This window comes from Vulpes lagopus, chromosome 13, assembly GCF_018345385.1.
Source record: "Vulpes lagopus strain Blue_001 chromosome 13, ASM1834538v1, whole genome shotgun sequence".
Classification (NCBI taxonomy): domain Eukaryota; kingdom Metazoa; phylum Chordata; class Mammalia; order Carnivora; family Canidae; genus Vulpes; species Vulpes lagopus.
In genome coordinates this window covers 5668954-6245669 of record NC_054836.1, presented here as the reverse complement: position 1 = coordinate 6245669, position 576716 = coordinate 5668954, and the positions used below count along the sequence as shown (strand labels likewise).

At 42.1% G+C, this 576716-nt stretch overlaps 6 protein-coding genes across 14 annotated transcripts; 3 read left to right on the top strand and 3 right to left on the bottom strand.

Moving 5' to 3' along the window:
• Positions 1–63314: 63314 nt before the first annotated feature.
• Positions 63315–63686, bottom strand: LOC121474792 (60S ribosomal protein L37-like). The gene has a single exon (XM_041727900.1). It carries the CDS (start codon positions 63667–63669, stop codon positions 63376–63378), a length of 294 nt encoding a protein of 97 aa, XP_041583834.1. The 5' UTR covers positions 63670–63686; the 3' UTR covers positions 63315–63375.
• An 86887-nt stretch (positions 63687–150573) lies between these two features.
• On the top strand, positions 150574–200251 carry PODXL (podocalyxin like). Of its 3 annotated transcripts, none has more exons than XM_041727466.1 (8): positions 150574–150857; positions 189906–190550; positions 191890–192212; positions 192480–192551; positions 194362–194509; positions 194766–194827; positions 195007–195174; positions 196150–200251. In XM_041727466.1, exons 1-8 carry the CDS (start codon positions 150800–150802, stop codon positions 196345–196347), a joined length of 1674 nt encoding a protein of 557 aa, XP_041583400.1. In that variant the 5' UTR covers positions 150574–150799; the 3' UTR covers positions 196348–200251. The 3 variants fall into 3 exon arrangements, with proteins under 3 accessions (XP_041583400.1, XP_041583401.1, XP_041583399.1); XM_041727467.1 differs by lacking the exon at positions 150574–150857 and adding an exon at positions 151095–151416; XM_041727465.1 differs by lacking the exon at positions 150574–150857 and adding an exon at positions 168944–169223.
• An 11941-nt stretch (positions 200252–212192) lies between these two features.
• On the bottom strand, positions 212193–529519 carry MKLN1 (muskelin 1). 7 transcript variants are annotated; one of them, XM_041727786.1, is made up of 20 exons: positions 529001–529519; positions 526272–526320; positions 505538–505662; positions 324963–325032; positions 307331–307473; positions 306027–306115; positions 299308–299417; positions 296273–296465; positions 284378–284455; positions 281847–281912; positions 276380–276492; positions 266049–266261; positions 260976–261197; positions 258268–258397; positions 240313–240460; positions 235835–235949; positions 234068–234207; positions 228777–228879; positions 222906–222960; positions 212193–212543 (listed from the first exon to the last, which is right to left on the bottom strand). In XM_041727786.1, the coding sequence occupies exons 3-20, from the start codon at positions 505564–505566 to the stop codon at positions 212422–212424; spliced, it is 2139 nt and encodes a 712-aa protein (XP_041583720.1). In that variant the 5' UTR covers positions 505567–505662; positions 526272–526320; positions 529001–529519; the 3' UTR covers positions 212193–212421. The 7 variants fall into 7 exon arrangements, with proteins under 7 accessions (XP_041583720.1, XP_041583721.1, XP_041583722.1 ...); XM_041727787.1 differs by having other exon boundaries at positions 526272–526317; XM_041727788.1 differs by lacking the exon at positions 526272–526320 and adding an exon at positions 503183–503250.
• On the top strand, positions 229857–230474 carry LOC121474709 (prefoldin subunit 5-like). The gene has a single exon (XM_041727791.1). The coding sequence runs from the start codon at positions 229872–229874 to the stop codon at positions 230334–230336; it is 465 nt and encodes a 154-aa protein (XP_041583725.1). The 5' UTR covers positions 229857–229871; the 3' UTR covers positions 230337–230474.
• Positions 529520–529632: 113 nt separating the features above from the next.
• Positions 529633–533526, top strand: LOC121474961 (translation initiation factor IF-2-like). The gene is made up of 3 exons (XM_041728117.1): positions 529633–531547; positions 532530–533208; positions 533300–533526. The coding sequence occupies exons 2-3, from the start codon at positions 532641–532643 to the stop codon at positions 533524–533526; spliced, it is 795 nt and encodes a 264-aa protein (XP_041584051.1). The 5' UTR covers positions 529633–531547; positions 532530–532640.
• On the bottom strand, positions 531472–532642 carry LOC121474962 (translation initiation factor IF-2-like). The gene is made up of 4 exons (XM_041728118.1): positions 532589–532642; positions 532027–532496; positions 531631–531874; positions 531472–531495 (listed from the first exon to the last, which is right to left on the bottom strand). Exons 1-4 carry the CDS (start codon positions 532640–532642, stop codon positions 531472–531474), a joined length of 792 nt encoding a protein of 263 aa, XP_041584052.1.
• Positions 533527–576716: the final 43190 nt, after the last annotated feature.

Genomic DNA, 576716 nt, shown 5'->3' with positions numbered 1-576716 from the left:
GGTAAGTGGGAGACCTGGAATCACAGACCATCAAAGCCAAGAGAGCACTCAGCAGGGGCCATTATGGCCCCTGACAGTTTTGGTCCCTGCAGGCAAAGTAATGGGGCCAACACAAGGCCAGACCTCCTGCCCCACTGGCCTGGAAAACTTCCCACTGACATACACAGCCACTCTTGATATGGGAGGAGCCCACACCCAGAAGGACTAATGGACTCTTCTTTTTTAGCCCATAAATTTCCACATCAGAAAAAGGAGTTGATCTCTGGATGCCTTCTCATGTAAAACATTCCATCTTGATGACTAGCTGTGCTCCCTATAAGTCACATCACTGCTCCAAGGGGACCAGGCTGGATATGCTGCCACCCAAGTGCCCAAAATTTTATTTGCCCATCTACCTCTGAAAGATGCTACCTCAAAAAACTCCAACCACTTCCATAGGACAAAGACCATTTCCATGGGATCATTTCCACGGGACAAAGTCCTAAGGATGCACCAGGAGAAAGAGACTGGGAGCTCTCTGGGTATCCCCAGGTCTCCACCAGAACTACCCTGCTACTCTCTCCTGCTTTCCCCACTCACTGTCACCACCACTGCCTCTTGGATCTGGAGCCCAGCTTTTGAAAGAGACGTATGTATGTTCTCACTCCACAGCATCTTCCCTCCCTGCTGCTCTACTGGCAGGAATGGGGGGAGGTATACTTAGTACCAATTTCAAGGAGCCATGCAGGGGATCCCTGGGTGGCGCAGCAGTTTGGCGCCTGCCTTTGGCCCAGGGCGCGATCCTAGAGACCCGGGATCGAATCCCACATTGGGCTCCCAGTGCATGGAGCCTGCTTCTCCCTCTGCCTGTGTCTCTGCCTCTCTCTCTCTCTCTGTGACTATCATAAATAAATAAAAATTAAAAAAAAAAATTTTTAATAAAATATTTAAAAAAATAAAAAAAAGGAGCCATGCAGGCATGGGGGATGTTTCTCATTGAACAATGTATAACATTTTGTCCCCTGTTCTTGGTACTCCACCACCAGCATCCAGCCTCTCATCCTCCATTCCGGTCATGATCCCAAGTTGCCATGTCAGGAAAGCAGAGAATAATAAGGAAATGGATCCTGTTCCCTCCATCCCTGCTCCATGTCAGAACCCACTGAATTCAGACTCTGCCCAGGTCCCTCCCAGCAGAGGAGGGAACTGTTTGCACTTAGATAATGCAGCTCAGGCCTCAGCTGTGTGACTCCAGAGGAGATCCCTTGATTTCCTCCTAAAATTCCTCTGAAGGGATGCCTGGGTGGCTGAGCAGTTGAGCAACTGCCTTTGGCTCAGGGAGTGATCCTGGAAGCTGGATTGAGTCCCGCATCAGGTTACCTGAGGGGAGCCTGCTTCTCCCTCTGCCTATGTCTCTGCCTCTCTGTATATGTCTCTCTCATGAATAAATAAAAATCTTTATAAAAAAATTCCTCCTGAACTCCTCTGTCCTCTAGATCCTACTTTTTAGCCTCACCTGAGGAAAGGGGCTAGGACAAAAGGGACCCAGGAAAGAGAAGGCAATTGGCAGATTCCTTCACCACAGAGAGTGGAGGACACAAGTAGAACTCAAGGATCATCCGTACCCACTGCACAGCATACAGGGCACCTCACCCTCTGGGTCTGGGGGGCACTGCAGCAAGACCAACAACTTTGAGTATCTGGCATTTCTGCTGAAACTCCTTAGAGCTAATATCTCCAGCAGAATCATGGAACTCTGGAACAAAAAAACTGTGCCAGATGCTCCAATGGAGTCTCGATTTCCATTTCTCCCTTCTATCTCCAGGGCTTGCAAAATTCAAAACTACAACTCCCAGACAGTCTTATAGTTCAGCTTAGGTTCTGCCGCTTTGATGCATTTCTGCCAGATTTGGAGAGTGGAGCCCACAGGGACACCATGTCTCTGTAAAGCTCAGACAAGCAGGGCCAGGCAGATGCAATTGTTGGTGGTGGCTGGACTCCAGGGTCCACAGTCACATCACCAGCTTCAAGAGTATGGGGCAGCTGTGACAGTGACAGCAGTGGCAACCACGATGGCAGGAGCTTCTTGACCCTGGCTTTGACTTTATTCTTCTAGCTCTGCCAGTAATTTTGTGAAGTCCTAATTCTCTGTCTAAAATTCCTTTCTGGGGGTGCCTGGATGGCTCAGTCAGTTAAGCATCTGCCTTCTGCCTTTAGCTCAGGCCATGATCTCATGGCCCTGAGACAGAGCTCCACATCAGGCTCCCTGCTGGGTGGGGAGACTGCTTCTCCTTCTCCCTTTGCCCCTCCCCCTGCTCGTGCTCCCTGTCAAATAAATAAAATCTTTTTTAAAAATCAATTAATTAATTAATAATAGAGTAAAATTATTTACTGCTTGAAATGCCTATAGTGCTTTCTGTTTCCTGCCTCAGATGCTGACAGTTTCTAGAGGTCTTCATATCCATTTGCAGATGAAGCTCAGAGAAGTAAGGGGACTTCTCCAAGCTCCCACAGCACCTTAGAGATAGACTAAGGACTGGATTCAACCTTCTACTCTAATACAGAGTTCATTTCAGTGGCAGGTGAAGAAAAAAGTGGCTGCCTCCTTCAAATTCCCTTTCCTTGTGCCCGCAACACCAGCCCCTGCAGCCCCCGCCAGTGGTGTGTGTGTGCATGTGAGGGTATGTAGAAATACACAGGCATAGCCGTATGTGTGCTGGCACACGTTAACGTAGCACATGCCAGCAGTGAGGTGCTCTGTCCCTGAAGTCAACAAAGGTCCAAGGGCTCAGCTGCAACCTTTGTGCTGTGGCTCTATTAAAGTTCTTTCGGGGAACAAGCTTTCATTTCACAGACAATTCAGAATCTCCGTTCAGAGGAAATTGATGTTTTGCCAGGTATTTTCCTACTTGAGAGATGGTCAGAACGCACAGTAAGAGCAGATAAAGACAATGTAAGTCAGCTGCTTAGAACAACAAATAAAAAAGCTGAACCAATGGAAAAAAAGTCTCTAAAGGTGATGCAGCTAAAAAAAACGTGTCTCCCTGGGGAAGCTGTTAACAGCCTGTCACCTGGGGCCCAGGGGAAAGATCTACCAGCCAAAGTCAAACTCAGATGGGGTTCACAAAGACTGATACCCAGGAGCTCTAGACATAGGCTTCCAGCTGGACTCCACTTGAACTTTAGAAAGTGTGGCCAAGACTTTGGCTTGAGCAGAGCTTCCTTCCAAGAATGGAACTCATCTAACCTAGGGGAATGATGATGCCCACTGGAACAGCAACCAGGGGAAGGGTGTGTGGAGAATGAGGGGAAATGGAAGATGATTCCCTTCAAGGAGCTGTCCATTATCACTCTCTCCCTCCTCCTGTTCTCCTTTTCTAAGATCTGCTGTATTAGAAGAATCAATCAGGCCTGCTTTGAGAAGACTCCCCAGCTCTACCAGCCCCTGAGGCTAGGTTGCGCCATCATCTCTCAGCCGCAAGGGTGCCCTCCTACTCCAGCCCTCCCCTATCCTTGTCCAGATCCCACAGCTCCAGAAGCCCCAGAGTCCTTTGGCTTCAAGGCCAATCTACAGACCAGACCCACCCAGCGGAACACTTTCATCAGACTTTATCAAAATGAGACAATTACAATAAGGATAATGCAGGATGTGCAAGTATATGCATGTGTGTGTGCACGCATGTGTGTGTGCGCATGCGTGTGTGGTTGCCAGCTATCGTTTCAGAATGACCTTTTATTTTGAGATTATTCTCTTCCTAAGAATAATCCCTTATTCACATTGAAATATCCTTCCTGGGATGCCAGGGTAGCTCAGTCAGTTAAGTGTCTGACTCTTGATTTAAGCTCTGGTCATAATCTCAGGGTCTTGGGATCAAGTCCCACACAGGCTCAGTGCTGAGTGTGAAGCCTACTTGGGATTCTCTCTCTCCCTCTCTCTCTCTGCCCCTCCCTGCCCAGCTCTCACAAGCTCTCTCCCTCTCTAAAAATAAATAATTAATTTAATAATTAATTTAATAAAAGTAAAATATCCTTTCTTTTTTTTTCCTTTCTTTTTTTTTAAGAGATGTATTTACTTATTTTAGAAAGAGCACACATGCAATGGGGGGGAGAGGCTGGGGAGAGATAGAGCGTGCACGAACATGGGTGGAGGAGCACAAGGAGAGGGAGAGAATCTCCAACAGACTTCCTGCTGAGCATGGAGCCCCACACAAGGTTCCATCTCATAGTCCTGAGATCATGACCTAAGCCAAAATCAAGAGTTGGATGCTTAATCGACTGAGCCACTCAGGCATCCCTAATATATCCTTTCTTTTGTGAGTAGGTAATAATAGTAACAGTGGTTTTATTATGATCGTTTCAAGGCCAGGTTTCTCCTCCTTTTTTTTCCTTCCAGATTTGTATTTAAATTCTAGTTAGTTAACATATAGCATAATATTGGTTCCAGGAGTAGAATTTAGTGATTCATCACTTATATGTAACACCTAGTACTCAACACAACAAGTACCTTCCTTAATAACCATTCTTTTCTATTTTTAAATTCTCACTTGACAGGGACACTTGGTTGGCTCAGTGGGTAGAATATGTGAGTTCCAGCCCCATGTTGGTGTAGAGTTTACTTACAAGAAAAAAAAATGTCACTTGACAAAATAATTCAGCTCCCTCCTGTTAGTCCCACTTGGTAGGCTGGTTGGTTGATTTTTTATTTTTTACTGGTCTGTGCAGTATAGAGGCTACAACTCACCCCTCACCTCTGTAAGACTGATGCAGAGGCCCAGGGTAGGCTCTGCCCTTCCCTCCCTTCAGGCACCTGCCTCCAGTACCTTCTTCATAATGTGGCAGGGAACCAGAACCAGGAGGCTACTGACCTTAGCTACCTTCCTGAGAAAATGAAGGGCACCTGAGACCCCATCACACTCAAAGGGTCCCACCCTCATGTCCACCTATACCATCTCCTTCCAGACATAAACCAACAGCTTTGGCACAGTTCATATCAATCACTGCCCCAAAAGAAGCTTTAAATTCTTACTAAAGGGCTATCAGTGAGTGTGTGAAGTATGAGTGCCATCTCAAAACCAAGCCTATCCTCTCTTAAGAAGGTTCTCAGACTGAGCCAGGCACTAGCCAGGCAGGTAGAACACGTGTATGATTAGCTTCATCTCTGTCTCTGCCCAAGCTCCTCACTGCCCACAGAGTTCCCTCTGCTGCTCTCAACTGCCTCTAGCTTTATCCCTGTTTGTAATTCAAATTCACAATCAGCCAAAGAGAGGGCCACTCTGACAACTGCTTCCTTCCTGGAATTGGAACCACCAATGCCCCGAACAGCCCCAGAGTCCTCACCACTAATCCCATTTTATGGAAGCTGCAGCCCGATCCCTGAAGGACTCCTCCCACACTGGACTCCTCCATCACCCCAGAGCCCCAGACCCAGGCAACTCAAGGCTATAGGAATGGGCTCTCCATATAAAGGATCCCTGCTGAGATTTTCCCCACCCTCTCCCTGCAGCCAACCACACTAGCAGACTGCACGTTCTTTTGTGCTTCCCCAGGGAGTGAATCAGGCTAGTAGATATTCCAGCCCCAATTTTTTTATATAAAATACATAATAACTTATTTAATGTGTACTTTTCTTATTATTCCCATTTGGTAGCTAGGAAACAGGCACAGAGAAGTTAGGTAACTTGTCCAAGATCACACATCTTGACTTCCCTCTTGTCTTTTGCTTAAGTAAACTGGGGGTGGGGATGGGGGTGTGATAGTTGGCAGTGGGGCTTTCTGGAAGCTTCTGTAAGAATGGTGGGAGTACCTATTATTTTCAGGGTTGAGGCCTACCTCTGATTCTGCAAGCTGAGGCAAATGTCATTGGGCAAAAACTGTTACATTGCCTCTCTGGAACAGAAATGATGTACTGACAGTCACTCATGCAGAGGTTCCCCCTCCATTTCCATGTCGGGTCGTTCAGTCAGTCACACATGGAATTCCTCAGCTCAGTGTCCCATCACTAGAGACACAGAAGTGAATAAAGACAATCATCCCTGTGGTACGCCCACAAGGAGGGGAAGGATCAAGCATGGGAGAGCATACAGGGGTACCCAGCTTAACTGGTGAGGGGATTAGGGAAGGCTCTCCAGAGTAAGTGGTAACTAAGAGGGGCCCTTTCAGGGCTAAACAGGAATTAGCTAGACAAAGGGGATAAGAAATCTAGGCAAAGAACACAGCACTTGTAAGGGCCCAGAGGACAGAAAAAAGTACATTTGGGGAATTATAAGAACTTCAGAGTGGTGGATTACACAAAGCAGGGCAGGGGTGAGGCATGAGGGATAAAGGGATAACTGAGTCAGGAGAGTTGGCCAGAGCCTGATCATGAAGGGCCTGGTCCCAGGATAGGACTTTATCCTGGGGACAAAAGGCAGTTTCTGGAGAGTGTCTAGCAGAGGCTGATAAAACCCTTTCTCTAGCTCCTGGAGTCAGGGAGACCAGTCAGGAGGCTGCTCCCACATTTTTCTGATCCTGTCTGCCATTAGTCTAGTCCAGGGGAGAGAAGCTGATTGCCTGGACTGGGCTGGTGCCAAACAGGACCAGAGAAAAGAGAGCAGGTTTGAGAAAGGTCTTGTTTCTTACTGGCTTACACTGTTCCTGGAAAAGCAGCCAGGCCCAGTACCACTGCAGCAGCGTGCTCTGGGAGGAGGGCAGCAGGAATGCTGATTTGGATGGGTGATGGGATGAGGTGTACACTGGATGAGACCACGCTGTGTTTTATTCCCTAAAGGGGCTGGAAAGCCGGGCTCTGTGTGAAATGGCTTCAGGGGATGGGACAGGAGACTTCTCCTGGTTTCTCCATATCCCTGTCAATTCAGATTGTTCAATAAACCAGATCCATCAGAAAAGCGCATAATTTGTGCCTCATGCAGGTCCGAAGAAATAAGGACACTGGAGAGTGTAACCATGGAAAAGTTCTTCCCAAGGTTGGGAGATGAGCTTCTAGGCTCCTCCTCTTCCTCTCTGCCCCATTGCTCCCCTCATGTTATTTTGATTATAAATTATTAACCATCTGGATCAAAGTTCAGCACTAAGGGAGTCATCCTAGTGCTAAATCTACACCAATGCCACTTCTAGATAACCAGAGAAGAAGAGAGAACGGGTACAACATCTGGCTAGGGTGTTTTCTTCCATTATTCATTAAAATGTGTGCTTTGGCCTCTGAAGGCATAGCACACACTCAGATGCAAAACAAGGCTGACTTAGCCAGCACACGTGGCACCCCCAACATTGCTCGGCTTTGGACAAGAAAACAGCTCACAGCTCTGAATCTTGAAATTGTATTTCTGCCCAAGCTGCCTCCACAACAAGCCCCAATCCAAGAGCAAAATCTCATTCCTTTATGGTTCCTAAAATGATCTGTTTTCCTCCCTCGTTCCTGTTTCCGGCTCCTTCGGTCTAAATATTTATGACGTCATGACTCATTAACATTCCTCCCAGGACATCTTTAATAAATACACTGAGGGGGGAAAGCTTCTGCTTGAATATTAAATATTAAATTTATAAGACATATAATCCTCCTAATTAAGTTGAAGTTAGTCTTACGCATTTGATTAAGAGGATGGGAAAGGGAGCAGTAGCCACCAAAAAGCCCAAGGACCCAGTGCAGCACTCAGCCATTTTAAATTCTAGCATTTCCATCCTCTGCTCCTTGGGACATACAGCCCAATAGCACCTCTGGGGCCAAAGGCAGGAAGCCAGGTAGGCTCAGAAAAGATTCTTCTTCCAATTGATCCCCCTTCCCTAAAAATAGGCTGGACTCCAACACCTGAGGTCCAGCTAGAGAGATGGGACCTCCAACATCTTGAGCCAACTGGGGAACCTGGCCTAGCAACCCTCACTCCACAGATGAGGTCTCTAGCCCCTAGCACAAGCCACCCTATCCCGGAGCCACCCCCCACCCCCAGGACACTCATTCTCCATGCTTCCTTCCCACAGGGATACTGAGGTGCCCTCGAATTTATGTAATTCTGGGTTACAGCATTTCATGGTGTTATTTCCCCCAAAGCATTTTCACTGTTGTTAAGGCCTGCTCCTCCCTGGCCTGTTTAATATTCCTAAAGGGTCTCTCCCACGGCACCCCTTCCCATCCCTGACATACACCTCCTAGGCCAGTCTGTGACATCTACTCTTTGCCTGGAAAGTCATGCCCACAGCATCACTGTCTTATTTACTCATTCTATATTTTTTGAAGCCCCACTATGCACCCAGTCAACTTCAAATTCCAAAAAGAATACCAGAATAAAATAGGTCCTGCCCTCTGAGAGCCAGCTATCCACAGACTAAGAAAAAGGGTGACCCACTAGACCAGGACTATGGATGGGAGGAGTGGCACGGCGGGAGGAAGGCCAAAGAGAAACTTTCCAAAACACAGGCCTAGCGCAGGGCCCTAATCAGGTGCCAAGATATGGTACCAAGGGTTGTATCTTAGTACAACTAAGGGACCAAGTATGCTGAAGGGACTGGAGCAAACAGGAGGTGTTAGGAGGAGGCTTCTCAGTGGAAGGGGAGGTTGAGTATGGGTGGGCAAAGCCTGGAAAAACAAAGGGGACAGAGACATTGGGCGGGGGGGGGGGGCAGTGCAAAGAGAAAAACCACATTAAACAGATATGACACAATCAGTTCATTCAGAAGTAGGTTATGCTCCATGCTGGGAAGCCTTGTGGGGCCAAGCGATGGGGCACAGTCTTCCTTCTGGCCCCTCCAAAGGCTTCAGTCACCGCCAGAGACTCTGATTTTGTAAAAGAAAAGCCTCTGCCTAACTGTGCCCTCATGTGACATTGCTAGTCTGGTGGCTGCCTTCCTGGTAATCGATGGGAAGTGGCTGCTTGCGTATGCTAGCTTTCACTGGTAATGGGAGAGTAAACAGCCTCTGGCCCTTTCTGTAAAGGAGAAAAGCAGAAAGTGCTCTGAATTCCAAATGGAAAAACAGATCAAAAAAAGGGTGGGATATCTATGAGATAGGCAAGGGTGGTCAGCTGCCTCTGCTCCCAGGGACAGAGGTCCTTGCTGCTCAAAGCCAAGTGGGGGCAGGGGGTTGTGGTACAATGTTCCTACGCTGGGGCGGGGGGGGGGGGGGGGGGGGGGAGTTGGACTGGAAACAGAAGAGCTACTGCCCTCTTAGGGAACAAGCAAGTGCAGGGAGAGCTCAGCCTGCATAAGAGCTTGAAGCTGATGAAACCCAAAGAAGATACAGTGCCTATAGAGTAAGCAGGATCTGGTCTGGGATGGGGCTGGTTTTGGGTAGCTGGAACAATGTTCTAGGAGCTGAGGTTTCTCTGCACAAGACCTGCAGAGATGCCTCTTTCTCATGCACCTGTAATGCCTGCCCAGAAGCAGACTGCGTGGAAAGTGAAATCAACAGTGTGATCACAGCAATGCTTTATAAATATGCATGGAGAAAAACTGGAAGGAAACACACCTAAGTGCTTGCAGTGGTTATCTCCAGGTCCTAGAATTGTAGGTGATTTTTATGTATCTTCCCCATCAGCCATCGCCCTTAATTACTTTATTACTCTTAAGAGTCTGGATGCTATAAATCCTTAAGCCTGCAAGCCCTTGTTGCATTTTCAATGACCAGTGTGAAAGCATGTTGTCAATAACTTCTTAGGGAAGAGTGAAGAGCAGAGACACAGGCTCTTGACCGCAGGAAGCAGTTCCAGACATGCGGGAGACAGACAGCTGCAGGCTGGACACAGGGTCAGCCAGTCAGTGCCCTCAGAGCCGGATCCAGCACTATACCTGGATGACAGCAGGTGGAGATCACACCAAAAAAGGAAGCCTTTGCTGAAAACAGGGAGGAGCCAAGAAGGCTAAGAAAGCAAAGCACTGATCTCAAGAAATCCCACGTAAGAAGCTGATGCTGGTCTAGGAAGGCAGTCTGATATATGGAGAAAGAAGGAAGGGGAACAGTGGGGTACAGGATTAAAGGGGCATGTACAAAAGAGTGGGGTGTGCCTGTGTCTGGTGGGAGACACAGCAATTAGCCCCTAGAAAGGAAAGCAGAATATGGGAGTGGGAAGGTCTGGGACAGAGTTGAGCCTTTCTCAAGTTCATCCGTCAGAACTGCCTCATTTGAGCTAGGCTCCACCGGGAGCTGGCAGAGACACCCAAGGCCTTCTGGCATTTCCTCCCATGTCTGCATCCATTATGTTTGCTGATGTTCTCCGGCAATTGGATTTTAAACTCCTAGGTGGGAAGGGACAGGGATAACAGGATTATAGCACTTCCTGAGCCTCTGACATACACCTACAGAGAATCATAGCAGGAAGGTGAGGTCTTGCAGGAATCAGCTCTGAGCAGCCTCAGGGTCCCCTTCCTCCAGAGACAGCCCAAATGCACATGTGAGCAGCTGCTTCCCAATGCTGAGGCCTCTGTAGTCATCCAGCAGGGCTCCTGGGTCCTGGGTCCTGGGTCCCCACTGAGAACCAGCCCCTGAGAAGCAGCTTCGAGGTACAATGGGGAGGTCGGGTGGGAGGATGCTCCAAATTGTCCCTCACCACCCACACCTTGTGGTCTCAGGGCTGACTTAGCTTGGATCAGTGGCATCCAAGCAGATAAGCTTGCCAACAGCCCCCTTCGGAGTCAGAGATGGCACAGGTGGTATAAAGCTCTGCATTCATTCGCCCTACAGATTTGTGTTGTGTATGGGTCACTGATGGAAAAGGTCACTGCCCTCACTGAGCTCACATTCTAATGGGAGACAGAAAACACAAAATAAGCATGGATATGAACAAAATCTTATCTCCCCAACCTCTTAAGGTCAGGGTGTCCCATGGCTCAGTCCTTGGGCCTCTCTTCTCCTCTTGCCTTTTCCATCTCCACCCACTGATGAGTGCTCTGGTGTCTCCCCTAAACCCAGACTTATATCCAAATGTCTACCCAATATTGCCACCTGGATATATATAAAACTATTTCAACTTAACATATTTAAAACTAAATTCCTGAGGGTGCCTGGGTGGCTCAGTCAGTTAAGCATCTGCCTTCAGCTCAGGTCATGGTCCCAGTGTCCTAGGAACAAGCCCCACGTAGGGCTTCCCGCTCAGCAAGAAGTCTGTTTCTCCCTCTGCCTCTTGCCTTCTCCTGCTCATTCTCTCTCTCTCTCTCAAATAAATAAAATCTTTTTTAACAAACCACCCAAATTCCAAATTTTCCTCTCCTCAACCCCAAATTTGCTCCCCACATAAATCCTCCATCTCAATTCATGACAACACAATCCTTCCAGTTGCTGAAGCCTAGGATCTTGAAATTGCCCTTGACTATCTGTTTTTTCTCACATCCCAGATACAGCTTGTCAAGAAATCCCACGGACTCTACCTGCAGAATGTAATCAGAAACCAGTCACTCCAGAACATAAAGACTCCTAACTCTGGGAAACGAACTAGGGGTGGTGGAAGGGGAGAAGGGCGGGGGGTGGGGGTGAGTGGGTGACGGGCACCGAGGGGGACACTTGACGGGATGAGCACTGGGTGTTATTCTGTATGTTGGTAAATTGAACACCAATAAAAAATTAATTTATTAAAAAAAAAAAAAAAGAAACCAGTCACTCCTCCCCACTCCACCATGATTCTCAGATTCTCCATCTTCTCTCACCCGGGGTATTGTAATGGACTCTGAAATGTTGTCTCTGCTTCCAAGGCTGCCCCTACAGTAGCTCTCAACCCGGCAGCCAGAGGATCCTACATGGTAGCTGTCCCACCTCAGAAACTGCCCAGGAGTAAACAGTCACTTGCAGATGGCCAGGTAAACAGAGAGGGTCCAGGATCTTAACACTAACCCCATCTAAAGGGGGCAGAATAGGCCATGGAGAATGTACTGTTGCTTTAGGGACCAGCAGAAAGAATTCTGTCTAGAGGGCTGGCTCCATATCTCAAGGACACAACAATGTCTGGTAGAAGTCCAAATAACAGCAGGTAGAAGAAAATCTGAGGCAGAGATATGGGATGTTCTAGGGAAAAGCACATACCATGAGGACACTTGCTCAGATGAGTCCCAGCAAGCAAGAAAGCAGCATGGAGAAGAAAAGGGTCTTAGACAAAATCACTAGTCCACCTGAGATTAGACCTCCTAAGGAAATCCTCCAGGTCACTTTAATATCAACTTACTCCAACCTTAAAGGGAACTAAGTCTCTCTTGCCTCTGTCTCAAAAAGCCACAATCAAAACTGAGGGCAAAGATGCTAAGGGGATGGGAAAGAATGTGATTCCAGAAAAGGTAAAAGACTGACATATGAAATCTTGACACTAATAGCTTGAGAATGCAAGCGTCAGGGTTGCTTGGCTTCTCCTTTAAGATGGTCACCAGCACGGGTGCCTGGGTGGCTCAGTCAGTTGGGTGACTAGCTCTTGGTTTAAACTCAGGTCATAAGGGGATCCCTGGGTGGCGCAGCGGTTTGGCGCCTGCCTTTGGCCCAGGGTGTGATCCTGGAGACCCGGGATCGAATCCCACGTCGGGCTCCCGGTACATGGAGCCTGCTTCTCCCTCTGCCTGTGTATCTACCTCTCTCTCTCTCTCTCTCTCTGTGACTATCATAAATAAATAAAAAATTAAAAAAATAAAAAAAATAAACTCAGGTCATAAAAATAATAATAATAATAATTAATAATAATAATAAATAAAATAAACTGAGGTCATGATCTCAGCATCATTGGATCGAGCCCCACACTGGGCTCTGTGCTCCACATGGAGTCAGCTTGTCCCTCTCCCTCGACTCCTCCTCCCACTTACTCTCCCACTTACTCTCTCTCAAATAAATAATATCCTAAAAAAAAAAAAAAAAAAGAAAAGAAAAAAGGATGGTCAGCAGCATTTTCTCCTCTCCCAGGCCTCCAAGAAGGTTGGTGTAGCAAAATGGGCCCAGAGCTACCTCCAACCCCTTTTCCCATGCCCCACTCCCTAAGAAAACTAAACAGGAACCAGGGTGGGGCTGAGAGAAAGGAGGCATGTTCAGGAAAGCTCAGGCTTGGACATGAGGAAATTGATTTCCTTTCCTAGGACCTGAAGTTCTTAGATAGTTTAGGGCTAAATCCCTATCACAGTAACCAATAATGGATATTTGTGGGTTATATAGTCGACATGTATCTCCCTACGGAACCTGGCCGGGAAGCCATAGTTTGATACCTGGAGCTCCTCCCTGGAGTTGCATCTGATGTTTGCAGGATAAGGCCTGATATGTATTTGGCCTGTCTGCCTATCCAATATCCAATTAGAAAACTAGACAATGGGAAATGGGTCTGCGGTCTCTTATCGTCCGACAGTCAATGCTGGATCCATTTGCCTTGGTTTAAACTCCACTCTGAAGCACCAAACACAAATATAAACACACTATAACCCACAGCTCCCAGGAGTCTGTCTCTGAGCTAGAAGTAGCTTCTCCATGATGGCTCCCAACACCCACCCACAGAGCAAACCCTATGTTGCTGTGCTCCTACTTTCAACTTCAAGGCTCACCCCCATCTCCCCTACAAATCTCTGCCCTCCAGTTGCTGCTTCTTGGGTTGCCCAGAACAACAGTGTGTGTGGTCAACACCATCTCATTCAGAGGCTGCCTTCAAATCTTCATCTCCTGAGCATCCTGGAGAAGACATGTGGGTAGGCGATCGTGTCTGGTGGCCGCTCACTGTGTTTTCTCTCCAACCTCTACTTTAGCTGCCCTGGAAATCTCTGATGAATCCTACATTGCTTAGCAATTAATCAGTGAGACCTGGCAGAGCCAGTTCAAGGACAAAGCCACAACTGCTTGGTGGGAGGTAAGAACCCCATAGGAAGAGACTGCAGAAAGGCAGGAAGTTACATTTCCCAAGGCCTACTATACCCAGCCATGCCTTCTGGCCATGCAAACTCCTAAAGGCAGCCATAATTATTCACCCAGAGGGTAGTGCCCTTCTGATATACCCTCTCTGTGTGTGTATATGTTCCTCTATGTGGGCACACCAGTAGGAGAGGGAGGATTGAGCACGGTTATCAATATTGTTTGATGTAACCATGCTGCATTGGGAGGCATCCAGTCTACAAACAATTGTAGAATAAAAATATCCACATGTAAACTTGGCCCAAGACATTAAGTTTTCAAAATGGAGGGAAAAAGCCTTGCTAGCCATGTGATTTTTATCCCTCATGCCAACATTAGTTTTAATGTAGGGAAAGACTTTATACTCACAAAGTCAGGAGAAACTTTTCCTGGACAAACAATGATACTCTAATCAGCTGTCTGCTTGAGAACAATTTTTAGATTAGCTGGGACATTTTATTTATCATTGTTTAGAAGTGAGTGCAGTCTTGAGAGAATAGTAAATGATATGCTCTAGATAAACTAGAGGTATGAGAAATATAAAAATAAATATGGTAAGGTCCTTGCCTTCACTATTTTCAATCTTCAAAAAGACCAGTCAGACCTTTTTTTAAAAAAAGTATTCAAATCAGATATTGGATACCATGTACTCCCTAAAAATGAATTAATATCAATTTCCAGCAATGCAGTAGGTGACATAGCTGAAAAATCTGTTAACCAAACACTTAGAAATGCTGGATAAAATAAAGCAAACATCCTTTAAATGGTTGAGTGATCTCATAAGAAAGCAATAAAATCTCTAGAGGCCAAAAAACAAATTAAAAAATAGAAAGAGGAAGCTGAACCCCAGAGTGGTAAAGTGGCGCTGGGGCTATGGCTGCCTCTGGAGCATGGTCTTGATTAAAAGACAAATATAGAAGCTTGGGTTTGAATAGCCATGTAAGGACAACAGACAAAGCTGGGGGCCTAGGTGAATGCATCTGAAAAACCATGACATTTGGAGGGCTATGGTCCCTGTCCATTGTCGAAGGGAAGTGGCATAGAAGCCCACCTAGCAGGACCTGAGATCTGGGTAGCTAAAAAAAAAGTCTTCCTAAGAACACATAACCACAGATCTGCCCTCTACTATCTGTAGTCTCAGAACCTCCTGACTGAGAAAGCCACACAAAAGTAGCACCTTTGCAATGTCCCAAGTACATGATAAAAATAAGTGCAAACCATCTCCAGAAGGTTATGCTCTTCTATATATTACACAGAAGACGAGTCTTAAGCTCCAGTAAGTAAAAGCTGATCAGCCCAAATCACAAAACATGTGAGAAAACATGACAAAGTAAGCAGGAGTCATCAGAATCAATAAATAGTAGAACATGACCAACAGGAGTTTTAGTTCATAGAATCATTTCATACAGACTATAAAATCAAAACCTCAAATCATTTATAATACAAAATGAAGAGTCAAAAACAAGAAAGGAACAATATAATAAAAAAGAATAGAATTTCTATACGTAATTTACACAATCATTGAACTTTAAAACTCAATGAAGTCCACTATGTAAGCCTCAAAGAAATACCACAAATCAGGGCTCATAAAAAAATGTGCAGCTTATTGTCAGATATTAACCAAGCACACAAGGGAACAAGCTCCAAACAAACTGCAGAAAAAGCAACAAACTGCAGAAAAAGACCTGCAAAGCCATCTTATATTGAAATTACAGGATTAGATTATAAAAGAAATACATAGCTTTAAATAAATAAAAGGCAAGCTTGAAAAAAGTCTGCCGACTAACAGAAAACTATTTTCCATATGACCAAGGAGTTTGAAAAAGAACCAAGATGGAATCCTAGAATTAAAGATAAATTAGAATAAAAAATTCAGCATATGGATTTAGCCACAGTTTAGACAAGAGAGAATTAGTAAAATAGATGTTTCCTTTTTTTTAAGATTATATTTATTTATTTATTCATGAGAGACACAGGGAAGCAGAGACACAGGCAGAGGAGAAGCAGGCTCCATGCAGGACATGTGATGTGGGACTCGATCCCAGGACCCAGGATCACAACCTGAGCAGAAGGCAGACAGACACTCAACCACTGAGCCACCCAGGCGCCCCAGATGTTTCATTTTTTGACAATGAGAACACAACAAATCAAAATTTCTGGACAATAAGGCAGAAGAATGTTTTTGGTTAAACGCGTATATTAGATAAGAAGACACGATGGAAACTTTACAATCACAAAATTGAAAGTCAAATAAAACAGACAAGTTTCTAGTAAAATTTACAAAAACTGACTCAAGAAAAATAGAATATACACCAATCATTAAAGTAATTAAATCAGTGGTTAAAACTCATTTGGGGAATGGATCTTTATGTTAGACTTTTTTTAAGATTTTATTTATTTATTCATAGAGACACGGGGGGGGGGGGGGCGGGGGGAGCGCAGAGACACAGGCTGAGGGAGAAGCAGGCTCCATGCAGGGAGTGCGACATGGCACTCAATCCCAGGTCTCCAGGATCACACCCCAGGCTGCAGGCGCTAAACCGCTACGCCACAGGGGCTGCCCACAGAATGGATCTTTTAAAGCATGTTCTACCAAACCCGCAAGAAATAAATAATTTCAATCTTATTCAAATTGGTTTGAAGAGGAGAAAAAAAGGAATAAAACTCATCAACTTTTGAGACTTCTAAAATGTTGATTCCAAAATCAAGTAAGAAAGAAATATTTCAGGCCAAATTCATGAAAATAGATTTTAAAATGTTAAATGAAATTTTAACAAACTAAATCAAATAATGTTTAAAATCATAATATAGGCAGCCTGGGTGGCTCAGGGGTTTAGCACCGCCTTCAGCCCAGGGCATGATCCTGGAGACCTGGGATCGAATCCCACATCGGGCTCCCTGCATGGAGCCTGCTTCTCCCTCTGCCTGTGTCTTTGTCTCTCTCTGTGTCTCTCACGAACAAATAAATAAAATCTTAAAAATCATAATACATTATGACCAGGTAAGTTTATCTCTCAAAAGCAATGAAAGTTCAATACTAGAATATCTACCAATATAATAAATGACATTAAACAAAGAAGGTAGATAAACTACATATGAAACTCAATAGAGACAGAAAATCTTTTGATGAAAAAAGCATTAGGGACTTTAAAAATTTTATCAAACTGGAAATAGATGGGATCTTTTTAATAGCCACCAAAAACTTTATCAAATATTGGACTTAAGATGAAATAGAAATATTCCTTTTTAAAATCAGGAACAAGGTAAGAGTACTATTTTCATTGCCTCTATTAAGCATTTCGCTGAAAGTATAAAACTGTAATTATTCACAAATAATAAGATTTCCATATAGAAGACCCAAAACTATTTCAAACTAATTAAGATGAATGAGGGAATTCAGCAAAGTTGTGAGATATGAAATTTTTTTAAAGATTTTATTTAGTTATTCACAAGAGAGGCAGAAGAAGAAGCAGGCTCCCTGCGGGGAGCCCAATATGGGGTTCAATCCCAGGATGATGACCTGAGCTAAAGGCAGATAGATGCTCAACCACTGAGCCATCCAGGTGCCCCGAGATGTAAAATTTTTATACAAAAATGAATTACCCTAGGGACACCTGGCTGGCTCAGTGAGTAAAGCATACAACTCTGGATCTTGGGGTTGTGAGTTCAAGCCCCATGTTGAGTATAGAGATTACTTAAAAATAAAATCCTTAAAAGAAAATGAATTATCAGGGTGCCTGGGTGGCTTAGTCAGTTAAGCATCTGACTCTTGGTTTCAGCTCAGGTCATGATCCCAGGGTCTTGAGATCAAGCCCCGCAACAGGCTCCCAGCTCAGCAGGGAATCTGTTTCTCCCCTTCCCCTCTGCCCTTCCCCCTGCTTTTTAAAAATTTGATGTCAACATCAAATAGTTAGAATGCTTAATTTCAAAAATACAACCTACAATGGCAAATAAAACTATAAAGTATCTAAGAATAAATTTAACAATAGGTGCACAAGATCTTCATAGATAAATTGTAAAATATTTCTTAATGCTAGCAAAGATGACCTAAGAATTTTGAAAAATATTCAATGTTATATCCATAGTCCATTTTTAGTTAATTTTTGTATAAGTGTAAGGTTTAAGTCAAGTCTCTTTTTGTTTTTTGTTTTGGGGGAACTTTTTTGCCTAAGGATATCCAATTACCTGGCATCATTTGTTGAATAGTCTTTTCAAGGGCAGCCAGGTGGCTCAGCGGTTTGGTGCTGCCTTCGGGCCAGGGGAGTGATCCTGGAGACCCAGGATCAAGTCTGTGTCTGGCTCTCTGCATGGGGCCTGCTTCTCCCTCTGCCTGTGTCTCTGTGTGTGTGTCTCTCTCTCTGTCTCTCTCATGAATAAATAAAATCTTTTAAAAAAAGAGCTGTGAATAGTCTTTTCAAGACTATACTTCTTCCATTGAATTATTTTTGCACCACTATCAAAAATCAATCGGCCATACTTGTATGGGGGTATTTCTTAGTTCTCTATTCTATCCCTCTACCAATATCACACTGCCTTGGTTACTATAGCTATTACAGTAAGTCTTAATATATACAAAATGGTTCAATATTTAAAAATCAATCAATGTAATCCATACATCAAAAAGCTAAAGAAGGGATCCCTGGGTGGCGCAGCGGTTTGGCGCTTGTCTTTGGCCCAGGGCGCGATCCTGGAAACCCGGGATCGAATCCCACATCAGGCTCCCGGTGCATGGAGCCTGCTTCTCCCTCTGCTTCTCCCTCTGCCTATGTCTCTGCCTCTCTCTCTCTCTCTGTGACTATCATAAATAAATAAAAATTAAAAAAAAATTTAAAAAAAAAAAGCTAAAGAAGTCACATGATCATATAAATTGATTCATGAAAGACACCTGACAAGTTCAATATCCATTTATAATTAAAACCTGAAAAGAGAAAGGAATTCCTTCAACTTGATAAAGGATATCCACAAATAAGATACAACTAACATCAAACTTACTAGTGAAGGATTCAATGCCTTCCCTCCCAGAGCAAGAACAAAGCAAAGCTGTCCACTCTCACCACTGCTCTTTGACACAATACTAGAGGTTTTAGCAAGCATACTGTGGCAGGAAAAGAAATGGCATACAGATCAAAAAGAAAGAAATTAAACTGTCCCTATTTTTGTATTACATGATCATCTGGGCAGAAAATTCCAGAATCTACAAAAACAGAACTCCTAAAACTAGTAGGTAAGTCCAGCAAGATCAAAGGATACAAGATCTACATACGAAAATCAATTGTATTTCTGTATACTAGCAATGAACACATACAAACCAAAATTAATACCACAATGCCACTCAGAAATAAGCGAAATGCTTAGGTGTAAATCTAAGAAAAAATGTACTTGTATGCTGAAAACTACAGAACACTAGTGAAAGAAATCAACTATCTAATTAAGTGGAGAGACACACTGTATTTGTAGATTGGAACATTCAGCATAATAAAGATGTCAATTCTCTCCAAATTTATGTACAGGTATAATAAATTCCTAGCAAAATCCAAGCAAGAATTTTTGTCAATGTTTTATAATTTTAAAAAATTTCTGGGGTACCTGGCTAGCTTAGTAAGTAGAGCAGGCAACTCTTGATCTCAGGGTTATAAGTTCGAGCCCCACATTGGGTATAGAGATTACTTAAATTTTTTTTCTTAGGTCAACCAGTTTTTATGGATTTCAGCTGAAAGAATGAATGTCTGTGTGCATGTGCATGTGTGTGTATATGTATGCAGGATTAGGCCTTAATTCACTTCTGAGAAATACAACCCACTGTTATGCTTGGCTATTCATGGGAGTGGGGGAGGTGGCTGAAAATCTCTTCCTCCTCAATTAAGCTCATTTTATATGAAATACAAAATAGAATCACACATGAAACAAATAACTATATGGACTACTATATACCTTGTATCTACAAACGCTTTTACTTTGCCTTTTCTTCTTCACCCTTATCTGAGGCCAACTCAGGAGATATTTCTCTCCCTCACAGTTGCATCTCACACAAAACTAAGTGCAGACAAGGTTCTCAATAAAATCCAGAATTGAAAAAAAAAAAACAAAAACAAAATAATAAAAAAAAAAATAAAAATAAAAATAAAAAAAAATCCAGAATTGACTCTTATTCTAGTCACTTTCCCACTTGGCCTCTGCAAAGCTAAACGAAATCCAATATCCACTCGGGTCATTTTAGATCCACACAGCACTCTCCCTGCCCAAGGAATCTTACCCATCCAAGAATGCCATTTATTTTTTATCTTCCTCCACATTGTTTTCTGCCTCTATGCTCCCACTGGCACACAGGTGTCCTGGTCTCATTATGGAACACTCATTAATATTCACCAAGGGTACCCTGTGGGTGTCCTCTCTACCCACAGATGTGTCTAGACTTCCATGAATATCAGCAGTGAGAAAAGCACATTAAAAATTAGTGGTGAATCAACAGGGAGTGTACAGAGCTCTGAGGTGGGACCCACAGTGATAGGGCTGGGGGACAGCTGGAGTGGTTTGACTATGATGCCACTCACCAATCAGTCCGACAGAAGATCCTATGAGAAAGCCTAATTCCATTAAACAACTATTCTTAGTGATGCTTTGGAATTTGGTTGGTTGATAATCCAAATATAACTCAGCAGACTTCACTGCTCATACTTCAATCCAGAGGTCTTGATGTTGGACCCCACTAAGTTCTACAACTCTGCTAAATTCAGGGCAACCTAAAATACTCTACAATTGTCCACGTTCACATGGTAGTCATGGCCAAAACACTGCCTTCTGCTTCACTGCAGTGGTGAACAGAATGAATTATAATTAATGAATCAATGCATATTTACCACCTGAGCACCCTCTGAGTGCCAGGTGCCATACCAAGCACACTGGTAGATCAAGTGTCAAACCTGTCATGGCCTCTGATCTCTAAGATTTTATAACCTAATGGCAAGAGAGCAGTCATCACACAAGAAACAACTAAGGACTCTTCAATAACATACTGAGGTCAGGGGCCAGTTGCTCAGTGGTTTAATGTCTTCCTTTGGCTCAGGTCAGGATCCCAGGGTCCTGGGATTGAGTCCCATATCAGTTCCTTGCAGGAAGTCTGCTTCTCCCTCTGCCTATGTCTCTGTGTCTCCCATGAATAAATAAATAAAATCTTAAAAAAAAAAAAACAGACTGAATTCTACATTTGTAGGTAAGTTAAAAGGGGGAGTGATCAAAACACAGGGAAATGTCAAGAAAGACATCAGGGATCAGGGCAAGATTTTTTTCTGGGTCTTGCAGGATGACTGATGATTTGATGGGTAGAAAGGAGAACAGAAGTTGTTTGAAGCATAAGGAACTTGCCAGTCCACAGAAAGAGGGAGCAATCCAACTAGCTACTGTGCCCACATCCAGAACTACTTTGGGTTACTCTGCCACCATGAATGGGAAGCACATGGAAACGACAGCCACTGCAGATGACCCAGATGGATGTCCATCTCACCAATTTCTCCCTGGAACTTGAGGGAATCAGCTACTGACACATCAGGAAAGCACATCTTAGTGATAGAAATCTAGACTTGGCAGTAAGACCAACTCAAGTTCACTGCTTAGGTGACCTCAGGCAAGCTATTTTTACTCACTAAGCCTCCCTTCCTGTTGCTCCAAATGGGACTAATAAAGGTACCAAACTCACAGGACTATTATGAAGAATAAATAAAATAATATATGCAACACTGCCCAGAACACAATGCATACTTCTAAAAAGTAACTCTTGTTATTGTTTTATACAGTCAATATTCATGACAATTTATCCACATAGTTACTCTTCATTCCTTCTGGCATCCTTGTGCTTCAATCTGGAATCCTTTTCCTTCTACTCAAAGAATCATTTTAGTATTTCACTTAGGATAGATCTGCTAGTGAAGAATTCTCTGTGTTTATATGCCCAAAGATGCTTTATTTCACCTTAGCTTTTTTTTTTTTTTTTGGAGATTTATTCATTCACTTTGAGAGAGAGAGAGAGAGAGAGAACACATGCATGCACTCACAAGAATAGGGAGAGGTGCAGGGGGAAAAGGAGAGAGAGAATCCCAAGAAGACTCCCCACTGAGTTCAGAGCCCAATGTGGGGCTCGATCTCTCGACCCATAAGATCATGACCTGAGTTGAAATCAAGAGTCAGAGGGTGCCTGGGTAGCTCAGTCAGTTAAATGTATGCCTTCAGCATGATCCTAGGGTCTTTGATTCAAGCCCCAAGTCAGGCTCCCTGCTCAGCAGACAGCCTACTTCTCCCTTTCCCTCTGCTGCTTCCTCTGCTTGTGCTTTCTCTCTGGCTCTCTCTCTCAAATAAATAAATGAAATCAAGAGTCAAATACCCAACTGACTGTGTCACCCCTCACCTTTTGAAGGATATCTTCAATGGGTATAGAAATCTAGATTAGCAAATATTTTCTTTTAGCACTTTGAAGATACCATCACATTGTCTTCTGGCTACCATAACTCCTGGTAAGAAGCCAAGCTATTGATCTTACTGCTGTTTGTTTGAAAGTAATGTACAGGGCTGCCTGGGTGGCTCAGTGGTTTAGTGTCTGCCTTTGGCTCAGGGCATGATCCCAGAGTCCCAGGGTCGAGTCCCACATTGGGGTCCCTGCATGGAGCCTGCTCCTCCCTCTGCCTGTGTCTCTCTGCCTCTCTCTCTCTCTCTCTCTCATAAATAAATAAATAAGTAAAGTATTTTTTTAAAAAGTAATATACATTTCCTCTTCTTTGGCTACCTCACAATTTTTTACTGTCTTTTGTTTCTGACCATTTTACTATGATAAGTTTATATATATGTAGTTTTCTTTGCATTTGTCTTGCTTAAGGTTCATGATTCTTCTTGAACCTATAATTTGATATATTTTACCACTTTCATAAAGTTCTTGATTACTTCTTCAAATATTGTTTCTGTCCCATTGCACTCTCCTCTCTTTCTGGGATTTCCCACCCATGCATGTTAGACCTCTTTATCATGCTCTATCTCTTATACTCTTTTCTGAATTCACATTTTCATTTTCAATCTGGATATTTCCTATCTTCCAGATCACTATTCTCTTCATGTGTGTTAAATGTGCTGTTAACTAGAACTCATATAGGAATTCAGCCAAGTGGCAGGATGTAAAACCAATGCAGAGAACTCAGTTGCATTTCTATACACTAACAGTGAGATAGAAGAAAGAGAAAGAGTCAATCCCATTTACAATTGTACCCAAAACCATAAGATACCTAGGAATAAATCTAACCAAAGAGGCAAAGGATCTACACTCAGAAAACTATAGAACATTCATGAAAGAAATCGAGGAAGACACAAAGAAATGTAAAAACATTCCATGGTCATGGATTGGAAGAACAAATATTGTTAAAATGTCTATGCTATCTAGAGCAATCTATACATTCAATGCAATTCCTATCAAAATACCATCAACTTCTTTCACAGAGTTGGAATAAATAATCCTAAAATTTGTATGGAACCATAAAAGACCTCTAGTAGCCAAAGGAATGTTGAAAAAGGAAACCAAAAGTAGTGGCATCACAATTTCAGACTTCAAGCTCTATTATAAAGCTGTAAGCATCAAGACAGTATGGTACTGGCACAAAAATAGACACACAGATCAATGCAACAGAATAGAGAACCCAGAAATGGACCCTCAACTCTTCCACAAAGAAGAAAAGAATATTCAGTGGGGAAAAAAAAAACAGTCTCTTCAACAAATGGTACTGGGAAAATTGAACAGCCACATGCAGGAGAATGAAACTAGACCATTTTCTCATACCATACACAAAAATAGACTCAAAATGGATGAAAGACCTAAATGTGAGACAGGAATCCATCAAAATCCTAGAAGAGAACACAGGCACCAACCTTTGTGACCTCAGCCGCAGCAACCTCTTACTAGACACGTCTCCAAAGGCAAGGGAAACAAAGGCAAAAATGAACTCTTGGGACTTCATCAAGATAAAAAGCTTTTGCACAGCAAAGAAAACAGTCAACAAAACCAAAAGACAACCAACAGAATGGGAAAAGATATTTATTTGCAAATGACATGTCATGTATCCAAAATCTAGAAAGTAGGACAGTATCCAAAATCTAGAAAGAACTTACCAAACTCAATCTCCAAAGGACAAATAATCCAATCAAGAAATGGGCAGAAAACATGAGCAGACATTTCTCCAAAGACATACAAATGGCCAACAGGCACATGAAAAAATGCTCAACATCACTAGGCATCAGGGAAATACAAATCAAAACCACAATGAGATACTACCTCACACCAGTCAGAACGCCTAAAACTAATAAGTCAGCAAACAATAGATGTTGGTAAGGATGCAGAGAAAGGGGAACCCTCATACACTGTTGGTGGGAATACAAGCTGGTGCAGCCACTCTGAAAAACAGTATGGATGTTCCTCAGAAAGTTCAAAATAGAGCTACCCTACCCAACAATTGCACTGCTGTGTATTTACCCCAAAGATACAAATGCAGTAATCCAAAGGAGCACTTGCACCCCAATGTTTATAGCAGCAGTGTCTACAATAACCAAATTATGGGAAAAGCTCCTATGTCCACTGACAGATGAATGGATAAAGAAGATGTGGTACACACACACACACACACACACACACACACACAATGGAGTATTACTCAGCCATCAAAAAATTGAAATCTTGCCACAACATGGATGGAACTAAAGGATATTATGCTAAGCAAATAAGTCAATCAGAGAAAACAACTATCATATGATCTTACTCATATGGAATTTAAGAAACAAAACAGGGGATCCCTGGGTGGCGCAGCGGTTTGGCGCCTGCCTTTGACCCAGGGCGCGATCCTGGAGACCCGGGATCGAATCCCACGTCAGGCTCCCGGTGCATGGAGCCTGCTTCTCCCTCTGCCTGTGTCTCTGCCTCTCTCTCTGTCTCTCTGTGACTATCATAAATAAATAAAAATTAAAAAAAAAAAAAAATTTTAAGAAACAAAACAGGATCACAGGGGAAGAGAGGAAAAAATAAAACAAGATGAAACTGAATAAAAAGACAAAATCAGAAAGGGAGACAAACCATAAGAGATTCTTAATCTTAATCATAGGGAACAAACTGAGGGTTGCTGGAGGGGAGGGGGTGTGGAGAGATGGGGTAACTGGGTGATGGGCATTAAGGAAGGCACGGGATATAATGAGCACTGGGTGTTATATAAGACTGATAAATCACTGACCTCTACCTCTGAAACCAATAATGCATTATATGCTAATTAACTGAATTTAAATTTAAAAAATAAATTACCGTTAAACCCATATTGTTTTGGCATTTTTCAGTTCTAGAATTTTTCTCTTTTTTGTTTATAAATTCCAGTTCTCTGTTGAAATTCTCCATCTTCTCATGGAACTTCCTGAATATATTACTTATTTGTTTTAAAGTCCATTTATGCTCATTCTAAGATCTGTGTTTTGGGGGCACTTTGGTGTGTCAGTTAATTAAGCATCCCACTCTTGATTCTCACGATCCTGAGATCAAGCCCCATACTGGGCTCTGAGTTGAGCATGGAGCCTGCTTAAGATCCTCTCCCTCTGCCCCTTCCCCCACCTTTCCAACACTCTCTAAAACATACACACACGTGTATGTATATATACACATACATATATATGTATATGTATATACACACATACATACATATATGTCTTTTACAGGTTTATTTCTTTTTTTAAGATTTATGTATTCATTTTAGTGAGAGAAAGAAAAAGCATGAGTGGAGGGGCAGAGGGAAAGAGAAACTCAACAAGAAACTCATCCTAGACTCAGTGCCTAGTATGGAGCTGGATGCAGGGCTCGATCCCACAACTCTGAGATCATGACCTGAGCCAAAATCCAGAGTCAGATGCTTAACACACTGAGCCATTCAGGTGCCCCTACGGTTTATCTCTATTATCTGTTTTTTCTCCATGTTTTTGGTCATGTGGTCCTGTTTCTTGAGATGACTCACATACCTGAAGCTTAATAATAATAATTTCCCAACTAGGCCCTTAACTCCACCTACTTCTCTGAATTTAGTTTTCTTTTTTTTTTTTTTAAGATTTTGTTTGTTCTGTTTTTTTTTAATTTTTTATTTATTTTATGTATGATAGTCACAGAGAGAGAGAGGCAGAGACACAGGCAGAGGGAAAAGCAGGCTCCATGCACCGGGAGCCCGATGTGGGATTCGATCCCGAGTCTCCAGGATCTCGCCCTGGGCCAAAGGCAGGCGCTAAACCGCTGCGCCACCCAGGGATCCCTAAGATTTTGTTTTTATGTTATCTCTACACTCAATGTCACATGCTCCATCAACTGAGCCAACCAGGCACCCCTGAATTTAGTCTTCTTAACCTCTCCCTCCTTACCAGGTGACATTTTGATAGAACTCTAAAAAGTTTATGTCCTGATCCTTTAAACATAGAATAACTTTGCTATACTTCTTTCCTCATAACAACCAAAATGGTATCTGAGGATCTTATGAACTGATCTCAACTTTCTCACCTTTCTCCTCATATATCCTACAATCCAGCGGAGTAGAACCAGTTACCATCATGTGTTGCTCTATTTTTAATTGCTTGCTGCTCTGTTTTTCCACCCCAGACCATATTTTAGCATGCAGGGTACCCCTAATCTCGTTTTACCTGCCCAAACTCTGTTATCTAAGTCTCAGATTAAATGGCATCTTCCATAATTAAACCTTGAATCCTCAGAAAGTGTATTAGTCTCATCCTTCTTTGAACTCCAAGAGTCTTTTATAGGAATGTTATTTATGCCCGGTCCTATTTCCACCACCAGCTAATTGAGGATGGGGGTAGACAGTCAATATTTCTGTCTTCCAAGGATCCATTCTCCCTTCTAGTGGCATAGTTACATGCTCAACGGACTTTCCCCTCAGGAGCCACCTCTCTTTACTCTCTGGCTAGGTAATTCTAATAGAACCAACTCCCACCCCTGGCTCACAGAACCTGCACACCTCAGCCAAGGAACTTGTGTGGAATTTGGGGAATGGATAAACTGGAAGGATGTCACACTGTATCATTTCTCTACCTAAAGCCCTGGAAAGGCCCCCATTTCACTTAGAGGAGAAGCCTAGAAGACTCTTGTTAGATCTTGCCTTCCCCTCCTCTTTGACCTTTTCTTCTGCTATTCTTTCCTCATGTGTACTTCAGCCACACCGGCTGCTTTGATTCCTCAGACATGCCAGGCATAATCTCATTTTAATGCCTTTACTCAGGATGCCTGGGTGGCTCAGCGGTTGAATGCCTGCCTTTGGCTCAGGGCGTGATCCCGGGATTCGGGATCAAGTTCCACATTGGGCTACTTGCATGGAGCCTGCTTCTCCCTCTGCCTGTGTCTCTGCCTCTCTGCCTCTCTGTGTGTGTCTCTCTCTCTTTCCCTCTCCCTCTCCCTCTTTCTTTCCCTCTCCCTCTCTATCTCTCATGAATAAATAAAATATTTAAAAATAATAATAATGCCTTTACTCTATCTGGTCCTTCTGCCAGGCCAACCCTCCCTCAGACGTCCATCTGACCGACTCCAAATGGAGACCTAAAGGAGTCTGTGCAAATCACTTCTCAGCAAGGCTTATTATCCTGAGCCCCCCTTTACTGCTGGCACACACCACAATCCCAACATTCCTGATGCCCCTCATTCTCTCCTTTTATGAGATCACTTCTCTCTTTCTAATAGACTCTATAATTTGCTTATTCTTGGGATCCCTGGGTGGCGCAGCGGTTTGGCGCCTACCTTTGGCCCAGGGCGCGATCCTGGAGACCCAGGATCGAATCCCACGTCGGGCTCCCGGTGCATGGAGCCTGCTTCTCCCTCTGCCTGTGTCTCTGCCTCTCTCTCTCTCACTGTGTGCCTATCATAAATAAATAAAAAATTTAAAAAAAATTTGCTTATTCTTGCCTTTACTTATATTTATATCTAATATATATTTTTAAATACACACACACACACGCGCGCGCAAATCTAAGGCACCAGGAGCAGGAATCTTTGCCTGCTGGGCTCACTGATATCTCTAAAGCCCTAGAACAGTGCCTGGCTCAGGGCAAGCACTGCAATAAATATGCACTGACTGTTGCTCAATTTGGAAATAGCCCTCATTTCTATGAGCAGCATCCCTGCATCATACCTTCATTTGGGTACTTGAAAGATGCTGATGCTTAGGTAGGGTGAATGTTCCATGAAAACTCCAACTTCAGAGGCTGCTACAGGTATGTCTGCTCTCATAGGCAGGGACACCCCCTTGCCCTGCTGCCACCATATTTCCCCCCCTCACTTGAAGAGAAATTCTATTAATCATGCAGAGAAATCAAGTCAGGGAGAAACAGACTTCAATTAAACCCTGGGAAATTGGGCAGCCCCGGTGGCGCAGCAGTTTAGCGCCGCCTGCAGCCTGGGGTGTGATCCTGGAGACCCGGGATCGAGTCCCATGTCGGGCTTCCTGTGTGGATCCTGCTTCTCCCTCTATCTGTGTCTCTGCCTCTCTCTGTCTCTATGAATAAATAAAATCTAAAAACAAAAACAAAAACAAAAAAAAAAACCCTGGGAAATTGAGATTAAGCTAGATAGATACTCTAAGTAAAATGTGTCAAAATGTAGTGAAATAAATCTGGGACTAGAGTAAATCAGAAACTCAATGTGGTTCAAATGGCCTCTGGATGTCAAAATGTAAATGTTAACCAAAGATGCTTTTGCACCTCACAGACTCTTTTTTTGTCTATAATTTCACATTATCTTCATAACAACTCTAAGAAAGAAGTCATCCCCATCCTAGAAAGTGAGGAACTGGTGCTCCAGGAAATGAAAAGATGCCTCCAAAGCCATACAGCTATGTGGGGATGCTAGAAGACAGATCTCATGACTGAGCACAGAAATTTTCCCACTGGGGTGTCTGGGGGACCCAAAGTCACAGCACAGATATGACATGGCACTTCTGTCCTGGGGTTCAAAGAAATAAAAGGTATTACTCTTATATTAAAACAAATGGGGCAGCCTGGTGGCTCAGTGGTGTAGCACCGCCTTCAGCCCAGGGCATGATCCTGGAGAACTCGACATACTTTAAAAAAAAAAAAAAAATTAGGCTTAACAAAATTTCCGTATTTATAGAAGTCAGCTTAAAGCCCTGTAGCACCCTCCCAACCCCTGCCTCAGTCTTACATTAACCAGCTGTGTGATTTTAGAGAAGTTACTTACTTTCTCTAAGTCTAATTTGGGGATGTGAATTGAAATAATAATGCCTTACTCATAGACTTGTTAAGAACATTAAATTAAGATACGTAAGAGAAGGGCTAGGTGGCTCAATCAGTTAAGTGTCTGCCTTCAGCTCAAGTCATGATCCCAGGGTCTTGGATCGAGTCCTGTGTCCAGCTCCCTCAGCAGGGAGTCTGCTCCTTCCTCTCCCTCTGCTCCTCCCCCTTGCTCATGTGCACACACTCTTTCAAATAAATAAATAAAATCTTTTTTAAAAAAGATACATAATAGAAACCCTAAAAACAGACCCTGGCATAGGAAAAAAGAATGAACACATTTATTTAACATTATTATGTTGTAATATTTTTTTAAAAACACATATGGAAAGCAAGAAGCAATCATCCCATTAAAAGTCCCCAAACTCCTAACATGTCCGATGTAAGGTTTCACTTGAGAAGCAAGAACAGGAAAAGATTTGGAGACTACAAGTTGCAAACATGATTAGGGGTAAAAAGGCAAGATGTTTCAGAAAGGCTAAAGGTTTTCTGATTTTCTTTGAACTTGAGGAGGAAAGAGCTGAGAGACTTGGAACCTTCATGAAGTAAAGAGAAGACTGGCTCTGGTCCACCATTGCCAGGGCTGCAAGGGGTGCCACTCTGACCCCAGTTGGGGTGAGAAAGGGAGGGCTGACCAGGCATCGGGGGCATCTGTGTGGCTATCAGGAATCTGAGAGGAATGGAGCCCATTCTCCTGGAGATTTCCCTGGAGATCCTACAGTACAGGACACTGGCACATAGATGAGGAGGAGCTGATCTTGAAGCAGAAAGCTTGGCCATCAGTATGGTAAAATCTGATGCACCATGAGTCCATATTTCCCCATTATCTTCTTTGCTGGCCCTGCCTGGCTGCCCCCACGGTCCTATTATACTTACTATGTTAAGTCATTTATGGCTCCAGAGGATAAATGCAACCCCCAAGGTATTATCTATTGAGTCATCAAGCCTTTTTTTTTTTTTTAAGATTTCATTTATTTATTTAAGAGAGAGAGAGCATGAACAGCAGGGAGAGAGAGGGACAAGTAGACTCTCTGATGAGCAGGGAGCCTAATATGGGGCTCGATCCCAGGACCCCAGGATCATGACCTGAGCTGAAGGCAGATGCTCAACCGAGCCACCCAGGCACCCCAGAATCATTAAGTCTTTAACACTAGAACTCATTAAACAAGCTCCTGTCAACCACTAGAACACCCTGGAAAGGGACGCAGAACAAGTATGTTGTGAGATTTCAAGGAGAGAAAGGCTGGGGACCACCAGGGGAGGGGCCTGGCAGCACTGGAAGGAGCGGGGTGGGGGGGCACCTCATCTCCTCACAAACCCTCCACTCACGCTACCTCCAGAGGCTCTGCCCAGTCAGGGGAGCTCTGGGAAGGCAGGGCCTTGGTCTCGATGACTTTATTCCTGGGTCTAAAAGAGCTCGCACCCACCCTCACGTGGGCATACTTGCACACATGCGGCTGACCACTCACAGCCATCTCCGCAGCTATATCTGGGGCCTCTGTCTAGATCGTGCTTTGTCACTTCCTGCTCTAAGGCTTCCAGTTCTAAATCTGGGCTACAGACATTCTCTGAGACCATCGGGTCCTCTCGGCATCCCCTACCCCCCCAGCCCACATTGGTCCAGTGTCTCTCCCTGCCTCTTCCCCATGGAGGCCCCTGCTGCCCTGCTCCCTGTTTCTGTCTCTCTCCCTCTCAGGTCTCCCCATCCCTCTCCCACAAGTCTGACCTGCCCATCTATCTCATCTCCTTCCCTAGGCTGTCCCCCCTCGTACCCTGATCTGTCTTCTCCCCCCTTATCCACCACAACTCTTCTCCCACCCAGTTCTGCCTTGCTATGTACCCTGACTCTGTCCCTGGGCTATTACTCTGTCTTTTGGCTCCATCCTCCTGACCCCTCTATCCCACATCTGGAGCCACACAGGGTTCTCAATGGAGAGGGGCAAGACTATTCATGGGGCCTGAAGTGGGATGTCAATCCCCCTCCCTAATATAAAAAAATATATATATGTACCTGGTACATCATAGGTGTTCAATAAATACCAAAAAAACGGCTCTCCGCTCCTCCCCATTCGACAGACAGCCACATCTTCTGGTGCAGTGCCAGCCGCATCTCTGAGACATGATGGTAAAGGCTGGAGTAAACGTATTTGGCCGTATTGGGTGCCTGGTCACCAGGGCTGCTTTTAACTCTGGCAAAGTGGATGCTGTCGCCATCAATGACCCCTTCATTGACCTCAATTACATGGTGTACATGTTCCAGTATGATTCTACCCACGGCAAATTCCACGGCACCATCATGGCTGAGAACGGGAAACTTGTCATCAATAGGAAGTCCATCTCCATCTTCCAGGAGCAAGGTCCCACCAACATCAATGGGGTGATGCTGGTGCTAAGTATGTTGTGGAGTCCACTGGGGTCTTCACCACCATGGAGAAGGCTGGGGCTCACTTGAAGGGTGGGGCCAAGAGGGTCATCATCTCTGTTCCTTCTGCTGATGCCCCCATGTTTGTGATGGGCATGAACCACGAGAAGTATGACAACTCCCTCAAGATTGTCAGCAATTGGGCAGCCTGGGTGGCTCAGCAATTTAGCACCACCTTCAGCCTGGGGTGTGATCCTGGAGACCTGGGATTGAGTCCCACGTCGGGCTCCCTGCATGGAGCCTGCTTCTCCCTCTGCCTGGGTCTCTGTCTCAATCTCTCTCTCTCTCTCTCTCTCTCTCTCTCTCTCTCTCTCTCATGAATAAATAAATAAATAAAATAAAATCTTTAAAAAAAAAAAAAAAAAAGATTGTCAGCAATGCCTCCTGTACCACCAACTGCTTGGCTCCTCTGGCCAAAGTCATCCATGACCACTTCAGCATCGTGGAGGGCCTCATTACCACCATCCATGCCATCACTGCCACCCAGAAGACCATGGACGGCCCCTCTGGGAAGCTGTGGCGTGACAGCCGAGGGGCTGCCCAGAACATCATCCCTGCTTCCACTGACGCCACCAAGGCTGTGGGCAAGGTCATCCCTGAGCTGAATGGGAAGCTCACTGGCATGGCCTTCCATGTCCCCACCCCCAACGTGTCAGTTGTGGATCTGACCTGCCACCTGGAGAAAGCTGCCAAATATGACGACATCAAGAAGGTGGTGAAGCAGGCATTGGAGGGCCCCCTCAAGGGCATCCTGGGCTACACTGAGAACCAAGCTGTCTCCTGTGACTTCAACAGTGACACCCACTCTTCCACCTTCAATGCCGGGGTTGGCATTGCCTTCAATGACCACTTCATCAAGCTCATTTCCTGGTCTGTGGACCTCATAGTCCACATGGCCTCCAAGGAGTAAGAGCCTCCTGGACCACCAGCCCCAGCAAGAACAAGAGGAAGAGAGAGGTCCTCAGCTGCTGGGAAGTCCCTGCCCCAACTTAATCCCCCAACACACTGAGAATCTCCTGACCTCCAATTTACATCCCAGACCCAGAGAAAGGGGAGGGGCTTGGGGAGGCCTACCTTGTCATGTACCATCAATAAAGTATACCATACCCAGCCAAATACATACATACATACATACATACATACCAATAAAACAATGAGTGAATAGATGAATACTAACTGAATGACACTGGAAAGCACAAGAGTGGAGAGGACACCTGACATCCTCATCCCAGAATATTCTGCAGCACAGATTATTTCGCAGGGGTGAGCAACACTGTGGGCAATTCCTGCTTTCTGGGGAGAGGGATCCTGCAACAGAGATCATGCCATCACCCAGGGGAAGCCAGAATGACTTCCAAGGCTTAGGACTCGGCTGGCTGTTGTTTCAGATGAGGGACAGAACAACCCTGAGGGAACAATGACACTCCATCTGCTACTTAAAAGTCCCCTGTGCCCTCAAAACTCCCTCTGGGCAAAACACAACAGAAGCACAAGATTCATGGTATTCTCTCTTTCCTCAGGGGGCTCTAAGTCCCTAGAATCCCTGGGCAAAGTCCCTTTGGATAGGTAAGCTCATCCTACAACATCATCCTGCAATGTGCCAGATGCTGGGCAAGGGGGGGAATAACCACTGCAAACAGAATCTGGCACCTGCCTTCAGTCTCAATTTGGTGACACCCAGGAACCCAGAGAAGTAGGGGATGGCTGAGTTCAGCAGGCAGTAGCTGGGGCTTCCAGGAAGTGGATCAGAACGGGGCCAGGATTCATACCAGGAATGGAGGCTGAGGGGAAGAGTCTGTGCAAGGGCCAGGAGTCCAGGATAAAAGACCTGTTTCAGGCCTGCTAGGGTGGTTGCCCCTTGCTACTTGGCTCAACAGGGTGCCCCAGAGACCCTGGCCAGGTGAGATCTACCTGCCTGCTCCATCCCCACCCTCAGTGTTCATCAGAGGAACCTTCCCTCTGGGCAGGAAGCTCTGTGGATGCTGAGCAGGGCCTAGGCATTAGTCAGCATCATCAGGACATCACTCCCTCCACCTGGGCTCCCCCTACCTGGGCAGCACTTGTTTCCAGGCCTGGTCATCAAGGTGGCCCTGCCACAGTTAACCCATTGCACACAGGACAGGTCATTAAGACATCCACCTGCCTGCTGCACCCACACCAGCTCACCCTGGTGGCCTTCTGGCAGAGGCCAGGAAGCACAAGGGAGGAGTTGAGGCGTGAGGTGCTACTGCCCTCTTCTGGCAGCTTCCAGATATTCCACACTGGTGCCAAGGAAAAGGCCCAACAGGCAAAAAGAGCAGGCATCCTCTCTCCTTCCACTCATCTTTACACTGGAGGATACACAGGACTGCCAGCTCCCCCAGGGGCCATGGAAATGGCCGCACCAAGGAGAGCTAGCCAGCTCTAGCCAGCCAGAGACAGAACAGAAAGCACAGAAGAGGAACGAGGAGGACAAGAGCAGAAAGAAGGAAGCTCACCAACCTCTCCTGAGGAGTAACAGCCTCCTCCATTTACACCGTCCTTCACAGGATAGAGCACTGAAGCACACTGGACAACTCCAAATGGCATGGTAGGGCAGGTATGGGTTACCTCCATTTTGCAGATGAGAAAGGTATAGGCCCAGAGAGTTGATGTCCCTCACCTACAGTCACACAGCCAAGTATGGAATGTGACCCACAGCACAGGGTCTGCCTTCCTTGTCCAGGGCTCTGACAGATAATATTAAACAAGTGTTTCTGGTCCTCTGTTACACATCTCAGAACATCTGCAATCACGAGATCTTGTACTGAAAAAAAGCACGTGCTTCCCCACCACTAGATGTGATTGACCTGACTGGTCATCTGGCCACTGCCAGGCGTGGTCTGAGATAGGCTGGGTCTGGTTACCATCTGTGTTCTCTGTAACAGGCTGAAAAGCACATAAACAGAGATGAGCAAAGTTCTGAGAAAACAGAACACCTTAGAGCTCAGAGCCCCCTACCCCCACCTATGTAACAGGTAGACAGTCCCTAGGATGCTTACATGCTGGGCTAACCCCTACAAGGCTGCAGCTCAGATGATCTGCTTGCTTAACACCACACTCCTGTGGCTTCCAATAAGTGACTAGTGTGGCCATCACTGAAGAGAAGCCTAGGCCTCAAATGAAGGTAGCCAGGGGCTCTGGGCTCAACACATCCCCATACCCTCTCTGGTTTGGGGGTCTTTTTCCTCTTCTCCCCTGGAGACAGATTATGCCCTGATCAGTGTCCCCAATCTATCTACCTTCTCTGCTATCCTCTCTGTTTCTGGTTGGTCTCCCACAGCTCCTGCCATAGCCACTGCCTTCCTCCTTCCCTCCTGCCCTTCCCCCAGGGTCAAGGGCAGGGCTGGCCCTCCCAAGCAGGATTAAACTGATTGGAAAGAAGCAAGCACATCCCTCATCCTTGCTTCTCTGAGTCAGCCACAAGCAATAGTAAAATGCATCCCCTGCTCTGGACCGAGGAGCAGGTGACAAATGGGCAACTTGTTCTTCCTCTGGATTTTTTTCTAATGCTTAGAGAAGAGAGGAGGAATATTTATTAGTAAGGAAATGGGACTTGTCGGAGCCTATGAACGCCCCCACACATGTCTGCTCTCAAGGAAGAAGAAAGACAAGTTAAGAAATCTAAGACCCCTGGTGAGCTATGGAGCAATCTCTCTGGAAATAAAATGTGCACCCAAGCAGGGGCTCCAATCAGACGTTTTCACCAGTGAGAAAGGGGAGCTAGCAGAGAGGAAAATGAAGCCCAGCGCCCTCCGCCCCCTACTGCTCTCAGTCCTGGGTGCCCTGGGGCTCATTTCCAGCCCTAGTCTTTGCCTATTTGGCTAAGTCCCACCATCCCTGACCCTCTCTGCCACTCTGGACTAAGCGGGGCTATGGCAGCTTGCAGATGGGCCAGACCTGTCTCAAAAAAGCTTCCTAAGGGGGGCTATCTGCAAGAGGACTCTGGGATCATTGCCACCCACCCCTAGGCGTATACACAGTCTCATGGCAGGTCAGACCTGGGCAGCTCTGTCCCTTGTGACCTCTCCTTGTCCTGCCCTGCAGGAGCCAGTGCTGACCCAATGGTGCTGACACTCATCTGCTCTCAGAGACCACCCTCCATGTGCCAAAACAGTGCTCAGCCCCATGGGGTTAGAGAGATGAGTAAGACCCCAAGGGATGACCAATGACAAAATGTCACATCTCTGTCTCATGTAACTGCTCAGGAAAGTGTTTATGCCCATTATCTCATTTTAGATACCTAATGGCACTGGGTAAAAGCTAGTTTTCAAATCTTTGCCTCACAGAAGAGGAAAGAGTCTCACAGAGCCTGACCCTCAGACTTCTGCTCAAAGTTCCTGGACTCTACCACCCACAGCTGGATGGCAAGGTCTTTCCACTGATTCCAGAAATGGAGAGGGTTTGACGAGCCTCCAGACAGGGACAGGATCACAGACTGGGGTCCTCAGATCTGAAGGTATGTAGCTGTACGGTGTGTAGGGGACTCTACCCCTACGAGTACCTCTCCCAAACCAGGTGTCCTCTCCAAAGAACATCCCAGACAGATAATGCCTGTTTCTGAGCAACGGGCTAGAAGCAGACTGGACAGGTAAGGCTGTCTGAACCAGGTCCTCACTGGTGCTGCCTGGGGTCACCCTTTCAAAGTCACCCATACCACAACTTCAGCATCACTCTATATAGTCCAGGGGCTGGGAAATGTCCAGCCAGAGAATCTGTCTCAGGGAGAATAAGAAGTCTTATTCTCAGGGAGAATAAGAAGACCTGAGCCTAGATTTTCCTCCCTGATCCTCTCTGCATCTTCCTGACCACCTAGCCTCCAGCCAAGGCCAGCGACCTTCCCAGAAGCTCTGCAGCCACGGCCATTTGAGCCTCAGGTGTGGGTCTCTCCTTCCCTCTGGTGGACATACCACAGCAGTGCAACCACATTCCTGCACAACCCAAGTGTACAAATCACCTTTCTTCCCATGGCCTCTCTGACCTTTGCTCTTTGCCACAGGATGCTGTGTCTGGATGGGTTGCTACGTTTGGATGGGAGTCAGTTACCTTGCTCTCTGCTCCCAACTCCCACTCCCCTTACTTCCCCCTACAGATGAGAACAAGTTCCTTTCCATCTAGACACTGCCTGGCTTAGTGTCCAGGTCCTCCAACATGGTTGGTATCCTGCCCCTGGTGCTATTAGGGCTCCCCTGCACTGTGACCCCTTCCCCCCAGATCTCCTTGCCCACATCTCATCCCTGCCATCTGCCTGTTAGGCTGGTCTCCTCACCCACAGAAGGCTCAGACCTTCAGTAAGGGATGACCTGGCCCCAGATGGCCGCCACCAGCTTCAACGCCCTGGGATGTCTCTGAGCCTCTGCTCCTCTAGGTTGACTTGACTTGCTGCTTGGCCCCAGTTCAACTCACTTTGTAATCAACACTGACTTCAGCCTTAGCAGGCATTGTGCTAGGAGCAGCGGGAACCAGAGATCAGTCTACCAGGGAAAGTGGACATGAGTAGAATGAACCAAGACCTTACGGGGACAGCAACCTGGAATCCCCTACAGGGAGGATTTGTGGGTAAAGTGATCAATATAAAGTGATGCATAAGCAGTTTCACCCAAGGGTAACAGTGTGAGGAGGTTGGCTACAATAGCTGCCACCTATTGAGCATTGTCTTACCTACATTATCTTCTACCCTGGTCCTAGCCCTGAAGTTAAATAACTATCTATTACTATCTATTACAGAGCCTCAGAGCATTAGAGTAGTTTGCCCCAGCCTGGTCTCATGTTTCTTGCACCATACTCTGTTGCTTTTCTAGCAGAAGGCAGAACATGAGCAAACACGTAAGGGCATGGAAGTGTTGGCACACTCAGGAATGGAGAATGTTTCCAGATAAGTTGAGACAAAGCTTTGTGAACATGATTTTATAGTAGGGGGAGGTGGTATGACTTAAACTTTCAGAGATTTGCAGATGGCAGATGAAGAGGCTAAGACTAGGAGTGGTTGACTAGATGCTCCTCAATAACCCTTCTCTCCTTCTATGGTAATAGAACTCATAGTTTTTGTCTTCGTTCTTGGTCGCTCTAAATGAAAACTACATTTCCCAGCCTTCCTTGCTGATGTGACCTATGGCTAGGGGAATGTGAGCAGAGCCTATGTAAACAACTTCTAGGGGATTCTCTTAAAGAAAGGAGCATGCCTTCCCTTCCTCTTTTGCCTCTTCCCACTGGCTGGACTGCAGATGAGCTGGTGAGATATATGGGATCACGCAAACACAGGAATAACAGAGCAGCAACTTGGAAGACACCTGCATCCCAGACACCACAGAGCTGCCATGCTGTCCCAGGACTGCTTATGGTCAGACTGTTATTTGTGAAAGAGAAATAAACTCTCATATTTAAGCTGTTGTTATTGTGATCTCTCTGTTGGAAGGGCCTTCGCCATGGCAAGGAGGAAGAAGAACAGGATGAGAGTAGGTTCCAGAGACCGTGGAGGAAACACCAACAGGACTTGGTATCTGACTGAATGTGGGGCACGAGGACAGAGGCCCAGCATAGCATTAAGTTGACAGCAGAATGGAGGTATTCGACACATGGCGTCCTTTCTCTTTATTATTTCACTCCTATATCTTACTCCCTCCTCATCCATCTTCTCCTCTTCAGGACCCCTCCTTTCTCAGATGCCAAATTGCTTTCCCAAGACCTCTCCTGTCTCTATTCTTCACACATACTTCTCCACTTGCAGCATGCCACCTTTGCCTGGCTGACACAGAGCATCTTTTATGGACCTGATGCAAACAGCACCTCCCCCTGAGAAACTGCCCTGATAAAGTCCCATCGCCTGTACTTTCCTATGTCCCCTGTACTGCGCTGCCTCTATCTCAGCATGGACATCACTGTTCTATAAGCTTTGATTTCTAGTCATTTCTCTCACTTAATCAGGAGCTCCTTGGGGACAGAGACCATATTCACCTCTGGATCCTCACTGCCCCGTATAGAGCCTGGCACTTGATGGGCATCCACGAGATGTCATTGTGTGGGATTTTCCTTTAACCTCACTCCTCAAAACCACCCTCTGGCTCCCGATTTACCATTCGCCCTCAGCAGGTTCCACCAACTGAGTTACATACAGCACTTATATGACACAGAAGCAAAACAAGCCAGCAATGCCAGGCAGCCACCTGCAGCTGCACTCACCATGTTCTGACTCAGAACTGCCATTATCAAAAGGTAACAGGTTTATAGTCTTACTCTCCATTTGGGCAGAAAAACATGAAGCAAGCTTTCTCAAGGATGTTTAACTTGAAATGTTCCATACCTTAAAATTTAGGTCTCCATTTCAGAAATGATTCAGCCTTAGATGAAAGAAGACAAATGTCACTATTTTATCGAAAGTTATGACACACCATGCATGTCAAATCTCCATATACTTTTCCCTCCTAATGCAGCAAAATGATACCTTTATCACCATTCAATCAAAGGCTCACCAAGTCGGTGCAGGGAGATGGGGCTGTAGCAGTAATCACCGGATGCTTCTGCAACCCCTCACACCAATCTACTGCACAGCATCACCGTTATAAACACATGAAAGGCTTCCTCGATTTCACTCCCCATCATCATCAACCATAACAGATATTTACTGACTGTTATATGCAAGACACTTTGCTAGGTGCAGGAAAAGAAAACTTCAAGAGAAATTTCCCAAGGACTTTGAAAAAGGGAACATGTGTCCCTTAGAAGTAAGTTATCTGTCTCTGAAATGAGTCACAGAGTCATTTGTAAAAGGAGACAAACGCAATAGCTTTTATAAAGAAAAATGGTCTAGACCAATGTGCATTGTCAGATTGCTCTGTGTGCAATTTCTGCCGAATGTAAGAAAATGATGCCATCATAATTATTCAACCACATGGTGACCGAGTGGAGGTGGAAGGTCAAACCTTCAGCACTGTACATCAACATCCCTCTTGTCTCCTGATGTCCTGAGACATCCCTGTCTCCTGATTCTCTCCCTCCCAGCACTGCCAATACCAGTGGGCAAAATGTTTCCACAGTCCTGCCCTCTACTCAGTCACAAAATGTGAAGACTGGATCGAAATGTTTTGAAGAAGATCTGCACTTTTGAAAAGGGCTCTGTATCTCCAAAATAAGTCAGAGAGTTAAAACAAATGCAATGGTTTCAGGAAGAAAAAAGACAGAACTCTATGAACACAAAATTTCTGTGTGCCTTTGCTAATGAGTTCAGGAAAACAATAGAAACGTTACTGTCCTACAAATATTCACTGAGTCACTCAGAGATGCAAAGCCTTTATCAGTTGTTTCTGAGCATTTCTTAAAAATCTCTTTACACATTCAAGTCACTGAGCATCATTATTAGCAAAATATTGAAATGTACATGATTTTACTAATTTGTGCAAGAAAACTTGAAGGAAAATTTCTCAATATTTTGAATCTTCGAGTTTTATATATCTGACACGTTCCATTTCTGCATCAAGTGTCTATGTAGCTGTTTTTGTTTAATGCAGAGAAAAAAGGCTTCTATCCTATTTAGAATGCAGAGCCTGAGAGATACCAAAAACCAATTTCTTCACTCTAAGAAATGAGAAGATGGAGACCCAGGAAAGGGCACAGCCTTCATAGTCACAAAATGTGATGCAAGGGCCAGGACTGTCTAAAAGTGACCTCAAGACCACACTTTAGGTTTCCTGAGCACTGACTGAGCTGAGAAGAGGTCCCCAATTCTCCCAGTGCAAAGCACAGCACCCAAGCCCAGTATCTCACAGGACTAATTGGCTTTCCTCCACTCCCCACACCTACACCTCTACAGAGGAGCTGCAACTTCCAATGGGCCCCAGGTCTGCAGGTACTGAACAGCTGGTGTTTCCAAAAACTCTCAGTAACAGCTGGTACTAAAACCCAGACTGCCCTGTGCCAGGCAATGAAGTTTCCCTTGTCTACTATCAGGCGGCTCTCAAACCTGCCCCCACAAAGAGGCAGACCCCAAGTAGTAAAGTCTTTCCATCGGAATGCAAAGCCACACTGTGCACAAAACATAGCACCTGATCCTGGTATGCCCCTTTGGAGAGACAAGGGGAGGCGGGAGGTCTGTACCTTTTCCCTCTACTGACTCTGCCTTACACGTTCTTTTTATCCACCCCTACCCACCAAGAGAAGTCTAATTCTTAACTTATACGATGTGACATGTGGAATGGGTTCTGAGTCCTGCTGTATAACAGGTGATCACCCAAATGGAAACTCTGTGTCACTCTAGTGACCCTCATAGGGCCACTTTGTGCCATGCAGAGCCAGCTGACAGAAAGAGTTGGGAAGAAAACCAAGGTACCAACCATTTGATGGTTGCCACCTTTTAACGTGTCACATTATTATAACTTACTTCACAGTACTTCTGTATAGATGGTAATACATATATAACTGTATCAGTCAAGAGTTCTCCAGAGAAACAGAACCAATAGGAGATAAATATACACAAAGACATAGATACAAGTGTAGATCAAATTTTTTTGCAAGGAATTGGCCCACATGATTATGGAGTATGACAAGTCCCATGATCCACAATTGGAAAACTGGAGACTCAAGACCTCAATGGTGCAATCTCCAATCCAAAAGGCTCAAGACCCAAGGGGTGCCAATTTTCCAGTTCCATTCTAAGGCAGGAAAGGACCAGTGACCCAGCTCAGCAGCCAGGCAGGCAGAAGTTCCCTCATACTTGGGCCTTTTTTGTTCTATTCAGATCTTCAACAGAAGATGAGGTCCACCCACCTGAGGGAGGGCAATCTGCTTACTCACTCTACCAATTCAAATGTTATTCTTGGGGCACCTGGCTGGCTCAGTTGGCAGAGGATGCAACTCTTGATCTCAAAGTTTTAAGTTCAAGCCCCATGTTAGGTGTAGAGCCTACTTAATTTAAAAAGTCTATTTTTTGGGATCCCTGGGTGGCGCAGCGGTTTGGCGCCTGCCTTTGGCCCAGGGCGCGATCCTGGAGACCCGGGGTCGAATCCCACATCGGGCTCCCGGTGCATGGAGCCTGCTTCTCCCTCTGCCTGTGTCTCTGCGTGTCTCTCTCTCTCTCTGTGACTATCATAAATAAATAAATAAAAATAAAGTCTATTTTTTAATGTTAATCTTCCAGAAACCAATATTGCAATATATGTTCACTAACTAAAATTTAAATCATAAATAAATAAATACATACATACATAAATGTTCATCTTATCCAGAAACACTCTCACAGACACATCCAGAAAAAAATGTTTAACCAAATACCTGGCCACCTGATGGCCCCGTCAAGTTGACACATAAAATTAATCACAATAACATATGTCACAGTTATCCATAGAAGGCCTAGAGGTTATTTAACACTTGAAGTTCTTTAATGGGGAATACACACTGCAGGGGCAAACAGCATTTGGAATAGTCTCATGAAAACCTCACATTCGAAAGGTAGTTTCTTATAAGCATTCCGACCAACTTAATTTCTGATCAACATTACCACTTTTGTAAATCAGTTTCATGGATGTTAGAAAATATTTTCATCACTGAAGTAAATGCTGTTCAAGATGCACAGACTTGGGGCAGCCCCAGTGGCACAGCGGTTTAGCGCCGCCTGCAGCCCAGGGCGTGATCCTGGAGACCCTGAATCAAGTCCCACATCAGGCTCTCTGCATGGAGCCTGCTTCTCCCTCTGCCTGTGTCTCTGCCTCTCTCTCTCTCGTTCTGCATATCTATGAATAAATAAAATCTTTAAAAAAAAAAAAAAAGATGCACAGACTGGCTAACACAGCTCACAGGCATTTTAAGCTATGTGTGAATGGGGGCTATGAATCCACTGAGCCCAGCAGCCCATGCCTTGCAGAAGAGCACCCTAGTTCTCACGACTCATCTGGTGCTTATAGAGAACTGTCACCTGATCTCAACTAGCAAGTTTACTGAATCTTCTCCTCAAGCATTGCTTTATCTACCCTAGTATATGAAGTACTTGGGGGGGACAAAAAGTACTTGGAAGAATGCCCAAGGGACAGGGAGCTGGGATGTCATGGAGCTTTCAAGAGTAGGCTTTATGACCTTTTTGTGCCTGTTGGCTAATAAAGATTTGTGTGTTTAACAGAATTCAGTTTGAGACTTACTTTCACTGGTACATACCACCTGGTACAAGGTTTAGTAGTAAGAAAACAACACTATCTTTTATCTATAATCTCTAAATAATAGAAGTGACTGATACCAACCAAAGAGAATCCAAAATACTGATAACCTAATTGGCTTAAGTAAATTCACAAAACCATTCATCCACTGCTGTTCCTCCTAACTCTTCATATTCACCCTACACTACCATATGTGTTCTCCTCCATAATGAGCAGGATTGGGATTCAAAATCCCTTTGATAAGCTACAATATGGACTGTGCCCATCAAGATGAAGTTTTGCAGAGATAAATGTAAAGTCTCATATTCGAGTTCACAAACTATTCATTGCAAAATTATAGGATGAGATAGGAGCTTGGGTTTGTAGCAGAGCTGCATCATAATCTGGAGATGGTGGCTTAAACTTTACTGAGTCAACAGTGAGGATGCTCAAGAAAAACTATTAAGTGTTCAGATGACATCTACAGATCAAGGCAAAGAGCAATTTCACAGCATTCTGCCCTGGTCAAACCACATCTGGAATATGATGATAAAATCTGGGCACCATATTTTAAAAGTCATTTTGACAAATAAGAATATATCTGGAGAGTGACCAGAAGGATAGAGAGTCCTAAAAGTATAAACCCCATTTAAACAAAGAGCTCAGGAGATTTATCCTGGAGAACAGATGAAAAAGGGAAGAGGTATTCAAACATCAAACAGCTAAAGGCTTGTTATGAAGAAACTGTTTTGTAGATGAGGAGATAGAAGACAAATATTACCTAAACATAAAAGAGAGGTAGGAGTTTCCAGGATTGGAAAGTTCTGGCTATAAGATCATTGCTCCCTTATACAGTAGATATTGTCTCTGCCATCACCATCACCATTATCACCATGATCACCATCTTCTCCATTCCCATTTCACAGATGAAGCTACTAGCACTGAAAAAAGCTAACCCACCCCATGGCATGTTGCTCATTTTAAAAGGCCATTTCCAACCAGTACCACTCCACTATTTTAATTATCCAAGAAGCAATCTCTTTTCTCCTCTCCCTCTGACTGAAGTGCAGGAAAGTGGATTCATGAGTCTATCCTGAGACCTCTTTGCTGCATGTTCCTTTTAGCCAATTGTTAAAATCATGGGCTTTGATATTAGACTCTTTGGGGCCCAAGCCCCAGTTCTACTACTTAACCACTCATGCAATCTAAAGCAAATTCTTTAGCCTCTCAATTCATAGCATCTCACCTTACAGAGTTAAACTGAATAAATTCCTCATGGAATTTATTTGTGGGTCAACTAAGCTAAGGTTCATGCAACGCCACTGAAACGCCACTACATGGCAAACACACAGGAAACATTGGCTGATGGTTGCCAACCTCAAATTTGCTGAGTGCTGCCCCCAACATCACAAGGACACAATGTGAGAGCTACAAAGCCTTCCTCCTCCAGAAAGCCTGCCTCAATTAAATGACTGAGTCCAGAAAACTTTCCAGGGGGCGTGCTCAGGACTGTCAGGCTCAAGGAGAATCCGTTTCCACTCCAGATAAGCAATTTCCAAACGTACTCCTCTCCCTGCTTTTGATCTATCTGAAAACATCTACAGCAGAGGATTTTCCAACATGATTTCCCTTCTACCACTTTATAACAGCAAGATACACCTCTCACCCACCCAGAATCTCACTGCCTTACTCTCATATGTGCAAACCTCTGGGGCACCTGACAAAACAATTTTGAAACACTGGTTTACATGGTGAGAAAATTAATGATTCCATTTATGTTTTGCAAGTTGTGTCATTTTTTTTCAATTCTTTGCTGTTTGCAATATTGGAGGAAAACCTAACCAAGTTAACTGATAAATTGCTAAAAACAATTTTTGATGATAGATCATAATGTGATTTTGGCTTAAAAATTAGAGGAAAGCTAAAGAATTGAATAATGGGTAGAACAAAACTTCCTTTTCTCATCCTCTTATTTATGTGACAAAAGTTCCTTAGGATTTATATCTATAAAAATTTAAAAATATGAGATCCCTGGGTGGCTCAGCAGTTTAGCACCTGTCTTCCACCCAGGGTGTGGTCCTGAAGTCCCGGGATCAAGTCCCACATCAAGCTCCCTGCAAGGAGCCTGCTTCTCCCTCTGTGTCTCTGCCTCTCTGTCTGTGTCTCTCATGAATAAATAAATAAAATCTTTTAAAAAATTAAAGTAAAGTAAAGTAAAAAATAAAAGCAAAATGTATACTGAATCCACTATCTCATTTAAGAAACAGTGATATTTGCCCTTTGATACCTGACTTAATGTATTGAAACTGTCAGTTTCAATTCATGGAATATTTCCATTTTTAAGCATTTATTTATCAAATGTTGTAAATACATGAATACTCATGTCATTTTGACCAATGGCATACTAATAATAATTGCAAAAATGACTCAACCCAGAAGAAATGTGCTCAACACTTAGGGACTTAAGATCACAGGAAATAAAATTTAATTTCATAAACATATCTGTGTTGCTGAGAAGTACAAGAGGATGATCAATAAAATACTTTTAAAGGCAAAACATTATATCAGGATAAATTTATTTAGGAGGAAATGGTGCAGAAAAATCAGTTCAAAGAGGAAACTGATGTAAAATTTCAAACATTTAAAAAAGTTTTATGTGTATGTTTTAATGAATGATGGTAGGTATCAAATCACTATCACTTTTAAAAGCAATGTAACAGTTTTATTTTTAAGTGAAAACATTTCAAGTATGCCAAAAGTTATATTCTTTGCATTTATTTCAACATATTTTGAAAATGTTTGTAAGTGAACTTAAAAATGAGCTATGAAACACATCATTTTTCAAAATTCTTGTAAGTAGGGCAGCCCGGGTGGCTCAGCGTTTTAGTGCCGCCTTCAGCCCAGGGCGTGATCCTGGAGTCCCAGGATCAAGACCCATGTCAGGCTTCCTGCATGGAGCCTGCTTCTCCCTCTGCCTGTGTCTCTGCCTATCTCTCTGTGTCTCTCATGAATAAATAATAAATAAAATCCTTTAAAAATTATCGTAAGTAAAAGAGGTAAAGATTGCTGAAGTAGATGATATCTGCCTATTCCAAAGAGGCTATCTACAAACCTACCAATTCTGGCCCTCTCTTCTCTTCTCACTTAGGCAGAAGCATAATTCCTATCCACCAGAAAGAAGGGAGATTCAGATTCCAGCAAGTTGGGGACCAAAATAACCTAAAAATTCCTACAAATTCTGGGGGAAATGTAACAGAAAAATACTTTTGGTTTAGCTGAACTCATAAGAAAAGGGGGTAGGGGGGATTCTCCAGTGACAGAAACCAAGAGGGAGCTAAATCTGTTGGCAGTATGGGTATGAGCTGCCACCAGTGCTACCCCAGCTAATCCGAGGCTGTTAATCCGCCCCAGTTAAATCTGAACCATTTATCTCACCTTGGGGACTTCCCATATCCAAGAATAGGAAACAAGACTTCACATGGTACAAGGTGGGGAGTGGGAACTAAGATCCCTGCATAAAGACAGAATTCTCAAAGAGATGGAACCTCGATAACGAGATGGACCAGAAAAATTCACGCCCTTGTTCACAGGGCATGAAGGAGACTGCAAGGACACATATCCATTCCTTCCTAGTCCATCAGAGAAGACTTCCCTAAGAATTCCAGCACCAGGATTATGACTCACAAGGATTTAGGATTTGAAATTACACTGTGGACCTGGGACTCATCACGTAGAGACATTAACATGAAATTGGTTCCATGGCCAGGAAGCTCAGAAGAAGCAATTCCAAAACTACTCTGAAGGAATATGCACTGAACCCACAAATTAAGCTCCCTGAAAGTGAGAGCTCACCATCCAAAATACAATTCTAAATTGTAAGGAAATGCCCATCATGAACAATAGCCAGCAAGCAAAACAAACAAGAGTACTTTGAAACCAAAAGTTTCAAAAAAAGGGAAAATTGATAGAGACAATAAAATCAGAATATTTAAAATAATGAGACATCGGGGCACCTGGGAGCTCAGTGTCTGAGCTCTTTGGCTCAGGTCATGATCCCAGGGTCCTGGGATTGAGGCCTGCAGCAAGCTCCCCATAGGGAGCCTGCTTTTCCCTCTGCCTGTGTCTCTGTCTCTCTGTGTCTCTCATGAATAAATAAAATCCTTAAAAAAATAAATAAAATAGACATAAAAGAAGTAATTAAAAGTATAAAAGTAGTACATGCCTTGAAAAAATGAGCTGCTTTGGATAAGATTTCAAAGAAAACTCAGGCCTGAGTGATGGGAAGTGCCCTTATACTGCCTTCTGCCTTACTGGTAGGCACCCCAGTCAGATAGGACCCCCAGAGGGGCTAGACAATGTCAAAAATTTGGAAAGCCAAATTGCTGCAAGTAGATACTAGGTGCATCAAAGGCTCCCCCCAGGAGAGCATCCGTCAACCCTGTACCTTGGAGCAGAGCCCAGTTCCATCACACGACCTGGCAGCAGCCCCCTCCCAGACTACCTCTGCTGTTTGCAGAGTTAATAAGAAAAGCAGCTGGTTGTTGTTTTGCCTTGTTTTTAAGATCAATTGTGGGGCACAGATTAGTTTTCAACAGAGAAAGCCACAGTGCTGAGCCAGCAAACACCAAGACTCAGGAAACTGTTCCGCAGTACAGACTCTGCAGAGAAAAATATAGACTCACCGCATAGTCAGGCAACGGTATTGAGGATTATCTCCTTCAACCTTTGTTTTCCATGAAAGGAAACAGAGGCCCAGAAAGAAGCAGCTCTCTGCAGGCTCTGCACCACGTTTGAGAAAGAGGTGAGGCTCAAATGAGCCTCCAAGGCCAGCTCCAAGGCCAGCTCCAAGGCCAGACCAGAGCCGGCTGAGAGCAGACTTGTGCAAAGGGCCCAGAGGGCCCTTTCTGCTGCCTCCCTCTGGTGGAGCCCCTCCTTGATCTCTCAACTCAGAACCCTGATGCTCCTTCCCTCTATCAGGGCAGCCTTCTAAGGGCACAGGTCACAGAAGCTGGGGGAGTGAAATAGGCAGATGGCAAGAGGAGTGTCCCTTATTAGTTGACATAATTACCCTACATAGTAGTGAATTACAAGAGAATTCTATTTGTGTATGTTTTGCAAATATACTGCTTTCAGGGGAAAATCTGATACATTTTGCTGATTAGACTACCTCAAGTTAAAGAAATAATCTCTAATGGTAAAACTTCCTAAGAATAGGAAGAGACAGAGGAGAGATTTAAGTACCCAATCTATCCTTCAGCCCACATTTAGGTGACCCTATCTAGCCTCTCAGCAAGCTAACTCTAGTGAAAGAACATAAGAGGGAGGACTAGAAAGGGGGAAGGGACAAAACAATGCCTACAAGGAGATGAGCCAGCCAGGCAGCCTGCAGCAAGCCCACAGAGGATCTGGAAAAGAACAGGCTAATTTCGGCTCCAAATGTGACTCGGAGCCACCAGGAGCAGCTGTTATCCTGCTCTGAGTCCCCCCTCCTCTCATCTTGACTATCACTCACTCCCTCAGGGCCCCCCAAAACACTCCCCTTGCATGACAGAACCTGCTGACTCCCAAGTGAGGGAGCAGCTCCTCCTCCCCTGGTGACACTTACATAGGCTTGCCAAATCATACGTTCAAACATGCCAGGCAGTATTGGGGGAAATGAGGGGAAGGCTTGTTCCCAGGGACTCCGGTGCCAATGAGGGTGAGCCTTCCCACTTGAGAAAGCAGGTAAAATGTGAACTAGACAAGAAGCAGGTCCTGCCTTATGCAAATGATCTAGGGATTCCAGAGGGGACTTCAAGGGTAATGACATGGGACTAAGAGGCATCGTTCTGCTAATAAGCACAGATGCAGCACCGAGGTTAGGAGCAGGGGCTCTGCAGTCAGACTGACTTTCTGCTCATGTGGCCTCAGGTAAATTACTCACCTCTCCAAGCCCCAGGTTCCTCATCGATCAAACAGGAATAATAATAGCAGCAGTCCCAAAGGGGTTCTTTGAAGATTAAATGGGATGGTGCATCTAAAGCATCTGGGTCAATGCCTACACATAGTACTTGATACTTGATAAATGTGACTTCCCTTCACATTCCTTCTTCCTAATGAGCCAGGTACCAATGAAGATTTAAAGAATAAAAATGATGGCTGCAGGGAAAAATGCCCAAGCCCCAGTAAGGGCTAGACCAGAGAGGTCAAAGAAGGAACAGTAGCTAGTTGAACCCAATCTTAGCCCATTTCCCTAAGAAGCACAGACTCTTCTCCTCAAACCCTTGTCCACTCAGATACCCATCTTTCCACAAACAGCTCTACCTGGGTGCCAAGATCAACATCAGCCATGTAAGCTACCGACCCAGAAGGTGGCTGACTTAGCAGGTGTCCCATGCTGCTGTGACTACACCGCCTTTTACCAAAATTCTTGCCAGAATTCTTTATTTTTTAAGATTTTATTTATTTATTCACATGATACACAAAGAAAAAGGCAGAGACATAGGCAGAGGGAGAAGCAGGTTCCCTGCAAGAGCCAGATAATGGGACTCGATCCCAGGACCCCAGGGTCACACTCTGAACCAAAGGCAGATGCTCAACCACTGAGCCACCCAGGTGCCCCCCTTGCCAGAATTCTTAGCATTAGTTGCCCAGACCCATGGTCTGGGTGCTGATCCTTGTTTTGTTCTCTGGGCTCCACACATGGATTCAAGGCAGCTGCCTCAGTGATGTGGGTGGCCCTTTAGGACTAGACCCGGGACACTCACTCATTTCTCCCAGCCATGGCTGCCCTCCCCATGTGACTTCAACATGCCTGTCTTTCTTTAAGATTTTATTTATTTATTCATGAGAGACATGCAGAGAGAGAGGCAGAGACACAGGCAGAGGGAGAAGCAGGCTCCATGCAGGAAGCCCGACATGGGGCTCCATCCCAGGTCTCCAAGATCACGCCCTGGGCTGAAGGTGGCGCTAAACCGCTGAGCCACCAGGACTGCCCAACATGGCTGTCTTTCAATCTTCCTCCTATATGCCTAGATTCTCCTGCTTCTTCCTCAACACATCTAACTCCTTCCCAAGTCCTGGACTTGGAGTAGCCGCTCAACAGCCGATAGAAGCCCACAATGACCAGTGCAGGGAGTGTAAGGGAACGCCCAAGACAAAACCCTGCATGTTCTCCGCAGTAAGACATGGTACTGACAGAAACAATCACCCCACAAGGCACTGCAGCAATGTCTAGTGAAGCCAAGGCTATGCGCCCCATCACCGAGAAGATCCTTGTGGGGCAGTCCGGATAGAGACAATTGCTGCAGCTAAAAACTCACAAGTGTCAATGGCTCAAGACAACAGAGGTTTATTTCCAACTCACATTACTCATCTTTCACAGCTCAACTGGGATGTCTCCTCCATGCTTTCCTCACTCAGGAGCACAGACTGACAGAGCCTCCTTACCCAGAACTTCAACAGTCACCGTAGCAGGGAAAAGGAAGGGTCAGGTGGCACCCAGGTTCATGGAGGCTTTGAATGCTCCATCATTGGCCAAAGCAAGTCACATGGACCCTTCAACCTTTAAGAGGACAGTCCAAGTACAGTCCTAGGCTCTCACATGGGTTGGTAGTGGGGAGATGGTCCCTTCTCACAGATGGAAAGATAGCACCTCAGTTCCATTTCCTGGACTGGAACCTTCCTCCCTCACAGGCTCAAGGTCCTTAGAGAAACCCAGTAAAGCCAGTATCCCAAATCCAGACTGCCCAGTATCACAAATCCTGTATCTTCTCTTCTAAAAAGGCCACATTATCAGACTCCCCTACAAAAAAGGGGGCTCCCCTACTAAAGGTGTGAAGGGAAAGTTTGCTGGAATGAAACACTCATCTTGAGCAGCCAGGCCCAACATGCCTCTTCCAGAAGTGATGGGGAAAGAGAGGTCACATCTGTCTTGCTGAGCCTGGTCTTGTGAGTATTCCTTTTTTTTTTCCAGTAAAGTCTATTTCTTTATGCATGTCTTGTGAACTGTGGGATTCATTCCTGATCAATGTCAGGCTATAGGGGCCCACCTAGTATATGAGCTCAGAAGGGGAGAATCAGAAATATTGGTGAGGGATCCCTGGGTGGCGCAGCCTTTTGGCGCCTGCCTTTGGCCCAGGGCGCGATCCTGGAGACCCGGGATCGAATCCCACGTCGGGCTCCCGGTGCGTGGAGCCTATTTCTCCCTCTGCCTATGTCTCTGCCTCTCTCTCTCTCTCTGTGTGACTATCATAAATAAATGAAAAATTTAAAAAAAAAAAAGAAATATTGGTGAACTGCACTAACAACTTTCATCGTCTCTCCCCATTCAAATACCCAATATTTCAGTACTCTCTGGATACAAAATATGCTCACGCCCTTTCCCAAGGGAGACAACCCAAAAGCTCCACCCCAGCACTAAGCTCAAAGACTAAGATATCCAGTTTTTCACAGTAATTTCTCATCAAGGTGAGGGGCACTTATCTCTAAATCTAGATGTGATGCCTCTTCATCAGGAGGCTAAGAAGACTAGTTATCTCCTCCAGCATACCAATATTTAATGAATATTGGTTAGAAATCAGCACTCCCATTCAGGAAAGAGAATAATGGGACACAGCAGACACTGGTCCACAGCAATTCTAAAATCTCAGAGTGAGTGAGTGAGTGAGTGAATGAGTAAATAAATAAATAAATAAAATCTCAGAGCATTCTTCCCCATGAATGAAGAATATTCTTTGATTAGATCCTGATTCCACCACCTTGAAATGTTCTCTGTAGGCTCTGACCTTACCCTTCAAGAGATTTTCCTTTCTCCTTATGCTCTTTGGCCAAAGCTTAAGTGGACACCAAAGAATAAGTTCTCCCTGTGGACTGAGCATATTTCCCAGCATACTTCCTAGGGAACTCAGTGTTGTTTTAAGATTCAAAGTCAAGATCAAGTCAGTGGTTCTTTGGGCAGTATAATTCTCTCAAAACTATCAGTCTCAGCAGCCTGGGTGGCTCAGCGGTTTAGCGCCGCCTTCAGCTCAGGGCCTGATACTGGAGACCCAGGATCGAGTCCCATGTCGGGCTCCCTGCATGGAGCCTGCTTCTCCCTCTGCTTGTGTCTCTGCCCCCCTCTCTCTCTCTCTCTCTCTCTCTCTCGAATAAATAAATAAATAAAATCTTAAAAAAAAAAAAAAACTATCAGTCTCTTATTATAATTCCAAGCAGCAGTAAGTACCAATGGACCTATTCAAATTTCCTTTATAAAAAACAAAAAAACAAAAAAAAAAACAAATTTCCTTTATAAATAAATCTATTTGCTGTATTTCTTTGTTTCCTTACCACTATGCTACTCCAGATTTAATTGAAGGTACTCTGGGACACCTGGGTGGCTTGGTGGTTGAGCATCTGCCTTTGGCTTAGGTCGTGATCCCTGGGTCCTGGGATCAAGTCCCACATCAGGCTCCCTGAAGGGAGCCTGCTTCTCTCCCTACCGATGTCTCTGCCTTTCTCTGTGTGTCCCTCATGAATAAATAAATAAAATCTTTTTTAAAAATTAACTGAAGGTATACTGGTCTACAGTATACCTTTGGTCTACACCTTTAGTCTCCCCTCATCACCAATATATTCTGTCCAATGGAAAGAACCTAGACATTTACTAGAAGACACCTTAATACATCCAGAGATTTAAAAATGGATGTGACATCTATAGTGTTGATATAACCCTTGCTTATAAAACTGAATTTCAATCATTCTTTGTCTAAGCCTTTATATTTTATTGTCTCAAAATGAAAAGCGTTCGCTTTTCCCAGCCCTAAAAGTGTTGCACACTGGCCAACTCTTCCCTGACCTCATCTTTTTCTTGTAATATCTCACCAAACACTGTCAAGAGTGACTTACTTACCCAATTAATATTCTGCTTTCCAACGTCTTTTCCTAAATCTCTAAATTCATCTGCCTCCCAAATTCCTACAAGTGCAGTTTAAGAAAATCTCTCTCCACTGCATAATGTAAATGGCCATTTTTCCAGCTGTTAGTAAGTTTCCTCACTGCACATCATCCAGCTAAGCCAGTACCAAAGTCAGGCGTTTCACTGTAGGGTGCCCCTCCTAGGAGTACCCTCTAGTACTGATTTATATTTCAGACAGGATACAAAGGCGGTGCTGGCTTGAAAAACTAACCTAAACCCCAGGGGGGTTCAAATCAAGGTTAATTTCTTCCTCATGCTACACAAACATCATGGGACGCCTAGGGGTTGGGCTCCACATTATTCACACTCTAAGAAGCTCGTGACAGACTTCAGCATGCAGAACAATGCTGGTCATTGTGGTAGGAGAGAAATGGCAAGTCACACACTAGCTGTCCAAAGCTTTCACCTGTAAGTGACATGCATCACCTCCACTGATACCTCATTAGCCAAAGGAGTCATAGCTAGGTCTAACTTCAAGGCAATGGGGCATGCAGCTCTGTCTTGCCTCCTACAGAAGGAAAATGGAAATACCTGAGTGGTACATAGCACCAATAATTACCTTTCCATTCTAGTATATATCCTTGAGAGGGTCCTATCAATGTGAACAGGAAGACTCAACTACAAGCATGTTTCTCAATACATAGTATATAATAACCAAAAAAAGACGGGGGAACAAACTAAGTGCCCATTATTGGGAGAATGGATTTAAAAATGTATGGAACAGGGGGACCTGCGTGGCTCAGTCAGTTAGGCACCTGCCTTTGGGTCAAGTCATGATCTCAGGGTCTTGGGATCGAGCCCCATGTCAGGCTCTCTGCTCAGGGGGGAGTCTGCTTCTCTCTCTCCCTCTGCCCCTCTCCCCATGCTCACATGCTTGCTTCCTCACTCTCTCTCTAATAAATAAAAAAATCTTTAAAAAATTTTTGTGGGAAAAAAAGAAAATAAAATAAAAAAATAAAAAATTTTTGTGGGGCTCTCTGGGTGGCTCAGTGGTTGAGCGCCTGCCTTCGGCCCAGGGCGTGATCCTGGAGTCCCAGGATTGAGTCCCACGTCGGGCTTCTGAATGGAGCCTACTTTTCCCTCTGCCTATGTCTCTGCCCCTCTATCTCTCAATCTCTGTGTGTGTGTGTGTGTGTGTATATCTCATGAATAAATAAATAAAATCTTTTTTAAAAAGTTTTGTGGTATATTCATATAATATTTCTCAGTAACTTATTTCTTTACCCTTCTTTTAGATTTTATTTTTAAGTAATCTCTACACCCAACATGGGGCTCGAACTTACAACCCTGAGATCAAGAGTCTTGTGTTCCACCTACTGAGCCAGCCAGGCACCCCTTCAACAATTTATTTTTTTTACTTATTTTTTTATTATTTTTTTAAGATTTTATTTATTTATTCATGAGAGACACAGAGTGAGAGGCAGAGACACAGGCAGAGGAGAAGCAGGCTCCATGCAGGGAGCCCGACATAGGACTCGATCCCAGGTCTCCAGGATCACACCCTGGGCCGAAGGCAGGCATTCAACCGCTGAGCCACCCAGGGATCCTCAATTTATTTTTTTTAAGATTTTATTTATTTATTCATAAGAGACACACAAAGAAAGGCAGAGACATAGGTAGAGGGAGAAGCAGGCTCCATGCAGGGAGCCCAATGTGGGACTTGATCCTAGAACCCCAGGATCACACCCTGAGCCAAAGGCAGGTGCTCAACTGCTGAGCCACCCAGGCTTCCCCCCTTCGACAATTTAAATGAAAAACTCAAACTACAAGCATCAGCCTGGATAAATTTCAAAAACATAACATGGAGGCATGAAAAGAGCAATTTGCAGAATGTAACATGATGCCATTTGTGTAAATTTTTAAACATATATAGCATTATCATATACCATTAATGGAAGTCTAACTGTTAAGTAACTGTTAAGTTGAACAAGCAAGACTCATGGGGATAATCAGAAAGCAACTGTATTGTTGTCTATTAATGCTCCTTTAAATTTATTTGATTAGACATATTAATCCCCCACCCTAGAATGAAATTTAGGCAGTTCTAGTCAATAAATAATGTTTACCTTAGTGTAATCATTACGATTTTCAACTTTATTTGGTTACTCTATCAAGTATTGCCATTGCTCTCATTATTAATGCCACATAATAAACCATCCCAAAGCCGAGTGACACAGAGAAATAAGCATCTATTTCTCACTCCCAAGTCTGTGGTGACTCTGCTGATCTCAGTTGGGCTTGGCTCTAGGCTGTGAGCTTGTTCAAGGCTGTTTCATTCTTTAGGAATCACACTACCTGGGGTATGTTTTCCTGACGATGGCAGAAGTACAAGAGGAAAGTCCTCAATGCAAGCATATTGCAAGCTTCATTCATGTGACATCTGCTAACATCCCACTGGCAAGTCACATGGCCAAGCCCAATATCCAAAGGATAGGGAAATACACCCTACCATGGGGGGTGGGGTAAGGATGTTTACAGAATCAAAAGCGACTCTCCCACTGTGCAGCTCAGGCCAGCTGCAATGGAGCCATCCAGTGAAGAATGAGGCTGGCTTCTTCCTGCCTGCCCTCCCTTGCTGCTTTTCCTCTTCTTCTCGACCTTGCCAACCCTGGTTTCTAATGTCTCCAGGTCCAAGAGAAGGGAAGGAAGAAAAGAAAGGGGCAGGAAAGCTCTTACTGGTCTAGTTTTGGCATCACTGCCTCTGAGCCAGGATATACTTAAGGTGACTCACAAACACTCCCTTCTTTAGGTTCTCCAGAGTCTTCGAGATCTTCAGAGTTCTAGTTGATGCCTTTCGATTTTAGGGTGGGAGAATGGTGCCCACAGCTCAGAGCTCACTGACAACAGCTGATGCCATAAATTCTCCTTGAATCTTGAATCCTCGACTCATTTATACTGTCATGGTAGATAAGTATTAATGGTTCTGCAGTTCGTTTTCCTTTATAAATTCTTTAACATGGTCTCACACTTCATCCTTTATCTGTATGTCTCAACTGAAACTTTCAGTTTACCTGCCATACTAATACACAATCCTATGTGGTAACAATATAAAAACATGGACTAGAAGGAAACACACCAACTTCAGGATGGTCTCTATAGCCCTGGGCAGGGGTTAAAGAAAGAGAAGGGCCTCAGAGAGACACAGAGGGGGATGGTTAATTTCATGTGTCAACTTGGCAAGGCCATAGTCCCTGGATATTTTTGCTGTCTCTTGAAGGTGTTTTTAGATGAAATTGATATTTAAATCAATTACAGACTGAGGCTGCTATTGGCTCAGTGGCTCAGTGGTTGAGTGCCTCCCTTCAGCCCAGATTGTAATCCTGGGGTCCCAGGATTCAGTCCCACATCAGGCTCCCTGCAGGGAGCTTGTGCTTGTGTCTCTGCTTGTGTCTCTGCTTGTGTCTCTGCCTCTCTGTCTCTCTGTGTCTCTCAGGAATAAATAAATAAAACCTCTAACAAATAATAAAATAACAGACTGAAGAAAGCAGATTACCCTCCACAACATGGGTGAGCCTTACCCAATCACGTAAAGACCTTAATAGAAAAACAATGACCTCCCCCAAAGAAGAGCGAATTCTGCCAGAAGACGGCCTTTGGACTTGAACTGCAACATCCGCCCTTCCATGGGTCTCCAGCCCACTGGCCTACCCTGCAGATTTTGAACTTGCCAAACCTCCACAGTTACATGAGCCAATTCCTGAAAATAAATAGATACACACACACACACACACACACACACACACACACACAGAGGCATCCTGTTTTTTCTGTTTCTCTGGAGAACCCTTATACAAGGACTTCTCTGCAGGAGGGCAAGGTGGAGCAAGATGAGCACCATAGCTGGGGAGAGTTTTCGTTTTCTTTTCTTTTCATTTCAAAATCTGCCTGGGCAGTTCCTGTCTTTTGCCACAGTGCATTTTATCCTTGGGTAAGGTTATGTTGCTTTTGGCCAAAGACTGCTCTGAGATAAATGCATTCCTGGAAACGACATTGTAAATCCAATTGTCATAAAGCAAGTTGCACTTTCCCATGGAAACAATGTTATATTGAATAACAACAGCAGGAATAATACCAGGCACTTGCATAGATGTTTGCAGCTCAAAAAGGACTTTCACATATACCGTTGCCATTAGTCCTGGAAGGTAGGCAGCACAGTCTCTTCATTGCACAGATGGAAGAAATTGAGGCTTAGAGAAGTGCTTTGCTCAGGGTCACATGGCTAATAGGGACCTGCCTAGTTCAGTAGCCTTTCCTTTTTTTTCTTTTTTTAAATATTTTATTTATTTATTCATGGGAGACACACACAGAGAGAGAGAGAGGCAGAGACACAGGCAGAAGGAGAAGCAAGCTCCATGCAGGGAGCCCAACATGGGACTTGATCCCAGGTCTCCAGGATCACGCCCTGAGCCAAAGGTGGCGCTAAACCACTGAGCCACCCGGGCTGCCCTCAGTAACCTTTCCAATGTCCCCTTAACTAAGTAAGGTCTCAAATTCAAGTGAATCATACACATAATGAAAGCTCATCAAATGCAAAGCTTCTAGAACTCAAGCCTCCACAATTGTTTAAAATTGTAAAATTTTACTCTTAAGTCACATAAAACAGGCAAATGAGCATATTGATTACTCAAGAGACCCCTGAACTATAAAGCAGGCATATAACACAAATAATCATCATTACCTACCACAAAGCTACTTATCCAAAACTATTATACCAGCCACATAAACGCTTCATGGCTAATCATTCACTCCACTGAGGGAGATGCAAAATTACACAGGGGCTGTCTAAGCCTATGTATTTTTCTAATCCCTTTTTATTTTTTTTTTAAAGATTTTATTTATTTATTCATGAGAGACACAGAGAAAGAGGCAGAGACATAGGCAGAGGGAGAAGCAGACTCCCCACAAGGAGCCCAATGTGGGATTCGATCCCAGGACTCCAGGATCATGCCCTGAGCCCAAGGCAGGCTCTTTAACTGCTGAGCCATCCAGGCATCCCTCCAACCCCTTTTTATTTTATTTTATTTTTTTTTTTAAACTTTTTTAATTTTATTATTTATTTATGATAGTCATACAGAGAGAGAGAGAGAGAGAGGCAGAGACACAGGCAGAGGGAGAAGCAGGCTCCATGCACCGGGAGCCCAACGTGGGATTCGATCCCGGGTCTCCAGGATCGCGCCCTGGGCCAAAGGCAGGCGCCAAACCGCTGCGCCACCCAGGGATCCCCCTCCAACCCCTTTTTAATGCCCTTTTTGTTACTTTGATCTTCCTGAACACAGAATTTAAATTCATAAACACTGTGGCTTGTGTTGTCCAGGTTAGGCATGGAGGTAAACAGAGGCCAATTTTATGAAGAAAAAAAAAAAAAAAAGGCTAAGCTACAGGCAGCAATAATCAGAGGTAGAGAAAATGTGGTTGGGAGGAGCTGGGGACCCAGGAAGATCAGGTGGGTCCCTCTCAGCCGGGGCTGCACATGTTCCCAGAAAGAGCAAGAGGCCCTACTCTCCTGGCTCTGGTTCCTGGCATCTTCCACCTCTAGCACTGCTTCAGCACTGCCAGGAAACACCACTGCAGCCTCAGTCTTCTCTGCCCTTTGTCTCAGGGCTTTGTGACCACAGGGCCTGCCTGGCTTCTTCCTCTGTCACCTCTCCCTTGGCCCCTTGCCATCTCTGCAGATCCAACCATGCCCCAAGCACTGGGCTGTTCCTAGTGGGCTGAAAATGATGGAGGCCCTCTGGAGACTCAGCACCCATTGGCCTTACCAGCTTGTACTGCTCATTCCACTATTCACTTCACTCTGCAAGCTTCACTCCCAATTCTGGTTCCCACTCTACCTCCATGTAGCAGAAATGGCTATGGAAAGCAGCTGGACATGCAACTTCCCCTAGACCTGGGATTTGGGGCTCTTACTGCCTACTTGAGCCTACAGTGGCCCTTAGCATGCTGCTTCCTGCAGACCATCAGCCAATTGAACCATGATTCCAACTCATTCTTGTTCCTGCTCCAGAGAGCTGCCCAGGCTCTCTGTACCCCCAGTTCTGGATGGCCCTTCTGAAGCTAACTGAGCATGGGCAATAACTGAACATGGGTATCTGCTCAGGCCACTGGGCTCCCTTCAGTGGGCTTCCCTTCATCCCCACTTCCCTGTGACAGCAAGGGACTGTCAGCAGAGTCCCAAGGGTCAGGCATGGAGGCTTTGGTCCCACACATCATATGCTGGGGCATCTTGGACCACAGATGCCTGGGCAGTGATTCAGGAAAACAGCAAGAAGGAAGAAGGGACTCTAGCAGCTAGAGCTACAGAAGATCTAAAAAACATGCACAGGGACACCTGGGTGGCTCAGTGGTTTAGCACCTGCCTTCAGCCCAAGGCATGATCCTAGAGTCCCAGGATCAAGTCTCACATTGGGCTCCCTACATGGATCCTGCTTCTCCCTCTGCCTATGTCTCTGCCTCTCTCTGTCTCTCATGAATAAATAAATAAAATCTTTTTAAAACTAAAATAAACCACCAGGGGTGCCTGGCTAGCTCAGTCAGAGGAGCATTTGGCTCTTGATCTCAGGGTCATGAGTTCAAGTCACACTTTGGGTGTAAAGATTAGTAAAAAATAAAATAAAATAAAAATAGGGCAGCCCTGGTTGGTCAGTGGTTTGGCGCCACCTTTAGCCCGGGGCCTGATCCTGAGGACCCAGGATTGGAGACACTGCTTGGAGCCTGCTTCTCCCTCTGCCTCTCTCTCTCTCTCTCTCTCTCTCTCTCTCTCTCTCAGGAAAAAATAAATTAAATATTTTTTTAAATAAATAAAATAAAATAAAAAAATTTTAAACCACCAGCGCCTAAACCAAAGCCAGTGACAAAGGAAACAGAACGGCCTGGCCTCTCAAACAGCCTCAGATTTTTATCCTTGAGGTCCACATGAATTCAACACATATTAAAATATAGGAGGAACTCAGTACCTAGTGAAAAGGGTTACTTGTGTGATTTCCTTCCGCCCTCCACCCCCAGGCAATGAGGGTTAATTCCAGCAGGTCTGGGATTCACCAGGGATTGACCCTGGTTGAGACAGGAGCACACTGATTAACAGCGTTGCTTTGTAACAATGCCCTGGAGGAGTTTGGGGTGGTTTGTACCAGCTTGTCAGAAGTGTGCTTTAGTAGCAATGAGATTGATGATTTGCACCTGGTCTAGCTGAGCCTGGCCACCACCTCCTCTACCCCACCCTCCCCATCAGAGATTCTGCCGTTTGGAGGTGGTTATATAGGGAGAATATGCTTGCCTGACAAGTTATAAGAAGCCTGGGGCCAAAACTCTGAGGCTCTGAAGTGTTCCAAGTAGTACTGGTGGTTCCTGATTTAAAAGAGCATTCCCTGCCATGGACCTTAACAGAGGGAGGCAACAGGAGCTGGGACTTGGCTTCTCCAGGCTCCTTGCTGTGAGTAGCCTTTGGCTGTGATGGTATCTCCACTTTGATGATGTTGCTATGCTGTAATAAATTGTAGGTTTGCAAGCACTATCATTTTGGGCCTCTGAGCCTTCTTCAGTAACTGAATCTGTTTAGCAGTCACAGCTAGTGCATGCCCACTGTTACAGGTTGAATTGTGTGCCCCCAAATTTCCTGTGTGGAAGTCCTAACTCCTAGGACTTCAGAATATGATCTCATTTGGAAGTAAGGTCATTGCAGATATAATTAGTTAACGTGAGTCATTCCTGGAGCAGGCTGGACCCCCGAGCCAATATGGTTGATAACTTTATAAAAAGGAGAAATCTGAACACAGGGAGAATTCCATGTGAAGACTGGCATTATGCTTTCACAAACCAAAAAACTATCAGAAGCTAGGAGAGAGGACTGGACCAGATCCTTCCCTAGTGCCTTCTGAGGGAGCATGCTCCCACACCTTGATCTCCAAAAAAACTTTTATTTATTCATTCATGAGAGACACAGAGAAAGGCAGAGACATACAGGCAGAGGGAGAAGCAGGCTCCATGCAGGGAGCCCGATGTGGGACTTGATCCCAAGATCACACCCTGAGCCGAAGGCAGATGCTCAACTACTGAGCCACCCAGTTGTCCCAAAACTTGTTTTCTAAGCCACCCAGTTTGTGGTACTTTGTTATGGCACCCTTAGCAATGTAATACAGCCGCTGGAAGGCTTTGTTCTCTCCTTCTCCATCTGCACAAATGCTACAGTCAACCCAGGCACACCCCTAGGTCTTCCCGCTCCACATGGGACCCTATGACTTAACTCTCTTCTCCCCATGCAAATGTGTTTTGTTTTGTTTTTTTAAGTAAGCTCTGTGCTCCATGTGGAGCCTGAACTCATGACAGCCAGGCACCCATTTTCTTTTTAGAAAAAAGTGCTATTACCTACTCGCAGAATACAAGGAGTTTGCCCATAGCAACCCCATGCTTGCACAGAGCCCTACATACTCTGCCCTCCAAACAATATGGTTCACAGTAAGGCTCAGATGATGCAGGGCCTTAGAAGTTAGGTTGTCCAAACCTTGCAATTTACAGCTAAGGAAGATGAAGACGAGCAAAAGGGGATCATGTTCCCAGGACTGAACACATAGCTCGTTAATATAAGGGTCATGATAACAGCCCAGGAATTCTGGTGCTCAATCCAATGCTGTTCATTGGTTCAATCCTAGATTTTTTCCCCTAGGGATGACCTGTCACCAGTTGCCCTAAAGTGTATCTGTCTTGCTCATTAGAAGTTAATTGCCTTTAGAAGAAGAACCTTGGGCAGTCCCCGTGGCGCAGCAGTTTGGCGCCGCCTGCAGCCCAGGGCGTGATCCTGGAGACCCTGGATCGAGTCCCATGTCGGGCTCCTTGTGTGGAGCCTGCTTCTCTCTCTGCCTGTGTCTCTGCCTCTCTCTCTGTGTCTCTATGAATGAATGAATAAATAAAATCTTTAAAAAAAAAAAAAAAAGAAGAAGAAGAAGAAGAAAAACCTTAATTGAGTCATCTTTGGAACTCCTATAGTCCTTCAGTATGTAGGTGTTGAATAAATGTTTTGATTGATCAGAACAACCCTTTCTGTTCAAAGCTAACAGATCCACAAGAGAATAAGAATCTAGGCCAGTGTTTCTCAAAGTATGCCCCGAGGAACCCTTGCATGAGTTATCACTGCTGATTTAGGTTTGGTTTTGGTTTTGGTTTTGGTTTGGGCCTTTCTTTTTGTTTTTTGTTTTTGTTTTTTTTATTCATTATAAGAGACACACAGAGATTGGCAGAAATATAGGCAAAGGGAGAACCAGGGTCCCTGAGGGGAGGCTGATGCAGGACTCAATTCCAGGACCCCAGGATCATGACGTGAGCCAAAGGCAGATGCTCAACCACTGAACCACCGAGGTGCCCTGACTTTGTTTTAAGAGAAATGTCCCCAGCCTCCACTAAAAATCATGCGCTGAGAATCTCTAGTGGTGAAGCCTGGAAAACAGGCCTCGGGTGATGCTTAATACACAATAAAGCCGGGCAGCCTGGTGGCTTAGCGGTTTAGTGCCACCTTCCGCCTGGGTGTGATCCTGGAGACCCAGGATCAAGTCCCACATCGGGCTCCCTGCATGGAGCCTGCTTCTCCTTCTGCCTATGTCTCTGCCTCTCTCTCTCTCATGAATAAGTAAATAAAATCTTTTAAAAAAATACACAATAAAGCCACGATTTCAGCTTTGGCAGCACACAGGAACCACCCACCTGGACAGTTTCTTAAAATGCAGATACCTGGGGGCGCCTGTGTGGCTCAGTCAGTTTAGGCATCCGCCTTCAGCTCAGGTCATGACCCCTGGCATCCTGGGATCAAGCCCCACATCAGGCTCCCCACTCAGTGGGGAGTCTGCTTCTCTCTCTCCCTCTGTCCCCACCCTTCTGGTGTGCACTCTCTCTCTCTCAAACAAATAAAATCTTTAAAATAAAATAAAATGCAGATGGCTGGACCCCACCTTGAAAATCTAAATTAATTGGTCTGACTGCAGCCTAGGCCTGCAGGGATTTTTTAAGAACTCCCCCAGGTGATGCTGTGTGTAGGCAAGACTGTACCCTCTGCAGTAAACTTTGAGAGACTGAAATATCCTGTGTTAAGTGCAAGGTAGCCAACTTATCAGTTTGCCCAGGACTTTTCCTAGTTTTAAAAATCAAAGTTCCATGTCCCAAGAACCCCGTTACTCAGGACTACAGACCACCCTAGTAAAGACCTGCCTCTCCATGCAATTAAAGATCAAGGGAGCACAGTTATGTGTTAGTAACGAAGCAAAGGACTGACCCTAATGCTATCCCAATTAGTCTCTGTTCCCCACCAGATCCCAAGTCTGACTTCCTCCATATCCTTCCATAGAGAGGGCTCACAGGGAATTGCAGTTTTGCCGCAGGGTGGTGTCTGCCCCCACAGCTCTTAATCCTGATTTCCTGATAATTCAGAAAGCATTTCCATGTTGGCCCAAAGTTTCTGTTTCCTGTTCCCTCCCACACTATTTTTAGGTGCATCAGACATTTCCTGCCTTGGCCTGCCCCACCCACCTCGGTGTCGATCCCAACCTCTGACACCCAGCAAGCTGGGCCTGCGAGATGAAGTAGCTATCCCCAGGGGTCTGGGACCCTGCTGCCCAGGGGAGCAGCGTAGCGCCCAGTAGGTGGTGCTGCAGCTACCCCTCATCACCAGCTCTGACTTGCAGGAGTCCAGCCCCCCAACCCCCCCACCCATGAGATTGCTTTTTTGTTTATCTTACAAGCTTTTTTTTTTTTTTTTACTTTTTAAAACCAGAACGTTTATTTTGACTAATCGTTGAAATCCTTAAGATGAACTGGATGCTGCAACAGCTGCCCTCTTGGGCTTAGGTGTCGTTCCTTCACGGAATCCATGCCTGAATCTGCGGTATACAATTTTTAGGTGCCTCATTCGACCGGTCCCGGTGGTATTCCGTCTTTTGGCCTTGGCACTCCAGTTATACTTTCTCTTCCGCTTGGCAGGGTAGCCACACTTGCCACAGGTGGACTTCTGAAGGTGGTAGGCCTTAGAGCCACAGCGGCGGCACAACGTGTGCGTCTTATTGCGACGCTTTCCGAACGATGACATCCCCTTCATCATCTTGTTTCCGCGGCAGACCCCCTATCTTACAAGCTTTAAAATAATATTTTCTCATTTCTGTTTCCTTAGACCTGGTTGTACCAAGCTTCATGTATCTTTATGCTTCTGTCTATAGCCTAAAGGCAGTGAAGCTCAAATTGATTAGTCAACGCTGCTGCAATCCCAGGTGGATAACAAAGTTACAGGCCTAAAGGTATGTCGGTAGCCTCTGTTTTTCAACTATCTTCTGTAAAGCTCAGAGATCTCATGAAGTAATGAGAAATTCTATTTCCCAGGTGAAGAATCTGAAGCTCAGAGAAGTAAACAAGTTACCTCAAGGTCACACAGTGGCAGAGCTGTCAACTCATCCCAATCTGACTGGCTAGTGCTCGCTTCAGCAGTACATATACCAATCTGACTGGCTAGAAGTCTGTCAGCATTCTCCAGCATTGCTCTTCTAAGGAGCCTCTTTATTTATTTATTTTTTTTAAGATTTTATTTATTGGGATCCCTGGGTGGCTCAGCGGTTTGGCACCTGCCTTTGGCCCAGGGCGCGAATCTGGAGACCCAGGATCGAATCCCACACCGGGCTCCCGGTGCATGGAGCCTGCTTCTCCCTCTGCCTATGTCTCTGCCTCTCTCTCTCTCTCTCTGTGTGACTATCATAAATAAATTTTTTTTAAAAAGTCAAAAAAAAAAGATTTTATTTATTTACTCAGGAGAGACACAGAGAGAGACTCCAGGATCACACCCTAAGCCAAAAGCAGACACTAAACCACCCAAGCATCCCCTAAGGAGCCTCTTTAGACATCTTCCCCACCCCACCCCCCGTACACACACCAATTACGTACGTACACCACCACCACCAACTGCTTCCTGCCCCATGAAATTTAATACCATAAACATATACCCTGTATCTTTTTATGTACTATGAGGATATCTGTGCATTATATATAAAAAGAGGGGCAGGGATCCCTGGGTGGCGCAGCGGTTTGGCGCCTGCCTTTGGCCCAGGGCGCGATCCTGGAGACCCGGGATCGAGTCCCACGTCGGGCTCCCGGTGCATGGAGCCTGCTTCTCCCTCTGCCTGTGTCTCTGCCTCTCTCTATCTCTCTGTGACTATCATAAATAAATAAAAATTAAAAAAAAATTAAAAAAAAAAAAAAAAAAAAGAGGGGCAGCCCCAGTGGCTCAGCGGTTTAGCGCCACCTACAGCCTGGGGCATGATCCTGGAGACCCAGGATCCAGTCCCGTGTCGGGCTCCCTACATGGAGCCTGCTTCTCCCTCTGCCTGTGTCTCTGCCTCTCTCTCTGTCTCTCATGAATAATCTTAAAAAAAAAAAATACATTATATATAAAGAGTAAGGCTGGGCAGCCCAGGTGGCTCAGAGGTTTAGCGCCGCCTTTAGCCCAGGGCCTGATCCTGGGGACCGGGATCAAGTCCCACGTCGGGCTCCCTGCATGGAGCCTGCTTCTCCCTCTCTCTCTCTCTGTGTCTCTCATGAGTAAATAAAATCTTAAAAAAAAAAAAAAAAGGGTAAGGCTGTTTCACTCTTTAGCAACCAATTTCATCCGCTCAGGGGCAATATGACTTTTTTTTTTTTAAGATTTTATTTATTTATTCATGAGAGACACAGAGAGAGAGAGGGAGGCAGAGGCACAGGCAGAGGGAGAAGCAGGCTCCATGCAGGAAGCCTGACGTGGGACTCAACCCCAGGTCTCCAGGATCAGGCCCTGGGCTGAAGGCAGTGCTAAACCGCTGAGCCACCCGGGCTGCCCGCAATATGACTCCTATTAAGAGTGCCAGCCTGGTTTGAGGTCTCTGATTTGCTCTCTTTGCATTGGAAGTAGGTAGAAATCATAAAGAAGTTTCTTCCAAACTAATGCTCCCCAGAACCCTAGGGTGAAGAGATGGTTCACAAAAAGGGCTCCGTAGCCAAAACACATTTGGGAAATGCTGAATGCAACACCACCCCACCTAGAAAGTCGTCATCTCAAAATCTCTGAATAGCTACTTAAAAAAAAAAACAATTTATTTTTACACCAGTGTATCTTAATTTGAGTTGATCATGAATCACTATCTCTTCTTCTTTCTCTCTACATTCGAAATTAATATTTATGCATTAATGTTTATAAATTACTTTGAATTCATGTTTCCAGGACATACTTTTGGAAATGTTGCCATAGATACAGAGCTGCTTTCTTTCCTGAAGTGAATCTTTCTGGTGATATTTGGCCAAGAAGGTGAATAAACAGCTTTTTCCATGATTCATTCAAGCCAGGCCAGCCAGTCCACAGAGCTCTGTCAGTACAGAGAACACAGAGCACAGACACAGCTCTCTGTGTCCTAATCCAATAAGGTGCAGGCAGCAGGCTGTTTTGAGAGCCACCCTCTCCTGTGAGGCCACTAGCCCGTCACCTTGAAATCTGCTACCTTGTCTCCACCGTCCTATCCCAGCCATGGCCTAGAGAAGGGGTTATAAACCTGGCTTCCCAGTAGCTTTACAGAAATCTGATTCCTGAGTCCAACCCAAGACCTAAGATACTAAGATCTTTGAGCATCAGGGTATGAATTTTTACACAGATGAGTCTGACGAGACCAATGCTTGTGTACCATTAAACCATCAAATCTTGAATGCCACCCCCCCATGCCAGACCCCTCTGGGGACCACAGCTTCAATGCAGGTGGAGAGCCCTGCTAACAACCTCATGGGAGCCTGCTTCTCCCTCCTCCTGTGTCTCGGCCTCTCTCTCTCTCTCTCTGTGACTATCATAAATAAAAAAAATAAAAAAAAATTTAAAAAAATAAAAAAAATAAAAATCCTTCTTAGAAAAAAAATAAAAATAAAAGAAATAAAAATCCTTCTTAGGAAAAACAAAGCAGTTGGGTATTGTGTGGAATAGAAATGCCTGAAGCCAGGGACATCCTCCACCCCTCCCCATCACCCAGTCACTGCCTAAACCCCTGGCAAGGATAGAAATTCCTCAGCGGTGCTAAAGGAACTGTTCCACAAACAGCCACCTGATTAGGAAGGACTGCACTGTGTGACCTGTTGTCACACTGATACTGGCATTCACAAGGGGCCTGAGAGCTACAAAATCCTTTCACAGCCCCCCTATCATCCATTTCACCCTCACCACTGTGCTAGGAGGCAGGCAGCCTTGGACTTATCACCCCCGTTTATGTTGGAGAAGTTTGGGGGAACCCAGGGAGAAACCCACCATCCTTTGGAATAGAGGTAGAAGAATCAGAGGGTGTAGAAAAGAGGCCAGGGAGAGGAGAAACAAACAAATAAATAAATAGTTGAGGAGGACAGCATCAGACTCTGGAAGAGGATGTGTCCAAACCACAGGCTCAGTGAGACTCGGGGTTGACACCCTGCCACGCTCAGCCACCAGGTGGCAGCCGCAGGCTAGCTTACCTAACCACAGCCGGAACAGAGTGCTGACGGGTAGCCTGAGGCAGAGGAAGCTCTATAGGACACACAGGCCACACATACTACATATACACTCTACACATATTCATACCCACACACACCACATATACCGTCCCCTATACCATCTTGGTAGAGGTATCTCCAAGATACTTTTTCCAGCTTATCTACCTCTCCCCCTTTCTTTTCTCCTCAGTAGCTATAAATTCCAAACTACTCATCATCTTTTCCCTAATACTTCTATCCCATGCCTTTCTCTCCCACCATCCTCTCCCCAGTATCAACATTTTTCTTTCCTCTGCCATCCATTCCTCAGAGGTAAAAAATAAAGCCTCCCACCAGCAGAACATTTTATGCTTTGTCAAGTGCTTTCTCACCTGCTTCTCATCTGATCGTCTCAACAAGCCAGAGGCAAATATTATTACTGCCACTTTATAAATGAGGAAACAGTCTTGAGAGATTGAGTTCCTTGCCTGCTCACAGTGGACACGACTAGAGGCCAACTCCTCGGGCTCCCAAGACATCCCTCTGCCTCTGCGGCCCCCAAATAACTCAACACCTGTCCCTCCATACAGCTGACCCACATTCTCACTTACTATCTCCCTGCTCCTGACACAAGGACACCTGCGCTCTGTCCCAATGTGATGAGTGGGAGGATGAGGAGATTGAGGGTCTCTGCCCCCAGAACCCACTCATTCATGGGAGAGGGGGCTGAACTGAGAAAGGCAAAGAGAGGTCAGGCCTGCTTCTCCAGAAGTACCCTCGGAAAGAGGTGCTCATGACCAGAGCTAAATTCTCGGAGGCTGTCCTGGATGTAAGTGGAAAAGACTGAGAAAGTCACCTGAGACTTAACAAATGGGTATTTCTGTTGAAATGAGTCCCATGTGTTTATGACTCAGCAGAGGCCCCAGGGAACAGAGGTTTCCTAGTCCCCTGACTGCACAGCAAGCAGCTGGGGAGACGGCTCTGTGGGCCTGAGACCTCCACCTGCAATTCCTAACTTCAAGATGTCTCAAATGCAATTGAGTGGCCCACACCTCCTTCTGGAGGCATGAGGCGTCTGCATAAGCCCTGCATGGCCATGGGCTTCTTATCTGCATCCGCAGCGCCTTCAGGTGGCTCCTCTGGGGGACACTGAAAATAGTCTTCAGATCAAATGCTAGAGAAAGGGGACAAGCATAGAATGTACCTGCAACTCAGGCACTGAGCAGGTCCTGGTGTTCTGCTGCTCTCAGGCCAAATCCGGTGTACCGGGAGCCTAGTCTCAGAGGACTCCCTGACTTCCAATCCAGTGCTCCTTGCAGGGTAAGCCCACCTCAGGGTGGCTGTCAGACCCTAGACTAGGGCTGTGGACAACTGCTGCTGGCCATGGGGAGGCCTCTCTCAGGCTCAGCCTCCAGCTGGGGCCTGCACTACTAGGACACGGCAAGCAAAGTGCCTAGGGCATAAAACATAGGAGTACTCCCTCTTGGTCAGGTACTCATCCTACTCCTGGCTGAGCCCCAGAGCCACCCTTCACTTTCCTAGCCTACTCCTACCTTCCTCCTCCCACTCGCTCCTCTAGATCTTAATCCTTCAGTTTCCTCCTCTGAAAAATAGGGACCATGCAAATCCTGTATGGTGGTACAATGACCAAATGAGATAAAGCTGAAGTTTCTAAACTTTTTCCAGTTACAAAATCCATTTATTCTTTTTTTAATAGTTTTTATTTTTTTAAATGCTTATCAAAGTGGTACAGGTTCATAGTGGAATCCTTTGAGGGCTGCTCTGGCAAAACAACAGGAAGGTAGGAGAATACAAGACCCTACCTGTGTCCACCTGCCTGTGTTACATTCCTGACCATGTAAGAACGTCTCAGTAATGGGTATCCAAGACACCAGGACAGTCGGCAGCATTCAGATGGTACTCAATAATGGCCAGTCGGGGGCGCCTGGGTGGCTCAGCCGGTGAAGCGTCTGCCTTCAGCTCAGGTCATGATTGGTGTGTCCTGGGATTGAGCCCACACCTGGCTTCCAGCTGGGCAGGGAAACTGCTTCTCCCTCTCCCTTTGCCCTCCACACCCCTGCTCATGCCCTTTCTCTTTCTCTCTCTAATTTATAAATAAAATCTTTAAAAAAATAAAATAAAAAGAATGGCCAGTTGGATCAGAATCAAAATCCAAGCTAAACACTACACTGACAGATGAATGGATAAGTAAATGTAGTATATCCATAAAATGGACTATTATTCAGCCTTTTTTTTTATTCAGCCTTTTAAAAAGGCCATCCAGTCATGCACAACTACATGGGTGAACCCTGAAGACATTCTACTAAGTAAAATAAGCCAGTCACAAAAAGACAAACACTGTATAATTTCCCTGAGAAGAGTTCCTTAGAGCAGTCAAATTCATGGAGACAGAAAGTAGAGTGGCAGTCACCAGGGCCTGGGAGAGGCAGAAATGGGGACAGGGTTGCAGTTCTACAAGATGAAAATGTTCAGAAGTTTATTCTACAATGATGTGGATATACTTAACACTATACAGTTAAAAATGGTTAAAATAGGGGTGCCGGGGTGGCTCAGTTGGATGAGAATCTGACTCTTGATTCTGGCTCAGGTCATGATCTCAGGGTTGTGAGCTCAAGCCTCATGTCGGGCTCTATGCTGGACATGGAGCCTGTGTGGGATTCTCTCTCCTTCTTCCTCTGCCTCTCCCCCACCTCTAAAAAAGGAGGGTTAAAATAGTAAAGTGTAGGGACACCTGGCTGGCTCAGTCAGTAGGGCATGCGACTCTTGATCTTGATGTATAAGTTCAAGCCCCATGTTGAATGTAAAGATTATTTTAAATGAATAAATACATTTTCAGGGCAGCCCAGGTGGCTCAGCGGTTTAGCGCCGACTTCGGCCCAGGGCCGGATCCTGGAGACCTGGGATGGAATCCCAAGTCGGGCTCCCTGCATGGGGCCTATTTCTCCCTCTGCCTGTGTCTCTGCTTCTCTCTCTCTCTGTCTCTCATGAATAAATTTTTTAAAAAATCTTTTTTAAAATACATTTAAAAAACTAGTAAAGTTGGGATGCCTGGGTGGCTCAGTGGTTGAGCATCTGCCTTTGGCTCGGGGCATGATCCTGGGGTCCGGGGATCAAGTCCCACATCGGGCTCCCTATAGGGAGCCTGCTTCTCCCTCTGCCTGTATCTCTGCCTCTCATGAATAAACAAATAAATATTTTAAAAATAAAATAAAAACTAGTATAGGGGATCCCTGGGTGGCTCAGCGGTTTAGCACCTGCCTTTGGCCCAGGATGTGGTCCTGGAGTCCCAGGATCGAGTCCCAGAATCAAGTCCCATGTGGGGCTCCCTGCATGGGGCCTGCTTCTCCCTCTGCCTGTGTCTCTGCCTCTCTGTGTGTCTCTCATGAATAAATTAATAACATCTAAAAAAAAAACTAGTATATAGTATAGTTTAGGTTATTATTTATAATTAAAAACATTTTTTTTAAAGATTTTATTTATTTACTCATGAGAGACACAGAAAGACAGAGAGGCAGAGACACAGGTAGAGGGAGAAGCTGGCTCCATGCAGGGAGCCCAATGCGGGACTCAATCCCAGGACTCCAGGATCATGCCCTGAGCCGAAGGCAGACGCTCAACCGCTGAGCCACCCAAGCATCCTAAAAGTAAATAAAAAAATAAAAAGAATCTCTTGGGGTCCCGAGAGTGCTGAGTATAAAATCTCCGCATCCCTTCGCCTACCCCACTGTCACCTGGCTGAGTCCAGGTTTCTGCAGCCGGCTTCAAAAGGGAAAGGAAGGCACAAAAAGCACCATGGACAAGGTGGAAGGAATTCATTTATGAGCCATTTGGGAGGGTTGACCAGGTGACAGTCCGTTACATGGGTCAAAGGCCATTTTATTTTTTTAATAATTTATTTTTTATTGGTGTTCAATTTGCCAACATACAGAATAACACCCAGGGCTCATCCCGTCAAGTGCCCCCCTCAGTGCCCGTCACCCAATCACCCCCACCCCCCGCTCTCCTCCCCTTCCACCACCCCTAGTTCATTTCCCAGAGTTAGGGGTCTTTATGTTCTGTCTCCCTTTCCGATATTTCTTACCCATTTCTTCTCCCTTCCCTTCTATTCCCTTTCACTATTATTTATATTCCCCAAATGAATGAGAACATATAATGTTTGTCCTTCTCCAATTGACTTATTTCACTCAGCATAATACCCTCCAGTTCCACCCATGTCGAAGCAAATGGTGGGTATTTGTCATTTCTAATTGCTGAGTAATATTCCATTGTATACATAAACCACGTCTTCTTTATCCATTCATCTTCCGATGGACACCGAGGCTCCTTCCACAGTTTGGCTATTGTGGCCATTGCTGCTATAAACATCGGGGTGCGGGTGTCCCGGCGTTTCATTGCATCTGTATCTCTGGGGTAAATCCCCAACAGTGCAGTTGCTGGGTCGTAGGGCAGGTCTATTTTTAACTCTTTGAGGAACCTCCACACAGTTTTCCAGAGTGGCTGCACCAGTTCACATTCCCACCAACAGTGTAAGAGGGTTCCCTTTTCTCCGCATCCTCTCCAACATTTGTGGTTTCCTGCCTTGTTAATTTTCCCCATTCTCACTGGTGTGAGGTGGTATCTCATTGTGGTTTTGATTTGTATTTCCCTGATGGCAAGTGATGCGGAGCATTTTCTCATGTGCGCATTGGCCATGTCTGTCTTCCTCTGTGAGATTTCTGTTCATGTCTTTTGCCCATTTCATGATTGGATTGTTTGTTTCTTTGGTGTTGAGTTTAATAAGTTCTTTATAGATCTTGGAAACTAGCCCTTTATCTGATACGTCATTTGCAAATATCTTCTCCCATTCTGTAGGTTGTCTTCTAGTTTTGTTGACTGTACCCTTTGCTGTGCAAAAGCTTCTTATCTTAATGAAGTCCCAATAGTTCATTTTTGCTTTTGTTTCTTTTGCCTTCGTGGATGTATCTTGCAAGAAGTTACTGTGGCCGAGTTCAAAAAGGGTGTTGCCTGTGTTCTCCTCTAGGATTTTGATGGAATCTTGTCTCACATTTAGATCTTTCATCCATTTTGAGTTGATCTTTGTGTATGGTGCAAGAGAGTGGTCTACTTTCATTCTTCTGCATGTGGATGTCCAATTTTCCCAGCACCATTTATTGAAGAGACTGTCTTTCTTCCAGTGGATAGTCTTTCCTCTCAAAGGCCATTTTAAGCATCAAGTGAGCAAGTCCCTCTTTCCCCACGCCCCCTCACCCTGCCACCCACAGTCCAGCCCCCACACCACAGGTACTGGCTCAGTGCTGGAGGACTGCCTGGATGCCCAGTTCCCCACCTAGCAGGAGCCTAGAGCCCACTGCCAGGGCTCCCCAACACACTTGTAGAGCTCCCTCAGCTGCAGCTTTAACCAAGCAAGCGCCAGACGATCGGTGGCCAGATGGCACAAGGGTACAGATGGTGATGGCACACTTTCCACCTACACCCACCTGAATGGGAACATCACCACTTGGCCTTTGGGACAGCGAGTGCACCAGCCAGGTGGGAGCAGGGTGAACCTATCGGTAAGACAAGTGGTGAGGGCATCTCTAATCCCTTGGGCAAAGAGTCCGTGCATGAACATGAAGAGGCAAGCCTGCTGTGGTAGCCAGAGGCTAGTGATGGAGGCCAAGCATCATCACCAACAGCCCTGGTCCTACCACTTAAGAAGGAAATGCTTCCAGAACTTACAATACATGGAAGATGCTTCTTTACACAGCTTCTCTTATTTGGTCCTCTTGACACTCCTAAAAGTTGGGTGTAAACATTCTATCTACAGAAATGGAGACAAAGGTTCCAACACCTTGACAAAGTCATACAGTCAAGGTGGTTAGAGGTGTAAACAAAAGCCAAGTCTGGCCCTAAGGTCCCATGTTCCTCACTCCCTGCCTTGCACTTGAACAATCTGTTGTGGCAGCCCAAGGCTTGACACGGTAACCTCACCAGTCTAGCTTCTCCAACCAGTGCAGACTCAGAGCATGAAGAGCATCCTCCACACCTTCAGGCAGTACAAGTGCTAAACTGACAGGGTCACAACCAAGCTCCTTCACACCTTCCCCCAACCCCTACCTTCTCAAAGGTCCGCAGGGTTCCAGACGTTTCCTTCTTGCCTCTCTAGCCTCGGATCCTCCCAACCTTAGGGAAAAACTGGCCCCAACATCATGTCCTGCCGAGAGTTTCTTCTGCTTCAGCTCTGAGTCTGCCAATACTCTCTCTTTCCTTTTCTTTCCTAGCCTCTTTTTACCAACCCAGAAGACTGACTGTTCTGTAGTCCTGCTCAGAGTTCTCCTATTAGGAACCTATTTATCTCTCATTTTCACAAAAGAGAACCGCAAAACAAAACAGCACAACATCACACACAGAAATGGATGATTCCAGAATGCAGGGGAACAACCCCTCCCACGGATGGGCACTGGGTGGAGGCAGGAGGCATTCCTGGGTTGGGGGCAGAGAGCGTAGGGTTATCTTGAGCTGACTGCACTTAAGTTGTTGCTTCACTTCAAAGGGACTTTTAGGGCTAGTTGTGGGTTCTGGCAATCAGAGCCTATCCCCTGGGCAGGCAGTAAACCTGTGAGAAGGAACAGAGCCAGAACTCCTCCTCCCACCCCATGCTACCCTAAGTCCCATGCACAGAACTGAGGCTTTCAGGACAGGTTTCAGAACTATTATTTAGTCATTACTATGAATCTTGCCTCTTCCCAGGGTGGCCTCTTTTGTGACAAAGAGAGAAAAGGAGGCAGGGGATAGGTAGTACCTAGTGCTCATGGAGCAATGAGAACTCTGGAACACCATGGACCTATATCCCTGCACCCATCCCATGAACAATTTTCTTGCCTCAGTTAGAGGCTCTCAAACTCCCAGGCTATAGGAGATAGTGCTGACAGAATTAGTTTCCAGGGAGACCCAGCATCCACCAAGTAGATCCAGTACCACACACAGTCCTTCATACATGCCTCCTCAAAACCTGGGCTTTGGAAGAAAAAGAAAACAAAAAACAAAAAAACTGGGCTTTGGGCTGATTCTCTAAGATAAATTAGAAAAAATCAGGGCAGCTGGGTGGCTCAATCGATTAAGCGACTCATGCTTACTGCTCAGGTCATGATCTCAGGGTCATGGGATCGAGCCCCAAGTCAGGCTCCACACTGAGCATGGTGCCTAAAGATTCTCTCTCCTTCTCCCTCTGCCCCTCCCCCCTAAAGAAAAATAGCAACTGATGGCCTTTACTGAGCACTTGTACAAGGATTTTTTATACATTTTTCTCCTTTAAGCCTCCTAACCACCCTGTGAGATTGGTGTCAAACTCACTTTAAAAACGAGGAAAAGTGCTCAACATCACTAATTAGCAGGGAACGCAAATCAAAACCACAATGAGATACCACTTCGCACCCATCAGGATGGCTATTATCAGAACAAAAGAGAAGAGAGGGGAGGGGAGAGGAGGAGGGGAGAGTTAGGAGAGGAGAAGAGAGGAGAGGGGAAGAGAAGGGAAGAGAGGGGAGGTGAGGAGAGGACAAGTGGTGTCAAGGATTTGGAGAAAGGAACCCTTAGGCACTACTGGAAGGAATGTGACATGGTGCAGCCACTATAAAAAATAGTATGGTGGCTCCTCACAAAACGAAAAATGGAATTACCATATGCTCCCACAATCCCACTTCTGGGTATACAAAGAACTAAAAGTAGGGTCTTGAAAGATATTTAACACCCCTGCTCATAGCAGCATTATTCACACTAGCCAAAACACAGAAATAACCCAAGTGTCAATCAAGAGATGAATGCATAGACAAAATGTGGCATATACATATATGGAATACTATTCAGCCCTAAAAATGAAGGAAATTCTGACACCTGCTACAACATGGATCGCCTTTGAGGACAATGAAGCAAATTAAGCCCATCACAAAAAGATAACTACAGTATGATTCTGTTTATATGAAGTCCCCGGAGTTGTCAGACTCAGAAACAGAAAACATGGTGGTTGCCAGGCACTGAGGGGAGGAAGGAATGGGGAGCTATTGTTTAACAGGCACAGAGTTTCACTTTTGCAAGATGAAAAGTGTTGAGGAGACTGGCTGCACAACCATGTGAATATACTTAATACTACTGAACTGTAACACTTAAAAATGACTAAAATGGGGGGAGGGGTGCCTGGGTGGCTCAGATGGTAATAAAGCATCTGCCTTCACCTCAGGTCATGATCCTGGGGTCCTGGGATAGAGACCCACCTCGGGCTGCCCGCTTGGTGGGAAGTCTGCTTCTCCCTCTCCCTCTACCTCTCCTCCCTGCTCGTTCTAATAAATAAATAAAATCTTTTTTTAAATGATTAAAATGGTAAATTTTATGTTATGTATACTTTACCATAATTAAAAATAAAAAGCAAATGAGGGGGGGCAGCCCCAGTGGTGCAGCAGTTTGGCGCCACCTGCAGCCTGGGGTGTGATCCTGGAGACCCAGGATCGAGTCCCGCGTCGGGCTCCCTGCATGGAGCCTGCGTCTCCCTCTCCCTCTGCCTGTGTCTCTGCCTCTCTCTCTGTGTCTATGAATAAATAAATAAAATATTTTTTAAAAAAAAAAGCAAATGAGGGAAGTGAAGTATCCACAATAAAGAAACTCTCCCAAGCAGCAGAACTGACATCTGAACTCCCATCTACTTGAGGCCCAAATTTGTGCTTTCGAGCACCCAATCTCCCTGGAGCCAGAAGTTTTTATGGAGTCAGCCACACACCCTTGCTGGGGCCCTTGGCAACCACAAGCAGTCTTGTCCTAGATGAAACTCTTGGCTTGGTTCCAGGCATGCACACTGGCTAACCTACACGTCTTTGCTGAGCACCTTTCCGGACTCTGCACTAGGCACTAGGGCACGATGATGAATAAATAAAAGTCCCTTTCCTCATGGCATTTACATTCTAGCAAGATGAGCCAGATAACAGGTATATAAATATCCAAAAGAAGTATGGGCAGTGATAAAAACCAGTAAGTGAATAACTGTGAATGCAAAGGAAAATAAGCGAGCGTTGGAGGAAAGAGCAGGTGGCTTTAGTGGGACATGTTAGGGAAGATGGGACATCTTAGGTCCCACAGATTGACCTGGGGAAGGGCATTCCAAACCAGAGATACTGTTCTCACAAGAACTCTAAGCCAAGAACAAGCTCCAAGGTTGAGAAGGGGAGACCAGAGTAGCTAATGCAGAGGGCAAGAGGACAAAAGAGATAAAAGAGATTGAGGCAAAGGGCAGGGCTAAGTCAGTAGGGGCCTCAGGCTTTGCTGTGCAGCTTGGATTTTCTAAGGGCAATAGGAAGCAACTGGAGGATTGCCAGCAGGGTGACATGGTTTGATTTTTGCTCTAGAAATAACTCATGGAGGGGCGCCTTGGTGGCCAGTCAGTTGGGTGTCTGCCTTGGGTTTGAGTCATAATCCTGGGACTCTGGGATGGAGCCCGAACATGGGCTCTCGGTTTGACAAGCAGCCTGCTTCTCCCTCTCCTTCTGCCTGCTGGTCCCCCTGCTTGTGCTCTCTATGTCTCTGTCTCTGTCTCTCTCTCTCTCTCAAATAAATGAATAAAATTTTTTAAAAAATGAATGAACGAACAAACTCATGGATGGGACATCTGGATGGCTCAGTCATTTAAGTGTGTCCCACTCTTAGTGTCAACTCAGGTCATGATCTCCGGGTTATGAGATCAAGCCCAAAGTCTGGCTCAAAGCTCAGTGTGGAGTCTGCTTGAGATTCTCTCTCCCTCCCACTCGTGCTCATTCATTCTCTCTCTCTCTCTCTCTCTCTCTCTCTCTCTCTCTCTCTCAAGTAAATAAATAAACCTTTGGGAAAAAAGAAAAAAGAAAAGAAAAAAAGAATTCATGGGTATGTGGGGTGGGGTGGGTGGGTGCTATGTGAAGTTAACTTTCCTGTGCGATGTCATCAAAACTCAGCTCTAGGGACGCCTTGGTAGCTCAGTGGCTGAGCATCTGCCTTTGGCTCAAGACGTGATCCTGGAAAAAAAAAAAAAAAAAAAAGACGTGATCCTGGGGTCCTGGGATTTAGTCTTGCATCGGGGTCCCTGAGGGGAGCTTGCTTCTCCCTCTGCCTATATCTCTGCTTCTCTCTCTGGGTCTCTCATGAATAAATAAATTAAATCTTTAAAAAAAAACTCAAGTTCTAATCAATGGAGCTCAGGGTTCAGAACAGGACCTCTCAAAGTGACCTATGAGGCACACACACTGCCCAGGGTCTTCTGCACATCTACCCAGTAGGGGAAACCTGACATCTTCACAGGGCCACCCTTGAAAGTGTAGGGGCTTAGAGATAGCCCACCACCCCCAGAGTAGCAGAGAAACACTCTGAGCCAGCACTGTGGGGCTGAGGTCCTATTTCTCTCTTCTCCAAGCCTTTGCTTCCTCAATCTTTTTTTTTTTTTAAAGACTTTATTTATTCATTCATGAGAGACCCAGAGAGAGAGAGAGGCAGAGACACAGGCAGAGGGAGAAGCAGGCTCCATGCAGGGAGCCCGACGTGGGACTAGATCCTGGGTCTCCAGGATCACGCGCCAGGCTGAAGGCAGCACCAAACCGCTAAGCCACCGGGGCGGCCCGTGCTTTCTCAATCTGAATTATGGAGTCAATATGGATGAGTTCTCCAGATTGTTCATCCCTAATAAATTATGAGTTAAGGGGACGCCTGGGTGGCTCTGGTTTAGTGCCCGCCTTCAGCCCAGGGTGTGATCCTGCAGTCCCGGGATCAAGTCCCACATCAGGCTCCCTGCAAGGAGCCTGCTTCTCCCTCTATCTGTGTCTCTGCGTGTCTCTGTGTGTCTCTCACGAATAAATAAATAAAAATCTTTTTAAAAAATATATGAGTTAAGGAAGGACATGGGCATTGATTTACCTAAACGTTCTTTCCCTGAAATGTGGAGTGTTTTTAGCACCATCAACCTTAGCCTCCTAAAAAGCTCAGGGGACTTAGGAGCTATTGACACACAAGACAGCTGAGATATGGAGGTAAAGGTGAAGCCCCTAATCACTGCAGAACCCAGATGTTCTGCTCCCCCAATGTGTCAGCCCAGGCTCCCCTGAGCCTACCTCATTAGCAAGCAAAAGCCTGCACTCCCAGGATTGGACAATCTTGTGATTATGACACCTGCTGTCATCTGAGGCCCATCTAGGACCTTCTGAATTCTTTATCAGCTCCAGACCCTGATATTACACCTCTCTCCATCTGCCCACATCAGAACTCCATGGGGAGAAGCAATGCTTTCCTTGACTCCATGTTTTTACATGGAAATGACCCAGTTTTGGGGGGGAGGGGTTGCTGAACAAGCTTCCTGCGCACTCAGACTCTGGCTCATCACTTGCTTGTCTGAAATTCAATGACCTCATCTCAGGGCTCTCCTCACTCTGACCCCAGGCTCTTCTGCCATCTTCATTCTCCGGTTTCTACAATGGCTGCCCCTTAAAAGTTGGGAGATTCAAGGCTCCATCTTTGACCCTCTGGTCCTCACTCTACACTCTCCTGAGCTGTACCTCTCACCACTCTGCTGATGAGCCCAGAACCACAGTCCCATCCCTAATCTAGTTTCTGGTCAGGAACTGTCCTATAAGTACCTTAAACCTAGCCTGACCGACATGACAGTAATTACTTCCTTCCCTAAATGGGCTCCTCTCCTGGGTTCCCAATGTCCCTTAAATCCACATTAGTTGGCAGCCAGACATGCATCATCTCTGGCTTTGCCAGTGCTCACTTCCAATGAGAGGTCACGAGGTGCAATCAATTCTACTTTCAACATATACCCCTCTCCTGTCCTCACCATCCCCACCACCATGACCCTCACTCAGGTTTTGTTATCTGTTGTCCAGATTACTACAGTGTATCTCAAATGGCCCCTAAACCTCCAAGCACTCTGCTACACCTATCACTGGAAGCACTTTTCCAAAATAGAGATCTGCTGATATCATTCCTTTAATCCAAACTCTCTCATAGTTCCCTAAGTCTTTAGGCCCTTCCTAATGTGACCTCACCCACGTTTCACTGGCTCTCACCACCCTCCAAAAGCACCCTACTCTTCAGCAAGCCCACACTAGTCATTTCCTAAAGCCATGCACTTTTTAGGCATTTTTCTCTTGCTGCACTCTGCCTAGCATGCTCTTGTACTCTTCTCCCACTAGGCAAAGTCAAGATTCGATTCAAATATCATCTTTGAAAAAAAAAAACAAATATCATCTTTGCTGAGGTGCTTTCTCTGAACCTTCCAGCCCCATTGCCAAATGGTCCATCTTCTCTCTGGACGCTCACTGCTCTGGCCTCACTTCTCTGCCACTAGCCCCTCTCAGTGTGGAGCACTTTCAATGTTCTAACACTGGCAGAATTAGATTCATTCAGATGTTAAATTATTCAGTCAATAAATATTTATTTAGACCTTGCTGTATGCAAAGGGTAGTTTTAGGCATTGGGGGGAGGGGGTTTGCAAGGATGCTTGACCCAGAATCTACTAGGGAGCTAAGATGTATGCCCTTGCACCTATGCTGCCTGAAAGCCTGTGAGAAGGGCACAGGGGCTACCTGGAAGAAAACCTCCCAGCACAGATGTTGCCTTCACCTGAACACTCCAAGTGGCCCACTGGGACCCAGGCTGGGAAGGGGTGGGCAACTACTGCTGAATTCCAAGCATTATCAAGCATCCCAGTTCAGTTCTGTCCAATTCTTTGGGCACCGTGCTAGGAGCCATCTCTGTTCCCACCATCCTTCAAGATCCGAGCCCCGATGACCTTTGTGAAGTCCTCTTTGCCTGCCCCAGGCCATTTGAACTTTCACTGCCCCAAACTCCTGTAGCACACACACCTCTGGGTATTTTCAGTTCTACTCCACTGGTCATGAGGATGACTATAGGAAAGTTTTAAAATAAAGGGGGGGTCTATTTACAAAGGTGTGGGCACATTAGAGAGGAGCCAGTATGCAAAGGGCTGGTAACAGGGCACCTGTCACAACCCTCGGACTGAAGAGCTGAGGGTCAGGACTATGACTGGACTCTGGAAGATGAAGGTCAAACAGGATTCCACCCAGGCAGAGTTGGCATTCCTAGCCAGCACCCACACTCTATTCCCACCATCTTCCTCTCACCTTTCACCCCCTTAAAAGGTGTTTTCAATGTCTGCACCTTTAAGACCAGAGAGGTGACATGGAGCTGAAGCTGCTTCTACCAAATGCCAGTGCTGATACAGACCCTGACACTGATCTAGAGGGACCCATCGGGATCCCTGGGTGGCGTAGCGGTTTGGCGCCTGCCTTTGGCCCAGGGCGCGATCCTGGAGACCCGGGATCGAATCCCACATCGGGCTTCCGGTGCATGGAGCCTGCTTCTCCCTCTGCCTGTGTCTCTGCCTCTCTCTCTCTCTCTCTCTCTCTCTCTCTGTGACTATCATAAATAAATAAAAATTAAAAAAAAAATAGAGGGACCCATCTTCTGCCCAATGCCAAGACCCAGTGCCGGCCATCCAGGTGGATTTGAGTTTATAGTCTTCTTCCCCTAACTTACACAGAAACTCTGGGCTCTACTTGCCAAGACTGCCTCAACATCTGGCTGTGGAGGGCAGCCTGGGTGGCTCAGGGGTTTAGTGCAGCCTTCAGCCCAGGGTGTGATCCTGAAGACCTGGGAATCAAGTCCCAAATCGGGCTCCTTACATGGAGCCTGTTTCTCCCTCTGCCTGTGTCTCTGCCTCTCTGTGTGTGTGTGTGTGTGTGTGTCTCATGAATAAATAAATAAAGTCTTTAAAAAAAAAAAATCTGGCTGTGGAATACTGGGGCCATGCTGTCCCCTTTCTAGGGGAGATAATGTTTCTCCTTTCAAGAAAAAACACATTACCTGGCTAGTAAATGTCTAAGAGGGAGACTGGGGGAAAGTGGAGGCTGGAATTCCAGGGCTCTTTACCAACATTATTTGACATCACTCCCCAAGTTGTACCAGGAACCAGGGGAGCCCATAAGTCTGCTTGAAGTTTCTCTAAACAGCAGAGTGCTGGATACAAGGCAACTCCAGACACAGCCCCCACATGAGAGCTTGCAAGGAGTGTGGGGCTTTGCCCTTCCTGTCAGCACAGCTAAGAGCCCAGCCTCATCAGCACCATAAACAAGGCCCTGAAAGGGGGGGTAGGGGGGGAGGATGGACTGCTTTTTCTGCAACACAGTCAATTAATAAGAAAGTAAGTGAAAAAGGCCATTGTGTTATTCCACTTATGAAAAGAATGTGACCTAGGGCTGCGGTTCCAGGTACCTGCTCTCAGCAGCTCTGGTGTTGCTCTGGGTGATAAGGGCGGCTCTGGGGGAGTGAGGATCTGTCTGGTCTCCCGTAAATGCTTATGCTGAGCAGCCCACAGGGTTTATGGCAAGGAAATCACGTTCAGCAGGTTCATTTGAGACTCTCCCCAAATCTTCTGCTGTTCTCCACAAGTCCTGGGCTGCCCCACCAGGGTCAAGCTCCTCAGTAGGATTCCCAGGCCTCTGTGGTATGTCTATTCTGTGTCCTGTTCTCTGTCTTCTCAGATGTGATCAAGTCAATCTGATCCCCAGGCCGCACAGATGCAGGCAGGTTGAGCTGAATGAATGGACGGGCAAAGTACATTCCATCAGCATCAAGGCCTGTGTTACTGGCAGTGCAGAAGCCCAGGACAGGGCAGATGCCTGAAGGCACCAGAGAAAGAACACTCTCACAAACTGACCAATGCCTGAAATTCCACCCTTACACATTCATTCCTTCAACTTAAAACACTAAATCATCAGGAGTTCTCTGTTCTAAGAGAGAGGAGTGACCTGCCACCACTTCCCTCCAAATGGCCACATATTCATTGTTCATTCCAATCGCAGTTTTCCAGAGACAATGATCTTGCCCTTGCCTAGAGTACCTGAGTCTGGCACAGATGAGGTTGTGGCCTGCTAGTGAGGAGATGCTGCTATGGGCTAGCCCCATCGAGATCAAATAGATGGAACTCTTCATGGAAAGAGCAGTAGCCCAAGCATCAGCAGCCGTGGATCCTAGGCTTCATAATGTCACTCCTCTCTCTGGGTCTCAGTTTCTCCAACTCCAAACTGAGGAGGCGGATGAGTGGTCTCCAGGCTTCCTCCCAGCTCCAAAATGCTCTGCCATGCAAAGTGCTGATCCTTCGGGACCAGAGAGGCATGAACCCAACAGGCCCTGTGGTAGGCTGAAGGCAGCTCCCCCTTGCAGCTCAAGTTCAATGTATCCAACAGTTGCTTCCAGATTTCCCCTCTGCCTCTTCCCTCAGGTCCTCAGGCCCCTCCCACCAGCCTCCAACCATAGGTTCCATCCCTCCTTCTGACCCCCACTGATTTGGCCCTTACCCCACATCAAACAGTCTTCCAGTCTCTGAGTTCATAGAAAAGCAAGGGCCTTTGTCACAAGGGTCTGTTCTTTGTTGGACATGACCCTTCCAGGAGCTACCTCTAATGCCACAAAGAGATGGGGGCACCTGAGAGCTGGGCTTCCAGAGCCACAGCTGCCTTCCCCTCAGCAATGCTCTCCCTGCTGCTGCCCAGGAGCCTGCCCCAGAGCCTGCTCCTAAGGCCTCCCCGTAGCCTCAAGCACCACTCTGCTTTTACCTCTAGCACGTCTGAACCCCGAGCCCTGGGCTTGTAAGATCATTGCCCACCCCAGGCCAGAGAGTCCCACTTTCTACATGCTCCTTGTTGTTCCCTATTCCCCCTTCTGGTAGTTCAAGATCACACTAGTCAGGACAGAGGTCAAGACCAAACTATATGAAGTTTATTTCCTCATTTTGCTCAATAGTTCTGACAGCACTAGACCCCTCTCCCACACCTTCATCAGCTCCTGACTGACAGGATAGAAAGATGCCAACCCAAAGCCACCGTAAACTTCCCATGTGAAAAGGCTCAACCACAGTCCTCTGGCAGAACACTGAGGTCCTCAAGGCACCCCCTTCCAGAGTCAGCTGCCATCAATTTTAAGCCTCAGGGCACCCCCAAAAAACAGTTAAAAGCTGACCTTTACCATTTCTCAAGAACATCCAGCCCTGTCCCTGGGCACGTTTTCATCTATGATCACTTTGGCAAAGGGGGATCAGAGGATTCTTTTTTTCTTAAAGATTTCCTTGGTCTTGCCAGGTCCTGGGTGGGTGTCCTGTCCCTTTACCAAATGTTGAGTGGTGGGAGGAAGTGATGGTCATTCAGGGAAGGGAGGCAGGAGCAAGGCTGTCTGTAAGCCATGTTTGCCAGTATGCCCCCCACAGAAACCACTGTGTGCAGGTGTACCACCCACAGAAAGGGCTATGATTTTGTGTCTCTGCCAATGACTCATAACTCAGCAAAATTCAACTCTTTTGAAAGATTTAATACCTAAAAAATTACTTCCCCAACTCCACCACAGAACCCTCTTCCAAGAATGAAGGGAACTGGCTTGACATCAAAATGTAAAATTTAATTTAAAGCAAAGATCCAAAATAATAATAATAATAATAATAGTAATTAATAAATAAATAAAAATAAAGCACAGATCCAGGTACCTGGGTGGCTCAGTGGGGTAAGCATCTGCCTTCGGCTCAGGCCATAATCCCAGAGTCCTAGGATAGAGCCCTGAATTGGGCTCCTTGCTCAGCGGGGAACTTACTTCTCCCTCTCCCTCTATCCCTCCACCCTACTTGTCCTCTCTCTCTCTCTGTTTCTGTTTCTCTAATGAATAAACAAAATATTTTTAAAATAAAAATAAAAAATAAAGTACAGTTAAGCTGCCTAATCAAATATATACATATACATTTTTTAAATTTAATCTGTCCAAAAAAGGATAGCTATGATCAATGATACAGCTAGCAGGGCATCAACAGAAAGCTTACCAAGAGCTAAGAACAGGAAAGAAAACACAACTTGAATAATCAATACTCTGAAGAGATAGTTCCAGGCAGGTATATAAAGTGGTAGCAAAAGTTTAGGATAAAGTTATAGATCACCTATCCATAGTGGAATATTAAGAGCAAAATGGACTTTGGAGGGTAAGTCCCTGATCAGGGAGAATGATGAGCCACAAATTCAGGGTGCTCCCTGGTCAAACACAGCCCCTCAGCTCAGCAGACCACAGACCTAAGCCAGGCTGCCATTTCCTATACCCTCATGGACACCCTCCAGCTTGATGAAGCCAGAAATTCCCTCTTCCAAACAGCTGACTATCTGCCAAATGCCTCTGCCTGGGCCTGAAGGTCAAAGCACAGAAGGTGGTGTTTTTTAATTTTGCTGCTTTTCTGTCTCTTTGTTCTTTGCCATGCCTCATTATCTTGAGATGTCTTTAATAACTGAGCAGGCCTGGAACATTCCTCCTCCTCTTCTCCCACATGAGCTTTTGCTATCCGCCTCCGTGGAGGAGGACAGTGAGAATGCCAAGCAAGCTGACCTGAGTGTCTCCTCCTAGGGCAGCTGGCTCACAGCCCCTGGGCAGGGATTGGGAACAGAGGGTCCTGGAGCCTCCCTGGAATCCATCAGCCACAGAAAATGAGATTTTAGCAGAAAAGGAGGTCGGTCGGTCCACCAACACCTCTGCCCTGCCCTGTGTGTATGCAACCATGTGCACACGCACCCCCACTCACCCATGAGTTCTCCAGCCAACAGTAGCTGAGTCACTGTATCATGAGTCAGTAAGTTAGAGGTTATGAGTGAGGTGTTCTAGGTTGCAAAATGCCAAATCAGGTGTTTTCCAACAACTGAGGATGACGCTAGGAACACACCCCTGTGGACAGGATATTACTTATGTGAACAGTGAGTCCACAGCTGCTCAATGTTCAAGTGGCAACTATAAACATCCCAGATCTCCCAAATGCTTCTCAAACTATCAGATTTCCTGTCAGTCCAGGTGCAAGGAAGGGAGGTTGGTGCTGAGAAGGGGGCAATGAGGAGGAAGCTGGTCCCTGACCCTGAGGGGACCCCAGGCCATCAGAGGAGCCACTAACACACACAGAAGGCTGCCAAGGAGGCTCTAACAAACTAAATTCTGTGAGAGTACCAACCATGGGTCAAGGGAGGTGTCCCAAATGAGGCAGCACTGGAGCCAAGCCTTCACCTCCAAGTGGGATCCGAACTATCTTCTAGTGCAGACACGTGAGCATGGCCCAGGGTATGACAGGCCTGTCTGGAAGCAAGCCAGAGCAGTTAGAGCACAAGCCACTTGAGAGCTGATGAGTCTAGAAAAAAAGCAGAGCCAGGTCACAGAGGACTTGAATGTTGTGATGTCTGGATTTTATTTGCTCCAGGAAATGGGTTTTTAGCAAAGGCTTTCTAGTATAGCACAGATCTCAGAAGCTGACTGTCTGGGTTCAAGGCCCAGCTCTGCCACTTATTATGTGGCCCTTGGAAAAGATGCTCAACCTCTGTGCACTTTAGCTTTCCCATCTGTTAAATGGGATAATGTGTTTCATCAATTACAAGATGTACCCTTCTTTTTCACATTTTAAAATGTGGAAAATCATTAGCTAGTGGCAAGAATGACAGGATGACATCAGCTGTGCATACATATCAAATATTGCAAAATCAATGTCAGTTGTTTAGGAGAAAATCCATACTTATAAGACATACTACATCACTGTTAATGGCACAGAGAATATTCTGGGGGGGGGGGACATAAACACTGAGGACTTCAAGGTTTGTTTTTTTTTACTTCGAGTTTTAAAATAATTCGAAGGATGGATCTCTGAAGATGAGAAAATTTCAAGAACACCTAGACTAATTTACTTCATTTATAAACTTAAGTATGCACAAGGTAAATATGTGATTTTGAAAACTTATGTCTAAACAAGTTTCAAAGAGCTCTTTCATTAATATATAAAAAGTTGAAGTAAGAAAAGACTGTGTCATGATATTTTTAGTGCTACAAAAATAAGGTGCATCTTACAATAGACAGCATCTTCAAGTCCATGAGATATGGTCATAATCACATATACCTCATACGACTGTTAGGAGGGTTAAATGAGTTAATATTTATACTAACCACTCATAATGGTACTGGCACATAATGATTCCAGTATACATGTTATCAAATAATCTAATTTGTGTCTTAGAAACATCCTAGCAGCGCTGTACAGTAGAGGAGGGGATGGGGTCAGAGGGCAGGAGAGCCCTGAAGGGTCTGGGACAGTGATGTGAGAGCCCATGTCAATCATCACCATGTGGACAGACAAGTGCCAGGCGGGCTGGAAGGAATTTTGGAGGTGGGGCCTCACACATCCGATACCATGTGTGTGTACTGAGGAAGAGGGAGGAGGTGAAAACAGCACCTAGGAACCTGAGATGGGAAATGCAGAGAAGCAGATATGGGGTAGAATGACATATGTGGGTCATGTTGAGCGGGAACGGCTGTGGGACATGCAAGTGAAGTATCTGGCACGAAGCTGGAAATTAAAGTTTAGGGCTCAAAAGAGGCATCCAGGATTGCACAACAGGGAAGGGCAGGGAAGGAAGCAGGGAAAGAGGAAGGGGAGCTAAAGGGACTCCTTCCTGCTACCACACACTGCCTGTATCACCGCTGGAGCACTCAAGTTCTCTTTACTATTTGAGGTATTTGTATATTTGTCAGGCTCCCCCACTAAAGAGTGAAAGGGATCATGTCTCCCTTATATTTGTAACCCGGTGCTTAGCCCAAAACCCAGCACATGCTGGCCATTCCATTAAGATTTGTGAGTATCACACCCTTCAAGAGTAGAAGCCTTGACGCTTTGTGCTCTGGTTCATTTGCTCATCACTCTCCTGCTCCCTCAATCTGTGTTTGGCAACTGCAAAACAAAACTGATTTGGAACTGATTTGCTGCATGTTCCCTGCCAGCATCAACACTTACCAGGTAAGGAGGGAAATGAGAGGGACAAGAGAGAGGCCAGGAGCGGTGACAAACAAGGCAAGGTAAGTGAACACACATGAGAGAGAGAAATGAGGATATTCCAAGGTTGGCCAGGAGTCTCTGCTTGCTGTCTCCTGCTGTGGTCTCAGTGTCCCCCACCCAGAAATCCCACCATCTTAGCTTTCTAGTTCAAGCAGTGTCTGAAAGGGGATGGGAAGAGGAGGAGCTTAGTTGCAGGGCCATTCACCTTCCTGTGGCTGGGTGATCACAGCCAAATCCTTCACCTCCCTAGAAAGGTCTCAGTTTCCTCATCTGTGCCCTGAGGAGGTGGATGGATGTGGATGCCTCCTACTTCTCTACTCAGAGCCTCCCATCAGCATGGAGAGCTGGCTGCACCACACAAATTTACCTTTCTGGTGCTTTGCGAGCAGTTTTCAATGGTCCCCTGTTGTTCTGGCCTTGTCATTCTCCCCCACTCTCTGTCTCTGCTATTTTCATATCTAGCACCTTCCTCCAGACTCTGCTCTGAATCACACAGTGGGTCTATCGGGGTCTACCACCAGGGTCAACCCTCTGAGAGCCTCCCCTAATGGTCTCAGAGCATCCCACACCCCACACCCCAAAGGCCTGGATGTCAGTCTCAGGCAAGCTCCTGGGATTACATAATTGTTCTGGGTGAGTCACCGTCCAACTCAAGGAAAGTCTGAAAGGGAAGTTAGGGACCACCCCCTAGTCCACACCCTTAGCAACAATGGGCTTTCTGATGAATCCCTGCTCTTAGGGGATGGTCCAGTAGTCCTACCCCACTTGCCCCCAGGGACAGGAAAAGGGGCAGCCCATTGCCTTCCCAGTGTGAGCAGGCCCTGATAAATGGCAGATGGGGCAGCCCTACCCTGGGGAGACAAAGGAAAACAGACACTGGATGAGATCAGGGAAACACTGGTCCACCCTGCTCCACACCACCACACTTCCCATTGATGCCCCAGAATGAATCCAGGCTCTAATTTTAGTTGCTGCCCACCCCTTCCCTGCCTAGGCCCGTCACAGAAATGCTGGGTCTGCCTAGCCTGGGGTTATCACAGAGGTACTCCACCCACCTCTGCAACTACAGGACTTTCTAAAGCCCCATGGCCCATTCCACTTCCCCCTTTGCTCTTTCCTTGCCCCCCCGCTGGCTCGGAGGGCACAGAGTCACTTTACTTCAACAGAGTTCAAAAGGGGGAGCTGGGGCACTGAACAGGGGAGAGAATACCAGAAGATCACTGGGAACCCACAGAAGGCTGAGCCTGAAAACAGGAGGTGGTATCTGCAAAACACTGGCTGTGGCTGTGACAGTCCCCTGAGACCAAGGGGCTTTACAAGGAGACTCTGGAACAGAACCAGAGTTGAGTCAGGCAGGGAGAGGAATACAGGAGGAAAGAATAGGGAAGTTCCACAGAGAGGTCCAGGAAGCCAAATGCAACATCAAGTTTTGTAGGGAGGTAGAGGGAGCAGTATGACTGGGGGATCTGAGGAATGAAAACCCCCAAAGGCCCTGAGGTATATGCAAAAAGAGGTCCTTGGAGGGTAAAGGTTGGCAAGCCAGCCCGTGCATGCACCAGTTTTCCAGAGTAAAAAGACCCAGAAGAAAAAAAAGAAAAACAACACAGGTTTTGGAAATGGGTTTTCCTGGGTGAGTAGGGACAGAGGGGGCAGGCAAGGTGTGGTTTTAGCTCAGGGAGCTAAATACCAGACAAAACTGAATTTTTTTTTTTTTTTAATGCATTCTACGCCTTGGTGCTTGGTTTGCCCAGTTGTCAAGACCGCCACTTTCCCCAGGTGCACTGGACAGTCAGTTGAGTGGTTTGACACAGTGCATGCTGAGGGCAGAGAGCATCTTTTGTTCATACTGTTCTGATGGGTTTTTACATATTTTAAATAATATAAATAAAACCCCATCAGAACACCTGTCAGCCAGCACACCATACTCACGACTACCAGCTGGGTTTGTATCTCAAGCAGTGCTCAGTCCCAGGAAATACTTGCTGCTTTGAATACTTTGAAATGATCTGAGTGAGCACAAAATTAACAAACGAAAATATCAGTCAGTTTAGTTAAGCACTAGGTTCAACCTGGGGACTGTGGTGACTTTTTTCTCCCTGAATTAGGGTCCTAATGAGGGTTCTAGGCTGGCACACAAAGCTTGGAGCAGTATCACGCAGAGGGCACTGCCCCAGCTGCCTGCTGTTTTCCTTATACTGGTGAGCTCGTCCCAAACCAGGGTCGGCCCAAAGGGAGCAGCTGGGCCCTGCTGTGTTTTCAGAACTCAGGATTACCTCTGGCATCAGCAAATAGCACCAGAAAGTTCCATCAGAAACCTGGGACAAAATAAATAAATAAATAAAAACCAGTGACAGCTGCCTCCCATCACCCTAATTAAAATAAATATGCAGTCCACCATGGACAGTCAGCCTTCTACTGTTCCCTGGTACTCCCTCCACACACGCACAGAGCCAACAGCCACCTGCGGAGGGAAAGAGGTCACAGCCCTTGGAGGAGAGGGGCTCCCCAGCCCCAAATGTGCCCACAACTCCTATATACCCTTTTTCCCTTCACCCCATCTTCTCTGGTATCCATGGTATCGCTAGAGCCTGCCAAGCTGGGTCTCTATCTCAGGGCTTCCAAATTTGCTGTTCTCAATGGCTGGAAAACACTCCTGCCACATGTTCTCATTCCTGCATTCCGTTCAAATATTGCTCAAAGATCACCTCCAAAAAAAGCCTTCCCTACCTGCCCTATTTAAAATAGCACACCAGGGGATCCCTGGGTGGCGCAGCGGTTTGGCCCCTGCCTTTGGCCAAATATTTTTAAAATAAAAAATTTAAGAGATCCCTGGGTGGCGCAGCGGTTTGGCGCCTGCCTTTGGCCCGGGGCGCAATCCTGGAGACCCGGGATCGAGTCCCACGTCGGGCTCCCGGTGCATGGAGCCTGCTTCTCCATCTGCCTGTGTCTCTGCCTCTCCCTCTCTCTCTCTCTCTATCATAAATAAATAAAAATAAAAAAAAATATTTAAAAAAAAATAAAATTAAAAAATTTAAAAAATAAATTAATTAAATTAAATTAAATAGCACACCAGGGGCAGCCCAGGTGGCTCAGAGGTTTAGCGCCACCTTTAGTCAAAGGTGTCATCCTGGAGACACGGGATTGAGTCCCAAATCGGGCTCCCTGCATGGAGCCTGCTTCTCCCTCTGCCTGTGTCTCTACCTCTCTCTCTGTGTCTCTCATGAATAAATAAATAAAATATTTTTTTAATTTTTATTTATTTATGATAGTCACACACACACAGAGAGAGAGAGAGAGTCAGAGACATAGGCAGAGAGAGAAGCAGGCTCCATGCACCGGGAGCCCGACGTGGGACTCAATCCCGGGTCTCCAGGATCGCGCCCTGGGCCAAAGGCAGGCGCTAAACCGCTGCGCCACCCAGGGATCCCAATAAATAAAATATTTTTAAAAATACAGCACACCAGGATGCCTGGGTGGCTCAGTGGTTGAGCATCTGCCTTTGGCTCAGGCCCGATCCCACGGTCCTGGGATCGGGTTGTACATCAGGCTCCCCACCGGGAGCCTGCTTCTCCCTTGGCCTATGTCTCTGCCTCTCTCTCATAAATAAATAAATAAAATCCTAAAAAATAAAATAAAATAGCACACCACCATCTAACCTTTTATTCTATTTCCATTTTATTCAAAGCACCCACCTCTACATGAAGTTATATTTTTATGTTTTGTTAATCTATTATGTGTTCTCACCTCCCCAACCACCCTCACCCTATTCGTTCACCCTGAGGACAGGACCTGTTTTGCTCATTGTTGTTTCCCAAGATGCTTGAACACTGCCTGGTACTTACTAAGCTTTCAATAAATAGGTGTTTAACTGAGTGAATAAAGTGTTATTCCTTCCGGGCCAACATGACCCATCTGATTTACTATCAGAATAGCTGCCGTTTCCAGTAAAAGGGGAGGTGGAGAGTTCCTATTCACGGATATCACAAGGCCACCTACCAGATAGCAGCACAGGCATGACCATCATGCTAGTCTCCTTGTGCCAAGCCCTCTGATAGGTTCCCTACAGGTGTTAAATCTTTTATTCCTTGTGGTCACCGTACCCATATGGCATTTTCATTCCCATTTAACAGATGAGAAACTAGGACCCAGAAAAGAAACTTGACTCTGCCTCTCTCACTCTGTGTCTATCATAAATAAATAATTCTTTAAAGAAAGAAAGAAAGAAAGAAAGAAAGAAAGAAAGAAAGAAAGAAAGAAAGAAAGAAAGAAAGAAAGAAAGAAAGAAAGAAGAAAGAAAGAAACTTAAAAAAAAAAAAAAGAAAGAAAGAAACTTGAAGTTTCTCAAGCTCACTGACCTAATCCATGCTAAAGCCTGGACTTAAAAAGTTCCTTGAGGCTTTTTCCTAGAACAAAACTTGAGCAACTGGACCATTCCTACCAACACCCCCTGCCAACATCTCCTCCTCCCCAGGCCCAGATACTTTTCCATCTTCCCTACCCACAGCACTGACAGCACTGAAGGAGTTAATGAGGCTTGTCCTGCCTCCAACCCAACTTCCCAGAAACTCATCAAAGCCTTGAGGGGTAGGGGTGAGGATGAGAGAAGAGGGGGAAGGAGGAAGGGAGAAAGTGGCAGAGGGCAGGCTGTGAGGTTAAATGAGCTCCTCTCTATTAGGGCCCCCCAGATATCTCAGTGCAGCAACGGGCTCACTCAGACCCTCCACCCTTTCCCTGAACCTGATAGACATCTCCCAAAGTTATCTCAACCACAAAAGGAAACTGTCAGCCCAGCAGCAGCTGGGCTCCCCAAGCCCAGGCTGCCTGGGACAATGGGGCGGGGTTTCCGGCAGGGGACTGCAGCAAGATGGGAGGCAGGGCCCCATGCTGGCCTGTGGAAGGCAGAAACTCAGGGCACCAGCAGGCAGCTGAGAGATGCGGGCTCCGGGATCCCCAAGCTGCTAATTCACTGCATGTCTCAGGGACAAGTCACTTCTCCTGGGGACAGAGGGACAAAGGGACAGAGTCATCCCACACCCATCCTCACGGCTGTGAGGAGATGGACAAGGGTAAGGAAGAAGGCAGGCTGGTTCAGAAGGAATACCCTTTAGGAAAAATGGTTTCTCAGCCTTAGTAAGCTTCCCATGTGCCATGCTCTCTGGGCATTTTGTAAATATCATCTCAGCTGACCCTCCACCACACCCTGTGTGATAGGTCCCTTTCTTGTTCCCACTTTACAGAGAGGAAATAAAGCTCAGAGAGATCAAATAATTCATCCCAGTCACTTCCATACTGCATTTCTAATTTTATTTTTATTTTACTTTAAAGAATTTATCCATGAGACACAGAGAGGCACAGGAAGACTCTCAACCACTGAGCCAGCCCAGGCATCCCTACATTTCTAATTTTAAAGGAAAATGAGTTCAGCCCTGCCATTCTGCACCCATTCTCTTCACCATCAATACAACTGGAAGCCTGGAGCCTGAAACCTTCACAAGGATGAGGATATTTGTGTTGTCTGCAGGGACCACCTCTGGCCTGGCTAGGCCACATACAGCATGGGCACAATGACAAATGTATGGAGATGTGGGAATTTTGTTGTCCTTTTCCAACCCTGATTATACACTTCCGGCTTTACTCAACATCAGTTTCTGGCATCTCTGGGCATGGCCGTCTCACCACGTGGGAGAGGACAGGGTGGGGATCCAGAGATTTGAATTTCAGGCTCAATTCTGCGACTCACCAGCAGCATGGTCTCCATGTGTCAGATGCTGGGAAACTGGCTCACATAGGAGACTTTGAAAAGTCCATGGTGAGCTGGAGACCCCTGCCCTGCCACTCTGTATAAAGCATTTGGAGGTGAGATTGTGACAGAGCAGGAAAAAGAAGCACTCTTTCCAGAGTGTGAAGAAGGATACCGATGATGTCAACACTGGCTCAGCAGAATCCTGCTGGGGATGTCCAGGCAGAACCAGGTCTCCCAGGAGGCCCCGTTCTGCAATATCAACTCACATATGACACATACACCTGACACAAGATCCAAGGTTGAACCTGGACATAACAAATCCTCAGGGGATCCCTGGGTGGCGCAGCAGTTTAGCGCCTGCCTTTGGCCCAGGGCACGATCCTGGAGACCTGGGATCGAATCCCACGTCGGGCTCCCGGTGCATGGGGCCTGCTTCTCCCTCTGCCTATGTCTCTGCCTCTCTCTCTCTCTGTGTGTGTGTGACTATCATAAATAAATAAAAAATTTTTTAAAAAAAGGAAAAAAACAAAACAAAACAAATCCTCAGTCTATCCAAACATGAGTTATGCCACCTGGTTTCCTTCCCCCTCAGGTACAATCTTCTTGATCACACACATAGTTTATCTGAACCTCATAAACCCCAGAAACCAGGTTATTGGCCAAAGGGGCCCAGGAAACACAGAGATCTTTAGGACTATTAATAGCAGAAGAAACAAAATCGCCTTCTTGTAAGACATCACTTTTAGAGCGCTGTCTCTGAAGAACCTGTACAGACAGATTCCAGAATTGTTGATGCTGAAAGTTCATGTTTGAAGAGGGTGTTTGACAACATCCAGACCAAAGAGCCAGTTGATTTTTCTAGGTGTAACCCTGGTACCTCAGCAGACCCTTTGAGGTTCCTGTCAACTCTATTTTTGTCCCTGTGTCTGGGAAAACTGACTAAATTTCCTTTTATTTGGAACCAAGCCCAACTCTGAAGTTGGGTGGATATAGCCACACTTCCGCACCCAAATTTCCGTAGGTTTGAAAACAACACTGGGTGTTGCAGAGAACAGCTGTGCTAACAAGCACGGTTCTTATCTGTCGGAGCCTAGTCCTGCCGGGGTGTCCTGGAGAGCTGGGGCAATGACTGAAGAGTGGCCAGCCACACCCAACAGGGGCCAGAGTTACAAAGAAACTGGTTCATCAGATAAGGAGCCTGCAAGAAAACACTTAGAAAGGACCAGAAGAGCCAACGCACCATTGTGAGGGACTCTCCCCCTGCAAAAACTGCCTCCAAAACTTCTTCCAGAAAGACCAGCCTGATTATCCTCAGGACACTTGAACCGCCTCGTTCCTCTGCATTTTCTACAGCCATGTCTGAACTGACACAGGCTGGACACGGTGGGCACCACACTGAGTGTTCCCATCTCTCTGTGCACAGGTTCTAGCTTGCTCACCAACTCTGTGGCCAACTACAAGCCTCAGAGGGCAGGCAGGCACCTCTGTCCACACTGGACACTTTCTACATCTGCCTCACTGCCTCATTGGTCCTCAACCCTTGCTATACATCAGAGGCATCTAGAAAGCCTAAAAATTACCCCTCAATAGGGGTTCTGATTTAAGTGGTATGGGACAGGACTCAGATTTGGGCTTTATTTTTCTTTTTTCTTTTTAACCTTGGCATTTTCTCTTTTTTTTAAAGTTTTATTTATTTATTCATTCATGAGAAACAGAGAGAGAGAGAGAGGCAGAGACACAGGCAGAGGGAGAAGCAGGCTCCATGCAGGGAGCCTGACGTGGGACTCGATCCTGGGTCTCCAGGATCACACCCTGGGCTGAAGGCAGCACTAAACCGCTGAGCCACCCAGGCTGCCCACGTTGGCATTTTCTAAGCGTGCAACCAAGGCTGAGGATGTCTGCTCTGGAGTGTGGACACCAGCTTGGAGCCAAAGACTGCTCTCTTTAAAGGCTGAGAGGGTGATGCAGGTAATCCAGGGAAGAGTGATAGAATCTCCTCCTGCAGCCATCTTTAGAGGAAGCAAAGAGACCAACATAGAACATCACTGGACCAGGGTTGCTGGCTTGAGGAAGGAAAGTGACCCCAGAATACAATCTTCCTCCTATCCAAAGAAGAGATATGACTTCTGGGCAAGGGAGATATTAAAATATTTATTAATGGGTGTGGCACTGGTTCTGGTCCATCAAAATAAGTCACTGGCCATCAGGATGGATGCCTGCTGAATGCCACCCCAGCTGCTAGGGCTTCTGTACCCATCCTTTAAAACTTACCTCAACAGTCACTACTCAATAAACATTTCACTTTTTTATATTTCTAATTCCTCTTTTAAGAGTATAAAATTAGGGAACCCTGGGTGACGCAGCGGTTTAGCGCCTGCCTTTGGCCCAGGGCGCAATCTTGGAGACCCGGGATCAAATCCCACATCGGGCTCCCGATGCATGGAGCCTGCTTCTCCCTCTGCCTGTGTCTCTGCCTCTCTCTCTCTGTGTGTGACTATCATAAATAAATAAAAATTTTAAAAAAAAGATTATAAAATTAGGATTTGCTCAAAATAGAAAACCAAAATCATCCACAATCCACCATTCAGAGACAACCACCATGAACACACACATAGAGAGTCCTTTCTCCCCTCCTGCTTAGAAAACTCACCCATGTCTTCCTCTGCTCCTTTCTGGCAGGTGCTTATTTGATGGGTAAGGTATCCCACCTGCAGTCAAAGGAAGAAAGTCTAAATGACCCTAAAACCTCCCCAGGTCACTTTTATCACTTTCCATTACCCTAAGGGAGTAAGAAAGGAAATCCTAGTCCCATTTGAAGAGAAAGGGAAAGTGAGTAACCAGGATGGGATGGCACCTGCCAGGGGCAGACTGAGTCAATCAGCAAACATTCCTGGAGTGCAAGGAATTTGACAAAGATGTGTCTGTCACCCCAGTCTCCACCCTTGAGGACATCACTATATAATTATAAAGAAATCTGAGGGCAGCCCGGGTGGCTCGGTGGTTTTGGCACCACCTTCGGCCCAGGGTGTGATCCTGGAGACCCGGGATCGAGTCCCACGTCGGGCTCCCTGCATGGAGTCTGCTTCTCCCTCTGCCTGTGTCTCTGCCTCTCTCTCTCTCTCTCATGAATAAATAAAATCTTAAAAAAAAAAAAAAAAAAAAGGAAATTTGACAGACTCCCCCCACCCTAACTACTGAGATTTAATGAATAAGTATAAAGCGCTTAGACTAGTACCTAGAACGCAGTAAGGGCTCTCTGAGTGTTTGCTGATAATCATATTTTTATTTTATTTTATTTTTAAACATTTTATTTATGTATTCATGAGAGACACAGGGAGAGAGAGGTAGAGACACAAGTAGAGGGAGAAGCAAGCTCCATGCAGGGAGCCCAACGCAGGACTTGATCCTAGGTCCCCAGGATCAGGCCCTGAGCTGAAGGCGGTGCTAAACCACTGAGCCACCCAGGCTGCCCTAATCTTATTTTTATTGCCCAAGACATTTTGCATGTATATTCCAAGAGTGATAAAGATCAAAAGGGTTCTTTGGAGGAAGGAAAGACTGTTAGGGTTGGGGGGGCGGGGAGGAGTTCCTGGATCCTGAGAGCAGTCAAAGACCCCAGCCCCAGGGGATCCCTGGGTGGCTCAGCGGTTTAGCGCCTGCCTTTGGCCCAGGGCGTGATGGAATCCCCAGATCGAGTCCCACATCAGGCTTCCGGCATGGAGCTTGCTTCTCCCTCTGCCTGTGTCTCTACCTCTCTCTTTCTGTGTGTCTCTCATGAATAAATAAATAAAATCTTAAAAAAAAAAAAGGACCCCAGCCCTGAGCTTTGGAAATACCCCAGGGGATGCAGGAACTTGGACAGCCACCCACCCAGCTGGAGATCTGCACCCTGCAATGGAGATCGCACACTCCATAATTTAACTATTCTCAGGGACCCCTGGATGGCTCAGCGGTTGAGCGTCTGCCTTCAGCTCAGGGTGTGATCCCAAATCTGGGGCTCAAGTCCTGCATCAGTTTCCCTGCAAGGAGCCTGCTCCTCCCTCTGCTTTGTGTCTCTGTCTCTCTCTGTCTCTCATGAATAAATAAATAAAATCTTAAAAAAGAAAAACAACAACTCTTCTCAGCTTTAGGAGTGGTGGGATAAGGGGGGTGCCTGACTAACTCCGTCAGTAGAGCATGTGACTCTTGATCTCAGGGTCATGAGCTCAAGCCCCACACTGGGAGTAGAGATTACTAAAAAAATTAAAATAAGGAAAAATGAAAAATAAGAAAAAGAAAAAAGTACTTTATTTGTTTTTAAATAAAAAGGAATGATGGGATGGATGAAGTAGGTGAGATGCAGACCAGGCAGTTTTTTTGTTTTTTGTTTTTTTTCCAAAGATTTTACTTATTTATTCATGAGAGACACAGAGAGAGAGAGAGAGAGAGAGAGAGAGAGAGGGAGAGGGAGAGGGAGAGGGAGAGAGACAGGAAGAGACACAGGATCAGGCCCTGGACTGCAGGGGGCGCTAAACCGCTGAGCCACCGGGCTGCCCAGTTTTAAGAAGACAGTCACAAGTCACAGCACAGCTATTCACATGGCAGCTGCTGGCTGAGGCTGCTCGGCGTCTGTAAGCTGCAGGGAAACCCCAAGGAGGCCTGAGGGAAAGACCTGGGAAAGGCCCCACCGCACTGGAGAAGAGAGGGGTTTTTAGAGTCCAAATAAGGAACAGAAAGGGAAGAGGGGGGCACCCCGGTGGCTCAGTGGTTTAGCGCTGCCTTTGGCCCGGGGTGTGATCCTGGAGACCCGGGATCAAGTCCAGCGTCAGGCTCCCTTCATGGAACCTGCTTCTCCCTCTGCCTGTGTCTCTGCCTCTCTCTGTGTCTCTCATGAATAAACAAATAAAATCTTTTAAAAAAGAGAAAGGGAAGAGGGGGCTGGCAGCCGGTGCTGAGGAACAAGAATGCGGAGTGGACCAGGTTATCCACTAGGCAGGGAAGTGCTGCTGGGGGATTGATGTGTGAAATGCCCTCTTCCTGACCTCCACAAAGCCTCCAGTAAAATCCACTCTTCCTCCAGGACTTAGGCTGGATTAAAGGCTGTAACAAAGTGTCTGCTGACCCCAAGACTGGCATGGGTGGGCACAGAGCCCCCCCCTCCCCCCCGCCAGGGGTCTTCATGAGGCTCACAGTAGCTGCTCTTCATATTCATTTCAAACCAACCTGGGTTCCAAGAGATAAACCAGAAAGGACATAAGACCAGCCTTATTGGAGGACCTGGGGAATGTAAGACCCAACACCAGAGGGATGGGGGGCTGTGGAGAAGTGCATGGGCTACTTCACACACAAGATGTTCGTGCAAAGGACTTCAAAAGAAAACACAAAGTCCTCTCCTTGTATATATATTATCTGTCTTGTCACTCCAGCCACTGGGTGGTGGATCCCGACATAGTGGTGTAGGAGGGGTTGGCCCCTTTGATCCACTCTTATCTACCCTAGAGCAGTGTGAGGCCCAGGGCTCCCCAGCTCAGCTAGGCCAGGGCTATAATTCATACACTCTTGCATCCTGGCTTCAGAGGGGCTTTGATGGTGAAACTGCAGTCCTAGCTGGTACCAGCCACACCCTCCCCCAGGCTCTGGGGATTAGGGCGTGGGGGGCAACTGCATTCCTGCAGACCACCTCACCTCCAATCCCCTGCTGGTGGGGCCTCTCAGGCTTCTGTGGGCCTGGCCCAGAGGCTCTAATGGCCCATGAGGAAAATTGTGTAGCATTTCAACCGGAGAAATGAGGAAGTGAGATTGTTTCTCCTCAGGAACCTCAGGCCTTCCTGAGACAAGCCCTTTCCAATGGCATCCGTGTGAGTCAACCCCCAGTGCCTGGAGCCCGGAAGCACCCTCCCTGGTGCTGGGCAGACCTGCCTTAGCAGTTCCAGGAGAGAAAGAGCCAGCTAGCAGCAACGGGACAGGGTCACCTACCTGCTGCTTCCACCCCTGACAAGCCTTCAGCAGGTGTGGGCTTTGCTGCTCTCTAACAAGGCAGGGTCTTTGCCCTGGATAAGGGTATCCATCTACTGCCTATTCAACCATAAGCTCCTTTGAGGGCAAAGCTGTGCCTTCAGTCCCTATATCTCAGGATTTGGCATAGGTCTCTGGGAAGAAGGGACATGGGCACTTCCAGGAGGCTTCCTTCTCCTCATGACCTATGCCTTTCATTTGTCCTTGGTGGCACGAGAACCTGTCCAGGACCAGAGCTGATCGGGGAATCAGAACTCCTGGGTCTAACCTGTTCTGCTCTCTGCATCAGCTGCCCCACCCGTGAACCCCACACTGGCAGTGGTGGAAGGAGGTGGGCTGGGCTCTTTGGCTGGTCAGCACACCCCACACCTGCTGAAGGCTCCCTCCACCACGCTTTCAGAAGCCTGTGGAGATGTGGCCAGCCCCACAAAGAGCTGTGTCCCTTGAAGTGCTTCCAGTTAACATTTCCTCCCTGGAGGACATAAACAGCAGGCCCGATGACATCAGCGTGGCTGCCTAGGGCTTAAAGCAGGAGGACTATTCAGGGGCTCCTCTGAATTCCAGTTTGTGTGTTGGTGCTACTCTCTCAGCAACGTCATCTCTCGCCTTCACAACAACCTCCAGAGGCGGGGAGAGCAGATATTACTGTCTGATTTATCCGTGAGAATTTCGAGACTAAGAAAATTTATATGGGGACGCCTGGGTGGCTCAGCGGGGACGCCTTTAGCTCAGGGCGTGATCCTGGAGACCCGGGATCGAGTCCCACGTCGGGCTCCCTGCAGGGAGGCTGCTTCTCCCTCTGCTTGTGTCTCTGCCTCGCTCTCTCTGTGTCTGTGTCTCTCATGAATAAATAAATAAAATATTTAAAAGAATAAAATAAAATCTAGAATCTACGAAAAAGAAAGAAATGAAAGAAAGAAACTTACGCGGCTTGCCCAAGACTTCACCAGCACCGCGTGAGAGCCAGACTTGAACGTCAAGCTCCCGGCTCTCTCCCGCGAACCGCATGCGCTAGGGCAGAGCCGGCTCCCAAGGCGCCCAAGGCGGGTCTCTCCCCCTGCCCCTTGGGACTCGGGAGGCGGGAGGGAAGGGCCAAGCTGTTCGACGCGAACTCAAGTGGTGGTGGGGGATGCACCCCACCTTCCACTCCTGCCCGGAACAACCAGCCCCCTGTTCGCTCATCCAGTATTCACCGAGTACTTACGTTGTACCAAGCACGGCGGGCGCCGCCCATCCTCGGGGGAAGGGCTCGGGGCCCCCGGCCACGCCGGAAACTTCCGAGAGTCTCTATAGGCACACACCGACGGCAAAGTCTAACTTATAAATTAGGGGCGGTAAGACAGGAACAATAACTAATAATACAAAGAACAAGGGTGACAACACCCCGTGACAAGGGTTGCGCCGATGCTGTCTCACGCGTCTCCTCGCACTCTACTCGCCCCTCCTCGCCTCTGGACCACCGCACGGGACAAGCCGGAGGAGACGAAGGGACGTGATGACGCAGCCCCGTGACGTAGAGCGAGGCTCTCGTTGCCCTTTGGCAGATTCGCCAGATCGGCAAAGGCGGCCCTTCTGCGGCCCGAGCGGGGCGGCCCGGCTCCCCGGGGAACTGGAACCCCGGAAACACAAACCAAGGATGGGGCACGGGCACTGCTGCGCTGTGCTAGGAGCCGGCCGCGGAGGCGCAGGCGGATGCGGCGGGGAGAGAGCAGGGGTTCATGCTAACATGGAATCGGAGGATGGGGAGCGGAGACTCTGACGCCTGCGCCCTAAGAAGCACGGCGGCCTGGGATGCATTTCCCGCTCTCGGGCGGTGGGCGGTGGCGTAGACTGGGGCTTGGCTGCTGACCAATGAACGTGCGCCCCAGGCTGTCCCCCGCGCTCCGGCCAATCAGCCTACTGCTTGGGCGCTGGCGGGACTTCCCGCCTGCGCCTGCGCCTGCGCCTGCGCTGCTCGCGGGGCTGCGGCCCACGCCACACCCTCGAGGGACTCGCCTACGCCTTTTTATTAATTGGCAGAAGAGACGGAGGGAACGCGCTAATGACCAGGAAGCTGGGCCCAGGAGGCCGCTGTGGGAGCCAGGGGAGGCCCTGGGAAGAGGGCCACGGCAGGTGAGGCCGGCGTGGGCCGGGAAGAGGCCGCGCGCCCCGCTGCCGGCCCGCGGGTGCGGGCGCGGGCGCGGGCGGCCTAGACTGCAGAGGACACTTGAAAGTTAGTTTTTTAAAGATGTGTTTATTCGTGAGAGAGAGAGGCAGAGACCCAGGCAGAGGGAGGAGCAGGCCCCATGCGGGACTCCCCGACGCGGGACTCGATCCGGGGCTCCAGGACCCCGCCCTGAGCCCAGGGCAGGCCCTCAGGCCCTCAGTCGCTGAGCCCCCCGGGCGTCCCTCTAGTCCTTTCTAATAACAAGTCCCAAGAGGAAGCCCCTGAGCATGGTCCTGGGACACCGCCCCTTCCTTGCCCCCCAGTCTCACGGGCAGTAGCAGGTCCCCATGAAGCCACCCTCTGGCTTCCTTGACACTCCGTCTAGTGTATCAGCAATTCCAACAACCCCAACAGTCCTCTAACTTGCTGCCTGCATTGTGTGCCCTCTATTCTCAGACTTTCTGGATTTTGGGTTCCTTTACAGTCTTTTTTTTTTTTTTTTTTTAAGATTTTATTTATTTATTCATGAGAGACACACGGAGAGGCAGACACAGGCAGAGGGAAAGGAGGCTCCATGCAGGGAGCCCGACGTGGGACTCGATCCCGGGTCCCCAGGATCACGCCCCGGGCTGCAGGCGGCGCTAAACCGCGGAGCCACCGGGGCTGCCCTCCTTTACAGTCTTAAATATTGTTGGTGATACGTTGATATTTAATAAGATAAATCTGGTTTTCATTCCCATTCTTGCCACACAGCTCCTAAAACCCTTGGAATTTCCTAAGTGATGAGAGCTTTCAAGGTGTCTTTTGTTATGTTAATGAGATAACTTTGAGAAAGCTCCAAGGATGAGGGGCTGGTTGCCAGGACAACCGATGTTGTTATTAGAGGGCTGGAACTTTCTATCCCACCCCTCTAACCCCGGGAGAGGGAATAGGAGCTGTATGTATATTGAGTTCAACCACCAGTGGTCAATGACTTAATCAATTATTCCTCTGAAAAAAAAAAAAAATTCCTCTGTAATGAAACCTTTATAAAAACTCAAAAAAGGGCAGCCCCGGTGGCTCTGCGGTTTAGCGCCGCCTGCAGCCCAGGGCGTGATCTTGGAGACCCGGATCGAGTCCCACGTCGGGCTCCCAGCATAGAGCCTGCTTGTGTCTCTGCCCCTCTGTGTGTGTGTGTCTCTATGAATAAATAAATAAAGTCTTTAAAAAAAGAAAACTCAAAAAATAGGGAGGGCAGAGCTTCTGTGTTGGTGAAGAGGTGAGGCTGAGGAGTGTGCCATGCTCAAGAGAGAGCATGGAAGCTCCACCCTTTCCACATACCTTGCCCTATGCATCTCTTCCATCTTCTGTTCAGGGAGTAATACACCCTTTTATAATAAACTGACAATCTAGTAAATAAAATGTTTCTCGAGTTTTGTGAGCCACTCTAGCAGAATAATCGAATCCAGGAAGGGGGTCATTGGATCCTCTGATAGATGAGAAGCACAGATGACAACATGAGCTTTTTTTTTTCTTTTAAGATTTTATTTATGTATTCATAAGAGACCCAGAGAGAGAGAAAAAAAAAAAGAGAGACCCAGAGAGAGAGAGAAGCAGAGACACAAGCAGAGGGAGAAGCAGGCTCCATGCAGGGAGCCCGATGTGGGACGTGATCCCGGTTCTCCAGGATCACAACCTGAGCTAAAGGCAGAGGGCTCAACCACTGAGCCACCTGGGCATCCCAACATTAGCTTTCGATTGGGATCGAAAGGGGTGAAGGAAGTAGGGGACAGTGTTGTAAGGCTAAGCCTTAAACCTGTGGGATCTGATGCCACCTCCAGGGAGACAGTGTCAGAATTACATTGTATTTCTGTCTACATTGTATTACTGTCCTACATTGTAGGACACCCAGTTGGTGTCAGAGAACAGCTTGGTGGTGTGGGAAAACACACACGTTGGGATTGGGTGCAGAGTGTTGTGTTACAGACACAAAATAGCTGGATTCTCTGTACTGCTATTGGCCAAACTAGAAATTAAAACAAAAATTAAAAATAAAATAAAATAAAATAAAACAAAAATTAGGGATGCCTGGGTGGCTCAGGTCATGATCCCAGGGTCCTGGGATCGAGTCCCACATCAGGCTTCCTGCATGGAGCCTGCTTCTCCCTCTGCCTCTCTCTGTGTGTGTCTCTCATGAGTAAATAAATAAAATCTTTTAAAAAAAAAAGAACATCTAAAAAAATAAATACGGATTCACTTAAATGAACAATAATAACCTCATTCCATGTTAACATAAATAACATTTTTAGTTTTATTTATTTTTATTTTTTTTACATTTTTAGTTTTAAAGATTATATTATAGAATAAAAATATACATGTGAGCAGAATGGCATTGTTTTACATGTCTGCAAATCTCTTTATTGTCTGGATGAATAAAGGACAACTGGATTCTTGTATCCGCTTCTGCATTCAATCTACTGTGATATGCTGTTTTTTTGAAGTGCGAAGAAATTCTGGCCTCGCTCAGATTCACCACTGAAAACAGGTAATGTGTTCATAGCTTTTTCTTGTTTTCTAGTTTTTTAGAGAGGGATAGAAGGAGGTGGGGAGGAGGGGCAGAGAGAGAGAGAAAGAGAATCTTAAGTAGCCTCCTTACTCAGCATGGAGCCCAACAGGGGGCTCAATCTCACGACCCTGAGATCATGACCTGAGCCAAAACCAAGAGTTGGACACTTGATAGACTGTGCCACCCAGGCTCTCCTTTCATTGCCTTTTCTGATAATTGTGTATATTCTTCTCTGATTCTCAACAAGTGGTATAGCTTCATAAAGGTAGCTTCCAATGTGGAATATGAAACCATATCATTGAACTTTTATACTGTTACGGTGAAATACATTAGTCTCTCTTGAATTTTGAATGGGTCTTTGTATCTATTCATGATTTTGTCATCTTACTGATTGATCATTTAAAAAATCATTGTTGGGAAAAAAAGCGGGGGGGGGGGGGGGGTGTCCCTGGGTGGCTTAGCGGTTTGGCGCCTGCCTTTGGCCCAGGACCTGGTCCTGGAGTCCTGGGGTCAAGTCCCACGTCGGGCTCCCTGCATGAAGCCTGCTTCTCCCATCTGCCTGTTTCTCTGCCTCTCTCTCTGTGTCTCTCATGAATAAATAAAATCTTAAAAAAAAAAAAATCATCGTTGGGGCATCTGGCTGGCTCAGTTGGTAGAGCATGTGACTCTTGATCTCAGGGTTGTGAATTGAAGCCCCACAATGGACATGGAGCCTACCTACCTATATATATATATATGTGTGTGTGTGTTCATTAAATCATAAGACTTCTGGGCAGCCCAGGTGGCTCAGCGGTTTAGTGCTGCCTTCAGCCCAGGGTGTGATCCTGGAGACCTGGGATCGAGTCCCATGTCCGGCTCCCTGCATGGAGCTTTCTCCCACTGCCTGCATCTCTGCCTCTCTCTTTCTCTGTGTCTCTCATGAATGAATAAATAAATAAATAAATAATCTTTTAAAAAATATCATAAGACTTCTCCAAGCAAGGGCCTATCTCATAAAATATCAAAGCTACATTCATTGATCTCAACACCAATTCCATCAGAAGGCTTTAAGTATTAGACAGCTGTCAAACTCACAGAGGTGGATACAAGGTTTCCAAAATTCTACTTTCTACTTTAAAGCTGATGTTTTATAATTGGCAACAAACGATTACTATCAGTTGTTTTCATTGAAGTGACAGTCTCACTTTGATCACTTTCAAAAATATCTGCAAAATATCCAAGTCTAATAAATAATTTGTCATTCTTTGAAGTAAAAAAATAATAAAAATAGTGTTCGTGAAGAAAGCAGCTAGTTCAGTTCACAACTCCAAAAACTCGCACCTGCTTTTTCCTCAAAACAACCATCTTTAACATGTACTAAAAGTGCTTCATGTGTATTTTCTTTTTTGTTTTTTAAGATTTTATTTATTTATTTATTTATTTATTCATGAGAGAGACAGAGAGAGAGGCTGAGACACAGGCAGAGGGAGAAACAGGCTCCATGCAAGGAGCCCGATGTGGGACTCAATCCCTGGTCTCCAGGATCATACCCTGGGCTGCAGGCGACGCTAAACCGCTACGCCACCGGGGCTGTCCTCATGTGTATTTTCTATATCATCACATGAAACAATTAAAAAAAACAAAAAACAAAAAACCTTGGGTTAAGATTCAATAAAATTAGGGTCACCTGGTGGCTTAGTCATTTAACTGTCTGCCTTTTGTTCAGGTCATGATCTCAGAGTCCTGGGATCGAGTCCCACATCAGGCTTCCTGCTCAGCTTGGAGCCTGCTTCTCCCTCTCTGCTCCTCCCACTGCTTGTGCTCTCTCTCTCTCTCTCTCTCTCTCTCAAATAGATAAAAATAAAATCTTTAAAGAAAAAAAAAAAGATTCAACAAAATCAATCTCTTACAGCTTAATCAAAAACGTTCTTGAGTGAAACTGACTTTTTTTTTTTTTTCCCTTCAAGTACCCAGGAATGAAGAATACAATGACTCCTACCTTTTGGTGCCACTGCCTTGACTGATGGTAAGGCCCCAAACTGATAGAGAATTCTGGCATTTTGGAAACTTCTTTATAATACTTTCTTCTTCACCAATGGGCTAGTATTTTCCGTTTACCCCTTGAGGTTCACTCTACACCCTGAACCCCGGGAGGCTGACATGTAGAGACCATATAAATGGGTTTCCCTCAGGCTTCTTGGGCAGATTCAGCCAGTGGGAAACACCAGCCAGAGATGGGAAGGTGGGAAGGAGACTAGGATATCTGTTCTGGGATCCCTGGGTGGCGCAGCGGTTTGGCGCCTGCCTTTGGCCCAGGGCGCAATCCTGGAGACCCGGGATCGAATCCCACATCGGGCTCCCGGTGCGTGGAGCCTGCTTCTCCCTCTGCCTGTGTCTCTGCCTCTCTCTCTCTCTCTCTCTCTCTGTATGACTATCATAAATAAATAAAAAAAAATAAAAAATAGGGGATCCCTGGGTGGCGCAGCGGTTTGGCACCTGCCTTTGGCCCAGGGCGCGATCCTGGAGACCCGGGATTGAGTCCCACATCGGGCTCCCGGTGCATGGAGCCTGCTTCTTCCTCCGCCTGTGTCTCTGCCTCTCTCTCTCTCTCTATCATAAAAAAAAAAAAAAGAAAAAAAAACATAATGAGGGGCACCTAGCTGGCTCATCTGTGGAACATGCAGCTCTTGATCTCAAGCTTGTGAGTTCAAGCCCCACATTGGGTGTAGAGATTACGTAAAATCTTAAAAATGATAACATAAGGGCAGCCCGGGTGGCTCAGCGGTTTATCGCTGCCTTCAGCCCAGGGCGTAATCCTGGAGACCTGGGATCGAGTCCCATGTCAGGCTCCCTGCATGGAGCCTGCTTCTCCCTCCGCCTGTGTCTCTGCCTTTCTCTGTGTGTCTCTCATGAATAAATAAATAAAATCTTTTTAAAAATTATAACATAATATCCACATAAGTGGCCCAACTTTTTTTTTTAATTTTTTTTAAGTGGCCCAACTTAAGAAAGAACATTTTACTGATCCATCTGAAGCTCCTTTTGTGCCATCTTTTAGCCTTTTCTGTCTTCCATCTCAAAGCAATGAGTCTCCTCAAGTTTTTTATTTTTATTTTTGTATTCATGAGAGACACAGAGAGAGGGGCAGAGACATAGGCAGAAGAAAAAGCAGGCTCCCTGAAGGCAGCCCAATGCAGGACTCAAACCCAGGACCCCAGGATCGTGATCTGAGCCCAAGGCAGACACTCTGAGAAGATGCAAGAGTCTTACTTTTCATAATATCTTCAGTGCATATGTATGCATCCCTAAACAACTATAATTAAGTTTATTATAATTTTGAAGTTAGTTACTTTTTTCCTTTTTGCTAGTTTTCCTGTCAAGACACATAGGCCACGCCCACCCATAAGTACCAAACACAGCCTGTGAGCATCAGGGGGTTCCACTTGGCACTCCTGGACTGCTTCTAATTCGTAAGGCTGTCATCTTAAACGTATGATTGAAGGGGAAGGAGTATGGACAATACACATCACTTCTGCCCGCATCCCATTGGGTAGGACTCCTGGTCCCAATATAATAGCAAGAGTATCTTGCTACACATCTGGGGAACATGAAGCCTGGTCTCCAATGTGTAAATGCCCCTGGTGAGGAACGCCTGAGGGACTCAGTGGTTGAGCGTCTACCTTTGGCTCAGGACGTGATCCCGGGGTCCAGGGTCCAGGGATCGAGTCCTGCATCGGGCTCCCCACAGGGAGCCTGCTTCTCCCTCTGCCTGTGTCTCTGCTTCTCTCTGAGTCTCTCATGAATAAATCAATAAAATCTTTAAAAAAAAATCAATATGTGTGTTCAGTGAATGAATAAATGAATGAATTCTCAGCTCTGTCAAGGGCAGTCCATGTGGTCTCAAACAAATGACTTTACCCATCTGGCCCTCAGTTTGTTAGTCTGTTGGAGCATGGGCACAGACAGGACCATCACTGTCTCTCCCAGGACCAGTCACTGTGTCACCAGGGGAGCCCTGGTCACAGAGCAGCAGAATCGGAGGACAGGAGGATAAATGAACTCAGCGCTCTGAACCGCAGGAGTGTGGGCACTAGCAGAGCAGAACTCAGAAGATGCAAAGAGCACAGAGAGCCAGCAGGTTTCCCCTCTCAGAAGGTAAGGCACGCAGTTAGGAGGGGCCACTCTCTCTCTGTCCAAAACTTCTTCCTGCCTCCTGTGGGTCCCCTGGTTTACTGCAGGGGCTCTCTAGCCCTAGGCTCCCAGCTCTCTGCTCCAGGAAACTACTTTTTTTTTTTTTTTTTTTAAAGTAACCTCTACACCTGACGTGGGGCTCGAAACTCAAGATCGAGTTGCATACTCTGCCGACTGAGCCAGCCAGATGACCCATGTTCCAGGAAACTTCTAAACACAGCACCTCAGCACTGCCCTGTACTAGATTGCTGTAGCCTGGGGCCCTTGACCAAATATTTGGCCTTCATTCACTCATTAATTATGATGTACGGTGGCACTGTTCTGAGCGCTGGGACACAGTTAAGTAAATAAACCAGTCTCTGGTCTCAATCCATTCAAATTGGAAAAGCAGCATAAAACAGGCGATCAATTTCAGGTTGTAATAAGTACCGCAAAGAAAAATAAAGCAGTAGGGATCCCTGGGTGGCGCAGCGGTTTAGCGCCTGCCTTCGGCCCAGGGCGCGATCCTGGAGACCCGGGATCGAATCCCACGTCGGGCTCCCGGTGCATGGAGCCTGCTTCTCCCTCTGCCTGTGTCTCTGCCTCTCTCTCTCTCTGTGACTATCATAAATAAATAAATAAAAATTTTAAAAAAAAAAGAAAAAGAAAGCAGTATTGGAGTTGCTAGGGTGGTTGACAGAGACTCGTTCATCCATGTCATCCTCTCCTTGGCTGAGGTGCAGGGGCTGCCAGCTGCGGAGAAGAGAGGTATAGATAGGGAATGTGAGAACAAAAGAGAAGGAAGAGAGACCATGATTCATGCCCTGGTTAGCTAAGCCCTATTAGGTGCCAAAAGCTGCTAGTGGCCCAGAGCCCTGGCCTTCCTGGTACTCACCGTGAGTTCATACCCTCTGCCCCCAGGCTTTCTCCAGGGGACTCCTGCCCCAAGGTTGTGAGCTTGTGACAGTGTGGCAGTGGCCTCAGGGGAGACCTCTGAAGGAGACAGGTGGACAGCCCAAATGTGACCACAAAACACCAGCTGACAGTTGCCCCAAGATAACCTGGTTGGAATCATTCATTTCTGATGGAAGAGTGAAAGCAGATCAGCATTTTCCCTCAAAATCAAGGGGCCCCTGAGGCAGCTGTCATTTTGAGAGGGCTGTGCATGCAAGACCCTCCTGAGACGGCCTGTCCAGGAGCTCAGGAAAAAACTGAGCCCCAGGGAGCAGTGAGTCACCAAGCTGTAGCCACCCAGCCTGGGGCTGAGAGCAGACAGCAGGAGGGTTGACTCAAGACTGCTCTGGAGACAGGGGCAGCAGGGGCAGCAGCCAGGTACTACATAGCTTCTTCCCACAAGGCCATCACCCCGTCCCTACCCTCCAGGGTCAGCACCTGGGCACTGCCTGGCACTAAATTGCTCAAGGCAACCGGGTAGACCCACTTGTCTGTGAAGTTGTCCCTAATTCTCTCCTGGATGGGAAATCCAGAGCCCTCCATGTGGCAACAGATACCAAAAAAGGAAAGAAAACAATCCTTCCTTTAAGGAGATCATAATCTCCTAGAGCTGATTAAGAACTGAGCATGAAAAAAAAAAAAAAAAAAAGAACTGAGCATGAGGAGGGCGGGGCATATATGTGCATGTGCAGGTAAGTGTGTGGGGGGGGGGTGCGCATGCGTGCATGTGTGCACATCTCACGTATGACATTACAGACACATGAGAGGCCACCTCACCCAGTGTGGGCCTTCTGGAGGGATGAGTGGAACCTGCCAGCGTAAGTGCAAGAGCCCTTACACAAGGGAGCAAAGAAGTAGAGGATCAGTGTGTCCACAGAGTGAAAATGGAGAAAGCACAGCCGCCACCTCCTTAATGTAATTACACTAAAGGTATAACTTACTTCCTGGTTTTCTTTTAACCCAGGGCTTCAACACATCTAGCATATCCGCAGACAATGCACCATTAACCATGCTTGCATGTGGCCAAACAGTCCTATCCCCTTTTGTTATCAAATTCTTGGTGGGTGAGTCATAGGAGATAAGTATAAGAAGTTTCACATGGAGTAAAAAAAAGATAGTAGGGTGACCAACTGTCCCAATTTTAGCACCAAATGTTCTGCGTCCCAGGAAATCCTGGGTCCCAGGTGATCCAGGACAACGGGTCATCCTCAAAAAGACAGTGCAAGAAGAGAGGAAGCCAGGCACCTGGCAAGCTGATAAGTTGACCACCTTAGGGAGGTGAAGGTTGGCTGCAAGTGACAGAGAGGATGTGTCTATGTGTGACAGTGGGAAAGTCTTCTCCTTCGGTACATTAACCCTGGCACACCTTGGTCCGCATTATCACCCTGTCCTGATGCCCCTGGGCAGTTGTCATCTGTCTCTGACTGGTAGACCCTGCACAGCCCCCCAGCAGTGTTTTCTCACCTCTCAGTGACCCCTTAGGAGGGGCACACTGGGCTTCCACCCCCCCCCCCTTCAACAAATAGAGCATGGCTGGCATCCTCCCTGGCCTTATAGCAAGCCCCAGTGGAGTTGTGCTTTGACGATGTCTCCAAGCAGCTGCCTTTAACCCGTTCCTGCCCAGCATACCAACATCCTCCCTGGACACATGGATCCCCTTACTCACATTCTGCGCCTGCTACAACCTTGAACACTGACTCATACCACATAGGGGAGGATGTCAGAGCAGCCTAAGCCACGGGCAATATGGCTTTTCGAGACTTCTCCTCTGAAAGGAGATATCTAAGCCCCCCACCCAGCCAAGGCAGGGTCAGCAGGAGCAGCAATGTTGTTCCACTGATGCCACGCGTCTACCAGACCCCACGTCTGCCCGCAAGCCACCAGTCACGCTCAATGCCGCCTCTGTTGCGAGGTTGCTCGTGAAAAGCCCCTGTGTTTTGGCTCCTGGCTCCAGTGAGGTCTTCAATACAAGGTCTCCATTCATGCCAGGCTGGCCCTCCTCGGCTGCACAGGCAGCCCCTGCTCCCTGAGGAAAGCTGCCTGGGGTACAGGGTGAATCTTCCCCTCAGCTTCCACAAAGGCCAAGCACACGCTGCCTGTATTCTCTCCCTCCACTCAGCACTGCCTTCTGTCTGCCTCCTGGGAAACCCTGACACAGGCTCAGAGGATCAAGGCCTAGGAATGCACACCGCAGTGGGTCTCTGGGATTCTATACCTCTCTGTTAACAGCCATCCAAGCTCTTGCCTGCCACAAAATGTCAGTGAGAGGACACAGACAATGAAGCATAGAGGAAGAAAACCAACTGTCTGAAAGGTGCCTACCTCTAGGAACTGAATAAAGAGAGCCAGATCTGGGAAATAGGGCAACTTTATTAGTTGGAGATTTGGTTGCCTGGCTTTTCGAAGCTCAATGAGTCTTGTGGTATATTCAGACTCCAACCAATAGAATAGAGCAGTGGTCCTCAAACTCGATAATGCATCAGAATCATCTGGAAGGCTTGGTACAACACAAATTGCTGGGCCACCCAACAGTTGGTGGTTCATCGGGATTGGGGTGGGGCTTGGGAATTTTCATTCTTACCAAGTTCCCAAGAGATGATGATGCTACAGTCAGAGGACCTCACTTTAAGAACCATCAGAATATAACTGAGCTGGGTGGCTCAGTTGATTGAGCATCTGCCCTCAGCTTAGGTCATGATCCCAGGGTCCTGGGATCAAGTCTCACATCGGGCTCCCTGCTCAGCAGAGAGCCTCCTGCTTCCTCTCCCTCTGTCCCTCCCCCTCACTCTCTCTGTCTTTTTCTCTCTCTCTCTCTGACTCTTGCTCACTTTCTCAAATAAATACTGTTTTTTAAAAGGTTTTATTTATTTATTTATAGAGACACAGAGAGAGAGGCAGAGAAGAGGGAGAAGCAGGTACCATTAAGAGAGCCTGACGTGGGACTCGATCCAGGGTCTCCAGGGTCACGCTCTGGGCTGCAGGCGGCACTAAACCGCTGCACCACCAGGGCTGCCCTCAAATAAATAAAATCTTTTAAAAAATAAAATAATAAAATAAAATAAAATAAAATAAAATAAAATAAAATAAAATAAAGAACCACTAGAATAAGGTCTCCCTTGTTAAAAGAAAAAAAAGACAACAGGCCCAAAGTGGAGTCACTTATGCTAAGACCCATGCCACCTAACCCAACTCTGGTTTCAGCCTTTCCTAGGAATGTAATTTTCACCGGTCAGTCTGGAATTTCCTGGTCAACACCAGTGAGGAAATCTCCCTGATAGACCTCTGGCATCCTCCGAAGGAAGATGACTTTGCCTGAAGGATTCGGTCCTTGTGAGAATCACCGCCTTGCTCTCCTTCTACCTGTAAGTTTTCCATTTTGTACAACTTCTCAGAGCTCCTTCTACTTACTAGATGGGATGCTGCTGATTCATGAGTCACCGAATAAAGCCAGTAAGGTCTTCACATTTATTCACTTCAATTTTGTTCTTTAATAGCCCTGACCTCAAGGAAGTTATAAATCATTTGAGTTCCCAAAGGCAGTTCCAGAGCAGAAAGTACCCATGAGTGTAATCCTGGAGACCCGAGATCGAGTCCCACGTCAGGCTCCCTGCATGGAGCCTGCTTCCCCCTCTGCCTGTGTCTCTGCCTCTCTCTCTCTTTGTGTCTCTCATGAATAAATAAATAAAATCTTAAAAAAAAAAAAAAAAAAGAAAGAAAGAAAGTACCCATGAAAGCAAGGCACACTGACTACATCGGACTTGGGAGTCGGGGGAAAAAAGGGAGAGGTGTTGAGTGCTTACAATGTTCTATTCATTTCACATGATCATCACGAAGGTCTATAAGGTAGGTAGTCATTTCTCTACTTCACAGATGAGGGAAAAAAGGCTCAAAGGTCCATCACTTCCCCAAGGGTAATCAAAGCAAGTAAGAGCGTTAGGCTGTTCAGCATTCTGAGGCCAGGCTGCCTGACACCAGAGGGGAGGTGGGGTTTGTCAGAGGACCTTGCTTTAGGAAAAGTTAACTCAAGCTAGATAGTAAATGTGATGAGCTGTGAAGAGGGGTGGGTAGCTTGTGAAATGCCATATTGAAATGGGGGAGAATGTTGTGCCCAAGATTGCGAATCCGAGAAACCACCAAGGAGCAGACACCGATGCAAGTACACGAGGGTTTATTCACAAGCTCGAGCTTGGGTCCAAGTACACCTGACCCAGCGGAGCAGGGACTTGGACCCTGAGGTGGGATCCAGCTGAGTTTTGTGGGCTGGTCTAGGGGACCTCCAGAAGGGGGGGAGGAATTTCTCAAGTTCTGTTTACATTCTGATACGGGGCTTTCAAGGGCATTAAGCTCTGCTCTCATTCTAATATGGGGCTTCCTGCCACGGCTTGAGCTCCATTCTCATTCTAATATGGAGCTTAACTGAAGTAAGGTAAAGTTCAGCTCTTATTCACAGGGGCCTGAGATGGCTGTACTTGTGCTAACGCTGAACTCAAGGTGGAATGGCCTTTTCTCAGCCTCCACAGAGAGAAGAGGGAGGGAGGTATTCTCCATGTCGGATGGAGTAAGAATCAAGAAGGTAAAACAGACTGTTCGTGGCAAGGGTGGTCCTGTTGAAAGGCAGTAAGAAGTGAGTTGTAGAGACTGGGAAGAGCAGACCCCAGGCGCTGTCAGACCCTGAGTGTCACACAGAGACCCCTGGGCCAGGTACGAGCGTCCAGGAGGTACTGGTGAAGGTTCTAACATCAGCAACGGGTGTGAGTAGGCTGGGGCTTGAGGGAAGCGAGTCTGGCAGCCAGTGGGGAGTGAGGAGAGCCCAAAGCAAGCCTACCTACCGAGTTGTAGGTCAGGGCGGCCAGTGAGCAAGGTCATTTCCTAATATTGGTATGTGAGAAGTGGAGCACTCCTGCATAGGTTGTGCAAGCCAATGTGGGGTGTTTCTTCTGGTTTTTTTTTTTTTTTTTTTTTTTTTTTAAAGATTGTATTTTTAAGTCATCTCTACCGCTGACATAGGGCTCAGACTTCTAAGCCCAAGGTCAGGAATCCCAAGCTCCACTGACAGAAGCCAGCCAGGTGCCCTCCGTGCAATCTACTGTCACCACTCCTAACCCACCCCCCCAAACATGAGATTATCTAGGGGTTGTCTTCTGTTTTATTCCTCACCTTCTGAGGGGTCCTGGTGTCCCCCAAAGAACCCAGCATCTTGCAGGGAAGGGAAGGGAAATTCGTGTGAAATAAATGGGCACGATGCGGGCCAGCAGACATTTTCCCAGACTGCCAATGGCCTCAGGACGGCGAGTGTTCCTCTCTGTGTCTCAAAAGTGTCTTAAAATGAGAATTCTAGGGATCCCTGGATGGTGCAGCGGTTTAGCGCCTGCCTTTGGCCCAGGGCGCGATCCTGGAGACCCGGGATCGAATCCCACGTCGGGCTCCCCGTGCATGGAGCCTGCTTCTCCCTCTGCCTATGTTTCTGCCTCTCTCTCTCTCTCTCTGTGTGACTATTATAAATAAATAAAATTTAAAAAAAAGAGAGAGAATTCTATGGGCGCTTTCCCAGTCTCTTTCTTCACTCCTTATGACGTCCTGGAAGCTTATTCCCTTTTGTTCGGCCTCCGAAGGGGAAGGAGAACAAAAGAACCCTGAGCCAAATGAGGCTCCTTTTAAAGGCCCTCCCTCAGAAAGTGAGAACATTCTCACTTGCCCCGGAGTGGGTGGGGTGCATCCGTCTCCTCGACCTGCCATCACAGCGGCTGGCCACCCCAGGGAGCGAGCAGGAGAGCCTGGGGACCGTCCCCTGCCACCTGGGTTCACAGAAGTATCTCCTTACAGGGGCACGACAACTCGAGGCTGCAAAGGGAGATCCCTAATTTTATTTGTCCTCAGGTCCAATCTTCTAGCGCGTGGGCAGCAGGCCAGGCCAGGCCCACAGAAGAAAGCCGCCCTTCGCCTCGCGGCGCCGTGGAGCTGGGCCAGAGGGTGGGGGAGATGCTGTTTGCAAGAGGCACTTTGGAAATTCCTCGCATTTTTTGGCCTTTGTCTCTGGGCATTGAGATGGAGATCCACGTTTGACTCTGCGGAGAGCTCCGGGTCTCTCCTTTGCATTCAAAAGGAAGCTCCTAGCTGGGGGCAGGAGGAATTTGTGGCTGTTTTCTCATCTCAATGACCAGTCACCCGGGGGTGGGGGGAGAGGAGGGGAGATTGGTTTGGGTTCCCTGCTCTTCGCTGCGCGTCCTTCTCTCACCTCTGGCCCCAGAGCCAGGCCCGGGTCCTAACGGGTGTAAACAGGACACCCTTTCTGAGATGAGCTGCCCCCAGCTCTCTGCAGGCCCCGGAGGACAGCAGAGGCAGGCCTGCCCGGGAGCCGGGCGCCAGGGGCTGGGGACTCCGTTAGCCCAAGCAAGCCCCTGCCCCTCCCGCAGAGCACAGGAACCTGGCCTCATCCTTCCACTTCCCATCCTGGGGGTGCCCAGGGCACCGAAGGGACGGTCAAGGAGTGTTCGGCGTGAGACCAACTTTAACGAAGGGCTCTGACGCCATCACCAGTCTCCGCCAAGAGATTAGCCAGAAGGCCCGGTTGGCCTGCAGTCCCGACTGCTTCCACTCCCCTATCGGCCCAGCAAGGCTTCTGCAGTCGTCCTGAGGGAAGACCCCTCCGTTACCACTTTTGAGACCCTGTCCTTGGGTTCTCCCGCTAAACTGGCTGGCACCCCCTCCCACCAGATGCCACTTTGGGAATGAATGGATTCCCAAGCAGCGGGGGGGGGGGGGGGTGGCACCAAAGTCACAGCCTGCTCCCCAATACTGCCAGGTAGCTTCTCTGCTCACTCCCTTCCTGAATCCGTCCAAATCACCTACACTCTGAAAGACTCATTGTATCCCTCTTGTGACCAAGATGAATCTTCATCGAGGAGAGCTGGCCCAAAGGAGGGGGCATACTACAAATGGAATGAGGCAGAAACTTCTGTGACAGGTCCCCAGTGCTTTCTCGGAGACGCTTGTACCTACTGTTGGGTTTTGTCCCCATCAGCGCAACCACTCGGACTGGATCTCCCTCCAAGAAGCAAAAAGAGCACTGACCTAAGGGCCAGCAGGTGTGGACCGAGAATGCCAGGCCACCATAACTCACTGCGCGCCCGCGGGCCGACCGCTTAACCTCTGAGCTTCAGTTCTCTGTGATCAATGAACCGGTTGGCAAGATCCCCGATGTCCCTGGCTCAAGTGTGAGCGCTGCGTCTTAACCCCGGGAGCAACTCCTCCATCTCCCCCTGCAGCTGCTCAGGAGCTGGCCCTGCCCCCAAGGGACCGGCCATGGCTGAGATCCAGCTTCCGATTCCCCCCTGGTTCCCTCTCCCCACGTGGGTGCCTGTGCAGGGAGAACCCCAGGCAGCCAACGGCCACCCTTCTGGGCAACATGGGCTCTCCAGCCCAGACTGCTCTTTCCTCCAGACGCTCAGGGGCCTTACAGTTGCTTCCCGACAGGGCGCTGGGGGGTGCGGGGGTTCCTTCTGGGTGCTGGGGCCACTGCCTAAACGGACTCAGAATCCATCCGAGTTCTGGCAACTTCTCCAAATGTATGTCTACTCCTGTTTGTATTTATCTATTTGTTCTTTTTCAACCTCAAGGAACACTTTTATTTTTTTCCTGTGAAAAGGGATTATATTGAATTGCTTGCCATAGCATTCCCCCCCTCCTCTCCCGAGGATAAGCTCAACAACTGCTTTCCCATAACATCCTGGACACCCAAAAGATGGCTCTTTTTTCCCTCTTTTTTAAAGATTTATTTATTCATGAGAGACACAGAAGGAGAGAAAGGCAGAGACACAGGCAGAGGGAGAAGCTGGCTCCACGCAGTGACCCCGACGTGGGACTCCACCCCGGGTCTCCAGGATCACGCCCTGGGCCAAAGGTGGCGCTAAACTGCTGAGCCACCAGGGCTACCCTCTTTTTTTTTCCCTCTTGCGCTGGCTGCCTCACCCCTTCTGTGTGAAGGGGTGTGCCTCACCCCCTCCACCAGGCTAGGTCGCCTCAGCCACAAGCTCTCTTCAGATCTCCGCTCCTGTGTGGGTGTGCCGCTGTGTGTGTTGTGTCACTTGCTGTGTGTCTCCCCGGGTGTGTGTCTCTCTGTGGCCCTTGGAGCTCTGTTTCTCTTGCTCTGTAGGTGTGTGTGTGTGTCACTCTGTGCGTATGTGCCTGCGTGCGTGTATCTCCTTGGCATCTCTGCATACATCTCTCTGGGTCAATGTGCACATGACCCTGATGTAGGAGAGACATGAGGGTTCAAAGCTGACAGCCAAGAAAGAATTTTTGAGATGTCTTTTGTGCAAAAAAGTGGTTTTATTGAAGCACGAGGTCAAGACCCATGGGTGGAAAGAGCTGCACTGCGGTTCTGAGGTGTGGCCCATTATATACATTCAAGTTGGGAGGGGGTCAGGGAGAGCACAAGCCTCCCAGGTATTTTGGAAACAAGGTTTCCAGGATCCCGAGGGGACTAGCCATTGTTAGGAAAGGTCATTTATTAGTGTTTAGAAAAAACTCAGTCATGAGACCCTTGAGATGTACATCGATAGGTCATATCCTTGGGGGATGATTGCCAACCTGTATCTGGGGGAGTAGAGATAAAGGAAGTTTCCAGAGGAATCTTTCTGTGTTCAAGTGGACTCACAGGATCCTGGCAGTGGGGCTAAAATTGCCTTTTGCCCTTAGCAAGAATTAACATCGAGACAGCTGAGTCCCTAAGAGGAATGTCACTCTGCCTGTTTCAAGGACTTGTTAGTGGGCTACAGGTAATAAAGAAATTTAATTTTTTTTTTTTTTTTGCCTTTGCTTCCCACATCAGTTCTGCTATTTCAGTGGAGTCATCCTATTTTCTCCTTTCATTCACTGCCAAACTTCTCAAGTGTTTTCTGTAGGCAACCAGTTGGGGCTGGGCCCTCAAGACCAGCCTCTGTTCTAAGCCTGTGTCCTCTCAGAGGCTAAAGTCAGCACAGCCAACCTCCAAAAATACAAGTCTAAGGCTAGAACTAATTTTTTAAGGTTTACTTACTTACTTATTTATTTACTTACTTATTTTTTTAAAGGATTTTATTTATTTATTCATGAGAGACAGAGAGAGTCAGAGGGAGAAGCAGCCTCCCTGGGGATCCCTGGGTGGCTCAATGGTTTAGTGCCTGCCTTCAGCCCCGGCCATGATCCTGGAGTCCCGGGATCGAGTCCTGGGATCGAGTCCCGGGATCAAGTCCCACATCGGGCTCCCTGCATGGAGCCTGTTTCTCCCTCTGCCTGTGTCTCTGCCTGTGTGTGTGTGTGTGTGTGTGTGTGTGTGTGTGTGTGTGTGTGTGTCGCTCATGAATAAATAAATAAAATCTTAAAAAAAAAAAAAAAAAAAAGAAGAAGAAGCAGGCTCCCTGCAGGGAGCCCAATGTGGGACTCTGTGTGTCCTGGGACTTGATCCCAGGACCCCAGGATCACACCAAGCCAAAGGTAGATACACAACCACTGAGCCACCCAAGTGCCCCCTACTTATTTATTTTAGAGAGAAAGGGTACAAGTAGGGGTAGGAGCTGAGGGAGAGAGAGAATATCCCTGCTGGGTGCAGAACTCCATGTGGAGAGAAATCTCATAATCCTGAGATCATGAACTGAGCTGAAATCAAGAGTCAGATGCTTAACCGACCGACCAAGCCATCCAGGTGCCCTTAAGGCCAGGAGTACTGATGAGTGATGCACATTTCACCAGTCTCCATGCGTGACAGAGGAGAGGGGCTGTTCTACACCATTCAATCAAGCTTCCTCATTAGACATTCTCTCTTCAGAATTCCTCCGAAAGCATCACTTTACTGTGAACTCTATACTGGATGGATGAGCTGACCTCAGAAGACCTGTTACAACCTCAGCTCCCAAGTGAGCCGGGCCGTGTGGACCAGGGGTGAGCGCACCTGACCCAGGGGTAACCAGGCCCGGCAGCTAGAGAATTCTGAACCACTACTTAGGGAGTGGAGGTCCACATAGAAGGAGAGCCCTGGGGGTTGTCAGTGAGAGAAGCAGAATGACAGAAAGAAAAATAAGGACAAAAAGACATTGAGATCACTCTGTGGCTGAGTAGGGTCAGTGCCCTCCTGACAAGAAGGTGCAGATCCAGAGTGATATAAAGCCCTGGCAGCCCTGTCACCACGCACCTTGCCTCCCTGGTGCCTGTCTTGCCCACCAGCAGGCCTCAGTGGGGCCTTGGTGGAGCTGGTTAAAGGGGTCGGGAAACACCTCCTACCCCAGAGTAACATTCCCTGGGTTAATCATCCAGGTCAGATGGATGGCTCATGGGGATCCCTGGTACCCTTCCTAGAGATACAATCTGTTAGCCTGATGCTGGGGCGGGGGCGGGGGGAGTGTGGCTCAATTCACTATTTCCAGATTTCAAAGTTGAGAGGGACCACCACTGAGAGGCTTTCCTCCTCCATCGTGTCCTTCTCAGACCCTCCATGAGGACACTTGTTCCCCATTGTCCCATCAAGAGAAATTCCAGATCTCTGTGTTTGGGTGGTGAGGACCCCTCACAAGCACCCACTATTTTGTTGGGTCCCCATGCATCCCCTCCACCCAATGTGCTCACTCTGGGCCATACGGCCCAAGGGGACTGAGTGAAACTGGAGAAGAATGTGTGGAAGTTTGTGGCTTTCATCTCTTAAACAAATAGCAAATTCCTCCAGGCCAATGCCGCAGGCCTTAAACAATGATGTGTTCGGGAAGGCTCTAAGGCGTTACCTTAGCAACGCCCAGGCTGTTTTCAGGCAAGATCTCATTAAAGAGGAAAAAGAACAAAAATAATAAAAGGACGAGGCTGGATGGGGTCCAGGAGTGGGGGTCTTTGGGCTGAGTGTGTGTGTTTTGTTTTGTGTTTGCAGTCCGCCCTCCAGCTGAGTTTCTTCTCAGCTCCCCAGTGGGGTCCACATCATGAAGGTTGCCCACTGGCATACTAATGGCAAGCTAGGAAAAGACAGAATGCAAAAGGGGAATGGGTTAGAAAGGGAAGGATGTCATAGCAGGGACCACCTAAATGGAAGTAACCTGTATAAAGCCTGCCAGGCTGGCTCTTGAAATCCACCAAAGGTCACGGTGATGAAGTTTTGGAATATAGGTGAGGTCTGGACCCGACGACCAAGAAAGAAGTCTTGAGATGTCATTGATGCAAAATGGTGGGTTTATTAAAGCACGGGAACAGGACCCATGGGCAGGAAGAGCGACTGTCCTGGGCCTCTGAGGGGTGGCTGGTTATATACCTGGGAGTTGGGAGGGTTTGAGGATAGCATACTTTCTAAGGAATGTTGGAAGCGAGGTTTCCAGGACCTTGAGGGGGTATCTATCATTGGGAAAAGGTCACTTATTACTGTCTAATAAAACCTGAGTCATGAGATCCTTCAGATGTGTATCAGTGGACCATGTGCTTGGGGGATGATCACCAACACGTATCTTGGGGGTTTAAAGATAAAGGAAATTTCTTTTTTTTTTTTTTTAACATTTTTTTAAATCTTTATTTATTTATGATAGTCACAGAGAGAGAGAGAGAGGCAGAGACACAGGGAGAGGGAGAAGCAGGTCCATGCACCGGGAGCCTGATGTGGGATTCGATCCCGGGTCTCCAGGATCGCGCCCTGGGCCAAAGGCAGGCTCCAAACCGCTGCGCCACCCAGGGATCCCGATAAAGGAAATTTCTAAAGGAATTTTTATATGTTAAAGTAGACTTACAGGCTCCTGGGGGTTGGGCTAAGAATTCCTTCTGCCTTTAGTAAAGTATGAACATTGAGGCATTTGAGTCCATAGAGGAAGGCCCCTTTGTCTGTTTCAAGGACTTGTCAATGTACTTTGTCCTCAGTTAGTCCTGTTTCCTCATCAATGGGAGGAAGAGAACGAATCTCTTTGCACACGACCAATGCTTGGGCAGGACAGAGGCCTGCATGGTGGCAATCCATCAGATACTCGCTGCTCACACTGCAGTCTGTGGAGCAGCAGCAGAGGCATCACCTGGGAGCTTGGCAGAAATGCAGAATGCCAGGCTGCCTCAGGCCTACTGACCGAGTCTGTATTGTGACAAAACCCCCAAATTCTGATTCGTTTGGGAGCTGCAGTTTGAGAAGGTGCTAGGCAGGACCTACCTTTGTCGTGTCCAAGTACATACTAAGATAAGGGGGCACTTCCACACCAAAGCAGGCATATCCTGTTTGTTGATAAAGCATTTTTGTGTGTTTGCTTGTTTGTTTGCTCTAAAGAGTTTATTTTTAAGTAATCTCTTTACTCAATGTGGGGCTCGAACTCAAAAGCCCAAGATCAAGGAGTTGCATGCTCTACCAGCTGAGCTAGCCAGGGCCCCCAGTGTGTTTGTTTTTTAACATTGAAGCGTTGTGGTGATTGATGTAGGAAAGATGTTAGGATCTGAAGCCAACAGCCAAGAAAGAATTCTTGAGATGTCTTTTGTGCAAAAAAGTGGTTTTATTGAAGCACGAGGTCAAGACCCGTGGGTGGAAAGAGCTGCACTGCTGTTCTGAGGTGTGGCCCATTATATACATTCAAGTTGGGAGGGGGTCAGGGAGAGCACAAGCCTCCCAGGTATTTTGGAAACAAGGTTTCCAGGATCCCGAGGGGACTAGCCATTGTTAGGAAAGGTCATTTATTAGTGTTTAGAAAAAACTCAGTCATGAGACCCTTGAGATGTACATCGATAGGTCATATCCTTGGGGGATGATTGCCAACCTGTATCTGGGGGAGTAGAGATAAAGGAAGTTTCCAGAGGAATCTTTCTGTGTTCAAGTGAACTCACAGGATCCTGGCGGTGGGGCTAAAATTGCCTTTTGCCCTTAGCAAGAATTAACATCGAGGCAGCTGAGTCCCTAAGAGGAATGTCACTCTGCCTGTTTCAGGGACTTGTTAATGGCCTGGAAGTAGTAAGGAAATTTAATAATTTCTCCTCTGCCTTTGTTTCCCACATCAGTGATGATGTCCAGGATGGTGCTGATGATGTTGGTGACATTAGGTACTGTAATGGGTTGGATTATGTCCAAGAGAAACGTTCGAGTTCTAACCCTGGTACCTGTGCATGTGACCTTATTTGGAAATAGGGCGTTTGCAGATGTAATCAAGACATGGTTATGAGGGTGGGCCCTAATCCGATAACTGGTGTCCTTTTAAGAAGAGAGAAATTTGGACACAGACACTCAGGAAGAATGGCATGTGATGACAGAGGTAGAGGTTGGAGTTATGCTGTCACAAACCAAGGACCGCCAAGGATTGCTGTCAGCCACCAGGAATTAGGACAGAGGCCCAGAACAGATTCTCCCTCAGAGCCCCTAAGAACCAACATTGCCGACACCTTGATTTTATTTTATTTTTTTAAAAGATTTATTTATTCATTTATTTATGATAGACATAGAGAGAGAGAGAGGCAGAGACACAGGAGGAGGGAGAAGCAGGCTCCATGCCGGGAGCCTGACGCGGGACTCCAGGATCACGCCCTGGGCCAAAGGCAGGCGCCAAACCACGGAGCCACCCAGGGATCCCCGACACCTTGATTTTAAACTCCAGAGCTCTGTGAGACAATGACTACTGTTGTTTTAAGCCACCCAGTATGTGGTGCTTTGTTACAGTAACCCTAGGACACTCATTAGAAACTTCCCTCTTGAGAGCAACTTCACTTAAGATACTGTGAAAGCAGAGGCAGATGAGGCATTGTATTCAGTTTTACCAATAAGAAAGTCCCTTATTACTTTGAGGGGTCACCCCAGTGCTCTGTGGAGCCTGCTGGGTCTGTGATAAGGTGCTCACTGGCAGGAACTGTGGGCCTGCTGGCCAGCCTGTGCGACAGCCCTGAGGACACCAAAAGGGAAGACTAATGCCACAGGGCTCATCTCTTCTCCATCTCCACCATCCACATCATAGTGTTGCCAGCAGCATGTGATCTGGCCCAAAACTATGAATCCTTTTTGTTATCCAGAAGTGTGTATTTTGGTTGTCAAGTGTCACCTTAGAGTCACACTTTCTCCAAACCCTCTACTCTTATTTTCTTTATAATACTTGACACCATTCATGGTACTCCTGCATATTTATAGAATTACTTTTATATTTCCTTTTTTTTAAAAGATTTTATTTATTTATTCATGAGAGACACACACAGAGAGAGAGAGAGGCAGAGGGAGAAGCAGACTCCATGCAGGGAGCCCGACGTGGGACTTGATCCTGGGTCTCCAGGATCACACCCTGGGCTGCAGGCGGCTCTAAATCGCTGCGCCACCAGGGCTGCCCATAGAATTACTTTTATATTTCCTGTTTTCCCTACTTGAATGTAAATTCTGGTCCCCAGAGCTGAGCTTCACCCATGACAGTTTCTCCCTAAAGGATGGGAAGAGAACCTGTTAAAAATAGTATGGCACGTGTGTGTTCTGAAACATCAAGCAGCCACTGAAAAGAAAGAGTTGGGTCTGGGCTCCTGGGTGGCTCAGTCAAGTAAGCATCTGCCTTCAGCTCAGGTCAGGATCCCAGGGTCCTGGGATTGAGATCCTGTCAGGCTTCTGGCTCAGGGGGGAGCCTGCTTCTCCCTCTCCTCTCCCTGCTCATGCTTGCTCTAGTGCTCAATCTCTCTCTCTCTCTCTCTCTCTCTCTCTCTCTCTGTCTCTCACATAGTCTCTCAAATAAATAAATAAAATCTTTCAAAAAAAAAAAAAGAGGGGTACCTGGATGGCTTAGTGGTTAAGCATCTACCTTCAGCTCAGGACGTGATCCCTCTTCTCCCCTGCTTATGTCTCTGCCTCTCTCCGTATGTCTCTCATGAGTAAATAAATAAGGGGCGCCTGGGTGGCTCAGTGGTTGAGCGGCTGTCTTTGGCTTGGGTCGTGATCCCGGGGTCCTGGGATCGAGTCCTGCATCTGGCTCCCCAAGGGGAGACTGCTTCTCCCTCTGCCTGTGTCTCTGCCTTTCTCTCTGTGTCTCTCATGAATAAATAAATAAAATATTTTTTAAATGAGTAAAAATAAAATCTTTGGGGAAAAAAAAAATAGTTGGGCCCATGTTCAGTCCATGGAGAGATGGCTGTTAAGTAGAGGAGCAGTTTGAGCAGTGATACACATTGTTTGATCCTGCTTTTTAATATAGATCCCATATATAAACAGCTAAGTGTCAGCTGGGGCTAACTCTTGGAGGTGGCATTAGAGGGGAGTGTGGTGTGAGCCAGGAGCCCAGGACCAGGGCTAGGCTAAAGGATGTGGGGGACACGTCAGTCACAGACAAGATTTTGCTAAGTCAGGGGGGAAAAATGCGGGAAAGACACCAAGGACAGATCCTACCTTTGACCAAGGGCTGACAGTTCCTGACCAAAGGCCTTTATACTATGACCAAGGCTATAGTTCCAAGGAATCTCTTGTCCCTTTATCCATCCCTGCTGCCACCGAATTGTGCAAGCCCAGAAAGCACTGGTGGAAATCTCCAGGAAGAGCATCCTTGCTGCTACTCTGTGACCTAATGAAGGAGCCCCCAAGGACTGTGAGGCTAGTTGCTGAAAACAAGTCACAGAAGTGTAGAGCTGCCCCTCAGCTGTGAGGTAGGGGGTAGATCTGGTGGGTGGGTTACAATAGGTGAGAGAATGTTACCATAGGGCTATACTGAGAATGCTCACTGCCCCCACCTATCCTCTTCCCACCAAGACCACGACAAAGGGCACACACACACCTAGATGCTCTGTCACAGTGAGCCCCAAACCTCTCAGCCTCCCAGTCCCAATCCAAAAAGCAATTAAATCAGAGTCATCACTAGGATTAAAGTGATAGCACAGCCAGAGAAACCAGCTAGAGAAACAGCTAGAGAAACCAGCCAGGAACAAATAAAAAATAAAATAATAAATAAAATAATAAATAATAAAAATAAATAAATAATGAATAAAAAATAATAAATAAATAAATAAATAAATAAATAAATAAATAAATAAATAAATAATAAAAGATAAATAAAAAATAAAAAAACAGCCAGGAACAAGAAAGGTGTTCAGTAGGGCACTTGGGTGGCTCAGTCCATTAAGTGTCTGCTTTCGACTCAGGTCGGGATCCTGGCATCCCCAGATAGAGTCCGCTTGGGGCTTCCTGCTCGGTGGGGAGCCTGCTTCTCCCTCTCCTCCCTGCTTGTGCTCACTCTCACTATCTCTGTCTCTCCTAAATAAATAAATAAATAAATAAATAAATAAATAAATAAATATTTTTTTAAAAAGTGGGGCAGACTGTGTGGCTCAGCGGTTTAGCGCCGCCTTCAGCCCAGGGTGTGATCCTGGAGACCCGGGTTAGAGTCCCATACCAGGCTCCCTGCTCAGTGGGGAGCCTGCTTCTCCCTCTCCTTCTGCTCTTCCTCGGCTCATGTTCTCTCTTGGTATTTCTCTGTCTCAAATGAATAAATAAAAATCTTAAAAATATATAAAATAAAAATAAGAAAATGTTCAGTAAAAGATGAAGTTGTTACATAACAGAGTGTGCTCTGTTCCCAGGACCTCCCTGGGCATCATGAGGGAATAAAGATCAATAAGCTGATGTGCCCATACCCACCTCCCAGAAGCCAACTATCTGCTTGGTGAAAGGAGACAGGCCTGCAGGGAGAGAAACTTCTGGGCGCTAGGTGGGGTGTGCCAGGTAGGGACAACTCCAGGCAGCACCTGGGCCTCCCGTATCCTGTGCCCATCTTTGCCCCCACCTTGGCTGCGGCACCCAGCTTCGCTGGGGGCAGGAGGGCATCCAACAGCACCTGTCAGATGCATCTGTGACCATTCTGCCCCAAGGCTTCTCTAACCAGAACGGGTACTCTGGCCATTCATACACATGACAGGACAATTCTTGGCCAATGAGGGGTGGAAGCTGCTTGATAAATGCTGCCCTGTTCTTCACAGGACAATTCTGAGACTCATTCTATGTGTTCCTCAGAGGTTCCCTGCATGATGGAGCTCCAGCTGCCACCGCAGTGACCAGTCTGCAAAGGCATCCATGGACTGGCTTGCCCTTCCTGGTTTGCTCTCTCCAACCAATCCAAATCTATTCTTTGGGATCATTTTATTTATTTATCTTTAATTTATTTTATTTTGGAAGGGGAGATCATTTTATAAAACGAGCTGCCTGAAAAAAAAAATAAATAAATAAACACCAATAAAAGTTAATTAAAAATAAATAAATAAATAAAAAATAAAACGAGCTGCCTGGATCCAGCTCCTCATCTCAGGTCTTCTTCCCCAGTGGGAAAGAAGGTAAGATAGCAGTGCCCAGCTCAAGGCACCAGCTGGAAGCTCAGATGGCCTTTGCCCGTTGCTGGGGCTGTGAGCTGGGGCAAGGCCCTTCCCCCATCCCCTGGAGTGGCACCAGTTCAGTCACTCTTGAATGTGCTAATCAGGGCTCTCCAGGGAAACAGAACCAATAGGAAAACAAAGAAATATACAAAAGGAGATTTACTGGGACACTTGGGTGGCTCAGTGGTTGAGCATCTGCCTTTGGTTCAGGGCATGATCCCGGGGTTCTGGGATCAGGTCCCACATCGGGCTCCCCGCAGGGAGACTGCTTCTCCCTCTGCCTGGGTCTCTCATGAGTCTCTCATGAATAAATAAAAACTTTTTTTTTTTTTTTTTTTAAAGGAGATTTACGGTAGGAACTGGCTCATCTGGTTGAAGAGACCAGGAAGTCCAACGATCTGCATTGGCAAGCTGAAGAAGCAGGAAAGCTGATGGGGTGATTCACTCTGAGGCTGAAGGCTGATGCACTCAGGAATGTACCCAGAAACAATTTGCCAACTCTCTGGGCATTCCTCTGCCAGTCAAGGTGAAATATAAAATTAATCATCACACTGAAGGTTGCTGTGAAGGTCACCTGAGAGAGATGGTTTAGCATTGACATTGAAGACAGCCTCTGGAGCCAGACTCCTAGATTCCTCGACTTGTCATCTGTGCGACCCTAAATAAGTCATTTAATCTCTCTGTGCCTCAGTGTTCTCAAATGTGACATGGGGATGATAGTAATAGCGCCAACCTCCCAGGGTTGTGAGCATTAAATGAATTGATACACGTCAAGTATCTGAAGCAGTCTCCAAGGACTAAGATAGCGTCTGCAAAGCATCGCAGAGTACCTGTTGCTTTTCAAAATATTGGGTAAAGTATAAGGCTAGTACAAGAAAACCTGGGAGGATATTTTTGTGACTTAGAAACCGGAAAGGACATTTTATTTTTTTAAAGATTTTATTTATTTATTTATTCATGAGAGACACACAGAGAGAGAGGGAGAGACACAGACAGAGGGAAAAGCAGGCTCCATACAGGGAACATGATGTGGGACTTGATCCTGGGTCTCCAGGATCACACTCTGGGCCGAAGGCAGGGGCCCAACCACTGAACCACCCAGGCATCCCCGGAAAGGACGTCTTAAAACTTTAAAAGCACACAACAACAACAAAAATAAATAAAAGCACACAACAAATTTTAAAAGTTTGATTTTCATTACATCAAAATGAAGGACCCATTGCCAAGGAAGGATACTGTGAACAAGATTAGTGGATGGATGACAGGATAGGAGAAGCTATTGCCAGGTCCTAAACCAGTAGAGCTTATTCCTATTCTAGGTAAAATCTAGAATGTACAAAAGACCCCTAGGAATCAACAGGTAGGGGCACCTGGGTGGCTCAGCGGCTATCCAGTGTGTGCGCCTATCCAGGAAGCTCCGAGTGCAGCGGGCCTGAGTCAGGAAAGTGCCCATGGAGGTGTCACCGTCCAGTGTCTGGGAGCTGAGCCTTCAAGGACAAGGATGCTTTCTGAGGTGGAGAGGATGGGCAGGGCCTTCCACAGACAGGAAATGGCGTAAACAGGGGCCCAGAGACAGGAAAACACATAGACAAGGAGGTCCCTGGGAGGGCAAGGTGGGCAAGGTTGCTGCAAGAGGCTTGGAACTGAATCCTGAAGGCTTCCCGTGATGGTTTCCAGGCTCAGACCATGTTCTAGAATCACGGACAGCCACTGCTACCACAAGACAGTGACTGCTCAGCTCTGCTTCCAGGGGTGTGGGGGTGGGAGCGGCACCAGGGGCCTGTCCCCACAGAGACTCCCCTCCAGTCCTGCCAGGAGCACACGCCCCCACCACCAGGTACACGTGCACACATGTACACACACCCCACACAGCACACATGTACTGTACACGCGAATGGCGCACACACATACTACACGCACCCCCTCCCACCATATACTGTACCCACAAACTCTGGGCCCGCTGTACACACACATACTGCACACACACATGGGACCAACATATTACCCCCTCATACACATGCTGCAACCCCACCCCCACTGCACACCCGCACACCATACGTACCACAACCCCATACCACCCCCCTCACCACACACATTACACTCACACATCACACACACTCAACGTGTACCACCACCAGCCACCCCCGCACTGCACCCAGACACCCCTCCAGCACACCACACACACACCCACACATTGTGCGGGTACATGCAGGCAGGCAACGGACTCGTGAACAATTGGAAAGAGTGGAGCATAAAGAGCCTGCCATCCTGGGGTTGTTTCTGGGCCCTTGGATGTGTCATAAAGTTCAAGTCTCCTGGATTTGAAGGAACTCTCGGGCTGCTTTTCCCATCAGAGTCACAGGGACTTCTGCCTGCCACGGGGTGGGGGGTGTGTGTGACAGGGTGACAGGGATGAAATGCCCCCTCCCCAGGTGGGGCCGCAGCCCCCCCCCCCGCCCCCCATGACGCACTCTGGCACCTTCCTGTCTGGGAGGACCCTGTCCCAAAGGGCCCTCTCTCGCCTTCCCTCGGGTAAGCACAGGTTATCTATCCATCTGCTGGCCACTGGCCTGTTTATCTTCTTAGGGCTCTCTTCCTGAAATAACTCAGGGTTATCTAAGCCGCTGGAGTGGGCAGGCTGGCCTGCCTGACGGTCCCCCTCCCAGAGACAGTGGCTGTCCTGGCAGCTTTCAACTCCTCTAATCCAGGCCTGAATTCCACACATTATTGAGCCAAGCTGGAGATCTTCCTGAAAAGGGCACCCCCATGGGGTCCCCCGAGCTGCAGCCCGAGCCCCCCGAGCCTCAGGAGCACTGGGTGGCCTTTTCTCTCCCTCCCCTGGCAAGGTGGTTGGGTGTCGGTGAGCTGGTGGGGTCCTCCCCAGCTGTCTCTTCACAGCACCAGGCAGCTGGACACTTCCATGCACGGTCTGGCCGTTTCCAAGTGGGCAGACCGGCGCCCCCCACCCCCATCTCATCCTAAGCCTCTCACCTCTCCTAGACTCCTGAATTAAAATCTCTGTCATCCTCCTGGACCCTTCCCATCTGGCAGTGCCCTCACCAGCCCTACTGCCCACACCCCCAGCCCTTGCCCTTCAGGTTGGAGTCCTTTGCCTGCTCCCTGGGCTCTGGATTCTAAGCATCCTCCATATCACTGCCAGAGTAATAACCTTCACGTAGCATTTCACCCCAGCACCGCCCTGCTCAAAAACCTACCATGGCTCCCCAGTAATGGCAGCAGAAGATCCACACACATTTGTCCAGCTCTCAAGTACATCTCCACTTACTGAACATCATAGCCTACTATGTCAATTAGCACCATCCCTGCTTCAGTCTGGCCAGGCCCCGCGGCCCCCAGCACAAGCAAGCTCTTCTGGGCCTCCCTGCCTCTACTTGAGCTGACACGCTGACCCATGTAAACTCAGCCAATGTTAATTGAGCACCTACCATGGCACAGGCTCTCTGACCAGTGCCCCTCTGAGCTCCAACAGCACAAGTAACTTCGGCCCTGCGCTCCAGCACAGGATCTCCTGAGATCTTGTAATGCATCACGATTACAGTCTCCGTCTCCCGGGCACTCCCCATGGCTGTTCCTTAGACTTTCGAGCCTCACTAGCTGCAGGCACTGGTTGTTTTTGGCTTTGGTTTTCACTTGGAGGGCTAGCACTCAATTGTCAACTCTTTGTTTCATAAAGTAAAAATACTTTATTTATTTATTTTAAAGATTTTATTTATTTATTCATGAGAGACACAGAGAAAGGCAGAGACACAGGCAGAGGGAGGAGAAGCAGACTCCATGCAGGAGCCCGATGTGGGACTTGATCCTGGAACTCCAGGATCAGGTCCTGAGCCAAAGGCAGACGCTCAACCGCTGAGCCACCCAAGTGTCCCATAAAAATACTTTAAAAAACATTTTTTTTAACTTTAAGTAATCTTTGTCCCCCCATGCAGGGCTCTAAGTCACAACCCAGAGATCAAGGGTCCCATGCTTCTCCGACTGACCCAGCTGGGTGCCCCAAATAGAAACACTTTTAAATTACTGTGATGTCGGGGCACCTGGGTCGCTTAGCAGTTGAGCATCTGCCTTCAGCTCAGGTCGTGATCCTGGGGTCTTAGGGTCGAGTCTGGCATCGGACTCCCAGCTTGGAGCCTGCTTCTCCCTCTGCCTGTGTCTTTGCTTCTTTCTCTGTGTGTGTCTCTCATGAATAAATAAACAAAATCTTAAAAAAAATAAATTACTGTGATGTCATAAGTGAAAGCTCATTTTTAAAAAGATTTTATTTATTTATTTGAGAGAGAGAGTGGAGGGGGGGAGCAGACTCCTAACAGAGCATGGAGCCTGATGAGGGGCTTGATCTCAGGACCTTGAGACCATGACCTGAGCCAAAATCAAGACTTGGATGCTTCACCAACAGAGCCACCCAGGAGCCCCAAAATTTTAACAGTAGGAAAGTAACATTAGGAAAGAAGGAAGAACATAATGGCAGCATAAAGGATGATCCTTAAAAATCAATAAGCTTGGCAGGACAGGAAAATTCACATTTTTCTTTTTCTTCATTTCCGAACATAATCTCAGCAAAATAGGACAGTCCTTGCAATGGAATAAATTTAGCAAGCTGGAAAATAAGTCACGTTTCTGTTTTCTTCAGTTCACAGGGGATAGGTGACCACTTGACCAGTGCCCAGCCAGCATCTGGGAACCCCTGTGTCCAGCCCCTTGCCAGCTGAGCACAGCCCCAGTGAGCAGAACGGGTGGTTAGTAATGTCTTCGGTTGTTGCCTGGAGAAGTGACCCAGGTCTCCTCACGCAGATGCAGCTGGGAGCCCTGGGACGCGGCTCCCCATCCTGTCACCTCCACTTCGGACATGTGGCCTGATTTTTGCTCTAGGCAGCTTGCCTCTGGAGGCACACAGGTATTCTTGACACTGCCTATAGCCGACTCGGGCGGGGGCAGAGAGGTTCTGAGGTCCTGGGGGAGGCCAGTGGGATGGAGACTTTGGAGTGCTGTTCAGGGGCAGAAAGCAAGGGGTCACAGAAGCAGACACCCCAGCCCAGGGCCTCCCAGTTCTGAGGCAGAGCTGGGGGCATAGCTGGGGTGGGACCCAGATCTCCCTGTCTCTCGCCCTTGGGATCCCACCCTCTCTGTGCTCTGTCCGAGCCGGCTTCTTCAGAAGGGAAACACGACCAAAACTTTCCATGCCTCAGGCCTGGATCCCCCCAGCCACTTCCATAAAAAGCCATCACTGCCTGGACAGGAGAGAGAGAGAGAATTTTTCCAAAGGATGTATGTGTGCATTGTTGGGAGCAGCAAGCCTTTTGGTGAACTCTGGGTCACGGCACAGCCTGACGAATGGCAGGAAGTTCAGGACTTGGGCCTGACATTTGTTGCACAAAGACCCTAGAGCCCAGCCAGGTGAGCGGGGCCTGGGGACCGACACAGGGCCACCGCCCGGCACTTCCTGCCCTTTGTTGGCTCATGTGACAGCCTTCCCAGTGCTCTAAATGGCCTTTCTTTCGTGCCTGACTCCTGTTCTTTATTTATGGAGAGGAGCTCCTCAATATAGAAACGGGTGGGCCCTGTAGTCGGCAGGCAGCAGGATGTGGGAATGCAGACTGGCAGGGTGCCCACCACCGGGGGCAGGATCGCTGAATTAAAATAATGCGGCCGTATACACCCGATAATAAGCCTGCCTGGTATTTATATACCTGAGGAGAAGTTCCGTGCACACTGCCCTGGCACATCGCAGGGGACCATGAGCCGGCCCTGCCATCAGCCCTCCCGCTGGCACCGCCCTCTGGTTCTCCTTGCCCTGGTCTGCCTTGGTCTTGACCCTCAAAGTCAGCATGGGCTCCTAGGAGGAGGGGATTCTTTCTTTCATTCTTTTTTTTTTAGGATTTTATTTATTCATGACACACACACACAGAGCGGGAGAGAGAGAGGCAGAGACACAGGCAGAGGGAGAAGCAGGCTCCATGCAGGGAGCAGGATGCGGGACTTGATCCCAGGACTCCAAGATCTTGCTCTGGGCTGAAGGCAGGTGCTCAACCGCTGAGCCACCCAAGGATCCCCATGGATTCTTTCTTTCTTCCAGTGCAAAACCTTCGCTGTCCACGTTCTCAAGGTCAGTCCTTGTTTCCAGAGAGCTGGTGGATGTATCTGCAGGCAACAGTGCACACGGGACCTCCTTAAGGTCCAATCTTTTCTTCATTATCATCATTTACAATGGAATCCTTTCTAAAAGTAGTCACACACACCCCTGATATCTCAGGTAGAAGACCTTGAGGAGACTTTGAGGTTTTCTTAGGACCGTGGGGTATCAGTTAGGAGCCTTGTGTGAGCAGTGGAAGGGACCTGGGCCAGGTGGGGCTGGGAGTTCTGGGTGCCACTCGGTCGGCCTGGCTGGCTGTGCAGACCTAAGCTAGGTCCTTCACCTCGCTGGCTCTCCAGGGTTAGGCCGTGCACCATGTGGTCATACGGTGGCGTCAATACAAAAGTACTGAGGTGCATGAGGCCACTTGGCTAAGTCACAGATGATTCTTTCATGACCATTTTTGGTAGATTTCCTTCTCTCCTACCTTGTTTTGAGGCTAATTTTAGATCACTGTTTATAGACCCATCCAGAGTAGCAACTCACTTTCAAGTTTGTAACAGCTAGATCTGTTAGAACTGGGGAGCCTGGCTGGCTCATGCAGGGGAGCATGCGATGCTCGGGGTCAGGGTTGTCGGTTTGAGCCTCTGCCAGGTGTAGGCATTAGTTAAAAAAATAAAATCTAAAAAAAAAAAACCCCAAAACAAACCATAGCATATGCCATAATCTACTATTTTATCTATCTATCATCTATCTATCTATCTATCTATCTATCTATCTATCTATCATCTATCTGTTTAGAGTGAGCAGAGGGAGGGGCAGAAGATGAAGGAGAGAATTTTTTTTAAGATTTTATTTATTTATTCATGAGAGACACATACACACAGAAAGAGAGAGAGAGAGAGAGAGAGAGAGAGAGGGAGAGAGAGGCAGAGACACAGGCAGAGGGAGAAGCAGGCTCCCTGCAGGGAGCCTGATGTGGGACTCGATCCTGGGTCTCTAGGATCACGCCCTGGGCCAAAGGCAGGTGCTCAACTGCTGAGTCCCCCAGGTGTCCCCCCAGGTGTATATTTATGTGTGTACATTGTGGTATATTGTTGACTAATCAATGACCTTTTTTTCCTTCCTAGCTTTTGACTCTACTTCAGAGGGATGAGTTGTCAGAAAGATGAGATCTGGAACAGGGAGGTTCTGCTGTACCTTTTTCATATGTCCCTCTGGTGCCTCCAGAGAACATAGTAGAAATTTAATAAATTACGTTTGAACCAGATAACTTCCCCTTCAACTCAAAATTCACCTAGATTTTTATTTCTGAGCTAAGGTGTAGGGTGCCAGCCAGCCAGGCCTGCATGTTTGTCTGGTAAGCTCCTGCTCCTCTTCCTGCTTCCTACAGAACGTGTGTCCCTTCCTCAGCGCCCCTTTCCTCCTGGCATGGAGCTCTATCCCATCACTCCCCCCACCTCTCAGGAAAGGAATGAGTATGAGTGAGATTTCCCCCTTTCTCAGATTGAGATTTGGAAGCCTTAGACATTTGCAGAAGCCACACAGAGACACTCTGGAGAGGCTGAGCTCAAAAGATGATAATAACGTTTGTGTAGACTTTGAGAGTCACAGAGCATTTCTATATGCTATATTTCACATGGTGACAATCCCGAGATGCTATTGCCCCCATGCCCTAGATGAACTGAGACTAGGTACAGCTGCGTTGTTTCCTGGAATAACAGACTTTTCGGACGTATCCAACCATCTTAGCTGGGGGGCTGCAGGAAAGCCAGATGGTGAGAGGTGGAGGTGAGGGCTCACCTTCTTCCAGGAGGGTAAAGACAATTGTGTTTGAGCAGACGGGATGGAGGTGGAAGGGAGAGAGCACAGAGTTTGAGGTAAGACCTGGGCTCCCTTTCTAGAATGAGGTCGGTTCTTGTGGGTTTGGCTCACACACTTACCATTAGTGTGGGTTGGAAAGAACCTGGGGCTTGGGGTCAGAAGATCAGAAGACTTGGTCTGTGCCTGGTGCTCTGCTGGTCCTGGGGAACATGATATTCTGATGCTCCCTGTGGATTCTCTTGGTGGCAGGAGAATGATGCTACTGATGACAGTGGTCCCAGTAATACACTGGTGGCAGCAGCAAGGTGCCTGCTCTCTGCCCTGCTTTTCCTGGGAGTATCAAATTTGCAGACTAGGGCAGCCCAGGTGGCTCAGCGGTTTAGCGCCACCTTCAGCCCAGGACGTGATCCTGGAGACCCGGGATCGAGTCCCACGTCAGGTTCCCTGCATGGAGCCTGGTTCTCCCTCTGCCTGTGTCTCTGCCTCTCTCTCTCTGTGTTTCTCATGAACAAATAAATAAAATCTTTAAAAGAATTAAGAAGCCATACACTTAAAAGAAAAAAAAATGAGCAGACCACTGGAGATGCTCTCACGTTGATTTCATTCATTTCACAGATATTTATTGAACACATACTATGCTCTGAGTATGGAGGCAGGCCCTGAAGATCCAGTTATGAGAAATGAGACCCCTATGGGTATGTCTGCTGTGTCCCTCCATGCATGGCCTCTCACCCCTGGCTTTGGTCCCACCAGGCTGTGGGCATTGTGGGCCACTGTTCAGGCACCAGTGTCCTCCCTGTAACAGTTGTTGTAGGAATTAAGTGACTTTTTAAAAATATTTTATTTATTCATGAGAGATACAGAGAGAGGCAGAGACACAGGCAGAGGGAGAAGCAGGCTCCATGCAGGGAGCCCGATGCGGGACTCGATCCCGGGACTCGATCCCGGGACTCCAGAATCGCGCCCTGAGCCAAAGGCAGGCGATAAACCACTGAGCCACCCAGGGATGCCCCCAAGTGACTTTTTTTATATGAAGCATCTCCCTCTAACACAGCACCTGCCGCAGAAGGAGCACACACTCCGTAATTGTTAGCTCTTTCTCCAAAAGCACCCTTTAATGTCACACCCCTCTGAATAACAAGGTTAAGATTTTTGTGCCGGGAGCTCAGGCACTGGGATAGTCCTTCCCTTGCTTGCGACTGCTGTCAATGCAGGAAAATGCAGACGTCCGCCACAGGTGTGTGTGTGTGTGTGTGTGTGTGTGTGTGTGTGCGCCGCCCCCCCCCGCCCCCCAGCTCATTCTTTGCGTCTTGCCCCTCCAAAGAGACCACAGGCCCCTGGAACATAGGGACTCACTCTCCTCCCTTGAGGGCACTGGAAGGAACAGAGTGGTTGGTGAGAAATCCCTTGCAACTCTGGTTTTATCGATTTTCTTTCTGGCTCAGCGCTGAAGTGTGAAGTGTCTGACGGCACAGCAGGAAGTGTCAGGAAATGACTAGGATGCTCTAGACGAAGGAAGGAAGGACAAGTCACGAGTCTGAGGAACATTTGCTACTCTGTTCTGCAGACACAATCAGTTCAGACGTATCAAAGGGCCATCAAGGCTGTAAACTGGCCAGTATTTTCCTGCTCCCCAGACCCTGGCCTCCTGGAGTCCCAGCCTGTGACCTAAGCCACATGATGTCACAGCTGTGCTGTCTGGCCACCAACATTGCCCCCTCCTGCCATTATTCCAAGCCTGGACAGCCCCTTTATACTAGTTAGGCAAGGGGACCCCACATCCTGGGCAGGCCACGCTCACACCAGGGCATAACCTTCTGTACCGCTCAGCTCAGCAGCTCTCGGTTCCTGCATGGTGGCACCACTCTGCTGCTGATGCTGCCACCACAGGGACACTCTGTCCTCTCTGGAGCTTCTGGCCACCAGAGCCCAACAGAGATGTTACCTGAGAGTATTTTCTTTGTGATTCAGCCCCCTGTGTATGGCAGCTGGGCTATAGTACAACCTTGGGAACAGACCCTTGCTGGCGTCAGAACTGAACAGCATCTCTGCGCTTGGTTGCATCTCTGCTGCATCTTGGAGATGCAGACCCAGCATCTCTGCACTTGGCTGGTTGTTCTAGAACCTAGGTGATGTGTGTGATTCTCTTGTTCCTTGGGCTGAATTTCCTCTCAGAAGATTCCTGGACTCTCATGCAGGCAGGGGCCTCTCTCTGACACACCCAAGTCCTGATGGAGACAGAGTCTACCTTCAAGTCAGGCCTCTCCCATCAAGGACAGATTTTAGTCCAATGACGTCCCATGCCCAAAGGCCACCTGTAGCACCTCTGTGGAACCACTTCAGTGAGAGGCCATCCTAGGGGCATTATGTTTTTTAAATTGTTTTCACTGCTAGAAAGTTCTTCCTAGGCTTATTTGACAAATCTTTTTTTTTTTTTTTTTTTAAGATTTTATTTATTTAGTCATGAGAGACACAGAAAGAGAGACACAGAGACATAGGCAGAGGGAGAAGCAGGGTCCCTGGGGGAGCCTGACGTGGGACTCGATCCCAGGACCCCGGGATCATGCCCTGAGCCAAAGGCAGATGCTCAATCACTGAGCCACCCAGGTGCTCTTGACAAATCTTTATAGAAGATAACCCTAAATCCCAGACCTGGCCCTCAATTCTGGAGACAAGCTATATCAGGTTCCTGCTCATGTGGAGCATAAGGTTAAAGTGCTGATAGCACAGAATATACACACGGTAAGGGTTTCAGCTGTGAGAAATTAGATGGTTTCAGCCACCAGGAAGTGTCACAAAGAGAGCAGAGCATGGTGACTAGTGATGAGGAAGCCTTCTGGGACACCTGGGTGGCTCAGTCGGTCACGTGTCTGCCTTTGGCTCAGGTCATGATCTCAGGGTCCTGGAATCAAGTCCTGCATCGAGCTCCCTGCTCAGTGGAGAGTCCACTTCTCCCTCTCCCTCTGCCCCTCCCCCTCCTTATGCTCTCTCTTTCTCTCAAATAAATAAATAAAATCTTATTTTTTTAAAAATTGTATTTATTTATTCATGAGAGACACAGAGAAAGACAGAGATATAGGCAGAGGGAGAAGCAGGCTCCATGCGGGGAGCCCAATGTGGGACTTGATCCTGGGACCCTGGGATCACACCCGGAGCCGAAAGCAGATGTTCAACCACTGAGCCATCCAGGAGCCCCATAAATAAAATCTTTCCAGGAGCCTTCCTGGAGGTAGAGGGCTGGTGCTTCTGAGGCTAGACCTGAGGCCCAGAGGGGTCAGCCACAGGGCTAGTGAGGACAGGGGCTCCAAGGGCAGAAGAGGGAGCCTAGGAAGGCCAGCAGGACTGGAACAGGCCCTCAGAAGGGACCTCTCCCTCAGCTACACCAAGGAGGTGACAGAGGGAGAAGGAAAGAAATGGGGCCTCACTTTATGAGGAGTTCTTTCTAAGAGTAAAAGCTTCACCAGCACCTGCACCAGCAGCCACACCTGTTGTCATCTCCTTGACCCCATCCTGTGCAGTCACTTGTCCCTTCACATGCTGACCCTTCTGCCCAGATTGACCTTCCACCACCACCCTCCTGGCCCTGGCAAATGCCTGCTTACCAGCTGAGATCCGGCTCAGAAGTTCCCTCCTCTGAGAAGCTGATTTCTCAGCTTCCCATCTTTGGGCTGAGGTGGCTGTTCCTCTCTGTCCTCCACAGTGCCTTCACCCCCTCAGCAATGCTTCTCCTTCAAGATGGCATTTAAGAGAGCCGGCCGGAGATGCAGACCCAGCCTGGGTCTGCCTCACTAGCTGTAGACCCAGGGATGTTCCTTTCCTAGAATTGCCCTGACAAAGCACCACAAACTGGGCAGCTTAAAAACACCAGAAATGTATTGCCTCACAGTTCTGGAGGCCAGATGTTAGGGTGTTGGTAATACTGATTTTTACTTGGGGCTGGGGTGGGGGGTGAGGGGAGAAGCTGTTTCATGGCCCTCGACTAGTACTGGTGACAGCTGGCAATTCTTGGTGGTCCTTGACTTGTAGACACATGGCTCCAAGCTCTGCCTCTCTCTCCACACAGCTAGCTGTCTTCCCACATGACCTCTGTCTTCACATGGCGTTCTGCTCTGCGTCTCTCTCCTCTGATAAAGACACCAGTCTTATGGGATGAAGGGCCAACCCCACTCCAGTAGGAGCTCCTTTTAATTTACCTAATTATATCTGCAATGACACGATTTCCAGATAAATTTGCATCTTCAGATGCTGGGGTTTAGGACTTAAGGTACTTTTTGTGGAGACACAAAAACTCCAGGCCATTACACCTGGGTAAATTGAATCTGCATCCTCCTCTCTGAATCTCATACAAAGGAGTGCTTTCCCTCTAGTGTGAGGATGAAATGAACTGATGGGTCCCTTAGCATGGTATCCACTAACCATTCCAAAAGGCGGCCGCTGTGGTTATTATGTCCAGCCTACTATGAGTTCTTCCAAGTGGAGACCACATCCTACTCCTTTCTGTTTTGTTGTATACTTTTTTATTGGAGTTCAATTCGCCAACATATAGCATAACACCCAGTGCCCATCCGCTCAAGTGCCCCCCTTCCTTTCTCTTTTAAATCCCTCAGTGTTTGTTTGTTTGTTTATTTATTTAATTTTATGATAGTCACAGGGAGAGAGAGAGACATAGGCAGAGGGAGAAGCAGGCTCCATGCAGCGGGAGCCTGACGTGGGATTCGATCCCGGGTCTCCAGGATCGCGCCCTGGGCCAAAGGCAGGCACCAAACCGCTGCACCACAAAGGGATCCCGAATCCCTCAGTGTTTAACCCAAAGTTTGTGCTCAAAATGTTTGTCTTCTGAATGAGCCGCTGCCATTTTGAGGGCAATGTTGAGACCCATGGGGTGATTTTGAACATCTCTGTTTCCATCAAAGAAAATTTACTGGAGCAACGATTAGGCAGTGATTCAAACTTTCTTGGATAAGTTTTTAATGAGCTCTGGATGCCTATGCCTAAAAGGTATCTCAAAATTTATTGAATTATTAAATCAAAAATGTCTCCTCATTATTATCTCAAAATATCTTCAAATTATTCTCAAAAGCCTTTCTAACTCGATAAAGGGCAGGGAGAGTTATTGTTAATTAATTTTTAAATTAATGCTTATCATAAGCAATATATCAGTCCTAGGGAAGATTTATGAGGCAGAAATGATGTACTTTTTATGTGCTGCATGTACATTTTATGGTTCATTGGGGCCCTTTGTGTAATCAATATGATTGGTACATTTATGTACATTTGTGAAATGCTTTGGAGCATATTTTTATTATTTTAGGTGATTATAAAGGCTTATAGTTCTTTGCTCTTATGGCATCTCCAGTCATACTGTGTTTTTGGATGCCAAGATCTTACTTAGGATGTAATCTCCACCTGTCTCATTATCTTTATAAAGAAAATATGATCTTCTTACAATGAGTCACTTTATGGTGAGTTTCCAGGGACATAAAGTAGAGAAAACTGGTTAATTTTTCTTTAAAACTGAATTGCACCTCACCTCCTCTACTTACTTCCCAAGTCTCCACTCCTCGCCCAGCCCACTCCTGGATGCAGGCTGAATTAACTGAAATAGGACAGGTCTCAACGGATCCTAAGTGGGATCTGTGTACAGACAGGGTTTAAGTTTTCTGCTATATTCATCCTGGGGTCCAGTTTCTTTTTTTTTTTATTAAATATTTTATTTATTTATTCATGAGAGACACAGAGAGAGAGACAGAGACAGAGACACAGGCAGAGGGAGAAACAGGCTCCAAATGCAGGAAGCCTGACGTGGGACTTGATCCTGGGTCTCCAGGATCACACCCTGGGCTGAAGGTGGTGCTAAACCGCGGGGCCATCTGTGCTGCCCTGGGGTCCAGTTTCTAACAAAGCCTATGCACATAGAGAGCTCATTAAATGTTGGATTCCAGGTGATCCCTGGGTGGCTTAGCAGTTTGGCGCCTGCCTTTGGCCCAGGGCGTGATCCTGGAGGCCTGGGATTGACTCCCACTTCGGGCTCCCTGCATGGAGCCTGCTTCTCCCAATGCCTGTGTCTCTGCCTCTCTCTCGGTCTCTCAGGAATAAATTAATAAATAAAATTTTTAAATGTTGGATTCTAATTGATGGCCTATTATATTACTGGATATCCCAGCCAAAATCAATTCATAAAAAGACATATATATTACACATGTTATATATTTTTGCTGTTATATATATATAGCTAGTATATTCGTATAGCTAATATATGTCTCATATATACACACACATATATATATATACAATAAATTATAACTAAAACATGTTATTCTTTCTGGTACATGAATAAAATATCTCTGGAAGAACACAAAACAAAGGAATAGAGCTGCTTGCCTGCATGGAGGAGGATGAATAGCTGGGGGTGGGGTACGAGGAAAGGGAGAGCAGTCATTATAATCCATTTAGACTTCTGAATCATGTGACTTGTTACCTATTTCAGAAAACGTTGGGGTGCTTGGGTGGCTTAGTTGGTTAGGCATCCAACTCTTGATTTTGGCTCAGGTCATGAGCCCAAGTTTGTGGTATTGAGCTCTCCTCAGGCTCTGTGCTCAGTGGGGAGTCTGCTTGAGATTCTCTTTCTCCCTCTCCCTCTGCCCCCCAACCTAAAATAAATAAATAAATCTTTTATCTTATTTTATTTAATTTATTTTTTTTAATTTTTATTTATTTATGATAGTCACAGAGAGAGAGAGAGAGGCAGAGACACAGGCGGAGGGAGAAGCAGGCTCCATGCACCGGGAGCCTGATGTGGGATTCGATCCCGGATCTCCAGGATCGCGCCCTGGGCCAAAGGCAGGCGCCAAACCGCTGCGCCACCCAGGGATCCCTTATTTTATTTTTTTAAAAGATTTTTATGTATTTATTTCAGAGAGAGAGAGAGCATAAGCAGGAAGAGGGGCAGAGGGAGAAGGGGAGGGAGAAGCAGACTCTTTGCTGAGCAGGTAACCTGATGCAGGGTTTGATCCCAGGACCCCAGGGATCAATCCTGATCTGAGCCAAAGGCAGGCACTCAACCGACTGAGCCACCCAGGTGCCCCAATACATAAATCTTTTAAAAAATGTTTTGAGTTTATCTATGTCCATAATGAAGACCTAGATGTGCATTTTTTGCCCTTGCTGCTGGGTCTTCATAAAGCCTTAGGCTCTGTATTTCAAGGGTATAGGTGTAACTTTCCAGTTAGATCATACTTTTTTGTTTGTTTGTTTGTTTGTTTGTTTAAGTAATCTCTGCATCCCATCCCATGTGAGGCTTGAACTCCCAACACCCCCTGCCTCCCCGAGATCAAAAGTGGCAGGCTCCACTGACTGAGCCAGCCAGGTTCCCCAACAATATGGTCTTCTGACTCTTAGGTGGGGTTTGCTGTTAAAAGCCCCCTTGAATCATTGGAAGGGGAAGGTGGATACTCTTTGTGAGAGGTGGTCCCCAGGGACCCTTTCTCACTACACTTCAGCCCAGGCCTTCTCCTACAGAGTCTGAACAATTTTGTTTGTTTGTTTTAAATATTACTTATTTATTCATGAGAGACACAGAAGAGAGAGGCAGAGACACAAGCAGAGGGAGAAGCAGGCTCCTCGCAGGGAGCTCGAGGCGGAACTCGATCCCAGGACCCCGGGATCATGACCTAAGCTAAAGACAGACACTCAACCACTGAGCAATACACATGCTTCTGAACAGGTTTTTTTTGTTTTTTTTTTTTGGTTTTCGTTTTTGTTTTATACCAAGGAAGTTCACATTCTGGATAGACTCCGTGGACACAGGGACTGCTGGACCCGCCTCCCCCCCCCCCCGCCCCCCCCCTCCCCGAGGGCTGAAGGAATCTGTAAGAGTCCTTCTTGGGTGTCTCTGTAGGAGGGAGGAAAGGAAGCTGCCTCATTTGGAATGGCCTAGATGCCTCTTTCCCTTAGGTCTTGACCCTCGTGTCCCTCTACATCCCTCACTATCTCTGGGGTGAGGGGGCTTCTCGAAAAGCACTACAGAGAAGGTGTCCATAAATTATCCCCCAAGATTTGGAGGTTTTAAAAAAGCAACAACCTTGAGGCACTTCATGAGATAACACAGTGTTCATTCCTGGGGTTCAAAGGAATTGCTGTGGCCAGTATGAGAAACCAACCTGTCGGAGGCTTAGGAGAGACTGAGAAGATAATTCAGAAGAAGGGAGCAGGGGAAATAACTACAAAGATGGTTATTTTTTTCTTTTTCTTTTAAGATTTTATTTATTTGTTTATTTAAGATTTTATTTATTTATTCATGAGTCACAGACACACACACACACACACAGAGGCAGAGAGAGGCAGAGACACAGGCAGAGGGAGAAGCAGGCTCCATGCAGGGAGCCTGACATGGGACTCGATCCGGATCTCCAGGATCAGGCCCTGGGCCAAAGGCGGTGCTAAACCGCTGAGCCAAGGATCCCTGGGTGGCGCAGTGGTTTGGCGCCTGCCTTTGGCCCAGGGCGCGATCCTGGAGACCTGGGATTGAATCCCACGTCAGGCTCCCGGTGCATGGAGCCTGCTTCTCCCTCTGCCTGTGTCTCTGTGCCTCTCTCTCTCTCTCTGTGTGTGTGTGTGACTATCATAAAAAAAAGTTTATAAACCCCTGAGCCACCCGGCTGCCCAAGATTTTATTTTATTGTTAAGAAATCACACCCAACATAGGGCTCAAACACACAGCCCCTGAGAGTTGCATGTTCTACTGACTGAGCCAGCTAGGCACCCCAGAATGTTCTATTTTTCAAATCTCATCAAAAATTTTTGCCTCCAGGGGTGCTTGGGTGGCTCAGCAGTTGAGCATCTGCCTTCAGCTCAGGGTGTGATCACAGGGTCCTGGGATCAAGCCCCACATTGGACTCCTGGCTCAGTGGAGTCTGCCTCTCCCTCTGCCTCTCCCCCTTCTCATGCTTTCTCTCTCTCAAATAAATAAATAAAATCTTAAAAAAAAATTTTTTTTTTGCCTCCAGAGTTGTTTGATTTTGTTTTTTTAAAGTAAATTCTGCACCTCACATGGGGCTTAAACTTACACCCTGAGATCAAGAGTCACATGTTCCACCTACTGAGACAGCCAGGTGTCCTTTGCTTCCAGGGTTTTGATTCTCTGAAAAGGAGTTAGGGCAGATATTTTTCACCCCATTTAGCAGATATGGAAAATAACACTTGGAGAGTTTCCTGACATCATAAGCTAGTTGATGGTAGAAGAAAGGATAGAAATATAACTTTTTACAGATTTTTTAAAAAGATTTTATTTATTTATTTATTTATTTATTTATTTATTTATTTGACAGAGAAAAAGCACAAGCAGGGGGAGTGGCTGGCAGAGGGAGAGGGAGAAGACTCCCACTGAGCAGGGAGGCCAATGGGGGGCTCGGTCCTAGGATCCCGAGATCATGACCTGAGCCCGAGGCAGATGCTGAACCAACTGAGCCACCCAGGCACCCCAGAAATACAACCCTTTAAATTATCTCTGGAGATGGATTCATTTTATCCAACCAGTATTTACCAAGCACCTACTATGGTTAGGCATGATGCAAGGCTCTGGGGCTGGAAAAGTGAACACAGAGGAAAGGCCTGTGGCCTCAGGGAGCTCTGAGTGCAGTGGGAAGGCCAGAACTGCACACACAGAGAAGAAAAATCTAGAAATGGGGCAGCCCGGGTGGCTCAGCGGTTTGGCGCCTGCCTTCAGCCCAGGGTGTGATCCTGGTGTCCCGGGATCGAGTGCCATGTCGGGCTCCCTGCATGGAGCCTGCTTCTCCGTCTGCCTGTGTCTCTGTCTCTGTCTCTCTCTGTCTCCCTCTCTCTATCATGAATAAATAAATAAAATCTTAAAAAAAAAAAGAAAAATCTAGAAATGCACCAATCGTCCCTGCTACGAGGGAACAAGGAGTCAGGGGAGAACCTCTTATGCTCTAAGACTCTGAACCTGGGATTCTATTCAAGCCCCTTGGCTACATGACTGTCAGGATTCCTTCCAGTTTGAGAACTCAGGAATTCCCACATGGCCTCACCAACAGGAGTTTGTGATTGTGCGAGGTGGGGGGTCCCATTCTGTCCTCAGCCTCCGGTGGCTGCCCTCGTGTAGACCTGCCTTTTTGAGTTCTGGGCTCTGCACCATCTCCCTGCTGCACAGAGGCCGATCGCACAAGCCCAGCTGTGTGCTGTGTGCTGAGTGTGTAAATGTTATCAACAAGCCCTGGTGACAGGGGCAGAACAATGCCTCAGAGGTTAATGAAGTCATGGGAACCTCCAGTGCTGATCCCAGCTCTGTCCTGTGTCTGTCGTTCACCCGTATCTGGGCCAGCTTGTTTATCTTCGCGGGTCTGTAGCCCTGTCCCCCTGAGTCCTGGCGGGGCTGCGGTAGTTTGACCCATTTTGCGGGGAGGAAGAAGGACCCTGGATTAAATACTTTTCTTGGAGACCTCAGGCCAAGAAGCAGATGTAATACGGGGTTGGATAAACCTGGGTTTTGTGAATCAGGCTCCCAGGTCGAGTGAATAAGAACCCTTAAAAATACCAGCCAAGATCCTTGGAGCGTGAAAGGGAAGAGCTGGGGAACAAGGGTTTAAGACACCAAGGCGCGGTGCAGCAATCTGATTTTTGCAGATGGAGCGAGTAGCTCTGAGATGTGAATCAATGAAAAGTTCTTGCTGTATGTAATGTAAATGCAGAGCATAGTCTACAGCTCCGGGAATAATGAAGTATCAGTGACTCAAATCCGTAAGGTAAGTCCGTGTCAATTTTTGAGTGGCGTGGACTTCTTTGGGATACGGGGTTGTGACAAGTGTAGGAGGAGTTGTGTGGGTGAACGATCATTTCTTGAATTGAGAAACACACCAGTGCTCTGCTTCATCTGCATGGTGTATTCTAGATTGCCCCTGGGGTAGACAATTCATCTTAGCCATGTTTATGAAACACAGCAGGCAAAATTAGAGTATAATGAATATCACTATTCATTCATGCATTTATTCACTCTGAATGGTATAGTTGTAGTGTGGCTTTAGGAGTCAGGCTGCCAGGTTGGAATCCTGACTCCACTACTTAATAACTGGGTGATCTTAGGCCAGTTATTTAATTTCCATAAACACTTGGATTTCCTAATCAGTCAAAAACTGAATAAGGCTATGCACATAAAACTCCTAGCTCAGTGCTAGCACGTGTGGTGAGGATCTTCGAACTCCAGGTGTTCTTCACATCATTTTTTATTATCAAGCGCCCACTATTCAATCATGCTAACTATGGAAGGGACACACAAATAAATACGGTGAGGTTCTTGCCCTCGAAGAACTTGTGGTCTGTATGTGTATATAACTCAGGAAAACCATTTGAAGTCATTGAATTAGGGCATTAACTCAAGGCAACGGGAACCCAGATGAGGACATGATTATGACCTCTGAGGTGGAGGTCAGACCAGAATAGACTGCATGACATCTGAGCCTTCCAACCTGTGACAGGTAGAAATTCTAGGAGAAGCAAAGGCAAAGATCCGAGGGTGAGGATGAGGATGACAGTTGTACCTAAAGAGCCTTGTCCTCAACAGGAAAAGGAAGTGGCAAGGTTAGTCGGGGCCAGATTTTGGAGAGCTGGAATGCTGTGTCCGGGACTTTGTTCACCAGGAAGCAGATAGGATTGTGAGCAGGTGAGGGACAGGATCCAACTGATTGTGAACGTAACTCTGGTGGCTGATGGAGGGATGACAGGAGAGGAAGGAGGGGAGGGTGAAAGATAGAGAGCTGCGGGCTGCCAAGGGTGCCAGAGATCCAAAGGAGCCTTGAGGCTCTTGCCTCAAGGGGCTCAGATCCCATCAGGAAAATGAGACACATACAGGTCAACACCCAGAGAGGAGGGCCACATAACAAAGCTCCATCTGCCTTCAGGTGGAGGCCAGGGAAATAAGTTTTGATTTCTCATCTGCAAGTTGGGGTAATGGTAATGTATTTCCCTCTCCAGGTTGTGTGAGGATTAAGTCATTTTAGGAGACTAAAGTGCATGCCCAGAATATAGACAGAGCTCCATGCGATACTATTCAAGTGCAATACTAGTCAAGTGCATGCTCCAGGGCCGAAGAAGCTGACTGCATGCTGTTTTTAACACACAGGGGTAGAGGAATGAGGGGATCGTCCGGAGCAAAGTGGGGGATGAGATTGGAAAGCAGGTTGGGGCAAACGGGTCACCCAGATAGCTGAAGCTGATGCCTTGGGCTTCTTTTATTTCAGCCCAATTAGGAATTGACTCCTATCTTCCTCCTCCTCCCCGCACCCCCCCCCCCCCCCAGTTCTATCTCCACGGCTCATCTTTTGTTCCTGCCATGGGTCCTGTGGCTTTTTGAGTTGAGAGACCAACAGCCTAGGATACAGATGCATGAATGTGGAAAATCTTGACAGGGAGGCACTGGGCTGTGTTACAGCAGTGGCTGGAGAGCTCTTCTGGTTCTGGAGCCCACACTGTATACTGGTGGTGTGAGGGGGTACAGCCCAGCGCTCCTGGCCTTTCTTCCCATGTGATGAGGGTGTTGGTGGGCTCTCACATCCACGGGGCCCAGGCTTGCTCTGAAGCTGAGGTGTCTGGGAATTCGAAGAATCACAGTTAGGTGCATGGCTCCAACTCCTGCCTGCACATCGATGGCTCTTCAATCTCTATATCTAGAACTTTCTCAGGTCTGAGCTTCAGTATCTCAGATATAACTTCTAGACGTGGCCCTTGAGTGCCCCATGGGTTTTCAGAGTTGACGTGTTCAAAATTGGACTCATCATCTTCTTTTCCCAAACTTGCCTCTGTTCCATGTCCTCCATCTCAGGTAGTGACAATCAACCATGACACAATCCACCCAGTAACAAAGTGGGAAACCTGGAGCCCTGGGTGCCGGCCGTGCCTTTGACTCCTCAACACACCACACACACCACACCATGTGCTATGTCTACAGCCAATGAGTCGCTAATACCTATCAATTCTGCCCCTCAGGTACCTCTAACGTCAGGTCCCTCCTTCTTCCCTCCCACTGCTGCTGAGCTTAGGTCCTTTGGGATGGGGACAGATACATTGGCCTCTCCAAGAGTTGTGACCACCTGTCGTCAGGCATCTGCACCTTGCTTAAGGCAAAATACCTGCAGTTCTCAGCTCCTTAACTCTCTACCTGCCTGAAATAACTTTTCTTTTGCTCTTCCCCTGGTGAAGTCTCACTCCTTGTACCCTCCTCAAGAAGCCTTCCCTGACCTCCCCACCCTGTGCTGTGCTCCTTTCATGTCTGCTCATGACCCTTACCATAGCCTCCACCGCCCGTCAGCTGTTTGTGTGGAGGGGGCAGGGGCTTGGCCATCCAGCTTTGTGTGCTTAGCACGGTGCACAGATCCTGGCATGCTCTGCCTGTTAGAGCAGCTGCTGCTGAAGAATCACACCTAAGAGCATGACTTTGGGGAGAGGTGAAAACATGAACCCCCTCTGCTATTCACAGAATCAAAAATGTGGCTGTCAAAGATAAAGCCCAACCTTGTCGATAAAAATCCAACCGATTCTTTACCTATTCAGCCTTTGTGTATTGAGCATCTTCGCGAACTCAGGTGCTCCTGCACAGAGCACTGAGATTCCAAGATGAAGGAAATGCCACTCTGGGGGCCCCCAAGAAGCTCAGAGGTCAGGGGTTAGAAAACCAAAGTAAGGGCATTCTTGGCACCTATGGGCAGGTGCCACAGCCTCAGGGTGGGTGAATGCATGATCCCCTCTGGGAGCCTGATGAGGAACTTGATCCCAGACCCCAGGATCACCATCTGAGCCAAAGGCAGATGCTCAACCACTGAGCTGCCCAGGCATCTCTATTTACGTATTTATTTTTAAAGATTCTATTTGACAGAGAGAGAGAGAGAGAGAGAGAGAGAGAGAGAGAGAGAGAGAGAGAACACCAGTAGAGAGGAGGGGCAGAGGGAGAAGCAGGCTCCCCAGTGAGCAGGAAAAGGGGAAAAGGGACCCTGGGATCATGAGGATAGGGACCCAAGCCTAAGGCAGAGGCTCAACCAGCTATGTCACCCACGGGCCCATGACCCCTGACTTTAACAGGAACCATGAGGGACGCCTGGGTGGCTCAGAGGTTGAGCGTCTGCCTTCAGTTCAGGGTGTGATCCTGGAGTTCCAGGATTGAGTCCCACATCGGGCTCCCTGCATGGAGCCTGCTTCTCCCTCTGCCTGTGTCTCTGCCTCTCTGTGTGTGTGTCTTTCATGAGTAAATAAAATAAAAATCTTAAAAAAAAAAAAAAAAAAGGAACCATGGGAAAAAGCATTTAAACCTTGTGGCATAGGCCCCTGTGTAATATTTCCTAGTTGGCAGTCATGTTTGCATTCAGTATCTGTACCTGTATCTTTTTTTTTTTAATTTTTTTAAAATTTATTTATGATAGTCATACAGAGAGAGAGAGAGAGAGAGAGAGAGAGGCAGAGACATAGGCAGAGGGAGAGGGAGAAGCAGGCTCCATGCACCGGGAGCCCGACGTGGGATTCGATCCTGGGTCTCCAGGATCGGGCCCTGGGCCAAAGGCAGGCGCCAAACCGCTGCGCCACCCAGGGATCCCTGTACTTGTATCTATATCTGTGATGTACTATGCTGTTCTGGGTGGTCTGAAAACGTATCAGTTGAATAAGAAAGACTCCAGATTAAAAAGTTTAAAATCTTCTAGGGGAGTGAAGTAAGGCATAAGTATAACAAAAATGTAATGAATCGCAAAAGGATTGTGAATAGCATTTATAAAGTGCTTTGAGTTTCCACCACAAGCTCAGGTGATCTGGGCCAGAGAGCTTGCCAGTGGGAAGAAGCTGCTACATAGGATCAAGGACACAGGCCAGGTACCTGGGGACAGATCTGCTTAGACTGTACGTGACCCATAAGCCTAGGCAGCCTCAGGCCTCATTCCTGAAAGTCCCATGTGCCTAAGTGTGTGCCTATGCAGGGGAAGGGAGGGCAGAGGGTTGGATACCTGGGATGGTCCAGCGCATTCTTAATTTGCTAAATTCTCAGTTACAAGAGCAGGTCCCCTTTCCTAATCCCAGAGGTCTGCTCTCATTTGAAATTTTGCATAATCTGGTGGTCACTGGACCCATCCTACATCGTGGGAATTTAAAATGCCCCAAGTGTTGAAACACATATTCTCCCTTTATAAAACTAACACGTTCCTTTCCAGGTTTTGAGAGAAATTAAATCTCTGAGCACAAAGCATTGTTTAAATCAGGGAGCATATAACATCAATTTTTTAATTAATTCCCTTTTTTTTTTTCCCAATTGTACTGCTTAGTTTCAGACAGAGAAACAGGCTTTTGTTGACACGGATATTAGGGGAAGAGTATTAAAATACATCAAAGATAGTCACACACGTCCCACGGTATTTACAGGGAACACCCTCTGTCTTTCCCCCGTGCGACATGGAAAACAGGGTCAGAACGATCCTGCAGGAACTTCCCGATGAAAACAGCGTGGTCAGCCGTTCCCAAGGTTGAGCCCGGCTCCTGCTCCGGCTCCTGCTGCGGCTCCGGCTCCTGCTCCGGCTCCGGCTCCAGCTCCTGCTCCTGCTCCGGCTCCGGCTCCGGCTCCGGCTCCTGCTCCGGCTCCTGCTGCGGCTCCGGCTCCTGCTCCGGCTCCTGCTCCGGCTCCTGCTCCGGCTCCGGCTCCGGCTCCTGCTCCCGGGAACCGCAGCCAGGGCTCCAGCGCCTCCTCGGCCGCCCCTGGACGCCGCCGCGGCACCGGGCTCAGGCTCCAGGTCCCAGGGCCGGGCCCGGCCACCCCCCGCCCCGCCCCCTCTCCCAGACCATCTGGAAGGCGCTCGGCTCCTCAGCCCAGGGGTCCAGGGAGCCAGACCCAAGCTGCCCCGTCCCCCTCCCCCCTACGGATGCAAAGAAGCCCGAGGGGGCGGGCGCAGCTCCCTGGGGGCTCGGCTGCTGGCCGGGCGGGCACCGCTGGGCTCGGGACCCGAACCGGGCGGACCCGGGCCCCGCGTCCTCACCGCTGTTCCTGGCGCAGCAAGAAGCGCCGCGGCCGACGCCGCTGAGCGGTTAGGGGGGCGCACGGCGCTTCTGCCCACGGCGGAGGGGCGGGCGTGGCGCTCCCCGCGCTGGTCTGCGGCGGGTCCCTGGGCCTCTCTGGGACCCCATTCCCCGCCGCAAGACGAGGCCAAAACAAGGCAGCTGTGAAGAGTGAGCGAGATCCTGCTGCTGAGGCCCCAGGACCAGGCGGGCTCGTGACCCCCCGCAAGCCCTGTGTCGTGACCCGTCGCGCGCACTTCGCAGGGGGAACCCAGGCTGGGCGAGACGAGGCGACCGCCCGGTCCAGGCCGCCCGCAGGGGCGCGGCACCTGCCCGCCCCCCACGCGCACCCCGCGGGGGCCGCGCCACGCGCTGCGGCCGAGGCTCCAGGGGCCCTGAGCGAACACTCGAGGCCGCGGCGCCTCGCTCCGGCTCCGGGCCGGCGTCGGGGACCCTCCGCATCCCCGCGGACGCGCTGCGGGACGCACCTGCGCGCCGGGGGGGGGGGGGGGGCGGGGCGGGGGGGGGGGCGAGGCGGGGGCGAGGCGGGGGCGAGGCGGGGGCGAGGCGGGGGCGAGGCGGGAGCCCCGGCCCCCCGGCCCCCCGGCCCCCCGCGCTCCCCCGCCCGCTCCCCCGCCCGCTCCCCCGCCCGCGCCCCGCCGCGCTCGGGGCGGAGTTTCCTCCGCGCTCATTGTTCCCGGCGCCCGCCCCGCCCCGCCCTCGGCGGCCGCCCGCGCGCTCCTGGGGGGCGGGGGCGGGGGCGGGGGAGGAGGGGGCGGGGGCGGGGGCGGGGGCGGCGCGGACGGGACGGGAGTCGCCGCAGCCGCCGCCGGGCCCAGCCGCGCAGACACCGCCCGCGCCGCCGCCGCCGCTGCTCCGCCGCTGCTCCGCCGCCCGCGCCGCGCCCCAGCCCGGCTCTGCCGCAGCGGCCGCGAGGAGGGGCCGCCGGAGCGCGGCCCGCGAGCCCCGGGTCAGGCCCCCGCCGCGCCGCCCCGCTCCGGCCGCCCGCGCGCTCGGCCCGCAGCCACCTGCTCCCGCCCAGGCCCGGGCACGATGCGCCCCGCGCCGCCGCCGCCGCTGCTGCTGCTGCTGCTGCTGCTGCCGCACGACGGTGAGTGGTGGCCCGGGCCCCGCGGGGACCCCGTGCGGCTGCGCCCCGGCCCGGCCGCACCTCGTGGCGGGACCCGAGCAGCCCCCGCGCGCGCCTGCCGGTGCGGCCCCCTGGCCCCGGACCGTCCGCTCCGCTCGCGGCGCCAGAGGGCGGCAGGTGCGGGCCCGGCGCGGACCGCCCGGCTCGGTTCGGGTGGAGGGTGGCGGCGAGGCGGGCCGGCCGTGAGCCGCTTTGCGGGCAGGAAGAGCGCGGGCCCCCGGGCCTGAGCCCTCGTCCTGCGCGTCGGAGGGGACGGGCAGCTGCCTGGTGCCGTCGCTGAGCGCAGCGCACCGGCAGGCTGCAAGCTCCCGACGAGGTCCCCTGAAGCAGGCGACCAGCCTGCGGGAGCGGCTCACGCGGGTGATGGGCTCCGCGTTTGCAGAGCGAGGGTGTTCGAGCTTTGCGGGGTTCAGCTCACCTGAGCCTGTGCGGGGCCAGGGAGGGGGGAGTGGACCTTCCAGTCTCAGAGTCACGTCGCTGAGTTGGATCCCTGTCTCCTATGTCGCACATAGCCAGGAAGGTGAGACACCCCCCCACCCCCCGACGGGAAACAAGCTTGGGTGCATCTTAGAAACAACCCGCGTATTTTTTCTAAAGGTGAAATGTTAGCCTTTTAGGGGGGACAAGGGGGTGGCTGCAAACCCAGCCAAGCAGGTGTCCCAGAGTCCCTAAGAACAGCTGGAGGGTCAGCCCCAGGAAGGAGGTGCATTTCTCTGTGGCCCACCCAAGCACATGTCTGCAGAGAGAAAGAATGCAGGTGGTGCTCCTACCCCGGGGCCAGGAGGACTTAGGGGACACAGAGGAAAGGGACCCTGCTGCTGGCAGGCTCTGGCATTGGGGGCTGAACGCTTAGGGGCAGGGTAGGATGGAATGTCAGTACAGCCTCTTCTGTGCACTGCATGGAACCCCTGGTGGGAAGGGGCGGGTTCTCAGAGGTCAAGCAGCTGTGAGCATCCTGCAGCTGCTGCCCTCAGTTGCCACCAGGTTGGCCTAAAAGGAAAGGGCACTTTCCGTGGGCAAAAAGTATGTGCTCCCAAAGGGTGTGTTGTGGTGTGAGGAGTGGTCTGAACAGCTCTGAGGATGACCATGACCTCACATTTGCACGCCCTGTAGGGCTGAGAAGATGCTGGACGGTGGCCACTCAACCCTGCTCTCAGAGCAGCCAGACTTCAGCGTGAGCCTTGGCATGCACCTTTTTGGAGAGAGCGTCTTAGCAACACCCAGAAGGGAGATGGGCTGTGTTGGCCAGGGTAGGCAAAGACAGGCTAGTTCTCCGTGCACCAAAGCCTAGAGAGACTGAGCTTGGAGGAGAGCCGGGGGGCATCTCTGAGAGATGCTCTGGAGCCAACCATGGGAAAAGCTGCAAGCCCAGCTCATTGCTGGCATCAGGGCTGGGACTGCCTTCCCCAGCATCTGGGCACATCCCAGAAACCATGCCTCTTTCAGGAAGCCCTCCTCAATTCTAGCATGGGGCATGGCACGTGGAGGGAGCTTGATACGTGGGAAACAAATGAACAACAGGGACCAGCACTGCACTCCCACCCAGCAAGTCTCTTGGCCTTTGCAAGCCTCTGGTGCCCAATCTCTATTTTTTTTTTTTTAAGATTTTATTTATTTATTCATAGACACGGAGAGAGAGAGGCAGAGACACAGGCAGAGGGAGAAGCAGGCTTCATGCAGGGAGCCCGAAATGGGACTTGATCCCCGGTCTCCAGGATCACCCCCAGGCTGCAGGCGGCGCCAAACCGCTGCGCCACCAGGGCTGCCCCTGGTGCCCAATCTCTAAATGCTTTGCAAAGGGATAAAGGGAAGTGTTTGGAAACTCGTAAAGCACAAGGGACTATTATGATTATTTGTATACCTTGAGGCAGAAAAGGCTGGAGGGGGGCAGTGGCTGTGCTAATTTAATACTTTCCTTTAGGGAGTCCGTAAGGACCACCCTATCTCTCTGCCTTTCCGAAGATGTGGCTGCCTGGGCTGCCATCATGGAGGGGTGTAACCCCTCAAACTGGTGGAATCCTGTGATTCAGTTCTTTTTTTTTTTTTTTAATTTTTATTTATTTATGATAGTCACAGAGAGAGAGAGAGGCAGAGACATAGGCAGAGGGAGAAGCAGGCTCCATGCACCGGGAGCCGGACGGGGGACTCAATCCCGGGTCTCCAGGATTGTGCCCTGGGCCAAAGGCAGGCGCTAAACCGCTGCGCCCCCCAGGGTTCCCCCTGTGATTCAGTTCTAAACAATAAAGATTACAGCGCAAATTTCTCTCTCTCTCTCTCTCTCTTTTTTTTTTTTTTTTTTAAGATTTTATTTATTTATTCATGAGAGATACAGGCAGAGAGTGAAGCAGGCTCTATGCAGGGAGCACAATGTGGAACTCGATCCCGGGACCGTGGGATCACACCCAGGGCCCAAGGCGGCGCTAAACCTCGGAGGCACACGGGGATCCCACAGTGCGAGTCCCCTTAACAAAGGCATCACCCCGCCCAGGTCCCCTCCGCAGCGTGCCTTTTAATACAGGCCGATCACGCAGCCTCCAGCATAAGCAGCATTAAACCAGGAGCCCAACAGTCCATTAGACAGACTTCGTTTCCATACTTTTAGTTTGATATATTCATTGGGTGGAGCCACACGGCCTCTGAGTTCAGTTTCCTTACCTGTAAGACAGAAGAGCAGAGGGCACCTCTGTCTCTCGTTATGTAACATTTCTGGGGTTTTCTGCCCTGTTAGCTGCCAAAGGACAGGCTGACTTACGCCAGCTGTCTGATCCAGTCATTTCACGGGTGAGTCCTGGGAAGGGAAGGGGGCTGGCCTGCTGGAAGACACTCAGACTTTGGCTCAGAGGGACCCAGGAGACTGTAGACAAAATAGCGAACCTCTTGAGCCTCGGTTTCCTGGTCCATGAAATCGTAAGGAAGTGACCTTGTAGGTTGCTCTGAAGATGGGAGTTACCATATGTAATGAGCTCGACCGTGTGCCGTTACTCCTGGGCAAGGCTCAATAAATCCTAGCTCTGATGATCAATAAAGCATTACGGACTGAGAACTGGGTTTCTCCAAGGCCACCGAGCGCCAGCATTCTGCTAATGTTTGCAGGCGGCAGTTGGCGAGTAGTAGCAAAGAGCGAAGCTCGAAGCTCTCGTGCCACAAGGTGAGGGAGAAGGAGGCTTGTGTAAAAGAAACGGTAAGATGCGGGTAGGGGTGATCTAGGCGAAGCTTCCTGAAGGAGGTGGGGGCTTATGCAGAGATTTTAAGATAAAAAGGGTCAGTGTGGGGGCGCCTGGGTGGCTCAGTCTGTTGAGCATCCAACTCTTGGTTTCAGCTCAGGTCTTGATCTCTGGTGGTGGGTTTGAGCCCAGGATCTGACTCTGTGCTCGGTGGGGAGTCTGCTTGGGATTCTCTTTTTCCTTCTCCCTCTGCCCCTCCCTGCCGTACTCATTCTCTCTCTCTCAAATAAATCTTTTTTTAAAAAAAGGTCAGTGTGGGGTGGCAAGACCATTTCATAGGCACCCAGAGGTGAACTTTTAGAACCCAGAGAGAAAGCTCCATGGGATGAGTTCAGGGAATGGAGGTATTCCTAGCAGGTGCTGCTTGGGCATGCTCTGAGGCAAGAGTGAGCAAGCCATGGAAGTTAGGAGCAGACTGGGCTCAGCTGGCTGGAGAAGAGGAGGGGTATGTGGGGGGGGGGGGTCACAACACTGGGTGGCAGTTTGGCCAGAGCTTTGGGGTGTAGCCACCCAAGGAGGGGCAGAAGAGGGGGTGTCCTCTGGCAGTCAGCAGGGCACAGAAGTGGGGACAGAGGCAGGGAGGCTGCACCACATCTGCCCTTTCCTCAGGCATCCATGTTTGAAGGGACAGGAGAGGTGCTGCTGGATGGGGTTTGATACCTCTGCCCTCTGGAAGCTGAGAGAGGAAGGGGCCCCCACCGGACTGGAAATCCTCTGAGCGTGGAAGACTTAGAGATTTAACTCTGTCCTTAGGTTTCATCTCTGTTGAGAAACCTTCTAGACGGAAGTAAATTATGTTTGGGCATCTCTTCCAGCGTGCAGGGAGCCCCTCCAGGGCAGGGGCCGCAGCAGTTTCTACCTCCAGGGCTCCATGCAGCGATGGGCATTGAGCCATTGCTTGACATTTTACCTGCACCACTCAACTGAGGGGAACTGGCCTAGACCCTGGTTTCAGGATTTTAAGTAGGGGAACCCTAGGCCAGCTCACCTCCTGGGCAGTGATGCTGGCCAGTGGGCTGGTCCTGCAGCAGCCAGAACAGGTAGGAACACCTGTTGAGGATCCGGACTTCGGGGCTGGAGATCCTGGACCAGACTGTCAGTGGCTGCTGGGAGGACAGCTTGGCACTTAGCTCAAGGCCCCTCGCTCCTAAGTTAAATGGGAGGAACCTTCTAGACAGGTTCCTGCACTTCCTGGGGAGAGGGGTCGGGACTTAGATGGTTCTACCCTGGTAAGAGCTTGCTTCTTTTTTGTTGTTGTTGTTGTTGTTTTTTTTTTTTTTTTTTTTAAGAGCTTGCTTCTTTACATCCTTTATGCAGAGGCGAGGCCTCAGGAGCCCTCTGCAAGTTTGCGGAATGGAAGCTCCATATGAGAGACCGAGAAGGAGCCTCTTCTGTCCATCCGCTGGCCGTCAGCCTGAGCCCCAGCCTCAGCCCCGGCCTGCCTGAAGACTTCCTCAGACCTAGAGGCCAGGGAGCTCTTTCCTCAGCTCCGGGCTCACTTTTTATTTGCGCTTGAGGGTATGATGCAGGGCAGGGAGCTCAGTTGGCGGCGTTTCCTGTCATGTCCCATTTTCAGGAACACAGGTGAAGTTGCTTGGGTCTCCTTGTCATGGGTCCCGTCCACCTTGTCCACCTTGTGGGGATGTTAGAAGACCAAGGACGTGGCAGGTCTGGGGTTGGGACTCTGGGCCACACGAGCCTCATGATGGTAGGTGTTCCCTTCCGGAAAGCCTTCAAGAGAATCTCCACGGAGGAGACCGGGCAGGGAGCCTGTTCACATTTGCAAAAGCATTACCGTCAGACCCCTTCAAGGAGGCTGTCCAAAATAGCATCCAGGTAGTAAAAGGTAATTTGCACGGTGCTTCTAAATAACCCAGAAAATCATAGAACACAGAATTCTAGAACTGGGAAGCCTTCTGGAAATCATCTTCTACGCATCTTCTACTCATTTTGCAGATGAGGGAATGCAGACCAGGGAGTAGGGTCGCCTGCCCAAGTCCTAGTGACTCCCAGGGCCCTGGGAGATGGGTGTATCCAGGTGTGCAGCCACAGAACTGACTGGGCTCCTGTGCTCATTCTCCCCTTGGCACTGGAGAAACTCACTAACACCCTTTTCAGGAAGGGTTTCATGATGGTGACCTCTCTATATTGTGCCCGCACTCTCCCCATCCCTCCACCTTCAGGGGAAGTCGAGGCTTGGAGCTACTTTATTACTTGGAATTAGGCTCTCCACAGGCTCTCCCTACCGTGTCACTGTGCTGCCCACCATGTTGGCCACTGTGTACTTGTCTGTCTCCCATTGCCTGTGAGCCCCGGTGGTGATGACATCAGCCAGCCAGATTCTGGAACAAATAAATGAGTGGGTAGCAATGCTTGTTGAATGTCTGGTGCACAAATTCGGCCTTCCCTGCACTGCCCACCCAAGCCCTTGTACTGGCTCTGGGCTCTGGTCCGACCCTGCACCACTATAATGATGGCCAGCACAGACCCCCCAGCCTTGCTTGGCCACCCGGCCATCCATCCTCCCTCTGTCCCCACCCCTTTCCCTGACAAACCACTACCACCCTCTCTTCCTTTGCAGCCTTATCCCCCTCGGGTCAGCCACCTTGGACTTCCGTATGGCCAGGGTGCAGGGTGGCACCCCGTCCGCCAATTGTCGTGGCCGGAAGGCTGTGTGCCTCAGCCCAGGGGGAAGAGAATTCTGAGGAATGGCTGACCCAGGCTTGCCAGGCAGCCCCAGGTTGGGATGCTGGGGGCCTTCCCAGAACTAGGCCCCCGTGGAGGCACATGGGCTCACCAGGAGCCCACAGCTGTCTCACCCCTACCTGTCAGCATAGGAGGGAGTGGGAAAGCCAAGCCTGATGAGGGGACACTTTGGAGGCAACGCAGCCCTTCTTACCTGAAATTCGTGGAGCTCTCTCCCAGGGGCCCCCCTGTCTTTATCTGGTCTGATCCCCCTGCTAACTTGCTCTCAACATGCTCACTGGAGCCACAGTCTCCAGCCAGGATAGCATGAGGTTGTCTTGGGATGGCTTTTATCTCACAGATCATTCCAGGGAAGGGAAACTGAGGCACAGCACTGAGCACTTCTAGTAGGTGACTCAACCAGCATTCCTCTCAGATAGCCACATGCCTCACTCCCTCATTTCTGTCAGCTGTCTGCTGGAATGCCACCATCTCAGAGAGGGCTTCTGGGCTGCCTTGTGTAACACAGCCTATCTGCCATACTCTGTATTTTCTGCAGAGCACTCATCCTCCGGGTACATACTCATTTCTTTGTGCGTCTCTCCCCTCAGTAAGACTCCAAGTTCCATGAGGGCAGGGTCCGTTGTTGTCCAGTGTTATAGCCACAACGCACCTGGAACAGGACCTGGGATATAGTAGATACTCAGTAATTGTTTGCTGAACGAATGAGTGAATGAATGAGTGGGTCATGGCAGGACTGGTTTAGAACCCAGAGTCCTATCTGCCAGTTCTGTGCTATCCATTTACAAGGCCCTGACCTTGTTCCAGAAGAAGACAGGCAGGTGGCTGGCGGGGTGGCCCCGGGCCTGGAGCAGGTGGGATGGCTGCATGGGCATGATGGGGAGCAGGACTTCTGGAGGCAGGAGCACCGTGGGACGTGCCGCAGCCTTGTAGCTGCTTCCGGGCCTCCCCCACCTGGAGGACCCTTCCATGGAGGTTAGGGCTGCTGGTGGTTAGAACTTGGTTTGGCTGCTCTTAGCCACTAAAAATAGTGGATTGCCCAAAACAGCGATGTTCTCTCTCTCACATGACAGACGTTCATGAGGTAGTGGGGTGGGTCCGCCGTCTGCCCCATGGTCCAGGACGGCTACCGGGGTTCAGCCACCAGGAAGAAGGAACAAGAGGCCCGCAGCTCCTCTTTGGAGGGTGGCTGCCAGAAACCACACACCGCACTTCCAGTGACATTTGTTGGACAGAACGTGGTCCTGTGACCACACCTAGCTGCAAGGGAAGCAGGGAAGCAGCCTTTCCTCGGGGAAGACTAATTTTTATTTAGGCACCCACGTGGCTAACCCAGAAATTGGTGGTTCAGTTACAGAGAGGTCGTGGGGTGCCTGGGTGGTTCATTCGGTTGGGCGTCTGACTCTTGGTTTTGGCTCAGGTCACAATCTCTCAGGGTCGAGGGATCAACCTCTGTGTGGGGTTCCCCACTCAGCCCGGAGTCTGCTCGCCCCTCTCCCTCCCATTCTTTCTCTCCGCTAGCTCTCCCCCAACTTGTGCACACACACACACTCTCTCTCTCTTATTCTCTCTCTCTCTCAAATAAAGTCTTTAAAAAAATAAAGAAGTCACAAAGGATGGATGTGAGAGGTCCCTGGTGGGCGCTCACCATAGAGTCAAGTCCCTGAAAACCTTGGGTTTGGGGCCCCTGAGTGGCTCAGCCGTTGAGTGCCTACCTTCAGCCCAGGCATGATCCTAGAGTCCCAGGATTGAGTCCCACATAGGGCTCCCCGCGTGGAGCCTGCCTCTCCCTCTGCCTGTGTCTCTGCCTCTCTCTCAATCTGTGTTTCTCATGAATAAATAAAATCTTAAAAAAAAAAAAAAGAAAAAGAAAACTTCGGGTTTCTCTGCAGCTGCGCTCACTCCTCATCTTGCCAATCAGATCAACTGCTTCTGCATGAGTGAAACACGACCACTTGACTTTCATGGCCTAAGGCTTTGCACCCCCCCCCAACTTTGGCTAAGCCAGTTTCAGCTTGTCTCTTGTTGTGGCTCCGGCCTTCTGGGGGTATGGATGCGAGTTTCCTTGTAGCGTCCCAGGGACCTTGCTGCTCCCACTCAGGCGCCTTAGCTCTGAGCTCTGCCAGGGAGCCGAGGTGCCCGAGGGACCACCCATGAGGGACCACCCGTGAGCCGGGCCTCCTCCCGGCTTGGCACTGGGGGGCCTGCTTTCCCTCACTGTCCTCTGAAGGGGAGAGAAGTATTTGTAGCATATTCTCCCCTTTCCTGCTCTTCAGGGCCAAGGGCAGGGCCGAGGGAAGTACGGTCTTCAAAGCTTGGTCCCTGGACACTCAGGAGACTGGAGCCGGAGGCCAGTGGCTAGAGGTGCTCTGGGGGCTGCCTTGGGGACCACCAAGAGGTTGGGGTATACCCAGAGGGGAAAGCCAAGAGTAGGCCAGTATGCAGGAGGAGGGGCCTTGCCTCCCACCCACTTTGTGCAGCTCTGCTCTTCTCCGTCCTGTGCGGTAGTCTCCACAGAATTACTCTGAGACAAATTCTGCTATCAGAGTGGAGAAAAATGGCAATGTCTTGGCACAGAGCCCCAGGCTTGGAAGTTGGATGCATGGAGTTTAGTCTGAGCTGTGGCACTGGCCAGCCCTGTGGTTTCAGGCTTGCTCCCTGCCTCTGTTTCCCTAGCTGTAAATCACGTACAACGCCTTCCTCTACAAGTGAGGGTTAAAGGCAGTCGCACTGGTGGTGGGCCTGACGCCTAGTAAGCATCAGTACTTTGGGGTTTTCTTTCTTTTTTTGGGGGGGGGGTTCTTTCTTTTGTTGGCTTGAGCTCTTGCCCCGTGTGACGTTGATAAATGATGAAAGGGAGTCTATGCTGTAACCTCTCCGGGCCAAGCTTTTGCCCATTTATTCGCTGTCCCACAGCGGGGTCACTCTGGATGAGGGCCCCAGTCCTGGGCTGTTGTAGACCACGCTCCCAGATGAGAGATGAGAGTGGGCTTAGCCAGGAAGGGGCTGCAGTGGCCAGCACCCCCCCCCCCCATTCCTGGTTCCTACCTGGTGCTTCTCGCTCCACTTCTGGGGGCACCACCTGTCACTTCAGGCTGCAAATTAAGGCTTTCCTGAAGCCACCAGTCCCTGATCCTGGCAGCCCCCAAAGTTCTGCCCATCACACTGGGAAGTGGAATGTCACATCCTACCACTCTTTCTGCCTAGATCAATACTCCTGTGGCTGCTCTTGCTCTGCTGCGCCCCCACCCCCACCCCGTGTAGGCTGCAGACCTGAGTATCACCCTCTAAAGAGCTTCCTTCCTCCTCCTCCCACCCTCCCTGACTCCAGTACCGAATTCATGGAGCCGCCATCCAAGTCAGGCAACAAAGCACTATGGCAGCCTTTATAGCATCTCTACATTTTTCCTTCTTCTGGGAGGTTGCGATCCTGCAGCAGATATAAACCAGGGAGCCAAGTATCTCTTCCCAAAGATGAGAAGTGAGAGGAAGATGGAAACTACTCACAGAGCTGCATTTGGCTTTTTGCACAATAATCCTGGAAGGGGGGAAATTGCTCTCTGCCTCAGTTTATCCTTGTGGTAAAACAGGGCTAGCACCCTATTTTTTTGGTTTGGTTTGTTTTTTTAACCTTTTCTCAGGGGGGTGGGGGCTGCTGCAGCATGGAGGCTTGAATACGAGGCTTGAACTCACGACCCTAAGACCAAGACCCAGCTGAGATCAAGGATTGGGATGCTTGACCAACTGAGCCACCCAGGCGCCCTTTATTTTTTACTTTTATTTTTTTTTAAAGATTTTATTTATTTATTCATAGAGACAGAGACAGAGAGAGAGAGAGAGAGAGAGAGAGAGGCAGAGGGAGAAGCAGGGCCCATGCAGAGAGCCTGACGTGGGACTCGATCCAGGGTCTCCAGGATCATGCCCTGGGCTGCAGGCAGTGCTAAACCGCTGCGCCACCAGGGCTGCCCTATTTTTTACTTTTATAACTTGGTAAAATAAGCTGTGTCTCAACTGTGCATAAAGAAGATGCCACTGGTCCTCAAGATATTAACAGGTACGCTCTCAGTACATGTCTGTTAAAAGAATAGGAAGTTTTTCATGAACAAGAGAGAAGCATGATCCAAAAAGTTTGGAAAAGCATGCCTACTCTTCCCCTTCTTGGGAAGTTAGGGCATGTTATGATCTTAAATGCCCCCAGATCTTTGTTTTTAAGAAGAAAAATAGATTTTATTTATTATTATTATTTTTAAAGATTTTATTTATTTATTCATAGAAACACAGAGAGAGAATGAGAGGCAGAGACACAGGCAGAGGGAGAAGCAGGCTCCATGCCGAGAGGCTGACGTGGGACTTGATCCAAGGTCTCCAGGATCACGCCTTGGGCTGCAGGCGGCGCTAAACTGCTACACCACTGGGGCTGCCTGCCCGATTTTATTTATTTTTAAAAATATTTTATTTATTCATGAGAGGCACACAGAGAGAGGCAGAGACAGGCAGAGGGATAAGCAGGCTCCATGCAGGGAGCCTGATGCGGGACTTGATCCTCGGTCTCCAGGATCATGCCCTGGGCCAAAGGGAGACGCTCAACCACCGAGCCACCCAGGCGTCCCTCCTCCTCCTTTTTAGTGGGACTTCCGTTAACATCTGGTGGGAAGTATTGATGGAAAGGCAGAGGGGGCATCTCGGTTTTGTCCAGCACAGAAGGGTATCCAGAGATGTGGAGTCCATGCTGGAAGCCACACAGTCCTATGGAAGGACCTGGACCAGGCACACAGTGGGTCTGTCAGGAGCTTTGCTAAAGCAGGTTCTTGAAATGGAAATGCAGCCTTACAGCGCCCTCCTTCCCGAGGGGATTTGTAGGAAACCACATGGAAGTTTGTGGCCAGAACAAAGTCTGCTCGTGGGCCTGGTGGCTCAACGGTTTAGTGCCACCTTCAGCCCAGGGCATGATCCTGGAGTCTCAGGATCTAGTCCCACGTTGGGCTCCCTGTGTGGAACCTGCTTCTCTCTCTGCCTGTGTCTCTGCCTCTCTCTGTCTGTGTCTCTCATGAATAAATAAAATATTTTTAAAAATAAAATAAATAAGAAATAAAAATAAAAATAAAATAAAGGCTGCTCATGCCAGAGTCTCTGTAGGAACCGGTTCCACGCCAGGCCGGTGGCCCACATGGCTACTCAATAACGGTGTTGTTTCTCAGAGGGAAGCTGAAGGCATTATTAAGAAAATTGTGGATGCGTGTGTGTTTTTGACACTTGCTCTTGCCACTCCGATGGGGACAAGCATGGTTTGCAGGTTGATTCTGGCTGCTTTTTTCCTACTTTGCCTCTGCCCCTGCTGGTTGGAGTCTCTGTTTCTGACAGCATTACGATTTCTGTTCTATTATTATTATTATTATTTAATATTTTATTTATTCATGAGAGACAGAGAGAGGCAGGCAGAGACACAGGCAGAGGGAGAAGCAGACGCCATGCAGGGAGCCTGATGTGGGACTTGATCCCGGGACCGTGGGATCAGGCCCTGAGCCAAAGGCAGATGCTCAACTGCTGAGCCACCCAGGCATCCCAGGATTTCTGGTTTTTTTTTAAGATTTATTTATTTATTTATTTATTTATTTATTTATTTTACATATATATATATATATATATATATATAGAGAGAGAGAGAGAGAGAGAGAGAGGGGCAGAGACACAGGCAGGGGGAGAAGCAGGCTCCATGCCGGGAACCTGACGCAGGATTCGATCCCGTGTCTCCAGGATCATGCCCTGGGCCAAAGGCAGGCGCTAAACCGCTGAGCCACCCAGGGATCCCAGGATTTCTGTTTTAAATCCAGTCCGAGGCCATCCTGCACACCCCGCCCCGGGCGCGTGGAGGCTGTCGTGGGCCAGCACCCCGCGGCGGCTCCCCGGCGGTGGTACTTGGGCTTGGTCCTCGGCCCTGGCTTACCTCCGCGCTCGCCCACCTGCAGGCTGTCGGGTTTCCGGGAGCCCGGGAGCCCGGTGGTGGGAGGGAGGTGCACCTGTTGGTGGGGTCCCGGCTCGCCTGTGTTTTTCCAAGCTGCTGCCGGCACACAGGGGCCCGCGGCGGAGGCTCGGAGCCTGGGGCCCCTTGCGCGGCCGCTGCGGTCCCGCAGCCCGGCCCTGGGGGGCGCTTCTGAGTCCCCGCGCGGCCCTGCCCGCTCCGGGCCACCGCCTGGAGCCCCCGAGCCCCGCCCGGGGCCGCCTCTCACCCTGAGGTCATCCTGGGCCGCAGGGGCAGGGGCCAGGGCGCAGGGAGCCCGTGCGGGCGGCCCGGGGAGAGGCGGGGAGCTCGTGCGCAGGCCCTGGTTGTGCCGCGGCCTCCCGGGAGGGGGCGCTGGCCCGGGGCCGGGGGGGGGGCGGGTGGAGATGGGGCGGGCGCGCGCTCTCACGGCTGGAGGCTGGAGGCTGGAGGCTGGAGGCTGGAGGCTGGGGTCGGGGTCCGGGGTCCGGGGTCCGGGATCGTGGGCCGCGGCGCCTGCGGCCGCGCCTGGGGCCTGCTAAGTGTCGGGGCAGCAGGCTCGGAGCTGAAGTAAGAAAACGGGTTTGTAAGCGGAACAAGCGAACGTGCTCCGTCCCCGAGGCTGGGAGCCCTCCCTGCGGGTCTCCCTTTCCTGCTCCGTGGGTGAGGGGCTGGCCCGGGAGGTCTCGAGGCCTCTCCTGCTTAGTATTTCTCGGTGTCCCAGAACTGGGAGCATAACAGCGCTGGGTGTAGGTTTGTGGGTGTATGCAGGAGGGCGGGAGGAGCGCAGCTGAGGGGTGCCTAGACCAGGCGGCACCCATGCTTTGAGTCAGGCGTTGGCTGCAGGTGCGGGGGGGCGGGGTGTGCACCTGTCGGTGGCGTCCCAGCAGTGAGGGACCTCTCAGGGTCCCTCCTTCCTCCTCATCTCACCACGCATCAGCTGCCTCTGTCCCTGTCCAGGGGCAGGAGGGGAAGCAGGGGTTGTAACCAGGAACATACGTGTCCCACAGCACAGAGGGCCTGTGTTAGGAGTTGGACCACAACCTTCTAGAAACCAAAGAAGGCGTGAGTGACTTGGTGCCCAGAACTCTTGACCTTCTGTTTGCCTATATCCCCCTCCTTGGGGCGGGATAAAGGGATGTCTTGGGTCCCTTTAGTTCTGAATGGAGGACAGGGGTGTCTGCGTGGCTTCCAGAGCAGAGGATGTGCCCAGCCACCGGTGGTGCAGGGCTGTGGACTCAGCCCCATACTGGCCTCAGCGCTCAGCAGCCTGCTGTCTCTGGCCCCTGCTTCCCCAGCTGCTTCCTCAGCGAGGGATGGACAGGAGGTCCTTTTCCAGCTGCACCTTTAGGCATGAGAGCAGCACTGTGGAAGCACCGATCAGTTTGTCAGGGGAGATGAGAAAGGCAACTGTCTGTGGGGCCGGTACCTCCCAAGTCCTGTGGCCTCGGGTCATGCCCCATTCCAGAGGACTAAACCCACTTTGCAGCAGGGACGTCCGAGGTGGGAGGGCAGTGGGGAATTGCCCAGTCTTGGGGTCAATCGAGGAGTCCTGAGGTTCTAGCTAGCCCCTATCTTTGTTTTTTTTTTTTCTTTTTTTTAAAGACTTTATTTATTTATGAGAGACACAGAGAGGCAGAGACACAGGCAGAGGGAGAAGCAGGCTCCATGCAGGGAGCCTGACGTAGGACTCGATCCCGGGACCCCAGGATCATGCCCTGGGCTGAAGGCAGCACTAAACTGCTGAGCCACCCAGGCTGCCCATAGCCCCTCCCTTTGTTATTTGTATTTACTTTTTTGAGGGACAGAGCCAGTGCACGAGTGGGGGGAGGGGCAGAGGAGGGAAGGAGGGGACCTCAAGCAGGCTCCACGCCCATGAGGCCCCTGAAGTGGGGCTTGATCCCACTACCCTGAGGTCATGACCTGAGCCAAAATCAGGAGTTGAACCCACCAAGCCACCCAGCACTCCCAGCCCCTCATTCTAGGTATGGCTTTGTGCTCGAGCCCCAGGAGTGGCCAGATAAACTTGGGCTGGCTCTCTGTACCCACCTTGCATGGTAGTGGACCCCTGACACCACAGAGTGGGGGCGGGGAGCACGGGAGGCTGTGGGGTAGGAAAGCTGCCTCCCCTGCCTCCTCCCTTTTGGAGTGCCAAGTCTGACCTCGGCATCCATCTATGTGTGACCTAAACAAACCTGAAAAAGTTTTGGAGGGAAACGTTCCATTTTGCTTGCAGTTTCTTCCAAACAGAAGAGCTGTGAGATCCCCGTGTGTATGCATGTGTGTGTGCATGTGTTTGCGTGTTTGCACGCCCGCGTATAAGCCTCCTCGATGACTTTTAGGGGATGAGTTTTCAGCTGTTTGGACACCTGGCTCCAACCAGGCTGGCTCTGGGATTCTTGATTCACTTCCCTAGGCGGAGCCCATAGGAAACCGAGCTTCCTTGACTAGCTCTAACATCTCAAACACAGGGGGACAACTTGGCTTTGTTTAAAAGGAACGTGGCTTTTAACTTTCCCCCCACTGCAGGCCTTGGTGGTGGTGGTGGTGGGGGGGGCAAGAGAGCCAGCCTGCAATTGTTCAGCTCTGTTCATTTGTGAGGTGTGTTTGTTTCTTTTTAAGCAGTAACCCCGCCCCCCGCCATTCCCCACAGGCAAGCAGACCTCCTTGGTCTTTAAACACCAAGGAAGTCTAGATTTTGTGCTTGACAGGGGAGTAATCGTGCTTTTCCCCCTATTTCTTAGGGCCAACCAGAGTCTTGGGGGCTGCTTGGCTTCATTTTTAACTGGCTTTGCAAAATAAGTGGGGTTTCCAGCAGGGAGCCAGCTGACGGAGCCTTAGCTTAGCTCCCCCGGGCCCAGCGCACACACGCTGAGTTTGGGGAACGTGCTAGCATGGATTATTCTGCAGCGAGAAGGATGCAGGTGTTATTCCTGGAAGGGGAGAGTTCTCTCCAGGGCAGAAAAAAAAAAAAAGTTGGGAGATTTGGAAGGTTCTGCTTGCTGGCTTAACCTTCAGCTTCCACCAGGCGGAAACCGGTCATTCCCAGGGAATTCACAGTCCCGTGGCCCAGAACTTTCTCATTCCACTCCCAGAGGTGACTGTCCCCGCTTCTACGCGGGACTTCCCTCTGGCTTCTGGCCCTTGTTTGTTTTCAGCCCAGAGTAGAGACTGGCCCGCGGTGGAGGTTTCCAAGGGCGGTGGAGAAATCCGTACACATCTGGTTATTTTCATGGCTTCGGGACGGGGAAGGTGGCGTGGGAATGCCAGTGCGCTCCCTCAGAAAAATATTTGCCGAGGTTGTTTTGGAACCAACCACTAAGGGAAGAGCTGGACGCCAAGTGTGCGCAGGCTTCGCCTGGGAGCCTGAGTGTGCCCGAGGGTTTAGAGAGCGGTCCGTGTCCTGGGGTCAGAGTCGTGCAGACACGTGCAAGCAGCGGTTCGCAGTCGTGGGAGGGAGGCCCACACTCCTGCCCCCACCCCCGCCCCCCACCTCCCACCCCTCACCCCGCTGGCTCTTCAAGGAGCACGATAATGGGACCTCCCCACAGGGTGTGGGAAACACAAATGGGATCTCACTTAGAGCTCTCGGTTCAGTATCTGGCCCATTTGATAAGGCCTCAGTAAGTGCTAGATAAAAGCCTGAGAGCGATGTGATCCACTGGCTTTGAAGGGTGGTGGGTTTGTAGAGAAAGCCTCTGTGTAAGGAGAGAGGAAGCGCGCCCTTGTGCCCCGTGGCCTCAGACCTGACGCAGGCCCGGGGGACATGCGGCGCCCAGCCCTGCCTTCCCAGCCCTAGCACAGACATTGGCGTCTCAACCGCAAGGTCGTCAGCCTGGCTGCCCATCCCACCAGGCCTGCCCCTCTGCAGATTTGGAGTATTTTGACATTTCCTCCCCAAAGCTTATTCATTTTTTTTTTTAAGTGTTCATTTTGGTCTGAGGTAGCTATTTCTCCCTCCCTTGACTGACAAGGGGACAAAGGCCCCAGAGGCTTCAGGTTCCCACGGGACCTGGGTCTCATACCCCAGAGCTCGCCCTTCCTGTTGTGGAGGCTCCATGTGCATCACGCATGGGGTGTCTGAACCCAGTACTAAAGACAGGCCAAAGTGTGCTGGGTCTCCTCCCCGGGGTGCCGTCCTGTTGTCCTGACCTCCGCGGGGGGCCTCCTCCTGGCTCTGGAAGGCGAGGTGAGCTCGGCTGGCTGGGCATCACCCCTGTCTGCTCGCAGGCCAGTTGGTTGGCAGGCAGCTCCTGGGCCGCTGCCGGGCCGCACAGATCAGGATTCACATGGTCTGCAGCAGCCGAAGGGATTAGGAGGCCCTGGGAAGGGTATTGTTTTAAGGAGGTTAGACTGTCTTTCCAGCGCCGGAGGAGCCCCGGCCCCTTTCCTGGGCTGGCGGGCTGCCCGCCCTCGACAAAGCCTGAAACACCTGCCCAAGCCTCCAGGGCTCAGCGTGTGCGTGTGGGAACAGCCACGACAGGTGGCTCCAAGGCCAGCAGCAGGCCCAGGATGGGGACCTCTGCGTGGGCAGGGAGAGGAACAGGTGGGGGGAGGGGGGCTGGGGGGGGGCTCCAGGGGAGGCGAGGCGACAGTCTCAGGTGGCACACTTGGCTGAATTCCAAGCTCTCCTCTTGCCTCTCTGCCTTCAGCCACAGAATTAGAATAATGAGTAATCCAAAGAATGGATTTAGAAGCTTCTGGCCTGTACAGGGTGGGGGTGGGGTTCCACCTTCTGACCCCCACTTGGAGCACTTCTGATGAGGGTGGGGGGTGTGCCCTCCTTAGGCGGGACTGCAAAGGTCATTGGAGCCACCCCTCTGTGAATCGTGTGCAAACTGAGGCCCCCCAGAGGCTGGTAGTCCTGGGGAGGAGAGAGCAGGGTTGATCTAGAACCCTTGAAAGCCAGATGGGAGCGGGGCAGGGATGCCCAGGCTGAGTGGAGTGGCTCACACAGGGACGGCCCAAGAGTCCTTCTGGGTGTGGGGTCTGGGCCAGGGGATGGGGAAGCTTGGGCCGTGGGTCCTGGGGCCAGGCCTGCTGGTTGGTACCCCCCACCCCCACCCCCACACTGTGGGACTCCCAGCAGCAGCCCTGTCCACACGGCTCAGCCTCCGCACAGAGCTGCAGAGCTGCGTGAAGTGTAGACAGATGTCACCCAAAGGCACGAACTGCCGTGCTCACGCGTGGTGGCCCTGTGCTGGGAGCCGCCCAAATGCCCATCTGCTGTGGAATGGGTAAACAGGTGCCACACCAAGAAGGGACAGTCCGCAGTTGCACCCTGCGACAAGGATGAATCGTACTCGTAAAATGCCAAGGGAAAGGAGCCTGGTGCAGATGTCAGTAGTGTGCAATGGTAGTAGTGTGATAGATGCACAACTAGCTCATGATATTTAAATCAGAAGACAGCTTCCCCTTATAGATGGAGAGTGGCTGGAAGGGAACAGGGGCTTCCAAGACTGGGCATCCTGTTCTGAGACCTGAGGACAGGAATGTGCTGCATCGATGCTTGTGCATGTGCAGTTCTCTGAATTTATGTCATTATTCCCTGAAACGATTTTTAAAAAAGATTTTAAAAGTTATTTATTCATGAAAGACAGAGAGAGAGAGAGAGAGAGGCAGAGACACAGGCAGAGGGAGAAGCAGGCTCCGTGCAGGGAGCCCAATGTGGGACTCGATCCCGGGACTCCAGGATCAGGCCCTGGGCTGAAGCCTGAGCTCCAGGCTCTCCCTGAGCCACCAGGTGGCCCTGAAACACTGTTAAGATAAAGGAGGAGCTGTTCTCTGAAGATCTCCTGACCCCACTCTGGCCAAAACCCTGGCCCCAGACAGCTGAGGGGGCGTCCCAGGGAGAGAGGCTCTGCGGCCCAGGAGCAGCCAGCCCCGGGGAGAAGAGGAAGGGAACCAGCTTAGGTGCCCTGACCCCCGTGTCTGCTGGCTGACTTTACCCTGGCCATTCCCGTGAGGGTCAGAGGCAGGACAGCACTCGGTGGCCTGGGGCTCGGGAACCCGGCACGCACCTGCTGGGGATGGGCGCCGTGCAGGTCCTGGGTGCCACAGCACCTGCCAGGGCAGGGCTGCTCGTAGATTTTTTAATTTATTCTTTCTGTTTTGTTTTCTGAGTAGGTGACAATCTGGGTGTTTCTGTTGGTGGCATGAGTTGCAAAGACTTTTTGCCAGCTGGCCATCAGGTGGCTTGGTTTCCAGTAGTCTGCTGGCTCAAGTGGCTCTCGTCGCGTTCCCCTGGGAATCGGGGACCAGTGTCTAGGCTGGATGAAGGCCTAGGTGCCTCTCCCCGACCTGGAGTGGGGGGCTCCGCTCCGCAGGGGTCCGCAAGCTACAGCTCAGAGACAGTCACACCCGGGACAGCCACACCCGGCTGCTCCCCGCGCTGCTGCTTTGCCTGCTCCGGGAAGTGGGGTAGGTGTGACGACAGCCCGCATGGCGTGAAACATTTACTCTTGGGCCTTCACAGAGAAAGCTTGCTAGTAACCGGCATTCCTGTGTCACAATGTCCTTATTCTACAAATAGAAAGCGCGGGCCGGGGCTTTGGAGCGGCGTGCCCGGTGTCCCGAGCGAGGCAAGAAGCCCGCCGAGCCTGCTGGCCCTCCGTCCGGCTGCGCGCTCAGCCGCTCACTTTCTGTGCGGAGCAGGCTGCCTTTTCTCACCTCAGTTTAACAGAAACTTCTGGCCCTCAGTACATTTTATTTTATTTCATTTTATTAATTTTTAAAAAATATTTTATGTATTTATCCATGAGAGACATACAGAGAGAGGCAGAGACACAGGCAGAGGGAGAAGCAGGCTCCATGCAGGGGACCCGTTGCAGGACTCGATCCCAGGACCCCGGGATCCTGACCTGAGACAAAGGCAGACGCTCCACTGCTGAGCCCCCCAGGGATCCCCCTCAGTACATTTAACCTGTGAGTTCTCGGCCATCTCGGCCTTCTCCTGGGTCAGACACCCCCGTGCTCTCCCCAGCTCCGCCCACAGCCCTCACGGTGGGATGGGGAAGGAGGCAGAGGGAGGAGGCAGAGGGATGGAGGTTCGGTTCACTGACCAGGAGACCCAGGCCTGGGAGAGACGAGCACACCACCCACTGGTCCCCCGCCCTGGTGTCCCGCCCGCCGCCACCATGTGGCCCCTGACGCAGGTGCTGGTCCCAGAGCCGCGCTGGCCTGAAGGGAGGCTCGGGCTGCCAGCCTCTCCCTGCGAGACTGCGGTTGGGGTCGCTAGCGGGACTGGAGGCTGCCAGCAGAAAAGCCCCTTCCTCCCTTGCCCCTGCTCCCATTCCGGGGCCCTCCTAGGCCTCAGGCTCCTCTTCCTTCCACAGGAAGATTCCAGTTACTCCTTTTCTTTGTCCATAGCCCCCTCCAAGGGGCCACACTGCGCTGGGAGACCTAGGAAGAGACCCAGTGGGTCTAAGGACGCCTTGGGTTGGTCGTGTCCTCCCCCACCCCGCCAGTGGAGGCGTTACAGGGGGGAGCATCCCCAGGGTGGCCCCGGGAACAGTGTGGCTCTACCGGGGGGTGTGGCCTGGCTGTGACCCTGGCTCCCTTAGAATGTGAGCATTGCTAACTGAACCAAGCACTTTCGATGTGCACTCACTGCTCTAAGTACTTAAAGGGATTTGGTTGCTATGATTACCCTCCTCTTCACTTTTTTTGTAAAAGATTTTATTTATTTATTTGAAAGAACCAGAGAGCAAGAGTCAGAAAGAGAGAGAGAGAGAGAGAGAGCGCGCGCGCAAGCAGGAGTTAGGGGAGGGGGAAGCAGGCTCTCCCCTGAGCAGGGAGCCCTACGGAGGACTTGATTCCAGGACCCTGGGATCATGACCTGAGCCGAGGGCAGATGCTTTACCGACTGTGTCCCCCCAGGAGCTCCACTCTTCACTTCTGACAGATGGGAGAACAGGAGCAGAATCAGACACTTGCCTGTGCGGTGGAGAGGGGACTTGGGTCCGGGGGGCCGGGCTCCTGCGTGCGTGCTGTCAGCCCCCACCCTGTGGTGCTTCCGTGCAGGGGAAGAGACCGGGTCACGGAGGGCCGGAGGGCCCGGGCAGGGATGTGCGCAGCTGGAGCTGGGTGCCCTGGGGCGGAGGGCGCCTGAGGCCCTGGGCGGTGCCGAGCCGAGCCTGCCTGGCGGAGCCCGCCTGGCCCCACGCCGGACAGTGGCAGCCTCTCCTGCCCGGGGCCCAGCCAGCCAGGGCCCCACCCCGCGCGGCGGGCAGGCCAGCTGAGACAAGCTGATAAGGGCGGAACAATTCTAGATTTGAAGAATGCCCGGAATTATCTCCCGCAAGGGGGCAGCTCTGGGCCCCCCTGGGGGAGCCCTGCTGAGGCCGGGCCTGATAACCCCTCAGGGTGCCGACCTGCTGTCCCCCAGTGGGCCGGGGCGGGTAGGAGGTGGCTTGGAGCCCCAGACCCACGGCCGACCACCCAGCCCCTGCCCGGCCCCGCGCAGCAGGAGCAGCCCCTCCTGCCACTTCTGTTCTCATTGTTAACCTTCGCCCCCAGCCCCTCGTCCCCTTGTGTCCCCTTGTGTTCCCTTGTGTCCCCTTGTGTCCGTGTGGGCTGCTGGGCAAACACCACGGCCCCGGGGGCCTAAGCAGGCAACATTGACCTCTCATACTCCTGGAGCCGGCAAGTCCAAGATCAGGGTGGCAGCAGGGTCCGGGGGGGAGGGGCTTTTCCCGCTTGTGGACGGCCACCTTATGTGTCCTCACCTGGCCAAGAGGAGAAGCTCTGGTCTCTTCCTCTTGGAAGGACACTACTCCCACCCGGAGGCCCCACGCTCATGACCTTATGTGACCCTGACTGCCCCGAAGGCCCCCCTAGTACAGTCATATTGCGGGGGGAAGGGCTTCAGCCGATGACTTTGGTGGGGGGGGGGGACGCAGCCAGTCAGTTCATAGCACCCCTTATGCCAGGGAAGTTGACCGGATAGATGCATTTCGGGGGCTCTCGGCCCAAGCAGCGGGCTGTTTGGAAGGGTCTAGAGGATAGCCCCAGTAGTTATTATCCCTGTCTTTCAGAGCGGGACCTGTGGCAGGCCACCCACCTGCTCCCCACCGCCCACCCCTCCACCCCCTGCAAAAAAAACAGAAACAAAAAAACCAACTTTCGAATTCTCAAACCTGTGATTATCACCTTATTTGGACAAAGGGTCTTTGTAGCTGTGATTAAGCTGAGGATCCTGAGGTGAGATTATCCAGGTGGGCCCGAAACCCAATGGCAGGTTTCCTTATAAGAGACACAGAGAAGAGGTGGCAGCCATGTGACCAGGATGCCCATGGCCCCCGGAAGCTCAGGAGACAGGGAAGGGTCCCCTTTGGAGCCTCCAGAGGGAGTGCCATACCTTGGCCTCTAGAACTGCGAAAGAATACATTTCTCTTGTTTTAAGCCACCCAATTTGTGGATTTACTATGGCAGCCAGAGGAAAATAATACAGGATCCAAGGCACAGAGAGGGTCTGGGCTCACCTGCACATACCCGGTGCAGACCTGGGGAGCAGGCCAGAGCTGGTTGGTTAGGGTGAGAGGAGGCAGCCCCCCTCTTCCCCTCCCTGGGCTCCCAGCCCAGGGCTCTTCCCAGCTGCCGTCCACTGCCCACAAGCCCTTTGCTGATGCGGTTCACCCAGTCAGGCTCTCCCCACCCCCCACACCAACATCTGCTTAGGATCTTTGGGTGGCAGGGGTGGGGTGGGGACTGGCTTTCTTAAAGCCACAGGGATAAACTTTTATTTTATTTTTTAAAAGATTTTATTTGTTTGTTTGACAGGGAGAGAGAGAGCGAGCACCATGGGGCACACAAGCAGGGGGAGTGGGAGACACAGGCAGAGGGAGAAGCAGGTTCCCCGTTGAGCAGGGAGTCCAATGTGGGGCTCGATCCCAGGACCGTGGGATCATGACCTGAACGAAGGCAGACCCTTACCGACTGAGCCACCAGGTGCCCTGGGACAAGCATTTATAAGGGATGGTATAGGACAAGAGAGCAGATCATCAGAGGAAACCTACTTCAAGGATAGGACCTACACTGGGGCAGAGGGCTGAATCCAGAGGGCCTCTTGGTGGGAGGCAGTGAGTGCGCAGCTAAGCAGGAGGAAGAGAGGTAGCAGGGAAGGATTGACTAGACGATGCTGTGAAGGGGACTTGTAAAGACCTGCATGGAATGAGGGGTGCGTGGGTGCACAGGTGGGGACATACATGGGGACGCCCCAAGGAGAGCAAGGGAGTGAATGTGGCCTAGAGAGAAGGTGTCTCAGTTTGGGGCCTGCATCCTCCCAAAGCTCCCCATCTGCCCCATGCTGCCATAATTCCCAGCTACCACCCTTATTACCTTATTGTCAGGAGTCTGGCAGTAAGTGGACTAATCCAGCATGGGCAGCAGGATTTGGGGTCTGAGAGGGGTGGACTCTAGCAGGCTAGGAGGGGCTCAGGCTTCAACCAGGCTGCACCTGAGGTAGCATCAGGCTAGTGGGAGGGGAGGGGCTCAGGGAACAGATGGCACAAGCTGGAAAATGAGATTTGAGGTCGGTCATTTCTTGGAAAGAGACACCCAGAGCAAGGCCTCTGATGTGGTTCGTTACAGTGGCTCTGTTGTCACTGCAAAAGCAGACTTACCTGTGTCATGCTAAGGAAAGTGCCTCTACCTTAGAAATCTTGACCTTTTAACAGATGTGCTTCGTGGGGGCCAAGGCCTTGGAGGGATCAGAGGCAGAGTCAGGACCAGAAAGCTCAGATCTCTGGATTCCCAATCTGGGTGCTTTCCTTTCTCACACCAATCCAGGAAGACACAGCTTCTCCCACCTGGTTTCTGCCATTTTACCGCCTCCCCCCCTCCACCCCCCAGCTTTTCGGTGTTATTTCCCTGGAGATCAGTGGCCCTGGGACTGATGAGCTGGAGGCAACAAAGGAAGGAGGGGTGGACCCTGGTGTCCAGGCCTGGCCCTCCCTCCCAGCTCACTGCCTTCCTGCCCTCCCTCCACACACCCTCTTCCTGGGGCATTCTTTCCAGTTTCCTTTCCTGCTATTAATAGTGCGAGTCTCCCCAGGTCTGTCAGTGTCAGTAGCCAGGAATGGGAGGAAGCAGGCCCTCGCCGAAGGCTGAGAGCAGTGATCTGCTCTCCCCAGGGGAGAAGACAGGTGGCCGTCCCCTGCCACTGCCCCACTGCAGGCAGGCAGGGATGCGGAGGAAGGACACCTTGCTGCTGCACCCCCAGCATGCACTCCTTTCTCCTAAGCCTGATTCACCAGCTCCCTGGGCTGCAGTTACCTCTGACCTCTTCCTCGGCACCCCCACCCCTGCAGACTTTCACTCCTTCCTCTCCGTCTCGATTCTGGGTGACCTCTGCACCCACCTGTATAAACAGTGAGGTGCCCTGGGCTCCCGTTGTCTTGACTTTCCCCATCTCCACTTCATTTGGTCACTCCTGTTTCACACCCTGAACGTGACCACCACCCCAAAGGCCACCACCTCTGAAATTGAAGCATCGCATTCTTCGATCACTGTCCCTCTACCTTCCAATTCCTTCATTCAAGTACACGGCACCTAATGCTTGAGCCTAAAACAGCCAGTCTGGCGACCCATCCCTTCCTCATCCATCCTGTACCCTGACTTCCCAAAGATCAAGTCCCTTGCACCCTGTCCCGCCGGTGGACTCACCTAGCAAACCCCATTCCCAGATGAACTCTGCTGTTTCCATGCGCACGCCCAGGCATCAAGACACTGCTAGGGTAAAACCATATGTTAGCTGATTGGATTAATTTTATTTTATTTTTATTTTTTGGATTAATTTTAAATTCATGATTCCAGGCCCCAGTTTGGCACTACTTGGCATTCATCCTTCCTTTCTCTAGTACCGTGGTTCCAAAGTGCAGTCCTCTTACCAGCAGCAGCAAAATCATTTGGGAACTTGTTAGACACGTACATTCTTTTTCTTTTTTTTGGTTAAGATTTTATTCATTTATTTGAGAGAGAGACAGCGCAGGAGGAGAGCGCGCAGGAGTGAGGGGAGAGCAGAGGGAGAGGGAGAAGCAGACTCCTTGCTCAGCAGGGAGCCTGACCCTGGGCTGGATCCCAAGACCCCGGGGTCTCCTGGGATCATGACCTGAGCTGAAGGCAGATGGTTAACTGAGTCCTCCCCCCGGGCGCCCCTAGACCTGTAAATTCTCATGCTCTGTCCCAGACCTGCTGAATCAGAAATTCTTGGGTTGGGGTCTGCACTTGGGGTTTAACAAGCCTTCTGGGTGATTTTTTTTTTTTTTAAGATTTTTATCTATTTAGTTGACAGAGAGAGAGAGAGAGAGAGAGAGAGGGAGAGAGAGAGAGAGAAGGAGTGCACAAGCAGGGGGAGCAGCAGGCAGAGGGAGAGGGAGAAGCAGGTTCCCTGCTGAGCAGGGAGCCCAAAGCGGGGCTCGATCCCAGGACCCAGGGATCACCATCTAAGCCGAAGGCAGATGCTTAACCGACTGAGCCACCCAACTAAAGTTCAAGAACCATTTCCCAGTAGGCTCACTTCCCCCTTCCCAAAATGAGCATTTTGTACTCTTGCCTTGCACGTCACTTCCTCTATACCAGAGGACTTGACTGAGAACGCTTACCGTCCTGCTACCAAAGTGACAAGTGTACTTAGTCTGTACCCACCTTCATCCCATTGCAAAGGCTTCCACTTCCGTGTCTGCCCATCTAATGAAGGTCATGCCCTCCACGGGGTGGGGGTGGGGGAGTAGGAAATCTGGATTTACACACCTGTGTATCCCCCTTCCGTACCTTAAGGACCCAGTGAGACATTACAGAGGGAACAAAACAAAAGCAGCTTTTTTCTCAGCCTTTCTACCTTCAAAAAGAAAAGCAGAACTTTCTTGACTATTCCAACCCCCTCCAGTGATTTCTGGTGATTTCTGCTCCTTTTCCTATCTTCTGATTGATATTATCTATGCACAAGCACACTTCCCTTCAGTCAGCCCTTGTTAGGCTTCTACCCACACTGTTCCCATTGAAACTGCAAGTTGGGACTGCCAGGGACTTCCATGGTTCAGCTCTTCATTCAGCACCATCAGCCGGCCATTCCCTCCTTGGGGCAGAGACCAGAAGCCCCTGTTGAATCTCCCTCTTTTCCTCTAGAAGTAGTCATTGTCCTATATTAGCATTAAATCTTCTGTAAGGGCAGCCCCCTTGGCACAGCGGTTTAGTGCTGCCTGCAGCCCAGGGCCTGATCCTGGAGACCCAGGATCAAGTCCCACATCGGGACTGCATGGAGCCTGCTTCTCCCTCTGCCTGTGTCTCTGCCTCTCTCTCTCTCTCTCTCTGGGTGTGTGTGTGTGTGTGTCTCTCATGAATAAATAAAATAAAATCTTTAAAAAAAATCTTCTGTAAGAATCTTAATTTTTTTTATGTTTCTATCTCTATATTGTTCCACTTTGCCCATTTTTGAGCCCTATTAAAATATAAAAATCAGACTAAGTATTCTTGTTCTTTTATTTAGTTTTTTTTTTTTAAAGTTTATTTCTTTTTAGTGGTCTCTACACACAATACAAGGCTTGAATTTAGAACCCTAAGATCAGGGGCACATAGGTGGCTCAGTGGTTAGCATCTATCTGCCTTTGGCTCGGGGCATGACCCCATTCCTGGGATTGTGTCCCGCATTGGGCTGAGCACCCAGGGATCCCCTGTATTTTTAAATTAATTCATGTCAATACATGTATTATATTATGTATTATAATATGTATAACATAATAGGGGATCCCTGGGTGGCGCAGCGGTTTGGCGCCTACCTTTGGCCCAGGGCGCGATCCTGGAGACCCGGGATCGAGTCCCACGTCGGGCTCCCGGTGCATGGAGCCTGCTTCTCCCTCTGCCTGTGTCTCTGCCTCTCTCTCTCTCTCTCTGTGTGACTATCATAAATAAATTTAAAAAAATTAAAAATCCATAATAGACAATGCATTGCTTTTGGGTGCTGTGTAGTATTCCAGTATATGAATGTACCGTCTGGGCAAACTGTTGACAAACATTTGTTTGCTACCTGGATGGGGCCCATAAAGCCATCCTGTTGGGGGCATTCTTGTGAATGTGTCCTGAGCCATACATGGCTCCCTAGGATAAATGCCTGGGGTACAACTGGAAGTTGTAGATTGAAAGACAAGTGCATGTTTCACTAGTGCTTGTACTGGTTTACACTACTCCATATTCTTGTTGCCATTTGTTATTGCCTGACTTTATTTTTATTTATTTATTATTATTATTTTTAAATTATTGCTTGGCTTTAAAAAATTTTGCCAATCTAGTGATGGAATCGTTCTTACTTCATTTTGCATTTCCCTAATTACTTACATATTTTGTGCTGCCTTTTTTTTTTTAAGATTTATTTATTTATTTATTCATGATAGACATAGAGAGAGAGAGGCAGAGACACAGGAGGAGAGAGAAGCAGGCTCCGTGCTGGGAGCCTGACGTGGGACTCAATCCCGGGACTCCAGGATGGTACCCTGGGCCAAAGGCAGGCGCCAAACTGCTGAGCCACCCAAGGGTCCCCTTGTGCTGCTTTTTAGACAAATTTTTATTATTTAAAAAATTTTTTTTTTCTTTTAAAGATTTTTACTTATTTATTGGAGAGAGAGAGAGCACGAGTGGGGTAGAGGGGCAGAGGGAGAGGCAGAGAGAGAAGCAGACTCCCCACAGAGCAGGGAGATCCACTCCGGACTCGATCCCAGAACCCTGGGACCACAACCCGAGCTGAAGGCAGAGGCTCAATGACTGAACTACCCAGGTGCCCCTTCTATACAGAAGTTTTTAAGAAATATATCTTCGGGGCACCCGGGTGGCTCAGTAGGTTAAGTGACAGACTCTTGGTCTGGGCTCAGGTTGTGATCTCAGGGTCCTGGGATCTATCTACAAGTGTCTGTCTGCAAGCTCAGCAGGGAGTCTGGTTAAGATTTTCTCCCCCCCCCCCAAAAAAAAGATTTCCTTCTCCCTCTGCCCCTCCCCTCATTCTCTAAACAAACAAACAAATAAAATCTCTTAAAAAAGAAATATATTTTAGAGACTAATCCTTTATGACTACATATGTTGTAACTATCTTCAGATTCTTCTTCATTTTCCTTTTAGTTTCTCTCTTTTTTTAAACCTTTTCTTTTTTTCTTTTTTTTTTTTTTTTAATTTTTAAACATTTGGGATCCCTGGGTGGTGCAGCGGTTTAGCGCCTGCCTTTGGCCCAGGGTGCGATCCTGGACACTCGGGATCGAATCCCACATCGGGCTCCCGGTGCATGGAGCCTGCTTCTCTCTCTGCCTGTGTCTCTGCCTCTCAGTCTCTCTCTCTCTGAATAAAATAAATAAATCTTTAAAAAAATTTTTTTTAAATTTTTATTTATGATAGTCACAGAGAGAGAGAGAGAGAGAGAGAGAGAGAGAGAGGCAGAGACATAGGCAGAGAGAGAAGCAGGCTCCATGCAGGGAGCCCGACATGGGACTCAATCCCAGGTCCCCAGGATCACACCCCAGGCGGCAGGCGGCGCCGGGGCTGCCCTAAACCTTTTCTTTTTAAGTAATTTTAGATTTACCAAAAAGTTCCAAAGACGATGCAGAATGTTTCATATTCCTTTCCTTCAGCTTCGCCTAATATTACCGTCCTACATAACCATGGTACATTCATCACAAATGAGAAATTAACACTGGCAAATCCTATTAACTAAACTACGGACTTTATTCTTGTTTTATCATAATTTCCCCGATGTTTTTTTTTGTTCCAGAATACATTGCATTTAATCAGGATGTCTTGCTAGTGTCTTCCAATATGTGGCAGTTTTTCTGTTTTTCCTTATTGTTAGTTATCTTTCTGGTTGTTTAGGGTACGAGCCAGATATTTTGTAGCATGGCCTTCAATTTAGGTGTGTCTGCTGGGTTGTGTTTTTCCCCCACGATTAGCCTAGGGTTATGTGTTACTTATTTTTTATGGAAGTAGAGTTGACATACAATCGTGTATTCGTTTTAGGTGAACAACACAGTGGTTCAACAATGATACACATTAGGAAATGGTTGCTCCCTAGGCCTTTTGGACTTGGTCTACCTTTTTTTTTTAAGCACTTCTTTACCTTCTGGCATTACAGATGTTCCAGGCTCATCTTGCATTGTCCCTATACATCCCTAGAATCAAGCTATTTCTCCAAGGAGCTCTGGTTCACAACTTTGGAGACTGGTTGGATATCCTTAATATTGCTGGTGTGTCACTGCTTCTAGACCCTCTTAGTGGAGAGCTAAGAAATAAATGTTTGTGAACTGACCCATGTGTGCACACATCTCTCTGGATATTTCTTTATCTGTATGCATATGTTAAAACATAAGTTCATACAGACATCTGTCACTAACCAAACATCACAGGCTTCAGGTAGCTTCTTCCCCACCTGCCTTACTTATTTGCAACTTCCTTCTCTAACAGCGAGAAACCTGGCTTATGTTTTCCGTCATTTATTTTCTTATTTACCAACCTTGGTACACACATCAAGTCAATTTTTAATTGACAACCCATACTCTTCTGAGAAACGTATTTACCCCTTTGAGTACTGTTTCTTCTTTCTGTCTTTAGCTTTATAGTAGTTGGTCAATAACTGTTTCCTCCATGCGTCCCAAAAGGTGATGTTATACATTTGTAACATAGTTAAGTTTATTTTCATAGTCCCCATTACATCCTAGGATCTCCTGAAGATCCCAGTGAATTTTTTCCCCTAAATTTTTGCTAAGTAAAGTTAATTCTCTCTCTCTCTCTAAGATTTTATTTATTTGTTCATGAGAGACACAGAGAGAAAGGCAGAGACATAGGCAGAGGGAGAAGCAGGGGAGCTTCTGATGGGGAGCCTGATGTGGGACTCGATCCCAGGACCCCGGGATCACGTCCTGAGCCGAAAGCAGACGTTCAAGCCACTGAGCCACCCAGTCACCCTCCTTGTCGATGTTTTGCCCATTAACAAAAACTTAGTTATCCTTTTATTATTGAGTTTAAGTTATTTAAGAGGTGTTTCCCCTCCTTGTTAAGTAGGAGTGGTGACGGAGGACATCCTTGCCCTATTCTCAAATTTAAGGGCGAAGCATTCAGTCTCTCCACATATAGTATATTAGCTATTGGCTTAATTTGAAGCTATTATTTATTAGGTTAGAATTCCCTTCCATTCCTAGTTTGCTCAGATTTTTTTTTAAATCATAAATGAATGATGAATTTTGTCAAGTGATTTTTCTGCATAAATTGAGTGATCATATGGTTTTTCATTTTGTTGTTAATATGGTGAATTGCATTGATTGCTTTTCATGTACTGAATTAGCCATGAGATGAACCCTGCTTGATCATGATGTATTATCCTTCTTATATATTGCTGGGTTTGATTAGTCATTAGGGAAATACCACAGTGGGATACCACTTCATGCCCAGTAAAATGGCTGAAATGAACAAGACAGATGATAACAGTTGTTAGTGAGGAGGTGGAGAAGTTGGAACCCTCATGCGCTGCTCATGGGCATGTACTATGGTGCAGTCACTTTTGAAAACAGTTTGGCAGTTCCTCAAAATGCTAAATATAGAGTTACCATATGATCTAGAAATTCCACTCCAAAGTATATATACAAGAGAAATGAAAACATATGTCTACACAGAAACTTGACCACGAGTGTTCAAGTGTTCGTAGTAGCATTATTCAAGCAGCCAAACATTGAAACAACCCAAATGTTCATCAGCTGATAAAAGAATCAACAAAAGGTGGTATATCCATACACTGGAGTATGACTCAGCAATAAAAAGAAATCCAGGACTGACACATGCTTTAACATGGGTGAAACTAAAGTGGAGAAAGCCAGTTGTGAGACACTCTTCATTGTAGGATTCCATTTTTGTGAAATGACCAGAACGGGCAAATCCACAAGACCTAGAGAGTAGACTGGGGTTTGCTGAGCACGTGGCTTTTCTTCTGCTCTGCCTTCGGGGTGAGGGTCTGGGTTAATCTCGTCAGGGCTGCCTTTCACACTTGCTGCTCTGCAGGCTGCCAGGCCCCCGGTAGTAGCTGTGTGTCTCCCTGCTTGGCTGTCGGTCTTCCTTTTTTGCTGCCCTGCAGAGAGCCTGTCTTTCACAATTCCCTACAGCTCTCTTCAACTTATTATTTTTTATTTTTATTTTTTTAAAGACTTTGAGAGTGAGGGAGGCAGAGCATGAGGGCGGGGGGGTGGGGTGGGAAGAGACAGAGGGAGAGGGAGAAGCAGGCTCCTTGCTGAGGAGAGGCAGATGAGGGGCTCAATCCCAGGACCCTGGGATCATGCCCTGAGCTGAAGGCAGACACTCAACAGCTGAGCCATCCAGGTGTCCCAAGCATCTGACTCTTGATCTCAAGTCATGAGTTTGAGCCCCATGCGGGGTGTAGAGATTACTTTTTTTTTTTAATATTTTATTTATTTATTCATGAGAGACACAGAGTGAGAGGGAGGCAGAGACACAGGCAGAGGGAGAAGCAGGCTCCATGCGGGGAGCCCGATGCGGGACTTGATCCCAGGTCACCAGGATCACGCCCTAGGCTGAAGGCAGATGCTCAATGCTGAGCCACCCAGGTGTCCCGGTGTAGAGATTACTTTAAAAAAAAAGTAATAAAAAATTAAATTAAAAATTATTTTATTTTATTTTTTCAAATTTAAGAAAAAAAGATTTTATCTATTCATGAGATAGGGAGAGAGAGAGAGAGAGGCAGAGACACAGGCAGAGGAGAAGCAGGCTCCTCGCAGGGAGCCTGATGTGGGACTCAATCCCAGGACCCCAGGATCATGCCCTGAGCCGAAGGGAGATGATCAACCACTGAGCCACCCAGGCATCCTTATTTTTTCAAAAAATTAAAAAAAGATATTATTTACTTGCCAGAGAGAGAGAGCGCGCGCACAAGTAGGTAGAGTGGCAGACAGAGGGAGAGAGAGAAGCAGACTCCCCACTGAGCAGGGAGCCTTGTAGCAGGGCTGGATCCTAGGACCCTGGGATCATGACATGAGCCGAAGGCAGACACTTAACGAAGGGAACCACCCGCATCCCTCAATTTCTTATATTAAAAAAAGAAAAAACTTGTTTTTGACTTTGTTGATATTTGCTATTATCTTTTGTTTTCTATTTCCCTAATTTCTGTTTTTATCTTTATTATTTCATTCCTCCAATTTTTGGGGGGCTTATTTTACACCTTTCCATTATGAAATTGAAGAGTATATAGAGGACCAGATCCAAGCAGGCCCTAAGGGAGGATACATTTTAAATTGCAATGTGGCTCGTGACCTCAGCATGCCTATACCTGCCATATTGCCACCTGTCCCTCAACTCATCCCCAAAGGTCCCAAAGAGTACTTCCTTGTGATCAGTTGTCTGAGGAATGAATAAAGGCACGTTGTGTTTATGTATATAATATGCTGGAGCCAGGCAAGAGTGGACTGATGTGGGATAATAGCCCTGTTTAGGGGATACAAGTATAGTAAGGAAGGAAAGAAAGTTCTTCCCAATGGGCAGGACTTTGAACAGTAGATTTCATGGCCAGTTTTTTTTTTTTTTTTTGTAGGGGGGTGGGTTTTCGAAGGCAAGCTATACTGAGATGAGGATCTGACCAGATTCACAGGCAGTAGCTAAGATTTTTAGATAGTAGATTAGGAATTTAGAAGGAATAAGAATGGAGAATCAGTGCAAGGAAGTTTGTGGAGGAGGCATATGGATGGACCTCTTGGGATGGATATGGAGCGCAAGGATTTTTAATCTCACTCTTTAAGCTTTTTTTTCTTAAAGATTTTATTTGAGAGCGAGAGAGCTCAAGAGAGAGAACATGAGTGGAGGGGTAGTGACAGAGGGAGAAGGAGAAGCAGACTTCCTGCTGAGCAGGGAGCCAAATACAGGGCTCGATCCCAGGACCCCGAGATCATGACCTGAGCCAAAGGCAGATGTTTAACCAACTGAGCCATCCAAGCACCCCATTTTTAATCTTACTCTTTTTTAAAAATTTTTTATTTATTTATGATAGTCACACAGAGAGAGAGAGGGGCAGAGACACAGGCAGAGGGAGAAGCAGGCTCCATGCACCGGGAGCCCGACATGGGATTCGATCCTAGGTTTCCAGGATCGCGCCCTGGGCCAAAGGCAGGCGCTAAACTGCTGTGCCACCCAGGGATCCCTTTTAATCTTATTCTTGATAATCATATAGACAAGATACTCATTATGCCTGTCAGTTACCTTTTTTCTCCATTCACCTCCATGATTGCTCTGTGGTCTCATGAGCCAAGTGGATGATGTAGGGAGACACACTGAAGTGGACACACTCTGGATGATTGTGTCTTCCCACCTGCCATATTCTATTGGCAATCCTATTCACTGTCATCATATTCCACAGAGAACAGGATTTCACCAAGAAACTCAAAGGCAAAGTAAGTGGAACATTAACCTTATAAGATTTACTCATCTTATTAGGAATCCTGCATGCTGCTACATAATGAAGCAGGGAGGAATATGGTTGGCACCCAGAGGATACCTGTAGTACCTCCTAGCACTCTTCCTGACAGCAACCCTAAAGACTTAAATCTCTCAGAAATGAAATCCAGAGGCACCTGGGTAACTCACTCAGTTAAGCGTCTGCCTTCTTCTCAGGTCTTGTGATCCTGGGGTCCTGGGATCCAGCCCCACATCAGGCTCCCTGCTCAATGAGAAGTCTACTTCTCCCTCTGCCCCTCTTCCTTCCTGCTTGGTGCTCTCTCTCTCTCTCTCAAATAAATAAATAAAATCTTAAAAAAGAAAAAAAAGAAATGAAATGAAATCCAGTATCCACTACTAATGGTATCAGTGATGCATACTGAATACCCCATGCTCGAGGGTGGTAGAAATGATGTACTTGTCACATAGGTTTGGGAGAGGAGTTCTGGGTATGGTTTCTGACCTAAGACTGATTCTTTAGCGATCTGAAGTGATTCTGTTAGCTAAGTGATTTTTTTTTTTTTTAAACTGGCTGCTTGGAGTTTATATTTCCCACTTGGTGAAAGGCACATGGTTACAGGGTGTCAGGAAGGCTTGCATGTGGCTTGGATAGTAAAGCCAACTTCCAACTTCCTTTTTGGTGTTTGGCTTCCTTTTTGGTTTTGGTGTTTGGTGGTTTGGTGTTTGGCTCTTGTGATATAAAATAACCCAACTGCTTTAGCTTGCTGTGGCCTGCCTCCTCTACAGGGGGAAGCGGGGAGTGGAGGGGCTCTGATGAGCCTAGTGTTTCCTGAAGCCCGGTGGCTCGTGGTGGCCACTCAGGATTGGGGCCCAGTTGTTGGCTTTGCTAGGCTGGCCAACAGGTTGCTTCCTCATGGCTTCTGGAGCCAAGTCACAGGTGATTGTGCTGTTGGAGGCCTGGGAAATTCTAAGCGTTCTGGAGACTCTGACGCCGTAGCCCTGAATGGGAGAGTGGAGTTCCTGAAAAAGAAGCTTGCCCATGAGTGACCCGGGTACGCCTTGGGGAGACCAGGGTGGTGAGGGATGGCTTCCCCAGGATACTCTGCATTTCTGCAGGAGCTGTTACTGGAAGTGGAACCCAGGCAGCACCAGTAACAACTGAGGGTGGCCAAGGGAGAGCCCCCTGGAGGGGTTGGCTGCCTTGCTGTTGTTTGTGGGTGGGCAGAAACCTTGGCGGTGACCTCTGCCAGGCCTTGGCATGTGGTCATGGGTGGTGGGGACAGAGATGGTAAGCTCAGAGCCCATTTACAAAGGAGACCATGGAAAGCCACTCCTCACCTGAGGTGCATACAGGGTTCCATTTTCCGTTTAATGCAGACAGAGTTGATTTCTAATGTTTGAAACTAAGAACCCCGGTTTTCATAGTGAAATAAGTGGGGGTGGAGGAATAGATTAGAAGGTTGACTAGTGTCCTCCCCAAAAGATGTGTTCAAGTCCTAATCCCCACCACTTAGTATCAGCAAATGTGACTTTATTTGGAAATAGTGACTTTGCAGATATAATCAAGGTAAGATCATACTGGATTAGGTGATACTGGATCAGGTGAACCCTAAACCCAAAGACTAGTGTCCTTATAACGGTGGGGGGGGTGGGTACACAGGGAAGAAGGCCATGTGAAGAGAGCCATAAACAGGAAGGATATAATTGTAAGCCAAGGAATATCAAAGATTGCCACAAAGAGGCAAAGAGAGCTTCTTCCCAAGTACCTTCAGAGGGAGCATGGCCCTGCCAATTATGGATTTCTAGCTTATAGAACCATGAGAGAATATATTATATTGTTTTAAGCCACCCAGGTTTGGTCATTTGATACAGAAGCTTGGGAAACAAATACACACTTCATTCAAGGTACCCTGAGTCTGTCGAAAGATTCAGTTTTGGGAATTGGGTGAGTGGCTGGCTGTGTTTTCTTTTTTCCTTTTTGTTTTTTTATAGTTTTTTTTTTTTTTAAAGATTTTATTTATTGATTGATGAGAGACACAGAGAGGAGAGAAAGAGAGGCAGAGACACAGGCAGAGGGAGAAGCAGGCTCCATGCAGGGAGACCAATGTGGAACTCGATCCCGGGTCTCCAGGATCATGCCCCGGGCTGCAGGCGGCGCTAAACCGCTGAGCTGCAGGGGCTGCCCTGGCTGTGTTCTCTATTGCGGTGATTTGACACAGGTCACAGGTTACTGAGCCTTGAGGTGAGATGTTAGTGGGCTGCCCCTAAGGAACACATGGTTATTATCCCTTGTCCAAAATTGCTTTTGTTAAGATTATTCTGATTACCATGCTGGTCCTGCCATCTGTTATGCTACCGTAGCCACCCTTTTTCCTAGAAATGGAAATGCCTCTACTGCTACCCAAGGAACCTGGTGATTCATCCCTACTGAAATCAGCATTATCTCCTACTAGCACACCTGGCTAATGAAGAACAGCCACAACACTGTCTTAGAATATGCTACTAGTCTCCTCAACAATATCCCAAAATTAATCAAATCCAAGATACTGTCAATGATAAGACAAACTATTATTTTATGAACCTTAGAAGAACCTTTTGAAGTCTTAGGAAAAAAAGACTATGGTTAAAGTGTGACCTACAGTAATTTATAACACATCCTCATTTCATGGACATGAAAAGATATGCATTTTAGAACTCACGAAATAAATATTTCTCAAAGCCTTGGGGAAGCAAGTGTCATTTGAGCTCTTAAGAAAAAAAATGTGACTGAGCAGATTATGCATGATAAACCATTCTTTCTTTTTTTTTTTTACGATTTATTTATTTATTTATTTGAGAGAGTGAGAAAGCGAGTGTGCGAGTGGGGCGGGGGAGGGGCAGAGAGAGGGAGAGAGAATCTGAAGCAGATTCCACGCCCAACATGCTCCACAGGGCTTGATCCCATAACCTCGAGACCATGACCCAAGCCAAAACCAAGAGTTGGATGCTTAACCAACTAAGCCACCTGGTGCCCTTATGATAAACTTTTCTTTTAAGATTTTATATATTTATTCATGAGAGACATGGAGAGAGAGGAAGAGACATAGGCAGAGGGAGAAGCAGGCTCCCCGATCCCAGGACCCCAGGATCATGACCTGAGCCAAAGGCAGACACTCAACCACTGAGCAACCTAGGTGTCCCATGATAAACCAACATCTCTGTCTCTCTAAGATTTTGGATTTCTTCTTACTCATTATTCCAGGAAATTTTTGGCAACTTAAACTTTGTTTAATGTAGACTACCATTGAGTCCAGGTTTCAGTTCACCAACTAAGAAAACGATTAGAACTACTACTTCTAGCTGCTTATTAAGTCAGCTTATTGAATCCAAAATCTCTTGTATGCATATCTATATTGATAAATTCAGCTTGATATGATTACTGCTCCTTGATCTAGCACACTCATATTGTACAACTATACATATTTGCTGGAGTTATTACAGATATTTCTTACTGTGTAAGCCTTCTTCCAGGGCAGGCTCTGTATTTGTCTTTCTGGGGCATTACTGGAGTCTGACCATTATTACAGGTTTGAAAAAAGTTCAGAGTCGAAGAGATGATGAAGAGATGTGATTTCCTGTGTCAGTGAGTTCAGATGAGCCTACTAAGAATTTTTGAGCAAGGTAGGAACTGCATTAGCAGAGAGGAGAACAGCAGTTGAGTATACTGGCAAGTGAGCTCCATTGCAGATTGAGATTTCTGGATATTTTGATTCATCTGCATCCTCTCATATGTCACCCGTTCTAATTCCAAAGGTGCTTTTTTCACATAAAGAGACCTGATGAAGTTATGAATTAAACTAACACTGTAATTTGGCAACTCATGGGATCAAACTTTTACATTTGTCTTTTGATCTTCTCTGCTCTTCAACTGCAAACAAAAAGAGATTCCTTTACTGTAGTCTCAGAAAATCTCAGACTTTCAGTCTGCGCTTTGACTTAGGATTTAGAATTTGATCTCTCTCTCTCTCTCCCCCCGCTTTTTAAAAAAGATTTTATTTATTTATTCATGAGACAGAGAGAGAGAGAGAGGCAGAGGGAGAAGCAGGCTCCATGAGGGGAGCCTGACGTGGGACTCGATCCCAGGTCTCCGGGATCAGGCCCTAGGCTGGAGGCAGTGCCAAACCGCTGAACCACTCGGGCTGCCCACTCTCTCCCTTTTTTAAAAGTAAGGTCCACCCCCACCATAAGGCTTGAACTCATAAACCCAAGATGAAGAGTTGCGTGCTTGGGACGCCTGGGTGGCTTAGCGGTTAAGTACCTGCCTTCAGCTTAGGGCGTGATCCTGGAGTCCTGGGATTGCCTGCTTCTCTCTCTCTGCCTCTCTCTTTCTGTGTCTCTCATGAATAAATAAACAAAATCTTAAAAAAAAAAAAAAAAAAAAAGAAGTTGCCTGCTCTACCAACTGAGCCAGCCAGGCACTCCTGTTATTCTCTTTCTTTAAACGAGTTTTCACTGTTAGTGATTTTGTCTCTTCCAGGGGATACTTGGCAATATATAAAGACGTTTTTGGTTGTCACATCTGGAGAGAGATGTGTGTGTATATGTTATTTGCATCTAGTGGATAGAGACCAGGGATGTTGTTAAATATCCTATAATGCACAGGACCACCTCCTATAACAAATAAATATCCAGCCCAAAATATCAGTAGTTCTGGGGTTTAAGAAACCCTGTTTTAAGCTGTGTGCCACAGTAAGAAGTAACCACCCTACTCCACATCACCTAATTCCACAAATATGCTGATATTCCCCCTCAGCAATCTCCTCCCTTCTGCCAAAAAAGTACTATGACATGATCAATTATAAGAAGCACCATTATTTTGTGACTACTGAGAAGGAAACACCACTGACAAACCATAACGGAACACTGATCTCTAACACGTGTCCTTTTATGTGTGCCCTTCATACTCTTCTCTAGCTGCAAATGCTGAAGCCACTTCATGGGCACTTCATTCTAGATGACAGGTGACAGGTGCTTGAACTTACAATCCTGAGATCAAGAGTCACATGCTCTACCAACAGAGCCAGCCAAGTGCCCCCCAAATATAATCTTGATCCATTCTCTTTTTGTCTCTGTTGTGAATAACTTTGTATAGCCAACTATGACCCATTCCATCTGGATTACTGTCATAGCCTCTTCCCACTTCAATACGCTCTCCCTTCCAATCCGCAGCCCCAGAGCAGCAGCAAATGTGTTTTTTTTGCAAACCACTCTATTAAACTTCTTTGCTTAAAACCTTCAGTGGCTTCTTTTTGCACTTTATTCTAAGTCCAAAGTCTTTAGTTTGGTCTCTAAGGAGGGTGATCTTATGTCTCATTTTACCTAGGATATTTCTTAAGAGAGTCTCCTTTTATTCTCAAAAGTGGACAATAGGTTACTGGCCCTCCACCTGTAAGGCCCTGATTTTCTGAGCCCTCCTCCCTGCCCCCTTCGCTCACTAAACTCCATTCACACTTATCTTCTCTGCCTTGGGGCCTTTGCAGGTTCTGTTCTTCCGCCTGGCACACAGTTCCTCCTGCTCTCCATACAGCTCTCCTTGTTATCCTTCAAGTCTTAGCTGAATGGGCATCTCTGAGAGGCCTTTCCCCACCTCCCTACCTAAACGGCCCCATCCCCTGTTCTGTGTATCATTTCCTTGTTCATTTTTCCCGTATCGTCTCCAGAACGTGACGTTTAATTGTTCTGTCCCCCTTGTTTAATTTTTGTCTTGTCCCTGAGCGGATACGGATTATATGTGTCTTACTCACCATTGTATCCTAGGGCCCACACCTAATAGTCCCCTTAATAAATAACTTGCTAAACAAATGAATAAAATTAACAAGGCTTTCCTTCCCTGATCTCCTGGTAAGGTTAAGCTATCATGCTGAACAGAGTCAAAGCACTGTACTTCTCTTCCTTGGCATGTATCACAATTGTATTTATACAGGGACGCCTGGGTGGCTCAGCGGTTGAGGGTCTGCCTTTGGCCCAGGGCGTGGTCCCGGGGTCCCGGGATCGAGTCCCCCGTCGGGCTCCTTGCAGGGAGCCTGCTTCTCCCTCTGCCTGTGTCTCTGCCTCTCTCTCTGTGTCTGTCATGGATAAATAATCAAAATGTTTTAAAAAAGAGAAACAAAGAACATTTGTACTCAAATAGCAATTTGTGTCCTGTCACTCTGGTCAGTTTCTCCTCCTAGGTTATACTTCCACGAGAACAGGGGCATGCCTCTCTTGCCGTGCCTCCCACAGGGCAGTTCAGCGGGCCTGAGTTGGCTGCGTCTTCTGCCAGGGTCCTGTGCCTGGGCGCTAGCGAGAAGAAGGCTGAGGGGATCTTGGCGGCCTGGCTCTGTGGGGGCATATGGGACTCATGAAGGGCACGGGCCTGGAGCTGGAGCGGGGAGGGGGCAGGGAAGTCACTGCAGGCTCTCACGTGCACTGGCATTAGCTGGCCTGGTCTTTCTGTTCTGCAGAATTTATCTTGGCTTCCTTTGCTCCACTCTTGTCCCTAGAGGTTTCTTGAGTGTTAGAAAATCCAGGCACCTCAGAGGCCTTCAGCCTCTGCAAATGGCAGTGATGGGAGCAAGGCCATTGGATCCTAGGGAAGAGCTGGAGAAATGTGGAAACACTTCCAGCTAATACCCTGCCTTGCTTCTGTGTTGTCTTTGTAAACAGGAACCACCATCACAGCACCACCTCCAACCTCAAGGCAGCCCAGCGCAGAGTTACCTGGTGGTGAAGGGCTAACAACTACAGCCAAGACTATACAAAACACAGTTCTAGCAATCACTGGGGAAAAGGTGGCGTCAGCCACAGTCAGCAAAGGACCATTACCAGGATCCAGCAATTCAGTATCGACGACATTAGCCCCAATCCAAAAAAACACTGTTACAGCCCCTGACAAAGATGAGAAGGTGTCAAGCAACCCCACTATAGCTACAAGTGACTCAAAGGGTATTCCAGACTTAAACAAGTCTGTACTTCCATCAGCCACTAACTCCATGAAGCCTGACACCCCAGTGACCCAGACAGCTGGACCTGGAGCCCAGGGCAACCCTGGCACTACCGTCAGCCACATGACCAGTAAGAACACAGAGCAGACGACCTCTCAGCCTCCACCTCAGGTTAAGCCCTCCAGCATCACTCCTGCTCTAACTTCCATCATCACCCCAAGTCCTCGCCAACCCAGTGCAAACTCCACTACTTTGAAGCCTCCAGAGAGTTCTTCCGAAAGTCCAGACAAAAGCCATACAGCTTCAAGTAGTTTAGGCACGAAGGTGGTTCCCAGCTCCTCATTATATGGCACACCTCCCACACCAAGTAAGTAATGCTTTTTTTCTTCTTCTTCTTTAATTAAGTAGGCTCCTCATCCAGTGTGGGGCTTGAACCTATCACCCTGAGATCCAGAGTCATGCGCTCCTCTAACTGAGCCAGCCCCACACCCCAAGTCATGTCCCCCACCCCCCCCAATTAACAAGAAACTTCTGAATGCTTATACACTGTACAGTTGCTCAGCTGGAAGTTGGAGTTCATGCTGAGGCCTAAATTCTGTGGCTACACCAAGTTGGTTCAGGCCCAGGTTTTCCCTTCAGTGATGAGCAGAGGCCAGCAGTGCTGTTATTCTGATGAGGGGTCAGTGTTTTGCCCAGTTCGAACACACAAACAAGCCACCTTCATGGGTAAGATTTGGGTGGTTGTAGTGGTGCGGCATTAGGAGTACTCCAGAACAGTGTTTCTCAAACTGCTGGCAATCTACCTTATGAAATACAATTTTTTTTAGCTTTATAACTTGATCCGGGAATACAAACATGTAACATGCATGTAACAACACATATAACTGATAACAAAAGTTTCACTGACCAGGGCTTATTCTTACTGTATGTGAGAGGCCCTAATGTTTTCTACTCCTCCTCATTTTCTTGGTTCCTTTTTAAAAATACCGATCTTAACCCAGTAAACAAAAATTTAAAACTCACTGATGGATCACGAACCTCAAGGTCATGACCTGTGGCAGATCTGAATCCGAATTTCTGGGTGTGAACCTGAGCGTCTGCGTTGTCAGGAAGCCCCCCGGGTGCCCAGATTGGGTGCCCAGAATGCATACCGATGTGCACTGCACCTGCTCCCACCGCAGGCGGTCGCATCCTGCAGTGAGAGCAAGGGCTCTGAGTTGGATAAACCTGGATTCAAGTCCCTGATGTGCTGTTTCTTATCATGGGCCCTTGGGCAGATCATGAAGCCCCTCTGAGCCCCATTTCCACATTTATAAACTCAGGTTAATTATGGTACCTTCCTCAGAGGGGTGTTGGGAGGGTTAACTGAGAAAGTAACCTGGAAGCACTTAGGACCTTGCCCCGGACGGATGGAGTAAGTGCTTGCTCAATATTAGCTATTGCTGCGGACCTCACTGTCACTGTCACCGTCACCGTCACCGTGACTTCTTTTATTGGGTCTCACACCGGCTCATCCAGTCTGACCCACCCTGGAGTATGTTACAGGGAAAGACTCCATCTGTTTGCCTCTTGTTCCTCACAGCCTGCGCTCTAGCTGGTAGTGGGGGGTAAGGCCCAAGAACTCCCCCAGACTAGGACAAGACTGTCCTCTGCTCTTAAAGGGACCACTCATCTTTTCTCAGAGCCTTTTGCTTTCCCGATTACAGCATCACCGGTTACCTTCTGGGGAAGTCCACAGTCCTCCAGCAGGACGCCGCCTGTCCCTGGGCCCACTTCCCCCCCCGCTGCCACCTCTTCCTCCACCACTGGGGTCTCCTCTGTTCCTGGGACCACTTCGCTGCCGTCGGAGACGGACTCTCCGTCGCAGCCTCCGAAGCTGCTGCCGACCGGCCCTTCCTCATCGGGACCTGTGGCCACGCTTCCTGACAAGGGACCCAGGAGCTCCAGCACTCAGCGGGCCTCCACTGCTCCCCAAGCCCCCAGTGTCCCTTCTCCTACCTCTCCTACCCCGGCTCAGGGGGATGACAGGGTACTTCCCGCAGGGGTGGGGCAGATACGGGCTCTAAGAAGTGCTTGTCGTCTTCCCTCCAGCCTAGGGCCCCTGATGAGGGCTCCAAGCACCCCGCCCCCAGCTTTGTCAGACTGGCTTGGACAGCTGGACAGCCAGTGACACCCCAAGCTTGCCAGAAACTCCTTCCGCTGTGCCCCCTACCTGGGGGTGGGGGGAGGAAGGGAGGGCTCAGTGATGAGACCCCACAGGCTCAGCCTGAACCTGAATCCCAGTGGCTTCTCCTAGATAAAGTGCGAATCCCCCGGAAGGCTGACCGACAAGATGCTCCTCCTGAACCTGACGGGAAGCGGCCTGTGCGTGAGTACCCGGGGTAGGGGTACCCTGCCCGGCGGCCGGGCTCTGGCCCGCCCCGCAACACTGCGGCCGGCAGCGGGTTAGGGAAGGTAAAGGGCGGGTGGAGTGTTCCTTCGGCCGCTCGGCTACGGACAGGCCCCGGGCACCGCGGCGTCTCTAAGTGAGGTCCACCGGCCGCTGCAGGACCGGCGGTATCCAGGACTCCGGGGCTCGGGCTGTGCAATTATTCACGTGTTCTCGGGTCTGGAGACCTCGACCCGAGCTGAGGCTGTGATTCAGTCGAGTCGATCTCTTTGGGCTTCAGAGGCCCCGGCTGAGAACGAGTCAGCTGAACTAACTCTCCCTATTCTAGAGGTCTGGTTTTCTGTTTGCTGGCCCCTGTATTAATCTGACAGCCCCAGTGGGAGAGGAGCGTGAGGAGTCAGAGCTCCCGAGCAGCAGGGAGCCACTGCCAGCGCTCAGGGGACTGGGGTGTGCGCCAGCCGGGGTGTCCCCTTGTGTCTGAGGACATTTCCGGGAGAGGGCGCGGGAGAGGGCGCGGTCCGGGAGCGGGTTTGCTCCTGCCTCACTGCCAGTCTTGCAGCAGTCAGGCTCCGGGGTGCAGGTGATGGGTGGCTCACTGCTGCCCTCTCTTGGCCAGCAACTACTTTTTGCAAACACCTCTGGGAAGCAGAACCACGCAAGACGAGGGTTTCTAGAGGATGGAGAACTTGGGTTCACAACATTTTAATGCCCCCTGTATTTTTTTATGGTCGTTTTCTTTTGAGTGTCCATTTTTCTGGAATTTCCCGCATGAACTTTCCAAAAGCATACATTTAGACTAGAGTTGTGTCACCCTGGGGCTGGGCTTATTGAACAAGGCAGGCATCACACTGATGGCAGGTCCAGCCATTCTCAGGCCCTCTTTTTGGCTAAAACTTGCCAGGTTGTGTGATTGGTTGGGAGAAGCATTTTTTCCCATGTGCTGTAAAAGGAAGGTTAGACGCCCTGGTGTGAGGCGGAGGAATTGGTAAGCTTAGGAAATGTTGGGCGGAAACCCAAGGATGGCGTGTGGGAGTCCTGAGGTGAGCTGTACCAAGAGCCCATTTCTTCACCTCAATACCTTCTTCCAAAATTGGGTCAGAGAAACACCAGTTTGGTGTTTCTGACATGACAGGACCAGGTAAAAGCTGTCCACCTTTGTTTCCTCACCCTCAGCCCTAAAGCCACATCAGCCATGCTCTCTCTGCCGAGAGGTATACACAACTCCCCCCTAACATTTCACCATGTGCAGCTTCAGGATAATTCCCACGTCCCCGGTTCAGTGATGGCCTGGCTTCGCGGCCAGAGCCTTAGCCTAGGGAAGGGCATGCGTGTTTCAACTTCGGGAGAGATAACCTTGGGCTGAGAGCTGGGACTTCCCCTCCTGAGGTCTTCGGACTGGGCATCAGTACCTGGCAAGTGGCAGGCTGCTGGGCAGTGCCTCTTCTGGCCCCTCTCGGGAGCTAATGCGGGCCTCAGGTCCTGACCCCTGAAGAGCTCCGAGAGAGACGGGGGCACTCAGGTGAAAGGTATCGTTCAGCCACGGATGAGATAAACAGGGTGAGGGGAGCGGGGAAGAGATTTGCGAGAGTCAAAGAAGGCAGGGACTGGCCCGGCACAGCATGGAGCCCATGATTCCTGCTGGGTCTGGGAATGGCCCCAGTTGAGGGAAGAGGGACATGGGTCCCACCAGGCAACAGCAGTCTCCCGACCCTAGCTCCGAAGGGCAGCCCCCAAAGCCTAGGCTGCTGTCCTGATCCCGGAGGAATGACTTGTGGCATCCCCACAATAGGCGGGGAACAATTCGGATGACAAACTGATCACACTTCTGTGCCGAGCAGCAAAGGCCACCTTCAACCCAGCTCAAGATCAGTGCCATATACGGCTGGTACCTATTCAAGACACCCAGGCGGTGGCAATCAAAGAAATCACCGTCCAGAGTGAGTTGAGGGTAGCGGTGCTGGGGTGTAAGTGGGGTGGGAATGGGGCAGGCGTTGACCACCCATGAGGACGGGTCGGGCTGGTACTTCCTAAGAAGGGCCAAGCCACGCCCCCTCCCAGGGCCATCCCAGGGCCACCCCAGGGTGCGGGCACTCAGGAGCCTGGGGTGCAGTGCGCCCTCCTCACGGGGCCCCGGCTCCGGCTCCTGCGCGTCTCCCGGAGCTGGGCCACTAGCAACATCTCTGCTCCCCACAGCGAACCTCTTGCCCAGGGACGTGTACGAGTTGCTCAAAGACAAATGGGACGAGCTCAAAGAGGTGAGTGGGTTCCTCCCGGGCGCTGGGGGGTCTGAGGTCTCCGTGGCGGAGGACGCTCCCAGCTGGCAAGCAGCCGGCAGCCGGGAGGGCTCCAGAGGGGCCAGCAGGGCGCCTCCAAGCAGACGCGCTCCTAGCCGGGTGGGGGCGACCCGCGTTCTGTCTCTGCCCCCTTCTGGCAGGTGGGAGTCAGTAACATGAAGCTTGGGGACCAGGGGCCGCCCGAGGAGACAGAGGACCGCTTCAGCATGCCCCTCATCATCACCATTGTCTGCATGGCATCCTTCCTGCTCCTCGTGGCTGCCCTCTACGGCTGCTGCCACCAGCGCCTGTCGCAGCGGAAGGACCAGGTGAGGACTTGGCTCCCTCAGCAGGCCAGTCCTCCAGATGCCTTCACCCGGTCACTCCCGTATTACAGGAAGGCCAGGGACCCCTTCTGACAGGCAGAGGCGTCCCTTACAGGAGCTACCAAGCACCATGGGTGGTGGGGAGATCCTGGGCTTTGGGTCAGAAAGATGGGATAAGCCCTGGCCGCCCTGGCCTCGCCTCCTAGTATCCTTCTGACCTTGAGCACGCCCTGTAATCCCCGAGCGCCCCACCCCCCACTCCCCTCTGCGCGGGGATGATACCCAATCCCCACCCTGCAGAGCCGCTCTGAGGATTCCCAGAAACGAAGGGGCCCTGGCGTAGCCCTTTTAGCCGGCTTCCTGGAATTTCACCCAGACCCGTAGCTCTCAGCCCTGGCTGTGCATCGTGGGGACAGTTAGCAGAATTCCCACACCTGCCTCTTCACATGCCGGTTGAATCAGAATCTCTGGATCTGAATATTTGCTGAGAGCTTCTGGGGCGACCCAACTGCATGACCCAGGTTGCATGTCAGATAAAGACTTAGAGAAAGCACCCTCTCCTGGTGTGTCCCGCTGCACCCACACTGCTTAGGCCTGGAGAGGTCCTCGCTCACCCGGCCTGATGAGAGTCATTTTCTTCAGTTTAGCAGGGTGAGGCAGGTGCCAGGAGAGTACGTTTTGAGGGGGATGAGGGATAGAGGAAAGAGACTGGAGGTTTCTGGAAAACAAAGTCCATTTCCACAGACTTCACGGATTTGCCAACAGGGTAAAGTCAAGTGAGTTGGGAATTCTAGGATGCTGGGTCAGTCTTCGTCTCAAAGTAGAGGTAGGCCAGTAGCCACAGTGGCCTCCAAGAGCATGTATTGCACACCCTACCCAAACCGGGGTTCCTGGATTGTAGGGGTGGGGTGCCCATGTGATTCTAAGGCCTTAAGCCCTCCAAAATGACCCTTTCTTGGGCCATCTTCCCTATCCTAGCAACGGCTGACAGAGGAGCTGCAGACGGTGGAGAATGGTTACCATGACAATCCCACACTGGAAGTGATGGAGACCTCATCAGAGATGCAGGAGAAAAAGGTGGTCAACCTTAATGGGGAACTGGGGGACAGCTGGATCGTCCCTCTGGATAACCTGGCCAAGGATGACCTGGATGAGGAGGAGGACACGCACCTCTAATCAGGTCCGCAGGTGGCCCCCGACAATGCTACAGCGCTCCGGACTGAACCACCTCAAGTGCCATTTGGACAGGGGAGGAAAATCCTTCCCAGTTGAGGGAAAGACGGGAGGAGGGAAGCAGACTTGGAAAGTTCCCACCTCCCAATCCCCACAGGGCCTTAATTTTCCCTTTTCACACTGAACAAATCCCATTCTCTCTAGATTCCTCTTGTAAAATAACCCACTAGTGCCTGAGCTCCGTGCTGCTGCAAGACGAGAGGCAGAGCACTCACGCAGTCATCAGTAGAATCCCTTCACCTCCCGCCCACGGTGACTGAGGCCTGAGGGGGGTCAGGTCCTGCTCATCCAGCCCCTCAGTGACAGAGGCGGGACGGAAGCAGAGCTGCGGCCTGCGGCCCCTGCGGGGGAGCTCCCTCCCGCCCCACTGCTGCCGTCCCTCAGGGGTGAAGCTACCAGTTGACGGACGGAACAGCAGATGGGATGGAAGGGACAGCATGGGCCAGATCCTCAGTGGGATTTGACTCCATCCAAGGACAGGCTCCTGGCTGTCCATCTCCTCCTACCCGAGCCTGGCCGGCCGGTGTCCCCATCTCCTTTGAGCTTGTTCCCCCCCCCAGGGCCTGTGGGACTCACTGAGTTCATCATGGCCTCAAACCCCTTGCTCTGGATTTTGGCTTCCTTGCATTTGCTTAGGGATCTTGAGACTTAACCCACATAAGACTCCAGTGTGAACAAGGTCTGCCTCTGGGATCCATCTGCAGGTGAAAAAAACAGGGGGACGCCCTTCACCCCAGGATGGGTCCTGGCCCACCACCCAGGGAAGTCCTTGAAGAGGCTCCGCGGGGACTCCATTGGCTTCCCACTCTTGTGGGGACCAAAATCTGCAGCCGCTATGAAGGCGAGGTATTCCTATTTTGTTGTTCTCTGCTCAGCCGGTGAGGTGGGGACCCGAGTTCGGGGATCCCCCCGAGACCCAGCAAGAAAGAGCAGTAGCTGCAGGGCACACTTTCCCAGGGCCCAGTCCACACAGAGGTGTCTTGACAATCCATCGATACAGTTAGGAAGGCCAGGCTTTGCTCTCTGTTCCATGGGAAACTCAGGGACTTTTCAAGTTGCTGAGAGTTTTGTTACTGTTTTTTTAGTCCAGCCCTCTACTGCCACAAGCCAAAGCTCCAGTTGCTGGGAGACTTTTCAGTTAACCAATCTCACCGATTTCTGGTTCTCCTGTGCCATCGGGCGAGAAGGGCCTAGAAAGTGCCATGCATTTTAAGTTGCACAGGAGCAGCCTGGGAGGCCGGGGAGCGGGGGCAGTTCCCAGCAGCACGCAGTGGGCCTCGCCATGTCCCCTTCTCTGCACTCGTGGCAGGGCTGCCTAGTTCTGCGATTTCTGGTGGCATCTCAGGGAAACAGGACCGTGAAGAGGTTTGGAGGGAGCTTAGCAGTTAGCTCCCATGCAGAAGTCACCCGACGACTGGACATAGTGAGGTTTAATTGGATTTTCTGGGAGGCCCAGATCCCAGATTTTATACACCTTTGCCCACGGTCTCTCTTGCTCCTGGTGTAAAATTTCCTGACGCCAACTCGGAAGATGGGCAGAACTGCTTAGGAGAGTGAAAACTGTAATTTCAGGGCAAGAGGTCAGAACCCCAGGACCTGCAGGCCTGGGCTGTGTCCTGATGAAATAGGCAGCCTGCTTTAGAACAGCTTATTATTATTTTTTAAAGGATCTTAGCTGGGGGAAGATCTATGCCCTTCCCTGGATGCCTCGATTCCTCCTTCAGAGCCTCTGGCCTTTGATATCCTAGTTTCACAAGAGCTAGATAGACGCTAGACTAGCAAGGATCCAAAAGTCTTTGCCCTGATTGTCTAGCATTTGAAGGTTGGCAGGGGAGAGAACAATGCTAGTCTGGGAGGACAAAAAAAAAAAAGAGAGAGAGGAAATCTTGTTATAACTGGGAAGGGATCTGTTTGCTTCCTTCCTGCCCAACATTGGGTTCTTTCCACCCAGCGGGATTCTATTGTGGCGTCTGTGGAAGAGGCCACTGGGTGACTACTCCTTGGCTGATTCTGGGTCCCATTTTACCAGCCAGCCTCTAGACAGAGACAGCAAGTATGCCTCCACAAACTGATCGGAGGCTACAGCCCCACGGCCTCTTGGGCAGAGGGATGATGCCTGGCAAGGACTAGAGTAACAACTATACTTGGTCAAGAGGAATGACTGTGGCTCTGTCCAAGGGGGGCACCTTGGGAAGCTTTGAGCTGCTTCAGATGCTCATTTTGGTGCATTTTCAGATTGGGTTACTCTAGCTTTTTAGGGCAACTTCAGAATCGAATACCTTGCTCTTGCCACTTAAGACACCTGTGTCAAGGGCCACGTGTCGGCAAAGGTCATCTTCACCCCACATCTGCACTGGGTTCTACATGCTGTCTGGTAAGTCAGATCCTGGGGCTGAGAAGAAGAGGAACATCAGCAACTCAGCATGACTTTAAACAAGTTGTGCCAAAGGGATATCATGAACTTTCCATCGGTGGCACACTGGTTTCCCTAAGCTGTGTAAATGGCCAGAAGCCACGAGTCTGTGACTGGATGGAAACCCAGAGGGAACGCATGCTGTTCTGTGAACGGGGAGGGAAGCGGCAGTGCTTAGGAAGGGGTACAGAAATAGGCTCTGCGTCGTAGGGACAGAATACGGGTTTAACCGAGTCGATGCCAGGTTCTTTCTTTCCCTCTTGATAAGGAAGGCTAGCAGAAAGTTTATTTAAACCACTTCTTGAGCTTTAACCTTTTTGACAATATACTGGAGAAACTTTGAAAAACAAGTCCAAGCTGATACACATATACATACTTTTTAATGATGTAAATACAACAGCCACATGTTAATCCACCCTGCACTGCTTTAAGTGAATATACACTGGGAAAACATGTGTTAGTTGAGGTGGCTTTTTTCTCTCAACAGGAATGTAAATGTCTAATTCACTAGAAAGGACTTTTATTTTTCCTCTAATGAAAAATGAGATACAAGACAAGCCGATGACAAGTATCTGTCTTACATAGATCAGGCATTTTTATTTTTAAACATGATCCTCCCCCCGCCCCCCCCCCCCCCCCCCCCAAGTCTTAGCAGATCACAGGAAGGCTTGGAGTCCATGTGCACTGGTTGACACTCTAGTCCTAGGGAGGCTTTTAGAGACCTAGTCCTATCTTTGTTTTGTTCTTTACAAAGAAACTGAAGCCCAGAAAGATCGAGTGCCTTGGCCAAAATCACATGGTTAGTGACAGAAACAGGATTACAACACAGGTGTTGTGGGCCTCAGAAGGAATTAGTAAATTAAGGACTGCTAATTAAGGCGCCAGGATGAGACAAAGGACAGAATTCCCTTCTCAGATCTCTTCCTGCAGCAAGGCTGGGGCGAGCCTGACGGCGACGCTAGGAACCATACTGGCCTTCTGCACTTCCTCCGAGTTCAGGTCTAAGACGTACATGAATGATACTTTCCTGCCAAGGGACAGTTTTGAATGACCCTTTTTTACATACGGATCTTCTACTAGCAGGACTAAGGATCAAAGGGAACAAGCTCCAGGAAGGCAGGGAGGGGCAAGAGTAGAGCAATTGCTTTTTTTAATCATTGTTTCCAGCTGACGGCTCAGGTTTGGTGAAAACCCAACACTTGAGTGGGAGCGAGGAGGTTACTAGTTGGATGTGTGTCTCTTCTGTTATTTGTGAATGTTAAACAGTTTGCCCAGGAGACTGGGGGAAGCATGTGTCTTCATGGACAGGGGTCTGAAGTACACTGGAATTTATGGAAAAACTTGTTTGTAAAGACTCTATGTAATTATTGCCATTTTCTTACAAAACTATATTTTGGAAAATTGTATACTGTCAATTAAAGTGCTTTTGTGTAAGCTGGTTCAAGGCCTGTTGAACTTGATTGGCCAGTTGGCTTATGTTCCTCACTTGTGCACAGAGGCTCGAGGCCCAAGCGCCTGAGGACAGGAGGTGCAGGGATGAATGCGGCACCCTCTGCTCTTACACGATGGAGGGCGGTGCAGGGAGTGGAGGAGAAAGGGAAGCTGAGAGGAAGAAGGGGATTCTGGACGGGGCGATGGTTCTCCAGGTGGCCTTGGGCTGTTGTAGTGATCACTGCTGAATTGTCCTCGCACTTTTATCTGTTCTACCTTCTTCCTTCCCTCCCCTTGTGGCTCAGATACAATCATGAGTCACCCACCACTAAAGATCCTTGAGCCCTGGTCAAGTGTGAAAACACGGGCGTAGAGACAAAACAAAAATGTAAAAAAACCAAGAGGTTCTGTTCTGGGCCTGTTACTGCTCAGCAAAGGCTCTGCTTGCTTGTCCCGAGCAGCCTGCTGCTGCCGCCTCTCCGCTCCTCACTGGAGGGGGAACGCGCTCCAGACTGACTCCAGGCTTGCAGGAGGGAACCGTCCCAGGCCATCTCTTCCACTGCTCTAGGCCATCTCTTCCACGTGCCTCCTAACTTAGAGGTCACAACCTTGCTCAGGAACGGGCACTTCTCTCCCAGCAGGGATTCTCTGCGAGGACACAGCTATTTCAGTGGTAGCAGGAGGCCTGGAAGCCACGTCGTTTTTCTCTCCAGTCTTCCATTCTTTTCTCGCTGCCACATTAATGCAGGCGATCCAACAACAAAGCACATTTCTAGAATAAGACCACTGTTAACAATTTCCCGGCCTCCCCCCGCCCAGTATGATTTGCCTTTTATATAGGGGTTCTGAAAGGCAGTTAACACCCTTAATAGTGGGCCAGAGTTGGGCCAGGGGTGTTTTGAGGTGAACTTCAAGAGTGTGCCAAGAATACAGAAAAGAGTACAAGCACCAGGAACTCGGGCAGGCTCCTTGGCCATGCTGGAGGCACACTGTTCTGAGAATGGCTCAAAGATTATCGCTGGCCACAAAGTAGACCTGAGGCTCCGTTCTTTTCCTGAATAGGTCATTCACCCTGTTCCCTGCCCTGCCAACCAAGAAGCATTCAGTGGTCTTTTTAATTTGTTAGGCCTCTGTCACTCACACTTACCCTGCCCTACAAGCTTGGTGCCAAGCCACGCATTTCTTTTGCACCCTAAGGGAAAAAAGTAGGAAAAAAAAAAAAAAGGACTGGCTATTATATAATTAACACTAATGATAAATACTGAGAGAGTATTTTTCAAGGACCTTGGCAGTTTACAAATTAAAAAATCGATGGGATCCTAGCAAATGGGATCTGTTGCCAAGATGTATTTGTTAGATGGAGAGAGGTGAGGCAGAGTTGAGGCTGCCCAGTGCTACACAAAAGTCCCTGGTGGATCTGGAAATAACCCTAGGGTACCCTGCCTATGCCCTGGGCCACCCATTCTCTGGCCCAAGTTCAGGTAGCAGCTGTGACCATGTGTGCTGTACATGTTGCCCCGCTTGGGATGTGCCAACTATTAGAACTTATTAGCACAGATGTGGACAGGCTGCCTCTACCTATAGCTTTCCTTTCTTCCCTGTAATAAGATCATGTTCTTCCCTCCCACCTTCCCTATGCAACAGAAAGCTAAATTTCTCTTCCTCTTCTGTCAAGACACTAAAAGGCAAAAGAAGATGTGGCATCTGTGGTGCTTAGGTAAAGAAGCAACGTATCCAAATAGTATTTACACCTAAGCCAGGACTTCAGGATAGCCTCAGTTTGCCTTTCCATTCATACCTTCAGAATCTGAAGGATTAGGGATTAAAAAAAAAAAAAAAAAAAAAAAAAAGCTTTTATTACCAGGGAAAATATTTTTTCAATTTCCATGGACTCTGTGGTTGACTTTTCTAAGTATGTCAGATGGGCACACATGGCCAATTCCCTATTCTCTCCTTGGGTAAGCAGAGGCTTTTACCTCTGTAGGTCTCCACACTCACTTGGTGTGTGAGCGAGCACCTGCCATCACAACTGTTCAACACAAAGCCCTTTGCTTATCTGCTGTCTTCCCGCCAGAAGACAAAATATATCAGAGAGGAGGTGTCCCACATTCTGATCCTTTTGAGTTCTCCGGAGGATTAACCAAGGAAAGGCCAGTTCCTTACCTTATCACTGCATATCATGTTTTCCGGTTTTGAAAACAAAAATGTTAGTTATGAGCAATGCTCAAAGCACACTCTAGAAATGAGAGCTATGAAGAGGGATCATTTGATTCATAAATTGAGAAAATCCCCATTTTGAATAAAATCAGTTGACAACTCACTCACTGCAGAATGCAAGATTGCAAAGCTAAGCATGTAAAAGGGGCCAGGAGATGAAAAATGTCAAGAAGAGGTCCTGTCGAGTCCATCTGGAAAGCTCACACAGCTCCTGCCAAACAACTCATGCTCTTTTGTTTGGCTTATCAGAGTTTCTTTTCTCAAATGTTCAGTCCTTAAAATTTCTTTCCCCTTTATTAGGCACAGGAATCCAGAATTTTTCAAAACTTTGCAACAGCTCCAACTCTCTTTACTGTATTTTCTATAATTAATTTTCTTCTAGTTCCTAACCTATACAGGTATGTCCCCCTTAAAGAAAATCTGGGAAACACTAGTCCAAATTTATAAAAACAGATCAGATAGGGCTGGTCATCAATAGTAGATAAAAGACACCACCTAATGAAATAGTTTACCAGTGTTCTTTAAATATGGAAACTTCCCCAGGATCTCTTCCCCAGGAGACTGAGATCCATCAGAACGTCTTTATTCCAGCACTGTCTCAAAGGAAAACACCAAATGGCTTTTCTACAGTGGGTAACATTTTCCATCTTTGGAAGCCTGAATAAAACTCACCTTTTTGAGGGAAAAATACAACAAATCCAAGTGTAAAGTATGTAAACATTTTAAAAGTTGACTTCAAAAGTAGTTTCAGCAAACGTAAGAGACATCTTGTAGTGTCCATATATAACTTTTTATTAAGAAAATGAACAAAATACATTCTTTCTCCATATGTACATTACATACAACATAATTCTACAGTTGCAATCATTCAGCAGATCACTCATTTATTTATTCACAAAGCAGTGTTAACACAGTCACCAAATCTGGGATCAGAAAATTCCTTGTATGAAACAAAGAAAAAAAGAAAAGAAAAAAGAAAGAACTTAAAACGTCCATACAGACTGGGCAAAAATAAGATAAACCAGAGAAGATCATAAGAGGAATGGGGAAGACTGCAGAACACACCCAACACAGTCCAACAATGACCTGGAACACCAATGATATGAGAAGAGAGCTGATGCCCCCAAAACATTTCTGTTTAAAAACTCCAACTAGCTCATGCCTGCTATTCCAGAGTTCCCTCTTGATTTCCATTTCTGATTTAGGTTCTTTTTTTTTTTTTTTTTTGATTTAGGTTCTTTAGGATACAGCCCAAAGCCATGTTGCCACAGAAGAGGAGGGTAAAGGAAAGAGTAGAAACCTCGAGAGGCTGCAGTTTTCTGGTTTACATACTAAAAAAAGAAGTCTCGTAGGAAATATAAAACTGAATCTTAGCTGGTGAACAGAGAAATACATTTATTTGGAGAGGTATCTGTTCAAGCATGGTAAGGGAACTCTTGTTCCCAGGATTCCTTATTTATATTTATGTTCATCTGTTTTTTGTTTTTGTTTTCCCTCTGCTTTTCCTTTCGCCTTTGAAAAGTACCTCATTCTTTTTGGGTGTGGGTTTACTTAGGGTCATATTAAGTCCACCTACATAGAAAGCTCTTCATGGGTGTGAATATGCTTCAGACGTCATAAAAAGCTGCATAAACGGTGCATAAAGGGCCTAAACTTCAAATAACTTTTAGAGATGAATTTCCAGTAAGCTGAACAAGTCAGCTCCTTATAGCTTCTAAGCAATACTTTCTATCCACGGTTCAGGTTTAAAAGATACATATCAAGAAAATCATTTTCAGACTGTCAGTCTGGGAAGGGGCAGTGCTTAGAGGGATATAAGTAACAGCGGGGACACACGCTCACACCCTGTCCTCCTCACGTGTTTTGGTAAAACACAGTGAGAATGGCTGCGTCTTTTTTTTTTTTTTTTTTTTTAACTTTTTTCAGGGCTTTACCATGTGGGTTAACAGAAGAAAGTCAGGAAAAACAAAATGAGTTAAGTCTCCTCGATTAGTTAATAGTGGTATTCCCTCTTTTACACTTGTAATTTCCTAAATTTCTATAATAAACATTTTTTTATATCACAAACATCAATACATGTTATTATTTAAAAGCCCCATAAGAGAAGTTTAATACTCTCCAACTTTCAGATGAGCTGGTTGCTGTAACGCTAGGTTTCCAGTCTAGGTGTTTCAACAAAGAGAAGAAGCTATCCACAGTATTAATAAGCAAACCTGGGAAGATAGAATCTTTTGGGTACGGATGGAGCTGTATCTTTCTTCCAAATTTAACTTCCAGTCCAACTTTGGCTTTGAGGATCTATCTCTAATCTGAAGGGACCTTGATTTCTGGCCACTGAATACTACTTTATATTTTTTTTTTAATTTTTTTTTTTATTTATTTATGATAGTCACAGAGAGAGAGAGAGAGAGAGAGAGGCAGAGACACAGGTGGAGGGAGAAGCAGGCTCCATGCACCGGGAGCCTGATGTGGGATTCGATCCCGGGTCTCCAGGATCACGCCCTGGGCCAAAGGCAGGCGCCAAACCGCTGCGCCACCCAGGGATCCCTGAATACTACTTTCTAAAAGAAGTAAGCAAATTGACTTAAAACAAATGGTAACATCTTTCCCAAGTCGTTTATGTGTAAATATGCCATTTTGGAAAGATGGAACAATGTTTGTTACCAAGACCAAGACAAGAAAAGGAGGTCCTCATCTTAGCTATCCTATACTCTTTGTCTGAGGCTAGACTCAACTGTACATAGAGTTTGAAATAGTGACAAAGAAGGAATCTCTGTAAAAAAAGATTATTTTATATATATGTGTGTGTGTATATATATATCCATAAAGGAAATTTGCTCATAGAAAAATGTCACTATTTTGCAATTTTGAAATTGAGCTGAAGACTATACATAAAGGAAAATTAATATACTACGTAATTTTTTCATTTCAAAAGACATTTTGCACAAGTCAAAAAAGCAAGGTGTCTTAAAGAATAACACAATTACAGCATCTCTTAGCCAGGCAAAATGTAATCCTTAAGAGAGGAAGTCCACTTTAAATTCTCTAAATGGATGGTTTACAATTGAGGGAGAAAACAGTTTACAACTGGTCAGTCACCGAAATCATTTTTGCTGCAAGAGGGAAAAATCATCTCAAAAAGGAGACCAAGTATGTAACTTTTTAATATATGTGCTGCCGAAGCGACCATAGGATATAACTTTTTAAAACATGTATCTTCCCCATGGAAGCCTACTCATATTTATTTATTTATTTTTATTTTAAATTTTTTTTGCTACTCATATTTAAATTGTGGAGTCTGATATCCTGCTCTAAGATTTGGGGTTGGGTAGACAATTACTGTACTTTGTCTTATAGTTTATATTTAGTGCTCTAGAAAGTATAGCTAGTGTGTATATGTAAAATTGAGCTAAGCCTTTACAAAGGTTGAGTATCCTAGGACTTCCAAAGTAGGCAACTGAAGAAAAAAAGGTAAAGCCATGCATCTCTGTCCTCAGCTTCCTCTCCTCTCATCTCAAGAAGCAACTACAGCAACTACAAGGCAAGATGTTAAAACAGGCTAGCAGACATCAGATGGCATGGCCATGATGGTTTAAGATCCTTTCTTTGTTGCAAAAGGAATTGATAAAGCTCTGCCAGCTGCAATGGAATTGGGCTTATTCTAGAAACCTTCTCTCATTAATCACATTCCAGATGTGGAGGAGACCTAAAAAATAAACCAAAATTATTAAATTGTTCTTTTTTTTTTTCTTTTTAAAGTAGGCTCCATGTCTAGAATGGAGCTCAATGTGGGGCTTGAACTCATAATGCCAAGATCAAGACCTGAGCTGAGATCAAGAGTCAGACCCTCAACTGACTGAGCCACTCAGGTGGCCACAAAATTATTAAATACTTCTCATGCCAAGCCCAGAACTCATGGATCTCTTGGCAAAGCAGATAAACAGGGACCCATGGGATTGTGCATAATTAATTTTAAAGTACGGAAAACAATTGATGTCAGCGTAGTTCTGTATGGGCTGTAAGTTAAACATGTAGTGACGATCTTTTAAAAGGCTAGAAAATAACCAAATGACACTGGCTGAACTGTAACAAAGGCTTTCTTTCTTGAGATTTGCTAACAAAAGAGAACTAAAGCTCAAAACCGGCTATTTGAGCAACTCCTTAATCATGCATACAGGCCTGTTCAGTGTACCACACAGTACTTTTCCTTCCTGCCAATTAATCTGGCAGTCATTAAGCACTGAGTGAAACTGAATGATGATCTCTTCAGGCTGGTATTGGTGCGGTAGACAGCTCAGATATCCACACTCACTGCTGTGAATGCTAGCATCCCAGATGGTACAGAGCTGTGTTTCAGCTTAAACTTGATGAGAAAGCAAGTCCCATGGGAGTCCCAAAACTGCATGTTAGAATGTTTTATTGCTGGTTTTTCCTACTGGATCCTTATCAATAAACTAGCTGAACGTAAGAAATTGCTCAGCTAGTTTAAACTCTCGAGCCCATCACACTGGGTTTTTCTGTTCCAAGACCCCAAGAGCTCTTTGGGAGATGATGAAAAAAGAAACTAACCAGAAATGCTGTTTTCCAAAGACTACACAGAACAACTGAGCTGTGATTCCTTTTGACAGTCATCTTCCCAGAAATGCATTAGTAAAATGAGTTTAGGGTTAGAATGGAGAGCTTTCTCTTTCATTTAAGGTTTGCGGACCTTTGCATCCACGAACAAAAAAGCTCTTACTTTCCTTTCTCTAACATATCTGCATTCTCCTCTCCAGTCTTGTTCCTGGGGCTCAGTACCACCAAGTGAAAATGCCATATAGACAGGCAAAATAAGATGCCGCACACAGATGTTCAATGAGACTGTTTGAACAGCAGATAAAAAGGAATGTGAATTATTTCATAATTGTAAATCATAATTTAAAAAAATGAACAAATACAAATCATTTCATAGCAATAAAAGCTATTCCTAATATACAATTACATTGGAAATTCAAAGTCAATTCTTAACACAAATTCTGGCTTCGGCAAAACGTCAATGCTACTCAAAGGTAGTGGGAATAGAGGAAAAAGAGCTAAAAAATTTAAAGACAAGAGGCAAATGGAAATCTGGTAATGTGCTGAATTCCATGAGCTCTGCTATGACACTTGCACCTGATCATCAGTTTTATGACTATGTTTCCTAGTGCCAAGAAAAGAAGCCAACACTGGCTCCTCCACTGAAGCAGCCACAGCCATGTTACTATTCTCCAAATGAAAATAACTTAAGGATTTTTATAGCAATGTCTGACCACTATTAATTCTTTAACAATGGAAAATTTTTAGTTTCACTATTCTGTTGTCATAAACAAGAATAAAAGAGCAAGTTTGCCTCAAAATGATTCTGACCTTTTCTCTTAAGCAGTACAACACTCATAAGCAATGCCATAGAAAACCTAGGAAATCTAGAGCTGAAAAAGCCAAGAATAAAGTCAAGTCAGCTAAGGAAATAATGGGTATACAATTCACACTAGTTGGTGGGTAGGAAGAAATCAAGGTTAAGAAATTATGTAACATAAAATCTCTAAGACAGCACTTTTTTCCAGAAAAAAAGAGCATCTGGTGAAGAAATCAAGAAATTGCAATGAGTCCTTCTGCCAAAACAATGGCAATATCATTCAACTGATCTAGCTGGCTCTTAATGCACTGTTTCAACAAACCTGGAACTGCCCACCTTCAACTAAAATACCTCTACACCAGAAATTTTGGATAGTCATTTCAGCATTGACAGAAATCACAGGGAGAAACATTGCCCCCCCTCCCAAATAAAAAATAAAAATAAAAAAAAAATCACAGAAGAAAAATGTTATTTGACGTTATTCAACAAGAAACACAGAAGACAACAAAAAACACAAAAACCTTTGAGTGAGAGAGCCCAAAGATCTAATCTACAAGTATTGTCATATGCAGACCCTATAGGATACTCTCCAATAATCATAAACTTTTTCTGAGGGAGCATGCAATCTCAGATCAAGGACAATTTAAGTAACTTAAAACTTAGTAAAAATTCAGGCCAGAATTTATGCAAAAGGATGAAACTGCAGATGGTCATGGATTTTTAAGAAAAGAAAGGTTACGAAGGCTATGTTTTTTATAGCTAGATGACTGTTTAGAGTACACACTGTAATGATCCCTTCTCATACAAATCACTTCAAACCATAATTCTCAAATCCTAGGTAACATTCAACTGGCTCAAGAGTTAATACAACATTCACTCAGGAAGTAAGTAAATGACCCATAATTACTGAATGAATTCCATATGGTGTTAAGAATAATTATGACTTCCTTATGTTATAACCATGAAACTGAGTATAATTCAGAGAATAAAATCAGGAATATGCTCCTAAGTGCTTTTTGATCCACCGAACATCACTCTTAATGTAGTTCTTATTTGTAGGTTAGATTTTTTAAAAAATATTTGATTTATTTATTCATGAGAATACACAGAGGAGAGAGGGAAGCAGAGACAGAGGCAGAGGGAGAAGCAGGCTCCATGCAGGGAGCCTGATGTGGGACTCGATCCTGGGACTCCAGGATCACACCCTGGGCTGCAGGCAGCGGTAAACCGCTGAGCCACCGGGCCTGCCCCTGTAGGTTAGATTTTAAAACGTTTTTATTATATAAAATCCTGTTAATGTATTTCTAGCATTTTTAAGGCAGATGTGTGAAGAGATCCGCTAGAAGGATAAGCTGGGAATCATTTCTATTCAACAAACATATTTCACCCCAGAATGTTGTTTTATAATCTTAAATCACTGTGGTTTAAACTCAATAAGCCTTTCTGTGATAAATCAGTGAATTGATTCTCTAATGTTTTATAACAGTTTCTACTTATTAGATATGGACAGGTCAGGTTTAGCATCAATGAAAACCAGGTCTAAAAAGATGATCTTGTGAAAAGCTAAGACAGCCAGCTTGCGCTCTTAGGCACCCAAGTCTGGAGTCCTTTGCTTGAATGAGATCAATATATTTGAATTAATCAAACTGGCCACATGAGGTCTCTGTTATTCCACAGAATACAAAAACATTTTAGATGTAGTTTTCAAATCAGGTAATTTCTCATGAAGTACAAGCGATGAAAATAATGTTGCAGATCTAGTTTACTATGTTGGAATAATATATTCCACTGGGAAAGAGAGAAATGGGAATCAAGTTGAAGCTACAAATAATGAAATGGAGTAAACTGTATCCTGCTACCGAATGCATCTAAAGTATCAGCCAATTGTTTCAACTGGGACTCACTAAACTAGAATGAAAGCATTTCAAGGAGTGAAGCACAGATAATTTGGCATACCTAAACACCGTATCTAAATACCAAATTAGATGATTTAAATTATAATATGCTGCTGGAATTCTTGGAAATATATGTAGCTCCTCACTAAATATATAAACAAGTTTCAAATCAGGTCTGTTGTGAAATATGAGCTATGTGTTGATCTTGGTTCTGGATATTATGAAGCCCCACATTCTCTTACAATCGTTGTCAGCAAATGCTCCTTGAAAGCCCCATGGTACAAACTCTACCTACGCAACAACCTCCTCAACAGAATATCTCACTTGGGCAACACTGAATGGCTCACTATGATTCAGCCCCATTTGAATATGTTAGTGAAAAAAAGTTAATAAAAAGGTAAAAAAAGTTCCACCTAAATAAAGTGACAAAAGATAAAATGAACTTATGTTAAAAAGCCATTAGTAGAGAGTCCAGGAAAAACAAAAACAAAATCACAGAAGTCAAGAACTGAGTTTCTTCCAAATCTACGGAACTCATGAAAAAAAAGTGACAAAACAAAGTGCTGTAGAGACAAATGGTGGAGGTAGCCGAATTTCATTTGGTTAGTGTGTTCAAAGTGCCAGAACTCATGGCAAGCAAAACTTGAGCTTTTACCAAGTTCTTTACTATCAACTCTCTGATTTCTATGTTTCCATAAAACAAGATTCAATAGGCTACAATATTTGGGATAATATTTTATGTTCTTGACTGTCTGGGGGACTGTCATTTTATGAAGCTGTACAAGAATGTAAGTAGATTCTATTTGTTCACCTATAAAGTCACTTGATTATTCTGTAGCTGCACAATTTGGTACTTAGTAAATTACATTCTATACCTCTCACAAAGTAAGATACAGATCTAATTGTGGAATAAATCACTACGGATAGCTTTGGGATACTTGGAAAGCTAAGGAGCCCAAGATTCAAATCTAGAATTAGGAAAAACAGATTTCTGTCCATTCCCAAAAGCACTGAAACCAAGCAATGAAGACAGTGAAGAGGGGTCTCAGTCTCATTCCTACACGAGACTTTTCGAAAGTGCAAGTCAAAGTCTTCTCTTTCTTTGGTGAGGCCTAATCTTGCTACTCAGGGACATTCCACAAAGTCTTTTGCTTTTCAGAGCTACTGACTGATGGACATTTATTGTACTGTCTGCTTTAAGCATGGTGGGCATCAGTTGCATACAGCACATTTTGAGCAAATGCAAGCACTGGCCAGGTGTGGGCTTCCTACACTGCACTCCACAGCACCCCATGGAATGATACATACATACCTCTATCTCCCACAAAAAAATGGAACAGTGGGAAAGCCCATCTGCCTATTTTTTTTTAATTTTTTAATTTATTTATGATAGTCACACAGAGAGAGAGAGAGGCAGAGACACAGGCAGAGGGAGAAGCAGGCTCCATGCACCGGGAGCCCGACGTGGGATTCGATCCTGGGTCTCCAGGATCGCGCCCTGGGCCAAAGGCAGGCGCTAAACCACTGCGCCACCCAGGGATCCCCATCTGCCTTTTTTTTTTTTAATGAAAAAAATATCTGCACCATTATTTTCTTTTTCTCCACTTAAAAGCCTATGTGTGCTTCACGAAATGCCTGTCAGCTGTATTCCACTGGACAACTACACCATTATTCTTTAAGGTATCAGTATACAGAAGCAGATGTGGGGAGCCAACGTATATGGAAATAAACAAAAGCATAGCTCTGGAAGCCCACTTTCCCAAGTGGAAATGCTACAAAGAGCACAAAGGGGGAATGGAATCAGCTCTACCAGAGGAAAGAGTCATTTTCTTCCAAAATTTGCTACAAAGACATCAATGAACATATTAATCACTACTAGAATCTTCTTGCTGGTAATTTTTATATTGGCTCTTAAAGGTTCTGAACTATAATCTCCTCAGTTTAAGGTTTCTGTGACTCAAAGCTATTGTAATATCCACTATAAAATATGTCATTATAGAAATACTATATACCAATCTCAGATAAGTACCTGGATCAATCATGGGTTAGTTTTTAGTTCTATGACAAGGAGCATAAATCTGAGCCCTCTGTTCCTCCTACTGTTTAATGCAATACAAGACTCTAATCGACAAAGACACATATATCACTTAAACATACATCATTTGCCCTACAGAACTATATACTTTTAAGAATGAAGGAAAGAGGTAAACAAGTGACACCACTTACAAGCTGTTGTGTGATGTAAGGTAAAGTGAAATGGGGAAGGAGGAGTAAGAAGAGAGGCCAAACCAGCCAACAATAAAACCCCATTCTTCCAGCACTGGGTCTGTCAACACGCTTACTTGCCCCAATTTTATAAAAATGAAATAAAAATCCGAAAAGGGTAAACTGCCTCATTATTTTGTCTTTTGTACTTATTCGTTCTTAAAAGCTAAAGTAAGAAAAAAATATATATATATTTAAATGGAAAGTATATCAATTTCACTTTATTAACCTAATTCAGGAAAGGGATGAGGAGAAAGGGGCTGAGGTTGGGTATGAAGGAAGAGGGTTAAAACTTGTGACAGTAAGATCCCTTCAAAATTCTGGTGCAGTCCTCAATCACTGCAGCCTGACGGTCAACAGAGTTGAACTCCAAAATACTGAAAGCAGACTCCTGTTCTCCATTTCTGTCCAGTGATCTTCGGTTACAGTGTGATGAGGTCTACCAGGTTGCCTTTAGGAGGAGTCATGCTGTCAGGAAAGAAATTTACTAAGGTGTCAAAGAGCTGAGTTCTTTGAGCGTAGGTGTGATCCACATCGGAAAAGCCTGGTAAAGGAGAGATACAAAGAAACTCATCGATTGTGTCTAAAACATGTAATAGAGAAACTAGTTGAGAAAAGCACCATTGTATAATGGAAAAATCAAAACCAAATTTGATTTCAAAACTAGACAGAGGTCCTGAACCCAGTTCTATTAATCTGGCAGTGGTGTGATCTTAGGGGAGTTAATCAGCCGTTCTGCAACTGTTTCTACAGCTGTAAATTTGTGTTAATCCTGCTTACTTGATGGTGTTACTGTGCATATTAAATACAATTTCACTAGAAGCACCTGTTCTAATGACTGGCTTTAGAACACTCATTAGACTGTTTTGTAACTAATTTAGTAACTTTAGTAACTAATACTGATTTCTCTTCTTTCCCTTATAAGCATTCTCTTCTTCTAGTCCACTGAGGCAGTTTCACTCCTCTTTTCTGCCTTTATAATGCTTTTGACCCACTAAAATTTTTTTGATAATAAAAATACAATAAAATCAGAGGTGCCTGGGTGGCTCAGTCAGTGAAGCATCCAACTCTTAGTTTTGGCTCAGGTCATGATCTCAGGGTCCTTCCATCAAGCCCTGCATTGAGCTCACTGCGCAGTGTAGAGTCCGCTTCTCCCTCTCTCTGCCCTTCTCCCCATTCTCTCTCATAAATAAATAAAATCTTTAAAAAAAAACACACACAAAAAAATCAAAATGAAAAATATACTAAAATCACTTTCTTTTAGCAAGTGGTTAAAAATCATTAAGGTCCTGAGAGTGGAAGTAGTCTCAGAGAACTGAGTGAAAATTCAGCTGAGGGAAATACATGTACAATAACGTAGAAAAGAGTACCTGGCACATAGCAAATGCCATACATTTGTGGTACTATGCACTGGGCTCTATGCCAGGCACATGCCATGTGAAAAATTGAGCAATGAACTACTTTTATCCAGATAAACATTGGAAAGTGGATGAAATTCTTAAAAGGTGGGGACCATGGAACTAAAGCATTTTCCCCCCTTTAACCTCCAGAAAACATGTAATTTTCAAGTTCATTCCAGCCAAAGGAATATTCAGTGAGATGCTTCCTTCCTTTAGTTAGCTGGTATATTGCTTTAAGCTGCTTCAAATTTCTTTTTTTTTTAAATTTATTTATTTATGATAGTCATACAGAGAGAAAGAGAGAGAGGCAGAGACACAGCCAGAGGGAGAAGCAGGCTCCATGCACCGGGAGCCTGATGTGGGATTCGATCCCGGGTCTCCAGGATCGCGCCCTGGGCCAAAGGCAGGCGCCAAACCGCTGCGCCACCCAGGGATCCCCTCAAATTTCTTATGTACATATGAAGTAGGAAAATAAAGTAGTTTTATTATTTCTCCATTTGTGAAATGGCTGAGACATAAGAGCCCTACTGAGTACCATAAGACCTAGAAATAGTGCCAGAGTTATATATGCCATGATACTCAGTGGAAAACTATTTCAAATTGGATCAATTTTCATTCAACCTACAATACAGTTTTAGGTACACTCTGTTTTTTACTCTTGTAAAGAACATGAACAGAACAGAACATTGCCAAGGATACCAGTTTCCTGGAAGGAAAATAAACAATGCCTCAAGAAAGGTACATTCCTTTTTATTAAAAAAAATTTTCTTACTCTTATTTTGAGGACAGATGTTTACTTCTTTGGAGCTTAAGATTTAGCAAAGAAATAGCATGGAAATGAATGGAAGGAAATACTCTGAAATGTAAACAAAGATATCTCTGAATGATAAGATTATTTTCTCTATTTTATGCTTTTCACAGTTTTCTAAAATTTTGAAAAATTTCAAACTCTTAGAAAAGTTTCAAGAATAGTACACCAAACAGTTATATATTCTTATCTAGATTACTTGTTCACATTTTGTCACATGTGTTCTCATTCTCTATTTGTTTGTATCCCACACATACTTTCTTTCTTTGTATAACTCTTTGGGAGTAAATCGTAGACATTTTCAGCTCTAAATACTTGGGTTCATTTCACCTAAGGACATCACTTAAATAACCACTATATAATAAACATATATACATATTTATATATTAAAACAATGTTTTTGTCCTAATAATCTTTTTATAGTCTTTTTCCCTACTCATCTAAAACCTAAAACTCAATCCAGTATCAAACACTGTGTTGAGTTTTCTTTGGCCTGGAATAGTTCCTCAGCCTGTTTTTTTATGACTCGGATATCCTTGACAAGTATGGAGCAGATACATAGTTGCAGAATGTGCTGAATTAGGGTGGTCTGACTGCTTCCTTGTGCTCAGATTGAATTTATGAAGTTCTGGCAAGAATACTACATTAAGAGTATTAATGTAGTCCTTCTCAGTGTATCATGTCAGGAGGCACAGGCTATCAGTTTGTCCCAATGTTAACTTTGATCACCTGATTAAGCTACAATAGCCAGATTTCTCCAGTGTGAAGGTATTCTTTTCTACAACTGCAATTAGTAATATATATATATATATATATTTTTTTTTTTTAAGTAAAATAATTTTTGAAAAGTTTTAAAGTAGGCTCCTCACCCAACATGTGGCTTTAACTCACAACCCTGAGATCAGGACCTGTGATCAAGAGTCAGATGCTCCATGAACTGAGTCACTCAGGCACGCTCAGCAATTAGTAAAATATTGGTGAGGAGCATTTGAGACTATGTGAATATCCTGCTCCCCAAAAAGGCTTGCACTCAATATTAGCCCTCACTCATTAATGATTCTTGCTAAAACAATTACATCTCAATAAAACCACTGATGAAAGTGTTTTCCTAACTCTACAATTCCTTCTGCATTTGTTGACTGATATTAATTATAAAGAGCTTTTCTTTTTCCTCTATTTTATTTGTTTACATGACTATGTACTCATGGATCCTTTTCTTGTTCAATATATCGTATTTATTAGCCATCATATTTTATTTTATTTATTTTATTTTATTATTATTTTTATTTATGATAGTCACACAGAGAGAGAGAGAGAGAGAGGCAGAGACACAGGCAGAAGGAGAAGCAGGCTCCATGCACCGGGAGCCTGACATGGGATTCGATCCCGGGTCTCTAGGATTGCGCCCCGGGCCAAAGGCAGGCGCCAAACCACTGCGCCACCCAGGGATCCCCCCATTATTCATTTTAATACTTATTGTCGCAGTTTTGGCCAGTGAGTGCTCTTTTGAGCTGGTTTCTGTCTTTAAATGTTCCCACTGATTTTTGAGCATTTCCTTATTTCTTGGCATAGCAGATATCCAAGCTCATCTTTACACAGCTCTAGAATAGCTAGAGATTTTTTTGCTGAATCAGCTAGAATTTTTCCAAAGAGCCCTAATTCCTTTCAGTGGTGAATGATATTTAGAAATCAAGATCAATTGTGTTAACTGCCAAGGGTGGTGGTGTTTCTAGGCCTCTACAGGTATGTACAATACATATTATATACACAGGTTTTTATTTATTTTTATTATTTTTTAAAGATTTTATTTATTTATTCATGAGAGACAGAGACAGGCAGAGAGAGAAGCAGGCTCCATGCAGGATGCCCAACGCGGGACTCAATCCCGGGACTCCAGGATAGTGCCCTGGGCCAAAGGCAGGCGCCAAACCACTGAGCCACCCAGTGATCCCTACACAGCTTTTTAAAAGCAAAGTCATGAGTTCATGATTTTGTTGATGATTCCCATTTTTAAAGAACTCTACAGGAGGGCAGCCCCGGTGGTGCAGCGGTTTAGCGCTGCCTGCAGCCCAGGGCGTGATCCTGGAGACCTGGGATCGGGTCCCACGTCGGGCTCCCTGCATGGTGCCTGCTTCTCCCTCTGCCTGTGTCTCTGCCTCTCTAGCTGTGTCTCTATGAATAAATAAAATCTTAAAAAAAAAAAAAAAAAAGAAGAACTCTACAGGATTCTTCCTCTCCTTATCCCATTCCCTATTCACAATATCTCCTTTCTCCCAGCAGGGAAACTAACTCCCTACAGCATCATCATATTTACTTATTTGTTCAATGTAAAATACATACAAAATATGTTCCAGGATTACTATACTCATACCACTACTAGCAAAAAGTCAAGATTTCTTTGCTTTTATTGTCTTTAGAATATATCTCACTAAGAGTGTAGTCTAAGCATTGCAACATTACACTGAAAAGCTTTCTCTCTTTTCTTCCTCCTATTGTGTGGTAATATTACCCAATGGCTTGTAGTCAACTTTAGGATGTTTCCCTTTTTTGTTTTATTTACTTTCATTCTTATAAAAAACTAATGAAGCAGTTATCACAAATTCCCCTTTCAGATGAGACAACTTAAGAGATACTCAGTAATTTAGTAAGATCTCACAGTTGGTGAGGGAAGAGAATGGAATTTGAATCTGTGTCTGACTCCAAAATGCATTTATTTATTTTTATTAACTAAAATTAACTGAGGGCTTAAATTGTACACAGTGTGCTAAATTCATTTAATCCTTAGAAGAACATGTTTATTTTTTGGCTTAATATTTTTAAATTATTGGAGTATATAAGTTAACATACAATGTTATATTACTTTCAGGTATACAACATAGTGATTTTGATTTGACGATTCTATACATTACTCAATGCTTCTCATGGTGTGATTACCATCTGAACATGTTTTATTTTTATTCACCATTTACCAATGAGAAAATTGAAATTTATACTATCGTTAGATGAATGTTTACATTATGATAGATCCCATTATGGAATACCATGTATCACTTAATATGAATACAATAGATCTAATGTAGTTTCTTAAAAACATCTCCAAGCCACATCATTAAATTTTAAAATGTTATGTTGTAGAATATTTTACATTGTTTAATAAATAAAAATGGAACACACAAACAAAATTATCTGTGTATGTTTGTGTGTGGGTACAGTCCATCTTTATTATGCACAAATTCTTTATTTGTACATTTGCCTACCCACTAAGATGTATCTGTAACCACAAAACCAATACTTGTGGCACTATGTGGTCATTCACAGACACATGGAGAGCAGCGAACATTTGAGTCACCACAGGCACACATTGTCAGCTGATGGTGAATTGAATGATGCTCTGCCTTCTTTTATTACTTCTTATACTATAAACAAGTGTCCTTTTCAATCTACTGGTGTCATGTTTTTCGCATTTTTGTGCTTTTTGTTGTGATTTCACTGCTTAAAATGGTCCCCAAGTGTAGTGCTGAAGTGTTCTCTAGTGTTTCTAAGTGCAAAAAGGCCATGATGTGCCTTATAGAGAAAATACACATTAGATAAGCTTTGTGCAATGGATCAATAATATCAGGAACCTAACTCTATGTCCCATAAGAACAATGATTTAGTATTCACTAATTCAGTATTCCTTGTGACTTTACAGAACATAACTACTGTAAATAAAGAGTATCAACTGTATTTGTATGTCTATGTATATAGTTGTGTGTGTGTGTGTCCGTGTGTAAAGATCTTCCAGATATGAGTGGTTACACTTGAGAAGGGACAGAGGTTGAGGAAAGTTGTTCAAGGAGAACCTTAAGCTTTATCTGTAGTCAAAGTTTTTTTTTTTTTTTTTTTAAAAAAAAAAAAACAACTTAAAAAGGGGCAGGAAACTCATCCAAACTACAACAACAAAAAAAGATTTGAAATCTCATACTCCTAATCAGTGTTTCTCTCACTTCATTTTCACCATAAAATGCAATGAGGAACTAATCACTCAGAGTAGTAGACACTGGTAAAGCTCAATGAGAAGTAGTATGGTTGGTGGTTTAGAGAGTGAGCTCTGAAGCCATACTACTAAAGTCTGTATCCTAGTTTTGTCATTCATTAGCACTATTCCTGGGAAGTTACCTAAGCTTCTCTGTGTCCCAGTTTCTTCCTATATAAAAGCAGATCACTTCATAGGATTATCATGGAGATTAAATGAGTTAAGACATGTACAGTGCTTAGAATAGTACCTGGCCCCACAGTCGGTGTTCAACAAATACCAGCTATTGCTTTATCACTACTACCATGACTGAAGACAACAGATGCTCTAAAAAAGAAAAGTGACCTATTAAGAATATACTTTTTCTTTTTCTTTAAGATTTATTAATTAATTTATTTGAGAGAGAGATGGAGAGAGAGAGAGAGAGAGAGATAGAGATAGAGATAGAGCCCAAGTGGGAGGGACAGAGGGAGACAGAATCTGCAGCAGACCCCATGCTGAGCTAGGAGCCTAATGCAGGGTTCAATCTCACAACACTGAGATCACCACCTGAGGCAAAATGAAGATTTGGATGCTTAACCAACTGCACCACCCAGGCGCCCTTAGGAATATACTTTTAATTTAACATCCTATACAGACTAGGTAATGTTTCCTATTTATGGTAAAGAAGAAATAGCAAGAAATCTCATTTTTCTACTGGATACAAGTTTATTTTTCTATTGCTAGTAATAAACTTATTGTTATATAAAAAGTACCTGTAAACATGAGGGCTACAGACAAGAGAGGCTGAAGAAAGTATCCTCCTGAAATCTAAATTTGGTGGATATAGCAAAAGTATAAAGGTTAAAAGGGCATAGTAAATACCGTGAAATTCTTAAGGTTCCTCATTCATAAATGTCAACACATGACAAAAAGCACTACTTTAGGCATAAGATGTTTTAAACATCTGTCTGAATTCATATTTTGCACATCATATTTGGGCCATAAAAGTTCTAAAAAGAGGTGTGAAGATCAAAAAAGGCAAATATACACTATAGACCAGATTTTTCCTACTTGTCACATACTTGCTGAAAATACACTTAAACTGCTCCAGTGCATACTTTCTGGAAACAAGATACAGCTCTAAAAATTAGCAAAATGTCTGAGTTCAAGTTTAAAAGTGCCAAAGCCACCAGAAGCTCTAAATTAAAGATCCTCAGAGGTTGTTTTTCTCTGCAGTCATTTTTCAAAATGAAGATAATGCCAGCTGTTTTTAACTCATTTTCCACCTTTCTAATTCTTTAAATTACATAGGATATGAATACTTTCATTTAATTTCAGTAAGAGGTTAAGATAAGCAATTCCAAAGAAAGTCAGAAAGTTCGGCAGAGGGGTACCTGGGTGGCTCAGTTAGTTAAGTGTCTATCTTTGGCTCGAGTCCTGATTCCAGGTCCTGGGATTGAGCCGGGCATCCAGTTCCCTGCTCAATGGAGAGAGTACTTCTCTCTCTGCCCCTCCCCCTGCTCATGCTCTCTTTCTCTCTCAAATAAATAGAAAACTAAAAATCTTAAGAAAGTTTGGTGGAAGCAAATTTTTTTTTTTTAATAGTTATTTTTTTTTTAATTTTTATTTATTTATGATAGTCACAGAGAGAGAGAGAGAGGCAGAGACACAGGCGGAGGGAGAAGCAGGCTCCATGCACCGGGAGCCTGATGTGGGATTCGATCCCGGGTCTCCAGGATCGCGCCCTGGGCCAAAGGCAGGCGCCAAACCGCTGCGCCACCCAGGGATCCCAGGAAGCAAATTTTTTTTTGGAGAATTTAGAAAATGACATATTTAGTTGATCTGTACATGAAAAATGTATACGTCTAGGCACTCGGCTGGCTCAATAGAGCATGAAACTCTTGATCTTGGGGTTGTGAGTTCGAGTCTCACACTGGGTGCAGAGGTTGCTTAAAAATCTTTAAATAGATGTATACATATATACATGAAATAATCCATTTGATTCCAATTCTTCTTCTTCTTCTTCTTCTTCTTTTTTTTTAAGATTTACGTGAGAGAAAGAGAGCATGTGCACATGCACACACAGTAGTGGGGGCGAGGGGCCCGGGTGGCTCAGCAGTTTAGTGTTGCTTTCGGCCCAGGGCGTGATCCTGGAGACCCGGGATCGAGTCTCATGTTGGGCTCCCTGCATGGAGCCTGCTTCTCCCTCTGCTTGTGTCTCTGCCTCTCTCTCTGTCTCTGTGCCTCTCATAAATAAATAAATAAAATCTTTAAAAAAAAAGGAGTGGGGGCGAGGTGGGACTGAGGGGCAGGTGGAGAGGAAGAGGGAGAGAAGCAGGCTCCCTGTTGAGTTCGGAGCCCCATGTGGGGCTTGATCTCATGAACTTGAGCCAAAAGGAAGAGTCGGACACTTAACTAAGCCACCCAAGTGCCCCAAGATTACATTTTTAAGGGAGGTAATAATAATAGTACCCTGAATGGAGCACTTACTGTTTTATAGTGCTGTTTTCCATATTTATTTCACTTAATTCTCTCAACAATTTGAGGTAAATACTCTTTATTACCTCCATCTTATAGATGGTGAAATTATTAGGTGACTTTGCTCAAGATCATTTTTGAAATTAGCAAGAGCCAGAGCGGACAGCTGAACCTAGATTCTTTTTTTTTTTTTTATTGGGTCCAAGTATACCTGACACAGCGGAGCAGGGACTTGGACTGAACCTAGATTCTGACTCTTAATCATTCTCCTATATTCTTGTCTCTTAACTACTGCCTACTAAGACATACTGCCTCCCTTCAGACAAGGCAGGAAATAAAACCCCACAGGAATTTTCTTTTTGTATTTTTTTCTGTTGTTTGTATTGTTCTCCGTGTATCCAAGATTTGCCTGGAATCCAAATAAAACCAATTGTTCCTGATAAAATATATCAGCTGGCAGTGAACGGGGCGGAGACCAAGGAAAGGAGTTCAGCTAAAGGTAAAATATTTGCTGACACCAGCCTAACATATTTAAATAATTGCCAAGAAATTCTTGTTCTAAAGGCTGAATATAAGTCAGCCAGAGACATTTTAGTGCTGCCCACCAATAAAATAAAAATAATGGCTCTGGGCTGTGGTATCCATACATAACAAGGCACATGTTTACTCAAACAAGTATTTATGTGCCATGCTCCTAACGTATATATCACTAAATCTCTGTTTCAAATAATGAAATTCACAAGGATATAGACTTTCTAAAATAATGCTTATACCTAGGTTCTCCATCACAAGGTTAAGATCTCTACTGGCTTCAAAACATTTGTGTGTATGGCATAGTGGTAAATGATTATCTAAATTTTCAGAGAGCCTAAGTTTTTTTTTTTTTTAATTTTATTTATTATTTATTCATTTATTCATGAGAGACCGAGAGAGAGAGAGGCAGAGACACAGGCAGAGGGAGGAGCAGGCTCCATGCAGGGAGCCCGATGTGGGACTCGATTCTAGAGCTTCGGAATCATGCCCTGAGCCAAAGGCAAATGTTCAACCACTGAGCCACCGAGGCGTCCCAGAGAGCCTAAGTTTTATAGCAGTCTGCTTGGCCCTGCACTGTGGTATCCTATGTATTCTCAATTAGAACTCAGGACTAGAGTTGCCTAGATCAGTGAAGAAGCCTCTCTTTCCTATTCTTTCCATCCCATTCATAAACACCAGAATTATATATGCTGTGTTTTCTTCTTTAAGGTATGTTTCACCTTTAGGAGACAAAAGGGTAAACAATGAAGAAATTAAATTGATATCCCAAAGTGTTATTTTATTCCAGAGAGAAAGAGCAGTATCTATATACACATACTAGAAAATTTCAATATTACTGCTCAATTCTAAGGCAAATAATAATAGCACAGGCATCAATGGAATTAATAAGCATCCACAATGTGACCATGTTTTATGACAAGAGGAAAGCTAAAAACTCCCATATTTCAAAAGCCTACAATCTTGTTGAAAAAGTAAAGCTATCATAATGACTTATCCTAATGAAAAGATTCTTAAGAATTCACCTGAATAAAGCTCTGGGTTGTGGAACTTCTACAGATTCCCCACTGCACTATAGTCTAGCTCGCTTTAATGATTCATTAATACCAAATGAGAGTATTGCTAAATGAAGACTGACGCTCCTATTTGGGGTGCCCAAGTAACACTGGAGTTTCAAGTAGAATGTATCTTAAATAATTAAGGTAACAGCATAAAAAACTCCCATTTTCAGGAAAGAGATAATGCATTTTCTCAGATCTCACAAGATTTTTCCCATCAACATTACTCTATCACCAATTTGTTGATCCCATACAATTCCACAAAGAACAGAGGAAAAATCATTCAATCAGTAAGTGTTAACTCACGGTAAGTGTATCAGTAATATAGTCTACATTCAGAAACAATGCTAGACAAGTTAATTTGTTTTGATTATGCTTCTACTGCCATGTGTTTGCATAATAACCCAGCAACTGGTGTAACAGGAACTGCAAACTAATGGGGACTGATGTGTGGAAAGAAAAGAACTCTGTAACAGGTTATTAGAAATTTTGCACGCTACCTTGAAACTTGCTCCCCTGAAACTTGCTCTGTTCAGATGAACATCTCACCTGCTGTTTCATTTAAAAGAAACTGAAACCCAATCCCCCAAGTGCTAGGGCATCTAAGCTGGGTAAACTGCACTGGAGTACTTACCTAGAGCTGTAAAATCTGAGCCAGATTTGAATAGAGCTGAAGCTAGAAGCTGAAACTGTAAAAGAAAAATAGAAGCAAATTAGCTGAGCACATTAGAGAAAAATATCATTTTGGCCATTTATTAGCCACTGTATGTCCCTGAATATATGCTGCTTAAGTCTATCCACCAAATAGTAGAACAACATCACATTTAGATTAAAGAATATGCTGATTTTTCTATGGGATTGCTTTCCAAAATACTGGACCACCTCTTGGAATTATTTTATTTTTAAAATTTATTTAAGTATGTATTTGTGAACAAACAACAAAAATTGAGAATATTTAGAACTACTGTATTTAATTTGGGAGAACTATTTATCTTTATTTTGAATGAGGATACTAGAAAATAGGTAAGTTAAAGGACTGAGTAGACCAATGAGGAGAATCTCGATGAAATTACTTAGCACTTTGTAAGACCTAAGTGGTTGATACCACTGATTCCTCAGGATGTATTTTATACCCGTGCTTCCAGCCTTTAAGATTTCAAGTATCACTCACACTAATATTCTGTCATTCTGTCAAGGAGGTGAATGACTGATTTTCAAATGTTAAACCAACCTTATATTCCTAGGATAAACCCTCACTTGGTCATTGTGCATTAACCTTTTTAAATATTGATAGATCTGATTAGCTAAAATTTAACTAAGAATTTTGCATCCACATTCCCAAGTATTGGTCTATAATTTTCTTTGCTTGTAATATTTTTGTCGGGTCTTTAATATCAGAGTCAACTTGCTTCATAACAGGATATACAAAGTGCTCTATCTTCCCCTGGTTTCTTAGAGTCGTCTGTGAAGAGTTGGTATTTTTACTTCCTTAAATGGTTGACTGAATCTGCTGAGATAGCAATTAAGAACTAGTTTTCTTTGTTAGAAAGTTTTCAGTTACAAATTCAATCTATGTTTGTAATTGATATGGAGTTCCTTAAGATTTTCTTTTTTTTTTTCCTTAAGATTTTCTAATTCCTCCTGTGTCTGTTTAGTTGTGTCTTCCAAGGAATTTGTCTATTTTATCAAGTTGCTCAATTTGTTGACAATTGTTCATAAAACCTTCTTATTCCCTTTTGTGTATATAGGGTCTGTAATGATGCTCACAATTTATATTTTCACTATTATTTTCTTTGTAAGTCTTGCTATTTTATTCATCTTTTCAAAGAACCAACTTTTCACTTTTTTTAATTTTTATTTTTTATTTTTTTCAACTTTTCACTTTTTAAACTTTTTCAATTGTTGCCTGTTTCACTAATTTCCTATATTCCATTTATTTGAGGGTTAATTTGTTCCTCTTTTCTGACTTGGAAGGTGAAAGATAAACCTACTGGTTCTACATACAGAACGCTAGGGCAAAAACCATTATTTTAATAATCTGATTAAGGGGAATTGATATGTACTAGCCTAGGATTTTAACAGGTATCAAGTGATATTACACAATCTGAGTAAAGCCAGACTTGAATATCCAACTATCACCTCAATGTATAAAGTTGGCTGATTCACAGGCATCTCAAACTGAAGATACCCAACATTATACTCCTGATCCCAGTCAGGAGTCCCCACCCACGACCACAAACTGGGTCTACCCAGATCCTCAATTCAATTGATAGTAACTCCATCCACTAAGGCTAATAACTTTGGAGTCATTTCTTTCAAACCCTACATCCAATCGATCATAAAATTCTGTTGGTTCTTTTTTTTAAAGTTTTTAAAAAAAATATTTTATTTATTTATTCATGAGAGACACAGAGAGAGAGAGGCAGAGACACATGCAGAGGGAGAAGCAGGCTCCATGCAGGGAGCCTGATGTGGGACTCACGCCCTGAGCCAAAGGCAGGTGCCAAACCGCTGAGCTCCCTTTTTAAGTTTTTATTTAAATTCCAGCTAGTTAACATACAGTGTAGTATTAGTTTCAAGTATACAATATAGTCATTCAACGTTCCCATACATCACCCAATGCTTATCACAAGTGCATTCTTTAATTCCCATCACCTATTTAACTCATACCCCTAATCCTGGTAACCACCAGCAGTTTGTTCTCTATAGGTAAGAGTGTGTTGGGGCATCTGGCTGGTTCAGTTGGTAGAGTGTGCAACGCTTGCCTTGGGGCTGTAGGTTTGAGCCCTACGTTGGGTGTAGAGAGTACATTAAAAAGTCTGTTTCTTGGTTTGCCTCTTTTTTTTCCTCCTCTTTGCTCATTTGTTTTGTTTCTTAAATTCCACATGAGTGAAATCATATGGTATTTGTCTTTTTTTCTGAGTTATTTCACTTAGCATAATACTCTCTGGCTCCATCCATACCATTGCAAATGACAAGATTTCTTTCTTTTTTTTTTTGGCTGAGTAATATTCAATTGTGTACGTATCATTAATCAATGGACACTTGAGCTATTTCCATAATTTGCTTATTAGTAGATAGTGCTGCTATAAACACTGAAGTGCATGTATCCTTTTGAATTAATGTTTTTCTATTCTTTGTGTAAATACCTAGGAATGCAATTGCTGGATTGTAGAGTAGCTCTATTTTTCACTTTTTGAGGAACCTGCCTACTGTTTTCCATAGTGGCTGCACCAGATTGCATTCCCACCGTTGGTTCTATCTTCTATATACATATTGAGAATCTGCTCTACTTTACTTCTCACTATTTCTACTGCTGCTACTTTGGTGTGCACTACAATAATCTCTTACTTAGATTTCTACTATCTCCCTTACAGGTTACTCTGCCTCCATTCTTACTCTCCTTTAGTCTATTGTCAATATGGCAGTCAGAGTGTCTTAGATCTTAGCGATCTTAGTCAGGTAAGACAGAAAGCAGGTCACATCACTCCCCTGCACGATATCCTGAACTGGCTCCTTATTCACTCAGAGTGAAAACAGAAGTCCTAACGCTGCCTTCCGAAGTCATTCACAATCGATCTCCCAATCCCTGCTATTACTTCTCTGATTACTCTTATCATTCTTACTTCTATTCCAGCTACAGTAGCCTCCTTGCTGTTTGTTCTCCTAAACAAAGCCAGAATGCTCCCACTCTCGGGTCTTTGGTTCTAGTCCTACCTTTGCCAGGAATTATCTTCCCCAAATTATCTTAGATCATTCCCTCATACCTTTCAAGTCTTTGTGTACATCTCATTTCTAAATGAGGCTTATTAAAAGCATCCTATTTAATATGGCAACTGTCCATTCTCACCCCTTCTAATTCTGATCTCCCTTTACTTTTTTTACCATAATACCTATCAATACTAATGTACTATATAAATTGCTTATTTAATATGTTTATCATCTGTCATCACTAGTAGTAAGTACCAACGCAGGCAGGTATTCTGTTTGGTTCACTAATATATTTCCTGTGTCTAGAAGAATGCCTGGCATATTGAAGGCGTTCAATACACATCTGTTAAATGAATGACACCAGTACTTTGGAAGCTCAGCAGAAATATAATTAATACAAAATGTGCAATACTGGCTCAAAACTTGTTTTTCTCATTCCTTCTTTATTATAGAATCCTCTCTGAAAATGGCAGAATTAATTTAGGCAACCTTTTCCTGGCCTTTTCTAGAAAAAAAAAATCATTTCTGTAAGTTTTATCAGCAGTGCATTTCCAATTTAGAATCCACATTCTGAAGAATGAAGGAAAGCAACGGATCATTATTTGGTATACAGCTGGTAGTCCACCATCATTTTTCCAATAATAGGCACAATGATGATTATCATCCTGATAACTAGCCTCCCAAAAAGAGAAAAATCTAAAAACTACTTCTAGTTGCTGATACAATCATTTAATATAATAAAATTTTGTAAAATATACAAAGAGAACAAAAACAAGCTTCTGCAGAAAACAAGTAACAGTAAGGTCTTTTTTGGAAGTAGAATGGTATCTCATAAGGGAAGTGAAGATCTATATACCTCACTAACAAATACTGTAAGTATATATTCTAGAACAGTCATCAAGGGATTTCTTCTCCCAAAACAAAATCTATCTACACATTTTTAAACAAAATAATAATCTCACAGACCAGTAATCCTCAAAGTTAGGAGTGTTTTCTGTTACATAAGAGCAGATGAGAGAATCTTAGGGTGAGGATATCATTTTGAAGAAGTCTCTGGGGGTGATTCTGATGTTGACACACACATGCATAGCATCATTTTAACGAACTTATATTAGGGCTAAACAACTCTTGATGGATAAAGTTTTTAAGAAATGGAAGTCTGTGGCATACAAAAGCATAATTTCAAACTACCAAGAAAGGAGAAAAAGAGAAACCTGCTACCAAAATTTTTAAAATGGCTCTGTTTGAACCTGACACACCTTGCTGTCCTGGTTTTTCCCATTAGCTTAGCTTTAAGAACAAACTGCCTGTTTTCTTTGGCCTACTTGCAGCTCACACAGCTCAATTTATTTACTTTGCAATATTTTGTTTTGTTTCAGTTTTAAAAAGTAAGAGAAAAATGAATGTTCCCAGGTTACAGACATTTTAGATAGACTGGAAAAAAACAAGGAAATCTATTTATCACTTTCAAATGCATGGTCTAATAAAATGAACATTAAGAGACTTTTTACAACTATGTTCAGTTATAAGCCATAAAAGATAAAACCAGACATAATCTGCTACTTGGCAAAACTACGATAATTTCCCCAATTTAAGTAGTATCATGAATGGACTCAAGATTCAAGGAGAGACAATTAATTAACTGTCCCCCCCTTCAGGGGGTTCTGAAGCATGTTCTACTGATTCTCCACCTAGGGAAGGGTTATAACCAATACTGAGTAAGAACAATCAGACTTATTCTCACAGGCAACTATGAAAGAGAATCTCTTTGTTTTGGTGCCAAGTATATGCAGGCTCTACTGCTTAAAAGTACAATGAACTTGGTACCTGAAAAGTGATGTAACATTAAATCTGAAACCTGGGTCATGGCTGAAAACAAAAAAGCACTGTTTGATGTTGTTATTACAAAGCCAAAGCAACAGAGAACTGGGAAATAGATGGTAGGGACAGAACTATATATCATCAGCACCAATTCTGTGAGTGGAAGGTAAAATGCATTGCAGTTTAGATGTTGCTAGACGAACTATGAACAAGGATGCTTGGCAGAAGTTAAAAGTGACAAAAGGAATCTCAGAGGTTAGAGAAAGACAGGAAACTCACTGCAGGGGTATTCATACACTGTAGATAAGCAAATATGCCCTAAAAATATTACATCTTTTAGATGTAATTTTGTAACAAGAAACCCCTGAAAAGTAATGATGAAGAAATTAGTATTAATGCTATTACTAGTATTTACTTGGTAGCATTACTACTAAGTTCTCAAGATTAGGGACCCCTGATGAATGAAATCAGTAGACTGTAGTTGAACCATCCTGCTATAACAGTCATATAATTAAATATCAAGATAGCAGGGATTCTACTCTTATCAACCTCTCTTCACTTTCTCCCTACGAAAGAAGAGATTTTGCTTTCTTCTCTATGGGATTTTGAAGTATCAACAGAAAAGTTTATATTGAGCCATTATGTAATCCTTAAGTGAAAGAAGCACAGGACTACAGAAGTAAAAATTTCTATTTCTTTCCCAACATACAAAACTAATGCTGAAGTTAAAACTTTAAATGTGAGAATCCTTTTCTGAATGGATCAAAGCCTTTCTGTGTGACCTAGACCTTTTATCTTCATATGAAAGTAAGCCTATTCAATTTCTATTTCATCTGCTCTGTGCTACTCTAAAGATTATTAGTGCCATCGTATTTTCCTTTAAATATCTAAGAGAGAAATCAGCAATCAGAAATCAATCAGTAAGAGACTTTTTTTTCCATGCTCATTTTCTGAGGTTTATTAGCACCTTTACCTCTTTTGTCTCTTCTGGGTCTGAATGATCCACGGTTATATAGAGATCATTTTGTAAGTATTTCAGAGCGCTAAGGGGATCCATCTGGGCCTTTTCTTCAAACCTAGAAAATGTAAACAAGAATAATAATTGTCTGGAGGTATGAAAAAACATCAGAAATGTCATTTAGAACTGCAGTGGAACACTCTGTTTGAGGAGTCATTGTGGATATCTAAAAAAAAAAAAAGCAAAAAAAAAACAAAAAACAAAAACAAACAAACAAACAAAAAAACCACAACCTGTGTTTGGGAATTCAGAAGTAAGAATACTGCCATGGAGACGGTGTAGCTGCAGAGTCCCTGGAGATGTAATGGTAATGCCAGGTGGTCACAGGCAGTCATGGTGCTTGAGACTGGGTAGGAGCACTTCCTACACTCCTCTTAAAACTACAAGCTAAGATTAAATCAACTACAAAACACAGTGAACATGTCAAATATTTTATATAACAGAACTGCATAAGAGCCAAATATGTTTCATAAAAAACAAGCAGAGATAAAATAAAAATACTGGGTTAGATCTGTGTAATATACATTCTACTAGAGGTGCTTAACAGGTACCTTAGAAACAGAAATTAGTAGTTTCTTTTCAGGAATATCTTTTTTTTTTTTTTTTAAGGTTTTATTTATTCATGAGAGACAAAGAGAGAGAGAGAGAGAGACAGAAGACAGAAACACAGGCAGAGGGAGAAGCAGGCTCCATGCAGGGAGCCTGACATGGGACTCGATCTGGGGTCTCCAGGATCAGGCCCTGGACTGAAGGCGGCGCTAAACCGCTGAGCCACCTGGGCTGCCCCTCTTTTCAGGAGTATCATTAACATTGATTAAAATATATATTTTTAAAACTGATTAAATATTTTTATAAGATTATTTCCTATCTCAATGATCAACAAAAACAACTGTAGCAACCACTTATCAAGTATGTAATGTGCTAGACACTGTATCATGTATTTTATAAATATTAATTACTTCATTGATCCCTGCTCTAATGACAATAAGTTTATCATCATTTAAAAAAAGAAATGAGGCCGCTTCCGCCCCGCCGGTCCTCCTTCCCGACATGGCGCAGTCGGTTAACATCACGGAGCTGAACCTGCCACAGCTAGAGATGCTCAAGAACCAGCTGGACCAGGAAGTGGAGTTCCTGTCCACGTCCATCGCGCAGCTCAAGGTGGTGCAGACCAAGTACGTGGAAGCCAAGGACTGTCTGCACGTGCTCAACAAGAACAACGAGGGGAAAGAACTACTCGTCCCACTGACGAGTTCTATGTATGTCCCTGGGAAGCTACATGATGTGGAACATGTACTCATCGATGTGGGAACAGGCTACTATGTAGAAAAGACAGCGGAGGATGCCAAGGACTTTTTCAAGAGGAAGATAGACTTTCTTACGAAGCAAATGGAGAAAATCCAACCAGCTCTGCAGGAGAAGCATGCCAAGAAACAGGCTGTCATGGAGATGATGAGCCAGAAGATTCAGCAGCTCACAGCCCTGGGGGCAACTCAGGGGACGGCCAAGGCCTGAAAGCTCGGTTCAGAAAGGGTTGGTTCAGAAAGGGGCCAAGTGCTCCTGCGGCGGGAGCTGGGACTTTGTGGGCGTGGCTTCCCGGGGCCCAGGACGGGAGGGGCTTGCTTCGTGCTAATAAACGTGCCCGCGGGGCCCCCCCCCCCAAAAAAAATAAAATAAATAAAAATAAAAAAAGAAATGAGAAACTGAGGCTCAGACAATCAACTTGGCCAAGATAAGAGCTAAAAAGTGGCAGAGGTAGAACCAAACGCAGATCTATTGGATTCCAAAGCTGAAAAGAAAGTTATTTCTCTTAAAAAAAAAAAAAAAAAAAGTCTGCTTGGAACTGTTAAGCTATTTAAATAAGATACTGTCCTTTTGTTATGGCATAATTATATGTGGATTTATTTGTAGTAAGTTGGTATGTTTTTCAAAATATTGTACAGAGAGAAAGAAAAGAAGACATTTAGTTTCACTTGGGAAAGGAAAATAATGAGCCTCTCACAATAGTGTTCAGGCTGATGGCATCCGTAATATCCTGTCTTTAGAGTTAATCTCAGAGATAGAGTACCTGTATTTCAAGCAGGGCAAAAAGTAGCAAAATATTACAGCTTTATTGTATCGGATAGTAACATGACAGTCAACTAGCCTTCAAGCCCTCAAATGAGAGAGTTCCTTAGGCAGAGGTCATATTACTCTACTATCTTGTCCAAAATTGGTTAGACTCTTTCTCTCTCTGTGTGTTTCTCATGAATAAATAAATAAATAAATCTTAAAAAAAATTGGTTAAACTAGTTTTGGCACCTAAGACAAAAGCAATCCTCTTAAGCTCGCTCAGCAGTTTATAAAGCAGCCTGGCAGAATTATTCCCAATAGGGATACTCTCTCCAGGTAGCCCTCTCTAAGACGACACTCTCTTAGAGAATCTGAACATGAGAAACACAAGGGCATAAAAGGCACACAAAACACAGAAGTCAGTACACAGAAGACATGAGATGGTAGGTACATTCCTTCCCTTCCTATCCCACTTTTCTTTCCTTTCCTCCTATCTATCTACCTACTTATTTACCAAAGCCACATGTATCTATCTGTCTGTCTGTCTTTGGAAGTATGAGGTTGAGGGAAAGCAGAGTCTGGAGTGAGAATCCATCCCAGGACCCTGGGATCATGACCTGAGCTGAAGGCAAACGTTCAACCACTGAGCCACTCACAGGTACTCTTTTAATATGAAATTAAAAATTAAAAGGTAGGGGGATCCCTAAGTGGCTCAGTGGTTTAGCGCCTGCCTTTGGCCCAGGGTGTGATCCTGGAGACCTGGGATCAAGTCCCACGTTGGGCTCCCGGTATGGAGCCTGCTTCTCCCTCTGCCTGTGTCTCTGCCACTCTCTCTCTCTCTGTCTCTCATGAATAAATAAATAAAATCTTTAAAAAAATTAAAAAGGTAATTTTCATGATCCATTCAATTTATATAAGCAACTTCTATCTATTCTGCCTGCAATGTAGCAATATTCCTCAAACTCTTTTTTTTTTTTTAATTTTTTTTTTTATTTATGATAGTCACAGAGAGAGAGAGAGAGAGAGGCAGAGACACAGGCAGAAGGAGAAGCAGGCTCCATGCACCGGGAGCCCGATGTGGGATTCGATCCCGGGTGTCCAGGATCGCGCCCTGGGCCAAAGGCAGGCACCAAACCGCTGCGCCACCCAGGGATCCCTCCTCAAACTCTTGAATTCATCTAAGGGTTGGTAGAAAAAAAGGTCTATGTCATTTCAAATATTTTTTTTTTAAATTTTTTTAATTTTTTATTTATTTATGATAGTCACAGAGAGAGAGAGAGAGGCAGAGACACAGGTGGAGAGAGAAGCAGGCTCCATGCACTGGGAGCCCGATGTGGGATTCGATCCCGGGTCTCCAGGATCGCGCCCTGGGCCAAAGGCAGGCGCCAAACCGCTGCGCCACCCAGGGATCCCTCATTTCAAATATTTAAAAAGGGCCAAGGGTGCCTGGCTGGCTTTTAGTCAATGGAACATGTGATTCTGTGGTCTTGGTCTGTGAGTTTAAGCCCCACACTGGTGGTAGAGATTACTTAAAAATAAAATCTTCAAAAATAAATAAAAATTAAAATTAAAATTAAAAAGTAAATAAATAAGTAAAATGGGCTTTCTACTATCAGTTCAGATTAGTACTAGACAAGATTCTAAGATGCCCTAGCGGTTATCACTGACTGCTCTTCTCTCATACCCATATCCAATCCATCATGAAATTCTGTTGGTACAATCTTCAGTTTATATCCAGAATCTTACTGGGCTTTCTTGATCTCTTTCATGGAATGCCTCTTCCTCTGTATTCCCTCAAATGGTGGTCATCAGATAATACCAACATCTCTCTACTCTTCTCACTCTCTATAAGTAAGCTCCTTTTCTTGTTGATGACTCACAAATATAATAATTGGCCCATGCCTTTCCTCCAAATGCTAACACATAATCTTTAAAACACAGTGCATCAAACTGAACTCATCCTTCCCAACACACAAACCTGTTGTTTCTGAAGAATTCCCCATCTAACTGAAAACAACCACAACCTTTTTTTACTCAGTTCTTTTGGAAGAAAACCTAGAATGGTTTTCTATTAAAAGAGAAATCTGGGTGTGTTATTCCTCTGCCTAAAATCTTTCAATGCTCTCCTTTCACTCAGAGTAAAAGCCAAAGAAATTGTGATATGGTAAAGGAAAAGTCTAATAATTTATACTACATGGATTTTATGTATTTCTACTCTATATAAAATATAATATATATAATTATGTATATAAAAAATAAAAATATAATAGACCCATAAACATGTGCAGATGTATGTGTGTGCATGTGTGGTGGTGACGGTGGTGAAGTGATGAATGCTGGAGTCACAATACTTAGGACCATCTCCTGGCTATGCCACATTTGGCTGAGTGACCCTAGATGAATTATGTAACCTATTTAAAAATACTCATTTCTTCTTTTATGAAATAGTGTTAAGAATAGTACCTTACTTAATTGCCTTATGGTAGGAATAATATGCTAGATCTAGCACACAAAAATTGCTCAACAAATCATAGTTATTATCATTAAAGGCTAACCTTCTCCTTTCAAACTGTAAATTTTTCTTACCATCAAGTATTATCAATAACTAAAAAGAGATATGCTTTTCTATATTTTTCAGTGTCTTATCACCTGCTAGGGCTAAAAAGCAAGCATAATCCAGGAAATCTATATGAAAATGTTTGATTACATGATTTTGCAATTAAATGGTAAAGGTAATGAAGTAAAACCAAAATCATATTTGAAGTTGTATTCTGAAACATCAGATTAGAAAGATACTGTTTAGTCAACTATATCATCGTATTCACTGTTAAGAAAGTTATCAACAGGCTAGGCATTTAGCAATAGTAGAGTGCTGATATAATCTATAGTGATTAGGCCTTGAGTTACTGGAAGCACCTTCACAGAAATTTCTTCCATTTAACAGGTGCAAAATCTCCTTCTATATCTAGACAATTTTAGCATCAATATGTATATTTACTTTGTATCTTCCTTTGAAAGAAGAAAGCAAAAATAAGGAAAATAACAGGGCATTTACAAAAGTCATCTTTACAGTATTTACACTATCATATTAGTAAATTTCCAAAGGCAAAAAAGTTCTATCTCCAAAGTTGAGGTAATACCAACAATGGCTGATAATTTAAAAAAAAAAAGTTTTCAGTATAATATTTTTATACCTGTGTTTTCTTATCAGGTACTTGCAGTGTCTGAGTAAGTAATCTTTTGAAGGCCTACACAACTTCAGCGACCAGAAGTCATCTAATCTCATCTTTGGGGAGCAAGATTTTCCTGGATTCCCACCAAATAAATAATGAACCTAAAATAAAACAAGCCACATTTTAAGATGCATGCATACTTAGGAAACTATAGAAGTCATAATAAAATTTCTTCATTTTGGTAGCAATGTGTAACAGTAATAATTAAAACATTATTGCATTTCTACCAAAGACTTCTTTTGATATTTCTCACTTCCATTTTACTTTAAAGTACTGTGGCTACTTCCTTAAACTGCATTTCATATTAAAGATGAGTTGTATTACCACAATTATACTGCCAATGGAAGACATGAAACAAAAGCAATGATAGTAAAAAGCTAATCCACAATACAGAGTTTACTTAGGGCAACAAATAATGGGGATTATTAAGTTAACCAAGCGTTAATCATAATAACAAACAAGATCTTTAATAAAACTGACATACATGCTGAATCACTGAAGGTGAATAGTAACTAGAAGCTTTTTAAATTTTAGCATCTTAACTTTGCTTTAGGCTTACTGCCAAATGTTAAATGGTACATATAATTTGTGATATAACTTTTAAAATATTACATTATTCAACACCCCAAAAAAGGGAATGCAATTTCATTGGTATAATTTTAGTGATATTCTGTACTTAAAGTGTTAAAATAGTTCCTGAAGTTTTGAAAATCAATAATGTTATACACAACAGCTCTATTATTTCTATCCTATAGATGAAAATTCATTTACCCTTTAATTTGGGAGACTCTAAGAGAAAGCACGTTTATTCACTCCTATGGTATCATTTAACCTAAAGGTCTTAAATGATATGGAATTTAAATAATCACCTATGGCCTATACAGAAAGAATACAAGCTTTGTCAATAAGTTATTATATAATCTGAGCCCAATCACGAACCTGTATGTAAAGTTTTTGGGAGACATAGTTTAAAGAAATCACCCTTAACATTTAGTGACCCTAAAACTTGAGAATGCAGGACTGTTTTTGTGAGGCCAATTGAAAGCACATGTCATTCATAGATAAAAGACTTCTTACACAATGGGAAAATCTAACCTAAGCTGAGATCAACAGTCTGAGGCTGGAACAGCTGAGCCCCCCAGGCACCCCTGCTTCTATTTTTTTAGAAGTCTCTCCCTGAGCTGGTGGTAGAGCATTCCTACCACTTTAGGTTTGGTGTTGCCTGATTCTCATCACTTTTTGCTCAAATACACTCTTAAAATGTTTTTTTTTTTTTAAAAAAAAGGAAAATCTAAAATTGGAAGTTACATATATTTTTTCATATCATGGGACAAGGTATCCTAATGCTAAAAACCGTACATTTTTTAGTTGGACATTCATATTTCCCAATACAGGCATACCTCAGGCATGTTCAGTTCCAGACCACCACAAAAAAGCAAATACTATAACTGAGTCAAAGGAATTCCTTTGTTTCCCAATGCATGTATCTGATCTACGGAGCTACAAAACAAAGTAGAAAAGTGCCAGAACTTTGGACTATGAGAAATGTTTATTCTCTTAAGGAATTTTAGGAAGAAATGATATCAAATGTCTGCTACATATTCTATGAATCTCTACTATGTATAACTTTTTATTCAAATCCACTTAAAAATAATCAGAAACATCTATTTTGGGATTCTTTCAGATTATAGGTCTTGGAAAGTTTACAAGTTGATGTAGTTAGGGTACCTTGTGTAACTCATCATATACAAGCTGATGGGCAAATCTTGGACATGGTTCTTCCTCCTGTAGACTTTTACTTGGATTATCCTTTGCAGCTTGATCATTCTTATAGACGCAAGACCTGCAAGACATTGCTTTTTAAGACACTGCTATCCTAAAAAATTAGCAGCATAATGTTAATACAACTTTAGCAAGCAAATTAATTGGATGTCTAATTACCAACAAAAAATTTATAAATTTGTTCACATCAAATCTTAAAATTTCTGGTCACTCTCACACAATAATGCAAATTTGTTAGAATGAAGTTCTTACATTCTTTTAATGTCCATCCAAAACCTCACTTAAGAACTAACTACTTCATGTTATGAAACACAGACAGCATATATGAAGGCCCAAACCAAAGTCTCAAAGACAAGATAATCCCATTTATTTAGTCACAATAAAAAAAAAAACTCACAGTTTCTTTCAGTTTTACTGCTTAAAATAAATGTCCTACTTAGGAAATAATAAATTCCTTAGTTGCTGCATGGAGGAAGTTCTCTCAAGTGCCTGTTTTGTAAAATATCCACTTATGCAGTAATCACAGAATATCAGACCTGGATTCTCTAGACCACTGTTTTCCAAAGCAAAATGTGCAACACTGGTTCTATGAGATGCTCTGTGACAAAAAGGTCCCAGTTTGAAAACACTAGACAATGGCCCCCACCCTGCTCTAGTGAAATCAGTTCATTTATCCAAACTAAGACCACCTACAGGAGAAGGGAAGGAAAAATAAGATAAAAATAGGGAGGGAAGCAAACCATAAGAGACTCTTAAATAGAGAGAATAGAGGTCTGCTGGAGGGGAGGTGGATGGGGGTGTGGGGATGGTGATGACCTAAATGGGTGATGGGCATTAAGGAGGGCACTTCGGATGAGCACTGGGTATTATATGTAAATGATGACTCACTCCTAGAATTTAGGAGTAAATTCTACTCCTAAAACCAATACTACACTATATGTTAAATAACTTGAATTTGAATTAAAAACAAAACAAAACAAAACAAAACTAAGACCACCTGGGAACATTAAAAAAAAAAGTTCTCAATTTTACATATCTACTTGGTAGCAAAATCTAGACTAAAATACAGTTCTCTTGTCTTCCAGACCAGGTGATTCCTGGATTTTATTCAGAGGTAAAATCCATTCACTGAACATCACTGCATACATGGGCATCAATATTAACTTCTTTTCCCAATACAGGCATACCTCAGAGAAGTTGTGCATTCATTTCCAGACCACCACAATAAAGCAAATACTGTAATTAAGTGAGTCAAAGGAATTCCTTTGTTTCCCAATGCATATAAAAGTTATGTTTCTACTATTCCAGTCTATTCAGTATGCAACAGTATTCCAGTCTATTCAGTATGCAACAGTATTACGTCTAAAAAATACTATGTATATACCTTAACTAAAAAATACTTCATTGCTAGAAAATGCTAACCAACCTCTGAGCTTTCAGCAAGTCATAATCTTTTTGCTGGTGGAGGGGTCTGCCTCAATGTTGATGGCTGTTAACTGACCAGAGTGGTGGTTGCTGAAGGCTAGAGGAGCTGTGACAATTTCTTAAAACAGCTGACCCTTGAACAACATGGGTTTGAACTACATGGATCCACTACAGTACAGTATGGTAAATGTATTTTCTCTTAAGATTTTTCTTAACAGGGCAGCCTGGGTGGCTCAGCAGTTTAGTGCCACCTTCAGCCCAGGGTGTGATCCTGGGGACCCGGGATGGAGTCCCACATCAGGCTCCCTGCATAGAGCCTGCTTCTCCCTCTGCCTGTGTCTCTGCCTCTCTCTCTGTCTCTCATGAATAAATAAATAATCTTAAAAAAAATTTTTTTTCTTAACATTTTCTTTCTTCTATCTTACTTTATTGTAAGGATACAATATATAATACATATATAAAATATGTATTAGTCAACTGTTTATGTTACTGACAAGGCTTCTGATCAACAGTAGCCTATTGGGTTTTTAGGGAGTAAAGTTACACATGGATTTTCAACTGTGTGAGGGCTGGCACCCCCAAGGCCTGTGTTGTTCAAAGGGTCAAGTGTAATGAAATTGGCTACATAAACTGACTCCCTTTCATGAACTATTTCTCTTTGTTATACAATGCTGTCTGACAACATTCTACCCATTAGTATAGTATAACTTCTTTCAAACCCTGCCACTGCTTTATTAACTAAGGTTATGTAATATTCTAAATCCTTTGCTATCATTTCTACAGTCTTCAGAGTTTCTACCAGAAATAGATTCTATCTCAAGAAATCACTTTAGTCACATTGTTAGGATCTACTTCTAATTCTAGTTCTCTTACTCTTTCCATCATATCTGGAGTTACTTCCTCCACCGAAGTCTAGAACCTCTCAAAGTCTTCCAGGAGGAAGGTTGGAATCAACTTCTTCCAAACTCCTGTTCATGTTGTATTTTGACCTTTTCCCACAAATCTGAATGCTCTTCATGGTATTTAGAACAGTGAATCTTTTCCAGAAGATTTTCACTTTCTTTGCACATATCCATCAGAGGAATCATAATCTATGGGAGCCATAATCTTATGATATGTGTTTCTTAAATGACTTCACGGGTCGCCTGGGTTGCTCAGTGGTTCAGTGCCTGCCTTTGGCCCAGGGAGTGATCCTGCAGTTCCAGGATCAAGTCCCACATCAAGCTTCCTGCATGGAGCCTGCTTCTCTCTCTGCTTGTGTTTCTGCCTGTCTATGTCTATCATGTATAAATGAATAAAATCTTTAAAAAAAGACGACTTCAAAGTTGTAATGAATCCTTGATTCACAGGCTACAGTATGATTGCTGTTAGCAGGCATGAAAACAACATTAATCTCATTCTATATCTCCATTAGAGTTCTTGAATGACCAGGTGCGTCCTCAACAAGCAGTAATATTTTGAAATGAATCTTTTTTCCTGAGCACTAGGTTTCAACAATGGGTTTAAAATATTCAGTAAACCATGTGGTAAACAGATGTGCTGTCTTCTAGGCTTTGTTTTTCCATTTATAGGGCACAGGTACACTAGAGTTAGCATAATTTTTAAGGGCCCTAGGATTTTCAGAATGATAAATGAACACTATCTTCCACTGAAAGTCATCAACTGCATTAGCCCCTAACAAGATAGTCAGCCTGTCCTTTGAAGCTCTGAAGCCAGGTATTGATTTCTCCTCCCTAGCTATGGAAGCCCTCAATGGCACCTTATTCCAAAATAAGGCTATTTCATCTACAATGAAAATCTGCTGTTCAGTGTGGTCATCTTCATTAATGATCATAGTTAGATCTTGCTAAGATAACTTGTAACTTCTACATCAGCACTTAGATATTATCAAGACAGCTTCTTTCCTTAAACCTCAGGAACCAACCTCTGCCAGCTTCAAACTTTCCTTCTGCAGCTTCCTTACCTCTCTCAGCCTTCACAGAATTCAAGAGACAGGGCCTTGCTCTGGAGCAAGCTTTGGCTTAAAGGAATGTGGCAGGTTTGATCTTCTATCTAAACCACTAAAACTTGCTTCACATCAGGAATAAAGCTGTTTTATTTTCTTATCAATCATGTGTTCACTGGAACAGCACTTTTTTAAAAAAGATTTTATTTAAAAAAATAAAGATTTTATTTATTTATTTGATAGAGAGAGTTGAGCACAAGCAGGGGGAGTGGAAGAGGGAGAAGAAGGCTCCTCATCGAGCAGGGAGACTGACGCCGGGCTTGATCCTAGGACCCCAGGATCATGACCTGAGCCAAAGGCAGACACTTAACCAACCATGCTACCCAGGCACCCCTGGAACAGCACTTTTAATTTCCCTCAAGTACTTTTCCTTTGCATTCACAACTTGGCTGTTTGGCACAAGAAGTTTAGCTTTCTCCCCTTCACTCGAACACTTGGGAGGCCTTTGTAGGGTTATTAACTGGCCTAACTTCAATATTGTTATATCTCAGGGAATAGGAAGGTCTGAGGGGAGGGAAAGAGATGAAGAAACAGCTGGCTAGTAGAATGGTCAGAACACATACAATACTTATAAATTAAGTTCACCATCTCATATGGGCACAGATCATGATGCCCCCAAAACAATTACAACAGTAATATCAAAGATCACCGAACACAGATTATAATGAATACAACAATAATGAAAAGATTTGAAATATTGTGAGAATTATCAAAATGTGACGTACAGACATAAAGTAAGCAAATGCTGCTGGAAAAATGGCGCTGACAGAGAGGCTCAGCACAAAGTCACCACAAACCTTCAACTTATAAAAACTGCAACATGTGCAAAGTGCAATGAAGCAAAGTGCAATAAAATGAGGTATGCCTGTATTGACATTTAAATAGACGGTATCACATATTAATGTAAGCCTTCCATTTCTGTCTTCTTTTGAAGAAACTACCAACCTTGAATAAGTGTTACACTGGGAATGTGACACAGACAAAAACTCCTTACCAACTATTCCTCACAATGTCATAAATCCAGAATGAATTTCTGACATTCTCCTCCCGCTTTTCCTTGTCTTTGCTGAGTCCAGATAGGACATGTATTTCATTCAGTTCTGGATCAATGGTTGCTCTCTGTGTGAATCCTGTCATTGGAACTATAAATTGAGAAAGAAAATAAGATGATAACATTCATGTTAAATAACACAGTAGAACCACTGTACAAGATACATCTTTGCCCTGCTCTCCCTATATCCATGGCACTTACCTTTTAACATACCAGAGAACTTTTATATTACAGAACAAATCATTGTTAATTGCATTCTCCCCACTCTAGAATGTAAGCTCTACAAGGGCAGAGGTAGTTTGGTTCACTACTTAGTTCCCAATGCCTAGCAAAGAGTTACCCAATTTTGTTGAAAGAATAAATGAATGCTAACTACCAGAAAGGAGCTACAGTGAGAGAAAAAGTAGAAAGAGGCATGCAATGTAATCATTTTTATTGAGAGAAGAAAGGTCAGTGCTTTAATTAACTGATTTTTTTATCTGGGCCAGCTCTAATTTAATAGTAGAGGTAAAATATTCAAATATTGACCTGGAAAAACACAAATCTGACAAAGTGAAACACAGGTTTGTTTAATAAGGTCAGGGTCATTTACATTATCTGTTCATGACATACAATGAAATGACATAATTTCCAAGTAAAAATAAAACATTTTGGGGTATAATAATGCCATTTTGCTTTCCTTAATGGCTCAAATTGCCCAGAGTTAATAACATATTTTTTAAAGATTTTATTTAAGAGAGTGTGAATGAGACAGAGAGGGAGAGCATGAGCTGGGGGAGGAGCAGAGGGAGAAGTAGACTCCCTACTGAGCTGGGAGCCCAACGTGGGGCTCCATCTCTAGACTCTGGGATCATGACCTGAGCTGAGAGGGCAGATGGTTAACTGAGCTACCCAGGTGCCCCAGTAACATATTTTTCTAAGAAGTCCATTAAATGAGTGATTGTGATTCTGTATCATCCAGTAATTTGCAAAAACACTAACACAGTGAATGCAAATTTTTCTTTTTTTTTTTTTTTAAGTTTTTTTTAATTTACTCATGAGAGACACAGAGAGAGACAGAGGCATGGGCAGAGAGAGAAGCAGGTTCCCCACAGGGAGCCTGAAGAGGGAGTTGATCCCAGGACCCTGGGATCATGACCTGAGCCAAAGGCAGATGCTCAACCAGTGAGACACCCAGGTGCCCTGAATGCAATTTTTCTTGTCTTCATTAAATGGAAATATTAGTTGAAATGTAATTTTGTGGATCATGACATATTTCAGTGAATCTAATATAATGTCATTGTTTCAACACTACATGTCTTTTTTTTTTTTAAAGATTTATTTATTTATTCATGAGAGACACACAGAGAGAGGCAAAGACAAAGGCAGAGGGAGAAGCAGGCTCCTCACAGGGAGCCCCATGTGGGACTTGATCCCTAGCCCCTGGGATCACACCCTGAGCCAAAAGCAGATGTTCAATGGCTGAGCCTCCCAGGGGTCCCAACATATTTCTTTTATACATGAACAAGCATCATATACTCAAAACGCTAAACAAGCATCAGACTGAAGTACAATATTTCAATCAATCCAGAATATTATGGCAGGAGACGCTAGCCACATTGATCTTCATTTGTCTTTATCTACTTTAGCAGGGCCAAATAATCCAGCATTTATTTTTTCCTAGTTTACTTAAATTTGTGCGTCCTTTCACATTCCTATTCAAAATAATTGTTTGGAGTATTTTTTTTTAAGATTTTATTTATTTATTCATGAGACACACACAGAGAGAGAAGCAGAGACATAGGCAGAGGGAGAAGCAGGCTCCATGCAGGGAGCCAGAATCGGGACTTGATCCCGGGTCTCCAGGATCACATCCTGGGCTGAAGGCGGCACTAAACCGCTGAACCACCTGGGCTGCCCTATTTGGAGTATTTTAGAGACTACCCAAATGCATTCTATTGTAAATATACTAAAAATAATAAACACACACAAAACAAATGTTTATATTTATACACATATACACATCACCTAATCTTAAGAATAATCTCAACTCTCATGCCATAGTCTTTAGTGGTTATGTAAAGTCTGGTATTTTCCTAATGACACTTGGTAAACTTTCTAAAGTGCCAAGGTTCTGCCTTCTGTTCCTCAGATAATCTTGGAAGAAAGATAAAATAGTAAAGAAATAAAATCACTTTTGCTAGTGGTGGAAGTAGAGGACATAACTGTATTGCATTTAGAATTTATCATATTTTAAATTTTTTCATTCCTTTCATCTTAATACTGAGCCTTTCTATTAAGAATTCTCTAAGATAGGCTGGCAAACTATGGCTTGATTTGGCCTGCCTAGAGTCAAATCAGCCTTCCTCCATTCATCAACATTTTGTCTGTGGTTGTTTTCACCCTACCATGCAAGGCTGAACACCTGCAACACTGTATGTATGGCCTACAAAACTGAAAATATTTACATCTGGCTCTTCATATAAAAAGTGTGCTGACCTCTGTTCTATAATCTTTTAAAATGTAAATATGAGAAATGTATGACTTATAAAGTAATGCAACAACCCATTTACCTGAGGAAATGGAAATTTTGGGATGGAATAGAAATCAGTAGAGGGGGGAAGAAATTTTGAATTCTATAAAATGGGAGTGGAGTCATCAAAGGAGTATTGGGCTGAGGGAAGCATGTGAGTATGTGGACGAATGCCAAAACCAAATTTTGCATACTTGTCTTTTTAGATTGTCACATTTTGCCCCAAAGTAGTTGAAGAGCAACAGAGAAAAATGATAAGGATCGCTTTTCAAAAATAGTGAGAGGTTTACAATACTCAGGGATATCATGCTTATAAAATCTATCGTATAGGTGTTATAAAACATTACTTTGATTATAAAGCATACTAGAAACTATATATTTCCCATTTCTTTGATATTCCATATCCAATATGCTTTTCACTTTTCACTCTCTATACATTTTTAAAGATTTATTCATTCATGAGAGACAGAAAGAGAGAGAGAGTTGCAGAGACACAGGCAGAGGGAGAAGCAGGCTCCACGCAGGGAGCCCACCGCGGGACCTGATCCTGGGACTCCAGGACCACATCCCGGGCCAAAGGCAAGCACCAAACCGCTGAGCCACTCAGGGATCCCCTCACTCTATATTTAACATTGATTTTACCTCCCAGATACACGTTCAAATCTCCTTGCCCTTTAAACAGCTTTACACAGAGGTAATTCATATACCATACAATTTACCCACTTAAGTGTACAGCTTGGTGTTTTTTAGTATATCCACTGTAAAATCACAATCTAATTTTGGATCACTTATAAAACAGAAATCAGATCTGTGTGTCCCAAAGGTTTCTGAAGGTCAACCTAGGAACTTAAATAGCAGTAAGTATTGGAAATAAAACAGGAGTCGAAAATCTTGGTTTAGTCTAGACTTTCTCAATTCACTGTGATTTCATGCAAGAAACTTTTTACTTTTTTCCAAGTTTTTGTTTGTTTGTTTTTTAGTAATCTCTACACCCAATATGGGGCTTGAACTCACAACCTTGAGATCAAGAGTCACATACTCTTCCGACTGTCCAGCCAGGCCCCTTTGCAAGAAACTTTTAGACTTCAGTTTTCTTATCCAAAAATTGAAACTGGAGCTAAATAATGTACTGGGTCTCTTCAAAACTGAAATTTCTGTTTAGATTAGACCCTAGAGGGTGAGAGCGGTGACAGTGATAGTAGCAATGTACAGTGTGAACAGAGAGAATCCTGAGATATGGAGAGCAGTTAATAAGCTGTTATGATGGTGATGCAGTGGACTGGAAGAAGAGAGGAAGGAAATACAATGAAGAAGCATTATTCCCACAAAAAGGATATCATCAGCACAAGTAAGGCAGATATTATGTCCTAAGCACAAAACTTCCCTGGAGTGACACAACAGACATCCAGCTTAAAGCAGAAACGTGTGAAGAAAAGAGTAAAAATGTTTCAATGAAGTTTTTTGGAGGCATCTAATATTTTACTCTAAGAATAATCAAAGGCAAAATTTCTCAGGGCAAGATTTCTGTTAATCTTTAAGTTTACAGACTCTTATAACTTTTACTACATACTAAAGACAAGGAAAAATGTTAATATATATAATATGTTCGTATATAAATTAGAAAAAAATGGAAGAACATATATCAAACCATAAATAATAGTTACGTGGGGGGCGGTTAGGACACTTTTACATTCCTATATAATATGTATTTTTCCAATATAGATTGCTTTTATAATTATAAGGAAAAAGAAAAACCCAAACCAAAATACAAAAAAGCAAAAATACTGGGGACTTTCAGTAATAAGTGAAAAATTCTCACACATACTCCCATATTTTCCGTGAAGAGAATTTTACATTAATATTTGGAATGTTGTTATTTAGACAGAAAAGGAATTAACGTTTCAAAAGATGGTTTTACTGACACTAAAAGAAATATTCTTAAGCCATTTTGTTGGCATGAAATTACAGGACAAACTAGGCATTATTTTATTTGAATTAAAGTATTTTTAATTTTTTTTTCTAAAAAAAAATAAAAATGAAAACTTATATATGAGTTCCTAACAATCAGGGGTTAATTCATATTTACATTGACTATATCTATGTTAATGGCCCAATGCCTAATTTTTATGAATTGCCCTTAAGCTTAATTCCTACTTCTCTATTCCATGAGTAACAATTCAAAAACATTAAAAAAAAAGTTTTCCATATCTATCTTCAAAGGTACTCTAGATTTTTTCCTAAAAAATATTTTTATTTATAAATTTATTTATAAAATAAATAAAATATATTTTTATTCATAAAATAAATTTATAAAATAATAAAAATAAATATATTTTTATTTATAAATTTATTTATAAAGTAAATAAAATATATAAATATAAAATTTATTTATAAAAATATTTTTTATTTATAAATTTATTTTTTATTGGTGTTCAATTTGCCGACATATAGAATACTCTAGATTTCTCTAAGAAAATATTAAAAAACATTATAATTCCTGGAATATTCTAAATCTCATTTTTTTGAAAGATTTTATTTATTTATTCATGAGAGAGAGAGGGCAGAGACATAGAGGAGAAGCAGGCTCCATGCAGGGAGCCCGATGCGGGACTCGATCCCGCTACTCCAGGATCACCCCTTGGGCTGAAGGCAGGCACTAAACCGCTGAGCCACCCAGGGATCCCTCTAAATCTCATTTGTTACCTCTTTTGTAAACAGAAGAGTAAGACCTGTTTTTCATTTTAAATGGACAGTTTAAATAAAATAAACTGTCTTATTAAATAAAAAGTAAAAAATTATATATGGGTATGTGTGTGTGTACACACATTACATACACATGTAAGAATTACAGCCTAGCACTAGTAAGCATTTTATACTTGAATTTTTACTAGCAGAAGCTGCTCATGAAATCTAAACTTTGGGCCTTTTGATTTATGATAGCAAAACTAAACACTAACTACATTATCCCTCTTTCCCATCATGTTACAAAATTGACAGAAAAGATTCTGGCAAAAAGAAAGAAAACAGCACTAGGAGAGAAGAAAGTATGTCATCAAGAGACAGGAAATTCTGAGACTCTCACAGCCAAGAAAAAGAGAGCCTACTCACCAGAGGTAAGAGATGGAAAACTTCCAAGTAAGTCATCAAATACAAAAAGCAGGAGTACACTGTGAGGCGGACTCCTGGAGAGAGCTTCTACTAAGGACACAGGGGCCTGAATGAGAATGAGAGCAGAGTTTAAAGTAACTCCAAACCTGCACACAGATAATAGAGAAGACAGTCTATTGGACAAGATGTGCCATGCATTTATACAACATCCCTGGTCAGGGTCTTATATAAGGGAGAAGCTGCCTGGCAAAGACACCTACTCTATGCACAGAAGTCACTGTCAATTGCCTTTCTTAATAGAAGTAGTGCTTTATTCATAGATCTTAATGTGTAGACAGGTATCACAAGATATACGAGAAACATTTCAATAGTGTAAAGATAGGGGCCAAGATAAACATATAGAATGGGAAAAGATAAATCACAGGAAGAGAACTTAATAAAACCAAAACTCAAAAAAAAAAAAAAACCAAAACTCATTACCTCTGTAAAAGAATAAAAGGAATATTAAATTGTAAAACAAGAATAAGCTTCCACAAAAAGTAAAACTATGACCAAAATAAATCAGACAACAGAATGAAAAAAAATGAGCATAGTTAAAAAAGAAAATCAGTGGTTGTAGAATAAAAATGATAAACTACCAGGATAGTAAAAGATACAGAAGTTATGATAGAAAAGTTATGGGACACAGAGGATAAAACCACTGAATTAAGAAATCTGTCTGAAAAAAACACTTACAAGAGGTGAAACAGCGTAGGAGGAAAAATTAATTAAAGAAAATCTCCCTGAATGGAAGAAACAAGTAGGTATCCAGTTTGACAGAGCCCTGGGTGCTCAGCATGTTTTACAAAAAAAGACTTTATATATAGGTATGCCCCGCTTTTTGAAAGTTTGCATTATACCACTCTGCTTCTAAGAAAGATCTACATTAGTACTTGTTTTAGCTAACTGAAAGAAATCTGAGGAGGATCTTCACCTTTATGAAAAAAAAAAAAAAAGGTGAAGAGCAAAAAATAGCATTTAGCATTTAGTTTTGCAGTGACCCCTTACAGAAGCAGCACACTCTCTCCCCACGAACTATACCCAGCTTCTCTGCGTCAAGCAGCCAGAGTTGTGAACTCTGTGTATGTGAGTGTCTGTGCTTTATCTCAATTAATTTTGTGCATCAGTTAGCAAGATGTGACCTAAGGTATCAGGAAAATTGGGGGAGGGGCGGGGGGGCGTTGTGGGTCTGGGAAGACTCAAAATTTTTTCCTTATAAATAAATGGTAATTGCTTCTTTGCTTTATTCTATTTTGGCTTACCAAAGTTTTCATAGAAATGCTACTTTTGGATAGTGGGAAAAAGAGAGAGAGAGAGACAGGGAGACAGAGATATCTCCTAATGACACTTTAAAACTCCAGGAAAAAAAAGAAAAATTCTAAAAGCTTCTAGAGATGGGAAAAAGCAGGTTATTATACACAGAAGAATAAGTACCAAACTTATTAGACCTTTTATTTGTAACAATGAATGCTAGAATACAATGGAATAATGACTAAAATTCTGAGGAATATAAAAAATATGGAATTAAAATTCTATTTCTAATGACAGCAATATAAAGGAATTTTTGGATCAGTAGAAGCATGAAAATTTATATCAATAATTGTATATAAAACAATTCTTTGAGGAGCTATTCCAACAAAACGAAACAAAAAACTAAAAAGGAATCCAAGGTAAGGAATGACATAGGATATAAGAAACAGTGGCAGTTTTAGATGACACAGGAAAGCAAAAGGAAGCTTAAAAGAAAACAGAGACACATTAAATCTTGAGCCTTGTATAAGACATTTGGAATGAAAAAGTTTTAATACAGAATATCTTCTTACCTATAAGTCCAATCACAATACCTGAATTATATATAGTGCCCTATTCCCCCTCCCCCATTATACTTTCATTGTTTAGAATTTTGGTTCTAGTATTTTTCTTCTGGCAACAATTTTCTCAGGATAATTTGATCGCTACTTATCACATATTCTGACATCTCCTAAATTTATTTCTGAGTTGTGCTTCCAAGTGGTTTCCAAAACAGGTCTTCATAGTGCAAAAGAAGTGCACAACATAGATTTCTTGGTTTAAAGTAATTTTCCTTGAGTACTTTTTAACTTTACTATTTTCTTCCATTCACTATTGCCGTTGAGCTGATATCCATCCATTTATCCATCCATCCATCCATCCATCCATCCATCCATCTTGCTCCCTTGTAGGTAATCTTTCTGAAATCTTTCAGAATTTTCCCTATGTCCTTGATATATATATATTTTTAAAGATTTTGTTTAAGATTTTTGTTTATTTATTCATGAGAGACACACAGAGAGAGACAGAGACAGAGGGAGAAGCAGGCTCCCTCAGGGAGCCTGACATGGGATTCGATCCCGGGACTCCAGGATCATGCCCTGAGCAGAAGGCAAATGTTCAACTACTGAGCCACTCAGGCATCCCTGTCCTTGATATTCTTTTTTTTTTTTTTTTTGTCCTTGATATTCTTAATCAAACTTCAACATGTCTAGGTAAGTGTTCCCTTATTCTTCCTGTCTGGTACGGTATAAGCACTTCCACCAATCTGAAGCCTTTGTCTTTTCTGAATTCTAGCAAATGTATCTTCATTATTTCTTTAATTATCTTGCCCTCTTAAAATTTCATTTTTCTCTCCTTCTGTTAGTGCTGTTAAAATGTTGGTACTTGTACAATTCCTTCCCACATCCTTTGTTTTTTAATATTTTCTTTCATTTTTAAAAAAGATTTTATTTATTTATTTGAGGAGGAGAGGGGCAGAGGCAGAGGCTGAGGGACAAGCAGACTCCCCGCTGAGCAGGGAACCCAACGCAGGGCTTGATCTTAGGACCCTGAGACCATACCTGAGCTGAACGCAGATAGTTAGCCGACTGAGCCACCCAAGTGCCCCCTTTTTATATTTTCTATTTATCTTTTTTTCTTTCCTATTTCTTCCTAAAAGACCATTCATTCTAATCTTTCAACTAATTCATATCCATTTTACTTGTAATATTTGGAGCAGTCTTCATTTCAAGTATATTTTTCATATCTAGTATTTCCATTTGGTTCTGTTTGTACAATTTTGAGATCTTATTTCATATCACTCATATTTCCCTTTATATCTTGAATTATATTAATCATGCTTGTTTTGAATTCCTGGTTCAGCTATTATAGTAATTCTGCTTTAGAACATATATGCTGTCAGAGTGATTTCTTTTGAGACAACTATAGTCCTCAACTGTCTAGTTATACTGCTTTGTGAGGTAAGATTTTTCAGGGCATCAGCTATTCTTTCGTTAAGATATATTATATTAGGGGGACCCAAAGGTCAGGCCTTAAGTAGCATCAGCTCAATGAATTTAAGGAAAATGGAGGGGGAAGAGCCCTAAGGTAGTAAAGCACAGACACAAAGAACCAGTTTATCACTTCAACTTACTATCATTCCCCTATGTGAGGGTTTCACACCTTTAGACCCTTTGGGCAAAGTAGAAGGCAGTCTTCCTGGACTTGAAGGGTGAGGATAGGAGAAATGAATTACTGAGAGTAGATGGTCAATTCACATCTATTTTCATCAACTCTTAACACCAGTAGGGTTCATACACTGCCATCATATTGTTCTTTGGATTCTGGCACCAGTTGTATAGGCTAGTTTCTATAGTGAAGGAACAAGAATCAACTCAAGGTAATTTTGGGGACAGACAGCATTCTATCTTAAAGAGTTTCTGGAAGCCAGTTGCCTCTCATTTTATTTTTTTAGGGTTTATCTCCGGGGAAGGGAATCAGTCATCTATGTTAGTTCACAACTTTGGCAGAAATATTTTCATTTTATGGTATTTTATATTGTTTGAATTCTGCTTTATGAATTATGTACATTGCATTACTTCTACAATAATTTTATAGAAACAAAAACTGGTTGAACAAAACTGGCATTACCAAGAACTAAAAACATCTAAAGGTCAAAATGAAGGAAGAAGCTTTCATCTAACATGTTATAACTATTAACACAGTCTTCTGTATTGATTTTCTTCCCAAGAAGAAAAAAAGGGCTATCTTTACAATTTAATGGTTGATAATGGGTAGTTGCAAGGGGAAGGGAAAAATTAGGAGATTTTCAATGTATAATATTTTAAAAGCTTTTAGATTCAACTGGTTCAAGTTTTAGATTAAACTGATTCAAAGCTCATCTGAATAGCAGAAATCTTACCCAGTCTTTATAAAACTGACTCACAAAGAAAAACAGATCAGTAAACAAGATCATATGCTAATCACAAACACATTTTGAAAGGACACTTGTCTGAGAAAATAGAAAATAAGAATAATACAACAACTGCTACATCCAACTTGTTTTTAGTTTTTCCAGGAAATTACAAAGATAATCTTTCAACTCTATTTTTTCTTTAACATCTTTAAAACCTGAAATAGGACAGATTAGAAAAAATTATCTGACAGTCTGAATCATTTTTTCTTTTCCTCTTCTTCAGTTGACCCCAACAGGGGGAGATTATCAGAATTTGTAACATAAGGAAACCCTACAGGGAGGCTAAAAAGACAACAGGGTAACAGTTGAAGTCATTTCAATTCCTGAGGAAGATACATGATTGCATTAATTCATGAACTAATCTCAACTCTCTTGCTTCATGATCCAATGCACATATTATTAGTTACTTTAGTTAAGCCATAGGGGGAAAAAATACAGTTTCAGAACTGTCACAGAAATGTAAGTTTAATAAAACAGCTTTCTAAAATTTCTCCATTTGTTAGGATATTTGCAGCTTCAAGTAACAGAAAACCTGAATATCAATTGATTAATTAGCTCATAAATCAAAATTTTGCAAGTAGGCAGCTCCAGGATTGTTTCAGCAATTCAACCAAATCATGGTGCTAGGTAAACATCCCTACAATTCTCTTGGCCTTCCTTTCTTTTTGAAAGTTGCCAGTACTAGCTCGCTCTAAGCATTACATCCTTTTATACTATCTGTTCTGCTCCATTCCATTAATCTGTACAAAACTGTACCTTTATAAATACCTGGTAGAATTTACTACTACTTCATTACCTTTCATTTTCAAAATTGTTGGTAGTGTTCTTGCATTTTTGTTTTTACCAGTGAACTTTAGTTCAGATTTACTATCAAACAACCTAAATTTTATTTTAAAAATATGCAACATTTGTATAAAGCTTGTAACTAAGCAAAAACACCTTTGGGAGAGTAGAAGGGGGAAATTATGTAAAGTTAGTATCAACAATAATGGTAAGAGAAAAAAGTACATAATCCAATTTTATCAGAACAATGGCACAACAAATACAAAAGATGTTAAACGGAAAGCAATGAAGCAGAGTTACACTGAAACACTGCAATTTCTTAGCTCAGTAACTAATCTAATCTAACAGTGAATCATTAGCCTCAGAATCTTCTCTATACCTGCTGAATTGGCCTGATTTAGTTAATTGGTAAAAGTCTAAAAGGTTCAAATCCATAAACATCTATTCTATATAATTACATACACGTTTATTTATTTAAAAAAGTCAATAATATCAATATTTGACCATTAGTTGAAACATCTATTCTATATAATTACATACACGTTTATTTATTTAAAAAAGTCAATAATATCAATATTTGACCATTAGTTGAACAAAAATGAGTAAGATTTTGCTTTTAAGGTTTTCATGAAAATATGTTTATACATGAATCAGATCTTACAGCCATTACTAACATAGCCTTCATGGTAGTTTTACAGCCTGATAGCAGAAGGGAATGAAATTTAACTGTCAAAATTTTGGAGCTAGATGAGGCCTTAAGATTAACTAGTCCAATCTCATTTTCAGATGAATAATCAGGCCCAGAGAAGTTATGTATTTAATTTTGCCAAAGTTGCAGAGGAATGAGTGGCAGACCCAGATGAAGAAAGACCAAGTCTTCTGATTCTCAATTCACCATTCTTTCAGTTACACCAATCTGCCACTATGGTTGAACAGAATGGAATAAAGTGACAGATGTGGGAAAATACAGTCAACAGATGTTAAGGAACAAAACAAGTAAACACATAACTACTACAGAACAGGGACTAGGTTGTAGGAGTTCTTGACTTAGCATCTGGCAAGTGGTGAAGACTTAATATATGTTTGTTACCTTGAATAATACAGATATGAGAAAGTAATCCTATTAAAATAAACTGAGTTTCTATAGCAAACTATAAAGCTCTGGTGGTGTGACTATCTTCTAAGCACAATTTTCAATTAGTGTGAAATACAGAGCTTACATATGGGGAGTCTGCTAAACCCCTTGTGCTTGCCAAAAGTTATTCAGAAATAAACCCAAATTTTAGATGTGCTGAATTTTGATGTAATTATGTATGTGTTAGACACAATACTAATAAATCCTTCCTTTCTAAGCAGCTGCCAATCCACTGATTTAAATTATAATCTCTTTCTGAGGGGAGCATAACATTGTTATACTCTAGTTAAAAATTAAGATTTGAAAATTTCTTCAGATCTTGAGATATTAAATCTAAGATAATTCATTTAAATTATAAAGAACAAACATTTAGGATTTTATAGTATCTGACACAATAAAAAAATTATAGCAAGCAGCAGCAATTTTACAATTAGATATGCCATTTCTAATTGGTGATCTTAATAGTTCAAATTTTTTCTATGATTTCAAACAATCCATTTGAAACTCACATCATAAATGCAGTTTTAATCAAATAACCCACATTACCGAATCATAGATAAACACAGTAATTATATGTTAAGTCCATCTCAAATTATAGTAATTACCGTAGTAGAAAAGCTTTAGAAGAACAGTTAATAAATAGAATGTTTAAATACATTACAGAGCATCCGTGTAATGGAAGAAAATTGGTATTTTTTTTTTTTTAAGATTTTATTTATTTCAGACAGAGAGTGTGCTCGAGAGAGAGTACATGTGTGTGAGTTGGGAGGAGGAACAGAAGAAGAGGAACGCTGAGCACAGAGCCTGACTTGGGGTTCAATCCCACCACCCAGAGATCATGATCCGAGCTGAAATCAAGAGTCACGCCCAAGCTACTAAGCCACTCAGGCATCGCCAAAATTGGTAATTTCTAAGAATATTTAATAATGTAGAAATTTAAATAGTACCCTGCTTTGTCCTTAGAAGGACTTTTCATGGCTTTTTCTTTTTTTTAAGATTTATTTATTTATTCATGAGAGACCTAAGCAGAGGGAGAAGCAGGTTCCATGTAGGTAGCCCGATGCAGGACTGGATCTCAGGACTCTAGGATCACACCCTGAGCCAAAGGCAGACACATAACCGCTGAGCCACCCAGGCATCCCTTCATGGCTTATAAATAATAATCTAGTAAAATAGGATTTTTAAAAATCAGGTGAAAGTAATTCCATGGGAGGATAATTCAATATATCATAGTTCTGACATGAGGTTTTCTAACTTAATCCAATGAAAGGTTTTTTTTTTTTTTTTTTTAGGAGATTCAGAGTACTGAAAAGACTGAATGCTCTTTAAGAAATCCTGAAAAAAGTCTATGTATTTCAGCTAAGCTTTTTACAGGTTTTGAAAAGTAGAGTCAAGATTATACTATTAGATGAATATCTAGAATCGTGTTAACAATGAAGATTAGAACCATACGCTTTAATTCCTAACGTGGGCTTCCTCAGATAATGTCAGGAGATAATGATCTATAAACTAAGATCTGAAAGATGTTCACAAAATAAGTTATACTTTGGAGGTCAGAGGGAAGAGTGATTCAGGTAGGGAGAACAGCATGGACAAAAACCCAAAGGCAAGGAAAAGTATTTAATCTATAAAGAATTAATATTCTGTGGTCATAGAACAAAGAATTGGTGGCAAAGTGAGGGTGGATACTAAAAATGGGGCTAGAAAACTAAGGCGGGGTATATCATAAAGGAATCTGATAGGCTGAGTTTAGACTTAATCCTGAAGGCAAAGGGAAACAAGGAACAAATTTTAATCAAGGAAGATGGCCTATCAAGTTTATATTTTTAATTTTATTTTATTAAAAAAGATTTATTTTATTCGAGAGAGAGGGGTAGAGGGAAAGGTGGGGATGGGAGGAGCAGAGAGAGAGGGAGACAGAAGCTTAAGCAGACTCTGCACTGAGTGCAGAGTCGGATAGGGGCTCGATCCCACAATCCTGAGATCACGACCTGAGCTGAAAACAAGAGTCAGATATTTAACTGACTGCACCACCCAGGGGCCCAGAGTTTGCACTTTTTAAAGGTATTTTCTTATTTTATTACCACTAATCAAAAAGTAAGTTTGTTAATTATTTCTTTGTTCTCCCCACACACAATTGTAAGCTCTAGGAAGACAGAACTCTTATTCACAATTGCTACTTCTAGCACTTAGCTTATTATCTGCCACACAGTAGATGACCAAAAAATATCTGTTGAATAGATGTTAAAACCATACAATTCTACAACTTCACTGGTAACACAAAACTGCTGTATTCTGCTTGCAATATGGAGAATGAGTGGGTGGGGAAAGGTGGGGGAAACAAGAAGAGGAAGTCCAGTTACTACAGCCCAGTGTAATCGAGTAAATATCACCTGTATTGTTAACACAAAATGACTACTATAAATATAAGAACTTAAAAAGTCTTTGGGAAATTTTCATAAAATAGTGAATGTAATAGTCATTGTTCAAAGTAAACAAGATGTTTTTAGGGCACTTGGCTGGTTCAGTCAGTGGAACATGCAGCTCTTGATCTCAGGGTTGTGAGTTTGAGCCCCATGTTCTATGTAGAGATTACTTAAAAGAGAAAATCTTTTAAAAATAACAAACAGAGGTGCCTGGGTGGCTCAGTTAGTTAAGCGTCCATCTTAGGGTCATGAGATCAAACCCAGTGTCAGGCTCCTCCCAAGCTTGGAGCCTGGTAGAGATTCTCTCTCACTTTCCCTCTTCCCCTCCCCCACACGCTTGTACATGCTTGCTCTCAACAAGCAAGCAAACAAAAAGAAGAAGAGGAAGGGGAGGAGGAGGAAGACCAGGAACAAAGGCCAAATAGGTAACGATTGCTCAAACTAGTTGCAGTGGAACTAGAGAGAAGATGGAGGTAAAACTGGCATTACTTAATTACTGAATAGATCAGTGAACCTGTAGATAGCATTAGCATGTTCTTGTAAAAACTGAGGTACCTAAGAGTAATATAATACTAGCCAAAACTAGAGGGTGAGTCTGTCTCTACTCTTAAAATAGCCATGAGCAGGGACACGATATAATTTTAGTCACTTACAGACACACAAGCTAGGACTGAGAAATTAGGTAACTTGTCCAAGGTTACTTGATTAAGGGCTGAGACAGGCTCTGGAGAGCTAGAAGAGTGGTTCTCAATTATGGCCACAGGGGTATCAGAAACACCTGGGGTGGTGGGAGAAAGTGGCACACTGGTAGGGGTTAGAAAAGAAGGGATGAATAGGAAGGGAGAGAGAAAGGAGAAGAGGGAGAGAGGGGAAGAAGAAGAAAGAGGGAGAGAAGAAAGGAGGGAAGGAGATGGAGAAAAAAAAAAAGAAAAACGAAAGTGATTTTAGTTTCATTCTACTGTGCCAACAGAGTCTGCTGTGGTTCCACAATTCCAAGTAAAACCACAACAGTTTTAGGCAGGAAAACTTTCCAAGTATGTAGTCTAAACAGACATTCACTCTGCCATAAAAATCCTCAATTAAAGCATCATATAGCCTCTGGACACTGCAACTTGTAGGCATATTGTCAAAATTAAACACTCGGAAAATGTGTGTCTAGGAAAAGAGTGATATTTTCAAAATTTTAATCAATCAGATCAAGCCTCTGGCATTAAACCTTTCAATAACTTCCAATTTTATTTGGAAAAAAAAATTCAAACTTTTGCATCTATACAAGGCATCAAACAATTAGAGTTTTAACTATTTTTCTAGCCTCATTTCATACTGACTTTCCCCACCGTCAACTGGCACCAGCCTCATCTCTTTCTGGAACACACTAAGTTCCTTCCTGCTTTGGGACTTTTGTACTTGCTCTTCTCTCACTTAACATGGTTCTTCCTAGTTCTCTACTTCTTAAATCTTAAAGATAACCCCTGCAGATGAGGTTTCCCAACCTGCTCTATCTGCATGGGACCTCCCATGCGACTTATTCTCATGGCAGCCAATGTTTTTTCTTCACAGTACTTAATGGCAACTGCAAGCCTCTGCACCAGCAAGTGAGTCCTCTGAGAGGAGGGATCTTATCCCTCATGCTCACAGTATCTCTCAAGTGTTTAAAACACGGCACATAGACGGCACTGAAATATGTTGGGAAGGAGGAACGGAGAGGGTCAAACTTAGATGCTAGCAGGTGTCCAATAAATATTATTAAACGAATGAGCTTGTTTGCATAAATCAATTATAAATTAAAGAACACATAGCAAAACTGGTAATTCTGATTTTTTAAAAGTTGACTATAGCAGTAATTAGGGAATGAAGCCACACTTCTCACTTCCCCTAATGCCTCTAGTCTATGGTAGTAAAACCATAATGATGAAAACAATTACCACAATTTAATGTAAATTTAAAAGCAGCAGAATATAAAATTGTGTTTAATTTTATACAATAAATTATTATTATTTTTTGAGAGAGAGAGAGAGAGCCTGAGGGAAAGGCAAAGGAAGAGAGAGAATCCCAAGAAGGCTCCATGCCCAGAGCAGAACTTGATGCTGGGCTTGATCCTATGACCCTGAGACCATGACCTGAGCCAAGATCAAGAGTTGGACACTCAACAGACAGCCACACAAATGCCCCTACAATAAATTTTTAAAAAATAGATGGAAATACATCAAAATTATAACAGATTACATCTGGGTGGTCTGATACAGTTTCTTTTTTGCATCTTTCTATATTTTCCAAATGTTCTACAATGAGCATATTATTACATTTATTGTCAGATTATCATACTTTGCTGGACATAAAGCCAGCCATAACCATGAACAAAGCATTACACTGATCAATTTAGCAACTTACTATATAATAACTCATTTAAAAAATATCTTTAAAAAAATATATATATATATCTTTAGGGGCAGCCCGGGTGGCTCAGCGGTTTAGCGCCGCCTTCGGCCCAGGGCCTGGTCCTGGAGACCCGGGATTGAGTCCCACGTCAGGCTGCCTGCATGGAGCCTGCTTCTCCCTCTACTTGTGTCTCTGCCTCTCTCTGCCTCTCTCTCTCTCTCTCTCTCTCTGTCTCTCATGAACAAATAAAATCTTTAAAAAATATATCTTTAAATGATAGTCATTAAAGCTTATCTACAGTGAATTTTTATACTAAGCCTTTGCTACTATCACTTTGTCACTTTTTTTTTTTTTTTTTAAATCTTGGGAAGTAGTTTAAGCATAGTGGAAAAAACACCTCTGTACTCATTTCCCCTAGAAAATAAAGGTCTAGCCTCTGCCTACTAGGAAATATGGGAGAAGAGTCTTGAGGGTCCCTTCATGTGCAGTTTTTAACTATGGTACTATCTTCTGTTAAAATGTTTTTTAAAGTTTTTCCTTGTAAGTAGGAACTATTTTAATAAAAAGATCTATTTTTATGAATAATAGCTAAAAGAAAAAGCCAGCTGATCTAATTTCTTAAATTAGGCATTTTAAACTACTGCATCTTAAATATCATTCTTCTGTGTATAATAATCAAAGGCAAAGTGACTACTATGTAGGGTAACTATGCAAATTGATATCTGACAGTGAATCAGGGGCACTACTAATAATTACTAATGCCAGGGCAATATGCATAACACTGAGACATCTCAGGCAAACCAGTCACCCTATTACGAGGAGAATAACTTGGATGCTGAGTATGCAAACTTAAAAGTTGTTATCAGTTACACGAAGTTCTCCCTCAGAACAAAGATATATTCCACATGCTAGTGCCTTATAAGTCACTACAGTGAAAGCAGAAGGTGGAAAGGAATAGCAAACATAGAATAAGACAGTTTTAAACTCATTAATTCTTGCAAGGCCCCTTTGCCAAGCAAGCACACATATAAATAATGCCTTCAGGAATTTAAATATTGTCTTTCTGCTCAAATAATATAATAACTCGTATATTTTAAACACATAAAACTGGATAATTTAGTGGATAGATTTTTCTTCCTCTTATTCAGAACTACTTCAATTGAAGACATGGGGAAAGAGTGAAGAATGGTTAGAAAGAAAAGAAAATAGGCTATATATAGTCTATCTAAAGTAGTTAAGATATGAGAGAAGAATCACTAAATGCCTTTACCCATTCCAGAGTCTTTCTTGGTGCCATCTGATATTATGTCTACATGATCAGAGTCCACATCATAACTAAAGAAATCATTCAAATAGGTCTTCGATCGCTGGCCACCAAAAACATATAAGCAACGATTTTTCTGAAAAATAAGGAGAAAGGGCAAAGAAGGGAGAAAGCAGTCACTTCTATGAAGAATTCAGAATGATCCTTTTAAAATTTAATCCTCTATAAAAGCAATTTTATGCCAGATCCCATGCAATGGAGTACTATGCTGGTATAAAGAGGAATGATGAAACTATATATTAAGAGGTGATCTCTGGGATATTTTGTTAAAGTAAAAAGCAAGGTACAGAATAATGAATGCAGAGTACTGCCTTTGCATAAGAAAGGAAAAAAATGAATGTGTATATGTTTGTTTCTTTCTTCAAAAAGAAAGAAAGGAAAGAAGCTAATTAAAGAAGGGACAGAGCAAGGAAGAAAGAAATCCGATCTCTCCAAAAGTACATTGACTTACAGGTTTTGCCTTTGGAACCATGTGTATTGTTTTTATTTAATTAACTCAAAAGAAAAAAAAAATTTTTTTTGAAATTTGAAAAAACAATGAAATAAAACCCATTTTTAATGAAATAAACATATCTGTAAAAATAGGACCACATAAAGACATGATCACATGGAGAAGTAGTAGATATTTATGTTTTTTTGACTACCCATTTCTAGCTATAACCTAAACAGAAAAATAATCAGAAAGCAATGTGAAGCAATATTCAGTAATTTTTGTTAGTTTTGTGATTCTGTTACTATTTAGAAAGACATAAGAAGTAATATAATACTATCATTAAGAAGTAGGATTTTAACCTTAAAAGATACATAAAATACAAAATCAAAAGGATATTAAATTTTAAAACTCAGTAATTTTTAATTTGAATTGGCCATGACAGTATGAACTAATGATTTAATTTTTCTGTTATTAAAAAAGATACTTATATATAATACACATAAATGTGTGTATATAACTATATGTGTAGGTATTCTGGGAATGGGGCACCCCTATTGGACAAAGAGAAAAACTTGGTTATCAAAAAGAATAATCACAGCACTGGATTAAAAACATCAAATATATAAAAGTCCACAAGCTCATAATAATGCTTAAAAATATACTGGTTAACTTTGGAGTTTCAACTCATTAATATGAAAAGGTGATAAAGAAAAAAAATTAAAACATTTTTATCACCTCTCCTGTGTGCTGTGCACATTAGGGTGGCCAAATAGTTAATGAGGTTAAGTTTTTAGTATCAGAATCAGTTAATAAATACAGAATAAATAACATAACTAGAAAATCACTGTTTTATAAACCCTACATCATGATTATCAATGACTGCAAAAGCCATTTGGTAAAATGTTGACAAGAACCTTTATTACTGATCAATCAGGCTGGTAACACCTAAACCCATCGAATAATTTTAACATCACCAAAAGTATGAAAGCTACACATAAAATGCCTCTTGACAGCTTGCAATCAGACCATCTTTAAGGTATTCTTGCACTTCTTTTGCATTCCCCCTCCCCACCCCAAAAAGAGAGAAAATCTAAAATCAAGCCTTTAGAGCTAACTACCAGCTTATAGGAAATATGGAGACTAAACAATCATACCACTACAAGGATAAAATTAGCTAAATCAAGAATATGGGAAATTCGAGAGCACACATGATTCAGTTTCTTTAACAAGTAAATAAATGGTATATGAGGGGGGAAAATAGGAGCAGGGAGTACTGTTATGGCTTAAAATAAATTTAAGAGACATAAAAACTAAATACAATACATAAACCCATTCTGGAGTCTGACTTGAATAAATCAACTATAGAAAGGTATTTTTCAGTATTTCAGAAAACAAAATGAATGCAGACTATGTATTAAATGATAATATGAAATTGTTGGTACTTGGGTTGAGTATGACAATGGTATCATAATTATGCAAATAAAAAATCATCTGTTAGTGATACACCCTAGTATTTACAGGTGTAATGACACATTGTCTGGCACTTGCCTAGCAAAATAAAATTTCAGAATAAACTTGAAAATCAGAGAAACATTAAAGAAAGAAATGAAATATAAGTGGGATAGATACATGAAAAATGAACAGTGAAAAACTGATAACTGTTGAAACAGGTAAGTACACTCTTCTCTCTACTTTGATATATGTTTAAAATATTTCACAATGTTTTTAAAGTTATGTTAAACAGAAAGAAGCCCAAGTTAGCCTTATGACATCTGAGAAGGTTAAAGAAATGTCTGCATATTGGTTTTGCTAATAAATTTAAATTCTAATTCTATAAAGTCAGTTCTTAATTCTTCATATTTAATGGAGAGTGGCAGAGAGGAAAATAAAACAAAATAATTGATCTTTAAGTTACTAAGAGAAATCAGTAAATAGAAAGGTATAAGAAAGAGAAATAGCTACAGTATTTGTATCAGCAGTAGTTATCTGTAAGTTCTAGATTAGTATTCAAGTAATAACTATTTAGGAATTACTGTTAATAGGAAGAGTCTTAAAATTAACAACCTTCACTGCTGAGGAAGTTTTATTTTTGTCTATCATTGTTAACACTAGTGATTTATTTTTAACGAAAAGTTCTGATCTCTTTCTGAAGATTTAGATCTATTTCTTTTTATGGAGATAAAATGACAAAATAACAATACAATATATAGAATATTCTTACTGAGTGGAATAGCATGCAGTGTCCTATCCGAGACTGGATGTCCTCAGGCCCAGCATTACAGGAGTCCTCTCGAAGAAGTTTCCAAGTTTGACATTGACAGTTGAAAGCAAACAACCCACTGAACTGTGGTTCACTGGCTCTGCTGTCGTCTACGCTCCCATTACATGTCAAAATTCTACCACCAAAGGTGTAGATCATATGCTTTTCTGAGTCCATACACATCTATCAGAACAAGGCAACAGATTGAATAGTTACAGATTATTCCTGTCATACATACTAAAATGAAACCAGTGTGCAGTTTTAGATTCTCAACAAACTAAACTGTGTCTTAGTAACACTAAATATCACCCCAGATTATCATGTGCACTTACTGCAGTAACGCTCACTGCCTGGCAGATTCTGGATCCCCCTTCCTCCCTTCCTCTCTCTCTCTCTCTCTCTCTCTCTCTCTCTCTCTCTCTTTCTTTTAAAGATTTTATTTATTTGAGAGAGAGAGAGACAGAGAGAGAGAGAGAGAGAAAGAGCGTGCACAGCCAGGGTGAAGGCAGAGGGAGAAGCAGACTCCTTGCTCAGCAGGAAGCCCATCTGGGGATCACAACCCAAGCTGAAGGCAGATGTCCAATTGACTGAGCCACCCAGGGACACCTCAGGATGCATTTCTAAATACTTTTTTGGGTTTCTATTTTTCCTGATGAGAGCAAAATATATTGCTTTCTTGAAACTATATAATTTTTACCAAATCAATCAGTAATACATGAGGTGCTGATTTATATCGAAGAGTAAATGCTAATCATACTTCATGGGTAAATAGTGATCACACCCTTTTATTTTCCTTTTTTTTGTTTGTTTTTATTGAAGTTCGATTTGCCAACATATAGTATAACACCCAGTGCTCATCCCATCAAGGGATCCCTCAGTGCCCGTCACCCAGTTACCCCAACCCACCACCCACCTTCCCTTCTGCAATTCTTTGTTCATTTCCCAGAATTAGGAGTCTCTCATGGTTTGTCTCCCTCTCTAATTTTTTCCCACTCAGTTCCCCTTCCTTTCATCCTCCTTATAAAAACTCTGTATTCTAGGCAAGCATCCCATCCTCTTAATCATGAACCATTTCATCAGAGGGTAGTTACATCAGTAAGAGTGATACAACTAAATTTTTATTTCTGCATTTATTTTGCAAAGCTCTTCAAAACATGTTGTTACAATATAGTAAAACAAACAGACGTTTGGAGCAGTCTCCAGACTGACTTCTCTAGTGATGAATCTGCCTCCTTTAACACATTACTATAAAATTAGTTTTCTTTGAGGTATATTACATAATTTATGTTCAAAAGTCAAAACTGATTCTTTCATTCTTTTTTTTTTTCTTTTAAGATTTTATTTATTCATGAGAGACACACACACACACACAGAGAGAGAGAGAGGCAGAAACACAGGCAGAGGGAGAAGCAGGCTCCATGCAGGGAGCTTGATGTGGGACTTGATCTCAGGTCTCCAGGATCAGGCCCTGGGCTGAAGGCTGCACTAAACCACTGAGCCACCCAGGCTGTCCCTCTTTCATTCTTTATACTCAAAGAGATCATGGCTTTTCATAAAAATATCTCTCAGAGGGATGCCTGAGTGGCTCAGCGGTTGGGCGTCTGCCTTTGGCTCAGGGTGTGAACCCAGAGTCCCGGGATCGAGTCCCACTTTGGGCTCCCTGCAAGAAGCCTGCTTCTCCCTCTGCCTATGTCACTGACTCTCTCTCTGTGTCTCTCATGAATAAATAAATAAAATATTTTTAAAAATCTCTCAGAAAAAAGCCATTTGTCACAAGACAATAAGTTCTAATCAAATTCTATTTCAAAGAATATCTAAGTCCTAGTTGGGAATTAGATGTTGAACACAAATGGCATTTTGGTATTTAAAGAATAAATTGCATATACAAAATATCTATTTTTTGGCTAAGGTACAAATACTAGCCATTATATGTTCAATTTTCTCCTCCCATCAAATTGTGCTATTTATCTATTTTTGTATTGTTTTCAGGAAAAAGCTATTTTCATAATTGTAAATTCTTTTTATTTTTAAAATTGTTTTAAAAAGATTTTTATTTATTTATTCATGAGAGACACAGAGAGGCAGAGACATAGGCAGAGGGAGAAGCAGGCCCCCCATGGGGAACTGAATATGGGACTCAATCCCAGTACCCCGGGATCACACCCTGAGCTGAAGGCAGACACTCAACCAGTGAGCCACCCAGGTATCCCTAAATTTTGTTTTTTTTTTTAAATTAATGTTAAAAAGAAAAGATTCTAGCACCTCCTAATTTTTCTCTAACCACTAAAAAAGATCCAGTCACTTGCCATTTCCTAGGTTTCTGACAACCTTCCATAAATTAAGATGAAAATCTACTATTCTTTAAGGGTGAAATCTTGGTGAATATAGTTCAAAGTATTCCCACTCTTTAATCTTAAATGATTATATCATTAAAAGCAATCCATACATTGCTGAAGATGACTCAGTATGGCCCCATTCATCTACTACATCACTGCCTGAGGTTTCACTGAACCTGAGTTGCATTACCCTGTCCTAAGGACTAAAGGCTCAGATCTCTCCAAACACCTCAGGATCGTGTTGAAAATCATGAGGGGCCCACATTATGGGAGCCATTTAAATTTTTACAAATTTACAGGCTGATACTAATTTTGGCCAATCTCTGTTATCCAGCTCCTATGGTTCTACTTCATGTGATTATAAAAGTAGTTTCTATTTCCTTCCAGGGATATTTAAGCTTATTATTAACAGGACACAAAACAGATATAATTAATTTTATTCCTTCAGGTTGGTTCTTCCCTGGGTAAGATAGGCAGTTTCAACTGGGGTCAATTATCAAAGAAGAAGTGTTAATCACTCTAGAAAACTATGTTGGGGGATCCCTGGGTGGTGCAGTGGTTTAGCGCCTGCCTTTGGCCTAGGGCACGATCCTGGAGACCCGGGATCGAATCCCACGTCGGGTTCCCGGTGCATGGAGCCTGCTTCTCCCTCTGCCTATGTCTCTGCCTCTCTCTCTCTCTCTCTCTGTGTGACTATCATAAATAAATAAAAATTAAAAAAAAAAAAGAAAACTATGTTGTTCAATAGTTTATGATTTCCTTTTTGTTTTCAATCTCTGAAAAAATTTCTGAGAAGCTAAGAACCTATTAAAGTCTGGGTGATAATATTAATATCTTTTCTCTTGAAGACTTCAAGAGATTGCTTAAGTCAAAACTTGAAGACCAGTCACTCATCTACTCTATAGGTTAGATATTTAATTCCTAAAATCAAACAAATTGTGGATAGCTGCTTATCCCCCACAATGTTTTAAAGTCCCAAAGTCTTTATTTTACTCTGCCACATGAACACAAGACTGGCTAGGATTAGGCTGGGTTCAAAACAATTTTTCTTCTCAGAAATCCGGAAGCTTTCTAAACAGTACTCAACCTACCAACCTCAAAAATGCCTCATGTTAATCTGGTCCTTGCTTACTTAGAAAGATAACCAGTATCCTCTGTGGCTTTTAGGATTTTCTCTTAATCCATGACTCTAAAATTTCATGAAGAAAGTACCTAGGTAGGGATATTCCTTTTCATTCATCCTAATCTGCTCCTTGTGTTCCTTTAATTCTAAAAAGTGTCTTTCTTCAGTTCTGGGACCTTTCTTCCTTTTAAACCCTGAGCATGTATGGTGCTTTCAGTTTGCTTCCATTCTCTTTTTCTAGAACTCCTATTAGGTGGTTCTTAGAACTTCAGGATGTTTTCTCTGTTCCTTAACATTTCTCTTATAATTTCAGCTCACTAATTTAGTAACTTTTAGAGATGAGAGGTTTTTTTTTTTTTTTAAGATTTATTTATTTATTTATTCATGAGAGACACACAGAGAGAGGCAGAGATATAGGCAGAGGGAGAAGTAGGCTCCATGCAGGGAGCCAAATATGGGACTCAATCCTGGGACTCTGGGATCACACCCTGAGCCAAAGGCAGATGCTCAACCACTGAGCCACCCACGCGTTCCTGACGTGAGAGCTTTTTAATCAGTTTATTGAGATTTTTATTTGGCTATCAAATCTTTATCTTGTAATTTTTCTAGATATTTCTTTTTCATGGATAAAACAGCCTGCTGAATTGCTTTAAAAAGATCACTTAAACTTATCTTCAAGGCTTCTTCACAGTCTATACTACTAGCTGTTAATATTAATTCTTAATTTGTTGAGTTCACTATCCCTGTTTGTCTCATGGTATTATTTCCAAACATATCTTTGCTTTTTTATTTTTTATTTTTTTGGCAGTTAATCCAGTCCTCTTTGTAGCTGCAAATTCCCATTCATCCACCCTTTCACATATAGCAGCCTGCCTCAAGGGACTGGATGAAGAGAGATGAGACATGGTGTTGTTAAGGGCTCCATAGCAGCTCCCCAGGGCCTCTTGGGCACATTGCTTTATCCATCCAGCACCAGTATCCACACTCAATACCTGACTGTGGACAATTATCTAAGGTAAGTGCTGTTCAGTCACCAACCAATCATCTAATGTTTGCCCCAGCTACATAAACTTTGAGACCTTTTCTTTTTTTTTAAATAAACTCTGAGACTCTAGTTGCTAAAATCTTATGGACTCCGGCTTCTTCTGGTTGGATGGAACCCATCTGCTTTCTACCTTACAGGAATTCTCCCCAATTTTTTTAAGTTCCTCAAACGCATTCTTTCTTGTTTTTAAACATTGTTAATGTATTCTTTTGCATTCTTTCTTGTTTTTAAACATTGTTATTGTATTCTTTTGCATTTCATAGATTGTGGAGCAAGAGATCTTAGTATTTTATCCTGCCAAACAAGAGAATAAAAATTTTAAAGATAACTTTATGCCAAAAAAAAAAAAAAAAAAAAAAAAAAAAAGATAACTTTATGCCTACTGAAGCAAGAGTTATTTTTATTATCTATTATAGGCATTTGTACGGAATCACCAATAGACAACGCAGTGTAACATGTGAAATAAACTCTAAGGGCAAGAGTTACTGAGCACAAATTAATTCCAATATGTACGTATCTGTGCACCAAACCTGATGATCAAACACCAATTTTGGCCCTCCATCAGCAGCAGTATCTTCACTGAGTAACATCCATGTGTTTGTGTCAATGTCATAACGATAGAAGTCACTTTTCAGAGACTTGCTATTCCTCACAGAGGAATCCAAATATCGCCCCAATGTGTAGATTTGCCTTCGTTGAATGTCAATGCACATTTTATGACATGATCTGGCACTAGGACCATTCTGTGGAGAGCAAAGAAAGAAAAAAGGAAAAAAAAATTCAAAGAACATATAACAAGAAAATAAAATTAAATGCTCTTTTTTTTGTTGACTTTCATTCAAAGGTTTGCAATAAAGTCCTACATAGGGTTAAATCTTACCACAGAAATGCTTAAAATCTACCAGGAGAGACGAGATGAACTATTCTGTATATGATGGCACTCTGTTTAGAACACTTATATGACTTCTATTACATACCCACCGTATTTTAGTCAATTGTGCACAGAACTTGATTCTATAGTACATGTTAATCTAAACATACAATTAATCTTTAAAAATGTTTATTAGGATTTCTCATCAGAGTCTAGCACAAAACAGATATTCCAAGAATATCTAGAATTGCTGCATTTCATAACTGGAACTTTAATATAACTACTAGTTTAATTATCTCTTTGTAAAGATGAGGAAATATGGGATCCCTGGGTCGCGCAGTGGTTTGGAGCCTGCCTTTGGCCCAGGGCGCGATCCTGGAGACCCGGGATCGAATCCCACGTCGGGCTCCCGGTGCATGGAGCCTGCTTCTCCCTCTGCCTATGTCTCTGCCTCTCTCATCTCTCTCTCTGTGTGTGACTATCATAAATAAATTTTAAAAAATTAAAAAAAAAATAAAGATGAGGAAATATAACCTGAAGAAGAAAGGTATCCTCCTAAAAGCTAGTAAAGTAGTGACAACACCAGAATAAAAATGCACAATGACTTCATCGTCCACCCTTTTCATTACATAAAACCAACACTCCTGAGTGAATAAATATTACAATGAGAAAACAGTATGAAGAACACTATATTATCAACAAAAATTAATTATTTGAGATCACTTTTATCAGTGGACTGAATGAAAGGTCAAAAAATGGTAGTGTATAAACTAAAAAGAGAGTTCCTTGGAAAGAAAAGCACTTCAATTGGGCATGATCTGATTAGTTGAAATGGGGAAAAGAATGAGAATACTTGTTAAATATCTCCTAAATTGTACCCATAATATTACTGTGTGTTCAATCCATATAACAACTCCATAAGGAAATTTACCATTTCATAGAGTCTAAGTAAGCTATCCACAGTAACAAGATTAGGAAGATAATTTAAACCCCAGTGTAAGTAGAACCGAAAGCAAAAATAGACTTAATCCAATGTGTATGGCTATGATTGAGATGAAGACTTTCTACTGCAGAAGTAAGAGCTGAAGAATAAGGCAGAAACGGAGCCTGGTGACTGACTGGTAGAGGAGATTGGACGTAATCTTGCAGGCAATAAAGAATTATCACAGGTTTCTAGAGCAGGACAGAACATTTAAAAAAAAAGTATTATAAAAAGAGTATTCTAGCACTGTTATGCAGATTAAATGAATAAAAATATTAGGAAGAATAATTTGATATTAGTGCTATCAATCTAGATGTTAAAATGATTTGTAACTGAACTTTAGTATTCATACCATTTACAACTTTAAAACCCATTTTCAAAGATTTTTGTCAAGGAAAATCTCTAGCAGATAAAATGGAAATATTTTTTGAAAGAATTTTCTCCACAATTAACCTCAAAAACAAAGATAGAATAATATATTATAAATCTGTGCCATATATCCTAGAATGTGGAATTTGAAATTTTAATAGGGGAGGTAACAGAACTTCTTGCTTCAGCTGAATTAGCAATAAGGGTTATTAAAATGATGAGCAAATTATACCTTAAGTAAGCAGAAAAAAGGAAAGAAAAGAATAGGAATCAAAAGAAAACAGACAAAAAAATAGAGATACTAACAAAGCTGGTTTCCTGAAATATTAATAGAATTATAAACCACTAGCAAGACTTATTTTTTAAAAAGGAAAATATGAATTGCTAAATATGAGAAATGAAAGTAGGAATATCACTTATAGGCTCACTACAAGTTAAAAAGAAAATAGGGACTACTATGGAAAACAAAGGTAAAATCTGACAATGTAAATAAAATGGACATATTCCTCAAAAAATTATAAACGTACTAAAATTAACATAAGAAAGAAAATCTGAAGTCACTGTATCTACTGAAAAATTGAATTAATAATTTAAAATCTTCCCACAAAGAAAATGCCAGTCCTTGAAGTACACTGGTAAATTTTATCAAACACTTGAAGAAGAAACATTACTCCTAACTTATTTTATGAGGACAACAGAACACTAAAGCCAATTAAAAATAGTACTACAAAGGAGGAGAAGGAAAAATAATTTACAGGCAACCAGCAACCAGTACACTTCATGAACAGATATAAAACTAATCTTTAACAAAATATTATCAAATAAAATGCAGCAACATATAAAAGAATATTTCTTTTTTTTTTTTTTAAGATTTTATTTATTTATTCATGAGAGACACAGAGAGGCAGAGACATAGGCAGAGGGGAAGGCAGGCTCCCTGCAGGGAGCCTGATGTGGGACTTGATCCTAGGACCCTGGGATCATGACCTGGGCCAAAGGAAGACGCTCAACCACTGAGCCACTCAGGTGCCCCTAAAAAGAGTATTTCTTAACTAAAGGGGGTTTATTTTTTTTTAAATTTTTTAAATTTATTTATGATAGTCATACAGAGAGAGAGAGAGAGAGAGAGAGAGAGGCAGAGACACAGGCAGAGGGAGAAGCAGGCTCCATGCGGGAGCCTGATGCGGGACTCGATCCTGGGACTCCAGGATCGCGCCCTGGGCCAAAGGCAGGCGCCAAACCACTGAGCAACCCAGGGATCCCCCTAAAGGGGGTTTATCTCAGGAACGCAAAGTTAATTTTACATTAGAAAACTGATCAAAGGGATCCTTGGGTGGCGCAGCAGTTTGGCGCCTGCCTTTGGCCCAGGGCGCGATCCTGGAGACCTGGGATCAAATCTCACGTCGGGCTCCCGGTGCATGGAGCCTGCTTCTCCCTCTGCCTGTGTCTCTGTCTGTCTCTCTCTCTCCCTGTGTGACTATCATAAATAAATAAAATTTAAAATAAAAAAAAAACTGATCAAAGGTAATGAACATTAAAAGAATTAAAGGAAAAAGTATTATCTTACTTATACAGAAAAAGTATTTGATAAAATTCAATACACGGTCACGAGGAAACTCACAGCAAACTAAGAATAGAAAGGAGCGTCCTCAATCTAGTTAAGTGTGTATAAAAATCCTAAATCTAATTTTTCACTTAATGGTGAAATATCCAATGCTTTCCTGCTAGTATCTGAAACAAGATAAGGAGGTCTATTCCCACTTCTTTTTTTTTTTTTCTTAAGATTTTATTTATTTATTTGAGAGAGATAGAGAGTGAGAGAGAGCGAGCACAGATAGGGAGGAGGGGCAGAGAGAAAGGGAGAGGCATACTTCCTGCTGAGCAGGGAGCCAGATGTGGGACTCTACCCTAGGACCCTGGAATCATGACCTGAGCCAAAGGCAGACGCTTAACTGACTGAGCCACCCAGGTGGCCTTCTTTTTCTTTTTTAAAAAGACTTATTTATTTGAGAGAGACAGAGAGTACATGTGCAAGCACAAGTTGGAGGAGGAGCAGAGGGAGACAGAATCTCAGACTCCCCACTGAGCACGGAGCCCAATTTGGCACTTGATCTCACAACCCTGGGATCATGACCTGAGCCAAAATCAAGAGTTGGAAGCTTAACCAACTGAGCCACCCTTATGCCCCTCTCACTTCTAATTAATATTGTATTAGAAGTCCAAGTCAGGGTAGTAAGGCATTAAAAAATAAAATAAAAGGTTACAACAGAAAAAAAAACAGTGGAAAGGAAGAAGTAACATTTTCTCTATTCACAGATGACATGACTGTTGAAAAAAACCTAAGAAATCAACAAAGAAACAATTAGAAATAAGTGAATTTAGAAAAGTGACATGATATAAAGGAGATATTAAGAACCCAATTTATTTATCTGTATCAGTAGTAAGAAAACAAGATGATTTTCTTTGGTGGGGGCACAGAGGGAGAGAATCTTAAGCAGGCTCCATGGCCTGCAAGGAGCCTGATGTAGGGCTTGATCTTACAAGCCTGAAATCATGACCTGAGCTAAAATCAAGAGTGAGACATTTACCTAAATGAGCCACTCAGGCATCCCATTTTTAAGTCCTATTTACAACAGCATGAAAAAACAAAATACACTAGGATCAATTTAATAAAAATGTCCAAGGCCTCCAACCTAAAAACTTCAAGAATGCTGACAAAGAATGAAGACAAATAAATGGAGATTTAACTATATTCATGGGTTAGAAGATAATAGTAGTAAGACATCAATTCTCTCCGAATTGATTTACAGATTTATCACATCCCAATCATAATCCAAATAGTTTTAGAAATTAATAGTATGGTTCTAAAATGCACAATTTTTAAAAAGTAGTAATAAATTAATAATAATTAATTGATTTTTAAAAAGAAAAATAAAGAGGTCTTACATTATCTGACCTCAAAGAATGTTATATTGGTATATGAACAGACCAAAAGATAATGGAGTAGGATAGAGTATCCAAAAAGAGACATATATGATCAGTTGATTTTTGACAAAGGTGCCAAAGCAATTCAGTTAGGAAATAAGATAGGGAGCAACCAAAACTCTCATACATTTCTGGCAGTAATAAAAAATGGTGCAATCACTTTGGGAAAAGCTTTAATAGTTTCATCAATGGATGAAAAGTCTAAAGGATGAAAGTCTAATGAGTAATAGAGTATTTTCATAATCTCAAAATGTCTCCCCACAAATTACATATTAATTATAGAGGGAAAAAATCTGGAAAGCACCTGCCTTAACCAAGACAAACTGATACAATGTGCTTCCTGATTGGATATTCTAAAGAAGACTCAATGTCATCAACATGGTATTCCTGCTAAAAAGGCTCAACCTAAATTCAATCCAAAGAAAACAAGAAACAAACACAACTGAGTGATAGTCTACAAAATGACTACTCCCATGTTCTTAAAAAATGTCAAGATCAAGAAAGATAAGGAAAGGTTGAGGAATCATTCCAGACTAAAGGAGACTAAAGACACATGATACTGAAATGCAATGCATGAGCATGAACTGGTCAGGGATGGAGGTTGGGGATAACAGTGGGACACCTATAAGGGACATTACTGAAGTATTAGGTGGATAAGTATATCGGAAAAGGGCCTGTGGTTTAAAATAATGCAGCAGTGCTCAGGGCAGTCTGGGGTCTCCAAGACACTTCAAGGGAGCCTACCAAGTCAGTTTGTTTTATAACACCACTTAGATGAGAATTTGTCTTTTTATTCTTTTTTAAGATTTTATTTATTCATGAGAGACACTGAGAGAGGCAGAGACACAGACAGAGGGAGAAGAAGGCCTCCTGTGGGGAGCCTGACACAGGACTCCATCCTAGGACCCTGGGATCATGACCTGAGCCAAAGGCAGACACTCAATCACTGAGCCACCCAGGAGCCCTGTCTTTTTATTCTTATTCTCTTATAAGTCTACATGAAGTTTTCCAGAGGCTACACAACTTCTGATATAATAAGAGATTGGATACAGAAGCAGATATGAATTCAACTGCCTTCTATTTAGCCAAACAGTAAAGAGATTTAGAAAACTTTATACAAAACAGTGCCACTTGACGTATGGTGGTTATTTCATGGAAATGCATCTATGTGATTGAGTTACAAGCTGACCTAGCTGCTTTTTTCCATGGAACTATATTACATGAAAGAAAACTAACAATCCAAGTACATTGACTCAGACATCATGGTTATGAAAGATATCTTCTGAAAAATGAAGTCAGTATGTCATTTTGAAGGAAAACAACTGACATTTGTTGCCAATGATAAAAGCAAATTTTAAACTTTAAAATTTGTTAAGCAAAAATTAGAATTTTTAAAACTTCTACCTGCCACTCTAATCTTGACACCTTCCCGATACTTAGAAGATTTTTCTAATGATAGTGATAGTAATATTAACAAATATGGAGGGTTTTTTTTTGATATTGTATAATAAAATTTCAACATTAGGAAGATATGCAGAACTCAGGAAACCAGTAGTTTTCAAGTGACCAATGCGTGGGTAAAAAAAAAACAAAAACATGCATGGATAAAAGATTGATTCAAAAAGCAAGATATAACAATCGATTTGAATGTAACAGAATGCAAAACATTAGCTGATATGGTTTCAGAGTCTATAATGCAATCACCTTTAAGAAAGAACTACTTGTCAATTTGGGATATGAGATCAAAATAGACCACGTGCAAATATCAGAAAAGGCTATTAAAATACTACTCTCCTTTCCAAAAACATCTATGTGAGGTCCAATTTTCTTCCTATATTTCACAGAAAACAAGTCTCAAGAGATTAAACACAGAAGCAGATATGAGAATCTAGCTGTCTTCCACAAAGCTTGACATTAAAGAAACTCATAAAAATGCAGAAGTAAAGAAAAATATTATTTTTTCAAACCTTTATAAAAATTTACTGCCTAAAAAAAAAAAAAAAATTTTACGGTAAAAAAAAAAAAATTTTACTGTCTATCTGGGCAGCCGAGGTGGCTCAGTGGTTTAGCGCCTGCCTTCAGCCCAGCACGTAATCCTGGAGACCTGGATCAAGTCCCACATCAGGCTCCCTGCATGGAGTCTGCTTCTCCCTCTGCCTGTGTCTCTACTTTTCTCTCTCTCCTCTCTGTGTTTCTCATGAATAAATAAAATCTAAAAAAAATTTTAAAAAATTTACTGCATATCAATATGAACATTTAAAATAATTATTCTCGGGCAGCCCAGGTGGCTCAGCGGTTTAGCACCACCGTCACCCCAGGGCGTGATCCTGGAGACCCGGGATCGAGTCCCATGTCGGGCTCTCTGCATGGAGCCTGATTCTCCCTCTGCCTGTGTCTCTGCCTCTCTCTCTCTCTCTCTCTCTCTCTCTGTCTCTGATGAATGAATAAATAAAATCTTAAAATAAAACAATAAAATAAAATAATTATTCTCTTTAAGAGCTGGGTCTTTTATTAACTCTCAATCCCCTAAATGTGTTACTAGATACATATTTAAGTAAATTAAAGTGAACTAAATTAGTACTGCTTCTTAATTGTATATCATACTTTTAAAACACATGCTCTGGGGTGTCATCAAACAATAATTTGTACTCACTGGCATAGAAAGTAAAATAAGATATATGAAATACTAACTATTCAATTTTGGAAGGAATGAACATTTATGCTAGAGCCATATACTACCACTATTTATTCATAGAAAGATCAACACAAGGTATTCAGGATCTATATAAGGAAAGTAATAATAAACTATAATAAATCTGAACTCCAGTATTGAGTCACTACTGACTTCAAAATTACAGGTACAAAGTCTTCTCATCAAAATAATTTCTATATTTTTCCAATATTAATTTTAAATATTAACTGCATTCCAAACATTAATATGACCTTTGAGTTCTCCTGGAAATCACCCCCCTCTTGCCAAAACAGCCACTCTCCTGATTTTGTATTTATCTTCCCATGCCTTCCTCCAGCATTAACTTTTCATTTAATTTATCTCACCTATTTGCTCACTAAAGAATAAACATATGACTCATGCTTTAAGGAATTCAGAGTCTAGGTAGGGAAACAAATGTAAACTAATCATTTAAGTTACCCATTTGAGGAATATAAGTAGGCTCAAGAAAGGAGGAAGCTTCTAATTCTGAGTAGAAAAGTCAAGAAAGGCTTCACCAAAAAAGTCTGAATTGAGTTTTAAGAATAAGTAGGTGTTTACTAAGTAAGAGCAAGGTGCATGGGAGAAGGTGCCCTCTATTAAGTTCAAACAAAAAACATTATTGCCAAGGGACACAGGTGAGAAAGCTGAATAATTCCAGCAACTAAAGATGTGGCTGGCACTTATAGTTAGGAGGTGAGGTAAGAAACGCAAAGGGGAACCAAATCATGTTGAAAAATTTGAAATTTATAACCTAAGCCAAAGGAACTAGAGTTGATAACTTCTCTTATCATTATGATTACTGTTGCTGTTATTCACACATCTCCGTATCTATGCCTTTTGACAGTGCCCCTTACTATATAGTGACTCCAGCCTTGGCCACATACATGACTTCCTTTGGTCAATTTAGTGGAGTGCTCATATCTACTTCTTTCTCCTTGCAGCCCTTGCTCCTGACATGAGAACAAGCCCCAGCTAGCCAACAGAAAGGTGCGCAGCAATGTAAAACAGAGCCAAGTAGTCCCCACTTGAAGCTACTCTAGATTAGCTGACAGCCAGCTGACTCTGGGACACAAGTTCAACCAAAACCAAAAGAATGACGCAGTCAATCTGTAGCCTATAATATGCCACTGAGGTTTTGTAAGTGCTTGGAAGAGATAGAATATAAGAGATAAATGAAACCGGAACTGAAGCTTACCATAGGGTTTAAGCAGGTGTCACATGGACAATATGTTTTTTAATGAATGGAAAATAGACTGCAGATTAACAGTGGAGGCAAAAGTTTAAGAAAGAAACCATAATGTTTGAATTAGTGCCGAAAGGGGTGAAAAAGACATCTGAAATGCAGTACTGGTGCTAGAACTTGAAGAAGTTCAAACTTCATGAAGTTGAAAACTAATGCACTAATTAGACATATTCAATGAAGAAGAAGGAAAATTTCAGGATGATTCCCACACTTACTGCACAAATAATTACAGATGCAATCAAATTAGATTTAAAATAGTTTAAAAGAAATAAGTTAGGAAACTTTTTAGATCTCTATTTTTGTTGAAGATAGAAAAATCACTTTAGAAAATGGTACTTTAATACTGAAAGACAAAAGCCATTTTTACATATTTTCACAGGGATAACAAATAGAAATCAAAATTTTAAGTTATCTTTGAAAAAAATTAAATCTACCCAAATTAATCACTAAAACATGCTGACTAAGCAGAATCCAATAACCTAGAAATAAAGACAGCACTGATCTTTCTGAAATGGGCATCCTAGATTAAAAGCAATGGGTTTTGAATTAGATCTTTCCCCTACTTTTCATTTTCAGCTCCTATCATTTTGTAAAAGTTTATATTTCACCTTGTAATCTGGAACAGTTTATTTTTTATTATTATTTTTTTAATTTTTATTTATTTATGATAGTCGCAGAGAGAGAGAGAGAGAGGCAGAGACACAGGCAGAGGGAGAAGCAGGCTCCATGCACCAGGAGCCCGACGTGGGATTCGATCCCGGGTCTCCAGGATCGTGCCCTGGGCCAAAGGCAGGCGCCAAACCGCAGCGCCACCCAGGGATCCCTCTGGAACAGTTTAGATGGAGGATACAATTAAAAATTCTATGAAGATTTGTGAAAAATAAATGAATTAACATTTCCTTTATACTAGTGTATAATTATGCTATAATTATACTAGTGTATAATTCAAAGCCATAAATCTAAGCCATCTTATTCACTAAGGAAATGTGGTATGTATACTGATAGACACACATGTGAATACAATCTTAGTCAAAAATAAAATACATATCATTTGTGAAAACTGATATATAGCGAAGCAGTAAGGGACTAAAATAGTGAAAAGGTAAGGACATTAAAAGTCTATTTTGGGGATCCCTGGGTGGCTCAGCGGTTTGGCGCCTGCCTTTGGCCCAGGGCGCGATCCTGGAGTCCTGGGATCGAGTCCCAGGTCGGGCTCCCGGCATGCAGCCTGCTTCTCCCTCCTCCTGTGTCTCTGCCTCTCTCTCTCTATGTCTATCATAAATAAATAAATAAATAAATAAATAAATAAATAAATAAATAAACTCTATCTTAAAAAAAATAAAAGTCTATTTTTCCAGAGAAAATCAAAATAAGTTGAATGCTTGAAATAAGAGGAGAAATGACAAGGACATAAAAAAAAGATCATTACAAAATTATATTTCCAGACTGAAGTGGTTAAAAACTATTATATTCGATAACCATTTCTACTTATCTCTATGAACTAGATTTGTTCAGGTACCAGTAGTTGAAGAACCAGGTACAGAAGCTAGAATGCAAGAATACTTAAACGAAACTTATTTACCACAAATTCTTCTGCTACTATTATGGATATAGAAAAAATACAAATCATCTAGAAAAAGAGGTATTACACCCACACCCCTATCATAGTACAGATGGATGAAAAGTCTGAGAACTTGCCTCTTTTTCAGTGTCTCTAGAGATACATGTCCACTGGTTCTCCTTCACACTGTACGCCCAGAAGTCAGCAAGATCTTGTGTTCCATCCCAGCCACCAAACAAATAAACGGTCTCTATGAAAATTAGAAAAATATGTATAAAAAAAAACCCCTTAAGGATAAAATTTAAGTATACGCACCCAGACCTAGCCATTGTTTCTAAGATCACTTAAGAAGGCACATCTAAATAAACTTAAAAGTGAAATTTGTAAATGAGTTAACATTTCAAAAATATATACTAGACTAGTTATCTCCTACACAAGGTATATGGAAAGGCTGCTGCAGGACCACTACTTTGAGAGACTTATAAACATACAAATAACTAAGAGATACTGCACAACATTCTTTCATAAGTCTTTGGTGAGTAAAGAGAGTATGTATTTTCTCAAGTATCCAGAGTGAATCTGACGTGCTGCCAGTTTAGGAGTCTGTGTTAGGCCATGAAAGGTTTACATTTAGCAGTTTCTTAGCAATGCAGCTTCAGACTGTAAAAAAGAAAAAAAAAGAAAAGAAATCCCAAAGGAACAGATGGTCTAAAATAGAACATAAATATACCTAGCTATTTCTGAAAAAAAAAAAACAAAAACAAAACAAAACAAAAAAAAAACTTCACATCAAAACCGTTTTCCCTATATTACAATATCAAAAACAATGGTTAAAACTAGCTATGAGTTAAAGTTAGACACCTTAAGAATAAGGTGATGTACAGCTTTGGCATTCCCATGGAAACTGGGGAAATCTTTTCCAAATATGTTATGGTAGGTTTAACTCCTCAGAAATCAACTTTTAAGTCATTCTAGGTATTTTAGAAATTTGGTTTCTTCTAATTCTGAAATGTCTCTATATCCATGGACTGTCTCACTGCAACAAAATGGATTTCCTGCCCTGTGAACAGTGAAAATCTTTATACATAATACTGTGTATCATCCACCTCCTTCTTTATTAACAATGCCTTTCCTTTCTTCCAATTATCTTCTCCCTTTTATTTATTTTTTTAAATTTTTATTTATTTATGATAGTCACACACACAGAGAGAGAGGCAGAGACACAGGCAGAGGGAGAAGCAGGCTCCATGCACCGGGAGCCCGACGTGGGATTCGATCCCGGGTCTCCAGGATCGCGCCCTGGGCCAAAGGCAGGTGCTAAACTGCTGCGCCACCCAGGGATCCCCTTTTCTCCCTTTAAATGTCTTATGTCTACTGGTTACACAAGTCTACCAATTATTTTTTAAAGCCATGACATTTTTTCTTTCTTTTTTTTTATTTTTAAGGATTTTATTTGAGAGAGAGAGAGAGAGAGAGAGAGAGAGAGAACGAGTGGGAGGAGGGGCAGAGGGAGAAGCAGTCTCTCCACTGAGCCGGGATCCAGACATGGGGCTCAATCCCAGGACCTTGAGATTCATGAAATAGCCGAAGTCAGATGCTTAACCAACTGAACCACCCAGGCACCCCTCTTTCTTTTCTTTTTTTAAAAAATAAACTCTACAACCAATGAGGGACTTGAAATCATGACTTTGGGATCAAGAGTCACACGGTGTACTGACTGAACCAGCCAGGTGCCCTTTCTTAAAAAATTAAGTAAGACGTACAGGAACATTATAAAGCTATCTACTCCCTAACTGGCATGACCTAGGCCTATATATGTTGAGGCTGTCACCTAAGTTAGATCTTACCACGAAGAGTTACAATTCAAAGTGTACTCAGAAATACTGTAACACCATGAAGAAAATCCTTGCCATTCATAGAGTTGGACAGTCTTCTAAGAGATTTTTGTCATATTTTCATATAATTTTAAACTCTAAGTGAAATGTCCCATTCTATGCCTCAGAAGCTACAGAAATCAAAACAATTCTTCTGGGTAAGAGTATATCATTGGAATAGGACAGAGTTCTAGTGCTAACTGGGTAATCGAATCAAATAAATACAGGCCACATAACCTTCCTGGGTCTTAGTTTTCTCACTTACAAAACTCTTAGTATTTTGGTGTAGTTCTCCAGATATAAGTTACATGAAAACATTCTGAAGGCTATGAAGCACAAACAGCATTTTTACCTTTAAGACATACAAAAATAAAATATACTCTGTAGTTACTAAGTGCCACAGATGCAATAAAAACAGCATTATTGTATCCAATGCCATGTCTAAGTACCTAGAACATTTCTGGCTCTGCACAAATGTGAAATAACAGCAATTATTTTAAACTGTTAAAAAACTATCATATCTCAGAACTATTAGGTAATCCATTATCATTAATTAAGTAACATGGTTTCCCAAATGGCATGCAGTAATACCAGATACTTCAAGTTTTATAGGAAAAAAAAATTAAAGAATTTTCATCTGGCTTAAAAATTATTTGCCAAGGCCTCAACTGTAAAGACAATTAACCCTGTTAAATTCTGAAGCCAGGAGAGGAAGGGGTAATATAACTAAAATAGCAATAGCAATTGACCTTTTGTTTTATAGTGTTTCTGGGTACCCTCTGGATAAGGTTACCCTGGTTCATTAACTTTAATAACCCTTCCTCTTGGGCTCTGGGTTCTCAATGTTCTTTCTGAAAAGCAGGTCTCTTTGTACGCATAAATTCTCACAGCAAAGAAAACCCACATTTCCACAACAGCCTCATTGATAGCTGTGCAAAATAAAATCTGGCAGAGAGCAAGCATCCCAATGGAGTTAATCCAAGATGTCATTCTTGTCTGTGAATGCTTTGTAGTCCCAGTTGAAGTTTAATAGTAAAATTGAATGAATCGGATGGAAACAGGACCTTTTGACATACCTGAATAAAATGCACGACAAAATTTTAACTAAATCATTTAATCATTTAAGTTATCATTCAGAGACGAAATATTATCTAGAAATAAACAGAGGCTGAAGTATTATTTTATGCATAAAGGATATCAAAAATTTTAAAGATTACAGAAATAATTGGAGAGAACTGTAATAAGAATTAAGAAAACAGAAAAAAGAAAACACTATTTGCAACAGGGTCCATTCTCACGCTTATCGGTTATGTAACAATTCACGTACATCCCAGGCAGTACAGTCCTCCTCAAGCAGTAGCCCTTTCTCTGTTTTTTTCTTAAAGGAGTACAGGCTATTGCAACTATTCATTTCTCCTGGCACTCAGAGGAATGTTCAGTCCAACAGCGCTAGTCTGGATTGACAAGGTATTTTACAGAATAAAAAGAAAGAAGACAGTTCCTATCCTCAAGGAGCTTACAATCCAGTCAAGAATATAACATAAGTACATAAATCACTATATTGTAGAGTGGACTAAAGGCCAACAGAAAGGTAAAAAGCATCATCTGAGTTCAAAAGAGAGAAGAGAATATACCTGAAGGGACTCTGACCTATGCATCAGAAGGTGGCTCTGGGGGCACCTGGGTGCACAGTCAGTTACACATCAGACTCTTGATTTCTGCTGAGGTCATGATCTCAGGGGTCATGAGACTGAGTCCCATTTAGGGCTCCATGCTGAGTGTGGAGTCTGCTTGAGATTATCTCCCTCTCCCTCTGCCCCTTGCCCCCGCTCACATCCATCCTCTTTTTGTCTTCTCTCTCTCAATAAATAAATCTAAAAAAATAAGAAGAGGAAGAAGGAGGAGGAGGAGGCAGTGGAAGCAGCAGTGGCTCTGTTGGTAGAATGGGAGAAAGAGAGGAGAACTTTTCAAGCAGGGTAAAAAGTATAACAAAGGAACAGAGGCAGAAAAACACATGAGAAATGTTTTTTTTTTGTTTTGTTGTTTTTTTAGAAATGTTTTGAAACACAGGACTCTAAGGTAGATCTCAGACAGAACTACAGCTCTACCACCACAGCTGTGTAACAACCATTGGGGTCCTTAACCACTGGTATCCTCATGTCCAAATGGCATACCACAGCACCTAGCTCATAAAGCAACTATGAGAATTAAATTATATAATACAAGCAAAGTGGTTAAAACCGTGTGATGAGTAAATGCACTGTTCAATTTAAAAGAACACAAAAAGTACCAGGTCGAGATGAGGTTAAAAGGACAGGTAGTGGCCAGATCGTGGAAGGGGTTAAATGACAATATTAAGGTTTTGAACTCAATTCCACAGACCATGGAGTAGCTTGAGAAGATTCCAACCAGAGATGTAACAAGGGCACCTCTGAATGTGCAGCACCATAGGACTCGACCAAGAAGGAGAAGCCAGCAAGAAAGTGGGATTGGAAGTAAAGTGACCAATAATAGCCTATGTTCAAAACGTCAAACCAACTTTATTACGAGATTAAATGAATCAATCATCAATGAATCAGTCATATCTGAGGTCACAAAACTAAAATTCAACCATACTAACTCTACAGCTGCTTACTATCAGCATACCAATATACACATATATATTAGAAATAAAGTAGAAATATTAACACACCAGTGTCTTTACACCATTCTGCACAAAGAAGGCTTTTTATTGTATGAGCCCAATTGCAAGATCTATCCTTCTACTCTGATTCTTAAGGGTGAATCAGACTGTGCTGACTAAATAATCCTCCACAAGATGGCACACTATTTTCATAATTAAATCCATGTTTCCACTTTGAAACAATATAGAATGCACACACCGTACATTCAAATGGCATAGGCCCAACCTTAAACAAAATTTATGCACCAAAAAGAAGGGGTAAGAGAAGAGTTAACAGGATAATGAAGGAGGTTAACTTAATTCTTAGTTTAATATAGTCAGCTAGAGAAAAACAAATGAGACGGAAAAAAAGTTTTAAGAAACAATAATTTATACTCAAGATAAAAATGAAACCCCTGGGTGGCTCAGTGGCTTAGCGCCTGCTTTTGGCCCAGGGCGTGATCCTGGAGTCCCAGGATCGAGTCCCACATCCGGCTCCCTGCATGGAGCCTGCTTCTCCCTCTGCCTGTGTCTCTGCCTCTCTCTCTCTCTCCTCTGTGTCTTTCATGAATAAATAAATAAAATCGTAAAAAAAAAAAGTATCTTAATGTTCTGCAGTAATTCCCAAAATACAGCATTAAAACAAAAGTGCACTGAAACTCCAGAAATACTCCACGTTTACAACAAAAATCAAACATATAACTCCCCCCTCAACACACACACACACATACATACACACACACACACACACAGAGAGAGAGAGCGAGAGAGAGAGAGAGAGAGAGAGAGAGCTAGAAGGGGCTGCACATTACTTTTAGATTACTAATTTGATCTATGCAGCAGCCTCCCTTCCCTCCTGTGTCACTAACTCTGTTTATATTAAACCTGTGGGAAAAAAAATATATATTAAACCTGTGGCTAATGTCTATTTTCTCTGCTACTTGGTTATTATGGCTGGTAACATTTAACTTCTGCAATGAAGGGAAGAAATACTTTTGTGCTTCTTTTATTTTAAAATGTATAATTTTTAAAATAATTTGCTTTCCATTACAAATTTGCTTTCCTCACCTGTTTGAACATCAATAACCATCTGATGGCCCCCTCTCATTCCTGGTCGGTTATCTTCTCCATCACCTAAAGAAGAAACAAGTATTTTCTTTAAAAAGAATAACTGGAAATAGACAGTAACTGCATTTGTAAGTCTGCAATGAGTAGTAAAATTAACACACATTTACTCTTTCAATATTAAAAACAAGTAAAAAGACTCAAAAGAAATAAATGTAACTATGTTTATAATGACCTTGCTCTTTTTTCCAATGCTTTCAGGCTATATTAATGCAAAAGGAAACTATTTTCAATGTATTTATGACCAGTGCCATAAAACAGCAAAGATGCAGCATAGTACAAAAAAACATAAGACAAAAAATTCTATAAAATACTGGAGTGATAGGGACGCCTGGGTGGCTCAGCAGTTGGGCATCTGCCATCAGCTCAGGGTGTGATCCCGGGACCCAGGATTGAGTCCCACATCGCGCTCCCTGCATGGAGCCTGCTTCTCCCTCTGCCTGTGTCTCTGCCTCTCTCTCTCATGAATAAATAAATAAAATACTGGAGTGACAAAGTGAAGGTGGTAAGCAGTTACAGAATTAGATCTAGGTCTCTATTTCAGGAATCCCTAATTAATATAATGAGCAGTTTTAAAGTTCATACAACTAAGCTATTGAAAACCAACATGTTATCAAGTTTTCTACTAATTTATATTACCACATAACTTACAAACCATTTTGAGTACTGACTGAGAAATATAAGATTTACTTCCTTTTGATTCCTATTTCCAACATGGAGCTTAACAGGTGGTTTGAAATATAATCACAGAAACTTCAAAACTTCTGTAGAACTATTGTTCAACTTTACCGAATCTTACTTTATACCAAATCTTATATAAACAAAGATATACCTTCATTTCAATGGTTCAACAGGTTGCAGGATTCTAATGTCTGTCTTGATATAAACCAGAAAACCAAAGGTTTTCTTTATAATTCTCCTATTATTTGAAATATATTACTTCTAGCTACCAACTTTCTCTATCTCAGCTTTTTCCTGTATAAAATAGAGATCATCTAAGTTTTTACTAATTCCGCTGCAGTACTATGAAAAAGACTGAAATGTCAGTTCTTATATGGAGAAAATAACATGCAAACCTGAAGCATTCATTCCATTACTAACTTTACTACTGTATTTAGAGGCTATTCATTCAGAAGTTCTCCACAAATTCTTTCTCCTTTCCAATAGTTAGGTTAATATTTTGCAGCTCATTATCACTGAAGTTTTATCTTTTTCTTCCTCTTCCCCCTGATCAGTACTGCCACTTTCAAGAATAGACTAAGACAATAAAAAAATTTATTGTCAATATGTTTGCATTTTATATATTTAACCCATTAGTTTTCAAATACACAATTATAATCTGTCTGCTTACAGCATGTGTTTCTCTGACAAAAATGACCTCAAAAATGACGGACAAAACAGAAATTATGGAGGTTCATAAGCAATTTTCTCTAGTGTATTAACATTTAACACTATCAGGGGAGAGCTTTCTCCCAATTAAAGAGAAGTGCTGGGGATCCCTGGGTGGCTCAGTGGTTTAGCGCCTGCCTTTGGCCTAGGGCATGATCCTGGAGTCCTGGGATCGTGTCCCACGTTGGGCTCCCTGCATGGAGCCTGCTTCTCCCTCTGCCTGTGTCTCTGCCTCCTTCTCTATCTATCTCACTTTGTGTCTCTCATGAATAAATAAAATCTTAAAAAAAAAAAGAGAGAGAAGTGCTTAGCAATTTATAAAGATTGTCAGAAAAAAGCTGACAGTCTGCCACTGAACTCCTTTCCTTTAATGCAAGTAACTGGACTGTTGCTACACTTTCCACTATACTCACCATCTGGCAAAGCAGTGAGTCAAGATAAAGAAGTGACAAATACTTTCCCCTCCATGAAAAACAATGAATTAATGAAGACTATGCTCTGGATCAGATTTTAAGTTTTGATAAATACCCTCTAAGGATGACAATGCAAAGCAGGAAGCATGAGTCCCAGAGGTTAAGGCTCCAAACTCACTGTGATGCTCAATATAAATGCCTATAGAGTTAACTGTACTAGCATTTATTTTTATTTTGTAGTAACTAGAGTTACTACACTAGTTCCATTAGCATCTGCTTAAAAAGTTCCATAGATTTAGAATGTTATGTCCCATTTCTACTCTTCTCATAAGCTCTGTTCACACTTTAGTGAGCAATTCTGTAGAACTGAAGGTTTATCAGGAACATATATGGCATTACAACACTAAGCCTGTAATTTTATAGTACCTCTATAAAAGTAGCTTATGATGGTATTCTGTGCAAAAACTACCAAGCCTTCTGTTTGTAGTGGTAAAACAAAAAGGTTTGAAAGAAAAGTTTAATATAGTAAACTAATTCTGCCATCTAGTTAAGGAAACAATCTTTTCTTAAACACTTGCGTTTCCCTAAGAACTGTAAAATCTGGGTTACCTTGGGGGAAAAATGAAACTGACACATTAAAGCAAAAGCACTCACAACCTAGAAAAGGCTTACCTTTGGTGCTTTTTGGAATGATCTGACTCCATCGTGGCTTATATTCCTGCTGACTGATGTACTGATTAAACAAACCATCTGCAAAAATCAAAGAATGAGAAAGAATTATTTATATTTTAACTAGCTTATACTTTTTATCATAGCAAAAAAGACAAAAAGCTGACATTAAGGGAAATTACTAATACGTCACTAATACACTAGTAATAGTATATTTTCAGAAAACATGTCACTTCAGTTTTCACTGCTATCTCAAATATAAAGTATTAGTTGACACAACCATGTCAACAAATTGTTTTAGTGACAGACTATACTAAATTTACTACATGTTCCCCATTTCTGTCACTACTAATATAAGAAAGCTAGAGAAGAAAATGAGTGCCTCAACAACCTTGGTCTGGGCTCTTATATCTTCAGAAAAAACAAAAGTAATTGTTTAAAGTGAAAATTCCGCTTTTACATAATTTTGAGTACAAAACCACAGAGATAAAAGTACTAGTATAGTTACATAGTTATTGAATAGTTACAAAATGTTAAAATTCATTCTGTCTTAGTTAAGACACACTAAATATGATTTAATTCACGAAACAGAATTATGAACTAGGCATTATCATCTCCATTTTACAGATGGGGAAATGTGTGTTTAGAGAAATTAAGGAATTTACCAAAATCATGCAGCTCTTAAGTGGTAGGCAGAGACTCATGTTTCACTCTGATTTACTTCTGAATTTATTTCATCAATAAATTCATAATCTATTTCTTATGAGGAGTTGTTACACTAGCTGCCATAGTGTTATGGAAATTGAACTCCCCATATATAACCATTTCATCCCAAATAATTATCAAGCCCTAATCCCATGCCCCTCAACAAAGATTAGTTTGAGAATGGTGTGGAACCCAATTCTGACTAATGTATTCGATGTTTCCTTTGCTTCTAAATAGACATACAAAGAAGAAAAATCTCCTTTTATTCTGGAAATTTTCCTATCTGTATGCAATGTACATAACTGCTACAGCTAATTTGTAGAGGTATGAGAATGAAGTCAATTCAATAATGATGACAACGTAGAGATAAGAAAAGAAACTGGATCACAGAACCAACCAACCATGAAATCTACCTCTGGACTTCTTGTTATATCATAAAATAATATATTCTTACTTTTCAAATAACGGTTTTCTCTTACATGAATCCACATAGATTATAACTTATAAAGACAACTTTCCTATAGATTCTATTATTTGGCTCCGATCTCAATCTGAAAAAAACGTTTTCCCTTTTGCTTCATTAAGTCTCTGAACATAAGTACTTTTCCAAAGAATTTATAAGTAAAACTGTCTGTTCTCTATGACCTATTCACTTGTCAAACACTGTGTAATGCACAAACATCTCCCTGATTTCTCTCTTTTCTAGGTGATTATTAAGCTCAACTGCATCCACACCCTTAAGGTTTCAAGTCTTTTCAGATGGTTTTAACTGAAAACTTCCACACTTTCCTCTAGTTGCTTTTTTCCTTTGCCTTTAGGACCTAAAAATTCTTGCAAGAAGAAAATTTACCTATTCAACAACACATGAAAAAACCCCCAAGACTTTGGAAAACAAAACTTGCCATACCCGATCATTCTACTACATATTAAAACAAATACAACATTAAAAGATAAAACTAAAAGAGCTGAAAAAATTATTTACGATTTACTTTTTTATTTTTTATTTTAATATTTATTTATTTATTTATTATTTATGACAGACATAGAGAGAGAGAGGCAGAGACACAGGAGGAGGGAGAAGCAGGGCTCCAGGCAGGACTCAATACTGGGATGGAGTCCCCAGGATCGCGCCCTGGGCCAAAGGCAGGGGCCAAACCACTGAGCCACCCAGGGATCCCGTATTTACAATTTAAAGGAAATAATGTTATCTCCTTCTTAAATGAAGACCCTTTGGCTACTGTGGCTCAAGTTTACTATTTATTTATTTATATTTTAAAAGACTTTATTTATTCATGAGAAACACAGAGAGAGAAGGAGAGAGGCAGAGAGAGACAAAGGCAGAGGGAGAAGCAGATTCCATGCAGGGAGCCCAACGTGGAACTAACTGGATTCCAGGTCTCCAGGATCAGGTTCTGGGCTGAAGGCGGTGCTAAACCGCTGAGCCACCAGGGCTGCCCTAAAGTTTACTTTTTATGTTTCACTTCTTCTCTGAAATGTTGGTTTGCCACTACTCCAGGTTACTTAAGCATTCCTGTTGGTTGGAGTGACTGTATAAGCAATGGCTTGAGAAGCTAGCTGTTCTATCAAAAAAAAACAAAAACCAAAAAACAAACCAAACACCTCCTCTTTTGAAAGAAATCATGGTTTAACACAAGACAAAAGCTAGAAATTCATCTATAAATTCCATCCCTCTCAAGTCCTTCTACACTCTCAACTGTCCAACCCTATTATTAGCTTCTTGACATTGATTCATGTTATAATATTAAATCATCTAACTACTCCAGACAAAAAATATAACAACTTTAAAAATATGTATTTGCACTTTATAGAGAAACATGATATATTAAAGATGACTCTCATTTAATCTATTCTAATATGCATTATTGCCTCTTGCCAGGGAAACTGGGTTAATCAATAAATAGTCCAGACTGATCTGGAGTAGGTTACATGGAGTAGCTACTTTCAATGAAATAACATGCTTTAAGAACCTTCTTTTATGTCTTCAAAAAGAAAAGTAATAACGCAAATGTTTATTAAAGCTCTAGTAAAGGGATCCCTGGGTGGCACAGCGGTTTGGCGCCTGCTTTTGGCCCAGGGCGCGATCCTAGAGACCTGGGATCAAATTCCACGTGGGGCTCCCGGTGCATGGAGCCTGCTTCTCCCTCTGCCTGTCTCTCTGCCTCTCTCTCTCTCTCTCTGTGTGACTATCATAAAAAAAAAAAAAAAAAAAAAAAAAAAAAAAGCTCTGGTAAATAGTAATACTACAGTAATACTACAAGTTACAGAAACTTTATTTTTTTTAAGATTTTATTTATTTATTTTAGAGAGCGAGAGTGAGAGCACGCGAGCAGGAGGAGGGGAAGGGGGAGAGAGAGAATCTCAAGCAGACTGTGCTGAGTGTGGAACGTGATGCAGGGCTTGATCTCGTGACCCTGAGATTATCACCTGAACTGAAACCAAGAATCAGCCACTCAACCAACTGAGCCACGCAGATGCCCTGAAACTTTATATTTTAACAGGACAAGTTTAATTTCTAGAAATCAAACAGTCACAAGCTTGAAATCCCTTGAAACAATCAATAAAAATGCTGCAAGATTAGAGCAGGGTAAAGATTTTTTCAAAATACACTGCTATCAGTAACTTGTTTTAATTTAAAAGAATTCCCTTTTAAGATCTAAAAGTAAATGAAAAGTTAATATCTCTGAATCCTAAAGTTTCACCATGTTCCCTATATTTCTAATTCTTGAAACATCTTCCTAATAATAATAAGCCTTTTGTTTTGGTATTCCTACTTGTAGACATTTTATATGATTCAGCAAAAAAAAAGTAGGCTCTCTATTGAAATAATCACATTCTCGTCTATAAAAACATAACAACACCCATTACACTGTTTTGAAAATCTCAAAGACAAATTAAAAAGTGAAGCATTTAAACATTCCTGTGAACTATTTAAGTTTAAAAATTACTTCTAAAAAAAGAAATTATTTCTATGTTTTAAGACGAAGTTAGGCAGTTGCTAGTATTTCTATTTCTGACAAACATCTAAAGCAGGAAATCAGAAGAGTCTGATAAAACTATCCAAAAGAAATGAAAATATCACTTAGGAGAAAGCATGCTAAGATCCAGTTGCTAACAATATTCAAACTATTTAAAGTCTCTAGGTCCAATACCACCGCATTTTTTTCGCCTATGATTAAGACTATAATAAACACATTTCATACAGTCCTAAGTAGGCACAAGCTGTTCTTGTCTCCAATAGTGAATACCGTCCTAAAAAGTACACGATACAGAATGAAACTTAGGAAGTTTTTACCAAGAGAAAAAAAAATGTTCAAATGTCATCTAAGATTTTAAAAAAAGAAAGAAAAAAAGGAGCATATATTATAGTACTATAACCTAATACTTGAACTTCTATCAAACTCATTTCTCTCAAAACAGAGATGAAAAGGCTGCCTAGGTGGTTAAGGTCCAACTTTTGATTTTGATCTCAGAGTCATGAGATCAAGCCCCTGCCCCCAGTCAGGCTCCAACAATGGATGTGGAACCTACTCAAGATTCTCTCCCTCTGCCCCCTGCTTGCAGCATGTGCACTCACCCTCTCTCTTTCAAGGAGGAGGAGGAGGAGGAGTAGAAGAAATCTTAAAGGATATATGCTTAAGGCAAAAGAAAAATGATCTTAAATATAAGATCAAAGATGCAAATACTAATGTAGAATGAAAAAAATTAGTAAATATTTGGGTAAAATTACTAAACACCAGCTGAATAGAGTAAGAATAGTAATATTTTATAGGGCATTCAAATACAGTATCAAAATAATGGACAATGATAGCATATCAGTTGGAAGGTGACTAGATGGGAGTCAAAAGTCCATTAAGTCCTAGTACAGAAAAGGGAAAAGGCACTGATTTTGTTAAATATGCATACTTGCTGTAATTTCTAGACTAATCATATAGTCTCAATAAATAATGTTGCTTCCAAACAGAAAGAAAAAAAATGAAAAGATTAAAAAGTTTTAAGAGATAAACCAACAATAAAATAAAATGTGACAAGGTATATGTAGTAAAATGGTAAGATTAAACCTATATATTTACCACTAATTCAACCATGCAAATGAAATAAATGCTCAAATCAAAAGAAGGCACTTTTTTTGAACTAAGTTTATAAGATTTGTTTTTAAAAGGATAAAGAATGGTTGAAAATAAAAGGTAAAAAAAGATACATATGCAAATACCAAATAAAAGCTTAATGTAAGACAATTTATACCTTCAAGCGAAAACACTACTAGAGATAAAAACACATTTCATAATGACAGAAGATTTAATTCAAAATTAAAGAATTTAAATTGTGTTTATATCTAGAAACATGGCTTCAAAATATTTATTTATTTTTATTTTTTAAACGATTTTATTTATTTATTCATGAGAGACAGAGAGAGAGAGAGAGAGAGAGAGGCAGAGACACAGGCAGAGGGAGAAGCAGGCTCCATGCAGGGAACCCGACGTGGGACTCATCCAAGGTCTCTAGGATCACACCCTGGGCTGCAGGGGGCGCTAAACCACTGCACCACGGGCTGCCCTGGCTTCAAAATATTTAAAGCAAAACTGGACAAACTAGTAATAGATAAACAATTCCAAAATCACAGTGGCAAATGTTAAGATATTTTAATTAGTACCTGAGAGAATCTGACAGAAATTCACTACTGGAAAAGAAAATTTATAGAACATGGTTAGTAAACTGGACCAACTGGGCCTATACAGAAAGCTGCCTCCACAAATAAAGAATTCATGGGCCCACACCACCTGCGGCCCCCCGGGCGGGGGCGGGCAGGGCAGGGGCCGCAGCGCCCTCAGGGTTCGGCTCCGTTCCCTGCCGGCGGGCCCCCGGCCCCTCCGCCCCAGGCCCCTCCCCGCGGCGGCCCCGCTCGTTAAAAAAAAAAAAAAAAAGAATTCATATTCTGTCAAAGTATGAATGTTTACAAAAATTTAAAAAATCAGACCATATAGTAAGTCTCATCAAATTTCAAGGAACTAGAATCCTATAGAATATGAACTCTAGGGATATCTGGGTGGCTTAGTGGTTTAGAGTCTGCCTTTGGCTCAGGTTGTGGTCCTGGGGGCCTGGGGTCAAGTCCCACATTTGGCTCTCCGGTGGGAAGCCTACTTCTCCCTCTGCCTATGTCTCTGCTTCTCTCTCTGTGTCTCTCATGAATAAATAAATAATATCTTAAAAAAAAAGATTATAAACTCTAAGCATTATGCATTCATGCTAGTAATATGCAATGACAACAGTTAAAAAAAAAGAAATCTGAAATTTGGAAATTTATTTAATTTGGAAATTAAAAACAAGACTACATTTCCATATAACTACGGCTCACAAAACCCATTATGTGAGATCAGCGTAACGATACTAAACCTGAAGAGAAAGGTAAAAGAAAAAGGAGGCCAATCTTACTAATGTAAATATTGTTGAAAGAATTCTAACAAAACATTAGTCCATCTAAATCTAAAATAGACTCCCCCCCCAAAAAAATATATATGAGAAAGGTAAGTTTATCTGAGAAATGAAAATTAAGTAGATCTGAGGTTTAACATTAGTAAACCAATCACTATGATTTCGCATATTAATAGAATTTAGGAGAAAAAAAATCATATCACAAAACACAGTAAAAAATGGTAAAATTCGATAGTCACTTATAAACTCTTAGCAATCTAGGAATCTGATACAGGATCTCCAAAATCCCAGATCAAATAACATATTTCACAATGAAATGTTGAAAGCATTTCTTTTGAGATCATGAACTAAATAAGGATATCCACTATCATGATGTCATCTCACCTTTGTACTAAATATTCCGCCCAAAAGATTAAGCACCAGAGAACAAAACAAAGCATAGGGTTGGAGAGGAAAGTGTCATTATGAATATGTATTTTAAACTGAGCAGAAATGAAACACAACATAGCAAAATCTGCGGCACACAGTTAGCAGTGTTTAAGTCACCAAGTAGATCCCAAGACCTGACACTGCTCCACTTGCCTATACTCACTAACACTTGTCATAGGTTTTCCGTAAGCTCTTCTTTCGCGTTTAGCTCTTAACTCAGGTCAATGAAATCTGAAACTATCTCTGAGGGGAGAGAGGCTGTCAAGACCTCCCACAGGCCCAGACCACCCAGACCTTTGGAGCTAAACCCCCAACCTGCACAGAAGGACTGTGGCGTGGCCTCTGGAATGACCGACAATGATCTTTACCTCATTATATTACTGAAAGCTCCTCTGGTGTCGCCTCAGCCTCATTTAGATAACACACAATGTGTATGTAGGCATGTTTCTCTAAGGCACATGCTTGACCTTATGCCCGCCTCTACATATGATTACAAGGCTTCCCAATCTAAATGTTCATCCTAACCCTAAACAAAAGGAACCCATTCAATCCTCTCGGGGAGTCACAGCGTTGGAAGCCATTCCCTGTGATTTCCTTCTTTGCTGCAAATAAAAGTTTTCTTTGTGCAACAACTCAACTTCATGCAGTTTCTGACTTACCAAGGAGTGAATTCCTGTTGGCTCAGTTACATTTAGAGAGTAACTCTTTAACACCAAATGCTTGTACTAGTAAAGAAAGATCTCAAACTAAAGGCCTCAGCTTTCATTTTTAAGAAACTAGAAAAAGAAGAACCAATAAAACTGCATTATGTAGAGAAAAGGAAGTAATAAAGGTAGAAATCAGTGAAATAGAAGAAAAAGAAACAGAAGGACAAAACAAAGAAACCAACAATCACCAATTTCAAGAATAAGATGACATAAAGATGTCATAAAGATATGAACTTTATACCAATAAATTCACCAATTTAGATGAAATAAGAACATTCCTTAAAAGATGCAAACTACCAAAGCTCACTCGAGAAGATATACAAGCCATAAACAGCCCTATAGTTATTAGCAATATTAAATCTGTAGTTAAAAACCTTGCCACAAAAGTAACTTTAATAAGACTTGATATCTCACTTAAGAAAATGCAGAGAGGGAAATAACCACAGAATTAACAACCACCGGATGGAACCATGGGGTATGAAGAAATGATAGAAGTGGGGAAAGAAAGAAGAGGGAGAAGAGGAGGGAAAAGTGGGAAGGAAATAAAGACCTCCGGTTGAAACTTTAGGACTATTTTATTAAACTTTATCCCTCTCCTTTATCTCACAAAAGCAAACTTTAAAGAAGAAGTAAGATAAACACTGCAAAGGGAGGTTAGTTTTTTTTTTTTCTTTTAATATTTCCTGTTCCTGGGTGATTACTTTTGCCCATCATCACTGGATTCTACCTTTTCCCCCTGGCACTATCAGGGAGAAAGTAGCAACAACTGGTCCAGAAATCACCTGTAATGAAATTAAATACAAATGTAGGAATGTTTCTTTCTTTTTTTCTTTTTAATGATTTATTAATCATAAGAGACACACAGAGAGAGAGAGACGCAGAGAGAGAGAGTGAGTCAGAGACACAGGCAGAGGGAGAAGCAGGCTGCTCGCAGGGAGCCGGATGTGGGACTCAATCCCAGGTCTCCAGGATCATGACCTGAGCCAACGGCAGACGCTTAACTATCTGAGTCACCCAGGTGTTCCGGTAGGGATGTTTCTAACAAATAGGAAGCCTATTAGAGACACTTTCTCTCAAATATCTCAAATATGCATATTTGAAGAATATACTATAAGTAAGATACACTAAACATAATCTTTGTTTCTTCCATAAGATGCTTCATAGAAGATGCTTTTGATTCCTTAGGCTTTCCTACTTAGCAAACAGGAACTTCTTGCCCTTCTCTGCTATGTTTTTAGTGGAGCAGAAGCCAAAAAACTCTGCAGTGTTTACTTCCTTATTTGTCCAACAAATCATCATCAGTGAAGTCAGCAGCAAACCGAACAACCCTGAAAGGAATGTTTATTAGCTAAACACTGTTCCAAGCCAGTTGAGGAGTACAAGAAATATGACTTGGCTCTAAGTCTCAAGAACAGAGTTACTACCAATTTCTCCTAAAACTTGGGCCCCCTTTCTAGACCCAGAAAGGTTAAAGTCTCCACAGTATCAAAGTTGCACATGATTTTAACAGTTCTTCTTAAATGAGTATATGCATAAAGACACAGTTTTTAAATATAACTGTTTCTAGCCTAGTAATAGTGTAAAATTGCCAGTGGTTTTTGTTATTTACCTAAAAAAATATTACATGCTTTAAGATAAAGATCTGAAACAAAACTATGAAAATACTTGTGACTTCCTCATCATATAAGGTTAAAAAATATAGAATTCATTCTTAGAAATGGCAAATATGGGGATCCCTGAGTGGCGCAGCGGTTTGGCGCCTGCCTTTGGCCCAGGGCGCAATCCTGGAGACCCAGGATCGAATCCCACGTCGGGCTCCCGGTGCATGGGGCTTGCTTCTCCCTCTGCCTGTGTCTCTGCCTCTCTCTCTCTCTGTGACTATCATAAAAAAAAAAAAAAAAAAAAGGCAAATATTCATTTATATGTTCATTGGTGGCATTTTAATGGTTTGGGAAGAGATTAAGAATTACATATACTCAATTTATTTATACTCCAAAGTTTACTCTATTTCAAACATAGTAATCATTTATGTGCAAATTACCAATTAAATAAGCAGTAACGATGTATAAGGCTGAGAAGCAGGTTTGTTATTACAAAGGAATAGAGCCAGTAGCAATTCATTTTAAGCTAATTTAAAACTTATAAACTGGGATCCCTGGGTGGCTCAGTGGTTTGGCACCTGCCTTTGGCCAGGGTGTGATCCTGGAATCCCAGGATTGAGTCCTGCATTGGGCTCCCTGCATGGAGCCTGCTTCTCCCTCTGCCTGTCTCTCTGCCTCTTTCTCTCTTGAATAAATAAAATCTTAAAAAAAAAAAAAAAAAACTTATAAACTCAAAAAGGCAGTACTGGTTCCTTTTTCTTCAGTTGTAAAATATTCAACCTATTTGATAAATGAGCACATGATAATAACAGATAATAACAGATAAGATCAAAATACATAAAAGCAAAGGATGGAGAAAGTCTATTGTTCTATTACAAAAATCACCAAATTTCATTCCACAAGTTTTATACTGAGCTGTTTTTACTCACATTGCTTCTGATACCAAATGCGTGAGTTTTTTTCTCACACCAACTATTTCTCCAATTTTCTGACACCAACTGGGTATTCAACAATTCAATTCTGACAGTATCTACCTAAAGTTACCATCAGATCCTTATGAATTCAAGGACTCAGTCCCACAAGACTATTCTCTACTTCAGATGCCAACTGCAAGTCCCAGGCCACATGTACTTCTAATTTACTACCTATTAAATCTGGGTTCCCACAACCCTCCCTCAGATTTGGTAATTCACCAGAGTAAGATAGAGAGAGAGGGGCAGTATATGAATGTAGTGTGTATGTGTGTTTTCTATGCCCTCTTCAGGCACCTCAACTCAATGTTAGGGTTTTTGGGGTTGGGTTTTTTTGTTTGCTTGTTTTTGTTGTTGTTCTTCGTTCTTTTTTTTTGAGTCTCTACTACCTAGGCATGACATTAAAACACTGGCCACTGGTGACTAAAGTCAATGTCTGATCCCTCTCCCCTCAGGGGGATGGAGGTGGGTGGGAGATGAAGGTTCTAGCCCCCTACACACAGCATTTGGTCTTTCTGGAAATCTGAAGCTATCTAGGGACCCCAGTCATTTGTCATTTCAGCATATGAAAAACACTCTTATCCTTCCACCAAATTTCAAGAATTTTAGGAAACAAAGACCAAATATTTATTCAAAAAAATTTTTTTTAAGATTTTATTTATTTATTCATGAGAGACAGAGAGAAAGACAGAGAAGTAGAGACACAGGCAGAGGGAGAAGCAGGCTTCATGCAGGGAGCCTGACGTGGGACTCGATCAGGCCCTGGGCTGAAGGCTGTGCTAAACGGCTGAGCCACCCAGGGCTGCCCTCAAAAAAATTTTTTTTAAGATTTACTTATTTATTTGAGAGAGTGTGTGTACACATATGTGACCGGGGGAGGGGCAGAGGGAGAGGAAAAGCATCTTAAGCAAACTCCCCACTGAGTAGGGAGCCAGAAGAGGGGCTCAATTCCAGACCCTGAGATCATGACCTGAGCAGAAACCAAGAGGTGGATGCTTAACTGACTGAGCCAGCCAGGTATCCCAATATATTTTTTTCTATTAATACTATAACAGCTATTCTGTTCTTTGTCACTGTGAAAGTCACGAGAGATTATTATTTATTATTATTATTATTATTTTAAATTTTTAAAAAAGATTTATTTATTCGAGAGAGAGAGAGAGAGAGAGGCAGAGACATAGGCAGAGGGAGAAGCAGGCTCCTCTTAGGGAGTCCGATGCGGGACTTGATCCCAGATCCTGGGATCACGACCTGGGCCAAAGGCAGGCGCCCAACCGCTGAGCCACCTAGGCATCCCAATAGAGATTATTTTTTAAAAGAATACCATTCTATAAAATAACAACAGAGATATTTCTGAAGAATTACAAAATATACCGTACCTCAAATATTCAAATAGATGTCATCCTCCAAAACAATTATCTTTGGAGATCATATTGTGTTCTAATAATTACATTTCTTTCAAAACAAGATTATAAACCATCCAAGAAAATCAGCAATTATGTAGCATCCATATCATACAGATATTTCCAATACAAATCTCCTCGTTCACTATAACTTCTATTAATAACATTTTTCTATGTATCCAACTATCAATTATGCCAAATTATGCCATTAAAAATGGTAATTTTCTATCAACAAAAATACATAAGGGAATAGGCCTCTAGGAGGATAGGAAGGTACCGCCTAGGAAGGTAACATTTAAAAACCTTTTTCTAACACTGCTTAGTGCTAGTCAATGTTAGCATTCATAAATGCAAATGCATGCTTCCATGGTTTCCCAAGATGGCAATTTAGATTTAAATATAGAAGTTTAAATATTCAAATATGTTCCTTTTTTGTTTTTCAAGACTCATTATGGACCTATCTTATATAAAAGAAGCACATAATTCAACAAGCTAACAATCTTTACAGAGTAAAAAGATGGGAAAAAAGTAAACTAATACTTGGCATAAGCTTATATTCTTTTCAAAAAACTGTTTTTTGTACATACTTGAAATCACCCTAATAAACAAAGTTCACATGTTTATAACATACCATTTACAGCTTTTTCAATCAATTCTTCACAAGCATCAAAATCACCCTTCAGCACCAGTTTATCATGTAGATCTGTTAACATGGGATGTTCCAGGGCAATCTTGGTTTTTTTTTGTAGCGATTCAAAGGCCTCTGTATAGTTGTGTTGTCTGAAGTGTTTTAGGCAAAGGCGAATAGCTTCCTGTTCACGGTACTACTGGAACACAAGAGAAAGCATGAAAAGAAGAGATCTGCTTAGTTATTACAGTAGGCAGTAAGTGACTACTAACCTAAAGTGAGCATTTACTATGTGCTAAGCATTATACTATTCATTAGCATCATTATTATTTCCACTCTGAAACTGCAAAACTGAAGCATAGTCAATTGTAATAACTTGCCAAAAGTCACAAAGTATATAGCAGAAAGACACAAAAGAGATGAAGATATACAGATATATGTACATATACCCATTGGTATATATTTCATGAAGATGAAAGGCATAAAAAGATGAAACCAAACTTCATTCTAGAGTTTGAACTTTTAAAAAAAGCAGAAAAAATATTTATCAAAGACCACTTAAGATTGCAAAGATTATAACTTCCATGGCTTTTACTCATCAAATTACAATGTTGGTACTGAAAGCATAGAAACCATTAAATAAGATATATGAGTTATGTTATACCTTTTGTTCTTAGTTCAAGTTATTACTTGAAAAGCAAATATTATCAAGTGTTTTATGTATTTCAAAATTCACAAGTTCTTTGACTCAAAATGATCAGAAAAAGACTACTTAAATTTTATATTTTTTTTCTAAGCCTCGGCTACCTCATCTATTAAATAGCTAAATAGCTCATCAATTAACTAGTATCCAAAAAGAAGAATGTTCAATGTACTAACTCTCTATTAGGATGAATGCCAAAAAATACAAGGTCAGATAAAAACTTAAAAAAAAAAAAACCACTAACTTGAAGAATATTTTATGAAATTTCCACAAATTTCCTAAATAAAAATTAACAAAATTAACTAATGACAAAGCAGCAATACATGAGAACCAAACAAAAATATGATTACTTGTAAGCATTATTCTTTAATAAGGCAAGAAAATATTACCTTTTAGGAAAATTTATAAGACTTAAAACATAAACCAGTTTATAACTGGCTAATTTTTTTAATTAAGAAAATGTCAAAACATTTTTCCTTAAGTGTTACACTTAACCAAGATTTTCCTTAGTCAAATAACAAAAGATTGATTCTTTATCCAAAGGAACTTTATTAATTTCTTACCCTTGGCCTCTGAACAAAGATTTATCATAACTATCTGGAATCATATTAAACAGTAATACCTTTTTAACATGTTGACTTTAGAAGTATGAATCATATCCATATTATAAGTTTTCTATCAGGTTGCATATAGATACATAATAGAAAATTTATGAAACAACAGAATTTCAATGCTTTAAAAAAAGACAAACCCAAAGACTTGAAGACTTTATCTAATTTCTAGAAGTTCATTATAAATGCAGGGAAAAGTGAGTGAGTCTGAATAATTTTATGTTCTCAAATATATCTCTCCACAATATTGGGGTAAACAGGTAAAATCTGCAACTGCCTACAATATCAAGAGATTTGTGTGGGTATACTAAAATACATACACATGTATCATAGTCTAGGGAAAATTGTATTTAAGTATCAGAGAAATTTAATCATTATTTTTTAAAAGAACCAACAGCATTTAGAAGATTTAAGTATATACAGTTATGTGCATAACACTGTAAAGGTGATTTTTAACGTTTTAAAATATTGTCTCTACCTTGAAAGAATTTACAGTATTATAGGAAATCCATGAATATATGAAAAATACAGAAAATACTAAGTCAGCATCTACTTTAAGCTGAATAAGAATAAAATGCCAAAAAATAAAGAGTTCCTCAAACTAACGAGAATAGAGCTGAAATTCCATACAAAAAACCTTAGAAAGAATTTATATTGCTTCCCAATCTCCTATGAATAGATCAGTTCACTCATACTTGCAAATAAAAATAACAGCAAGTAGTGATTAGACTAAAGCTTCATCATCTTGACAGATGAGCCCCTTGATAGATGAGCCCCTCCCTATCAAAAAAAAAAAAAAGCTGAGAGTCAAATATACATCAAAAACAAAAAACAAAGCATAAAATGTATGCAAAAAAAACAAAAGACCTATTTATTTTTTAATAAGATTTTATTTATTTATTCACGAGAGACACAGAAAGAGAGAGAGAGAGAGAGAGAGGCAGAGACACAGGTAGAGGGAGAAGCAGGCTCCTTGCAGGGAGCCCAATGTGGGATTTGCCTCAGGTCCCCAGGATCAGGCCCTGGGCTGAAGGCGGCACTAAACTGCTGAGCCGCCTGGACTGCCCAAAAGACCTATTTCTCAATTTTTTTAAACTCACATTTTCTCAGGCTGCATTTATCGTATAAAATAACCTATATATGAAATTGCTAAATATAATTTTTACATTTCAAATTCTTTAAAGGAAAAGTAAACATTCCTATTTTACTCAACAAACACAAAGGAATAATGTATTATAAAAGCATACACAATCAAAGCTACTCCACTAAAAACTAGGTTTAAATATGTCTATCAATATAGGTTGACAACAAAATTCAGGGCCAGATAGGTATAATAATATACTGGCCAACTTTGGAGCTAGACTGCCTGACTTGTAAAGGCTTGGGCACTTTACCACTGTGAACTATATGGCCTTGAGCAAGGTACTCCACTCTTGGTGCTCCATTTCATCATCTGTAAAATAGGGGTAATAACTATACCTATCTCACAGAGTGGTAATGGTTGAATAAGTTATAAAGATTGCTTAGCAGCTGGCAGAATGTAAATAATAAATGTTACTGATAAATCATTATAATTATTACACTTCTCAGTATTTTAAATTCTTCTCAATGGAAGACAAAAGCTTGACACATTTCTCCCTTTACAGGCATCAGAAACATAAAATCAGGATTTTTTGTTTTGTTTTGTTTTGTTTTAAAATCAGGATTTTAAAATACAGTCCTACCTTGCTATACCAGTTCAGACAGGGCTGTACTACATCGGGATCATCAATGCCACTGAGTTCAACATACCAGATGCTGAAGTTAAAGCTGGGTCCCCACGATAAGAGAGGAACTATGTGGAGAAAAGAAAGAAAGAAAAAGAAAAAAAAGTTCAAATAAAACTTTAGCAAAGTAAAGTAACTCTTCAAACCCATTTAAATTCATTCAACAAATTTTCAGAACATTTTCTACAAGCCTAACACTGTATTATTAGGTGCTGGGACTACGGTAAAAATAAAAAAAAAAAGAAGAAAATATGATCCATGCCATCAAGGGGTCTAATTATAAAAACGCTATAAAGTAAATTCAAAATACTCATTTATCTACCCCTCTAAAAACAGGACCTAGCCCTAGCAAATTTTATCAAACCCACAAGAAACAAATAATTACCATATAAATTAAACTGTATCAGAGCACAAAAAGAGATCAAAAGTTCAATTACTTAACAAGTGGCATAACCCTGAAAACAAAACCAAAAGAAAAAAGAATTTAAGGCTGATCTCACCTATAAATCTATATTCGATTTTCTTTTTAAGTTGCAAAAAAAAATTCTACCAGGTTTTCACTGTAACCAAATAGAGTTCATTCCAGGAATAGAAAGATGGTTCAATAGAACCTATACTAGTATAATTCACCACGATAAGAAAGTATAAGAAAATATGTCTGATAACCTTAAGTTATTAAAAAAAAAAAGACATATTTTTGAGGTCTTTTCTACTTATTAGGAAAAAAACCCCTCTTAATATGTAAGAAATAGAAGACAAAAGAAAACTACCTTACCTAATTTTTTTGTTAAATATCAAAGACCTCAAAAATTATACCTAATGGAGAAACATTAAGTATTACTACTCAAGACAGGAACAAGACAAGAAGCTCAGTTATCTCTATTATTCAACACTATATGGGAGATCCTAACCAATGCAGTAAGTGAAAAGAAAAGCAAATTAAGAAAAAACAGTTTCACCTGAAGATGATATACCTATCTTCATAAAAAATTCAAGAGATTCAACTGAAAAATTTAAGTTTGTCAGCATGGTAAACATGAAAATCAGTTTACCTTCTATCTGTAATAACCAACTAGAAAATTTAATGAAAAAAGCCCCCTTTAAAATGGTCACAAGAGCTTACTATATCTCAAAATAAATTTTAATATATGCGGGATCTATGGAAGAAAACATAAAAATGATACTTAAGAATTCAATAAATGAGAGGACATAGTATGTTCTTAGATGGGAAAACTCAATGTTGTAAACATGCCAGTTCCCCTCAAATTAATTATAAATTTAATGTAATCTCAAATGAAAGTCTCAATGGTATATTTCCATTTTTTTCTTTTTTTTTAAGATTTTATTTTTTAAGTAATCTCTACATCTGATGCGGGGCTCAAACTCACAACCCTGAGATCAAGAGTCACATGCTCCACCAACTGAGCCAGCCAGGCATTCCATATCCATTTTTCTTTTTACATGTAATTGAACAAGCTGATTAAAAAAAGAAAAAAAAATCAACAACACAAGAATATCCAAAAGAAAATAAATATACTAAAAAATGCAGTAATTATAAATTTAATATTAGGGAAAAGGAAGACAAATTATTGAAGAAGAAGAGTGAATCCAAAAATTTCCTAAGGATTCAGAGGAGTTTACCACAGGATGAAGGTAACGCTTGACTTCGCTAAATGACAGAACAGAGTTGAGGTTTTTAACATATGATCCACGGCCTCCTGGGGCATCCTTGTAACCCTTTTAGGAGGTCCCATGAGGTCAAAACCATTTTTTCTATTAAGACTAGGACTTTATCAGCCCCTCGCCTTTTTAAACTCTACTGACATGTACATTCATGGTGCAAAGGCAATGCTGAATAAAACTTCCAGCACCAGTAGTACCATGAAAAGTAGTAACATGAAAATGTATCAGTATTTCTTAATATAGTAAAGACTACACTGTATTCCTCACCATCATATTCTTGCAGTTAAAAAAAGGGCAATTCATTTAAGAATGTTCTTGATGATGCAATACAAATTTTAATAAATCCCTATTAGTAGGTACATATCTTTTTAATATTCTGTGTGACACAATGGAAGTATACATAAAGCACTTTTGCTGCATACCAAAGCATAATGCTTACCTCAAGGAAAACAACTCGTATAGTTGAGTTATGAGCTAAAAAACCCATTTGTACCTCCCCCACCTCCTCCAACAGAATACAACTTCCCCTTAAAAGAAAAATTGACAGGTCATTTATGACTATTTAGTTTGGGGTACGGGCCAGATATTTACCTGTCATTTCAAAGAAAAAAACAGATAGTATTTGTTGCCAAGAATAAAATTCAAGCTTTCAAGGAAAAATCACAATTTTGGAAAACTGGAGCACCTGGGTGGTTCAGTTGGTCGAGCACCTTTTTTTTTTTTTTTTTAAAGATTTATTTATTTATTCATGAGAGACACAAACAGAGAGGCAAAGCACAGGCAGAGGGAGAAGCAGGCTCTTCGCAGGAGCCTGATGTGGGACTCGATCACGGATCCTGGGATCAAGACCTGAGCCAAAGGCAGCCGCCCAACCACTGACCACTCAGGCGTCCCACACCTGACTCTTGATTTCAGCTCAGGTCATGATCTAATAGTCTTGGGATCAAGCCCCCTGTTGGGCCCCACATTCTATAGGGAATTTGCTTGAGATTCTTTCTCTCCCTCTCCCTCAGCCCCTCCCTTCTCTCTCTCTAAATGTAAATTCCTTTATGTAGTGGTACCATGTAAAAAGTTTACCTACTACATCACAGCAATAACCATTAAGTAGTAGGAGTTAAAATAAAGAAGGATTTTAAACCCAAGGCCAAAAAAACAAAGTCTCTAAGAGTAGCCAGACATTAGTTAGGAATTTCAGTTCCTAGTTCCAGGTCCAAGTGCAATAAGATCAGGAGGAAAAAGTCCTATTAAATCTTATTCAAGTTCCAGTAAAATGTTCATTTATTAAAAACCTTTCTAGCAAATGTGTTTTTAGTGAGATTTCATCTATATACTGAAGAGCCCAACAGAAATATTTCTAGAATAATAATTATAATTCTTAAAACCTTTCAAAGAACAATGTTGAGAGGGAGGTTAATTAGGAAGTCATCTCACAAGAACATCATGTTTTAAAGATGAATGAAAAGTATAGTTAATTTTTAACAGATTGAAGGGATATATACAGAATAAGCAGAGTGATGTACACCCACTTCAAATTTTACAAATGATTTTTGTAGCATTAATAACTTCAATAATGCATAATAGACATACTATGCAATATATGTCAGAAATCTAAATGAATTACAGTTCCTAGCAAAGAATATCGGCAATGAAGGATGCCTTTGCTTCCACCTCAAATACAGATTAGATGCTCCTAATACACATCCTAAAGCTAAGAGTTTGTATGCTAATATTCAACCATCAGTTTTCCTCATTGGGCAATCAGACACAGCTATGATCAGGATCAGTGCTTCTCATTCTTTTTCAAAATGACATGCATAGAAAGTGATAATATTTTTATGGTAAACACAGGTATGAGGCTCCGGACTCCTGATAATCTCGGATTAAGGTGAGGTCAACATCTCAACACAACAAAATGCATTTGTGGCATTTTCAGTGTGCTCTGGCAGTGTCACTTAGCAAGTTCTTACATAGATGGCTAAAAAAGCTACTAGAAGATGCTGGTAATTGCAAAGTTCTGAAACCTAAAAATTCAAGACTAACCACACTGAAAGGATGTATCTATTCTACTATAGAATTAGTAAGTACACAAAACATTAAGCACAGTAACTGGCACATAGTAAGTGCTCAATAAATATTAACTTTTATTATGAGCTATTACTATTATATTAATTTTCCTCTTAATAATACACTTTTTAAAATGTCACCTTTCCACCTGCTTTCATAAGGACCACCACCAGGGCACCCTTCCCAGACTTAGTACTCATTCTAGACTTCTAAATACTTCTAAAGATTCAGAATGCAGGCCAAGTCCAGCCAGAGCTGAAGCTTCTCCCTAAAGCCCCCACAACCATCCAGTCTGCAAAAATCCAAAAAACCCCACAGAAATACAAGTCATTCTAATAATTTATTATCCCAAGCAGGTAAACCTGTATCTGCTAAATCACCATTGAGGGCTACACATCACTCAAATGCTTTTTCAGAATGATCTTTTAAGAAAACATGGTGATAAACTAGAAATACTTTATTACTTTCAAAGAAAATGTATCAAAAGAATGTTGAAAAGACTGGAAAGCAAGCACACAGCAGACCACTATTAACAGAGAAGGAGTATGAAGTTATCTAAATATTAATACCATAAATATCAAATGAGTTACTAAGTATCTACAATTATTTGAAAAGCTCCAATTAACATTTTGCCTAAATACCATGAAACTAACCCAGGGTTAAGTAAAAGACATCATTATGCCCTGTAATTAAAGACTGACAGAAAAAAAAAAAAAAAGACTGACAGAAAGGGCTAGAAAGAGGTCTAATTTCTTGGGCAGCTGAATGTGTAACTCATCCAGAAGAGAACTTCGTTGTAGTACTTTTTCAGGGAAGAGACTGTGCAACTTCTCTAAACAGACATTTATTCATACTTTTTAGAATGAATAATACTAGAAGACTGAGAGCTACAGAAGCAGTAGCAGTAGATAATTTCCTTCAAAGTAAACCAATGACTGTAGGTATTGTGCAAAAACACACAAATAAAAGATTTTGAACATAAAAAAAAGAAATTTTATTTTGTGTGATGAAGCAAAACAGAAGTTATGTAAGTACTTTAAAATTTGATATAACCTAAATTTATTATAGGAAAATATAAGATATTTCACTGCTTATATATTTGAAATACCCAAGCGTAGAACTATTAAAGCTATGCTAGGGTCTGTAGGAACTGGATGGTCTGTATACTTAAAAAATTTGCTTGTTCATCAATACTCAGAGGAAAACAAGAAACAGGTTTTTGTTTACAACTATTTATAATAACAAACTACAGTCATAAAAAAAAAGCAACACACTGGATAGTGCAACTATTGCAAAAGGAGTTTTCCCTCTCTAGAAGTCTTTATTAAGACTTTAGATATTCTTTTTGCCAAAGAGAACTATTTGTTTTTTGTTGTTGTTGTTGTTAATTTTTTTTCCAAAGAGAACTATTTGATTCAATGAAATGAACAGGCCACCTCTTAAAAGGTTGGCAAAAAAATGACTGTGAAGTTCACTGCTTGTTCCAAATGAGGAATATTTCTCCCAAATCAAAACATGGGATTCTGGCTTTTATTATTATTCTTTGAAGGATCTGGTTCCCTTAATTTTAACATATTTTCAGTTGTGCAAAACAGATGCAAAATGCAAATTCAAAGATTCAAGTCCTCAACTTTTCTACCTTAAAAAAAAATCCTAAAGAAAAAATAACCCTAAAAATACTAAGGTTGAGGAAGCATTACAGAACTGTCTTAAGGAACACCTGGGTGGCTCAGTGGTTGGGTGTCTGCCTTTGGCTCAGGTTGTGATCCTGGGGTCCTGGGATCGAGTTCCCCATAGATTCCCCACAGGGAGCCTGCTCCTTCTCCCTCTGCCCATGTCTCTGCCTCTGTCTGTGTGTCTCTCATGAATAAATAAAGTCTTTAAAACAACAACAACAAAAACAAATACTATCTTAAGCTAAAACACTTGCTAAATAAATACAAGTAGTATTTTTTAAACATTACATTGTGGGAACCCTGGGTGGCTCAGCGGTTTAGTGCCTGCCTTCCGCCTGGGGCCTGATCCTGGAGGCCCAGGATCGAGTCCCACATCGGGCTCCCTGCATGGAACCTGCTTCTCCCTGTCTCTGCCTCTCTTGTGCTCTCTCTGTGTGTCTCTCATGAATAAGTAAATAAAATCTTTAAAAAAAATAAAAATAAAAAATAAACATTATATTGCGTCATATTACTGGGCTACAAGATTAGTTTAATTGGTTTGACCAATATTATACTTAAAGAAAAAAAAAGACATAAAAAAACAGAATGGGGGAGGTTTAAAATAAAAACAGAAACAATAACCATAATATATTGCCTTAAGGAATTCAGTTTTTTAATTCATCAGTATTTAGTTTTAGAATATATTATAGCTTTACAACAACTTGATAAACCTTCCATAAAACAATCAAAGCTGAATTAAGTCATTTATCTCATTATACCTTCTAAGAAAACCTTCAAATGAAAAAATATTTGGAAAAGGTTCCACTTGAAATAAATATCACTTACAACTTATAAAGCAGGGAACAGAAAACTTTTTTTTTTTTTTAAGATTTTATTTATTTATTAGAGCCAGAGAGAGACAGGCAGAGGGAGAAACAGGCTTCATGCAGGGAACCTGACATGGGACTCAGTCCTGGGTCTCCAGGATCATGCCCTGGGCTGAGGGCGGCGCTAAACCGCTGAGCCACCGGGGCTGCCAAGGGAACAGTAAACTTTTGATGCAGAGGGCCAAACAGTAAACATTCTCTCTTGCAACTACTTTGTAGAGCAAATGCAAGACATAGACATTACAACCAGTTAATAATCAGTGTGGCAGTGTTCCCATAAAATCTTATTTTAAAAAACAGGAGTTCTGAAGGATTCAGCCCACAGGCTTTAGTTTTCTGAGTGGTGGTATAAAGAATTTATTTCTATTTCAGAATGCTAAAACCTTACCTATTTTAATGAATCGACAAGGGAACATCTGTTCATCAATTTTATGCTTCAAGGTGAATGTTTCTTTGTTATAATCATTCTTTAAGCCACTGTGAAAAAAAAATAGGTTATTTGATTTTATAATTTAGTAAACATAAATCATGCTCAGATCTTTAGGTTAGACAACCTACAAGACCAAAAGAATGTAAAGAAGTAGTCAAACATGAGAACATAGGTCAAAAGTTCTACATTCATATCAACTGCATTATAACTGTACTCTCCTAATTATATAAGGCTTAATGAAAAATGTTCAATGTTAATTAAAGGATGTGGCTACAGTGCATGGAAATGTGTGATAGTACCTGGTGTCCTTAGTGTATAACAGGATATAAACATAAAATATGTAAGCAGTAAGAAAAAAATTAAAATAATTCACTTTCCTATCTAACGACTCAGAGCCAAATATTAGTCTGTGAAACAATTAAGTTTTTCAAAATTCTGATTATGATGTCAATAATGTTCCTTTTACGGTTCAATAAACACTCCATTGGTTTAATAGCACCCATTTCATCCTAAATAAAAATAAACCCATATCACTTCTCTACATAAACAACTAGAATTGAAAACAAATATTTATTGGAAAATCAGTTACCTTTAGGTTGCCTATGTCCTAAAACACTTTCATGACTTTCACGCAGTATAGATGTAATATTTACTTATATCAAATACTGTGCTAACAGGACACATTATATCACAAATACAATCCATGTGACTTTGTCCATTCTATGGTTACCTGATTTTTCATTACCTAGGGGGAAAATTAACACTTTCATTCCTCATGGTCTACATTTTTAAAATCTAAATTTACTGAGCTCCTTCCAAGTGGCAGGCATTATGGTAGATAGAATCACATATTTTTTCTCTTCTCAGTCTCCAATTTATACTAAATTTCCCAAATATTGTTTCCAGATTAAGGCAATCAATCTTAATGCTTTGGATAGAGTCTATATTTTTATAGCGAAGATTTTTATTAAAGCTGAAAATATTTGAGGTTGTTTACAGTTCAAAAATAAGATGGGGGGAAAAAACCCAAGTTTTATTCTTCATTAGTAATAATAATAAATAGTGGCTGGTGGTTAAAAAAAAAAGGCTAACTCAAGCCACAATATTAAAATAAGCCACTGGAAATACAATGGTAGAAATATTCTTTTCTTCCTTGAAAGAAAAAAAAAAATCAAACCATGCAGATTTAGCCACAAAGGGATAAAACTGAGACTGTAACTTGTTTGGAAGACAACTCTTTCTTCCCTATAATCGTAACTCACCTGGACAATAGCTCTGTCATATTTTCTTCATTCATTCCACCAAAGACTTTAAATTTCTTCAAATTGCAGACATGAGTTTTCTCATATTTTCCAAATGTGATGTTCTGGACTATAGCAGGCCTTTCAAGTTTCAGAATCAAGTACTAAAAAAAAGAAACAACCAAATCATAACCTTTGTTTAAAACAAATAGAAAACAACTTTAAAAAAACTTTGGACAGGGATGCCTGTGGCTCGGTCAGATAAGTGTCTGCCTTTGGCTCCAGTCATGATCTCAGGGTCCTGGGATGGACCTCTCTGCTCAGGGGGGAGTCCGCAGGTCCCTCTCCCTTTACCCCTCCCCCTACTCGCTGTCTCTCTCTGTCTCTCTCTCTCTCAAATAAATAAAATATTTTTAAAAAATAAATAAAACTTTGCACAGTTAACTGAAGAATGCATAAGATCTGTCCTATCCATCCTGCACTGGTAGACTATGTTTTTAATGCTAAAGAATAGTATGACAACACAGCCTGTGTAGACTACCATACCACCACTTTTTCTCAGCATCATCCTGAACTGTAAATGAAGGGGAAGAAAAGGACTAGTGAGATAACTAACAAAGGTGTGTCATTCAATAAAAGATATAAACAGGCTATGAATTACCAAATAAAACCAGATTAGACAGCAAAAATAGCAATCACATATTCTCATCAACTACACTTTGATAACAAATTCAATGTTCAAAATCAGTGATAAAATCTTAAACTTAAAAACAAACAGATTTACTAACCAGCCCTGCCAATTTTATAAATTAAAAAACCTGGGCCTACTATAAATTTGTCTAATGCAGCTCAAGATTTCCTGTTACACACTAATAAAATGGGGTCAATTAATTAGGGAACACGTTTTACATTATGTAGATTGTTTCAATTATAAAAACCAAGAAGGAAACTACTATTGGTTGAATATATGGAGAAAACGCTATTCAGAAAAATGATTCAGATGTTTTGCTCCAGTGGCTAATAACGGGTAATACAGGTGACAAAGGCAGAATAGGGATGCCTGGGTGGCTCAGCGGTTTAGCACCTGCCTTCGGCCCAGGGTGTGATCCTGGAGACCCAGGATCGAGACCCACATTGGGCTCCCTGCACGGAGCCTGCTTCTCCCTCTGCCTGTCTCTCTCTCTCTCTCTCTTTCTATCATGAATAAATAAATAAAATCTTTAAAAAAAGAAAGTTACATAAGGGGGTGCCTGCGTGGCTCAGTCAGTTAAGCATCCAACTCTTGATCTGGAGTCAGGTCATGATCTTGGGAGTTGTAGGATTGAGCCCTGCAGCGGGATCTACACCAAGCATGGAGCCTGCTTAAGATTCTTTCTCTCCCTCTCCCTGCATGCTCATATGCATTCTCTCTGTTAAAAAAAAAAAAAAGTTACACAAGAAAAATGTAAACTCTCTATTCCGAAGCAAAACACAATGGTCTGATAGAAACACACCTTGGGGGAAGCCCTGGTGATTTAGGGATTTAGTGCCACCTTCAGCCCAGGGTGTGATCCTGGAGACCCAGAGCGAGTGTCAAGCCAGGCTCCCAGCATGGGGCTTGCTTCTCCCTCTGCCTGTCTCTCTCTCTCTCTCTCTAATAAATAAATAAATAATCTAAATAAAAAAAAAGAAAGAAAGAAAGAAAGTAACACACCTTGGTAAAATTTTAATGTTCGTGGTGCCTGGCTCAATCAGTAAGCATGTGACTCTATCTCAGAGTCGTGAGTTACAAGCCCCAAACAGGAGGTAAAGCGTACTTTAAAAAAAAAAAAAAAAAAAAAGAGGAATAACCTAAATGTTCTGGAAAAACCAATTAAGTAAGTTTGATACATTCATGCAATAAATTTTAATATTTTAAAAATATTCATGTTTAATCACATTTTGGCTTTATTCATAAATTTTATAATTTCCATTTTTCTAACTCTTGAGCACAAATGTTGAGTAGTGCTACTATTCAACAGTGCTGTTCCACAACTAAATAGGTTTTCATTATTTTTAATTTGGAGAAATAAGTGCTGTAGATATAGCAATAAAGCTAAAAAAAATAAAGTTCATTAAGAGCAAACTTTTTTTTTTTTTTTTTAAGATTTTAATGATTTGTTTGAGACAGAGAAAGAGAGAGAAGAGCACAGGCAGAGGGAGCAGCAGAGGGACAGGTAAAAGCAGGCTGCCTGCTGAGGATGATCATAACTTGAGCCAATGGGAGATGCTTAACTGACTAAGCCACCCAGGCTCCCCAAGAACAAACATTTTAGAAAAACTATTTTAGAACCTATTATAGAGAGTTAAGGGCAGCCTGCCCCAAGATGGCCACTTTGGTATAAAGATTATTTCAAGTTAAAAGTAATCAAAACCCAACAGATACAGGAAAAGCTCTCTACTTCCCCATCAACTGCCCAGCTGGAAAGATCCTATACCAGGAAGAGAGTAATTAACAAAGGCTCCCCTTTACCTCAGGAACTTATCTGCATAACACTGAAACCTTGTTTTTCCAAACATCTCCTTTCACCTTCTTACTAATGAACTTTCTCCCCTTTGTACCCTTAGAACCTACCCCTCACCTTAGCTCTTGTAAGCTTCACATTGCCTCACTGTCTTTGGAATTTCATGTCTGCGTGGATTCCTCATATGTACAGCTATTATATTTCATTTTCTCCTGTTAATCTGTCTCATGGCAATTTGATTCTAAGTCCAGCTAGAAGGAATACCATGCAGAGGAAGGTCTTCCTCCCTGACTATATATCAACTTTAGAATATATGTGTTAATATACTAATTTTTAAATAAAATATAATGTACCACAATCTCTTTTTCAAAGGGGGGACACACACAGAAAATCAAAGAATTATCACGATAGTTTGAAATTCAGCCACAGAATTAAGTAAGCAACAAAAAAAATTTTACTGTTCAAAACTTGTTCACAATTTCAGTCTTGAGATATTTTTTCAATGTGAGAAAGGTGATTTTAAAAATCCTTTTTAATCACATCAATAATTACAATTTATAAGGAACAGGATGATATAAAGGAAGAAAATGGGAGAAGGGAGCTAGTGTAGTAGGACTTTAGAGCTTTAGATGGGCTTAGCAGTACAAGTGCTTCAAGGGAGCTGAGACTTAAAGGATGAGACACTGTATTATTAGTTTCCTCAAACTGCCATAACAAATTACAACAAACTTGGTGGCTCTTATTCTCTCAGAGTTCTGGAGCCCAGAAGCCTGAAATCAAGGTGTTGGCAGGACCATTTCCCTCTGAAAGCTCTAGGAGAGGTTCCTTCTTTTCCTCTTCTAGTATCTAGTGGCTCCCAATGTTCTGGGCTTGTGCCAGTCTAACTCCAATCTGTCTCCAGGTTCACATGGCCTTCTTCCTGGTGTCTTTCTGTGTTGGACAAAGATCCTCCCCATTGGATCTAGGGCTTAACGTGATCCAGGATGATCTCACCTTGAGATCTTTAACTTAATTACATCTGCTAGGATCTTTATTCCAAATAAGGTCACATTTTGGGATTCCATATATCCTTTGGGGGTGGGGGGATAGTCACTACTCAACCTATTACATAGAACCAGCAATGTCAAGTGGTATGTGTTAAAACTGAAAAGGTAGGCAGTCACCAGGGCATTCTATGCCATTATAAGAAGTGTGATTTATAAACACGATGAGATCTATTAAACATAATGGAAAGCCAAATCTGATTAACATTACACACACACACACACACACACACACACACACACAAAATGTGCTTTATGGAGAATAAATCAAAGGAACTGAACTGAAAGACCAGTTAGGATGCTGTTCCAGTAATTCAAGGATGAGATGAAATGAAGACCTAGACTAGAACGATAGGAGATAGAGGATTAGACAGCTTCAACATATTTTGGAGACAGAATAAATGGAATTTAGTGATAGCTGGATGTAGGAAGAGGACCGAGAGGGGGATCCCTGGGTGGCGCAGCGGTTTGGCGCCTGCCTTTGGCCCAGGGCGCGATCCTGGAGACCCGGGATCGAATCCCACATCAGGCTCCCGGCGCATGGAGCCTGCTTCTCCCTCTGCCTGTGTCTCTGCCTCTCTCTCTTTCTCTCTGTATGACTATCATAAATAAATAAAATTAAAAAAAAAAAAAAAAAAAAAAAAAGGAAGAGGACCGAGAGGTATCAGGGATGATAATTTAGCTCTAACTCTAGTTAACAGGGTAAATGGGAATATCATTTACTCTGATCGGAAGGGCTGGCAAAGAAACAAAACTAGAAAAGTCCAGATCCATCTCTATGTATGACTGAAAACAATAGTGATTTATGAGGTTTTATGATTCTGTGAGTTCAATGGATAGTTCTTCCAGTAGTAGATTCTAGACTCAATCATGTTGCTATCTCAGCTGGAGAAATGGACTTAGTTGGGGTGGAAGTGAGGAAGAAGCTGAACTTCGCTGGGACGATTAAACCTTTCCATGTAAGACTGTATCCTTAAGGAGGTCAGGTGGGCTTTCTTCAGAGCATTGTGCTTTCAGAGTTCTAAGAGAGAACAGAGCTACAAAGCCTATTAAGGCCTTGCTCAGAAGCTGCAGTAATATTTTCGTAGAATTTCCTGGTAGTCAAGCAAATCTCAAGGTCAGTCTAAGTTAGGGGAACAGACTATCTTGCTGGAAAAGAGAGTAACATATGACCATATTATGAAATCTGGACTCTAGTCCAGGTGGAGTAGAGAAACACAAAGGGGTTTTAAGGTGTGGAGCAACAACAATAAAATCAATACCCATTCAGGACTAGAAACCCTCAGAAAACTATACAAAAAAAGGGCAACATGGGCGGCCTGGGTGGCTCAGTGGTTTAGCATCGCCTTCAGCCCAGGGCATGATCCTGGAGACCCGGGATCGAGTCCCATGTCGGGCTCCCTGCATGGAGCCTGCTTCTCCCTCTGCTTGTATCTCTGCCTCTCTCTCTCTGTCTCTCATTAATAAATAAATAAAAAATATATTTTTTTTTAAAAAAGGGCAACTTTCTCAACTGATAGAGGACATTTATAAAATATCCACAGCCAGCATTGTACTTAGTAAAGATTCCCCCCAATATTAGGAGAGAAAGTTGGAGCCAGGAGGGAGGAATACAGAAGACAAGAAAATATTTCCAAATCAAATATCTGGTAAATAACTTATACACAAAACATTAAAAAACCTCAAGATTCAATAATAAGAAAACACATAATTTTAAAATGAACAAACGTCTGAATAGTCACTTTACCAAGGAACATATAGAGAAGTCAAAACAGGCATATGAGAAGATGGTCAACTTCACTAAACATTCTTAAGATGCAAATTAGAACCACAAACACTTATACATTACTTTTCATTGCATTTTTATTTGTTAATAGACAAAAACTAGAAACAATCTAATGTCCATCAATAGGTAATTGGATAAATAAACTGGTATGTAAGATACAAGAATATTCAGCTAGGCAACAAAAATGAATGGATTACTGACACAAACAATACAGATGAATTTCAAGATAATCTGAGTGAAATCAGACAAAAGAAATCTGATCTTTCCACAGAAATACAGTATCTCTCCATTTACTTAAAATCCTAGAAAATGCAAATAAATCAGCAGTGAAAAAATACAGATCAGTTGTTGCCTAGAGATGGGGATGGAGGTAGGTGAGACAAAAGGAAATATGGGAAACTTTTGGGTAGCAGATGTGTCTACCCAATATTTTAAGTATGGTAGTATTTTTGAAGGTACATGGATAAAAATTTATCAAATTGTACATTAAAAATATGAAGTTTATTATATGTCAATACCTTAATAGTTATTTAAAAAATTATAAAAGTTAATATTAAGAAAATAAGTAAGGTATAGCAGGGTGTTCAGTCCATTAGGTGTCCAACTCTCGCTTTCAACTCAGGTAATGATCTAACGTGTCCTGAGACTGGGCCTGCAGCGGGCTCTGTGCTCAGCTCACAGAGAAGTCCTCTTAAAGATTCTCTCCCTCTGACCCTCCCCTCAATTGCACTCCCATGCATGTTCTCTCTCTAAAATAAATAAATCTTTAAAAAAAATAAATAAGCAAGCCACAGACTTAGAGAAGATATTTTCAATATCTAAGAACTTACATCCAGAAAAATATGAACAATTCCTACAACTCAGCAATAAAAAAGCAAACAGCTCCATTTTTAAAAAGTAAATAAAAGAATTCACAAAAAAGATAAATGAACAGCCAGTAAGCAAATGGAAGAATGTTCTTAAATCATTAGTCACTGAAGAATTATAAATTAAAACCACTTCATACCAACAATAACCACTAAATTAAAATGTGTGTCAATGCTAAGTGTTTAAATGTGAGGCTGTGAAGCAAACGGCAGTCTGATAATTTCACATAAAGTAATATATCCCTACCTTATACTGCAGTAATTCTACCTCTAGATATGTACCCAGAAGAATAAAAAATACATATTAGTTGTAAAATCTTCAAAAAGAATGCAGCTTTATTTATAATCACCAAAAACAGAAACAATGCAAATGGTCATAAACAGAAGGATGGGTAAACAAGTTAGGGTACAGGGTGCCTGCATAGCTCGGTTGAGCAACTGACTCAATTTTGGCTCAGGTCATCATCTATCTCATGGTTCATGAGATCAAGCCCCACATTGGGCTCCGTGCTCAGCAGGAGTCTGCTTAGATAATCTCTCTCCCTCTTGCCCCATCTCCTGCTCTCTCTCTCTCTCTCTCTCTCTCTCTCTCTCTCGAAAATAAATAGATCTTAAAAAAAAAAAAAAAGCTACGGTACAGCCATAGAACAAAATGGTATTCTGTAATGAAAAGAATGTAATATTGATGCACACAACATGGATGAACATAAAAAACATTCTGAGCATAAAAAGCCATATATAAAAGTATATATATACATTACTCTATGACTCCACTTATATTAAATTTTAGAACCGGTAAAATTAATCCATGCCAAAGGAACCTAAACGGTGGTTGCCTCTGCATGGAAGGTGAGATACATAGGGATTCACCAATAAGAGACAGAAAGGATCTTTCTGAGGGGATAGAAACATTTTATATCTTAATTAGAATTATTTTTATGTGTGCATTTTTCAAAATAAATACCGTACACTTAAGGTCCATGTAAATTAACATTAGTTAAAAATGTATTATACAATATACAATGCTTGTTTTACAAATTTGAACAAAATACCATTAAGACTTTATAAATTTACTGGTATCCTAGTTTTACACTAAAAATTATACTGAAATTCACATATTTTCTTATATTTCCTTCCTTGCTTTGTACATTTTTCAATATTCTTGTTATGATTCATCAGAAAAAGAATAATCTGGGTATTACAAAAATGAATATACTCCTATCCACCCACCACATACACACCAACTATATTAGATAATTACTAAAGTTCCTCTGACCTGCTTAGACTATACAGAAAGAAGTGCCTGTTATTTGTTAAACAATTTTAACTGCCTTCTCTGGCCCCAGAAAGCAAAGGATATTGCCTAAAATCATACTTTTACTTAAACTGCTTCAGAAGGAGCTTATAATTTTAGTAGAAGAGTTATGATCTAATTTTTCCTCAGGAAAGACTGTGCAACTAAGCATACATTTTAACCAACCCTATGATACATACCAGTCACCCTGAAAAATAGGTTTTCCGTGGCAGTGTCAGTAACTCCAATAAAATATTCTGATGATTACGATCTTAAAGCATTTATGGGGTTTTCATTCATGCTATATTAACTTCCCACCAGCACAGATGATTCTACATTAAACCATGTTTTCTCATTAGGTCTCAAAAACTTTGTGCCACACCACAAAGAAAATGGCTTAAATTTAAACTTAAAAATAGATTTTATTTATTTATTTTTTTTTTAATTTTTTATTTATTCATGATAGTCACAGAGAGAGAGAGAGAGGCAGAGACACAGGCGGAGGGAGAAGCAGGCTCCATGCACCGGGAGCCCGACGTGGGATTCGATCCCGGGTCTCCAGGATCGCGCCCTGGGCCAAAGGCAGGCGCCAAACCGCTGCGCCACCCAGGGATCCCTTAAAAATAGATTTTAAAAGTAAAAATGAAATTTGAAAGAAATTACAAATTCACCATCCTGATATAACTACCACCACCACCACCATTTTGGTAATAATTCCTCTATGTACTCACACAGACACATTCTTTTTTTTTTTTTTTAAAGATTTTATTTATTTATTCATGACAGAGAGAGAGAGAGAGAGAAAGGCAGAGACACAGGCAGAGGGAGAAGTAGGCTCCACGCAAAGAGCCCGACGTAGGATTCGATCCCAGTACTCTGGGATCACACCCCTAGCCGAAGGCAGATGCTCAACTGCTGAGCCACCCAGGTGTCCCACACAGACACATTCTTTACATAAGTGGAATATCATACACGTTGTTTTTAACAGGCATAACTTAAGTAATTGTTTGTTTTTAAAGACTTTATTTATTCATGAGAGACACAGAGAGGCAGACACAGACAGAGGGAGGAAAAGCAGGCTCCAAACAGGGAGCCCAATGCGGGCTTAATCTTTAAAAAAAAAAAAAAAAAAGGAAGCGCATGCTCAGAGAAAGAAGGGGAGCCAAAAAGCTGTAAAGTAGGTCCTTGCTCCAAAGCTCTGAGTATGGGCTAATTGCTTTTTTAGAGCAGAGGCAGCAGCAGCTACAGAAAAGTGTAAAAAAAAAAAACAAAAAAACAAAAAAAAAAACAGGAAAGCAGAGTTGGGGAACCAATCAAAGTTGAAGACAGTTGGGTATATTAGGGTTCACCAGGACATAAGAGATTTATTATGGAAACTGGCTCACACAATTATGGACGCTGAGAAATCCCACAGAATGCACTCTACAAGCTGGAGAACCAGGAAAGCAACTCCTCCAACCCCACACAAGCCTTGAGATAAATGCAGTCCTGCCCAACACAGTGACTGCAACCTCCAAGAGACCTTCAGCTAGAACTACCCAGCTCAACCACTTTCAGATCCCTGACCCTCAGTAACAGTGTGAAACAGTAAGTGCTTGATTTTAACTGCTAAGTTTGGGGTAATTTATTTATTTTTTAAAGATTTTTTTTTTCTTAATTCATGAGAGACACAGAAAGAGAGAGTGGCAGAGAGACACAGGCAGAGGGAGAAGCAGGCTCCATGCAGGGAGTCCGATGTGGGACTCAATCCCGGGTCTCCAGGATCACACGCTGGGCCGAAGGCAGGTGCTAAACCACTGAGCCACCCAGGCATCGTTGGGGTAATTTATTATACAGCAATAGATAATATGGCATCCAAGGCCAAAATAAATATTAACAGTTCTATTTATTAAGTAGTTAGGTCCAAACAACTTCATAAATATTTATGTACTGATAACTTAGTAGCCATTTGAGAAAACAATAGACATAAATCAAAAGAAAAATATTTGGATTTCATTCCTAGATAAATATAAGTACTCACTAATGTGACATGTGCCTGCTGGACACTACACAATGCGTCAAACATTTGAATTAGACTGGAATCTACCACCCACATTTCCTAAAGAACATTGATTTTCTACATAATAATTGTTTTTTTTTTTTTAAACAGCAAACACAAACTTCCCAGCTTCGCCATGACACTACTGAAAGGGAAATAAAAAAATTAGTAAGACAGAATGCTACTTTTCAAAGGATCTTACAATCTAATGAGGAAAATACACACTAACAACTAACCACAACATGAAGTAGAATGAAAGGAGTCCTATGATTCTATCTATGATGGATACAAAGTAAGTATTTCTGCTATCAAAAAAAAAATGTGATGTTAACTAGTAATAGTTATACTTTCATTTACCCACTACCTTAGAAGACGACTTACAGATAATATAAAAAATTTAGAAATCCAGAAATAAAACACCTAAGAGTACATGATAACCCTAAAACCTTATTTTTATGGATGAATAAACACAATTTTAGAAAGGTGAACTCTCTGACCCTAGTTTCCATAGAGTCAGTGGTAGATTATTTACAACAATATGTGATAGAGACAGAAGGCATACAAAACAGAGAAAATCAAGAATCTCCCCTACTTTTTCTTCCTAGTCAAAAATAATACCAGTCAGAAGAGAAAAGAGAAGCAATATTCAACTTTTGTATTTAGTCTTAAAAATGTATACATATGATTTTACATTTTTCAAAACGCTTTCATAGTTTTCCTCACCTGGGTAACCACCACCCAGTCTAAAGCTTCCAAAATCTCTTGCCGGGATTACTGCAATATCACTTTTCATTTCTTAATACATTATTTATTTTGTGTATTGTCTTTCTCTCTCCTCAAAAAATAAGCTCTATGAGGGCAGAAATATGTGTCCTGCTTATATCTCACTGATTTTCCTTAGTGATATACTCCAACCACCTACAAGAGTGTGTGACATACAGCAGCCACTAAATTTGCACATACTGAATTGAGTGAATGAAAGTTACAGACAAAAGGTGAGAAGCTACTGCAGGATAATTCCTGGTCGATGTACGCAAACCTTCTCCCGGATAGTCAAACACTAATCCAGGTGCTGTGAAGGAATGACAATAGATATACTTAAGGTTCCAATCAGTTCACTTTAATTAAAACAGAGATTATCTGGGTGGGCTGCCCTAACCAGGAGTCCTTTGAGTCTAGAAATCAGGGACAAGAAGTCAGAAATTTAGGGTGGGACACCTGGGTGGCTCAGCGGTTGGGCATGTGCCTTTGGCTCAGGGCATGATCCTGCCATCTGGGAATCAAGTCCCAAATCGGGCTCCTTACATGGAGCCTGTTTCTCCCTCTGCCTGTGTCTCTGCCTCTCTCTCTCTCTCTCTGTCATAAATACATACATACATACTAACCAAATAAACTACATTAAAACAAAAGGAGATCCTAGGAAAGGCTCTCAGAACCTAAAATTTCACGATTTCAGTTTTTTGGAGTCTTCTTTTTTCTGATTCTCAGATCTGTTCAAGACATGATAAATGAATTTTAGTTACAGTAGAGTCACTTCTCATTACTTGTGGATTCCTTATTTATGAATTGGCCTACTCACTAAAATTTATTTTCAGCATCAAAATCAATACTTGCAGCACTTCCATAGTCATTCCCACGCATGCACAGAGTGGCAAAAAATCTGAATTGCCCAATGCCCACTCTCCAAGCTAAGGTCAAACAAGGCTCTGCCTTCTTGGTTTAACTCTACTACACTATAAACAAATGTCCTTTGCACCATCTATGTTGTGTCACATCTTTTGATCCCCAAGTAGAGTGCTGAAGTGATATCTAATGTTTCTAACTGTGATGTGCCTTACAGAGGAAATATGTGTCGGGTTGGGGCAGTAATACCCCCTTTCCAAAGGAATTTCAAAGAAGTTCCCTGAGCCCCAGAGAAACTTCAATCATTCCTTCAGTGCCCATTTGGCTTGAAAAGTTATTATTATTATTTTTAAAGATTTTATTTATTCATGAAAGACACACACACAGAGAGAGAGAGAGAGAGAGAGAGAGAGACACAGGCAGAGGGAGAATCAGGTTCCATGCAGGGAGCCTGATGTGGGACTCGATCCCGGGTCTCCAGGATCATGCCCTGGGCCGAAGGCAGGCGCTAAACCGGCTTGAAAAGTTCTAATGAAGAGGCCATTGCATCCCTGCAGCAAAGGGAGCACCTAGAGCTAGGGAAATGTGAGTCCAATGGTGCCACCTCTATGTGAAGCATTTCTGAGTCACAGGACCTATGACTATACAAAACTATGTGGAAGTTCTCTTAGAACATGTTCATTTTTCTCTGGCTAAATCTAATTGTGTCAAAACCTTAGTTTCCTCAAGAGTCTGCCACATGCCATCAGGTAGATCCTGAGACTTTGTGAAAACTCTCTGGCTTCCCTGTGGCAAGACTCACTCATATTGAGATCCTTACTCTTTGGACTCTTATCTCAAGCTTCATTCAAGTATGAATTTTTTTTTTAATTTATTTATGATAGTCACAGAGAGAGAGAGAGAGAGAGGCAGAGACACAGGCAGAGGGAGAAGCAGGCTCCATGCACCGAGAGCCCGATGTGGGATTTGATCCCGGGTCTCCAGGATGGCGCCCTGAGCCAAAGGCAGGCGCCAAACCGCTGCGCCACCCAGGGATCCCATTCAAGTATGAATTAATAGTACTATGGCTGTAAGTTCAATGCTAATGAATAAACGATACATATAAAATACAGTGCCTGTAAACAAACACACATGAAGTACGGTTATATACTGATTAGTAGAGAAAAACGTTATCACCAAAGACAGGAGTCTAACTGTGTATTTCCCCTAGGAGCAATGGCTGAGTATTCACTAGTGCAGAGTTCATGGCAACTTTATAAAACATAACTACTGTGAATAACAGAATCAATGATCTATAAAACCAAAACATGTTAGAAATAGAAATACTTCTCACAGTTTTAGGGAAGTAAAGTAGCTAGTACATGCACCAAATCCTTACAATTACCATATGGTCACTGGGGAGGTAGATCACTAAAAACAAATATGGAGAAATATATGTAAGGCACTAATTAATGGTAACACTTCATGAAATAAGGATTCTACTTATCCAAAATTAAAATAACAGAACTAAGTTATATATCCTGAGTACCCTCTTAAGTGCTCTGAAATATGTAGGTCAGGTAGTAGTTTCTTATTAAAATAAACTACAAAGGTAAGTAATTTTTTGTATCTGTCAAATTAATATTATTGACAATTATTTTCTCAGTGATCTAGGACAATAATATTGCCATTTTACATAAAGCATATTACATTTTAGAAAGTTTTTGGACAATTCTTTTTTATTCTCATAACTGCAATTTGCAATTTGGGTTACTAAATTTTTCATTTCTACTGTGGTCTTTTTTTTTTTTTAATAGTTCCCAATTCTCTGCAAAATTCTTTTTTTTTAATTTTCTTTTTTTTTTTTTTTCTTTTTTTTTAATTTTCATGTATTTATTTATTTTAACAATACTGCATGAGGTTTCAAGCAAATTTTTTAAAAAAATATTTTATTTATTCACGAGAAACACGGGGGGGGGGGAGTGTGGGGGAGGCAGAGGGAGAAGCAGGCTCCATGCAAGGAGCCCCACGTGGGACCCAATCCCAGGACTCCAGGATCATGCCCTGGGCCAAAGGCAGGCGCTAAACTGTTGAGTCACCCAAGGATCCCCTGCAAAATTTTCAATAATGATTTTGATTTCCTTTTTTCCCCTTAACACCTTAAGGGCACTTATTTTAAAACCTGTATCTAAAATTCTATTATCTGTAAACTCTGTTATTTTTGGTAGATATCAAATATAGAAAACTAAAAATAATTAAACACCTAGGATATTATCTTCCTCTAGAAGAGGTGTATTTGCTGCAGGCCCATGACTAGTGATACTACCACTTCTTGATTATTTTAATCGAATTTCAAGGACTGAGATAACATGAAATTGGGCTTCAGTCCCTATAAGGGCCAGAGTATCTCTGGCTCACCTTACTCCTCAAACATAGCTTCAGGTCCTAACCCAGAGTATGGAACCTGCTAATCTATCACATTCCTGGCTCTGATTCCTCATCTTTATCTTCCTGGCCTCAAGAGTCTGTCAGAAGTGCTATTCAGCTTTCCAGTATCTTAACCACTTCTTCAGAAATCAATAGAAACCCAGTGGAAAAGTGGTTCTAAAAGTGTTTCCCCTCTATGGGTTCCTGTATTTTCCTCAATTGTGGCCCTATCACTCTTTACTTCTTTATTGTCAATACACTGTACCCTCAAAAATATTTTTTCTTGCTATTTCATCCTCCTTAGTTGGACTGTTGGTCACAAATAATTTTTGTTATTATACTTTTAAGTTTATTTGGTTCTTTCTTTAAAGATCTTTTGTAAGATCTTTTTTTAAGATTTTATTTATTTATTCATGAGAGTGAGAGAGAGAGAGAGAGAGAGAGGCAGAGACAGGCAGAGCGAGAAGCAGGCTCCATGCAGGGAGCCCAACGTGGGACTCAATCTTGGGTCTCCAGGATCACACCCTGGGCCAAAGGCGGAGCTAAACCACTGTGCCACCTGGGCTGCCCTGTGAGATCACTTTTTAAAGGTAAACATATCTCTTATTTCCTTAAATACAGTATGTTAATTATTTTCATTTTGGTATCTTTCACTGCTTTTGATTTCTATACCTAACATTTTTGCAGGTTTCTGCTATCATTCCTTCTTAGTTTTACTACCAGTACCTTGTTTCCTGGTACATTTGGTTACCTTTGTGTATGTGAATAATGATTTATGGAAACTACCTCAAGCCTTGAGAAAAGCCTTGAGAAAATCTTCAGAGAGGATTTGCACTTGCTTCAATTGAGAACCTTAAGAGCACTATCCATCTAACCCACTTAAAACTAAAATCACACTATTAAGGTTTCTTGAATAGCCAAGTATTAAGAATCTGATTACCAAATATAAACAAATAATACATTGCTGAAACCTCTCAGGGACCAGTTTTCTCCTCCTCTACTCAGTGCCAATGCAACTTTTCCCACAGTAACCCACAGAGGTAGGGATTCCTTCTGTTTTATACTTGTGCTAATGAATCAATTTTGGGTCCCAGTTTTCATAAACTTTATGTGTGTATCTTTTAAAAATTCAGCCCTTTGGGGCACCTGGGTGGCTCAGTGGTTAAGCCTTTGGCTGTGTGATCCCGGGGTCCTGGGATGGAGTCCCATAACGGGATCCTGCTTTTCCCTGGGCCTATATCTCTGCCTCTCTCTCTCTGTGCCTCTCATGAATAAATAAAATCTTTTTTAAAAAAATTCAGTAATTTTTAGTAATTTTCAGAATATGGTTTGAAAAAAGAGAAAGAAGGGTTGGAATTAGTATTATAGACCTAGCTCCATTCTCTAGGAATACAAGACTACTTGCTATGTATCTCTATATTAAAAATTATACCCATTCCATCCCATATGGCAGTTTCCCACAAAACTAAGTAAAAACTGAAATTACTTTCAATTATATTTTTCTGTCAAGATTATTGTCTTCGAGATGACTACATGGAACCCCAGTTATATTTGAGTTGTAATTACAATGAAGAAAAATAGATTCATGTTACCCATTTCCATGATAACTTAGTCTGTTTTAAATCATAAATACATTAAGTAACTTATACTCTAGGTCTTATCACATTGAATATTAATTGACTGACAGTATTTCTTGGCTTAGTTAGAAGAAAGACAATAGTTAGTTCACTGTTGTAAAGTTCGGTAACCCATGGGTGCTTAGTAAGTAATTTCTGAATGAATAAGCAAATAAATAAATAAAAAGACATTAAGTACTACTGCCTTCAAAATACTGTTCCATAATAAACAAAGGAAATTTCATAGTAAAGAGGTTACCACTGTTTGAATAAAAAAATTATATATAATTCATTAGTAAGACATAAAAACAACTGAGTAAACACACACACACACACACACAAATTTGAGGGCTCAAATTAAGTAAAATCAAAATGTGAATACGAAAAACATGATTAAAAACACAATGTATTCAGTTTCAGTGTGCAGAAGGTGGGGGGGGGGGCGCCCACCAACAATGTACACAAAGTAAACCCACCAGCACAAGCAAAAAGGCTTGAACATAAACAGGAAAATACAAATTAAAAGCATAGTGAATTATAATGAAAGATCTAACAGATTGGCAAAATCCACCATAGAAGTGAAAGAGAGAATTCAATGCACAGTAACTTTCATATGCTGTCAGTGAGAGTACAAATTATACAGCCATTCTGTAAAACAGTTTTTCATTACCTGATAAAAGCTGAACATACATGTACCCTATGATTCAACAACTGTACTCCAAGGTATATATCCTAAAGAAAATTTTGCACATATGTACTAGGAGACAATATACAAAAATGTTCACAGCAGCCTATTCATAATAGCAAAAAACTATAAAAAACTGAAACACCTATCAATTGCAAAACGGATAAATACATTTTGGCATACTTATACACTAGAATACTATATAGTAGTGAAAATTAAGAAACTACAATAATATTCAGCAACATTAATACTTTAACATAAGACAAAAGAAAAGCAGATCAAGATTTATAATGAGTGATTCAACTTATATTTATATAAAGTCAAAGCCAGATAAAATTTAAATCATAGCACATGTATAAATGCACATATATGATACTGTAAGAAAATGCTTAACAAAGCATGAAATAATAGTTACTGGGGTGGAGTTAGAGGACAAATATTAGATGGGGCTCACAAGAGGCTTCAGAAGGTCATGGATATTTTATATTTCTAAAGACAACTGATGAATAGATATTTGTTTTGTTACGCCTTATACTATATATAAAAAGTATGAGTATATATTCTTTGGATGTATATTTTACAATGAACATTTATTTTTTTAATGATTTTATTTATTTATTTGAGAGAGAAAGAGAGCAAGCATGGGTGCACATGTGCACTAGCTGAGGGAGGGGTGGGGGGTGTGCAGTGGGGAGGCAGACTTGCAGACTCCCTGCTGAGAGCAGAGCCTAACTCAGGGCTTGATCTCAAGACTGTGAGATGACCTGAGTCAAAACCAAGAGTCAGATGCTTAACTGACTAAGCCACCCAGGTGCCCCTGCAATGGAACATTTAAACACCAGGTGACGACAAAAGGTATGCAAACCATTAAAAATATATACATAAAAGGAAAAATAAGTATAGAGACTACATACACTAGAATAAAAAAAAATAAGTTTTATCCTTTCATCTGCTTTACCTATCAGAGCATTCATTTCCTTAAGGATATGGACATAAGTTTTAATGCTTAAAGTATATAACTGGAAGAATGACTATTTTTAAATTCAAATGACCTCAGATACTACTTGTCAAGGAAAGAGTTTAGTTCATGGTCTTTTTTTTTTAGTTCATGGTCTTGACATCATCTAAATACATCACTTTAGTAAAATAATGAACTATATTAAGTATACTTTCCCTAAAAGGCAGTCATTGAGTCACTGAGTCAAAGTTCAACTTACATTTCCTTAAACATTTACAGAATGACTTGAGTTTTAAGTACAGAAGTCACAACCTCTGCTCAGATCAGCACGGAGATCAGTTACTGCTCAAAACAGTAATGGTAACTTAACAGGTACTTTTCATTAACATTTTCCTCAAAAAGTATCAAGAAACCTAATTTTGTATCATTAGTAATATGGAAAAAATACATTTTAGATTTTAAATGCTCCAACAGACAGGGTGCCCGGGTGGCTCAGTGGGTTAAGCACCCAATTCTTGATTTTGGCTCAGGGTTGTAAGAGTGAGCCCTGCACAGGGCTCTGCCCTCAGCACAGAATCTGCTTGAGATTCTTTTTCTTCCTCTCCCTCTGCTCATGCACACTCTCTCTCTCTAAAATAAATAAAATCTTTAAAAATTAATAAATGCTCCAGTAGACAGAAGTAAAAGTCTGTTTCATCAAATTCCACACTGTATTTACCTATGAAATAAAAATTCTTCCAACACTTAAATAAAAAAAGGAAATAAAAACCTATCTCACAGTTTCAAAGACTGAATAAATTATTAATGGATTCTAGATAACTGATGTCAATATGGTATCAGGAGCTACCATATTACCTGGGGAGGATAGTTGCTCTCTGAAGACCACCTTGAAGACTGGTCATTTGGTTTATCCACTAAAATGTTCCTGAAAAATAGAAAAGGAAATTATAGCAAATAATTAAAATTTTAAGTGAATATGGATATGCAAAAAGAATAATTTACGAGATGCTGAAATTATCATAAAGTTACATGTTTGGAACTTGAACAAAGAGGCAATAAAACAATAAGAAACATAAAAGTCCTAGTATATATATGATTTTAAAAATATGATAAAGATAGCATTTCAAACAATGGAGAAAAGCAAGGAGATATACTTTCACCTCACACCAAGTGACAAAGTGAACAGTAGGTGTATTCGGGAATTTAAGGTAAAAAAAGAAAATAAAATACCTAAGAATAAATGAAATATCATATATACATATTAGATATATTACACATATGTATGTTATGTATGTATTATATGCAACATCCTGTATATCTTTAGATATACGATCTATACGTATATACGATCTTTAGATTAAGAAGTCTTTTTTTTTTTTAAGTTTTATTTATTGAGAGAAAGAGAGAAGAGGGCATGAACAAGAGGAGAGGCAGTGGGAGAGGCAGAGAGAAACTTTAGCAGACTCCACAGTGAGCATGGAGCCTGACACAGAGCTCAATCTCATGATCCTGAGACCATGACCTGAGCTAAAACCAAGAGTCAGACTGTGCCACCCAGGAGCCCCTAGATTAAGTCTTTAAAGCACAATGTCAAAAGCAGAACCATGGGTGAAAACAGAAAGTGACACATGTAACTTTGGAAGATGATGTTTTCACTGGAAACCAGTAAAGCTAAACACAAATGAAACCACACATAAAAACTGTACTTTATTTGGGGAAGTTGATACGGGTTAATTCTGAATCAGTTTACATGTATACTGGGGCTGAACAAATAACTAAATGGATGGTAGACGGTAGGATCAAGTTTATCACTTTGGAGTGGAAAGTTATAGAAAGGCAAAGTGTGGAAGATTATAATGAACCCTGTGGTACTGGAGCCAGAAACATACCTATGTACTCATGTTTAATTATTTTTTTTAAAGATTTTATTTATTTACTCAGGATAGACATACAGAGAGAGAGAGAAGCAGAGACACAGGCAGAGGAAAAAGCAGGCTCCATGCAGGGAGCCTGATGTGGGACTCGATCCCGGGACTCCAGCATCACGCCCCGGAACTCCAGCATCACGTGCTGGGCCAAAGGCAGATGCTAAAAACCGCTGAGCCACCCAGGGATCCCCTCATGTTTAATTTAATATAGACACAGATAAGTAGATATAAAAGTAATTATAAACATGCAAGTGCATGCATGCACAAACAACACACAAATAGTACTTCCTAGCACTATTCACTAAGAGGGACTAAAAGTAGTGACACCCCAGCAGGAGTGAACACAAGCAGCACCCAGGTCTTCGTTTCTACATAGCATTCCCCAATAAGAGAAAACAAGGATTCTAGGGAAAATAGCTAGTTCTAGGATTGGAGCAGGTAATTCAGAAAATAAGCCCGGAGCATTCTGTAGCACTCAAGGAAAAAAAAAAAAAAAAAAAAAAAAAACGGATGGAAACATGTCAAAAAGAGGAGCTAAGGTAAAAGAACGAAAGACTGAATGGTCAAAGCTGAAATAATGTAAATAACAAAATAAATAATGTAGTATTGGATTATAACCCAAAGAATGGAATAAATAACCCCAGTCTAACCATCTTGACAAACTTAAATTGAATAATATTCAAGAGGAGCACCTGGGGTTGCTTAGTGGTTGAGCGTCTGCCTTTGGCTCAGGTAGTCATCCTGGGGTCCTGGGACCGAGTCTCGCATCAGGCTCCCTGCCAGGAGTCTGCTTCTCCCTCTGCCTGTGCCTCTGTCTCTCTCTGTATCTCTCATTAATAAATAAATAAAATCTTTTTTGAAAAAAGAATATTCAAGAATATTTATGACTAATATTCCTCAAAACCCTCAATATAATAGAAAGTAAGAAAAGACTGAAAACCTGTCACAGACCAGAGGCAAGGAAGGAGACATGATAACTAAAAGTAATGATATTTTTATTTTAGTAATCTCTACACCCAGTGTGGGGCTCAAACTCACAACTCTGACATCAAGAGTCACATGTTCTTCCAACTCAGCCAGCAGGGCACCCCAGAAGTGATCATGTTTTAGATGAGATCCAGTATCAGCAAGAGAACATTTGCGGTAAAGCTAGTAAAGTCCAAATAAAATGTGGAATTTAGATAACAGTGATATATATCAACGTTGGTATATTACTTGTGACAAATTACCATGGTAACATAAGATGTTAGCAATAGGAGAAACTAGGTACTGGGAAGTCTGTACTAAGTTTTCTATAAAGCTAAAGTCATTCTAAAAAAAAAAAAAAAGGCGTATAAAAAAAATCACTTCTATACCTGGCACAAAGAAAGTATTTAATAAATGCCAAAGAGATGAGTGAATTAATTTTTTTTGAAGGCAGAACTATATGGAAAAGAACTGCCTTTATATACAAATCTCACACAGGTAAAACGTTAATACAGAAAATAACCTCAAACAAAATTAAAAGGGCAGTCACCAACTGGAAAATGTACAGGCAACATAAAACACAAAAGGTGGGATGGGATGCCTGGGTGGCTCAACAGTTGAGCGTCTGCCTTTGGCTCAGGGCATGATCCTGGACTCCCGGGATCGAGTCCCACATCGGGCTCCCTGCACGGAGCCTGCTTCTCTCTTTGCCTATGTCTCTGCCTGCCTCTCTCTCTCTTTCTCTCTCTCTCTGTCTCTCATGAATAAATAAATAAAATCTTTAAAAATAAAAAAAACACAAAGGTTAACTAAAAATTGAATATTTAAAGAGCACTTAGGGACATCTAGTTGGCTTAGTGAGTAGCACATATGACTCTTGATTTCAGAGTCTTGAGTTCAAGCCCCACATTGGGCATGAACTACATACATATATACATTCATAGTACTTAAACATAAATACCTCATATAAAAGTGGGAAAAAAACAAATATTCAAAATCAATTATAAGCAAAACTAGAGATTAAAACAAAAATATATATTTTCCCTATAAAATTGGGTATAGGGGATCCCTGGGTGGCTCAGCAGTTTGGCGCCTGCCTTTGGCCCAGGACATGATCCTGGGGTCCCGGGATTGAGTCCCGCGTCAGGCTCCTGGGATGGAGCCTGCTTCTCCCTCTGCCTGTGTATCTGCCACCCCCCCATGTCTATCATGAATAAATAAATAAATAAATTTTAAAAATTGGGTCTACATTGGCACCTGGCTGGTTAAGTCAGAACATGTGATTCTAAAAAAAAAAAAAAAAAAAAAAAAAAAGAACATGTGATTCTTGTTCTTCGGTTCATGCATTCAAGCCCCACATTGGGTGTAGAGTGAGTGAGTGAGTGAGTGAATGAATGACTGAATGACGAAAGAAAGAAAGAAAGAAAGAAAGAAAGAAAGAAAGAAAGAAAGAAGAAAGGAAAGGAAGAAAAGAAAAAAGAGAAAAAAGAAAAGAAAAGAAAAAAGAAAAGAAAAGAAAAGAAAGAAAAGAAAAGAAAAGAAAAGAAAAGAAAAGAAAAGAAAAGAAAGAAAAGAAAAGAAGAAAAGAAAAGAAAAGAAAAGAAAAGAAAAGAAAAGAAAAGAAAAGAAAAGAAAAGAAAAGAAAAGAAACGAAACTGGGTGGCTCAGTCAGTTATGAATCTGGCTCTTGATCTCAGCACAGGCCTTTAATTCTTTTATTATAAGATAAAATAAAATTTAAAATAAATAAATAAACAAAAAATGGGCCACACCACTAAAAAAAGTTTTGGGATGCCTCAGTGGCTCAGTGGATTAAGCATTCAATTCCTGATTCCAGCTCAGGTCATGATTTCAGGGTCATGAGATCAAGCTCCACATGCCTCTAAGCTCAGCAGGGAGTCTGCTTAAGATTCTGTCCCTATCCCTCCCCACCATGGTACACTCTCTCTCTCTAAAAAAAAAGAAGGAAAGAAGGAAGGAAGGAAATAGAAAAAAAAAATGCTTTAATTTTAACCTCAGTTGTTGGCCAGAGCTGGTAAAATGATACCCTCATATTTTGTTGGTAGGAATGCAAATTCATAGAACTTTTCAAGAGAATTTTAATACAAATCAAAGACATTTCAAATGTGTGTATCCTTTAAATAAAAATGATGATAACCATCATGTCCACAATGACGATGCTAGCATCTAACATTTCTGAGTTTTTATGACATTCCAGATGCTGTTCTCAGTGCTTTCCATGTATAGATTATTATCTTCAATGTACAGATTAAGAAACAAGAGAGGTAAATTAATTTGCCTCAATATACACACATCTAAGAAGTCAGGATTTTAATCCAAGGCAGTCTGACTCAAAAGTCTACACTATACAGCCTGAGAATTATTTCCACTTCTTGGAACTTAACCTAAAAAGTAATCCAGGGGATGTAAATCATTCATATTCATCACAGCACAGTTTATAATAGCAAACTGCAAGCAACCTAATTGTGCCACAATTAGGAATTAATTAGACAAATTAATACACACTTGTATTACAGAATACCATGTACTCATGATCTACAAGGCTGACTTTAATGTCATTGGAAAATGCTCACTGCACAGTAAGTGAAGAGAAAAAGTAGTTTATAGTATATACATGATGAATCAAGTGTTGTAAGTAATAATATTCATGCAGAGAAAGACAAGAACATATACTAAATTGTCGGTGTTGCTTTCAATGATGAGATTACATGTACTTTTTTCCTTCATCGTACTTTTCAAGCTTTCTAAAATTAACACATATTAGTTTCATAATCAGTAAAAAAAGGTGTGTTTATTTTCTAAAGATTATGTATGTATATATGTCAGTATGTATTTATTTAGCACAGCAGGAGAAGGAGCAGAGGGAGAAGGAATCTCAAGCAGACTCCGTGCTGAGTGCAGAACTCCAGCACAGGCTCGATCTCACAATGCTGAGATCAGGACCTGAGCTGAAATCAAGAGTCAGATACTTAACTGACTGAGCCACCCAGGTGTCCCAAAAAAGTGTTTTTTAAGAATGAATTACAAAACACAAAATGAAGATAATCCTACATGGAAAAACTATACTATAGCTAAAACTAAAGCTAAAAAACTAAAATTAAAAAAAAATCACTTTGAGATGAACATTACAGAGTATGAAAGAAAATCGCACATTAACCATGATAAAGTGGGACTACAAAAATGATTCATGTTAATGAATGACATGAGGGAGCTAACCAATCATAATCTGAAAAGTGAGCAGATGGACCAATAAATGCAAAGTCAAGGGGGTAAACAGTTACACTATGTTGTGGTCTTCTGAATTTTGAAATGCCTATTTAAACAGCCTTTTAGAGTAGTTGGACATCTGAGCCTGAAATTCAGGGGAAACGCCAAATGAAAAATGCACTTATCTTTAGGGATATCAGTACATCATAGCTAAAATATTTAAAGCCATGACAATGAACAGGATGATAAGGAATGAAATGGAACCAGAGAAATCAAAGGACTCATTAAGCTCTGGGGGTCCATCACTTTGGGGTCTAAATGACAAAGTTTGAGCAAAGGAGACTAAAAAGAGGCAAAGAGGAAGAAAACAAACCTAGAAAGTGTGTATGCCAAGTGAAAATTTTTTAAGAAGTGAAAAACTATATAAAACATCTCTGAGAGAATATGGACTAGGTGGTATTCATCCTCATCCTCATATGCCTAACTCCAACGCTAAATGCTGCTACACACAAAGTGCTTAGTAAGTATTTGATAAAGATAAATAGGTAGCACTACAAAGAAAAAATTAAGTAGATCACCAAAGCATTGGATATATTACTTGTACTTATTACTTGTAATTTAAAGCTTATTCTAAGTTGAAATAAAATAAATGAGAAATGGGGTGCCTGACTGGCTCAGTTGGTGGAACATGCAACTTGATCTTGAGGTTGTGAGTTTGAACCCCACACTGGGTGTAGAGATTACTTAATTTTTTTTTAACAATGAAAACTAAAATACAAACCAGAAATAAAGTGAGGTTAGCCTGAGGGGATTTGGAAAGATGGAAGTCTGAAGATAATCTCCAGTCCGGACACTAGGTCAACTAGTAGGCACCTCTCTTGAGCTCAGCAGGTCACAGACACCAGAATCAGAACTTTAAGAACCATGACAAAAGTTTGGGAAACTTTTGGAAAACCAAGAGATCCATGGATCTAAGAGAAAGGTATCAACTGCATAAGCATTTCTGAGATAAACTGCTGGTCTCCTGGGATCCCTGGGTGGCGTAGCGGTTTGGCGCCTGCCTTTGGCCCAGGGCGCGATCCTGGAGACCCGGGATCGAATCCCACGTCGGGCTCCCGGTGCATGGAGCCTGCTTCTCCCTCTGCCTGTGTCTCTGCCTCTCTCTCTATCTCTCTGTGACTATCATAAATAAATAAAAATTTAAAAAAAAAAAAAAAGCTGCTGGTCTCCCTGTCCCACAAAGAGCTTTAGAAAGAGCTAACCTAGTAGATTTGGTTATCCCTTTATCACTGAAGTTGAGATTGTACTTTACCTCTTGGCTGAGGATATCAAGATACTGAAAGGTGTCTCCTGGTAACCCACAGAGAACTAACAACATAGAAAAAGATTACCAGTCTACCCACTATCTGAGCTATGGGAATCTTTACCCAAAGAGTTACACAATACACAGAAGTTTGTATAAATGTAGAAAAAGAGTGAAGAAAAGTAATAAAAAAGAAGAGTGAGAGAAGTTCACATCATCAGCTTCAAGTCTCTATAATTAAAAAACAATAGGGAATGGTATAGGTAGGTACAGACCTAGCTCAGAGAAACCCAAAAACCCAGAAATTGAGCCCAGTGTAAACTAGAACTTAGTATTTGACTAAGGTGATATCTTATTTCTATAGGAAATGATAGTTATTAGTTAAGTGATGCTTATACAACTAAATTATCTGTTGAGAGAAAATAGTTAATTCCTAATACAAAATTAATCTCAATTAACAATTTAAACATACATACATATATAAAAATCTTAGGAAAAGTATTTAGGGGTCAATATAGACAACCAAAAGTGTTGGAAAGATGTTTTTGCCAAGAAACACATAAGTTGTAAAAGAAAAGATAGCTACTTGATTATTTTTTAGCTGCCAAATTTTGTATTACAAAAAATACCTTAAAGAAAAATCAGAAACACACAAAAGAAAAAATGTTTGTAACTCATAGGACTAATAACTCCTGGGTGGCTCAGCGATTGAGCCTACTTCTCCCTCTGCCTATGTCTCTGCCTCTGTGTCTCTCATGAATAAATAAAATGGTATGCATATCTAAAATATGCAAAATATTGTTTCACACTGAGAATAAGAAATACAATGGCCAGTAAACAGCAACAAAAATTTCTTTAAATCCCCATATATTGTTAGGGGAAAAAATTAACAAAATACAGTATCTTTTTACACCCATCAAGTTGACTAAATTAGATGCTTGCTATCAGAAAATAAGGTAGAAAAGGTAGACACAGAGAGTCAATGTTATAGTATCTATTAAAACTTTCAAAATACAGGGGCGCCTGAGTGGCTCAGTCAGTTGGGTATTGACTCTCGGTTTTGGCTCGGGTCATGGTCTTGGGTGTGGTCTCAGGGTTGTCTCTACACTAGCTGCAGAGTCTACTTGGGATCTCATTCTCCTTTTCCCTCAGCCCCTCCCCCCACTCTCCCTAAAAATAAATACATCTTTTTAAAAACCCACAAACTTTGTACACATTCTTTTGCTTAGCACTCCCATTTCAGAATATACCCCATAAAAATAAAATCATCACTGCATAAGGACAGACATAGAGAGACTAGTACGTATGAATCTGTTTAATGTAGCATTTTTATAATACTAGAGAAAAGATTAAATAAATTATAGAACATATAAACCGTGGAATATTATACTGCTATTAAAGAATATTTCAGGTCTATGTCAGCTGATTTGGAGACATTTCTGCAATGGTAGATAAAAAGAAGCATGTATGATTATACTCTTATAAAAATGATTATTTACATATTTCTAAACAATTAACAAGCATGAATGGTATGATCCGATTTATATCATATAATATAAAGCAAGAACAAATATAATAAGCCTAAAATGAAGCGTAAGTACTATTAAGGAATTTTATTAATTTTCTATTTGTCATATTGTTCAGATTTTTGTAGTAAGCATTAAAAATATTAATTATTGTTGAGATCATAACACTTTCCATACTTCTAGCAAACTGACTACACTAAGATCAGATGATCAAATCAGCCTCAACTTTTCTTTTTCTTTTTTTTTTTTTTTTTAAGATTTTATTTATTTTTTCATGGGAGACACACAGAGAGAGGCAGAGACACACGCAGAGGGAGAAGCAGGCTCCACACAGGAAGCCCGATGCAGGACTCGATCCGGGGACTCCAGAATCACGCCCTGGGCCAAAGGCAGACGCCCAACCACCGAGCCACCCAGGCATCCCAACTTTTCTTTCTTTTTAAAGATATAGGAGATGCAGAAGGAAATAAGGGCTTATTGGCTCTTAAAATTTTTAAGCGATAGATCATCTCCCAAAGCTTAAAGTCGACTGTAGATTGTTTTTAATTCTCCCTCCTGGATGTTCCTTTCCTTAATCCATTTCCACTCTCCTGCAAGACAAATGAGAAACTAGTTCAGGGCAGGAACTACTAACACTGGCCCTTCTCCACTATGGAAGCATTCTATAAAACATATTCTTAACTATACTTCCTGATGTACTTCCCAAAGACTTTATAAAATCCACCACCACTATTGGTATAATAAAATATCTTTCCTTCTCCTAATTCTCAGGACGAAGCAAGAGACATTAACTTCTCATACTAAACAGTATCAATTCACTACCTCTAGTTTCTAAAAGGGGAGATGCTCCATCTACAATATCTGCTAAGAAGCAATCCTAGACGGTGATGTTTCATACCTGTGACTTTCCCTAACAACTATCTAAAAGACAGCTAATCTAGACTGGCTAGTGACCAGTGATAGGAAATACCACGGGCCAGTAAGAAAAGTATAAGACAAAAAAATGTATAATAAACAGAGCCACTGAAGCAGCAAAAATAATATACTGAGTAAGAGATAAAAGAAAAAGAATAAGTCAGTCAGTAGTAAGATAACAATGTACCAGACCAAAAAAAAAAAAAAAAAAAAAAAAAGACTCCAGGTAACAACAGAGAATAGAAATTGAAGTTCTAGTTGCCAAGAGGCTTTGTTTCTGGCAACCAAAGGAATGTGATTCAACCCCCCTTCTAGGTACTTAATGACTAATTTTAACATTTTTACTATTGTCTGAAAAAATAAATGACAAGCAAAGGAAAAAGTTATGAAAGACACAATTTGGTATGTAAACTATATCATTCAAATAATAAAGACTAATCTACTAAGGTTAGTTATCTGCCAACCTAAAATACATTTAAAATACAAAATGCAGGCAGCCCGGGTGGCGCAGCGGTTTAGCGCCACCTTCAGCCCAGGGTGTGATCCCGGAGACCCGGGATTGAGTCCCACCCACGTCAGGTTCCCTGCATGGAGCCTGCTTCTCCCTCTGCCTGTGTCTCTGCCTCTCTCTCTCTCTCTCTGTCTCTGTCTCTCATGAATAAATAAATAAAATCTTAAAATAAAATGCAGATAGTACCTGAGAACTGCTCAAGAGGAACTGATAAAGATGATGAATTGAGGAATAAGATGACTTCCTATTTTTACCAGCTTTCCAAAAATGTACATTTCAATCTCAAAATGTACGTTTTCATTCCTATCAACACAGGATGAAAACTGAAGGCAATAAAAATGAACCACATTAAGTCTCTCAGACAGAATACAAAGACAAAGCTGTAACTTTATTCTTCAATTAGAACTATAGAAATGTATAGTGAAACACATGGACAAGGGAAATATGTAATAACTGATTAACTTTTTCCAAGTTATATCTCTATTTTGCATATTTTAAATGTACTAAATATATACTACCGAATAGCATCAGAAACAAACTATTAAAATTCATAATGAGAAGATAATTTACTAGACATTTTGAGTTCAAGTCAGCAAATCAAAAATCTTTTTTTTTATTAAATATGCTCAAACCCAAACCCAGTATCTTTTAAATTACTGCTCTTTAAACACCTAAAACAAATATAAAAAGCAGCACTTAGGGGAAAATAAAGAGCATTTAACTTCTTTTTTCCCATTAATGGATGCTCAAGATACTTATCAGTAAATCCAGCCAATTTTATTTTATTATTATTTTTTAAAGATTTTATTTATTTATTCATGAGAGACATAGAAAGAGAGGCAGAGACACAAGGCAGAGGGAGAAGCAGGCTCCATGCAGGGAGCCCGATGTGGGACTCAATCCCAGCCTGGGCCAAAGACAGGCGCTAAACCGCTGAGCCACCCAGGCGTCCCTCCAGTCAATTTTAAATTGACAGTTTTAGACATTCAAAAGCTACCTCTAATTCTGATGAGAAAAAGTCAGTTGAACAGAGTATTTAAGGATTCAAGTCTGGAATATTTTCTTTTTTATAGTTTAAAAACACCACACTAAAACCTGTGCCCTTCTTGTTGAGTGACATGATAAAATGGATCTAGAAGATTTAAACTTTGACTACGAATTTTAAGATTATGGAGGTTGGCCACTAATTGGTTCGGTTAAGCACATCACATAACCTCTCAGGGTTTTAATCCTTCATCTGCAGTGCAAAGGGAAAGGTTAAAAATTCCTTGGTCTCAAGTTTCTTCCGGCTCTAATCAGAGCAGCTACATTGCACACTTCTAGAAAGCACCATTCATGAGACCATGCTAACATTCTACAATTCTGTGAAAACCCTTTTACATCCTTTATTCAAGGTATCATGAATAATCTTCTTCCTACATAGCAGTCAATAACAACACACAACCCACTGATTATAACAGAGGTTCCATTATGTGTGAACACTGCTGGAGTGACACCATAACAGTACAAGAATGGGTACCTGAGGCCAAAAAGATTATGATCTATTTCTTAATATACAATAAATGGAGATACATAAAACTTAGGAGACAAAAAATCATTCAATAAAAATTAATGCAAATGCAAAAATAGAAATCAACTCAAATCAATTTTAAATATCCACAGCTAGAATTAGAGCATACTATAAAAATTATAGCTTCTCCAAAAATCACTTATACTTGTACATATTTTAGAGGTTTAGACTCCTTTCCAAATACATCCCAGTTTTCACACAGAACCATGCTGGAGAGGGAGCCTGCTGTAAACTGAAGTTACTTAATTCAACAAATTATTTACTGAGTCCTCTATGCCAGACACTGTGCTGGGCTCTAAGAATACAGTGATATAAAGATAGGATCCCCACTTGTGATGCTAATGTTCAAATAAGCAGCAACATAAAACAAACAAGTATAGTTGTAAACAAGGTAATTACAAACTGTACGAAGTGTTATAAAAGAAAGAAACAAGGAATTGACATAGAGCAGGGGATTTCTTTTACTTGAGGTGGTTAAAAAAAAACCCTCTGAAAAAAATGATATTCTCATTTAAACGAGCTGCCCAAAATGAAGGAAAAACCAACTCTTTACAAAGAAACCAAAAGTTTAATATTCTAGTAATAGAAAATAATCTTACCAGGGAAATCTGACAACTGGATAAAATCAGATAATGTTCTCATAGGCTCTAAGATGAGGTAAATGCAAAGAAGGCAGGAAATCTCTAAGGGGCTAAGAACACTCAAAAACTGGTGATTCTAGATTCTAAGAGGATTTCAGAACTATCCCACAAACATTCTCTTACTTTTGGAAGAGAGACCCACTGAAATGAAATTGCGGAAGAGAGAATTAAATCATAAACAATATCAACCTCAGGACAGAGAAGATTCATATTATGGGGGGCAGAGATCTAAGTCACACAGACCTCAAAAAGTACAACAGCAAAATACATTTAAAAGTGACTCTTCAGGGATCCCTGGGTGGCACAGCGGTTTGGCGCCTGCCTTTGGCCCAGGGCGCGATCCTGGAGACCCAGGATCGAATCCCACGTCAGGCTCCCAGTGCATGGAGCCTGCTTCTCCCTCTGTCTGTGTCTCTGCCTCTCTCTCTCTCTCTGTGACTATCATAAATTAATTAATTAATTAATTAAAAAATAAATAAATAAATAAATAAATAAAAATAAAAGTGACTCTTCAGAGAGCATAGTTTTCAGACTCTTGGAAAACATAAAGGCAAAAAGCTTCACTACATCTCAAAAGTCCAAATTTTTAAAATACTTCACAAAGCTCAAAAACCACGTCCCTTCGGCCTACAGAAGTCCTTCCTTCTAAAACTGGAAAACCAAACTTGCTTAAACACTGGAAACTAAAATGAAAGCCTACAGTAATATATTTTAGGAAAAATATCAAATGTAAAACAAATAATACTCTAGCAGATAATAAAAACACGTGAAAAATATGCAGCCATAAAAAAGATAAATGTGATTATTTATTATTTCAACATGACCTAACAGAAATTTTAAAAATAATTGAAGTTTAATAAGGGACAATAAGTCAAAATTACAACAGCTCAGAAATATTATGACTAGACAATAGGAAGGACTATTATGACTCTCCAATGAATACTCAAAACCAATAGAAAGCAAGAAATGAAAAAACAAAAGAAATGATAAAGATTAGAGGAGGGATACACAAAATAGAAACAAACAAAATCAACAATAAAACAGATCAATGAGGGATCCCTGGGTGGCGCAGCGGTTTAGCGCCTGCCTTTGGCCCAGGGCACGATCCTGGAGACCCGGGATTGAATCCCACGTCCGGCTCCCGGTGCATGGAGCCTGCTTCTCCCTCTGCCTGTGTCTCTGCCTCTCTCTCTCTGTGACTATCATAAATAAATAAAAATAAATCTTTAAAAAAAAAAAACAGATCAATGAAACCAAGAGCTGGTTCTTTGAAAAGGTCATAAATGGGATGCTCAGGTGGCTCAGCAGTGGAGTATCTGCCTTCTCGCTGTGATCCGGTTCCAGGAGGAGTCCTGCATGGGGGTCCCCCGCAGAGAGCCTGTTTCTCCCTCTGCCTGTGTCTCTGCCTCTCTCTGTGTGTCTCTCATGAATAAATAAATAAAAATTTTTTAAAAAAAGAAAAGGTCAATAAAATTCATAAACCTTTAGTTAGACTCAGCAAGTCAAAAAGAGAGAGGAATCAAAATCAGAAGAAGAAAAAGAGGGAAAATAACTGACACGAGACAAATATAAAGGATTTTAAGAGAATGTTTTGAAAAATTAAATGCCAACAAGTTGGACAACCTAGAAAAAAATGGATAAATTCCTATAAGCATATAACCTCCCAAAATAAATCAGAAAGAAATAGAAAATTTGAACAAATTATCAGCAACGAAATTGAATCAGTAATCAAAAACCACCCAACAGGGCACAAGGGTGGCTCACTAGTTGAGCCGAACTCTTGATTTTGGCTCAGGTTGTGATGTCAGGGCTGTGAAATTGAGCCCTGTGTTGGCTTCTGCACTGAGCACGCTTGTTTCCCTCCCTCCCACCTCTGCCCTTTCCCCAGCTCCCACAGCTGAGACAGGGTCAGGCTCCCTTTCTCTCATGTGCTCTCTCTGACCCTCTCAAATAAGTAAATAAATGAAGTCTAAAAAAAAAAAACCTACACAATAAAAGAATAGACTCTCTTTTCCCCTCTAAGAAAAAAGCCTAATAAGGAAAAAACAAATCAGAAAATAAGTAAACATAATGAAACAGATACAAAAGAAGGCAACAGTCAAGTGATTCAATAAATGTATAATTGGAACCAAACAGGTATCTCAAACTGTGCTACAAGCAAATCTTCCTAAAATAAGACCTGAATCTACACAACGAAAGGAAGCACACATTACAGAAATTCAACCCAGTATATTCCTAGTACAAACTATTAAACTTAAAAAAAATTTTTTTTAAGTTATTTACACATTCTGGTAAAAAGACCAAGTTTCTTATAAGAAAAAGCATAGTGTCAGGGCACCTGGATGGCTCAGTTGGTTAAGCATCTGACTTCAGCTTGGGTTGTAATCTCAGGGTCCTATAGGATAGAGCCTGATACTGACCCTTGTCACTATGCTCAGCAGTGAGTATGCTTCTCCCTCTCCCTCTGCCCCTCCCTCTGCTCATTTTCCCTCTCTCATATAAATAAAATCTTTTTTAAAAATTATGTCAAGAAGCTTCACAACAGCTGTGTCATATTCAAATAAAATGAAACAAAAATTTTCAGATACCCAAGTACATGTGTATCGTGTGAACCTAGAACTGTCCTTCAAGTTTAAAGGCACAGTTTAGTTAACAAAATGTAAAAGTTCCTGAATCCTTCCTGAGAAACCTACTAAAGAACAAACTATATGTAACCAAGAAATAACTTGAAAAGCTTCAGGATAAAGTCTGGTCATATGAACTAAAAACAACTAAAGAACTAAAACTAACCTTAAAGAGAAGAATGACGTAACAGTATATACAAACGTTCTCTAATAAGTAGAAAGGATGGCTCTATCAAAAAATGGGAGAAAAATAGAAAAGATCATCACTTATAATTAGATGCTGGGAGAGAGAGAGAGAGAAGAGGAGGAGGTTCCTAACTACCTCAGGGAGTCTTAAGAGTGTTATATTAAGGGCGCCTGGGTGGTTCAGTCAGTTAGGCAGTTAAGTGTCTGACTTCAGCCTGGGTCCTGATCTCAGTGTCCCAGGATTGAGCCTCTCATGTCAGGTTCCCTGCTTATTTTTAGTAGGGAGTCTGCTTTTCCCTCTCCCTTTCCCTCTGCTCCTCCCTCCCCTACTCGCCTCTCTCTCTCTCTCCCTCCCTCAGATCAATAAAAATCTTAAAAAGAAAGTGTTATATTAAAGAGACTAAATTGCAGGGAACAAAACAACAAAAAACAAACAAGAACAAAAACAAAACAACAACAAAAAAGCACAAACCATCCTGAATGCCAAAACAAACTTATTTTATTTTATTTTATTTTTTTTTAATTTTTATTTATTTATGATAGTCACAGAGAGATAGAGAGAGAGGCAGAGACACAGGCAGAGGGAGAAGCAGGCTCCATGCACCGGGAGCCCGACGTGGGATTCGATCCCGGGTCTCCAGGATCGCGCCCTGGGCCAAAGGCAGGCGCCAAACCGCTGCGCCACCCAGGGATCCCAACAAACTTATTTTAATAAGAAAAAGGCCATGGTATGCCTGGGTGGCTCAGCAGGCTCAGCGGTTAAGCACCTGCCTTTGCCCCAGGGCGTGTTTCTGGAGTCCCAGGATCAAGTCCCCGTGCCAGGCTCCCAGCATGGAACCTGCTTCTCCCTCTGCCTGTGTCTCTGCCTGTCTCTCTCTCTCTCTCTCTCTCTCTCTGTCTCTCATGAATAAATAAAATCTTAAAAGAAAAAGAAAGAAGGAAGGAAGGAAGGAAGGAAGGAAGGAAGGAAGGAAGGAAGGAAGGAAGAAAGAAAGAGAAAGAAAGAAGCCAAAGAAAAAAGCTGATCTAATGAAAGTGTGTGTTCACATGTACATGTGTAAAATATGCCACAAAACATTAGGGTAAAATTAAGATCAAACATATCAGTGAACACATGGGCCTAACAACATTTTTAAAAACTTTTAGATGTTAACAAGGCAAAAATCCAATTCTCTGATGTATACAAGAGACATAAATAAAGTGATTTCAGCAATTATATTTAAAAAGAATTGCAAAGATGAGGCAAATATAAATAATAATTGAACAGGTAGAAATTCTGATTTCAGAGAAGATAAAATTCAGAGCCTTAAGGAAAATAGTATTTTATAATAAAGTACTAGTCTATAATACAATACACATTAATGCTGTATTGTATTTACAAATTTTTTAAAACACCAGAATTCAAAAGGAAACACCAAAATCAAAAACTGCCCTTCAATGTGAAAAGAAAAAAAAAAAGTATTAAAAAGGAGAAACAGAAAGCAAACTGCAAAGCTTCTACAAAATGATGTTAATAGCAATGTAATGGTATAATTGCACTTTCCAATAGAACTTTCTTCAATGACAGAAATATTCTCTATCTGCACTGTTTAATACAGTAACCACTAGAGACATCTGGCTACTGAGTACTTAAAATGTGGCTAAGATGACTGAGGAAGTGAAATTTTAATTTAACTTTAAATCTATTTCAAATTGTTACATTTTATAATAACCATTAGCTATTTGTTTTCTATCATATGACCACTTGATTTATTATTATACATATATCGCAGTGTAGCTCTCTATAGTATAGCAGAAATTCATAAAATTTAGTAACTATGTCAATATAAAGGAGTAATTAAATATATGAAAAAAAAAGTGAAAAAGAAACAGGTAGCAAAGTGCAAATATAAAAACAAAGCTGCTGGGGCACCTGGCTGGCTCAGTAGGTGGAGCATGAGACTCTTGAAGCCTTGTGTTGGGTATAGAGATTACTTAAAAATAAAGTCTTAAAAAAAAAAAAAAAAGCTGCTGAGCAGAGACTGTTTAAGAGTCACATAGCTACTTAGCACAACCTGATGGAGATAAATTTGAAAACTCAGATGAAATACATAACTCTTGGGTGGAGGGGGGGTGGCGGGGGTGGGGGATGTACTGACCCCAGCAGACACAGAAAGTCAAAAGAAAGAAATCTCCAAACAAAGAATTATCAGAATTCAATCATCAAAAAACACCAAGTACAGATGGTTCCAGTAAAGAAATCTATCAAAACATTTAAAAAGGATAGACCCAATATAACCTAAACTATTCAAGGACATAGTAAAAAGATAAAAACCTGTTTTAATGAAGCTAGCATAATGACCGATAACACATCTAATAAAGACTACTAACAAACATAATTTGTAAATTACAAATCAACTTCAGTTATACTAATATAAAAAAAACCTCATGAAAATCCTATAAAAAGCATTAAAACTCAAGCCTATTATGTGTTATTCCAAAAATGCAAGGGTGCTTCATTATTAGGTCCCCTATTAATACAATGTCATAATAACAGATCTAAAGAGAAAGATTAATCATTTCAACGAATGCCTCAAAAAAGCATTTGACAAAGTTCAACATTTAATTATGACAAACGCACTCAATTAAAAAAAATCATGTATACATCTTTAACTTGATTTTATATACATAAACATATAACCAAAAGCAAGTACCTTATATAAACATTTAAACACTAGAAACATTTCTGTCAAAATTAAGGACAAAGATGTTCCTTATCACCACTATTAACCTTATAGTGAAGATATTAGCCAATATAATTTTATTTTATTTTTTTTAATTTTTATTTATTTATGATAGTCACAGAGAGAGAGAGAGAGAGAGAGAGAGAGGGGCAGAGACATAGGCAGAGGGAGAAGCAGGCTCCATGCACCGGGAGCCTGACGTGGGATTCGATCCCAGGTCTCCAGGATCCCGCCCTGGGCCAAAGGCAGGCGCCAAACTGCTGCGCCACCCAGGGATCCCAGCCGATATAATTTTAATAGGAAAGGAAAGGAACTTCCAGATTTAGCTCCAAAATATAAGAGCTTATAAAACTTGTCTATTGGGCAGCCCCGGTGGCTAAGGGGTTTAGCGCCACCTTTGGCCAGGGGCGTGATCCTGGAGACCTGGGATCCAGTCCCACATCGGGCTCCCTGCATGGAGCCTGCTTCTCCCTCTGCCTGTGTCTCTGTTTCTTTCTCTCTCTCTGTGTCTCTCATCAATCAATAAATAAAATCTTTAAAGAAAAAAAAAAACTTGTCTATCACTCTTATCCAGATAAGACTAAAGCTGAACTACAAATCAAGGACTTTTCTTAGGTCCTTCAAAGAGCTGAGGTTTACTGAGGAAACCATAAACCCATGGATACATAGGTAAAGACAGAATCACAGGTGAGATCAGTTTACCAAGAGTAGAGGCCACTGGAGACAGTAATTGATAGGAATAATTAAAACCTCATTTTGACAATCTTGGGAGACTGAATGTAGACTACCTTAAGAGTAAGAAACTGCTGGAGGCATGGTCTTAGGGATCCCCCACACTTATGCGAGTTTTACTTCCAGTAAAAGAAGAGAAAAAAAACTCTACCTGGAACAAGAGAGGGAAAAAGCAACTATTTTTTAAATACTCCCAGAGTTTTCTTCATAATGAAAGCCGGCCTTCTAAAGGCAACTACTTTAACAGAGCCTCTACCTAGGGGAAGAGCAATTAGACAACCCTGGCACCCCCTGGCCTTCCTTTCTCACATAAGGGGAGGGGGAGGCTAAGAAACATTTAGGAAATAAGAGTCCAGGGTCTTAGTGCCAGTTAAAACTGGGATTTAATAATAAGATTAGAAAATTCTTCCTCAAATTCACAACCACCACAGCAGTAATAAGGCATAAAACCAGTATGTTACAACAGAGATATACAGGGCACAACTCTATTTAAGTATTTCTTTAGGAACTCAAAAAACAAAATGAAACAAAAACTAAAAAAAAGGGGGGGGACAAGAACACTGAAAGAAAATGATGTTTCTGGCACCTAGGGTTACATTACATATTAAACAGTCCAAATTCAAACCTGAAGAACGCAAAACCTCAAACTAAAAACTCTAATTACCTCAGTTCCTATTAGTCAATATATCCTAGCTGGCTTCCAAAAAAAACTGAAAAGCATGCTGAAAGACAAGAAAAAAGTCTTTCCTGCTAATTTTTTAAAAACATCTTATTTATTTTAGAGAGATAAAGAGCAGGAGCAAGCAGAAAGAGAGAGGGAGAGAAATCTCAAGCAGGCTCCACACTGAGCATAGAGCCCCAACTTGCTTTATGTCTTACGCCTGTTTTTTTCTTCTTGGGGCACCTGGGTGGCTCAGTTGGAATCTTCTGACTTTTGATTTGGGCTCAGGTCATGATCTCAGGGTTCTGAGATTGTGCCCTGTGTCAGGCTCCTCACCAGGGAAAGAGTCGACTTAAAATTCTTTCTCTCCCTCTGCCCCTCTCCACTCTCTAAAATAAATTAATTAGAAATTAAAATTTTAAAGAAGAGAGACAAAGGAAGCATCAGAATCAGATTCAAACATGGCATAGATTTTGGAATTATTGAACAGAGAACTTTAAAATAACTATAACTAATATCTTAAGGAAATAGTAGAGAACATACAAAATAGATGGGTAATATGGGTAATAGTAGAGAACATACAAAATAGTAGAGAACATACAAAATAGATGGGTAATATACCAAGGAAAGAATAAGTGAGCTTGAAGATACGTCGGCAGAAAGTTCCTAAACTAAAAAGGGAAAAAAAAAATTTTAAGGAAAAGAGTATCAAAGAACTGTGAGAAAATTACAAAAGCTATAACATATGCTTAAGTGTGATAACAGGAAAAGAGAGTAAATAGTGGAAGAAATATTTGGAGTAAGTAATAATGACTGGAAAATTTCCAAAACTAATGACAGACACCAAACCATATAACCAGAAACCTCAAGAGAAAACCAAGCAGGATACATTTAAAAACAAAACAAAACAAAAAAGGAAAAACCAAAAACTTAAATGAATGATTATATTCAAACTACCATAAAGCAAAGAAAAAGAGAAAATCATCTTGAATGAAACCAGTGGGGAAAACTCCTTATCCACGCAGGAATAAGGATAATTACTTTGAACTTCTCAAACCATACAATCAAGAAAAGAGTAAAATGAAATGCTTCTAAGCACTGAAAGAATAAAACCACCAACCTCAAATTCTATATCCAGAAAAACTGTCCTTCAAAAGTGAAGGAAAAATAAATACTTCCTAAAACAGAACCTGAGGAAATCTGTCACAAGTAGGTGAAAAGTGAAAAAGAAGTTCTCTGAAATAAAATATGGGTCAGAAACTTGGATCTACATAAAGAGGGTCAGAGAATGGTTAAATGAAGATAAAGTAAAAAACTGTATTTTCTTATTCTTAAATGAACTAATAGATAAATAGTTCAAAGTAATAACAACAACAATGTATTGGGTGATTATAGCATATAGAAAAGAGAAATGAGTGAGAATAATGTTATAAGGGATGGGAGAGAGGAATTAGAAATACTGTGCTATAAAATACCTCAACTACTCATTATACTGTCATTTAAAGCTAGATTTGATTCGTTGTAATATGTATTGCAAACTCTGGGACAACCACTAAAAATATATTTAAAAGAAGTACAATTGATATACTAAGAGAAAAGAAAATGAAATCACATTGAATATTTACTTCAAATCAGAGAAGGCAGAAAAAAAGGAGGAAATAAAAGAACCAAAGAACATGTGCAATAAGTATAAAATAGTTACAAATAAGTAGCTATCAATATACCTGTATCAATAATTGATTTAAATATAAATGGTCTAAATAAACCAACTATAGGACATACAGATGGTCAGAGTTTAAAAAAAACAAACAAACAAACAAACAAGACCCAATATTGTCTACAAGAAATCCATCATAAATCCAAGGACACAGAGAGATGAAAAATAAAGAAATAGAGAAAGATATACAATGCTTTCAAAAGAGAGCTAGAGTCACTAATATTAATATCAGACAAAAGACTTAAGAACCAAAAAGATGTCATGCATAAGGGAGGGCATTACATAATGCAAAAAGTATCACTTCTCCAAGACAGAACAATCTTTAATGTGTCTGTACCCCAAGAGTGTCAAAATACTTAAGGGAAAAACTGACAGAACAACAAAAAGCAATACACAAATCCACTATTATAACTGAAGACATCAACATCCCCCTATCAGCAATTGACAGATCCAGCAGGCAGACTCAGTAAGGATATAGTTGAATTGGAACAGTTCCATCAACCAACTGGATCTAATTAACATTTATAGAATATTTTATCCAATGCAGAGGAATACACATTCTCCATTCACCAAGATAAATCCTAAAACACTTGTTAATAAATGTAAAAGAACAGAAAATCATACAAAGAATGCTCTCAGACCACAATGGAATTAAACTAGAAATCAGTAACAGAGAGATAGGTGAAAAAAATCCCAAAATATTTGGAGTAAATAGCACACACAATAATATGTGGGTCAAGTCTCAATATAAATTTTTATATATATTTAAATAAATAAAAAATATAGCAAAGTTTGTGTGATGAAGCCAAAGCCAAGCTTAAAAGGATACTTACAACACTGAATGGACATATTAGAGAAAGACTGAAAATCAAGCACCTAAGCTTTCATCCTTAGGAGCTACAGAAAGAAGAGCAATTTAAGCATAAAGCAAGCAGAGAAGATAAATAGTAAGCAAAAAATCAGTGAAACACAAAACTATAAAACTCTTAAAAGACAACATAGGAAGGGATCCCTGGGTGGCTCAGCAGTTTAGCGCCTGCCTTTGGCCCGGGGCACAATCCTGGAGCCCCAGGATCGAGTCCCGCATCGGGCTCCCTGCATGGAGCCTGCTTCTCCCTCTGCCTATGTCTCTGCCTCTCTCTCCCCCTATGTCTATCATGAATAAATAAATAAAATCTTAAAAAAAAAAAAAGAAGAAGAAAATAGGAGAAAATCTAGGTGACTTGAGCATGACAGTGATGTTTAAATTATAACACCAAGGGGCAGCCCAGGTGGCTCGGTGGTTAAGTGCTCCCTTCAGCCCAGGGCCTGATCCTGAAGACCTGGGATCGAGTCCCACATTGGGCTCCCTGCTTGGAGCCTGCTCCTCCCTCTGCCTGTTTCTGTCTCTGTCTCTCTCTCTCTCTCCCTCTCTCTCTCTCACACTCATGAATAAATAAATAAAATCTTTTTAAAAAATTATAACACCAAAAGCAAAATCCATGAAAGAAAAAAACTGGGAAGTCAAATTTTATTAAAATTAAAACCTTCTGCTCTGCAAAAGACACCATTAAAAGAAATAAACAACAAACCACAGATGGGGAGAAAAGTCTCATGCAGAATAATTCTGAATAGATTATGTAGACATCCCACTCTAAAGGAAAAGAGCATAATTCCTCACTCTGTAATTGTGGGCTTTATGTGTGGATTGTGCATAGTAACTTTCTTCCAAGAGTATAGTATGGAGAGAGGGAAAAGGAGTAACTTGACAATGGAGAAACCTGACACTATCTCAATCAGGTGATCAAGGACAAAATGAACAGTAAAAAAATCATACTAATAGTATGTACCCTTGACATAATGTGACAAAAATAACACTTTATCTCTCTGATCTTCCATCCCAACTCCAAAATCCGTCTTATAATCATAAGGGGGGAAAAGTCATACAAATTCCAATAGAGGGGAAACCTTACAATCAATATACAGTATTCCTCCAACTCAAACTCATCAAAAACAAAATCTGAGATATTGTCATCACTAAGAGGAGCCTACAAGACAAGATATTTAAATGTAATGTGGTGGGGCACCTGGGTGGCACAGTAAGGTCTGGTCTGACTCTTGGTTTTTGACTCAAGTCATGATCTCAGGGTCATGAGACTAAGGCCCACATTAAGCACTGAGGTTCCACACTCAGCGCAGTCTGCTTGAGATTCCTTCTCCTACTGCCCCTCACACTTGTGCACAATCTCTCTAAAATAAATAAATCTAAATAAACCTAAATGAATGAATGAATGAATGAATGAGGTATGCTGAATGAGATCTTGGAACAAAAAAGGACATCAGAGGGGCGGGCACCCAGGTGGCTCAACTGGCTAAGTGTCTGCCTTCAGCTCAGGTCAGGAACTCATAGTCCTGGGACTGAACCCCGTATCAGGCTCCCTGCTCAATGGAGAGTCTACTTCTCCCTCTCTGTCTGCTGCTCCCCCTACTTGTGTGCATGTGCTTGCTCACTCTCTCTCCGTGTCAAATAAATAAATAAATAAAATCTTTATAAAAAAAAAAAGACATTAGGTAAAAACTAAGGACTGAATAAACTATAGAGGATAGCTTAATGAACACTGGTTCATTAGGTGTAACAAATATATTAATACGTTAATAGAAAAAACTGTTGGAGAAAACACGGGAACTCTGTACTATCTGCTAAACATTGTAAATCTAAAACTGCTCTAAAATTAAAGTCTATGATTTTTTTCAAAAGAAAGCAATTAGAAAAAAAAAAAAGAAAGCAAGCAATTAGAGCACACATTAGAAAAGAAAATGAGGGCAGCCCCGGTAGCGCAGTGGTTTGGCGCCGCCTGCAGCCCAGGGTGTGATCCTGGAGACCCAGGATCGAGTCCCACACCTCGGGCTCCCTGCATGGAGCCTGCTTCTCCCTCTGCCTGTGTCTCTGCCCCACCCTCCACCGCTGTGTGTCTCTATGAATAAATAAATAAATAAAATCTTAAAAAAAAAAAGAAAATGAAAAATTATCTCTGTTTGCAGATAGTAAGATTACAGCTGTAGGAAATTCCAAAGAACTGATGGGAAAAAATACTACAAAGAGAGTTTGAAATAATTTTTCTAAGATTTTATTTATTTACTTGAGAGAGAGAGAGAGAGAGAGAAAAAACATGAGCAGGGGGAGGGGCAGAGGGAGAAGCAAGCTCCTCACCAAGTGGGGAGCCCAAGAGGGGGCTTGATCACAGGACCCTGAGATCATGACCTGAACCCCAGGCAGCAGCTTAACCAATTGAACTACCCAGGCACCCCAGAGAATTTGAAAGAATTCTGGAAAAAAAAAATTTTAAATACAGAAAAAGCCTTCACATATTAAAGCAAAAAGCAGTTAGAAGACATAATGGAAAAAGATCCCAATTATAACAGCAACAAAAGAAAATAAAATAATAGTCACAAACTTTAAAAAAAAGAAATGTGCAAACTCTAAGAGAAAAAATTCACAATAACTTCGAAAGGCACATAAGCTTGAAAAAAATCAAAGGCATAACACATCCCTACACACAGATACTCATTATCATTAAGATGTCAATTCTCTGTACATTAACTTATAAAGTTAATTACACTCAAAAATAAGAACAAGCATTTTCTTGAAACTAGACAAGGTGATATAATTCACATATGTATTTCCATAAAAAATTAAACCAGCTCAAGACACCTGGGTAGCTCAGAAGTTGAGTGTCTGCCTTCAGCTCAGGGTGTGATCCCCGGCCGGGGGATCGAGTTCCACATCAGGCTCCCCTCAAGGAGCCTGTTTCTCTCTCTATGTCTCTGCCTCTCTCTCTGTGTCTCTCATGAATAAGTAAAATCTTAAAAAATTAAATTAAATTAAATTTTAAAAAATAAACCAGCTTATAAACTCTGAAAGAAAAAAAAAAGCAAAAGAGCAGTAAGAGAGAACTGGATGTTAAAGCATACTATGAAGTCTCTACGATTAAAACAGTGGAGGATTTACAAATGAATAGACATTTGGAAACAAAACAGAAAATACTGAAATAGAAATTTATAAAATTTAATAAATGATCAAGGCAGCATCACAAATCAGTACAGGAATACATGAAATTCATAGTAAGTGATGTTGCAAGTGCACAGCTATTTAGAAACAACATCAATTACATGTGTACCTCACACTGTTTACCACGTTAAATCCCAAGTGGATCAGAAAACTAAATATAAAAACAGAAAAGCACTAGAAGAAAACATATGTAAAATGCTTTATAACTAGACAATGAGAATACACTCCGTAAATATAATTCAAAATCCACAGGAAAAAAAGAAAACCTAACACCTTCAACTAAATAAAAATATAACTTTCAAAAACAAAAATGAAATTTTCCCTGTTTGCAGGCAGCACAATTTGTCTACATGGAACCACTTGCCCCACCCCCAGAAAGATCTTCAATAACTAGTAAGTTTCAGGCAATGTTGCTGGACACAATATCAACACTCAACAGTCAACCAGAAAACTATTTATAATTGGTCAAAAGAAATAAATATAATAGAACATATACAGGACGTAATTTTTCTATCCTAAAAATTACAAAATGCTGGTGAAAAAAAAAATCAAAGACAACCTAAACAAATGGAAAGACATATGTTCATAGACTGAAAGACTCAAAATAGCAGAGATGGCCTAAGGAAAAAAATAACAGAATTGTAATATCATAAAAGTTACAATCCCATAAATCAAATTTCAAATAGAAATAGCAGTATGAACTAGAGATATTTTTCTTAAAAAAAAAAAAATTCCTAGTTATGCTCCCTATAAGAGTCTAAAAGAAATGACAATCTAGTAGCAATAGGCATTCCTAGTTTCCAATTGTGAACAATAAACATCATTCCTTCATCAGGACAGGACATCATGCTGTGCCAAAAAATGCAAGAAAATAAAGACTACTGAGGTCACATCAAAGGAACACAGGAGCAAGCTTGAAGGTGTTTCCACTTGCCAAAGATGGAACAATCTGGCATCAAAAAGGACTACTGACATTTTTAAAAACACAATGAATATATAAAAAGCCTGAAGTTAAAATACGCTTTTCTTTTTAAAAGTGAAAAAACTAGAACTTAGAGTTATATATCAACTCATTACTCTGAAACCTGGTCATTAAAAGAAGCAAGCATATATCTTGCTTTTCCAAGAAAACTGTATTTCAGAGTAACCAAAAACCTGCAATTAACAAGAGAATTCTACAAAAAAATATTCCAGCTAATAAATGTTGAAAGAATGAAAGGATTTTTAAAAATCCAATTTTGATACCTTTAATGAAATAGCTTATTCTAACAATGGTTATCTTTGGATATTGAAACCACTAATGAAAGGTGGATGGAAATTTTAGGTGGACAGGAAATTAAGGAATCAAGTTGTCACTCCTAGACTTTGTATCCTGAAGTGATACAATACGAAGTACATGGCACTACCTAAGGAGTAGCCTTTAAAAAAAAAATTGATCCAAAATCTAATTCCCTATCTATACAGAGTATGACATTTGACAGTCAAATGCCACTACAAAAAAACAAATGGACATAGAATGTGGTAGCCTCTTCAGGGCAAATGACCATGTTTATTCAAGAAATCAGTGAATGAAAGAAAAATGGCAGGAAGATGGAAAACTATTCTTTTCTTTTTAAGACTTTATTTATTTACTTATTTGAGAGACAGCGAGTGTGAGAGAACATAGCAGAGAAAGCTGCAAAGGGAAAGGGAGAAGCAGGCTCCACACTGAGCAGAGAGCCCAATGCTGGGCTCAATCCCAGGACCCTGGGATCATGACCTGAGCCAAAGGAAGATGCTTAACAGACTAAGCCACTCAGACACCCCTAGAAGACGATTGTTGATGAAAGAATTAAAAAAAAAAATGACAAATACAATGAGTTTTTAGATTTTTTTTAAGATTTTATTGAAATTTTAAGAATGAAATGACATAATTTGTATTTATCTTAAAATACACCAGAAGAAAAAGAGGTGGGTGCAAATAGATTTAAGAAAAAAAAACATCTGGCAAAATGTTGATAGTTGTTGAAAGTGGGAACATTCGTATTCATTTTTGCTGGGTATTCTAGGAAAATGTTCACTAAAAGGTTTTTTGAAAGAATGAGTGAGTGTGACAGCAAATACACAAAACTCTTCAGCTTTGTTGAGAAGCAGATAAATGTGAGATGTAAAAGGCAAAAAAAAGAAAAAATTTAAAGAGAGAAAGTGTGAATACAGGGGGTGAAGGAGAGGTGCTGCAGAGGGAGAGAATCCTAAACAGGCTCCATGCCCAGTGTGGGAGCTCTAAGTGGGGCCCGATCTCACGATCCCAAGATCAAGAGTCAGTTGCTCAACTGACTGAACTACTCAGATGCCCCAAAAAGGCAAAGATTTTTTAAAGACTAGTGCAGGGGATCCCTGGGTGGCTCAGTGGTTTAGCGCCTGTCTTTGGCCCAGGGCGTGATCCTGGAGTCCCAGGATCAAGTCCCGTGTCAGGCTCCATGCCGGGAGCCTGCTTCTCCCTCCTCTTGTGTCTCTGCCTCTCTCTCTCTCTCTCTCTCTCTCTCTCTCTCTCTCTCTCATAAATAAATAAATAAATCTTAAAAAAAAAAAAATAAAGACTAGTGCAAATGGGTCTTAGGGGCTCTGAATGATGGGCAGGAGTAGGAACCAAGTAGATGATAATGTAGCAAAGAAAGGTAACGAATGAACAAAATCAGAACAGGATCCAAAGTGTAAGTGAAAGACCAAATCTAAAATCTCTCTCATCGATTGCTTTGAACTATTTCAGTTAGAAAAAAAAGATGCAAATGTAACAAATCTTCACAATTGTTGAATCTAGGTAATAGGTATATGTGAGTTCATTATATTCCTCTTTGTAATTTTGTGTATACTTGGAAATGTTCATTATAGCCAAACATAAAAGAACCAAATGCCCATCAACTGATAAGTAGATAAACACAACATACACATACAACAGAATATATTATTTGGCAACAAAAACAGAATGAAGTTGTACATCCATGTTCATAGCAGCATTATTTCCAATAACTAAAATGTGGAAGCAACTCAAGTTTCCACTGATGGGTAAGTGAATGGATATACATACAGTAGAATATTATTATTCAGCCTTTAAAAAGAAGGAAATTTTGACATATGTTACAACATGGACGAAACCTGGGGACATTACACTATGTGAAATAAACTAGTCACAAAAAAAATAGATACTACATGATTCTACTTATATAAGGTACTTAGAGTAGTCAAAATCATCCAGACAGAAAGTAGTATGGTTGCCAGGGACTTGAGGTAGAGGAGAATGGGGAGTTTTTTTTTCTTAATGGATATAAAGTTGTAATTTTACAGAATGAAAAGAATTCTGAGGACGCCCAGGTGGCTCAGTGGTTAAGCGTCTGCCTTTGGCTCGGGGCATGATCCCAGAGTCCTGGGATGGAGTTTCCTATCAGCTTCCTATGGGGAGCCTGCCTTTTCCTCTGCTTATGTCTGCCTTTCTCTGTGTGTCTCTCATGAATAAATAAATAAAAACTTTTTTTTTAAAGAAAAGAATTCTGGAGGTGGGTGGTGGTAGGGGTGGCATGGTTGCACAAAAATGTGAATGTATTTAATTCCACTGAACCACACACTTAAAAATAGTTAAGACAGTAAATTTTATGTTATGTATATTTTACAATAAATAAATTGAAAATAAAAAAGAATGGAAAAAAAATTAAAAAATTTTAAAAATCTCTCCCATCTTGAGACAAAAGGGAAAATGAAATGCAGATAAATTTCATAATGCCTAAGTGTAACATGTACATATAACTATATCACCTCCATTATAAAATCTTAAAAGTGTTTCACATTATTAATATACTCTAGTGATACAGAAAATATGACTGGATTTATTAAGGTGTGAATCCTAAACTCAGCTCCAATGCCTACTTCATAAATGACCTTTAGCTATTATACTCTTATTTGCCTCGTTTTTGCTTTTGTAAACTAATACCTACACTTTGAAGAGTTATTGTTGAGAATTACAGTATGTCAATGGCCCAGCAAACAGTAGGCCATCTGCTTACCATCACAGAGCAAAACTCAAGTCAGCTAATTATTACCAAGCACTTCAAAATGTTTGAGCCTGTAGCAATCATTTCTAAGGACTCAAATCACTTTGGGAACACATACCTACCTACTCATGCACTCCACACAACGCATAGGAACTACAGGAAAACAGAATGACAAACAAAATAAACATTCTCATATAGAAGAATGGCAGAGTAGGAAACTCACTAGGCAAAAATCAAACTGGAAAGTCGGTAGTTTGGTATCTCAAAAAAAAAAATCTACTGAAACATTCACATAAAAATAGTCCTTGTTTGCTGAATATCGCAGATGATTGAATCATCAATCTCTTCCAAAATTAAACTGACCCTTCAGAATATATTTCAAAATTAAGAATTGCTCTGTCTACCTAAAGCAAAGACGATTAAAGTTAAGTCATGATCTAGAAAAACTATGCTGCTGCTTAATATGCACATTCTTCAAATCTCAGACAAAGTAACAATATATCCACAGAGGGAAAAGATTTAAGATAATCAAACTGTTTCCAAGCACCCTCAAAGGCTTCAATTATATGAAAATAATTTTACAGAAACAATCACTACCATCTTCTGATTAAATCAAGTTCTTAAAATATCTAACTGGGTAACAATGTAGCTCACTTTAAGTTGCTGCAGCTCGATGGGGCTCCTATTAAAAAACTATTCCATGATATCAACTCTTTCCTATCCTGGGCAAAAAGACCTTAAGCATTTAATATTCTCACTTTGTATGGAAATAAATAAAAGGCTACAGAAATGACCAATACGAAATTCCTAATTGGTTGGAAACTGGAATGAGAGGCCAAGTCTGTCCTTGTTCAGTGTCCCTCTATACTGTTTCGATTTGTTTTCCTTCATACCAGATCTAACTTCCCCCCCTTTACTGCAGTAATTTATATTGTACTAACAGTGAGTGGCCAAACCAACATTAATTAATCCAAATCTGTTAATTTTAGGAGAATTCTTCCCTTATCAACCTAACAGGTATCTTTAACCAAGGCACAGTATTTTTCTTTTTCTTTTTTAATCTTTATTTTTTTTAATTTTTTTTTTAATTTATTTATGATAGTCATACAGAGAGAGAGAGAGGCAGAGACACAGGCAGAGGGAGAAGCAGGCTCCATGCACCGGGAGCCCGACGTGGGATTCGATCCCGGGTCTCCAGGATCACGCCCTGGGCCAAAGGCAGGCGCCAAACCGCTGCGCCACCCAGGGATCCCGGCACAGTATTTTTCTAATTCTATCCCTCAAACATACTTGAGAACCTACAAACATTAAAAATATGTATTTAACTATGATTAAAACTAAAAAATTCAAAAGCATTATAGACCAAATATTACCACAATGGATACCACCCTCTATAAAATCTTAAATCCTGTTTCTGTGCCACTTTTGTAGTAAAATATCTCCCAACATCTCTATACCCGTATGAACTTTCCAAAGTATGTCACTGAACTGTAATTACATGCTGGTCTTTTAAAAATTCAGTTCAACAGCAACAACATATTTCATTCTACTTATGTCTGTTCATGTAAACTTCAAAAATAAATTCACAACTAATAATACAATTAATAGTTGGACAAGGCTCAGCATTATTTGGTTTTAACACTCTCCTCAAAGATTAAGATATGTCATAGGGGGCAGCCTGGGTGGCTCAGCGATTTAGCGCCGCTTTCAGGCCAGGGCCTGATCCTGGAGACCCGGGATCAAGTCCCACAACAGGCTCCCTGCGTGGAATCTGCTTCTCCCTCTGCCTGTGTCTCTGCCCCTCTCTCTCTCTGTGTCTCTCTCATGAATAAATAAATAAAATCTTAAAAAATATATATACGTCTTAGGGCAAGTTACATTACAGATCACTGTACGGAATTTAAATTTGAAGTGTTTTCTGATTTTTTAATTATTACATGGAATGTGAGATTAATGATACAACTTTGAAAACAAGTTTTTTAGAAATAATCAAATTTCTTCATTCACTTTTCAGACAATTCATACTTATATATCCTATACACTTAAAGCTCTCAGCCTTTCCTTTATCAAATTCAGAATGTTCATCAACTGATAAACCAAGAGTTCAATCTATTGTGACAGCTAACATGCCACATTCTAACATGCCCACATGCCAGCCAACATTTGTTTCTCAAGCTCTGCCATCTTTATTCAGTGCCCATTTTTATTTTACTGTGTTTCTCCTATTGTTTTGTAAGAATGAATAGAAAATGAAAACAAAAGCCTACCAGCAATATTAATTCAACTAAATAATAATGAGCATCAGGGCAGCCTGGGTGGCTCAGCGGTTTAGTGCCGCCTTCAGCCCAGGGCGTGATCCCAGAGTCCCGGAATCAAGTCCCACATCAGGCTCCCTGCATGGAGCCTGCTTCTCCTTCTGCCTGTCTCAATCTCTCTCTCTCTCTCTCTCTGGGTCTCTCATGAATAAATAAAATATTAAAAAAAAAAAAAGAAAAGAAAATGTTCCGGAAAAAAAAAAATAATGAGCATCAGCAAGGAATCCAAAAGGAAAAAATTTCAGGGGATCCCTGGGTGGTGCAGCGGTTTGGCGCCTGCCTTTGGCCCAGGGCGCGACCCTGGAGACCCGGGATCGAATCCCACGTCGGGCTCCCGGTGTATGGAGCCTGCTTCTCCCTCTGCCTATGTCTCTGCCCCTCTCTCTCTCTCTCTGTGTGTGTGACTATCATAAATAAATAAAAATTAAAAAAAAAAAAAGAAAAAGATTTCAAATACTAAATGGCCTTAACTAGCTTAAACATAAATGAAATGCTGATAAAACAGTTAAAAGATCATATCAAATGCAAAAGTATAGGTGTGCCAATTATAGATTATTCACTCCCACCTTTAAATTCACCCTTTCTGGGAATCCCTGGGTGGCTCAGTGGTTTAGTGCTTGTGTCTTTCATGAATAAATAAATAAAATCTTTAAAAAAAAATAAAAATAAATTCACCCTTTCTGCCTAAGCTCTGAAAATGAATTTGGGCCCTTTAAGTATTTTTCCTTTGCCAGCTGGCACATGCTAAACTTTGTCAGTAGAGGAGGCAGGAGAGTCATCTCAGGAAGTAAGGGGTGTTTTTGTTTCCTCATTCAAGTATGATTGCCCAGAAGTCTCCCAAAGCATTTATAACTTCTCCAGCTCTTAGATCCTGCCGTACAGATACCTCTCCAGCATCCTGCTCCTGCCGCATACGTGGCTTCTCCAAAGCCCAGTTCATGAATGAGTCGTGCAACTTCTCTAGCACCAAGTTCCTACATCAGAATGTATACTGCTTGTATTTTTTCTGTCTTGACATTTAACAGGCCTTTTCAAACTAATGACTTGAATCTTACTTCAGCTCAAATAAATCCTCTTCCTTTTAAAAAATTTCTTCCTTCTCTCTTTTTTTCTGACATCTTTCCACGTCTACTATTAAGTAGAGGGTGCAGGGCTGCTATATATTGTTGCACTTGTACTTTACACAAGAAAATCCCACTGAGGAGTAGAAGCTGAAACCCAGCCCATGCCCCATGAACCAAATACTGCATCTGCTCAAAAAACATCACCTGTTCATTAAGCCACGTGAAATGAAAATGAGAAAGTGGACCTTTTGGATGAAGTGTAGCTTTCATGTCTCAACTTTTCACTAATATTTCCTTATCTTTTTCTTTTTGTTCTAGATTTCATATCTTTCTCTATATGTATTTATTTAGCTATAGAAAAAAACAGATGTGCATGTACATAACTATAGGAAAATTATCATTTTTGTGGGAGCTTCATAGTAAGTCTGGTATTTTGGACCCAGGCCCAATAGATTTTATGACCTGGAGGCATCAAGATTTTTAAAAGCTCACCAAGTAATTTGAGTATGCAAACAAGACTAAGCTCTACTGCTATAAATTAACAGTGCTCAAGACTTTTTGTTCAAATATTCCCTAAAATAACTGTACAAATCAATGCATATCCTCACCATTTTTAAACTGGTAAGCAAATTGCTTCATAGCTTATAATGAATGCAGAAGTTATCATTCTAATGTACTCTAAATACTGTCATTTTTAATAGTTGTTATATTTGTTTTCAAAAATATAACAGAAAATATCATAATCTATTTTTAAAAACGTATACTCTTTTTACATACTCTAAAATTTGTACTATTTTGTTTTTCATTAAACTTCCCCCACAGAATTACAACTAATGTAATATTCTTTTATGCTTAGAGTCTTTATGACTTCTGTGAGAAAAGAGGATGTAAATTAAATTAAGGTTTTTTGGTTCTGAACATGAGATTCTAAGTAATTTTAAAAATTTCTCCTGGATACTATTATCAATATCTTAAATAAACTATTGACCAAAACTATATAAATATAATTATAAAATCTGACAGATGATTAAGTATAGAGTAAAATGGTACTAGAAATGATTCTTGGGGTGCCTGGGTGGCTCAGTTGGTTAAGCATCTGTCTTCGGCTCATGTCATGATCCCAGGGTCCTGGGATTCCTGGGATCGAACCTGCTTCTCCCTCTCCCTCTGCCTGCTACTCCCCCTGCTTGTGCTCATTCTTTTTTTCTCTCTGTCAAATAAATAAACACATAAAATCTTAAAATAAAAAAAAGGGAAAGAAATGATTCTCGAAGATATGGGCAGGAGTTTTTTTCTTAATAATTACTTCACGTGTATATGGATAAATATTACTGAAAGAATAAGATGGAATTGAGCATCAAGTCCATACCATTTTCAATTTTATAGGTACATGCATTAAAAACCTTGCTCACATAGGAATTCATGAATGGCTCAGTCAGTTAAATATCTGCCTCCAGCTTAGGTAATGATCCCAGGGTCCTGAGATGGGGCCCTGTGTCAGGCTTGCTCACATAAACAAATTCATGAAAACAGAATGAATTTATTAGTACTGTTACTTAATTTTTTGGCCCTCTTCTAAATTTTATGCCAAAAAGCACATAATGAGCTACATTACCAAAGAGGTAAATAATCTGTACTCTAAAAACTACAGAACACTTATGGAAGAAATTGAGGAAGACACAAAGTGATGGAAAAACATTCCATGTTCATAGGTTGGAAGAATAAGTATTGTGAAAATGTCTATACTACCCAGAGCAATCTACACATTCAATGCAATCCCTATCAAAATACCATTGACATTTCTCAGAGTTAGAACAAATAATCCTAAAATTTGTATGGAACCAGAAAAGATCCCAAGTAGCCAGAGGAATGTTGAAAAAAAAAATCTGGAGGCATCACAATGCCTGACCTAAAGCTGTATTATAAAGCTATGATCAAGACAGCAAGGTACTGGCACAAAAACAGACACACAGATCAATGGAACAGAATAGAAAACACAGAAATGGACTCTCAACTCTGGTCAACTAATCTTCAACAAAGCAGGAAAGAATATCCAGTGGAAAAAAAGACAACCTCTTCAATAAATGGTACTGGGAAAATTGAACAGCCACATGCAGAAGAATGAAACTAGACCATTCTATTACACCACACACAACGTTAAGCTTAAAATGGGTGAAAGAAGAAAAAAAATGGATGAAAGACCTAAATGTGAGTCAAGAATCCAACAAAATCCTATAGGAAAACACAGGCAGCAACTTCTTTGACCTCAGCCGGAGCAACTTCTTGCAAGACACATCTCTAAAGCCAAGGGAAACAAAAGCAAAATGAACTGTTGGGACTTCATCAAGATAAAAAGCTTCTGCACAACAAAGGAAACAGTCAACAAAACCAAAAGGCAACCTACAGAATGGGAGAAGATATTTGCAAATGACAGATTAGGAAGCTATCATTCTAAGCAATTTAGGAAATAAATCACTTAAAGCTAAATTGAAATTTTTCCTGAAGCCTTAACCTTTCAAATTTCGTAATTAATTGGACAATTTACATATAAGTAAGCAATTTAAATTGGGCAATTTAAATGCAGCCATATCAGATTCCATATCCATATCTACAGTCATATAAATGCAAGTTTATTTGCCAGACCCTTGAAGGAAAATTTTATCACCAACAACAACTTCCCTACTCAAAAGACAAAACTAGACAAGTCCTGGTATATTTTAATTAGGTAAACAAAACTTAAACGGACATTTAAAGGTTCCTTCTAGTGAACCATTTCAAGAAGTTGAAATCCCTGTGCTATCTTGACTACAAAGTCATGATTCATGGAGTGCTAAGACTTTGTTCATGGAAACCTAACCATAATCAGATGATTAGAAATGTTGGTAATTTAGCAACCTGCTAGAAGAAATGGGTGGACAGACTTTCATAATCCAAATTCTTGACCTGCATGTTTTTTCTTTACCCCAACTCATTCCTGACAAGTAGGTTCAATCTTTTGGGTATTTGAGTTACTGGTTCAGCAGAAACCAGGGAAAATAATAACTGTGTAGTCAGAATGTAATCCAACTGTATACTGTTTACTTCATTGTAAATACTGGTAAACAGAGGTCAATAAATAGTTTCATATTTTAAAAATCACTTTTTATGATCTACCAACAGACAAACTGATTAGGTCCTTCTTATCTTGTTTAAAAAAAAGAACTGAGAACCACCTATTTTTCAAGAGGATTTTTCTTCTTTTTAGCCATTCATTTTGTTAACTTCAGTGTCAACTCTTACAACTATCCTTTTGTTTGGCACCCTGGAGATTTCACACTCCATAGAAATAAGTGAGAGGCATGCCTCCTTCACAAACATGAAACAGGAGGTAGGAAAACCAGAAGCATTCAAAGCGCAAGCAAACATCACCTGGAGTTCCCATCTAAAAATGTAAACTATGACTATAGGTCTAGGGGGTCTAGGGTAGGGTCTGAGATTCTGCATTTCTAACAAGCACCTGGTAATGACAGTGCTGGTGAATGGACCACACTTTTTGAGTAGCAATGCCCTAACCCACAGGCAAGTTCTCTCTAGCAGTTCAATTTTTTTTTTTTTTTTTTTAGCAGTTCAATTTTTAAGAGTGAATACACAAGAATAGTAAGAGGCAAGAAACTGAATCCCTTAGAACTATTTTAGCCTATGTACCTCTTGGAAAGTCTACATGTACTCCCAGCGACAAGCATGCCACAATTTGAATACTGTTCAAATTAGCTACTAAAAATTAAAATCACTGGGTTCTAAGAGTGCTAAAAAAATTTAATTATACACCACAGACTTTATTCCCATCACTTTTCTACTTAAAATGCTTTGATGGCTCTTAACTTTCCAGGAAATAAAATTCCAACTCACTAACATGGGATATAGGACCCTTGGGAACTTGTGTTTATAATCAAATAAATCATACGTACACAAAATCTCTATTGTTTTGTTTAAAAATAACATTTATTTGCTAAAATAAAACAAAATTTAAAACTCTGGGCAACACTCAAATTAAAAAATAAAAACCAACCCTAATTATGACAATCCAGAGACAATCACTATCGATTTTTCCCAGATGCATAAGCATAAAATTTACGTGTGTGTGCATGTGCATATGCATATTTTTTAAATTACACTCGTTCAAAAAAAAAAAGAGAAAGATATTCCCTTAGTCTTCAATATGTAAGGGGAAAGTTATCAATTAGGCACATACTACAGACATGTAAAATACTGAAGCAGCTTTGGTAACAGAAGTCAGAAGGGCCAAGATCAGAATACTATCTCCCACCCTTTCAACTCTTGGACCTGGGCAAATTAATTTATCTCTCTGAACTACAGTTTCCCTAGCTGTAAAACTGAATAATATTTATTTAAAGCACTGGTGAAGGCTAAATCAAGAAACACACACTAAGTGCTAAGCACAGTGCCCAAAGAAGAGTTAATAAATGGTAATTGTTACTAGAGGCACATGCAATAGCTTTTAAGTCACAGAACTTGCCAAGCCATTTGAAAACTCTATGAAAAGTTACTTAACCTATACAGACCTCAGTTTCCTTATCTACAAAAGCAAACAAACAAAAAAACTCATCTTGATGGTTTGTTCTGAGGATTAAGTAAATCTATATAGAAAAATCATCCTGCATATAATAGGTGCTCAATTAACTGCAGTTGGTATTACTATTAGTTAGCTACATCAAGAAACATTTGAGTAGGAATTCCCGGGTGGCTCAGCGGTTTAGTGCCTGCCTTCGGCCCAGGGCGTGATCCTGGAGTCCTGGGATCGAGTCCTACATCAGGCTCCCTGCATGGACCCTGCTTCTCCCTCTGCCTGTGTCTCTGCATCTCTCTCTGTGTGTCTCTCATGAATAAATAAATAAAATCTTAAAAAAAAAAGAAAGAAAGATTTGAGTATAGAGATTAGGTTATAAAATATTTTTACATATAAACTCCCATGTAATTCTAACAATTAGTCATCATTTAAATGCCTTTCTCTTAATTCCCAAATTAAGCATAGATTTCAGAAAAATGTAAAATATGGCAAACTTTTTAAGCACATTGCAAAACAAAAGGCCACTTTGTTAGTTTCTAAATAAAAATGTGCTATCTATAACTAGATCTACTTTAATATTTTCAAGGTCCAAATAAACCTAAAAGAGTTGGAAGGAGGGATGCCTGGGTGGCTCAGCGGTTTAGCACCGCCTTCGGCCCAGGGCGTGATCCTGGAGACCCACATCGGGCTCCCTCCGGGGAGCCGGCTTCTCCCTCTGCCTGTGTCTCTGCCTCTCTCTCTCTCTCTCTCTCTCTCTCTGTGTGTGTGTGTGTTTCTCATGAATAAATAAATAAAATCTTAAAAAAAAAAAAGAGAGAGAGAGAGAGAGAGAGAGAGAGAGACAAGAGCTGGAAGGAAAAAATGTTTTTTTTCCGGACTTTGGGAGAAGGGAAAATATTCTAACCCTTAAGGAAGAAAAGAGATACCTGAATTTTTCCATTTTTTTCATGACTTCACATGTTTTTACACAACTAGAATTTAAGTGCCTTTATTATGAGAACTCTTTCCAATCTCTGAATTCCTGTCTCTACCTTTGCTCAGGAGCAGAATAGCACTATAAAGACTATGGAATGTGAAGTGAGACTGCCTAGATTCAAATCCTTACTTCATCTAGCTGTGTGACCTAAGGCAATTTTTAATCTTTCCATGTCCAGTGCCTCATCTGGAAAATAGAAATTCTTCACACAATTGTGAGGATTAAATGAATTAATACACTTAAAGAATTCATAAGAATCTACCAGATGGAAGGCACATTGTAAGTGTTGTCCATTGTTATTATTCCTTTATTATTCCCCCCCCCCTCAAAACGCCTGGATCTGTGATTCTTGAAATCAATAAATATTTGCTACCCAGTAGACAATTCCAACAAATAGCTTTACTTAAAATTAGACCTACTTAGGAAGTACCTAACATGACTGTCCCAGCAGTAAAGACACAGCAACTGCTATTAAAGAGGATTTTAGGGCGAAAGTAAGAAGGCCAATTCCCTTTCTTCTACTTCCTGTTATGTTATACAAAGCTATGGCTTGCTAACAGAGGTTCAGTACCAAAAGAGTTTTACAATTTACGCACGGCACACACCAATCCAGCAGATACAAAATTCTCAAACTCAAGCTCCATAATACTCAATTATACTCCTTCAAAGAAAAAAGTTCCAATTACTCTTCTACTTTAATAGTTTAGTGCTTTAAAATAAAAACTATTTTGCATAGGACAGCAGAATGTTTTGAGGATTAAATAAGACATTATAAATGAAAGTGTTTGAGAGTTAATATGCATTAAATACCAACTTATGAACATATCTGAGAGAACTTAACAGTCTACTTCTCCAACATCAAACAGCTGCCTTCTAACCAAAAGTAATACTCTAGTCCACTTCATATCTTGGGCCAGGATGAGGCATAAATCAGAGTAAAGTTGCCATCCCACTGAACCATTTCCTGCTTGAAATGCACTCTTTTTATACATAACTTAGATGGGACTTCTGATCTGATATCCAAGTCCTGCCCCTCCCCCAGAACTTTAAGGAGTGACATCCTGGAAGTAGCCTAACTTAACGCCAGAAAAAGTTCTGTTATTAGAAAACTTCTTTGAAGTCATTAGATCAAAGGATGCCACCCCAATCCCCTACCGTCTGTGATCCTAACCTGGGTACAGAAAAATGCTAATTGTCTCCAGTCTCAAGAACGTGTTGGCCTCAAAAGTCAGAATTACCTAGGGCCACATTTCAACGCCAGCTGAGGGCCAGAATGTTTACCTGGCGCACTCTCAAATGAAACGCTGGGAGTCGGACACCGATCAGGGACACAGCCGTCGAGAGACCACACGGGCCCGATCTGACCACAAGTCACTTGGCACCTCCGCTGAAGCAAACCCTATGAAGGCCCGCCGGCCAACCCTTGACCCGGGGGACAGGACAATGGGCTAGCCGTCCACAGTTACGGATCCTTGCGGCCACAGACGCGTTCTGACGGATGTGACTGAACAAATCAAAGTTGAGAGAATGTGAAGAATTCTCTAAATGCAGGTGAAAAATCTAGAGCATGCCTCACAGACCCAGCTCTTTCATTTGTTCAGTAACATCGAAGGCAGACAGACTATCGGTCACTTGTTTTGTTCCCGAAGTCATTCCGGGGGGCAACCAGCGCTCTTCTTCCGGGTCCGCACACACCTTAAGACTTTGCTAAGCCAGTTTCTCCAGCTGTACGGAAAACCGCAGTTACATGTTCTTCTCTCAAAGTTAAGCTGACGATAGAAAAAATATATATATGAAAGCACTTTCAGCGTTTCAGAAGGAATGTGCTACAAAAGCAAACAAAAACCCATACGGCAGGCAGCAACGCCATGAGACTCTCTTCACCCCCAAATCGGGGACGCAGCCCGGGCCGGCGCTGGAAGCCCAGGCCATCGAAGCCAGACTCCTCGGTCTCCATCCGAGTCTCTGGGTTGGGAAACTGGCGGGTGTTTACGGGAACCCGAGTTCTGGGCCGTAACGCGACGGGGCTTTCGGCGACGTCCCAGCCCGCCCCCTGGCTCTGCAGACGCCGCGGCCGGGAACGGCGGCCGTCCCCGACGCTCCGCGCCCGCCCGCACTCCGAGGCGCCCCGCGGCCCCGCGGCCTCCCGTGACCCTCACGGCCCGTCGGACCCCGTCCCCGCAGGGACCCCGCTCGGCAACGCCCACTCCTCCGCTCGGCCTCACCCCGTCGCGCACCACCCGCCGGCCGTCGCCCGGCCCCCGGAGCCGCGACCGCCCAGGCAGCCTCCCCCGGGCCGGCCCGCGGGACCCCGCGTCCCCGAGCCGGCCGCCCCCCAGCCCCGGGCGCAGCATCGCGCGGCCCCCGCGGCCGCCGGCGCCGCACACCCCCTCCCCCCGCGCCCCGCGCAGCCGACCCGAAGCCCCCGGGGAGAGGGGGTGGGGAGGGCGGAGCTCCCGCGGCTGGACGGAGACCCGGGAGGCCCGGCGTCCCCCCGCCAGGCCCCGCCTGGGCCTCTCGGCCCCGCCGCCCTCCGCTGCCCCCGCCCCGGCCCAGCCGTGCTTCCGCCGCAGAGCAGGACAGCAGGAGCCCAGGGCCCAGCACTTACTCGGGAAGGTAAGTGGAGGAGAAGGAGCTCCACTTGTGTAGCGCGTAGGGCAGAAGCCGGCACTCGGGCGCCGCAGCGACAGCCCCGCCAGCCGCCATCTTGTCAGCCCCGGAGCGGCCGCCACCGAGCGCCGGCCGCGCCGGGAGGAGGGGGGCGGGGCCTGCGCTTAAAGGGGCCGCGGCCCGCCTGGCCGTGCGCTCTCTCGGGGCCGGGGGTCTGGCCCGCGGCGCCGGGGCGCGGAGCCGCCCGGGTCCTCGGTTCTCCGCTCGAGTTCGTGTCGCCTACGGCTCGTCAAGAGACTGGCCGAAGTCGAGACTGACTGTGAGCCCCTGGGGGCCGCCCCCCGGGGCTTGGGGGGAGAGTGGCACCAAGGACCTTTCTTACAAGCCGAGGTAAGGAAAAAAGGCCAAGAATGTCTTGAAAAGAAATAACTTGTAGTCAGGAGCCCGGAGGGGAGAAGACGGACTTGGGAGAAGGGACGCCTTTGCGACCTGGGAGCCCGCTGCGCTCCCCCGAGCACCAGCCGCGGACCGGCGCATCCCCCCTCGGCCGCGGTCCTGCTTTTAAAGGTCTCGGCCCCGCGTCCCGAGTCACATGACGCAGGACAAGGAAGCGCCGGGGTCCGCTCCCCCGTGGGGCTTGCGGGTTTTGCCGCCCTTCCTCGCTCGCACACGCCTCGGTGCCGGTGCTTTGCCCAGAAGAACGACGGCAGAGAACCTCGAGGAGGTGGGGGAGCGGTGTCGGCGGTGTCCTTGTTGTCGTCGTTGTCGTCGTTTTCCAGTTGCTCAGTCTGCCCGCTTTTAGGTCGGACGGAAACTTCGCCCAAAAGTCCAGAAAGAGCGAGGGGCAGACAGAGTTGTCGGAAAAAGACCGGAGAGGGAGTAACCGGCCTCGAGCCCTGAGTGCCATACGGGCCTCGCACCGGCTCCTTCTCAGAAAAGGAACCTGCGCCCCAATGTCTGGCAGCTTCGGATACTGCTCCCGCCAGGGACCCGTTTGTCAGGGTCATGCATGCTTAGTTCTTGGCTTAGCCACTGCAGTTGCCGAAGTCCTCATCAACCCCCGAAGCCCTGAGTGTCTTCATCTCCATCTGACCCATGGAAACACTCCCGCAGAGTTTCTCAGGGAAGGACCAAGTGAGTGGGAGCGCCTCAATAATGGTATTCTCTCCCCGGTGTGGTCATTAAGCTGCCCAAACCTCCTCACATCTTTTCCTGAGCTCCTGTTACCCTAGGGGAAAACTAAGTAGTGGCCTAACCTCGAACATCAGATGGAGAATGCCAAAAAGGGGCCGCCCGGCTGGGCCCCCGTCAGTAGAGAATGCGACTCGACCTCAAGGTTGTGAGTTCCAGCCCCACGTTGGGTATAGAGATGACTTAAAATAAAAATAAAAGTCTTTGGGAAAGAAAAAGAAGAAGGCCACAGTGTGCTCGCTTCTAAAATTACGTGTGCTTTGCATTTTGCAGCATGTTGGAAAAGTGTCTGTTCCTCAGGGAAATGCTATGATCCGTGACTCGAGTTGGGAGTCTAAAGACAGTGGGAGAGGCCAGAGAGGGTTAGTCCTGAAGATGCTTGGTGGTTAACTCTGGGGGAAAGAGATACTTTTAGGGGGAAAAGATTAAGATGGTGATTCAGTTCAATTAGTTAGGGGCCCCAAATTTGCTAACTACACCTCCTACCCTGATGTAAGTAGAATCTTTGTTCTTTTCCAGACATAGAGTTATGGTTTCTGAGCGATCCTTTTATATTTATTTGAGAGAGAGAGAGTCAAGGGAGGGGCAGAGGGAGAAGGAGAAAGAAAATCTCAAGCAAACTGCTGAATGCAGGGGGGCGGGGGGGGGGGGTCAAGCTCGATCCCACAACCCTGAGATGATGACCTGAGCTGAAATCAAGAGTTCTGGGGATCCCTGGGTGGCTCAGCAGTTTAGCGCCTGCCTTGGGCCCAGGGCGTGATTCTGGAATCCCAGGATCAAGTCCCACATCTGGCTCCCTGCATGGAGCCTGCTTCTCCCTCTGCCTGTGTCTCTGCCTCTGTGTGTGTGTGTCTCATGAATAAATAAATGAAATCTTTAAAAAAAAAAAAAAAAGAAAGAAAAAGTCAGATGTACAACCAGCTAAGCCCCCCTGGCACCCCCTAAGTGATCCTTTTATTTATTTTTAAGATTTTATTTATTTATTCATGAGAGACACAGAGAGAGGCAGAGACACAGGCAGTGGGAGAAGCAGGCTTCTTGCAGGGAGCCCGACGTGGGACTCGATCCTGGAACTCTGGGATCACTTCCTGAGCCAAAGGCAGAAGCTCAACCGCTGAGCCACCCAGGTGTCCCTTAAGTGGTCCTTTTAAAAAACAGTAAGCTAGTTCTTCCTGAGATGACTCTCACTGACTTTCTATTCCAGTTAAGTAATATGGAAATCCCTTAGCAGAAGGCTTTCATATCCTGCCTTGATTACATCTCCAGCCTTCTTCTTTCTCCCTTACAAGCTTTATTCCTGCCAAACTAAGCTAACACTGCATTGGCTCCTATAAGTTCTGTGCTCTGTCTGCCTTCAGGGCTTGGTCTAAGCCAAGCTAGGAGTACTCTCCACCATTCTTCATCTGGCCAACTCCTGCTCATTTTTCAGATCATTTCCTTCTGGAAGATCATTCTTCATCACCTATTTTGAGGTTAGGTGCCACTTTCTATATTTAACTTGGCACCCTTAGTTTCCCTCCTTATCTTAGCAAATGTACAATATACTTTGATTTCTTCTTTTTCTCCTATTCTCTCTCTCCCTAAACTATTAAGTCTTATGTAGTTAGGAGTTATGCATATTTGTTCACAGTAGTATCCTCAGTTCTGTGAGAATGTCTACTACATAGTGGATGCTCAATAAATATTGATTGAAGAACAAAGAAATTATTCTAAAAAGGAACTTGGGTTGCAAAGGAAAGAGAATGCCAGAACTTCTCAGACAGCAAACATGTATCCCTGAGGTGTGACTGCCATAGAGAAAGACTTTATAAATGGCCAAATAATTTAAAGTATTCATATGTTAACATAAATATATACTATACTAAACCCAAAATGTACGTGAATCTTTAAATAAAATAGAAGACTAAAGAAATTTAAAAATCTACAGTAGTCTGCTAGTAGCTCAGCTCTCTTAGACATACAGCTTTCTATCTTCCTCTGCTTTCTGGGGATTGCCTTAGAAGATAAAGTACATTGTAAGGATATATGGGGAAGGCCTGGAAACTGTCAGCAGCCATTTAGTCCCTCTAGGTCCCCCATACTTCAAAGGTTGTGACATATAGATGGCCTTATGGAGAACTGGATAATTTATCCTTATTTTTCAGAAATCAAAAGTTCCAGTGACCCAGTCATCTTGTCACCCCTTAAAAGTAATAATCTTTGACTCTCTGACGCCTTCTCAGTATGCTTTTCATAGTAAATACCAGAGGAAATTATTGTATTTTGTTTGTCACCATTCACTATCTTTTCCTGTTAAAAAAAAATTAAGAGGCTGTGATGTACTAGGCTTTGTCTAGGTGCTATGAAGACAGGGATAAACAAACAAGCCAGACAAGGGCCCTGCTTTGATAGAGCTTACATTCTGACAGGGTAACATAATAAATAAGTCAACTAGATCATTTTAGTCTGTACATTTCGAGTACTAAGAAAGAACTACACTGGATTAATATTTAGATTGAATGGAAAAGGAAACTTCTCTAAAAAGATAATAGTTAAGCTAATAATTTATACAATAAGAAAGCACCAGGCATATAAAAGTTGGATAAAAAAACATTCTAGGCAGAGAGAATAAGCAAGTGCAATGGGCCTGAGACAGAAAAGGGGTTGGTGTATTCTAAGAATAGGAAGTGTAGGGATCCCTGGGTGGCGCAGCGGTTTGGCGCCTGCCTTTGGCCCAGGGCGCGATCCTGGAGACCCGGGATCGAATCCCACATCAGGCTCCCGGTGCATGGAGCCTGCTTCTCCCTCTGCCTGTGTCTCTGCCTCTCTCTCTCTCTCTGTGACTATCATAAATAAATAAAAATTTAAAAAAAAAAAAAAAAAAAGGAAGTGTAGCTGAAGCATAGTGATGGGGGAGAGTAGTGTCGGAAAAGTTGGACCCTAACAGCCATGGTAAGGAACGAGATTGTGAGGGGTGCCGGTGTGTGGCTTCCGGTTAAGTGTTTGCCTTCAGCCCAGCTCAGGTAATGATCAGAGGGTTCTGGGATCAAGCCCCATATTAGGCTCCCCACTGATTGGGGAGCCTGCTTCTTCTCCCTCTCCCCCTGACCACTACTCCCCTGCTTGTGCTCACTCTCTCCTTCTCAAATAAACGAGTAAAAGTCTTAAAAAAAAAAAAAAAAAAAAAGGAGCCATGATGTTGAACTGTGAAGAAGAGACCTGTGCAGGGCCTCAAGCCAAGGAGCAGCATGATCCACTCTACATTTTGTAAAACTCACTCTGCAGAACACAAAATGGGTTGGAAAAAGACAAGAGGTAAAGTGACGATATTTGACAGGAGGTTATAGTAGCCAGGCAAGAAATGATGGTGGCTTGGACTAGCAGAGGAGATGGAGAATAGAGGTTGAATTGGGAATATTTTAGAAGTAAAGCCAACTAGACTTGCTGGTGAGAGAGGAAAGGCAGGCAAAAAAGGAAAGAATCAAAGATAACTCTTAGGTTTGGGGTTTGCATCACTGGGTAGATATTGATGCTTTTATTGAGAGGGGAAGATTTAGAGTTAGAACAGTTTCGAGGTAGAAGGAATCAAGAATTCTGAATTCAGACATTAATTCAAAAAGCCAAGAGACACATGAAAAGATGCTCAATACTAATTGTTAGGGAAATGCAAGTCAAAACCACAATGAGATATCCCTTCACACCAGTCAGAATGGCTACTATCAAAAAGTTGAGAAATAACAGGTGTTAGCAGGGATATGGAGAAAAGGAAACCCCTGTGCACTGTTGGTGGAAATGTAAATTGGTACAACCACTATAGGAAACAGTCTGGAGGTTACTCAGAAAATTAAAAATAGATGTACCTTATGATCTAGTAATTCTACTACTGGGTATATACCCATGGAAAATGAAAACCCTAATTTGAAAAGATATATGGGGCACCTGGCTGGCACAGTTGGCAGAGCATGTGACTCTCGATCTCAGGGACATGAGTTTATGCTAATGTTGGATGTAGAGCTTACTTTTTTATTTTTATTTTTTTAATATTTTATTCATTCATTCATGAGAGACACACAGAGAGATAGAGAGAGAGAGAGAGAGAGAGGCAGAGACACAGGCAGAGGGAGAAGCCGGCTCCTTGCAGGGAGCCCGACGTGGGACTGGATCCCGGGTCTCTAGGATCACACCCTGCCTGAAGGCGGCACTAAACCACTGAGCCACCCAGGCTGCAGAGCTTACTTTTTTAAAAAAAATGAAAAGATATATGCACCATTATGTTTATTTGTTGCAGTGTTATTTATATAGCCAAGAAATGGAAGCAGCCCAAGTGTCCATTGATACATGAAGAATAAAGAAGATGTGGTATATACATATATAAAGGGGGATCCCTGGGTGGCGCAGTGGTTTGGCGCCTGCCTTTGGCCCGGGGCACGATCCTGGAGACCCGGGATCGAATCCCACATCAGGCTTCCGGTGCATGGAGCCTGCTTCTCCCTCTGCCTATGTCTCTGCCTCTCTCTCTCTCTCTCTCTCTCTCTCTCTGTGACTATCATAAATAAAAATTTAAAAAAAATTTACATATATAAAGAATGAAATCTTGCCATTTGCAACACCATGGATGGACCTAGAGGTATTATGCAAAGTGAAATAAGTCAGAGAAAGACAAAAACTGTATGATTTCACTTATATGTGAAACCTTAAAAACAAAACAAATGAAGAAACAAGCCAACAACAAAATGCTCTTAAATACAGAGAACAAACTGGTGTCAGGGAAGCTGGTGAGGGGATGGGTGAAAAGGATGAAAAGGTATAAAGGAAAAAGAGAAAAGTGAATTCCAACATCAGTGTACTATATAGGGGATGCCTAATAGATATCCAAGTGGAATTGCCAAGGATACATTATGGAGAATCTATGTTGGTCAGTCTTACATCTAGTCACCTTATAGGCATTTGGCCTTTTTTATCTAACCATCTAGTGGTTGCTTATTTTGCTTCAGGCACTGATTCCTGAGTCAATAAGTTTTTCTCTAAGTAGCAGAGTCACTGTAGCTTCAGGTATGGCAGCTCTAGATAAGCCATCTGTGGCAGCCTTCTGCTAGAAGGGGATATGGGAGCACAACAGTGGTCCATGGAAGGAAACCTGGAGTGTGTATTGCAAATCTCAGTTTTGTTCCTAGGTCTGGTACTTTTCTAGCCATGAGACCTTGGGAAAGTCACATAACTTCCCTAAGTTTCACTTTCCACCTCTATCAAATGAATTTACTCAAATCCTGTCTACTTCACAAGGGGGTTTTGAAGATCAAATGAAGGAGAGGTACAATTATTGAGTGCCTAGCCTGTTTACTACGAGATGATATAAGTTTTCATTTAATTCTCAGAGAAGCTCTGAGATATAAATATTATTACCCTTCCACAAATGAGAAAAATAAGACTCAGAAAAGTTAAATACTTGTCTTTAGTTTGCTTCTTCACATGTGTGGGACAGAAGAGAGTGACTCCCTGCCTCCCTGACTCTGGGTTGACTGGCCCTTTTGACCAAAACTCACAAGTCTTCTTCCCACATGGTCTCTCCACAGCTGTACCTGGTTCTGGGTTCTTAGCAAGGTCTTTGAATAAATGATAACTTGAGTTTTGTGCTTGTAGATGAAGTACATACGGAATGGCAGGAGTTAAAAAGTTAGGAGGTTAGGGGCACCTAGGTGGCTCAGTCTGTTGAGTGGCTGCTTTGGCTCAGGTCTTGATCCCAGGATCCTGAGATCCACCCACATGGGGCTCCCTGCTCAGCAGGGCGTATGCTTTTCCCTCTCCCTCTCCCCACTCCTGCTTTCTCACTCATTCTCTCTCTGCCTCAAATAAATTTTTTTTTTAAATTTAAGCCAGTTCTTTTTGACTGCATCCCATTCTTCTCAAGTGGGAAGAGACATAGTAAACTGTAAAGTACTGTTCAGATATAAGATGTCAAAAGACCACAAAGAGTTAGAAAGCAAACCAATTCTGCTGATTTATTTCTTTCCAGGCAAAGGAACACACTAGGGCTAAGAGAGAAAAGAAGGTGTTTTTAATTGTAAAGAAGGAGTTTCATGATTGTTATGTTCACTAAAGATTAAAACATACCACATACCCTCCCAATGAGCTGGAATAAATCAACAGCCCTGTACATGATTGGTGAAAACAAGCCTCATACTTCAGAGGTCAGGAAAAAAAATCTTCAGATAGGTCCTGTAAGGGCCTTGTTTTAGCTGACCAGGGTTATGCAAAGTTCGTGGTTTCTTTAACAGTTCTAGCTGTTGAGGAAAGTAGAAGCGCAATATGGTATTTACTGTGCCATGTCCTAGGCAAGTCCTGCTGTAAATGGAAGAATTTCCTTTTACAATATTATGCAACAGATGAAGAAACTAATACCCAAATATGTGAAATGTCATGTCTAAGGTCATTGACACAATTGGCCTTTTGCAGATCTGAATCCACAACCTGAGTACCTGATTCTCAATGACTTTTAGCCTCCTGTAATCAACGGAACGTTTTAGGACTATGCCTACGCTGTTCTTCTTTTCTATGCTCTGTAACTAGCAAGTAGTATATTTCCTGAACTGAATCTCTCAGTTCCTCCTTAATTTCTTCTCACTAATTGTCTTAGGCAATTAAGTCTGCCATAACAAAAATACCATAAACTTTGTGGCTTAAATGACACTTATTTTTCACAATTTTCGAGGCCTGGGAATTCCAAAATCAAAGCACTAGTAGATTCAGTGTCTGATGAGAGCCCTCCTCCTAATGTGCTGACATCCACCTTCTTGCTCCCGCCCTTGGTCCCCCAAAATATATGTCCTCCTCACACGCAAAGTACATTCATTTCATCCCAACAGCCCCAAAAGTCTAAGCTCTTTCCAGCATGAAGTCTAAGCCCAAAGTCTTATCCAAATATCATCTAAACCAGATATGGATGAGACTCATCCTGAGGCAGAGCTCTTCTCCAGCCATGAATTTGTGAAAACAACTAAGTTAAATGCCTCCACAATACAATGGTAGGACAGCCAGAGGATAGACATCCCTATTCCGATAGGAAGAAACAAGAAAGAAGGGGTGGGTGACTCATGCTTTCATGTGTGTGAGTCCCATGAAAGCAAGGCAAACTCAGACCTTAAAGCCAGAGAATAATCCCCTTTGGCTCCTTGCTCTGCCTTTAGTACTGCCTTTTTGCCCCCCTTTGTTCTGCAGTGCCAGAGAAACCACCTCAGGGTTCCACCTGGTGGTGGTCACACCTCCAGTGCTCTGGAGTGGGCTCTAGCCCCACCCTAGAGCTGTGGGTGGAAGCCATCTGGCCTGTTGTAACAGAGGTGATAAGCCTCTTTTTTTTGTTGTTGTTTGTTTGTTTCTTTAAAGATTTTATTCATTCATGAGAGACACAGAGAGAGATCGAGAAAGAGGCAGAGACAGGCAGAGGGAGAAGTAGGCTCCATGCATGGAGGCTGACGTGGGACTCGATCCCAGGTCTCCAGGATCAGGCCCTGGGCTGAAGGCAGCACTAAACCGCTGAGCCACTGGGCTGCCCCCTAGCCTCCTCTTTTGAAACCCTAATGGCACCCCTGATCTCTGAATTGTTTTCAGGGTCACTCTTCCAAAAGTCTTGAAGAATAGTTTATGCTCCAATCAAATCTGTGGTCCTGGTCCTGTAAAATATAAGACATCCAACAGCCTTTCTTTATTCCATCTATGTCCATTCTCTTCAGCTCACACTGGAGGATGCTGGGGTGGCTGATCAGGTAGGTCTGTGGTTCATATCCACACTAACCTCCTTATCAAATGGTCAGCTAGCCATACCTTTAGTGTTCTCTTCCAACGTGCTTTCTTATTTTTTGTAATGTGGACAGGTTTAGAATTTTCCAAATCTTTTAATTCTGGATCCTTTTTTGCCTAACAGTTCCATCATCAGTACATATTTCTCTCCTCTCAGTTTACCAAAGGCAGTCAGGAGGAATGAAGCCACTTCTTCAACACTTTGCTTAGAAATCTCAGCTAGAGGGACTCCTGGGTGGCTCAACAGTTGCGCATCTGCCTTCTGCCCTGCATCTCAGGGAGCGATCCCAGAGTTTCAGGATTGAATCCCACATCGGGCTCCCTGTAGGGAGCCTGCTTCTCCCTTTGCCTGTGTCTCTGCCTCTCTCTGGCTGTGTCTCTCATGAATAAATAAAATATTTAAAAGAAAAAAGAAATCTCAGCGAGATAACCAGTTTCATCACTTGCAAGTTCTACTGTCACAGAACACAAAAACAATGCAAATCAGCCAAATTCTTTGCCACTGCATAACAAAGATCACCTTTCCTCCAGTCTCCAATAACGTGTTCCTCGTTTCTGCCTGAAACCAGAATGGCCTTTGCTGTCCATATCTCTAGCAATATTCTATTCATATATTCTCTTTAAAAAATGGAAGACCTTCTCTCCAGCTCTCTTACTTCTGAGCTCTTGCAGAATCACCTTTAGTGCTTCCTTCATAGCGATACTGAGTTTTTCCAGCAGGTACCCCCAAACTCCAGCCCCTACATTACCCACTTCCAAACTTGCTTCCACACTTTTAGGTATTTGTCACAGCAGCACACCCACTTCTGTGTACCAATTTTCATCTTAGTTTTCTTGGGCCACTCTAACAAATATAATAGCAGAGAGTTATAATTTAGAACATGCAAGCTACAGCAAAATCATGGGCAAGTCTAACAGGCAAAGGAGAGGGATGTTACTTTATGAAAACCTGAAAGAAGCTGGGAGGGACTGTTTTGCATGAGAGTCCATTAGAGAAAGAGTTCAGGCTGATAACTTCTCATTAGCTAAATTGCCCAGGGAGTCAATATCTTGTAGGAGACACAATGTACATCTTTTCCCTCTTGGAGCTTGTAACTAATGATTCTTTCCTGGTGGTGATTCTTCTGTTGGGGTCTGTAATTAACACTTCTTTTGGGAGTCTGTAACTGACCATTTTTCCTGCAACTGACATTGAGTGGTATGAGGACAGAGGCCACCTTCCTGACTTCTCTAAATATAATCACCTTCTAAAGGTCTCACCTTCTATAACGATCACATCAGGGATTAGGGCTTCAACATATGAATTTGAAGAGAACACAAACATTCAGTCCATAGCACTAATTTGTGATTATGTTCTTTAAAGATAAAAGAGTTTGCTTAGCGATCATCTGTAGGTCAGAAGACTGGAAAGAATTAAAACCATGGGGGCTATCCATCCATTTTTGGTTAGTAAATGGAGAAAATCATCATGGGGACTAGAATTTGCCCCCAAATAATTCCCATTGAGCATTTCTTGTGTACCAGGAATATGCATGCATTATCTCAATGAATCCTCACAGCAGCCCTTCAAGTAAATTCCGATTCTTGGAGGTCAAGATTTGCCAACTCACGTGTGCCCTATTACACAATTCTCAAATGTATACATTCAGGATTTCAGAAGGCCAAGAGAAATGTGTGATGTATTCCTAAGACTAATCATTGTGCCTCAATCTTCTATTCTCTCATGGTTTCCATATTAGCTCATTTCAACTTTGCTGTTGTTGAGAATCATTTCCTTAAGCACAACACTGCCAAGAGGAGTGGATAAAAAGCAAATACCAATACTCTTATCTGTAAGTGAGGGGATAGCCCCTTTATTATTTAGGGCAGAAGAACTTCAGCCAGCCAGCCCCAGCGGGGCCTCTGAGCAGGTCACAGGTGAACACTGAGACTAGCTTCAGGTGTGAAGCTCAGGTCTGTGTGCTCCCAGGAGATGGCAGCAGCAGCCACCACAGCTTCAGCCTGCTGGAGATCCTTTTGCCTGTTGGCATCCAAGCCTAGAAATTCCTGGTATTAGAGACTGCTTTATCCCTCTTGGTTCGCTGAGCTTGGTTGGAGCTGAGGCACAGGGAGTGCAGGAACTGGCAATGATTCGTCATCTCATAAGTGCCTAGTTTTTTTGTAAACACTTTGGTCTGAACTGTGACCTTGAAGCATGTGTAAAGGAGGACCGGGAAATCTCTGGCCAGGGAGAAGAGCTTCAAAGAGAAACAAATACAGTCGACCCTTGAAGCAGGATTGGGGGCACCAATCCCCCTCTCCAGCCTCATGCAGTCAAAAGTCCACGTACAACTTTTTTTTTTTTTAATGACTTTATTTATTTACTCATGAGAGACCCAGGGAGAGAAGTAGAGACAGGGGCAAAGGGAGAAGCAAGCTCCCTGCCAGGACCCTGGGATCACGCCCTGAGCCAAAGGCAGATGCTCAACCACTGAGCAACCCAGGTGACCTCCATTTATAACTTTTGATGGCCTAAAACTTAACTACAAATATCCTACTGTTGACTCAAAGCCTTACTGGTCACATAAACAGTCAATTAACCCATATTTGGTATGTTATGTATATTATATGCTGTATTCTTACATTAAAGTGAGCTAGGAAAAGAAAACATTATTAAAATCATAAGGAAAATACATTTACAGCACTGCTCTGTGTTTATTTTTTTAAATCCACATATAAGTAGACACATGCAGTTCAAACCCATGTCATTCGAGGGTCAACTGTAGCAACGTAAATACTTATATACACACAGGCATAAATGCAGAGGACCCGAGATCATAGTTTGGTGCCACACAAAGAATATAGATTCTCCACCCAGCCTTCCAGCGACCAGCCAGCTGACCTTGTCACTGAATCTGTTAGAGCTATAATTTCCTCATCAACATAGTGTGGACTCAGTGATGTAAAGTACCTGCTAATGCTTAAATTATGAGTTACTGTATTTTTATTTTCTGGATTAAGTAAGGTTGGGCCTTCACCCTTTCAGAATTTTAAAAATCCCAGACACAAGTGCTACAGGATCTAGTTAATCCCAGGTGAGCACATATCCTGGTTCGGTGAACACTGCCAGCTGCCGAGGAGGTGGGCAGGAATCCCAGGAAATGTCTGAACACCACACAGTTATGGATGAACTGTCAACTGCTGGGGGTTGCTTTGCAAATTACCACATCTAAATGAGGCTGACAAAATAATATTCCAAAAAGCAATTAACACTGACTCCTGGTGTATTTAGAAACCAGAGGTCCTTTTGGGAAAAGTGAAATTGTCTCAGAAAAAAAGTTATCCCACCCTTCTGGGTAGAAATGTTTGAAGTTTAGGGGATTCTTTTTTTTTTTTTTTTTTAATTTTTTATTTATTCACGATAGACATAGAGGGAGAGAAAGGGAGGCAGAGAGAGAAGCAGGCTCCATGCCGGGAGCCCGACACTGGACTCGATCCCGGGACTCCAGGATCGTGCCCCGGGCCAAAGGCAGGCGCCAAACCGCTGAGCCACCCAGGGATCCCCAGGTTTAGGGGATTCTTTTTTTTTTTTAATTTTTTATTTATTTATGATAGTCACAGAGAAAGAGAGAGAGAGGCAGAGGGAGAAGCAGGCTCCATGCACCAGGAGCCCGACGTGGGATTCGATCCCAGATCTCCAGGATTGCACCCTGGGCCAAAGGCAGGTGCCAAACCGCTGCGCCACCCAGGGATCCCCGGTTTAGGGGATTCTTAAGTCAGGATCCGTCAGTGCGTCTGTCCCACCGTCTCAATCAGGGGCTCAACCTGGTTTTTATGAAGGAGAAAATGGAACTAGCTCCTCTCATTTCCTGCCTGCTTCATACTGCTTGCTCTCACTCTCACCTTCATTGCCTGGACGGCTTCAACTTTCATCGATTCATTCAGTAAATACTTACTGGTCACCTACAATGTGCCAGGTGCTGGGAATATACCTAGCTATTAAGGAGTTCACAGTCAACTGGTCAGAAAGTAAATGGGTTAAATATTCAAAGTAGCCATAAAGGACTAGCATATAAGTGTAAAATATAAAGTAACAATAGTGGCCATCATGGTGGTTAGCAGAAGCATTAGCTCCTTAAGGCCACAGGCCAAGTATCTTTCCTAATTAAAGTTATACTCAGAATATAGTAGAAGCTTTTAGAGTAGGCCTACAGGTATTGGCCCCTGTGGGTCTGTCAAGGCAGTGCTTCCTATTTCACATGAAAGTCGTCACAGGAGAACCCTTCCTGGGCTAGGAAACAAGCTCCAGAAAGCCACTGGAAATGGAAATATATACATGTGACCTGACACGAAAGGATCAGGCTAACTGGGGACAGCTTCTTCCTTTATATTGTCTCCGTTAGAATATCAGCACAGGTGACGGTTAGGTTAAATTAGCTTCAGTGTCAACTGAATAGAGATAACTGGAGGATGACAGAAGTAAGAGAGCATATTGACCGTGAATTCTAGATGGTTCTGCTCTAGAGAAGAGAACCAGATAAAGCATGCAGAGCAGGTCAGAGAGTAAGGGAACAGGGATGTTGTGGGACAAGGGACTCAGCTGAGCCATACAGTACAACAAACAAACAGAAAGGAAGCAAACCAGTTCTCCTGGTTCCCCAACAGCTCAGATTAGGCTGGGGAGGTCAATGGAAGTTTGTCTTCAGAGAGACACCAGATGGGGTAGCCCCAGTGGCTCAGCGGTTTAGCGCTGCCTTCAGCCCAGTACGTGATCCTGGAGACCCGGGATTGAGTCCCACATCGGGCTCCCTGCGTGCAGCCTGCTTATGTCTCTGTGTTTCTCATGAATAAATATATAAAATCTTTTATATATATATAATATATATCTTTATATATATTATATATATATAAAAGAATGCCCTCATGTTAGAATTGGGCCAAATCACTTCTCAAATGCAAATTTTTAAAAAAGATTTTATTTATTTATTCATGAGAGACACACACAGAGAGAGGCAGAGACACAGGCAGAGGGGGAAGCAGGCTCCACGCAAGGAGCCCGATGTGGGACTTGATCCCAGGTCTCCAGGATCACACCCTGGGCTGCAGGTGGCCCTAAACCACTGCGCCACCTGGGCTGCCCTCAAATGCAAATTTTTAAAAATATTTTATTTATTAATTTATGAGAGAGACATATAGAGAGAGACCAAGAGAGAGAGAGAGGCAGAGACACAGGCAGAGGGAGAAGCAGGCTCCATTGCAGGGAGCCCAACGCGGGACTCTCACGACCTAAGCCGAAGGCAGCTGCCCAACCACTGAGCCACCCAGGCGTCCCTCAAATGCAAATTTTTATAGAGACCTTTCTTATATTATAATTTTGATTTATTTTTCTTCCTGTATATTTCCAGATAAGCTCAAAATTATCTCCTTTCCCCCCACCTCTACAACCAATTTCTAGCAATGTTAGTTACTAAACATAGAGGACAAAGGTTGAGAACCTCTGGCCTTTGGCCTAATTTTATGCAATTTAATGTTCAGGTCACTGCTCTCAGAGCCCAAAAAATAACCAGCATTATAATGGGATTCTCTGGTGAGCCTCCAAGCAGTGGCTCTCATTCTTGGCTGCATATTGAAATCCCACAGGAAACTTGTAAAAATCCCCACATCACATCCCAAAACAGTTACATATTAGGGATGGTACCTAAGCATTGATATACCAATTTTAAGTTTCTCGAAAGGTTTCTTTTTCTTTTTTCTTTTTTTTAAATTTCCTTTGTAATCATGGATGCAACTTTATTTCCCAAAGGAAAGGTGCTGGCCTGGGGCTGGTTCCACCAGCCACGCCTTTCGTTCCTCAAAAGATTTCTATGTGCTTCCAAGGTTGGGAACTTTTCCGCCTTATGTCTTAGCAGGAAGCTGTTCATACTTGACAGCTAAGCTGTCCTTCTCCATTTAGAATTTCTCCTGAGAAGTAAGCATCAAGAAACCAGATGCTGCAATGGCAGCTAGCTTGGACATCCACTTAGTTGTAAGATTTCCATTTTGACTTTCTCACCTTGTCCACCAGGTCTACAGTTAAGATGAACTTGGGTACTTAAAGTTGTGAACAACAGTTAACCAGGATCTTAAAGAGAATTGGTAACAGGTTATGCTGGTGTAAATGCCACACTCTAGAGACCCCACATTCATCCTAAAAGCAAACAGAAATGCTTCTTTAAATCCCCCACACTTTGGGGGTGCATGGGTAGCTTAGTCCATTGACTGTCCAACTCATTGTTTTGGCTCAGGTCACAATCTCAGGATCATGGGATCGAGCCGCACATTGGGCTCCATGCTCAGTGGTGGGGGCCGGGGTGGTCTGCTTGGGATTCTCTTTCTCCCTCTGCTCCTCCCCCTTTGCAAATAAATAATTTTTTTTTTAAGATTTTGTTTATTTATTCAGGAGAGACACAGAGAGAGAGAGAGAGAGAGAGAGAGAGAGAGGCAGAGACACAGGCAGAGGGAGAAGCAGGCTCCATGCAGGGAGCCCGACGTGGGACTCGATCCCGGGGTCTCCAGGATCATGCCCTGGGCTGAAGGCGGCACTAAACCGCTAAGCCATGGGGGCTGCTCCATAAGTTTTTTTTTTTTCAATCCCCCACACTAAGTCTTTTTCCTCTCTTTCTTTATCCAATTTTTTTCTTCCTCTCTCTTCCTACCTGTCTCCTTCAGCTGTTCTCCCATGCAATCAGTGTCTTTTACTGCTCCTCTTACCCCTTGTTTCTAAGTCTTCTCTGCATCTCTCTATTCCTTCTGCATCTGACTTGACTTCGTTCACTCTATCATCTTGCTCTAACCCACACACATACTTCTCCTTTCTTTCATCTTTTCCACTTGCTGTTCCTTTAAAAAAAAAAAAAAAACTTATTTGACAGGAAGAGAGAGAGAGAGAGAGAGAGCACACACACACAAGCAGAGGGAAGCAGGAGCAGCAGACTCCCCGCTGAGCAGAGAGCCCAATGTGTAGCTCTCTCCCAGGACCCTGGGATCATGACCTGAGCTGAAGGCAGATGCATAACTGACCGAGCCACCCAGTCACCCCCCACTTGCTGCTCCTTGATGGACTATACTGTAGAACAAAACCGTGGTCAGATATTTATTATTACTAAATAAGATATTTGTTATTAACTTTAAAAGCAGATAAGTTCTGGGGCCCCTGGCTGGCTCAGCTGGTAGAGTGTATGACTCTTGATCTCGAGGTCATGAGTTCCAGCCCCATGTTGGGTGTAGAGATTACTTAAAATAAATAAATAAAAATCAAAACAAGTAAGTTCTGAAAATGCTGTATTTGTCTCTCTAGGAGAAAAAAGAACTTCTTCATAGTTAGCATTCTTTAAATACTAACTATAATCATTATTTTTCTTACAACTTCCTTTATTGGCCTTACGTTACTTTTTTCAAGTAGTTCAGTGACCCTCAATACAAAAATGGTTCTTTGCTTCAGTAACCCCAACGACAGTAGCTGACATCACTATAAAAAAGAGAAACAAGCTAAAAGCAGTAGAGTGTATGCACCCTGCATTGCATATTCAGTTACAAAATCATCATTATCATTATTATTGTAATTGCAGAGAAGAGGCATTTAAATAATTGTTCAAAGTATCTTCTTGAGGCAGTAAGGAAATCAGGGCCAGCTGTCAAAAACCAACCTACAATAATAATCCCATATGTGCATCTTCAGTATTCATAGCAACTTTACAGTAACAAATTGTGCATTCATCTAATGTCCTTAAACAACAAACCTTGATCAAATCCATTTTCTCACTTGGCAGTTGACCTGTGTTTTTAAGCAGTGCCCCTGAACAATCTTAGAATCATAAGCCACCAAACAGGAATTGCACCATCAGTTCAATGATAAACTGAGGTGGGTAGGCCAGCATCCACCTCCTATGTTATGGCCACAAATGTAGGTACACAAGTAGAGTGGACTTGGGGTAAATAGATCAGTGGAAAACTAAAACATTTAGGAGAAATATCCAAAAGATAGGCATGGTATCGACTTGAAATTTGTAAACAAATGAGGACTATGAGAAAAGAGGAAAGGTCTTGTTTTTAGTTGCGTGAGATCAGCCAAAAGTATTTGAGATTTTTCTCTTCCCAAGATACAGCTGTGAAATGACTAATAGGAATTAAGTGAGCCCGCATCAAGAACTGAATGTGCCACTTCACTGGGAACAGAAAATGTTCCCCTGATAGAAGCTGTCCTCTCAGATTAGTACCTTGGGTGTTTTAAAGAGGAGCAGCCAGACGCAGATACAGTGCATTTACAAAGAACAAGAATTATCCAAGCATCTTTGCAACTTTCCCCATATCTTGGTACTTTTGAATCGGGTTTATGTCTTCAATTCCATGTCCTTGATGAAACTGAAGAGAGAGGGAAAAAAGGAAGATGGAGAAAGATAATTTCCTGTCACGTTGTTTTTTCCTTGCTGGGCTACTGTTGCCTTCCAGTAGGAGTCTTGCTGAAGACAGCCTGAGCAATTTAAGAATCGGTGATGACCAATACTTGAGGAAGTTAGTAACTACTCTGATCCAGGTTCTAAAAATCATACAGGTTCTAAAAATCATACAACTCGTTGTAATGGATCAGTATTATTTGCATATTTGCATCTCAGCTAAAATCAAGTTTCCTACACAGCCTCATCCCATTTCAATAATTAAAATATTTTTTTCTACAAAAGTATTGGAAGGGATACTGATTGACATTTTTAAAGGCGTTTCAAGGCACAATCCACGTACTTTATTTCATTGTAAAAGTAAGACACCAACAAAAATAAATTCAAACTTCAAAATAGTTTAAAATGGAGGGGCACCTGGGTGGCTCAGTGGTTGAGCATCTGTCTCTGGGTTAGATGGTGATCCCAGGGTCCTGGGATCGAGTCTCACATCAGGCTCCCTTCAGGAAGTCTGCTTCTCCCTCTGCCTATGTCTCTGCCTCTCTTTGTGTCTCATGAGTAAATACATTTAAAAAAAAATTTTTTAAGTTTAAAATGGAAAGAAAAATCTTTCTTACTCTTAACCCGAGGTTCACATTGTTAACTATTTGTGTATTCTTTCCACATAAGTATATAATATATATATACCATTTTTACACAAAGCAGATCATATAATATGTAGTGCCCTATTGCGAGGTGATAGAAAAAAATATATATCAGGGATACCTGGGTGGCTCAGTCGATTAAGCATCCAATTCTTGATTTAGGCTCCAGTTGTGTCTCAGGATTGTGAGATTGAGCCCCGAATCAGGCTTCACACTGGGCGTGGAGCCTGCTTAAGACTCTCTCTTCTCTTCACTGCCCCTTCCCCCCAAAAGAAAATATTATATATTGGTTTCTAACCCCCAGTTCCTGGCATAGAGCTCCTAAGGCCTTTGTTAAATTTCTAAGTGATAGCACTAGGAGCATCTTTTGTTCCAATATTTGGTCTCTGATCCCACTTCCTGACACAAGTTCCTAAATCCCTTTGCATTTCTTGGCAATGTCTTTTGTTCTAGTTACATGGACTCCTGGATGACTCCTGAATAGGGGCTGCTCCCCAGAAAGACCAAGCCATGATTAGAGAAGGGCTGGAAATGGAGTTAATAATTGATGATGCCAATGTGATGAAGGCTCCATGAAAATCCCAATAGTATGGGGTTCAGAGAGCTTCCAATTTGGTGAACACTTCCACCTAATGGAAGGTGATGCAGCCCAACTCATTAGGGACAGAATATCCTGCACTTGGGGCCCTTCCAGACCTCACCCTTTGTATCTCTTCATCTGGCTATTCATCTATATCCTTTACATTATCCTTTATCACATAATAAACTGGTAAGCATAATGGTTTCTCTGAGTTCTGTGAGCTGTTCTAGCAAATAATCAAATCCAAAGGGTGGGAGGTCATGGGAACCTCTGATTTATAGCCAAGTCAGACAGAAATTGTAGATAACTTAGGGACCTACTACTTGAGATTAGCATCTGAAGTCAGGAGCAGTCTCATGAGAATGAGCCCTTGATCTGTGGGATCTTACAATATCTAGATAGTGTCAGAATTGAATTAAATAGCAGAACACCCAGCTCGTGTCACAGAGATTTGCTTTGTGTGGGAAAAATGCCCACATACCTGGTATTATAGTGTTGTGTGGTGGTAGTATGAGAGCAAAAGAGATACACAGGAGGAACACTGGGTTTTTCCTAAACACACAACTTCACTTCATTTATTTAATAATGGTTAAATCATTTCCACTTACTGTTGTTATAAACAGTGTTTCCATAGATATCCTTATATGTGTCACTGGGAACTTCTGTGACTCTAGGATAAATTCCTTTAAGTGAAATGGCTGGTCAAAATATATGTATATTAGGATTGAGTTAGATGTTCCCATATAGTAACTCCAAAATAGTTGTTCCAGTGCATCTTTCTTTCTTCCTTTCTTTCTTTCTTTCTTTCTTTCTTTCTTTCTTTCTTTCGTTCTTTTCTTTTCTTTTTTTAGATTTTATTTATTTATTCATGAGAGACACAAAGAGAGGCAGAGACATAGGCAGAGAGAGAAGCAGGTTCCCTGCGGGGAGCCTGATGCAAGACTCTATCGAAGGACCCTGGGATCACCACCCAAGCCAAAGGTAGACACTCAACCCCTGAGCCACCCAGGTACCCCCAGTACACATTTCTATCAACAGTGTAAGTTCACTTATATCCTTGCCAAATCTGAGTTTTATCAAATTTGCTGCTCTTTGTCAATCTGATAAATAAAAATAGTATCACATTGTTGTGATTTGCACTTTCTAAGCACTAGTGAAGTTGTGGTTTTTTCCAAGTAGTTCTTGCCATTCTTCTTTTCTTTATGAAATAATTGGCCATATTCTTTGCCCAGGTTTCTGTTCATTATTTTCCCTCATAAAACTGTAAGATCTCTTTGTGTAATAAAGAAATAAGCACTTTGTCTCTTGAGTTTTTCTCTAGGGTTGCAAATAATTTATCTTCTGCACCATTTGTCCCTTGGCTCTATTTACAGGGTTTTCTTGTTGTCATATTTGTTTTTACCATATGAAAGTTTTAAAGTTTTATACCTAAAGCATTTATCAGCATTTTCCTTTTTTGGTTTCTGAGTTTTGTCATTGTTTTAAATATTAGCTCTTCTTGCCAGATGAGTCTCTTTACAGTTGCCACTTTATTTTTTTTTTAAGATTTTATTTATTCATTCATGAGAGACACAGAAAGTGAGAGTGATAGAGAGAGAGAGAGAAGCAGAGACAGGCAGAGGGAGAAACAGGCTCCATGCAGGGAGCCCAACGTGGGACTCGATCCCAGGTATCCAGGATCAGGCCCTGGGCTGAAGGCGGTGCTAAACCACTGAGCCACTCGGGCTGCCCACAGTTGCCATTTTAATGCACCAGGGTTAATTTAAATTCCACTATGTCTTGTTAGTACAGGTTAAAAAATTATGTTTTACTGTGGAAAGAGGAAACTTATAAAGTTAAAAGTCATTAAGAGAAGGGCAGATCCTCTTATTGTCCCTGGCTGACCTGCTGGCCACACAAAATGGTTTGTGTTCCAGGGAAGGGAACTCTGCTTCTCTTTTGGTCTCCTTTTTATAGAGCAAGTAAGTGTGAGAGTAAGTCTTATCAGTGAAAGGAATAATCAGACTGTTTTGGCATCAGGCAGCCTGGATTTTAGTACCAGCTATTTACCAGAGTTGTCTGGGAAACACTCCAGCTGCCCAGCATCTAGACTTTTGGACCCCTGGGATGTTACACTGGATGAAGCCAGTGGTCCCATAGGAAGCAGAGCTTGTGGACAGTTTCTCAGGCTGGAAGAAGACCCTTCCCTCAGCATCCAACCCTCCATACCTCGTTTGAGCTAGCTTGTTACCCAAGCAATGCAGAATGAACACCCAGATTCATTTAGATCAAGCCTATTCTTTGTATCCCATTAAATTAGTCAAGGAGTCAGGAAATGGGGATGAGGTTGACCCTTTTTTACTCCCAACTTTTTATTTTGAAAATTTTCAAGCCCACAAGGGTCAAAAGAATGGTACAATGAATGCCCTTATATTCTTCACCTAGATTCACCAATTATTAACATTTTGTCATCTCTGCTTTCTATAAATATGCATTTTTATGCATTGAAGCATTTGAAAGTAAGTTGAATACTTTATGATGGTTCACCAAAATAATTTAGCATACATCTTCTACGGAGAAAGGCATTCTCCTACATAACTGCAATGCCACTTTCAGACCTATGCAAATTAATGATTCAATATCTTTAATTCCACATTTAAGTTTCTCTAATTGTCCTAAATGTCTTTTATGGCCATCTTTTTTGCTTAATCCTAGATCTTAACAAGGTCTATACATTGCATTTGATTCTGTCCTTAGTCCAGGGTCCCAGGGTGAACATTCAGCTTTTCATTGTCATGACTGGGGATGCTACTGGCATCTAATAGATAGAGACCATGGATGCCTGCTAAGTATCCTACAACACACAGACAACCCCCAACAACAAAGAATTAACTGATGCAAAATGTTAATTAGTGTTGAGATTGAAAAACCTTGTTCTAGTCTGTCAAGAACAGTGTTCTCAGTTTTTGGTGTTTTTCATGACACTGGCCAGCTTTAATATTGAATGTTCCACACTCCAGGATTTTCTGATTTTTGCCTCATGATTAGTTTCCATTTAAACATATTTGGCAAGAATATTGCATGGATCATTGTAATGATTAGCTGTTACTGCATACCAACCCACCCCCACATTCGACATTCTCCTATTAACTAGGTAGTTCTGCTGATCTGGGCTGGGCTCAGCTGATTTTGGCTGGACTCCTTCATGGATCTGTAGTCATTTGGCAGACTGGAGGTTGGCTGGTTTAGGATCCCAAGTCAACTGGGATGATTGGACTCCGCTCCATTCATGTCTCAACTTAGTAGGCTAGTCTTGGCCTATTCTCATGGAAGAGGTAGGGTCTGAAAGAAAGTGGAAGCCTGTAACATCTGTCAAGGCCTAGGCTTAGAACTGCACTCTGTCACTTCAATTGCATTATATTGGCCAACGAAGATAACAAAGCCAGCCTATATTCAAGTAGAAATAAACTCTACCTCTTGAGAGGAATTGCTGCAAAGTCACATTGCAAGGGGTGTGGATAGGGAGGGAAAGAAGTATCATGTACTTCTTACTTCCTCATATCAGAAGGAATATAATGCCAGGTTGTCCCACCATTAGTGATGTTAAGTTGTGATACTTGATTAAGTAGTAACTGATAGCTCTCCTTTGGAAAGGTGTATCTTTCCTCTATGCAGGGTGATGCAGGGTGCACTGCTATTCTGTGTGCCATTGTTTTAGTTTCCTAGAACAGAGTACCCAGAAATTGGGTGGTACAACAACAGAAATGTATTGTCTCATAGTTCTGAAGGCTACATGTGTAAAAACAATGTTTTTAAAAACAATAAAAACAATGTTTTTATACATCAGCAGGGCTCCCTCTGAACCTTTAGGAGAGAAGTCTTCTTGCCTCTTCTAGCTTCTGGTAGCCCCAGTCATGCCTTGGCTTGCAACTGCAGCACTTTAATTCAGCCTCCATATTCACGTGGCATTCTCCTTGTGTCTCTGTGTCTTCACATGACCATCTTCTTTCAAGGACACCAATCATACTGGATTAGAGTCCCATTCTATTCCAGTATGATCTCATCTTAACTAGTTACATTTGCAATGACCCTAGTTCCAAATAAGATCACATTCTAGGATCCTGAGGGTAGGACTTCAATATACCTTTCATGGGAAACACAACTCAACCCATAACACCCATCAGCCCCTCAGCCAAAGGTTTTATCCATCCACTTATAGTCTTTGATTGAATGAGTTTATTACATTGGGGACTGCATGACAGTATTTCTCTTAAACCTCATCATTTCTTCAATACTTATTAGCTGGCATTCTTCTGTAAAGAAGGAGGTTTTGTTTTCCTATTTCCTCTCCATCTCTTCTCTCCTCCCTCCTTTTTGGTCACTGTGGTGTGTGACTTTTTCTCTTAATACAACCATCATTTTTATACAACCATACCAACAAAATTTTGGTGATCAGATTGTCTCCAATTTGACTAGCGAGAGTCCCTAAAGTCAATTCTTAATGAAAAAAAGTACAATAAGTATTTAAACTTTTATTGAATTTAAAATTATTCTTCAGATTTTTTTTTTAATTTTTTTTTTTTTTTTTTTTTATGATAGTCATACAGAGAGAGAGAGAGGCAGAGACACAGGCAGAGGGAGAAGCAGGCTCCATGCACCGGGAGCCCGACGTGGGATTCGATCCCGGGTCTCCAGGATCGCGCCCTGGGCCAAAGGCAGGCGCCAAACCGCTGCGCCACCCAGGGATCCCTATTCTTCAGATTTTTAAAAAAATTCTTCTTATTAAGATATAATGTGACTACTCCCACTAATCTATCCCATAGGACCTACTTCTGCTGTCCCAGTAAGTCAGGGCTTATATTCTCTCCCTGGGGGTGCTGTGTGATTATTCCCCATGGGAAAAGTCTCATCATCATTTCTAAAGTACAGCCATAAAAAATAATAAAATAGAAACACTGTTATTTATTGCATATACTGTTTTATGTATGTTATTTTAAATGTCATAATAAGTCTGTGCCTAAGTGATGTTACTATATATTACAAAAGAGCAATCAGAAGTTTAATGTGAGGCACTAGAAAGAGTATGGATTTTGTAAATGATGATTTGAATCCTGCTTTACCACCTATCATGTATGTGATCTAGGGTCTCAGTAGTATAAGTTTGTTTATCTGTACTGTAGTGATGAGGATACTTGCCTCAGATGTCTGAGCCCAGATGCTGACCTGACCTAGAGTAGGTGTCTATTAGTCTTCTCTTTCCATATTCTGATAACTTCTAGGTCATGTTGGATAAATGACAATACAGAGTCCATGAGCAATTAATTAGGAGTCAATCAATTTCATTAATTCAGAATATGGTACCTAGGAATTAGAGATAGCTCAACCTAAGTTTCAGCTAAAATTTAGCTTTAAATATCCTTGGGGAGAAACAGTTTCCTTTTTTTTTTTTTTTTTTAAGATTTTATTCATTTATTCATGAGAGACACAGAGAGAGGCAGAGACACAGGCAGAGGGAGAAGCAGGCTCCACACAGGGAGCCCAATGCGGGACTTGATCCCTGGTCTTCAGGATCAGGCCCTGGGCCAAAGGCAGGCGCCAAACTGCTGAGCCACCCAGGAATCCCTGAAAAATAGTTTCCTAATCCATTTCTTAAACAGTAATGTGGGAAGGAGATCATATCCACTCAACTTAAGAGAACAACTTTTGGGGAGATCTTTTGCATTTTACGTGCATATTAGGAAGTTCATTTACAAACCGATCTTCCAAATAGACTCAATTTGTTCATCTGAAAACAGTGTATTCATTCATCCCACAAATAAGTACTGAGCACCTATTATGTCTCATGCAACCTGCCTTCGGCCCAGGGCGTGATCCTGGAGACCCAGGATCGAGTCCCCCATCGCGCTCCCTGCATGGGGCCTGCTTCTCCCTCTGCCTGTGTCTCTGCCTCTCTCTCTCTGTGTGTGTGTGTGTGTGTGTGTGTGTGTGTGTGTGTGTGTCTCATGAATGAATAAATAAATAAAATCTTAAAAAAAAAAAAAAGAAACAGTATGTCTCATGCAATGTTCTAGGCACGTGGGATACATCAAAGAATAAAACAATATTCCTGGGGTGCTGGGTGTTAGTAGCTTAAGCATCCGACTTTTGATTTCAGCTCAGGTCATGATCTAGGGTCATGAGATCAAACCCCTCATCAGGCTCTGCTCTGGGCATGGAGCTTGCTTAAGATTTTCTCTCTCTCCTTCTCCCTCTCCCTGTGCCTCTACCTCGCGCTCTCTCTCTGTTTCTAAAAACAAAACAAACAAACAAAAAAACCCTAAACATACCTGCCCTTGTTTCCCTTTTAGTTGGGGGAGATAGGTGAAAAACAAATAAATTTGCAAATTTTATACAGTATTAGAAGTAGGTAAGTACTAATGAGAAAAAGAAACAAAATAGGAGTGTATAAGAGGGGCCTGCAATTTGAAATAGACTTGGCATCATTTAAAAGGTGATACTTTGAGGGACACCTGGGTGGCTCAGTGGTTGAGCGTCTGCCTTTGGCTCAGGTTGTGATTCTGGAGTCCTGGGATCGAGTCCCACATTGGCTCCCTGAGGGGTGCCTTCTCCCTTTGCCTATGTCTCTGCCTCTGTGTGTGTGTGTGTGTGTCTCTCATGAATAAATAAATAAAAATCTTAAGAAAAAAAAAGGTGATACTTTGAAAAAGACTTAAAGGTGGTGAGGAAAGTGGTCAGGTGGCCGTCTGGGAGAACAGCGAACAGCAAACACAAAGGCTCTTGAGCAGGAGTGCACACAGCAAGGAGGCCAGTTTAGCTGGAGTGCATGAATGAGGGGAAGTGTTTTATTTATCTAACACACACTTAGCTAGTCCTTGCTAGTAACAGTATTTTAAGCACTTAAAAATATTAACTAATCCTCCCACCAACTTAGTGAAGTGGATACTGTTGTTCTCTTTTTCCAAATGACAAAACTGAAGCACAAGAAGGTTAAAAAACCCACCCCCAAATGATGTAACTGTCAAGTGACAGAGCTGGCACTGGAGCTCAGTTGTCTGTCTCTAGAGGCTTTGGGGGCTTTGAGGCAGCAAAAGATGCCGTACTGCCTCCTGGTAGTAGGAGATGAGGTCCGATAACGATAACGGGGGACAGATCCCACAGGTCATCAGAGGCCTTTGATAAGGATTTGGGTTTTTGTTCTGAGCGATAGGGTTTTTGAACAGAAGAGTGATATGCATTTGTTTCTGTTGTTATTCCAGAAATTTCCAAACCACTTACATACTTTATATAAAGTATCTGGCATTTCATATGTTTATGCAAATTCAAAATTTGCAGTGTATGGGATAAAAGAAAATTTGATACATGTAATCCAGAGATGATATCCCACCAAATACCATTTGTGTAAAGAGGGGTGTCTTCTGTCCTAAAGTCTTACAAGAACTTTTTTTACTGTAAGAACCTGGCACACTTATGTATTTGGCTGTGCTTTCTTGAGGGCAAAAAAGGCAAAGTTTTGACCAAAAAACTTTATTTTCCTACTTTGAGGAGGGAAAAGTGTATAGAGGCAAATGAGGCTATTTAAGATATGTCCTGTCTCCATACCAAAAATGATGGGTTAGTGGTGCTGCTTTCTTGGGGCATAATATGTCAGCACCCTATAGGGGGCCACCCACTTTCACTGAGGCTCCCTGACTTCGAGTGTTAGAGTGATCCAGAGGCAGCTGCCCTTGAGAGTAATTAAAGGACTGAGGTGTGAGCCATCCACCATGCTCCAGGAGCACTTAGGTCCAGTACTGGCAGAGTCAGTCTGGAGAAGAGAAAGCACTGAGCAGGTCACAATCATCCAGGAATGATATTAATAATAATAATTGCCAGTTTATTTAGATTTGCTGTATGCCTAGCGTTGTGCCAAATGCTTTAGAATCACGAACTATATAGTATCATCATCCCCATGTTATGGATAAAGAAGAAACTAAGGCTTTAAGAGATGAAGTTAAATTGTCCAAGATCAGGGCGTCTGGGTGGCTCAGTCGATGAAGTGTCTGCTTTTTTTTTTTTTTTTTTTTTTTGAAGTGTCTGCTTTTGGTTCAAGGTGTGATCTCAGGGTTCTGGGATCAAGGCCTGTGTCAGGTTCCCTGTTCAGTGGGGAATCTGCTTCTCCCTCACCTTCTGCCCTTCCCCACCCCATTCTTGCCTCTCTTTCTCTCTCAAATAAATAATAAGGATTTTTTAAAAATTGCCCAAGATCATACACAGCTGCAATTTAAGCATAGCTCTGCCGATCTCCAAAGCCTGCATTCTTACTCTTTTATTCTATGCTGTCTGGGAATATAATTCTCTGTGGTTATTCCTTCTGTTAACTCTAAAAATACAGTCTTTCTGGAGGTAGTTCCAGTTCTGAATTTCCAACTGCCTTTTGGACATACCTGCAAGTTTCAGCTATATCCTTCCTTCTAATGTTGAGTATATCATACACATCTTATGTGCCTCATCAGATTCTCTTGTAATCTCTTTCTCTGTCTCTGCCACTGCTGCAGCTGACTTGCTTTCCTTGGGCCCAGGTAGGCCTGCAACCTGAGGCTGGACTTATCTGCCACTTTCTGAGCCTGATCACCACCTTGACTGCCACTGAGTGACCAGGCTTACCAGCTTCACACCATGAATTTCCAGCTTCTCTTTCTACTCCTCAACTAGGATTAAAGGCCATACTAGAGGGCATGGGGCTTCCTGAGAGACTTAACAATGGGACCATATTGCATAACCTACAAGTGTGAGGAAAGTTACTCCTGGTGTGGTGACTCATGATCAGTGGGAAACAGGACATGGGAGGGAACCACAGAGATGGATTCCTTTTCCTTTCTCCCTCAGAAGAACTTACCTGAGCGTGTTTTCACCATATAGCACTTGGAGGTATTCTGTATGGATTTGCAGACATATCTACTGTCTCTTCAGATTGTTCAAGTATTATTTTGCATTGCTTCCTGTCTTTCTCTGTCTCCCTTCCCTTTTTTTGTCTCACTCTTACTGCCCTGGGATTGCATCTCCTAAATAAAACATTAGCATTAATTCTAGGTTTGAGTTCTATTTTCTATAAAACATAGGCTAAGAACTTCAGGCTCAATTTCTCTAAATGGAACCACCACTTCCTAAATTTTCTTGGCTCAAACCCAAGAGGCCAAGAGTGTGAGAGATTGAGGACAATTCTAGAAGATAATCATAGCTGATAATAAATTTAAGTATTATCACTATAACTGATAGAAGTCATGTATTATCTCCAAAAAAGGTACAGTTTATCAGGAAGAAAATAAAAATAATTAAAAGGCTCCTTGGCGGTAAAAAGACTCAACCAAATAGCTCAAAACTAGCCTTAATCCTAAACTGGATGACAGAAATACCTCTGGGTTTTGATAACCACCTGAAAGCATCAGAATACCTGCCACATCTATAACCCCCTCGGAGTTTCTAATAGACAGGAAACCAAATTATTTATCAACTTATTGTTTGTCATTCCAAACAAAACCATGTGTTCTGTGAGCAGGCACCTAACCTAGGGCAGTAAACCAATGCTGATGTGATGACTTGCCAAGAAAGCTCTGCCCAACAGTCTGTAGTTGGTGGTTGAGCTGCCAACCCAGTTAGTTCCTTAATAATAATAATTGCCAGTTTATTTAGATTTGCTGTATGCCTAGCGTTGTGCCAAATGCTGTGGAAATTCAGAGAGGGAGTCAGCAGTTAGCAATGTGCAGAAGCTAAAAGACACACAGTAGAAAGGATGAAAACAGAACTCACGTGGCCTTAGAAACCATGATGCAATATAAGCTGTGGAATAGAGAAAAGAATAGAAAGTACTTAGGAAGGGCAGCAGAAGCAGAGAGCCCCAATCATAAATAATTAGAGCACAGAGCAACAGATATTTACTGCGGAAGAGGCCATAAGATAGCCCAGCTGCTATGGCCAAACTGTGTGCTGAATCACCTTCCAGTTCCCACTGGTCATTACTTAAACTTAGATTGAAGTGACCTGAGCCTGTCTATTCTGGAAATTAAATTGTTGCCTCTCCATATCTATATCTGGCAAGATAGGACTCTAGATGGCAGGAAACTGAAGGTACATTCAGCTGGGGTTTTGAAAATAATTTGATGAAGACACTACTTGCAAGGATGTAGGCAGGGTTTGGGGCACTTAAGAGAAATATTGAGACACCTAAGGACTACAAGAGTGGAAACTCAGGGCTGAAGACAAAAGAAGCAAATAATGTTGTAGGAGGCCAGAAGGAGGTTATTGCTGTTGCCAGACCAGGGTACTAAAAAAGGAGGAAAGGAGAAGAAATACTTCCACCCCCCTTCCATCCCCCCATACTTGCTGAAGCTTCCCATTGGTCAGACTCAACACTGAGCCAGTGCACAGTAGAGTCCAGATTATTATTATCATCACAGTCACAGCCTCATGGGGCACAGAGCAGGGCAGGGAAGGATAGGGGTCTGTCATGGGCTGACCAGTGGCCCCTTCAAAAAATACATTCACGTGCTGATCCCCAGACCCTGAGAATGTTATAGTATATGGCACAAAGTTCTTAAATTTAGGGTGTTGAGAGGAGAAGCTTATCCTGAATTACTTGGGTGAGCCCTAAATATAATCACATATAACCTAATAAAAGAGAAATAGTGGGAGTTTTGAGAAAGAAGAGGAGGTAACAATGTGACCACAGGATCAGAAATCAGAGTGAATGTGGCCACAAGCCAAGGAAAGCCTGGAGCTGTCAGAAGCTGGAAGAATTGAGGTACAGACTCTGCCCTGGAGCCTAGGGAGGGAACGGAGCCTTGCCAAAACCTTGATTTTTGTCTTCTAGCTTCCAGAACTGTGAGAAACTAAAATTCGTTTGTTTTAAGCCACCCAGTCTGTGGTAATTTGTTATGGCAGTCACAGGAACTAATAGAGGGGGTTTGGGGAGCCTGGGTGGTTCAGTCAGTTAAGCATCTGCCTTCAGCTCAGATCATGATCCCAGGATCCTGGGATTGAGCCCTGCATCCAGCTCTCTGCTCAGCCAGAAGCCTGCTTCTCCCCCTCTCTCTGCCTTTCCTGCTGCTTCCCTTGCTTGTGCTTCAGTGCTCCATCTCTGTCAAATAAATAAAATCTTTTTAAAAAGAAAAAAATAGAGGGGGCTAAATGGAGAATGACTAGCACAAAAATCTATTCATCTCAAATATTGTGTTGACCACCATAATATCCTGATCACCTTGGCTGGAAATTATTTTGCCTCCCTTCCTCTATTCCCTTTGGTACTTCTTTTTAGACCACTCATATGATTTAAATTAAATGTTCCCAAGTCATTGTTACTTTTGCATGCAAATAGATTTTCATCCTAACCAGATTATAACATTCTTTAGAACAAAAACCTTGTCGTGTACATCTTTGTATCCCATGAAAATCCTAGCACAGTACTTTAGAACAGGGTGGACATTCTGTAATTGGTAAATGAGAAAGAAAGCCTCCATTTGTCCATCTGTAAATGGAAAATAAAAATTTCCACTGACTTGCTTTTCAGAGATAATAATGGCAATGTTTCCCAGAAACAATTTCTGCACCTGTTAACAGAATGATATATCTGAAATACCTATTCCTGCTGGAGTGATTCCTCAGAAAAAAATTGCATCTAGTTTTAGCATGCCCTCCCTTCTTCTATGTGGAGCTGAAACTTATGCAGTTTCACCCTAAGGAGGAAAAGACCGAGGATAATTAAGAAAATAGAAGAGCTTGGTATTGGTATTTTCTCAGAAACTTTGGTTCATCCAGTAGATATTTATCAAAGGACTATTATGTTAAAAGTATAGTTCACCCCCCCCCAAAAAAAAGTATGGTTCATAAATGCTGGGAAAACACACACACACACACAAAGAATAAGGCATGATCCCAAGTGAGTAATTGTCACACAATTTGATGAATGTTTTTTATAAGAAAAAAAATGCTATGGAACCAGAAAGAAGGGAATGATTAACTCCACTGATGGGAGTTTCACCAAAAAAAGTCACATTCAAGCTGGTCTTTTAGGACTTCATCAGGCAGAGGCAATGTCAAGAGCATTCAGGGACCAAGAGAAAAATAACTTTGCCTGAGCTATTGCCAAGCAAACCACACCCTCAGCTCAGCCCTATTGTATTCACAAAGACCTATTTTTATTCATTATCCCCATAGCTACTTTTTAAGAAAGGAGGAGAATGCTGAGTACCTCCTTATTTTGCATCTAGGTACTTTGTGTGTCAAAGAAAGGAGATTATCCAAAGGGAAAGCAGAGGTAGATTTCTGACAAGTCCAGTAATGACTAGTCAAATAGCCATCCCGTGAACTCAATGAACTCTCTTACCTTTCCTCAGCTTCTGCTTCATCTCTGACAACCGAGGCAGGCTATCCTGTGAGTGTGTGGTACCAGCACATGACTAGCTCAGAAGAAAGCAGGCAAGGAGTGAGAGCACACCCTGGTCTCACTGCCCAACACAAGGACACACTTCTTTGAATGGGAAATATAGCTAAAGCCTTTTCCTTCCCCTAGGGTGGTGACCTTCACATCACTTATTGAGGAACAGCTGAGTCTGGGGCACCGCCCAACTTCCCTCCCAGGCCAGCCCTGCTAGGCCTCTGAGACCAGAGCTGGCTGCTTCAACTCAGGGAAAGCAGCCAAGAGACAGGGAAAGACCGGTCTAAACCCACCAAGGGACAGAGGATTTCCCGTCTTCACCCTGTAGCTCCCACTGGAAAGTAGGGAAGCTGGGAAACCAGATTCCAGCCTCAAAGTATATATATCACTTGTCTTTGTTTTCTCAAGAAGCCTCTACCTTTCAGACTTTGCCAGGACACTGGTGGCATTTTCATGAAGCAGTAATAACAAGGACAGAGCATTCTAGCCTCTTGGAGCCTACTGACAGGTCACTTTTTCCACTGCCTTTTGTTTTCATGCATCATTCCCTCACTTGCTTCTCAGATTCCTCAGGGCTTTGAAAAAGCCACAAATGCTCCTTACAGTGACACCACCCAGTTAGCCTGGCACACCTTGCTGAAATGCACGCTGCCCCAAGCAATGGCATGTATGCAAGCCCTAACAACTGACACTCAGCCATACGCCTAGTAAGAGGTAAGACAACTTCTAAAAAGTAACCCCCACCCCCATCATAAACTTAAGACGGCAAAAGTAGGACCTCAGATTAACTACTACCCTGTGGACTGGGTAGTAGTTAATCACATACCCCGGTTTGATTCAAAATGCATCTGTAAAGTATGTTGGGGAGCAGTACTTCTCTACCCTTTCCTCAAAGATCTAAATGTAGCAACACAGGTATTGCCAACAAAGCGCTAAAGTGCTCTCACTGCGCCAATTCACATATTAGTATATTAGGCTGTGCATCCAGACCTATGTACATGAAGCAGAGGGTCTCAATGGTATTTGTTTCAGAGTTGCCTGTGGCCTGTTTCAAAGTACACTGCAGAGCCACCCTGCCAGAATCTGAAAATAAGGCCCAGATACGTGTATTTTTAAAAAGCTTGACAATGTTGGTTAGAATATGGGAAAGAGGGACGGCTGGGTGGCTCAGTGGTGGAGTGCCTGCCTTTGGCTCAGGGTGTGATCCTGGAGTCCTGGGATCAGGTTCCACATCAGGCTTCCTGCAAGGAGCCTGCTTTTCCCTCTGCCTGTGTCTCTGCCTCTCTGTGTCTGTGTCTCTCATGAACAAATAAATAAAATCTTAAAAAAGAAAGACTCTCTCTGTGTCTCTCATGAATAAATAAATAAAATCTTTTAAAAAAATAAAAATAAAATGCACCTAAATATCAAAAAAAAAAAAAAAAAGAAAGAAAGAAAGAGAAAAAAATGAATGAATGAATATAGGAAAGAGAAATTCTCACATATCCCTGATGAGAGTAAAAATTAGTTTCAGCCACTACGGAGAGTAATCTTGAGAGCAATCTAGTGAAGTTGAGTATGTATTTTATTCTCTAGTAATTTCCATTCTAGATGTATTCCCTAGAAGAGTTCTCACACAGGAACCCAAGGAGGCATATGCAAGGACATTAATTACATCATGATTTTAAATAGCAAAATACTAGACAAAACAAATATTTGCCCACAGTAGATCCTAAAATATTTGTACAGTGGGACTATACTGAAGTGGTATATAGTATAATATTACCATATTATAAAGAATGGACTGGCTCTACAAGTATCACATTGATAAATCTCAAAAACGTGATGTTGGAAAAAAAGTTTCGGAAAAATGTGTACACTAGTTATATACATGTTTAAATACCCAAAACATATATGTTATGTAGTAAAAATATAAGAACATGTGGGAAGTATCCCCACAGTCTTGCAGAGATTGATTACATCTGGAGAGAGATGGAATGGAATGATCTTCTTTTGTAACTTTTTTTTTTTTTTAAATCTTAAGCAAGGGCACCTGAGTGGCTCAGTCGGTTAAGCATCTGACTTTGGCTCAGCTCATGGTCTCAGGGTCCCGGAATAGACCCCAAGTCAGGATCCCCACTCAGCGGCAGTTTGCTTCTCCCTCTCCCTCTCCTTCTGTCCTCTGCTTGCTCATGTCCATGCACATATACACTCTCTCTCTCTCTCTCTCAAATAAATAAATAAAATCTTAAAAAAAAATCTTAAGCAAGTATGGTAAAGCTGTTACAATTTATTAAATCTGGATAGTGACTATAAATCCCACTGGTGACTCTGAGGGTCATTCACAGCACAAGGATCTTTTGAGATTTTTAGGATTCTAAATACTGAAAACAAAAGTTTGTTTATGAGAAGAGCCATCCCCAAAATACAGATGAAACTACTGAGTCCTCAAGGCGTAATGTATACACCTTGAGATGTTTTTCATTAATGGAGGAGTCGTTGCATAGATTCCCACACACTCTCTTGCTCAGGTAAGTGACCTTCTGGATTTGTGAGCATCCTTGACAGTCAGAAATGCAATAGCTTGAAACTAGGGGTTGTCCACATATGAGTATCATTATTACAATCTTACTTAGAGATTTTCAAACTTGGCTGAAAATCAGAATCAGCTGATTAAAAAAATGTAAAAGATTTTATTTACTTATGAGAGAGAGAACACGTGAGCAAGCACAGTGAGAGAACACGTGAGCAAGCAGAGGAAAGGGACAAGCAGACTTTGTGCTGAGCGACAAGCCCAATGTGGGGCTCGATGCCATGACTCTGAGATCGTGACCTGATCTGAAACCAAGAGCTGGACACTTAACCTACTGAGCTACCCACTTGATAAAAATTTTAATGCAGTTTCCATACCCCAGCTTCTGATAATATGATGTAATTGTTCTGAGGTCAGACCCTGGAATCTGTGGTTTTAGTAGAGTTGTCAGTAGATTCTTATGATCATCCAGGTTTGAGAAATGATGATAGCTAATCATAGTTACCTTCTATTACTGTTTTTAAAGAAGCCAGGTAGGGAGACTGATGGGATTTTTAAAAAGCAAGAAAATTAAAGGAGGAAGGGGAGAAAAAAGGAAGGAAGGGAGGGACTGAATAAGCCTTTAAATCTTTCTTACTCTATTTTTTCCAGATCTCTCCAACCTTGAATTATTTCTCCATCCCTTGAAATTTGCTAGAGCTCCAATTATCTGTAATGTTCATTTGGCAATTCTGTACTTTCCTTTACATTGCTGTAATAGGCTATTATTTACTCAATAGGATTATGCCTTACTTCTTGAATTAGGCTATAAATTCTTCAGGACAAAGACCATATCTTGTTTATCTTTGTATTTTCTATAGTCACAATGCCTTGAGCAGGATAAGCAATAAAGCATCATGATTAAGAATATAAGATAAAATGAGTTTTGAAATGTGGCAAGATACAAGATCAATATACAAAAATCAATTGTGGGGACACCTGGGTGGCTTAGCAGTTTGGTGCCTGCCTGTGGCCTGGGGCACAATCCTGGAGACCCTGATCGAGTCCCATATCAGGTTCCCTGCATGGAGCCTACTTCTCCCTCTGCCTGTGTCTCTGCCTCTCTCTCTCTCTCTGTGTCCCTCATGAATAAATAAATAAATAAATAAATAAATAAATAAATAAATAAATAAATAAATCTATCTTTAAAAACAATGACAACAAACAAAACTCAATTGTGTTTCAATGCACTAGCAATAAACCACCCAACAATGAAATGAAATAAAATCCCTATCCAAATCCCAACTTTTTCTTTTTTTTTTTTTTGGCTGAACTTGACAAGCTGACCCTACAATTCATATGGAAATACAACCCAGGGGGATCCCTAGGTGGCTCAGTGGTTTAGCGCCTGCCTTTGGCCCAGGGCACGATCCTGGAGTCCTGGGATCGAGTCCTGTGTCGGGCTCCCGGCATGGAGCCTGCTTCTCTTTCTGCCTGTGTCTCTGCCTCTCTCTGTCTCTCTGTTTATCATGAATAAATAAATTAAAAAATCTTAAAAAAAAAAAAAAGGAAATACAACCCAGAATAGTCAAAACACTCTTGAAGAGGAAGAGGAAGAGCAAAGTTGAAAGATGCTCATTTCCTCATTTCAAAACCTACAACAAAACTATAATAATCAAAACAAAAGGTATAAGGATACACATAGAGATTGATGAAATAGAATTGAATGTCCAGAAATAAACCTTCATGTTTATGGCCAAATGATTTTTTGATAAGGGTGCCAATACAGGGATGCATGAGTGACTCAGCAGTTGAGTGTCTGCCTTCGGCTCATGGTGTGATCCCAGGATTCCAGGATCAAGTCCCACATCAGGCTCCCTGCAAGAAGTCTGCTTCTCTCTCTGTCTATGTCTCTGCCTCTCTCTGGGTCTCTTATGAATAAATAAATAAAAATCCTTTTTTTAAAAAAAGGGTGCCAATACAATTTAATATGGAAAGGAAAAGTTTTTCAAAAAATGGTGCTGGGACAACTGGATATCCACATGCAAAAGAATGAAGTCGGATTATAGCTCACACCATACACAGAAATTAACTCAAAATGGATCACAGACCTAAATTTAAGAGTTAAAACTATAAAACTCATAGAGGAAAACATAGAAGTAAATCTTTATGACCTTAGATTTGGCAGTGGTTTCTGAGCTATGTCACCAAAAGCAGAAGTAACAAAAGAAAACAATAGATAAATTAGACTTTAAAATTTTAAAGTTGGGATCCCTGGGTGGCGCAATGGTTTGGCGCCTGCCTTTGGCCCAGGGTGCGATCCTGGAGACCCGGGATCGAGTCCCACATAGGGCTCCCGGTGCCTGGAGCCTGCTTCTCTCTCTGCCTGTGTCTCTGCCTCTCTCTCTCTCTGTCTCTCTCTCTCTCTCTCTCTGTGACTATCATAAATAAATAAAAATTAAAAAAAACATAAAATTTTAAAGTTTAGTGCCTTACAGAGCACATCAGAATGTATAAAAACCAAAAAAAAAAAAAAAAAAAAGAATGTATAAAAACCTACTACAACCCAGTAATAAAATGTCAAATGCCCAGTTAAAACATGGGCAAGGGATCTGAATAAATGTTCCTCCAAAAAATATCTACAAATTGCCAATATGTACAAGAAGTGATATTCAACATCATTAATCATTTTAGGGGAATACAAATCAAAACCACAATGAGATATCTCTTCACATCAACAAGAATGGCTTTCATAAAAATAGACAATAACAATTGTCAGGATATAGAGAAATTGGAACCCTTACATATTGCTAGTAGACATGTAAAATGATGCAGCCACTTCAGAAAACAGTTTGGCAATTTAACAAAATGCAAAACATGGAGTCACCAGATTACTCAGCCACCAGATTACTCAGCAGTTTCACTCCTAGGCATACACTCAAGAGAAATGAAGATATAGCTCCACACAACAAGTTATACATGAATGTTCATAGCAGCTTTATTTGTAAGTGGTTAAAAAGTATAGAGAAACTATGTCCATAAACCAGTAATGGATAAGCAAAATGTGGCATGTACATTCAATGGACTGTTTGCAGCCATAAAAAGAATAAGACACTAATACATGCTATGACATGAATGAACCTTGAAAACATCCTAAATGAAAAAAGCTGTTCACAAAAGAACACATATTGTAAATAAGGTCTTTAAAGAGGTAAGTAAATTAAAATGAGGTCTTTGGAGTGGGCCCTAATCCAGTATGACTGGTGGCCTTATAAAAAGAGGAAATTTAGGGATCCCTGGGTGGCTCAGCAGTTTAGTGCCTGCCTTTGGCCCAGGGTGTGATCCTGGAGTCCCAGGATCGAGTCCTGCATCAGGCCCTCTGCAGGGAACCTGCTTCTCCCTCTGCCTGTGTCTCTGCTTCTCTCTCTCTGTCTCTCATGAATAAATAAATAAAATCTTTAAAAAAAAAAAAAAAAGGAAATTTGGGGCACCTGGGTTGGCTCAGTGGTTGAGCATCTACCTTTGGCTCAGGTCATGATCCCAGGATCCTGGGATCGAGTCCCACATTGGGCTCCTCACAGGGAGCCTGCTTCTCCCTCTGCCTATGTCTCTTCCTTTCTCTATCTCCTATGAATAAATAAATAATATCTTTAAAAAAAAAAAAGGAAATTTGAATGCATGGAGACACGCCAGAGCCGTGCATGCACAGAGAAAAGACCATGTGAGGACATAACAAGAAGGCAGCCATGTGCAAGCCAAGGAGAGAGGCCTCAGGGGACCTGATGACTCCTCCATCTTGGACTTCTAGCCTTAAACACTGTGAGAAAATAAATCTCTATCGTTCAAGGCACTTTGTGGTATTCTGTTATGGCAGCCATGGCAAACTAGTGGTCCTTTGAGTATGTAACAATGATGTGGTGTATAAGAAAGACCTGTACTTTGAATTACCACATTTTGCAGGATGGCATCTTCTGATCACTCATTTTATCAATTATTAGAAATTTGAAAACTTTCCCATTTGCAATGACGTGAGTGGAGCATTATGCTAAGTGAAGTAAGTCCATTAGATAAAGACAAATACCATTTGATTTCACTCATATGTGGAATTTAAGAAACAAGCAAACCGGAAAAAAAAAGAGAGGCAAACCAAGAAACAGACTCTTACGTATAGAGAACAAACTGATGGTTACCAGAGGGGAGGCAGGAGGGGAGTGGGTTAAATAGGTGATGGGGATTAAGAAATGCACTTGTGATGAGCACCAGGTGTCATATGGAAACTAATATTACAATGTATGTTAACTAGGTGGGATTTAAATAACCTAAAAATATGAGATCTTTCCAGAAGATCAAGTACTGTGCAGTAGTTATTTTGCACAGGCCCTGTAGAGCCCTGGCCTTTGAGGATGCACTGTTCACCAACCCCCCAAAAGGTAAATACTTAGAGAAGAAGCTCTCTCCAGACCCTTGGGATTTTCATAAATTGGTAGAGATTGATCCAGATGTGCTTAAAACCAGGGAAAATGTCATTTAAAATGATGTTTAATTACTGAGAACTTTTAATAACATGGGGAAATGATTATAACATTCAGTAAAAAATTCAGCATGCAAATTTAACATGTAGAGATAAAATCATATCTGTATAATGATATGCATAGAAGAATGACTGAATAGAAATACAGTCAGAGTTAACAGTTAACATTATTTTTTTATTGTGAAGAGATTATGAGTTACTTTTGTTTTTTTCTTTAAATCTCTGTATTTCTGAATTTTCCATTGTGAGCAAGTATTAGTTTTTTTTTTTTTTAAGTATTAGTTTTATAATAACAAACTATGCTTATATTTTTTTAAATATTTTATTTATTTATTTATTCATGAGCGACACAGAGAGAGAGGCAGAGACACAGACAGAGGGAGAAGCAGGCTCCATGCAGGGAGCCCAATATGGGACTCGAACCCCAGAATGTGGGATCACGCCCTGAGCCAAAGGCAGATGCTCAAACACTGAGCCACTCAGGTGTCCCGAACTATGCTTATATTTTAAAGATTAAAAACTAGAACAGAGGGTATATAACTCAATGCTGAGATTGAGAGACATCTCTAGGAGACATAGTTCCTTGACTCATAGGTCAGATCTGAGTGCTGTTGTAACCCTGATGCCCTCCTGTCCTCTTGGGATTTGGTCATAGGTTGTTGCCCCATGTCTAGAAATTCTGATTACCATCCTGCAGTGCTCTTCTGTCTAGAACAGATCTCTGAATACTGATTCTCCCTTCAGATGTCTAAGCCCTGACTCTAAACTTAGGCTTCTCTTTCTGGAGTCGGGTGCGCCCCCCCCTTCTCTACCAATGATTCAACCCAACTTCTCCTTCCCTTTCTCACACCTTTCTCTCAACCTTTTGTATTCTGAGGCTGCCCACAGTGACATGCTGACAGTTATGTCCTTGATGAGCAGAGTGGCTGAAAAGTAACAGGCACAAAATAGAGGAAGGGGACCAGAGGAAGGAAATATTGGGGGGAGGAAGGTGGGAGATGCTTCAGAGGTTTCCTCCTCTGTGAGGTTTGGCACTCCTGGCCTCTGTTTATTCCTTGTCCTGTCCCTCCTCCTTAGAGGAGGAACTTAATCTAGTGAAGTACACAGGGCATGCTCAGTTCAGCTGCTCTTTTCTTCCTCTTAGGTATCTGCCTACCCACAGTGAGGATGTCTGTCACCTTGCTCTGCTCCTGTGGGAGCAGGGTCCCTTCCCCTTCTTACCGTCATCTCCACCCTCAGCATGAAAAGGCCTGTCCTGATCAAATGTTACTTGTGACTGGGTGAATAAGTCTACCTAATTCTGAAACTCACTTAGTATTTAGTATCCCATTATTTCTCACAAGAAACAGCATTTATCAGCAATCAAGGGGATATTTTGGTCTCCATCTGCTCACTCTTTCGTCTTATTTCTCATCCTGACCAGAACCTGGGATGGGGATTGGGGAAAAGAATACTATTAAGGGGTACTTCTCAGAAACCTGAAAAGGAAATAACACTTGTTAAGAGCCAACTGTGTGCTCAGCATAAAGAGAAGAGTTTTACCTATGTCAGTTCATTTAATACCACAACCACCCCCAGTATTTACATTATTTTCCCTTTTCACATAAAAGGAAACTGAGGCTCAGAAAGATTAAGAAACTTGCCCAAGATCTCACAGCTAATGAGTGGCAGTTGTCTTTCTAACTTCAAAGCCCAAGCACTTTCCACTGCATAAGACATTGTCTTTGGGTGCTATCAAGAGACTCCTCTGGGAGTAAGGCAGCAATCTCATCTTCATTAATACTTCATCCTAGGGATCCCTGGGTGGCGCAGCGGTTTGGTGCCTGCCTTTGGCCCAGGGCGCGATCCTGGAGACCCGGGATCAAATCCCACGTCGGGCTCCCAGTGCATGGAGCCTGCTTCTCCCTCTGCCTGTGTCTCTGCCTCTCTCTCTCGCTCTCTCTCTCTGTGTGACTATCATAAATAAATAAAAATTAAAAAAAAATACTTCATCCTAACCAACCAAGCTAGTAATTAAGCAACATGCAGGGGAGACAAAGATGATGGAACCAAAGGCCAGGGAACGAGATGGTCGCAAAACTCTAGATGGAAAAACATTAAGAAATTTATTTTTCCCCAAATTTCTTGGAGACTTTTGGACTTGTGCCCTAACTTGTGCTCTGGCTTCCCTAGTTGTAAAATAATTCAATAATACCTGGTCCTCCTAAGTGAGACCACTTGTCATGCTTCTCTGAGACTGGCCTCAGCACGGTTGTCCCTGTGCCTATACGTTCTGTGAAAAAAAAAAAAAAGTATGTCCCATTGCCTTGGATAGAGTAAAAATAATTATAATGAATAATGAATCTCTTAATAATACGTGAAAACAGAGGTAGTGAAGTGATGAACAGAAAATGACATTTAAATGCTAGCCATAGGGGCTGACCCTTTAAACAGACAAGCTAAAGATGTTTGGATCTGACACTGAAGGATAGTCAGCTGGCAGGCTGAACCATAGTTGCTAAGAGGACCAACAACTCCCCAGATGCCAAGGAGCCAAGCAGCATTTCCAAGAGCTAAAACTCTACCACTGGTTTCTTCTCATCTTCCCAACAAAAGCTCAGAAAGTACAAGGGCACCCCACAGGCCACTAAGCGCATTCTCAGTCATCCTCCAGGGAAATTTGATGCTGAAAAATGGACCTTTTCCAAAATAGTGGTTCAAGCCAGATGAGGAATTACAGAGAAGACAGCCTTCCATGGAAAATACCCTGTCTCCAAATCCCCAATGTCTTCATTAGGGAACTGAAAACACAGGCACACCAGCTGGTCTCAACTGCTTTGAAGCACTGTGGTACAGTGGAAAGAGCCATGCTGGAGAGCTGGCTGGCAACAAGAGACTAGCCTTCTAGTCCCCAACTCTGCCAAGTTTTAGCTAGGTGACCTTGGCAAAGGTGCTTAACTTCTCTGGGCCTCACTTTCCTCATTGGCTAAATGAGGTTTGACTAGACTATGATGTCTTCTGGTTCTGAAATCGTATCTTTCATCTTTGGATTAGCACCTTACATTTAAAGAAAATTAAAGCAGGTTCTTGGGTGTTCCGTTTCTCAAAGATCCTGTTATTCTAGTGATCATGCCTTTCACCTTTTCAGTATTCTTCATTGGCTTTCCTTCTTCCACAAGAATAAACCTAAATTCTTCAGCTTGGCATTCAAAGCCCTTTGTGATCAGCCCATGTTTATCCAGCCACCCTCCCTTCCCACCAATCATGTATTTTATACTGTGGCAGTACTGGACTATTTCTGTTCCCCCATAATATTCTTACTGCAGTGTCAAATATTTATTGAGCATGTACTCTGTTAGACACTCACCTTGGTAAGCCTTTGCACATACTGTTCATTTTGCTTGGACTGCCTTGTAAAAATCAAGGTAGAGTTGCTGCTGTAACAAACAGGCTAAATAATATTAGTAAATTAACACAATAGAAGATTATTCCTTAGTCATGTAACAGTTCAGTGTGGCAAGCAGCCTTCCACCCAGGGTCCTTCTACTTTGTATCTTTGCCATCCCCTAAGCTTTATTATTTCTTTTTCATCCCTTAAGCTTTAGAGTCCTTTCTTTACTTTCAGAGCTCACAGCTGGGAAAGAGAAGGAAGAAACAGCACACTTATTTCTTGCCCTAATCCAGAAATGATGCAGATCACTTCTGCTCACATCCCATTAATGAGAACTGGCCACCTGGCCCCACTTAGATGTGTAGGGGATTGGCAATCAGTTGGGCCACTTGCCAGAAAAATTTCATACTGTGAAAAACACAAGTCTTTGATGGGTCAATCAGCCATCTCATCCCCTTCCTTATCTACTCAGCAAAGGCTTATTCACCCTTCAAACCTCAGTCCTAGTGCTATACCTCCCTTGTAACATCTTCCTTGACTTTTGGAGGCAGTTGTGTCCTCCTTTTCCAATGTCTCGTGACACTTTTCATATTTCTCTATTATGACAGTTATCATAGTAACTGTGTGGTTTCGTGCTAGTTTACTCAACTGGATTGTGACCCTTAAGGGCAAGAATCTTCTCTTTCCATTTTTGTATTTGGAAATTTTAGCACAGAGCCTGGTAAATAATAGTTTTACAATAATATTTATGAATATTATCAGTGAATGGATGAGTGAATGAATGAATGATTACTCTAAAAGAGAGCAGTTTTGTTTTTTAATAATTTTAAGTAGGCTCAAAAAAAAATAATTTTAAGTAGGCTCATGCGCAATGTGGGGCTTGAATTCACAATCCTGAGATTAAGAATCCCATGCTCAACAGCTATTTTTTTGCTCACAGGTCCTTTAATAAAACCACCTTTCTGCATTGAAAAAAAAATCACACACTCTACCTACTGAGCCAGCCAGTCACCCTAAGGATCTGGTTTTTATTGAGGAACAAAGACCTCAGTTAAAAAAAACAAAACAAAATAACTATTGGTGATTCTGATTTAGCCAAACACTAAAAATAAAATGAACTTCCCATACAAATATTTTTTCCCATACAAATATTACAATTAAAGTAATATTTTGCATTATTTATTTAGAATCTGTTTCTCGAAGAGCTTACAATAAATAAGCAAGCAAACAGACAGACAAACATTTTAAGGGTCACCTAGCTGGCACAGTCAATGGAACATGCAATTCCTGATCTCAGGGTGGTGAATTCAAGCCCCACGTTGGGTACAGAGCTTACTTAAAATATATACATAGATACATAACACACTCTGTTTCTCATATAAGTTTCATGAAGGTAAGGATCTTATATGTTTGTTCTTTGCTCTGACTCTAGGAACATAAGTAGGTACTCAATAAATATTTCAGAATGAATGAATGGATAAAGAAATGAATAAATACATGAATGACGACTGAACTCTTAACCCCATGAGCCATATAATAAATGCATAGCTTGGATTGTAAGAGGAAAGTGTGGATGGGCAGTGAAGACCTACCACCACAATTAGAAAAACAGAGCAGGGTGTTCACTAGCTTGTCTAGTCCATGTCATGATCCTCTTTGCATAAGAAGATGAATAAACATCATGAGAGGATAGCTAAAATCTCAATGGGAATAGTAGCCTGTGAGTCAATGAGGACAAATAGATGTCTCCAAGTATGAAATAGCCTTTATAAATTGACTAATGAGAGAACTAGGAAGCAAATGTGCAGACAGTTACAGAGTTCTGACAGCTGAAAAATACATTGATTAAGAAAGAGCAAAAACATGTTTTTCATAATTTTTGAAGATGTGTGAGATAGTTATTTAAATGTTTATGACACATTTATTTTCTTCTCATAGGAGCCATGTGACAAAGTTTGGTTTAGATATGACATATGGCTTCTGGTGCATTACTTGCCAGATTTTGTCATGGGAACCATCTGACAAGAAGAGCAAAGTACAAGTGCATGGGCAACTTCTAAATCAGAGCCTCTGCACAGGCTTGGTTCAGGTATCTTGAAACTTTGGAAAGTCCTAAATACAAACAAGTAAGTTCACAGTGTGGACTGATTTGTGGTGGTAATGAGGTTGATGCTGATGTTGACAGATGGACTTTTTCCAGAAACTGACCAAGATGTTAATGGTAGGTTAAGCATTAAGCAACCTGAAAATAGGACAGTACATCTATTTTGCATCCCTTTGATGATATACAAGAACAGAATAATCAGTGTGCATCAAGGAGCTATCTGTCTACCCTTGTGGCAGCAACTGCTATGTCCTGGGCACACAGGTAGACTTCTTAGCCTCTCTTTAAGTTGGGCAGAGCACTGTGACTAGTTTTTGGCCAACAGAAAGTGGATGGAAATAATGGATGTCATTTCTAGGTCTGGGCCTCAAAAAGCCTCTGTGATGATGGCAGGCTCTTCCCCCACCCACTGGCTGAATGGAAAGAATTCTGAGAACCTAAGGAAGATAGAGCCACAAGCTAGGAGAAGCATGTATCTCTGAATTACTGCATAAGAAGGACACTGACAACCAAATTCCACACACTTCTACCCCTACCAATTCATACTGGACTGTGATAAGAACAATACATTTTAATTGGGTTAAACCATTGAGATTTTGAAGTCATTTGTAATAGTCTATCTTGATTAATACAACCCTATTTCCCAACTTTTATCCTGATTGCAAGTAGTAAGAGAGACTAGGGTAAATTTCTGCAGTGTCAGAGGATTGAGATAAAAGAAGGTATCAGAGACCATGCTCAACATCAGAGAATACTGCATTTTAAGGGGATTCTGGAGTTAATTTTAAAGCCTTAGAAATCCCCACAGAGCTAAAGCCATGCATGTTAGTCGCTGCTTATCTAACCAGTCCCTTCTGGACATTTTCATACTCTTGGGAGAACAGTGAATAACCTTCTCCAAACCACTTTCATATAAACCCCAAAAAGCCTATTCAACTTAAATTAATGTTAGGATCTAGTCAGATAATACCACATTTCGACCTGTCTTGCTTCTGCTTTTGTGTTTTGCTGAACATAGTGATTAAGAAGAAGAAGAGTAAGTTGGTAAGTAACGTGGTGTTTGGAGGTACATTTTAAAAATGATTACACAAGGTTTGGTTGAGCACTGGACCAATGGACAATTATCGGGGAGCCAAACACTGTGGCACAAATGAGGTCTCTGGGTGCTTGCCTGAAGATATTATTGGGAAACTTTTGTTTACTTACCAGACTTGAAAGCTAAATCCTTTTTCAAGTAGCCTCTGGGTGTTAAGGACAGCAAATAAAGATGTGCTGATTGAAAACATTTAGAAAACAACTTATTATAGCCTTTAAAATAACAAGGTATTAATTCAGCTTAAAACAGAATATTCCACATTCATTTGGCCTGCTTAACAGAAACACCAAGCTTAAAAGCTGGATTCTACAGGTCATCTCTGTAAAGATGCTCCACCAAATGAAATTTAGCAGAGGCCTGGGACGAGGGCTCTAGAAAATGCTAGATTGCTCTGGCTGGTAGTTAAGAACCTGATCTTATTAATGGAAAGGGGGAAACTGGGACACTTGGGTGGCTCAGCAGTTTAGTGTCTGCCTTTGGCTCAGGGCGTGTTCCCACTCCGGGTATCAAGTCTCACATCAGGCTCCCTGTGGGGAGCCTACTTCTCCGTCTGTCTGTGTCTCTGCTTCTCCCTGTGTCTCTCAGGGATAAATAAATAAAATCTTTAAAAAAAATCTTAAAATCACTGTTCTTCCAGTGATTAATGGAAAGGGGGAAACAGATCTCCCTATCTTGGGGGTGCCCAGAGAAAGCGATGAACTGGGAAATAGCCAAGGCCCTTTGGCAGAAAGAGGTAAGAGATTTAAGAGACAGTCTCATTGTTTAGAAGAGTATCTTTGGGGCTGAGGTGGAAGAAGAAGGCTTGGGACAGTACTTTTCAGGAAGTAAATTCTATTACCCCGTTTTTAAAGGGTACAAACTAAACTTCGATGATCTTCAGACTTTCCTCATCTCTTCCACAAGCTTCATCTTTTGTTCCCTTTCCAAAGGCACTCTATTCCTTTTTCCTCCTATCCAAAATCCCAAGTTTCCATAAACAATCAGATATCCCGGAGCAGATCTGGTATTTTTCTTTTTTCTTTTTCTTTTTTTTTTTTTTTTTTTTTTTTAAGATTTTACTTATTTATACATGAGAGACACAGAGAGAGATTGAGGCAGAGACACAGGCAGAGGGACAAGCAGGCTCCATGCAGGGAGCCTAATGTGGGACTCGATCCCGGGACTCCAGGATTGCGCCCTGGGCCAAAGGCAGGCGCCAAACCTCTGAGCCACCCAGGGATCCCCCCACCTTTTTTTTTAAATATCATATTAAGTATTTACTAAGTACTAGGTATTGTACTAATGAGTGCTTTACCTCCATTATCTAAAATCCTCAGGTAGTCTGAAAATATAAAATATAAACCATTACTCCCATTATATGGATAAGTAAACTAAGGTTCAGAGATGTTAAGTACATAGCCCAAGTCTTATTGCTAGAAATTAAATTCTGGCCTCACCTCTACACCCACATTCTTTCCAGTATGCTTTGTCTACTCTAGACAATACATGCAACCAACCAGAACTCCTTAGTATGAAGATATATTCTTCACAGTGGGTGAATGTGGCATAATTTCCCCATCTTCCAACTCTGCCTCCCAAAAAGGAAAGAAGCTTTCCATTACCTTTTTTAAGGATTTATTAATTCATGAGAGACACAGAGAGAGAGAGAGGCAGAGACATAGGCAGAGGGAGAAGCAGGCTCCATGCAGGGAGCCTGATGTGGGACTCAATCCCCGGTCCTGGGATCATGCCCTGAGCTGAAGGCAGACGCTCAATCGTTGAGCCATCCAGGCATCCTGAAGCTTTCCCATTATTGAGTCAACCTGTTCAAGCTTTACTGTGAGTAAATATACAATGTATTTCGGACTTTTTTGAAGTACTGGACATGGTTCAAGTAATCTTATTCTATCCGTATTGAACTGTGAGATCCTACAGAACCCAGGCTGGAAACAGGAACTGGACAGAGGGAGTTCAGAACACAGATCCAGGTGCAGACCTCCTTCCCTGGGATTCTCTTTCTCTAGGATTCTCACACTTCTTGGGTTCTATCAAGTGTTCAGTGATGTACCACAGGCCAATGTGAGGTAGGAAATCCTTCAGATCCCACAAAATTTGGTGGGAGTAGGGGGAGTCACTGAGGCATACCAATGTAGGATGAGTGGTCAAAGAAACTAAGGAAGAAGAATGAGCAAGGATGGAGAAGGACAAGGAGAGGTCAGGCAGAAGAAGAAGAAGGAAGGAAAAGAAGAAAAGAGGGGGGCATATATACAGGGGGAGGAAAAAAGAGAAAAGGAAAAAGATGGATGATCCTTTACTCTATTTGGTCTTGTGAACTGCTGGTGTGTTCTTTATTACCAAGTATAATAACCCCTGATGGAGGCTATCAGCATGTGTTGCCAGGTCACTGGGAGAGCTACTGGTGAAGAACTGTTCCCGCAAAGGGGCCTTCACTACTTTCCTTACCCAACTGGTAACTTTGAAGCCAGAATCTCAAAAAATTACAGAATAAATGGAGAAAAAGGATATTGTTGATTTCAGTTGTAAAAGGAAAATTGTTCGTCCAGTACCCTAGGTTAAGTTCTGTCCTGTGATGCAGAAAATTCACAACAGTTTAATCTTTGTGCTGGCTGAAAAACAAAATAACAACAAACACAAAAAAACAAATGATCAATCATCATCAAATAACCCCCTCTGGGTATCTGGAAATGCACAGCAACCCTGAGCAGAGTTTAACTGACTTGAATATTTAATTGCCATAAAATAAAAGTGTTGATTTTAAGATTAAAAATAACTCATTTCCAGGGATCCCTGGGTGGCGCAGCGGTTTGGCGCCTGCCTTTGGCCCAGGGCGCGATCCTGGAGACCCAGGATCGAATCCCACGTCGGGCTCCCGGTGCATGGAGCCTGCTTCTCCCTCTGCCTCTCTCTCTCTCTCTCTCTCTCTCTCTCTCTGTGTGTGTGTGTGTGTGACTATCATAAATAAATAAAAATTAAAAAAAAAATAACTCATTTCCTTAGAAACCCAAATTCTTAGTTTTAATAATGAAATCCTTTAGTGTAGTTGCTTATACTTTCAGTGGATCAGCTATTTAATTTATAATAGTTAAAGAAACAAGAGGTAAACATCAAGCAAAGAGAACAATGCATATTTTTTCCTTACTCTGAAAGGTACTCAAGAAACAGGGAACCCTGGGTGGCGCAGGGGTTTGGCGCCAGCCTTTGGCCCAGGGCGCGATCCTGGAGACCCAGGATCAAATCCCACGTCGGGCTCCCGGTGCATGGAGCCTGCTTCTCCCTCTGCCTGTGTCTCTGCCTCTCTCTCTCTCTCTGTGACTATCATAAATAAATAAAATTAAAAAAAAAAAAAGAAACATCTAAGGATCTGTCTATTCTCCATCCAAAGAAAATGTTCTTTCCTAATTTTTTGTTCTAGAATCTAAAGTGGTTTTTGGGGAGTGGGGAGGAGTTATTTTAAAGTGCCATAAAAGATTCTTCTGGGGACAAAAAAAAAAGATTCTTCTGTATCTGGAATCCCTTTAATAAGTGTTAGCAAAAAAGGTCAATTTGCCAATGGTTAAATTCTGGCTAATGAACAATTTCAGAGTAACTTCTTCTGGGCCCAGAGAAAAAGTAGTCTCTGTTAGAATTCATATTCCAGAAATCTCTACTCTGATTGACCACTTTCAGAGATAAACTTGAACTTCTGTGTCTACTCCATAAAGAGGATAAAGTCTCAGTCTTAATCCTCTTATCCTTTATACAGGATAAAGGCTGCCTCCTAGGTGCCAGACAACAACTCAGAGCCCCTTTATCTGAACCTTCAAAGTAAGGATAATCATTTTAAAACAGTGTAATTGGTCAAGTCCCCATTTTTTTTAAGTCCCCATTTTTAAAAACCCATTTTTAGTAAGATGTCATCACTTTAACCTAGTGATCAGTATCAGGCTTAACAATAAATAGTGGGACAACCAGATGTTATGTACAACCTAATAGTGATGTAGGAGGAAGCACACAGCATTACCTATGAGGCATTCTTACCAAAATGTTTAATCTGATTCTTATTGGGCCTTTAGATTCAATTTTGAGCTTACAAAAAAAATACAGAGAACAGAAGAACAAGTTTAACAACACCATGAGAAAACAATCAGACAAATCAAGAAGGTGGGACATTCTGTAGAATTAGTCCAGAATCATCAAGAAGTCAATGTCTTAAAAATAAAATGTATGTGGGTGTGGTGCAAGGAGACAGCTCTAGAATTCAGACCCATAAGAAACATAATAACCAAATGAAATATGTGGCTCCTGTTTGAATTAATCATTTTTAGAAGACTTTTGGGGGAGGAAGAAATGAGTTTTTTTTTAAGTTATTCTTAAAGGGTATAGAGTTTATTTATAATAAGGAAAAAGTTCTAGAAATGTGGTGGTTGCACAACACTGTGAATGTACTTAATGCCACTGAATTATGCACTTAAAAATGGTAAATTTTACATTATGTATATTTTCCCACACAATTTTTTAAAAAGACGTTTTGGGGACAAATAGGGAATATTTGGATATGGATATTAACTGCTATTGAAAAATTATCTGAATCTTATTAAGTGTGCTAATAGAATTGCATTTACCTAAGAAAGATGTGTTTATTATTTAAAGGTGAATGTTGAAGTATTTAGTATAAATATATTTAGTATATTTTTAGTGAAATATATATATTTCTATAGCTTGCTTTAAATTACTTCAGACCAAAAAAGCCAAAAGGAAAATGAAGAATATATGACACAATTTTAGCAACTGTTTAATCTAGGTGATAGATAATGGATGTTCATTATACTATTTTGATTCCTTTTCTGTATACACCAGAATTTTGCAAAAGAGAAGGAAATCATGAACAAATAAATCACTTCTGTGTACAATGAAACAAACCCTGATTGCAGTTCTTTTTTTCTTTTTCCTTTTTTTTCAAGCGATTTATTTTTGAGTAATCTCTACACCCAATAGGGGGCTCAAACCCACAACCCTGAGATCAAGAGTCGCATGCTCCACCGACTGAGCCAGCCAGGTGCCCCAACAAAAACTCTGATTACAGGTCTGAATTAGAAATGTGAGTTACCCAGACGTGATGCTCTCTAGAAAACCAAACTTTCCGGAGGTAAGAAGATGGGTGGCACAGCATGACAGTTGGTGGTCATAATCGTTTAACAGAGATGTCACATCTAAGAAAACAGCCCAAAAGAAAGTTCGAAAGAATGAAGAGAAAGTTTCAACCCAAAACCAGAGTGCAGGAAGTCTGCATAGAGAATCATTGCTCTCAGCCATAACGGCTCCCCAGCAACCCCCTATATCCTCCTTCTTTCGGGGGGGTTTGGGTTACTTAATCATACTGAACAGCAGCCTGGTGCCGTTTCTGGGAGCTACCCAGAAAGGAAAAGGACTGTTCTCATCAAAGGCACCCATTTACAAATCAGTGCACCAGAAGACATGTCTCTAGCTGTGTCTCTTCTAAAGCTTTATGAAGCTCATTGCCATCCTCATTTTCTTTGTGAATAGAACTTTATTGTACCATGACTAGAAGTGCACAGAGAAGGGAAGAAGGCTTTGAAAACAAAACAAAACAAAGACAAAACAACCCACCACACCAAGTACTAATAAAATAAAGCTCTAGGAATATAGATGGATGGCTTCCCCTGCACAAAATATCTGGTAACATCTGCAAAAACACTTCATTTATACCAAAAACTGTAACCTTACTATAAAACACAGATTGCTTTACTAATTCGGCAATTTCCTTCCAGGTTAAAATTTTACTCAGAAATCTTGACATGAGCATCTTCCTCTAATGGGTCTTTGGTTTCAAGGAACGGTAAAGGCGTTCTTTCACGGAGGCCTTCTGCTCAGGTTTGCTTTGAGCCTGCCCTCTCCACTATCTGCATCTCTCTATATCTCTGTCAAAAATCTTCCCACTAAGATCATCTAGAAGAGGAACATCCATCTACCTCTTCTCATCCTCTCCTCCCTTTTCTGCAAGAGGAGACAGTAACTCTCTGATTGTAGGCATAGAGCCACATTTACAGTGAGTACAGTCACTGGACTTCTTCCTTATCTCCTCCCCTCCTCTTCTTGCTCTCTACCTTTCCCTCTGTTTTGTTCTATTTCCTTCTTTAAGGGGGCCACAATGTTAGGAGGGCATTTCCCTTTCATGCACTGAAGTTCAGCCATCTGGTTCATTTGCGATACTCCCAGATGCTTTGATTGCTCTCTTATCACACCCAGCATAGGATGATAAAATTGCAAGATTCAAGTTTAGGCTTAGGGCAAGAAAAAAGCACCTTAAATCTTCTATCTTGGCTCTGAGATCTAGGCCAGTTTACTAGAGAGCTCTTCATTAGCATTTTAGGCACAACTTGATAAATGAAATGTTATATTACAGTTGGTTCTATCCCCTGAGGGATAAGGGTGATACCTGTTCTAAACCTGGGTTTAGAGGTCCTTAGATCCCTTGGCTTAATAGTTCTCTCTCTCTCTTTATATATAAATTATACAAATTATATATATATATATCAGCTTTATTGAGCTTTACACCACGTACCATACAATTCACCTGTTTAAAGTATACAGCTCAATATATATTTTTTAAGTATATTCAGAGTTATGCAAACATAACCATGGTCAATTTTAGAATATTTTATCACCCCAAAAAAGAATCCTTGTACCCGTTAACCATCAGTCCCCATTTCCTCCTAACTTCTTCCATCAAACCTCAGCAATTAGACAATCACTACTCTATTTTTCAGTCTCTATAGATTTGCTTTTCCAGACATTTCATATAAATAGAATCAGCCTTTTGTGACTGGCTTCTTTTAAATAGCGTAATGTTTTTCAAGGTTTATCCCTGTTGTATTTCTTTCCTCCTTTTTATTGCCAAATAATATCAATTGTATGGATTTACCATATTTTACTCAACCATTCATTAGCTGGTAGACATTTGGGTTGTTCCTGATTATGTTTTTTTTTAAGTTTATTTATTTATTTATTTATTTATTTATTTATTTATTTATTCATTAATTTATTTAAGTAATCTCTACACGTAACATGGGGCTCCAACTCATGACCCCAAGATCAAGAGTTGCATGCTCTTCAGCCTGAGCCAGTCAGGTGCCCCGGGTTGTTTCTATTTTTTTTTTGTTTCTATTTTTGATTACTATGAATAATGCCGCTGTTACCATTCATGTACCGTTTTGTTCGTCCCTTTTTGTTGTATATCTAGGAGTGCAGTTGCCAGTTTATATGGTAGCTCTATGTTTAATCTTTTGAGGAACTTGCAGACAGATTTCCAAAGTGGTATAAACCCATTTTACATTCCCACTAGCAATGCATGAAGATTCCAACTTCTGCACATCTTGCCAACCTTTGTTATTATCTGTCTTTTTGATTATAGCCTTTCTAAGGGGTTTGAAGTAGTATCTCATTTTGCTTTTGATCTGCATTTTCCTCATGGCTAATGATATTGAGCATCTTCTCATAAGTTTATTGGCCTTTTGTACATCTTCCTCAAAAGAATGATTATAGCAATCCTTTCTCCAATGGGAAAGTGTTTCCCATAAAAATGAAAAAATTAGAAAATAGAGACTAAACTAAAGGAATTATGGGTACTTAATATAGATAATATTTTTTCTACCAACATTATTTTAAAATGGAACATATTATCTTATGATGATACACAGATAGTACAAAAGAATGGACTAGCTAATCTAGATAATTGTTCTCACTTTGGCAGCACATATACTAGATAATCTATATAATTATCATCTTAAGGATGGTACATATTATATATTTGGGGGAGTGAAATGGGTTAGGTATTCTTTGCAAACACTCTAATTATGGGCAAGAGAAACACATCATTGGGCACATTTGGGTCATATGACATATCTGCCATGTAGTACAATATTAAAATAAAAATGAGAATGAAATTAATATGCTAATAAAATCCAAGTAGAATTGGTTAGATGTTGAGATTCCAGGTAGACTACAAACCTGAGGAATGTACTTCTGGGATGTAGACGTATAATCGTTTTAGAAACACAAAGTGGCATCAGTAATAAATGCATTGAGTCCATAGAAAAAATTCTTCTCACCTTGTTTCTATGAATACATTTCATATGTTAATGTGGGAAATTTTTTTTAAAAAGCAATTTTTGCATATCCCCCCCAAATTCTTTGTCCATTTTTTAAAAATTTTTATTTATTTATTTTATTTATTTATGATAGTCATCACAGAGAAAGAGAGAGAGAGGCAGAGACACAGGCAGAGGGAGAAGCAGGCTCCATGCAGGGAGCCTGACGTGGGATTCGATCCCGGGTCTCCAGGATTGTGCCCTGGGCCAAAGGCAGGCACTAAACCGCTGCGCCACCCAGGGATCCCTCTTTGTCCTTTTTTAAGTTAGGTTAAAATTTTAAATTAACTTGTAAGTATTATTTATATATTCTAGAGACAAGTTTCTTATCAGATGTAAAATTTGCAAATATTTTCTCCCATTCTATAAGTTGTCTTTTCACTTTCTTAGTGATATCCTATAAAACATGCAAGTTTAAATTTTGAAGAATTTTAATAGCTTTACCTCATATTAGGTCAGTGATCCATCTTGAGTTAATTTTTGTTAACTCATTGTTTTGCATATGGATACCCAGTTGACCCAGCATCATTTGTTGAAAAGACAATTCTTGCTGTGCTGAATTGCCTTGGCACTCTTGTCAAAAATCAATTGACCCTAAATGTAAGGGTTTATTTCTGAACTCTTTATTCCTTTCCACTGATCTATATGTATATCCTTAGACAATACCACAGTATTAATTACTGTCCTCCAATTTTTTTTCAAGTTTTTTGGGCTGTTTTGGGTTGCCTTTCCATATGAATTTTAAGATCAGCTTGTCAATATCTGGGAGAAAATACAGCCAGAATTTTGATAGGAGTTGGGTTGAATCTGTAAATCAGTTGTGGTAGTATTGCCTTATTAACTATTAAGTTTTTTGACTCACAAATATGGGATGTCTTACCATTTCCTTAGGTATTCTTTAATTTTTTTCAACAGTGGGGTACCTGGGTGGCTTAGCAGTTGAGCATCTGCCTTTGGTTCAGGATGTGATCCAGGTCTGGGGATCTAGTCCTGCATCAGGTTTCCTGGGAGGAACCTGCTTCTCTCTCTGTCTATGTCTCTGCCTCTCTCTCTCTCTCTGTGTGTGTCTCTCATGAATAAATAAATAAAATCTTTAAAAAATTCTTTTCTTTCAATAATATTTTGTAGTTTTCTTTGTAAAAGTTTTACATTCCTTTTATTAAATTTATTCCTAAGTATTTTATGCTCTTTGATGCTATTGTAAATGAAATTGTTTTCTGGATTTGGGGAGGAGATTTCTCATAGTTAATGAACAGAAATAAAACTTATTTTTATTTATTTACTTAAAAATTTTTTTCAAAGATTTTATTCATTTATTTGACAGAGAGAGTACAAGCAGGCAGAGCAGCCGGCAGAGGGAGGGAAAGAAGCAGGCTCCCCATTGAGCAGAGAGCCTGACATAGGATTCAATTCCAGGACCCTGGGATTATGATTCAAGCTGAAGGTAGATGCTTAACTGGCTGAGCCACCTAGGCACCCTAAACTTTTTTTTAAAGATTTATTTATTTATTTATTTATGATAGACATAGAGAGAGAGAGAGGCAGAGACACAGGAGGAGGGAGAAGCAGGCTCCATGCCGGGAGCCCAACATGGGACTCAATTCCGGGACTCCAGGATTGCGCCCTGGGCCAAAGGCAGGTGCCAAACCGCTGAGCCACTCAGGGATCCCCTCAGCACCCTAAACTTGGTTTTTATGTGTATTGATCTTGTACTCTGCAACCTTGATGAGGTTTTTATTAATTGTAATAGTTTTTCAGTGGATTCTTTGGAATTTTTTATGTACAAGATCATGTCATCTAGAAATAGATACTTTTTCTTCTTCCTTTCCAATCTGCATGCCTTCTATTTCAGTTTTTTGCCTAAATAACATGGGTAGAACCTGTAGTACAAAGTTAAATAAAAGTGGCAAGAGTACTTTTCTCTTGTTCTTGAACTTAAGAGCAAAACATTTATTTATTTTTATTTTTTATTTATTTTTTTTAAAGAGCAAAACATTTAGTCTTTCACTGTTAAGTATGTTAGCTGTGGGTTTCTTATAGATGTCCTTTATCAAATTAAGAAAGTTCCCTTCTATTCTAATTTTGTTGATTTTTTTTATCATTAATGGATGCTGATATTGTCAGATGCTTTTTTCTGCATTTATTGAAATGATCGTGTGTTTTTTGTTTTTTATTCTATTGATATGATATATTAAATTAATTAATTTTAGTATGTAAAACCAACTTTGCATTTCTGGGATAATTCCCATCTGATCACTGTGTAACATCTTTTTTCTTCAAGTTTTAAAAAATTATAGTAATATACACATAACATAAAATTTACTAACTTAAACATTTTTAGGTATACAGCTTAGTGGTATTAATATATTAAATATATTCATAATGCACAACCACTACCACTGTCCATCTCCATGACTCTATTAATCTTGCAAAACTGAAACTGTATATCCATTAAACAGTTCCTCCCCATTACTTCTTTTCCCCATGCCCAGGCGCTATTCTATCTTCTGCCTCTATGATTTTGACTACTTTAGGAACCTCATATAAGTGAAATCAGTATTTGCCTTTTTGTGACTGGTTTATTTCACTTAGCATAATATCCTCAAGTTTTATCCATGTTGTAGCATATTGCAGAATTTCCTTCCTTTTAAGGCCAAATATTTCATCCTATGTGTATAACACATTTTGCTTACCCATTCAACCATTGATGAACACTAGAGTTGCTTCCATGTTTTGGCTACTGTGAATAATGCTACTGTGGGTGTGGTATGCAAATATCTTTTTGAGACTCTGCTTTCAGTTCTTTTTTTTTTTTTTTAAAGATTTTATTTATTTATTCATAGAGACAGAGAGAGAGGCAGAGACACAGGCAGAGGGAGAAGCAGACGTCATACAGAGAGCCTGACGTGGGACTCGATCCAGGGTCTCCAGGATCATGCCCTGGGCTGCAGGTGGCACTAAACCGCTGCGCCACCGGGGCTGCCCTGCTTTCAGTTCTTTTGGGTATATATCCACAAGAGCAATTGCTGGATCATATGGTAATTCTATTCTTAAATTTTTGAGGAATTGCCATACTATTTTTCCATAGCACCTGCTTCATTTTACATTCCCACCAACAATGCAGAAAGTCTCTGATTTCTCTATATCCTCATCAGCATTTGTTGTCTGTTTTTTTCTGAGAATAGCCATCCTAATGGGTATGAAATAGTGTCCCATTATAGTTTTGATTTGCATTTCCCTAATGACTAGTGATGTTGAGTATCTTTTCATTTGGTCATTTGTATATCTTCTTTAGAGAAACGTCTATTCAAGTTTTTCAGCCATTTTTTAATTAGTTGTTTTTTAGGGGGTTTTATGTTACTGAGTTTCAGGAATTCTCTATATATTCTAGATATTAATCCCTTACCAGATACATGATTTGCAAATATTTTATTCCATTCTATATTTAGTTTTGTTCTATTGAATATGCCATCTCACTGTCCTCTGCCCTCCATTGTTTCAGGTAAGAAGTCAGCGTTATTCGGGTTCTGTATGTAATGAGTTGCTTTTTCTTTGCTGATTTCAAGATTTTCTCTTTCTTTCTCTTTCAACATTTTTATTATCCTGTTCTGGATGTGGATCTCTGTGTTTATTCTACTTAGAGTTAGTTGAGTTTCTCGGATATGTAGATTAATATTTTTCATCAAATTTTCAGCTATTATTTCTTCAAATATTTTTCTGCTCTGCTTTCTCTCCTCTCTTTCTAATAGTCCCATTATGCATATGCTGATATGCTTAATGGTATCCCACATTTCTCTGAAGTTCTGTTTATATTTCTTTTTTTCTTTCTCTATATTCTTGTAGATATGTATCTATCTTCAGATTTGTTGATTCTTTCTTCTACCAGTTCAAATGTACTATTGAGCCCCTCTAGTGAATTTTGCTTTTCTATTCTTGCACTTTTCAAGTTTAGAAAATCCATTAGTTTTTTTTAATAATTTATATCTCCTGACTGTTTATGAGATATTGTCATGATATCTTCTTTGCTTTCTTTCTCTTTTTTTCAGATTTTATTTATTTATTTGACAGAGAGAGAGAGAGAGAGGAAGAGAGTGCACAGAAGTCGGAGGAAGATCAGAGGAAGAGGAAGAAGCAAGCTCCTTGATGAACAGGGAGTCTGATTCAGGGCTTGATCCCAAGAACCTGGGATCATGACTTAAGCCAAAGGCAGATGCTTAACTGACTGAGCCACCCAGGGGCCCCACCTTCTTTGCTTTCTTCATCATGGTTTCCTTTAGTTCTCTGAACATACTTATAATAGCTGCTATGAAGTCTTTGTCTGCTAGTTTGGGTATCTGGGCCCTCTCACAGGGAGTTTCTATTGACTGTTTTTTTTTTCCTCCTGTGTATGGGTCACATCACACTTTTCTGTCTCATTTCATTCTCATAATTCTTTGCGTGAAAACTGGACATTTTATTTTTTTAAATTTTTGTTTATTTATGATAGTCACAGAGAGAGAGAGAGAGAGAGAGAGAGAGAGAGAGGCAGAGACACAGGCAGAGGGAGAAGCAGGCTCCATGCACTGGGAGCCCAACGTGGGATTCGATCCCGGGTCTCCAGGATCGTGCCCTGGGCCAAAGGCAGGCTCCAAACCACTGCGCCACCCAGGGATCTCTGGACATTTTATTTATTTTAACTAAACACTAGGCCAAACATGGAGCTTAAACTTATGACCATGAAATGAAGAGTTGCATGCTTTACCAACTGAGTCAACCAAGTGCCCTGAAAAATGGACATTTTATCTTAAAAGATGTATTTATTTGAGAGAGAGAGAGACAGAGAGAGAGAGCACATATGTTCACAAGTCGGGAGGTGCAGAGGAAGAAGGAAAAAGAATCCTCTAGCAGACTTCCTGCTGAGCACAGAGCCCAACACAAGGCTTGATCCCACTACCCTGAGACCACAACTTGAGCTGAAACCAAGAGCCAGCCGCTCAACTGACTGAGTTATCCAGGCACCCCCCAAAATGGACATTTTTGATAATATAGTGCAGCAACTCTGGATACTGATCCCTTCAACTTTATTGTTTATTTTTGAGCTTATGAACTTACTGTAGTTTGCTTTTTTATTTCTTTATTGAGCTTATTTCTTTAGTGACTTAGCTAGATTATTTTAATGAAGTCTATTTCCCTGCAAGGCAGAAACTCCATAGTTGCTCCTCAGAAAATACATGCTTGGACATATATATGCAATCATCCTAGAATGACAGTGATTTTAACACAGTTCTCTTGGACTGTCTTTATCCCTGATCTCTCTGTTGAATTATCTATGTTGGTCTGACCCCTCGCCCTTAGGCTCCATTTGTTGCTAGCTAATCACCTTATTGTTTTCAATATGCCCTGAGGCATAAATTGCTTCTTGGTCTGATCCAATTAAATTTAAGCCCCTCGCAGGGGTAATTTTTGAGGCCAGTCTTTGAGACTTCTGACCCCAGAAAAGCTCTTCCTAGCTATCTTTCCCCCTGTTTCTCTCTGGTAAGCTAGCTGGCCTATGGTCTAGCTTTTGTTGCTCTCAAGAGCTACTGGCTCCCTCTTAATTGCTTCTCACCGAATTTCCATTGTTTTCTAGATCTTTCAGCTTGAGCTTCCCCACACTCTAGTCCAAACAGAGTCAGTTCACTTGTGGAGAGCTTGAGTCCTCTGTTCTTATTACCTTCATCTTCCCCTGGTAAAAATCTCAGAGACTCTCTTCTTGGACTGGGTGCAGGGACAGTGACTCACTTCTCTTGGAGTGATACCCCTATTTACAAGCAAGGTAGATACAGTAGCCTCTGGTCTTCTTGCCCTCGTCTCCCTTCGCAGAACAACAACTTTATCATTATTTTTTAAAAGATTTTATTTTCAAGTTATCTCTACACCCAGTGAAGGGCCTGAACTCATGACTCTTGAGATCAAGAGTCACATGTTCTACTGACTGAGCCAGCTAGGCACCTGTAGGACAACAACTTTAAATGGCTGTTTTAATAAAGATTAATTTTTGCTAGTTATGGTTATTTTTCAGAAGTGGGTCTGTGGATCTCCTCATACCATCATTCCAGAAATTTGCCCCTAATTGGGATCTTAATATCAGTAAACCTTTCCTTGACTGCCAGTAATATCTTTCTGAACTTCTCTGGTCAGGATTTGAGTTCTGATGGAAAATAAGTAGAATATTAGAAGACTAAACTAGAGGTGAATTTGGAGGTAAAGTTACTAATAAATCACCCCTGAAAAAAGAAAACTTTATAGAGAGGCTCTATAAAGAGAACCATCAGACTTGAGCATTCTAAGCATAGAATACCAGCATATACTGATCAAAACAAACCACTAAACCAGGTATGAGGAAACAAAGTTTCTCATTCTTAGCTCTCTTCTGGCTTTTCTGGGTGATCCTGAGTAAGCTAGTCAACCTCCTCTGAGCTCCAGTTTCCACAAATAGTATATTATGTTAAAGGATTTGTCTCACTGCAGGTCCCACAAACAGGGCATGTGGTTTAGATCTGTTTATGTGAAGTGACTTTCACTAAATCTTTCCTACTGCCTCCTGCTGTCTCTTATGATTGACATCATGCATCTGGGAAGTATCTGTCGCGCTTTGAGAATTAGCACTGCTTTGGATCTATGAACTCTCCACTGAGCTTTGGCCTATAAGCACCATGTTCTAAATACCTTGAACTTGTATGAGGAAGAAAAGTCACAGAGGCTTATCCCTGTCCTCGTTGAATGTTTTGATTTATCAAAGAAAAGGGAGTAGGACATTTGGAATTTCCAGCTCTGATTGCCTGGTTATAGTCTACCATTTCAAGCCAGAATTATATCTCATCCTCCACAGGCACTCATGTTTCCGGTTATTTAAAATGAAGTTGATTCCTAGACAATTTGTCTCACAATTATGCCAACTATCTTTGGAACAAAGTTTGCCTCCAGTAGAATCTTTACAAAAGCCTATGGCCCTGACTTAATTTTTACTGACTTCTTAATAAGCACTGCCACAAACTATTTGAATATTTTGGAGATCAAGATTAATAAGTACCCTTAGTCGTTAAGATGGTTAAAAACAGTTTCCCTCCAAAGATTACATTTAACAACAGGATGGTGACTCTGGCCAAAAAACCCCGGGTCTGAATTGAGAGCAACTGACCAAACCAAGGTCAACCTAGTGGGCTTACTTGTGACATCCCAACCATCGTACCTGGCAGGCAATTTTTGCAGTACAAGAAAGTTGTTTAAAACTTAAGGGCCTGTGGCACCTGGGTGGCTCAATATGTTAAGCATCTGGCTCTTGGTTTCAGCTCAGGTCATGATCATATGGGTTGTGAGATCGAGCACTTTGTCGGGCTCCATGCTCAGTGGAGAGTCTGCTTGAAGATTCTCTTCCCTTGCCCCTCCCCCAGCTCCTTCAAACAATATTTCTCTCAAATAAATTAGGTAAATCTTAAAAAAAATGGGGCCCCAATAGAGATTTATTGCTTAATGGTTTGGAAAAGAGATAGTTATGATGGTTATACAAGATTATGAATGTATTTAATGCCACTGAACTGTACATTTAAAAATGGTCAAAATGATAACCTTCATATATTTTACCACCAAAAAAAGAAATCCACCTGGAGCCCCAGTGCTGCTGACTCTCTGTCCAGAATGTTCCTCAAATTGTTTAATAATAACATTGAATCTGAGGCTTTGCCAGCACCTGAATTTCTCAAAGAGCTCCAAAGGTTGTCTTAGTATTATTGCCATCAGCATGGCAAATGGAAAAAATATTTTATGTTCCCATATTTTGTGCCTATGTCTCAGGAAACTTGGAAATAATATGAAGCTACTTAGTATCCAGGGATGCAGAAGGGCTTAAGACGGGTGAATGTACATTTGGTGTTAGCCTGAGTTGGCATCCACTTCCCTGTGCCCTCATTAAGTGGTACCTGAAATAACTAGCAGGATCATTAAGTGGCTTACCCTAATCCCTCTAAATTGTTAGACTTAATCTAGAATTATGACGATATGACTCCAATTAACTGTCAATAGTTTTTGAACATCCTTTTTTATTGACTATGTCTTTTTCCTGTTTATCTGTTAGCCTGCCACAGCCTTGTGACCCAAGGCTTGGAATGGATCAGCCCTCCTACTCACTCCCTCCTGCGCACACCATGTCTCCATGGTAACAGCTTGTCAGGCCCTGCTTGGTGCAGGTTCTGAAGACCTCTCATCTGCAGCCTCAGGCCTGCACAGATTCAGTCTTAATAAGCCAGGCTTCTGAGTAGAAGCTCCATCTCACTATCTGGCAGGGTTTGAAATTGTCCTTAAGCCTCCTTTAGGGTACACCTGAGAAGTTGCCAGTGCCACTGACCTTTCTCCATTGCTATTCAGGGCAGTGTCAGGGTTTCTGTCTGGGATTCCTGCTTCAACCTGAGCGCATCATCTCCTTCCAGCAAGTTCTCCTTCTATCATCTTCCTCCATCCAAAAGTTGAGAGCCATTCTGAATGTTTCAGGCCCTACCTGTGGCTGATTACCAAGGTCAGTTGGCACAACTGCTTTGTATCTCTCCAACTCCTCTTTCTCTGCATCACAATTGCTTTTGCTATGGTTCAGGCCCACATCAGTTCCAATTACAAGATCCTCCAACCTGATCTTCCTACTTCCATGTTTGCTTTCTTTGCATTCAATCTCTACATTACAACTAGGGAGAAAAAAGCAGACCTGACATGTTCTTCCTGCACCAAGAGTTAGCATTTCCCGCTATCCTCATGGTGGACTTCAGACCCACTTGCATGAAACACAAAATTATGCCCTTGTAATCTGACCCCTGCTCACCTCTCCAGGATCATCTCTTGCCCCATCCCCTGCATATTCTCACTTCAGCCATACCAAAATACTTTACTTCTCCAATGAGCCACCTGTTCCCTGTCAACTTTGTGCCTGCACTGCTGCCTCCTGCACTTGGACTGTCTCTCCTCCTTCCTTGTGTATAAGCTTTTCACACATTCTTGGGGGAAGTTTTTCCAACTCTTGAATCTTAAGTGCCTCTTCTAAGTTCTCCTGGAGCTCCTGTTTTTACTCCCCTTTCTACCTCTTTGCTGAACTGTCAACTCCCCAAGAGTAGAGTGTGCCAACCTCTATCTCAGTTCCTAACATATTCACTCAAATGCTTGTTGTATAAGTGAAAGAATGAAGAGTAAGCCTCTGGAATAAAAAATGGCTTACCCTAATCACCACATGCTGATTATAAGAACATTATTTTCCAGAGTCTTCTGTTATTGAGCACCATTCATCCACCAGATTGGATCAGCTAGAAATTTGCTACGCCACCAGGACACTGCAATTTGGACTGCTGGCCACTGTCCTTGGGGACATTTCTACAAATGGGTCAGTTGCCCCAGCTCAGCTCTAGCTAGTTCTGGTTGCCTCCTTTTTGCTGGTCACTAGGGAGGTCCCTGCTGGCCTCGTGGCTGAACCCGTGTGGCTTCCATTAGCAGCTGGAGCGCCATTCCTAAGAGCTGAGAAAGTGAGTCAGCCCTCGTTTCATTGCCCAGGGAAGATTCCTTTCTCACTGGTTATGCAATGTCAACCAGGCTGTGTTTTCCTTAGTGCAATCCAAGATATGGAGTCATGGTAAGAGGATAAAATGGCAGACATTCTCAGGAATAGATACAATTTGTTATGTTTCTCAGGAGGATTTGAGGAGGTAGGGGCCAAGGCAGGATGAGGAAATTGCATTCAATTCAATACAATTGCAATTGTATTATAGGTAAAGGAATAAAGCAAAGGAGGAGTTGAATCTATATGTATACTTTCCCCCCAGAGAGTTTAATGGATTATGTGGGAAAGAGCCAGAAAAAGAAAGACCTCTCATCAGAGGTGGGTTCCCACCTATGTGAGTACATGGTATTAAAGAGCCCTCAGCCCTGTTCCATCCACTTATTCCTAAATTAACACATCTCTCATCCTCCAGAAATTAGAAACCAACCTTTTGCTGTGAACCTGGATAAGATGAAAACAAGAATGGATTTTGCCTCAAATTGAGTTTCCTTGCTACCAGTAAAGGCTTACACATACAGGGAGGAGTAAGGATTTTAAGAAGAGGAGGTAGCAAAGCAAAGGCACAATCTCATTTTCTCCCCTGCAGTAAGAAAGCAAAAGATCCATTAGATGAGAAAATGTATGTGAAAGCACTTAGCACAGTGCTTGGCAAATAGATGGGATTCAATAATATTGACTTTTTTTGTTTTATCTATGCTCAGTGTAGGGACCCATAAGACAGTTTAGTGTGTAGGAAGACTAACAAGGGAGCCAGTGGGAGTAGGGAAGTGTTCTCTACCTGGATGGTAGTTAAAATTTTGCCATTAGAATTTCTTTCCTTTGACTCTATTTAAAAGCAAATACTAATTATAGATAAAACACATTATCTGATACACACATATATTAATACTTTTACAGTCAGTAGTGGAAAGAACATAAACATCATAGACGGGGTAAGTACAAATTTTCTATTTCTCAAAGCTAGACAAAAACCTGTCTGAATTAGAATGCTTTTATTCTTATAACTTCTATTTAGAGAAATAATTTTAAGGTGTATAAGGTTCTTGTAGAGATGAGACAGCAGTGTAGAAACCAAGGAACAACTAGGTCATTTGCCTCAGTACTGAGGCACTTTTAAAATCAGACATGTTAGGAGTAGTACAAGATCTTGTTTGTAGACAACCTAGAAAGTGATAGTTGAGGCCAAAGGAAAACAGAAATTGCTAGCACTTTTATGCATTTAAAGTGCTTAAAGGGCAGCTTCTAATTCTACTTTATGTACTTGAATACTACCAAATCCTAGAACAGCATTCATAGTACTTAAAAGTGCTCAATAAATGTTTGTTTAACCAAAACCAAACTAAAAACCAAAATAAACCAAAACCAATCTGGTACTTGTTGACACCAGTCACCTATGTGCCACACTAGGTTCAATAAAACTCTCAGGTTAATAAAAGCTCCGAAAACAAAGTACCTACATTCTATATTTGTGCAGCACTATCCCACATTCTCAACAGTTCCCTGAGATATGTAGTCTTTACTGCATCCATTCGTAGGCAAAGGAATCGTGTCACAACAGGTAAAGGGGCTTACTCAGATTAGTAAGGAAATTAATATTTACCTAGAGTCTAAGATTCCTAACTCCAAAATTAATGGACAAAAGTAAAAGACTAAACAACAACAACAACAACTTTTAGGGGAGTGAAAGAGATTCCCCTTAGTATTTTAATAAAGAACTATTACAACCTATAATTAAAAGACAGACCTCAACAGAAAAGTTGGCGAAGGATGCAAACTAATAAATCATAAAAAGAGATCTCTGTAGCAATCAGAGAAAGGCTCTGCCTAAAAGGTGAGTTTGGAGCTCTCTGCTAAGTGGCCTAGCCCAGAACGTATAGCTGAGGTTGAAGATAAATGGGCCTTTTTCCTTGCCCTCATTGCAAATCTGAATCTTGCGATTTTAACACCCTCCACCGGGAGTGAAGACATTAGAAATCCAGGCGCACTGGGAAGAATGGGTCAGCATTGTTGGGGCTTCATGGATAAATACAGCCAACGAGGAGGAAGGCCTAGGGCAGCCTCACAGAGCCTTTGGGTCCCCTGATATTCCTTGGGAAGAAAATCAAGCTTTGTCTGGTTCTGTGCAGAACCCCTAAAGTTTAGCTACTCAAAGTATGGTTCTTGAACATCTCCAGGAAGCTCATAGAAATGTAGGACCTCTGGTGCCCACTCTAGGCTTCTTGAACCAGAATCTGCATTTTAGCAAGCTTCCCAGGTGATGTTGATGCCTATACACACTGGAGCTTGAGAAACACTGCCCTGGGGATCTGATGCAGGGTTTCCTCATTGTAGGTGCTCCGTAAATGTCTGCTGATCAAATGAAAGACTGGACAGGGTATCTGGAGTCCCTCTCTAAAGTAAATCATCTGACTTACCAAAAGCTAGTGGCTATCCATGCTGAGTAAAGCATTGACCATCTTACAAAGGACCTTAATAAGATTAACAAATTAATAACAGCATTCTGGTGTTGGTATTTTCTACAGTTGAACTCAGAGTTTCTTATTAATATTATTTCACTAGGCTTCTTTATATGCCCAGGAGGCACCAACAAGGCACCAGTTCTTGTCTATTGCCCTTTCTGGAAAGCACTGAGAATGTAAAATCAAACAGATAAACACGAGAATAACAAATTTGAAAATGCTGGAGAAAAGGGACCCCACCAATGTAGGACACTGCTCTTTTACCTGACTTTCACAGAAAAGGCACTCCGTATGTTTTTGCCTTGTACCTTATGGGCCTGTGTATGTGGAAGGGGTGATGGTGAAGAGGGAAAGAAGAAAAACAAGAGACTAAGGATTAAGGACCCCTGCACTGTCCCATGAGCCCACACAAGCAGAGTCACCAAACCTGGTCATTCAGGTGCTTGTGAAGCAGCTGTACACCATCATCATTATCATCATTATGCTCATCATCACTTTTAATCCACTTGCTGTCTGCCAACGTCTTTACTGAGCCTACCATCTTAGTAGTGACCCAAACCTTAACTTCAGGGTTGGTCACAGACCGTAGGCTGCCAGGAAACCAGTTAAAAGGAGGGAGACAAAAGGGATCCAGAGAATGGAGAAACATTCTGAGTTCCACTAATGAGTAAGGTGACTCACGGCTGACTCAGACTAGTGAAGATGAGCCTGGGAGATGGGAGGCGGTGCAGGGCAGACCTCAAAGGAGCTCTGCCGAAATGCTCAAATGGGAGCTGGGAGGCCAGAGATGTGGTGTTATTTAGAGAACTGCCTGCAGCTCTGGTGTTGGAAGGAGGAGCAGATCCAGAAAACAGAGGAAGAAAAATGCACTTGAGGCCAGAAACTGAGTTGTGAATCTGTAGTGTCCTGTGCTTTGACAAATGTGTAAATTCTCTAGTGACATTGACCTGCTCTTTGGCAAATCTCAGAATACAAACTCCACAGGAATTCATTGTCATCAGGTTGCTGGGGAGTAGAAGTAAATTAAGTACCACCCTTCATTTTTCTAATGCCCTCAGAAAAATAAGCCTCTTTTGACGTTCTTTCGTATTTTACGTTTGGAGAACATTGTGATCCAACCTGTGCTTATAGAGAGATTTTTTTCTTTTAATTTGAACATATGAGTAAAGCATTTTCTCTCTTAATGACTAATTGAGGTTCTGAGTTTGAAAATGCTAAGGTCACATGTTGTTATGAAGGTTGATAACTGCACTGTCCTATATGGACTGTACTGAAATCATATGTCCTGAAATGACACACTATATCTAGGTCCCCTGAAGAGCATGCATTTTTGAGATAGCTGGCTGTAGGTATGGACCAGTTGGGTGACACAGCTTGTCTCCATGTGTTAAGTGATCCACACAGATATTAACCCTACCACCTCAGCCTCATTAAGACAATGTGAACCAAATAAGCTGTCCAAAAATAATTTTAGTTGATTACACATTTATATGTGATTTGATGATTATGGTCACAAATGTACTTCACTAGAATTGCACTGTGGCATTGGAAAAGACGGGGGTTCTTTGGCTGTTTTCCCACCTGTGAACTTTCACTGAGATGGAAAATAAGTTGCTGTAAAAGCAAGAGCATTTCTCTACATTTTTCTCTATTTTTTTCAATCATACTTTTTAATCTAACATGGGATTGTAAAATTTTCCGTTAGCTTTTAGCTAATTCTTTAACGTGGTTTCTTACGGCAGCTTGGTATTCCATTTCCTAACCATGTCATTTCATCCACCCTTTGCTAAACTTGTAAGAATGGTGATATTTATATCATTTGGTGTATTGTTATGTTTTTCTGAATATTTCATTAGGATTATTAGCAGAATGAAGTTACTAGGTCATAGCGTTATGAACATCTTTAGAGTTTTAATATATCTCCATATTTTCTTTCAGAAAGGTTTTGCCATCTGATAATTCTTCCAGAAATTTATCAGTGTTCCTACTGCCATATACCTTTGTCAGCATTAGATACTATTTTTCTTTTACCTCCACTCATTTTGAGGATATTTTTAAAAGTTTGTTATTGAGACCTCTTTCTATGATTTTTAATGCATGTCTTTTATGAATTTTTCTATTGAAATATTTGCCTTATAATTATTGATTTATAATAGCTCTTTATATTTTAAGGAAGCATCCCTCTTCCCCCAATTTTTTATTAGACTTTTGACTATTTATAGTGGCCACCTTTATTTTTCATCTCTAAACATAATACCAGTCACAATTAATTCACGTGCTTGATGGGCAAACCAAATATGAAATTATTTGTGAAATGCTATAAAACATAAAATAGTTTTATCACATGCTACCCAGAAATCAAGACCATTGGCCTACAAGTCTAACATGAATTTGTAGGCAATTAGGCTTCTATTCTTGGCTCTGACAGTACCTTAAAAAAATAAGAAATTAATTTAAATCTTTTCTATCATAGTTATTAGGAATATTATAAAAATAAACAGTGATGTCAGATATAAAAGTGCTCTGAGATGTTTAGATGATTCCACATAAAACCAAGTTTATTGTTGCATTATTATTCTTTTATTTTCTTTTGAAAAATCTAATTAATCTGGTCAAGTATGTTATAACAGGAAAGGCACTATATTCATCACTCTTGTTACTTCAGGTTCATAAGTTATGTGCTGCTCACCTGCCCAGATAGTCCTTTTCTCAAACTTTTCTTTACTTGAAAACAAAATGAGATCCATCAGTGGAAAAACTCTTCTCCAATAGAAAGAAATGATTTTTAAAATTATATAGTTTTATAATTAATTAAGTAAATAAATAATATTTAAAGGCATACATAGACAAGTCTTGCTCCTTCTGCCTCCACCCTGCTCCCTATGGTTTTGTATTCTTCCAGTGTTTATATATATATATATATATATATATACATATATATATATATATTCACAAACAAATAAATATCATCAAGTCCTCTTTTCATTCACAAGAATAGCATACTATATACATTATTTTTTACTTTGCTTTTTTAAGCTAAACAATATATCTTCAACAGGAGACCTTCAATAGGATGACATTTAATGTAAACAAGAGACATGATGACACTGGCATTAAACAAGAAAGGTTTAAAATTCCCATGTCAGTTGGTCACCATAATTACAGAAATTTAGAGTTGGATAGTGTGGTAAAAGCTTTGCTGGTCTGTCATCAAACCCTGTTCCTCCTTTTCCTGGGCTCAGGACTGTGTTTTAAGCCTCCTTTGCAGTTGGGTGTGGCCATGTGACTGAATTCCACTGGATAGAAAGAATGTGAGCAGAGTTTATGTGCACCACTTCTGGGTCTAGCCTATAAAAGTCTCCCCACATAGTCCTCCGTGTTCTTTCCCTGTCTGTCAGCAGAATGTCAGTGCCTACAGACATCTCATAAGCCACATGTTGAAGATGGCAGAATTACAAGATGGAAGGCCCTTGTTCCTTAAACTACCACTTGGAAGAGAGCCACCCACCATGAACACCCATTTTGGATGTTTTATGAGTGAGAAATACATTTCTTATCATGTCTCAGGTTTGATACACAGATTTAATACTGCAGGTATTATTGCCATAATTAACATAGACTACAACCTCAAAGTCTCTCTAGTCCAATGACTGACATATGGCAAGTACTCAATAAATGTGTTTGGATGAATGAGTGAAAACTTGAACACCTCTGGAGATAAAGAGTTAATCCACTACCCTATCAGTTAGTTTAATACATTTCAATCAGCCGGAATTATTGGAAAATTACTTATATGAGGCTAAAACCCTTTAACTCATACTCATTTGTGACTGCCCTTTCCAGTCACTCAAAGTAAGTCTGAATCCTCTTCAAGGCAGCTCTTCAATTATTTAATAATACTTCCTCTCATTCCCTCTGTGACGAAATTCTGGTCTCCAAGCTAAATAGTCTAATGTTTTTAATTGTTTTTATTGTGTTACAGTTATTAAAAATCTTATCACCATCTTTACCCTCCTCTGGGCACTTTTGGTTGGATTTGTCATTGTTCATCATTCAATGGGTACTCAGAACAGAACAGCATACTCTTGGCAACACTGACCAGCCTGGGAGGGTACCAACTGCCTCTCCCAGGCAAGACTCTGTACTTCAATAAATACAACTTAATATTTTTTTAACAGTCTTAATAACATGGTCATATCACCTGCTGACTCATTTTGAGCTTGTGGTCAAGCTTTCTACCCTTCTCTCTCCTCTCCTCTGCCTCCTATATATACCACAATGTATTATATGACCTTAGACAAATCACTTCACCTCTCTAGGACTAATTTCTTATGTGAAAAGTGAGGTGGTTGGACCAGATGATTTCTGAGTTGTTTCCCCTTGCCTCATTCTAATATCCTTTGACTCAAAATAGGAAGTTCTAAGAGAGCTCACATTGTACTTTTATGTAGAAATCTTCACCCATAGCAATACAAGAGTATAAATTTGCCTGGAAACATTAAGCTCATCAAACAACATGAAACTGTGTGGGTAATTTTTCTCAGCTTACATTTATAGGTACGTGGAATGCATGTGGTAAATTGTATACATACACGAAGGCCAGTGGACTATGGTAAAATATAGTGGTCAGGAAAAAAAGTAAGGCACAGGCAAAATAATAATAATAAAATTTTAAAACAGTGAGATCATGAGGAGAATTAGGGTTTGGTTTTCTTAGAAGGAACACTCTATCATTTTTTAACCCAAGGGAGAACAGCCATGAAAAAGAGGATATACGTCTCACTCAGAGGAAAGCTTGGTTTGATGTGTTGTCAATTTCGTCATCTCATTTCACACACTGTCCAAAAGTGCCAAAAAACAAAACAAAACAAAAACCCACACTCAACCAACCAATGGCCAAATAAATGGATTTGCTGTCAAGGGAAATCAAGTCTCCATAACCCTTGCCCTGGGTCAATTTCTTATAAAGCAGACATCTTCCATGATTTTAGCTGATTAATTTCTCCTGGTATTTCTGCATGATTATCCTCCATCCATCCTAAAAGGCTGGATCCACTTTCCACCCTTGGCTGAGATTCTACGCATTATTATTTGACCTCTTTTGAAAAACTCATTGCCAGCTTTATAACCCGATCTGGGCACACCCCCCATTGGGGCCTGCATTTCCTGTGGATGATGCGTTGGTTTCCTAGGTGACAGTGGGAAGGAATAGACCTGTTAGCTTGTGGCTTCTGACTCACTCTCTGCAATGGACGTCACAGAATCGTGGCTGAACAAGTGGATGCTGAGAAAAAACATGTGCTTCAGGGAGCAGCGGGGCTCTAATGGTTAAGACCATCCCATTGTACCAGCTCTCCCTCCCACTAAGCAAGCCAACAGACGGACATAAATACCAGATCTGAAGAAAACAAGCAACAGATTTGAAACAAACCTCTCTCAACTCCCTGTCATATAGAAGTGCACAGTGGAGTCCTGTATACCATCCCATTATTTTATTCCTTTCCCTGTTTACAATTGCCTTTTTTAAAAAATTTTTTCTGGAATGTGAAGCACCAGGATTCTCTAATGAAATGTCAGTTGGAGGCTCAAGAGCTGGAGGTGGAGACAAGCCAAAAACTCACCAAAAGCCTGTTGACTGAGGTGACAGCTCTTTCTGATCTTTCACATTTGCTCCCTGAGAGGGGAAAGGTAATTCACAGTAGACTAACCAATTATCAGAGCCCAGGATGAAAAATACATTCTGTTGTGAAATTAATCTTCAGAAAGGCTGGATAGAGGCAAGGACACACACACACACACACACACACACACACACACACACACAGGTGGAGGTGAAGAAAGGGAGAGAGAAAGATTAACTTTCTAGCTACCTCTTTTTCTATCAACTGAACCCACCAACGTATGAGGTGGTGGGGCGGGGGGGTGGGGGGAGGGGGGAAGACTGCCTGGAATAAGAAACATAGAAGAGTTCCTTTGTCCCTTACATCTGAACTACTAAAGACTGAATGGATTCTTTAGATTCTTGAATTCCTTAAAATGACCAACAAACCTAAAGGTTCTCTATTGGAGATAATGCATCTTGTTTTCCACAGAGCCTTAAGGGATGCTTTAAATAGCATCAGCAAGCATCCGAATGAATTAGACAGCAAATGTAGGTTAGCTTTATTTAGACAGATAAAGACAAGCAGAGAAAGTTGTCTGGTTCAAGGGCAGTGCAGCCTGACACGACAGCGTTTCTCAGAGGAGGGGAAATTGCTTTGGGAGAGAGAGGTATTTTGGGCAAAGAGCAAAGTTCCTTGGATCGCCAGGGGAAGAAGCAGTGCTAAGTTCTTCAGTACAGGGGAGCAGGAAATAAGAGTGGCCTGCCACTCATTAAAGGGAAGATGTATAGATTTAAATTATAAAACAGAACTTAGCATCCCTAAATTCACACATGCATCTTCTTTTCTCTCTCCTATTCCTTGGGAACACCATCAGAAAAGACACACTTCCCAGAACAGGAGCTGAGGTAAGGGGTTTATCAGACTCCTCTGGAGTGAGACTCAGTATCCCTGGCAAGTTCTGTGTCAGGAAATATGTTCAGATTGGAGGGCCTCCCCTGGAGGTGGGGAAGCCCAGAAAGCAGGGAAACTGGCAAAAATGGGGGTATCCACTCATTAGCCCAAAATGTAGGTGCCTGGAAAAAAGTTGCTGTCCATGGATTTGGTTTACTTTGTCTCCCTCTCCTTCTCCTCTCTTTTCTAAAAACAAATTCCTTTAAAAAGCACGGGGTCTAGAAGAAGAAAAAAAAACTTTCTGGTTTTGTTTGGTTTTACTATGAGGTTTATGGTTTCTTTTCTTTCTAACTTTTTGCTGTTTTCTCTTCAGTTAGCCAAAGCCAAATGACATTTGATGTCAGTTTGTAGCCTCATCAATAATTTGTTTTAAAAATAAAAAACAATTTCGATCCTTCAATTACAAGGTTTCTAAAGTAACACTGGATTTAGACTTATAAAAATATCTTCAGAAAAATCTAAAAGTTTAGATTTGCATAGATTTCCATTTCCTCCAAATCTAATTTTTCTATGTTTCTTTTTTTAAGGGTCTCACAACTTCTGAAAATTATACATCTTTATATGTTGCCAAGGCAGGTATAGCATAGGGGAATATTGTTATAACCCTGTCATGAAGCAAAATTTAAACTTCATTTTGAATTAGGCATTTATGCCACTTTCTTTGTACTTACCATTCATTAATTCATTTCCTTCCTCTTTCCTTCCTTCCACAATTATTTACCAAAAACCCAGCATATGCAAACAGTGAGCATCAGACTTATTTGTTCCCTTTCTCCATACTGGGGTCTTCTCTTTCTCTAATCATTTCCTCTGCGCTCTGTCTACCCCAAGCCCATTCACTCCTTACCAGGTAAACTAGCATATGGACCAGTAATTGATTCAGTTGGAAACTACTGTTTTGCACTTTAACTAAAGCACTCAAAACTTCCTTAATTCACTTCTCCAAACTCAATATACTTTTAGCTATTTGTAAAATTGGCAAATCAGTTAATCATTTTAATTCTAAGAAGGAGATGGAAAGCCAATTCCTGTGACTATATTTGTAAAGTAATAGTCAAAAGACTCACATGAGACCTGATGCCATGCTTTTCCAGTGTTATATTAACTTTTTATAAAACCCTCTCATCTAATGTAGATCCTATAAAGTTTTCATTTTTGTAGTTGCAAGAATGAAATCAAAAGGATGACTACTCTTTTATTCCTTTTTGGTAAAGACACATTTTTATATGAACAGAAATGAAAAAACTTAACATCCCTGGGGGGTGTCTGGACGGTTTATTCAGAAGAGTGTGTGACTCTGGATCTCCGGGTTGTGAGTTTGAGCCCCACATTGGGGGTCGAGATTATAAATAAACAAACAAACATTATAAATAAATAAATAAAACATTACTTATAAATAAATAAAACATTCCTGGGATCTATATTTCTTGCTCTGACATCTTCAATCACTTCACTATTATTAGATTATCTTTATTAAAATCTCCCAATTTGTCCTAATAATGAGACCTTTTAAGTGTTCTTTAATAAGTCAACCTCAGAACTTGTTTTTAATATTTTTTTTATTAGAGGAATATAACACTTGTATATGGAGGCAGCAAAGGTATAATCAATCACTAATCCAAATAAATGAAGTATGATGTATGTAAGGTAAAAAAGATTATAACAAATTTTGTGTTTTTCTGTGTTTTCTATGTTTGCTACCCTAAATATTACTTCAGTAGTTTTAATAATGCTCTGAAGAAATATTTTAATAGTATTTGACTAGATAAAATAAGAGTCACACGTTTTATTTTTGTTATGTGACATTTGTGGCTCTTCAGCATGACATTGGCATTCTTCCTCTTCTGATGCAACTTCCTTCTCTGTTTCATTTTGTTTTGGTTGAGGTTATTTCAGCCTCCCCCCTTCTCTGAGCAGTCTTTCAGTTTGTCCATGAGATCCTGAGCTGTCACTTCGTCTTCTGAATATCCACTTCTGTTTTCTGTGGCAACACCTGCAGATAAACATCTAACCCACTACCCAGATGGACACCCTCCTCTCACTCTCAAATGCACGTGTACCCAGGTATGCGCGCACAGGCATGCGCAGCCCTTCCACCCTCCCCCAAGGAAGCTCAAGCAATTCCAGCTGTTCTCTGGTCCTGGCAGCGGAAGCAGCATCGGAGCCTCTAATGTCAGTTCCTTGACTAGAACCAGCACTACTAATGCTGCTGCTGCCAAGGACGGATTTATGTTGTCTGGGCTGAAGAAAAGACCGCTGAGCAGGGGAGAGATGGTACAACCAGATGTTTCAGGCTGCATGAAGTGATCAGAGGGAAAGGAACCAGAGTTGGGGTTCCTCCACCTGAAGTGTTTTGCCCCCATTGTTGACAGCCACATACTGATATTTCTTTTTTTTTTTTTTAAGATTTTATTTATTCATAACAGACAGAGAGAGGGAAGCAGAGACATAGGCAGAGGGAGAACCAGGCTCCCTGTGGGGAGCCCGGTGCGGGACTCAGTCCTAGGACCCCGGAATCATGACCTGAGCCAAAGGCAGATGCTCAACCACTGTGCCACCCAGGTACCTCAAGTATAACCTCTTTCTGAAGCTTTTCCTGACAGGCTGACCATCCCTTCTGTACATATACCATCGTTGTTTCATTCAGTTGTTTACCTGCCCCCTACCCTACACTCATTAGATTCAGACTTTTAAAGGCATAGACTTTGGCTGATTCATCTTTTACCTTAGTATCTTGGCACATAGCAGGCATTCAATAGATGGTGGATGGATGAATGGAATTCACTGCTCCCCTCCCATGAGGGAAAGCAGGAACTGACTTTTGGTGGAGGGAGGAAGGGAACAGTGCCCTAATAGGTGTCTTTTCTCCTCTTTAAAATTAACACTGGAAGGAAGAATAATAGCATGTATGCAAAGTGCCTTAAAAAGAAGATTCACTGCCTTAGCAACCTCTTGGTTTATAGCATAGGGATCAAATGTTTATACAGAATATGGGACAAGTTGCCATGTGAAATCACTTGGTAATATTCAGATCAATTTGAGAGTCCAACATTTGAGCACTCATGCATTGGGAAACAAAACAAAAAACCTAATAATTAGCAATTTTGTTGGTAATAAGGTAGTAGAGTGCCAGTGTAGCAGATAACTTCCTTTTGCAACTCAGCAGGTATTAAAAGTATTCTAAAGTTTCTGTAAGACACCAAACCAAACACTTTAAATGCACTTTGTTAAACAATCAAAACCCTGTAGACCTAAATTCATTTTTTCAAATGGTCACATACTGCATTGTTTTATAGGTGTGATTTTTACTTCCTTATGGATGGATAGTTAGACTCCCTCCAACTTTTTGAGAAGCGAATGTTGTAATAAATAATCTTTTTTTTAAGGTTTTATTTATTTTCTCATGAGAGACACACAAAGAAAGAGAGAGACAGGCAGAGACACAGGCAGAGGGAGAAGCAAGCTCCATGAAGGGAGCCTGACGTGGGACTCGATCCTGGGTCCCCAGGGTCATGCCCTGGGCCGAAGGCGGCGCTAAACCGCTGAGCCACCCGGGCTGCCCTGTAATAAATAATCTTAACACATATATGTAACATGTTTATATAAGTAACCTTAACATATCTGTCATATTTTATATATATAATAATATATAATAAATGTTCTTAGAATGTGAAAAAAAATAAAATTAAATTAACATTGGAAATGAAGAGACCAGTGTGATGGTGTGAAGATGACCCTCCATATGTGAAAATAACAAAAAACAGAGCAGCTGCTTGTCATCTTCCCCATCACTCGGATCTCTTCAGGTGACCAATAGGTAAGCCTGACCCTGTTTATAAGATTAAGGCTTTGAAAAACTCACGAGCGTGAGAAGAAACTGTTGTAGCAAGGAAGGTTGCATTACTAGCAGGAAAATGTGGCACCTATCTATTAAACTGATTAATACAGGGGATCCCTGGGTGGCTCAGTGGTTTAGTGCCTGCCTTTGGCTCTGGCTGTGATCCTGGAGATCCGGGTTCGAGTCCCACATCGAGTTCCCTGCAGGAGAGCCTGCTTCTCTCTCTGCCTGTATATCTGCCTCTCTCTGTGTGTCTCTCATGAATAAATAAATAATCTTTAAAAAATTTAGAAAAATATAAAATGTTTTAACATTGGGGTATCTGGGTGGCCATGGTTGAACATTCGACCCTTGATCTCAGCTCAGGTCTTGATCTCAGAGTCGTGGGATCGAGCCCAGCATTGGGCTCCATACAGGGCATGGGGCCTACTTAAAAAAAATTAAAATTAAAAAAATAATGTTTTAACATCAAGGGATAGTAAGGATAAGACAGAACTATGTTAGGTTCATTACTTGCATGATCTCATTTTAATTTTCACAAAAACCCATAAAAGAGATCTGATTATCTTTATTTTATAAACCAAGACAATGAGGCTTAGAAAGAAAGCCATCCTGGTACTAATACTCAACAGAGCTTAGATTTGAACTCATCTGTGTGACCCAAAAGTCCTTTCTTCACTCCTCTTGAGTCCTCTTCAGCTGTTTTAAAAACACTGGCAAGTTTTCAGAAAGGTTGAGAAATAGAGGTTGAATATTTGTGAGCACCGACAATGGATCACATGCGAGGCAGGGCTTCATGGCAGGGGGATGAATAAACCGCCCTCCATTCAAGGAGCTAAGTAGCTAGTACAGTAGCTACACACATGACACAGGCTGGCCAACCAACAGTGAAATAAGGGCCGCTGTGACAGGGATGGTCATGGGCTGCTGGAGGACTGGGGGAAGGAATGGTTGGTTTGGTTGTGGTGGAAGAGCAGGGAAAATCCACAAAACACAGGAAGGTGGCATTTTGGGAAGACTCTGAGGAGGCTGGGGGAGGGTCAGCAGGGGTTGGGACACTGCAGAGTAGGGACACTTGTTAGAGGAGCTGGGTGGAAAGTTCAGTGAGGTCAGCGCATGGTTGGAATACTGGAAAGTGAAGGTAGGTTGGAGCCAGCCCATGGAAGGCTCTGAATAGGAGCCTGAAATTGAAATGGGGGAATTACTGAAGGTCTTGGGGTTGGAGAAGGCAAAGAGCCAATCAAAGCCTTGACTAAAACATTCACAATTATTGCTGAATTTGTCCTGACACCAGATCACAAGTACACAAAGTACACAAAATAGGAAAATATAGAAAATCAATATTCTTAATCAAGACTCAGAACAATGTCCTGCTTACTTCTGAGGAAACAGCAAATGAAGGGACGTACGCCTGAATCTCCAGCTCAAACCCAGGTCACTGTCTTCCACGTTGGCCAAGAATGATCCCATTCTCATAATTTGTAAGGCAACCTCATCAACCCAAAAACCTGGGGCAACAAATGCAATCCCCTCCTCCCCACCAAAGAAAAAAAATTCCAGCCAGGAAATGACAATTCCTTTCACTTCCTTCCTTTCTTCAGAGGCCAGCCCGTGGAGATTGCTTAACTGTTCTCTTGCTGATACACCAGAAGAACATCCTAGAGTAGGAATTGGATCCCGATGGCTTAATTGAGTTAAAAAGAAAAGTGTAGATTATCTAAAAGCCTCTCGATAGTTTCAGAGTGGCTCTCACGTCTCTGAAAGCCCAGAGGCGGCTCTCAGTTCCTGGGTTAGGGAGGAGCTGAATGAATTTTCTAGCACAGAATTCAAAAGCACTGGAAGTCAGCAGTTCTGAAAGACTGCAGAAAGGGCTTGTTTACATTTTTCTCTTGGGCTGAAACCCATCTATTTAAACTTTAACCAGAGACAATTATAAAACCATGGTTAGCCAGGGATGGCAGGCTGCACAAGACAGGAGACAGATGCCAACAGTCTGGCTTTGGAGGAGGAAAAGATTGAGAATATTTTGAGGAAAGGGGTCAAAGAAGAACTACAAAGGAGGTTTTGGAAGCAAAAGGTGTCACCTAGGCTCATCTTTGGGGAACAGGGAGGGAAAAGTGGAGGAGGGGTGGGAGAAGACAGGCAGGTGGGCACGGAGACTGCAGCTTCTGATGCTGTAGGGGGCACTGGGGCTGTCACCATCCTGGCAGCTCAAAAGTCTCACTCAGGCAGCTCCATGGTTTACCCCCTTTCCCCCATCTTGGCTCAAAACTACATTAGCCCAGGGAGTCAGCACCTCTGAGAGGTCTGCCTGGGGCAGACACACCCAGCCCACCAGGTCACAGGCTCTCTTCCCCGAAGGCCCAACCTCCTCTTCAATTCAGGTTTTCCTGGCAAAGAACCATTTTGGAGCTGACGAGCAGTACAGTGATGTCAGAGGAAATACCCCACTTGACAAAGGATTGTGCTCCAATTGCCGGTAAACTGAATTCCTTAGCATGCTCTGTGCTGGGTCCTAGGATTTGGTGAGTCCCAAGAACACACTCAAAGAGAGATAATCGTTGCTGCAAAGTGAATGCTTTTATTTGGGATTTGAGGATGTCTGTGGACCTAACATTGACATTAGGGTCAGTTTTAGGTGCATATACAAACGTGGGGAGATCTACAGGACACCAGCTCCCCAGATCTCTGTGTAAAGGAGCCTGACATTTCACCCTGAGATACCCAATTTTTTTTAACTTTTTGGTTTTGAATATTAAGATGCAAATGCAATATACAGAGGAGAGCCCATGCCTCAGATGTCAGCAGCTAATTTCTTAACAGGAATTCATGTTCTACTAGGGCCAACCAGATTAGAACTAGGGCTCAATAGGAGGGAGAGCCAGGATACACGTTCTGGAGACAGAGAATGGGCAGAGGCCTTGGATTTATGAGCAGGAAGCTGGCAGAGGTCATGGAAGAGTCCAGAGACAAATATCTTTCTCTATAATGATGAGACCCAGTCCTTCAACATAGGTCAGAGTTCGTGAGGACAACAGAAAGACAAACTCATCCTATCTTCCTGTGGAGCTTTCTTCTCTGCTAACCCAGCTTTTACCAGGGAAAGCCATTTGGGACACAGCCAGAGGGAGATAAGGAAGGTCAGAGGATCTGCAGATATTCAGGGCCATGGCATAGTTTCCCAGGGCAAAGAGGCCAAAGTCATGGGCTCCTCTCCAGACCAGTTTGCTACTCTCACCGGAAGATCTGTCCTATGGCTCTGAACTGCACTCCCAAATCCAGCCAACCATCTAAAAAATTCATGATGCTGTTCACAAGGGTCTGGATGGAGAATGTGGGGACAGCTCCCTAAAAACTCACCCCAACTGGGGACAGATCCCAGGGTATTATCATTGCTTATGGGATTGAGGGAGAGCACGTCATATGAGGTGTGACATAATGTAACACTTTATTTTTATTAAACGTATGCTAAAATTTTATTTCTTAACATTTATATGAGTAGAAATTGCTTTCTGGTGCCCTGATCTCCAGAGAGAGGTCTGGTTCTTATGCCTTCTGCAGGATGGAGACTGTGAACACATGACTGCTGGCTGGTATCCCAAGCGCCACACAGAAATTTCAGAGGGATCCGCACATTGCCCAGCTCCTACCAGAGGTGTGAGACCTGGGAGAAGATATTTTATAAAATCAGGCCTGAGATCTCCAAAGGAAATCCTGGGAGACTGTACATAAACCAGAGAGGCAGCATAACGCAGGTGTCCCCCCACCATACAAGAGTAGAGCATTCCTACGAATCCTTTCATAAGCTGAAATGGCATGAAGCAAAGAAGCTATTACCATCAATTTATACAAAATAACCTCTCTTAGGCTTTCCTGATACCTCAGGACACATCTTGCTAACAGATGCACAAAATAAATCGAGATAAAGCACAGATGTTCACAGACACAGTTCAAAGCTATGGTGACTTGGTGCTGAGATACTGGGTGTAGTTCTGGGGAAAGGAGCTTGGCGGGGACATTCTCACTGCTTGGGGTACATGCTGCCTCTGGACGGGCTCTGTGTAAAACAAATGCTGAATGTACTGGTTTTGCCTTTTGCCTTTTTTTTTTTTTTTTGGTAAAAGCAAAAATCCTCTTCGGATTTCTTTTGGTTAGCAAAAACGAATATGAATGTGGGTCTTTTGTAAAAACAAAGTGGTGTAATTTTTTTTTAAAGAATTTTAAAAATTTATTTATTCATTCATGAAAGACACACAGAGAGAGAGAGAGAGAGAGAGAGAGAGAGAGAGAGGGAGAGAGAGAGGCAGAGACAGGCAGGAGGAAGAAGCAGGCCCCAGGCCAGGAGCCAGATGTGGGACTTGATCTCGGGCCTCCAGGATCACACCCTGGGCCAAAGGCAGGCGCTAAACCGCTGAGACACCCTGGGATCCCCATAATGGGGAAGCAAAGCAAAAAAAGCAAGGATATGATACCTCTATGGTGGTTAAAGGTATGGATTTGGGAGCCAGGCTGTCTGGACTCAGATTCGGGCGCTACCGCTTATTTATTTATTTATTTATTTGTTTGTTTGTTTGTTTGTTTTAGATTTTACTTATTTATTCATGAGAGAGACAGAGAGAGAGAGAGAGAGAGGCAGAGACAGAAGCAGGCTCCAATGCAGGGAGCTCAATGTGGGACTCGATCCCGGGACTCCAAGGTCACGCCCTGAATAGAAGGCAGGTGCCAAACTGCTGAGCCACCCAGGGACACCCCCCCCCCCCCCCCCCCCCCCCCCCCGCCGGGTGCTACCGGTGGCTTATTAGCTTTGGGACCTGGAGCAAGTCACTTAACCTCTCTGGGTCTTAGTTTCCTCCTCCATATAATTCGGGCAATAGTAGTTCCCAGTTCATAGGGTTGTTGTAAGGCTTAAATGGGTTAGCATTTAAAGGGTTAAATGGGTTACTATTGAAAAGCACTTTGAATATTACAGTTTAAAAATAACATGATCAGGGCCCTGGGTAGCTCAGTGGTTGAGCCTCTGCCTTTGGCTCAGGTTGTGAGCCCGTGATCCTGGGGTCCTGGGATCAAGTCCTGATCCAGCTCCCCGCAGGGAGCCTGGTTCTCTCTCTGCCTGTGTCTCTGCCTCTCTCTCTCTGTCTCTCATGAATGAATGAATGAATGAATGAATAAATGAATGAATGAATCAATCAATCAATCTAATATGATCAGATCTCCAGGCCTGGAAACCTCGCTTACTCTTATGATTGGCCCTGTTTCCAAGAAGGCCTGGGTTGGCTGTGGTCTGTACCTATCCTCTGGCCATACCAGCTTGAGAAAATAGGAGAAGGATACCCCAGTACCTTTCCCTTCCACGCTTCTTGTCCAACATTAGGCAAGGCACTTCTGATCTATCTACCCTGAAGCCTAGCAACATGCATGCCCAGGGCCAAAGCAAAGTCAGAACCGAGGACAGGTACCTGGGGAAGAAACAGGGAATTCCTGGGTGCAAATCCCTGAGGCCCTCGGCAGGCTCCATGTTGGTGCTGTAACTGAATCCCACACTTACCTGTCCTTCATGGATACTAGGCACAAAGCCAAGTTTATAGAACAGAAGGAAAAGCCCTAATTGAGAAAGGTAGGAAAAGCAGAGGAACGTGCAGGTGGCAGGAAGAAGGATCATGGCAAATGAGAAAACAAATACATGAAGAAAAAAGTAGAAAAGTTGAAATAAGTACAAGGGAACTTTTTTTTTTTTTGTCTATTTTTGACCAAGTGGGGGGAAAAAAAAAACAAACCCACAAAAGAATAAACCAAGCAACTAGAATCAGTCTGAGCCAGGGAAGGGAGGGAACAGGCAGGAGAACTGCAAATATATGCTAATTACCTCATCCTTCCTCCTGTGCCCTGCAAGCATGGCTCCAGAGCCCATTTGTACATTGGCCTAGTAATGATTTCATTTCACAGACTTCCTTCCACTATTTTTTTTTTTTAAACAAAGTCCATCACAACTCTGTTTTGGGAAATAGAAACAGTATCTATCTTTAGGAAATGTAAATGCCAAAAAAAGCTCAGATAAGCATAATTGAGAAGTAAAGAATAGTTGGTGTGACCAGGACAAATATCAAATCACAAATATTTGAAATTCTTCCTTTTCTGAGCCCTAAGGAGAGAAGTGCCTTTGTTTGCTGAATTGGCTCACAGAGGACCTGGGCTTTGCTGTGTTGCATAGGATGTTGGATGACGAAAAGAAGCCAGAGGAAGGTCAAATATTTGTCAAGAGCCTACTATGCATCAGGCATTCTGTGAGATGCTAGAAATTTAAGAGCAAACGAAACAGGCCCCTACCCTTTTTTTTTTACTTAAAAAAAACTAGTAAATTGTACATGACAAAATTTACCACCTTTTTTTTTTTTTTAAGATCTTATTTATTCATGAAAGACACAGAGAGAGAGAGGCAGAGACACAGGCAGAGGGAGAAGCAGGCTCCATGCAGGGAGCCCGACTAGATCCCGGGTCTCCAGGATCAGGCACTGGGCCGAAGGCAGGCGCTAAACCGCTGAGCCACCCCGGGCTGCCCATCTTAACCATTTTTTTTTTAATTTTTATTTATTTATGATAGTCATACACACAGAGAGAGAGAGAGAGAGAGAGAGAGAGGCAGAGACACAGGCAGAGGGAGAAGCAGGCTCCATGCACCGGGAGCCCGATGTGGGATTCGATCCCGGGTCTCCAGGATCGTGCCCTGGGCCAAAGGCAGGCGCTAAACCGCTGCGCCACCCAGGGATCCCCCATCTTAACCATTTTTAAGGGCATAGTTCAATAGTGTTAAGTATGGTTACACTATTGGGCATCCGATCTCCAGAACTTTTCCACCTTATGACACTGAAACTCTATGCCCATTAAAAAACTCTCTCCCGGGATCCCTGGGTGGCACAGCGGTTTGACGCCTGCCTTTGGCCAGGGCGCGATCCTGGAGACCCGGGATCGAATCCCACGTCAGGCTCCCGGTGCATGGAGCCTGCTTCTCCCTTTGCCTATGTCTCTGCCTCTCTCTCTGTGACTATCATAAATAAATAAAAATTAAAAAAAAAAAAAAAACTTCTCTCCCTACCCCAAACCGCTCTCAAGGCATAGGCCACGATCATTTTACTTTCTGTTTTTATGAACTTGATTATTCTAGGTACCTCGTGTCAGTGGAATCATAGAGTATATGTGTTTTTGTAACTGGCTTATTTCACTTGGTATATCCTCAGAGTTCATTCATATTATACCATGTGTCAGAATTTTATTGATTTTTCAGGCTGAATAATATTCAACTATATGCATATGCCACATTTTGTTTATCCATTCATCTATTGATGGACACTTGGGTTGCTTCCACCTCTTGGCTAATGTGAACTGACACTTTTAAGTAGCTTATCCATTCATATTTGGATTATTTCTTTGCCCATCACTTGGCCTAACTAGATAGTTAGCTGCATAAGGACCTGTGTGATTTATCTTTGTATTCCAACTTCCTATACAATGCTGGCACATAGTAGGAACTCAATAAATGTTTGTTGGCAAAATAATTTATTTTTATACTTCTTAATCACTACTGCTGCAGCTGGCTGTTTTACATATTTTAATAAATAAGTTTTGCAATTTTAATGAATGCTATTTTGATTATATTTACATACTAAGCTAGTTTATATGAGGGATTAGTATTAAAAAATCTAAATCTCAATCAAAATCCACTTTCTAGATGAAATGCCATTGACAATTCCTTCTCATTCACTTTGCTTCAAATCAGCTCTTGCTGATCTTATTCTTTTCCTTCCATTCCTTCCTTTTTAAGTCATAGCATTGCCTAGATATTAAAGACCTTATTAGGGGTCTCCTCAATTCATGAGATACCCTGTTGAATAAGGCTAGCATGGGCCTAGGATTTGGTGTGCTCAGCTCAAAAACTTTCATTGAGGGTCATTTTGTATGAGGTATAAGATGAACAAGGCACAGCCCGACCTTTGGAGGAACTCACAATCTTATCATTCTGTCTGGTTAGTCTTGGCCCAAATTAAACAAGAAGCCTCAGTTTTCTCAGGTGTTGGAAATAATATTTACCTCCATTTCTCACACTGAGTTGACAAACACAGACACTGTAGCATTCACAAAATGTGAGGAGCTGAAAGATGTTGTGAAAATTCTGAGTAGTATTGTATTTGATGATAACTACTATGTGTGGTGTCAGCAGGGGTAGAAGCTAGTTCTGTAATTCTTTACAAAACAGACATTTGGAATTATGATATCTGGTCAAGAAAGCATAATTCCATGCAAATCTTTGGGGGACTTGCTCAGCTACAAACACAAAGCAATGGTCTTAAAAATATAAAAGAGAAAGATGAAAAGAAACAGTTGGACCAAAATGTGAAGTCTTCTAGGAACAGGAATACAAAGCAGAATGAGATTGAAGACATGGCCCTGTTGGGGTCCAGGTGTGAGGCAGAGGATGCTGCAATAGAGCCTCTGCAGGGTTAGAGGGACTAAAAGTGAGGGGAGTGGGTGGGAAGCAGAACCAGGTTCACTGTTTGAAACTACAAATGGTAGTTTCAATACAGGGGCTAGACTGAGAACCCCCACCCTCCCACACACAAAGTGGTTTGTTGAAGAGGCTTAAAAAAAAAAAAAAAAAGCTCACCACTCTCTGAAGATGGGCCTTGCAGGAAGAAATGATCAGGCAGGAAGACAAGGAAAGGCACATGACAGGAAACTGGATCACAGTCCTCTATGACTGACCCTATGGCATCTCTATTATCACAGTAAGGGAAAAGAAAAGAAAAGCCCTCTTTAATTGGGTAATATGATTGTCTACAAAGAAAATCAAACAGACTATCCTGAAAAGATATTAGAACCGAAAAGACAACCCAGCAAGGCTGTAGGGGTGTAAGATCAACAAGCAAAATTTAATTGCAATCCTATAGCTCGGTACTTATCACATACAATAGTTAATGGCAAACAAAAGACACACCATGTTTAACAGCAATAAGCAACGAAGTGCCTAGGAATAAATATAACACAGATGTGGGCTTTTATTCATAAATTAAATGATGTTGATTTTATATATAAAATATTTTTATGGAACAAATTAAGATTGAATAAGTGGAGACCTATACCATATTCATGAATTGGAATATTCATTAAAATGAAGATGCCATTTCTTCTAAAGTTAATGTCTAATTTCAATGCAAACCCAGTTTTTAAAACCCCGACCTGATTATGTAACATGGAACAATAATCAATTCATTTATGTAGAACAGTAAAGGGTCAGGGGCAACTGGGTGGCTCAGTGGTTGAGTGTCTAGACACCTTTGGCTCAGGTCATGATCCCAGGGTCCTAGGATGGATCCCACATTGGGCTCCCTGCGGGGAGCCTACTTCTCCCTCTGCCTGTGTCTCTGCTTCTCTTTGTGTGTCTCTAATGAATAAATAAAAGCTTAAGAAAAAAAAAAAAGAACAGTAAGCCATCAAACTAATTATAGTAGGTGGGAATGTCTTTGGTTGCAAGTGAAAAGAATATACAACTGAAAGTGGCTTAGATGATAACAGCTTTGTTATTTCACATCACAGGATGTCCAGCTGTAGGCAGCTTCAGGATTGGTTAATTGAGTAGCACAATGATATCACTAAGACCTGGGACCTTTTCATCTGTTGGCCTAGACATTCTTAGTGTGCTAGGTTCCAGTGTGTCCTCTCAGGGTGGCAAGATGGGTGCTACAGTTTCAGCCATCATGTTTTCCTCCAACTCTGTACAAAGATAGGAAGGGCAGGGCAGCCTGGGTGGCTCAGCGGTTTAGCACCTGCCTTCAACCCAGGGCATGATCCTGGAGACCTGGAAACCTAGGATCGAGTCCCACGTGGGGCTCCCTGCCTGGAGCCTGCTTCTCCCTCCGCCTGTGTCTCTGCCTCTCTCTCTCGGTGTCTCTCATAAATAAATAAAATCTTAAAAAGAAAAAAAGACAGGAAGGGCAAGTCCTCTTCTTTTGTACCTTCTTAAATGAAAAGAAAACTGACCTATCCTCTCTAACATCCACCCTAACACAATTTCCACATAGGTTTCATTAGGAAAAGATGCAATACATGCCTATGCCAAACCAGTGCTAACAGAATGTAATTACTATAATAAGCTTAAACTAAGCAATGAGGGGTAGGGTTCATGGGCACCTGAAAAAAATTTAGGTTCAGTTAGAAAGGAGGAAGAGACAGTATCCTTTGGACAGATAATCAACCACAATACTCAAGGCAATTTTAAAAAAGAATAAGTCAGGAGGTTTGCCCTACCAAAAAATCAAAATTTAAAACCAGAGATTTTAAACAAACCTTGAGAGAAAAGATGAGTGTTAATAAATGTGTGTTGGAATACTTACATATGTATTTCCTATTTCACATCACAAGATTTTAAGTTTATTTAAAGACCTAAATGTGAATAGTCAAATTTTATATCTCTAGGGAAAATATGAGATTGTCTATACACCCTTGGGATAGGAAGAATTTATTAAATACAGCACAAAAGAATAAAATATCAAGGAAAAGCTGAATAATTCTACTAGTTAAAAATATATCAACAAAGTGAAGACAAGCATAAGCTGAGAAGAGATATTTTCCCAGACATACAACAAACAAGGTATTCATATTCAAAAATTATAAAGAACTGCTGCAAAGTAATAAGAAAAAAGAAACAACGAGAAGGAAAATTTGACAAAGGATGTGAACAGGCAATTCACAGAATAGAAACCCTAATGGCCAATAGACATATAAGAGGATGTTCAATCTCACTAGAAGTGATGGGAAAACAAAATAAAATTATAAAAAGTTACCATTTCATAACTATACATAGGCAAATATTTTAAGATTTAAAATTACCAAAACTTAGCAAAATGTGGAGAAATAGGACTCTTAGAAAGCAATATGATGATCTATACATATAATCCTAAAACTCAGCAGTTGTTCTCTTGCCTAGATTAAGTGGTTCTCAACCAGAAGTGATTTTGCCCCCTAGAAAACATTTGGCAAGGTTTCTGGTTGTCACACCTGTGTATCAGGGTTGCTACTGGTACCTTTGGGGTAGAGGTGAGGGGTGCTGCTAAATATCCTACGCCACAATAAAGAGTTATCTAGTTTAAAATGTCAGTAATACCAAGGTTGAGAACCTCTGGCCTAGAAAAACTCTTAGGTAGTGTATACCAGAAGCTAGGTATTTAAATGTTAATTGCAGTATTGTTTATTATACCAAACAACAGCAAACTCAAACCAATCCACACATCTATAGTGCCAAAAAATGGAAAAGTAACTTAGGTATTTTATTATTTTTTTAAAGAATTTATTTATTTATCCATGAGAGAGAGAGGTAGAGATATAGACAGAAGGAGAAGCAGGCTCTCCTCGGGGCGCTTGATGCAGGACTCAATCCTGGGACTCCATCCCGGGACTCCAGGATTACACCCTGAGCTAGAGGGAGCCGCTCAACCACTGAGCTACCCAGGTGTCCCAACTTGGGTGTTTTAAACAAGGGAATAATGTATAACAGGTGAGATTAATGAATTAGTTCTTCGGGTTGAAACACGAAAAAACCTAAAAAGTAATGATGACTAAAAAAGTATTGCAGAATGTTATGTACAGTGCAATATGGTATCCCTTTACATTTTACAAATATAAAACAATACTATATATTGTTTATGAATATGCATATATAATATAAAAGTATAAAAACATGCATGAGAATGATTTATAGGGACTTCAAGATAGTGATTACTTTTGGGAAAAGGGGGAAAATAGAGAAATGAATGAGATCGGGAGTAGACAGTGGGTTTCATCTGTTCCAGGACTTTTTACAACAAACAAACAAAAAACCCAAAAGCAAGTAAATCAGACATTAGGATTTGTTGAGTATTTTATATATAAATGTTTGTTAAACTTTTCTATATTTTTCTGTTTGTAATATTTATGATAAAAATATTTTAAAACATTTTAAGAACTGCATCTGCAAAAATGAGTATTCTGTTTGTTTCAGGAGCATAGAGTTGGTGAAGCAAGCCAGTGTTTCCAGAAGAAACTGTGCCATTCCACAGGGAAATTAGAAAAGGAAAAAATGACCCCTAAATGAAGGAGAATGTATTCATTTAAACACCCCTCGCCCAGGGATTCTTGGCAGGAAGAGTTTGCTTTCCTGCAGCTCCAGTGATTGGTAGGCTATACCTCTGTCCATGGTCCTATTCCTCTGCTTCAAACAACCTTAGAAGAATTCAGAGGGAGGTTCAAATTTTCAATGAAGAAAGACATTGATGTGTTCTAGATAGAGCTGAGAAGCTGAGAGAAGAGGAAATATTGTGGGTATAGCAGATCTTTTGAATATTTGAAAAGAAGTTCTGTCTGCAGCAGGTCCCACCAGCAGAAGGGGATCCTACGGGACAACCACCTTTGTAATATTGATGAATATTGTCTATCTGTGGAGTGAGCTCCTCTTGAGCTGAAGCCTGCTTGGTAGGAATGATACTATCATCTCCCTAACATTTCATATTTTTAATGAAAGGCCTTCTCATTCCTAATGCTTTTCATCACTTTTTTCTCAACACTGCTATAAGACCAGTCGATATTCACCTCTGCTTTTACAGTGAAAAAGAGACTAACTAAGCTTTCCAAAGACTTAGGCTCTTTCTATTAACTAATATTTTCACCTAAGCCACTGGGAATATATAAACAGCGAGAGTAACTCAACTGAGAAAGGTATTTTATGGGCATCCCATAGTAATCACCTATCTTTTAAAAAGAAACAACATTTTTTGAGATCCCAGGAGGTGTCTGGCACTGCACGAAGTGGTATGAGCATGAGAGTGCAGAACATAATGTTTGGGAACATGATGTTCCTCCAGGGACTTAAAAATTAATGCAGATCCAAAACTGTTAGAAAAATGTTGGTTGTAATAAAATTATGGGAAAACAAAATGAAAGGTGTAAGGGCAAAAATCCTGAGCATAGTGATGAATTAGGAGACATGAAAGCAGAATATGATGAGCCAATTAACCTCAAGAGAACACAGACTTCACAGGATGGACAGATACACAAGATACTTACCCTGAGAAGTCAATTTTGTGGACTCAGTTACTTGTCCACACACACACAAAATCAATAGCTGTTTCTGATGGGCCACCAGCAAAAAAGGAAAAGAAAAAGAAAAAAAGAAAGAAAGAAAAGAAAAATTACTGTTCTTTCTATAGATGGAGTCTAAACCATCCAGCATACAATAAAGTGTTTAAGGAAAAAAATATGTGGGTTGGCAAACTTTTAATCTACAAAACTGGTGATCTACTTTTGGTGATAGCTCTAATGGAAATAGATGCAATTGCATTTGTAGAGGCTGATTTTTATCAGCAGCCAGAAACTGTGCTAAAAGCTCAATTTGGCCTACTTTAGGTTCCCTGGGTAAGTTAGTGGGGGAATTTTCGCTGGGTTATTTGTTATATGTCAGAAGAGGAAGTAAAGCAATACATGAACACTGTAATATATAGGTGAGAAGCTATCTTAATAGAAATAGTTCTCTAGTCTAGGATGTTTCCCTACCAAGCTGATGAAAAGTACTTGGAAATGCAGGGACCTAACTGGTCCTCAGACTGAACTCCCTTCATTGCCCCAGCCTTCCTGTTTTAACAACTTTGATCTTGCTAACCTACCAATACTAGGAAAGTAGGTTTTGTATACGAATAGTCAGCTTCTGATTTGGGCTCCTTTATGGCCGTTGCACCTTCATTCACTTTTATACTTATTTTTTTTCACATTCTCTTGTATTATAGTCATATGAAAAGATAAAAATGTCTAGAAATGTTTTTTCCATTGTGGAAGGAAAGAATTTAGAATCACTTCCACATGGATATCTAACAGGCATCTCAAACTGAACATAGCCAAAGAGAACTCTTGATTCTTTCCCTTAACCTTCTTGTATCAAACAACCCCAAGAGACTTAACTAGAGTTTTACTTTTCTCATAAACAAGTTGTCTGGCAGAAGATTATTTCTGGTATTGGTTCAGTTGGTCAACTATACCATCAAGAACCCACTGATGGTATTTCTCTTTTTTTCTATGTCACCATCCCTAACATGTTGGCTTTTAATTGTTATGTCTTTTGTTTTGTAGTCACAAAATGGCTGCTGTGACTCCAGGCATTGTGATGGTGCTCAAGATAGCCATGTCTATCCCCAGCAGGCTTTCACTTAAGTCTCATTAGCCAGAAATGAATCACTCTTGGCTGCAAAGGAAATAGGGAAATTGAGTAGCTAGCAAAAGAGAATGGGATTATTATGATTGAATTATAGCAAACATGATTCATCACTTGGAGCTGGACATACTGTCACCCTCAACCAAGTCAGGGCTCTGCTAGCAAGGAGGAAGAGAAGAACAGCTTAGCTGTTAGGGTGCCTGGGTGGCTCAGTCAGTTAAGCATCTAATTTCAGCTCAGGTCATGATTCCAGGGTCCTGAGACTGAGTTCCACGTTGGGCTCCCTGCTCGGCAGGGAGTCTGCTTCTCCCTCTCTTCCCTGCTCATGCTCTTTCTCACTATCTCTGTTGCTATCTCTGTCTCTATTTCTCTCTGTCTCTCTCTCTCTCTCTTAAATAAATAAAATCTTTTAAAAATCTATAAATCAATAAAAGAACAGCTGTTGAAAAGGGAATTGACACAGTCCACCATACATCTTATTCCCAGCCTACCTGTCTCACTAAATAGCATCACCATCTGCCCAGTGCCTAAGCCAATAACAGAGGAGAGAACTTTGATCTATTTCTTTCTCCTATGTCCATCATAGTAAACCACTAGAAAGTTCTGTTGACTTTACCTCCCATATGTACCCCTAATCCATTCTATTCTCCCTGTCTTTGCCACTGCTGTCTTAGTTCATGTCACCATTGTTCACCTGAATTGAATTAGTGCAATTGCCTCCTGAAGAAACAGAAAAAAATCACTTCCTTGTTTAAAGCCTCCCATTGGCTTCCTATCTCACCTAAAATCCAAATTCCTTACTATGACCTTCCATGCTTAAAAGACCCAGTTTCTGTCCTCCTGTCCAAATTTATCCTGCCTCAGACTTCAGGCCATGCAAGCCTTCCTTCTCTTCCTCAGACTCTAACTTGTTACCATCCTGGGGACCTTCAAACCACCAGTTTTCTCTGCCTAGAGCACTATGCATTTTGATCTTTTCATGACCAGCTCCTCCTTGTCATTTAGATCCCCGTTCGAATGTCATCTCTTCAAAGAGGATATCTTTGCTGGCCACCCAGTCTAAAATGGTAAACTGGTTGGTCATCCAACACTTCATTTTATTTTATTTCTCTGTGTGGCACCTATCGTTGTCTAACATTATCTTGTTTACCTCGTTATGTATCATGTAAGAAAATATAACTATTTTCCAACTTCTCCACACTAGAATGTAAGCTCCATGACAGCAGAGACCTTGTGTGTTGTATTCACTGCCGTATTCCTAGCACTTAGATCAAGGCACATGGCAGGTTCTCATCAAATATTTCCGAGTGAATGAGTACATAAGAGGAAAGATTTTTAAAATGGAAACTTTAGCAATAAAAGAACATCTGTAACCTATTATCAGCATCCTTAGAGTTGTCCTTCATAGAGCAAAAGAACTTTGTTATTAAAGGATCTAAAATGTGGCATGCTTTAAAGACATCACAATTAATAAGCAATACTAATTTCTTCCACATCGTCTCTTTCCTCCTGTGTCCTACTTTTCAGAGCTAAACATGCCACATGTACTCTTAGTCTTCGTGCTCTATCAGTGCAATTATTGACTGCCTTCTCTACTGCCTTCTTTCCTTTTGCCCCCTTGATATGATTACATTTTCTCAACATTTTCTGATGTTTTAAGACAATTTAAAAGAAACATTTGGGCAATGTCCTCCTTTCCTCCGTTTTTTGGGGTTAGGATTTCAAGAAGGGGGAAAACCAAAATGTTCTTGGGAGAAGAGAGAAATACTTAGCATCTGAAATTTTCTGCCTTTCTGTGAGGTTTTCATATTTCTGTGTATGTTCTTCTTACAGGCTAAAACAGTTTGTATTCCCTTCACCAGAAAACCAGATTTTCATCAGGCTGTCCTTCAGGTAAAATGCTAAAATTGAAGAATATGGTAGCCTTCATTCATCTCCCTCTATGATCCTTTAAGTCCTTCCCACACCTTCTCAATCCTGAGGCAACCTTCTGTAGGCCCAGGCTTCTGGATCAGCAGCTGGCTGAACCCACTGGCTCAGCCTGCATCCCAGACATCTTGTGCATCTGGCAGGCCATGGCACATTGAAATTGTGAACAGAAGCTTTGAGAAGTTCATCTCCATACTGGGGACACAGCATCCTGGTGATGGTGACCCAGCATACTCCAAAATGCCCTTATGTTTAGAAATGTCCCCAAATACTGCTCATAAATTACACACAAAGAATCCCTGGACTTGCCAATAGAAAATAGCAAAATGATTCCCATCCTCAAAGGGCTTCCGTGAATATATTATACACAAGAACGAACTGTTCCTCTGTACTTAACACAGTCAGCCTCTCGCCCATCTTCACCTGCCATCACCACCCCCCCCACCCCAGTACACCCATGTCTAGCTTCACACCTACACTTATCTCTTAGACATTCACAGGCCCCTGAAACATAACATGTCCCAAAATAGCCTTGGCAACATTATTGATCACATATCCGTAAAAAATATGGGAAAGTACAACCCCCAAATATATATATATCAAAAAAATAAGCTGGGGACGCCTGGGTGGCTCAGTGGTTGAGCATCTGCCTTTGGCTCAGGCTGTGGTGCCAGAGTCCCCGGATGGAGTCCCTCATCGGGCTCCCCGCATGGAGCCTGCTTCTCCCTCTGCCTGTGTCTCTGCCTCTCTCGCGCGCGCTCTCTCATGAATAAATAAATAAAATCTTAGATAAAAAGCTATACACAAATATTTCTTTAAAAACAAAAAACAGGAATAAAACAAGTAATTTAATTATTTGATTCAATACTGTTGGGAGCCTATTTCCAGATCATATCTCAGATTAACTGGATAATTCTATTTCATTATGGTTATCAGGATTCTAAAGATGGCTCTCCAAGAATCCTATCTCCTGAACTTCAGTCAAATACTAGTCTAGGTACTGGTTCCATCACTAATCTAGATACTGCTGTGAAGGGATTCTGCAGATGCAATTTAAGTCCCAAATCAGTTTACTTTAAGATATGGGGATCATCCAGAGGGGCCTCGGTTTGTGCAGGTGAGCCCTTTAAAAGAATAGTTTCTTCAGTTGGTAGCAGAAGAGGAAGGCAAAGAGATTCTGAATGTGAGAAAGAAGGGAGAGTGATTGCTGGCTTTGAAGATAGAGAAGACCACGTGAGAGGGAATGTGTGTGGCCTCTAGGAACAGGGAATGGTTCTTGGCTGACAGCCAGAAAGAAAACAGGCACTTCAGAGCTCCAGTCACAAGGAACCAGGTTCTGCCAGCAATCTGAATGAGCTTGGAAGCAGATTCTTCCCCAGAGCCTCCAGATAAGAGTCTAGCCTGACTAATACCTTGATTTCTGCCTTGTGGCATCCTAAACAGAGAAACCAGCCAAACCTGCCCAGACCTCTGAACTTCAGAAGTGTGAGCTAATAAATGAGATGTAGTTCTAATCCCCTAAATGAGTGGTAATTTGCTGCACAGCAGGAGAAAACTAATGCATCCCTTTGGTTTTCACATCTCTAAATAAAGGTAATAATGTCTGGCTATGTCCTAGATCTACTCAGAAAACAAATATTAGTAAGATTTAATTAATATGTTTTAAGTTCAACCAGAAAAGCATGCTAAATTATTTTCAAGATGCTAAGATTTTTTTAAAGATTTTATTTATTTATTCATGAGAGACATACAGAGAGAAGCAGAGACACAGGCAGAGGGAGAAGCAGGTTCCATGCAGGGAGCCTGATGTGGGACTCGATCCCGGGACTCCAGGACCACGCCCTGAGCCGAAGGCAGATGCTCAACCACTAAGCCACCTAGGCATCCCAAGATGCTATGATTTTTTAAATTAATTGCAACACACATTGAGGTTCAATCCAGGACAATTAGAGTTAATTCTAGTTAGGTCTGTTTTCTCATGTTCATTGCAATGACAGGACAAGGCTAGCTTAGAAGCCATCTCCGATGAGTTTAGAGTATACAACTGTTGCTTCAGGGGGCCATGATTTAATCTGTAATTTTTTCATTTCACAAAACAATGTCTGACATTTTATAGATATTTTACTGGATACCACATCTACATATCAAATAGAGGGATTTTTTTTCTTAGCTATAGTTCTCTTTCTGAAAAACTTGACCTCTACCTTGGCAAATTTGTTGAAATTCATCAAGCTGTATTCTGACACTGAGAACGTTAAGAGAGAAGTAAAAGATGATCGTACCTGCTTTAATAAAATGGATCACTGAGATAAGAGAAAGCCAAAAAGTGGGGCAAGAACATTCTGACCACATAATCATTCCCTGGGTAAACAGAGACGCTGCTGAGCCTGCTAACCCAGATTTCTCCTCTTCAGAATCATGCGTGGAGTTCTCTGCTGAGCACAATCCCAAGACAAGATGTAGTTTAAAAAGAGTGATTTGGGGAAGATAGGAGGAAGTAAAGTAAGTGAGAGGTTGTATACAAGGTGAGAACATTCCAATTTAGGGAGTAGACTTTATATACAGGAAGAGAGGTATAGCTTGGTAGTTAAAGCTATATGACTGTAGGCAAATTACTTAAATTTCCTGAGTCTCTGTTTCCCCACATCTAAGCAAGGATAGTTTTTCAATGTTCTCAGTACAGGGCCTAGGACATTGGAGTCTTCAATAAACGATGGCCACATCAGGATCATGCAATGTCATCCTTCCGCCCTTGTCCAAGAATCCTGGATAATCATTGCTATTCTAATGGATGCTAATAGCCCCGCTGGCTAGTCCAGAGCATTGTGTTCAAAGCAAAAGGCCCAATGTCCAGGCCAGAAGTCTAGCGCAAACACTCCCTCAAGGGAGGGAGGGACAGAGAGAGTGGGTCTGGCTATGGAAAGCTGATTCCTCAGGCAAGAGCAGGGTACTTAATAGATCTACAAAAGGAAGGACCTGTAGGCAAATATTCACAATTAAAAATCTCTTCCTAAAACAATCCAATTTTCTGGCTCAATCAGTTGACAATAACTTGGCCATTGAAAATCATATTTTTCCAACATGGTCCATTTTCTTGGCTTTCCTAAGTCATTAATTATGACCATGTTTTCCCAAATGTGGAAATTCCCCTTGCGCAGATGCGTCTGCTGGCCAACCCTCCTTTCCTGAGAAGTCTCCACAGCACAAAAATATTTTTGTTTTCTCCAATTGCCCACAGGGAAAATTTCCTCACTCTTTATTTCCCTCCTCCCTTAAAGCCCTCTGGCAATTTCCAGGAACCTGAGTAAACCAGAATCACTCAGATCACTGGAGAACCTTTTGGATGTTCTACTTCTAACATGGTAAAAGAGAATCCTAAACTTTAAATTTAACATTATTAAACCAACCTTAAGAGTTCCTTTTAATAACCAAAGGCAATGCCACTGAAATCAAAATGCCTCCCACTCCTGCCTGAAGAATATGGCTCTGGGATTTGAGAGCTTAAATTATAAACAGAGGTGGCCACAGTAATTATCCTTGTACCTGGGTCAAATGCCATTATGTGAAATATGCTTCAGACACTTAAAGCCCTATACAAATGTAGACCTTCAGCCAAGTGGATATACAATCTGAATAGGACTGATTATTCAAATTGTAAAAATTAGTTAGAATTTACTCTGCTTACCTGACTCATCTTCCAGGTTTACAAATATGCTCTGTGCAGGGCTGACAATGGTATAGGTACTTACTCCAGAGATATTTTGTTCTTTCCAGAACATTCATCAAGAAGCATTCCTGTGGGGGCATCTGGGTGGCTTAGTCTGTTAAGCATCTGTCTTCTACTCAGGTCATGATCTTGGAGTCCTGAGATCAAGCCCTGTGTCGGGCTCCCTGCTCAGTGGGGAGTCTGCTTCTCCCTCTTCCACTGTCCCTTCCCCCTTCTTGTGTGCTCTCTCTCTCAAATAAATAAATAAATAAAAATATTTAAAATAAAAATTTAAAAAAAGGAAAAGAAGCATTTCTGTTCCAGAAATTAAATTTAACTGGTGGGGAGGAGGTGGTAAAGTGATCAATCAGATTGGGTCTCTGCCTTCAAAGTCTTTATAATCTAATAAAGAAGGTGTGTTGTATATACTCTCAATGGTTCTCTTCCAGGGGCAATTTTGTCTCCTCTACTCCAATATCTGGAGATATTTTGGATTATCAGAACTAGAAGTGGGGGTGCCACTGGCATCTAATGGAAAGAAGCAAAGGATGCCTTCTCAACATTGTTCAACGCACATGGTAGCCCCCCACAACAAAGAATTATCTGGTCTGAAATGTCATCAGTGCCAAGGTTGAGAAGCCCTTAACTAGCCACAGCGCCTAGAACAAAGGGCTTGCTGGTTGATTGGCTGGTGTTAGTGTGCATGGTAAGTGACCTTCATCCCAGTCATTCTGAATTTGCGCCTGTGCCTAACTCATTATAACTGTTAGAAATCTTTTGAATAAATGAGCACATTTAGACAGGTATTAAACAGAGCATGAGATAAAGTGTTAGGCAAAATGAGTGACAATTTAGAATGAATTGTTAACTCAAGGGGACAAAAGTTTTCTAGCGTGATGCCAAACATACAGCAACTGCTCAGTGAATGTGAACTCAACACATTTAGATATCCTTGCCACACTCTTTTGCTTAAAGCTTACGGTGCACATTTTTGAAGACTCTTATCTATAAAGCAGTCCTGGCAGTAGCCTTTCTTCTTGGAAATACTTCACTATGGATTGCTTGAGTGGCATATTGTACCATAAAGGGATAAAACATGAATTGTTAATAATATAATAGCATTCCAAATTTTCACTAATTCAAGTTGGTCCTTTCCCTAATGTGCCTAATTAGTGAATATTAAAGAAGTATGACATTTCAAACATCAAAAAACTGAGGTGGCCACCTAATGAATTTGGGGAAGAAGGAAGAAGTATTTTATAAAAGGCAAAAGATTTATACAATTTGAAGAGAGACCAAAGAATGGAAGAAGTATTTTGAGGTGTGGCCTTAACTGCTTTACACAAAATGTGGGTTCTGCTGCCTTTTTTTTATTTTTAAAGATTTTATTTATTTATTCATGAGAAACACAGAGAGAGGTAGAGACATAGGCAGAGGGAGAAGCAGGCTCCCTGTAGGGAGCCAGATGTGGGACTCGATCCCAGAATCATGCCCTAAGCCAAAAGCAGACACTCAACCACTGAGCCACCCAGGCTTCCCGGTTCTGCTGCTTACATACAATAAAAGTAAAAACAAGTAGCAGCAGCATAGGCTTTGCAACTGTTGCTTGATATGCATAAAACACCATAAGAGAATGGTTAACTGCCACTCTCAATTAAGGATCAAGTAAAATGAAACTATATCTTTAAATTAGAATATGTGCCTTCGGCGCAAGGCCTGATCCTGGAGTCCTGGGATCAAGTCCCACATCAGGCTCCCTACATGGAGCCTGCTTCTCCCTCTGCCTGTATCTCTGCCTCTCTCTCTCTCTCTCTCTCTCTGTGTCTCTCTCATGAATAAATAAATAAAATATTTTAAAAAATAAATCAGAATATGTCCATAGAAAAATAAGATTCAGTTTTCTAAATTTATTTACACTTTTTTTTCCAGAAAAATTATCAGGTGGTCTAATGTTCTAGTGTTTATAAAATAAACAGAGCTATTATTGCTCAGAAAAATCTGTACTTTTGATTAAGCAATTACCTTCTATTGTGATTGTGTGAGTTACCAAGGAAATATTGTCTTTCTTCTTCCACCTATTTGACCTGCATCTTCTCAAGGTAGGTTGGTGAGTAAGTCAGGAAATGGCATCTAATTTTGTATTAATATTAGTCAAATATAAGTAGGAGGAGAGAGCTATCATTAAAATTTTAAATAGAAATATCTGGGATAATCTGCCATTTGGATAATCAGTATCAATGTTCCCTGAATTTTACACAGATAATGGAGACCACTATGTCTCTGATATTTGCAACATAAAAGAAGTAAAATTTCCTTCAAGTTTGAAAATTCCCAGTTAAGTCTTTTTCCAAAAGTGACTTTAATAAGGTATGTTTAGGAGCCAAGTGGGGAAATTTAATTCTACTTTCCATAAAGAAACAATTAAACAAATAAAAATTATTTCACCTCTGCAAGAGAAGGAATCTTACGGGATAAGTTGACTGATGAATGAATAAGATTAAAAGTGACACATTTTTAAAAAATATCAAATGCTAGAAAATGGAAAGAATAAATTTTGGCTCACAGAAGTATTTGGTATGTTCAGAAAAAGAGGCATCACCTGTAAAAATAGATCTCAATGTGGCATATGATAACTGACACAGCTGTGGTATTGGTCAATCAAAAAAGATGTCCAAGTAGGCAGAATGGACAGTTGGCCATAAACAACTGGAATGGCCAAACTAATAGGTACCAGCTAAATATCAACCCTGCTTATTTCATATGGCCATGAGACTCAGTATAACATTGATCTGTAAATTGGAAAACACTATGGAAACATATCTTATTGTAATATGTTTTTGATGCAGCTCAATCAAGAGTTAGATCATGGATATGTAGACAAAAATAAAAACTTCTGCAATTTTCAATTAAACTCATCTTCTTACAATTGCTAATGGACTAAGGATTCTTTTTCCCTTCACTTTCTTTCATCACTTTCAAATGAAATAGACATTATGATAAAAATTTAGGTTTGGGGTTTCTTTAGACCATCATCAATAAGACCATCCTTCCTTCATTGCCTGAATGCAAATCTCTTTAAAATTCTAAAATATCTCTTATCTACGTGTCTGGAATGATATTCCCATAAAATCTGTGATGGTTATTTTTAGGTGGTAGATGGGTAGATGGAACACAAACAGTATTACACCACAATGCAAAACATAAAAAAAAAAGGGAGTTATTCCTAATCCTGCTACCCTTTAAAAAATCAACTATTTTTGAATTTCTGTTACTGATCCAGGATCCCCCACTCTCAAGTAAATAAAACCCTTTAGGATCCACAGGAAATGTGGGGAGTTTTTTTTTTCTTTTCTTCCTTACAGTCTTTTGTGTTGTTTGAATTTTTTTCAATAGTTTTTCTTACAATTAATTAAAATAATAAGCATTTTTTAAATGTCTCTATTCTATTTATTTAGCCAAAATTGTAGTTTTATCCTACTAGCTAATTGATTTTCTGAATTTGCTTCCCCAAACTCAACACCACTTTCATTTTTTTTTAGGACCTAATTTTTAATTAATTAATTTTCAAGGTTTTTATTTTAATTCCAGCTGGTTAACATACACTGCTATATTAGTTTCAGGTGTAGGATATAGTGATTCAACACTTCCATCCATTACCCTGTGCTCTTCATGACAAGTAGACTATTCAATCCCCAGCACTTATTTCACCCATCCCCTCCCTGTTGGCAACCTTCAGTTCTCTGTAGTTGAATCTGCTCTTGATTTCTCTCTTTCTCTTTCTCTCTCTCTCCTCTTTCCCTTTGCTCATCTGTTTTGTTTCTTAGATTCCTCACATGAGTGAAATCATATGGTATCTGTCTTTCTCTGGCTGATTTATTTCGCTTAGCATAATACCCTCTAACTCCATCCACGTTGTTATAAGTGGCAAGATTTCATTCTTTCATGGCTGAATAATATTCCATTGTATATAGATATCACATCTTCTTTCTCCATTCATCAATTGATGGACACTGAACTGCTTCCATATCTTGGCTATTGTAAATAGTGCTGCAATAAACAGGGTGGCAGGGAGGACATGCAGCCTCTTGAATTAGTGCTTTCATAATCTTTGGGTAAATACCATTTTCATTTTAAGCTCATCTTGAAAGAATCTCCTTAGAACCAATGTGGAAAGGCAGGATATCAAACTGTTTCCACAGGGCACACTATCTTTGAAAGATCTTCTTTTGTTATTTTTGTTCTTTGTGTTATCACATCTAGTTGTTTCATAATACTGCTAAACTCTTCAATTTCCTTTGAAAGGAATACTGCCATATGTACACTTTAGGTAACTTGGAACACATTGCTCAATGTAGATGGTATTTCTAAGTGTTGGAAATATCCCTGGATAAAATAATCTCAGAAATTTTCCTTTGTTGTACAGGTGTTAGAGTGACCGAAGGGGGAAGGATTTGGGAGAGACTTGGGAAATAGTGTGGTATTGAGGCTTACAAATTCTTTACACAAATTTCCTTTTCCGGGTCTGACTCTCATGGTGTGATGGACACCATTGACTAATAATAACTCCAAAGTGTCTTTAAGCCAAATGGTTTAGCCTCTTCATATTTCTCATGGATCCTAAATGGTACTATTTGCTTGAATCTGGGAGATCCTGGATCAGCCACAGAAATTCAAAAATAGTTGGTTTCCTAAAGGGTATCAGATTAGGAATAACTTTTTTTTTTTTTTTTGCATTTTGGTATAATGCTGTTTGTGTTCTATCTACCCATCTGTCAGTATATAAGCTTTAAAAAGTAGGACATTTTTCGTCATTGGAAAATTTCAAGGTCAGACTGGATGACTATCAAGTGTGCTTTAGAAAAGACATTAAAAGAAAACTTGACTAATGTAACCTCTCAAGTTCCTTTCATCTTTAAATTCTGTGCTCTGAATCAAAACCACAATGAGATACCACTTTACACCAGTTATAATGGCTAAAATTCACAAGACAGGAAACAACAAATGTGGAAAGGATGTGGAGAATGGGGAACCCTCCTGCACTGTTGGTGGGAATGTGAACTGGTGCAGCCACTCTGGAAAACTGTGTGGAGGTTCCTCAAGAAGTTAAAAATAGAGCCCTGTGACTCAGCAATTGCTCTACAGGGTATTTACCCCAAAGATACAGATGTAGTGAAATGCTGAGACACCTGCACTCCAATGTTCATAGCAGCAATGTCCACAATAGCCAAACTCTGGAAGGAGCTCCAATGTCCTTTGACAGATTAATGGATAAAGAAGATGTGGTCTATATATACAATGGAATATTACTCAGCCATCAGAAGGGATGAATACCCACAATTTACATTGACATGGTTGGAACTGGAGGGTATTATGCTGAGTGAAATAAGTCCATTGGAGAAGGACAATTATTGTATAGTGTCACTCATATGTGGAGTATAAGAAATAGTGAAAGGTCCATAAGGAAAGGAGTAAACTGAGTGGGGAAAAATTAAAGAGGAAGACAAACCATGAGAGGCTCCTAACTCTGGGAAACAAACAAAAGGGTTGAAGAAGGGGAGGTGGAGGGGGAGATAGGGTGACTGGGTGACATGTACTAAGTAAGGCACATAATGAGATGAGCATTGGGCATTATACAATATGTTGGCAAATTGAATAAAATAAAATAAAAATAAATAAATTCTGTGTTCTGAAGTTTACCTTCTAATCTTATGGCAGTGATGCTCCATATCAGAAGGATAGATATGTTTTCTGGCCACCTTTCTCACTTTGCCTTGAACCCACAGCTTCAGTGATGAAATGGAGTGGATAGGAGAGTTGGAGCTGTCCAGCAGTGGAAGCAGTTACCTACACTCTGGGTCCCAACCAATGAGACTTACGGCAGGTTGGAGCAGGGCTTCAGCTAGACCACTCTTGACCACGAAAGGGGCATGTATGCATACATGTATGTAGAAGTAATATATATGCTTACTCATTCCTATCCCAAGGAGATCTTTCCTGTGTTCTATAGTGCTTTTCATTTAAAACGAGGTCAATGGTCTTTTGAATTGTGAAAAAAAAAAGTATAAGGGATAGATAGAAAAAGATTTGAAAAGGACAGGAGGTAAAAATAGGACTATTATGTTGTACCAACAGGCTTTCAGTTTGTTAATTTTAAGCCGTTTAGCCAAACACACACACACACACACACACACATATTATGTAAACATGCTCTATCAGTAGATGGGGTCAAATCTATAGCAGCTTCATTATTTATATTTTGCAATCAATAATACAGTTATTGTAGCTTTTTTTTTATTTGAAAAAAAATGAATGTGTTGAGTGTTGGCTTAAAAAGGTTTGCCAGAATATATAGCTCAGAAAATTAAAAATAATATTAACCTGTCCTTAAAAGGTTGCTCAGTCATTCCCTTTTCAAGTGGCAGATGAATTCATTTTGATGAATGCCCACTTGATTGAGATGCTGAGGAATGATGCAAACATCTTTAAGCATTTTTCTGATTTTTTAAATAAGTAGCTGGATACCTAGCCCTAGTTTCCTTATATTTTATTCTGAAAGGAAGGATCAATGTTTCCACAGACATCCTAGGTTTGAGAAGAAAGAACTTTGGAGAAACATCTCATCCAGCTCCCATATGCTGGGTAATTAAATAGTAACCCAATGTTATAGGCAAAAATAACTGGATGTGGAGAGGCTAATTGCTCCATAAGTTTTTAACTATTTTTAACTTCATACAATGATACATATTCATTGTAGAAAATTTGAGAATACAAAAATAAAGAAAATAGAAATCATCCTAGAGTAACTATTGTTTCCATTGTGACATATTGTCTCCTAAATACTTAATGTATCATCACATATGTATTTCATGCTCAGTACTCTTTGAGGAAAAAGCTGAAAGATTGTTTTCTGGAAGAGCTGTTGGTCCATCTGATCCAAACCTGGAATCAATGTCTACATATTTTTAACCATTCTTTTAAATGTGTCTCCTCTACCCTTGGACCTAATCTGACAATAGATTTTAAATGAGGTGCCAAATTTCCTATTTAAAACCAAGCACTAGGATAGTAGGCAACTCCTTACCTCTCTTTTCCTGAATAGAGATGCAAGAAATTGTAAAGGAACTATGATACTGCAAACATGGCTTTATTTTTGTGAGGTAACACTGGAGGTCCCCATGTTGACAGCTGCAAAGGCAGTCACATGCTTAACGGAGCAAAGAGCCCTACAAAGGAAGAAGTTAACTTTAGCTTTGAAAATCCTTTTATCCTCCATGATTTTGATGGCTTTAAATTTGTCACCTGAATGCGATATTAACATAATCGTCTGCATTTCAGCTAATGAATGCACCTGCTTCTAAGACTTTATTTTAGCAGTTTTAATGAGCTCTTCAAAAGAGTTTGCCTGGACTTACTGCACGGCTAGAGAAATAGCAGCTGTAAGCAACTAACAACACATTCAGTATTTGAATCAAGCTCTGTGAAGTTGTTAAACTTGAGGAGTGTCGATCCATCTGTCTGTGACAAGGGGACTGAAGCTGAGATATAGCTGTGGTACTTGGACAAAGCACTAGAGTAAGTGGGGCTGGCCAGAGGAGGTTATTCCCTGTGAGGCCATAATATACAGGTCCCACACAGTTCACTTAAGCTCTCTATATCCCATTCTCTCATCTGTATAACAGTGGTACCTATCTGATAAGCTCGTTGTAAAGATGAAATGTCTCACCTGTTGAAAGCACTCAATTATGCTTAATTTTATTATAATTATTAGTTTATTATTAAGTAGATGTGACTGTAAATCAATCAAATTCTATTTGATTGGCTATAGGTTGTCAGATGGTTTTCAGGTGAATAACAGCTAATCGAGACTTGTATTTAAGGAATCAGAAAATTTATTTCAATGCCAAATCATGCCTTAACCCCACAGTGAAGATTTTTGAAAAACATTTCAACCAATCTCTAGAAATCCAAATCCCTAAACCATCCAAATGTAAGCCACTTAGAATTTCTAAATGCTATGTAGATGCTGGGATAGCCAAGATACCCAGGATAGTTACTTTTAATATATATTTAAAACTTATATTATCAAATTCATTCCACACTTACTATACTCTGATTTCAACATCACATTTTCATTCTGGGAATCTCCCTTCTTTTTTCCCGTATGTTCCTCTGTATACTTTAATTTGAAACGTAATAATAACCTATCCAAAGCTCAATTGAATGGAAAACAAAAAATAGGACAAACGTTGCTTTGAAGATACACATAGCAGATACATTACAGATCAGTTGGAGGTAACACTGGGAATAAAGATGCCACAGATTTTTATCTCTCTCTATCTCTCTCTCTCTCTCAGTAAAATAGGTAGCACAGAGGTGAGCTAGCTGTTAAGAAAATGGAAATTTTTCCAATTTCTTTTTTATTTTATTTCAGTAAACATGACACAATTATTCTGGCTGAGATGGAAGTAACTTATTTTCCAGATTCCATTTCCCCTTTATACCATTCTGGCCAACAGTCTTCCCTCAATAACTGGAGCTGGTCCACTGGTGTCTCACCCATGCCACTATATGCCACAATGCTAGGGAATCACTCAGGAGACAAGTTCAGCATAGGCATCCTCACCACTTTGTTATTGGGGCTTCTCTGGAAAGGTGTTGCCTTCTAGAAGCCATCAACTCCAGCATGCTGAGAAGGCAGGCTTCTGGTAACTGCTTGAATCCCAACATTTCAAAAGACCCATTATATTCATACTTGCATGAAGCATCTTTCCAGAAGGCGTTTAGGTCTACTCTTAGACCCTAGCTTCATAACCTAAGAAAACAACCCCAAGGGAGCTCACCTCTGGCTGCCCTTTGACTGTGTTTTGCTGTTGAAGGCATGCTGACCTCACAGTGATGAGGTTTGTTTATGTTGTTTATCATCTGGTTACTCACAGCCAGGTCCTCAAAAGGGCAGCCTCAGCATCACCTGGGAGCCAGTTAGAAACAGAGTCTCAGGCCCCACCCCAGAGCTACCAATCAGAATCTGCATCTTAACAAGATTCCTAGATGATTTATATGCATGTTTATGTTTAAGAAGCAATGGTCTAAGGAATCCGCCTGAGATTCTTTTTGCAGCAATACAACTCACCATCTCCTGTTCCAAAGCTGTATCTATCCATTTTCTACTTTCAGTCTCTACACAGATTTCTCTGCAATGCTCCAGAGCAAACCATCTCTATTTTGGATGTGTTCCCAACCAGTGGGTCTTGTACTGATCTGCATTTCAATGGTTTGGGTGGTCAAATGTGTATAGAGCCCAGCCTACAACCAGCCAACAATACCCATTCTCCTGCAAGTCATCTTGCCCTCTTTATTCCCACAGCTGGAGTGTTACCATGTTCATAAATTATTGTTAAAGAAGGAAATTACCAAAAGAAAAAAAAATAGTCTCCATAAACCTGCATAGTTTAGAGCTAAAGAATATGTTAAAATTTTCCATCGTGGAAATTTCCCAGCTACTGGGCTCTTTAGATTTTTTTTTTTTTTTTCAGAGCTGCAAGCAAAGAATGGAAATTTCCAATTGCAGCATCAAGGGCTGCTGTTCTGCTGACTGTCTTGCTCAGCCAGGGTCATCTGCTTCTCCAAGACATCAAGGAATGCCAAGGTAGGTCTGAGAGAACACACACACTTCCTCTGCAGGAAGGAAGGAATGTCTTTGTGCTGCCTCCAAGCTGTGATAAAGAGAGGGGCGGGAGAGGTGACATGCCCTGCTCCATCCACCTGAGTTGAATTTTGTTGATCATTACCACCTATCAGCAGCTTATCATATTTGACATCTTTCCAATGGCAACTGGCTGGCAGGTTTTTTGTTTTTTAAGAAATCCCTAAGGTGGGTTTGTAGATGCAAAGAGAGGAAAGAAACCAACGTTTATTGAAGTCTACCTTCCTAAGTACTATGCCAGGTATACTATATATGTTATATCACTTAACCTTTATGTGATCTGCCCAAGGTTAACTTCTGATTTCCCGAACCCAAATTTTGGAAGCTTCATTTGTTCTTCCTGAGACAGCCCTACCTCCCCTCAACCCTCCCAGAAACGAGTCATCTGCAAGCATCCTGAAAGGCTCCTCTCCACCTCTTCAGTAATAGCACTCTGGTTCCTTTTCACTCTATCTAAATTGACATACATTTCCATTCATAGCTGGTCCCAATGTCTGAATCAACAGGCATCCAATAGTTCCTTAAATCCTGCTATGTTCCTCTCCATGCACTACTGCTGATGATGGCAAGTCAACAGAAGATCACATGCAAGGCCATTGGCTTCTTGAGAACAAGGCTAAACAGAGCCCTGACTGGCTCTAGACCAGAAAGAATGTTCTCAAACCTAGGTTGTGGGGCTTGTCTGGGTGGTTTGGCAATTTTGATTTTGTCTTTAATTGTTTGTTTTGATTTTTAGGGGATTCTACATGACTGTAAGGAGCAAGAGCTACCTATGTTTACTCTCTTCTTACTGACAACCCATGATACCAGGAAAAGAACAGTTAAGGATTTCTGACATCCACTGTTGCTATTTATACTTATTATTTATTGAGGCAAGTTTGGTAGTAATGAAGATATTCCAGCAATTAAAAAAAAGTTATCATCATATGACTGGTGAGTTCTTAAAAAAGAATATTTATTCCCTATCTGTATTTTTGATCAGATCCATATCCATATCCATAGATAGCAATGCCATCTTTGAATACAATGACCGATTTTAATGCCAACCCGAAATGGAAGTGGACAGGAATGGGAATGGTCAGCAGGAATATTGTAGGTCTGTTAGGGCTTTAGTCTCAAAAGCTGATGTTTATTTTAGTCATTGGTTACTTCTCTAATAATGATTTTCCTTATTTCCTTAATCTATTAAAATGGAGTCTGATTCCCTGGTGAAATTTGTCAAGCAGCATTTTAATATGGGTCTGGGGGCAGCCCGGGTGGCTCAGCAGTTTGGAGCCTGCCTTTGGCCCAGGGCGTGATTCTGAAGTCCCGGGATCGAGTCCCACGTCGGGCTCCCTGCATGGCGCCTGCTTCTCCCTCTACCTGTGTCTCTGCCTCTAACTCTTTCTGTGTCTCTCATAAATAAATAAATAAATAAATAAATAAATAAATAAATAAATAAATAAAATCTTTTTAAAATAAAAAAAAAATAATAACATGGGTCTGGGTCTCATATGAAACGTATCATACTTCTGACAGTCTTCTTTCCACTCCTCCTCTGCATCTGTCATTAATAGAAGATACCAGTCCTCTTAGTTGAAGACACTGATGATTCATACCTGAGGGTGGGGCTGAATAAATGTATGATGACTATTCTTTTCCACCTTAGACTGCAGAGATGACTTTAAAAAAAAATATGGTTGGAGTATATGCTGGTGTAGATGCTGTTTGATTGACTTCAATCATGGCTCCAATTCTCTCCCTCCTGTTTCTCTACCCCTTGCAACATGACTTTTCAGTAATTCACACTAAGAGTTGGAGTCTGTTCCCTGGCTCCTTGAATTTAGGCTGGACTGTGACTTGCTTTGGCCACTAGAATGCAACAGAAGTAACAGTATACCAGTTCCAAGCCCAAGCCTCAAGTGTGTTCTTCTACCTACTTTCTTAGAACCCACCATGGCTACTGCCTAAGCCCAAGCTAATCTCCTGGAGAATGAGCAATCATGTGGAGTAGAGATGAACCGTCCTAGCTGAGGCCATCCCTGACCAGCCATCCCAGGGCTAACATACCAGCTGCCCACAAGAGCATGAGCAAGCCCACAAAGATCAGCTGGGCCCAACCTGGATTAGTAAAAACACTCAACCAACTCACAGTCTCATAAGAAATGGTACATAGTAGTTGTTTTAAACCACTACATTTCAAAGTTGTTTGTTATGAAGCAATAGGTAACCAATAGGGATGACCAATTCCTTTCTTTTATTTCCTCCTCCCATTGCCAGGAGTTCAGATCAAATCTGAAGGCCAATCACAGAATCTGTGTTTATTCATTTATACATATTTATTGAACTCTTTATGGCTAACATATTTGTAATGCTCTCTCTTCTTGGCAGGGAATTTTAAAAATTTAATAACCTATTGTTTGCCATGTTGGTTCTAAACCAACTCAATCTTCTGTCTTACATATTAGGTGATTTCTACTTAACATCAAATACGAAGAGATGACCCTAGAGCAAGATTGGCAAATGTTTTCTGTAAAGAGCCAGCTCGTAAATATTTTACGCCATGCAGGCCATAGAGTTTCTGTCACAGTGCTGCTGTTAAGTAGTGCTAAATCGGCTCTAGACTACATGTAAACAAATGGGCATGGCTGTGTTCCAAAAAAAACTTAATTACAAAAACAAGCAAGTGGATAGGATTTGGCCCTCAGGCCATAGTTTGCTAACCCTTGATCTAGAGAATCTATGTTACTATGCAAAAACATCTTCGTCTATACTATGATCCCATCAACTTTATTGTAATTCCGCTCAATCATTTTTGAAAAACAGATAAATTAAGTCAATTTACTTCCTCAATTAGAAGACAAGAGGGGCTGACTACAGAGCAGTGCTGTATGGAGATGAACAGCATTTGTACCAGGGCAAGTACTACACTGAACAACACAAAATTCCCCAGCCACTTAGTCTGTGACTGGTTATTTAGTCAATGCTAAAGGCCAGGGTGACACAAGCGATGTCTCATTTGTTTAGTTTCATTTCCCAGCCTCTAATCTCAAATACTCATTTAACAAACGCACCCTGTATGTCACAAAGAAGATGGGCCTCTGGTCGTACTTGCCTACTCGGAGTTCCCTGAATGTATTGTGCTATTTCACGGCTCTCTAGTTCTGCACACAATGTTCCTTCTGCCTAGAGCACACTTAGCCCTCCTCTCTTACTGGCTAACACCCACTCGCTGATCAAAACGAAGCTCAGTGATACTGCCTCTTGGAAGACTTTCCTGAGTGCACCTCCACCTCCTCACCCTCACCCTTCAGTCCACACACAAAGTCTCAGCATTTATTCCACCAAATTAATAATTAAAATAGCTAATAATTCTTATAGGGTGCCAGGCTCTTACTCTGCGGCAGGCATTGTGAAGTACAGTCATTTAACTGAAATGATTGGTATCCTTGCCCATTTCCACAATCCAATCACACATTCAAAAACATTTATTGAGTACCTCTGTTGTGCTAGGTAAAGAAGATAAATGAAAACCAAGGCTCTAATATAGAGTGTAAGCCCACTGAGGGCATATACCATATCATATTTGTGTTTATATCTCAACATGTAGCAGTGTCCAGAGCAGAGATTTTATGTTAATATGAGACGACCAAATGAATGAAAATAGCAGACACATATACAGTGCATATTATGTGCTGGACGATGCTCTAACATGGGGACTTGAAGGCACAGAGAGTTTTTTTTTAACTAACTTGCCCGTAAGGTCACATAGCTAGTATGCGACAGAGCTAGTTCTAGAATCCATTTTCATAGCCACTGGTGAAATGAAAGCTTAAATGACTCAGCATGAATCCATGCCACTCCTGAAAAATACAGTGCAATGGCTGCACCTTTGAAGGCATGGGTGGTCCAGTGGTAGCAATTATGCGTTTGGGCTTAGGAGTCAAGCAGATTGTGTTCACATTTGTTCTCAAGGGCTCAGTGTTGGTGGAAATGTTGATAGTGCCCCCAAAGCGTACCCTCACATGTGCACACATTACGGTTGTATTCCGACTCGAAGTTGATTTCTCCCATGCCCTCTCCTCCTCTCAGGTGGGCATGCATCACTGCTTGGGGAGTGACTCCAGCACTGCTCTGCCATGTGACTGCTGTTTTGATTCTTCACCTGTGGTAAGCAGGATGGTTTAGGAGATCTATCCATGCTGGCCTCCTCCAAAGGAATAATTTGCAATACTTAAGCAAATTAGCACTTTGAGGAAGACATGTCCATAATGCCGGTAAGCCTGGCTGGATAACCATGTGCATTATTTTAAAGAACTGATACTGGTCACTCACTGATGGCTTTGGAAGTCCCCATGGAGTTACCCAGGTAATATGCTACTCAGTGGGGGAGACACAGACAGGGAGAGACAGTGACTGGCCTGCAGCCGTCTCTGAGGACAGGTTTGCTCTGCTGAAAAAGAAAGAACAGATATTTCCAGTAGAATTTTGCTTCTGAAACAAAAATGGGTTTGGAAAGTTTTAGGTTTGAGCATTGGAACATCAGGAAATAAAAGTGATCACAGAGTCCCCGCAGACCTTTGAAGTCCATGGTTCCTCTGAGTGTAGAACAAATGTGCCCATTCTTCTGCCTTCAGGCAGTTTTCTTAAAAAATTTTGACTCTTCCATTTTTCTCCCTTTGCAATTAGGTGAATAGGAAGAGGCAAAGAGGCACTTTGCTTCGTAGCCTCCACTGATGGCCTAGAGGATCTAACAAAGATGTGCCAGGGCCAGGACTAGCTATCACAAACTTCTAGTTTTCAGTTGGAGGCTCAACAGAGGCTAGTAAGAATTCAACAATTTAAAAATTGGCTCTCGCAAGCAACCATGTGTCACTGGAGAGCTGTGCTAGATTGTACCTGCAAGTACAAGATAGTAAATGAAAAGATATTGTCTTCTCCTTTCTCCTCTACAGGCTTTCCTCCCAGTTAAGAATCAGTCATGGGACTCCTCCAGGAAGACATGTATTTCCTGGCTGGAAGACTTGAGAAACATTTCATTGACCAGTATTCTTGGGCACCTAAAATGCATATTTCAGTGCTTGGGTAGAATTTATCTCACCTTATTTTCCAATTAAAACAACCCAACTGTTATTGTATTTATAGCCCATTTCATACAGTTTAATGCTTAATTCTCTGCTTGCTTTCTTCTATAAAACTTATGTTTTCCCATCTAGATCATAAACTCAGTGAAGGCAGGGATCAGGGTGTTATTTCTTTTCAGTCCCTCACAGGACCAAACACAGAATAGAGAAGCATAATACTGGGCGGTCAACAGGGAATAACCACAGGGCAGTGTCTGGAGACCTGTGTCGTTTCTGTGCCCCCCTGCCCCATCTAGCTGGTATCAGATCTTCAGGAAGCATTTAAATCTCTGAGATGAAATTTCTTCATCCTAAGATTGCCTCACTTACCTCAACAACTCATTGGGAGGATCAGCTACGATAATGTATGTGAAAGTATTTTGTAAACCAAGATTTGCTAGCTACTAAAATGTGAAAAATATCAAAAGAGGCATTTAGTAAATATCTGATTGATTGGTAATGATAGAATATCATCTTCCATTCTTCCCGATATCCAGTTCTTTAGGAGTTTTGTTTCTCAGCATTTAATTTTATCTGAGTGGCAAAGCCACTCCACATCTTCTGATACCATGTAGAATGTCCCCTAGTGCATTACACCCTATAGTTAAAGTTTGGTTGAAATCTAAGCAAACCAAGACAAAAGTCACCACGCATGCCATGGTCACATCTATCACATAGGCCTCCTGGAGACCAATGCATTTGTAACTTACCAGAGTTCCAGAGCCTTTCTTGTGTCACATATGCCCACTCAGACTGTACCTTAGGCAAGGATTATATATATTTCTATATTCTAGCACACACTAAATACATGAGAGTGGCAGATCGCTGCCTTAAGCCCAGGCCAGCTAAGAAGAAAATGAAGAAGTGGCACCTTGTATGAGAAATTTTACAAAGGCATGACACTATGAAACAGACTTTTAGGACAGTTCACTTATTTATCGTCTTTATTTTCTACTTGTTCTTAGCAAAAAAGGCAGCCTCTCTGTAGTAACAGAATTCTATCCAATCCATTAGAAAACTCTTCTTTCAAACATGGTCATTCCTCAAATGCTTCTGTAAGGTATAAAATTTAGTCACAGGGGTTTTGTTTGTTTTTTTTCCCTCACTTAACTCGGAAAAAAAATGAAGCTACCAAGAGATTAAAAAAAAGTTGTATGTTCTAGAGATTAGCTTATGTAGATTTCTCGTTCCTCATCTAATACTCTTCATTCATGTAACATGAAAGAAAAAGTAACTACAGAACTGATGGCTTCTTTCTGGGAAGTATTGTCAGCTATTACCGAAAATGTTCGATTTCAGTATTTTCAGTTACCTCTTACAATAGGCTGGATGAGCCTATTGTTTTCCAAGTTTGATCACAGAGTATCAACTGCAGGACGAATACACAGGGTCGAAGCATTTTGTCGCTATACTGAATCCAGCCAAACCAATTGTGAACTCCATTAACGAACATATTTATGATGTCCTTTATGTGGGGCATGAGAAGAGGAATCTGGTTTTCAGAATTAATTGATCCAGAACAGTTTTCAAAAAACTCATTTCTTTTCTTTTCAAAACTTATTATGGAAAGTTTCAAACATACCCAAAGGTAGAAGAAGAGTAAAAATGAACCCATCCTTATGGACCTGTCATCCAACTTCAATATATGGCCAATCTTGTGAATCCTCATTTTTAATTAGTATTAGTAGTCAGTAAAATTAAACACATGCTACGTGCCGATAAATTTTAACATTCAAATAGCGTAACATTTATTTATATATGTTTCCTAAAATAATTGTGTTTTTGTCACTTTTCTTTCTCATTCTCGTATCTCTCTCACTTCTCTTGAGGCTGAAGCGCGGCTAGCTTCTTACATAGCCCATTCTAGAGGAAAAGAGAAGGAGGTGGAGGATTTTAAATTAATTAACTTATTAATTATTCTCTACCTATGACATAGTGCCTTGCTCCCTTTTACTAAAATGTTGTAGAGGGGATCCCTGGGTGGCGCAGTGGTTTGGCGCCTGCCTTTGGCCCAGGGCGCGATCCTGGAGACCAGGGATCGAATCCCACATCAGGCTCCCGGTGCATGGAGTCTGCTTCTCCCTCTGCCTATGTCTCTGCCTCTCTCTCTCTCTCTGTGACTATCATAAATAAATAAAAAAAATAAAATAAAATAAAAAAAAATAAAATGTTGTAGAAAAACAGTGATAATGAGAAAAGAGTCACTTCTAATAACAGAACTGAGTCTTTGTCTCTTTGCCCCAATGATATAATAGCGAGTGGCAGAATGAGGGGTCATTCCATTCTTGGTCCTAAAGAAAGAGAGAGCCCCAAGACAAATATTATAACCCACATGTTTCAAGGCTGAGAGTTTCTTGTATGTAATATTTATTAGATAGATATGTACAATTTTTTGCAGAGTACAGATAGTTTGCTGTATAGAATTATCGCTCTAAGTTTCATCAAAATGTATACCAATGTGTAGCCAAATCATACCCCTAGGGAATCTAAAATAATAATAATTTTTAAAGAAGGAAGTTAGAATGATGAAGTTGGGTAAAAGTTATATAGCTTTAACAAAACTTTGGTTTCTTCTTTTACATTGTTCTCCATGGTAAAATAGTAAAATTCCCACCGAGATGGTAACACTCATACCACTCGATGAATTTTAAGATCCTTGGTTGCTCTTGGGAATAAGCATAGTGCTGTGGCAAGAAGCAGAAGGTATAATTTGAAGCCAGACTAGAGGAAAAAAACCTTACCTTTTAGAGGTAATATATTTATGAAATGGTAAAAGTATCAAAAAAGGCTTAATAATTTCACCATGTAATCTAAAGCTCAATTTCATATGCAAGTTCCTTATAGAACAATAACAAACGTAGAACTCAAGCCTTCCATGGAAAAAGTTTTAAGACTTTATTTATTTATTTATAAAATATTTTATTTAAATTCAATTCGCCAATATATAGTATAACACCCAGTTCAAAACCAATGCAATGAGAATAGCAAGCCACAGAGTGTAATTGCAGTCTTGACTGTTGTTTGCTTTATCACTCACGAGAACTTGTTTTGCATTCAGTAAAGACTGGAGAAATGTAAGGATGAATACTTATCATAATTCATTCCCTTGTGGACTTTCAAAATCCTGGATAATAGCTTTCCTTTTTCCTTCAATAATTAGACTCTGAAAGGAATCTGGAAAGTGCTACGCACAGGAGTGGCGTTCAGTTGAAACAGGGCTCATTTCCAGCTCTGCTTGAATTCGTTGCTATCTACGTGTGATGTTGGAGTGAGGAAAACAAACTTCCTTAGTTATTACATGGTGCCAATGATCTTACTTTACTTTTGAAGAAATAAATTGCATTTCTTCTCCAGTATATTCACAATGAATATCTGAGATACAGGGATATGGTTATTCAGTCAGAAAAAAAAATTGTTTTAAGTATTTAAGAGAACTAAGCACTTTCAGGTGAAAACTTTCAACTTAACAGAGGGAAGGGAAAAAACTTAAAATATGATCAAGTCAGGAAAACTAAGGCAAGGGGGAAGAAAGGAAAAAACAATGAAGCATTATAAGTAATAAAAAGAAAAAGAATAAAAATAAATATATCCATTACTGTAAAAACTTGCATGAGTCGAATTTTCCTTTCAAAAGACAGACTTTCAGACTGGGTTGAAAAACAAAAATAAGCCATGTACAAGAGATTCACTTCAAATAAAGTGACAAAGAAAGTCTGAAAATAAATGATTGAGTAGATATATGTCAGGCAAATCCAAAACCAGGAGTGAAAATATTAATATTAAATTCAAGACCAAAAACATTGAATAGGAACATGAGTTTGGAATGATTCAGGGCACAATGGCAGAGATTGCTAGATGCCTATGCCATCCATGCCCATCCCTCTTCACCCTTGCTAACAAAACCTCAATTTAATTTGGTACAGCAATGTGTACAGATAAAACCAAATTAATTTTCCCATCCTCTTGTACAGTTAGGGGTAGACAAGAAGTGGCAAGCAGAAGTCAGTGGGTTGGCCCACTGATATCTAATTAAGCAGGAAGCTACTCCTTTCTGCTTTCTTTTTTCCTCTTTCATAACTATCACAAAACGTAGCAGAGCAGGAAAACAAGTGGAGCTTGCATTCCAGATGACCATGGAGCCACTATTCCAGCCCTCAGTTTTTTACCACCTGATATGTTTTATATTTGAGAAAAATACATTTCTATTTATCCAAGCCACTATTATTTTGATATCATTTTATACACAGCCAGCTCAATTTCCTGTGATGCAAATATAAATATGAAGAAAACATAATAGTTGTCAGATATTATGCACTAAAAAACATAGCACAAAAATTTTTAAAGTCAAAACCACTATAGAGTTGTTTTTGTTTTTGTTTTTGTTTTTTTTTAGAGAGTTTTAAAAGAAAAAAAAAACCCACTAGAAAGACATGTAGAATTTGATGAAATGACAACTGTAGTAGTAGCTTTTAATTCAGCTCTTTCAGAATTTGGTAGAATACGAAATAAAAAATAAGGAAGAATGTAGGAAACTTTAGGGGCACCTGGGTGGCTCAGTCGATTAAACATCTGCCTTCAGCTCAGATCATGATCCCAGGGTCCTGGGATAGAGCCCTGCATTAGGTTCCCTGCTCATGGGGCTGGGGGGGGTGTGTGTGTGTGGAGATCCTGCTTCTCTCTCTTGCTCTGCTGCTCTCCCTGCTTTTGCTCTTTTGCTACCTCTCTGTCAAATAAATAAATTAAATCTTTAAAAAATCATTAAAAAAAGAATATAGAAGACTATAATAATATAAGCTAATTACACATGCATGAACATATGAATTTATGTGTGTGATTCGTAGATGGTATAAACTTTATACTTTACATAAAAGAGAACCTGCAATCTTTTTATAGGTGTATGGAATATTTACAAAACCAACGATGTACTTGGCCATAAAGGATGGAAGCTCTTGTGGTACAGGGTACAGAAGAAAGGTGCTGGAACTAGACGCTCTGTTCTACAGTTTGCTGGCAGAGTGACCTTGGGCAAGTTACTTAACCTTCTCTGGGTTTTGTTTCTTTATCTATAGAGTTGGGATCATAATAGCTAGAAATTTTATCTTTTATAATTATTATTATCTCTCCCCGCCTGGCATTTTCCAGCATGATGTCCATTTACCTACACAAAGCTGCTGGCGCCGCATGTCACTGACTCTAAGTGGAGGCGCCAGGCCATCAGATGGTCGTCACTACTTCCCAGTGGGAGGGTCAGGGGCAGGAATAGAAGGTTAACATTTCTCAGATTGGCCTCAACTGAACAGTGAACACAACGCTGTCTCGCACAGAATTCAAGAGCACCGAAAGAATGTTAAATGGATGAATTGTTACTTGCAGGAAAAGAAACAGGAACCATGTTTCCAATTATTCTTCGTTTCAGACAACAACTAGCTGTTTCCGCTGGCTGGCACAGTAGCTGAATGGGAAACACTATTGAGTAAACTCTGCTGAAAAAAAGGATGACTGTGGGCCAGTGAATTTTTTGACACAGTCCCAGCCTTATTTTTTGCTTATTGCTGGCAAGCTAATATGAGGGACATTAAAAAACAATTGACAAAACTTTGTAAATAAGGTTTGAAGGACAAGAAGTCTCCATAGGCCCCCAACATATAAACTTTTTTGTACCAACAAGGGTCATCTATGACGTAAGACGGAGCCTCTAAATTTAGCTGTTGGTTAGAAAAAAGAAAAAGCTGTATTATAATATAATTTTAAAATGTAACTTAGTATAAGTCTTTTTAAAAAAAACCACAAAATAAAACATTTCTTAATATCACAAAAGCAGACTACTGATGTACTTTAAATATTTTAACATAAAATATAGTATTTCCATGAGCAAGCACTTTAATATATGAAAATATAGGACTCTGAGGATACTACTGATTGTTACATTTTGATAATTATTTCATATCAGGGGGTGCCTGGGTGGCTCAGTCAGTTAAGCATCTCAGTTTCAGCTCAGGTCATGAAATTGAGCCCGGCATTGGGGCTCTGTCCTGGCGTGGAGCCTGCTCAAGATTCTCCTCTCTCCCTCTCTTTCAAAGAAGCACATTATTTCACATAAGTAAATTATAAATACACACATAGGCTATGTTATAAATTTTAAATGTTCAATGTTTATATATATGTATATATATAATACTTATAAAAGTATTATATTACTTATACTTACTTATATGTACTTATAAAATAATAATAATATACTTATATATATAAATAAAGATTTATTTACTTATTCATGAGAGACACAGAGAGAGAGGCAGAGACAGAGGCAGAGGGATCCGGTCTCCAGGATCACTCCCTGAGCTGAAAGCAGGTGCTAAACTGCTGAGCCACCCAGGCATCCCAATGTTTATATATTTTTAATAAAATTAAATGTAATAAAATATTAGAGCTATAGAAATGTTAAAGTTTTACCCCTGAACTTAGAGGGAAAGCAGAAATGAACTAAAGATAAGTTTCTCCCACTCATTTTAGGTCACAAACACTTTGATAAACTCTGATGTCAACAGGGAATGAATGGAGTGTGTGTTCCTTTGCTTTGGAGGTCTGCAATATCATCAGAGGGATATTTATCTTTTTGCATAGTTTCATATGTTTCATCTCAAACATATTAATGTACAAGTGTATAAAGTCAGTGTGGTTATTATTTTTTTGCCCAAAGTATATTCTAATTCTCTAGCTGTTCCTAATTTCTCTCAGCATTATCTTTTTTAAAAAAAATATTTATTTATTCATGAGAGACCCAGAGAGAGAGGCAGAGACAGAGGCAGAGGGAGAAGCAGGGTCCATGCAGGGAGCCCAATTTGGGATTTGATCCCGGGACTCCAGGATCACACCCTGGGCCAAAGGTGGACGCTCAACCTCTGGACCCCCCAGGTGCTCCTCTCTCAGCATTATCTTAGTGTATCATTGCTTCACCAAACCTACTCATTTCTCTCTTTAAAAAGTTTTGTGTGACTACAAAATCGGCTCCCATTTTCTGCTTAGAAATGACCTTCTTGCTAACTGCACGCATCCATAAATGCCCCTTCCCAGCATCTGCGTCAGCTGTTGTCATTCAGAAGCTCCATCTCCTTGCTGTGTATTTGAGAACATCGACCTCAGGAAGAAGTGTCTCCTCCAAACACGGGGTTTCAGAGTTACTCAGATACAATTCAAACAATGCACTGCCCCCCAAGTGCAGATGCACACAGGGTACCTGTTCATCAGGGAGGAAGACGGAGGGCCTGGGACAGAGAGGAGAGAGGCAGAGACCAGACAGCCCAAAGTGTACTAGAAGTGGAGATTCTGTACTTCTGGAATCCCGCTGATTAGCACAAAGCTATCAGGACTACATGAACTGTTTTTTATTCGACTTGGCAGATAGTAGTACATATTTACCGGATTGAGTTGATGAAATCAGTCTTAAGAACTACATTAAAATGATTAGAGGAATTTTTTTTTCTGGTCTAGATTTTTTTTTTTTTAAGGATTTGGTTTTTTATCATTCCCCAAACTGTCTTCCTGAAATTTTTATGAGTCTATCTAATCACGTAAGGCACAGGATCATCTTGCATTCCTGCCTTCTCCCAACACACGGAGGTCAGATGCCTCATGCTGCCCTCATCCTCGTGATGGCAAGACATGACACAAGGTAATTTTAAAGGATAAAAAAAGGATTAAGAAGCCCAGAGAAGGGGCTCTGAGGAAAATGCAACATATGAAACCAGCAATCTTTCTTTCCATGTAATTTGTAAAGCTCTTTTGAATCTGTCTTGTCCCCTGTTGTTTTCCCTTCACGAGGCAGTTATGCCTATTAAGAACTCCATCTGCCTCTGGGAAAGGACAGATCGAGTGGGGCTGGGCTGTGGGGAGGAAGATGGGGATTAAAAGTCTTTAAAGTTTGAACAGGAAGAAAACTGAAAAGTGAAAGTGAAATTTAATTGTCAGTTTCTTCTTCCAACATGACTTCTGGTTACAAGATAATTTGCAGTCGGCTACCACGCTTTTTTTTTTTTTTTTTTTTTTTTTGCAAACCTAACTGGCATCATCATTCTGGGACTCGGCCGTGTCTCTCTTCCACTAGCTGGTCAATATTTCGCTCAGAATCCAATCATTTACAATGAGTCACAATGCATGACTCAAGATTCAACTAGCTACAGTATTTTTCCTCATGTTAGATTTAATGTTCCTTCAAGATTGGCTTGTAGGAGTGTTACTTCTCCACTCCCAGGTAGCTATAGATTTTTGTTATGTCGTGTCTGTTGTATGAATGTGTGTGTGTGTGTGAATCAAATATAATATATACATATATAGTGTTTGAATAGTGTTACAATCATAAACACGATGTTGAAGAAAATATTGATTTCACCAATTGACCCAAGGAAAAGACAAATTAAAACAAATATCATATTACAGAATACATCTGATTTCACTTTTAAAATCAAGTAATTTTTACTCAAATTTTACAAATTTGATTCTGTCCTTTCTCATATGCTAGGGATCGAAATCTCCCTCATATATTTGAATTATTCATCATAGATGTCAAATATTACACAAAGATTTATGGTGAAATTAGTACTGTGGATCAGGTATATGTAGCTGCTCCCCAATTGCATCTTACAGCATTTCCATCTTTGGGTGGTTCCTGAAAAGTCTAACAACAGTTTTGCATAAATCAGAACCTTTCTTGCTACACTGAGTACAGGAGACATGTCCATGGCCTTTCATGGTGTGCAAGATAGGGAAATTTCAATTCATATCATCTAACTTTGCTGGATCTTCAAGTGTGAGCACTAATAAATGAATCCTTATGCAGCTAGATTAATCAACCCTGAGCCAAATCCTTCCAAGACTCTTTATGGCTTCTGGCCAAGGGTGAAAGGCTCAAGCTTCCAGGCCTTGCATTCCTAGCTTTTCTTCACTGGCCCTCATCTGTACCCATACGACATCCCTTCTGTGCTGGTCCCACTCATGTCCTCACTCTTCTCCAAACATAACCTGTACATTTCTACCCTGTGCTTTGACTCAAGCTATTCTTCTCGCCTGGAATATCTTCTACTTTTTTCCCTACAAATCCAACTCTTAATCATTCTTTTTGTAAATTTTGTATTTTTTAGTCACACAAAGTAATGCATGACCATATTCTCTTTGGAAAACTATTCAAACAATATAGAAGTATATATACAGTAAAAACTGAAAGTCCCTATTTGTTCTAGCTCTTTCCTCTACTCCCTACCATCTGCCAGTGGCACTCCTCTCCTCCCAATCTGCTAGCTATCCTTCCAACTCTTTCTCTCTGCATTTAATATTACGAATATATTTTTTTTTGCTTGTTTCCTTTTTAAGTAAGTGGAGTTGAAGTATACACTCTGTTCTGTGGCTAGCCCCCTCCTCTTCAAGACCTCTGTTAAATTTCCTCTCTCTCCTGAGGACCCCTCACTGCTTTAGCATCCTTCCTCTGCCTTCATTACTCTGCCTTGAACCTCTCACTCTTGATAACCATGGCACTCTATTGGCCTCTGATCCATCTCTATGATGTTGAATTCTTTAATTTACTGATGTGTGAGAATCTTATCACTAGATTGTAAAGTCTCTGAGGACAGGAGCTTATCTTTATCTTTGGTGGTGTCTAGAACTGTATTATACACAAAGTAGGTATTCAAAATCAGTTTACTGAGGAAGTGAACTCCACATTCCCCATTTCCTAATCTAAGGTGGGAAAGCTCTGCTTAAATAGAAAGAAACACAGATGTACTGTAATGACGTCCTTTAGAGTTTCCACGGCCTTTCCTAAGACCTCTCCCTATCTATTTTACATGATGGGCTGCAGATTTCCACACATCAGCTGAGAGGGGAAGCAACTCTGTGACAGGTCAGAGACCCTAAGCAAAACTTTTCTTCTGAGATTCTCAGACCAAGGACAGCTCCGTTGGTTAAAAACCCTCAGAGATAAAAACATACAGTGAGGGGAGGTTTACAGCACAGGCTGATGGAGCAAAGGGTCATGAAGAAAGCATAGACAATCCAAGGAAAATGCATTCTTAGACTTTTAGATCTAAAATTTCAGCTCTCACGGAACCACTTCTCCAGTAGAATTAATCACTGGCATAACAGCCACAGCAATTCAAAAAGCCAGTCGCTTTCCCTTTTAACATAAAAGCTGTAAAGTCAAACTTGGTGTTTCTTTCAAAAAATGATATTTTCTTAGATCATAGAGAAGGCAAAACAACCAGTATAACATATCCTGTATTTCATTTTAAATGCTGTCTCTTAATTGAATAAGTCACTAAATACTTCTATGCCTCAGTTTCTGTATCTACCTATAAAATGAATATAACAATAGAACCTACCCTATTGACTTCTGAGCAGTCAAACGAGATAATCAAGTGCAGTATGTACCAAAGTCTGACTCACAGTAAGTACTCAAAAATGTTAGCTATGATGAGGATGATTACGTCATGGCTTCTCACGTCTGTGTCAGGAGCTGAAAGGTTTTTCTACAAGGGACTTCAGCCAAAGGAGGCAGACAAGAAAGAACACTGTTGAGCTGTTATAATGGTGAACATTATGAGCGATATTTCTTGGAAAATTCTATTCAATTCCTTTAGTCTCATTACAACGGATTTGCTTAGAATCTTTATTAAAGTGATGCTTGAAATAAATGGATTATTAAATGGAAAAATCTCTTTTTGTTAGAAATTTCCTCTGAAATGGTATTAGTCATAACTGGATCTTACGTTCCTTTTGACATCTTATATGTCTTCTATTAATAGTTTCAATTCTTAAGTCCAAATAACCAATTGAAAGGATCTAACACAATATTTCATAACTAATGTGTTTTATCAAAAAAAGTTGCTGTTGGTTTCAAAGGAGGGCTTCTAAATCGTTCAACTCAAGTCATTAATCAAAACAGATGAAATTATTTTAGTTAATTAACAAAATAGTTAGATTAGTGCAGATAATCAACATAGTTAAAATACTTCAAACTGCTGTTTTAGAGTCTCAAATCATTATTGAGACCTACCCTGTTGTTGAGTCCATACTGTGGACATATGCAGAAAAAATCTGAAGCAATGAGCCAGTTACTTCTGACACAAAGACACTCAATACCAGTTGATTGAGAGTAAGTCAGAAAGAGAAGGATTTCAACTTGGTAACCTTCGAGGTAAGTGAACTTGGGCCAACTGTCTAGCCTCCAGAAACCCCAGTTTCCTCATCCCTGAAATATGACTAATACTTGTTTTGCTGGTTTGAGGGGATAAAGTGAGGGCTTATAGAAAGAGCTTAATGGACAGTAGGTAGACATTTGGTAACTTCCCTTTTTAACCGCTTCAGTTTCTGATCTGTGATTATAAATAAGTAAATACATAATATATCAGATGATGATAAGCACTGTGGAGAAGAGCAAGTGGGAACCCTGAATGTCAGGCAATTGGGGAAGAGGTGGCTAAAATAAGAAAAAATGAAAAAGTAAAAGGGAACATGGATGAGGCAGCTTAGCCTCAGTCCACGCATATAAATATTGTCAAGATGCACGGGCAAGTTGTGCTCTTTCAGCCTTCATTGTTTTGTGCTTGTGACCATCACAAACAGGACAACACAGCCTAGAATTATGCAGGCAAGTGGAGAAGAAGAAGTCAGGAATGAGGGGGTGGGGTGAGCTAAGACTTGGGGGATTAATGAACTGTATGGCCAGTCATTGGTGTCAGTGGCCCTCAGTCCAAAAGGCAGCATCCACTGGCCTAGAAACTCACACTTCCTAACTGGTACCCAACGATGCAGTCTAGAGTGTGAGCTGAGCTGTAGCAGAAGCTTTCTTTCTTTCTTTCTTTCTTTCTTTCTTTCTTTCTTTCTTTCTTTCTTCTTTCTTTCTTCTTTCTTTCTCAGATAGAAGGGGGTGGTGGGGGAGGGCCAGAGAGAGAGGGAGAGAGAGAATCTTAAGCAGGATTAATGCCCAGCATGGATTCCAATGTGGGGCTCAGAATCTCACAACCCTAAGATCATGACCTGAGCCAAAATCAAGAGCCAGATGCCCCCGGCAGTTTCTTTTGATGATTAAAAAGTTTATCGCTTTAAAAATAAAATAACCACATTGCAGAAAGGATATAACAAATATAGCAAATCTACAAGATTTAGAGAAAATAAGCCACCTAGAATCCCATTAGGCTAATGCATTTAATACCAGAATTTGAGTTTATTTCTTCCTAGATTTTCCGTATGCTTAAAGATAACTGAAACCATATTGTATACAATTGTAGATTCTGTGCTTTTAAATATAACATTGTCTTGTAAGCATTTTCCTTGTTGCTAACCAGGTTTTCATAACTATCCACTTAATACATTAATAATATGTTATGAAATAAATGAATAGTAATTTATATTGTTAGCTGCTTAAAATCTTTCCAATTTTTTATTATAAATATCACATTGATACACATTTCCCTGTATATTTTCTCTTCCATATTTTATTTTTTTATTTTTATTTTTATTTTTATTTTTTTTTAAAGATTTTATTTATTCATGATAGTCACACAGAGAGAGGCAGAGAGGCAGAGACACAGGCAGAGGGAGAAGCAGGCTCCATGCAGGGAGCCCGACGTGGGATTCGATCCCGGGTCTCCAGGATCGCGCCCCGGGCCAAAGGCAGGCGCCAAACCGCTGCGCCACCCAGGGATCCCATCTTCCATATTTTAGATTACTTTCTTAGAATTGATTTTCAGAATTTTCAAAACATAAAATGTTCCAGGACATCAACATTTTATGGCTCTTTATATATACTCCCAAATTGTTTTTCTAAGGGATTATATCAATGTGTAGTCCTAAGAATTATGTGCCAGAGTAACCAACCTCATTGTACCCATGAAAACGCTGGACTATTACATTATTAATTTTTTTTTTTTTGCAGTTTCAATTTCCAGGGTGTGATAATAAACAAGTAAATACATAGTACGTCAGATGGTGATAAGCATTGTGGAGAACAGCAAATTAGAGACAGGAAAAGTGACAAGGGAGGGTTGATGGTTACTATTTTATATGGGATGATCAGGGAAGTCCCTTTTGAAAAGATGGCATTTGAGTGAGAGCTGAGGGAAGAGAGGGAGCAAGGTATAAGAAAGGGGCTTTCAGGCAGAGAAGACCCCGAGAGAAGCCCTAAGGCAGATATATGTTGGGCAGTCCTGGAGGAACGGCAAGAGGGCCAGTGTGGCTCTCGCTGCTGAGAAGAGGGGTGTGCGGGAAGAGAGGAGATCAAAGGGAAAGTGGGCAGCCAGGACATGTAAGGCTTTACCAGCCATTGTAAGGACTTTTCTTTATTTTGAGTGGGAAGGGGAGGCATTGAAGGGTTTTGGAAACAGGGGAGTCAGGAATTGCCCTGTATTCCATATGATTAGCCAATGTGTTTAGAATAGATGAAAGATGCTCAAAACCAAACTCAACCTCTTTCCCAGCAAACCTCCTACATTCTCGGCATCTCTACCCTCTGATTCATCAATGCCCAAAACCTCAGTCATCTTTTCCATCTCAAGACCAATCGTCACCAAGCCCTGTCAATTCTCTTTCCAAAATGTCTCTTGCATTTGCCTTCCTTATCCATCCCCATTGTCTAAACCCTACCACGATCTAACCCATCTCCTCACTTTATATCTTTCTGCTCACCACTTCTACCGTCAGAGCAATCATCCTAGCAAAGCTGATCATTCATGGGTCCACCCTTTATCTTTTCTGCCCCCTCCCCCAATAAAGTCCAAATTTGTCAGAATGGAATTCAAGCACTACCCCAATCTGATTCTAATCGAGCAGTCAAAACTTATCTCCCATTATTATTTAGAATTCACTGTGCCTTCCGGTCTAACAAGTTTCCTGAACTAGCTGTGCACTTTCTTACCATAGACTTTTGCTTACATTGTCTCGCCTTCCCTTCCAGCCCAACCCAGAAATCCTACCCATACTTCAAGGACCACCTCAAACATCACCTTCTTCACAAAATCATTCCTGGCTGGAATTATGCTTCTTTATTCCTTTGCTCCCATAAGCTCTAGTTCATTACCCACACCTTCTGTACCATATTACACTAGAGTTTGGTGAATATGCTTTCTTTCCTACTTGGTGATAAGTTCCTTGAGGATCCACATCTTGTTTATCTTTGTATCTCCTAGAGCACTTACTACAACGCCTTGAAGATAGTAAGTACTCAATAAATGTTTGTGGAATTTAAGTTCCCTGAGGCTTTATTGCTAATTTGTTGTTGAAACAGAACTAGGGTTCAGGTCATCTGATTCTCAGCTCCATATACGGTTCCCAATACCATTCTTTCTGATTTCTTCTCTGTGGTTCATTGTCATCTCATCTGAAGTACATTTAAAAACACTAAGGAATTTTAAGGAAGGATGACTAAACAAAATCAAATGGTAGAGTTTACCTCCCATGCAGCTATTTAAGTTAAAGTGAACCTAATTTAGGGGCATTAAAAATTTGATTCTGGGGGCGCCTGGCTGGCTTGGTCCATAGAACATGCAACTCTTGACCTCAGGGTTGTAAGTTTGAGCCCCATGTTGGGTGTAGAAATTACTTAAACACAAAATCTTTTTTAAAAAATTGACTTTGACTTTAAAAATAAAAATTATAAAACATGGCACATATATGTTTAGAAATTTTTCAGCTTCTTAGAATTTGATTTTTGAGTTGTGCTTAATCTTTGAGGAGCCAAGTTGCCATGTTTCTTGGTATGCTCTAAATTTGTAGTCTGGGGGGAGAAAGAATTAAAGTGGGTGTGATTTGGTTTAACAGCTAGAAGCAACATTTCTAGTCTTTACGAACATGAGACATTTGGGATGAGACCCTGAGGCAAAGTATGATTCCCAATTATCCCAATCTTTCCTATCAAGGAAAAATAGCTCAAGGAAGTAGTGTTCTCAACTGGGCTTCCCCTTTGGTATTTGAAGTTAAATAAGTAAATTATACTCCCATACGTGTTATACATAAATAAATGTAAAATGAGCACAAAATTAAGTTACAGTATTTAAAATATAGTAATATCTAACATCAATATGCACATATGAGAATTCTTTTTGAGTGAGGAACACTGATACCCTGGGGAAAAGCAGACTTGACTGAATTAAGACACATATTTTAGAGAATAGTTTAAGGTGGTAGGGAGGAAAAAAGGAAATGGAATGACTCTCTCCTAAATAGGTTTGCTGTCTTCTCTCCATTGCAACGTGGAAGAGGTCAGCATTGCTGTGAAAAATGTCCCGTTGAGGTTTTCACAAATTCAAATGAAATGGGATGAAATTAAAGCCTTACATTTTACAGGGGAAAAAAGGATGAAACAGAAACACTATTTCAGCTCACTCTATTCTGGCTCGTTCTGAGTGTTTCGGCAGCAACTGACCCATGAATCTAATGAGAATTGTAATACAGGATCATAGAAATGAGAGTAACCTCTGACGTAGTTTCATCTACCTCTGATCCTTGGTGAGTAAGCCCTAAACCACTACAAACAGAGTTAGCATTTAAGAAACTTTCCCATAAGCAATTTCCCCTCGCTATAACCTGAATTCTACCTAACAGAATGACATGGACAGTTTTTTTTTCTTACACTTGACGAGGAGATGTGAAGAGAGCTTTTTGCCGTAGCTAATGGTCATAACCATTTCTGTATCACAGGGGTTATATTTCTGGGCAATGGGGACACAGCACAGAGCGATGGGTAAGAATTCAGGCTGGGAGACAGAGTTGTGCTGAAGCCACAGCTGTGTGATCACAGGCAATTTACTTAAGCCCTCTGAACCTCAATTTCCTCACCTGTAATGTGAAGACAATAATACCATCCAACCGATCAAATTACTGTGAAGAATAGTCTAGAACAAGTCCTGTCCAATAGAAATAGAATTTGACTCTGCAAATTTGACTTATATATGTAATTTAAAATTTTCTAGTAGCCTCATTAAGAGAAGTAAAAAGACACAGGTAAAATTAATTTTAGTAATGTATTTTACTGAACAAATCTAAAATATCATTTCAACGTGTTAAAAATTAGTAAGATGGGGGATCCCTGAGTTGGTTCAGCGGTTAGCGCCTGCCTTTGGCTCAGGGTGCGATCCTGGAGTCCCGGGATCCAGTCCTGCGTCGGGCTACCGGCATGGAGCCTGCTTCTCCCTCTGCCTGTGTCTCTGCCTCTCTCTCTCTCTCTCTCTGTCTGTCTATCATGAATAAATAAATAAATATTTAAAAAACAATTAGTAAGATATTCTATATTCTCTCTTTTGTGCTAAGTCTTTGAAATCTAATGTGTATTTTGCACCATGGTTTATCTTAATGCAAACTAGCCACATTTCAAGAGGCTACCACTAAACTATAGGTCTAGAAAAAGACTATAAGGCATTTAGCATTGTGCTAGGCATGCAGTGAATGCTAAGAATTTGGGGCTTCCATTTTTACCATTAATATTATTCTTAGAGAACAGTGTAATCTTCTCAAAGCCTTCACTTTCCCAGACTGACTCATCCATGGTTAGGGGTACCTGGAGAGACTGGGTTGTACAAGCCTAAGCCTTCCATTTACTTCAAGGGTAACTTTCTCATGGTCACTCTCTATCCTGTTATATGAAGGGGCCATGGTAAGTGGGATCTGCATGGAGAAATATCCACTGAATGCCAATGACTTGCAGGTACTGACACATTAAATCCTAAGAAATAGGTGCCACCACTCACCTGCTACCTTCTCATACGAATAGGACAGAACAGGGCATTTGGTAATGCAACCATTTGCTATTATATTTTTTCCAAGTACTGAGGTCCTATGCAATAAATTGTGTTCAAAAGCTGATTTGATAACTTAAACACAGTTATCATATTACCCAGCAATTCCACTAGGTATACCCAAAGAGAATTGTAAAACATGTAGTCACACAAAAACTTGTACACAAAGGTACATAGCAGCAGTATTCAAAAAGGCCAACAAGTAGAAACAACCCATATGTCCATCAGCTGATGAATAAGTAAACAAAATGTAGTATATGCATACAATGAAATATTACTCAGCTATAAAAAAGAAACGAAGGGCTGATACATACTACACACGTGAATGGGTCCTGAAAACATTGTGCTAAGTACAAGAGGGCCATATATTGCATGATTCCATTTATCTGAAATGCCCCCAGTGGGAAAATGCATAGAGGTAGAAAATAGATCCATCATTTTCAGGGGCTGCATGGAAGGGAGAATTGAGAGTGATTGCTAATAGTTGTGGAGTTTATTTCTGGAGTGATGGGAAAGTTCTAGAAGTAGATACTGGCAATGGTCGTACAACATTGTGAATATGTAAGAAACCACTGAATTGTTAAAAAAAAAAAAAGTTGATTTGTAGTCCTAGGGAAGCATTGATCAAACAGACAAGCATGCCAGAACCTCGGAATAGAGAAGTATTTGTAAGACTTCAAAATCAGAAGAGATCACTCATACCCAAAATATTATTTGATGGGATATCATCTTTAACTAAAGCATTGCATGATATCAAATCTTTCTTTCCTTCCCATCAATTAAAATTGTTTTACGCTTTGCCATGAAGCACGTGAACCAAGAGGACATGAACATAAAGGATATACACACACGTACACATACACATAAACATAACTGCATGTAGATTTGCCAGAATTTTCTGGAAGAGTGTACTCGTCCCTCTGCTTGAGGCTCTCTCATAGCTCCCCTTTCGCCTTCAGGATGGCCCCACAGCTGTCCAATGACACTTGCCCTACTGTGTGGTAGAGCACGGGCTCTGGACCACACAGCCTCTGTGGAAGTCTCGGTGTGACTACTCACTGCTTTATGATTTGGGGCATCTTCTCTAGCTCTTCTGTGCTTCCAATTGCCTTTGCAATGGGATGGTAAGGGTGCCTAGGCTTGTTGCAAGAATCAAGAGAGTTAACATGTATAAAGTACTCAGAAGAATGCCTGGCTTGTGGTCAATACTTTATAAGTGTTTTATAAATAAAAAGTGTAAAATGTCTATAAAACCCTGTCCCCACAGCAGGCCAGATGTACTTTCTCTGTCTGGAAAGAGCACCTACCCGATCTTCCTTCAGTGCTGTGTTCGAGCACCACCCCAGTGGCCCTGATCACTCTCCCTCTCTCTTGCTTGTCTCTGTAACATTTATTGTGTTCTGATATACAAAAAGATGATTTGCTTATGTCTCTTCTTTCTGTGCCATCAACTCTTACCAGAAGGCAGAGATCTTTTTTTTTTTTTAAATTAAAAAAAAATTTTTTTTTTTATTTATTCATGATAGTCACAGAGAGATAGAGAGAGAGGCAGGGACACAGGCAGAGGGAGAAGCAGGCTCCATGCACCGGGAGCCCGACGTGGGACTCGATCCCGGGTCTCCAGGATGGCGCCCTGGGCCAAAGGCAGGCGCCAAACCGCTGCGCCACCGAGGGATCCCCCAGAAGGCAGAGATCTTATCTGTCTGTTTGCCATCCAGCCTAAGCGCCCAGCACAGGGACTGCCCCAGAGAAGGACTCCACCATGTTTTCTGAATGAGTGGACAGATGGTAGTTACTTCTGGAAACAGGCCCTGGGGATCAGGATGGGAGTAGTTGTACCTTTCACTGAATGCCCCTTTGCACCATTTCATATTTTACCATGTACTTCTGTTCATTTCATAACACCAAAAAATGACAAATAAAATACTGGAAATTAAAGAGTACATAGACCAGAGGGAGAAGAAAAGAGCATAAGCAGTAAGATTTCAGGCATCCAGACGAGGATTCTAGAGGATGATCCTGCAGTCCCCCTTTCGACATTGTCCAGGAGAAAAAAGTGGAACGATGCCAAGAAATGGCACTCAGCCCTGTCTCAAAGCACAACATGTACACAGGTTAGCAACAGACCTTAATAAGATCATTCATATTGTACAACGTGTGTCTGTACCTATGGGTGCAATGAGAAATTTTTTAATTGCCAAAAGACCTGTTTCCAGGCACAGTAAACAGAGCATTTGCTGAGGGTTGTTTGGCCACTTCCACCACTGCAGTGTGGATAGGAAGGTGTCCGTGGTGTATGGGATTTCCTGGGCACAGACAGACGGTCTGAGTCTATGGCCTGAGAACAGTGCCCTTCCTCATTCCCTGATAGGTCCTCTAGAGACCCGATAAAAATTAAAAGATCCCTTGTAAGAGCCCTGGACTTCAAATGAACTGCTCTGTAAACGTATCACACCTCAATTGGGGTAAAACTCTGCTCTAAGTTGCCTTTGGGATCCCCTCATCACTCTCTTCAAAATCTCTTTCCTTTCCACTGCTTTACTACGTCTGTGTTCTCTCCTATCAGGAGAAAAACAACTAATGAGTCCCTAGCCTCTTGGATAATGTATTACTCCTCCCACAATTTTTTTTTTTTTGCATTTAAAAAGGGGTTAATTGGAAAGAAATAATAATGGTGATGCTGTTGATAATGATATTAAGAATACTGATGATGACAATGATAGCTCACGATAGCAGTAATTGTTTATTGAATATTTATCATGTGCCAGATATTCTAAAAAATGGATACAGTTTAACTTATTTGATTCTCCAGAAAACTATGTTATCAACAAGGAGTGGAAAGTCACATAGTTAACGAATGGCAGATGGGAGGTTTAGAAGCATTGTCTCTAAAAATTTTTGCTTGAGGAATTCCATCATTAATTATTCAAATGAATGAATTTCTAAGGTGGAACCTTTGACCCTGAGGGATGAGAGCTCAAGAGAGTCGGACAGTCATAGCAATCCTCCAGAGCAATAAGACTGACCATTAAGGTTTGGAAGTTTGAACAATCCACTGTGTCTATGACTGCCTAGGTTCAAGTCCTGACTGACACCCATGACCTTACCTGGAGCAAGTGACATAACCTCTCTGTGCTTAAGATTATTGCTAGAATTCAATGAGATAATGTCAGTAAAGTGCTTGCAATAGTGTATGTGTGTGTATGTATAATTTATGTGTGAATATATATCATTCCAATGCTGGAATTTCATTTTGATTGCTATAAATCAAAATATAATATATATAATATAAAATATTAAATTATTCTATTAGAATAATTTATTTCTAGCTTTTATTTTTATTTATTTAAATATTTTATTTATTTATTTGACAAAGAGAGAGAGAGAGAACACAAGGGACCCGGATTCAGAGCTCAATGCCAGGACCCTGGAATCATGACCTCAGCCGAAGGTAGGTGCTTAACCAACTGAGCTACTCAGGTACCCCTATTTCTAGCTTTTAAATAACAGAAGTACTCTTTTACCTGATTTTATAGTGTAGTTAATCTATTTGCTATAGATTTTTTTTATTGAAAAGGTAGCACAACAATAGAATTTAAAAGGAAAACACCCCAAATCTCATTTCCCTAACACAATTATTTTTATTGTTTACATATTGCCTTCAAGTTTTGCTAATAGGAGGAAGTTACATGGAGAGGCCACAATATTGAATCAGACTGGGATTTTTATCTCAGACTGTCACAAATTAGCTGTATAACCTCAGAGGGGTTATGTAACTGCCCTCTGCTTTAGTTTCTCAAAGTATAAAATAAAGAAGCTAGACCAGGGGTGCCTGGGTAGCTCAGCGGTTGAGTGTCTACCTTCACGCTCAGGTCATGATCCCAGAGTCCCAGGATGAAGTCCCACGTCGGGCTCCTGGCAGGAAGCCCTCTAGCTTTAATGGTCTATGATTTTTATCTATAATCTACCTTTTTTGTCTCATGATATTCATAGAGAATTGCATAAAGAAAGTACATGTAAGAAACTTTTGCAAAGTTAGTTAACTTTGTAAACTCTCTGGGAAATAGTTCCACATATATAATGAGTTCTGCAAAGGTAGGGTTATAATTAAGAACCTATTGAAAATAATTTTTTATAATTAAAAAATTATTTTTTAAAGATTTTATTTATTTATTCATGAGAATACACAGAGAGGAGAGAGAGAGGCAGAGACACAGGCAGAGGGAGAAGCAGGCTCCATGCAGGGAGCCCGACATGGGACTCGATTCTGGGACTCCAGGATCACGCCCTGGGCTGAAGGCAGCACTAAACCGCTGAGCCACCTGGGCTGCCCAAAAACCTATTTGAAAAAGAATTTCAGGAAATCCCTGGGTGGCTCAGCGGTTTGGCACCTGCCTTTGGCCCACAGCGCAATCCTGGAGTCCCGGGATCAAGTCCCACGTCGGGCTCCCTGCACGGAGCCTGCTTCTCCCTCCTCCAGTGTCTCTGCCTCTCTCTCTCTCTCTCTCTATGTCTATCATAAATAAATAAATAAATAAATAAATCTTAAAAAAAAGAAAAAGAATCTCAAAAATTGACATTCATGATATATTTGTTTGCAACCAAAGTATTAGCAAGCTTACACATTAATTGTAAGTTCACCTGGGCCCCAAAATTCTTAATTAAAAAGATCCCCCAATTTTTTTTTTAAAAAGGCTTTTGCTTTTAAAAATTTTTTTTATTTTTTTCAAAACAAAAAGGGAGGAGGCCCAAAGGGGGAAAAGGATGGGGGGAATACCATTACCCAAAATGCCCCCTTTAAATTTAAAAACCACCCCCCCAAACTTTTTTTTGGGTTTATTTTTTTTTAAAAAATTTTTTTATTTATTTCTTTTTTTAAAACAATTTTTTTAACATAGAGGAAAAGAGAGAGACAGAAGGGGGAAGGGAGAAACCAAAGGGCCCCACCCGGAAGGCTCAATGGGGACCCCTTTGGTTTCCCGGACCCGCCCGGGTAAAGGGGCTTAAAACCCTGAGCCACCGGGTCCCCAACTTTTATTTTTTTATTTATTTTTTAAGTAATTGCTACATGCAAGGTTGGGCTTGAACTCACAACTTCAAGATCAAGAGCCACATGTTCTACTGACTGACCCAGCCAGGTGCCCCTTATATCAAACTTCTAATTCAAATTCAGAACTACAAGGTTTTTACCTAACCTCTTCTTTTACATCTTGATTTTTCCCTTTCCCCCCGTGGGGGTTTAATCCTGATTCTCAAGGGGCAAATGAACCCTGATAGAATTAGAAGATCCCATAATTAGTATTTGCTTATCCCATAAAAAGCCCAAACAGTGGGTAGCAAAAACTAGCACCCCCAAACCCAAAGATTACTAAAAAATTTTATTTTATTTATTTACTTTTTAAAAACAATTTTATTTATTCATGAGAGACAGAGAGAGAGACAGAGAGAGAGAGAGAGGCAGAGGCAGGTAGAGGGAGAAAAAGGCTCCATGCAGGGAGCCTGACGTGGGACTCGATCCTGGGACCCCAGGATCATGCCCTGGGCTTAAGGTGGCGCTAAACCACTGAGCCACCCGGGCTGCCCCAAATTCTATTTTATTTAAATTGAGTTCTATTTTGCAATTTTTAAAATTTTTAAAATATTTATTTATTTGTTTGTTTATAAGATTTTATTTATTTGAAAGAGAGACAGTGACAGAGAGCATGAGCAGGGAGCAGAAGGAGAAGCAGGCTCCCCACTGAGCAGGGAGCCTAACATGGGGCTCAATCCCAGGACACAGGGATCATGACTTGAGCCGAAGTCAGGTGCTTAACAGACTGAGACACCTAGGCACCCCTTATTTTGCAATTCTTAATAAACTAATGATTTTAGGTATTATAAAAGAAGAGATTATTGCACATTATTCACCTCCTAATGGCAAAATACACCACTCCCTATGAAGCAGTCTTGGAAACAAACAAACCCCCAAACCACAAAAACAAAAAACTGAATCTGATAAAGCCTGGAGATGGTTGTAGGAAATACACAGGACAGAGGAGATGTTAAACTATATTATGGGGATGCATTATGAAAAACCCAAGGTGTGGGGAGTTCTATAGACAGTTTAGTTTCTTCAACAAAAAATTGCAAGGAAAAAATATTAGAGTGTAAACCAATACATATTTAAAGAAATTTGGCAGATATATCAACCAGTCTCAGTATGGGAACCTTATTTGGATCCTGCTTCAAACAAACTATGAAAATTAATTATAATATTTATGAGACAATTGGAAATTTGAACACTGAATACTTCATATTATTAAAATATTAAAAAAAATATTGTTAACTTAATATAGATGTGATAATGGTTATGTTAAGAAAAAAGCCCTTACCTTTTAAAGATCCGAATTGGATTATTTATGGTTAAGACAATACAATTTTGGGGGTGTCTGGGTGACTCGGTTGGTTAAGTGCTGTACTTTAGATTTCAGCTCAAGTCATGATCTCAGGGTTTTGAGATAGAGCCCCATGTCAGGCTCTGTACTGGGCATGGAGTCTGCTTAAAATTCTCTCCCTCTGCCCTTCTCCACCACCCCCACAACCCCCAAAACATAAACAGGGCAATCTAGGCAGCTTATCAGTTGAGTGTCCAACTCTCTATTTGAGCTCAGGGTCATGATCTCCTTGCTCAGCCTCTGAGAGACTACTTGAGATTCTCTCTCTCCTTTTATCCCTCCCCTACTAAAATAAATAAATAAATGATCTTTAAATGAATAAATAAATCTAAAATAAATAATCTGAAAATAAATAATAAAGTAAATAAAATTTCAAAATAAATAAATCTTTAACAAAACAAAAACCAACAAAAAAGATGATATAATTTCTGAAATTTGCTTTAAAATAAAATGAGTAGGGAAGAGGAAGAGGGTGTTGATGGGTTGATGAGTACATGGAGTTCATTATGTTTTCTATCTACTTTTGTTTATGCTTTTAAATAATAAAGCATTAATATGTATTTATATATAATGGGTATTTTGGGGTGTGTGTGTGTGTATAAGCATCCATTATAAGGAAATACAGCAAAATATTAATGTGATTATCTCTGGATAATAGAATTATGGGTAATTTGTTGATTTATATTTTCTTGTTTTTACTCTAGAGTATGTTCTATAATTTTTTTTTACCACACATATATTCTTTATAATCAGGAAAAATCTATTTATTTATTTATTTATTTATTTATTTATTTATTTGGAAAAATCTATTTAAAAAGAAAAATCTTTTGTTTAAGAATACCATTTTTACAGTTCAACTAGAATTCACTGCTGACACAGTGAATAAAATAACTTTGTATATTTTAAACATAACTGGGCAAAGCAAATTATTTAATATTTAATTATATTTAGTTTTGAGTGGCTACAGTAATAGTTCATGAAAATATAACCAAGTTTTGAGGTTTGGAAATTCTGTCATTTGGTATAATAGGATAATCTTAAATTTATGGCTTAGGAGTAAACAGTTCATTTTTTTGTTTTTCTCCTCCTTACGTAACAAAAACAACTGATCCAGTTTGGCACCAACTTTCTCCTCCAAAGTCACCTTTGTCTGAAATCTAGCACGTTTGGTTTCAGTCAAATAACTTGCAGATGAGGAAAGGTTTTTTAACAAAATTTTCTTGTAATTTTACTACCGTGTTAGTTCCTGGCAGCCTCAGAGTCCTTTTTCATAGGTAAGTGTGTGGGAGGAATGCTTCTCTCTCCTACTTTCTAGTGAAGTAGAGAGAGCAAGAGAGAAATCTAGTGATGCAGAGAGAGCAAGCAGTTGAAATCATTCCTTTCGTATCACTGAAATAAATGTAGGGCCATGATAGTAGATACAATTAAAGAAAAAGATAGTTAATGGGTGATTTTAGCATTTTAATAGTCGATACACTGTACTGCAAGGTTTGCCATTCGATTGTGAGGAAATTAGTTCTTTAAAATTAGTAAAATTGTTTAAAACCAACAAACATGTTTTGTAATTACATATGGACATCTAATTATTATATCATCTGAGTGATCTGTAATCAGATAAGCAATCCTTCATTTATTCTGAAATAAAGATGTTTCATTTATCAAGTATTCCTTCTTCCTTTTGTTCACATGTGATTTTCTCCTAAAGAAACCATAGTCAGTTTCTTTATAAAATATATTAACAGAGTATCATTAGAGTACCATTTTGTTCTAAACGTAGACTTAAAGCAAAGTCATTGGTAGATGTGGTTTTCATTTGGAAGTGAAATTTTCTGATTTAACAAATGGCTAGGGGCAGATAATGTCTATTTGGGTCCATTTGTCCATTTGAGGTTCCATGGATGATTATGTGCTTCACATAAATTCAATCTACACTTGCAACGATGTGCCAGGCTTTGTGCTAAGTAAGTATTTTCATGTATGATCTCAATTGTTTACTACAATAACCTTATGAAATAGTTATTTTGGAAAGAGGTTAAGTTTCTCACTCAAGGTCACACACTAATTGCATTGTAAATCCTGTGTTACCACTTTTAGGTTATGAACACGGGTCATTGAGAGCATTTGTAGCAGTCCTTTTTTTTTTTTAAGATTTTATTTATTTATTCATGAGAGACACACACACACACACAGAGAAGCAGAGACATAGGCAGAGGGAGAAGCAGGCTCCATGCAGGGAGCCCAACGTGGGACTCGATCCTAGGACTCCAGGATCACGCCCTGGGCTGAAGGCAGACCCTCAACTGCTGATCCACTCAGGTGTTCCTGTAGCAGTCCTCAATGCCTACTATGGAGCCTTGTACTAGAAAGTACGTCAAGTTAGTTCAAAGGATGATATTCATCTGTCTCATTATAAAAACGGGATTCTCTGCCTCCCCCACACAATGGAAGATGTGCAGGAGGTGCGGCATGCTTCATTATGACAGCAAGGATTCGGGCCAGTTGAGATGGAGCATCTCTCATAGAGAAATCGACTAAGCATCAAGGAGGAGAGGGCAATCTGTTCTTCATGTAGCTGAGCTAGTTTTCTGCCTTGATCTTTTAACAACTTTAAGTTCAGACATCTTTATGCCTGGGAAACCAACAGTTTTTGATTTGGTGACCAACAAACTAAAGGTCAACCTGAGAGAGTTGATTCTTGACACCTTTCCAACAAGGGTCACTTGTTTCATCCCAGTGGACTCAAAGTTAAGAATTAAAAACCTCAACTTTAGTAAATTATATGTTTGAAATACTGAGAGTTCTAATTAGACATACAACCCAAATGCCAGTTGAGCCCACTCTAGTCATTTTCTCATAACTTTATGAAAAACTGTTTGTTTGGGATGTGGTTTTTAAAAGCAATTTACCTTTAGGCTTATTTAAAAAATGGAATGTGTGAGAAAAAGAATTTTCCAGCTTTTATTGACTCAGCGATGCAAAGGAAAATATGTTTATAAGAATTTGTCTGCTTGGTAACTCAAAATCAATTGATCTACAAAACTTGAGATTTCAAGTTTAAATGCTGAATTCAATTATAAATTTCAAACATTATTTTTCAACACATACCCTTGTTCTAGCTACTTAATACTACAGAATCATTCCAATAGGCATCAAATTATTAACTATCCCTCTAAAGCTGTACTAGAAGTTACTATGAAGAGTATTTTATTTGTGGAGACATAAATGCAGGTTACATAATACCTTGTAAGTTGCCTTGAACGAAACGAAAGGATCTTAAAAATAAATAGGAACAACAAAAATAAAACATGACTAACTCTCCTGCCATCATCAAAACAAATGTTTCCAAGGACCTGACGCCAAGAAAATAGAAATCCATAAACACAAAGGCCAAGATCATCGGTGAATCTACTAGGTCTCCATAAAGGACAAAACAAAACACTAAAAACAAAAACAAAAACAAAACCCAAATCCCATGTGTTCTGAAGGAATGAATGCTGAAGAACATTGACATTTTCTGCCCCTTGCTTACCACAGAAATCCCAGCCTGCAGCTAATTTTAAAATTGTCAAATCTCCAAAAATTAGGGGAGATGCATGTCTTAAAAAATGCAGTCGATTCCATTGTACGGGTCATATCCACATTAGCTAAAGTAGGAATTATTGAGGGGAGGGTAATCTACTTCGTTCATTTTTTTTTTACTTTTTTTTTACTTTGTTCATTTTAATAACCAATTATTTCTCAGATTTGCCACAGAGCCAACTCAACTTAATTATTAAAGCACAATGATATTGGATTGAACTATTTTTCTTTTTTTTTTTTTTTAATTTTTTATTTATTTATGATAGTCACAGAGAGAGAGAGAGAGGCAGAGACATAGGCAGAGGGAGAGGCAGGCTCTATGCACCGGGAGCCTGATGTGGGATTCGATCCCGGGTCTCCAGGATCGCGCCCTGGGCCAAAGACAAGTGCCAAACCGCTGCGCCACCCAGGGATCCCTGAACTATTTTTCAATCCAAGAATTTTTATTATAGAGAAAAGGCTTGGACAATTTAAGCAATTATGTGCTTCATTTCTTCTTTTCTGTAACTCCACTCTTGCTTATTTATAAGGTATTGAATTTAACTTGCTTCATTCTTAATGTTTTACATCCTGTTGTCTTCTTTAAAAAAAATTAAACTCAATTTTAAAAAGGCTCAGGCTAAGTGTTGGTGGATAGTTCCTTTGAGCTCAAAGTGCTGACCTGGAGAACAGCAAGCCAAATTTTGGCTGCCCTGAAAAATTCTGTGTACACAACTAAAGCATGTTCTAGATTTTACCACACCACTCCCAAAACACTTCCATGGATGCCCAACCTACACGGCTCCTCCTTATGTCCAGGCACACACCATTTCTTTTCATTTGGATGCAATATCACTAAAGGGCAAGGTCACTTGAAATAAAGCTGAACTTGGAATCAGACTCCAAGTGAGTTCCAGCTCTTTAGGCGGACCAGTTAAAGGTAATTTAGCTCAGTGGGTATGTGCGTGCCTGCCAAAGCCAGAATGTAGAGATACAAATCTTCATTTTTCCACTTTCTAGCTATGTGACTCCAGGCAAGTCATTTAAATCTTGTGCCTTGGTTTTCTCAGTTGCAAAATGATGGTGATATCAGTAAGAGACTTAGTAATGCCTTAACAGGGCTGGGGTGCCTGGTGGCTCAGGTGGTTAAGCATCCAACTCTGAGTTCGGGCTAAGATCATGATATCAGGGTCATGAGATGAGCCCTGCATCAGGCTCTACACTCAGCATGGAGTCTGCTTGAGATTCTATCTCTCCCTCTTCCTTTGCCCCTTCCCCCACACATTCTCTCTCTTTAAAATAAGTAAATAAATCTTTTTTAGAAAATGTCTTAATAGCCCTAAAACAGAGCCTCGGGTAGCCTAAGCACACACTAAATGCCAGCAATTATTCTTACGAGCTGCATGACCTTGGGGAACTCACCTAACCTCTTTGAAACTTTATTTCATCTTCTGTACATAAAGGGATCATGACTCACGTGGTCTTTATGAAGACCAAATAAACTCCTATAAGTATGTGGCAGTCATTTTTAAGATGTATCAAGTATCCAGCAACTCTTTCAACCAAGTAGAATTAGTTCTGTGTCTCTGTAATCGTCAAAACACACACACACACACACACACACACACATTCCTGAGACAGCACTTGTCACATTGCATTGTAAGAAGTTGCTTACCTGTCCATTTCCCCCACTAACAGTACATCCTCTGATTCACCTCTGGACCCTCAGCATGTTGGACACACCTAGCACAGGACAGGCACTCAATAAATATTTGTTGAAATGAATATTGTCCAAACTGATCAGGAATTCTCAAGGCCTTTGCTAGAAATGATGGATTACCACTTTTTGCCAAGTGTCTTCAGTCGACCATCCAGAAATTCTCTTCTTTCTCCTCGGGCACAATATATTGAGATTTTGTCATTTCAAATATAGCCAATCTTGTGTAGTTGCATTCACTCATTCTCTTTGCTTAAAAAATAATTAGTGAGCACCTTTTTGTGCATCAGGTCCTATGCTGGGCTCCATATGGTGCACCACAAGTGGCAAATGCCCAGGAAAATTTAGTTCCTGCATACTACTGAAAGAAACTATTTACTAGAGAATCATTTACTACTTGAGGTAATAACCTCGTTGGTTTGGTTACTTTATTATAATGATAGAATGTCAGGATGGGAAAGAATGGTTTTCTAGAAGTTGGAGTCCTTTATAGAGTAATAATTAGGGTCAGAGATGTGACTGCTTAAGTTCAAATCCTTGCTCTGCTTTGTACAAGGTATAAGACCCTGGGCAAGTTGCTTAACCCCTGTGAGTCTCTCTCTTCTCACCTGTAAGATGGAACTAATAGGATTGATATGAGTATTAAACGTAACAATCCACATTAATCACATATTATGGTACCTGTCATATAGTAGGCATTCTATATGTGTTTGCTCTTGTGATGAACCCCATCCCTCACCCTGGTGTTTGAACTTCCATCACAAGTATATCCAACAAATGGGGAAGGAATGCCTAGATTCTGCTTGAATACCAACAGGGTCAGGGAACTTAATACAAACAGTTATCTACTTGGTTGGTGGGCAAGTCTAACTATTGGTAAATTCTATTGGGTTGAAATATACATGCTTACATCATCCACTCATGGATCCTCCATCTGCCATTTGGGATTACTCAGGAGAAATATCTCTCCTCTGCAGGATAGGCCCTCTAACTTTAGAAATTAGCTGCATTTGCTAGTTGTCACCCCCATCATCACCCCCACACAATCTTAAATTCTTCATTTTTTTATATGACACTATTTACCAGATCCCTTATTCTTTTTACTCTTCTTGAATAATCTTCTATTTATCAATGTCTTTCTTACAGGCTGAAGATCAGGATTCATAATACGGAAGAAATGTGGCCTGATCACAAGTGAGTACTAGGGAACTACTTCTCAACTTAAACACTATATTTCTATTAATATAGAAAAAGATTGATTTTTTTTGAAGTTACATCACACTGTGTTGACTCATCATCTACTAACAATCTACAGGAGACGCTAAATCTTCCTACGTGAGCAATTGTAAGTCATCTCGCCCCCAATCTGTACTTGTACAATTGAATTTTGGATCTTTGAGTACTTTACATCTATCCCTATTAAACTTTATATTGTTAGATGTGATTCATTATTACATTTTGTCAGGATTCAGGCAGGGGGTAGGGGGAGATCCTGATTGTATTATCCAGCTGATTTATTATCCTTTCTAGTTGGTGTGTCATCTGTAAAACTGTTTATCATGCTATCAATGTTATTATCTTAGTCATCAATAAAAGTGTTAAGGGGGACAGGGCTGCTAACCAGACCTGCATTAGATCTCTAGAGATCTGGGTATGCATCAGCCTTTTAAGAAATTTTTTAAAAAGACATCATTCAATCAATCAACACATATTCATTGAGTGCCTACCATGTATCAGTTACTATTCCATGTGCTCAATATGTAGTGGTGAATAAAACAAAATCCCTGCCCTCGTCAAGCTTACATTCTAAAAGAGGAGATAGATAATAAATAAGAAAATAAATAACACTAAATAATACTAATTCTTTTAATAAAAAACTAAAGCAGGTATGAGACTAAGGAAGGTTGACAGTAGGATGGAATGGGGGTAATCCATAACAAATTATGTTAGCCATATTGTTGTTTTTGAAGTTTAATTGCATTGCTCATGTCCTGCATTCTCAGTATGCATCCGGATCAAAAGATGCCCCAGAGTAGGGAGCAGGTTGATTTTTCAAGGCCCACTTTGGTCTATGTGGAATCACATTAAGAAAAAATTAATAGCACGATATGATGAGTGTAAATAGTCTTGAAACAAAAAAGAAAATTTGAAAGGACATAATTCCTCAAGAGACTTCACAACATTTCTTCATCTGCACAGGCTATTCAAACATTGTTAGGCCATCAAGACTAGAATGGAAGCCAGTCACACATCTTGACAAAGACTCCAGAGAGGAGAATCAAGGATTTGAAAAACAGAGAAGCTAACACTTACCTTATTCTGATCCCCATCTTCTTAAGCATGGAGTGTGTCAGGAATCCAGTAATTTATGAAAATTCAGGAGGATGGAATGCTTGGGTGATCCCAAAACATGGCTCAGAGAATCTGGATACTGATTTCTGGAAAAGAAGCCCACAAGGGACAGATGTGAAATCTACGTCTATTAACTGCTCTCTGCTCATGATTCTAATGTTGATAAATTCTTCTAAAGAGTTTTAGATAATCTTCAATTCCTTTTGATATTAGAGGGACTTGATATGTCTTGTTTAGTAAAATCGTAATTGCATCTTCTGGGTCAAAATTTATATTATCGGGGGGATCCCTGTGTGGCTCAGCAGTTGAGCATCTGCCTTTGGCTCAGGGCATGATCCTGGGGTCCCGGGATCGAGTCCTGCATTGGGCTCCCTGCATGGAGCCTGCTTCTCCCTCTATCTGTGTCTCTGCCTCTCTCACTGTGTCTCTCATGAATAAATAAATAAAATCTTTTTAAAAAATTTAAAAAAAAGACATGGAGGGGTGCCTGGGTGGCTCAGTTGCTTAAGTGTCTGCCTTCATCTCAGGTCATGAACTCAGGGTCCTGCAATCCAGCCCTGCGTCAGGCTCCCTGCTCAATGGGAGCCTGCTTTTCCCTCTTCCTCTTCTGCTCCCCCTGCTTGTGCTCTCTTCACTCTCTGTCAAATAAATAAAGTCTTAAAAAATAATAATTATAGAAAAAAGAGGAATGGAGTGGTACCTTGCTGGTGGCTCAGTCAGGTAAGCATCTGCCTACAGCTCTGGTCATGTCCCAGGGTCCTGGAATTGAGCCCCATGTCGGGCTCCCTGCTTTGACGAGAGTCTACTTCTCCTTCTCCCTCTGCCCTTCCCCCTCACTTATGTGCTCTCTCTCTCTCTAATAAATAAAATCTTTAAAAAAGAGAGAGAGAGAGAGAAAGAAATGGGGCCAGTCTGTTTCAGGTGGAGGGTGCAATGGATGCACATTTTGGAGGTGACAGAGATGACTGTGCATGCTGAGGATCTGAGCACCAAAAATTTGTTCAGCATAGCTGACACAGAGCGGTCAGAGATAAGACAGGAAAGGTAAGTGGGACCAAATTATTCAGAGCCATATAAACTCCGTCATAGAGGAGGTGGAACCTACTAAAATGTGTGATCGCTTGAATGCTAAGAGTCTTGAAGGGGAAAGTCAAGACCACTGCTCAGATGTTTGGCTTGAGCACCTGGGTGAACGGTGATGTCAGTCACTAGGACAGTGAAATAGAAATGCAAAATAGAGGAGCTGGGGAGGAGAAGGGGGAGTTCAGACCAGACCATGTTTGGTTTGTGATGCCTGGAGAACACTGGCAGGGTAGCAGCAGGTAGTGTGAGCTAGATGTTTCAGGATACAGTACATGAACCTCACTGATGAACGAGATGCCCTGTCTGACATCAGGGAAGAGAAAAGGCCCAAGAGCACTCAAGAGAAACACTGACCTTAAAGGATGGGCAGAAAAAAGTTTCCTTAAGAAAATAAAAAAGAGTAAGAAGGTGTAATCAGAGGGAGATGCAGGAAACAAGAATGTGAGATATCACAGAGGACAAAGGAAAAACATGTTTCAACAAGTGGGTCATAGTTAACAAAGGCAAATGCTGTCAAGAGATCACGAAAAAGGCTGCGAGGCAGCCATGGGGTGAGTGCCGAGGAGATACTTGAGCAGTTGGCCAGGAGGCAGAAGCCGGGTCACATGAGTTGAGAAATAAATGGAGCCAGTGCACAGGGTCTACACAACAGTTTCAGAAAGTTTACCTTAAAAATGGAAGATGTAATCCCTCGATTTTCTTCCCATAAGTAAGGAAAGAGGGCCACCACAAAGGCTTCCTCATCACCTGGAGTCTCCTGGAGCTCAGCTGGCTACACAGCAACACTCTTGCTGATAGGCATGGCCTGTGTGTGGGACTGTGGTTTCACCACCCATGCCAGATGTGCCTAAAACTCTGGAGGAAACCAAGCCTGCCTTCTTTGCTCTGCACTCAGCTCTTCCTCTGTGCCCAATCCTTTGCCAGGCCTTGTGGGCCCGCACTGTCTTCCTGGACTCCAGGCCCACTCTGGTGCATGATGTCACTGGCCTCTCTGAGCAGCCCATCATAGGTAAAAATCTGGTCAGGTACACTTATCACATTACCATTATCATCCACTCATTGCCATGCTTGTGTATTGGAACTGGCTAGAAGGAGAGGAGAGAATTTTGGTCACCTTGGAGTCTGGAGCAGGCAGCTGGCCCCACAGCTGGCCAGACAGCTATCCAAGCAGGAGGCCTCTCTGAGAACAAAATCCAGAAGCCAGAATAAATGGGTCAGGCGGAAAACAGATGACCACCTCAGTAAACAATGCTGAAGGTTGGTCGGAGGGAGTGAAGGTGAGCCAATACATAATGGATGAATGCTGTGAGGGGTTTGGACGTGAGGGGAGGAGCAGGAGGCAGTCCAGGAGCAAGGACCAAGACCTGGAGATGGGCTGAAGCTCTTACCCACACACAGAGCCCGGGCACAGTTACACTGTGCAAGTCTGTCTCGCTGGCTCTATTATCCCGAACTTTCCCAGTGTGTTCTTTGAGTTTTTCATGCCAGGAACTGAAGTTCTGGACATTCACAGCAATTCCCTAAATCTTATTTCACAACCCCACTCCTGCCATTGTAACCCTGTATGGCAAGAGGAAGCTAGAAAGGCTCCGGCCTGGGTGGTGCTGATGGGGCGCACAGAAGTGTCAGCAGTCACTAATCTGAAATGTTGTGGTTAATAACTGTCCCTGAGCCTAAGAACCAGGAGTGGAAGCAAAGGCCTGACCAGGTTTGCTCAAGCCCTCATCAATGACAAAACCAGCCCCAGGGCTTGATTAGTTGAAGCATTGCTTCTAAATTGTAATCAGTCCAGGACATCCATAGGCTCAAAAATGCTCACGATGACTGAATGGAAAGCCTTGTCTTCAGTTTGTGATTACAGCACAGAGAGGTGATAAAAAGCAGTGATGAACATCACAGATAAATATGATATTTTTGCCTGGTGCACAGACTGGCTACACTGAGTTTTCAGCTGAAGATTTTTTTTTCATTTCACTTGAGTCAATAATCATTTACCCACTGAATATTGCTTAAAGCCGAGTTTTCATCTAATTCTCATTTAATGAGATTGAAAAGGAAGAACTAAATAATAATACCTCATTTGTGTACGGGGTGCATGTCTTTCAGAGAAGACATCATAACCCGTTTTATACTATCTAATTTACAGTAACAACACTTTTATAATGTAAATACTAGTAAGGGTTATTATAATTTTACAAAGTATGCATGAAAGGAGCCAAAGCATGTTGGGATAAAATGACTAGTTCAATGTAACAGGTAGCTTTCATCTTAGAAGTTTATTTTTCCTTCCTTCCTTCCTTCCTTCCTTCCTTCCTTCCTTCCTTCCTTCCTTCCTTCCTTCTTTCCTTCCTTTCTTCCTCCTTCCTCCCCTCTGTCTCTCCCTCCCTCTCTCCTTTCTTTCCTTTCTTGTTTTACAACAAAGCCACGCTTTAGATAAACATGTTTATTAAGGTGTACCTTGCCCTTATGTTTTAAGATGAAAAATATCTTGCTTAAAAGAAATAACAAACATCAAAATGTTCGTGTGTCCTACAGATCAAATCTCTCTCAAATCTAGATCAAAAACAATCAATTTTGCTGCACAACTCTGCTTTCAATCAGCACAGTTTTCATCAACTTGTGCTACACATATTACTAGTCAATTGTAATATCTCTTCTTCATATGCATTATGTTGTAATGTTCTTGTCATCTCAGCCGGACTTGAAAAGTACCCTTACATGCCCAAATTGGGCATATATGTAAAGTACACTGGCACTTTTATGCTTTTATCAGCTTCCTTTTGGGGGGATAACATTTTTTTCTGATCTTTTCGTGTATTCATTCACTCATTCATTCATAAATACTCTCAAGCATTCATACATCCATTCAAAACAGTGACTGTGTGCCCAAAATGTACAAGCGCTATTCTAGATGTAAAGGATAAAAATAGGAAGGAGACGAAATCACTGACTTCAGGAAACTCACAGCCCAGTGAGGGTAAACAGCTAGAGGAGTAAACAACTGTAGTTCAGTGCAGTAGCTGTGGAGATGAAATGACACATGAAAATGGCTTGGGGAGCATAGAGAGGGAATTGGTTTGTGTCTGAGAGGATGAGGAAGGCCTCCTAGAAAGGTGCTCCCAGATCTAAGCATGCCAGAAAAAAGGCATTGGGGTACTCCACATAGCACAGCAATGGGAAAAGACACAGACAAACAAGAGCATGCTTTTGAAGAACTACGGGAAACATGGTAAGACAGTAGGTTCTTCTAATATTCTTTTTTTTTTTTTCTTTGAATATTATATGGCAGGTTCTATTCCACAATCCAAGCCCTGGACTTCACCATGGACAATTCCATAAAAGGAAATAGGTGGTCCCTGGGTTATTTGCCCTCAGTCATGTAAGTAAAAACACATTCTACATGGGATCTGTACCAAAGTGCCTTTTAAGACACTCACTATTTGAGAAACATCACAAAATCAAAGCTTGGGTCTGGCCTACCCAAAGTCTGTATTTTCCATATTTCATTACTATTATATACTTCAGGGGGTGGCAGGTAAGAATAGCCTAAGTCTTCCTCAAATATAGGTGATCACTTAGCCCATCTCCATTATTGTTTCAGTATAAAAATTTTATATAGAAACATATCTAAACATAGCATTTTCAAATGCACTATGATGGATGGGTCAGGTTTTTCCTTTTCACCTCTATCTAATCATTCAGATGTGGTACTTCTCAGCCTCCAAAGGAATGAGAGCTGGCCTTGTGGGCTTCTTATAGCAACTCCACACACTAGCAAGAAGTGTTTGGAAAGTCTCTGAATATGCTATACCCAAGTGCTGGCAGGGACAGCTCTTCTCGGAAGGCTCTGAGAAGTCCTGCATGAAGATCTTTATGAACTGGGTCAGCAGTATATGAAATGGGATCACTACAGAACTCACATAGAGTTCTTTCCTAAATAACCATACTCCTTGGTTAATCCTACTCTGAATTCCCTTGTCACTTAATAAAAGCTTTATCATGATACTGCATCCTTGTTTCTATTTGGAAACTTTTCAGAGACTCTAAGAGTTCAAAATAACTCATCTATTTTGGTTCCTGACCAATTATGGAATCCTCTCTAAGACATCATTTCTTCATTCATCCAATACTTTATCCATTCATCAAACGTCTAATTCCTCATTTCTATCTCTTGAAGCCAGTTCAATCAGCCTTTTGTTCCCCCATTACTTCACTGAAAACACACACAAGAGGATCACAGTGACCTCTAGGTTGCCTGATCTGAGGGTCAATTGTCCTACCTTACTGTCCTCTCAGCAGCTTCTTGACACTGATGATCACTCCCTTCTTGTTGAAACATTTTCTTTACTTGGCTTCCATCATACCATACTGACTTTCCTCCTACTTCATCATGTATTCCTTCTCATTCTCTTTTGCTGGGTCCTTCCTGATTTCCGAATGCTGGAAGGCCCCTTGGGCTTGCCTCTCTACAATTACCCACCCAGTCCATTGCTTTATTTTGTTTATTTATTTTTAAAAGATTTTATTTTTAAGTAATCTCCATACCCAACATGGGGCTTGAACTCATAACACCAAGATCAAGAGTCACATGTTCCACCAAATGAGCCAGCCAGGCACCCCCAGACCATTGCTTTAAATGCCATATCTCTTGCTCTGATGTCTGCCTTAGAGACTAAAAAGGATCGTTTTTTTTTTTGAGATGCTGAAGTTTGGGTTGGGCACTGAAGGAGGAGATAGTTTGGCCAAGGAAAGAGGAGGGGCATTTTGCTAATGAGAATAGGATGAAAAGGGGTACAAAGTTGTGAAAAGGCAAATTGTGCTCAGAAAAAAGAGGGAAGTCTGGTGTGAGCTGAAAATGACTATGGCAAGACGGGTTGTAGCCGTATCAAAAAGAACCTTGATTTAGGTGGGGAATTTGGACTTTATACTAAAGACAATAATTATCAGAGGCTCTTAAATAGGGGAGAGATTCATATTAAAAATAAATAAATAAAACTTTAGCTGGCAAGATGAAGGCTGCGCTACAATAAGGGGAGCCTGGTGCCTGGAAAGCCAATTAGAAGGTCCCTGTAATAGTCTAAGGAAGGGATTAAGGTCTGAATCACCATAGCAGCAGTGGGATGAAAAGTAGTGACAAATCCAAGGGAGATTTAGAAGTAGCACTGAGGACATGGTTATTGATTAGATAGGAGTTTGGGAGCAGGGGAGAGAGGCCAAGGTTGATGTGTAATGACATTAAGCTAAACGGGGAAAAGAGAGCCAGTGTGGTGGGGATGATGAGTAGCATATTAAGTTTGCAGTGATTGTAGGATACCAGTGGCAAATGAGACAGGGCTGCAGATCAGGAGACAGGTTTGGACAGAGTGTACAGGTTCAGAAGTCAGTGCCCACTGGTAGCTATGTCCTCAGAATGAATGGGATATCCTGGGAAAGAACACGGGGAGAAGAGTGCTGAAAGAAAAAGTGTCCAGGCAGTTGCCAGGGGAGGAAGAGCCAGGGGAGGAGGCAGAGGAGGAACAGAAAGGTAGCATGAGAATGCACAGCAGAGATCTGAAAGTAAAGGGAGAAGAGCCCTTCCGGGAGGAAATGACCAACAGTTCTCCCTGGTATAAGATGAGTGCAACGATTACGTTTGATGATTAGATCTGATGAGCACATATTCTAGAGAGTTAGAAGTCAGATTGGAGTGGATGGAGTGAAGACTCCTCTTTGAAGCCCTGCTGGGAGGGAAGCAGGTAATGGCTGTGAGAAAGGTGGAGTGGGACAAGGTGTAAGAATTTCTCTTTACAAAATGGGAGTTTTCATTACAACAGGTTGCCAGCTAGTTTTTGTTCACACATCACAACCCCCACAAAACAAACTTCTTTTTTTTTTTTTTTTTTTTTTTTTACAAAACAAACTTCTTGAGCAGCAATCGAACATTCAATTCAGTTCAACACATATATGCAGAGTGCCTGCTATGTCTAAAGGACTGAGCTTGGCATTTTAGTGCCTAAAAAGATAGGCAAGATATGGTCATGCTTTGATTCTTCATTAATTGGCCCAAGTCTGCCTGCTTCCAACCACAGCTCCCTGTCCTCTGGCGTCATAAACAATATTAAGAAGGATTTCTTCCATATAGCTGCCCTTTAGCTAATTGAGGGTGGTTTTCAGCTACCTCTTGGATCTTCTCGTTGAACTTTTGTGAAATAATCCAATCTTCACATATGTTTATTTGCATAGATGTGTGTATATATTTTGTTACCAGCTGGCTGCTCTCCTCTGGACATCCATCGCTGTCTGTCCTTTTAAAATGTGGCACTCAGAATTCATCTCAACTTTCCTTATCTGGTACGAGCAGTGTGCAAACCAGCTGGAACATTCTTGCCCCTTTCCAGGACATAGCTTTTCTGTTCATGCTCTCTGAGATGGTAGGAGTGTTCTGGTAGTCCCACTACTCACTCATGGTACTTCACAATCAACCCAAATACTGAGATTTCTTTTGTACCTGATATGTTAATAAAATAGGTCTCCCAATTCTTACTTATACAATTCACTTTTTAAAGCTAATTGCAGAAGTTTATTTTCCCCCCACTAAATACTGTGTTTTTACATTTGTTTTTTATTAGCCAGTTGTAAAAAGAGCAAGGGCTTAGGAGTCAGGCAGATGTAAATTGGAATTCTGGTTTTGCTACATAGCTCAGTGACCTTGGTAATGTCATGATCTCTCTGTCTCAACTTATTAGTGAAAATAGGGATAATCATAACTCCATTGCAAAGTGGTCCTGTGGCTTCAAGGAGGGTAGCACAGTCCCTAATATATCATAAGGGCTCAATAAATTATGGTTTTCTTGCCTTCTTTCTCTTCCATTTTCTCAGCTTTGTATTCTTAGCAGAAGGATGCCTTTTAAGTAGTGACTCAAGATTAATACACCTTCCTTTTAAAAGAAAAAGTAAATTGAGCAGAATACGAGCCAAGGGCCAAAAGAATACTTTAGTATAATTGTGAAGCATGAGGGCTCTGCAACCAGATGTTCTATGACCGAATCCCAGCTCCACTACTTACTTGTCATCTGATCAGAAGCACATTCATTCACCATATTGAGCCTTGGTTTCCTCATCTGTACAATGGGGATGATAGTAGTGATTGTGTTTCTGGGTGTTGGAGAAGATGGACTGAGATAATAGATGGAAAGTACTTTTGCATAGAATCTTGCAAATATTAAGTGGTAGCATTATTATTACCACTTAGGAACCTCCAGGTAAAGAAAGTATTAAATATTTAAAATTCTGAAATGAAATGACTGTGTTAAATTGTTTGCATACATTAGGGTTTTTTATACACAATGCCAAATTGCTGTCTAATGCTTGAACCAATTTCCATGCCCAATATTGTATGATGATTTTGTTTATTTCTCTGCATCTTTAGCCAGCCAAGATATCATTTTAAAGTTCTTGATAATTTGCTGGACACAAAACCATTTGGTCTTACCTTGATCTGGGTCCCTAATCTGTAAGACTTGACCACTTTAATTTTAATTGACCAATTGAATTCCTTTATTTTCCTGCCTTCTCATGTTCTTTACCCATTCTTTTGAGATGTTTTCTTCTTATAAGTTTGTGAGACGTTTTTATATAAGTACACTGCTCTTTGTCATATATGTTTATATATTTTGTTATATATAGTTGCAAAAGTTCTAGAATCTCTCATTTATCTATTTTGTTTGTAGTACTGTTTGATCTCCATAAATTAAGAAGTTTTAAGTAGTCAAATCTATAAATGTTTTTCTTTTATAAACCATGGTTTAGAAAATGGTTTTCTTTTATAAATCTTTTACTTCTTTTTTCATGAGGGCTTTTACAATGTAAAGGTCAAGAAGTGCTTGGGGCACCTGGGTGGCTCAGTCGGTTAAGCATCTGCCTTTGGCTCAGGTCTTGATCTCAGGGTCCTGGAATTGAAACTCAGCCAAGCTCCTTGCCCAGCAGGAAGCCTGCTTCTCTCTTTTCCTATGCCCCTCCCTCTACTCATGCTTTCTCTCTTTCTTTCTATCTCAAATAAATAAATACAATCTTTAAAAAAATGCTTACACCACTTTCATCTTTTCAACACATAACTTTTCTTGTGTGAGCCATTTTTCAAATTTAACTCTTTAACCTATCTGAAATGTATTCCATTCTGTCTTAGCCATGTGTATTCATTCTTTTGAATCAAAAGGAATGCTTTGGTTTTAAGAAATAGAAAATTTAACTCAAATTGGTTTAAACAAAAAATGTGATTTATTGGCTCCCATAAGTGAAAAGTTCAAAGGCTTCAGGATCATGTTTCCCAGGCGGCTCCCACAATGTAGAGAGTACCTGAAGGTTCCATTTTCATTTGTTTGCTTTAATCCCTAGTGATAGCTCCATTCTTAATAGACTCTCCTCTTGTGGTCCCAAGATTGTGGCCAAGACCTCCCAGGGTTAAAAGCTCCTGTGTTTACCTCCTGAAGCAAATTACTTTTGTTCTGGCACTTCTAGCAAAAGTCCTGATATTCTTTTTCATTGGACTGACTTAGTTCACATGCCCCTACCTGAAGTAGTCACTGGGACAAAGAAAATGAAATTCATTGGTTGGCTTAATCTGGAACCCATGTCCTATCTCCTGGAAATAAAGGTGGAGTCAGCTTTCCTGGGACTACATGGATATCCCAAAGGAAGCAGCAGCTGGGAAAGAGGGGTGCATTTGAGAAGACAAGTAAGATTAGGACTGTATTTTTGAGTATCAAGATTGTTTTTAATAGGAAATGAGAAATTCTGCCACTTAAAAACTCATGTATATTATCTACTATTAACATGGTAGAAATAAGAGTTAAAAATCATGAAAAGATATTATCCCTTGTCCAGGTGCTAAATTCTTTACATTCAAGCTGCATAGGGACCTTCTGGGTGCATCATGGTTTCTAAAGGTCTAATCATACATGGTAGGAAAAATTTCCTTCCCACCAAATGGTCTATAGGTTCTATGAAATTATTTTTTAATATGGGTTCATAGACCCAGTGGAAATAGATAATATCCCCTACTCCCCCTTAAATTATTCTGGTAAAATCTCTGTCTTTTGGCTACTTTGTTATCTGATTATTTATTTGGACCATTCCTTATCTGTCTTTTTTTTTTAAACTCAAGGTTTTGCTTATATCACTTTCCAATGTCTTTTCCTAGTTCGTGAGTGCAGATCTATATTTTAATCTAAACATCTTCTAAGTTGGACCCTGGAGCACACAGGCTTTAAGTTGATTGCGGTAGTGATTCAGAAGCAGCAAGACACAGTAGTGCCCATATATTATGAGTCAGGCATAGTTCAAAGTATTCTGCCCAGGGCAAGCCATCATCCATCGGACCTCATGAATGGGATTAGTGGTCTTATAAGAAAAGACACAAAAGAGATGATCTCTCTTTCTATGTGTAGCAAGAAAGTGATTACTGTACACAAGAAGGTGATTATCTGTAAACTAGGGAATGAATGGCCTCTCACCAGACACCAGATCTGCTGGTGCCTTGATCTTGGACTCTTAGCCTCCAGAACTGTGAAAAATAAGTCCCTTTTAAGTCAGCCAGTCTATGGTATTTATTATGGCAACTCGAGCTAAGACATCATCCCCTTTTCCCTCTTGTGATGTGCTTGTACAGTGACTTAGCTTCTGTGGGCCAGCAATGTCTCTATTTCTTCTTAGAAGTTTTGACCACAGTTTCCCTCTCTTGTCTCAGTCCCATCTCTAATATTTTTGACTTTTCTATTATTCATTAGTGCTTATCAACCCTTCTTCTCCTCTGCTCCCCTCCTACTTCTGGATGTGGCTTCCAAACTGCTTTCTGATCTCTCCTACCTCTTTGATGGCCACTGGCACTGCCCCTTCTAGGACACAAAGTGGACCCCTCATCTGCTGAGTGTGATTGATACCAACAGAGCTAGGTGAATAAAATGCCATTAAAAAAAATTCTTTTACAGGGGTGCCTGCGTGGCTCAGCATCCAACTCTTGCTTTTGGCTTAGGTCATGATCTCCGGGTTGTGGGATCGAGCCTCCTGCTGGGCTTTCTGCTTAGTGGGCAGTGTGCTTGAGATTCTCTCCCTCTCCTGGGACCCCTCCCCTGCTCACACACATGATTTTAAATCTTTATTTAAAAAGAAAAAATAGGGACGTCTGGGTAGCTCAGCGGTTAAGCATCTGCCTTTAGCTTGGGGTATGATTCCAGGGTCTTGGGGTTGAGTCCTGCATCGGGCTCCCTGCATGGAGTCTGCTTCTCCCTCTGCCTGTGTCTCTGCCTCTCTCTCTGTGTCTCTCATGAATAAATAAATAAAAATCTTTAAAAAATAAAAAAATTCTATCCTAAGACCAATTTATTGTATGATGCTGTTTAATTACTGTTTCTAGACTCTCTTCCAAAACATTACCACATTAAATATATATATTGAAGATACATTCTGATTCTGGAAATATTAAAAATGTGAGGGGAAAAGGTTTGTACCTTATAATCTAGGAAATACTGTAGTGAAATGATTGTGTTTTTTAGCTATTTGTATTACATGGTCTGCCCTGTTCAGCAGCACTACCTTAATTGTTGTTCTTACTATAAACATAAGCAAAAAACAAACAAAACCCCATTAATTATCTTCAGTACTTTTTGCAGCCCCTCATTGTCTCTGGACATTAGCCCTCTTGCATTATTTTCACAGGCCTGAGCCCTTCCTATGAACAAGGCCCTCCTCCTGCCTTTTGCACATTTCCTTAAAAGTATGAGCTTATCAGAATACTTCTTGAGGAGCCACCCTGATCTTTTTTAGATGCACCCTCTTCTTCATCAAAATCACTGGTTTTATAAAAATTCAAAGATTTTATTTTATTTTATTTTATTCATTTTTATTTATTTATGATAGTCACACACACACAGAGAGAGAGAGAGGCAGAGACATAGGCAGAGGGAGAAGCAGACTCCATGCACCGGGAGCCCGACGTGGGATTCGATCCTGGGTCTCCAGGATTGCGCCCTGGGCCAAAGGCAGGTGCTAAACCGCTGCGCCACCCAGGGATCCCTAAAGATTTTATTTATTTATTTATTCAGGGAGAGAGAGTGTGTGGGAGCTGGGGGAGGGGCAGAGGGAGAGAGAATCTGGAGCAGACTCCAAGCTGAGCACAGAGCCAGACACAGGGCTCAATGTCACAACCCTGTGATCATGACCTGAGCTGTAAATAAGAGTCAGATGCTCAACTGACTGAGCCACCCAGGTGCCCTGGTTTTATAAAAATTTAAATTTTAAGTCATTGTACTCCTCTTTCGCTTTCTTTCCCAGTTCCTGGCCAGACAGAGCCTCATGTCCATCCATCTTTTTTCTTAACTTGCTCAAGTCTTCTTTGTGTCAGGTTAGCAAGTGCAGAATTGCCTTCTCTGGCTATTATAAGTTCAAACATGTTGTAGCCACTTATTTTCAGTTGCATGTCACTTTTACTTCACCAACACATTCTTCTTAGCTGGTGAGAATTAAGCATAGAATAGTACCTCTTCAATAAGCAATTAGTTTGGATTTAAGTTGTGCCAACTTTATTTGATGCTCTTTTCAGCAGAATGAGCTTGTCAGGGGATGTTGAAGTTTTTCATTACCCCTATATCATGCCCCTATGCCAATAATTGTGTCATTTGTATTGGGAAAGCATTATTAATGTTGCCATAACAGGATCACAAGGCCTGACAACACATGGCCAGTGGAGAGAGAGCATACGCCAAGACTGGGGTGAGTACTCCTCCCTAGAGTATGGGCTGTGAATACAGAAGCTGGCTTGGATTAGGGCAGCTAGGCTCTTCAAGGCTGGTGTCTCTTACCAAGGTAAAGTTCAAGAAGCTATTAATACTAGGCAGTCCAGCATGAAGGGTAAGGCCAATGTGTACCATAGTTTAAGGCGATTGCAAGCAGGGGTGTTGGGCAGCAGAATACAGCCCTCTAGGGAAGAGGATTGGTCAGAGATCCTCTAAACAAATATCAGAGTCATGGTAAAGAAGATCAGGGTTCAGTAGGGGGTCCCAAATCTATAGGAAGACTGAGATGCAAGGCAGAATGACCAGAGACTAAAAGTGTGGAGGTCAAGGTGGAAGCTCAGAAATGAACAAACATAGGAGTGATTGGGAGGGATCTATAGGCGTCTGAGGCTCACAGCTGACCAGACTGGAAGGAAGCAAGATGCAGGGGCTGATACTGACGATCCACTCTGTTCCCAGTCAGAAAGGTGTTTAAGTGTCGGAGAGGTCATGGAGCTAGACGGATAGGTGCAGCTCCTTAGACCATCCAGCAGCTGGTCACTAGGGAAGGCAAAGACAACTGGCCACCTGCTTTCCTGTATGCTCCAGTGACAATGTCACTTCTGCTTTTATTTTCACCCAAATCTTCTCTACCAAGCATTAACCCTCGGGTTTGTGGGTTTCTATTTGTGTTCATAAGTTCTTAAGTCACAAGGCTCCTCTGCTTTGCCTTTGATTGCGTGCTTCTTTTGAACAAATTACACAGCTTCATATTGGCATAATACAGCCATAGCCACCACTTACTGATTATTTACCATGTGCCAGACAACACACTAGCTGATTTACCTTACACTATCTTATTTAATTCTCACAACATCTTTGAGAGGTAAGTATTATTGTCCCCATTTTAAAAAGAGGAAACTGAGGCTTATAGGGTTTATATAATCAGCCCAAGGTCACACATCTTGGATACAAAAGAGCTTGGATTTAAACTTAGTTTTGTCTAATGACCTGTTGCTAAAGTGACTACATTGACTTCATTTATATTGTGATACATCCAAACAATCTTCATCGACACCTATCAGCCACTAGATTTTTCATCTACCTAAGTATCTACCTATTCATCTATCTTCTATCTTCTTTTATCTCAAATTCTGTAACATTCAGTACTGCACTATATAAGAAGCAGATCATTAGCAAGTACTTACTGAATGAATTAATGCAGTTTAAAAATGTGATTAGAATTACTGTGTCTGGGGACGCCTGGGTGGCTCAGCGGCTGAGCGCCTGCCTTCAGCCCAGGGCGTGATCCTGAAGTCCTGGGATCGAGTCCCACATCAGGCTCCTTGCATGGAGCCTTCTTCTCTCTCAGCCTGTGTCTCTGCCTCTCTCTCTATCTCTCTCATGAATAAATAAATAAAATATTAAAAAAAAAAAAGAAATTACTGTGTCCTCTCTTGGTTTGGGAATTTATAGTCAAGTAACAAGAATTCTTCAGTTTGCTTCATAAAAATACTGCATTCATGCACATTCATTCATTACAAGGAAGAGAAGCAGCAAAGTCTTAAATCAATACTGAACTAAGAAGATATATGTTATTCCCAAATAAGTCAGATGTAGGCAAATGTGTTTGTACGTTCAAATAAACTTGAGTAGTTAAAATAAAGGAGTACATATAAAACATTATTTTCTTCAGAAGTCCGAATCTGAAAATCTCTCTCATGACATGATCTTCATATTTGTCTTAATCGGAGGATGCTAAACTACTATCCATAAGTGAAACCCAGCATATCCCTTGTTTTTATATGGCCTGTGAGCTAAGAATGGTGTTCACATTTTTAAGTATCTAAGATAAAAAAAAAAAAAAAGAATGGCATTTTGAAAATATGTGAAAATTACATGAAATTCAAACCTCAGGATTCATAAATAAAGTTTAATTGAAACCCAGCCATGCTCGTTCATTTACATATCACCTATGACAACTTTTACTCTACAATGGCAGGGGTGTGTAGTTGGGAAAGATACTGTATGGCCTAAAAATATTTCCAATCTGGCCCTTTACAGAAAAAGTTTGCCAAACTCCGGTTTAACTAAATAATACAGGATGTCAAAACATTTTAAGTATTGTTTAAACTGCATCTATTACTTTAGTTTTTAATTCCAGGACACAGAATTGAAAAGCCATGACATCTTTTTTGCTAGGTAGAAGGTTTCCATGTTTTCAGGACAAAGTCAAAACCTTTTCTCCTTCAATATTCTCTACATTCTCTCCTGAGAGCAGTAGCACCTTTCTGTGGAAACAATAACAGAGTGAGAAGCTGGTGGTTTCTAGAAGAGGTGATACAGCTCTTCCTGCTAAAAATCATCTTTGTCTTTGGTGGGAAACTGGGGCTGGGCATCCTTGTGAGTGGTTACAGTGTATTACAGAAGTGGCACCGAAATGGATTCTCCAGACTCCATCAACTGATTCAAGGTGGTAAGATGGAGTCAGATAGACGAGGAAAAGCAAATTGCTCTTTTTGTCATCACCCAGGACCTAAATAAAGACAAAAATGACTCAGAATGACCAGACACAGGTGAATATTACCTATCAAAAAGTTTTTGGGAAGCACATAACATCACAACAATATGGTACTGTGAGAGCTCAATCAATGTGATGGGTTAAGAGCCAAACCAAGGGGAGAACTTTCTTATTTTTCCTGAGATCAAGTTTGGTTTGCGATAAAATTCAAGGAACTATGTCTTTGGTTTCTTTTCTTTTTTTTTTTTTTAATTTTTATTTATTTATGATAGTCACACACACACACACACACACACACACACACACACACACAGGCAGAGACATAGGCAGAGGGAGAAGCAGGCTCCATGCACTGGGAGCCTGATGTGGGATTTGATCCCTGGTCTTCAGGATTGCGCCCTGGGCCAAAGGCAGGCGCTAAACTGCTGTGCCACCCAGGGATCCCCCTTTATTTATTTATTTATTTATTTATTTATTTATTTATTTATTTATTTTTGAGATCTAAGGACACATTCTATTATCTTTCTGTACCTCTGCCTCTTTTTCTGCCTGTCTCTGTCTTTTCACCTCTCTTTCCAATTTAACAAAAGTTTATTGATCATTTATTATGCATGAGGCACAGGACAAGGATTTATGAGAGAAACAAGTTATGGTGATCTTCCTGGACCTTTTAACAGCATCTAATGTGAATTGATTCTCCCTAACATATTCTTCTTTTGGTTTCTTTGGTCCCATAATCTCCTGGTTTTATTTTTCTGATTTCTGATTCTCAATCTCTATTGCCAGCTCTTTCTTTCTATTAATCTCTAAATGATCAGAATTTAGTTCTGAGTCTGCTTTTTTTTTCTTTTTAATTCTATCTACCATTCTTAGGCAATCTTCTCCCAAATTTATAAATCCATTCCCAGCAGCTCTTCTGAGCTCTGGACCCATATCACAAGTCTGTAGTAGACATCTCTACTCACACGGAACTTTCTTTTTCCCCTACAATTCTGTTACCATCCCAAGATTCTCCATCTTGGTAACTGACACCTCTGCTCATGCATCAGATCTTACAAAGACTCTTGAGTTAATCATGACACTACCTTCTCCACAATCCACCATTTCTATTCAATCATCAAGTTCTTTAAAATAATTCTTAACTCTGGTCACTTTTCCTCCTATGCATGCTACCACTGTAGTCCAGGAAACCATCATCTCTCACATGTATCTGAAATAATATATATTCCCAACTGGTCTTCCCACATCTGCTCTTGCTCTGCTTTATTTTATCTTCTCGCAGATAACATCTTTCAGGCAAAAAAAAAAAAAAAAAAAAAAAAAAAAAAAAGTCTAAAAAAACCCCACAATGCTAACAAAATAGATGTTGTTCTTCAATTTGATTTTTTAATTTAATAATGTATCATAAAGATCTTTTCACATCAGTCTACCTAGAACTACCTCACAATTTTTAACAGCTGCCTACCACTTACTCATATAATGTACCATGATTTATTTAACCACTTACTTGATGGACATTGTAGCTGCTTTCAGTCTTTAACTACTATAATTAACACTTCAGTTAAGATCCACAAGAGTTATTCTTCAAGATAGGTGTGAATAAATCTATTGGACAAATATAGAAAAATGGAATTGGTAGGTCAAAGGTTTTGTACACTTAAAAATTGGATAAATATTGCCAGGTTGCTCTCCACAGAGGTTGTACCAACTTTTATTCCTACCGACAATGTAAAAAAGTGCCTGCTTCCCAGCCTGTCCAAGTGTACTACTAAACTTCTTGATTTGTGTCAACATGGTAAAAAATACACCTCATTGCAGTTATAATTTGCATATCTCTTGTTAAGGGAAAGGGAAAGCATTTTTACAGATTTTAAAGATTCCTTGACTGTACTGTATTTGTTACCCCTTTACTCAATTTTCTAAGGTTTTTGATATTTTTCTTATTGATTTATAGGAATGTCCAGGGTCACACGGCTAGTAAGTTGTTTGATTTCTTCTTAAATAATCTAATTTCCACATTCTTTCAGGTATCCCAGCATTTTTTAAAAGCCACATTCTAACCAATTTTAATTTTTAAATTTTTTATTATTTTTTATTTTTATTTTTTTTTTAATTTTTTATTTATTTATGATAGTCACAGAGAGAGAGAGAGGCAGAGACACAGGCAGAGGGAGAAGCAGGCTCCATGCACCGGGAGCCTGACGTGGGATTCGATCCCGGGTCTCCAGGATCGCGCCCTGGGCCAAAGGCAGGCGCCAAACCGCTGCGCCACCCAGGGATCCCTTTTTATTATTTTTTAAAAAAGATTTTGTTTATTTATTCATGAGAGAGAGAGAGAGAGAGACAGAGACAGAGGCAGAGGGAGAAGCAGGCTCCATGCAGGGAGCCCAACGTGGGACTCGATCCCGGGACTCTAGGATCACGCCCGCTGCCAAAGGCAGGCACCAAACCACTAAGCCACCCAGGGACCCCGCCAATTTTTATTTTTAAGTGAGGGAGGAGGGTGGACAGAGGAAGAAGGAGACAGAGAATCTAAAGCAGGCTCCATGCCCAGTGCAGAGCCCAACTGGGGGCTCTGTCTCACAACCCTGAGATCATGACCTAAGCCGAAATCAAGAGTTAGATGCTTAACCAATTGAGGCACCAGACACCCATAGCCAATATTTTTTCTAATAATAAGTGAGCACTGAATTAACTCCATTAGGGGAACCCACAAGAAGAGCTCATATATAGAGATTATGAATTGATTTGCAGAAAGTCTGACTTCCTCAAAATAGCTTGACAAGACTGTCTTGTATGTATACCTGTATTATTTCCTTTAATTTTACTAATATCCCTGAGAAGCATGTGTTATTGTAAACCACACAGTGAAGCTCAGAGAATGTGAATGTCCAGGGTCACACGGCTAGTAAGTTGTCCACTTCTAGAATCTTAAAAGCATAGTAAACCATCATCACTGGTGGATCATTCCTCAATCACATGAGCCTCTGATCCTTGATGCCTTTAATTTCTAATAATTATTGATCTTTTCTTTTTCTTTTTGTAAACACCCAATGAACATTTTTAAGTGTCTGTGATATGCCAAGAATCCTCACGGGCTTTCCATTTCAAAGGGGTTATCAGCCATAAGCAAAGAAAAAAAAAAAAACCTTAAGTAGTAATAAAGTTTTGTTTCTAAGTAAAAAATACATAGGGTGATTGGGAAGGTGGACAGAGAAGGACCCTGTGGTCAGGGTGGTCAGGAAGGGCCTCTTTGAGGAGGTGACATTTAAACAGATTGGAATGACCAAAGAGTGTTCCTGGAAAAGGAAATACGTGAGCTGAGAACTTTAAAATAAGAGCAAACCCAACATTGGTTGATATGCTATATGTTGGCAAATTGAACTCCAATAAAAAAAAATAAAATAAAAAGAGCAAACCCAATATGCTTGAGCAGTGGACAAAAGGTCTTTGTGACTGAAGTCAGAGGAGAGCAGTGAGAGATGGGATTGAAGAGGTAAAGCCAACATGGCTTCAAGGCCAGCTAAGGGATCTGGATTCTATTCCAAGTACAATCAGAAGACATGGAAGGGTTCTAAGAAGAGAAGCAACATAATATGACTTATGTCACATTAGCTGTGAAGAATAGGGACAAGACTAGAAGCAGGAAAACCAGCTAGAACACTATTATTGGCAACCACGAGATGGTATTTGTATTAGGTGGTATCAGTGGAGATAGATTTTGGAAATGATTTGGAGGTAGAGTTGACCCGAATTCTTCACGATTGCACATGAGAACGGAGGAAAAGAGAACCACGAATAGCTACATGCTTTTTGGCTTGAGGAACTGGTGCACAGTGATGACATTTGTTTGAAGAAGAAGGCTGAAAGAATGAAGAATTGCATATTACTGTATTATTTCCTTATGCAGCCTTCACTTCATAGACCACGATTTTACTCTTTCCCTAATACCTTAATTTTCCTTCCCTACTTGCCCCTGTCATCTTTCTTATCCAAAACAATTACTTCAGTCTACTTCCTCTACTCCCATCCACTCCTCAATCCAATGCAATCTGCTCCTATCCCCATTATCCTGATAAACTCCTTCTTGCCAAACACAATGACTTCCTTGTTCTGAGATCCAAGTCCTCATTTTTCTTGACCTTTCTCTAGCATTTAATACTGTTGACATTTCCTCCCTTGGCTTTTCTGAAATGACTTGTTTCTGGTCCTCCTGACCTCTATGGGTATTCTCCCCTTGTAGCCTTGTGTCCTCACTTTTTCTTTGCCTCAACTTTAAAAAAACTGGCATTTAAATAGGTTCCAGAGTAGGTCCTCTTCTTCTTTCACTCTATATCTTTTCTCTTGGGGATTCCATCTACTTCCATGAGCTATCACTTATTCTGATGTCCTCAGCATAGATCTCTCTCTTGAGTTCTAGATCATCCTGTTAAATTACTTATAGACAGCCTCACTTATCCTCATGGATATCCTCATGGACCTTCCAAACTCAACACTATTAAAATCAAACTACTTACCTTACCTCCTCAACCTACTGTTCTTCTTGAAGTCCCAATCTTAGCAGCTGGTACCACGATGCTCCTGTTTATCTACCTAAGCCATAAGTCTCTTTTCCTTTATTTTGCAGATACAATCAATAATAAAATTCAGTTGAGTCTGTCTTTAATATTTCTTGAATCCTTCCCTTTTCTCCATTTCCATTCTTGCTGTCTACATTTAGATATCCATAATTTTTTCCTGATAGTACTAAAACAGCCTTCGAACTATTCTCCCTGCTCACGGTGTTAATCACACTGATAAATTCTCTAAACAGGAGTGAACTTCTTTCTAAAAATGGACATTTGATCAATCACCTCACGATGCTCCTTAAAATTCATCGGTGGCTCTCCATTGGCCTTAGGATAAGTTGAAACCTTTTAGGAAGGCATAAAAGACCTTTCCCAATACAAGATCTTGCTGATATTTCTGGGTATGTCCTTTAGAACTTTTGCCATGCATTTATACAATGCATTTACTGAGAATCTCCTACTTGCTGGGCACTGTCTTTCACCTTCAGCTCTCTGGGCACAACTTTTTACCAGGACTTTACACATACGACTTTCCTTGCTGGGAATAAATTTTTCTTTAACTTGGCCACTTGTCTGGGTTACTTCTACTCATCCTTCCAGACTCACTTTCAAGCTCATCTTCTCTGGTGAGGGTCCCTAACTAAAACTCAGTCAGGGTTAGGTACCCATCTCATAAGCTCCCTATTGATTTCATCTCACTTTTGTGTGATCAACCGCGTACTCATCTGTCTCCTTGTTATCCTATAAGGTCCTTTATAGCAGGTTGTCTTACTCACCTTTATATTACCAGTACCCAGCACATGCCTGGTAGATAGCAGGCACCTACTAACAAACGAATAAAGTGTTAGAGTTGGGTTTCACAGTCAGCTCTTTTCTCTGTGGCACAAATCTCACATTTTTTCATGCTACTTCTTAACATCTTCAATCTGTGAAATTTGCAAATTTGTGCCAGATGTACATTTGCCTATCACTAATTAATATATAGAAAAATTGATTATTAGCTCCACAAGGATTCAATTGATTATTTTTTTCTTGTAGAGCTCTTCCCTCATCATTCCACAGTTTTGTCCATCAAAGTTCTTGGGTTAACTAAATCTAAAATGACCAAAAGATCTTTCTATACACTTTTATATCCTTTCTACCCCTTATCCTGTTGCTTCTACAACACCACCAAGGAAGCAGAGAGTAAGTACATTGGGAGTAAGGTTGATTTTATTTTGATTGTCTGGCAACTGGCACTAAAAAATCATGTATCAACAGCAAATTGCTTCCCGTTATCATTACCCCAAGGTCTCTACAGGTAAGGCATTCAAGTTTCAGTGTTAAAATTTAACATTGCAAAATCCAGCTAAAATTGAACTTTTTATGTAGTATTTTCAATGTAATCACAGAACTTTATAAATGGAAGGAAGCTCAGAGATCTTTAGTCCAGCACCCTCATTAAGCTTCTCTGAGGAAACTGGCGAGGAGACCTATAATGGCTTGCCCAACGTCATCCAGTGGACGGGACAAGTAGAAGCAAATTTCCTTTCAGTCGCCTGATCTTTCCTCCCTGCACCCTTTTATTTTCTATCTAAACATATTATTTACATCAGAACCCACCTAACTATTTACATAGCGCTTATTTTTATGATATTGTCTTTGTGGTATTCTTGTCATAAAAAAAAAAAAAGGATCTTAAAAAAGAAAGCAAGGCTGTCTTGTCCAGGTGGAATTGGTAAAAAAAAAGATGATTAGTACATAAAGTAATGGGTTCCTATTTGTAGGGTAGCCCTGTAATCACGCTCTGTTCTCTGAGCACCTCAATGCTAACCTAAGCTTATTTGTGCTCCTGGGGCCTGGATTCCATTCGGTTCCATGCTTTATTTAGTCTAAATGATTTCCTCAGCTTCAACGTGTATTTTTTTGAGCTTCATTTTTTAGAAATATCGTACTTAAATCTACTTTCTACTTGAGTTTGTTTTAGTTCTAATGCTGAGGAATGAGGATCCTGGGTAAAAGAAATAAAGATGATGGCTTTTTTCTAGCCTTTACATTTCAAGAATGGTTTTCTCAAATGGCAACTGGCAGTCTAATTTATTCCTCAAATGATGACGTTTTTCATGGGAATCAGAATTTAATTGGGATAATTTGTTTTCACGGAAAGCGCAGATTTCTTTCCAAGAGGATCAGTTTGATAATGTTTCACCAGCTAGTGCACGGAGACCAAATATAAAACAGTTCTGAGAAACAGGAAGTGAACCTGACTGGTCTAGTCTGTGTGTCCCTGGCAGTGACGCAAATACAGAAATCAAATTAGGAAAACAAGATATGTGGGTGTGAGGCAATCGATAACAATCCAGGATGCTACAAAGCAGGGAAGAATGCCTTTAGCCGAATGCCATTCATTTTAATAACACCCTCAGAAGTTTGATTTCCACTGAACATGCTAGTGGTTAGGGAGCAGTATGAGTTTGAGTTCCCTAGCAACAGCATGTGCTTTTTGAGACCGTCATTAGCCTTTCAGCTAATCCCGCCAACCCCTTACTTCTAAATGTATGACTGGCATAAAAAAGAAAGAAAAAAAAAAAAAAGAAAGAAGAAAGAAAAAGAAAAAAGAAATGATATTTCAGAAAGCGCTTTGAAATTTCCAGGAGCAAAATGGGAAGGAATTGAAAAAACGAAAGTTGTCCTGAGAATTGTACTCAGGTAAAAGTAGTCATGTTCGTATGTGTCCAACCCATCCCCACATTCACTGCTCTGGCTTCTCTGTTTCTGAATCCCCTGTGGGTAAAGGGTAATGAATGGAAGGGGAATGGTTGAGAGTTTAGGGCAGTCCCCTCCTGCAACATCAATCACAGTCTGAAAGTAGGTTGAATAGTGGGGTGGGCAGTTAGTGTGGGGCAGAGGCTGGGGTGGGGGGTAAGGTGGGAGGGAATATAACACACAGGTTTCTTTCCTCTTTCCGCAGAATAAATTATTCTGGTCGAAGGAGCTTGGGGAAGGAGGGTGGTAAGGGGGGAATGAAGCTATTTTCCCTATTGATTGTTTAATTGCACCAGAGGCTGTTTGTCCGAGGCCACCGGCCAAGAGCATTATTTTGGTGGCTAAAGCGAGGTCGGGCAGGTTTCCATCCCCTTCCTTAGTTTTAAACAAGACAACCCATACAGCGCGGCCGGTCTATAGGAATATGGTGTATGCTGACTTTTGCTACTCAGCTGTACCCTAAAGCGCCAAGGCTGATGGGACGACGGCTCTCAAACCCTGAATCATTGCTCTAACTCTGTCCTGGGTTCGGAATGCACAACTCTTCTTGGGAGCCTGGGTCAACTGCGGGGCCTTATTAGAATGGTAATTATTGCTGCGTTTGGTTGGTCATCCTTACTATGGCCTGGGTCCCTTTCGACTAGACACTGGGCTCCTTCAGTTTGGCCGGGTGACTCCTAGTTCTCCCCGCCTCCCCATCTACCCCCCTTCCCCCTGCGCGCTCCCTTCCCAAGGCGACCACCTGCGCCGCCCCACTTACCATCTGCCCCGCGGGGAGGGCCCCTCGGGGTGGCAGTGCCCTCCCTGCTCCCGGGCGGCTCTGGGGGAGCTCGGTGTTTGCCTCCAGCCCTTCGCTACCGGAGAGATCAGGTTCCTCCCCTCCTCCCCCTCCAGCTCCGGCCGCCGCCGCCGCCTCCTTCTTCTTGCATGACACAGCAGAACCGCAGCTGCGGCAGCGAGTCCCAACCATCCGCCCAGGAAGCGCCGCAACCGGGACTCGGGAGGGGCGGAGGGGGGCGAGGCCGGGGCCACGGCCGCGGGGGGTGCTTGCCCCCACTCGGCAGCGCACACTTGTTTCCCAGCCCAGGGGCACGGGAACCAAATCAGGCGAGAGCCGACCAGGCCGAGCCGTTGAGGAATGCTGGGGTTTGGCGTCAGAAGGGATGGGACCCCGAGAGAAGGGTGCGAAGGAGAGACCCCAGTAGGGGCAGGACATTGCAGGAAAAGAAGGGAAAGAAGAGGCCGAGAAGTCAAGGGCCAGTCTGTGAAGGAGAATAAAGGAGGTCAAAGAGAGGTAAGGAGGGAGAGTTGCCGAGAAGGGAGCCGGAGCCGGGAAGGGGGTGGGGTGGGGGGAGCCTCAGGGCAAGGAGGACTGGGAGGGGGTCCTGGGGGAGGCCTGAGCTAAGTACCCCGGCGGCACTGGGAGTACACGGGGGCTGCATTGGGAGGCAAGGACCCAAGAAGGGAAAGGGATGGGAGAATTAGGCATTAGATAGGAAGGTAAAAATTGGGGGCATTAGAAGAGATGTAGTGGAGAATCATTCATCATGGCTGATGAGGTGGAAGGAGATAGAGTCGAGGCAAAGCCAGAGGAAAGGATGATCTTCTAATACCACCCTTTAGTTTCCTGAGAAGTTTTTCATAATTCGCCAGTACACGCAGGGAGTTTTCCTTATAAATGGAAAAGCATGAACCAAAGCGTAGAAAAATAGCTGCTTCGATTAGCTTTAGAGCATAAAATCTCCATGGTCCACAAAAACTTTGAGGCAGAGATTGGGGATTTAAGACATAAGCACATACAGGGGTTGTGATTCAGTAATACTGTGGGCACTCAAAACTGATGTTAGGGCTCCCACACAACACTGGACATGAATAATAAGTCTTTCAGAGCGTTTGTTAGATGTTTCAGTTAAATGCACTGGAAATGATGACGAAAGTACTGGCTGAAACTATCCTAAAAAAAAAAAATGCCCCTGCTTTTTTTCTTTCTCTTTATACTCGCCCATACATGCGTAGATACATACAATTAGTTTTTAGTGTCTAGCATGTGCAGTATGATTAAGGAAAACATGGGTTTTTGTGATTTTTATTTCCCACCAAAACACATGCTACGTATTTTACAGCAAACCAGCTGCGTCTCACCATTTGAAAGAATGTGGTCAGAAAAGTAATGCAAAAACTGCCACTTTGGTTTTGTCTGTACCTTCCAGGTCATATCTTCGTACCTCACTTCCTGACACAAACAAGTTTTTACTGTTGTCAGCAACAAAGCCCTAATATAGCCGCAGAAGAGAAAAACTGCATTGCATTTAGCCTCTCCTGCAAGCACCATCAACGGCTACGGGAGGAATGTAATTCCGGAGAGCTTTAAGGCTGGTGGTGATGGTAATTATGTATCAGATGCTTGATGCTATTTCTGTTATTATTGTTTTTGTCATTTCTCTTCTACCCGAGAGCTGGCCCAAACTCGAAGAGAGGAATCCGGCCTTTCTTTTTTGACTTTGTAAAAATGTAGTCAGCCTCGGTAGAAAACTCACTGCTCCTGGGGAAAATGAAGTAGGAGCCACGAAATGTCATTTTAGCAGAGCGTGGGTTTTGCGACTGTAGGAAAGGATTTGAGGACGCTCCTTCTGTTCGGTTTCCCATGTAACGAGGCAAGGCTACACGCACGCACAGACGCCGCAGCTCGCGGGTGCTGTGGCTCCCGCATCTGGGCTTGTGCAGCCCCGGAAGCCCCTTCGGGATGCTGCGAGGGGCTCCCGGTGGGAGGTGGTAGGAACGCTGCGGCCGCCGCCACTCCTGCCGCCGCCGCCGCTGTTGTTGCTGCTGCAGTCACGTGGGAGCCCCTTTAAGTTTCCATAGAGAGGCCTCTCCGGTGTCACATGATGGACATGATATAATGAAACAACATTGTGGAGAGGAAAGCATTAGGGGAGCCCACGGCTACAAAAACAAGTGAGTGAGAAGAGGTGGGAGGAAGAGAAACTACGCCACCTCCCCTGCAGCCGCGCCGCGCCACAGCCTGCCAGGAGCGGGCGACGCCGGGGGCAGGGGACGGGGTCCTCGCCGGCCCGGGGACCCCGCCGCCCGCCGCCCGCCGCCCGCCGCCGCGAGCCCAACTTTCAGCCGGCAGCTCGGCCACCACCGCACCTGTCCCCGGAGCCTCCATCGCTCCTCGTGACGCTCAGAGGGAGATTCTAGAGGAACACGCTCCGCAAACATACATGCGCATCATTTTCCTCCTCGCGCGTCGCCCTGGAAGAAGGCAGGGGACGGGCAGGGAGCGGCAGCGTGCGTTCGGCCCCAGGTAAGTCCTGGGGGGCGCCGGGCCGGGCCGGCGGGCGGCGGGCGGCGGGCGGCGGGCGGCGGGCGCGGGGGCGGGGGCGGCGCAGCCCGGCGCGGCCCGGGCGGGGGGTCCCGCGCGGACCTGGCCGCCGGGGACTCGGGCTCCGCGGGGCCCCCGGCCCCCCCGGCAGCGGCCGCCGGTCTGGGCCGCGGTGTCGGCGAGCCCGGCGACGGAGGAAGGTAGGGCTCGCGGCGGTGGCGGGAGTGCCGAGGCGATCTCGCCATGTTTGTGTTGCTAAGAGCACTTTTCCCCTTGGAGGTGGCTGGATGCCACATGGCTCCTCCGGAGCTGCTCCGGGGCGAGAGAGAGAGAGAGTGCGTGTGCTCTCAATGTCCGCATTCCAGCTAATGTTGCGCAGATAAAATTCAAACTTGAGGTAAACAGAAGAGGAGGAGGAGGGGGGGAGGGAGGGGGAGACTGTTTCCATTTCGAGATCCCACCTCTTCGCTCGGCGGGGACCGACATCCCGAAGCCGGAGAGCGCTCGCCGGGTTCTGCCCCCCGCCCCGGCTTCGCTGCCGACCGGGAGCCGGGCGGCGGGGGAGGGTCCGCACGGGGGCGCGGGGCCTGCGTCCTGGAAGCGGAAAGCGCCTGGGCACTCGGGCCTCCGGCGGCCGCCGCCTCGCGGGGGGCGCGGGATGCGGCGGGGGCCGCGGGGGCGGGGGCGGGGGCGGGGGCGGGGGCCGGCGCTCCGGGAGGGCCGCGGGGCTGCGAGCCCCCTCGCCGCGCCCCACGTTGGGGACCCGAGCGCCCCGCCCCGCCCCGCCCCGCCCCGGCGCGGGTTCCCGCGGGCCGGCTGCTGGGAGGGTCTCCAGGTTGACGAGGGCGGGTGGCGTAGCAGGTGTGCGGTGGGCATTTCTATTCCGTAAGTCTTGCGTTTGGGGGGACGACGTGCATGGGCAGACCTGCGTCTTAATTTTTTTTTTTTTTTTTGCGCAAAATAGGGAGAAAAATCAAGACGTTACGCCCCACCCCTCCCGGTTTATATACCGATTCAGCTCGCAGCGAGGCTGAAGGGTGAGTGGGGCTGTTTAAGGGTGCGGGTGAGCCTCGTCATGGAAGACGCGGCCCGACAGCCCGCGGCCGCCACCCCCCGCCCCAGCCCCGGCGGCCCCGGCAGCGTCCCGCGGGGTGCGAGCCCCGCGCCGGGTCCCGGAGCGCGCGGGGGTCCGCAGCCCTCGTCGGCGGGGAGCGCCGGGCCGGGAGGCGGCGGCCACGTGAGGGTGGTCGGCGGGAGCCGCGGCCGGGAGATGCGAGGCAAGTGCGTGGCGCAGTCGTGCCGGGGGCGGACGCGGCAGCTCGCGGGCGGCGGGCCGCGGGGGAGCGGAGGCTCGCGCCGCCCGACCGGAGCCGCGGCGACGGGGTTATTCCGAGCGGCGGCCGGGGCCGGGCGCCTCCCCCGCCGAGCCGGCGTTCCGGGCGCGGGTGGCTGCGCACTCCGCGGCCCTCTCCCGGGACACCGTTTCCGGGCGGGGTCCCCGGGCCCGAGCGCCGGCTGTAAACAGGGTGGCGCCCTCTGCCCTCCCGCCCCCGGCCTGCCGGGGCGCGCGGCCGGCGGCGCCCGGAGCGGCGGAGGCGCGGGCGCGGCGCTGGGCAGTGGCGGCGGGGGCGCGCCCGCCTCCGGCCGCCCTCGCCCCCGCCCCGCCCCGCCCCGCCCCGCCCCCGCCCCGCCGCCCGGCCTCCTCTGTTTTTGTTTTGATGGAGCCGCGTGCAGCTGGCGCGTGTCGAGTCACGTGCCGTGGGCGGGAGGGGGCCGGGGCGCGGAGGCGAGGGCGCGGTGACGCAGGCGTCCGGAGGGCTCGTCGCCCGCGGGCCGGGGGCGGGGGCGGGGGCGGGGGGCGCTGGCCCCGCGCGGACCCCGGTGGTGCCGGCGTCGGGGCCGCGTCTGGTGGGCTTCGTGGGAGCGGATGCCGCGTGCGCCGCGTTCGGACGTGGGTGTGAGTCCCCCCGCGCCTGGGGTTCGTCGTCAGAGCATCCGGGCGAGCCTCGTCCGTGCCGCGGGGGGGAGCCCGGGGGGAGCCCGCGCCGAGGGGGCGAGAGACCCGGGAGACCTCAGCGCCCTGGGCGTTCCTGGGAGCACACGGAGGTCTGTGTGTGGGTCTTAATTCCGGCTGCAAATTATAAACAACTTGAGAGCTGTAGAAGGAACGCGGGTGCCTGGCCCTGCCCCAGAACAATTGAACCTAAATCCAGATGGGGCCTGGGACTTAGGTGAGTATTTAGGAGAAGACCTCCCTTGGTATTGTGGACACAGTGTCACACGCAGGATTGAGAATTTACAGAGGTAGCCAGCTTGATGAAAGAGTTGGTTGTGGAACCATCCCTCGTTAGGGGTGAAGTAGTGGAAATAGTCGGCACCACTCATCTGTCGCTAGAAGGGTCATCCTGTGTTGGCACCGTGGCTACGCAGTTACAGAGGCCTGATGGAATATTGACATCCCCATTTTATGGTCGGGAAATTGAAATTCAGGAGGAAAAATAAAAGCTGGTCAGTGACGATCCCTGACTAGGACCCAGGGAGGCTGACTCCAGACTTCATACTTTGGACCGTGGCATATGCTGCACTGGACCTTACTTAAGGGCCGCGTGCTTGGGTGGACAGGAACCCTCATATGTTTCTGACTAGGTCTGGAGTTTACGTGCATATATTTATGTATGGAGTTCTATCTGCAAAGTTTTGCTTATATTGAAGGGAGGAGAATCACTTGGTGAACTCGTTTAGGCCTGTAGGCTATTACATGACATTTGTTGTGGAAGGGGGTGGTGGTGAGGGAATCCTAGTAATATGGAGAGAACAGATGCTATGGAAGTTTTTAAAGACTTGAGCGTAGGGATAGGGGTCAAGTGAATTGTCCAGAAGATGCCAGCATCATCCAGGGATTTGCATGAGCAGCCACAGAAGTCCTTCAGGTTCCTACTGACCGTTTTCTCTGGTATTGTTAGCTGTCTAGCAGACAGAGGTATATTACCAAATTTTAGGGTTTGGTTTTCACATTCCTTGCAGTTTGTTTGAGGCAGGTTCATAGATCCACAGAGGCAAGGCTGTTACAAACATGAATGCCGGAAGTCTGGCGTGGAAATAAGCTCTCTCTTTCCGTCATCCCCATCTTTCTTAACCATCAGAGCCACTTTTATCCAGCATTGCTTAAACCAGATGTGGCTCCTTTGCATACCTCTGCGTAGGTCGTTCCTCTGCTTCTTGAGTATACTACCTTCTTTAGGAAATTTCTCCATTTCTTCTCAGAAAACGGTTAAAATAAATATTCTCCTTGTGTCGCTGCGCTTGTTACAACATGTCCTATCATTTTTGTTTACACGTTGGACACTCCTACTAATTTCAGCTTGTCAAAGATGGGAGTAGTGATTATGTGTCTGTATATCACTGGGACATGGTACGCATTTAAGTTTACTGCTTTGGTCTGGATTGAATTTGTATTGTGTTATATGTGGCGTTTCCCTGTGTCACCCATCTTCATTTTTTTTTTTTTTTAAGATTTTGTTTATTCGAGCAACAGATAGAGAGAGGCAGGTATACAGGCAGAGGGAGAAGCAGGCTCCATGCAAGGAGCCCGACATGGGACTCGATCCCGGGTCTCTAGGATCACGCCCTGGGCCGAAGGCAGGTACTAAACCGCTGAGCCACTGGGGCTGCCCACCCATCTTCATTTTTAACTGTCTTCTCCTCCTCTGGTACTGGCATTTAGGCTCAAAGCACACATCCTTGAACAGAGAATACAGAATATTCTGGATGCGTTATTATAAAAGGAATAGGGTGGAAGGGGCAAAATGTAATCGCTTTTTCACTTGTTTCCCAATTTCATTCTTAGTTGGCCAATTGGACAGCGTGAATTTTCATGGTTACTCCTGTACACTGGGACGGATGCTCTACGTTATCACTTTTGAGCTTGTTTAGGAAGGAAGAAGTGGCACTGCGTTACAGATGGACATATTTTACATACCATAGCAGAGTACAGATGTTTAATCACATTTCGTGTCATTGCAATTTTCGGATTTGGTATTACAGGGTATTGGTAGAGCAACACTGTCTTGTGGAGCTTTCTGAAATGATAGAAATGATTTATAATAACTATAAGTGATAGCCACTAGCCACTTGGGCAGTTTACTTATTTTTTTTTAAAGATTTTATTTATTTATTCATGAGAGAGAGAGGCAGAGACACAGGCAGAGGGAGAAGCAGGCTCCATGCAGGGAGCCTGACGTGGGGCTTGATCCTGCATCTCCAGATGAGGCTCTGGACTGAAGGCGGCGCTAAACCGCTGAACTACCCGGGCTCCTTGCTCCACTCGGGCAGTTTAAATGTGGCTAGTGTGACATAGGAACTGAATTTTTAATTGATTTCAGCGTTAAATAGCCACCCGTGGCAAGCGGCTACTGTTGGACAGCCCAGTTATGGAGGATTTCCTTATGGCTAAGTCTGGTACTTGACAGGTGAATGGTTAGGCTAAGGTTATTCTGCCTTTAAAAGAAAAATCTTGATTCATTTTCTAGGGCCTGACACTGTGCTTCCGGTTTATAGATTCCAAGGTGTTTACCGAGTGATACCTTTGACCTATGTGGGGCCTTTGTATTACGAAGCATTTGTCTGTGTGTTTTGTGAACTTTTCATGTAATTTGTGTGGTTTCCCTTTTTTTAAGAAGTAGATTGATTATGAATATAGGAATTATAATTATGAGTAGCTGTAAGTCCAGTGGGCCCTTAGCCTGTAAACTTAAATGAAAGTCCTTTAGCTTATTCAGTATTTCTCAAAGATGTATTGTGAAGGAGCAGGCTCTGCATTTGTCTCAGTGGCCATCACTACCCACCTCTACCCCCCACCCCCGTGCCTTGTACAGTGCCTGACACATAGCAAGTGCATTATCAGTATTTGTTGAATGAATGTATGAGTGATTTAATTTAACCCCTCTAGTTTAGCTTCAGAAGGTATATAGCAGAGCTGAAGGTGGGGCCCAGTAACAGTAACTATCCTGAATTTACTGTTCTTCTAAGGAATGCCATTTTTTAGGGGTACTATTATTACTTCAGTGATTTGGTTTCTTCCCATAAGATAGGTAGCAGGACTTCTTACCCTTTATTGATAACAGAAAAGTAAAGCCAAAAGAAGATATGGGGCTCAGGTCACACAGAGAGTTGGAAGTGTCAATCAGATGGAAGGAGTTACGTGTATTACCTTGTGCACTTGTCCGGGATTCTTCTTCAGAGAACTAAAATCACGCACTAAGTGATGTTAGAAAATGTGGTTTGTAAAATGGAAGGTAATTATGTATGTTAATAGAGTCTGAAAAGAGTTGTCAAAATCACTCTAGTATGGCATGACACTGAGAAAAGAGCTTCAACAGGAGAAACAGGAATGGAAACGTTTATTTCTTAAATCTCTAAATCTCAGTCTGTGGTAATCCTAACACCCAAGTTATAAATTTCTCAAAGGGGATATTTAAAAATGTAAATAGAAACATGTTTAGATTTGTACAGGTAACCTCTACTAGACTTTGACATATTTATGTAGAAGGGTACCATAGACATCAAACATCTGTTCAGAATGAGAACCTTAAGGCCAGAAATTGTAGGTTTCACTTCATGCGGTGGGGGCTGTATTGGTGGGTTGATGACAGAGCCTGATATGTGGTCAGGTGCTTGTAGAAGGTGACAAGGCTGTTCTCGGTGCTCTGCATCAGACTCACCTGCCGTGTGGTATGACTTGTGGCTGGATTATAGGCCTGTCCTCATGCCTAGGACGCAGGCTAGCTTCCTCTCATTCTGCTCGTATGTTTCCACAAATGAAAACTGGTTTTATACTGGTGTAATTAAAACATAATTGAAAATATAAATCTACTGTGTTTTTTTTTAAGCTTTTATTTATTTGAGAGAGAAAGAGCATATGAACAGGGGGAGAGACAGAGAGAGAGGGAGAAGCAGACTTCCCCCTGAACTCGGATATGGGGCTGGATCCCAGGACCTGGAGACCATCACCTGAGCTGAAGGCAACCGCTTAACTAAGCCATCCAGGCACCCCGTAAACCTATTGTTTTTTAAAAAAAATCATATGGTACACTCCAAAATAAAATGTGAAGTTTCTTTTTTGATGGGGAAGGTTACTTTCTCTTTCAGCAGTTTCTAGCCTCCTAGTCCTTTACGATTGCTCTTCACATGCATTTGGTGTGAACCTCTTTGATGGTAATGTTGGTGGCAGGAAGCTCCAAAACTATTAACCACATGTTCCATAAATCCCTGCTGCTGATCCTCAAAACCAAACCAAAACATGACCATAACTGGACAAAACTCACCTCTGCTATCGGCAACAGAAGTTAACCAAACCTACTAATTAAATAAAAAAGTCCGCGAGGTTTGAGTTGTGCAGACGTAACGTGAAACTTTCTTTTATTTTAGGTATTAATACTATTATTTTTAAGATTTTTAAAAAAACTTATTCATGAGAGACACAGAGAGATAGGCAGAGGGAGAAGCAGGCTCCCTGCAAGGAATCTGATGTGGGACTTGACCCAAAACCCTGTTTTAGATATTAAATATAATCTACTCAAGGCAAAAGAATTTGTATGTATCTGTCTATATACAATAATGTAAGAATTCATATTGCAGAAGATCAAGGTGTATTTGGCTGGAAGATCCGACTGGACCACTTGGATTGAGATGTATAGGTAAAGAATTATTTTAGGTTTATTGAGAACTGTCTCTAGTAACCTTGGTCACTAACTTGGTGTCAGAATTGAGGGAAGTTCCTGGCTTTGTTTCTTTCTTCTCAGTGGAATGGGTGGATCAGATCAGGGGTTCCCAAACTTTAGCACCCAAGGGCTTGTTAAACCCAGATTGCTGGACCCCCCACTCGGGAGTTTCTGACTCAGCAGGTCTGGGGGCTAATGATCTGTATTTTTTGCAAGTTTCCAGGAGATGCTGATGCTGGTCAGAGGACCATATTTTGAGGACCACTCGATCATATCATCTCTTGTAAAGTTTTACAAAGTTTTTGTGCCTGTTTTGTTCCTTTTGCAGTGGCAGCACCTTCCATTTGATTTCTGCAACATCCTATTGATTAAAGATTGCCATATGACGAACTGAGTGGTAAAAGTTTAAAATGGATTAAATCAATTTTATTTTGAGAGTTTCTTGAGAATTCCACATATTTTGCAAAACTTTTGGGTCTGTTAAAACTCAGATTGGGTATCCCTACCTAGTAGTCAAGGTCTCCAGGTAAATTATATTGAAATACTGCTTGTGTTACTAAAGGAAAGAACTACACAATGTTTCTTAAACTCGAATGTTCTATCATATCTAACCAAGTGCCTTTTAATAGCTACAGGGTATGATGTAGTGTATTACGTAGTTGGGAGCTCATTAAATAAAATGTCATTTATGAGACGTAGTTCCTTTCCTAATTACAACTCTGTGGGCTTGAATTCACAGTAGAGCGATAGTGTGAACCTGGATGCCCCCTGAAGTTGACTGCTTTGCAGAAGAGGCACCGTTGCCCAAAGAAGGTGCCCATCAGGGGGACGGAGAGTAAGTTGTCATGGCATGGCCATTCCCGGTTTTTGGGACGTTGAGGAAGAGTAGAGGCTCTGCAGTTTGTAAGTGAAGGGCCTTTTTGGGCTGGAATCTGGTAGGAAGTCTGTGGAGATAGTAGGAGATATCTTAAAGCAACCCTTACAGAGCACATGTACTGTTCTTACCCAGAGTGTGTGTCTATTTTGGTGGTTGGGGTGAGGGGCTTGATAGAGATTCTAAGGCAGTCCAACAGGTGGTGCTCTGGAAGCATTCCAGATGAAACTAGACTCCCAGGTGCCAAGAGTCAGATGGACTCCAGATCTGAGGTGAGTTGAAGTGAGGCTTGACAATACATCTTAGTGGGAGTGAATTTATTGGAGAAGAAGGAATAGCAAGATTTTTTTGGGAAAAAAAATTTTAACCTGAGAGCAAGAAGACATAAAAAAGAAGAAATGGGTCAGAGTGAGGGAGTGGAGGGTAAACATGAAAGGTTTTAAGGTTTTAAAATGTTTTAAGACTTCTTGTGTATATGTTGACTAGTTAAAAGCACAGCTTCTAAAAACAAAAAACAAAAAACAAAAAACACAGCTTCTTTGTTAGAAAATAAAATTAGCAAGTTTTCCTTTTCATTTCCGGCAAATGCTTCAGAATATCACCAGATGCTATTATTTGACTTACATCACATGCCTTTCCAAAGTTATGCCCAGGATGCATGCAGTGCTTACTTTCTTAGATTGCTTTATGATCGTCATCTTGTTTAAATCAAATTCCTGGAAGGCACACACAGTGTTTATTACTGGATGTGTTTTATGGATTAGGAAACAAATCATTTGTGTAGCACAGGCCACAAATCTGGGCTGAGGCCATGAGATCTCACAGCTTTCCACATCTACTAGTTTTAATTTTATCTTGAAATTCTTTGTTTTCTAACCACTTTTATAAAATAGTTCAACCTTAAATCTTAAAGTTGAGTCAGCATCCGTATAATTGATTGTAGACTGTATTTCATGAAAGGACCTTAGATTTTGACCTACTAAGTTTATTTCTTTGAAAGGGGTACATGTCATTTGCTGCTTGTCATTTCTTGACTCAAATATCTGTGACATAATCTTCGTAACTAAAAGTGTGAAACTGGTTTGAATGATTTAGACTTGGTTCGAGGCTGGGTTTGGCAAGTCTATGTGACAGAAGGGCTTGGGGATGGCCCTTGGGCCAGTTTTTACAAAGCAGCAGTGGGAAGTGGGGGGTGTGATCCTGCCCCCAGGACTTTTTAAAAGCCTCTTTTAAAAGTGCCTCAGGGAGTTAAGACACTTAATACTTTTTCTTGTATTTAATCACACTGACACTGGGCAACATCTTTCTTTGTCTTTCCCACATCTCTTGAGTTTCCTTTCTTCCCTCTTGTGTCATTTCTGTTTCTTTCACAGATGGGCATCTAGCTTCTGGCTGGCCAAAGCGCCCCCCCCCCCCCCAATTTTCTTCATGATCTGCCTCTACATTTTTCTCTTCTTCTGTGTCCCATTAGTTTTTGTTTTGTGCTATAGCTGATTTTATTTAGTTTAGGTGGAAAGGATATTAAGGTACAGCGGTGTTCTTAACTCTAATAATGATTACTGTGTACCTGCCTCTTTGGATACTATGCTAAGTGCTTCCATAGTCTTTCCACTGGATGCTAGTTCCTACTAGCTACAGAACCTCGGGTCATAGGATGCTTGTCAGGAAGACGAGGCCTTGGGTGTGGAGTAAGGTGTTTCTGGCCCTAAAATGCTGTGATTGAGTTTATTCACGTGGCATGATCGTAAACCTTTGCAGGAGTACTTCACCCTTTTGAAAAGTACCTGTTCCTCAAGATTGGGGTCTCAGAGTAGGGGTGTTGCTTCTCAGACCCAGGATCTGGAGATCCAGGACTCCTTATTTTACACTGACAATGTGGCTGGCCTTCTTTTTCCTTCAGAAGCTTAGGAATGAGTCTCAAGTGCATCCTTCTCCACACTTGTGCCGTCTGCATCGGAAGATCTGAAAATTGAACCTGAACACTCCAGTTTGGAAAGCTTGTTGACCCCAATTTGGAAGATGTTGCTGCTTTTTGTTTCCACGGTGGAGGCACTGGGCTCCTTAAAGACATCCTTTCCTTGACGGTTCACTAGAAGAGTTTCTGGGAACCTGCTTAATTCTTCTGTTAATTCTTGAACAGTTCATAAAAAAAATGCTGCTTCCGATCTTTCTCTTGCAAAGTTGTATATGGTGTGTGACCTTGAGTGCTTATTTCCCACTTCTAGGGAATTTTTGTTAGTGCTGAATCTTTGTCGTGTTGTTCACAGCTACGCCATGCTATATATATCTGTTCATTGTCAGGCCACTGACAATTGTTTTGCTTTCTGCTTTTACATTGATGCCTCATACGTTCATTGCACATATTGTCCATTTTCTAAAAAAATCTATGATTATCTTTTTTGTTTATGTTTCCAGAGAGATTAATCATGGCTATCCTAGGAACACTTACTTAATCAGTTTTGTCCCTAGTATTGTTCATAATCCTTCGGCTTTTACAATTTTTTTTTTTTTTTTTAGTCTTTCAAAATTGCGTAATACCTAATTCTTACAAGCTCTATCCCAAAAGAATTTGTGATGACTCTTGATTTTTTGGGATCATTGCCTGAAAATGCAGATATTTTATAGCAGCAAGTGAATAAGTATTTTTAAATAAAATGCCATTCATAGCCTTTGGGTTTGATCTTTGAAATCTGTGGTCTGTTTAATGCCATTTAGTTAGTGAACAGTTATTGTGCTTGCTGTTTGTAGGCTTCTCCTTTTTTTCGAGACAAAAGATATTAAAATCCCCCTTTCTCCCATTTTTAAAAGGTTCAAAATTAAGATTTTTTTCTGCTACTAATATAATTCTTCCGTAAAGGTACGTAGATGTTTGCTCTTTGCCGTTTATCTTTGTCACTACGTAACTAGCAGTTCGGGACTTCATATGTTTAATGAATCAATACCTTACTTAGTCATTTCATATCATCTACAGAATATTTTTCAATAACAGCAGATCATTCGAAATTGTCAACAACAGAAACATTCCAACAACAGATTTACTTTTTAAAGATTTTATCCATGTAAGGAATCATGCTGTATAGCAGAAGAACATTTGCTCCTGTGTGTGGGAGTCAGAGAGGGTGATGGTGATATGAATGAGATCCTGGCTTATCTTGGGCTCATTCTGTATCTGGTGGTCCCAGCCCCTTAACCCAGGAAGGGCACAGCGTTGTTGGAAGACATTGGCAGTGAGATGCTGAGAATGACTGGAAATGCCCTCCTCCTTACTATAGTTCTTGTTTTTGCAGAGTACCAGTGATTTGAAAGCACTGAATCGCAATTGTATAAATATACATATTACTTGCTAAAACATCGTCTTGGATCATGGTGCCCTTTTGGAGTTAAGGGATCTAAGCTGTGGAAAGATTTACTCATCAGGAACAGGTCAGGTCCTGGGCAGTCCTCATAAAGTCCAGTGTGTTTTGGATCGCAGTACTTTCTGTGTCACTTTTCATGCATTAGAGTCCTCCTAATCCTGGACCTAGACTCCAGGAGCCGACCCAAGTCAGTATGTCCTCTTTGGGCAAACTTTGTGTCCAGAACTAAATCAAAGAAAACAACGCTTAAAGATGTTCTGCAAATCTTGTGTGGTGCTTGTACACCTTGGCCCTGGGACACTAACAAGCCATTTTTGGCCATTCCTCATTCTCTTTTCCTTCTGTGTTCTTTACTCTCTCTGCTTCTTCCTTCTTGTCTTTTTCCTTTTTCTTTTTTCCTCTCTGGGTTCCTTTTTCTTTCTTCTGTTCAACCTTTGTCTTTTTCCTTTGCCATACCTGGTATGTATAGCCTGGTAACATCCTGAAGTTACTGCAAGCACTTTTTTTTAGCCTAATGGCAGCTTGGAGGTAAATACGAGTTTTCCTCTGATAAGATTCTGTGCTGGTGCAAGCTATCTTTAAAGAGTTTAATTTGCTTACATAGCGTATTCCATGTTAAATGGGAAGTATTATGTGAAATATATTTCACGTAGATGTTTAAATTTTGTGCCGGACATTCTGCCAAAATTTAGGTAATGGTAATCATACAGAAAATGAATTTCAGGGTTCTTTTCTATTTATGAAATTTCTAGTAAGCAGTGATGATATTTGGGTCTGATTTTAAATCGTTCGGGCTGTAACAAAGTTTGGTGTAAAAATGTGACAGTGCAATGGATATTAAACATGCAACAATTACTTATGCTATTCTCAAGGATCAGAATATATTCTAGCTCTAGGGGCATCAGAGCTAATTTAATCACTCTTATTTTATAGATAAGACAGTTTACTTAATTTTACATGTCTGGTTAGTGGCATAGTTGACCGCAGTTAGGTCTTCCACTTCTCTATCCACTCTGTTTTTTTGGACAGAAAGTTCAATTCATGAAATTTCTAAGGAAAATGGGCAGAGAAGACTATATGCATTCTAAACCTTGGTTGACTTGAATTTATTAGTCACAAGATATTGCAGGAGGTGCTTAACCTCTCTGGATCCCAGTTTATGGATGGTTGTACTTTAAGGTCCCTTCCAGGGCTGTGACTTGTACTCTGGTGAGAAAAATGAAATAGGTTTAGATTTTTCCTGTTGTACATTTCTGCGATTTCAATTTGTATGTCGAGTAGACCTCTTTCTTGTTCTTTTTAAGTAGGTATCATTTGTGTATTTTTACTGTTACTGAATCAACTTTTCCAAAGTATATTGTTGTTAGATAATTAGATTGTTTTCTTAATTGACATGATGGTTTGCTTCTGTATTCAAGTGTCTCTAGCTTCATCTTGGTTAACTGAAGTAAACACACATTTAGAGGCAATCTTTCCTAGTTTCAAACTGATAGAGGGGTACTGTGCGGAATATTCCTTAGAGAACAGAGAGGTGCTTTATTCAAATTGTTTATTTCAGTGTTAGAAAGTAATGTCATGTAGGGACACCTGGGTGGCTCACTCAGGTAAGTGTCTGATTATGATTTTGGCTCAGGTCGTGATCTCCGGGTTGTGAGATTGAGCTCCCTCCCCCCAGGGGGCTCCCTGGTCAGGGGGAGGTCTACTTGAGATTCCTTCCCTCTACCCACCTACCCCCCAACCCCAGACCTGCGCTCTTTCTCTCTCTCTCAAACAAACAAACAAATAAATAAATAAAAAATAATGTCATGTAAATAAGATTTAAGAGAGTTTCGCTCTTCTAATTTCTGAGTTGCTTTATTTGAGGTTGTGGAACAGGTTTTTCATTTTTAGTAAGATAATCTGGCATTGTTTGTGTCAGAGAGAAGACAGTTGTGACAATCTGGAAGGATAGGAAAGATGAGAGGCACTTAAAGCATTGAAGAAAAAGATGAGACTGGAGATGCTTTTGTAAGAGGAGTGTGATTGTGAGCTCTGAGCCCCTTCCCGCATTGCTTAGCAGTAGTTACCATGCCCTTCTTTGCTTTAAAGAAACCCATTCTTTCAGTTAAACACTTTAGAACACCTCTCCTGTGCATTGCATTGAGTTGGGTGCTGTGGGAATTATAGAAGAATTATCCGTAAGAACTTTTTCCTCTAGATGTTTACCCTCTAGCTAGGTCTCCAGTGCATCAGCCATGAAATGAATGAGTGAATGTCTGAGTAGCCCAAAGAGTGGTCCAGGCAGGAGAGAGAGGGGAGGAGGAGTGCAGAAGTAGGGAAAGACCCCACAGGAGTTAAGGCAGAGAGTGCAGGAATGCTGTTGGCCTGGGTTAGGACAGAGGCTTGGGAGTTGGGAAATGACCATTGCATGTTTTAAAGTGGCAAATGAGGGGACCTGTGAAAGTGCCAGAGCCTTTTACCCCATCTTTTTATGCTGAAAACTTCAAATCTTTAGAAAAACAATCCTATAAGCACTCCTATATCCTTGTAGATGGGTCAGTTGTTAACATTTTTCTGTACTTTCCTTTATGGTCTGTGTATGTGTGTTTTGAATCACATGTGGTAGGTATATTTATAATATTTTGCTTGACTCTTGAATACAAGTTTCAGATACCATGACATATCACCTCCAAATACCTGCGAAAGAGGACTTTTTTTCTCTATAACCACAGTACAGTTATCACACCTAAAAAGTTTAGCATTGAGATAATAACATGGTGTAATAAATAGAAAATATTTGAATTTGGGAATGGAATGTGGGTTTATTTTTGTTTTTAAAATCAGGAAGACCTGTCTAGCACAATGTGTGTTGAATGAATTGATGGAACAAGAGACTGGAGCCATAGAAACTAGTTTGTAGACATTAAAAAAGTCACATAGAGGGGTGCCTGAATGGCTTAGTCAGTTAAGAGTCCAACTCTTGATTTCGGCTCAGGACAGGATCTCAGGGTCATGAGATGGAGCCCTGAGTCAGGCTCTGTGCTCAGCAGGGAGTCTGCTTGAGATTCTCTCTCCCTCTGCCCCTCCTCCCACTCACATGCAAGGTTTCTCTCTAAATAAATAAATAAGATCTTTAAAAATAAAAAGTCACATGTAGTCATAAAAATAGAGGAAGCTCATTATATTCTGATATACAGTATTCTTGAACACATTCTTTAATATATTCTTGATAGAATCTTGAGAACAAGGCATAAGGGAGTTTAAAAAAGAGAATTTATAAATAGTTGCATATATATAGACATATAATATCTCTGAAAGGATATAAAATGGACCATAACATTTCATGCCTCAAAGAGAAGGAAGCAAGCAGCCGGAGGATAGGGAGATGTTCCCCTCAATATCCTTTTTTACTTTTGAAGTTTGAACTATGTGAAATTCAAAAATAAGTAGGAAGATAAGCAAGCTAGACTTCCTTGTTGATATTACTATTAGCTTTGTAGTGTGTATAGGGTAATGCTTCTCTTTCTGTCCTGAAGAAATTTGGAGAGTGAGGCCTGAAACAAAGAGGGTGGGGGATAGTTTTTGTCTTTCCCGTTTTGAAGAGAAATCTGTCACTTAATGGAAAAGGGTGTTTCATAATGCAAGAAGACCTGTTTTTAGGAGCTGCTGTGTGGAGAAGAGGCACTTGGGTTGGGTCTGATATCCAGGGAGTCTGGGAATTGCACAGAGGAGAAAACAAAGAAAGAGTAGGAGTTTATATATCCCTCTTGGGGTGAAGGATACTATTTCCCTCCTCTAAGGATGAGGAATAAGAAGAGAATTTTGTACAATTTGCATTGCAAGTATATATATTTACATGCCACCTTTGATGATAAAAAAAAAATAAATGTGTTTAAAAAGCTGCTGCTAAGAGGGCAGCCCTGGTGGCCCAGCAGTTTAGCACCGCCTTTGGTCTGGGATGTGATCCTGGAGACCCAGGATTCAGTCACACGACAGGCTCCCTGCATGGAGCCTGTTTCTCCCTCTGCCTGTGTCTGTGCCTCTCTGTCTCTCTGTGTCTCTCATGAATAAATAAATAAAATCTTAAAAAATAAATAAATAAAAATAAAAGTAAGCTGCTAATAGGGACACCTGGGTGGCTTAGTGGTTGAGTGTCTGCCTTTGGCTCAGGTTGTAATCCTTGAGTCCTGGGATCGAGTTCCGCATTGGACTCCCTGCAAGGAGTCTGCTTTTCCCTCTGCCTGCCTCTCTCTTTCTGTGTTTCTCATGAATAAATAAAAAAATCTTAAAAAAAAAAGCTGCTAAAAGAAAATGAGTATTTAGGAGTAATGTCTGACTTTTTTCATGATTTGTTTTTAAAGGCAGATTCTTGAAGATTATAAGAAGGTTAAAAGAACCTTACTGAGTAAATACCAGAAAACTATGTTACCAGTAAATTATTTCCACCTGATAGCAATTGATTTTTTGTGTGACGGTTTTTATATAATTATATAGTGAACTGGTGTGATATTTATCCTTAAACAACTTTTTCACAGTGTTCTGAATTAAGTTGCATGAAAGGTGAAAATTAATTTCAGAGTTAACTCAGCCACAGTTTATTTTCTGTTGTATGATTAACACAAAGTTATTGATTGGTACTTAGTGCCTTTTCTTTTGAAGGCCAGTGTTTATTAATCAGTGTTGAATGGCTCCCAGTGTCCATTAGGCATCCTGTGGTTAATAGAGACGGATAGCCTGCCCTTGATAGATGCTTCGGGAAAGTTAACATTTCAACAGTGGTAGTTAAATCCCTGTCAGGAAGGGAAACCGCTGATTGCCAGGACAGGCCTTCCAGAGGAGAAGAACTCCGCGCTGTTCCATCAGGCACCCAGGGTGTGACTTTGTGGGTGAAGAAATCTGATTTTACCAGTGCATTCAGAGTCCGTGCGGACTGTGAGACTGAATGAAGCCAGCCAGCCAGCTAAGCTAAGCAAGCTTTCAGGAGACTGAATGCCCTGTGTGTTAATTTGCTGTGGGAGATGTGCTGTGGCCAGCTGTAGACTTTTTGAAAGGATAACCTTTGGTTCATAACTTAACTTGGTGGACACAGAAATAAAATGGGGACCATTTGACTATCTTCAACTGATCCTTCCATCAAGTCTTTGAAATTTGGCAGAGGACTTTTTTTACGCCAGGATCTATACTGCTTAAAAACTGAGGCCTAAAATTAGAGCTCTTTTATTACAGTGTGGTGCTGGGTAAATAGGAAGAATCCTCCTCCGGTTACCACAGACCCCAATGCCTTATGTTCCAATGCAGTGGGGACTTAATAGTAATAATAATAAGTGCTTAGCATGTGTTGGGCATTTTGCTAAGATGTTTTTCTTCTGTTATTTCATTAATCCCATAATAGCCCTTGGACATAGGAACTATTATTCGCACTTTATAGATGAGAAAATCAAAGTGTAGGAAAGCTTAGGGCTTACAGCCTGACTCTAGAGAAGCTTATGATCTTAGCCACACATGACGGAATTTCATTTGCACATTTCAGCTTCTTTCCATTTGTGTTTTCCTTAGGATATAAGGTGGTCATTTTGAGACACCGCATCTCTCATGTCTCAAATGAACACTTAGGAAATACAGTTTTTTTTTTAAAAGATTTTATTTATTTATTCATAGAGACAGAGAGAGAGAGAGAGAGAGAGGCAGAGGGAGAAGCAGGCACCATGCAGAGAGCCTGACGTGGGACCCGATCCAAGGTCTCTAGGATCACGCCCTGGTCTGCAGGCGGCGCTAAACCGCTGCGCCACTGGGGCTGCCAGGAAATACAGTTTCTGTGAAAATATTTAAGCGTTAACTTTTAGGGTAGGTTGTTTTTTTTTTGTTTTTTTTTTTTTTGAAGAGTACTGATCTTTATGATAATTTTGAGTAGTTTCATTTAGAGAATGGACCATTAAAATTTTTAAAGGTTGCAAAAAAAACCCCCAAAGCTAATGCAAATCACAGCTATTTTTAGATTCACCTATTAACATTTACCCGTTTACATTTGTGCACATTTCTATATTTATGTAAGTGTATGTATGTTATACATATATGTTTTTTCTGAGTTATTTGGGGTGTTAGAAATTGCATCACCCTTTATCTCTACATATTTCAGTGGGTATTTCCTAAAAATATAGATTTTTTTTGCTTACATACAGTTACTGCTTACTAAATTTGTATTAAAATATTATCATCTAATCTGCTATACATATTGCAATTTTATTAGTTGTCCTATTAAGGTCTTTGGTGACAATTTTTACCTTGTGGTACGAGATCCACTCAAGGGTTATCTATGCTATTTAGTTGTCCTATCTGTTTAATATCCTTTCATCTGGAATATTTTCACAGTTTTTCTTTGCTTTTATCAAATTGACAATTTTGAAGAATATAATCATGCCTGTCCTTTTTTTTTTTTTTTTTTTTTTAATGAAATTTCCTCATTTCGTGTTTGTCTGATGTTTCCCCATCTTTAGAGCCAGGTTATGCTTACTGGGCCAGCACTCACTTTTCCCCCTCCTTAATGAGTTTCTTCCTTTTTAAAGCAGGAAATGAACACTCATATAATAATATTATGTAAGTACAAAGCTTTGTTAGATTCTGTCAGTAATTCCCAAAATGCTTTTAGAGTAAGAAAATATGTTGCATCTAATCTTATTTTATCTGGAACAGTTTCTCAGTCTGAGTGCGTTTCAGGACCCGGACATTTTTGAAGGGTATTAGCCAGTTATTTCTAGACTGTCCTTCAGTGTTGGTTTATTTGAAGTTTCCTCACAGTTAGATTCAGGTTTTGCACTTTGGGCAGAAATGCAGCGTGAGGGACTTGGTGTTCTTCTCAGCGTGTCATATTTGGAGTCACACGGTATCTGTTTGTCCCACAGCCAGTGATCTTAATTTTGATCATTTGGTTAAGGTTCAGTAAGCCAGGTTTGCCCGCTGTAAAATTACTCTTTCCTGCTTTACAGACCATAACTATCTTATGGAGTGGTGTTTTTAATTCACATCCTAATTATTCCTCAAACCTATATCATAGGCTTTAGAATCCCCCTGGGTGATGCTTGCCTGAGTGAGGCTGTTCTTACGAAGTTTGCCCAGTGGCGATTTAAAATGTCATCATTCCGGGATCCCTGGGTGGCGCAGCGGTTTGGCGCCTGCCTTTGGCCCAGGGCGCGATCCTGGAGACCCGGGATCAAATCCCACGTCGGGCTCCCGGTGCATGGAGCCTGCTTCTCCCTCTGCCTGTGTCTCTGCCTCTCTCTCTCTCTCTCTGTGACTATCATAAATTAAAAAAAATATTAAAAAAAATAAATAAAATGTCATCATTCCCTCTTCATGTGTTTATTGTTTTTTCTCCCACAAAGGAGAACGAGTTCTATTAGCTCTTATTTATTTATATTGGTGTCGATTCATCGATTTTTACTTGATTCTTATTTTATCATGATTACTGATTTTGATGCCCAAATTGCCTGGGATTTGGCCAGTGGGAGCCCCTGGCGCTGGCTCCAGTGTCCTATTGACAGGTCCCCATCATTTTTTGGACATATCCTTACTTTGTGGCACAGAAGAGTCCTCCTTGTGCACTTTCTCTGCTTGAGCACTAGAAGTAGTCATGTCTCCATTCTTCTTGTAGGAGAATGCCTATTTTTCCAAATCCTGGCCAAGAGTGACTTTTTATAGCTGTTTAATTTTTGCCAATCTGATAGGTGAGAAACAGCAACTCTGTGTAGTTTTAATTTCTATTTGTTAGTGAAATAGAATATCTTTTCATATGTTTAAGGGGCGTGTGTATGTGTATATTCATGTCGTTTGCCCACATTTCTGTCCTATATTACTAGTAGTTCTTTAATTTTAAGCATTCTTTATATATTAGGAATATTAGCTCTTTATTTGTGATATGATGCAGATATTTTCTCTCATTTGGTTGATGATGGTTTTTTTCTTGCCATGCAGAGCTTTTTAGAAATTTTTATGTAGTCATAGCATGCTTTTCCTTATATCAGAGTTAGAGAAAATTCACTATTTTTTCTCTTGTAGTACTTTGGCTTCATAGTTTTACAGTTAGAGCCCTGATTCATTTGGAGTCTATTCTTGTGTATGGTATGAAGTATGGATATAATTTTATCTTTTTCCAGATGGCTAACCAATTGTTTTAACCATTTATTAAAAGTCAGTTTTTGCCTTTGATTTTTTAGATGCTCCCTTCTTAAATACAATACTAAAGTTCCATCCATATTTGTTTTTGACTTTCTGTATTACCACACTGATTTGTCTGTCTACTCTTGGGCCAGCAACACACTTCATTATAGAGTCTTTAGAATATAATTTAATGTCTGGAAGGACTAGTCCTCTCCTCTAGCATTTTGGTGTTTTCCTGACTGTTCCTGCACGTGTATTTTTAATAGGAAGTTCAGTATCGATTACTAGCTTCATTAAAAAGAATTGTTGGTATATTTGTGTTTTATTGCATTAAATTTATAAATTAGTCTATGGCAACTTGATTTTTTTGATGTTGACTTCATAATGCCAAAATAAGAAATGTTTTTCTCTGTGTTTTGGAATGTTTTGAAGTTTTCCTCCCGGGGCAGATGGGTGGGATTATATTTCTGTTGTTAAATTTATTCCTGAGTATTTTATTTACTCTGTGAAAGTTGCCTTTTTTTCCCCACTTATTGTATCATAAGACCTGAACAGTCATGTCAATACATGTAGACCTATTTTGTTTTTATTTTTATTTTTTTATTTTTTTATTTTTTTTATTTATGATAGTCACACAGAGAGAGAGAGAGAGAGAGAGAGGCAGAGACACAGGCAGAGGGAGAAGCAGACTCCACGCACCGGGAGCCTGACGTGGGATTCCATCCTGGGTCTCCAGGATCGCGCCCTGGGCCAAAGGCAGGCGCTAAACCGCTGCGCCACCCAGGGATCCCCTATTTTGTTTTTTAAAATGGATCCATGATAGTGTATTGTACCCTAAATTTACCTTATTTTTTTCCTTTATTGATATATTTTATGTTGCTTCTGATTTTTTCATATTATAAACAATGCTACGGAGAATATCCTTGCACCTCTGTTTTTTGCTCACTGTGTTATTATCTGTAAAATAGATTCCTAGAAATGGGATTGCTTGTTCATAAGCCATGTAGAATTTTTTGGTAATACATTCTACCAAATAAACCTCTCCGACTATTTGACACTTTATAAAGTCAAGTAAACTTTTATCATATATGTACCCATTGTTAAAGGACATTTCTTTGATGAGTGGACTTTGAATTGAGCCTAAAAAAAAGTGTTGAATTTAGTGTAGGAGAGAGAATCGAGAACCTTTCAAGTGGCCATAGTTCAGGCTAAAGTAGGGGCAAGATCTTGCCATATCTTGGGAGGTCAGTGAAATCACTGGCCTCAGAATGAGGCAGCGTGTTTGTATTCATAAGTAAAGTGGAGGCAGTCAGTGGAAGGCCTTGGATTCGACCTACTCAGTTGTGGTGGCCTCCTGAATTAGTAATCTGCTGCTGTGTAACAAATTACCCCTAACATAGAGGCTTAGGACACCAGTAAACATTTATTATCTCTAACAATTTCTGTGCATCTGGGATTTGGGAGCAGGAAGCCCACTTGCCACATCCCACTCCTTAGAAGTGGGCCAGTAAATTCAGCCCACGTTCGGGAGAGGGTGACTAGGTTCCATGTTTTAAGGATAGGAGTGTCAGGGAATCTGGGAATAGGCTTTGAAGCTACCCGGCCTGTGTTGTGAAGAAGAAGGGGAGTGGTACAATTTTGAAAAGAAATAAGACCATGATATCTAGAGGAAGATTAATTTTGTGGCAGTGTCACAGATGGAGAAAGGGAGGAAAAGCAGATCGGAGTGAAGTAATCCAGCAGTAAGGTATTGACGAGGAAGGAGAGGTGTAGGATACATCCGAAGGATGCAGCAGGCTGAGGAAGAGGAAGATGGGAGTTCAGATGGCCCCAAGGCTTTCAGAGCTGCATAAAGATCAGATGCAGTGGGATGTATGGGTGTGGCTCAGTGGTTGAGCATCTGCCTTTGGCTCAGGGCGTGATCCCGGGGTCCTGGGATCGAGTCTCACATCAGGCACCCCACAGGGAGCCTGCTTCTCCCTCTGTCTATGTTTCTGTCTCTCGGTGTCTCTCATGAATAAATAAATAGTCTTAAAAAAAAAGTTCGATGCAGTAACTGGAAAGAGAAGCCAGTGTTCAGGGGATTAGGGTACTTGTTTGGTTTTAGACCCTTGAGGGGAAATTCCTAAGTAGTTGAGAGTTGATAGAAGCAGGGCTCATGTTGAAATGTGCAGCCAAAGGGGGAGAGCTTGTATCTGTCACCCAGACGTGTCACCCCAGACGTGATGGTTAAATTTCTCAAGGGATGAGTGCACAGAGAGTCCAGAGCACCTGGACCAAACCCCGGGGAAACCATGGTTCAGGGTACGGTCAGCAAGAGGAGCTGGATCTGCAGCATGAAAGAGAGAGGCGAGCTAAGCTGTGTTCCTGGCAGCAGTGGCCAAAGTGGAGAATCAAGAGCTTCAGATATTGTAGAATCTGAAGAGAATGATGTTTGAAATGAACGCATTTGCCTGTAAGATTATTAGAGGTGACAGCAGTTTAAGTGGAGTAGAACAATTTTGGAAATTGGATTATAACATTTAATTCGATGATTAACTTTTTAAAAAGTGCTCGAGGTGGGAGGATGAGTGGCTGGCATGCCTTTAGATTTTGAGGTCTTACCTCTTCCTTGCCTCCTTTTAGCACCACCAAGCCTCCCTGGAATGGTATTCTTCAATCTTGGATTGAGGGATGAAGTAGGATTTTACCTCGTCACTTGTTTTCAGAGAATCTTTTAATTGTAAGTGAAGTCAACTTACTTTAATTCTTTTACTTCAGGTACCGCTTTAAACATTCTCACCTGTCTCTTCTCCCTCCTCCCTTCCTTGCTCTTCCTTTTCCTTTCCTGGTTTTGTATGACTTTCAAGATCAGTGCCTACACTTGGGATCACCCACTTTTCCTCTCTCTTACCCCCACCCAACCTCAAGAGTGATTCTACTCGTGTCCTGCTAACTGAACTTGCAGTTAATGCCCAGTAGATACGACGACAACTAGTAACTGACAAATGAAAAGGATCCTGTGCTCTTTGATGTTATGGGTCTGTACGTGTGTACGATGAGTTTTCAGATTAGTAAAATAATCGTCAATAACATGGAGCAATAACATGAAAATATTCTTACAGTTACTTTATGAGGCATAGTGTATTTCAAGATTTCTAAGGATTTGAGATTAAATGGACCAAGAAATCGTGTAGTGAAACAGTGACAAAGCCAGAAAAAGTAAATCTGAGTTTTCTTTGCTACATGATAGGATGCTTATTCTCATTTTTCTTTTCTGATAGCATAATTTTTCTTTTAAGAAAAACTTTGGTTTCACTAAAGATTTCAAGAAAGTAAACAGAATAGCAAGAATAGCTATCATTTCAAATTAAAGAGTAGACTTTTTGCTGCAGAAAAAAGAACTATTATTGATAAGTTCTTTTTAGCAAGACAGAATAGGATTGTTTTCAGTCACCTCACCTTTGAATAAATAGGGCAGCACTGAGTGACGTAGCCTAGCTCTGCAGAATCCGTAGAAGGCGAGATGAAGGCGGGTGGAGGATGGTGAGCCCCAGTCACAGCAGTAAGGGGAGTCTGAGAGATGTTGGTGTGGACAGCAGAGTCTCTAACCCAGTAGGGGGCTTGAACTTAAACCTGGAGAGATCAAGAGTTGCACGCTCCACTGACTGAGCCAGCCAGGTGCCCCTTGTGAATTTTTTTCTTACACCTATTCAGCTTTTCCTGTGTGTCAGTGGGTGTGAGAGAGAGGGTCGGAAACAAAAAAAGTAAGAAGGGGGTGTCAAGAGATCAAAGACTGTGGTGTTTGTCTTCACAATTAAAGGTCTGGATATATTTGCAGTATATTATGACTTTTACCACTTGTGCTTCGGCAGTTGTCAAAAAGTTCACGTGGCTAATTGACCTAGTTTCCTTTTCTTTTCTCCCACTCATCGTATCTCCTCTTTGCCTTCTCTTCTCGGAGTATCACTTCAGAGGCCATTTGCCCTAGAAGCTTCCTTTAGCGGCTGCTTCCATTCCCAGTGCCCAACACTTGCAGAGCTAATCATCCTTCTTTCATGCCCCTCTGTCTCTAGAATGTCTTAAGAATCACTCTACCACTGGGCTTATACAGCATGTTCTGTGCATGTCTGTTTATGTGTTTGTTTTCTTTACTAGACTGTGAGCTCCCTAGTGGGAGGCGTCAAGCCTTCCTCGCCTATATACCTTCACATCTGATAAATGTTAGCTGAGTGGACAAATGAATCATTTTCCCACTCCTTGTAGTAGACACACTTAACCACAGTCCATCCGTGTGGTGGTGACATCGTTGAGCCTTGATGGTTGGGAGATCCATGACTATAGAGATGGAGCCACCTAAGCCTCAAATCAGGGTGGACTGAAAAATAAATAAGGTGGAGTTCCTGATTTAGGGGGCTCCACCCAGAAGGTTTTAGGTATGACTGGGAGCAGGAAACAAATTATGCGATGCTGTGTAGTGGGTGTCCCAGGAGAGGCCTCCTGTGCTGGCTGTTCTGGAAGCGTGTAATTAATTCAGCCTGGGGAGGTTCTGTAAGACTATATAGTTGCTCACCATTTGGAAAAGGAGAAGCATGTGCCCTGCTGGAGAGGTAGGAGCATTGTTTTCTGAGAAGTTCGGAGGCACCTTGAGGCTCCTGGGAGTTGAGGAATGGAAAGGCAGCAGAAAGTGAGATCGGGAGGCACCATATGTGTAATGCTGGTGTAGCTGACCTTTACGCTGGAGGCTGTGGGGAACCAGGGAAGATTTTAAAATTAGAAGAATGACACAGATTTACATTTTATTTTTATTTTTTAAAGTAAGCTCCATGCCTTCTAGCATGGAGCCCAGTGTAGGGCTTGAACTTAGGAGCCTGATACAGAGACCTGAGCTGACATCAAGAGTTGAGCTGACATCAAGAGTTGGACACTTAATCGACTGAGCCACCCAGGTGGCTCCAGATTTGCATTTTAGAAAAATGCTTGGCAGCAGTGTGAAAAATCAGACTGGAGGGGAAGAACTAAAGTGAATACACTGGTTAGGAAACTGGTGCAACAGTCCAGATGTGTGGGACGAAGGGCCAGGATTAAGGCTTCGCAGTGGGCTTGTGGAGAGGAGACATCGAAAGTGTGGTCTCTGATGTGGGGAGGTGGGATTTGCCAGACCTATTGATGGAAGAATAGGGAGTGGTGGTAGATTTCTTAATCCTCTAGCCATTGACTAGTGTTGGGCTTTGTATTTGACTACTCTCGGAACCTAGCAAAAGAGGAATCATATAACATTTACCCTTTTGTGACTGGCTTATCCACTTGGCGTCATGTCTTCAAACTTCATCTTTGTTTTAGTTTATGTCAGAATTTCCTTCACTGTTCATAAAATATGATTTGAACACATTGCATTGTCAAGAACACATCAATTTGACTCATTCAGTCTTCAGATAGCTCTGTGGGGTGGGTATGACTGTTCCTTTCCTTTCCTTCTGCAGCTGAAAGAGTGGGATTTCAGAAAGCGTGAAGTAGCTTGTGGAAGGTCACACAGCTGGCAGGCAAGTCACTGACCCAAAATTCAAATCCTGCTCATCCCAATACCGGACTCCACGCTCTCCTCGTGCCCCTTCAGTGCTCTGTGTAGCACTGTAACTAATTACACTATCCTGAAGGAATCCAATCTATTTGCATTGAACTTCATGGAGATGTGCTTTTTAAGATTTTCCTGGTGTTCAGCAAATGTACTAAGCTCCTCAGGAACACTGAAGTGTTCCTATTTTGTATTTAAGCTTTTGAGAACAGAATCAAGCATTTGCCAAAAGTGGAGAATTACTTGTGTAATTAATTGAGTTCTTGTAGTGACTTACTTAACATTGGGTCAGTGTATTTGTCCAACTTGGAATTTATCTGAGGTAATTTATAGCACTAAGTTGATAAATTTATAGCATAGGTTTCTGAAGGAAAGTACTGACTGAATTTATATTTCAATCCTAAACACAAATAGAGGAAAGAAATTTAAAAATGGAAAATAACGTAACTATTCATTTTTGAGGATCTTGCAATGCAAAATATTATTCAAGTAATCCGACTGCAGTATCTAAAGCCAAAAGCCACAATCTGATACTTGACTTGCTGAAGGTTGTTTTTTTTTTAAACCTAATAATGTTTCTCGGAATCCTTGAATCTTCTATCATGCACCAGTGAAAGACATTTTTCTTTAAAGAGCCAAGCAAAGATGGTGACTTATCAAGGTTATTGGGAGTGGATGATCCTGATAAAGTTAAAAAAAAATCATTTACAGAACAGTTATTTCCAGAACTTGAAACCTTCGTGGAACTAAGCCAGTGGGCTTTGGTGGTGTTGGAAGGCTGTGCTTATCTCTGCATCTTTGTTCAGTGTTTTGCTTTGAAAGCTTTGGGAGCACCACTGAGTTTTTGAGGTTATTCTGCATTCCATGACCAATTGATTGTTAGAGAGGCTTAAAGTCGGAGGTTTGTGTTGACTTTACAAAGTCATTTGCTGAAACCTCTTTTTGGAATGAGTTTAAAGAAGGAAGAGAATCAAGAGCCAGGTTCAGTCTTACAGTGGAAGCTTTGAAAAGGATAAGTAGTTCTCTGGGACCAATAGAGTAGATCATGCTACCTTCCAAAGTAATGATGAAAACAAATAAATCGGAAGAATTGTAAGACACCCTAAATTCTTCTTTCACGCAAATAAAACCAAATCATCCAGGAGAGATCATTGTTTCTCTCCTGTTTTTTTATTTTTTCTTGAAGATTGATAAAATTAGAAATTTCACAACCCCCAACAGTGGCATTTTTAAGTGTTTTTGTATCCAGGTGATTAGGAAATGCAGAATCTCTTCTGTTAGATCAAGGCTCTGTGTAAAACTTAAAGGGACTAATGTCTGTAGTGAAACATTTCTCATCGTAAAAAGTCATGGACAAAGCGCATTTTCCTGCCTCAAGTCAGGGACTGGACTATAATCAAATAAATGTTCACGCTGTGTCATTTTATTGAGATGTAAAGGAAGGAACAATGCTCCAGATATATAGCAAAGGTATTTTTAAAGTATATAATTTGTGTTACTCTTGCTGAGTCAGGTGAGTGGGTCATAGTTGGACAGAGTTGTAGTGAAAACTGACTTCTAGCAAGAACTGGGAAGCCATGCCACACAGAGCAGGCATGGGGCCGAGAATATGCTCAAGGAGAAGGAAGTCTCTGGAAGGGGGACACCTGGGTGGGGAGGTAGTGGGTCCAATGGCTGAGGAGAAAGCTTTGACATGAAAGGACAAGATCTGGGGCCCAGAGGTTACCGAACATGCTCTCTTTACCTCAGGACTTACGAGTTCAGCCTATCCGTGGGATGGAAGTAGAGTGGCCTAATGGAGAGGACTGCCTCCAAGGAATTGTTAGCCAGAGGGAAAATAAAGTCATGGAAGGCCCAAGAGAGTCCTTTCTTTTTTTTTAAGATTTTTTTTTTTTTAATTTATTTGTGAGACAGATGGGGCATGGGGAGGAGCAGAGGAGGACAAGCAGACTCTGCACTATGTGCAGAGCATGATGAAGGGCTTGATCTTGCAACTCTGACATCATGACCTGAACCCAAACCAGGAGTCGACACTTAACTAAGTCACCCAGGTTGCCCCCAGGAGAGTACTTTTTAAAAAGGTTTTATTTATTTATTTATTTATTTGGACACAGAAAGAGAAGCAGAGACCTAGGCAGAGAGAGAAGCAGGCTCCCTACAGGGAGCCTGATGTGGTACTCCATTCCTGGACCAGGATCACACCCTGAGCCCAAGGCAGACACCCAACCACTGAGCCACCCAGGTTTCCCACCACTGAACCACCCAGTGTCCCTAGGAGAGTCATTTTAATGTTCTAGACCTACCATGACATTTTATGTGATTGCCTTATTGTGTAGTTGGAATCCTAAGGACCAGGACAGGTTTGAGGGATAGAGGTTAGTTACATGGCTCTAGTTTAATTATCCTCTGGTTTTTGTCTTTCTTGTCTGCACTGTTGTTAAATTTTATGAAACATAGTAGAGTGTTTTCTAGTTTAAATGGGAGCAAAAATTATTCTTTGATACTGGGCAAACATGTCAGCTAACTTTTTCACTCAGAATATACTTGGTCAGCAGATTACTGTTGGCACATACTAAATACAAGTGTACTGCATACTTTGGGTAGAAACTGAGATGCATTAGAGGCAGACATTCTTCTCAAGTTGTCTGATCTAATATGACAAATAAATGATGGGTTCCACAGTCAGACCCAGCAGAGGTTCAGATCCTGGTGCTGACACATACTAGAGATATAATCTTGGAGAAAGCTACGCAATTTCTCTAAGGCTTCCAGGCTTAAACGACTTGCACATATCAACGCAATCAACCCCAGCATCTGTGTAATGGTCCCCATTTCATAGGCGTGCTGGAGCCCTACAGAGATAATGGCTGTATGGGATTTAGTCCTCAGCAAACATTGCAGCACACACACATCAATAGGATGGGCCTGATGGGCCCAGGGCATGGTGACTTTGCTGGATGGAGTTCAATGTTAGAGATATGAGTTGGGAAGTTACAGTATGGAAACAGGCACCAAGACTGTATGACACTGAAAGATGTTGCCAGAGGCAACACAAGAAATGATGGGACAGAACACAGAATCTTAGTTTTTATCCGCAAAAGCGGGCTGGCTTTATTTCTTATTTTCTTTGATGTTCTGTTTGTATTACTTTGCGGTAACTCAGATGTTATAAAGGCTTGAATCGGACTACTATCGCTATGAAGATAACTCATCAGTTTTTTTAATACACAGTTATGGAGCCTGTTACATGTGCCTGTCATGGATCCTAGCACTAGATCTAGTTTATCAGCACTGAAAATAAAACCACTAAGGAGCCTTAGCGGGTGGCTCTCATACTCAGGAGTTTGGCTGACTATTCAAGATAGGTAGTTATAGGGACACCTGGGTGGCTCAGCAGTGAGCGTCTACCTTCAGCTCAGAGCGTGATCCTGGAGTCCCGGGACCGAGTCCCACATCGGTTCCCTGCAGGGAGCCTGCTTCTCCCTCTGCCTGTGTCTCTGCCTCTCTCTCGCTGTGTCTCTCATGAATAAATAGTTGAAATCTTAAAAAAAAAGATAGGTATTTATAAATGTTTGAGGGTTTTCAGGCAAAATGAATGAAACTACTAAATAATAAAGAAGAAGTGGAGTTGGATTTCTTAGCTGACTTATTTTGCTCAGACATTGTGGTCTCAACTTAAGGCTAATATCTCTGAATATTTAATGTCACTGATTGCCCTGTGATATGCCTTACTCTTTTAAAAAAAAAAGTCCTGTAATACTCAGTGCATGTAAAAGGTTATGTAATTCTGTAAGTTAATGGAACATTATCAATGCTACTATGTGAAGAGGAGCTTAAATTGTTTACTGCACTGTTCCAGCTTACTGATGGCACATTGGTTAGTCATTACATATTTCTTAAATACCACTTCTGTGTCTCCTGCCAGGTGTCTGATATGGGGCCAAGGCCCTTGTTGGTCAATAGGTCTAATATTTGGGAAAAAGAGTTGAACCGGGGATCCCTGGGTGGCTCAGCGGTTTGGCGCCTGCCTTTGGCCCAGGGCGCGATCCTGGAGACCCGGGATCGAGTCCCACGTCGGGCTCCCGGCATGGAGCCTGCTTCTCCCTCTGCCTGTGTCCCTGTCTCTCTCTCTCTCTCTCTCTCTCTCTCTGTGTCTATCATAAATAAATAAAATAAATAAATAAATAAGTCTTTAAAAAAAAAAAAAGAATTGAACCATGAACCAGTGGGTGTGAGGCCAAATTGGAGCCAGCCAGTGTCCATGTCTGTTACCATATCTAACCAAGAAGAGAGTCAGGATTTCAGAGTGACTGCTGGGTAGTTCTTCCTTCCAGATCTCAATAAATTCCCCTTTTGGCCACTTCTGACCTAGTGACCTTTATGGAAGGAGATCCCAAGAAAAGTAGTTTCACCTTAACCTGCTATAGCATAAACCACCACGTGTTCCTGTGCTTATTGTTGTATGGTAGACCAGAGAGACATTCACAATTATGCCTGCCTGGAAAATATCAGAATAGCTATTTAAGATGTCACAATAATTTGGGCAGCTCAGGTGGCTCAGCAGTTTAGTGCCACCTTTGGCCCAGGGCATGATCCTGGAGACCCGGGATCTAGTCCCACGTCGGGCTCCCTGCATGGAGCCTGCTTCTCCCTCTGCCTGTGTCTCGGCCTCTCTCTGTCTCTGTGTCTCTCATGAATAAATAAATAAAATCTCTTAAAAAAAATGACACAATGATTAAAAAACTAAAATTTACCTTGATCATATCATTGTTTTCTTTTCCATTAAACTGAGTATTTTTAAAGCCATGAAGAGAGATACCTGGGTGGCTCAGTGGTTGGACATCTGCCTTTGGATCAGGTTGTGATTCCAGCATCCTGGGGTCCCAGAATCGAGTCCCAAATCAGGCTCCCTACAGTAAGCCTGCTTCTCCCTCTGCCTGGGTCTGTGCCTCTCCATGTGTCTCTCATGAATAAATAAATAAAATCTTAAAAAAAATAAAGCCACAAAATAAGACAGATTATATAAGAAATATAATCTCATCTTCTTTATTAAAGTATTCTTGATCTCATGGTAAACAACTTTTTAAAGCATTATCCAATACAGTGCCATCTAGTGATAAATAACTTACTTCCTGGTTTTTAAAAAAGTCTGCTACCATACTTTACTTCTTAATACATCAGGAACTTCACTTTTAATTACGCCTAACTCATAAGACATATTGTAGTTTTAAGTAAATCAAATATTTCTAAATCATTAAAAAGAACTAGAAAAAAGATCTAGAAAAGATTTTTTTATCCTTAGAATTTATTCTGCATGTATATATATAGTTTGTTCATTTATTGGCTACTGTTTGGATCCAGAAGGAAAATAAATTTTTAGTTTATGAAAAGAATAGAGTTATTTTAGAAATGTGATGAAGCAGAATGAACATGGGTTTTAAAATCAGGCAGGCAGGGGGGTTTGTCTTGGTATTGTCTTATGATCTGGCAGGCAGTGTGCTAATAACTTTATGTATTGGATTACTGAATAGTTACAAAAACCAGAGGAGGTATTTCACAAGTGAGGAAACTGGGCTCATAGCATAGTTCAGTTCAGGCTACTTAACTAATTGCATTTTGGTTATTTGTGTGTTTCTCTAGTGCATAGTAACCCTTTGTAGGGAAGCACTTAGCCCTGTATGTTTTCCCAGCCCCAAGAACATGTTTCAGCGTGTCCAATTTCGTGGGTGAATACTTGATCTTTTTTCTTCTGTGAGTGAAAATGCAATAGCCACAATGAAAACAGTAGGAAATTAAGTTGTTCAGATAAGACATCAGTGTTTTCTCTATGTTTTATTCAAATGGAAAAAGATACAATTTTAGAACAAGTGTTATACAGTAAGAAACCCCTAGGTTCTAGTGTTTCCTTGGCCACTTTCTAATTTAATTTTAATCTCAGTTCTACATGCCTGGAATTGAGTCCAGGAGTTATACAAGGCTTGTTACAAAATCCCCGCCGGGTCCCTGCTCTTGAGAATTAACTCAGACCTGATTCTCCTGTTTTTTACCTCCAAATCTCTAAATGTGTATTGCTTCTTCCCAGTTTTTTTTTTTTCTTTTTCAGTTTTAGGTATTACTTTGACTTCTCATGATAAAAAAAAACTTATGTTTTTTTTTTTTGCACGTCACCCTGTGTATAGAGCCCTCCTACCTTCTTAGTATATAGTTAAATTTTGAATGATAATCAGTGTTTACATTATGATGACTATGGAAACATTATTTGCAGCTGAGCGATACAATCCATGAAAGTTTTCCGTGGTGTTAATAACTGTGTTTTTTAAAGAGGAAGGTGTTGTTCGTTTGCTTAGCTTTTATGTATTTATCACTTAGTCATTTCTGAACTCTTCTCCAGGTGTCTAAATATAGTTAGGGTATGTGACCTTGAGCCAGTTGTTTAGCTCTTCTGATGAAATACTTTGTCATTCATAGAATGAAGTGGCCAGATGACATGAAGACTTAACACTACTCATATACCTCTAAAAGTTTTTGGTTCCATGAAAGAGACACGTGGGAATTTTGTTTCCATTACATCATTAATGGGCAGCATTACCAGCCAACACAGAGCCTTCCCCTCTGACTAGTGGTCTTTTCTCAGTTTAGCTGGAGCATCTCTGCTGCCTCCCAGGGGGACCCTGGGACTCTGGCTGGAAGTGGAGTGCACATTTGTGGGTGACCAAGACTGCTTATCGGCAAGAGCTTCTCAAGTATGCATTATAAGCTTAGAAATATCCTCATTCCGGTTAGAAGATCAGAGATTCTTTGATTAGGGAGATATGCGTGAGTCTTCTGGCTGGGGGTGGAAGCACTGGTTATTTTTTTAACAGTGAATAGTCGTGGAGAAGCAGAGTGGGTACACAAGGTTCCCAGGAGTGAAATAGACTAAATGGCACATAAGATATGAGCAAACAACAATTCAAATCTTGTTTGAAACAAACAAAAATGAAACAGAGAACCCCTGGCCGTATAGCTTCTCATAAATTCTTCTAGAAAATGATGTGGGACACTGTAAGTATGAATGATCTAATGACTCTTAGCTAGGTAGATATTTTGATCACTGCCATCACGAACTTGTTTGGTATGGTTTTGGATAGTGTTGAGATATTATCTTGAGGGAAATCATTATTACCATATGTAAATGTGGAAGAAAAACTAGAGGGAATGAGTTTATACTATTTTAACGAATAGTTTGCCGTAGAAGCTGTCATTCTAGACAGCTAGCACTAGGAGGCCACAGAGGCTTTGATTCTGATGGATGCGCTTTAGTCATGCATCTTTCCTGTCCGGAGTTGAAAAAGAAACGGTGTAAAAAGCCCTCTTGAAATACTGTAAAAACTTAAAATTCAGGATCAGATAAACTAGATTAAAAATTCATAATCCTATTTTTCATAATGCAGTAATTAATCTAACGTATGCAACACTGTTTCTTTATGTGCTTGTGACACGATTTGTAAATGAATAAAGTACGTTCACCACGCATAACCACCACTTTTAAAAACTGTACTTCTGGGGCAGCCCTGGTGGCTCAGTGGTTTAGCGCCACCTTCAGCCCAGGGCGTGATCCTGGATCAAGTCCCTGGACCCAGGATCAAGTCCCATGTCAGGCTCCCTGCGGACCCAGGATCAAGTCTCATGTCAGGCTCCCTGCATGGAGCCTGCTTCTTCCTCTGCCTGTCTCTCTCTCTCTCATGAAAAAATAAATAAAATCTAAAAAAATAAATAAAAAAAATAAAAAATAATAAAAATTGTACTTCTGATTTTTAGTTCTTAAACTTCAGGATCTTGGCCCCTAATTACCTTATGTCTGTATTAGTTCACTAGCTTCCTAATTGATCACACTTTTGGTTTCATTTTCCTCCAGTCCATTTTGTTCATTGAAAACAAGAGTTTGGGTCCCTTGTGTTCTCTGATGAGAAACCTTTGTGGGGGAAGTGCCTGGGTGGCTCAGTGGTTGAGCATCTCTGTCTGCCTTTGTCTCGGATCGAGGTCCCGGCGTCCTGGGATGAGTTCCACATCGGGTTCCCTGTGGGGAGCCTGCTTCTCCCTCTATGTCTCTGCTTCTCTTCTCTGTGTCTCTCATGAATAAATAAATAAAATCTAAAAACAAAACCAAAAAAGCTTTGGTAGTTCAAGGCCACACACAAATCCAAGCCTTTGTGTTCATTCATTTCTTCAGCAAACATGTATGAGTGTCTTTGTTACAAGACAGACCCACAGGGGTTCTGTCTTCATGGGCTTTGTGTTTACGCATTTTCTTTCTTTCTTTTTTTTTAAAGAGTTTATTTATTTATTAATGAGAGACACAGAGGCAGAGACACAGGCAGAGGGAGAAGCAGGCTCCACACAGGGAGCCTGATATGGGACTCGATCCCGGGTCTCCAGGATCATGCCCTGGGCTGAAGGCGGCGCTAAACAGGCCACCCTAGTCTACACATTTTCTGTGTTGCAGAATCTCTCTTACAGCTAAACAAATATACCTTTTCTCTCCTAAATTTTTACCTTTGTGCTTTTTTTTAAAAAAAGATTTTATTTATTCACGAGAGACAGAGAGAAGCAGAGACAGGCAGAGGTAGAAGCAGGCCTCATACAGGGAGCCTTTCGTGGGACCCAATCCCGGGACCCCAGGATCAAGGCAGGCACTCAACTGCCGAGCCACCCAGTCGTCCCAACCTTTGTGCTTTTAAGCACAAACCAACCTCTGTGTCATCTCATAATTCTTTTCTTTCAGGACTGCTTCTGCATATTCAAAACCTGATCTCTCTCCATTGCTCTGATCACCCAGCCCTGGTGGTACTTATTTCATTCTACACTAATTGCATTTATTTCTAGGTTTTTTGTGCATTAAAATTAAAATATTTAAATATGTATATGTGGTTGCTTAAGAACAGGCAGTCTTTTATATTTTTATAGTTCCTGTTAGTGCGAATATAATATTCTAAAGAAGGGAAATATTATGTTAATGACTATAGCACATCTTACTGATTGCTTTCCTCTTCTATTCTTTTCTAATGGAACCTTGACTTTGTTCAAAAATCTTTGCATGTCTGTGTGCTCTGGGGAAGGTGGTCTTGGGCCCCAGCCTCTGGCCATTGGGAAGCTTCCATTCTTGCCCATTGATTAGGGCTAGGGAGAATGCTCCCTGTAGGGGGCCTGGTGTAGGATTTGATCCCGGGACCCTGGGATCACGCCCTGAGCCGAAGGCAGACACTCAACCACTGAGCCACCCAGGTACCCCAGAACCCATGATTCTGTTATGTGGTTCTGGCCCACTAGAGCTTTGGGAAAGGGTTTCCTCTCTGAGAAGATCTTGCCCACTGTGGGCCACGCTCCAACCATCTTACGGGCCCCTCAAGTGAGCACCAGTGGTTCTATGAAGGATGAAGAGGTAAAGACAAAGGAACCTGTGCCTTGGCTGGCATGCTTGAGCCTTCCTTCCTTGGGGATTCTTGTTATGTGAAGGTTGGTTTGGGATTTCCTCTCCCTTTCCGACAAAGACATCTGGCTGACTCCTTGTCTAACCTCTCACAACGGCTGTATCTGGCACGGACTTGCCATATCACGTGGTAGATTACTCTCATGTCAGTGTCACGCTCAACTGCAGGCTCCGTGCTCTGGTTCACAGTGGTGTCCTTAGGAAGTAGCCCAGTGCCTGGGGCCTGATAGTTTTTAATGTCAGTATTTATTTGTATTATCCTGAAAGTAGACAACACAGGGGACTGGGATCTATCGTTATATAACAGCAATAATGTAGGACAGGAGACCGACTTACTTAGTTCATAACCCTTGGAATATCTCTACAGTCCCAGTTTCATCACCTCTGGAGTGTGAGCACACAACTCAAGGGAAATACATCCTGTACTGTCTGTCCTTTAGGCTTTAAGCTTTGAGACTTGACCCTTAATCCAGGTCTCAGTGAAATTTGCCCGGTAAGCTCTAAGTCTGCAAATGTATACAAATACTCACTTCCTGATGGTGACACCGGTAGATGCTCAGTACACTATTTATTAAATGTTGAGCAAATTGAAAGAGTACATCCAACTGAGTAATCTCAGCGGGGTAGGGATTGGGGGCTTTGATGGAAGGATGGGAGGGGAAGTGTTAATCAGAATAACCTGGGGGAATTTCTAAAATAAATAATATGGTTCCTACCCCTCGATTCTGACCTGCTCCTATTACCGTCCTGTTCCTTAGGGGGTTTGGTTTTTTTGTGGCCCAAAAGGTGAGAGCCCTGCCCTGTGTTTTGAATTGCTTCTGTAGCCTTTCCTGTTAAAGTTAGTCTTGACTAACTTTTGTCTTGACATTTTGTCTTGACATCTCATCCCAAAGCTGCTGTGTCATTGTTGACATCCATTCCTACTGATTCTTCTATTTTGTGCTTATTTACATGCATTTGGTGGGATCTGTTAAAGGAGGTTTCTTTCTTCTTCTTTTTTTTTTTTTCTTTTTAAAGTTAATACTTTGCCTTCTTAAAGAGAGAGTTGAGGCAACTCCATGGCAAAAATAGATAAAATGAAAGAGCATATCAACAGAAAATCAGAAGTAAGAGAAAGGTTATAAATATGTTGACAATTATTTTAATTCAGATTTGGTTTTTTGTTTGTTGTCTGGTACAAAATGGTAAATCATCAGTTGTGTTTATGATTCTTCACCTTTTCATTTAAGTCAGAGACCCTTCTGATGAAATCTTTGGATCCTTTTCTGAGAAAAGTGAACACCCACAAACAACAATTTTGCTGTAATTTGGGGCCCATTCGCTCCTCCCGCCGAGGGTTTATGAAGCGTTTTGTTATCAGAGAAGAAACATATTCATTTCTTAGAAAGGAAGAAAATGTTTTAGTATTAGTTTCTTAAAAAGACTCTTTCTATAATAAAATATTTCTAGCACATAGAAAAATAGACTAAACGATCACCATCATGTTTGCAATAATTTGCTTTAGTTTTTTTTTTCTAAGTAATAAAACATCATAGACAAGATAGTTTTCTGTTCAACACTTTTTTGGTCTTGTTCTCTTCTTTTTGTCCTTAATAGAAACCACCATCCTGAGTTTAGCGTTCAACATTTTAACACATATTTTATACTTTCACTATCTTTGTATGTATCTGTGACATTATATATTTATGTATAACATATTATTTCAAACAATGTAGTCTTCTGTGGCTTTTTTTGTTTAGCTTTTTTTTTTATTACTGTGGTAAACATCACAGAACAGGAGCTCTTCTCTCTAAACAAATCTCTAAGTGCACAGTACGTGATTGTTAACTGTTAATAAGCACAGTGCTGTGCAGTGCGTCTCTAGAACTTCTTCCACTTGTGTGACTCAATCTCTGTACTCACTGAACAGCAGCAACTCCCCATTTCTCCCCACCCCCCAGCCCCGGCAATCATCCTTCTCCTCTCTGCTTCTGTGAATTTGACTACTTTGATGTAAGAGGTGTTGTGTGGTATTTGTCCTCTGCCATTGGCTTGTTTCACTCATTAGCAGGATGTCCTCAGGGTTTGTCCATGCCACGTATGACAGGATTCCCTTTTTGTGGCCGAATAATATTCCATTGTGGGTATAAACCTCGTTTTCTTTATCCATGTATCCACTGATGGAAGACGACATGTAGGTTGTTGTTTCCACCTCTTGGCTACTGTGAATAATGCTTCTGTGGACCCAGGAGTGCAGATGTTTTTGCCAATTCTCATTTGAATTCTTAGGAACAAATATCCAGAGGTGGACTGCTAGATCGTGTGGTAGTTAGTTGTATTTATAATATTTGGAGGAGCTGCCATACTGTCTTCCATTCCCACTGGCAGTGCATGAGGGTTCCAGTTTCTCCACATGCTCGCCAGCACTTGGAAGAGCCAGCTTTCTGTTGCTTTGTTAATGGCTGTCCTAACAGGTGTGAGGTAGTACCTTATTGTGGCTTTGACATATCCCTCATGATTAATGATGTTGAGCATCTGTTTATGTATACCTGTTGGCCATTTGTAGTTCTTCTTTGGGGGAAAAGTCTATTCAAGTCCTTTGCCCATTTTTTCAATTAAGTGTTACTTGATAATGTTGGTATTGAGCTGTGGAAGTTCTTTATTTATCTTGGATGCCTACCCCTTATCAGATGTATATTTGCAAATATTTTCTCCCATACTTTGAGTTGCCTTTCACTCTGTTGATTATTTCTTTTGCTTTGCAGAAGCTAATGGTTTTTTAAAAAACATTTATCCATCTTTGATAATGTGGCTGTCTTTGATTCTTTTAGATACATGTAGTATTTCATTGAAAGACGATATCACCATACACTTACTCCTTCTCCCACTACTTCATATTTGAGTTGTTTCCAATTTTTTGCCGTTACCAGCAGTACTAATGAGCATTTGTATATATGCTTCCTGATGTACATGTGTCCAGTTACTCTACTGAACACATTCAGGAGGGGAATTGCTTGTTTGTAGGTATGAGCATCTTCACCTTTATTCTTGCCAAATTGCTTCCAAAGTGGTTGAAACAGTTCAATTTTCTTTCATTATTGTATCCTATTTCGCCAGTCTGGTGTGAAATGGTATGTTATTGTAGTGTTAAATTGCATTGTGCTGAGTTTGGATATCTTACGTGTATGTTCTACTCAGATTTTCTATTCTGTTAATTGGCTGTCCACATTTTTTTTTTCAATTCAATTGTTTGGGTTTGCTTATTGGTTTTAAAGAGTTCTTCATGTATTCTGCAGATTATCACTTGGCAGGTTATCAATATCTTCTAGTCCATGGCTTGGATTTTCATTTTGTTTTAAGAGTCTTTTGTTGTTTAGAATTTTTTTTTTTTGTTTAGAATTTTTAAAAACCTTAATGTAGTGATATTTATCAACTTTCTAATTTTATTTTTAAAATCCTGCATTACTCCAGGATATTTTTATTCTAAAAGTTTTCAAAGTTTTCCTTTTTTTTTTTTTAAGATTTTATTTATTTATTCATGAGAAATACAGAGAGAGAGAGAGAGAGAGAGAGAGAGAGACACACAGTGTCTCATGGGAGGAAGAGACACACAGGCAGAGGGAAGAAGCAGGCTCCATGCAGGGAGCCCGAGTCGAGAGAGAGAGAGAGAGAGAGAGAGAGAGGTGCAGAGACACACAGGCAGAGGGAAGAAGCAGGCTCCATGCAGGGAGCCCGATGTGGGACTCGATCCCAGGACCCCAGGATCACGCCCTGGGCCGAAGGCAGGGGCTAAACCGCTGAGCCACCCAGGGATCCCTAATCAAAGTTTTATTTTCACATTTAAGGCTTTAATTATCCTGAAAATGTTTCTCAGTAATATGAAACATGGATCCAATTTTATTTCCTTTCGGATGACCTGTGTCTCAGCACCATTGTTCAATAGTCCATCCTTGCCCCACTGATTTGCAGTACTACTGCTGTTATATATCAGATTTCTAAACATATAGGAGTCTTTTTCCAGGTGCATTGTTGCCTTTCATTTGCCTCTACCATTTTATTTATTGTGGTTGGGTATAAGTCTTAACATTTTGGAGGGCAAGTTGCCGCCTTGTTTTCTTCTTCATTTGTCGGAAGCTGTTCTTGGCTCTTTTTTCTTTATGGATTTTAGGATCAACTTACCATGGTCCATGAAAAAACCCTGTGAGAAATTTTATTAAACTTATATTGAATTCCAGTTCAATTTAGAAATATTTATTAGGGTTTCACCCACAGATATTTCTGCATTTACTCAGCTCCATAATTATCTCCATAAAGCTCTTGAAGTTTTTTTTTTTTGTTAGATTTATTATTAGAAAGCTTATAGCTTTAAATGGTGGTTTTTTTCTATTCAAATTACAAAATGGTGTTTTTTGGCTTATAGATACTTTACTAACTTTTGTGTATTGATTCTTCTATCTAGAAACATTGATAAACTTATTTTTTACTAGGTTTCCTTCATAATTCTCTATATAAACAATTACTATACAGAGACAAGGACAGTTTTGTCACATCACATAAATTTTTACCTCATTCCTGTTTTTTTCCTTTTTTTGAAGTGGTCTCCATGCCTAACATGGGGTTTGAACTCACAACCCTGAGATCAAGAGTCACATGCTCTACTGACTAAACCAGCCAGGGGCCCCTCTATTTTTTAATCACATTGACTAGGACCTCTACACTATTGAATAGAAGTAATGATTGTAGTCATCTTTGTCTCATTTCCTGGCTTTTAAAGGAAATACTTCTATTATTTAGTCATTAAGTATGATTTTGCTATAGGGTTTTGATGAAGTTAAGTAAGTTCTTTTCTATTCTTGATATACTAGGAGATATATATCTATATAAGTATGGCTATATCTATACATGATTTTAAATCATGAAGGTGGGTAAAGAATTGACAAAATCAAAAAAAAAAAAAAAAGAATTGACAAAATCATTTCTCATTTTCTAAAGACAGATCTGACCTTGGATGAACTTTCTACTTAGTTCCTCTGAATCCTGATAAAAATGGAAAGTCAACTGTGTTACTAGGCAACATTGCTTATGATAAAAGTGACCTTTACTTGGTAAATGTATTTGAACTGGGAGGAGCTATGCGTGAACTCTAAATTCTTGGTTAGAAGCAGTAGTTTTGAGCTTCTCTGGGAGCACTTGCGCAGACGTGGCCATATACTTCATGGGGTCCCTAGAAGCTGTGGCTGGGACCATCAGATGAGAAACCGGTTTCTGTTTGTGACAAAGGCTTCTGAGCCTCCATGACTCTGATTCTCCTTTCCTTGCACCTAAACTGTCATCTGAATCCAAAGCTCAGGGATGGCCTTGTGGATTCCTGAGAAGTCTCCTCCCATGAAGGAGAAATACTTGAAGCTGCCCTGCGGGCATGTTGTATTTTCTTCTTAGTCTTTCTGAGTAGATAGCTGCTGTGTGCTTGGCCTTTGCTAATTGGGTAGCTCAGAATGTGCAGTTAGATTTCCCACATGGGCACTGCACGGTGCATTCAAACAAAATACAGAAAATGTTTACTGGGGCTAAGTTTAGAACTCTCACAACGTTCAATTTTAAATTTTTGCCTATTAGGAAACTCATACTCACATTGCCTCTAACTTAATATTGTAAATTTGAACTTATAAAAATAAGTATATATAATATACCATAATTATTTTCTTATGTTAGATTCCATCTGTGTTTGCCAACCCCAAAATTGTTCTGCTACTAAAAAAAGTTTGATAACTAATGTTTTAGACCTGTGCAGTCCAGTGGGTAGATATTTGCTTTTCTAATACATGGCTATTAAGATTAAATATAATAAAAAATTTATTTAGTTTCTTGGTTGCAGTAGCTGTATATCAGGTGCTCACATATAGCTCGTGGGCTACTACATTGGACAGTGTAGATGTAGAACATTTTAACATCACAGAAAGTTCTGTTGGATGTACTTTTTAGGTTTTATTTTTTATCCTCTGAATGTATCCAGATTATCTGAGAGCTTTATATTTTTATTGTATATGTTGTATACTCTATGAAACTACTGGATGAACCAATCAGGGTATCTATGAGGGACAGTATTGAAAACTCCAGTGTATTATTTATGTAATAATATACCAGAGAAAATTTTCTCAGATTTGCATACCAGGACAAATTCTGTTTCTCCAGACAGCATTCCATTTGACCAGTTGAATTATACAGTTGATGTTTTTTTTTCCTTTTGCTTTATCAACCAGGCAGTATAGGGCTGAATTTATGGCTTAATTTAAGTAACCTTCAGGCTTACAGAATTGCATGGCCTTTTTTTCTTATCTGAATTTTTATATTTATAAAATATAATTTTATCACAATGCTGCATTTTTATAGGCTGTCTCAAGTGTGTTGTGAAAAGAGATGGAATATAAATACAATAATAAATTAGGAGCCACTTACTACTGAACATCAGTTTTGAGGAGTGAAGGAGCAAAAAACAATTCTTGGCTGATTACGATTACAATACCCATCTGTGTAATCTGACTACTTTCCAAATGAAGTGACTTAGAATGTACATCTGTCATAAAACCAATTTAATTCACTTTTCTAAGACATTTTTAATTTTCAAAATAATGTTTGAAGAGCTCTTTTACAACAGTAACTTGTGAAAATTTTAGGCTTTTTAGTATTGCTAGGGAAATTCAACCAAGAACATATTTGGTTATTCACATACCGATGAACCGGATTTAAACAAAGACGGTAGAATGCTGTTTTATCTATTTTGGAATCTTTTGTATCTTTTGGATAACAGAGAATTTAATTCTGGGTTTTTATTCTGGGCATTTATACCTTCTCAGTGTAAAAAGTGTGTGTTTTTCTAATTTTTCCATTTTAATCTGGAATTTATAAGCAGGTCAACATTATGTCGTTTAAATTCCACATTTTGCAGCTTTTCTTGCTTCTGTCTGAAAACACTTAAAGCAACTTATACATTTCAGGCCAAAAAGGTAAAGTAACTTCTTAAAAAAAAACAACCTCAACTTAAAGAAATTGAGGATTAAGTATAAAGAAGTTGAGGATTAAGTACTCCCATGTGTACATGTTGAACAAATTTGGGCAATATATTTGATTTCACATTTTCTACTTGCTCAAGTGAGAAAAAGAAACACAGAATTATATAATTGTCATGTACTGACAACCGGAAGCATATAAACATCTGCAGAAACCAAACATTTCCTGGAACTAAACACGAACAGAAATTTATCACGTGAATCTTTGTTTAAAGAACCTGGTAAAAAATATCTTCAACTACATTTACGTAAAAGTTCCAGGAGTGCAGTTCCCATGGATCAGGTTCCAGAAGGCAAAGCCTAAGGAGGCTGCACAGCTGTGGCTTATGAGGTGCGTATGCTGGCTCAGGGCTGGGGGTGCAGAGGGGCGGGCTCCAGGAGCACAGAGACCAGCACCTCTGCTCTTTTGAAACAGTGCTGAAGGAAGATGCTTAGAAAATCACAATTGCAGAGCACCTGGGTGGCTCAGTAGGCTGAGTGTCGGACTCTTAATTTCAGCTCAGGACATGATTTTAGAGTCATGGGATCGAGTCCCCCTGCTTTAGGCTCCGCACTCAGGAGAATCTGCTTGAGATTTTTCTCTCTGTCCTCTGTCTTGCACGCGTGCACGCTCTCTCTCTCTTTAATAAATAAATCATGAAAAAAAAAATCACAATGCCAGTAGGGCCATTAGCTTTTTTCTTTAAAATATTAGGTGTTGTCAGTGTGGTCTTTGTATAGGTGCTGATTTTATTCTGTCTGGCTTCAAGTCTTCTAACAAATACCTGCATTGGAGATATTTTATTTTGTAGATTAATGTGAAGCTTTTAAGCATTGAAGGAAGCAAACAACATTTTTCATGGAATTTTAAGAGCTGGGGCTGTATTTTTTGCCCACTCCAAAGTCTGGTTTGCTTCAAAGTGAAGGACAACAGCGGAATCTTTTACCCAAGAAGCTTATGTTCATTGACATGTTTCCATGACAGGAAGTTATTTAAGACTTCACAACTTACATGTGACACAGAAGAAACAAATTTTGCCTGAAATATTTGAGGGTCAAATACAACCAGCTATCCATCTTTCCCATGAAAAACCTCCTTTTGGTCTTTATAATGCAGTTTAAGAAGGCTTGTATCCCTTAGGCCTACCAGAGTGAGTTCACTGAAAAAAATTAAAACCTTTTAGCCTGTCTGTAGGTTTAAGATTGATCTTTATGTATTTGCCAGATAAAACAGTTTTCTTTTAAAAGATTTTATTTATTCATTCATGAGAGACACAGGGAGAGAGAGAAAGAGAGAGAGAGAGAGAGAGAGGCAGAGACACAGGCAGAGGGAGAAGCAAGCTCCATGCTGGAAGCCCGATGTGGGACTCGATTCTGGGACTCCAGGATCACGCCCTGGGCTGAAGGCAGGGGCTAAACTGCTGAGCCACCCAGGGATCCCCAGATAAAACAGTTTGAATATGAGTGTTAATTATTAGCTCCTCATTTTCATAAAATCTGACTAGTAGTTTCTGCTTCTTAAGACTTAGTCACACCTAGGTAGGTAAGAGGATGTGGGAGGCACTGGGATTTAGGGAGGCACTTTGAGGGGTTTTGAAATCTGGTGCTGTATATCTCCTGTACAAGGCCATTCTAGGGATTACTTGTGATAATGTGGATAAAATGCTTGGCATACAGTAGATACTTAATAAATGCTAGCTCTTCATTCTCTTGTATTATTGCTGATGGCCATGTAGTTCTTCTAAAGTTTTTTTATGGGACACCTGTGTGACTCAGCAGATGAGCATCTGCCTTTGGCTCAGGGCGTGATCCCAGGGTTCTGAGATCAAGTCTCGCATCGGGCTTCCTGCATGGAGCCTGCTTTTTCCCTCTGCTTATGTTTCTGCCTCTCTCTCTCTGTCTCTCATGAATAAATAAATAAAATCTTTAAAAAATAAAAGTTTTTTTTTATACTAGATTGGCATAGATATATATTTTTAGGCATGTTGGGATCTATCCTGACATTAGCAGTGTTTTACATTGACAGTTAAGAAAAGCAGTAATGACATATTGGAAGTGTATAGTTTCTCATTAAATTATAGGTTGATGATGATTCAGGAGATAATGCAAATGGTTTTGAATTTCTTGGTGATTATGAGACAAGGTCGAACAGTGTTCAAGAGTAGAATAATAGTATCAGAATCCAACCTGCTCCAGTTTTGTTTGTGAAACATAGTTCATCATGCTCTTTATATGGCATCCATAAAGAGCTTCACCAAGTGGAGACTTGGGGGTCTAGGGATTAGAGAAGTAAATGTGTACAGGCTGATGCAGCCAGTAAAAGTCATCACGGGGCTTTTAGAAGACAGGCTTACTCATGAAAAGGACCTTGAAACCATTTGGTTATAGACTGAGAAATGCCAATGGAGGTGTAAAAGCAATCAGTAGCTATACCAGAGAAGTTTAAAGAACCACCTTGTGAAGGAAAGCAGCTACAGCTAGCCTCATAGTCATCGTTCTTCTTATCACCCATTTCAGGCATCTGCAAAGCTACGAGGTCTTCTTATAGGTTCTGCAGTAAATAATACAATAATAGGAGCTCAAGAGAATTTCCATAAAGACAGTGCTTAGAGGCAAGGCATTATTAAATAAACTCATACCTCCCCAGAGGAGGACACAGATAGATAGTTGTAGTATAAGTTGAGGGAATTTGGTATTGATAACTGAGACCCAAATGTCATATTTTAAAATGTTTTACTTAACCTCTTAAAGTTAGTAACATATCATGTGTTCATAAGGTGGGAAAATGAAAAATTTCAGTGAAAAATATGATCAGTGGTGAAATGTTATTAAGACTGTGTGCAAGTGTTACTCTGCAAAATTCAATTGTAGCTGCATGGTCCCTGTTCTCCGAGAGCTTTCTGTTAAGAAAAGTAGGGTCCGGAGATTTAATTTGATTGCCTACCCATAATCTTATTTTCAACTATTTATTCAGTAAATATATATTGGTGACAATGTATTTTCTTGCCATTGGAGGGATACAGGATTGGACAAAACAAAAATTTCTTCCCTTAAGCTTAAAGTCTATAGGGGAAGAGAAAGAAGAAGAGAGGAGAGAGAGGTAACCAGTGGTGGTGATATGAATGAATGAATGAATATAAACAAATATAAGTAAATCAGGGTAGGTGGATAGAAAGTTGTAATGGTGGTGATGAGGTGTTACATGAAATAGAGTAGCCAGATCATGCATCCCTGATGGGTTGATATGCAGAGTAAGGGTCTGCAGTAGGTGAGTGAGAGTGCCATGCAAGTGTCTCTGAAGAACACATTTGGGAGAGAGGGAACAGCAGTCTACTGCAGAGACCCTGGCATGAGTGTGTTCACATCCTCAAAGAGCAGCAAAGAAGGCAGTAGGACAAGAGAGAGGTGAACAAGGGAAAGAGTGATAGCAATGAAGTAAGAGAGGTTTCTTGGGGCCAGTTATGGACCTTGAAGACCACTGTGATGACTTTTACTTTGAATGACAGGGGAAACTTTCAGTGGGTTTTGAGCACAGAAGTGACGTGATCTGATTTTTTAAAATTCATACGACTCTGAAAATAAATGAAAAGAAATCAGTATGACTCTGGCTATCTCTACTATCTGTTTTGAGAGAGAAAGAGAGAGCGTATGTGGAATCCTCACCACTAGACCACCAGGGACGTGGCCTTTAGTTTTGAAACTGTGCAGTGGGGCAAGGAAAGAATCAGCTGGGAAGCTATTATAATAATCCAGATGGAGGTTGAAGGAGGTCCAGATAGCAATTGTGCTGCTGGGGAGTAGGCAGAAGTACTTAGAATTTAGATATATTTTTAAGATTGAGCCAACAGGATTTGCTGATAGAGTGGATATGTGGTGTGAGGGAAAGGGAAAAGTCAGGGAAGACTTGGAAGATTGAATAATCATTTACTGAGATGGTGAATCCTATAGGAGTTATCAGTCTTAATGGAGTGGAACATCAGGAGTTTGACGTGAGATGACGTTAAGTATGAAATGTCTCTTA

What these genes read in the sequence shown, in the direction of transcription:
- MKLN1 (XM_041727784.1), bottom strand. Translation starts at nt 365,039, where the DNA reads ATGGCGGCTGGCGGGGCTGTCGCTGCGGCGCCCGAGTGCCGGCTTCTG. An exon ending in GATTGAAAAAGCTGTAAATG is followed by an intron (nt 284,456 to 296,272) that starts GTATGTTATAAA and finishes TGATTTTTGCAG; the next exon opens with ATGGTTTGTTTAATCAGTAC. An exon ending in CTCAGATTTTACAGCTCTAG is followed by an intron (nt 212,544 to 222,905) that starts GTAAGTACTCCA and finishes CTCCTTTACCAG; the next exon opens with GCTTTTCCGATGTGGATCAC.
- LOC121474962 (XM_041728118.1), bottom strand. Translation starts at nt 532,642, where the DNA reads ATGACGAGGCTCACCCGCACCCTTAAACAGCCCCACTCACCCTTCAGC. An exon ending in ACTCACCCTTCAGCCTCGCT is followed by an intron (nt 532,497 to 532,588) that starts GCGAGCTGAATC and finishes AAAAAAATTAAG; the next exon opens with ACGCAGGTCTGCCCATGCAC. An exon ending in GGTCCCCGCCGAGCGAAGAG is followed by an intron (nt 531,875 to 532,026) that starts GTGGGATCTCGA and finishes GCCCCGGAGCAG; the next exon opens with CTCCGGAGGAGCCATGTGGC.
- LOC121474792 (XM_041727900.1), bottom strand. Translation starts at nt 63,669, where the DNA reads ATGATGAAGGGGATGTCATCGTTCGGAAAGCGTCGCAATAAGACGCAC.
- LOC121474709 (XM_041727791.1), top strand. Translation starts at nt 229,872, where the DNA reads ATGGCGCAGTCGGTTAACATCACGGAGCTGAACCTGCCACAGCTAGAG.
- LOC121474961 (XM_041728117.1), top strand. Translation starts at nt 532,641, where the DNA reads ATGGAAGACGCGGCCCGACAGCCCGCGGCCGCCACCCCCCGCCCCAGC. An exon ending in CGGGGGCGCGCCCGCCTCCG is followed by an intron (nt 533,209 to 533,299) that starts GCCGCCCTCGCC and finishes AGCCGCGTGCAG; the next exon opens with CTGGCGCGTGTCGAGTCACG.
- PODXL (XM_041727465.1), top strand. Translation starts at nt 168,959, where the DNA reads ATGAGTTGCAAAGACTTTTTGCCAGCTGGCCATCAGGTGGCTTGGTTT. An exon ending in TGCCTGCTCCGGGAAGTGGG is followed by an intron (nt 169,224 to 189,905) that starts GTAGGTGTGACG and finishes CTTTGTAAACAG; the next exon opens with GAACCACCATCACAGCACCA. An exon ending in TGTCGCAGCGGAAGGACCAG is followed by an intron (nt 195,175 to 196,149) that starts GTGAGGACTTGG and finishes TCCCTATCCTAG; the next exon opens with CAACGGCTGACAGAGGAGCT.